At 39.3% G+C, this 576716-nt stretch overlaps 1 protein-coding gene across 2 annotated transcripts; it reads right to left on the bottom strand.

Moving 5' to 3' along the window:
- Window positions 1–230031: 230031 nt before the first annotated feature.
- FGF1 (fibroblast growth factor 1) lies at window positions 230032–511804 on the bottom strand. 2 transcript variants are annotated; one of them, XM_044069129.1, is made up of 3 exons: window positions 511185–511804; window positions 407355–407458; window positions 230032–230487 (listed from the first exon to the last, which is right to left on the bottom strand). In XM_044069129.1, exons 1-3 carry the CDS (start codon window positions 511351–511353, stop codon window positions 230458–230460), a joined length of 303 nt encoding a protein of 100 aa, XP_043925064.1. In that variant the 5' UTR covers window positions 511354–511804; the 3' UTR covers window positions 230032–230457. The 2 variants fall into 2 exon arrangements, with proteins under 2 accessions (XP_043925064.1, XP_043925063.1); XM_044069128.1 differs by lacking the exon at window positions 230032–230487 and adding an exon at window positions 306936–307470 and having other exon boundaries at window positions 511185–511752.
- Between the last annotated feature and the right edge of the window lie 64912 nt (window positions 511805–576716).

Below are 576716 nucleotides of genomic sequence, written 5' to 3'. Positions count from 1 at the left end.
TAATGCCCCTTCAGGAATGACCAAACAAAGTACATTACTCAACTAGGAAATCCAAAGCGATTTCTAAGTGAGAAGGTCAATGGTCTTAACCTTCATCTGTCTGTACATTTTACCCCAATTATTCTTGTATCTTCTTGCATATCTGCTCCTCTGCAGTGACCTAAGTCTTGTCTTCTCTGTCATGAATTAGCCAGACCTGTATGACCTCTTATACCTCAACAGGACCAGAAGCATCTCAAACAGCAGCAGGAAACAACTTAATATACACCAGCAAATTAACAAAACTCACTAGAGAGATATACTTATAACCCAGTATACATTCCCTATTTATGCAACAAAGTCCTCTGCATATCAAGCATAGCAATACTTTCACCATCTTCAAAGCCAACATGGATGAATGGATGGAACAACACAAATTCTCCTCAGGAATTACCTGTATGGCCCTCCTGGTAAAAGGATGCGAGCATTATTAGTGTGTTTTTCTTAAGTGTTTAAGGGATACGTATGATCCCTGCCTCTGCTTGTCTATTAACTCACAATGTTTGTATAACTCACAAGAAAAAACGTTCATTCTCTAAAGGTGATAAAGCTAGAAGTGCTGCTAATTATTTTGTGCTACACAAAACACAAGGGACATCTGGCAACAAAATCCATGTAGCTTGTCAGCGGACGTCAAATGATCTGAGTTGCATACAGTTTTCTTGGATGATGCTGTTCAATGGATGACATGGATGATGTCAAAGAAAAAACAATTTCAAAAAGATCAACACACGGCAGGTTCAGGTTAAGGCACTTTAATCTTGCAGCAAGGAGACAAAAACGTGCTAATACAGAGTTTGTCTAACTAGAATCAGGAAGTGAAGCCATTCTTATACATTTCTTACAAAACATTGCCTACTAAGCTGACGTAATAAATCACAAGTTGTTACAATATTATTTCATAGCAGCTGTTTGTCCATGATTTTCTGCTGGCATATCAAGTTTATAAAAAAAACTTCCTAAGAAAAACAACGTGGCCTTGGAGACCACCGGTTAGATACAACTTTTCACTATATGATGTTACCATTCAAGGTACTATGGCTAATTCGAGCAAAAAGCAAGCACAGATTATAGTTCATTTCTTCAAGCAGTCTTTGTTCAACTGTATCTATCTTTTCTGCAGCTGTGCATGTTCTCGTAACACGAACAGAGCTGATTGTTCAAGTTCAATAACATTATAGAAAACAGTATTGTTCTATTAATTATTTTCCTGACCTAGCAGATAATCACCTGCTTCTCAGTAAATTTCCAAAAGGCATAAACATGAATTTTGCTGTGCTAGCAAATACTAGGTCAGAGAGCATCTTGCAGTTTCAGAAAGCATCTTGTAGTTTCATACAAAACTAAGCTGCACATAAAATAGAATGAAATGTGTTAACCCTTTTAGCTTCTAATAAGCACTAAACATATACATTAATATATATTTTTCTAACATTTCCCCCCTGTTAATACTTTTTATTCTATTTTCAAAAGCATAAACAGTTTGCTTCTTCTCCTAACCTCTTCCATTCAGAATTTGCAGTTAAGAGAGTCATTCAGTTTAAACTTATGAAAGTGTTTCATTTTTCAACAGTTCTTCAAATTCAGAACTTTGATACAAAGTCTCAGAAACTGACATGTCTATAAAATCTTTAATTAATCTTTTCATGCAGGGAATACCACAACAAACACACACTCCTAATTGGAGTAATCCCACACAAATGGCAATCAGGATGTTCATTAGGATGGTACCCCACCCCCCCAAACAAATTCTGGAAAAAATCCATCAGTGGGTTTGGGCCTGGTTTGGTCATGGCCGACACTTGCTGAATTACCTCGAGGTGGTCGTTTAAATCATGCTGGTTGTCAGGAATATATGAACAGCACTCCTCTTTTATTAAAGCGCAAGTACTGCCTTTCGCTGCTAGGGTGAAGTCGAGAGCCATGCGGTTTTGAAGCACCACAGTTCTCATAGCGTTCAGTTCATCAGTTACTAATTCGAGAGCAGAAAAAGTTGCATTGCTCATTACTTTGAGAAGTTTGGACAGTTTTCTCAGCTCCCAAATCGATTTTACTGTGCCATATGCAGGGACTATACCTGTCCACGATATAATAGTGTCACTCAAGTCCATGTGTGTCAGTTTATCTTTGTTTTTCACAGAGTTATGGTTTCTCCAGCCTGCTTCGATTCATCCCACTGGATTCTCAGGTTTCTTGATTGGATTTCCAGGTTTCTTGGTGACCTCTCTGACATTTTGAATTCTTCCCTGAAGCAAAACTGCAGTGTGTCATATGGCCAGAACCAGGTAACCCAAAAAACAACTGCCGGACCAATTCTCAGGTAACCATTTGTATGCCTTTTTCCCACACAAAAAATAACAATCCTCTACTTTAGTATTAATATATACTTGCCCTGCATGAAACATTTTTCTATCAATGATAGATAGCTGTTTAAAAAGAACAGGATTATGTTATACTTCATTAACTGTTTTGTGCATTGATTCAAGAAATGAGTTATAGTTTGTATCACAAATGGAACCTGCATTATTAGCTTTGGTATAACATTTGTAAGGAACAGTCACATTACAATTGCTCCAACCCACCTGAACAGTATCATTTTTGTAAAAACTTACAATTCCCTTTTGTGTAACAGGTACAATGCTATTTTGTCTTGTGATTTCACAGTCGTAGTATCAAAAATCAAATTTTCCCAGGTCTCATTGACCCCTAGGGGACAGCAGTCATTAACAATCCCCCGTATGCTGTTGGTATAGCTGTACAAACCCAACAATTTGAAACATTAAAAGTCTCAGCATACACATGTTTGATCACTTGGTAAGTGTTAAAGTTTGGATGCCAGTCTATGAGTAAAGCATCACGTTTATTCAGTTCAGCTCGTGTGGCTGGAAAAAGGAAAGGCCACAGCAAAAAAATTATTGTTATTAGTATAGTTAACAGAATGATCATGCAATACTTCTGAGGTTGTTCTGTATTCCTATTTGCTCCATATCTGGTCATTTTGTTCTTGTGTAACAGTAACAAGTTTTTTGTCCAGTTCAAAGTTTTTAACCAGTTTACAGTGTGTCAGATGAATCCAGGATGCTCGCTCTGCGATCTTGACTGCAGTGGGTGTTGACAGTAGCACTTGGTATGGCCCTTCCCACTTCGGTGACGTCCAATTCTTCTTTTTGATGACTTTCACCCAGACCCACGTGCCTGGAACTACTGCTGCTTCTGATGGTCTGGTTTGTTCTTTATCTGAAACAGAATTTAACTGCAAAAGTTGTTTATTACTTAGAAGTTGTCTCATATATTCTGCGAGTGAACTGTCGGCCTCCTGGTCTGCAGGCATGAGAGGTTTCCACTGAGGTATATAGTATGCCCTCCCAAATAATTTTTCAAAAGGAGTTAACCCCTTTGCATTTGGAACAGTTCTCATGCTCAACAGTGCCAGAGGCAGGCAGTACACCCAATTCTTTTGTGTTTCACTAATTAACTTCCTAAGTTTACTTTTCAAAACTCCATTATGCCTTTCTACTAGTCCTGTGGATTGTGGATGGTATGCACAATGGTTTTTCAAGGAAATTCCGAAATATCGGCTCAACTGTTGTATAGTTTGATTTACAAAGTGTGTGCCATTGTCACTGTAGATCTTTTCCGGTATGCCAAATCTAGGAAAATTTCTTTAACAAGGACTTTTGCAACAGTAGCTGCATCTGGATTTTTGGTCGGAAAAGCTTCCACCCATTTGGAAAACATATCTATAATGACAAGACAATATTTCTTATTTTCGCATTTGTTCAGTTCTATGAAATCCATACAGATAGTATGGAACAGGTACGGTGGTGCAGGGAAACTCCCTTGCATAGGCTTCAACGCCTCTTGTGCATGATGCTTATTACAAACATGGCATGCCGCACAAAAATGTTTTGTGTAGTTTGTAAATCCATATGCTGTGAACACTCGATTCACTAACTGTACCATCCCCCCTGTTGGCTGCCCATGGCTCAACAAAACTGCATATCTAAACAAATTAGACGGCAAAATCGGTTTTCCTTCTTTGGAGATGTACAGCCCTTTCTCAAGAATTGCTCCTCGTTTTATCCATTTCTGTTTTTCTATTTTCGTAGTAAGTGTCTGCATTGTTTTCAACATTTCTAAATCTAAAATCTCAGAAGGTTGTAATTCCTCACTCAAAAGAAATATTTCTGAAGCTGAAGCTGCCTGCTTTGCAGCTGTATCAGCTCTCGCATTACCTTTTGAAATCCTATCCTGTTGCCTGGTATGAGCTACACATTTACAAATAGCTACTTTCTGAGGTAACTGAATAGATTCTAACAAATCTAAAATAAACTGCGCATGATTAATCGGTTTACCAGTAGATGTTATCATTCCTCTGTTCTTCCACTGTTGTGCAAAAACATGTACAGTAGAAAAAGCGTACTGGCTGTCAGTAAAAATGTTCACACATTTACCCTTTGGCAAGGTACATGCCCTTGTCAAGGCAATCAATTCTGCTGCTTGTGCAGATAAGTTGTGTGGTAAAGACTTTGCTTCTAAAATCTCAGTATCAGAAACTACTGCATACCCCACTAGGTTCTGCCCTGTAGGACCCCTTCTGCATGAGCCGTCCACATAATATGTCACCTCGGCATCATCCAAGGGAACATCCGTTAGATCTTTTCTAGGCAGTCTCTTTTGCTCAATCTCCTGCAGGCAGCTGTGTGGTGTGCCGTCTGCAGGGGTCAGGAGCAAGGTAGACAGATTCAAAGTTGTACATCATTCAATTATCATATGAGGTTGGCTCAACAGTATAGTCATACAGGAAAGATGTCTAGCAGGAGAAAGATATGCTACTTTTTCTTGCAGTAAAATAATCGCGACTGCATGAGGCACTCTCAATGTGAGAGGGTGGAACAACACTACTGAGGCCGAAGCCTGTACTGCCATTGCAGCTGCGACTACTGCTTGCACACAGTGGGGCAGGGATCACGCCACTGGGTCCAGCTGTGATGAATAGTAAGCTATGGGGTGTTGCTTGTCCCCATGTTGCTGTGTTAACACTGATGTCATATAACCTTGCTTACAATCTACAGTTTGGAAAAAACGTTTATGATAGTTTGGTAATCCTAAAACTAATGAGGATGCTATCAATTGTTTTAGTTTGCAGAAAGCTGATTCTGCTTCTGGTGTCCATTGTAATAAATCTTGTGCTGCCATAGGCTTCTTGTATATCAAGTTGGTCAGTGGAGCAGACTCCAAGGCATAGTTTGGAATCCAACTCCGACAGAAATTAGTCGTACCCAGGAAGGACATCATTTCCTTCTTGGTAGTCAGTTTGGGTGCTTGTAAAATTGCTATTTTCCTATCTTCATCTAATGTTCTGCCTTCTTTGGATATTACATATCCCAGGTATTTAACCTGCTTTCTCCAAAGCTGCAGCTTGTTTTGTTTACTTTATGTCCTTGAGTGGCTAAAATGTAATAATGCTATGGTATCTTCTCTGCATTCTTGCTGGGTGGGGGCTGCCAGCAGGATGTCGTCTACATAAAGTAAAATCTGACTGCCTCTCGGTGGGCTAAATCCCGCCAAGTTGCTTGCCATCTCTTGTGAGAATATTGTTGGACTTTCACAATATCCCTGTGGTAGTCACGTGTATGTATACCTTTTCCCCTGAAATGTGAATGCAAACCAATGTTGGCTGTCAGGGTGTATTGGTATCGAAAAGAACACATTGCTAATATCTACTACAGAAAAATACTTCTGTTGAGGCTTCAAAATATTCAATAGGGTGTGTGGATCTGGCACCGTAGGTGCTCTAGGTATTACTGCGTCATTTACAGCTTGTAAATCTTGGGCCATACGCCATTCTCCATTTGCTTTCCTGACAGGAAATAAGGGTGTGTTACATGGTGAATCGGGAGATTCTACCAGTACTCCTTCCTTAGGTAAAGCTGCTATTATAGGTTTGATTCCTACTTCTGCATCTTTCCTTAAGGGATACTGTCTCTTCTGTGGTCTAAATGCTGATTTTGGCGTGATAGTAACTGGTCCTGCTGTACGAATGAGTCCTACATCTGATTTCCCTGTTGACCAGAGAGTTTCTGGTATGCTCCGTAAGGCATTCTCTTCCTCTTCTAGTAAGAGTGCTAATCAGCTGTCCTTGCTAGGCTGAAAGTGTACAGCTGGGTGTGTCTGTGTTATCCAATTTAACTTTTGCTTCTGTACTCCCTGTTCTGACAATTCTAACTCCGTCTGTTTTTCCCACTTTGTGATTTTTTTCTCCTAGGTCTGCCCATTTCACATTTTTGTCCTTAGTCAAACTAACATGTGGTAATCGATTAGATTTATAGAGTGCAAAGAATTCCTGGGGCAATGAACAGCTAACTACACTGTTCCCTTCTGTGTCCCAGTACAGATTACGTAATACTAATCTGTTTGCATGGTTTCTAAACAGTCCTTGCTCATATTCTTTATCAGGTCCTGGTGTGCTACAATACTACAGAGTACAGTGCAACAAATGCTGTTTATCAGTGTCAAGGGAGGGGGACTTACTGATGGCTACGTTCATCAGCTCTTTGGTTACTGCCCCTGGACCAGTCGTGACCAAGTCCTGGCTGTACCAATAAAATGTTTCGCCCTCCGGTCGCACCACAAAAGTATACATTTGTCGCTGTGCTTCCATACCCTGCATATTTGGAACTACTGCTATGCCAAATATCTGAATAAGATCTCTACCCAAAAGGTTTACCGGGCATTTTGCAGAAACAACAATTTTGCTTTGCTGGGTCATCCCTGAAACAGGGTCAGTTATTGCTATGTTATGGGAGAGTGGCTCCCGATACAGCTGTCCATTAGCTGCTTTCACTAATATGTAATCGAGTGATTCTGAATTTTCTGGTAGTTTGGAAGGATGTATCAGGGTCCGCGATGCCCCTGAGTCACACAGAAATTTAACTTCCCTCCCCTCTACCAGAAGCATAACTTCTGGTTTTGTATCTACTAAGTAGAGCTCTAGGCTCAATAATGCTAAGTCTAAAATTTCACTTTCTTCACTATCTGCGATTTCTTGCACTTCCTCTATTTCTTCTGTCACATTCTCTACTCCCTCTGTCACACTTGCATTTGTCTTTTCTTGGTTATTCCCTTCCAGTGATTCCTGACTATCATATAATCAGTCCTCACCCTCCTTATCTTCCATGGCTACCTTCTTGTTTTGCTTGCAATCCCTTGCTAAATGTCCCTTTTTTCCGCACTTAAAACATTCACCCCTTTTCTTTCTCTCTTCAAACTCCTCTGATCGCTTATCAGATTGTTTGTTTCCCTGGGCATTTTTCTTGCCCTTTTTCCCGGACTGTACTACATAAACTTCTGCTCCATCTTCTACAGAAAATACTTGGGCTTTCTTTTTCTTTTTACTGTTAAAATGCCTTTCGGCATGTCTAGCATATTCAAGTAGTGACTGTAATCTACTTGTATGATAGTCTACCATGTGCTTTGTAATAAAGCTGTTTATAGGCAAAATACTGCCTTTTAAAAATGCATTCTTTAGCTGCTGCTCATACGGGGAATCATGTGTTTGGTCTTCAGGTACCTGCATTCCACAATGGTTATTAAAACACTCTAATAATCTAGCATAATATCTGTCAACAGTTTCACCTTCTTGTTGGATGCATTGATTAATGCAAGTCCAGTCTGCCCTAGGCTTCCACTTCAAAGAGATTTGGTCTGTTAGACCTTTCACTCTGTTATCCAGTTCTGCGTTGCTATGTGGGAGTGGCTTGTGTTCTGCGTCACGGGGATTCCAGTTGTCACTGATCATGTGCCAATCTGGACCTACGATTTGTCTAACTACTTTTTCTACTTCTTCTCCATTTAAATGATAACTTAACCTCATGCCCTGTAAGTCTTCTAAGAATTTTCTAAAATTAACTTTTGGATGGGAAATTCCCTCTGTAGCTTTCCAGATGTCTTTGTCCATGGTCTATATACTAGGAGAGTTGGGTCCTGCCCTTCCTGTCCTGCCTGAGGATTTGGTACTTCTATGAGCAGACATATCTCTTCTTCACTCATAGCTCATGAATTTTTGTTCATTTGATATAACTCAGTATCCCCTCTTAAGTTACATGTTCGAGACCTAGTCTCGACGGGATCTCTGACAAACGGTCTTGGCTTCGCAGAGACAGTAGGGTATAGCGGAGGTGGACCAGCTTGTCCACTCACTTCATATTCTGGTAAGGGAAGCGGAGGGGGCAGAGGGGCTGATGCTATTACCAAATTATTGTCCTCTTTATCTAGAAACATAGCTTTTGAATTATTACTTTTTTGTTCCCTATGGTTTGCTTCCTCAATCCACCTGTGTGCCTGAGGAATGCCTAATTGACGTTGCTTTTTTACCTGACCTTTTGCATCAGTTTTAAGCTGTTTGACAAGTTTAATAAGTGAGGATTTTTCTAATTTGCCATCAAATTCATATTTATTAACCCATTTTGTATAGTACCTAACATTGTCGGCACGCTGTAATTGCATATATTTTGCATCTTCAGTTAACGGTGGATCTTGGGAACTTTTTGTGCACTTATTTCCCATATTGTTCTGACTGTTAAAATGTTATGTAACCCTTCTTATTCTTACGTGGTACCACGATTTCTCTTTTTCACAGTTTATCTAGAATAACTGCCTTACCTATTCTGTTTCCCTGATCTATGACAAGACTGCAATCTTCCTGTCCCTGACTTGTACAAGACAAATCTCCTGACAGATGATACAAATCAAGTCCCTGATCTAAAACAGAAAAAAGGTAAATCTCACATTACCTGAGCCTCCGTGATTGATCATCTGGTTCGAGGAAAAACCGTTAACTCATTTGCAGATCAGAACAGTGGCTGGCCTCTTTTGAACGACAATTCAGTCGGAGGTCTTTCAGAGCAGAAGAACCGATGTGGTCTCTTCCCCGTATGGTTTCATGCCACCTGGCCCATCTGACCTGAGGCGAAGTGAGAGTTTCTGGTCTGAAGGACCAATCTGTCAAAGAAAAAACAACTTCAAAAAGATCAACACATGGCAGGTTCAGGTTAAGGCACTTTAATCTTGCAGCAAGTAGACAAAAACGTGCTAATACAGAGTTTGTCTAACTAGAATCAGGAAGTGAAGCCATTCTTATACATTTCTTACAAGACATTGCCTACTAAGCTGACGTAATAAATCACAAGTTCTTACAATATTATTTCATAGCAGCTGTTTGTCCATGATTTTCTGCTGGCATATCAAGTTTATAAAAAAAACTTCCTAAGAAAAACAACGTGGCCTTGGAGATGTTACCATTCAAGGTACTATGGCTAATTCGAGCACAAAGCAAGCACAGATTATAGTTCATTTCTTCAAGCAGTCTTTGTTCAACTGTATCTATCTTTTCTGCAGCTGTGCATGTTCTCGTAACATGAACAGAGCTGATTGTTCAAGTTCAATAACATTATAGAAAACAGTATTGTTCTATTCATTATTTTCCTGACCTAGCAGATAATCACCTGCTTCTCAGTAAATTTCCAAAAGGCATAAACATGAATTTTGCTGTGCTAGCAAATACTAGGTCAGAGAGCATCTTGCAGTTTCAGAAAGCATCTTGTAGTTTCATACAAAACTAAGCTGTACATAAAATAGAATGAAATGTGTTAACCCTTTTAGCTTCTAATAAGCACTAAACATATACATTAATACATATTTTTTTAACATATGAATTGAAAGCAGAATAAACTTCTGTAATAAATAGATGGATATCTTGTCTACCCTCGCAGTACATTTTAGGGAAAGTAAAAATAAGGAACAATATTAACAGGTTCCAAGCCAAATAAAACTGTTGAGAAAAGTTTCTGCACGCAACATACTTGGGTTTAGAAACTTTGCATCAAGGTATGCAGAGTTGGCCATTCTAAAGCTAGTATTTGTAAACTTTTTATTTGGTTTTGTTCTGCTTCTAGCACATTATTGCTAAAGATAGCTGTGCTTTCCAGTTTTACTTCAGTGTTTTCGACTTTGTAATATTAACTATTCATTTTTACAGAGCTGCAATCTATAAATCTGAAAAGCTGTGACTTATGAATTTATTATTATTGACAGATGTTTGATTTAACTCATTACATCTGAGTGACGCCTCCAGGTGCATCTGTAGTTAACTCCTAATGATGCCTCTAGGCATCAAATATTCCTTGTTTATATTTACATCAATAATTCCAAAACCATGCTATGTACAAGGTTTAAAAAAATCATCTTAAAGCTTACATAATGACAAACTCAATTATATTAATATTTGACCTCTGTCTAGTGCAGGTAAATAGATATTAACTCAACTTTCCCTCAGGAAATATTATCAAATAATATAACTTTCCCTACTGTCACTGGGGAACAGGTCCTTAATGCTCTTTCTAAGACCAAGAACATTGCATCAATGGGCCCAGACAATATCCCAGGATGCCTTGTAAATAGCATGAAACATGACCTATCAGGACCTCTGGAATTACTATTTAACTCTAGCCTCCAAACAGGCTTTATGCCTCATGAATGGAGAAAGGCAACAGTGACCCCTCTGCACAAAGGTGGGCCATCTACACACCCAAGAAACTATAGACCCATAAGTCTCACTAGTCAAATATGTAAAGTCATGGAAAGAATTATCATGGAGATGATCAATAGAGATATAGTAAACCTCCAGACACTGGACTCAACCCAATTTGGTTTCATCAAGGGCAGATCATGTCTACTCAACCTGGTGGAATTTTTTGAGAAGGTCACCAAAGCAATGGATGAGGGCAAAATCATTCACACTACCTACATTGACCTGGCCAAGGCATTTGACACAATACCCCACTCGAGCATTGTTGAAAAAGTTGAGAGGTTAGGTACAAACCCATATGTCACCCAGTGGATAGCCAACTGGCTCACAGATAGAACTGAGGAAGTTAGAATTGGGGTGTCCACCTCTACAAAGAGGCCAGTCACAAGAGAGTCCCTCAAGGATCAGTCATTGGACTGCTCCTTTTTGGCATTTACTTCTCAGAAGTCAAGGCCAATATCAGTGGTCTCTGACTGACTAAATTTGCAGATGATTGCAAATTAGGAGCTGTCATTGAATCTCACACTGACAGAAATGTTCTCCAGGAGAGGCTGACACAGACAAACAACTGGTGTCAGAGCCATGGACTAAAACTAAATGCCAAAAAATACATAATAGTATCCTTTGGGAAGTCATCCATCCCTGGTAACTATCATATTGACAACACACCCCTTAGAGATGACCCAGTAGTCAGGGACCTAGGGACACACATAGATAGCAATCTAACCTTTGACCATCACATGTCTACAGTGGTGAGGAAATCATTCTGTGTTGAGCAACTTATAAACAAACTTATGACCTACGTCCAAGGAAGTCATTGTTCCACTGTATTTTCATTCATCAGACCTATCATTGAGTAGAATGCCCCCTTTGGTATGTACCTAACCACGCATATCCAACAACTGGAACATCCAAAGAGGTTCTTCACTAAAAGAATAAAGGGCGTAAGTAAAATGTCCTATGCAGACTGCCTCAAAGCTCTATCTCTGCATTCTGTCTCCTACAGGCTTTTGAGGAGAGATCTCTGTCTGGCATACACAATATTGACAGACACCACTCTGCTGGACCTCCTGCATATCCACAAAACAAACAGCACCAGAATTACCCATTCTAAGACTTCTTGTCTGTGATATAAATTGGACTTGCTGGAGAGATAGATATGTATCCCAGAGACTACCCCATCTATGGAACAGGCTCCCCATCCATGTGAAATAGAGTTCCTCCCTAACCCAATTCAAGTGCATTTTGAACAATTGGATGGGAAACCAAAAATTCATTCATGGCTTGGTACCTGTGTCTCTAATGGACACAGCTAACCTGTAAACGGTACATCTCCCAGGCCTATGCTTACACTTATCAAGGGTATCAGAACTTGTCAGAGATTTGGGATGCATTGCTAGGCTTAAAAAGCCACTTGTGGTCATTAGCCTAGTAAACACTTATAAACCCATGAACTTATGATGTTTTTATGATATCAATTTATATAGATATAATTTTCACATTTTTCTAAATATCTCAAAAACCAAGTAACACAGACAGAATTCCACATCCTCCTATGAAAGCTCTCAGCTAGATGAATAAAATTTTGCTGACAGTATGTGTGTAACTTGAGTGGTTGCTGTGATATCATAAATTGTTTACAAAATATTACAAATGCAATAGTTACTGTGTTTACTGTGACTTATAAAATTCAGTTTAAGACCTAGAACCTAAATAATACTACCAACATAAAAATAGTTTGTTCTGAAGAGTTTGCCATTTATGCGTCTTTCATAATCCGTATAGTTCCAGAGATATCAACATTTGTTTGAAATGTGAGGACATAATTTGATTCTCTCAAAATGCTTAGGGTCTGCGCATTGGAAGTTACAGTGGAAACTTCCTGAGCTTCGTTGGAGTGAATGTGTTAACCTCCAGACTTAGATGGGGCTAGATTCCACAGTAATAACACATATAATGCTTAGTGTTTCCTGTAAATGGGCTTGAAAGTTTCTGAAGAAAATTTCTATTTTGCTAGTCTAAAACAGCAACATAAAAAGTATTTCTGTCATTTTGGTTTCCCACACAACTAAACAGGGCCTTGTAATGCTCACAAACTTCCTGTCTCTCAAATGACGTATAATGACAGCCATAGCTCTCAACCTTCCATCTCCAAAATCAGGAACACTAGCCGTCATAATGTGGTTAAAATGGGCAAAATGTGGAACACATACTAATGGCTTACTAACAACTTCAACTAGGAAGGCCATAGGATGGTTAAAATATGCTGGTTTTACTTATAAAGAAGATCTTTTAATTAATTAATATGATTCATTTCTATTTACCATGGATTTCACTTAAAAAAACTCCTAACACTGGATGTGTGACAGAGTCTTTCAATGTGGAACTTCGAGGAACTTTGAGGAACATGAACTTTTTAAGACCCCAAATGAGGTACGTTCCTCGTAATGAGGTACACTTGAGAGGTATGATTGACATCAGGGACAGTGAAGTAGTTCTATTGTTAGTCAGTAGATTATAAATTGAGTTCATTTAGAAAAGATGTTGCTGTGAAAGCCCAGTACCATAATTTGTACAAGGAAATGCAACACATCACATTTTATTTAAAATGTGGTTCACAGAATAAATTAGAGTGTGTGTGGTTAAAGGAAAGCATTTGTAAGTCTGACTGAGTAAATGTCAACTTCACATTGGTTTGATGATCAATGGAGTATGGAACAGAGAAGGTAGAAAAGTAAGGAAGTAAAAAAAGCATTACAGAAAAAACATAAGGATAAGCAAATATCTGAAGTTCTGTATGTGATTTTGTTTGAAGGATGACACCGGCTATGCAAGGTGTTGCAGCATTAAAATTATTTGTTTTTAATTTTAGAGCTGCAAAACTGGTAGTATTGAAAGTCTAAGCACACATTGGACATCATCCACCAGCAAATAATTAGATTTACCTCAGAATTCTAGAATTTGCAAAACAGTTTTAAGCACCTGGGTGGTCCAAACCCCGATTTAGAAATGGTTCGGGCCTTGTTAAGTATGGCTTCTGGCCAATAATCACGCTGAGGTTGTTTTATTCATATGAATGCTATAAAATGAAATGTTCTTTTGCAGGAAACATTCTCTGATTAAATTATATAGTGCTAGCTTGCACAGTAAATACAGTAATGTGAATACACAGTAATTACAGAACACAATCAAAACCTGAATTCAAATGAAAAGTTACATTATTGCTGAAAACAGAAAAAAAATTAAAAATACACTAAGTAAAGGTTATATTTATGTAGCACTATAATCCTTATTCATTTTTTTTGTTTGTTTCAGATTCATGGTAACATTACTTTTACTGTCCCCTGTGACCCAGTGTTGTAAATGTGAATCATTTAGAATGTAAACTAAAATATTCATAGTAAAACTCCAATTCATTTGCCTCAAGCATAGCTAGTAACAGTTTTAGTTTTAGTGAAAATAAGAAAATAGAAGATACAGTGAGAGGAAGGTCATTTTAGGATTGGCTTTACAAATTGTGAGCCATCCTGGAAAAAGGTTATAAGAACTAAATTAATGTAATCCCCAGTTTTAGTCTGTCATTCTCCCTTTTCATACTGTGTGACTGTGAGTAAGTGATCCTAGATTAAGAAAAAAGAGGTACTTACACCTGACATGTTTACCAAGTTTACTCATTAAAAAAGAACGTAGTTTAAAATATGACTAGAGAGAAAGAAGAAGACTAGCCTGTAGAAATTAGTAGTAAATAATCAATTATTTTAAAAAGTTTACTATATAATAACCATCTGCACTAGAGGAGCAGGGAAAAATAAGCATTGTGATACGTAACAGTGCCATATAAGTGTTTGGATGGAAGGGGAAGGTTAACCAGAATCCTGAAATGGTGAATGAGAATAGATCAAACTAAATAATATTAACGACACAAGGCAGACAAACAGAAACAAGAGTAATATCAGTGTAAGGAAGCAAATAAAGATAGGCAGTATGCCTTGCTTCTCTGGGAAAAGTCAAAATGCTGTAAAGATAGTATAAAAAAGGAGAAAGGTACACATAGTGCGCTCAGTCCTATACCAGAAATCTTACTTTCCCAGCCTATCTCCTCTCATCTCATATTACAGCTCCACCAGGCCACTACGCAATTCTCACCAAGACCTGCTACAAATGCACAAACCCAACACCAAAATCGGTCAAAGCATCTATAGCTTCCATCCTTCTATATCTTGGAACAAACTCCCACTAGAAATCAGGTCCCTTAAAATATAAATCACTTCAAAGCTGCAGCAAGAGATTATCTAACATCGTATTGATCCTGCCCCTGTGCACAACCTCCTTAAACCCTACCATCCAACTATAACCCGTGTGTGTCTCTACTGCCGTGTTTTTATATTATAAATGTTTCCAACCAGAATATTCTACCGCTACTGTATAACACTATAACAGATGTAAAAGATACTGTGATATATGATTGTTTGACTTATGTTGACTATCTTCTCTAGAGAGATTCTGAAAATTGAATTTCTCTAATTGTCTCTGTGCTGATTTTTCTCTGTATAACATATTTTTAATCAATTGCCTTTCATTTTAAAACTTAATGTAATATTTTGGAGCTTTTCTTCCCGGGCCTCTGCTGAAAAAGGGCTACTTAGCTCAATCAGACAATCCCGGTCAACAAATGTAAAATAAATAATAATAATAATAATAATAATAATAATAGTAATAATAAATAACATAGGTGATGCCATGCTGGGTTCCTAAACTGAAGGGCAACACAAATATGGGAGACTGAGGTGTGCTTTTCTATCAGGTTGCCTTTGTGGACAAGGCTCTCTCCATGCATGCAGTGGCCTGTCCATTATCTAACCTCATTTGAATGGGTGCAGCCCCTTCCATTGAACACTTTTGTAACTGGTCAGTGTACATTATGGTGGAGCAAATCACTGAATCACCTAGAGCCAATTTCTACACTGTTGAGTGGCTAGCCCTGACACAGCACACAGTGTGTGATCTGTGTTTCCTATCTAGAGAATACCGTACATCACAGTTGATGGCCAAAGTGGTTGGTCTACACAACTCTTACCCAAATAGGCACCATCTAGAGTCTGTGCTGCTGCCCACAAATTCATTCTTGGGCAAGTCTGAAGTGGAAATACTCAGCATGTTTTTGGGAGGTGTCTAGACTTAAAAAGGCCGTACTCGTCATTAGCCTAGTGCACACCTATGAATCTATATACTTATCAAGGGTACCAGAGCTGTTTGCAGTGCATGGCTAGGCTTAAAAAACACCCTAATGGTCATTGGCCTAGTACATACCTATGAGCATATGAACCACTCTTTGACAGGTGAAAAGTAGGAGGGAAATTGAAAAGGAAATTGTGCAGACTAATGTCATTTGAAAGAAATATGACAGAAATAGACAGGGAAAGGCCATACTGAGTGAAAAAGCAAACCAGCCAGGATACTTATATTGTTAGTGTCCTGATAACTACTGACACATGTTTTCATGAATTTGGGAAGAACCAGTTTGTTTCCAATGTGTGCTGGAAACAGTTCTCACTGACAGGGACAACCTTACTGAAAGATATATCTGCTATGACTGGAATGAAGGTAGGGGAGAATGCCCTTGCTCAGATAACCTTAAAGAATAATGTTTTATTTTTATTTTATTTTCCATTTGTTAACTAGGATATAACACTGACCCAAATGAGATATTTTCAGGTTCAGTCTAGAAAGTACAATAAACAAAAAGGAGAAAATATCAGACTGTTAGAAAATCGCATAAGGGTCTGGTACTGTAAACTGTACAAATAAATCTTATGTAGATAAGTTTCAAATGTATCAGTGTCAGCAAACAATAAATTATGTAATATTAACAAACAGTCTTAATAATTATGACATCTCAAGCAGAGCATCACCAAGGCACACTGATGGGAAGTGATTACTGACTCTAGCTTGTTGAGTATTATGTTCTATATATATCTCACAATAATGAATGTAGAGAAAGGGAAGGAACAGTCAGGGGTGGAAAGTGGGAAAGTGAAAAATCTGAGAGAAGAAAACTACAAAATTATTTCCTGACCAACTGGACAATTATGTGTATCCGAGCCTAATGGTTACACTGGGTAGGGCAAATGAATTGTTATGGCACCTTCCTCATAATAAGTACAGGTGGCGTGCTTCAGGAAAAATTCTTTCAGCTGACAATTAAATTATTAGTATGTGGAGAGTATATGGATGTTAAGGTTAGGATGGCATGACTGTCTTATTCACAAGAGACAAACAGATATTCCAAGTACAGGAGAGTAAATGACTTGGTAGTTTTGAGTAGTAATGCCCTAGATGTTATTGGGAGCAGGCAGTCTGCACAAGTGTCTAACAGTAATACCCTAGATGTTATTGGGAGCCAGGCAGTTTGCATAAGTGTCTTACAGTAGCATTCACTAGCCAGGCAGTCTGCAGAAGTGTCTTACATTAGCATTCACTATTACCAGACAGGGATATATAATTACGGAGTTTTGTTGAATGCTGTTTGAGACAGGTGAGACTTTTTTGAGTAACTAATTATTATATTCAGAAAGACATAATGTGTCCTGGGAATGAGATCATTCTCCCTTTTGCTTGCCTGGCTTCAAAATAAGAATGCTTAACAGTTTTACAAAACTATTTTATTTTTTTCAGTTTTAGTTGCCATCCTTTCTGAATGGTATTTAAAGGAAAGGTTTTCATCCAATCAAAGTCTCTAAGTATTTGGCAGAAGGCACCTGGAAAACAGGGTAGCCATTAGGGGTGTTATGTTAAGGGAGGCGTCATTCTTAGTCACTCTTAGTAAGCTCATTGGTCAAATGATGTTCTGTTATTTGTAATGTAGGATTCTGTTCCAGAAAGTTTGGCCACCTCTGTGGTGTAGAGGGATAAAGCAATGGTTACAGCACAAGTGACCCAAACTTAATAAGAACCTCATGCTGCTGCTGGGGAAAGCATGGAAAGGAACAGGAGGAATGGAGTTTTAGCCACTTGCTTCTCCATCCTAACTATTACTATCTATTTACTTTCCACATTCCAAGAATTTAATCTCATAGCCACCCTATTACTGTAAACAAAAGCGAATGTCCAAGATTACACACACACACACACACACACACACACACACACACACACACACACACACACACACACACACACACACACACACACACACACACACACACACACACACACACACACACACACACACACACACACACACACATGCACACTGCATTAATTTCTCTAGTGGAGGTTGGAGAAGGCTTACAAATGCTCATTCAATATTTGGAGGTTTAAAGTACCTGCAAAGGAATGCAGCAGTGCACCACCATGCCAACAGCACATCCTCTACATGAATGCCTTCTGAGCATGTTTAGAGAGGTAGGAACTATTAAGTGAAAAACAATTCACCCAGCATGTGCACTAATTATGGCTCTTAGTTCCTCTCCCTCTGGTGAAATTATGCACCAGCCTAAGCAAAGCAGGACTCACAAGCTCAGGTCAGCATAGTATAAAAAGTATTGGTCAAAATCACTGAAATTACATGCAATGTTGGCTAGAGTAGGGACTTAATTGACACAGACACACTTTAGATACAAAATATCAGCTGGTCTTAGTTCTGTTTTCCATGTGAATCTGTATAACAAATTGTAATTTAATAACAATGTTTCTTTGTCTATTTTAGATAGTCCCCAACAGAGCTAAATGATATAATTTCATGAGGTTTCCTTCTCTGATTTGTGTCTGTCGAACATAGTGGCTCTTGACTGACTTGGAGCTGCTATTTCACGGGTTTCTTTATTGACCATCTATTGTACAGGGAGTGACTGAACTCCCACAGGACAGACATGACACTACTCTACTGGTAATGAGGGGGACATTCTGTTCATGACAAAGGTAGTACTTTTCTGGCATTTAGGGAATATTGATGAAGAAAGTGTCCTGCTTTAAAAGTCAGAGTCTTCAGTCAAGATATTCTGCCTTTTCATCACTATTAACTTATCCAAGCTCAGCCCATTTTCTTAACTTCTAGTATTAGAATCTAGTTAAATCTAGTCCTCTTTTCATATCCCCTACTAACAAAACACCTCTGTAACTCTCACCTCTGCTACTTCTCCCAGCTAAGCTGATCTATATCCAGTTCTGTTTCAGTACCTCTGGTATTCTGAGGAATCTTCATCGCTGTCTTCCCCAATGTATAATATTGTATCTAAGGTGTAATTCCTGTAAATATGATATGCCTCGATCACTTAAAAAACGTGATGTTGTTAATTATGTAAAACTTAATGCTGTAAACATCTTCCTCTCACTGTCTATTTAACATCGTGTACTATACTGCCACATGAGGGAATCTTTCCCTGTTGTATCATCATACATGCTTCTGTTATCTGATATGACTTGATCTGATATGATATGATATGATACGAACATTTTTCTATAGCTTTTCTCCCCAGCCTCTGCTGAAAATGGGCTCAGTACTCAGTCGGACTATATGGGTGTGCCTTCCTTGAAGGCTGAATGTCGAGCTGGCACCGCGGCGTTCGTCAAAATCTACTGCCAATCATTAGCGGACCAGAGTTCCGCTGTGGCGACCCCTAACTGGGAAAAACCGAAAGACAACAACAACAACTCAGTCGGACTATCATGGTAAACAAAAGCAATAAATTAAGTATTATAGTTAATTGTGTAGAAAGGAACACTGCTAAATTAAGACTTTTCAGGCTAAGTCAAACTTTTCTTAATAGAGTTCACACAAAGCAAGACATTTTGTTTCTGTATGGTTTATTCAGCAAATTTCTACAGACAGTAGAGACACACATAGAAACAATTAAAGCTACTGTTTATAGTGTATTGAAGCATACACTGTAGTAACAGATTGTAACATTGTTTTCAGAGATTGAAACTAAGGAAACATAACCAGATTAAATTTAACATGTTAAAATAAAAATTGTTTAGAACATTGCTGAATATTCACTAAAGTTTATTTAACCAGTAATAATGAAATTGAACATGTAAAAATAGCTTTCCCAGAATTTAATATGGACAATCCCCAAAATTCATCAGATCTGAAGTTATACAAGTGAATGCAAAAATTTGAAAACTGTGTGACTGCAGTTAATATGTTTGATTCAACATTAAAAGTTATGTATGCTTGCAATATTCTGCCTGCTGAATCAGACAAGTAGTAGGCTGTAAAAACAAAACTCAAAGTATATTTGTAATGTAAGAAAAAAACAATGTCTGAAGCATATCATTTCAGAAATGCCATTAAAAAATGTAGAAAACCATAAACATGAGAGTGATGTCTGGGTGCCATCTAATGGAGAGTGATTGGAGTAGAGCACAGACAGAGCATTCTTATTGGCTAGTTTGAGCTAAAAAGGGTATTTTCTTGTTTTATTTAAGCCCTGTGTTTGCACTTGTTTGCGTGTACCACTCCATCATGTGCTGCCATGTAGTGGTGGTTACCGTTGGTGGTTATAGACGCAAACATTTTGTTTGTTAATTTTTTTCCTTAGCACCTTGTGGTCCTCCAGAGGTTTTTCATGGCTCTGCTCTTCTGTCAGGTGGAACACTAAGCCTAGCCTCAGAGGTACCGACACCTCTCGCCCACTAGCCACTCATAAGTATGATCTCCTTTCCTGATCATAAAAATTTACCTATCACTATGAACAGACAATTTCCCACAATTTCTCCAGCCAGCTTGGTCAACATGGGTAACATAAGGCAGTGTAGCAACTGCCTCATGTTCACAGACAACCCTTTACTCCCAGTTCACACAAGCACAACATGTGAGAGATGCAACTATATTAAGAACCTTGAATCCATGCTCTCTCACACACCATTCAGTACCTATGACAATGAGTGGGTTACCAGCATGCATACCTCACCTCCTACTCCACTCCACACAAACCCACATCACACATACCTACATATGTAGAGGTCCTCACCAGAAACATACCTAAACACCAGACCTCCCAAACACAATCACAAGCATGCTACCAAAATATTTGCTCTGCAGAACTCATTACATACAATAGCTCACACACCAGTGTCTCACCGGTCAAACCTTTAAGGCAAAACACAAAATCAAACATATTAGTGATAGGTGATTCCATCATGAGATACACTGATGTCCCTGTCACAAGGCTGGATAAGGAAAAGGTCATGGTCAGTTGTCTGTCAGGGGCCAGGATATGCCATATCACACATGCATTCAACTCTCTCAACAACAGGTACTGTTATGACTCCATCAAAGTCCATGTTGGTGTGAACAATTTGAGATGTACCTCTCTGGACTATATGAAGAGAGACATGGCTAAGCTCTCAGGCTATGTTTCTCAGGCAGATATGTCCCTAGCCTTAAGCAGCATTTTACCTTCACCTAGGATGATGCCTCAATGGAAACAGGAAATTATTGACTTCAATAATTGGCTTAGCTTCTGGTGTCATTCTAAGGGGATCCACTATCTGTCAGCCTGGGATGACATGATCGACAGACCTCAATGCTTTGTCAGAGATGGTTTTCATCTTTCACCCTGGGATTTGGCCACTGGCTAAGACCCTTGCCATCCACATAGTGCCTTTTGTAAGCAGTGTCTCAAGGACAAACTTCCCAAAGTAAAAATTCCAACTAAAACCAACCTCAAGGTTATGCTGCTAAACGCTAGCAGTCTAAACATGAAACTGCACTCACTGGAAGCTGTCCTCATCTTGAAAGATGCTGACATTTGTGCAGTCACAGAGACATGGTTCAAAGCTGTGGAGAGCACCCCAGCCCTACTGGGTCACACCTCCTTCCACATGTTCAGACCTCAAACTGAAGGCATGAAAACTAAAGGAGACAGTGTATCAATATTCATTAAAGATAATTACACCTCCAAATTGATTAAACAGTATGATTCCCTGGAGACACTTTAGGTGCAATTAATTGGTAGGACACCTATTCAAGTCATTGCCAGGTACAGGACCCCCACCATGAATCAGGACACCCATGCTACCTATTTGGATTTACTTGAGTCTATCAAGATACATCCTAACATCGTGGTTTTGGGTGACTTTAACTACCCATCTACTGACTGGGTAAATTACTCATGCTCAAACTTACTTGCCCAAAGGTTCCTCAACTTTGTAAACTCCAATGCCCTGAACCAGCTGGTTCACACCCCCACAGGGGGTACCAACATCCTGGCTCTTGGTGCTTACCAATATGGCAGACCACTGTAGCATCCCAACTGTGAGGTCCTCCCTGGTGAGATCTGACCAGATCGGTCTCATCTGATGTTATTATCACATCAGACCCCCCCCCCAGCAGCAACAGAACTAAATAACTTCTGCAAAGCACATGTAACCTTTTACAGGATGGTATAGATAGCTTCACTGCACCTCCTCCCTCAGATGGAACTGGTAACTATGCCAAGCTGTACACTAATGCTTTATATGAGCACCTGTATACCTGCATTGACTTGGCCATACTTGATAGGTCCAAAACTGGCTTTACAATAAGAGTAAGAAATTGCTTTCTAAAAGTAAGAGGGAGCAAGCCTTCCTAAACTGGAAACACTCCCTCCTCAGCTTAAACAAGCAAATAAGACTTCTTGTGAAGTCCTCCAAAGCAAACTGCAAGTCCAAAGCAGCTTCCTCAACAAAGGACAACCACAAGGCATTCTGTAGTTACATCCATAACCTAAAAGGAAAGGCCCAGATTTGTGGCAGACTGGTAGTTAATGATACCACATATATTGAGCCTGTGGACATAGCTAACCTGTTGGCCAAAAGGTTCTGTGAAAACTTCTCTCCCCTGTCCCCGCCACATGTATCCCATGACATCTCTATCACCTTTCCCCTATCTTGTATCTCTAAAGAGCCAGTTGTTAATGTCCTCTCTAAGGCCAAAAACACAGTATCTATGGGACCTGATAACATCCCAGGCTGCGTCCTACATGAGCTCTAACATGAATTAGCAACACCATTGGGTACTCATTTTAATCATAGTCTAAGCACCAACTTTGTACCAGCTGAATGGAAAACAGCCACCGTTATTCCCTTGCACAAAGGTGGTACTTCCACTGACCCCAGGAACTATAGTCCTATTAGCCTGACTAGCCTTATTTGCAAAGCCATGGACCTTATAAACAAAGATATAGGTAATCTCCAAACACTTGACGCTACTCAATTTAGATTTGTCAAAGGGAGATCATGCCTGTTAAACCTGGTAGACCTATTTGAGACAGTCACCAAGGCCCTGGACAAAGGGAGATCGGTGCATACAGCCTACCTGGACTTTGCCAAGGTGTTTGACACTATCCCCCACTCAAGCATCATTGCCAAATTCAGCCAACTAGGCATCTACCCTTATATCATTAGATGGGTCACTTACGCTCACTGATAGAACTCATATAGTCAAAATAGGGGAATCAACCTTCAACAGCAGACCTGTAACCATTAGTGTTCCAAAGGGATCAGTCCTGGGACCTCTACTATTTGGAATCTATTTCTCCAAAGTTCAAGCAAAAACTAAAGGTCTGTGGCCGACAAAGTTTGATGATGACTGCAAACTAGGAGTGATCATTGAATCTCCAAATTATGTCAACATCCTACAAGAAGGTCTTACACAAACAAATGACTGGTGTCAAAGTCATGGCCTTAAACTCAATGCAAAACATGTATTATCATTCCTTTCGGTAAAAGCAATATTCCTGGTAACTACCACATCAATAGCAACACCTTAATTACACACTCCGTGGTGAGAGACCTGGGCACACAGGTTGACAGCAACCATATATTTGACCACCATGTCTCCAAAGTGGTAAGAAGGGCATTCTATACTGCTCATCTCATAAGTAAGAGCATTGCCTCTAGAAAAAAAGAAGTTATAACCTCCTTGTACTCTTCCCTCATCAGGCCAATAATTGAGTACAACACCCCTTTTGGTATGTACCTTTGCAAGTACCTGCACCAACTGGAGAAACCACAAAGGTTCCTCACAAGGTAAATTCAAGGTCTTCAGCATCTGTCCAATGGGGATCATCTGAAATCACTGTCACTTTATTTTGTTTCATGCAGACTACTCAGAGGTGATATCTCTGCCTTGCAAACAAGGCAAGCTCTGATCCTGCGTTACTGGAAATGCTGCATATCTGTAAGTCAAATGGTACACGGCTTACTCACTCTAAAGACCTTAACCTGATATGTAACATTAATAAAACCTGCTGAAGGGAATGATTTGTCTCCCAGAGGTTGCCATACATTTGGAACAGACTTGCACTTTATGTCAAACAGAGTATCTCTTTGGCCCTCTTCAAATGCAATCTGGATGGTTGGATGGGTGTCCGTAAATTCACCCTGGGAATTCCACCTGCGTTCCTCTTGGACAGGGGCAATAGGTGCTGATCACGGAAATGAGGGTAAGAACTTGGCTAGGCTTGTAGGTGCCCTAGGACCATTGGCCTAGTTACTTCCTATGATCTTATGATCCTATGACGTGCCATATTAATTAAAGAATGTTTACCATAAACTGGGAAATTTCTGGCAGAGATAGTACAATAAAAAAAAAAAAAAACAAAGCTCTTTATCAGCTAAATTGTGGAAAAAAAACAGACTTAGAGAACTAGAGCTCATGATTAAATATGTCTCATAATAAGGCAAACTTTAGAAATCTGAAAAGTTCAGAAAAAAAAAACTAAGCAAAGGTAACAACATGAATTCCGCCGATGATGTAATGAAGAGTACAACAAAGCAACTAGAAAGATTGCACAACATAAACATGATGAACAGAGAAAGCCACACAAAAATTCTAACACAAAAACAGTTGTCCTACCAAAATAAACAATATTCCACACGTAGGAATTACAAGTAATTTGCTAATATGTATGAGTTACCCATTAAGTAGGAACACTACTCAGAAAGCCACAAAATTGCAATGACAGCAAGCTAAATAAATCCAAGATGAATAGAATCATAGGAAATGCAGGGCAATTGAGTCTGAAGACCATTTACCTGTTGTCTATATGCATTCTCATACTGTGCTCCCGTTATCAAGAATGGCACAGTAGTCCCAAAGTAAATTGATGCACAATCACCCAGTCATCCTGGTTTAATTTAAAGGATGCTAGTGTGTCACTTGCTTAACTTGCAGGCAGAATCTGTTACAGATGTGGGGTAGGAACTGGGTAATACATTTTCCTTTTTGGAACATTTTATTTTTATGCTGGTAGAGATTTAAGGCCCTAGTATTGGTATTAGTGGAGCTATCTGACTTGTGAGTATCCATTAGATACCTCTTTTATACAAATATATAATGTAGGATTTCTTCCAGAGTGTACGGACATATTTTACTTGGACTGTGCAATTGATAAGTATAGAAATGAAATAAGCTAGGGCACTGGCGGCAATTCTGATATATTCAGCAGTTAGCTGGTCTGGTGTTAAAGCTGTTGGTATGAGCTTGAGTAAATATTTTCTGATTTGTGTGGTAGGTACTGGGGAAAAGAAGAAGATGTTCTGAAACTTATTAATTTATGATGGAGCCTGAAGGTTGCTGGAGGTTTAATTTTTTGGTATAGAGATAATGGAATTAATGAAGTACAAGTTAAACTATGTAGCAATATACTTGTGGAAGTATCAGATATAGGCAGGAAAGGCTGGGATGCTTTCCCAGAGTTTAAGAGTTTATTTATAGATGCCATGAGTATTTTGAGGCTGGAGTCTGGTGAGTCTTGAAGGTTGCTATAATATAGCAATAACCCACATCTGCATGTGGGAAATGCTGGATTTACCCACGGTTGGCATGGTTTGGTCACTAGGGTGAAGCCCGAGTGGCCAAACAAAGCCAACCATGGGTAAATCCAGCATTACCCACACCCAGAAGTGGGTTATTGCTATTATACAATGACATTATTTAAGAAAAAAATAATTACTTTTCTTAAATAATAGCATTGTATAATGCCTCCTTGCTGCCCTTCCGCAGCTGTCTGGTATTCTACGGCAGTTCTGATGTACTGCGCATGCGCATGCGTATACCTACACAGTACATCAGAGCTGTGGGCAAAAGCAATGGAGAAAGCAAGATCTCTGTTGCATTTTACAAACTGTTTCGCTATGTTAAATGGGTTTAACATAGCAAGACAGCTTTAAAAAAAGCAACGGAGAATCTCCGTTGCTTATTTTAAAACTGTCTCGCTATGTTAAAAGACGTAACCAGAAATGGTGGTATGGGTTCAAGATAACATATTTATGTAGTCAGTGACTTGGGGTACAATAGAAAATAACCCAATGAAAGCAGACAAACTTGCATCTAATTCTGAAGATTGTGGTACTTGAATCTCTTATAATAGCAAAAAATGTTTACCAATCTGGGGAGTTTTTTAACAATAATTTCTGTAAATGCTGAGAAATGTAAGTCATTATTATCAAACAAATCACTTGCAGAGATGTTGCAAGCAAAATATGCTGATAATCTTAATAATACGGACAAGATAGAAACTTTCCAAGTCAGATTATTTGTAGGCAGATCAGTAAGACCTGCATTCGATCCGCATTGAAAAGTGGTGCTTCAGGTAAGAGCAAAATGAGGAAGGATCTTAGAAACATTGAAGCTGCAGATATTTTGAAATGCTTCTTGGTGCCAGTGGTATTCATATCTCTAACAGTGATCTAATTATGACTTCAAATTTAACCTCACTCCTCACAGATCCAATGATGTTCATTCTAGAGTCAAATCTGTGTTTGGCTTATGTATGTTATTAAATAAACTAAGCATTTACAAATACTCTGTGTCATGAATTATATAAGGTCTACTACAGAAAGACTTTCTACTGTGAGAAACAAGGATGAGCTACTTTTTCTGATCCTCTCCTATGATATTCAATGCACAGAAGTTCAGGACTATGATGGCATTTGCCAGAAGAGTTGTCTGTAATCACTGAAAGGATGCACTCCAATGGCAGAGTAAGTACACCTTTTCCATTGTTCTTGTGTGGCTCTAGCCTCTGTTGTTAACAAGTGAGCCACTCTGTAGCATGTAAGTAGCAGTCCATGTATTTTACTTTGTACCTTGTCATCAAGAGTTGAATATGACACATAAGGGTCTAGCTACATTTGGAGGTATTTAACCTATTAGTGCTTTGAGTCTACTGTCCCCATGACAGTCCACATAGCTGAGCCTTTTGGGCCCCCCCAAAAAAACATGCTTATAGTTTTTCTAAAATCTAGGATAGGGTAATACATGCTTGATTCACTGATGAAGTTGGGAGAAATTATTGGATATGGCACTCTTAATTAAGTAGACTTGTCAGTGGCCCACACAACCTTATCATTATTATGTCATAATGCTGGAATGAGAGATGAAGAAGTGAAATGCAAATACAGTGATGAAGATGGGGAATAAAAATGAGCCAATTACAAAATCCTGACGGACTTAAACTGAAAGAGGAGTATGATTGCCTATGACTGATTTTCATCCTGAAAGAGTGGCTGCTTAATTAAATAATTGTGTATCCAGCTGATTGAAAATAATTTTGTTAGAAATGTGTTGTATTGAACAGAGCCAGTTAGTTTAGATATGTCTATAAAAATAGCCGGAGTTAATTTATCATTGTCTGTATTAGATAAAACTGCATTTTTAAGACGAAATGTGGCAGTCTGGTAGGTGGCCTTTGCTGGTGCTATTTTGATTGATTAATAGGCTCACTGTGTTTTTTCAAAGACTATAGAAAATGAAGTGAGAAAAAAGGCAGTCCTTTAGGAATCAATCACTTTTTTTTTTGTTTCTGTTGCTTCATCCTTTGACACCCTACCCTAGTGCTTCACATCCTTCACCAGGTCTAACGACCTTCTCCCAACACCCTCAGATATCCTCTGCATCAGCTAGGGCCAGGACAGATCTTAAAGGCATCATTGGTGGATCTGGTCATCTCACCATCCACTAGTAGACTTTTGCATTTATGACCTATGTCATTTCTCCCCACCCCTGTGGTCTTTTGGTTATAACCAAAGGACAAGCACACTGTGGGGATGTGCTGATGTATCACACCTCCTCTGTAGCATCTCAGTGAATGTCTCCAACCTAATCCTTCTTATCACTATGCCCCTTCCTCACATCCACAACTTCCACCAGTGATTGTGTGTGGGGAACTCCACCAAGACCACCCTCCCCAGGACAGTAACACCCATCCCTCCCCTGCTGCTCTGTCAGTCACCTGAGCCACTAATCAGTGTCTTATCCTTCTACATTGACAGACAGGCTAGGAATCAATCATTTAAAGGAGACCATCTTCTAAAAGACATATAATAGTGGTAGATTTCCATGGGTCTGAGATTTCTTAGTGAGCAGAGATACAATAATATCTAAAAGCACACTAAAACTGTGACTGTTTTATGTTTGACTCTCATAAAAATGACCACAAAACATTGAAAATACTGAATTGCAAACAATGTCATGGTTACAGCCACTAAAAAGGATAAGAGTAGCTCAAACTGTTAGACAGTCACAATCAGCAGTGCCAATGAGGCAGGACCAATATTCACAGCTGAATTGTGGAGACAGTAAGTACTGCTGTCAGAGCTGAAGTAGTGGAGCACTAAAGTGCTTAGTAGGTGATATTGTAGCTGTAGAAAACTACTTGCTGCAGCACACATTTGTATTTGTACCAAGCAGCTTGCTTCACTTTAAAGGAAAAAACTTTTTTTCATCCTGAACCTAGACTTGAGGGATGGATCTGGCAGAAGTCTTTGAGAGAAGGTCCAGATCATGGAATAAACTACCAGACTGAGGTGCAAATCTTTTTTTTCTTTTTTGCTCCTCATCTTTTAGAGTTGAGGGGCACAAACCTAACTCTTAATGATAGAGAGGAATACAAAATCAGTGAACAGACTGCCAGATTGGCGTAAATGGACATTTTTCATCCTCACCTTATAGCTGAGGGATAAACCTAGATCCAGATGTTAGGGAGGACCAACAGATCAGGGAAAGGCACTTTTATTGTTTTTTCCCTCATCAGCTTAGAGTTGAGCAGCACTAGGTCAGGGAAAGGCACAGGGTGAGAGATGAGCAACCTATGGCTCTGCTAAAAAGAAAGCATTAATGCAGGAGTTATTCCCCATGCAAACCAACACAACATCTACTTACATATACCACCTCTGAGATAACTGTATCTTAGAGAAGAAACTCATTGGAAACCACAGTCCCTGTCTTTAAATACAAATCACCGAATTCACACATCAGTGATCATACATGAGAGTAATACAAGACTTGGAGAAATTAAAAGTGTAATGCAAGCTTGACACCAAATCTGAATAATATGTTGGCATGGAATTAAAAATAAATGAGTCACATATGCTCAGAATCTTTGGTGTAAGTTTATCAGGTCCAGCAGCCCCATGATCAGTTTTTGTGCTTTGCTATTTGTTTACTTCTTGTAGCATAACATGCACCTCTGATCGCTTCTGAGCAAGAAATGAGTTCTCTCTCCAAAACCAAATACACTACCTCCATGGGACCTCATGATATCCCAGGTTGCCTCCTTGTAACTATAAGACACTGTCTTGTAGACTCACCAACAAGTTTATTTGATCAATGCCTCTCTCCTGGATCCATACCAGTGGTATGGAGAACCAATGTAATCATCCATAAAGGGGGCCTACTACTGACCCTCAGAACTATAGACCTATAAGCCTAGCCAGCCTTATCTGTAAAGCAATAGAATACATCATTATGGAAATTATCAACAAAGATATAGGCAGTCTACATGACTTGGGCCCAAACCAGTTTGGGTTTCTTAAAGACAGATCTGGCCTCCTGAACTTGGTGGATTTCCTTGACCAGGTCACTGATGCCCTATAAACAAACAAATCAGTTCACATGCCAACCTGGATGTGGCAAAGGCCTTTGATATCATTAAATCAGTTCACACGCCAAACTGGATGTGGCAAAGGCCTTTGATATCATTCTATATTTTGGCATTATCAATAAGCTAATCAAACTAAATGTAAACTCCTGTGTTACCTGCTGAGAACAAGCTGGCTTAATGACAGAATCCAGTCAATTAGTGCTGATGTTACACCTTTATTAGAAGGAGTAGATACCAGTGGTGTCCCCCAGGAAATGGTCCTAGGAATACTTATCTTTGGTTCATAGGTTTATAGACTAGTACTAGGTCAACAGTCCACATAGCCCATTTTAATCCTAGCCATTTATCCTATTTGAGAATCAAACTCTGAACCTTATGTCTGCAAGGTAAATACCTTAACCATTATACCAACCCCCCAACCCCAGTTATTTCTCTGGTATATATAGCTCTGATGTCTAGGCTGATACAACGCCTGTGGCTAACTAATTTTGTGGATGATTGCAAACTCAGAGTGGTGATAAAATCCTCATCTAACTTTCAGATTCTAGAGGAGGTCTGAGACACCAGCAAATGATGCCTAGAGCATGGTGTTGAACTACAAAAAAATGCATTATTGGGTATTGACTCAGTCGTTGAAGACCTAGACACTTTCATTGATAATGAGCTATCCTTTGAGCAATCTGTATCCATTGTCATTTGGCGACCCTTTAATCTGGCCAGTTTGAGCACCATGGATATACCCTCAAAATCTACGGAAGTTATTTTCCCTCTTTTCATATTCATCAGGCCCATCATAGAGTACAATGCTTCCTTTGGGTGCACTTGTGTTGTGTGAACATATAACCCAGCCTGAAAGACCACAACATTTTCTCACAAATAGAATCAAAGGGATGTCTTCCTTGAGCTACAATAATCACCTTAAAGTGCTTCCTTTCTCTCCCTTCTTTTTTCCTACAGATTTTTGAAAGGGGACTTATGTCTGGCAAGCAGAGTTTGAAAGGATCCAAACCAATTTAACTTCCTGCACATCCACAAAACAAACAATACCCTAAACATTTTGATCACAAGCTCTAAACTTCCTGTTCCAGAGAAGGCATAGTGTCTGGGATACATACCTGTCGCTCCAGCAGATCCTATTTACATCACAGAAAATATTTAAGCCTTTGGAATGGGTAAGTCTGCTGCTGTTTGTTTTTTGGGTATGAAAGAGGTCCATCAGAGTGAGGTCTGAAGATGCCAGGCATACACCCCCCCCCCCCTCAACAGCGTATAGTAGACAGAATACAAGACTAGGGCAGACTGCATAACACATATTATTAAAGCCTTGCATTCTTTCAGTGAGAAACCACTGTGGATGTTTCATTTGTTAGCTGTACCTAGTTAGGTACATACCAAAAAGTGGATTATGCTCAATAATAGGTCCGATGAATGCTGAATACAGTGGAATAATGAGGTCCTTGGACTTAGATGTCTAGATGCCATACCCTTGTTTATAAGTTGCGCAATGTAGTATGATTTTTTCACTAATGTAGACACATCCTACAGCAGATTTGTTGTAGTGGTACATTGCTCTCGCTTTAATGCACAGGGCCTGGGTTTGAGACCTGGCAGGGCTGATTATTTTGGGAGGTTGGCATAATGGTTAAGGTGTTTGTTTTGCAAACACAAGGTGCAGGGTTTGATTCTCACATGGGGTAATTGGCTAGGCTCAAATGGCCCACAAGGGGAGTTAGCCTAGTACTAACTTATGAACTTATGAACATGATGGTTGAAGGCTAGATTACTGACTATGTATGTCCCCAACTCCCTGACTTCAGGGTTGACTCATAGGGGTGTGTTGTCAATATGGTAGTTACCAGGGTTGCCAACCTCCCAAAGGATTCTACTATCTCTTTCTTGGCATTTAGTTTTAGTACATGGCTCTGACAGCAATTATTTCTCTGTGTCAGCCCTTCTTGGAGAATGTTAGAATCAGTGGGGATTCCATGACTGCTCCTAATTTGCAATCATCTGAAAATTTGGTCAGTCAGAGGCCCTTGACATTGGACTTGACTTCAGAGATTTAGATGCCAAAAAGGAGTGGTCTCAGGTCTAATCCCAAATGGACTCTACTGGTAATTGGCCTCTTTGTAGATGTGGACTCCCTAGTCATATTTTCTAGGGTCCTCTTTTTGAGCCATCTGGATATCCACTTGGTGACATAACTGTTTATACCTAATCTCTTGAATTAGTCAACGATGCCTGAGTGGGGTATTGTGTCAAATGTCTTGGCCTGATCAATGTAGGCAATGTGAATCATTTTCCCTCATCCGTTGCTTTATTGACCTTCTCAAAGAATTCTACTAAGTTGAGTAGGCATGATCTGCCTGGACAAAACCAAACTGTGTTGGGTCCAATGTCTAGAGGTTACCTATGTCATTATTGATCATTTCCATGATAATTCTTTCTATGGTTTTGCATATGCAACTAGTGATACTTATGGATCTATAATTCCCAGGGTCCATAGATGGCCTGCATTTGTGCAGAAGGATGATGGTTGCTGTTCTCCATTCATAAGGCATGAAGCCCGTTTGGAAGCTATGGTTAAACAGTGATTCTAGAGGGCCTGATATGTTCTGTTTCATACTATTTAGAAAGCAGCCTGGGATATTGCTGGGGTTCATTGATGCAGTGCTCTTGACCTTAGAGAGAGCATTGATGACCTATTCCATATTGATATCTGGGGGGGGGGGTTATTTGATGGTATTTTCCAAAGGGAGGCTGAAGGGGAGAGAGAGGTAAAGTTAGAGATGAAGTTGTCTGCCAGTAGATTTGCTATATATTTTTGCTCAGTGAGCTCTGCACATAATTATTTATTGCCTTTGAGGTTGCAGACATAGCTAAAGAATGCCTTGTAGTTGTCATTGGCTTGGGAGGCCAGATTTACCTTAAATTTGACTTTGGTCGATCTTATTTGTTCTCTAAATTGTTTGCGTAGTTTGCTGACAGCAATTTTATTCTGCTGAGTGCTACACCTTCTAAATGTTTCCATGACTGTCTTCCTTCTGTTTTATACCCTACTGATGTTTCAGTTCCACCAGGGTGGCTTGCTTTTTTGAGTTAGTTCTGTATTTAGTCCTGGCGGGTACAGCTGCTTCTATGCAGCTATTAACATACTTGTATGTTGTTTCTGTGAACAGTTTAGTATAGGCAGCAGTGTTCTCAGGGTTTGAGGGGGGGGGGCTTGAAATTTTGCCAGATTGTCACTTAATAGTAAGACGTTAGCCCTAGAATAGTTCCTGAACCTTCCAGGGTTAGCTGTGGCTCTGGATTTTATTTGGATATTATATGTAATCTCTTACTAGAGATGACATTTTACTAGGGGCTGTGCATCTCTTTCCCATATTAATGAGGACCAGATCCAGCATGCACTCCTAGTTGGCATGTTGACAACATAGTCCAGGACATTTGTGGTTTAATAGCCAAGTATTAATGTATGAACCTCTGCAGTAATTTAAATGAGGGGTAAAGCTGTAAAGACACCTCCTGAGTCTGTGTGCTTAGGTAGTGTTGGTGGGGAGGCATCAGTATCAGTCAGTATGGTTAGCAAATCTTGAAATCCCTGTAGGTAATAGCCATGATGACAGTTTGTTGGTCCGTTTGAACAGAAAATGATAGAAATAATAAAGCAGTCACAAACATCAGCTTAGAACTTGCAGTGCAACACTGTAGAGAGAATGTTGGTGGATACTGTTAACAAATGATTGCTTAGAAGTGAAATGCTTAAGTCTAGTTGGGAAGGAAAGGATCTGGGTAAGGGGCAGAGTTTCAGTTAAGTATCAAGCAACCTTTTGCGGTAGGTGACCCTTGCAGCTTGAAACCCCCAAGTGTGTCTTACCTTGGTTTAATCAGAATATGACCTATATTATTCAGGACTCTAAGCACTGTATTTCATGAGGATGGAAAGGATTGTAACATACTGCAATGGTTGTGTGTTGGTGTTCTTCCAAGAAGCACCAACAGAAAAGTGAGTGGGATTCCAAATCAGATTTGTTAGGGGAGATTATTAATAACTTTGCAATTATGCATTTAGAGTGTTGTAGCATGGCCCTCCCATGAATCCTGTATCCACACCTTTATAAGGATTGCAAAACTAAATCATTAGCCATATTCACTGTTTAAGACACTCTCCTTGAATACTCTCAAGTACATCTGAGATGCATTTAGGGACCATGGTTGCTTGTAATGACAAGGTGTAACTTGTTTGCATAGTGTATCTTTCTGAATTAGATGAGTTATAACTGACTGTGGAAATTACTAAGAAGCAAACAAAAAACAAGGTTGTATCTTTCACTGTGATGCTGCTCCTACAAAATGCAACCAAAGTACCTAAGTTTCCCCTTAACCCTAACATATCCCCAAAACTCTAACCCTAACCACTAACCATAACGCTCTGATCTTAACCCTTAAATCTTGACCTTAACTGTAACATCAAAACACTGATCCTGACCCTTGCTCTAAAATACTGATCCTAACCCTAAAATCCTGACTTAAACCCAAAAACTACAACTCTAATCTTAACCCTAAAACTCTGCCCCTAATCATAAACACTGACCCTAATCATAAAACTCTAACTATAACCCTAATTTTTTTTTTTGAAAACAGTTTTACTGAATTTTATATATAAATGTATTACAGATATAATTATAACATAGGTTTAACTTTTGATCAAATACATATATACATATTGAACATAACAAAAACTAAAGTATTTATAAAGACATCCATTTATGTTTTCCAAAAGCATAAGTTAAAATCATGTTTCAAGTTGTTATACATTCTTTTTTTAATAATTCCTGTAAACTAACCCACATATTATAAGAATATTTTTTTCTAGTTGTTCTTGACTTGATAGTCCAAAGTTCCATGTGACAAACTTCTGTAATAGTATTTTTAAACTCATTGAATGTAGGAGGAGAATTGGAGATCCAGTTTCTTGTTATGATTTTCCTAGCTACTGTAAGAATTGACCATAACAAAGGGAGCTGAATGTTTTTAATATTACAATGACTTGGCGTGTTAAAGAGGATCATAGATTTGGTTATGTTAAAATTGTCAGTGAATATGGTTTGTAGAAACTTATTTACATTTTCCCAATAACTTTTCAGTTCCTTGCAATCAAAAAAAATGTGTACCCAATCAGCATTTTTTTTATTTTATATCTTTTGTATACACTTTCTTTTTTAGTAATCTTGTTCATAATAAATGGTGTGTAAAATGCCCTATAGATAAATCTCCATGTGTATAGTTTCCATCTAAGTGAGGATGTTGTTCTACTAGCTGACATGAGAATATTGTTTTTATCATGTTCAACAGGTTGTTCATTATTAATAGATGTATAATAATTCCACAAATAGTCAGAGCTTTTATGTGTTTAATCTCTAATTATCATATATATATATATATATATATATATATATATATATATATATATATATATATATATATATATCTATAGAGAGAGAGAGAGAAAGAGAGATATATAGATATGTGATAGTTTGCTTTTGAAAGTAGTTTAATGTTGTATATTTATTTAAGACTAGATAGTTTAACAATAATGGAACAGATTCTTTATTGAAGGGAGATATTAAATCGAGTTTGTTTAAAATACATTGCCTGTATGTTTATAGTTATAGCCAATTCAAATTCTTGGGTTTAGCTTTCAATTGATTTAATTTCATTATTTAACAACAAGTGGAACCAATATATCAATCCTTTTTTCTTTGAGTAGTGATATCTTAATGGGATCAGAAGCGGAAATAATTCCTTGTGCAAAAGCTATAGGGTATATGAGAAAAAACATTCTTTATATATTGGATATTTGTATATGAAGTTTTTAAAATTAATTATAATAGTTGAAATATAGCTAGTTAAATGCTTTGGTGTTATTTGAAAAAAATATCTTTTAATATCCAAATAAAGGGATTATTTAAAATGTTTATTTTGTATGTTTGTGGACTAATAAATACATACATGCTAATTGCTTCCCAGAACTTCTTACATTTAGCTGAGTATGGAGGATCCACTAGTAAAGTTATTGATTTGATTATGGAAGAAACTGAGTATAACTCTAAGTCAGGGAAGACAATTCCTCCATTTATCCAGCTACTCAAATGATATTTTAGGGGTATTCTAGGTTTGTTAGGAAACCATAAGAATCTTATTATCATTGTGTTTCATTTTTTAACTACTCATTTTGTGGGGAAGTAAAGAAATTGATTGTATGATATAGAAGACCACAGTGAAGAACTTCTCAAAAGCAAACTTCACACTTCTTAAGACTGGAGTGGTATCCTTCAAGGCCCCCGAGCCAGTGGAAACCACAACCCTGAAACCCTTACAAATGCCTTCTCTGAGCACCTCCAGGAATGTATAGATCAAGCAATCCCTAATAAAATCAAGACCCTTTCCACCAAAGGCAGTCTGGTGGACCCCAGCCATAAAAAACTCTACAACAAGAGGAGAAAGCTACTATATGACAGAGCAAAATCCCTAAAAGGGAAGGCATCTCTGATCAATACTAGCAAAAAACTACGATCACTCATAAAATCATCCAAGGCCAACTTTGAAAGAAAAATCGCTAATGACACAAAAGACAATCATAAGGCCTTCTTTAGCTATGTTAGAAACCTGGGTGGAAACTCCCAGATATGCTCAGAATTAGTCCAAAATGATAAAAATCACTGAACCCACAGACATTGCCAACATACTGGCAGACAGGTTCAGTGCAAAAAGGAGAAATATCTATCCCACCAGAGTCTAGCCTCCCAAACATCTCAGATGCCCAGGTGAGAGCTGCTCTCTCTAAAGCAAAAACACAGCATCAATGGGACCTCTACGAACTCAATGAGGAACTAAACCCACACATAAGGCTGCTGTTTAATCTTAGCCTTACTACAGGATCACACCCCAAGAATGGGACCCTGTGAGCCTTGTCTGCAAAGTTATGGAGAGGATCATAATGGAACTCATAAATAAAGATATTGGGGACCTACAGACACTGGATCCTACCCAATTTGGCTTTGTCAAGGGCAGATCCTGCCTCAAAACAGTCACTAAGGCCATTGATGAGGGTAAGGCAGTTCACACAGCCTACCTTGACCACACAATACCGGCATCATAGAAAAGCTCACCAGCTTAGATGTAAACCCATATGTCACAAGATGGGTTGCAAACTGGCTCAAGGACAGAACACACAGGGTTAGAGTTGCTGGTGCCATGTCAGACTCTAAGCCAGTCATGATCAGTCCTGGGCCCCCTCTTGTTCGGCATTTATTTTTCTGAAGTGCAGGCAAACATAGGGAGATTGTGGCTGACAAAATTTGCAGATGACTGCAAACTGGGCACCATAATTGACACTCCATCAGGCACAGACATCCTCCAGAGAGGTCTCATAGAAATGGATAACTGGTGCCAGAGCCATGGCCTTAAGCTAAATGCCAAAAAATGTATAGTCATACCCTTTAGGAAAAACAAGGTAACCCCTAATTACCACATAGGTGGTAATCCATTAAAGGAAGAAGTTATCAGGGACCTGGGGACCGAAGTTGACAGTAATCTCTCTTTTGACACTCACATTGCCAAAGTGGTTAGGAAGACCTTCTACATTGCCCACCTGATCATGAAGGGATTCACATCCAGATCAGGAGAGGTCATTGTACCCTGTACTCTTCACTTATCAGACCAATGATTACACCTGCAGCAGTTGGAAAGACCCCAAAAGTTCCTCACCAACTCAAACATATGTCATACGATGCCCGACTGAAGAAACTCCAGCTCTATTCAGTTGCATATCATCTGCTCAGAGGTGATCTGTGCCTGACATACAAGGCCATGTCCAACCCGGAATTAATGGACATGCTCCACCTCAAAAAATCCAAATCCACCAGAGCCGCAAGAGACTTAAACCTCAACACGGATATAAATAGGACGTGCTGGAGGGACAGATTCATCACCCAGAGACTCCCTACACTATGGAACAGAATCCCAGTCCATGTGAGGCAGAGCCCCTCACTGACTCTGTTCAAGAGAAATCTTGATGAGTGGATGGGAGGGAATCATCTCTGTATCACTGCTGGACAGAGGCACAGCAAGCTAATGGGTATAGTATTCTCATCCTAAGGGGTGGTGAAAGCCACACACACTCTGGCTAGGCTTATAAATGCCCTAGGGCAGATAGCCTAGTATGAACCTATGAACCTATAATATTTTTGGGAGGATGATCATTTTAGTTATTATTAGTCTTTCTTCCATTGTAAAGAAGATTTTGTTCCACTTAGTTATAAGTTATTGAATATTAAGTACGTTGTAATTATTATATATTATGCTTTTGACATCCATGGTTAATGTTATTCCTACGTTTGTAAACTGACCTGAATCATGAATATATTTAAGATATTGATTTCCTATTTTGTTTTTATTAAGGTAGAGAGGAAGAATCTTTGTTTTTTTATTGTTAAAAGTCAAGCCTGATTTGTTTTGGAAATTTTCCATAGAAACAAATAAAGCAGACATGGATGATGTATTACTGCTAAGTATAATAAGAACATCATCAGCAAAGAACTGAATTTTAGATGTGAATTCAGAGTTTATATTAAATCCTTCTACATCTTTATTCATTTTAATAGTGTTAGCCCATGGTTCCATAATTAAAGTAAATAACAGAGGAGAAAGAGGGCAACCTTGTTTAGTTCCTTTTAATACTGGGATATTTTGTGAACTATAAGTACCTATTTTAATATATGCCTGGGTTCCTTTATATAAATATTTTAATAAGTTTATAAAGTTATCTGAGTAATTTAGACTTTTAAGTAATATAAACAAATAATCCCAGTTTACTGAATCAAACGTTGAATTTATGTCTAAACTTACTAGGATTAGATCTTTTTTTCTTATTAGAGTAATCTATTAAAGATAGCATTCTTTTAACATTATCAAAAGTATTTCTATTTATTATGAAACCAGTTAGGTCTTTGTCTATCAAGTTTGGGAGGAGATACTTCAATCTATCTGCATAAATAGTCATAAACATTTTGTAATCCACATTCAGTAGAGAAATGGGTCTATATGAGTAGCATTTCATTGAATCCTTGTTTGATTTTATTATAGGTGTTATACATGTGTATTTCCATGAAGGAGGGCTTATAGATTCATTATGTGTTGTTAAAAAACATTTTATAATAATGTTAAAGCATTTCTGGGCATAATTTTATATATTTCTGGTATGATTACATCATTTCCTGGAGCTTTAGTTAATTTAAGTTTGTTGATTTGTGTCTGAATATCTGTATAAGAGGTATTCTTGTCCATTAGGTCTGCTTGTGGTGTGTTAAGATTTTTTTCAGTGTATTTATTTATAAAACCTTTTATATTTTCTTTTGATTCCATAAAGACTTCTTTTTGATTAATTGTATGGAAATGCTCCCTGAATTTTTCTAATATGTCTTGAACATTGTAAACCTTTCTCTTTGTCCTGGGGGGGATATATTTATTTAATATGATTATGTTTACTAAGCCTTATGGTTTCATTTTTAAGCCTATTTAAATATTTGGGATTGTTGGAAAAAGTGAGAAGTTTATGTTTTTCTAAACATATCATTGTTTTATGACTAAGAATATCTAGATATTTGTTATTTAATATATTGCTTTCTTCTTTAATGTCATTATTTATGTGTTTATCATTTTGTTTAAGTTTAAGGTTATCTAACTTATTTTGAATCTCCTGTAGATCTTTATCCCAGGCCTTCCTTTTGTTGTTATACCAGTTGATTATCTTCCCATATAAGTATGCTTTAAGAGCGTCCCAAATATAAATCACTGATGTATCAGGGGTGGTATTTATTTCTATAAAGTTATTTATTTCATTTGTAATACATTCCTTAAATTCTTCTAATTTAATAATGTAAGCTGGTAATCTTCGAAAATGAACTTTGGGTAATGAGTTAATATTTAATTTAAAAGTAATGGAATTATGATCAAATAATAGACAAGAGATAATCATGGATTTTGTTATATCATTAGTTAACTGATTAGAACTAAGGACTCCATCTATTTTAGAATAGGAACCATGTCTATTAGAAAAGAAGGAAAAGGGTAATGAATTTGGGTCTGCTTGGTTATTTATATCGTTAAGGTGAAATGAATTCATGAAGTCTTTTAAATGTTTGGCCTGAGATGTTATCCTTCTTTTACCTTTAATACTAGTTTCATTTTCATTTAAGATGCAATTAAAATCACCTGCCATTATAATGTTTCCCTTTGCAAAGGAAATAAGTTGATTTAGGAGTTGCTTAACAGTATTTATTCCTATACCCGGTATCCAGTAGACATTAACCAAGGTAAAGATTTTTTTATTTATTTCCACTATAACCGAGCAAAACATTCCTTTATTATCTTGATAAATGTTAATTATTTTAGGGGTAGGTAATGATCTGTTCCATATAATGGCTACACCTCTTTTCTGTGAATGTTCAGAACTAGATAGAACAATAAATGTATTTGTATCAAGTCTGGATATGTCTTTTTTTAGAAGATGAGTTTCCTGTAACAAAATTATATTAGATTTGTGTAAGTTTAAGTATCTAAATAGATTTCCTGTTTTACAAGGGTTGTTCAAACCATTATTGTTAAAGGAGATACCTCTCAACAAAGTCATTCTGGTTGTTTAACAGTCTTCATGTCTTTTGTTCCAATTCAGATTCATTCTTTATTTCCTTATTTATTTTAATTTTCCCCTTGTTTTGTATTGGTGTAATTCGTTTATTCAAGAATGGGTTAGTTTTAAGCATAGAATTTGATTTGGGTCTATCTAGAGTTAGAGCATTTTGTGTAATACAGCTAATGGATGTCTTGAAGAAGTATTTTTTCCACTATAGAATAATTACATAACTCTATATACAAACCTTACACTCAGCCTGGAGTTATAAACTCCTAAATTGAGTAGCAACAGTCACTCAAATTCACCACCTGGTCAATAACAGAAGAGTCTCAACCCCACCGAGTATATAATTTTAATAGTTTGATTAATCTTATTTGTTAGACTTTGACTCATCAACTTATATATATATATATATATATATATATATATATATATATATATATATATATAAAACTTTGAATTTCAATATAAACTTTAATATGCAAACAAGATTTAAAACTTATTGACCTACAATATGTCATGTTGGTGTAAGCAAAACTTTCTTATTTATAAGAAACTTCTTTAAATTAATCATCTTAATGAATTCCTATGTGTAATTTTAGATTAATGCCTAAACATATGAAATCAGTTTTAAAATAAACATCATAACATTTTCTTGTACCTCATCTACAAATTAGAATACATCCCAAAATGTGATCTAATATAGTTCATATTTAACAATCTATCCGCATTGACATAATACTAACAACTGATATACAAATTGTTAATATAAAGCTTTTCAAACAATGTCAACAAACATTTCAAATATACATATGCCAGGCAACCATTTGAATTTATTTGATTTTTTTTTGAGTCGGTAAATGAATATGTTAATTCACTGAGTTAACTGTTAGCTAACAATGATGCTTAGCTATGAAGCATTTTCCCTATCATCAATACTGTACTCTTCAGATTCATAAGTTTTGTTAGTGTATTAAGTCATATCTCAGAATATCATTAAGAACAGTATTTATATTGTTAAATACTATATGTTCATCTATCCAATTTAGACTGTGTATTAAGATAAGGTGCTGAAAGACACCACTAGAAAGAACATTCAGATGTATCAGCTACTTACTATGCTGACATCTCATATAGGATACATATAATTTTTTTGTAATTTGAGTAAAGAAAACTAGATTACTGAACCTTCTGGTACATAAAATATATTTTTATGTCAGCATTTTAAAACCTCTTTTTTATATGAGTCTAGACTTAGACCCCATTAACATGTTATCACATATAATGTTTTCCCCAAAAGATATAATGTTGATAAGTGAGTAAATAGTAATAAGTATAATTTTGTGCCCCCCCATACCATTGCAACACCTCCTAAAAGTAGGCATAGACTAGTTAAAATATATGCCTAGTTAACACTAAGATAATTTCTTTTGTATTCCATGAAAAATATCATTCTTGAGCAGTACATATAAACTAATACACTTTACATCAAATGGAACTATAATTTCATTCCAATACAACTTTTGTATATGAAGCAGAGAGATATGAGAAAGTGTAAATATGTCCATCTGAGCAACCTTCTTTGGGGTTACAACAATAACTAGCCTCAGTACATTCCCATTCAAAAGATTAAATTCATTTTGACAAAAAACTATATATTAAATAATATTTTGAAAAAATAACCAATGAGATTTTGACTTACTTATAATATATATGCAATACCCAACTGCATATCTGAGCCCACATATTAAGTGTTTCACTGTTAAAGTCTGCACAACCATGAGAATTAAGTTTTCATAATTAAGCCAACTGTAAAAGTAGTAACCATTTCCATCTATCTGATACTGCATAGGGTACACATCTATCAGCAGCAATGAACCTGTTCTATACAAAGCTTTGGTTTTAAGGTTCAACTAAAAGAAACAGCTTAGTAAGCGTAATTTTCTTTAGAAAGGAAAACTGTGCATTTCTGATTTTATTATTTAACTATTTCAGTAGTTTAGTAAGCCTTAAACTTACTGTTTTTGCTTGAATTTCCTTTTTTCATTAATATCTTCTTCTGCAGTAGTTTACCAGCTTGAATCTACGTGCCCATCATTGTCTCATCACACTTATGCGTCACTAGAGGTCAAAGCTCAAATTGAAGCTGCAAGCCGGTTCCTATAAAGTAATGGAGTATACTGAAGATTTCTTAAGCTCACAACTATGCATCTCGAGCTAGTGGGAACTCAAAATTGTCTTTCTGGTTTGTTTAAGCAAGAAAACAGTAAGTGAATCTAAAATTACAGGTTTTAAACAACATTTCTAATGTTATGTGCACGAGCCATGTTAAATGCATCTCAGAGTGCCTTTTCACTAATGGTGAAGCCTTCAATACAGCTTACAACTAAATCTTATTTAAGCCTCTAAAATCATTATATAAAACAATTCAACAGTTTGTAACTTATAGACACCCTTAACTCATAAACATAAACACAAGCATTACCATTTAAGTAAACATATGTATATATTGATTACATTTTTTTTCATATTATTAACTGTGGGCTTATGATTAAAGCATGTAGCAACATAAACTGAAGCACAGTATCCACCGACTAATTATATCAGAAAAAGAGGATGCTTCTGATGCCATTCTTTTCAGCCATGGGTTTGCCCATTCCATCTCCTCTATTTTGTCTAATATTTTATGTTTTTTGATGTATGTCAAGGCAGTGTCTAGGTCTTCAAATATTATAGGACCATCAGACAAAAAAACTTTAGTTTTGCTGGAAACAGGAGATGAATTTTAATTTGAGCCTTCTCTAATTATTTTACTAGAGGTAGAAATAGTTTTCTTTTAGATATTACCAATGAAGAATAGTCATTATCAAATCTAATGAAAGTTTCATTAATTTTAATAGGAGCTTTTGTCCATGCTGTTTTAGTACCATCTCTTTATCATGTGAGGAAAGAAATCTAACTATAACTGATCTAGGCATTTTTTTTATTTGCATTAGAGGAAAGCAGAGATCTATGGGCTCTCTCTATCCCAAATAATAAGGCTTCTGGCAAGTCTAGGGTTTTAGGTAACCAAGATGATAAAAAGCTTACCATATTATTGCCTTCTATGTTCTCAGGCAGTCCAAATATTCTTAAGTTATTCCTTTGAGCCCTATTCTCTAAGTCATCCAGTTTATTTTGCAGAAGAGTATTTTGTTTCAGAAGAAATTCTGTATTGTTTTCTCCTTCCTGCATTCTTTTGTCTATGTAATTTAAAACTTCCTCTATTCCATTTATTTGTATTTTTGTTGTTGTATATCTTTGTGTAGTAAGTCCATTTGCTTGGAGGATTTTTCTTTAAAGTTGTCAATTTTTGAGTCTATTTTATCTATTTTGGCTGTCAAGTCCTCCATATTTGATATCAAGCTTTATAAATCCTTTCTGAGGCTGGTATTTTGATTGTTGCCTTTTGAAAAAGTCATTCTGAGAATTTTTGATGAGTAGAAATATTCCTACGATATTTTTGACAGGAAATTCTGCCTAGATCAAGTTTTTTTTATATTATCCTAGTGTGACGCCCGTGCCCTGGCCCAGCAATCAAGGAGCCTCATTCCTCACCACTAACACCAGAGAGGGCATCTCATATATGAGGAAAGGATAACAAATACACACAGTAAAGTGCAATTTCCCTTAAGATCACACAGAGATCACAGTCAGTCTGGGGCTGGTCACTCCCTTGCTCCCCAGGTCCCCAATAAGACTCCCCACTGGCACAGCTATAGGGTCCAGATCTCAGCCTAGCTGGCAAGCTAACCTCCAGTACCCTCTCTGTCCAACCAGTGCTTCATGTCCCTGCCCAAGTAGCTGACACACACACACACACACACACACACACACACACACACACACACACACACACACACTTTGAGATAAGTATTTATACAACTTCACAGACACTCCTGGGAAAGGCTGCCACAGATTCTTCAGCTGTGCCCCTATACCCAGACAATACAGTAGTAATTACTGCCACCACCAGCTAATAATTATCAGCTACCCAAAGGCCCTTAAAACAGTGTCCAATTATTACTGTGCAATATTATTATCCAATTGGTAAGTGTGACTAATCAGTCAAGGTTTATTAGATTGGCCTTGTACAATAAACTCTATAAATATGCAATGTACTCTAGAGCTTAACTTATCTCTACACAAACCAGCCACAGGTAAAATGTTTTAAAATATTTAATAATAAATAATTAAAACACAAGACAATACTATTTAACCACAGTGCTACTCAAGAGTTCAGAGATCACACAGAAACTTAGAATAATTCCGTAGTATAGTTCTGACATAACAGAAAAACACGTAGTCTAATCTTTATAGTCCTAGCTATTTCTACAAGAAAACACACTTCTAAGATAACTTACTTAAGACACAGGCAGTGCTGAGTTAGATGTCCAAGATCAAAATGCTTACTAATCTCTGGTTCTCACTGTTTAAATTGAAACTCCAGTTCTGATAACCATTACATCATCTTTTTCACCCTTCCTGGAGTTCCCAGGCTACACAGTAACTGCATTCACATTCTTTTATACTTAGAGCAATAAAGGACATTCCACATGTAAATTCTGGTCATTAACTTTAGCCTTAAAACAATAGGCAGGAAGCCTTTATTTAGCCAGAGTGGAGCTGATTTGTAAAACATCAAAGGCAATCATGAAATAATTTTAATTTCAAAGACCAACAAGAATGCTTGACTTAGCTTTCTTTGTAGCAGATGGCAATGTTGCCACATTGTTTTAAGTTCAACATTCACAGTATTTACAAATAATAGAATTATGTATCAAATTCTATTTGGCTAGGCTGGCAGCCTTCACCCATCTCTACCCAATCTTCACATGTAAATTTAGACTTTAAGAAACTATTAATGTAAAATAAGTTTCCTAAGATAACTTAAAAATTATAATTTCCTGTCATAAAATTTGAACTAGGTGGAACTGAAGAAATCTGCTGCTATGTGGTGCTCATCTTGGCCACACACCCCCAAAAAAACCCCTAAACTTTAAACAATAACACTAATCATAAATATGACTGCAATCATAAAACCCAAACATGCCTTCAGTGTCTATTTTATATCAGACCAGTGGCATTAGCAGAATGCTTCAAACAGTAATTATGCTGTTCATACATCTTCAGGCTCATTGTCAGTAACCATGCCTATTTAGCACCACAGCTGTAGTTTCATAAGACGACTTCTCCATGTGCAATGCTTGCCAGCTTGCTATTTTTATAAGAAGTCCAATTTTGATCTAAGCCCATTGTTTTTTTTTTCAGATGTTGTAGAAATAAGCCAAATATTGATCTCAGCCTTCATGACTTAAGCATTACTCTATTAGACAAATGCAATTAACTGAATGCAATTGTGCAATTAAACTAATTAAACATGTGCTACAACAGCTTTTGTTCCATAGTCACACCTTTCATTTTCCTCTGTACTTTATTACAAGGTATGTACAATCCTTGCCACCATAGTATTTGAAACTGCATGAAACAGATCATATATTGGTAAATTCCTTTTCCATTCATAATTTCTCTCACTAGTAAAGGAAAGTCTGTTTTTATAAACTAATAATACTTGAATAGCTTATATATATTAAAACTCTGCATAGTTTTTCACTGCTTGAGAAGTAAAATTCACATCCAAATACTCTGAATGGTATTTCTCAAAAACAAATACATCCTTTCCAGGAAGGGATTTGTGTACACTTGCAGTATAGCCATGGTTTTACATATTGTTATAACTGTAGATCTGTAGGTCTGCATTACATGGTGATTAACTGAACACTGGATAATTGCTGAACATCTTTAGTTCTGTGTTCATATATTTGTCCATGCCAGGCCAATACATGTGTTTAGCCAAGACTTTCCCTGCAGTCTTATTTTATCAAAAGATAAATCTCTTTAAATTGTTCGCTATACAATGACACATTGTCCTTGACATTTAACATCTGTGTCTGCATACTGGTGTCCAGGTTTGCATGTTTTCATATGGTTATTCTTGTAGGTAATCTTGCATTCAGATGTTCTCAACGGCACAATCCAGCATTGTGCTCTTGGTCAACCATTTTGCAGAGCAGGTTTTCCTCCATTAAATAAAACAATCATTGCTGTGTGATTATGAATGTTAGAAACATGACAGCATAAATACTTGTGAAATCTCTAGAGTCCATTCTTTGTCTGTATGTCAATATTTTTCTCAGATAATGTCAGTGTAAAGGGCACTAAGCCAGGAGGTTTCTTATTCACAGCAGGCATTGTGTATAAAAGCACAGCTCATAGGCCATATAGTAAAGGACTACAGGAGGTTTTTTCCTCTCTGGACTGAATAATGGAAAAGCACATCAGCTGATTTAGCAAAGTTTCTGACTTATGAAATGCATTTTTCTGTTCTTTACCACATGTCCACAGTACCTATTTAGACAGTAGATTATGCTTATTTATTTAGTTAGTTATGTTTGTTTAGTGGAATAGAGCACTGATCACAGGGGACCAATTACAGGTTTAGTTAGTACATGGGCTCATAGGTAAGTACTAAGCTAGCTGCCCTTTTGGTCCATTTTAAGCCAAGCCAATTTTTTTCTTTTTGTGCTTAAAATAAGCTATTCCATTTGGTTATAGATTGGCCTTACCCACCCCATGGTCAAGAATTATATATTATCCATAATGAAAATAACTGAGATAAAGCATTTAAGAATTGCCTCTGCCTGTTAGGAGGGGCAGTACTGGGGTGAAGTTTCTACTTCCCACCTATAGATCTAGAAACAGAACAGGCAACTGGCTAGACCACCACAGAAAAAATGTATTTAAAATAAAGGAGAAACTGGTAAACTAAATATTAAAAGACTAAAGGGCAGTCCAAAAATCAGGAAAATTGTTTTCAACCTTCCGGCCTTCCTCAGATCCATAGAAAGTAACAAAATAATTTCCTTGTTATCATAATCAACATCCAATCAAATCTCTGTCATAAGGCAGCCACCTCCTCAGATCTAGCCTATGGTCAAGCAAATGACACTGCCTAATATGTCAGCCAATCATTTTTATCTCAGGAGCTGCCACCCCTTAAGAATTGGTTTCAAAGGAATAACACCATTTAAGCCAGGTGGGCAATCCATTTGTAAATCTACTATTTTATTTCTTCAATTTCAGTCATATTGCACGTCACCTCCTCTCAAATTTTCAGTAACAGTTTCTAACACCATAAGCAGAAACAAATGGTCAGGGTTAAACATAATGTGCTGTGAGAGGGCATTGCTCTGAACTGCATTCCTAATGTCATTCAAATGGGGAAGAATCCATTCTTTAAATGGTCTATTGGTTTTACCAATCTAATATCAAGAACAGCAGATACATATAGCAACATAAACCACTTTTCTGGTATTGCAATCTGCATATTTGTTGAGCCGGTATCTTTTGCGAGTAACAGGGCACATAAATTAATTACTGACGTTAATGCTGTCACAAGCCTTATGTCTTCTGCATGAGAAAGTGCCTTTCCTTTAAGGCTGAAAATTTGTGGATTCTTTCACATTCGCATAGCAGAGCAGCCTCTTAAGATTCATGCGATTTTTGAAACAAAAACAAGGTGTCTCACCTACTATACATTTCAAATTATCATCTACAGTTAGAATAGACCAATTTTTCTTAATAATGTTACATATTTGGAAGGCATCAGAACTATATATATGTAAACATGTGATAGATGGCTCTCCTTTATTGCATTCTTGATTGTCTCCAATATTATCCATCTTGTCAGAAAACAAGCGATGTCCTTTCATATTCCTTAACTCTCGTGTCTCCATAGTATGTAAATGAATGTCCTTACTTCTATACCAATGATCATGAAAATTCCGCAAAAGAGATTGTTTCACACGCTGATAAGTTCTTGTATCTGTACAGATTCTTGATGCAGAAAGAAGTTGTCGCATCACTATTTGGAGAAAGATATGTCTTGGATGCATACTCATCCCATGAAAGAGGTGATTTCTCCAACAATCCTTGCAGTAAACTGCTGTATTAAAACTCCCTTCTAACATTGTCATGGCTCAGTGGGAAATGAAGTTCACAGGTTCATAAGTGTGTACTAAGCTAATGGCCCTGGGGCCTTTACAAGCCTAGCCCATAGGATTATCCTGGCATCATGCCACCCGACCTTAGATCCCAGTACCTCTGTCAAGTAAAGCCACTGAAGTGATCCCCGGGGTGAATTTTCTATTTCCTATCCACTCATCAAGATTTCTCTTGAAGAGGACCAGTGAAGTGCTCTGCTTGACATGTATGGGAAGTCTATTCCATAGCATGGGCAGTTTCTGGGTTATGAACCTGTCCGTCCAGCATGTTCTGTTGATTGTGGTAATGAGGTTAAGGTCTCTGGAGCATGTGGTGTGGAGGGATTGGGATTTCTTTAGATGTAGCATTTCTAACATAGCTGGGTCAGACATGGCTTTGTAAGTCAAGCGGAGATTGCCTCTAAGTAGGCAATATGAGACAGAGAATAGTTGACGTTTTTTAGTCTGTTCATATAGGACAAATGTTTAAGGCCTAGGATCCTGTTTGTGAAGTACTTTTGCGGCATCTCCAGTTGTTGCAGGTGTTTAGTGAGGTACATGCTAAATGGAGCATTGTACTCAGTGATTGGCCTAATGAGGGAAGAGTAGAGGGTGACAATGACCTCTTACTTCCTGGATGCAAAACCCTTAGTGATGAGATGTGCCACATAGAAGGACTTTCTGACCACAGTGGCAATGTGGTGGTCAAAAGAGAGGTTGCTGTCAACCTGTGTTCCCAGATCTCTTATAACGCCTTCTTTGTTCAGTGGACTACCATCAATATGGTAATTCATGGGAACCAGATTTTTCCCAAAGGGGATGACGACACATTTTTTGGCATTGAGCTTAAGGTCATGGTTCAGACACCAGCCGTTGGTCTCAGTGAGGCCTTTCTGTAGGATGCCAACATCACTCGGGGAGTTAATAATAGCTCCCAACTTGCAATCATCTGCAAATTTTGTCAGCCAGAGTCCCTTCGTGTTGGCCTGGACTTCAGAGAAGTAGATAGCAAGCAGGAGAGGACACAGGACCGAACCCTGTGGGACTCCACTCTTGACTGATCAGTAGTCTGACTTGGAGTCAGCTTCTTTCACACTGTGGGTAATACCTGTGAGCAAGTTTGCAACCCACCTAGTGTTATAGGGATTGATGCCTAGCTTAGTGAGTTTTTATATGATTCCTGAATGGGAAATAGTACTGAAGGCCTTGGCCAATCAAGGTAGGCTGTATGAACTACCTTGCCTTCATCCACAGCTCTGGTGACTGACTCAAAGAAGTTGACCAAGTTGAGCAGGCATTATCTAGCCTTCACAAAACCAAACTGTTTGGGATCCAAAGTTTGGAAATTCCCTATATCCTTGTTTATAGGTCCATGATGATGCGTTCCATAGCTTTGCATATCAGACTCATCAGGCTAATGGGGCAATAGTTCCCAGGGTCTGTAGTTGCTCCTCCTTTGTAGAGAGGGATGACTATAGCAGTGCACCATTCAGTAGAACATAGCCTGAGGTGAGGCTGTGACTGAACAGTGTACACAGGTGTGGTGTCAGTTCACTCTGTAGTTTATGTAGAACACAGCCAGGGATATTGTCAGGTCCCACAGAAGCTGGATTCTTGGCCTTGGACAGTGCTGTTTTTACCTGTGCAGCAGTAATACTGGGTGCCTGGCAATCTATTGGTATTGTGACTGGTCCCTTGGGGGGGGGGGTAAAGTTGGCACTGAATCTGTCAGCCAGTATGTTGGCAATATCTGTTGGCTCGGTATAGGAGGTACCATTGCGCAGTAGCTCAGAGCAAATCTAGGTATTGCCGTGGAGATCCTTTACATAACTATAGCAGGCCTTGTGATTGCCTTTACTATCTGCTGCAATTCTGTTTTCATAGCTAGCTTTAGAGGATTTGATGAGGGATCTCAAGTTTTTGTTGAGGCTGATAAGGGAGTTTTTCCAGTCTTGGGACTTCACCTTATTCTGCATCAGTTTCCTCCTTCTGTTGTAGAGTTTTTTTTATGGCAGGGGACCACCAGATTGGCTTCCTTTTTTTGGAGAAGAGCCTCTTGGTTCTGTTGGGTATGACAAGATCCATGCATTTGTGTATGTGTTCGTATGGTGCTTTGCTGTATGATTCGGTGGTCATGCAACTGATCTCCATTTGCATGGGTGCCGTGAAGTTAGCCACCTCTGTTTTTAGAAGCCCAAAGTTAGCTTTGGAAAAGTTTTTCATGGTGGTTACCTTTGCAGGGGAGGGGGATGTGGATTTCCAAGGTGATTAGTTTGTGGTAGGATCTAACCAGGGAGGAGTTGACTACTGGTGTAGAGCAACGTTTGCCCATGTTAGTAATGACCAGGTCAAGGATGTTGCTACATCTAGTGGGGTTAAGAACGAGCTGGTCCAGGGCATTGGAATTAATGAATTCCAGGAAACATTGGGCAAGTGTATTGGTACATGAGTAGTTTTCCCAGTTAATGGAGGGGTAGTTGAAGTCGCCCAGTATGAGAGTGTTAGGTTGGACCCTAATACTCTCCAGGGTGCTTAGGAACATGGAGTGTGAGTCTTGGAACATGGTTGGGGACCTATAGCAGGTTACAACCTGAATCACTGTCTTACCCAATGTTAGCTGCATCTGAAGTATCGCCCATGCATTATGTTGGGCTACTAGTCTGGAGGTGTGCACATCCTTTATGAATATGGAAACACTGCTGCATTTGGAGCTTCGGTCCAAGTTCTGGGGCTGAATGGTGTGGAATGAGTTATAGCCTGGTAGTGCATGGGGTGCTTTCTGTTGCCTTGAAACAGGTCTCTGTTATGGCACAAATGTCAATGTTCTCCATTTTAAGGAGTGCTTTGAGCAAGTGCATTTTGAGATTTAGACTTCTAGCATTGGGCAGCATGATGCTCAGATTGCATTTGTTTGTAGCTGTTACGTTGGTAATATGGTCTTTGGAACACCGCCTAAATAAGGCACTATAGGGGTGGCAAGAGCCTTGGACAGTATCCAGAAGACCAGGGATGACAGATGCAGGCCATCTCTGGCAAAGCATCGAGATCTGTCAGTCAGATACTGGATCCCCTTAGAATGACACCAGAAATGTAGCCAATTGTTGAAATCAATCATTTTCTGCTTGTACTGTGGTATCATTCTGGGGGATGGTAGGATGATGCTCAGGGCTAGGGTCATACCCACTTGGGCTACATAATCTGAGAGTTCCTCCATGTCTCTTTTCATGTAGTCCAGGAAGTTATGTCTCAGGTCATTCACACCCACATGTACAATGACAGAGTCGTATTTGTACCTGTTGTTGAGGGACGTGAGTGTGTACATTATGTGGTGGATCTTGGTACCTGACAGGCTGCTGACTGTTACTTTCTCCCTATTCAACCTAGTGAGTGGGACACCAGTGTGCCTCACTATCGAGTCACCTATGACTAGTGTGTTGGGCATGCTGTTTTACCTTAGGGGCTTTGGTTGAGTGGCAAGCTGTTTAGGAGAGTTATGTGTCTCATGATTAGTGTTGTGTTGTGGTGGTTGAGTGCATTTTTGCCTTGGAGATCACTGCTGTTTGGGTAGATTTTTATTGAGAGTCTCCATGAAGGTGGATGTGCAGTTTGTGTTTTTATCTGAGGGCAGTGCTGGTGTGTGTTCTGGAGGGCTGTGTGTGGTGCAAGTGCTGACCTTCTCCTCTTGACCAGCTATTCTGGTCTTGGATGGAGAGTGTGTGGCTTCCAATTTGGATATATAAGTGCATTTCTCGCAAGTCTGACTGTTGGGAGGTAAGAGAAGAGGGTTGTCAGTGTACATGAGGCAGTTGCTACATTGCCTCAGGATGCCCAAGTTTACCAGGTTAACAGGAGAATGCACAGGAAACTGACCTTTAGACATGCCTGGAGGGGTGGGCATTAATAATAAGTACTGAAGTTATTTCCTTGTAGAATGTTTAGTGCTGGTGGCACTTTTGTGTGTTACAATAATTGCTACAAGATGTCTGGTAAAGTGCTAGACTAATAAGCTAGTAAATGTGCAGGAGAGGAGAGAACTAGTAGATCTATGGAAAAAATTGAAGAGCAGACTTTGTCACCACTCAGAAGCTTACAAACAGTCCTGAATACAGCAAATCTGTATCTGGACTAGACTAGCTAGAGGAGAGGTGGGAAACAAGCGCATATGCTATATATAGTTAATTAGATCAATCCATGGTGAATGACATCCTATAATATGGTCACTTTGTGGATGACATATTCCTTATATAGAGAGGAAATGAGATCAACCATCTTAATTTTATAAACCATTTGGAGACCACCACTACCTTCTTGTAGTTTGATGTTCATATGTCAAGAACAGAAATAAGTTTGTTAGATGTCAAAATCATCATAGATTAAACAGGAAGTTATAATATAGCAGTTTACTGCAAGGATTGTTGGAAAATTCATCTCTTGCATAGGACTAGTATGTATCCAAGACACATCTTCCCTCAAATAGTGAAGGGACAATTTCTTTGTGCATCAAGACTCTGTACAGATACGAGAAATTATGAGCATGAGAAACAAGCACTTTTGCTGAATTTTCATGATCGTGGGTATAGAAGTAAGAACATTCCATTGCATACTATGGAGACATGAGAGTTAAGGAATATGAAAGGATGCCCCTTCTTTTCTGACAAGATGGATAATACTGGGGACAATCAAGACTGTGATAAAGGAAAGTGATCTATCAGATGTTTACCTACATATATTTCTGATGCCTCCCAAATATGTATCATCATTAAGAAAAATTGGTTTATTCCAACTGTAGATGATAATTTGAAATGCATCATAAGTGAGACACCTCATTTTTGTTTCAAAACTCACATGAATCTTAAGAGGCTTCTCTGCTATAAGTATGTGAAAAATCCCTGCATTTTCAGCCTTGAAGAAAAGGCACTTTTTGTGTGGAAGATGTAAGGCTTGTAACAACATTAACATCACTAATGAATTCACACACCCTGTTACTCACAAAAGATACTGGCTCAACAAATATGCAGATTGTAATACCAGAAATGTAGTTTATGTTGCGACATGCACCTGTTGTTCTTGTTATTGTACTGGTAAAACCAAAAGACCATTTAAAGAATGCATTCTTCATCATTTGAATGACATTAGGAATGCAGTTCAGAGCAATGCCCTCTCACAGCACATTATGTTTAACCCTGACCGTACATTTCTGTTTATGGTGTTGGAAATTGTATCTGAAAATCTGAGAGGAGGTGACGTGCAATAGGACTGAAATTTAAAAAATTAAATGGATAGCAGAGTTACGAGTGGATCATATACCTGGTTTAAATGGTGTTATTCCTTTGAAACCAATTCTTAAGGGGCAATGGCTCCTGAGATAAAAATGATTGGCTGACATATTAGGCAGTGTCATCTGCTTGACCATAGGCTGGATCTATGAAGGCAGCCTTATGACAAATTTGATTGGATGTTGACTGTGATAAGGAAATTATTTTGTTACATTCTAAGGATCTGAGGAAGGCTGGTAGGTTGAAAGCGCTTATCCTGATTTTTGGACTGTCCTTTATTCTTCTAACATGTAGTTTACCAGTTTTATTCTTTATTTTTAAATAAATTGTTTCTGTGGTAGTCTAGCTGGTCATCTGTTCTGTTTCTTTTTCTATGTTTATTTTACTGGTTTCAGACCTTTAGCAACTAATAGAGACTTTTACTTTACTATTTATCCATAGCTCTAAGTTGCGCTTGAATATGGACACGGATGTACTGTGTCTGAACAGATTCATGCCAAAGGAAGCATTATATTCAATGACTGACCTGATGAGCGCTGGGCAAAGGGAGACAATGACATCCCTTGATCTAGGCACAATCCCTTTGTTTATAAGCTGTGCAATATAGAAGGACTTTCCTACAACATAGACACACGTTGATGAAAAGTTAGGTCACTATACACAAAAGGTCCTAAATCCTGAACAACTGGATCAACTCTTAGGAGTATATTGTTAATGCAATAGTTCCCTGGGGTAGATGACTTCCCAAAGGATACAATAATGCATTTTTTTGGCTTTAGTTTCAGTCCACGATTTTGGCACCAGTTATTTATTTGAGACAAACCTTCCTGCAGAATAGCTAAGTCATTTGGGGATTCAATAACTGCTCCAAGCTTGCAGTCATCTGAAAATTTAGTCAGCCAGAGCCTTTTTGTAATGGCTTTTATTTCAGAAAAGTAGATGCCTAACAGAAGAGGTCCCAACACAGAACCCTGGGGGAGTCCACTGGTGATTTGGTCTTTTGCGGAGGTAGGATTATATGCATCCTATCTGTGAGCCAGTTGGCAATCCAGTGGGTGGCATAGGGGTTTATCCTCAGTTTATTTAGCTTATCTACTATGCCTGAGTGTGTAATTGTGTCAGAATCTCTGGCCAGGTTGTGGTATGCAATGTGTACCATTTTGCCTTCATCCATTGCTTTGCTGACTTTTTTAAAAAAGATCTACCAGCTTGAGTATGCATGACCTGCCCTTGATGAATCCAAACAGAGATGGTCCAGTGTTTGGAAGTTCCCTATGTCCTGACTGATTAATTTCATGATACGACTTCCCATGGCTTTGCATATGCGCCTGGTCAGACTTATGAATCTGTAATTGTCTGGGTCTATGACAAGTCCTCCCTTATGCAGGAGAATGACTTTAGCTGTTCTCCAGTCACTTGGTACAAAACGCTTATGAAGGCTGAGATTGAACAGTGTTGTTACAGGCATGGCCAAATCATGCTTCATGCTATTTAAGATGCATCCAGGGATATTGTCAAAACCCATTGGTGCAGTACTTTTAGCTTTTGCTAGCACTTTGAGGACCTGGTCATCTGTGATAGCTGGAGGTGAGCCAGTTTCAGGTATCTCTTGAGGGACAGATAGAGGGGAGAGAGGAGTAAAGGTAGAACTAAATGTATCAGCCAGTAGGTTCACTATATCTTTAGCCTTGATATAGGTAACATTGTTCACAATCAGGTGAATGCATTTTTGCAATGTGCTTTTGAGATTACAAACATAACTATAAAATGCCTTGTGATTGTTTTTAGCTTGGGGTAGCTATTTTAGCCTCAAACTTAGCTTTTGTGGATTTTATTAAGCTCCTGAGTTATTTGTTTTTTTTTTTTTTTTTTTAGTGACAAGAGCTCTAACATTCTGAGAATTACTCTTCTTACTTTCTTACTTTTGGTCAAAAATATTTTTCTTTTATTTTAAACCGTACTGATATTATGGTTCCACCATGTGGGGTTGTTGCTGGGGTTTGCCCTGCACTTGTTTCTGAAGGTACAGTTGCATTTCTGCAGCTGTTTAGATGATAGTATGTATGACACTGCCAGCCCAGCTATCTGGAATTTTGTAAATAATCATATGTCATTTGCGAATATTAATATAATTCATATGCTTGTGTTATAAGTATGTAAGAGAAATATATGTTATGTGTATATTAAACTACTGGTGTAGAAGTGTGTGTTGAACAGAGCTGCTACAGTACTGAGCTTCAAGGATGTGTCCACAGTATACCTACTGGAAAAGAACACAAATGTATATAAACTATATACCTGTGCAAATGTATGTTTTAATAGTAGAAGCTGGAACATACAAAGTTAACTTGCAAAACTTCAAGAAAATAAGTTGAAATTAAAGTGTTTTACAATTGTGTTATCTCTCAGTTTCAGTTCAATAGCAGACACAATGTCTAGAGCTAGAAGTTTTTGTATTGTCTTGAAACAGAAATAATTACTAGGTTTCAAATGTAAAAGTGTTTTATTGTTTTACAACTTCCATGTTCTGCAAACTTCTGAGAGATATGTACTTCTCACACAGAGATGTTAAAATTATGTTAGTATCTGTTTAGCCTGAGAACTGAAGTCAGGTGACAAAGAGTGATGTCATCCAAGCTAACCCAGCAGTAATGCTTATTACTAATTTAAGAACTCTGTCAGAAAGAGACTGGGCATTTTGTGTTTTGTCTCGGAACTTTCAAGAACATCCACTCATCAGCAATTGCCTTGCTAATAGTAAGTAACTAGGGTACAGTAATTTATTTTAGATATAGTTAGAAATATAGTAAAGATTAGTTTAGATGTTTTTTGTATTTATTTGAGACTGTCCTGCAATGTTGTTTTAAAATATTTCCTGTGATTCTGAACTCAGAAGTCACTGTGTTGAGTTATTGAATATTGTCTTGTTCTTTTATTATTTAAATATATTTAAACCTATCTTTGTGCCAGATATTTCTGAGACATATTTAAGCTCTTTGAGTACTTGCATATGTATTTGGTGACACTGTACAGACCACTTCTAATAGCCTGGCGCTTGGTCAAAAACTATCATTTGGATAATAGTAACATTACACAGTAGGATTGGTCAACCTTTTTTAAGGGCCTTAAAGTAGCTGATAAATAAGGGTGGCTGGTGGCAGCTGGTACTACCTTATAGTCTGGGCAGAAGGGGGCATAGCTAGTAAACCTGTGCCAGCTTTTCCCATGTGTGTGTGTGTGTGTGTGTGTGTGTGTGTGTGTGTGTGTGTGTGTGTGTGTGTTTGTGTTTGTATATCAATCAAATCTCAAAGTGTGTGTGTGTCAGCTACTTGGGCAGGAACACAAAGCACTGGTTGTACAGAGAGCGTGCTGGAGGTCTTAGCTTGGCCACTTGTCTGAGATCTTAATCCTATAGCCATGCCAGTGGGGAGTCTTACTGGGGATTTGGGGAAAGAGGGAGAAACCAGCCCCAGACTGACTGTGATCTCTGTGTGCTCTTAAGTGAAATTGCACTTTACTGTGTGTGCACTTGTAATCCTCCCATTGTGTACGTCCCTCACTGTTGCCAGTGGTGAAGATTGAGGCTCCATGATTACTGGGCCAGTGCAGGGGCATCTCAGTATGGTGTGGTAATGTACATTTCTGTGTATTCAGTGGAGTTAACTGAATTTGGTAAGGATTTAAAGCTTGCCTATGTATCACTTACAAGTATGCAGTTTGTCTTAAAGAAATTTCTAAATGTACTTTGGGTGGAAGGGATCTCTGGTTTCAGTTTTATTTTGAAGGAGACTGCTTTATGGTCAGACCTAAAAAAGTGAGGAAGGTATGCACTGATGGTGCAAGATGCTCCCATGTTAGTAAGGACAAGATCTAAGATGTTATCCCCACTAGTTGGTACTCAGACTAATTGTTCCAGGGCATTTTATTGACAATATTGCAACTGACATATGACAACTATTGTCATAGAGGGAGTTCTACAGCTAGCTAATATATGGTATGGAACCTTTCTGATGGTTGTTTGAACATGAAGAAGCTCTAGTGCAACATGCTGCTTTACCAGCTTTGATATGAGTCTCATCCAAATGCAGATTGATACACCTCCACCTTTTATCCCCTCCTGTGCAGTAGCTGGTCTAAACATCTGGACAGTAGTATAGCCCTGCACAGAAAGAATGCTATCAGCTATTTTAAACCATGTCTCAGTCACTACACAGACATCAATATCTTCCAGGGTGAGAAGGGCTTGTAGGGAGCAGAGTTTCTTTTTCAGGATCCTAGCATTAATCAGTAACACCATCATGTTTTCTTTCTCTTGTTTCATTTTGATGGTAGGTTTATCAGGTTGGTATTGCCTAAAAAAGGCACTATGGGGGTGGACAATGTTTTTGCCAATAATCAAAATCCGAGAGGATACAGATACAGGCCATCCCTGGTGAAGCAATGTGGTCTGTCAATCATATCCTCCCAGTCTGACAAATATTGGATCCCCTTTGAATGACACAAAAAAATAACCCAAGTATTGAAGTCAATTATTTTTTGCACATATCATGGCATCATCCTTGGAGAAGGTATAATGCTGCTCAGTGCTAGGCTCATACCTACATTGAACACATAATCTGAGAGCTCCATCATGTATCTCTATGTATCTCTTCATATAATACAGCAAGGTATACCTCAAGTCATTGACACCAGCGTGAAATGTGACAGAGTCATACTGATACTTACTGTTCCAGGACTTGAGTGCATATGTGATCTGATGGGTCCTGGCACCAGACAAGCAACTAACAGTCACTCTTTCCTTGTTTAGCCCAGTGAGAGGCACATCTGTATGTCTTGCAGTAGAGTCACCTATAACAAGAATGTTTGGTTGGGTTGATGCCTGCCTTACAGACTCAGCATATGTGACTTTGGAACTCATTGTACTATGCGAGGAAGTAGGTTTAATATGCTGAGTGTGCTTTGTGCCTGTGTTGTGTTTTGGAGGTCTTTGAGGTTTAGACAAGTTACCTTTAGAATCTCAGCATACAATGGTGTACTGCTTATGATTCCGGTGTTTGAATTTATTGTGTGGGAGATTTTTACCTCCAAGGATATTATATATGTACATCTCTCACACTGTTTTATGCTGTTTGAGTAATAGATGATCGATCAGACAGCATGACACAATTCTTACGCTGTCACAAGATAACCATCTCAGTCAGGCTGAGTAACAGGGTGGGTGGGAAAGGAAAAACAATCAGACCCTTAGGTCTGAGATGACTGTCCCAATGCAAAGACAAGTCCTGAACTAGCGTGACATATAGTCAGTAAACAAGAATGAAACCAGGGCTTAATGACAATTGTTAGACCACTTCAAAGGTAAAACTGCAGTGCAGCTATGTACAGATAGATAAAAAAATCATACAATATAACAAAAAAACAGAGTTAACATACTTAATGTTAAACATAACAGTAGAGCCAAACAGAGGTAATATACTATATTTATAGCATGTGAACATTTTATAAAGCATTGGACTATATGAAGAGACACATGGTTGAGCTCTCTGAGTAAGTGTCCCGGGCAGGTATATTCCTAGCCTTGAGCAGCATACTACCCTCACATAGAATGATGCCACAGTATAAACAAAAAATGATTGATTTCAATAATTGGCTTGTTTTTGGTGTCATTCCAAGGGAATCCAGTTCCTGTCTGACTGGGAGGCCATGGTCGACAAACCTTGCTGCTTTGCTAGAGAGGGTTTGTACCTGGCACGGCTTTAAGCTGCTGGCAAAGGCTCTTGCCTCCCCCATAGTGCCCTTTTAGGCAATATTTTGAAAACATCATTGATGTGAAATTAACCGGTCAGAACAAAATAAGGGTCTTGTTGCTAAATGCTAGGAGCTTAAACCAAAAACTGCACTCCCTAGAAGTAATTCTATCACTAGAAGATGTAGATATCTGTGCAGTCAAAGAAGCATGGTTTAAGGCCTCAGACAGTACCCTAACCCTGCAAGGCTACAATGCCTTCCACACACTTAGACCACAAAATGAACATCTGAAAACCAAAGGAAGAGATGTTTCAATCTATATTAGAGATTGTCTAGTTAGACTTGACAACTCCATGGAGTTACTCCAGGTCTAGGTTATGGTGGGTTAGACCCCCATTCAAGTCCTTGCTAGTTATATATCCCCCTTCATGGGTCACGACACCCACAAATCTTCACCAAACTGAAGACAATCCAAATTTTACTGAACACACTGGTTACGGGAGATTTCAATTATCCCGGCATCAACTGGGAAACCTACTCTAGCCCAACTCATTAGCACAAAAGTTCCTTGACTTTATAATTCAAATGCCCTAGAGCAAATTGCCCATACCCTGACAAGAGGAACAAATATTCCAGATTTCATCCTCACCAACATGTCAAACAGGTGCACTATTAGACTCTCATTAGTTAAAACATCACAAATTAGTCACCTTCGAACTGACACTAACACCAGAACTCACAAAGGGTGAAATCAGACTAAAAAACTTCACCAAGGCAAACTATACCCTCCTAGGTTAAGGTATAAATGCATTCCAAGCTCTACCCTAAGCTGAAAGTGGTAACTATGTCAAAGCTTACACTAAAGCCCTGTACAATCACTTGCATAAGTGTATAAACTCAGCTGTACCAGAAAGAATCAAAGCCAGAGCCCCAAGTAAAATCAAGTTGCCATGGTGGACTTTCAGCATTAACAAACTCTACAATAAATGCAAAAAGGTGCTGTCCAAGAAAACAAAGACAAGGACCCAACAATGGAAAGACAAATAAGACAACTTTTCAAATCTTCCAAAAGTTACTTTGAGAGAAACCTAGCAAGTACTGCCAAGGATAACCATAAGGCCTTTTACAGCTATGTACATAACCTAAAGGCTAGGACCCAAGCATGTGCAGAACTGGTGGTCATTGGTATCACACGCACTGACCCAGAGAGAGATAGCAAACCTGCTATAGGATAGGTTTGGTGAAAATTTCTCTCCCGTATACCCTCCTAACTTACAACAAACCCTCTCCCAAAACCCCCACCTTACATATTTGAAGAGGAGGTCATCAAAACCCTGTCCAGGGTAAAGAACATGGCCTCTATGGGACCAAATGACATCCCAGGCTGTCTTTTAAACAGGATAAAATATGAACTAGCATCACGACTAAGTACCCTTTTCAGTCATAGCCTAACCACAGGGTTTGTTCCTGTGGAATGCAGAACACCTACAATTTTTCCCCTCCACATAGGTGGCCTAGCAATAGACCCAGGGAATTATAGACCCATAAGCCTGACCAGCCTCATTTGTAAGGCCATGGAATGTATCTCATTATGGACTTTATTAATAAAGACATAGGTGACCTCCAAATCCTGGACCCTACCCAATTCGGCTTAGTGAAGGGCAGATCCTGCCTGCTAAATCTGGTGGATTTCTTTGAAAGTGTGACCAAGGCCGTTGATGAGAACAAATCTGTACACACAGCATACTTCGACTTGGCAAAAGCTTTTGATACAATCCCACATTCAGGCATTACCGATAAACTTAGCAAACTGAATGTAAACCCCTTTGTTGCAAGATGGGTTGCCAACTGGCTCACAAACCAGACACACACTATCAAAGTGGGTGACTTCTCATCAACCAGCAGCCCTGTTACCAGTAGGGTGCCACAGGGGTCAGTGCTGGGCCCCCTACTGTTTGGCGTATACTCCTCAGAAGTTCAGGTCAAAACTAAAGGGTTATGGCTGACCAAGTTTGCAAGCGACTACAAACTAGGTGCAATCACTGAATCCCCAAATTATATCAGTATACTCCAGGAGGGTCTCACACAGACTAAAGACTGATGTATTAGTTGCGGTCTCAAACTGAATGCAAAAAAATGCATCATCATTCCCTTCAGCACAAATAATGTCCCTTCACAATATCAAATCAATAACAATACCCTAAGTACCCATGAAGTGGTAAGCGACCTGGGATGACAGGTTGACAGCAATCTTAACTTCGACCACCACATGTCTACTGTTGTATGGAAAGCTTTCCATGTAGCTCACTTGATTAGTAAAGGCATCGCCATGAGAGCAAAAGAAGTTATAACCCCCTACACTCTGCACTTATCCAGCTCATAATTGAGTATAATGCCCCATTCAGTATGTACCATACTAAGCACCAATGACAATTAGAGAGACCTCAGAGGTTTCTAGCAAAGTAGATCAAGGGCCTCCAACATGTTCCTTACTCAGACCAACTAAAATCCCTGTCACTATACTCCATATCATATAGACTTCTTAGGGGAGACTTATATCTGGCCTACAGAGCAATGCAAGACCTAAACCTAATGAACTTACTGCATATCCATAAATCAAATGGGTCTAGGACTACCCATTCCAGGAACATAAATATGGCCTGTGACTTAAATAGGACATGCTAGAGAGACAGATTTATCTCCCAGTGACTGCAACGTCTTTGGAACAGGCTACCAATTCATGTGAAATAGAGCACCTCTATGACACTGTTCAAGAGGGACCTGGATGAGTGCATTTGACACTGTAAATTCTTTCCAGGGATAGTGCCCAAAATCCTGCTGGACATGGGCAGTTATCACTATCTGCAATCTTGGTTATTGACTAGTACTTCTACGGCATTACATTGGGTTAAAACAGCTAGAATTAAAATGACCTCCAGGTCAATAGCCTAGTAATCTCCTATGATCCTAAAATAGCACATTTGGTTATGTCCAGAAACCAAGTGGTCCTCCTTGGTGGAATAGATCCAGTTCCCTATATAGGGATATGGGGGACTTATTGACCTTTAAAAATATGTATAAAATTGCTCTGCAGGAAGTATTTCAATGGTAGTGTTCTTCTCAGGCAAAGTACATCTGGGCTTTTATTTATTTATTTTATTTTGGGTGAAAATACCATTGGTCTTTTAACCTATGACATTTTGACAAAAAATGATGTACCTGCCTAAACATCTGGCACATTTTTGGTGGCACCTCAGTAACTGTCTGTCTGACTTCATGAAGACAGGGGGAGAACAGAAGTTGTTTCATGTTCATCAGGGATGTAAGTAGGGAACTTACGTCAGTGTTAGCATTTCAAGCAGCAGCTGTTTCCTGGGAGCTCTTATGAGCCTTGTGTCTGATATTAGTGACCCACCTTGGAAAGGCCTCTGTTGTCCTGCCTTGTTCACCTATTTCATCGATGTGATGTTACTGGCCTTTGACATTTGTCCTGCCTTACATCTTCTCATACTTTGTCATACTTCACCCTCACGCCCAGTCTATGAGTACCAAGCCATGTCATCTGTGGCATCCAGGAGTGGATGCTTCTCCACAGTGTAGGCACCACCTCCGGTTGCCATCTGTAAATTGGGAAGACAGAATGTATGTGCCTTCTTCAAAGACATTTCAAATCTGTTTTCCTGGCATAGGCTATATAAATAATCCTAGAAGGACTTCTGTCCAATGTACCAGAGTGTTCACATTGCTGCTGTCATATTTTGCTTTTAGTTGTGGAAGTATACAGACATAGCCAAGGTATGCAACAAATGTTCATAACATTCTCAGGCTTGTCTTAATATGAACAGTAGCACACTTCAGTAAAACAAACATATATGTAATAAATCTTATGACCGTAAAATCCAGAAGTATAAATTGACATGGAGCATGTAGGGATAGACAGACTATTTGCTGCCTCTTGTCAATACTACTGTCTCCAGTATAATATCAGTAATACAACTCTGTCTGCAGAAAAGATGTTCACTGTACAATGAAAAAAATGATCCAGAATCACTTGCAGACAAATGTTGGAATGTTTGGTGCTGACCTTTAGTATAACATGCTATACAGAGCTAATTAAGTCTGTCTGCATACACTGCCTCTGAAGTGCACCATTTCAAACAGTGTATTGTAGTAGCCACAGTATCCTCATATGTTATGTGTAATTTGGAGCAGATGACTACCAAACCCTACAGCGGTTGCATCTGTGGACATAATACAGTTTATACCTTATAGAAATGTGTCTTTTGTAACTTCACACACTCAGATGCTTTATGCCCTGTGATGCACATAGAAATACCTGTAACTATTGCTCTCTGTTCTTGTCATGTTGCTGGTAATTGTGTCCACGTGTGGACAGGCAGGACATGCCCTTATGTTTTTTACCTACACAGGCATGAAGATACATTTTTGGGTGTGAGAAATGCCCCATTCCATAAGAGCAATGCCTCAAAGGACCTGGCAGTAGATGCCATAAGTTATATTTGTATTTATAGGATTAGCAGCCAGGTATATCACTGATATGATTATTTAAAAATATGTCAGCTGACCAGCTACAACAGTGACTAGGACAAGTCACTCTTTCAGACATGGGGATTTAATAGATATTGCCTTAGTTTGAAAGTGCTGGTGTTATTTGAGGGGTGACTGAGTGTGGAGCTAGAAGTTGATGGTTTGCAATACTAGGCTCTGTGGCACAAAGGGATGAAGCCTGACTACAACCCTGGCTGGGAAGTATTTGTAATAATTATATGTTGCATTTTAATACTTTGATAATCAAATATTCCCTATCAGGCTTCCATTGCCAGTGGGCCACAGTCCATTTGTGCAATCTGGTAATCAAAGTGGACATATATAAGTATATATATATGCTTATCTCTTTAAAAGGAATAGAGATGTGTATGAGGCTGCAGGCCCAGGTCACTAGCACTATTGGTGATACTAGAACTGTGGCAAGTAGTGGTTACCTGATTGTATGGTGAGTCTGCACATGAGGAGTGTTTCATCACATAGCTGGGAGTCAGATCCCTCCTGGCACAATTGCATACCCACTTCAAGACATAAGCCCATTACATCAGGGTGTAGGTTGGGCTTATAACAAAAAACTCAGCTGGTGGTAGCATGATGGACCCAGCATATGCACTCCATTTTCCAGTTGTGGAGACATCCATAGCCTGACAATTAAGAGGTTATGCTATCAAAGGGGATAAGATCTACCCAACAAAGGAACACATTTATCTGTGAATACTCTATGATTAAGTGACTTGTTCAGAATCATGCAGCTAGACCCATGGAGGCTCATTAAAAGCTCAGAACTTTAATACTTTGCTCCAGTTGCCAGGCAGCCAAGATGTGTTCCCAAAAATGTATAGCTCTGAGAAGACCTCAGATTAAATTATATGTTAGTGTCATCATGATCTATTTGCTTACTTAGCCCTGACCAAAAAGGTGTTGACTAAAGCATCATCACCAAAGCAGTTGTATCCCATTACTAAATAACTAATGAATGCTTCTCACTGTCCTCCTGGTGTTGGTAGGTGGGAATTTAATGGTACAGATGAATCTGCTGCACCTTACTTGAATGGTCTGTTCCGGTTCTGCAGCTGCTCTGCCCCTGTCTCAGTATCCATTCACTCTTCCAGGTATTTCTGCCTAAGGACACGATAGAGGCATTGTACTTCCTTTGAAAAAGGCTCTGCAAACCCATTCAACCGACTTCATGACCCTAGCCCATTACCTTTGAGGTGCAAGGAGTACGTAAATGGTTTTATAGAACATTAAATACAGAATACAATTCCATCACTACAACCTATCTCTGATACAACTCATCCTGTGCTGATAAGCAGCAGAATTGACTCCCTTTATTTATTCATGGCTAGACTATTTACTCTCCATGAACAGATTAGAAAGCAACTTCAGTATGGTCACAATTCAGTCATTAATGAGTATGAATAGATATTGAATTTCATTCACGTTATCAGTCTGTGGTGGGTTACCATGGAGTTAGATGACTAGGATAGCTTGAAATCTCAAAGACAGAAGCCAGTTTAGGAATTATTAGGTGAGGACCTGAATAAATCATCAACAGATGTAAGCCAACTAGGGTGGTAATTCTCATTCAGGTTATTGATGAGCCCTCCTGCATAGCTCACTGTGGTAGTTGCACTATAAATAAGCACACTGTATGCTTCTTCTAAATCTGATTAGATGGATTCCCTATAAATAATTATAGTGATTGCAGTGCATGGATTCTAGACCTGCTCTCTCCTTGGATAAGTTGTTATTCTCTTAAATTCTCACCCATTTATCATTCTGACTTATTCTGCTTTTGGGAAACAAAAGCTACATTCACTGACATTGAATATCTGGATACTGACTATTATCTTTCTATGAGACACAGTTTGCCTCTCTCTCTCTTTCTCATTCTGTTTCTTACTCACTCCAGTTGCCACACAGTACCTCTTAATTCATTTGTTACAGTGTAATGTATATGGTTGCCCACTGAGGTGACCACATATCTGACTGTCTGAAAATCTGTCTGTCTTCCAAATCAAACACAGGAAGTTACTGTGACCGAATCACGGGGCTGGGAAACTACAGATGTGCATCGGGACCATGTAATGTCAGGATGTGGTGGTGCAATGAGGCTGAATCATGCCTCAAAGGTTGCTCATATATGATGCCTCTGCATAAAATGTGTGAGAAATTGCAGTTTGTGGCTATACGATGACTTAATTATTTAAAAAAGCTTTACCATTTATTTTTTACAGACCTATGTAAATAGCAGAGGCAGCATTAAATTATGCTTGAGTAGGAAGAGACCTAACATAGGAAATTCAGACACTAATGTGTATATTTTGCCACAGGGGTAACAGTCATTCTTGAACAGACATTCATATTTTAAAAAATCGTATAATTCAACATACTATTCTTAAGATACTTGGAGTACTTAATTTTATATGCTTATTGTAATTCAGGTAAAAAATACTGATTTGGAATTTAAACAGTATAATTTCAAAAAAATCATCTTCTATGTTGCGTTACAAAAATATTCACATCCTTTGTGGATACCACATTTCTTCTTAAATATAGCTGAACTCTTGAACTCCATATGTTTGCTCAAAGGGAACTTTTTTTTTTTAAATGCACTAGGAACAGATTGGCATTGTGTCAAATCAAGCCTGAAAGTGTTCCTTTAAATATTTTCAGCAAACTATTGCCAGTCACTTGCTAAGTTTTCTATTTCAGGCAGGAAATAAGATTATGGAACTATAATGCATTTTAACCACGCTGTCAAACAGAAGAATAATAACAGCCATTTGGCTGATACATAGCTCAAAAGACATTATTCTATGCCTCAAAAACAACACATGAAGTTCACATGCACTGAGCTGCAAGAATGTGCAAGTGAATGTGCTCTTGTTTGCTAACAGGTGGTTTTCACAGGTGCCCATAGAGAATCTTCAAGGGTTAGTTAATGCGGGTCATCCACGCCACTTTCGTAGCATCCAACCTTTCTTATACTGAAGGTTCAGTTTAGAGCTCAGGTCTGTACAATGATATGGAGAATTTCAATTGACGTTCATTGATTAATTAGACAGTGATGAAATTTAAAAGTACAGTTTAAAAAACATGAAATACAGTGTCACTGTGTCTGCTGTAAATCTTTGTCTAATATATTGCTTTCACTTTACAGCACTGTACCTTTCTTATAGTCCATTAATGCCGTGTGCCCTGTCCTGAATCTGCAAAGTACAGTTGTCAAAGTTACATTAAAGATCCATTTTATCCACCAAGTGCTGTTTCCTTCCTCCACCCAACACAGACTCTTTACATTTCCAGCGGAGGGTACCCATTCACAAAGTCTTGCTAACCTGGGAATTCATTCTCCCTGTGTATAGAGGTAAAGTTCCTGAAATTTGGAAAGGTTCCCTGCACCATCATTTTAATAGGTAGAGCTTGACTGTATGTAGAGAGGTGTATTTTGGCATAAATGTTTATCACTCTTAGTTGAGAGTATTGAAATTCAGCCTGATCATGTCTTTTAGGTCAGTTGTTGTATCACTGGCACAACAGATAGTTCACTTGCTTTTGGTGCACAAGGTTGTCAATTCTATTCCCACACCAGGTAGATGGATTGCTGGCACTGCAGTGTAGCCTAAAGGGGATTGCTGCACTCCTGAGTGTGTTGTCAGTCAGATAAAAGGTTAAACTTCGGCCAAATCTGGCTGAGTTGGTGGTAGCTCAGGTGGATATAAAATATCTCATGGTACCTATCGAAAAGAGTAGGAGAGGTTCCCCAATCCCCTGGCTAAATTTCCCCATTAGTATAAGTACCACTTCAGATCTCCCCTGAAAAGAGGTTACTAGCCTAATAGGACTAACCCAGTGAACAAAGGATAAATAAATTAATATCCCAAAATACTTCAGGCATGAGATAATCCACAATATTCCCTTAGTTTGTTATCCAGCAGATAAATAGGATTGTGGAGGGTGAATTTAGAAATGTTGTGTAACAGTCTACAGAAATGCCACAATTCTTATGACATCTGTGTTAAATATATTGTAATAATAAGTAAAACATATTGTGTGTGTGTGTGTGTGTGTGTGTGTGGGTGTGGGTTGTGGTTGTTGATAACATTTGTGTTAAATCTGATTCTCTTTCTTCCTCTCAGTCTGCTATGTCAGTTTGAACAAAGACAGATCATCAGAATATAAAGAGAAGACATAATGGGAATCTTACTGCCCTCCTCTTTGCAAACTTCTGGTTGGAGAATTAGTCCCACCCTCTCCAGTTTGGGCGAGGAAAATGCACTTTTTATACATAGCTTGTACATTTGTTCTGAATTTCTTCCCTAATCCAAAGGCCCTTTGAGTGCTTCATGTCTAACTATATCAAAAGTGTTTTCTGTCATCAGGACAGCAGCATTATATAGCGCATTTCTGTACTGACACAGAGATGACAATGATACAAGCAGATGTGACATGCTTCTTATCTGTACCTCACAAAACTTGTCTGAGATGGAAGAATGTTTAACAGAACTGACACTTCCTCTTTACAGGCTTGACTTTGATTTTCACTTCATGTGCATTCATTTCTACTACAATTAAAACATGGGCCTGTTAATGGCTGTTTGTTTATTTGTTTTTATTTTATTCATTTATTAATTTATTCATGTCTATTTACTGAGATTGATCAAAAATGACAAATTTCAGGTCCAGTCCATATTGTCTTGAGATGATTAGAACTGAAGTCACACAAAACAAGGTCATGAATTTGGTGACCTTTGTATTTCTTAAGTAATAGTGTCACAAATGCATAACAATTTATTTTGTACAAAGAACCTCTTTCCTATCACTTTAAATATGGCATTGAACATAAGATTAGCTTGTATCTTACAAAGAAAAAGTAGATGTACTCCCATTAGCCCTCATTGCTTACCCTTATTTAGCTATGCATCCTTGATAAAGTCATCTAATATGGTGCAGTTTCCTTTAAGAGTGTTGATAATTTGTCAGACTAAAATAAAGTATTAAATGTTTGGGGCTCTTAAACCACAGGCATACATACATATAGGCAACTATTAAAGGCTGTCATGATCTTTACAGTTCATGTACTGAACTAGTGGAAAGTGACCTCATTATCAGAACAAGATGATTAGTTATTTTTACCCCGGGCAATTTTAGGGTTAGATTCAGTGTGGCGCTCACTCAGCAGCTTCATGTTAGTCAGAATGTTTGCACCGGTGACCATGGTTTGATTTGGAGTACTAGGTGTGGAAAGAGCTGACATGAGGAAGGTGGGACAGGAACAGTAATTATTAGCTCATTCACCTTAAGAGAGGAAGGGAGGGGCTGTGAGTTGGTCCATGGTGGAGGTTCTACACAATTGCACTGACTTTCTGTACTGCAGATTGAATGTTAAGAATGTGCGGAACCACATATGTGTCCCCTCATGGCAATCTATTGTTAAACTCATTTTTGGCTCTGGAGAGGGGACTTAGGTGCATAAATAACAAAACTCCTACACTTTCTGCTTATGGATATAATAAATACTGCTACCGTCCAAAGGTCTGCTTCCAGATATGTCCAGCCAAATATCCAAAAATAATAGGAGAAGACCACCACGAGGTAAAACATAAACTGATTTTAATATGAGAATAAAAACAAGTGCTTTCACATGTAATAAAACATGCTTCCTCAGGTTTTGAACAACAATAAATCTCAAGAAGTATATATACATGCCAAGCTTGAACCTGATAGGTTAATAGATTAATTGATCTAATTAATGATGAATAAAGGCAAATGAGCAGCTCAATGACTCAGAGCTGGTTCTCTAGAAATCAAGACCTCATGATTTCATAGAATCGCCACAGTGAAACACTTCAAATCAAAAATCATGCCCTGTCTATACGTTGAACAAAACAAAATTGACAGTTGCTATAAATATAGTCTTAATACATCCAAAAGCAAGAACTTGAAATATAAAAATAAGTAAATAGGCATGTATGCATAACAAAATTGTGCAAAAATAAAATAAGATAAAAATAAAATACAACCCAATAAACAAACATGTCTGAACATTTAGTTATCTGCGTGCAACTAAAACGGGCTTAATGCTGACACACTGGTTGAGTCCTGGTTCAACATGTGCTCTCATCCTCAGGATCCAACATAATTCGACTGACTCAAGATAATTCATCTTATCCCCCCCCCCCCGCTTATTAACATTGACCATCTGTAAAACCCTGAACTTAAATGCATGATCCAGATGTACGGCAGTGTGTTTAGCTAGTGCATTAGATGGATTCAACTTCCTAATATCGTAGATATGATTGTACATCCTATCTTTTAGTTTTCTAGAAGTCATGCCTATATAGAATGCTGTGCATTCTGTACATGTTGCTAAGTATACTAAATTCGTACTATCGCAAGTGGCATGAAATCTAGGTGTAAAAATATAATCCAAACAAGGATGAGCAAACTGCTGTTCATCAACAATATAACTACACATATTGCACTTATTACATGGGAAGGTACCAGTTCTTAATAATCGCCTGCTTGTGTTTTGTTTAACCATTGTCCTTTCAGTACAAAGTAGCCTTCTAAGGTTCTTACTATTTCTGTGTCTAAACCTGGGTATTTCACCTACAAGCTTGGATATATGTGGGTCTGTGGTCAAAACATCCCTGTTCTTTCTGATGATTTCTGTAACTTTTTTATTGTCATTAGTATATCTAGCTGTGAAAGCTAACTTGACCCGATTAGAATCAACTCTAGTAACATCATTAGCCCCTCCATGTCTACTACGTGTAGTATAGCATCTGTTTGAATTGACACTCACTGAACTTAGGACTGATTCCTTCACAGCCCTTACCAAAGTATGTGTATACCCTCTTTCCTGAAATAATTTATCCATATTCTCAAACTGTAGAAGCCTGTCAGTATCATTTTTACAAATATTCATAATCCTCACAAATTGGCTGTTAACAATATTTGGAAATAAAAAACGCGGATGCATACTATTAAAGTGTAGTAGTGCATTCTTCCAACACGGCTTCCTAAACAGAGAGGTTGAAATCAAACCAGTTTGATCCTTAGAGATGGTAATATCCAAAAAATCTATCTTAGAAAAAGATGACTCCATGGTGAACTTTAAGAAATCAGTAGTTGTTTCTAAATAAGTGACTAAATCTCTTAACAAATCCATATCTCCATCCCAAATAATAAGTATATCATCTACAAAACACCTGTAAAGTATCACATGGGGGAAGAATGCACTGCCAAACAAATGAGTCTTCTCCCACCAATGCATCACCAGGTTCTCATAAGAATTTGCACATGGGGTGCCCATAGCGACACCCCATTTCTGTGCATATAGTGTTTCTTGGAACATGAAAACGTTGTTATAATGCACTGTATCTAATAAAGTGCAGATAAGCATCTGCGACTCATTGTCAAAGCCCCCTGTTATATGTAATATCTCTCTGACAGCCTCAATTCCATATTCATTAGGAATTGCCGTAAATAAATTTTTGACATCTAAAGTAGCTAATATAATGTTCTACTGTTAAGTTATTCAGATCATCTAGCAGCTGGTAAGTATCTTTCAGAATGGTAGGTATACATCTGGTGAGGGGTCCTAGAATCGTTTCTAAATAGTTGGAGATATTTTCTATAACCCATCCTTCCCCTGCTACTATCGGACGCAGGGGAGGTGGTAGGATGCCTTTGTGTACCTTTGGCAGACCTTTTATATAAGGGATTAAAGGAAAATCAACCATAAAATAATCATAGAGTTCTTGGGTAATTTGTCTGCACATCAATAAATCATATAGGTCATCATAGACCTTCCTCACTATGCTAAAGAAGGTTTCCTGTCCTATCTCAGTATATGTATTTGCATCATTTAGTATCTCTAACATCATTTCATTGTACACATCAGTGTCAAGCAATACTAAACCACCCCCCTTGTCTGCAGGTTTTATAATCAAATCAGGATTATGTGACAGGCAGAGCAAGGATTGCCATTCATTCTTACTTAAATTAAAATACAAACATTTATGTGAAGATTGTGAGAAATACATATAAAAATCCTTTTCACACATTTGAATGAAACATTCAACATTAGAAGGCAGGTTTGGTATGAATGTACTCTTACGTTTAAACCTGTAGTTAAATTTCGACTCTACCTGATTATCATCATCAAACAACAATTTTAAAGAAATGGTCCTTCCAAAAAGGCATAAATCGGTCAACAGTTCAGTAAGGCTGCTGCCTTGTGAAGGGATGAAAGAAAGTCCCTTGTTCAACAAGGTTAAATCAGTGGAATTAAGTTCATAACTGGAAAGATTAAAAACAAGTTCATTCAATTTCTGTTTCACCGTCTTACCTCTGAGTTCTCCCCTGAGAACTTTCTGCTTATGATGGGACTACTCATCAGACCCAATCTTTCCTCTCAGGGAGAATGAAAGGCATGGTAGGATTTCACCTCTGGGTGGAATGAATGGGTCAGTGGAATGACAATGAGATGAACATTTAATGGGTATTATAGGTTGTGGTCTAAAAGAAAAAGAAGATTTCTGATCAGAACCCTCAAGAACAATTAATTAGCATGCTCAAACTTCTACAGTCCTAATCACACATCTCATTCATAAATAATTAATGTGTTGAACATGCGAAAGCCCTGATTACAGCCCACAGACTTAAAGGAGAACCGTACCCACAGATTGAAAAAAAACATGTTTATTCCATCATGTCTGCATGTTTCCTACATTTTAACAAAACGTTGGAACTCTATATCCTTTTTCTTATATTTTTAAATGTAATTCCAGAGTCTGCCCACATGGAGTCCAGCATCTTGATTTTTTAGTCTATGTCTAGGTATCCCATATTGCAGTGTTTGGCTTTAAAATGTTACATCATAGCCCCTAAATTCTTGTCAAGGTATTGACTTTATGTATTTCCACATATACACTGCTCTCTTTTAGTCAGCCTGGTTTAATTACCATTTCTTGCTTTCCAATGAGTGCTCAAAAGACAAACAGGGATAATCACACAGAAAGAGTATTCTCAGTGCTTACTACTTTTTTCTTTCTAAAGTGACCAATTTTCATTTGTTATGCCTGAGGTGTAGTCCTTAAACTCATCTCCCCTCCCCTTCCCCAAAAACACCTTGCCTTCATATCTATCAACGTGACAAAGGTAATTTGAGCTGTTTGCTGCTGTGATTGATAGCTCACAGCAGGAGATGAAGTTCACGTACTGCTGCCTTGTACTATCCACCTACTTACAGTGGGACACTTACTTTTGATGCACCATAGCCTCTTTCTGTCCTCTAATTTTAATCCTTACTACCTACTAATTGGTAACACGTTGTTTGGCAAACCTTCCAACTCCAGTTTTCAGGGATTCCTAAGAAAGCAACATTATTAAATAATTGTGTCACCAAGGCCTTAAAAAATAAAAAATATTGTTTTTATATAGCACTGTGATACACGTAAGAAGTCTGCATCAATGTGCATTTTCCAAACAATAGTAATGCAAGTGTAAACTATCACATTATTGACTTAACAGTAATCATCATTGATTACCTAAGAAGTTATGAGGGACAGATCAAAGGTAAGATAAAAAAATTGAGCATTCTGCAAAATCAGGGACATTTCAGATGCCATTTACTTCTTATTGTACTGTTGACTGTATTTAATCCCTGTAATTTGTCTCTTGCAACTGGAGGATTTATCCATGTTGCCTGCAGTATTTTTTAAACCAGTACATTATTGCTAATGAATCTTCACAAATTTATTTTCACACATCATAACTCCGTATGCAGCCCCCCTTCACTGTTTTGTTTCTAATTCCATGTTTTCATTACTCTTTATAAATCCATCCTACATATTACTAGTTATTGTGTTTATGTAAATATGTTTATTCCCTTCCCTTTTTAATTCCAATAGAGTACCATTTGTGTTTCTTAAAGCTCCCATGTCACTTCTTATAATGAAAGTAAAGTTGTTTGTTATAAAGAAAAGGTTGACAAAATAATCTTTATTTATTTATTTATTTATTTATTTATTTATTTGCAGTTGGTTTACAAGGATGGTCCATTGGGCTAAGATAGCCCGTTTTCAATGGAGTGCTGGAGAGAAAAGCTCCAAACATAGAAATATACAAAATATTTGATAATAAACAAGCAGAAGAATATACAGGATATAATAAACAGTTTTGTACAGTATTACAAGTACTAGTACAAGCATGGATTTAGGTGCAATTTAAAGGAAGAATAAGTATCATAAGTATTATTTGTAAAAAGCTGGTTTTTGCAGTGATAACAGAAAAAGAAAGATAGTTATTAGTTACTTTAGAATTAAGTGAGCTGGTACTGAGAGAGAGACTAGTTTTCAGATTTCTTTTACGTAGGAGTAGTACAGTGGTATTCCCAATGGGATGTTAGTTGTGAGTGAAGCAAGGTTTTAAAGGAGGAGCGGCTGCTAGTGGAACGGATCAGGGTTGGCAGTGAGTTACAGAGCCGTGCAAGAGAAAAATGATAGCATGTGTTTACCTGGTGGGCGGGCAGGTTTGTGTAATTCAATAAGATTTTGAGTGTTTGATCTCAGGAGTCTGTCAGGTATGTGTATTTTGAAGGTGGAAGCTACAGAGTGGAAGAGTGAGGGACTGCAAATACATTTATGGCCTTGGATTAGTTGGATATAAGAGAGATAGTGGGGCAGCTGTAGCCAATTCAGGTTATGAAGAGCAATGCAGTGGTGAGTGGAAGATCGGTGACCTGTGGCAAATTTTGAAATTTTATTGTAATAGGAGGGTAGTTTGGCCTTAAGGGATGATTGTAGGTTAGTAAGGAGTGGGGCACCATATAGGAGAGATAGGATGAGGTATGTGGTGGAGAGAATTATTTTGGTAGAAGAGAAGAGGTAGCGATTGTGGTGGTATAGCATTCCAAGTTTCTGATGTGTTTTCTTAATGTTTGTATGTATGTGAATATTGAACTTCAGTTGATCATCAATGGGGACAGCTAGTAATTTTGCATTAGATACAATTTCAAGAAGAGTATTATTGTGACTAGTGATGATGAATGTGTCTTTATCAATGATGGTGGTCTTAGAAGGGGTAAATACCATGAGTTTAGTTTTTGTTGCATTAAGTGCCAGATGATTATTTAGCATCCATTTTTCAGTAGAGGAGAAGGCATCTTGGGTTAATTTTATGAGAGTAGGAATAGAAGTGGCAGAGAAAATGATTGTTGAATTGTCTGCGTATTGAATAAGTTTAGTGTTAGGGATGGCATGGTGGAAGTCGTTTATAAAAATGTTAAACAGTAGTGGACCTAAAATGGAACCCTGCGGTACACCAGTTGGGGCGCTGAGGATTGGGGAGGTAACATTCTTCCATTTAACTGACTGTTGCCTATCAGAGAGGTAACTGGCGAGCCATTTAATTGAGGTGAGGGAAAGATTTAGCTTGGAAAGTTTAGTTAATAGAATATTGTGAGAGATAGTATCAAAGGCCTTTGATAGGTCTAGGAGGAGAGAGGAAACCATACGGCCAGTGTTGTGGGCATAACTCTCAACCTGGAAACATCAAATATCTGGACAAAGGCCCATGAAAAATAGGTACAAATCTGTATACTGATTAACATAAAATTTGTATACATAATTATGTAACTCCGCCCGCTCCAGTGGAATTGTGGGATATTGACTTTCAAACGCAAACTGAAGAACAGACAACCAAAATATGTATAATACTGAATTTCATTGGGTTTGCAATTAAGAACATTCTGACATAGTGTTACCACCTGTCCCTATTTGGGCAGTTGTGCCTTGAAACAACTAAAAAGTGACAAATGTCTTGATATTTTAGGACAAAAAATATTTCCTAAGGTTCCTTTAATAGTTGCAAAACCAGTTATTTTTGTATCTGAAACACCTAATGTTTTATTAAATAGCATGAGCAACTCAAATGCTACAATAATATGCTTTTATTTGGGCAAGAAATTGAAGCTATCATCTTGGCCCCGAGTATGTTTTGTCCTGCAAAATCTCACATTTCTACAAAAAAAGACTCACTTTGAACATTTCAAAAGGTGGCAACCCTATACTGACACCACTTGAGCAAGTTTTGTTCTGCCTGACCTTTGCACTGCCCTAGTTCCACACAACATTGTGTGGCAATAGCAGTAAGTAGTAAAGCATCCAAACCTGTATGCTACTGCCTGTCAGATACATTTTATTTGCGATGTTTGCGTATGTTACAATTGTGTAAGGCAAACGTGAATCCTACCACGGTTACGAAGATATGTGATAGACAGCAAGTTACACGAATGAAATGCGTATTATTAAACAAACCTTTCTATGTCATCATCACTTGGGGAATCCTGTGTAACAGGCAGAGTTTCTGTTTGGTTGTCTCGTGGTTGATGGCAGCTCACGCATGTTGATGATAGCAGTAAATAAAGGATATATGGTTTTGTTGTTTGTCTTTCGGCTTTTTCCTGGTAAGGGGTCGCCACAGTGGAATTCCGGTCCACTAATGACTGGCAGTAGATTTTTACGAAACGCCGAGGTGCCAGCTCGACGCCCAACCTTCAGTGAAGGCACGTCCATTTATGCACACATGTCTTTCGAATGCTACCCAACCGCGGGGAGGACATGCAGACTGCACACAGAAGGCACTCCCAAGCCACGCCGAGAATCGAATGGGAGAACCTCTATGGTAAACAATAAAAAAGTAGACAAATATAAGCAAATAGCTGTTTTCATGAACTGGTAAAATTAACCTGGAGAAGACTTGAATTAGTTTTAGTTTGTGTGTCACTTTACTCAGATTAAAGAGGGTTTATTTGTTTTTTCTGTATGTATTGACCTCTTGTTTTGGAATTTTTTAATTGGGAATCTTCTTCTTCTTCTTCTTTCAGCTTTTTCCCAGTTAGGGGTCGCCACAGCGGATCACCTGTCCGCTCATGATTGGCAGTGGGGTTTTACGGTGTCGAGTTGCCAGCCCGGCGCCCAACCTTCCACAGAAGGCACACACACGTGCACACTCACACCTAGGGCCAATTTAGAGTGTCCAATCCACTTACAGCATGTCTTTGGGATGTGGGAGAAAACCGGAGCAACCGGAGGAAACCCACACGACCACAGGGAGGACATGCAGACTCCGCACAGAAGGCACCCCAGCCGAGGATCGAACCAGAGAACCTCTTGCTGTGAGGCAGCAATGCTAACCGCTGCACCACCGAATTGGGAATACACGTTTTAATTTAAAGGTGGGTGGCAGTCCAACTACCTGCCTCCAGTTCGAATAAAAACCTATGCGCTACGTATCGAGTGAGCCTATGCATTGAATTGATTCCTTTTGTCTGTAAGAGGTAATATTGCTTATTTATTTATTTTTTTTGTGGTGTTATAACAAATAAAAACATTTGTCCAAAGTAATTGAAGAAATAAAGTCTTTAAATGCGTGTTGCTTCATATTTATCCACTGTTTGCATCTAAGCTATTAGAACAATAGCATGTTAAAATTAGTGAAATGGTACCCATACAATAATAAACCCAAAGGAGTTTTGATTCGGTGGTAGCTTGTTACTTTTAGTTGGCTTTAGTCGTTGTAGTATGGAAGGAAGGATTGTAGATATTTCTTTGGGTTTGTATGTTATATGTTTTTTAGAGCTGATTTTTGTGTCAGTTGAACTTTCCTGACAGGTGCCTTTTACCGTGTTAAAAGGGAAAGTCCAATTATTTATGACTAAACGTGTTTTCATTGAAATGCATGTTTTCGTTATAGGATAAACCGTTATCCTACACCACGTACTTTTGGCGTTGTAATAGAGTCTCCAAAGTTTCACAGTCAGCTGACTTTGAAATGTTAGTTTATGTCAATGTAAGTTCACAGTGATTCAGTACCAGGGAGAACCCCTTTTGACTTTTTAAGGAAGGATTTGCTGCCACATGTGTTTAACTTAAGAGTGCAAATAAGTCCACTTTTTGAGGTGGGATAGTTTTTTCCCCTTTAGAAAAGTCCTTGTGTTTACCAGTTCACGGCTCTCTCTTACGCTAGAGTTGATTTTATGCAGTTGCTGTTTAAAAGTTGGATCTTACTTTTTATCATCTCAGGGCTGAAGATATCTTGGGTTTGCATCCTTAAATCCGTTGGAATTTCAGTTCAGGCAGGGACCACTTATGTATTTTTTTTCTAAGGTGACTAAAGAAAGAAGTGTTTTATCTCCACTACTAGAGGTTCACATTCAGCAGCATGGACACTGTTGACGAAACAGATTAAGTCGTTGTGTGTGTGAAATATACTCCCAACTACTGGAGTGATCTTTTTTTCAGAAGTATTTACATTTCAATTTTGTTTCATTACTTGTTACCCTTGCTGTAAAAGTTAATGTCATTTAAAGAATGTGCTGTTTAAGGGCTGCTGCAGCTATTTTGATTATTAGATGATTGTCAAGGGTCTGAAATGTTTGTTGTTTTAATGTTTGTAGTAACATGGGGCATGAGAAAGTTATGCCCATTGGAGTAAAACTACAGCAGATGGTTTTGCCCAGCATTTGATTTTTATGGACTAGTTTTGCACAAAGTGTTAAATAAAGATTAGCGTTGTACGAGGTCAGGAGACGTGGTTTGCTTAAATTATTTTCACACACACACACACACACACACACACACACACACACACACACACACACACACACACACACACACACACACACACACACACACACAAGAAAACCTTTCATTCTGTTCATCCAGCTTGCCAGATTTAAAATAACAAACTGTTTGTTTCTGAAAATAGAAAATGTTTGTCCTTGCCTGCCAATGTCCATTCATCACGACCTTTGCCAAAATAATGTCCATTCATGAAATACAAATCCTTGCCAGAATAATGTCCAAATTCTGTTCCTGGAGATCATTTGCAGCACATAACTCTTCCCACTCGCAGAGCATTTGAACAGCCCTTGAGCACCCAGCCAGAAATGCATGCATGTGGGCCCTTGAGCTCAATTCTGATGAGCTGGTAGCCTGTACGGTGCTGACTTCATCGTGCACGTGATAATGTCAGCTGAAATAGCAAAAAAAATAAACAAACTGAAAAAGAAATCGGAAATGAAGGGGTGCCAATCGGGAATCATGGCACCCCATTATTTGGACCCCAAAACTCAGTAAAAAACAAGTAATTCTGTATGGTTGGGAGGTATGGTCACAGGCTTTGTTAATGATTTCTAAGAAGGAGAGGAGGGCAGTGGTGGTGCTGTGACCGGGCCTGAATCCATGTTGTGTGGGGGTTAGTAGTTGGTTGTTTATAAGGTAGGGTAAGAGCTGTAAATGGATACATTTCTCTAGGAGTTTAGAGATGGGGAATAGAATGGCAATGAGTCTAAAATTGGAGATGTTGTTATTGTTGCCTCCTTTATGGAGAGGGATAATGAAGGCTTTTTTCCAAAGTTGTGGTACATAGCTTTTGTTGATTGATCAGTTGATTAGAATGCAGATGGGAAAGGCTACGGCTTCTGCGGCGATCTTTAGGAAGTAGGAGGGGATATTGTCAGGGGCATTTGAGCATGGTTTCAGGTTTAGTAGGAGTTTTCTTATAGCAGATGTAGGGATGGAATTCATACAGAAAGGTGCGGGTTGGGAGGAGGAAGCCCTTGGGGGGATGAGCTAGAGAATGATAAGGGTGGGCATATAGGATTGTTACAGAAGGATTCTGTTAGTTTGGAAATGGAATCAATTAAGAAAGAGTTGAATTGGATGGCTAAATCAAGGTCAGAGGCATTTGGATCTGGGCAGGGATTTTCTTTTCTACCAAGGTTAAAGAGAGAGATAATTCTATTCCAGAATTTTTTGGGGTTTGTCTTATGGTTGTTTTGGAGTGTGGAATAATAGGATTTACCATCTGAGATGATTTCTTTGCTTTGTTACAAAGTGTTTTGTATTCATTATGAATAATGGGAGTTTTGTTTATCTGGTAATGTTTCCAGGATTTATCTTGGAGACGCATGACTGCTAGGGTAGCTTTGGTTAATCAAGAGACATAGTTGTTTTTTATTCTTTTGGTTTTCTGGGGGGAAAATGTATCTAGTAGGTTTAGGAAGGTTGTATTAAAGTAGGAAATGGCATTGTCTAAAGGTAGAGATTTTAGAGGGTTCCAGTATGTGTGTTTTAGTGCATTTGAGAAGGCATTAGGGTTGAAGCTTTCTAGGGGATGAGTGGTGATGAAAGTATGAGGTAGTTGCATGGGTATGGCAAGGCGATGAGCAAAGGTAGGAATGCGGTCACTGATTGAATCAGAGAGGGTACTGCTATCAGAGATATATTGAGGGTGCGAGACTAGTATCCATTCAAGGGTACTTCCAGAGGAACTGTCTTTGGAAGGTCTAGTTTTGGAGTTAATAAGCTGTGTGAAGTTATACAGATTTATGTTTAGGGAGTTGGAGGGAGATTGGATGGTGGTCCAATTAATATTTATCACCCAGGATTATAGTCTCATTAGTAATATTAGAAGAGAGCCAGGAATGAATATCTTCGAGGACTGGGACATTGTCACCAGGAGGGATATAGAGGCTGATTATGCATATAAGTTTGTTTATTTATCTGAAGTAGGACAGGAATTATTTCAGCATTACCAAATTATGGAATGGGTTTTGTGAAGGGAATAACTGAGAGGGAGGATGAGTTTAGGAGAGTGACTCCACCACCCTTTTTGTGTAGTCTATCTTTTCTGATGATACAGTAATTGGGAGGAGTTATTTCTATGTCAAGTATATGGGGTTTCAACCAGGTTTTGGAGATGGAAAGGATATCTGGGTGATTGTGGATAAGCCAAGCATGGAGGTAGGAGATTCTGTTGCATATACTTTGAACATTTAGTGCTGAGAATATGAGGGATTTTTTTGTAGAGCAGAGGGAATGGGGGGGGGCTTGGATTTAGAGGGGCAACAGGGCCAGGGTTAGGGTGAATGTCACCTGTGAGGAGGATGGTACTAAGATTGTGTATAGTGGCAAAGAGATATTTATATTGGTTAGTATGTAGTCTGAGGGTTGTTTGCTTTGTGGCCATATACGTTGGTTGGGCTAGAGCAGAGTGTTTGTAGGTGGATATGAGTTTGAAGGGAAAGAGAAGGCTGTTATTAAGGATCTATAGATAAGAGGATATAATTAATAAAGTGTGTGAGTTTTCTGATATGAATGTATTTGTTATATGAAAATGGGGAGAATAATGGGCACTGAGAGGGCTAGTAAGATAGGTAAGACAGGTTAATGTTAGAAGAAATAATAATAGGGTCAGAGCTGAAGAAGATTTTCTAGTCATGGTAAATAGGGGTGAGGTGGTATGGTGTGTAGCAGTGTAAGGGAGGGTTACTAGTGTGCTGAAGTGTAGGAAGTGAAATAGTACAGGAGGGGTGGGAGATATATAATTATGGGTGGAGTTGTGAAGTACCAGTTATGTTAGGATGGTTGTGGGTGTGGTCTAGTGGCTATAAATGTAGAAGTACTGGGGGGTCGGGTGAGAATTGGGGGCAGGGTAGGGGAGCGGAGTGAGCCCGCAGGGCGAACTGAATGGCCAGAGCCAAGGAGAAGGCGGCAGATCAAGCCAGTGAAAAACTATCAGTGGAACAGGGAGCAGGCACAGAGGTAAGGAGGATGTAGGGATCAGGGACTGGTTAAATACTTATAGGAGCTAAAGCAGGGGAGTAGTAGTTATAGAGAAAAGAGTTTGTAACTATAGCAAAAACGGAAAGGAAAAATTAGGTAAATGCTGCCACCTAGTGGCTTAATTGAGAGATAGCAAGGGTTGTAATACAGGGATACAGGAGCTGTATAATAGGGATACTTGGAGTCTGGGGTAGGCTGCTAGCATGCGTTCAGTGGGATAATACAATTGTAGTACATTAAGTGATATTTTGCACAATAGGGTACATACACGTTGTAGATAGTTCTTGGGATGAGATAGTAGTAGCAGTAGGCACTTCCATTTCCTTCAGAAGATTCTTTCAGAGGCAGGAAAGCTGGGGTATCACTTAGAAGAATAGGAATCACCTGGGGTCTTAGACACCACAGAGCAGGCTGTGAAGGGAGGAAATAGGATTTGTTAGACAAGTTTACAATATATTGGATAGAAAAAAGGAAGAATGGTTTGTATAACTACTTCTAACAGACTAAAGTTAGGTAGCTTACACATGATTTTTGTTGTGAGGGTAAGCTAGAAGTGGGCTTGAGGTGAGGGTGAAAATAATGAAGGGAGAAAAAAATAGGACTAGGGAGAATGTGAGGGGGATGAGGCATAAATGTTTGTCAGGTACTGAGAACGTGGCAGTGCAATACAACAGTATTACAAAATCAAGCATACAATGCAGTAGAACAGTCAGTATAACAAATTAGGCAGCGTCATTTATACAACAAACATTCAGGAACTTGCAACGAGGTAGCATTCAGGTACAAACAGTTAGCTTATGTAATCCCACTTCCAAAAACAGCACCGGAGGATAATAACTGCAGTTTACCCACTAGTTCCCTGAGGTACAACCAATTAGACCAGTGAGTCTGCGCTTATGAGTTTCCAGGACTCAGAAACTGAGAATAAATAACTGTTAAGTTAGACTAGGGCAGCAGCTACAGCTCACACGGTCAGGTTATGTGATGATGGTGAGCAGATAATACAGCCACTATTTTGGTTAAATCTTGAGTATAAGGGAAGGCTGTGATGAGGAAACAGGGATGGAGGCACTGTGGGATGTGTATGGGAGAGAAGCAGTGGGAAGCATGGGATTAGGTGTCATGGAACACTTTGCCAAAGACACCATTTCACATTCCCCTGTCTGACTTTTTGTCAAGTAAGATGTCTGTGTTGCTGTGGAGGTTATGCTGCCTTTTTTTTGATAAGAAAATGTTATTAAAGGTTCTTCATACTTCTCTAGTAGTGTTTCTAGTTATGATTTGGGTTGCACATATGCAAAACTGATACTGCTGGGTATTTCAATGTGATGATTGGTATGCTAGTCAGTGGGCCAGAGGCATTATTTATTCCTTAGACTTTGAGTATACCATGCATATTGAACCAAAATCATGTGTTATTAAGCAGAACAACTGCGTCTCCAAGCTCTTTTTACAAAACAGAGAAACACGTTAAAATTATGCTATTTTAATCCTACGACAGTGATGGCTTAACTGCATTCCTCAACAATGATGCTAACTGGCTAAGCTTTTGATTTCTGCTGTGCTTTTATTAATTTTGTAAATGTATGCACATGCTTTCTGCTGTTTGTTTACACCTCCATTAGCACCTTCTCGGGTCATTGTGCGTGTCTCTGTATTGTAACACTAAATTTGTTAATCACTTGCTATAACAATTTACTTGTTGGTTGGGTGATGGACTGCAGTGATTGCATAAACTAGTGCCTGTTACAGGTTTTTGTTGTTTGTCTAATTAAGGTGTTCTTAATGTTTTATACATTTTATTTTGCATATTATATTTCACTGTAATAATGTAATGCTAAGGTAACATTATGTTGCTGCTTGTATGGTACCTTGTTTAGTATTTTGTATGAAATCTATTACCTCTTTGCAATTGTGAGTGGGGTAGAGCTTGATTTATTATAGGCCCTATATAAAATATATATAACACACACATACACACACATTGTGTGTGTGTGTGTGTGTGTGTGTGTGTGTGTGTGTGTGTGTGTGTGTGTGTGTGTGTGTGTGTGTGTGTGTGTGTTTTGGCTTAGTGGCATGTTGCTCTGACTCTAGTGTATCCTTGTGTGTGTGTGTGTGTGTGTGTGTGTGTGTGTGTGTGTGTGTGTGTGTGTGTGTGTGTGTGTGTGTGTGTGTGTGTGTGTGTGTATGTATTTGTTTACTGGGGTAGTCCACTGATTAGCACTGACCAAGTTCAGGATGAGCCTGGATGAAATTCAAAACATTTCATAAGCAAAAAAGACAAATATGTGTAAGCAATAACACAAGTAGTTCAGAATATACAGTGTATGCATGTTCTGCTATACAGAATGTAATGGCACAATATTTACATTAGTCTGTAAATTGGGTAAACCTTCAGTAATTCTTTGAGAGCAGCAGGTGGGTGGAAAGGACAGAGGGCTAAAGTGTGATGTGGCATGGATGTTTTGTGCTGAATGTCAGCATCTGTATGAATGGACATCTGTGGGACTGGCTGCCATAATACGACATTCAGGCTTGTCTCAGTCTACCTTGCAAGCAAAGTCTAACAGCTACTCTGCCCTGGTACTGTAAGCAAAACACAACCAGTGTGATAGGGCAGAAGAGATAATATATGGTCATGTCTATACAAGTTTTTTTTTTTGGGGGGGTGCATTATCACTGTAACAGTGTAGTTCAGTGCCCTGGACCTACATCTTTTGTGGGGGGGGGTGCAGTAGGTTGTAAGGGACTTGGCCATTTCTGCAGTTGTGGTAATGGATTCTGTAGTAAGGTTACAAATAAAGTTATTTGCATACACAACCTCCCCAGTCAAGCAGCCAAAGCAGTGAGTCAAGCTGCCTCCCTCTACCCAGGATTGGTGAGCCGGCTTGTATGTGTATAAGCAGTGAGGTAATTAAATATACTAGAGTAACTCTCCAGTGAACCCTTATCATGTTCATGCAAATTCATGGGGAATTTCAACTATACCACTACAAACTGGGAATTCTACACAACCCCAAACTCACAGGCCCAAACATTTCAGCTAGTCCATATGCCCACTATGGGTGCAAAGATACTTGACCTAGCCCTCATGAACATGGGTGAAGGTTGCACCCCCACACACACACACACACAGATCAGGTCAGATCATGAAGGTCTCTCCTTTGAAATAAAACCTGGGACACTAGCCAGATCTGGAACTTCCAGGAATTACTCCAAGGCAAATAACCTACTATTAAGTGACACTCTGGCAAAATTTAATGAAGTTAAAGTAGCCTCCTAGCATAAGTACAATTCCAAGGCTTTCTTAAGCTATGCCAACAAACTCAAAGGCAATCCACAGCAATATGCTAAACTAATTGTAATTTAAGTTACCTATACTGAGCCATCTACTGGCCAATAAAGTCCGCTCCAACTTTATCCTGCTTTCTCTCCTTGATTCCTCTCAAGAAGTAACTCCAAGTATAATTACCACTAGAGAATAGGTTCTTAATGATCTCTAAAATGCCAAAAACACTGCATCCGCAGGTACTAATAATGTCCCAAAATTCCTCCTAGATAGCAGGAAACATGACTTGAAGGGCCCACTAGAATGATTCTTTAACCTTAGCCTCAAAACAGACTTTATGCCAAATGAATGCAGGACTACAGCTGTTATCCCCCTGCACAAGGGCAGGCTATCTACTGACCAGGGTAATTACTGACTTATAAGTCTGACTTGCTTTGTATCGAAAGCCAAAGAATTACCATTGATATGATAAATAATGACACTGAAAACCTTCAAACACTGGACCTAACCCTGTCTGAATTAGTCAAGGGTGTGTCATACCTGCTCAAGCTCACAGACTTTAAGAAAGTCATCAAAGCAATAGATGAGGGCAGAATGGTGCATATGGCCTACTTTGACTTGCCAAGGCATTCTACATCATACCCCACTTGAGCATTGTAGACAACCTCAAAAGATTAGGTGTAAACTCCAACATCACACACTAGATAATCAGCTAGCTTTAAGGTAAGTCCCAAGAAGTCTGCAAAAAGGTCAGTCACTAGCAGAGTCAGTAAGTGTTGGTGCTAGGGCAGTTCCTTTTTCCTTTTTCACATCTTCTTCTCTGAAGTAAAGTCTAATGTCACTGGCCTCTGGATGACCAAGTTCAAAGGTGATTGGAAACTAGACAAATTCATAGAATCCCCCAAAGACACAGATACTCTTCAAGTGGGCCTGATACAAAATAATTACTGGTGCCAAAGTCATGGCCTAAAATTTAATACCCAGAAATGTATAATAGCAACCTTGGATAAGACAGCCATTCCAGGAGTGGCCTTTTGTGAATTCAGTTTTTAACACTGTCACTTAGTATAGGTAAGGTCTGTCATCATACAGAAGGCACTCAAGGTGGATAAGTAATGTATTCTATTCAAGATAGGCAGTATTTGCCTTGTCAGTGCATGTTCTTTCATCTGTTGTCTGATGCAGGGAAAAGAACCTGGATGCCTTTATAATAAACAACTTTACTTTCATTATAATTAGTGACAAAGGAGCTTTAAGAAACACCAGTGGTAGTATCTTGGAATTAAAGAGAGAAGGAAATAAGCATATTTACATAAACACAATAAATAGTAATATGTAGGATGGATTTATAAAAAGGAATATAAAACTGCAGTGACTGGAATAAGAAACAAAACAGTGAAGGGGAGGCTACACACTGAATTACATTATGTGAAAAATAAAATGGAGAAGATGCATTAACAATGACTTACTGGTTTAAGAAAATTACTGCAGACAACTTGGATAAATCCTGCTGTTGCAAGAGACAAAAGACAGGGAGCAAATACAGACAACAGTAGAATAAGAGGTAAATGGCCCAAGCTCATACATCTCAAATGTCCCTGATTTTGCAGAAAGCCAACCACTGCATTATGGGCTACCTAGAGGTAGACTAAAAAAATCAATATGCTGGACCCCATGTGGGCAGACTCTTGAATTACATTAAAAAAAAAAAAATATATATATATGTATATATATATATATAGAGAGAGGGGGGGGGGCGATATAGAGTCCAAAAATTGTGCTAAAATGTAGGAAACATCAAAGACATGATGAAATAAACATGCTTTTTCAGTCTGTGGGTGCAGTTCTTCTTTAAGCAATTAGTGCATTCAGCATGCTACAGTGTTGATCAGAGCCTTCATGGATGGTTAATTAGTGCATTCAGCATGCTGTAACCATAATCACATGCCCTGTGCATGAATAATTAGAGTGTTTAATATGTTACAACCCTGATCAGAGCCTTATGCATAAATAATTAGTGAGTTCAACATGCTACAGCCCTGATTACATGCCAGATGGATGATTAATTATAGCATTCAGCATGCTACAGCCCTGATCACAGGCTTCATGCACAAATAATTAGAGAGACCTCTTGCATAAATAATTTGTGCATTCAGCAAGCTGCAGCCCTGATTACAAGCCTCATTAATGATTATTTAGTTTATTCAGCATGCTACAGTCCTGATCAAAGCCCTCATGAATAATTAAGAAAGCTACAGCCCTGATTACAAACCTTTGTAGTCTTGATCAGAGATTTTATGGATAATTAATTAGTGCAAGCAGTATACTACAAATTGGATCAGAGCCCTCGTGAATAATTAGTGAATTCAACATGCTGGATCCCTGATTGAAGACCTTATGAATAATTAATTAGATTGTTCAGCATACCACAGCCCTGATCACAGGCCTTATGCTTAATTAATTATTTTTTTCAATATAGTTCATCCCTTGCACCATTGGCAAGCCTTTAATATCTTAATATTGTGGCTAAAAGGCTGCTGGCACAAAATATTTTCTGTAGTTTAAGAGAAATATGAAACTACAATCCATGATGCTTTAGTCTTTGAAAAGAGAAAAAGCAACAGCACTTGCGCTTGTCCTGATTTCAGTTACCTGCCCTTGAAACAGTGAAGGACTGGAACTTCTTGCATCGGATTACCACCAATATAGTGTTGCACTGAAAGTCTGAAGACTGCGACCATTATCCCTGGAACAGCGGCAGATGAAGTCTGCATAGGAGGACAATATACTAATTCTGAAATCATCCAAATAAAACAGTAAGAAAGAGGGTCTATATCACATAGTTGAAGTTACTTAACTTCGAACACCCAATCATCAAACCATTATGTTCGAAGTTACATAACTTTGACTACCTAAAAAAAAAAAAAACACAACGGGCAGCAAAATAAACTGTTGCAAGCAGGGGGGCAAGCCCCCCTGCACCTACCACATCCCCTGCTTATTAAATATACCAACTCCAAGATCGTACCACATTGAAGTGAATAGAAATCTCCACCTATGAATATTTCCATTCACACTCGAAATTTTACAAATTCGAACATATGGTCTTGACCATATGTGGTTTGAACTTGTAAATGTTTGATGACGTAATAGGAACCCTAAGAAAGATGCTGCTAACATAGATAAAGATTTAACAAATACTAGCACACCATAAAAACTGTAGAAAACTATTAAAAATGTAAACAGGATAAGCGCTTTTGGTCTAGACCTTCATCAGATCCAGAAATGCTAAAAAATCATTTGTTCTTTAAAATAACACTTCCATTCAATCAGGAATCATTTCCTGAGCCACTGCCCCTTCAATATAGGTTTGAGAGGGATTAACCCATTTAATCTTGGTGGTTTGTCTGCCTGTAGATCAGCTATCCATTTAGACTCAGCTATTTCAGTCCTGTTGTGCAAATCAGCACCTCTCATTGAATCACAGATAACTTCCAGGACTGAGAATAAAAAGCCATGCTCCTCATTCTTCTGTACATGCTGATATAAAGCATTCGCAATGTTCTTATTTTGTATGTCTCCCAAATAGCGAAGAATACGTTCTTTAAGGTGTCTATTAGTCTTTCCCACATAGAACCCTGAGCAGCGAACACAAGTGCTACATAAACAACATTCATAGTGTTGCGATCTGCATATTTCCTTATTTTATAGGTTCTACTGGCAGATAGGTGCTTAAAAACATTCTTATTAATATATGGGCATGCTTTGCATCTTCTACACTGAAATGTTCCTTCCTTGGAGGGAGCATCATGAGACAATTTTTCATCTTTATAGAATAAAAGTATTTTCAAATTCTGTTTGTTCTTAAAAGCAAATTTCAGAGTTTCATCTACAATGTTCTTCAGCTTATTGTCTACCGTTAATATTTTCCAATTCCTTTTTATTATCTTACAAATCTGAGATGTATCATTACTAAAAGTTAAAGTACATCTTAGTTGTTCATGACATCCATTCTCTTTCCTATGTGTTATCTAATATTCTCTTCTCTCTGAAAAATATAGTCTCCTTTCTTTGGCTCTCATATTCCTGGTGTCCAAATAGCTTCTCTGTAACTCATTGTCACTGTAACCATGAGCTTGGAGTTGGTTCAGCAGAGCGTCAACTTCATCCTCCTTCACTCTATCATCAGTACAGAGTCTGGATGTTCTCGGTAACTGTCCTTTGATGACATGTGAAAATATATACTTAGGATGCATACTTAAACAGTGTAGATAACTATTCTTCCAGTAGTCTTTCCTATGGATCTTAGTACTAAAGTCACCTTCAGAATTAATCATTAGGATCAAATCCAGGAAATCTATCTCTCTGTCAGACAAATGTAACTCAAACTCTAAGAACGATGTCATGTTATTCAAATAATTCATAATTCTAGTCAATTCATTCTCATCTCCAGCCCAGAGAAAAAAGATATCATCCACAAACCTGCCTTAATAAGCAATTCTATCTTCCAAGGATTGATATCATTAAAGAGGTGCTCAATTTCCCATTCAGCCATCACTATGTTCGAGTAACTATTGGCACAAGGAGTGCCGGTGGCCACTCCCCATTTCTACCAATAGTACTGATCATCTTATACAAAAACATTATTCTCCAAAATTATGGTTAAAAGTTTACTTATTCTCAGGGTCACTTCATTGTCCAAAACTTCACTTCTTAAAAGCTTGATAACAGCCTGAATGCCAAATGCATTTGCTATAACCATAAATAAACTCTTTACATCTAAAGTGACCATTAGTAGATCAGAAGTATCAAACCACGGATGTGTGTTCATACAGAGGGTTTCTAAAAAGTGGGGTGCATCTTTCAAAGCCATAGCTGTAATAGGAAGTACCTTTTTCAGTTGTTTTTCTACACATATAGAGGCAGGCTCAGTTAACCATTTTGTTAGAATCTTAATTTAATTTTCATTTCCAGTACACACAGAATTACGTCTCACAAACCTATACTCACCAAGCCCTAACAGAAAATAAACAAATGAGTTCTAGATAACTACAGGGATGTATATTGTGAGAGGCATAATGCAAGGAAAAAAGAGATAAAGATAGTTTTCTTACCTCCACCTCTACATATTAAGGCATCTGTGTTCAGTAGATCTGACTGTTCATATGCAAGGACAGTTCTTCTGTTATAGGGTATGATGTGGAACACATTTATCCTATTAAGGTAAAATAATAACCTGACAGCATAGTTTACCATGATGGCCTTTTCACCCTCCAGATATGACGTGTACTTGCTGAACAAAAACAGTAACTCAATTTGGTGTGCCATTGCCATCCATGAATGTTATTTATTTTTTTAATTGAAATTAAGTTTTCATGGCATATTGGGAGTCACATGCTCCTAAAAATATGCTCAGGAGCTTCTGAAAGTTCTCATCCAGGCTGCTGGCTTCAGTCCTTTTACTTTCGATGGAAATGACTGGTAAGCTATTACTTTTACTTTTACTATTGTTATTATATGAAAATGACTCACCACGTTGCATTGAGGCTCAGTACGTCCCCTACGGAGTCAAAATTATCACCTTTAAATTTTTTACAGATCTAGAGAAAGGACATATTGTCCAACATTTTAATACATTTCAAAAGCTGGTATTCATAGTCAGGGGGGTTTAAATGACTTAAAGTTATCTGCAAAGAGAGGCACTACACGGATATGTAAATAAAGTCAGCAAAAGTCATTTGTGATGAATAAAAAAAGAAAAGTATCTTTGAAAGCCTGTTCATTTCTCGCAAAAGAGTAAGTTATGTAAACTTCAGCATTAGGAAGCTGCGAATTTCTTTGTAAAAGCCTGAGGGTCCGTGTTACTTTTCTTTATTCAAATATTGTGGGTGAATATGGCTAAGCACAGTCATGTTTAAAATGTTTAAGGAAAGTTGCAGACCACGCAGTGATTAAAACTGACTTTTTTTAGAAAGAAAAGAGATTTGTAACATTTTATACAGGGATATCCCTTTGTGGACACCCTGTTGGTTTCAAAGAATAGAAAAGGGGTAGACAGAAAAGATTAAAAAGGGGAGACAAAGAGCAGAACACACAAGGAAAACATCAAGAGTGTTTGTGCTGGAGGAGGTGGGATAGGGTAGTGTGGGTGGGAAAGAGGTAAAAGGATGTAGGAGAAAGGATAAAGGAAGAAGGTCTGAGGAAGACTGAATTCTTCTGTCCACTTCCTCCACCAGTATGTCCTCTATCAAACTCCTAAGCCCCTTTTTGGTGAGACTTGCATGGCTTACTGGGGTACCTACAAGACCAGTGTCTCTACCCCCAACTCTGCAAGGACATCCCCAGATGATCAAAGGGTGAGCATTCCCTAACCTAGGAGGTTGATGCTTGACATGCTCCAGAAGTATTTGAATCTGTGAAAAATGGAAAAGAAACAAAACAATAAAGGAGAAAAAAAATGCATATAGTCAACATGAGAAAAACAGAGAAAAAAAGAGATGGTCAGTGACCAGAGAGAAAATGCAGAGTAAATCCACACTTCTTGTTTACACGCCACGTCATATTATGCTATTTAAATATTACAGTAACATTGTCATTGAAGTAGAATTGTTTATGGAAAGTGCCTATGCATACAGTGGGAGTAGTCATGTGAGATGTGGTTGTGTACTTGAGAAGAATGACAGGAGTACTGCTTATGCATACTTTGCATCAATTCATATGGCAAGTGTTTGTGACCACTTGAAGAGGAGTATGCATCTTTCAAGTTCTGTACACACAATGCATTCAATACAGTACTATAAATACTGTTTGTAATTAGGAAAAGTAATCAGTTTAAAACAGAGTTAATACAATTTATATTTACATTTTTGTAACATTAGTTTGAGCTGTAATGATTTCAGTTGCATTTCTTTGATCTGCAAAGCTATGAGAATAATTTTCTTATGACCAGAAAACAAACATGTAAAGAGTACAACAATTATTTTCTGGCATATTTCTCTCTTTGTTTTACAGTAATATAATGATTTCAAATCATGTTTATGCTTCTTACACATATTACAAACTACAAAATGTGTGAGCAAACCAAACACAGCCTCCAATAAAAAATATATACATTTTTATTACAAGATGCAGGACAAGCGCTTTTGCGGGGTTACCGCTTCTTCAGATCCACTAAAACATACACAAACATTAAGTATGTATATATATATATATATATATATATATATATATATATATATATATATATATAGGGTCTACCTGATAACGCCGAAAGTCCACAACGCCGACGATGAGTACACCGACACTGGAAGATGGACAACGGAGATAATCGACAGTTGAAAATCCCAACGCTGAGAACACCGACATGTTAAGGTAAGTTTGTGATAGTGATGGACTGTAGGGTTAGGGGCGGATTAAGGGAGTTAGGGTTAGGGAGCAGGTCAGTTGAGTGTGCAATAGTAACAGACTTTAGGGTTAGGGGTGGGTTAAGTGAGTTAGGGTTAGGGCGCAGGTTAGGTGAGTGTGCGATAGTGGTGGACCTTGGGGTTAGGGTTTGGGTTAAGGTTAGTGCATAGATAGGTGTGTATGTAAGGTTTAGTGCAGGTTTGTAAGGATTTTGGTGTGCCTGTGTTGTGTGTCTGCTTTTTGAACAGGGGATTTGTTTTGTTTGTTGATTGTCGGGATTGTGGTTTGTCGGGCATGTGAAGTTTCGTGTTTTTGAACTTTCGGTTTTGTGGTGTCGATGATTTCGTTGTCGGTGTTTTAGAGTGTCAGTGTTATCAGGTAGACCCATATATATATATATATATATATATATATATATATATATATATATATATATATATATACCTCTAAAAACAATAAAGCAATAAAAGAATTAAGCAATAAAACAATCTAATCACCGTATTTTAATTAAGTCAGGTTTTAAAGGAATAACAGCATTGAGACCTGAATGTTTATGTGCCTGTAGGGATATGATCCACTTAACTTCTAATGTTTCCAAAAAAATTATAAAGATCTCTTTTCCTATTACTGGGTTTGATGACTTGTAGAGCTCTAAAGGTGAAAACATCATGACCTGTCATGCTAGCATGGTTAGCCAATGCATTGGTCAAATCGTTGTTATGAATACTACCCAAATGCTCCAGTATACGGTCTTTAAACAAATGTATAGTTTTCCCTACATAGGAGCAATCACAAAAGCTGCAAGTTGCCAAATATACTAAATTGCCAGCCTTACTCTCTTTCCTTGTTGTTGCCGGTGATTATACTTAGGCTCTTCCTCAGCTGCAATAAGAAAGAGAAGACAATTCTTGTTTACCTGTATTTGCAATTATTTTTTGGATCTATGTCACAAGATCAAACTTTCAGAAAGTAGAATGTCATGTGGTCGAGACCACATTATCGACTTTCTGAAACATCTCTAAACACTAAACACAAAAATCTACATGATTCACCTATGAGTGGGGACTGTGTCTCCCACACCCCCTGCATATTACATGTACCAATTCCAAGATCACACTACTGTAGGGAAAAGGGTAATTTCTCTGATCTCCATTCTACTGCAGTCTCCATACAAAACCATCAAAATCTTTGGATTGTCAATCATATGGTCTCGACCATATGATGTTCAGCTTTCTGGGACTTTGATCTTCTAAAGCGGACCCATATGTTCTATGAAATCAAAAGTGATGAAGTTGTTGTTTGTTAATTATATTAGATCGAAATTTGAGTATGGAACAATAATATGGAAACCTTATAAGAAAACAAGCATGAGTAAACTGGAAAGAGTACAGTGGAAGTATACCAAGGGCATCCTTATTATTAGTTATTATGAAAGACTTAAATATCTCAACTTGTACATTGTTTCATATAGATATTTAAATGTAAGCATATAAGACATTTACAGACAGTTACCTCTGGGAATGTTTGGGGTTATCAAAAAGTAGTAGAGAATCATTAGACCATCTATGTAGAAGATTCTATAGGAATAAGAAGTGTACTAATTGGTTCTCTGAGAAAGCAGCTGATGCATGGAACAGACTACCAAATTAGGTTAAAGCAAGCACTGATTAAGATATGTTTAAAAACACTCTGGACACTTATTATGGGAACAAGTGTTTTGTTATATTGTTATATTGATAGGCTAGAAGGGTATAAATGTGTGTGTGTGTGTGTTATATATATATATATATATATATATATATATATATATATATATATATATATATATATATATATATATATATATATATATATATATATATATATATATATATATATATATACATATATATGACACAAAATCCTGAAAGGTGGGAGGTTAGCATAATGGTTAAGGTGTTTACCTTACCAACACAAGCTGCAGGGTTTGATTCTCACAAGGGATAATTGCCTAGGCTTAAAATGTCCCACAAGGGCAGTTAGCTTAGTGCTAATTTATGAATCTATGAATCTATATATCAGAATCCTGAAAACCAAAATCCTGAGACCAAAATCTCAAAAGTTCAAAATACTGAAAACACACAGGATACCAACACTCACTATATTCCCGCACAAGTACATACAGAAACATATTACCCTTCAACTATACAGAGGGGGGCAAGCACCCCTGTACACTACAGCCCCCCCACACCCCCTGCTGCTTAAATATATCAACTCTGAGATTGCACTTAGTATAGTGAAGTGCAATCTCAGAGTTAATATATTTAAGTAGCAGGGGGTGCAGGGGTGCTTGTCCCCTGCTTATACTTGGAGAAGAGTAATATGGTTTGTGTTTTATTTGTTTCTGTATGTACTTGTGCTGGAATATTGTAAGTGTTGGTATCCTGTGTGTTTTCAGTATTTTGAGTTTTCAGTATTTTGAACTTTCGAGATTTTGGTCTCAGGATTTTGGTCTTTCAGGATTCTGTAGCTCTCCCACACACACACACACACACACACACACACACACACACACATATATATATATATATATATATATATATATATATATATATATATATGTATATATAATATGTGTGTGTATTCCTGTCAAAACAATAACTTCTGCATATGCATAGCTATATGAATTAATATTCCTTATCATGCAAGTGAAAAATAAATGTATGAAATATGCGTGGAATGTTGTTTTCAGAATCCTATGCTGTGCTTGTAAGCTATTAAAACTTGATAGGAGACCATAACGCTGTCTCTTCTGAGTCAGACAGAAATTAGAATAGGTCAATTAAGGAGTCACACAGAGGTTAGAACAAGTCAGTTAAGGTTAATCATCTGTGAATTGGGTGTGGAGCTAAGAACTAAACCTTCTATTTAAGGGGTAAAATAAAACATTTCAAAGCTTTACTGGAAAAGCTCACCCAGACTCTGCCACAGCTTGCTATGAGGGAAAGTTTAGTTTGCTTTTTATTTATTATATTTTGTATTACTTTATTGACTTTTTTCTATTTTGTATACTGTAATTTGTTTGCTTTATACTGTTTTACTTGTATTCTGCTTTTAATTGCATATCAAAACTTGATAAGAGACCACAGCTCTGTCTCTTGTGAGTTAGACAGAATTTTTTATTCCCACCCTCCCACCCTGTTAGTGTTGTGTTCTTAAACACCACTGTATTTCTAGTCATCTGCCCCTTATGTTAATTTGACCATATATCTTGTTCCTTCTCCCCTTTCACTGGCTAGTGCAAGTAAGCACAACATTATCATTTTGTGGAATCACTCCCCTTCAACTATTTAAATTTATTGGCCATCCCATTGTATTCCATAGTACCAGAAAACAAAATTACCCACCCCCTTTCAATCTATCTTGCTCATTTAAAAATAGTGGCTCTCCATTTAGATAGCTCACACTGAGCTAATCGAAGGAAGGACACTGAGGAAACTCGGAGCTATAATATATAACATTAAGTATCCTATTTTTTGTTTATTTTGTTCTTTATTTCTTTGTTATTTCTAGCACTTTGTGTACTGTGTGTTTTTCTAGCTAGTTTCACTGTGTGTGAGGTATCAACTGGAAATTGTCCACTTTTATTAAGCATCTGTTGGGTTGTTTGTTTCTGATAACTTGTTGCAGTTAAACTCTTTTTTTCTAGAGGCTCCTCTGGCTGTTTAAAACTTTCATTTAAAGGCTCACTGCTGCTTTTCAGCTGTGAGAAACATTTCTGCAGTTTGTTTCCCACCTTCCCTTCCTGTTGGTATAGTATTTTTATAGTTGGTCTCTTTGCAGTTGCCCACCCCTAGTGTAAATTTAATTTGGGACCCTCCTCCCAGTCTAGTGTCATTACCTCATTCTACCCAGTACAGGTAGAACATTTGAGAAGGCCAATCAGCTTAGTTTCTGCTACTCATTTATCTCTTTTCACTAAAAAAATAAAATAAATAAATAAATAAATACTTTTTCTAAGCTTGTTTCCTGCCTTTCCTGTGGGTAGTCTAGCCTGGTTATAGATTTGCTTTGTCCAGGACTATTTGTAGGCTTCTAGGGCCCAAGCCTTTCTGTGTTGGAGGGAAGGCTTCTAGCTTAATTTTGTTTCTTAGAACTAGCCAGTTGTTTGTTTCAGCACTTGTTCAGAACTTATGGTAAGCACTAAATAAGCTACAAATTACTACAGCACTCAACTTTCCTCACTGTCTAGAGGAAAACAGTTTCTAGTACTTAACAAATAAGCACCTATCCAGGCATGTCTAAGGATTAGTCGCCGGTGTTTTCTCCTGTCTACCTGATGAATCTGGGCATCTTGGGGCAATGCAGTAATTGCCTCATGTACACAGACAACCCTCTCCTCCTACCACCCAACACTACAACCTGTGAGAGATGCATTTATATAGCCAAACTGGAAGCAAAGCTCTCTTCAACCAAGACTGGACTAGACAGTCAAGAGGAGAAGGTAAACACTTGCACCACACCACACTCAGCACATAGTCCCTCAAAACCTATACCACCAAAACACACACATAGAAACACAAAACACACACCTACATTCGTGGAGGCTCTCAGTAAAAACCTGCCCAAGCAACAGGGACCTCCAAAGTAGAAACACAAGCAACCTCCACCCCCCCAACACAACCCAAATGACACATAGCCCACAAACTCAGTGTGCCACTCAACCACAGCCCATAAGGCATAACAACGTACCCAACACTCTAGTCATAGGTGACTCTATAGTCAGGCACACTGATGTTCCACTCACCAGGCTAAACAAGGAGAAAGTTACTGTCAGCTGCCTGTCGGGTGCCAGGATCCACCACATAATGCATGCACTCAGGTCATTCCACAACAAGTACAAATATGACTCTGTCATTGTCCATGTTGGTGTGAATGACCTGAGACGTACCTCCTTGGACTACATGAAAAGGGACATGGAGGAACTGCCCGATCTTGTAGCCCAGGCAGGTATGACCCTACCCTGAGTAGCATCCTGTCATCACCCAGAATGATACCACAGTACAAGGACAAAGTTGGCTAAGCTTCTGGTGTCATTCTAAGGGGATCCAGTGTCTGTCTGCTTGGGATGACATGATCGACAAGCCACGATGCTTTGCCAGAGATGGCCTGCACCTGTCACCCCTGGGATTCCAGATACTGGCTAAGGCTCTAGCCACCGCTATAGTGCCTTTTTTAGGCAAGGTTCAAATGACAAATTCACCACCCTAACAGGTACAGGCAATAAGAATCTGAGGGTTTTGCTACTCAATGCTAGAAGTCTAAACCTCAAAATGCACTCTCTCGAGGCACTCCTTAAAATGGAGAACATCGACATCTGTGCAGTGACAGAGACCTGGTTCAAGGCTCCAGAGAGTACCCCTGCATTACCAGGCTATAATTCATGCCACACCTTTCGGCCACCTAACCTGTACCAAAACACTAAAGGTGGAGGCGTGTCCATATTCATTAAGGATATCCACACCTCCAGGCTAGTTGCTCAGCACAATGCATCCAAGATTATCCAAATGCAACTAACTCTGGGCAAGACCGCAATCCAAATTGTAGCTTGCTACAGATGCCCCACCATGCCCCAGGATTCCCACTCCTCATTTCTTAATACACTGGAAAATATTAGGGTACAATCTAACACCCTAATAATTAACTGGGAAAACTACTCATGTACCAACTCTTGTGCTCTTCCAATGCCATGGATCAACTTATCCACACCCCCACCAGGGGCAGCAATATCCTAGACCTGGTTATTACCAACATGGGCAACTGGTGTGCCACACCAGAGGTCAATTCCTTGTTGGTCAGATCTGACCATAAGCTAATCACCCTAGACATCCACATCCCTCCTCCAACCCCCATTAGGGAAACCACAGTAAAAAAAGTTCTCTAACGCCAACTTCACGCTTCTTAAGACAGAAGTGGCAAACTTCACGACACCCTTGCTGACGGACAATAGAGGCATGACTGCTGAATCCTACACAAATGCACTTTATAAGCACTTACATGAGTGCATGGATTGTGCAATCCCTAACAGAACCAAGATGCTATCCTCCAAAAAAAGGAAGCCAATCTGGTGGTCCCCTGCCATAAACAAACTCTACAACAGAAGAAAGAAACTATTGCAAAAAAGAGTAAAATCCCATGATTGGAGAAACTCCCTGGTCAGCTTCAGTAAAAAGCTGAGATCCCTCATAAAATCCTCCAAAGCTAGTTATGAAAACAAAATCGCCACTGACTCTAAAGACAACCACAAAGCATTCTATAGCTATGTCAAGAATCTCAATGGCAACACTCAGATCTGCCCTGAGTTACAGCACAATGGCACTAAATATACAGACCCAACTGATATTGGCAACATCCTGGCAGGTTCAGTGCTAACTTTACCCCCTCAAAGGCCCATCTCTGTACCAGAAGAATGCAAAGTTCCTGTAATCACTGCTACAGAGGTAAAAACCACATAATCCAAAGCCAAGAACATCGCATCCATGGGACCAGGCAACATCCCAGGCTGTGTTATACATGAACTACAGAATGAACTGGCACCTCACCTAAGTACCATGTTCAATCATAGCCTCACCTCAGGCTTTGTGCCCATTGAATGGTGCACAGTGACAGTTATCTACTCCACAAAGAGGGAGGCCACCACAGACCCCGGAAACTACCGCCCCATTAGCCTAATGAGCCTGGTCTGCAAGGCTATGGAGCGTATCATCATGGAACTTATAAACAATGACATTGGTAATCTCCAAACTCAGGACCCCACCCAGTTCGGGTTTGTAAAAGGCAGATAAGATCTCCTAAACCTGATAGACTTCTTTGAAGCAGTCACCAAAGCTGTAGATGAGGGTAAGGTGGTTCACACAGCCTATCTAGATCTCGCCAAGGCTTTTGACACCATCCCCCACTCTGGAATTATAGATAAACTCACTAAACTAGGTATAAATCCCTATGTCACAAGATGGATTGCCAACTGGCTCACTGACAGAACCCACACTGTGAAAGTAGCAGACTCCAAATCCAGCTTCAGACCAGTGACAAGTGGAGTACCACAGGGTTCAGTCCTGGGTCCTCTCCTGTTTAGTATCTATTTATCTGAAGGACAGGCCAACACAGAAGGTCTTTGGCTAATGAAGTTTGCAGATGACTGCAAAATAGGAGCCATAATCAAAGCTCCAAAAGATGTGGACATCCTACAAAAGAGCCTTGCTGAGACAGATGCCTGGTGTCAAAGCCATGGCCTCAAGCTCAATGCCAAAAAGTGCATTGTCATTCCTTTTGGTAAAAACTCAGTATCATAGGTTCATAGGTTCATAGGTTTATACTAGGCTATCTGCCCTAAGGCATTTATAAGCCTAGCCCAAATGTTTATTAGTTTGTTGTGCCTCTGTCCAGCAGTGACACAGAGATGATTCCCGGGATAAACCTACGATCTCCCATCCACAGGTCAAGATTTCTCTTGAACAGAGCCATCACATGGATCGGGATTTTATTCCACAGCATAGGGAGTCTCTGAGTGATAAATCTATCCCTCCAGCACGTCCTATTTATATCCGTGCTAAGGTTTAGCTCTAGTGGTTTTGGTGGATTTGGATTTTTTGAGGTGGAGCATGTCCATTAATTCCGGGTTGGACATGGCCTTGTATGTCAGGCACGTCACCTCTGAGCAGACGGTATGCAACTGAATAGAACTGGAGTTTCTTCAATCTGGCAGCATATGACAGATTTTGGAGTCCCTTTATCCTTTGGTGAGGAACTTTGGGGTCTCTCCAATTGCTGCAGATGTCGGGTGAGATACATCCCGAATGGGGCATTGTACTCGATCATTGGTCTGATAAGTGAAGAGTACAGGGGAACAATGACCTCACTAGATCTGGATGTGAATCCCTTCATGATCAGGTGGGCAATGTAGAAGGTCTTTCTAACCACTTTAGCAATGTGAGTGTCAAAAGAAAGGCCACTGTCAACCTGGGTCCCCAGGTCCCTGATAACCTCTTCTGTGCTTAGTGGATTGCCACCTATATGGTAGCTTGGGGTTACCTTGTTTTTCCCGAAGGGTATGACTATACATTTTTTGGCGTTTAACTTCAGGCCATGGCTCTGGCACCAGCTATCTGTTTCCGTGAGTCCCTTCTGAAGGATATCCGTGTCCGATGCACTTTCCACTATGGCGCCCAGTTTGCAGTCGTCTGCAAACTTTGTCAGCCAAAGTCCTCCCATGTTGGCCTGTACTGAGAAGTAGATGCCGAACAATAGGGCTGTGGGACACCACTTGTGACTGGCTTGGAGTCTGACATAGCGCCAGCAACTCTAACCCTGTGGGTTCTGTCCTTAAGCCAGTTTGCAACCCATCTTGTGACATATGGGTTTACATTTAAGCTGGTAAGTTTTTCTACAATACCCGAGTGGGGTATTGTGTCAAGGTCTTTGCAAGGTCAAGGTAGGCTGTATGGACTGCCTTTCCCTCATCAATGGCCTTGGTGACTGTTTTGAAGAAGTCGACAAGTTCAAAAGGCATGATCTGCCCTTGACGGCCAAACTGGGTCGGGTCCAATGTCTGCAAGTCCCCTATATCTTTGTTTATGAGCTCCATTATGATCCTCTCCATAGCTTTGCAGACTAGACTTGTTAAGCTTATGTAATTACCAGGGTCCATAGAGGCAAGTGGGACCACAGTTGCCCCTTGGGCACGTATCCTGTGGTAAGGCTGAGATTAAACAGCTGACTTATGTGCGGGTTTAATTCCTCATTTTGCTCTTGTAGTACACAGCCGGGGACACCATCCGGTCCCATTGATGCTGTGTTTTTAGCTTTAGAGAGAGCAGCTTTCACCTGCGCATTTGAGATGTCTGGGAGGCTACACTCTGCTGGGATAGTTATCTCTCCTTTACACTGAACCTGTCTGCCAGTATGTTGGCAATGTCTGTGGGTTCAGTGATTTTGTATCATTTTGGACAAATTCTGAGCATATCTGGGAGTTTCCAGCCAGGTTCCTAACATAGCTGAAAAAGGCCTTATGATTGTCCTTTGAATCCATGGCAATTTTTCTCTCAAAATTGGCCTTAGTTGATTTTATGAGTGCTCGTATTTTTTACTAATAATGATCAGGGTGACTTCCCTTTTATGGATTTTGTTCTATCATGTAATAGCTTTCTCCTCTTATTGTAAAGTTTGTTAATGGCTGGGGTCCACCAGACTGGACATTTGCCCTTTGTGGAAAGAGTCTTGGTTTTATTTGGGATTGCCTGATCCATGCAGTCCTGGAGGTGTTCATAGAAGGCATTTGTAAGGGCTTCCGCAGCTTTGGTTGTGGTTTCCACTGGCTCAGGGGCCTTGAAGGATACCACACCAGTCTTGAGTAGTGTGAAGTTTGCTTTAGAGAAGTTCTTCACTGTGGTCTTTTTGTTTGGGGTGGGGTGGGATGTGGATTTCCAGTGAGATTAGTTTATGATCAGATCTCACCAATGAGGATATACTTCGTGTGGAGCATTTTGTCCCCATGTTTGTCATAATGAGATCTAGTATATTTTCTCCTCGGAACAATGACTAGCTGTTCCATGGCATTTGAATTTATGAACTCCAGGAACGAAAGTTAGGGCTTGAGTAATGTTCCCAGTCTATATTCGGGTAGTTGAAGTCACCCAATATGATGGTGTTTGGAGATACATTTATACCCTCCAGTGTCTTCAGGAAGGCTGTGTGGGGTTCCTGAGTTTGAGAGGGTGGCCTGTAGCATGCTACAATTTGTAGAGCAGTTTTGCCTATGGTTAGTTGCACCTGGATGTGCCACCAACCTGAGGTGTGGGTATCCTTTATGAATATGGATACACCCCTCATTTTCTGGTGTGGTCCGGGTTTATGATATGAGGTAAAACCTAATAATGCCGGGTGCTCTCAGGAGCCTTGAACCAGGTTTCAGTTACAGCACAGACATCGATGTTCTCCATACTGAGAAGGGCCTCTGAAAGTGCATTTTGAGATTTAGACTTCTGGCATTGAGCAGCATTACCCTCAGTTTCTTCCCATTTTGTTTTCTAGGGTGGTAGGTTTAGAATTTGAGCCTTGCCTAAAAAGGCACTATGGGGTGGCAAGAGCCTTAGCCAATATCCGAATCCTAGGGTGACAGGTGCAAGCCGTCCCTTGCGAAGCAGCGTGGCTTGTCAAGCATGTCATCACAGGCAGACAGACACTGGATTCCCTTTGAATGACACCAGACATTAAGCCAATTGTTAAAGCTGATCATCTTGTCTCTATATTGTGGCATCATTCTTGGTGAAGGAAGGATACTGCTCAGGGTCAGGGTCATACCTGCTGGGCTACATAATCAGAGAGCTCCTCTATGTCTCTTTTCATGTAGTCCAGGGAGGTACCTCTCAGGTCGTTCACACCAGCATGGACAATGACTGTGTCATATTTGTACTTGCTGTGGAGTGACCAGAGTGCTTGTGTTATGTGGCGGATTCTAGCGGCAGCTTACTGTGACCCTCTCCTTGTTCAGCCTGGTGAGTGGGACGTCAGTGTGTCTGACTATGGAGTCACCTATGACAAGTATGTTTGGTGTTGTATTTGGCCTTAAGGGCTGTGACTGCTTTGCACACTGCTTTTGTGGTTTATGTGTTGCTTGTGGGGTGTCTTGAGGTAGCAGTTGTTTGGGTGTCTGCTTTGGAGGCCTCTGCTGTTTAGGTAAATTTTACTCAGAGCCGTATGTCTTTGTGTGTTTATGTGTTTGATTCAGTGGTGAGGCTGGTTTTGTGGTGTGTGTAGTTGCCTTCTCCTCCTGTCTGGTCTTGCCAGTCCTGAGTTGAGAGAGCTCAGCCTCCAGTTTGTCTAAATAGCTGTTATGTGGGAGGAGGAGAGGGTTGTCTGTGTACATGAGGCAGTTATAACATTGCCTCAAGATTCCCAGATTCACCAGCTGGACCGGAGAGGAGATTGACAACTGACCTTTGGACATGCTAGAATAATACTGGGAATTCCTTAATTGAAAACAAGGGCCAGTGGGGAGTGAGGGTGTAGCGCTTTTAATTTTTAGTGCTGACTTATATAATTGCTTTAGTGAGCAAGTGCCAGGTAACTTGAGTGCAATGTGTTACAAGTAACTAAATGCAAAAACGACAAACAGTAACTTTCTTTCAAGTGAAACAAGGAACTAGTACAGTAAGCAATGCAGATATCACTAGTGATCCACAGAAGCTGAGAAGCGTATTAGGTGGAATTAGCTTCCAGGAAATAACAAGCAAACAAACAACAAGCATATAAACAAAGCTAGATTCAGCAGGCCTGGATCTAGTCTATGCTAGAGCAAACAAGGTGTACCAATTTCAGTAAGATACAGTTCAAATATTCAGGCACTATAAACCTTTAACCAGAAATTCCCAGCTCAGAAGGGCAGAGTCCAGCCTCTTCTCCCACAAGAGTGCAGACCACGAACCTTCTTAATGTAAAATAACTGGCCTGAAGCCCAAGTGCCTAAACCAGAACTAATACCCTTGGACACTGGGCTCTCAATCAGCAGTTCCCAACTTAGAAGGATGAAAGCTACCTGTCCTGCCACCACAGTGCTTGCCACAAACCTTCCTAATGTAAAACAACTGGTCTGAAGCCCAAGTGCTTAATCCAAAAGACTTAGAATGATAGATACACTTTAATCAAGTTACAACCAAGCAGTAATAAATACAATTGAATACTTTAGAGAATGTCTGGATTAGTGCTCAAGTTACCCAAACAAAGCTAGATCCAGCAGGCCCGAATCCAGTCTATGCCACAGCAAACAAGGTGCACCAACTTCGGTAAGAAGCAGTTCAGATATGCATGCACTATAAGCCTTTAACCAGAAATTCCCAGCTCAGAAGGGCAGAGTCCAGCCTCTCCTCCCACAAGAGTGCAGACCACAAACCCTCTTAATGTAAAATAACTGGCCTGAAAGCCCAAGTGCTTAAACCAGAATTAATACACTTTTAGAATAACAGACACTGAGCCCTCAATCAGCAGTTCCCAACCTAGAAGGATGTAAGCTACCTGTTCTGCCACAACAGTGCAGACCACAAACCCTCTCAGTGCAAACAACTGGTCCGAAGCCCAAGTGTTTAAACCAAAAGACTTAGAATGAGTTACACCAAGCAGTAATAAATACAATTGAGTATTTTAAGATGATGCAAAAGTAAAATGAAGTAGGTAGAAACACAAGTACAGTAAAAGCAGATAAATTTTTTTTTTTTTTTATCTGAACAAGTGCTGAGATCAAAGAAACAGATTTGAGTGCTGAAACTACAAGCTAGAAGGCTTCCCTCAAACACAGAAGGGCTTGGGGGCTCAGAAGCCTACAAATAGTCTATACCACTTAACAGGAAAGGCAGGAAATAAGCTTAATTTTTTTTTGTCTGTTTCCCAGATGCTCTCTTTGTACACAGTAGGATTGCCTGAAATCAGAATATAATCTCACTGCACTCAGTTGAGTGAGCAAATGAGATGGGCCCAGAGGCAGGCTATGGGGCGGGCAGTTTCAAGGCCACTAAGATTAACACCAAAACAAAAACAGGGAGGGTGGGTGGGAATAACTAAAGATCAGAATAACTGCCACTTCAGTTAAATATTCCTTGAACACAGTTTAAATCAAATTAAATACTGTATTTCTTTTTTAAAAAGTGCAGATAAAGGTACTTAAATTCTCTTATACGTCCAGTTGAATATAACCAAGTTCTTAGCTGGCCAAAGCTGAGGTTTTAAGCAATAAAATTTCACAATGCACCACTTAAGGCAAGGACAGGAAATCAAAGAATGTGGCTACCCCCACACCTGTAATTACTAGCAAATAACACACTAGCTTCAGTTCAAGTTACTAAAGAGCAGAATAACTGCCACTTGAGTTAAATATTCCTTCAACACAGTTTAAATCAAATTAAATACTGTATTTTTTTAAAAAGTGCAGATAAAGGTACTTAAATTCTCTTATACGTCCAGTTGAATATAACCAAGTTCTTAGCTGGCCAAAGCTGAGGTTTTTAAGCAATAAAAATTTCACAATGCACCACTTAAAAAGGCAAGGACAGGAAATCAAAGAATGTGGCTACCCCACACCTGTAATTACTAGCAAATAACACACTAGCTTCAGTTCAAGTTACTAAAGAGCAGAATAACTGCCACTTGAGTTAAATATTCCTTCAACACAGTTTAAATCAAATTAAATACTGTATTTTTTTTTAAAAAGTGCAGATAAAGGTACTTAAATTCTCTTATACGTCCAGTTGAATATAACCAAGTTCTTAGCTGGCCAAAGCTGAGGTTTTAAGCAATAAAAATTTCACAATGCACCACTTAAAAAGGCAAGGACAGGAAATCAAAGAATGTGGCTACCCCCACACCTGTAATTACTAGCAAATAACACACTAGCTTCAGTTCAAGTTACTAAAGAGCAGAATAACTGCCACTTGATTTAAATATTCCTTCAACACAGTTTAAAACAAATTAAATACTGTATTTTTTAAAAAAAAGTGCAGATAAAGGTATTTAAATTCTCTTATACGTCCAGTTGAATATAACCAAGTTCTTAGCTGGCCAAAGCTGAGGTTTTTAATCAATAAAAATTTCACAATGCACCACTTAAAAAGGCAAGGACAGGAAATCAAAGAACGTGGCTACCCCCACACCTGTAATTACTAGCAAATAACACACTAGCTTCAGTTCAAGTTACTAAAGAGCAGAATAACTGCCACTTGAGTTAAATATTACTTCAACACAGTTTAAATCAAATTAATTACTGTATTTTTTTTTTAAAAAGTGCAGATAAAGGTACTTAAATTCTCTTATACGTCCAGTTGAATATAACCAAGTTCTTAGCTGGCCAAAGCTGAGGTTTTTAAGCAAAAAAAAATTCACAATGCACCACTTAAAAAGCCAAGGATAGGAAATCAAAGAATGTGGCTACCCCACACCTGTAATTACTAGCAAATAACACACTAGCTTCAGTTCAAGTTACTAAAGAGCAGAATATCTGCCACTTGAGTTAAATATTCCTTCAACACAGTTTAAATCAAATTAAATACTGTATTTTTATTAAAAAGTGCAGATAGAGGTACTTATATTGTCCAGTTGAATATAACCAAGTGCTTAGCTGGCCAAAGCTGAGGTTTTTAAGCAATAAAATTTCACAATGCACCACTTAAAAAGGCAAGGACAGGAAATCAAAGAATGTGGCTACCCCCACACCTGTAATTACTAGCAAATAACACACTAGCTTCAGTTCAAGTTACTAAAGAGCAGAATAACTGCCACCTGAGTTAAATATTACTTCAACACAGTTTAAATCAAATTAAATACTGTATTTTTTTTTAAAAAGTGCAGATAAAGGTACTTAAATTCTCTTATACGTCCAGTTGAATATAACCAAGTTCTTAGCTGGCCAAAGCTGAGGTTTTTAAGCAATAAAAATTTCACAATGCACCACTTAAAAAGGCAAGGACAGGAAATCAAAGAATGTGGCTACTCCCACACCTGTAATTACTAGCAAATAACACACTAGCTTCAGTTCAAGTTTCTAAAGAGCAGAATAACTGCCACTTGAGTTAAATATTCCTTCAACACAGTTTAAATCAAATTAAATACTGTATTTTTTAAAAAAAAAAGTGCAGATAAAGGTACTTAAATTCTCTTATACATCCAGTTGAATATAACCAAGTTCTTAGCTGGCCATAGCTGAGGTTTTTAAGCCTAGGTGGTAGTCTACTTAACACCGAAAGTGTGATAAGAGACCTTGGGACACAGGTGGACAGTAGTCTCTTCTTTGATAATCACATTGCCACAGTAGTCAGGAAATCCTTCTATGTGGCACACCTCATCACAAAAGGTTTCTCATCCAGGAAAAAAGAGGTCATTGTTCCCCTCTACTCATCACTCATTAGACCCATTATAGAGTACGATGCCCCTTTTGGTATGTACCTCACAAGACATCTACAACAACTGGAAAGGCCACAGAAATACCTCACAAAGAGGATTACCGGCCTCAAAGAGATGCCCTATGCAGACCGTCTCAAAAAACTACAGCTTTACTCCGTTGCATATCGCCTACTCAGAGGCAATCTCTGCCTAACACACAAAGCTATGTCAAACCCAGAGCTTTTAGACATGCTCCACTTAAAGAAATCCCAATCCCTACGAGCTACACGGTCTAGGGACATAAACCTCATCACCACAATAAACAGAACATGCTGGAGAGATAGATTCCTGTCCCAGAGACTTCCCATACTCTGGAACAAACTACCTATCTATATCATACAAAGCTCCTCATTAGCACTGTTCAAGAAAAATCTTGATGATTGGATGGGAGAGAGGAAATTCACCCCGGGGATCACTTCTGTGGCTCTGCTCGACAGTGGCACAGGAAAATAATTTTCTTGGGTGGCAAAAGCCAGGGTAACTTTGGCTAGGCTTATATAGGCCCTAGGGCCAATAGCCTAGTACCTACCTATGAACCTATGAACTTTCATATCTAACTGCTTAGTGCACACTGCAGTGTTTAGGATAAACCATTTTTTCATCTTACCTTTAAGCATTTATTGCAAGACCACCAGTTATTGCAGAGCCCATATTCTGCATCTCAGTAGTCATCTTTGGATTAGTGCTTCTCTTTTCTCCTGGTGAGAGAAGGAGTGCAGTTACATTATTTCCTGGAAACTGCTGATCACAAGAAAGCCTAATAACTGCTTTATAGGTGACAGCTTGAAATCTGTGCTTATATTCTGATCCTGGTGAGGGCAGAGTGCATTGATTCCTGACTGCTTCTGGTTGGAGAGTGAGTGTCCATGCTTAACGTACCTGATTGGTCTGGCTGCTATTCAAGGCATTTACCAGAAAAAGGCTACAAGCCTACAAACCTTTGCATCATCTGGGAATAAACTGTGGATCACCAAACAGGCTGTGGCCTGCTTCTCTTCTTGAGAGTAGAGCTAACATTTTGCTTCTGGTGAGAGATGAAGCAAAAGAGCATTGTATCCCAAAAAATTGAAGCTGTGGTGAGACCAGCATTAGTAGTTCTTTGTTTTCAGTAAGTACTGCTTGATTTGTTTCTAACTTCAGAATATCCACCTAAATACATCATCCTTAAATTTTCAGGGTCTACATATTGGTTTCCCCTCAAGTGTTTGGCAATGCTCTGTACAGACTCAGACACCTTGAGTGCCATTTTTCCTGTAAAAACACAGCTGAAATTTCTCCAATACCTAGTTGCACACAGGACAACTAGTTTGCAGTGACAAGCACTGTCTACATAGTTGCAAACCAGATACTCCTGACAGTGATTGATATTCTCACTCCAACTGTCTAATCAATAAAAAAGGGTCTGTTGTCATGGATATGAACTTTCCTTCTATCTCTGTTACTGGCTTGGCGGATATGGGCATCCTGAGGCAATGTAGAAATTGCCTCATGTTTATTGACAACCAGTTAATTCTCAAACAAACTAATATGGTATGCGAGAGATGTATTTACACAATGTCGCTGAATGCAAGCTCTCACATAAAAGCACTCTGAATGTCAATAAGGTTGTCAGTAGTATACACTCTGACCCCATCACACATAATTCAAAGCAGACATATACACCCACATATGCTAAGGCACTTATATGTTACCTTCTTAAATGACAAAGACCTCCTAGACGAAGTACACATAACAAATACCCTCAGCAACCTCAAATGCGCTCTTTCAAAACAACACCCACATCAACACATAGAGCTACATCTCATGGAGCCTCTACCTCTAAGCTCATAAGTCAAGCCACCACACAATCCAACATTCTAGTCATTGGAGACTCCATTGTGAGACATGCTGATGTCCCTCTCACCAGGCTAAGTAAGGAGAAAGTTACAGTTCAGTTGCTTATCAGGGGCTAGGATCCACCACATTACGCATGCACTCAGGTCACTGAACCACAATTACCAATATGACTCAGTCATAATACATGTGGAAGCAAATGACCTGGGATGTACCTTCCTAGACTATATGACGAGAGACATTGTGGAGCTCTTGGAATATGTGTCTTAGGCTGTTATGAGTCTAGCATTGAGCAGCATTTTACCTTCTCCAAGGATGATGCCACAATATGAACAAAAGATGATTGACTTTAATAATTGGCTTAGTTTCTGGTGTCATTCTAAGGGGGTGCAATATTTGTCAGCATGGAAGGAGATGGTCAACAGACCACACTTCTTTGCCATTATTGGTCTCCACCTCTCCCCTCTAGGCTTTCAAATACTAGCTAAAACATGTCTTCCCCCATATTGCTTTTTTTTAGGCAATTCCAAACTAAAAGTACTTCTTACATAGCAAATCAAAACCAATAAAATCTAAAGGTATTACTGCTCAATGCTAGGAGTAGAAACAAAAAACTCCACTCCCTAGAAGCTCTCTTTACCCTAAAGAATGCTTATGTCTGTGGAGTCACTGAGACATGGTTTAAAGCCACTGAGAGCACACCAACAATGCAAGATTATAATGCCTTCCACACATTTTGACCAGCTACTTCACAAGCAGGGACTAAAGGAGGAGTTGTCTCTATTTACATAAAAAAAAAAGTATGCTTCAAGGCTGGTCAAACAAGACAATGTACTTGAGCTACTCCATGTTCAAATCAGCATAGGCAAAATCCAATACCACTTCCTTGCAAGCTATAGGTTCCCCTCTGTGACCCAGAAAACCCAGACCATGTATTTAAACTTATTAGAAACACTAACCATCCAACCCAATACCATATTCATGGGTGACTTTAATTACCCCGCTATTAACTGGAAATCCTATATGACACCAAACGTACATGCACAGAGATTCCTAGATTTTGTGAACACAAACTCCCTGGACCAGATAGTCAATACACCAGCCAGGGGTGCAACCATATTGGATCTGGTCCTCACTAATATGCGAGACTACTGCACACCCTCAACATTAGCCTTCTCTGGTAAGGTCAGACCATAAAATGGTCTCCTTTGAAGTAAAAATAAAACCTGGAACCCCAGCTAATCCTGGAATATTCAGAAACTATTCCAAGGCTAACCTCCTGCTATTAAGTGACAACCTGGCAAAATTATCAAGCCCCCATAAACCCTGAGAACACTCCTGCTTATGCAGAACTGTTCACAGAAATCTTGTACAAGCATGTTTATAGCTGCATAGAGGCAGCTGTACCCACCAGGAAGAAATACAGAACTAACTCAAAAAACAAGCCACCCTGGTGGAATCACAAGATCAATCGGATGGATAACAGGAGGAAGAAAATCATGGCAAAAATTAGGAGGTGCAGGACACAGCAGGATAAAAGCACTCCCATCAGACTAAACAAACAACTCAGAGGACAAATAAAGTCTACCAAAGCCAAACTTGAGGTAAGTTTGGCCACCCAGTCCAAGGACAACCACAACACATTCTTTAGCTATGTCCACAGCCTCAAAGACAATACACAATTGTGGGCAGAGCTCATTGTAAATGGAGAAACCTATACTGAGCCAGAAGATATAGCAAACCTCCTGGCTGATAAATTCAGCTCCAACTTTACTCCACTCTCCCCCTCAACCTTCTCTCAGGAAATATCATCAAATATAACTCCACATACTATCACTAGGGAACAGGTCCTTAATGCTCTCTCTAAGACTAAGGACACTGCATCAATGGGCCCAGACAATATCCCAGGATGCCTGCTAAATAGCATGGAACATGACCTATCATGGCCTCTGGAATTACCATTTAACTGTAGCCTCCAAACAGGCTTCGTGCCTCATGAATGGAGAAAGGCAACAGTCATCCCTCTGCACAAAGACCCTGGAAACTACAGACCCATAAGTCTCACTAGTCTTATATGTAAATCCATGGAAAGAATTATCATGGAGATGAACAATAGAGATATAGTAAACCTCCAGACACTGGACCCAACCCAGTTTGGTTTCATCAAGGGCAGATCATGCCTACTCAACCTGGTGAACTTCTTTGAGAAGGTCACTAAATCAATGGATGAGGGCAAAATTGTTCACAGTGCCTACCCTGACCTGGCCAAGGCATTTGACACAATACCTCACTCGGGCATTGTTGACAAACTCAAGAGGTTAGGTACAAACCCGTATGTCACCTGGTGGATAGCCAACTGGCTCACAGACAGGACCCAGGAAGTTAGAATTCGGGAGTCCACCTCTACAAAGAGACCAATCAGAAGTGGAGTCCCTCAGGGATCAGTCCTTGGACTGCTCTTTTTTGGCATTTACCTTTCAGAAGTCAAGACCAATGTCAGTGGTCTTTGGCTGACTAAAGTTGGAGATGATTGCAAATTACAAGCTATCAATGAATCTCACACTGACACAAATGTTCTGCAGGTGGGGTTAGAGCCATGGACTAAAACTAAATGCCAAGAAATACATAATAGTATCCTTTGGGAAGTCATCCATCCCTAGTAACTATCATATTGACAACACACCCCTTAGTGTTGACCCAGTAGTCAGGGACTTAGGAACACACAAGGATAGTAATCTAGCCTTTGATCATCATGTGTCTACAGAAGTGAGGAAATCATTCTATGTTGTGCAACTTATATGCAAAGATATGGCATCTAAGTCCAAGAAAGTCCTTGTTCCACTATATTCGGCATTCATCAGACCTATCATTGAATACAGTGCCCCCTTTGGTATGTATCTAACCAGGCATATCCAACAATTGGAACATCCACAGAGGTTACTCACTAAAAGAATATAGGGCATAAGTAATATGTCCTATGCAGACCGCCTCAAAGTCCTATCCCTGTATTCTGTCTCCTACAGGCTTTTGAGGGGAGATCTATGTCTGGCATACAGGGCATTGTCAGACCCCACTCTGATGGGCCTCCCTTCATAGCCAGAAAACAAACAGCACCAGAATTACCCATTCTACTAAATACTTAAACCTTGCCTGTGATGTAAATAGGACCTGCTGGAGAGATAGGTAGGTATCCCAGAGACAACCCCATCTATAGAACATCCTTGTGAAGCAGAGTTCCTCCCTAACCCATTTCAAGTGCAACTTGGACAATTGGATGGGAAACCAGAACTTCATCTCTGGTTTGGCACGTATGTCTTTAATGGACACAGGTAACCTGTAAATGGTTCATCTCCAGGCCCATGCTTACACTTATCAAGGGTATCAGAACTTGTCAGATATTTGGGACGCATGGCTATCCTTAAAAAGGCCCTTGTGGTCAGTAGCCTAGAAAACACCTATGAACCTATGCATGTAGCACTGTTCAGTTACAACTTATTCACAAGCAGAAGTGTCGCAGTTCATGGAAGTTTATATTTCCTTTGCTGTACAAATGTGTCTGATTTGATAGGTAATGTAAAAGTAAAACAATATTTCTCAGTAAAATTTCTGCTAGTAATTAATTTGGCACAGCAATCTCTCCCCCAACCTCCACTCTAACTAGGAGATGTTGTCTGGGACTTCTGCCATGATGTGCGTGCAGGTAGAAATAATTTTTAACAAACAGCTGTGTTAATCAACTACTTTAGTTATAATTTCTGTGGCTTACATGAAACTGGCTTCATGTAATGTAATTATTAAATAATTTTATGCAGTAGTAATAAATTTTAATGTTTATACTTCTTGTGGCCCACTACATGATTTACAGAGCTATGTATACAGATTATTATTTTAATAAACGTATCTCACATTTGTATATATTATGAAAGTCTGTTAACACATTACTCATATTCATCTTATGATTATAAACCTGTTTATGATTTCCTCTGCATTTCAGAATAGCATTGCAAGCAATATTTTCAGATACAAATATCTTTCTCAGAAAATGCCTCAAGTTATGCAAACTAGCTAAACTTTTTTTATCTTTAGTATGATTCAATGAAATAGTGAACATTAAGAATGAAAAGTATTTTTTTTTTACATACTGCAGAACTCTGTCCTTCTTGCTGCTACCTGGTCTATCCCTTTGGTGAGCTGGTAGGCCTTACACTTCTGCGGATCATCAAAATGGTGCACTGCTGGTTGGTGTGGTTTATACTTGTCATGGTTGACAGGTGGTCATCCAACTCCTGCCAAATATCTATTTTTTTCATGTAGTGTGGTGAGTGCATGCCTCAGTCTCTTTCTGATGAGTCATTGAGAAGGTAAAGCATAATGAGTCTCTCCCTGTCGGACCTTTATAGATGATGTCATCATTCAAAGTGCCAGAACAACAATGAGGAAAGTATGGTCAGGGACATATTAATCAGTGTTAGAACCACTCCCTGTGGGATGTGACATCACTCTAACCAAACCCTGTTTACTGGCAGGAGCATTACAACAGCTATTGATATTACTGGTAAGTTTAGTTTAACCAAAACTGCTTTGTCACATATATTCCATGCTTGATTAAATAGAAGTATATGACTAATAATTGCTATTGCTAATGCTCATTGGTAAAGTTTTTTTTATACCATAAGACCAGTATGTTTCATGCAGTACAGCAGAATTTTTCTTTTAAGTTTTCTGTTTTTTTTTTTTTTTTTTTTGGGGGGGGGGGGGTTAATGTCAATATGTGTGTTATTTTTAAGTGTTAGGAAGTTATGATTTGTTTGAGGTGCTGGGGTGTGACATAATGCTGGACAGGACACAGCAATTGACCTGAATAGACTGAAAAACCAAAAAATTGTAGTTCCAAGTCGCCAAGGATGATATAAAAATTCTTTATTCCAACAATAAAAGGTAAGCGCTTTTGTCTACCCGTATAGACTTCATCAGACAAATGAGAAATGGCACCACTCATATATTTAGTTAAATTTAGATATTTGTAGAGATTTGTTATTTGATGAATATAAATATCTATATAACAGGGTCTTGGATAGAACTGTTACTAGGATTAATAAAGTGTTTATTAGGAAACAAAGTAAGTTTTCTAGGGACAGGGAACAATACAGAAAGGATAAAATGTACCCAGGGCCTTTTCATAACAACTTCAAGGATAAGAATAAAACACAGACTCGGTACAAACATTATGACACCTTTGAACCCACTGCTTCACCTATGACAAACCCCCAAGCTAGAAATGTACATAGTATAGGTAATGGTAATGTCAACAGAGGTATGGACGAGCTTGATTCCTTTTCAGAAAACAATGACATTTTTTTAGGCCCCAGAAGATCAGAACGACTAGCAAGCAAGGCCAGCCTTCCATCCACTCTAGGTCCCCCAGTACATTTGGATGGGAACAATTATGGTTGGAAGGACATGAGAAGGAAGGGCAGATAAACCTTATTACATCTGATGTTAATAATATTATTTTTGAATACAAGGGTTTTAAGATTTTTAACTACACACCAATTGTTTTGGGTATTGAACATTTTAATTTACTTTCCAAAGGCTTTAAATTTGTTAAATCTCAGTTAGAGGATTTAGCACACATACTGATAGAACTTAAGACATACCTTAGGAAATTAAACCTTAAATTATTACATAAAAAATCAGGTAGTGAAGGTTCCACTTTTAATAGAGAGCTAGCTAGGAGTAGCACATATAACCCCCCCACTTCATCCAGCTATATTGACCTTTGAAAATGAGATTTATGAAGCCTACCATAAAAATAGAAAGGATAAATATTATCGTAATGTAAGTAGAGATGAAGAAAAATTATTACTAGATTTCAAAAAACAGAATGATATTAGAATTATGAAGCCAGATAAGGGAGGGGGAGTTGTTTTATTTAATCGAGAAGAATATAATAATCTCCTTACCAACACATTGTTAGATACCAATACATATGCTCTGGTATATTACAATGAGATACAAATAGCCTATGGTAGGATTGATTCCCTCTTGTATGAATATTTGTTAGAAAATAGAGTAGACAAGACCATTTATAATTTTTTAAACCAACCTAACCCTACTATTTCACAGTTTTTTGGTGTACCTAAAGTCCACAAATCTATTTTTGAACCACCTTTTAGACCTATTGTTTCTGCAAAACATTCAAAAACACATCCCTTGGCAGTCTATATTGATAGAACTATTAAGAGTATTGTCACAAAGACAAATCATATACTTAAAGATTCTTGGGATTTTTTAGGTAAAATTAACAATGACATGTGGTCAGAAAATTGCATCTTTTTAACTATAGATGTAAAGGATTTGTTTACCTGTATCCCAAGATTGGTAGGTTTTGAATTTTTTGAAGATAGTATACATAAATATCTGGAAGCATCTCTAGATCAGAAACAATTGATTTTGGAAGACAACAATTATATAGGCTTTCAATGGGAATATTTCCAACAGGTGAGTGGAGTAGCTATGGGGTAACTTTGTGATGTTGGAATGGGAAGAGAGACATATATTGAATAGTATATATTCTAAATTTATGAAGTGTTATTATAGGTTTTTGGATGACATTTTTGTTTTATGGGAAGGTACAAAGGAACATTTGGAGGAATTCATGGTTTATATAAACAAAACAACTAATTTTTTATCATTTACACATACTGTTGGTGAAAATAGTATTAATTTTCTTGACCTTACAGTTAGTAAAATAGTGCTAGGTTTTAAGTCTAGGATCTTTCGTAAGGAGACATGGTGTAATGGTTATTTACACTTTGATAGTCATCATCCCTTTCACCAAAAAAGGAGCCTTATCAAAGGGCAGGCTGTAGGATGACTTCTGACTTTGAAGATCTTTACGAAGAATTTGTTTTCTTAGGAGAAAAATTTATTGAGAGGGGGTATCCGAAAGTTTTGGTTGGTGGTATTTTAGAAGAAGTATATAATGGGTGGGGTACAAAATTCAAGTCATTATTGGGTAAACCTTTTAAGAAAACAGAGGAATCTGACAAGGAAAAAATAAATTACCAAGGGACTTGTATAACTGAAGTCAATGTTTTTTCTGAAGAATTTACTAAAATTTTGGAAACCAATTGGTCAATACTTAAGACCAATAAGGAAGTACATGAACCAGTAGGTAATAGACTCCATTTTACTTACAAGATAGGTATTAACTTTAAAAGAATTTTTGAAAGGGACATTAATTATGGAAATATTAAAAAGGCAACTAATTCTTGTGGTAGATGTGGACAATGTACCCACATTTATAAAAATGAAACTATAAAATTAAATAATGGTCTGGGTAGTATAGTTCATTTCTGCAAGGGTAATTGTCACACAAAGATGTTAGTCTATTTAGATATTTGCACACAATGTTTGTCTTTTTATGTGGGGAAAACTGAAAGGGCACTAAAGGATAGGATTTATGAACACATGAACGATATTAGAGTTAAAAAAGATACTAGCGCCCTTTATAAACATTCTCCTGTTTGTAGTTCTTTTAAAGGTTTCCAATTTGGTATTATTGACCAGGTGAAAAATGACCATGGGGGGGGGGTGATTTGAAGAATCTTTTATTATATAGGGAAGTGAGTTGGCAGTTGAGGCTGAAGGCTAATATTTTCCCTGGCTTGAATGAATATATTAGTATTAAAGCAATTTTGGTTGACAGAGCAGGGAAAGTATAAATTAATTTCAATTTTAATTTTAATAATTTTAATAATTGTATTAATTCCATTGTTATTTTTAGTTTTGGTTATATTTATTTAAAATAATATAAATATATAAATATACAAGTAATTAGTTGTTTGTTATAAGCAATTTTGTAAAGTTTACAATTTCATTGTCTATGTACACAAAAAATTGTTAAAATATATACAGAAGTTCTTTAAGAGGATTAATACTGTTCACTACATTTCTTATTGTGGAAGACTAATTAATTAATCTGGTACAGATGACCTTTTAAATAATTTTTCAATTAATTGTTTGATTAAGACAATTAAGGGTCTTATAAATATATGAGTGGTGCCATTTCTCATTTGTCTGATGAAGTCTATATGGGTAGACGAAAGCGCTTACCTTTATTGTTGGAATAAAGAATTTTTATATCATCCTTGGTGACTTGGAACTATAATGTTGGACAGGCACAGATTACACTTAGATTGCTGCAAACCTGGCATCCAGATGACTCCGTTTTTTTTTAACCACATTTTTATTTTGGTTAGTTTAGGACCATTAGTGCATTCCTACAGCAATCCACAGTGTCCACGTCAGTCTGATGTGTGTTCACGTTACTTTGGCTGTGCATTCATGATTGCCGAAAAAGCGAAATTTGCCAGTACACCACAGGACATGTTTGCATACTACTACGATTCAAAGAGATGAATGTAAATTGGCATAATTTGCATATAACATGTGTAAATGGCCCTGAATTTTGCCAAAAAGTTGAGCATCACTGTATTAATTAGTAAATAGCCAAAATAGGCAGTAAATGCATTAAAATACTGCAAACTTATAAAAGTAAGGAAATATTTAAAAAAATATAATTTAACAAGAAACACTTTAAAATGTAGTTTGTCTTTCGGCTTTTCCCGGTTAGGGTTCACCACAGTGGAACTCCGGTCCGCTAATAATTGGCAGTAGATTTTCACGAACGCCGAGGTGCCAGCTCGATGTTCAACCTTCAATGAAGGCATGCCCATTTACGCATGTCTTTCGAATGCCCACCCAACCGCGGGGAGGACATGCAGACTCCACACAGAAGGCACTCCCCGCACTCCAGCCAAGAATCGAACGGGAGAACCTCTTGTTGTGAGGCAACAATGCTACCGCTGCATGAGCTAAAGATCATATTTAATGAATTTACATGTATGATGTACATGTTACAATAGCAATGTCTGACTGCTGGATTTGTGTCATTTCAAAGTTGGATTTCATGACAGCAGTAGTAGAAATGATTACTGATGACAGAAAATGATAATTGCTATAGTATAATTTACTGATTGTGACTACATGGATATAAATGCAGTAAGTTACTGCTGAAGTTCGGCAGTACTAAGGATATCAACAGGCATGTGTGATAAACTGGAGATTTGTAGAGTAACAGTGAGGAATAAAAAATGGCAGCATTATGAGTACATGACAATAGCAGAGAGTAGGGCAAGAATGCTTTTTGTGACAAATGTAATTGCATTCATGTATTGTAAGTAATATATTGCAATATTATATGGCTTTATTGAGATTTCTATATGCAATTATATGTTTTGTATTAAGTAACACTTTTATTTAATTGGGGGGGGGGCAGGAAAATTTGACCAGTGTTTTGTACTTTAAAAGCTGATTACACACAAACATTATTGTTATACCTTCTGACTGTGGCCTTTTTAATTTAGTTATTTATTTATTTATTGCACACATAGAAATGATGGAAATAAGAGATCAGAGCAGAGAAAGGATATCTTTAGCCATGAGGAAAATTGTATCCACATGGCAGCACTTAGGACATACGGGATTCAGAGAAAAAACATTTACTCTTTTTTGAATGTTGGTCTAAACCTCTTGAAATTATTCCCTAATATCTTTTCTGCTAACCTCTCTCTCCCTTTTACCTTTTTACCGCACTTTTCTTCTTTAAGATAATTTTTATTACATAACTAAATCTATGGTTTTCTTAAATTAAGAAGGGGGGATTCAGACTTTGTGAGATTAACAAGGCCTAGAATCAAACAGTAATTGACATTAATGCAGTAGGTGGCAGAGATCAAGCATTGGCACATTGCAAGAAAAGGGCAAATAATATGGTAGCATGTGCTAGAAGCAAGGCCAGGCAGAACGCAATTTCCCATAGCACAAATGGGGGGGGGTGTCTCTGAATTTTATTCAATTAATACCAGATGAGGAATACCTTCAATCTATCCATGAAGATGACTATGACACAAAAGATGGTAAAACAGGAATAATTAGTGTTGCTGTGGACATTGCTTCATATTATCAATGTCTGCAGCAGCAGTGACATTCATCTTCTCATGAAGATTGATTTAAAATCCAGAACACATATTTAAATAGAGAACTTAAAATCTGTAACATATATTTAAATAGAGAACTTAAAATCCGTAACATATATTTAAATAGAGAACTTAAAATCTGTAACATATATTTAAATAGATAACTTAAAATCCGTAACATATATTTAAATAGAGAACTTAAAATCCATAACATATATTTAAATAGAGAACTTAAAATCCGTAACATATATTTAAATAGAGAACTTAAAATCCGTAACATATATTTAAATAGAGAACCGAATACTGACAAGGAATGATCTCATTAAGCATGTCACAATTAATTATTAGTAAATGAATGTTGTACATCAGCACAGAATGCAAATTAAGGCAGTGTGCATGGTAAGTGTCTCACTCCGCACCTTATAAGCTTACATTATAGTATGCTCGTCAATTATTATTAATGTTTTCAAATATTTTTTAAAGTGTCAGCATCATAACTAGTTCAGCTATATTATTAAATGTGGATGATGTCATCAGCAGAATGGGTGCTGCTGCTACTGATGATGATCTTAACATAATTATATTTATGAGGCAATCTGAGGAAAGTGGCAGGTAGTCCCCAAGTTTAATGGCAGGATGACTCACTCCTGAACATGTTAGTAATTCTGCAGAAAGTAACAGTGCAATACAAAGTCAAGAACAAGCTGACATGCCACCATGTTTGTACAGGAGGAACACCTCTGCACCCCTACACCAGTATCTCCAAACCCATATGAAAACTTGTGAGGATGGTAGCAGTCATTCATAGGTAACAGTGCCCACACTGACACCTTTACAAAGGTGAGTCAGACACAGGAATTTCATACAGCTCTCCCAGGAAATACGTAAAGCATTAGCTGCCCAAAAAGAAATGTGCCATGACATTGCTAGGGCTCAGACCAGTGCCACAAAGAGTGATCTGGAAATGGTCAATATCCTCCAGGGTGGGCATGATGATTTCCAGCACTACGTGGAAGTGCCACAGAGCACATAATGTCATGGTTACAATGATGTGTAGTACAGTGGCACACCATGCATCAGGACTGTCTTCACTCTTACACTAGTTAGGACATACCAGAGGCAAGCTAGATGCAGTCTTGCAACGGGGCAGAAGCTGGGGGAGGGGGGGTAAATCATATGATGATACAGTTGCTACTCAGGAAAGTAATGTAAGTAATCAGGTTTGCCCAGCCAAAACAAGCAACTCAGACCTGGAAACAGCAAACCTAGAAGCAAACAATAGTATTTTCACCAACTGCAACTCTGATAGATTTGACAAGGCTTCTCTTTAAATATTGCATGTTCGACCAGTGCATAAAAACAGAAAATCTGACTGTGAATCAGAAATGATGTACAACATACTTTGTTAGCATATAAAGATTTACATAATTCCTCACTTCCATCTCATTATTCCACATTCGCAAAGGCACATTTGAGGCCATTACGCATTCATTAAAATAAGATTAAAGAGAAATGGAGCCTTCCCCTACATATAAGTCATTAACTGTGCAAAGTAAAATAAAAAAATAAAAAAAAAGAACTTTTCTTGCAGATGGTCTCATATCCCAGATATATATATATATATATATATATATATATATATATATATATATATATATATATATATATATATATACCATATATATATATATATATATATATATATATATATATATATATATATAGTTCCATCATTTATTTTCATTTTTTTTTTCTTTATTTCTCCTGGACTTTTTAATAGCTTCTCTCTGATTTGACAATCAAGGAATCTAATAATAAACTGTCTTGGTAGGTTATTGTTTTTGCTGTAACTCTTGAAGGCATGTACCTGTACATAATCTTCAGGAAGTGCTTCTTTCCATCATCTCTTTACACAAAGGTGGGCCGTCTTCTCATAAGCAAAGCCAAGGAAAGAATTATCAAGGAAATGAACAATAATGACATAGGAAATCTCCAGCCACTGAACCCAAACCAGTTTGGTTTTGTCAAGGGCAGGTCATGCCTACCCAGTCTAATGGACTTCTTTGAGAAGGTCACCAAAGCAATGGACGAGGACAAAACAGTTCATATTGCCTACCTTGACCTGGCCAAGGCTTTTGACACAATACTCCAATCAGGCATTGTTGACAAACTCTGGAGGTTATATATAAACCCTTACATAACCTGGTGGATATCCAGATGGCTCACAGACAGGACCCACAAAGTTACAATTGGGGAGTCCGGCTTTGCAAAGTGGCCAATCATCAGGGAGCTGTCCTGGGACTGCTCATTTTTGGCATCTACATATTTGAAGTCAGGGTCAACATCAAGGTCCTCTGACTGACCAAATTTCAGATGATAGTGAATAAGGAGCAGTCACAGAGTCCCCACCAACACTAATGTTCTCCAGAAAGGACTGACACAGATGTATATCTGGTATCAGAGCCATGAACTAAAACTAAATGCTAAGGAATCCATAATAGTATTTTTCAGGAAGTCAACCACCCTGGTAACTACCAAATTGACAACACACTGCTAAGAGTCAACCTAGTAGTCAGGGATTTGGGGACATAGTAATCTAGCCTTTGATCATCATGTGTCACTGGCAGTGAGGAAATCATTCTATGCCATGCAACTTATAAACAACAGTATGGCATCTAGATCCAAGGATGTTATTGTTCCACTGTATTCAGTACTCATTAGACCTATCATTGAGTAAATTCTCCCTTTCATATGTACCTAAACAAGCACATCCAACAACTGGAATATCCACAGAAGCTCCTCAGTAAAGGATGCAAATAATATGTCCTATGCAGACTGTCTCCAGGCCCTATCCCTGTATTCTGTCTCCCTCAACAGCCTTTAGATCTATGTCTGGCATACTGACCATCCTCAGACCCCACTCTGATGGACCTCATGCATATCCATAAAGCAGACAGCACCAGAATGACTTGTTCAAAAGACTTAAACCTTGGCTGTGATATAAATAGGACTTGCTGGAGAGATAGGTATGTATTCCTGACACTGACACTGCCCCTTTTCTGAAACAGGCTCCCCATTCATGTGAGCCAGAGTTCTTCCCTAGCTTAATTCAAGTGTAACTTGGACAACTGGATGGGGAACAAGAAATTCACCCCTGGTTTGGCAATTATGTCTCTAATGGACACAGGCAGCCTGTAAATGGTTCATCTCCCAGGCCCCTGCTTACGATTATCAAGGGTGCCAGAACTTGGCAGAGATTTGGGATGCATGGTTAGGCTTAAAAAGGCCCTATCAGCCAAATACACACCTATGATCTTAGGTGAATGCTGGGCTAACTGCTCTGAAGGGTTATTTTAGGCCTAGCTCATAACCTGAGGTGATAATCAAACCCTTCACCTCATGTCTATGAGATAAAGACCTTAACCATTATGTTAATCCCACACTCCCAAATCTTATTTTACATTGTCTACAGCTATGTTCTCTTTCTTGTTTATTTTGAATATTGTCATTTATGACTGAAAGATTATCATCAATGTATTTATTTGTTTATCTATCTATCTATCTATCTATCTATCTATCTATCTATCTATCTATCTATCTATCTATTTATTCTTTGTTGGCCGGGTTCATAGCTCTCAATCATTCAGAGACAAATCTCAACAGAATAATGGACAAATCCAGAAATACTCAGGGACAACCAGGGACACTTTTAAAATATTAGCACTATTAATCTGAGACATAGACAGAATAAGTGAATGTGAATTAATATAGATTTTCTGAACTAAATGAAGTGTATAACTCTAATCACTGTCATTATTTATTAAGGGTAATTCACTACCTTCTCTCCAACAGTCAACAGTTTTAAAAGTGATTAAGAGGGACAGACCTAAAACCTGAGTCAAAATCAGGGACATCCCAGAAAATCAGGGACAGTTGAGAGGCATGGCCAGGTTAGTCCCATTCCCATAAAGTCAATGTCCTCTTTTCAGGGAAGACATGAGGAGGCATTTATACTGACTAGGGAAATTCCCCTACCCTTTGTTTAATAAGTACTATGGGAGCTTTTGCATTTACCTGAGCTACAGCCATCTCAGGCAGATGGAGCCCTCAGTTTAACTACTCATCTGAAAGACGAGACACTCTTGAGTGCAGAATCCCCATTATGCTGCACTGAGGTGCCAATACTGGAAAATGAATCCTAGAAATTGGGGTGAGAATAGAACCCACAGCCTTCATAAGACAACAGCAGGAACACATAGTACCATATATGTAAACATGTCATACTGCAACAAGTATAGAGTGCCACACTCTAGAGATTCTGTTTAATAAACCTAGCGAAAAACAAAAGTACCTACCTTGGAACTGACAATAATATTCCACACCTAACATATTCTACACATGTACACTCTAATTTTAATTTTACTACCTGTTTAATCTTTCCAATTATGTTTGTTAATTTTGCATTTAGTCATTCTGTTTTTCATGTTCAGATGATATTTCGTTATCTACTAAACATTTCATCTCAGTCTTTGCACAATCACAGAATGCAGGCTACCTGCAGCTAGAATCAGGTGTAATATGTGAGATGGCCAGCAGAGGGCGTTCATTTGTAAGTCAGGAGGCCGAACTTTTTTTTTCCTATTGAATTTTACAAATCAGAAATTAGAACAGTAAGCAACAGAATACAGCACAACATATACGCAATAAACAAATAACATATGGCACAGAGAAAAGAACAGCAAGAAGGAATACAAATCTAAACTATATACAACTATTTACAGAGGTGCAGCATTCAATAAAAGATAATTTAAGAAAACCATAGATTTAGTTATGTAATAAAAATTAGCTTAAAGAAGAAAAGTGTGGTAAAAAGATAAAAGGAGAGAGAGGTTAGCAGAAAAGATATTAGGGAATAATTTCAAGAGGTTTAGACCAACATTCAAAAAAGAGTGAATGTTTTTTTTTCTCTGAATCAATAAGAATTTTAAAACTTTAATATATTTGAGAGACATTTTAGTAAATCCAAACCAAATTAATTTATCACGCTCTGTCTAGTGTTGTGTAATTTAGACTTTGATCAGTATGAATATTGCAGCTAGGAGTAGAACTAGGTATGCTACAGATAAATTACTTCATCTGCTCCATCTCACATATTGAAGCAAGAGGTTTCTGCTCAGAGTTATCGAAATTGCAGGTCTGAATATTTAATATTACTGCCAGGAACTCCACCCGGATGAACATCATCTGTGAACCATGGTTCAAGATAAAATGAGAACATTTTCTGTCACTGTTACACAAAACAGTTTGTTTATTTTTCACTAACAAGGGAATAGGTAAAAACCAAGAAAACTGCAAATCAAGTATATAAAATGAAGCTGTGCAGCTTGGCTACCTCCAGCAATTAATATCCCAAATTGTCAGATACTTGTAGGTGTACAGAATTTTCATTTATTTTTCATGTTTTTTTTGAATTCATAATCATTTCTCTCAATTTTAGTACAGCAACTGATGTCCTCCAGAAGCATATTGCCTCTGTCGTACTGCAGCAGTAATGAAGAGAGATTACTGCGAAACATTTAAAAATGCTGAAAGTTTTTCTGTCAAGGCAAATCAATCACACGAGACCACACAGGTTAACATTACATTAAATTAGGTTTGTCTGAAAGCAGAAGAAGACAATAAGTCTATCTAGTCATCCATTTAAATAGGTTCATAGGTTCATACTAGGCTATCTGCCCTAGGGCATTTATAAGCCTAGCCAGAGTTGTGTGGCTTTCACCACCCCTTAGGTTGAAGAATACTATACCCATTAGCTTGCCGTGTCTCTGTCCAGCAGTGATACAGAGATGATCCCCGGGGTAAACCTACGATCTCCCATCCACTGGTCAAGATTCCTCTTGAACAGAGCCAGTGAGGTGCTCTGTCTCACATGGACCGGGATTCTGTTCCACAGCATAGGGAGTCTCTGGGTGATGAATCTGTCCCTCCAGCACGTCCTATTTATATCCGTGTTGAGGTTTAAATCTCTTGCTCTTGTGGCTCTGGTGGATTTGGATTTTTTGAGGTGGAGCATGTTCATTAATTCTGGGTTGGACATGGCCTTGTATGTCAGGCACAGGTCACCTCTAAGCAGAAGGTATGCGATTGAATAGAGCTGGAGTTTCTTCAGTCGGGCAGCATATGGCATATTTTTGAGCCCCTTTATCCTTTTGGTGAGGAACTTTTGGGGTCTTTCCAATTGCTGCAGGTGTCGGGTAAGATACATTCCGAATGGGGCATTGTACTCAATCATTGGTCTGATAAGTGAAGAGTACAGGGGAACAATGACCTCCCTTGATCTGGATGTGAATCCCTTCATAATCAGGTGGGCAATGTAGAAGGTCCTCCTAACCACTTTGGCAATGTGAGTGTCAAAAGAAAGGTTACTGTCAACTTGGGTCCCCAGGTCCCTGATAACCTCTTCTGTGCTTAATGGACTGCCACCTATGTGGTCACTTGAGGTTACCTTGTTTTTACCAAAGGGTATGACTATACATTTTTTGTCGTTTAGCTTAAGGCCATGGCTCTGGCACCAGTTATCCATTTCTATGAGACCTCTCTGAAGGATATCTGTGTCTGATGGATTTTCAACTATGGCGCCCAGTTTGCAGTCATCTGCAAACTTTGTCAGCCACAATCCTCCTATGTTTGCCTGCACTTCTGAAAAGTAGATGCCGAACAAGAGGGGGCCCAGGACTGAGCCCTGTGGGACACCGCTTGTGACCGGCTTGGAGTCTGACATGGCACCAGCAACTCTAACCCTGTGGGTTCTGTCCTTGAGCCAGTTTGCAACCCATCTTGTGACATATGGGTTTACATTTAAGCTGGTGAGCTTTTCTATGATACCCGAGTGGGGTATTGTGTCGAAAGCTTTTGCAAGGTCAAGGTAGGCTGTGTGAACTGCCTTACCCTCATCAATGGCCTTGGTGACTGTTTCAAAAAAGTCGACCAAGTTCAAGAGGCATGATCTGCCCTTGACAAAGCCGAATTGGGTAGGATCCAATGTCTGTAGGTCCCCTATGTCTTTATTTATGAGTTCCATTATGATCCTCTCCATAGCTTTGCAGACCAGGCTTGTTAAGCTTATGGGGCGGTAATTACCAGGGTCCATAGAAGCATCGCCTTTGTGGAGTGGGATCACAGTTGCCGTACGCCACTCTTTGGGTATGTATCCTGTGGTAAGGCTAAGATTAAACAGCAGCCTTATGTGTGGGTGTACTTCCTCATTGAGTTCGTGTAGCACACAGCCGGGGACACCATTCGGTCCCATTGATGTTGTGTTTTTAGCTTTAGAGAGAGCAGCTCTCAACTGGGCATTTGAGATGATTGGGAGGCTACACTCTGCTGGGATAGATATTTCTCCTTTGGGGGGAGGGAGGGGAGAAATTTTCACTGAACCGGTCTGCCAGTATGTTTGCAATGTCTGTGGGTTCAGTGATTTTTGTATCATTTTGGACTAATTCTGAGCATATCTGGGAGTTTCCACCCAGATTTCTAACATAGCTAAAGAAGGCCTTATGATTGTCTTTTGAGTCCTTGGCGATTTTTCTCTCAAAGTTGGCCTTGGATGATTTTATGAGTGATCGTAGTATTTTACTAGTATTGATCAGAGATGTCTTCCCTTTTAGGGATTTTGCTCTATCTTGTAGTAGCTTTCTCCTCTTGTTGTAAAGTTTGTTTATGGCTGGGGTCCACCAGATCGGGCGCTTGCCTTTGGTGGAAAGAGTCTTGATTTTATTTGGGATTGCTTGATCCATGCAATCCTGGAGGTGGTCGTAGAAAGCATTTGTAAGGGATTCAGCAGCGTGGGTTGTGGTTTCCAATGGCTCAGAGGCCTTGAAGGATACCACACCAGTCTTAAGAAGTGTGAAGTTGGCTTTTGAGAAGTTCTTCACTGTGGTCTTTTTTGTTGGGCGTGGGGGCGGGATGTGGATCTCCAGTGAGATTAGTTTATGGTCTGATCTCACCAATGAGGGATATACTTCTGGTGTGGAGCATTTTGTCCCCATGTTTGTGATGATCAGGTCTAGTATATTTTCACCTCTTGTGGGAATGGTGACAAGTTGTTCCATAGCATTTGAGTTTATGAACTCCAGGAACCTTTGGGCTAGGGTATTGGGGCTTGCGTAATGTTCCCAATCTATGTTTGGGTAGTTGAAGTCGCCCAATATGATGGTGTTTGGAGAGACATTTATACTCTCCAGTGTCTTCAGGAAGGCTGTGTGGGGTTCCTGAGTTTGAGAGGGTGGCCTGTAACATGCTAAAAACTGTAGAGCAGTTTTGCCTATGGTTAATTGCACCTGAATGGTCTCTGATGCTTCGTGAGTTGCCACCAGCCTGGAGGTGTGGGTATCCTTGATGAATATGGATACACCCCCTCCTTTTGTGGTACGGTCCGGGTTTTGGGGCTGGAACGCATGATATGAGGTAAAACCTGATTCTACCCCTTCCATTTCTGTCTTCAGTTTATCCGTTTTTCCTACCTGTCCTGTTCCCTCGTGAATGCAACTGCGGACTCTCTGTTCAACACCACAACCCTGCCTCTGATAAGTACCTTTAGAAATGTAGTTAGACCCTGAAATCTGCTGCCTGTGCCGCATCCTCCCGTTATTCTCGTTCACACTGACCCCTTCCCTTCATATCTGAAATCATGCACACCACCCTGAACACACACACACACACACACACACACACACACACACACACACACACACACACACACACACACACACACACACACACACGCACACACACACACACACACACACACACACACACACACACACACACACACACACCCACACACACACACACACACACACACACACACACACACACACACACACACACACACACACACACACACACACATACACACATCTTACTAGTCTCGAGAGAACAGCTTTGGCTTCTCTAGCTTCTGGTCAGATTCCTTCACTCCCACCCGAGTTTCTTCTGAATTCCTCAGAGCAGTATGAGTCTATTTTCATTATATGGCCTCCAGAACTGCTCAGAGTATTTAAGGTGTAGTCTGATCAAGGCTCTGCACAGTGAAAACATTTCTCCTTTGCTTTTAGAATCTACCCCCCCCCCCCCCATAATACACCTCAGGATTCTACTTGCTGCTGCCATTACCCTCACCCTATGCTCACGTAATCAACGCCTATCAGATCCTTTTTGTGCTACATTGTAATCAGTTCCACATACTCTGAAGTTAATGCTTCACTGAAGTATTGTTGTTTTCTAAGTGCAGCACTTTGCATGTATTTGTACTCAACATGATCTGCCACATTCCTACCAACTTGTTTAGCCTTTCCATATCCTTCATTAGAGTTTTGCCTTATCCTGCAATTCCAAATTTTACACTTATCTTTATGTTATCAACAACAGGGTTGATCTTATCATCTTTTCCCTCAGACATGCCAGAGACAAATACACTGACATGTACTGGGCCCAGGCAAGACTACTGTGATATTCCAGTAAACTGTCTTCGAATTCCTGACATGGTCTGTCTCACCACAGCCATCCGTGCTTTATCACTCACCCATGCAGCTACCCATTTCATCAGTCTTGGTTATACCCTTAACCACTCCATTTTTCGTATTTGTCCTGTGTCAGGAATTAGAAGACAGTTTACTGGAATATCACAGTTACAGTTACAAAGGCCTTGTTGCAGTCTTGGTGGGCTACATCTATTGTTACTGCCTGTCATGTTCACCTATAACCCAGTCATAAAACTGGATCAGGTTTGACTGACAGCTCTGTCTGGCAATGAATCTATGTTGGTTACTGCCCTGGAGATTGTCAGCCTTTAAAAATGCTGTCAGACTTCCCACCAGGATTATCTCCTTAACCTGTAGTCCCCTAGAGTTTTACTGTCCCACCTTGTAAAAGGTACCACACTTGTTATCTTCCAGTGCTCTAATACTTCAATACTAGCAAGGAATCTGTTGAATATCTCTGACAAGTTGTCTGTGAACATACTAGCCAGATTTCTGAGAATTCTGGGACGCAGGCATACCTCTCAACTGTCCAGATTTTCACTGAATGGCCAGACTTTTGTCTCCTATTTTTGGTCTGTTCCTCATAAAATTTGTGGTTTTCTGGCAAGTCAGTTCACCAAAAAATACAAGACATTTCAGTTTCAGACTTCATATCCTTTTGAAAATGTACCCTCAAAAGGACCATACTTAGTACCTCATTACACCTCTCTCTCCAATGTGTCTACTATGCATTCGCACAATTTTATACAAACAAAAATTGTTAATTGTTGATCTATTGAACTATATCAATGTAAAATTGCTACTTAGCTTCTTTTTAATGCAACTTTAAATTTATGCATGTATCCCAACATTTGCGAATTGTTTTGCTATAACTGCTATTATATCAATATTGTTTAAAATTGTACTTGTTTTAAAATGTATTACTGGAGCTTTGCTCCTTGGGTCTCCACTGAAAATGGGCCACAAGCCCAGTTGGACAAACCCAGTTAAAAAATGTCAATAAATAATAAATAAAAAATAGTATCTTTTATTCTAACAAATAAGTTCATAAGAGCAATATTTAAAATTTGTTCCTATTATTGGGCCTTTGTCCCCCTATTATTTTTGGCTTTGTCCAGATTTCTTGTGTTAAGGGGTTGAGAGGTATGGAGGCAGGCTATCCAGTCCTTCTGCTTTATTGTCCTGAAGAGTAACCATTTCCCACCGAAACTCCTTCCTCTTTATCCTAGTATCTGTCCACTGTTTTCCTAACTCTGTCCTTGATTTTTTTTCTGTAAAACTGAGCCATAGTATTCATTCAGAACCTCTGCTTTTTTCTCAATTTTCCACAGTCTTCCTTTCATCCTTGCTCAGCTTGGTCATTTTTGTCACTTGCTTCTTTTTTTCTGGTGTGTTCCTAAAAGCCCTTGTTTTCCTTTCCATCTTACTAACACACTTCCATATGTAGTCTGGACTGCCCTTACCATATTTTTGTTTTTTTTTCCTGACCTCTTTGTACTGTACTCCTCCCCATCAACCACTGCCTCTTCACCACTTCATGTAGGCCCTGTCTTTCACCCTAAGTGCTAGCCAGACATTTGCATGTAGCCACATTGGTCTTCTCTTTTGCTTCATTCACATACCTTTATCCATAGCTGAGTACTCCATTCTTGACCCATTGCCATAGGTTGCTTACTCCTTCAGTTTGTTCCACATCTGCTAATCCATAGTTATCCACCTCCCCCAGAGCGTCATAATCCATTCTATTAAAAATGCCACACCATTGTTTTGGTCTTTTTTTTTTTATTACAGCTATTAACCCACTACTCTAAAGCTAACATTGGCATGATCACTGCTCATCAAAGATGCCTTAACTGTGACATCATGATTCCAGAAGCATTCATGAGGACCTCATGCTAAATCATACCCTTTCTGGTACATTCCTGCAGTAGTTGACTAAACCATTCATAGTACAGGATGCCAGTCAGCTCCCACTCCTCACCACAATAGAGCTCAGGAACCCCATTCATTTGTGAGGGGATTCAAATCCCCATGAGTATTAACCTTTTACTTCTACCCTTCTCCTTTATTTTCTGCTTCAGTATCTTATCCTTCTGTCTTGTTGTGTCTGTATAGACAGTAAGTAGATTGCTCTTCTAGCCTTGTTTCCCTTCTCTGCCATTCCTGAACAACCTATACCCAGACACCAACTTTCATGTCCCACCACCCAACACCTCTTGTTTTTAACCCTCTTCTACTGCATCACTGCTTACAGCTTCCCAGTCTTTGCACACAGAATACTTGCACTGCAGAGTAAAACTGAACAGCCATTGTCTTGGTCACTCTTTTTTGTTTCTCTGCTGTGTTCTCCATCTTTTAACCTTCTGCTATTGCCTAAACCCCAATCATCCCCATTCTACTTCTGATGCTGTCTCTCAACCCCTTTCATCTTAATTTAAAGACATTGGGCAAGACATGTGACAATACCATACTGGGGTGTGAATGTTCTTCAATAGGGTATTAATGTACAGATATTGTCCACTACAAAACAAGTCCTCTGCTTCATGGTAGCATATGAAGCCAGAAAAACCCATAATGGAAAAAAGATGCAAATTACTGCCATCTGCATAGCTGTTTAGTGACTGTAAAATAAAAAAAGTAAGTAAAATGAAAAAAAAATAACTCTAGTAACATAAGTAACTGTAGCATCACCTAATTGCAAGGACTTATTTTTTACTTTTCCTTCTTAAATATGGCTTAAAAAGTTGTGTTTAACAAACATGAAAAAAAGATAAAAAGAAAATGTATTGCATACTTGTGTGTGTGCGTGTGTGTGTGTGTGTGTGTGTGTGTGTGTGTGTGTGTGTGTGTGTGTGTGTGTGTGTGTGTGTGTGCGTGTGTGTGTGCGTGTGTGTGTGTGTGTGTGTGTGTGTGTGTGTGTGTGTGTGTGTGTGTGTGTGTGTGTGTGTGTGGGTGTGTGTGTGTGTGTGTGTTTGTGCAAGAGGGGGAGAGAGAGAGAGAGAGAGAGAGAAAGTGAGAGAGTGCATACCTCAAAACTTTTCTCAAGAATTCTTGGCAAAGCCAACAATAATGGGAGTACAAAGGCCTCAAAGCAGGGACAGTTTTTAAATACAACAGTAATTAACTTAAAAAGTAAATGGAACATGAGGTTTCCATCACCATATATTTTCTGAACCATAAGAAGTATGAAACTGTAATGTCTGGCTTTCTTCACTGACTGCAGTCCTTAGTGATTTACCAGAAAATCAAGGGACAAAGCAAAATATGAGGCAAAATCAGGGACATTCTACCAAAACAGGGACTTTTGAAGGGCATGGGGGTTGCAGTACCTTACACTGTAGGAATTTTTTCATTTATCCGATAACTATGAGACATCAGAAGTTTACTCAGTCCAGCAAGTGGCTATAATTGCTAGGCACGAGTGTGTGTGTGTGTATGTGTGTGTGTGTGAGTGTGTGTGTGTGTGTGTGTGTGTGTGTGTGTGTGTGTGTGTGTGTGTGTGTGTGTGTGTGTGTGTGTGTGCATGTGTGTGTGTGTGTGTGTGCATTAATACTTACTTAACTTGTATTTAGGCTGTTAATTTTTTTTTTTAAAACAAGAAACATCTTTACTGAATTATCACTTATGACATAGGCAATCATACATTTATATAAAGGAAAACAAACCATATTGACATATTTCAGTTGTAAACGTTATATGTTGCATATAACCTTCTATACAGTCATTCTAATTCGACCATTACATAACTCATTCAATTCTGTCTTCCCTTAAAGCTCATCCCTCCTCCAAAACATTATTCTGCATGTATTGTTCCCACAATTCCCGTTTTTTCTATGTAACTTGCTCCTACCACTTTCTAAAGATTCCACTTCCAGTTCTTTTATCACTGTTACTATATTCACTATTTCTTGTACAATCAGTTTATACTTTAATTTCCATTTTCTAGTAATTGCTTTCTGGCATTGCTTATCATGCAACATTTTATTTGCCCTACTAACCCCTTTTCAACAGCAGCTTCTGATCTAGATTTCTGCTAAAAACTCTTCTAGTGCTGTTTTGTGCATTTAGGATTCCCCTATTCCTTTGTCTTTGCAAGTACTCAAATATCAATACCTGATAGGGTAGGCAATCTCTAACCAGCAGTTTAAACTGTATGTATGCTTGGCCTCTTCCCTTCTATTACCTTTCCCTCTCTAATTATTTGCTCACAATACCTTGGTTCCTTTCTCCATTCCTGTGGTGGCTTAGTTCTAAAAATACTTTTTGTTTCTTTATTAGTATAATATTCTGTATGGTTATTGTTAATCTTCTTAAGGATCTGCATCCAAAATCCCAGTCCTTCCTTATTTCTTCAGCTTCCTCCCTTTTTCATCATCATCCATTTCCACTTTGAATTATAGCTTTCAGCTTGTGCTATGTATAGGAACCTTAACTGTGTGGCTCTGAAATACCTCTACAAATCAGGTAAACCCAAATCATCTTGTTATTTTGGAAGGATCAACTTATCCCACTCAGCTCTTGCCTCTTCCCCATCCAAATTAAATCATTCAACTTATTAATTGCTATCCTCAACTTTTCTTCTGGTTGATAAAATATTCCTGACCTGTGTATGAAACTAAATGGACTAAAAGCATTTTCAGTGCTTGTATCTCGCTCCCCACATCCATTAAAAAGAGCTTCCAGTTTTTAGGTGCAAAATTCTTTATCCAGCAATTACATATGCTCCTGCAACTTACACACACACACACACACACACACACACACACACACACACACATATATATATATATATATATATATATATATATATATATATATATATATATATAGGTCCCCTTCAGTAGATCGAACATTTATAAATTTGAACCACATATAGCTGAGACCATATGTTCAAACTTGTAAAAGTCTGATCTGACTGAATGGAGATCTCCATATAGAGCAGAAAGGGAAGATTTCCCATTTCAGCAATGTAGTGCAATCTTAGAGTTGGTATATTTAAGTAAGGGGAGTGTGGAGGAGGGTGCAGGGTGCCGTAGCCCCCCTGCTATAGATTTTTAGTTTTGTGTTTTTTTAGTTTTATGTGGTTTTACGTCAGTGTTGGAACTTTTATGAGTTTGAACATATGGTCTCGGCCATATGTGGTTCGAACTAGTTAAAGTTCCATCTACTGAAGTAAATCCATATATATATATATATATATATATATATATATATATGGGTCAACTTTTGTTTATCGAAATACGTTATTTCAAAATGATCCCAATTACGCGAAAGTGCACTTCAACGAAAGTGCACTTTCACGAATACTGGTTCAATGAACCGGTAAAAAAAAAAAAAGAAACACTGCAACACCGAAACATGCTACAGTGGGGATAAGGGAATATACTTCTTTCCCCACTGTAGTGCGATCTTGGAATTAGTATATATAAAGTAGCAGGGGTGCAAGTGGGCTTGCCCCCCTGCAGAACTGCCTTTGCAGTGTTTTAGTTTTTTTTTTTATTTTTCCGGTTCAGTGAACCAGTATTCACAAAAGTGCACTTTTGTCGAAGTGCATTTTCATGTAATTGGGGTCGTACTTTTTTTTTTTAAATAAATTTCGATAAACAAAAGTAGACCCACATAAATATTAAGCAAAAAAATAAATAAATACAAAACAATTTAACAGATAGCTCATTATCTAAGTACAATGATGCTCTCCAGGAATTAGTGCTGCAGGGAAATACTGGACTTTACAGGAGTGATCCATTTATTCCCCCCTAATGCCTGTCCTTGAGAGCATTATGGCTTGCTAAATGTATAGTACAAAGAAAATTCTACATGTATATCATAGCTTTATATTCTTTAAATAAAAGACAACAATATGATATTCCCAGTGCTGACCTGCTATGAACAACAGTACAGTATAAAGATAATGGAGCAGTGCACCTTAGTGGTTCAGGTCTTTGCTTTGTGGTTCTTATTTCTAGGTTCATTATTGACTTCCAATCATTTTTTGCAGTTTTCATGTTCTCCTTGTGTTTGTGTGGTCTATGCTGATTTTTTCTCACAAACAAACTGATTGATTGTCTATTCTCAATTTTCCATTTTAATTGCATTTTGCCATTTTGGTCCAGATTGTAGTTGAAAGGAATCCACAACAGACCAGCTCACTTACACTTTTAACAGATTAATACATTAAAATAAATTAAGCAGCTGCATCTTTGAAACACCAGTTAACTTTATGGTGCAGAAAGATTGTAAGTTGCTTACAGAGTAGAGTTATTATCTGTTACTGGTCTAGACAGGAGTACATACCACAGGGCCAATAATAGAATCGGCCCTGAATGTGCACAAGGCAGACTGATGTGGGGCTCGTAATGAGGCAGGAAGGATACAACTCACCACAATGTTCTCCTGTTGTGTTGTGTTTGATTGTTAAAATGTGTTGCAGAAACCTATGATCATACATGTCTAGAGATGTATAAATTAGTGAATCATTGAATAACATAGATATGATGGTTATGCGCAACCAGCATGTATCATTGTGTGAGAAGGTAGCTTTGTCTCTTTTGCACACCAGTCACTATTAGTAATTCAGCAATAAGGTAGGTTGACAATGCAACAAAGAAGAAGAACAAAACCAGCGATGTGCAAACATGTTGCATCTGATATAGATAAGAATCAATGTGCCTGTGACACCCTAGAAGTCCGACACAGCTAACGAAAAACAATCATGCTCCTCGAGCATAGCTGTTAAACTCCACTCAGTAAAGTTCATCCATAAACTAAAGTTAGCAAGAATTAAAACGGTTGAATTAAATCATGCTTACACTGCCTTGGCATATAAATGTATTAGTAACATCTAGTGCTATTTGCTATTTTTATTACAGCTGTTTATTGACGACCATTGCAAGTCCTTACTTTATATTGCCCTTTTCTTCAGAGTACCCTCTTTAACATGTTGAGTGAGGAATCAAATCCAATAACAGTGAAAGGAATGTGTCGTCAGCAAGCTGTATTCTTCCACTGCATATAAACAAAGTTTTGAAGTCATACATGCTATGTGAGTCCCATGGGAAAATTCCATACAAACTAAATGGAATTCCAGCTAACTGTTGCCATGAGGCGAAATCATGAGCCTTGCAACAAGGCATAGGCAAGGGAGTCTAGTGAACTTTGCAGACAAAAGGGGAGAGAGAGAGCGAGAGAGAGAGCAAGAGAACATCTGCTGACAGGAGTAGGTGTTTAGAAATAACAACATGAGGGATGAAGAATATATTTTTAAGATGAACAGCAGTGATCCCTGGCAAATAACTATAATACCACCGAGTTTGCAAACTAGATAAGTGCATTATTTGCTGCAGCACCATGTGTATGATTTCTGTTTTTGTGGTACTGAATTGTTTATAGTAGCCCTGCAATGAGTATATAGTTTAACTTACAAGTTTTCATACTGTGAATGCTACACTTGTAGCATTTTCTTTCCAGTATCTGAGTCAATGGGCTTGCTGCAATCCACAATCTAAAAGACCAATAGCTGTCATCTAGCAGGCAAAAGAGAGTGGGAATTCAAATTGCCATGCATAATCCACTTATCCTGAAATTTAGTACATGGAAGGGACTATCCCCCATACCATGTTCATTTCTCAAGCATGCAGTCCCTATATTTTGGACATTCATTGGTGACCCCTCCTTTTATGCAGATATGGAGAAGTTGCTTTACTCAGTACTGTACCCTCCAATCATGCCACTGGCAGTGTCTCACAGGTTACATGCAGAGTACACAGAGCACAGACTGCAATCAACGCAACATCCATTATATTCATGTCATGGTTTTACATTCCTATCAGGTGTGAGACCCCAGTAATAACAGTCTGAATATTTCAGAATTTTAAATACATTTCAGTTGCAATAACAGTAAATTTTAAAACTTGGCCCCCTGCATCTAAATCATGGGGGGCTACTTCCCAAACTCTTGTTGCTTACATGTGCTAACTCTGAGATCACTATACCTTAGAGTAGTAAGAATAATCAGAAATATTGCACTCTCATATTCTCCCATCTGTATTTAAATTCTGACTCTTCTGAAAATTGCAATTACAGTCATCAGACTTTCAACGTGACCCTTAGAAACTACTGCTAGGCCTTCCATTCTCTCATTTCAGCAAGAGCCAGATCCATTTAAAGCAGAATAGTTCTCATTATTTCAAATTTGTTTATTTTTATTTATATTTTTATTTTCATTTCTGACAAGGGCTTCTTTTCAGCCATGGCCTGTTAAAATAACATTTTTTCAAGTAAGGAACATGTATAAGCAGTAAAATTCAGGAGTATTAACACTTGTTGTTGTGTCTTTTGGCTTTTCCCGGTTAGGGGTCGCCACTGTGGAACTCCGGTCCGCTAATGATTGGCAGTTGATTTTTACGTGCTGAGTTGCCGGCCCTAACGCACAACCTTCAACGAAGGTACGCCCATTCACACATGTCTCCACAGAAGATGCTCTAGCTGAGAATCGAACGGGACAACATCTTGCTGTGAGGCGCATTAACACTATGAGAGTATATATGAGAGAAACAAAAGTATGAGGGCAAAACCAGGATAAGAATTTACATTAGAGAGAAACATTCATAATCTGTGTTTCAAAAGGTTAAGTAATCATCCTCTAATAATTATACAGGCAGGCAGAACATTATGAAGTTTGGGTTCATACTTCTCAACTGTTCAGATTTCTGTAGAGTGTCCACATTTTTGCCTCATATTTTTCTTATGTTTCTCATAAAATTTGTGATTTCTATGGAAAATCGCAGAGGAGTAAAGTCACTAAATAATAACAAACAATTGAGTTTTAGACTTTATATAAACCTTTCAGAAAAAAAATACATACTAATGCAAAATCTGTTATTCTGTCAACTTTCAAAGTTTACAAGAACAATATTTAAAAATTGTCCCTGTTTTGGGGGCCTTTGACCCACCCCTTCAATTTTATTGGGTTTTGCCCATAACTCCTGTGCTAATAGATTGAGAGGTATGGTTGGGCTACTGATCAATGAGCACTGCTTGGTGGATAGAAATATTTGCATATCATTTCTGTACGCAGACAGGTCTGCAGATTAAAAAGGTTGTGTGAGGGAACACAAGTACTGAGGAATGTGTCAAAAGGAGGTAGATGGCAAAGGAGGAGCTCTGAAAGTGACATCATACACACAGCTTTAGTGAGTTTGCCAGATACAGCTAATGCTTTTTATGTTATTTTGCTACAGACTAGGGACTGAATCATGCTATAGCTTTTTGTGCAATATGGAGCTTTTTAGAGTTATTCAGAATATTACAAAGCTGTTTTTTCTTTGCTGCACTGACCATGAGCCTCCATAAGTTATTAATTTCTGTTTGTAATCTTTGGTGATTGTTGTCGCATTTCTATATGATGAATGACAAGTGTATGCCATAGTCAACAAAAGCGCAACTTTGCTAGTTATTAGCTTGATCTGTTTAGACAGCATTATGTGCAGCTTGATATCATGTTTCCAGCAGCCTGTTAGTTTGGAAACTGCTTAACAGGAGTTACCATCATGAGGTGATTTAACAGACCAATAATTATATACTTTTCAAAATCTTTTGGAATTCCTCTTAACATCACTTTGATTTTCTTGGTATTCAAAGGCCTATGACTGACAACCACATATATATCTGACATTATCCAATAACAGTGGTTTGTGAATAGCACTGGGAATTAATTGTTTGCCCACATAACCAGGTAACCTACATAAAAAGTATAAATGTATTGTTAAGAGCAGTAGGAAATATGAGTGCCGGAAGTAGGTCCCAAAACAAAACAATGTGGAATGCAGACAGCTACAAGAGGTGAATTTATTAACCTGTACCAGGTATGTCAAATGATAAGGATACTAATTCATTGTAATGTGATATCCTTTACACCTTGTAATATGAGCTCTGGAAGAAGCTTGTGATGTTGAGCAGAATTGTGCATGTCTATTAGACCAGTAAAAGTAGCACTAGTCAATTTATTGTCATCTATGTGGCATAGTATGTTATTACACAGGGTTAGAAGAGCAGACAGAGTACTCTGCTCTCTAAAAAAAAAAAAGCTACTGTATGCTAATGCTTATTAGATGCCAGAGTTTTATTTGATAAAATAATGCCTTTTTTGACAGCAAGAAGATAGGAACATAAGAATCAGCTTGGTTCATTGAGTCTTGTATGTGTATCAGAGTGACTGTCAATGCTTTTCATAGCTTACAGATCTTGTTGAGAGGGAGGTATTGATAATGTGTTCTACAGATAAGGAAATTCAAGCCTTATGCCTTTATGAAGTTAGGAAAGAGTCCTTTTGAGCCAGCAGACCTAAAACCTGGAAAATTTCTCACTCACTTGTTTATTTTTTGTAGAGATGTGGTAACATCTGATGGTAGGGGTGAAGGTATAAGGTACCCCATTACATAATAAGGAGGAGTTTAAGTCTGATGCCTACTCAAAACATTCTGGGCACTGAAGGCATTACAAAATGTCAGCAAAGGTCTTGGATGAAGTGACTAGGCGGCCAGCTGGGGTAAGAGTTATATAGTTCTCAGTCTTAGGTCTAGAAGCAGGATTACTGTTTTCTAAACCTATTTGAATCTTAGTCTCTTTGCTTGGTATTTGCCTGAGGCCTGGAGGATAAATATTATTGTATCTATCCAAAAACGGCAGCTCTTCAACAGACACAAGTCCATGAATTCCTGCCTGTATAGTAATGAATGTATCATTATGGACCTCAAACACTGTTTTATATTGGCATCTTATAAGCACTTTATCCAACCAATTTGGCTTTGTGAAAGTTAGGTACTGCCTGCCTGCCTATTAAATCTTCTAAATTGCTTTCAGAAAGTCAATGAAGCACTGGTTGGTGGCAAATCAGTGCACACTGCCTGGGTCGGTTTAGCCAAGGCCTTTGGCACATCCCACACTACTGTCATTATTGAGAAATTATCCAGTTAGCATATAGGCTCTCAGACAGATCCACACACTCAGGGGTGGTAGCACACACTCCTCTTAATGGCAGTTCATCAGTGACACCCAGTAGGGTTTTGTTCGGAGCAACTTAGTTTGGGCATATACTTTGCTGATGTCCAAGTTTGTGTCAAGGGTCTTTGACTGCCTAAACTTACCGATAACTGCAAACTTGGAGCAGTCATCAGCTTATCAGATGGCATCCATGTCCTTCAAAGGACCTAAACCACCCAAAATACTAGTGTCAGGACCTTGTTCTTAAGCTCAGTACAAAGAAATACAATATTGTTATGTCTGGGAGGCGAGAACACTCCTGCACCTTCCTCATAAAAAATACTCCCCCCTCAAAATAGTTAATATCATAAGAGATCTAGATAAATTCTCAGACATGTGCCTCTCTTTTGATCACCACATATCAAAGTGTTACTTAGAAATTCTTCTACCTAGTGCAATTAATAACTAAAAGCATTTCCTCCAGGTCTAAGGAAGTCATTCTCTCTCTCTCTACACCTCCCTTTTCAGACACACAATAAAATGTAATGCCCACTTTGATATGTATTTGTCCAGATATATCCCACAACAAAAAAAAACACAAGAAAATATTTTTTTTTTAAAACAAAAAAACTTTGTTATATTATTATGCATGACATAAAAAATCTTACATTTGTATAAATAAAAAAAACACATTAATACAATTTTAGTAGCAGATATTATGAATCACAGACCCTGTTGAGACAACTGTAGTTGCAAACATTATACATCACTTGTAATAAATCCAGTCATTTTCAATTAAGTATTACATAGCTCATTCAAATCTTGCCTTCATTTAAACCTTATTCCTCCTCTGCATATAATGTTCCCACAATTCCCATTTTCCTATGTAGTTTGTTCCCTCCCTTTTCTAAAGATCCCAATTCCAGTTGCTTTATCTCTGTTACTATATTCACTACTTCTAGTAACATTGGTTTAGACTTTGATTTCCATTTTCTAGTAAATGCTTTTCTTGGCCGCCACCATAATTAGACTCAGCAAGGCCTTATAATGTCCGGGCAATTCCAATTCTGTATCCTAGCTCAAAAAGATAATTTCCTTAATTACACCCAATTGCTCACACAGTATCTCTGACAAAGCTGTTTGCAGAGAATCTTTAAAGTCTGCCAACTCATTACACTCCTAGGAAATGTGTTTCCAGTTAACTCTTTCTTCCCCGTTACACCTCCAACATTTGCTCTCTACCTGAGGAAAAATTCTTTGGAGTCTACTTGCAGTAACAACAAGAAAATCTTAAGTATGAACTTCCTAACCTAAACAGAATATCAAAAACACCTCAGACTACTGTGTCTCCTATAGACTTCTAAATAGCAAACTCTGCTTAGCTTACAAAGCTACAAATGTCCCAGTCCTGTTTGGCAGTTTACATGTTCATAAAAGATGAAGTACCAGGGAATGTAAATGTAAGTTGTAATATTAACAGAACCTATTTGTAGCACAGGTACTTGTCCCAAAAGATCCGCTACATATAGAACAATCTTCTTCCCCATATCACGTACCTCCTTAACTGTCTTTAAATCTATCTTGTATAAGTGGATGGGGATCACTAAATTCACACATGGTTTAGCCCCTCAGACTCTTGTGGACAGAAGGAGCAAGTAGTTGAAATTGCAGTGGCTGAACTCCTAATGGTCTATATAACTGATAGCCTGGTATACAGCTATAAACCTATGGGCCTATGGTTTGGTCCAGTGAAAATTCTAACTATCTGCACAACAGCCACTTAGAAACATAGGAACCATACAAGCCAAGTGATCATGAAGATTCTCTTCAAGCACTTAATAGTGCCCACCTCCCAAAGCAGCTCTCCAAAGTGTGTCTGCATTGCATATTTCAGGTAACACTGATGTCCCCAATATGATAGCAGTGGCATGGTTCCAAAATGAGGCTACATTAACAATGGAATCATGGATTCCTGATGAAGATATAGACAATGGGTCATAGAAAAGGTTAATATGTAGTAGGAGGTGTACTGAAAGTTGGGTCTTACAAAACTAGCTAGTGAAATTCTTGACCACTGATGTCTGGTGAGAATGCAAGCAATAATAAAGGTATATATTCAGAGGCTAACAACATACCACTTCTGACTCTTGTACCTTGTCTCTGATAATTTTTTTTTTGTTGGGAAATAACATCACTGTGCCTCAGTCAGGATTCTGTCATGACAATAATGTTATATTAACACCAGGAAATAAAGTTCCAAAAACCAAGTAAAAATATAACTCCGTGTAGACAGATCTCAGTACTTTAATAAAACGAACAAGATTAAAATCACAGTCACAGATCTAGCGCTTTCATCTGCCGAATGCAGACTTCTTCAGAATAATGAATGTGTGGTGCCAATGATTTTTATACATTTCAAATCAATTAATTAATCAATCAATTACATAAATTCATTTAGAATTTAAAGCCATACTTATTGTTTTCTAAATTACATTCCATATATAGTATACAGTTTTTTTGAAAAACAGCCAGTCACAAATTATGTAAGAGACCTAACTTAATAAAGTGCTTTTGTGCGTTTTATTGTTTAATAAATATCCTTGTACAAAAATATTGAAAATCTATGTTATAAAACAATAATATGCAATACATGTTGTGGTTTGTGTAATATATATTCTACTTATTCCTAAAAATAGCTGATAATTATTATAATGTTGTTGAATAAAATAGTGAAATGAATGTAAACTATAATGACTTGTAATAAATATATCTAAAAGTTATATATGTGTTAAAAACTAATTTAAAACTGTTTTGTTTAAAAATAAAACAATGTTGCATAATACATGTTTTAAAAAAATATATATTTTAAAAAATATATTGCATAAACAGGTTTAAAAATTGTTGTTATATTTTATTAGTGCATGTTTTTACAGATATTGACATGCTTTTTGTGTTCGTAATGAAATCTTTATATGGTGTATGTTCAAATAAAAGCTGATGTTTATACACTAGAGGCTTTGTCTACTAAAATAGCCTTAATGTTTGTGTACTCATTAAGCCCAGGAGGGATGTTTGATTTTAACCTCATTTGCCATCTAATTTCTTTCTGAAGTAAGATGTTTTTTACATCCCCTCCCCTTGGATCTGATTTAATGTGTTCCAAAATTCCAAACTTAAAATCAGTGAAACCTGCACATTCAACGGAATGTTTAAATAAGGCACTGGTCTCCTTTCTCTTTTTAATATTGTAGGTGTGTTCGTAAATTCTTTCTCTGAGGGACCTCTCGGTCTTCCCCACATAAAAAGAAGGACATTTGGAACACGTGGCTAGATACACTAACATCTTGCTTCGACAATTGCTTTTATTTGAACATACACCATATAAAGATTTCATTACGAACACAAAAAGCATGTCAATATCTGTAAAAACATGCACTAATAAAATATAACAACAATTTTTAAACCTGTTTATGCAATATATTTTTTAAAATATATATTTTTTTAAAACATGTATTATGCAACATTGTTTTATTTTTAAACAAAACAGTTTTAAATTAGTTTTTAACACATAACATATAACTTTTAGATATATTTATTACAAGTCATTATAGTTTACATTCATTTCACTATTTTATTCAACAACATTATAATAATTATCAGCTATTTTTAGGAATAAGTAGAATATATATTACACAAACCACAACATGTATTGCATATTATTGTTTTATAACATAGATTTTCAATATTTTTGTACAAGGATATTTATTAAACAATAAACGCATTTGTGACTGGCTGTTTTTCAAAAAAACTGTATACTATATATGGAATGTAATTTAGAAAACAATAAGTATGGCTTTAAATTCTAAATGAATTTATGTAATTGATTGATTAATTAATTGATTTGAAATGTATAAAAATCACTGGCACCACACATTCATTATTCTGAAGAAGTCTGCATTCGGCAGAATAATGTTATATTGGCATGAAAGAGTTCAGACAGATCTAATAAGGACTGAATGAGAACATAATCTCTGTATGCTCTCTTGGATTTTCACACATGATAACATCTCCAGCCAAAGATGGATTATGGAGAAATGGTGCCATAAGCAGGTAAATGGACTGCCATTATTTGACTCTTTGTCCAATTATTATAACACACTTTTCAGACTGTCACTGTGCATACTTTTTTTTATTTTAAAATTAACACAGAGAATTTCATTTAATTTAAACTTCTATTAAAAAATAAAGCAAAAAATGACTGTCATTTGCTAAACAAAACAAAAACAGACAGCATGAGCAAAAATAAATTTCTCTAGCTTTGAAATTCACATTTATTGAAAATGTATCTGGCAACCCGTTAAATTATAGGACATGTGTTGGGATTCAAGTCAAACAACATATAGTGAACGAATAATTAGTGGAAGATGCAAGGATTAAAAGACAAATGTACAATACATTTGCTAACAGCCTGGGACAGCCCAAGGGATGTAAGTGTCCACTTCCAGGGACAGCACAGGATCACTGTCTGGTGAAGTGACTTGTCAGAGTCACACAGTAAATAAACAAAGTCTGAGGAAACCAAACCTGTACTACAGGAAGCAACTCATTAACAACTCATACCCTTTTTCATCTAAACAAAGTACCAGATAAACTGTTGTAGGCTAGCACAGTGCATGCCACACCTATGTGCCTGCAAAACACAAGTTAAATTAAAAGGCATTTATAATTAAAATATTAATATTAAACTTGTAGACTTCATGCTGCCCAGTTTATTCACTGACAAATAACAAACACACTGTCAACAGTCAGCAAAACAAGGAAACCAAGGATCATTGCCAAGAAATGTCGCTTATATGATGTTCCTGTTTACTACAATTGACTCCTCCATTTATATCAAAATTATCTTGGGATGAGGGTACCAGGTATTTAAGCAAACACACGCAAACACTCACACGTGCTCATCAATTACAACTCCTTGTGATCCTGCATACACTCAATTGTTTGCTTGCAATCAAATTAATGAACAATTAGAAAAATGCTGATCAAGAAATGCATTTCAGCTTCACGTGCTCTTTCCAGAACTTTCCTGAGGTTTCTCTCATGCTCTGCTTCACCATGCATAGCTATCAGAAGTCTTCTCGCTGTTCTGACCACTGGACTTATCTCTGGGTCTAATTTTATGGAGTACAGAACTGGAAGTTTACCTAGCTTGTCTTCAAAAATATCAACATACTCTGTGAAAATAGCATTGGTAAAACTGGAACTAGCACATGTGCTTACATGATGGACTTATTTGATAACAAAAAGCAGTTTCATTTCAAACTGTCTCTGAGACCTAATAATGACTGTACAGGTCTTTTGACTACATAACATTTTAAGCTGTAACTGTTCCCAGATGAATAGCATGAAAGCACTACTGAGCCTTTGGTCTGAATATCTTCACTTCCGTAAGCAACAAGCTTCACACAATTGGCCAAATTAAGTTGTTCACCAGCTCTTACTCTAGCAAATGTTTCTGCTGACATAACATTGCACTTTGAACCAGTGCCCACTTTGAGCTCTGTGAGTTTATAATTAATAAGGACAGTGGAAAACACTTCATTTTTGCCAGCAGATCTAGTGCATTAACCCTTTCACCAACCACTGATACTCTATCTATATAGAAAATACAGTTTCAGCTTTCTAACTGATCAACTTGCTTTTTTGAGTGAACTTTCTTAATAAATGAATGAAGCTTGCTTGATTTACAAAGCTTTTGAAAGTGGTTGTATTTTTTACACCTGTGGCATTGCTGACCAAATGCTAAGCACTTTTCTCTTTTAAACTCATGATTGGCACCGCAGTTATGAGAGTCTGGGCATATTGGGGCAATGCGGCAACTGCCTCATGTACACAGACAATCCTCTCCTCCTACCACCCAACACTACAACCTGCAAGAGATGCACTTCCATATCCAAACTGGAAGCAAAGCTCTCTCCGGCCAAGATTGTGCTAGACAGTCAAGAGGAGAAGGTGAACACCTGCATTACACTTCAAGCAACTCATAGCCCTTCAAAACCCACACCATCAACACCCACACATAGCAACACTAAACCCACATATGCGGAGGCCCTTAACATTAACCTGCCCAAGCAACAAGGACCTCTGAAGCTGAAACACAAACAAACACCAGTCACAACCAAAGTGACACATAGCTCACAACAGCAGTGTGCCACCCAACTACAGCCCCTAAGGCAAGACAATGTACCCAACACTTTAGTCATAGGTGACTCTATAGTCAGGCACACTGATGCCCCACTCACCAGGCTGAACAAGGAGAAAATTACAGTCAGCTGCCTGTCGGGTGCCAGGATCCACCACATAACGCATGCACTCAAGTCACTCCACAACAAGTACAAATACGACTCTGCCAATCTCCATGCTGGAGTGAATGACTTGAGACGTACCTCCCTGGACTACATGAAAAGAGATATGGAAGAGCTCTTGGATCATGTGACATTGGCAGGTATGACCCTAGCCCTAAGCAGCATCCTGCCTTTGCCCAGAATTGTACCACAGTATAAGGACAAAATGATTGACTTCAACAACTGGCTAAGCTTCTGGTGTCATTCAAAGGGGATCCAGTATTCATCTGCCTGGGAAGACATGATCAACAAACCACTATGCTTTGCCAGAGATGGTCTGCACCTGTCACCCCTGGGATTCAGGTTACTGGCTAAAGCTCATGCCACCCCTATAGTGCCTTTTTTAGGCAAGGTTCAAAGGATAAAACCACCACCGTAACAGATACAAACATGCAAAATCTGAAGGTAATGCTACTCAATGCTAGAAGTCTAAACCTCAAAATGCACTCTCTCAAGACACTGCTAAAAATAGAGAACATCAATATCTGTGCAGTATCTGAGACCTGGTTCAAGGCTCCAGAGAGCACCCTTGCAATACCAGGCTACAATTCTTACCACACTTTTTGGCCACAAAACCAAGACCGAAACACTAAACGTGGAGGAGTGTCCATATTCACCAAAGATATTCACACCTCCAGGCTAGTTGCCCAACACAATGCATCTGAAATTCTCCAGGTGCAACTAACACTAGGTAAGACTGCAATCCAAATTGTAGCTTGCTACAGATCTCCCACCATGCCCCAAGATTCTCACTACACCTTTCTAAACATACTGGAAAATATTAAGATACAACCAAGATTTCAACTACCCTGCCATTAACTGGGAAAACTACTCGGGTACCAACTCCTTTTCCCAATGGTTGTTGGAATTCATAAAGTCCAACGCCCTAGATCAACTAATCCATTGTCCCACCAGGGGCTCCAATATCCTAGACCTAGTCATTACCAACATGGGAGATAGATGCTCCACACCAGTGGTCACCCCCTCATTGGTCAGGTCTGACCATAAGCAAATCACCCTTGACATCCACATCCCACCCTCATCCCCCAGTAAGAAAACCTCCTTAAAAACTTCTCCAGAGCCAACTTCATGCTACTCAAGTCAGAAGTGACAAACTTCACGACATCCACGCAGACGGGATCTGGAAGTTCAATTGCAGAATCCTACACTAAGGCACAGTACAAGCATATCCACTCGTGCATGAATCGTGCCATCCCAAATAGAACCAAGATTCTCTTCTCCAAAAAAAGGAAGCCAGTCCAGTGGTCCCCTGCTATAAACAAACTATACAACAGAAGGAAGAAACTGTTGCAGAAAAGAGAAAAATCCCAGGATACAAAAAGCTCCCTCACCAGCCTCAGTAAGAAGCTGAGATCCTTCATAAAATCCTCAAAAGCTAGCTATGAAAATAAAATTGCCAAAGATTCCAAAGACAACCACAAGGCATTCTATAGTTATGTCAAGAATCTAAATGGCAATGCTTAGATCTGCTCTGAGCTACAACAGAATGGCATTAAATATACTGATCCCAAGGATATTGCCAATATCCTGGCAGATTGATTTAGTGCCAACTTCACCCCCCACTCACCCCCTAAAGGGCCCATCTCAATACCAACAGATTGCCAAATTCCGGTAATCACGGCTGCACAGGTAGAAATCGCACTCTCCAAAGCTAAGAATACAGTATCCATGGGACCAGATGACATCCCAGGCTGTGTACTACATGATCTACAAAATGAACTGGCACCTCACCTAAGTGTTACGTTTAATCATAGCCTCACCTCAGGCTTCGTGCCCACTGAGTGGCCCACAGCTACAGTTATCCTGCTCCACAAGGGAGGATCTGCCTTGGATCCCGGGAACTACCATCTCATCAGTCTGACAAGCCTGATCTGCAAGGGCATGGAATGCATTATCATGGAACTTATAAACAAAGATTTTGGCAACCTTCAAACACTGGACCCCACCCAGTTTGGGTTTGTGAAGGACCGATCTTTTCTCCTGAATCTGAATGACTTCTTCGAATCAGTCTCCAGAGCTGTGGACGAGGGTAAGGCAGTCAACACAGCCTATCTGGACCTTGCCAAAGCCTTTGACACCATCTCCCACTCTGGAATCATAGATTACTAAGCTGGGCATAAATTCCTATGTCACTCGATGGGTTGCTACCTGGCTTACTGACATAACCCAGACTGTAAAAGTAGCCAACTCAAAATCCAGCTCCAGACAAGTGACAAGTGGAGTACCTCAGGGTTCAGTCCTGGGACCACTCTTGTTTGGCATCTACTTCTCTGAAGTGCAGGCCAACACTAAGGGACTCTGGCTAACAAAGTTTGCAGATGACTGCAAACTGGGAGCCATTATTGAAACCCCAAATGATGCGGATATTCTACAAGAGGACCTTACAGAAACAGATGCCTGGTGCCAGAGCCATGGGCTCAAGCTTAATACCAAGAAATGTATAGTTATCCCCTTTGGAAAAAAACATGTACTCATGAATTACCACATAGGTGGCAGGACACTAAACATCAAAAGTGTGATGAGAGACTTAGGGACACAGGTGGACAGTGGTCTCACTTTCGATAACCACATCACCACAACAGTCAGGAAATCCTTCTATGTGGCACACATCATCACTAAGGGCTTTTCATCCAGAAAAAAGGAGGTCATTGTCCCACTGTACTCATCCCTCATTAGACCCATTATATTATATAATATAATGCCCCGTTTGGTGTGTACCTCACAAGACATCTGCAACAGCTGGAAAGGCCACAGAAATACCTCACTAAAAGAATCACAGGCCTAAAGCAGATGCCATATGCTTACCATCTAAAAAAACTCCAGCTATATTCTGTGGCATATCGTCTACTCAGAGGCAACCTCTGCTTAACATACAAGGCCATGTCAAACCCTAAGCTGTTGGACATGCTCCACTTAATGAAATCCCAATCTCTCAGAGCCACACGCTCCAGGGATCTAAACCTTGTCATCCCAATGAACAAAACATGCTGGAGGGATAGGTTCCTGACCCAGAGACTCCCCATACTCTGGAATAGACTGCCCATACATGTCAAGCAGAGCGCCTCATTGGCCCTCTTCAAAAGGAACCTTGATGATCGGATGGGAGATAGGAAATTCACCCCGGGGATCATGTCAGTCACCCTGCTAGACAGGGGTCCAGAGAAGTAAATATTGTGGGAAGAAATATCCAGGGAATTGTTATGGCTAGGCTTACATAGGCCCTAGGGCCGATAGCCTAGTTCCGACCTATGACCCTATGAACCTATGAACAATGAGACTTGTCTTGGGTTTTGCTGATTCACCATTGTGCTGCACTGAGCATGTCCATTTTACTGAGCTAGTCTTAGAAACCGCTGGAAAGGTACGGGCTCTCCCTGGAATCCTGCAGGGGCTGCAACTGCCATGTGCTTAGGCCTGTTTCTGTTAGTAACATGCTGCCTGCTGTCTATGTTTGCTCTAGAGGCTGCAAAAACCATGCTCTTATCACTGGCAAGCATGTTTGTGTGCCTTTCTGTAAGCTCGTGTATTTGGCAAGTCTCTATGGCTTTGCTCAATGTTAAATCACTGTTTTGAAGCAAAGTCTTTCTCACTGCAGCATTATTAACACCATACACAAGGCTGTCCTTTATCAACTCATTTTTTAAATCACCAAATCTGCATGCTTTAGTTTTGTTTCTTAAGTCAGTAATGTAAGCTGCAAAAGTTTCTCCTGGCTTTTGGTCTCTTGTGTAAAATAAGTGCCTCTCCATGTAACATTTGTCTGGGAGTTACAAATTTCTCTAAATTTACATTTCAAGCACTCAGGGTCGTCCCTTGATTCAGCTTGAACAACAACATGATGGTTTTTCCCCTTCTCCTGCATATACTGCTGGTGCATACACAAATGAACATTCTCTTTCAATGGCTTCTGACCCTGCTAGATGAAGCAGAATAAATGCTTTTGTACATGCATCTTTATCAGTAAAAGCTGCTTGTATGAAAATATTGCATCCTCCAATCTCCAGTCTCCAATTCTCTACAATATTATGATCAAACACAAGTGTACTGGGTCTGCAAAATGCCTCTGCCATGCCAACACACAGTAATAAAGACCCTTGGGATTATGTACAAACATACACTCATATATGTCAGAAATTTATGCCAAAAACTTGTAATTATGCTCAACAGCACAATATACTCTTCAAAATAACTACACCATGAAATAAGTCTCCATAGCACAAGAAACACTTTGAAATTACTATACTTCGTGAAACCACTCATCAGTATAAGCACAAGAAACTTCTCAAAATGACTATACTTGGTGAATGAACTGCACACAGCACAAGAAACTTCTCAAAATGACTTCACTTTCAGAAATAACTCTGTACAGTGTAAGAAACACTTTGAAATGACTGCACTTTGTGAAATAACTGTACTTTGCACACAGTAAACTTCAAAATAATTGTACTGTAATAGAACACACACTGCAAATACTTTGCACATTCTGAGATACTTCAAACAATGCTAGTTATACTTTGAATAGCTTTAGTCAATGCAAAATAGTAGCTCACATAAAAAAAGTGGGCGTTTACTAAAAAATGCAGCCGCTTTGCTTTCCATGCTCATTTTGACCTTCTATTATACTCGTTATGCTCATTTGATTTTTATCATGCTCATTATATATTATACTCGTTATGCTCTTTTGATTTTTATCATGCTCATTATATATTATATATATATATATATATATATATATATATATATATATATATATATATATATATATATATATATATTATAAAATCCTCAAAAGCTAGTTACGAAAATAAAATTGCCAAAGATTCCAAAGACAACCACAAGGCATTCTATAGTTATGTCAAGAATCTAAATGGCAATGCTTAGATCTGCTCTGAGCTACAACAGAATGGCATTAAATATACTGATCCCAAGGATATTGCCAATATCCTGGCAGATTGATTTAGTGCCAACTTCACCCCCCTCTCACCCCCTAAAGGGCCCATCTCAATACCAACAGATTGCCAAATTCCGGTAATCACGGCTGCACAGGTAGAAACCGCACTCTCCAAAGCTAAGAATACAGCATCCATGGGACCAGATGACATCCCAGGCTGTGTACTACATGAACTACAAAATGAACTGGCACCTCACCTAAGTGTCATGTTTAATCATATGCTCATTTGATTTTTATCATGCTCATTATATATTATACTCGTTATGCTCATTTGATTTTTATCATGCTCATTATATATTATACTCGTTATGCTCATTTGATTTTTATCATGCTCATTATATATTATACTCATTATGCTCATTTGATTTTTTACCATGCTCATTATATATTATATTCGTTATGCTCATTTGATTTTTACCATGCTCATTATACTGTTCTTGCGCTCATTTACTTTTAACATGTTAGTTATACAAATCAGAAGAAATTTTGAATGCTCTCATGAGTATTTCGAATAACTTTATCAAATATCTTGGTTCTGAACATTTCACTTAATCAATAATGTGTTTTGTGCTTTTTGTTTGATTAATAACGCCTTTTGTGCTTTGTGAATGCCTTGTATCATTTTCTTTATGAAATAAATCATTTATGAGAGTTTTAATTACCTGAAATTCATTTCTGACCTTTTTTAATCATTTGAGCAGGTTGAGACGAGTCATTCCTCTATATACCTCCATTTCTAACTGCACACCTCATGGCTCGACTTCTGACTTCTTTCTGGCTCAGACATCTCAGTTCCAACACCATGTTGTTCAGACACACCACTTCTAACAACATGCCATTCAGATATCCCTCTTCTGACACCATGTTCGGTGATGCAGTGGTACAGTGGTTAATGTTGTCGCCTCACAGCAAGAGGTTCTCCGGTTCTATTCTCAGCTGGGATGCCTTCTGTATGGAGTTTGCATGTTCTCCCTGCATTTGTGTGGTTTTCCTCTGGGTACTCCAGTTTCCTCCCACAATCCAAAGCCATGCGTCTGGAGAATTTCTCCCCAGGCCTCCACTGAAAATAGGCTCTGTGTCCTACTCGGATTTTCCCGGTCAACAAATGTTAAATAAATAAATAAATAAAATAAAAATGTCGCTTGTCCAGTCAGGATAAAACAGATGAACAGTTTAGGGTTCAGTTCAAGCAGCTTTATTACATACAAACACATCAGGATTGAGGCTTAGTAACTTAAATTTAAGTAAACTTATAAACAGACTGACCACTGCACTCATGCATGTTAACACTCTCCCCGGGATTCATGAAGCTTGCGCCATGTGCCAGAGTAACGTTGGCAATCTAGCTCCAAATATGGCCGTCGAGCAATTCAGGTAAGAGCTGTTTCCACGTGCACTACCAGTGTACGCCAGACCTGCGAAGCTCCCAGAGCATGTATGCTAATTACCTCATGCACAGCAGTGTAGCATGCAAATGAAGGTATATAGCGATTCCTGACGTTGTGTAAGTATGTAGAAATGTAAACCAAAAAAGGTTTACATTTTGTCAAACATAAAATTGGAGCCATGAAAGTGAATGAAACTTACATATTATAATGTTAATATGTGCCAGTGGCTAAATATATAGCCAATGGCATAAAACAACATGCACAACATATAAAAAATAACATTTAATGCCATGGCCACACCAATGCAAAGTAAAACCACAGTGCATCGGTGCGCAAATGGGATCACAAGGAAAATATATTTAGATGTCATAAAACTGTAATGTAATGCAATTCATGATATCCCCATAACAGTCAATGGCACGCATGCTACACCACAACCATGGCGCAAGGGTTGCTAAGGGTCTGTGACAGTGTTCCGTGCGGTAACTAGGAATTAGCAGTCAATGCCATGCAAATGAGTCAAGTAATACTGAATCATAAATGGCCCGCCAGCGTAAGGATTACAACATTAGTAGCATTACAACACCGAGGAGTGGCCTGGAAGTAAACATGACATCAAGAGAGGGGTGCACCACCGTAGCTGTAAGCACATTGGATCATTGCTAATCTGTGTTGCTAAGCAAAGCCCCAGGATAGGGGTGTGGAAGTAGCCATAGCTTTGCTTAGCTGAGAGCACACAAGGTAACCGAAAGTTCATGTGAACGTGGATGAAAACACGCATGAAACCTGACAAATGGCTGTGCGCAGCGCACACCACAGCTGAAACAGGAAGGATACAGAAAGGCAATAAGGAAATGCTGCAGCATGGTAATTGGAGCACAAATGAGTAATTAACACCTAGAAACTCACACTAGGCCATAGACAACAGCTAACAAGGCTGCTAGCAGCTACCTGCAGAACAGGAAAGGGGAGGTGCCATACAGCAAAGAAAAGAGAACAGTCACAGCAGAACAAAGCAAACTTACAGTAGATCAGCTACATAACACATTTCCCAATACAATCCTGGGTTGCGGAAGCACAAAACAAGAAAGGAGGCAGCTGGATGCATGCCTGGCAATGGAAGGTGAATCGGGTTGAAAATAGAAGTAAAGGGCAATAGATGAATCACAGCAGACAAGCATAAGTCAATAACAAAGGCCCTACAATAGCAGTACTTGCTGTAAAACCAATAATTAAGATACCCTGCAGTTGGAATAGCACAAACGCACCCAATTACACCAGCATCATCCATTGCACAATAGTATAAGGTGTGAAAGCCCCACACACACACTTGTGTATTCCCAGACACTCTGCACCATTGGTGTATACAGACAGGGAACTTTTAATATGTATATGTTAGGGGCTGCCATAGCTTTGATTCACCAGCATGTGTTGGAGACTGACGGTGGTGTGGAGGATGATGGTGACAACCATCTCAGGCACTGAAGGAGGAGAAGAGTGTTCAGACCAGGGTACCCTACCAGGGGCTACATGGTCTGGAGAATGTAGAGCATTTCAGGGTGGACAGGGACATCATACAACAACTTGTTGAGCTGTGCCAGCCATGCCTCAGAGCCAGAAGTAACAGAGGAGAACCCATCCCAGTGGACACGAAGGTATGTGTAAGCTTGAGAATACTAGCCGCAGGTACCTTCCAAAAGCCAACTGGGGATATCATGGGGATCTCACAGGCATCAGCAGCCAGGGTACTCCACCAGTTCCTGGATGCCATATTACCACATGCCAATGAGCACATATACTTCCCCCAAATGCAGGAGGAGTTGGCCAGCGTCTCTTCCACTGTGTGGCAGACTACCCGGAGGTGCTGGGTGCAATAGACTGCACACACATACACATCAAGTCACCACCCGGTGAGCAGGGTAGGCGCTACATAAACCACAAGGGATTCCCCTCCATCAACTGCCAGGTCATGTGCAATGCCCAGGGCATTATCATGGATGTGTATGCTGGCAGCCCTGGAAGCTATCATGACTCCCACATCTGGCATGCCTCACAGCTGTATCAGGTATTTGCCAGGGGGGGACATACCATATGGCCACCTGGTGGGGGATGCTGGCTAAGCACTGGAACCGTGGATGATGACTCCCATCAGAAATGCGCACACAGCCACGCAAGAATGCCATAATGATGCACACGCAGAAACAGAATCATTATAGAGCACGTGTTTGGGATGCTGAAATCACGGTACCGTTGCTTGGACATATCTGGTGGAGCCTTGCAGTACTCTCCTGGAACGTGTGTCCACATCTTCATAGTATGTGCCATGCTACACAATATGATCCTGTGGAAACAGCTACAGCAGGGACAGAATGGTGAAGGCCCTCACAACCCACCACCATTGCCAAGGGACCCACATGCACAGGGAGACTCAGACCACGAACACCCTGGGCTAGCCGCAGTAGGCAGACGGAGGTGTGCCCAGTATGCCCATGCCTTGGCAAAGAGGAAATGTATAGCACACACACTAACAGTGTAGGCACTCATGGACTGACACCCTTCTCCACCTGCACACACAGCAAACATGGATGGTATACACACACGACCACCTGTAAATTGTCATGTATAGGTGGTCTACTGTGTGCATCCTACATAGGTAGCCCTCAACTATTGTGCACACAACCGCCATTGGCACAAGGTAAGTCAATACCTGAACAGTAAATTAAGCCATCAGCATGTATTCATACTGTATGTACAGGTTCATAGATACATAGGTAGGTACATGCCCAACCACCGAAGCCACTCATAAGCATAGGAAAAACGTGTCTGCTGTTGCCACGCCATCGATCAACTAACTGTCCCTCTGTGGAGCAGAGCCACTTGTGGGATCCCTGGGGTGTAGCTACTGTTCACCACCCACTCTGCAAGGATTCCCTAGAGCTTCAGTGAGGGGTTTTGTATAATGTAATCAGGGATGTAGTTCCAAATAATGGGGAGTATCCCTGACAGGAATCTTCACAGATGTGTACATGTTACATAGTATACCTTAAACACAGCTTGCATATATAGGTAGTTCTCCACAGAATAATAAACATGTGGAACACACAACCGCTGAAATATCCATTAATCACTCTTGCACTACCAGTGCCTGCTCTGAGAGGTAAAATATCACTGCCAGGATTAGAACACGCAACCATGTACACATTCATCACAATAACATACCACTAAGCTACCTGAGATGTACCAATGGCAGTCATGTATACTGACAGGATAAAACACAAAAGGTAGGAATGTGTTGAAATAGAACAAACCGGCATGTACCAAATGAAAGGTGTATGTTTTTGATATATATATATATATATATATATATATATATATATATATATATATATATATATATATATATATATACATCATCATATATATATATATATAGAGAGAGAGAGAGAGGGAGAGAGAGAGATATGTTGATATATGGGGCTATACATATATATGTAGATATATAGATAGGTTAACAACATCTACATAACCATGGAGGTACATATAAATGGGATACCTACCACATACCAACTGCTTTACATACCGACGTGCATAATCCCAAGGCTTAAGGTCCGAAAGAACACAGTACAGAAACACCAGATGCACGAGGTGTAATCTCACGATGTTAATGGACAGTTAGTCAGTGCTTCTGGTGTTGCAGTTTGGGTAGGTTACTGCGTGTACGTGTGTTTCTTAGGGGTGTAGTGTGTGTAAGTGTGTGTTCTGTGTGTGGTGTGTGTTCTTGGGGGACTGTAATGTATGGTTGTAGGTTAGCTTTGTGCGTCTGTTTGCACGACCTAGGATGTAGAATATAAAAGTAGGGGGTGGTGTGGGGGGCGCAGACACCTACATGGGGGGTGTAGGGGGGCTTGGCCACCTGCTCATATGTGGTGTAGGATGGTTTGTTTGGATGTGTTGGGTAGCAGTGTGTCTGAGTGTGCATGTGTGTGTTCCATGTTAGTGTTACCTTCGCGAGTTACTGTCAATGTCGGCAATGTGGGGTATGGGAGTCTGGTCCCGGTACTGTGTGCGTCGGAACACTGTGGTTTCGGGATTCCATAGATGTGTATAACATAGACCATAGCACTCACACATTCTGCCACTACTAACCTTTATGAACAAAGGATATGGAGAGTATATGCCTATACACAAAAACATACTCGGAGGCGCTGATTAAAAATCTACCAAAACAACAGAGGCCTCCAAAGCAGACACCCAAGCAACCATCACCTCAAGACATAGCAAATGCAACACATGGTTCACAAAGTCAGTGTGCTAAACAGTCACAGCCCTTAAGGCCAAACAACATGCCAGACACACTTGTAATAGGTGACTCCATAGTCAGGCACACTGACGTCCCGCTCACCAGACTGAACAAGGAGAGGGTCACAGTAAGCTGCCTGTCGGGAGCTAGAATCCGCCACATAACACAAGCACTCAGGTCACTCCACAGCAAGTACAAATATGACTCAGTCATTGTACATGCCGGTGTGAACGACCTGAGACGTACCTCCCTGGACTACATGAAAAGAGACATAGAGGAGCTCTCTGATTATGTAGCCCAGGCCGGTATGACCCTGACCCTGAGCAGCATCTTACCCTCACCAAGAATGATGCCACAGTACAAAGACAAAATGATCAGTTCTAACAATTGGCTTAATTACTGGTGTCATTCTAAGGGGATCCAGTGTCTGTCTGCTTGGGATGACATGCTTGACAAGCCACGCTGCTTCAAGGGATGGTTTGCACCTGTCACCCTGGGCTTCCGGATATTGGCCAAGGCTCTTGCCACCCCATAGTGCCTTTTTAGGCAAGGCTCAAATGACAAACCTACCTCCCTAGAAAACACAAGTGGAAAAAACTAAGGGTAATGCTGCTCAATGCCAGAAGTCTAAACCTCAAGATGCAGCCCTCGAAGCCCTCCTCAGTATGGAGAACATCGATGTCTGTGCAGTGACTGAAACCTGGTTCAAGGCTCCTGAGAGCACCCCAGCACTATCAAGTTTTACCTCATATCATGCTTTTCGGCCCCAAAACTTGGACAGAACCACAAAAGGAGGGGGAGTATCCATTTTCATCAAAGATACCCACACCTCCAGGTTAGTGGCAACGCACGAAGCATCGGAGACTATCCAGGTGCAACTAACCATAGGCAAAACTGCCTTACAGTGTATAGCATGCTACAGACCACCCTCTCAAACTCAGGAACCCCACACAGCCTTGCTAAAGACACTGGAGAGTATGAATGTCTCTCCAAATACCATCATTTTGGGAGACTTCAACTAATCAAACATAGACTGGGAACATTACTCAAGCCCCAACACCCTAGCCCAAAGGTTCTTAGAATTCATAAACTCAAATGCAATGGAACAACTAGTCACCATTCCCACAAGAGGAGACAATATACTAGACCTGATCATCATAAACATGGGGACAAAATGCTCCACACCGGAAGTACATCCCTCTTTGGTAAGATCAGACCATAAATTAATCTCACTGGAAATCCACATCCCGCCCCCACCCCCTGCGCAAAAGACCACAGTGAAGAACTTCTCAAAAGCAAACTTCACACTTCTTAAGACTGAATTGGTATCTTTCAAGCCCCCTTGGCCAGTGGAAACCACAACCCACACTGCTGAATCCTTTGCAAATGCCTTCTATGGGCACCTTTAAGAATGCATGGATCATGCAATCCCAAATAAAACCAAGACCCATTCCCCCAAAGGCAGGCAACCGGTCTGGTGGACCCCAGCCATAAACAAACTTTACAACAGAAGGAGGAAGCTACTACATGACAGAGCAAAATCCCTAAAAGGGAAGGCATCTCTGATCAGTACTAGCAAAAAACTACGGTCACTCATAAAATCATCCAAGGCCAACTTTGAGAGAAAAATCACAAATGACACAAAAGACAATCACAAGGCCTTCTTTAGCTATGTTAGAAACCTGGGTGGAAACTCCCAGATATGCTCAGAGTTAGTCCAAAATGACACAAAATACACTGAACCCACTGACATTGCCAACATTCTGGCAGACAGGTTCAGTGCAAATTTCTCCCCCCCCCCCCAAAAGGAGAAATAACTATCCCAGCAGAGTGTAGCCTCCCTACCATCTCAGATGCCCAGGTGAGAGCTGCCCTCTCTAAAGCTAAAAACACAGCATCAATGGGACCGGATGGTGTCCCGGGCTGTGTGCTACATGAACTCCAAGAGGAACTAAACCCACAAATAAGGCTGCTGTTTAATCTTAGCCTTACCACAGGATACGTACCCAAAGAATGGCGTACGGCAGCAGTGGTCCCACTTCACAAAGGCGGTGCTTCTACGGACCCTGGAAATTACCGCCCCATAAGCTTGACGAGCCTGGTCTGCAAAGCTATGGAGAGGATCATTATGGAACTCATAAACAAAGACATCGGGGACCTACAGACATTGGATTCTACCCAATTTGGCTTTGTCAAGGGCAGATCCTGCCTTTTGAACTTGGTCGACTTTTTTGAAACAGTCACTAAGGCCATTGATGAGGGTAAGGCAGTTCACACAGCCTACCTTGACCTTGCAAAAGCCTTTGACACAATACCCCACTCAGGCAGCATAGACAAACTCACCAGCTTAAATGTAAACCCATATGTCACAAGATGGGTTGCAAACTGGCTCAAGGACAGAACCCACAGGGTCAGAGTTGCTGGAGCTATGTCAGACTCTAAGCCAGTCACAAGTGGTGTCCCACAGGGCTCAGTCCTGGGACCCCTCTTGTTCGGCATTTATTTTTCTGAGGTACAGGCAAATATAGGAGGATTGTGGCTGACAAAGTTCGCAGATGACTGTAAACTGGGCGCCATAATTGATACTCCAGCGGACACAAACATCCTTCAGAGAGGCCTCATAGAAATGGATAATTGGTGCCAGAGCCATGGCCTTAAGCTGAATGCCAAAAAATGTATAGTCATACCCTTTGGGAAAAACAAGGTACCGACAAATTACCACATAGGTGGTAATCCATTAAGTACAGAAGAGGTAATCAGGGACCTAGGAACCCAGGTTGACAGTAACCTCTCATTTGACACTCACATTGCCAAAGTGGTTAGGAAGACCTTCTATATTGCCCACCTTATCATGAAGGGTTTCACATCTAGATCAAGAGAGGTCATTGTGCCCCTGTACTCTTCTCTTATCAGGCCAATGATTGAGTACAATGCCCCATTTGGGATGTATCTCACCCGACACCTGCAGCAGTTGGAAAACCCCAAAAGTTCCTCACCAAGAGGATAAAGGGTCTTAAACATATGTCATAAGCTGCCCGACTGAAAAAACTCCAGCTCTATTCAGTCGCATACCGCCTACTCAGAGGTGATCTGTGCCTGACGTACAAGGCCATGTCCAATCCTGAATTAATGGACATGCTCCACCTCAGAAAATCCAAATCCATCAGAGCCACGAGAACAAGTGACTTAAACCTCAACACAGAAATAAATAGAACGTGCTGGAGGGACAGATTCATAACCCAGAGGCTCCCTACACTCTGGAACAGAATCCCAGTCCATGTTAGGCAGAGTCCCTCACTGACTCTATTCAAGAGAAATCTCGACGAGTGGATGGGAGATCGTAGGTTTACCCCGGGGGTCATCTCTGTGTCACTACTAGACAGAGGCATAGTAAACTAAACCCTAAAAGGGCGTAGTATTCTCATCCTTAGGGGTGGTGTAAGCCACATACACTCTGGCTAGGCTTATAAATGCCCTAGGGCAGATAGCCTAGTACGAACCTATGAACCTATGAACACCATTACAGATATGTGCTATGGACATGAGCCAATGATAGTGTTACCACCTGTCCCACTTTGCAAGGGACACTCCCTCTTTGGGTGGTTGTGTCCTGACCAAATATATTAAACGTGGCAAATGTCCTGGGATTGTAAGACATAATGATGTCACATATGTACTGTAATAGTTGCATACAATAGTTACTTCTGTATCTAAAATACCTACATGTTACAGGAAACAGGATAAGCAACTAAACTGCTACAAGAATAAGCTTATAATTAGGCAAGAAGGGAAAGTTCTATCCCATGTACTAACCGTGGGTTTCTGTCGGCCTGTAAAATCAGATGTGTGTCCCAAAAAGGACCCACTATGGCCATATAAAAAGGTGGCAACCCTAGCCAAAGAGGGTCAGTCACCAACACAACTACGATGACTGCAAATACCTATGACAGAAATACACAGCTATCATGTAGCAACACGTTATTACATTCAGATGTATTACTGATGGGATTCAAGGTCTAACATCACCTGCATGCTATACAGGAACCACATAACAGTGCCTTAATGAATCAGCCTGCAATTACCATTGTATTAGTCCACAAAAGGATAGGTGTTCAAATAGGGAAGGAACCCTCATGCACATAGCGATTATGTATAAAAGCAGTTCCTCCACACCTGCATCTGCTAAGCACACCTACCAACATCACCCCCACACCCAAACATATTACAATACAAACTAATAATATCACAAATCATTCACACACTGTACTACATCTGCAGAAGCCTTAATACACCTTGCAGAGACACACTAACATGGCCCTATGTGAAACAGCTGCTGTTATACAACGGAACAGCTGCTGATGTAATAGGATTTGTTTACACTAATCCCATTTCAGAGGGTTGTGCGTACACCGGGATGTGTTAGCAATTAGTGAGTAACAGTACAGTATGCTACACTTGTACGCTAAATCAAGGATGTCTGGTAAGCACACTGTACACCACATAACAGTTCATGCATAGCCATACAGCCTTGAGCTGGCCAAACATCCTTGCCAGACTTAAACATCTGCAGAAGTATCAGATACAAACAAACCCTGCATAAGTAGCACTGTTCCAAAATATAACAGCCATACTCACATGTAGAAATAAATCATCTAGCCATTACACACAGTCCATGGGAGTCATGAAGCTAATATATCTCTGTGTGTCTTCATATAGCTGTTGAAATATATCGCAATAACACATCTAGGCCGTCTCCCTCAAAAGTAAGGCAAACGGACAATGCCCAAAAGGAGTATTCACTTATACACCACTGTTGCCATGGTGTCGGCTAATGGAGTAGCTGCACAGCTGATGTGCATCCAATTAACTACTTTGGAACAGCAATTGGTGGACAGGGTACCACATGTTACTGATATGTAACTAGAAAAGGATGTGTTATCACACATTCAAACCATCTGTATATACCAGTGGAATGTTACAAAGAACATTGAAACACAAACCGAAAAGGATTGAATCAACAGTTAACGACACCTCGGGTTACTAATAAGATATGTAGAACAGTCAGTATGTCTGTGTATGTAGTACTATTCTGTAGTATTTAAAGTGCATGCAGTCCATATAGTGGAAACAGTTATCTTGTAGTAATGTATTGTTGAGCATAGTAACGCTTGCAGTATTTGTGTGTACTGCTGTAGGTCACAAGGCAAACACTGCATACACCCAAGGGATGCTATATAAGGGCTTTGAACAAAAATGCTCCTCACCAGCCGATGTCAGTGGTAGGGCTGGTCCAACAAGTATGTGCTATAACAGGGGATAGTATAAGTTGGTATATTGTAACTGTAGTCATATGTATGGGTGTATTACAGAGAATAACATGTGGAAGGTTGGGCCACTGTGCAAGTATGTTTTGCATTGTGGGATATTGTGCCAATAACTGTGTAATGTACAGTATTGTAGGCAGATATGTATTACAAGCTACATAGCATTACTGTAATGTTAGGCAGACATTAGTTATGTCAATTGGAATTTACAATACACAATAACAGGATACATATGTCTTTTAGTGAGCCGACAGTTTATCAGCATGATAGCAAAGTAAAATGGAAGAGCTATTTAACTATCCATGCACATAAGACATGTAATATGTGCAAAGGTAGGTACTAGGCTGTCTTATCAAGGGTATCTGTAAGCCTAGCTAGCGTGTGTTGGCTTTCGCCACCCCCATAGGTTGGTTCCCTGTGCCTCTGAATGGCAGAGCCATTAGTTCCCTGTGCCTCTGTCCAGCAAAGCCACTGCAGTGATCCCCGGGGTACATGTCTGTCTCCCATCCACACGTCAAGGTTTCCCTTGAAGAGTGCTTGTGAGGGGCCCTGCATGATGTACATTGGAATCATGTTCCAAAGCATAGGGAGTGTCCGAGTCAGGAATCTATCTGTGCAGCACATCCTACTCATCGTTGTGGTTAGGTGTATATCCCTAGAGCATGTGGCTCTCAGCAGCTTCTGTTTAGGTGGAGCATATCCAGCAATACAGGGTTGGACATGGGCCTTGTATGTCAAGCAGAGATCACATGTGAGTATGCGGTATGCAACTGAGTACAGATGGAGTTTCGTAGGTTGGGCTGCATAGGTCATCTGTTTGAGGTCAGTAATCCTCTTGGTGTGGTACTGGTGTGGTCTTCCAAGCTGTTGCAGTTGTTTTGTAAGGTATATCCCATATGGGGTGTTGTATCTTTTAATGGGTCTAATATGACATATGTAGAGTCACAATGGCCCCTGTGATCTGGATGTGAACCCATTAGAGATTAGGGGGGCCATGTAAAAGGATATTCTAACCACCTTGTCATTATGGGTATCGAAGGAGAGATTGCTATCTACTGGGGTTCCTGGATCCCGTATTACCTTTTCTGTATGTAGGGGACTAGCACCTATGTGGTAGTCCGCGGGTAATTAGTTATATCCAAAGGGGATGACTATGCACTTTAAGGCATTCAGCTTGACGCCATGATATTAACACCAGGTATCTGTCTCAGTGCGACCCTTCCAGAGGGTATCTGTAACAGCTGGGGAAAGAATTATGTCCCCTAGTTTGCAGTCGTCTGCAAACCTTTTCAGCCAAAGCCCTCCTGTGCTTGTCTGTAAGTCAGATAAGTATATACCGAACATGAGGGGTCCTAGGACTGAGCCCTGGCGGATGCCAGTTGTAACTGGTATACAGTCGGACCTAGGGTATTCAACTCCCAGTGTGTGGGTTCTGTCCGTGAGCCACTTTGCAAACCATCACATGACGTAGGGGTTAATGTTCAGATGGATAGGTATGTTGATAATACCAGAAGGAGGAATGGTGTTGAAAGCCTATGAGAGATCTAGGTAGGCTGTGTGGACCTTCTAACCCTCATCTAATGCCTTGGTAACTGTCTCTAAGAAGTCCACCAGGTTTAGGAGGCATGGTCCAGCCTTAACAATGCCAAACAGGGAGGGGTCAAAGTTTGGGAGGTACCCAATGTCTCTGTGACAGTGATCCATGATGTGCACCATAGCTTTGCAGACCAGGCTAGTCAGGCCTATAGGGAAATAGGTCCCATGGTCAGTTGAGGCACCACCTTTGTGGAGTGGGATAACTGTTGCTGTGCGCTATTCAGGGGCACTATGCCCAATGTGAGGCTATTATTAAACATGGTGTGTAGGTGGGGAGACAGTACGATCTGAAGTTCGTATAAAATGCAGCCTGGGATTTGTCCGGTCCCATGGATGCTGTGATATTGCCTTTAGAGTGTGCAGCTTTGCGAGGGATCTGCCAGGATGTTGCCAATATCAATTGTTTCTGTAATGTTCGTGCCTTTGTGCTGTAACTCAGAGCAGATCTGGTTGATGACATCAAGATATGTGACATAACTATAGAATGCTTTGTGGCTGTTGTTGGTATTAGTTGCATTATAGTTTTCATAGCTAGCTTTAGAGGATCTTATAAGGGATCTCACCTTCTTACTGAGGCTGGCCAGGGATCTCCTCCATGCATGGTATTTTACTCTCGTTTGCAACAGTGTCTTCCTCCTGTAGTACAATATGTTTATGGCAGGGGACCACCAGATTGGTTTAGTTAATTAGGAGTATAGCGTCCTGGTTTTGTTTGAGAAAGCACAAGCCATGCACTCCTGTAAGTGCTTATAAGAGTGCATTTGTGTAAGATTCAGCAGTTGTAACAGTACTGTCCATCTGCATGGGTGTCATGACGCCCACCACGTCTGTCTTAAGAAGCATGTAGTTGGCCTTGTAGACATAATTTACTGTGGCTCCCTTAATGGGGGGTAGGTGCGAGATGTGGATATCAACGTTGTTCAGCACATGGTCTGATCGGACCAACGAGGAGTTGGCTTCATGTGTGGAGCACCAGTCACTCATGTTGGTAATGAATAGGTCTAGGATATTGTTGCCCCTGGTGGGTGTGTGGATATGTTGAGTCAGGGCATTGGTGTTTATGAATTCCAGAAAGCGTTGAACTAATGTGTTGGCACACAAGTAGTTTTCCCACTTGATGGTGGGGTAGATTCAGTGAGACTTATGTGATGAGTGTGGTGTTGTGCGACTGTGTACCTTCTCCACATGACAGTCAGGGTCAGGCTTGTTTGGAGAGACCTTTACCTCCAGTTTGTCTAGATGAGTGCATGTCTCACAGGTTGTAGTGTTGGGTGGTAGGTGGAGAGGCTTGTCTGTGTACATGAGGCAATGTGTACATTGCCTCAAGATGTCCAGATTCATCAGATAGACAGGTGAGAACACTGGCAGTTGACTCTTGGACATGCCTGAATATGGAACTACATTCACCTAGATAAGTGAGGAAAGTGAGCACAAGAGCTACATTACTCTATGCAAGTCAGAAAAGTATGTACAAAACCTGTTCACCCTTACCTGTAGGTAATGAGGAAAATTGAGTGCTGTAGTAATTATTAGCTTATGTAGTGTTTAGAAGTTCTGAACAAGTGCTTAGCATGAATAAGCAATCCAGATAGGGTTTTGGATAATATAAACACCCCTCCCCCCAACAGGTACACAAGCATATATCCATGTACACCACAGGGCCCCTGTACCCACAACTATGCAGGTACACGCTGCACTCAGTCTGCATGGGACCTGCCCATATCACAGGTTGTATCATACACATATGGCAAAACAAGATGCTCTCTACATACACATCAAGTAACACATAGCTCCATGTCAGGTTGTGTACACACTGAATGGTGCACACAAACAGCTATCACAACAAAGGAAGAGACACTACTGATAATGGGAAGCACTGCACTACTACCCTGCTGAGTCTGGTCTGGAAGGCCATGAACCTTGATCACTTAAGTGATGTCAGCAGTATAGATGTAGATGACAGTATGGTTGATGTCACACTGCATATCCTAACCTTGACAGGTCATAGGACATCATTACCCATACTGTGTACCACCTACACTCGGTATACTAGATGTACATTCCTATGTCACAGGAGTGTTTTGCAACAGGACTGCTGGCAGAACCAACACTACAGAAGGTGTCTGAATAATACGTGATCATCATACCAGTGGCAGCTACAGTATGTCAGGATTAATGAATTTTATTCCCCCTCATTGTAGTCCATACCTCACAGACAAACAGAAGGCATCTGCCTATTGAAGTATGCGAATGACTATGACCTAGGAGCAATAGCTGACTTGCATTGTCACCCCTATGTTAATAACCCTGTACTCATAAACTACCACCTAGGCAGCGGTCAACATAATGGACATTTGTGTGTGAGGGATGCAGCTGGACAGTTGTCTTTCCTGTGATAGCTACGTCACCACACCTGTCAGGTAGTCATATGTAGCAACCCTAATAATGATAGGGTGCCATTCATGAATATAGAGATCATTGTCCAGCCATACAGAACACTCAAGTGACCCATATCAGATCACATATTTCCTTTAAGGGATATTGGCCATGTGCAGATGACCTATACCAGCCTTCCCATTCCCCATCTCCACTATGTAGCATGATGCATACCCTGAATAAATCCATGTCCAACCCAGTGATGTTGGACATGCTACACGTACTCATCCTGATCTCGAACAGATACTTCATGGACATCCACCTAACACATGCTGGACAGATCCTTGTCCCATACACTTGACATAGTCCTACCATACTATGCATTCCTGTCCATCAAAGCTGCACATCACTCCCCTCTCAAACATGGTGTGATGACTGCATGGTAATGCATGGTATATGTATCATTAACCCTGTGGATCAGTAATATGGCACTGCTCCACCTGGCCCCACAGACCCGCCTGTCGGCTACTGCCAGGTAACCTTTCATCCTAGATTCATACATGGCCCATGGCATATAGCCCACTAGTTGACTTTGACTGTACATGCTATAGTTGATATCCATCCCTGCAAATACCATCTGGCTAGCCAGTGTCCCATGTGTATCACATGTGCAACACAGGTGATACATGGCAGGATGTTGACTCACTGTACAGTGCTGTGTAGATGTATATGGCAGAACACATACATGTAAAACCTTATGTGAGCATGTCTGCAGGGTCACAGGTCATGTCTGTTAAGGCAGTGTAAGTCCTTATATGTGACATAGACACTGCATCAAGGTCGACTGCATTAATGTGGACACATCTAGCCATGTGCTGATAGGTAGGAGCACCAGTTCAGGCAAACAGACATGCCCACCTCAGGACAGCAACCACATGGAGTATGAGCAATGTAATCAGGTGACACACGCACATATATAGTGATAATATCCACTCAACATTGAGTGTCACATGTGTGACACAAACATGTAAGTGTCATGTAGGTTTGCAAATACAACTGTTTAAACTGAATTAATGCAATGCACATGTATGTTCAGCTGTAGCTCTGTATGTCTCTGTGAGTTACTGTGACCTGTCTCCATCATTATGTCTTCCAGGTATGCCGCGTGCAAGGATTCCTCCATTTACACTCTTGGAGGATGAGGCCCTCATGCCATACCTACTTGACAATCACGATATTCTGTTCAGCCATGTGCCACAGGATGCATAGCAACAGGATGCCCTGCGGATGGAACTTCACAGAAGGGTTAATGATGTGGGTGGTCACAACCGCACATACCAGCAGGTGCACAGACACTGTACAGACCTTATTAGATGGGCGAAACAGCATGCAAATGCAATCACCTGGGAACAAGATGCAACAGGTGGTGGACCACCAACCCAGCCCCCGCTCACACGTACCGAGGAGCTACTGGCCAACCTAGGACTACCTGAAGAACCACATCCACAAGCCTTAGCCGATATTGTGGAGGTGGGTGTCTGTCAAAGACTGAGCCTGGAGTTGCCTGGCAAGTCAATACTGCATCTATAACAACTATATTCCATATAGCTGCATGTGTCACTGTACAATATGTAATGTAACATCATAGGCAAGGCATGTATACACACATGCCACATACTATAGTATGCTACTCTGTGTATGCACACATGTGCATACACCATAGTATAGTCTAATGAACTGGTGTATGTGTTATGAACATTGCTCCCTGTAGCCTTTATTTTTTTTTTTCAAAAGAAAATTTTTATTGGCAATTTTGTTTTAATACAATAAGAACCAAACAAGTTATAACAAGATAAATAAAATACACAGTATACTAATAAAAATCACAAAATTTCAACAAGCAACCCCACAAGCTGTCAGAAAAACATAATATAACAGTAATTAAATAGTACTAAATATTGGAATTAAAACTACAAACCACTGAATTAAATCAAGAAGAAATAAGGAGAAGTGTATTAACTTTGGAGCAAATTTTTAGATAAAGGGCATTCTTCTTAGGACTCTTACTAATAAATTTGTGAGCAGCCATGTATGTAAATACCAATGATTTAAAGTTATTCCAACAAAGCTTAGTACGATCCATCCAATTTCTAGAGATGTACAGTTTCATGAGAGAACATAAAAAGACCAAAACATGGGTATCAACTAAAGAAAGAGTACACATAGGTATGTGAAGGATGGCTAGTTCCCAGCAAAGGGTTGATTTGTGGTATCCCATTTTTTGAAGACGGACCTTTAACGAAGTCCAAAGTTTATGAGTATGATAACAGGACCAAAAGATATGAAATAAGTCAGCATAGGGTGCTGAGCAGCAGGAGCAAGAAGGAGATTTATTGGAGTCAATTTTTGCTAGTCTAGCTGGAGTAAAATATGTATTATTGTTAATCATCAATTGAGTGTAAAAAAGATTCTTAAATGGGGAGAAATTAATAGTGTTTTTTATAGACAAAAGCTTCTGATCATGTGAAAGAAGAGGGTGATAACTATTCCAATAGTTTGAAAAAAGACATGGACTATTATTTATCATAGATGATATAAGTTTATATGAATTAGAAACCATTTTCTTGGGTAGAGTAAGATTATGCAAAACAGATTCTAATAAGGATATATTTTGTCCATTATCAAAAAGGTGTATAAATTTATACTTAATAATATCTCTCAATTGTCTGATTATCGATAAATATTTTTTATTTATCTTCAATATCCCACATAGGTTAGAAAATGATTCATTATTATGTTTAAGTAAATCCCAGACCACAAAGCTTTTAATTTCCGGGAATTTAGAAAGATTAACAGGAAGATTATTAATTGTAATATTAGGATTTAGATGTAAGGGTTGAAGTAAGGGAAGGGTTTTATCCAAATTTATAAGTTTCATTAGGTTTTGAAAAATAATAATCTTATGTTTTAAATTATTTGAGAGTTTGAGATTTTTAAAGGAATCTTTACGAGAAAAGGGAGGGCCTCCGGATTCAAATTCAGACTTATAACATGTTGAAACCATATTTTAGACCATAAGGGATAAGAATAATAATCCACTAACTTAAATTTGGAAATACATAATAACCTACTTGCCGAAATGATGAAGTAGTATAATTGAAAATTTGGCAGTCCCAGTCCTCCACCCGATTTGGGAATAGTTAGTTTATTATATGCAATTCTCACAGATTTTGGATACCAGATAAATCTAGATAAATCCCTACATATTTTAGTCAAAAAAGACTTTGGTATTACCTGATCTACAGAGTTGAATTGAAAAAGAATTTTAGGTAGAATATTCATTTTAATTATCGCAGCTTTAGACAAGAGAGATAATTTCAACTTCTGCCACCTAAGAATATCGAGAGTTATTTTGGACCATGATTTAAGGAGATTATTTTGAAATGTAGATGAAACATTATGATTAAAGGAAATCCCTAAATATTTAATATCGAAAGTAATTTTAAAGGAAGACAAGGGAAAATAACTTGGATTATACCCCTGAGGATTTATAGGAAAGATGTGAGATTTTTGAAAATTGACTTGATAATCTGAAGCTTTAGAAAAGATCTCAATGGAGGATTCAATCTTATGAAGATCAGTGTTAGGAAGTTGAAAGTAAATAATTAAATCATCAGCAAAAGCTGACAAAGGAACTATAGTATTCATTACTCTAGGAATCACATGAACTGTATTTGATTTTATATAAAGAAATAGGGGTTCAATGAATATATTAAAAAGGAAAGGAGATAGCGGACACCCCTGTCTAGTACCATTAGTTATTCGTATTGGTTTTGATAAAATTTTGTTTATCCACAAGCAAGTCGAGGAGTTATTATATAAAACTTTAATCATATCTATGAAAGAAGGGGAATATTGAAATATGATAAGGAAAGAAAAAGAAACATCCAGTTAACCCTATCAAAAGCCTTAACGTCATCTAATATCAAGGCATAAATTGGATTTTTGTCTTTGTTCAGAGTATGCATTAATGTATCTAAAGTTAAGGTATTATCCCAAGTATGTTTACCTGACATAAAGCCTGATTGTTCCTTGGATATTATAGAAGGAAGAATTTTCCTAAGCCTATTTGCTAAAAGAGAGGCTAAAATTTTAATGTCAATATTAATCAAAGAAATGGGGATAATTGTGCGGATCTGATTTGTCCTTTTGATTTTTAAAATTAAAATCGTTTTCGAAGTATTCCAATAAAGATCTGAGATACCATGTTTTATTACATAATTATATACTTTTAATAATATAGAAGAAATCAATACGTTATAAGTTTTAAAGAATTCAGCTGTAAATCCGTCAGGACCAGGTGATTTCCCTGCCTTAAGATTCGAGATAGCTTCTTGAATTTCTTGTAGGCTTATAGGAGCTGAAAGCAAGTCACCTTGACATTTACTTATGGAGGGAAATTTAATAGAATTAAGAAACTCAATCATATCTTTATCGTAGTACTACTTGTATTTCCATTAGAATATATGTCAGAAAAAGGTTAGAAAAAAGTTGTATTATTTCTTGGTCAGAGTTATAAATCTTATTATTAAGGTGTAGCCGAGATATCTTAGGAGGTTCTTGATTGTTTCTAATTAATTTTGCAAGAAATTTGGATGGAGTTTGTGCCCATTCAGAGTAGGTTGCAATCATCCTTTGTTCAAAAATAGTTAGGTTCTGTTTATGTAGTTGAAGTAATTGGAATTGTAAGTCATTGATTAAATTATCTCTATTGGGATCTACATTTATTTTTGTTGTTTTTCTAGTTCGAGAAGTTTATTTGTAAGCTCCATTTCTTTGTTTTTATATTTCCTTTTAAGAAAAGAGGCTTTATTAATTAAAATACCTCTCATATAAGCTTTACAGGCTGCCCATTGTATATCTAAGGGTATATCAGAACTATCCAGATTAAGAGTAAGATTAGATAGTATTTCATTAATTTCCTGAATAATGTCTTTATTACGAAGTAAATTATTATTGAGTGTCCAAATATTATATTTAGAGGGGGAATTTTTTTGAATAGGGTTAATATTTATTGAAATCTTAGAGTGATCAGAGATGGATCTCGGATCCAAGAATAGAACAATATCAAAGTGTGTAAGAAATTCCGAGATTAAAAGAAGTCCAATCTTGACCAAGATTTGGAGCATTTTGAATAATAAGTGTATAACTCCTCTTTCGTTATCTGGTCCTTCAAAGAAACAGGGTCAGTAAGACTAAGGTCAAACATCAAATCCTCCAAGGCAGAGGAGGATTGGGTATTGTACCAATAATAGGAGGATTTATTAGAACGATCTACAATAGGATCAATAACAGCATTCCAATCACCCCCAGCTATAATATAATGGTCTTTAAAGGTTGCTAAAATATTATGAATTTCTGCAATAAAATATATTGCTGAGAACACGGGCCATATAAATTAAAAAATAGAATAGGTTTATTAATATTAGGAAATTGAGATGTGAAGAAACACCATCTACCATTAACATCAGACCTTGTATTAAGTATGGTACCCTGGAAAGATTTTTTAATAATTATCGCTACTCCTCTAGCACTAGAACTATTACCTGAAGAAATAATAAGTTTCACCCATTTCTTTTCTCTTACTCCTGCCCAATCCCTATCATACAAATGTGTTTCTTGAAGGAAACATATATTAGCATATGATTTAAAAATCAAGTGACAGATAAGCCCTTTTAGACTTATTTTGCAACCCTCTAATATTCCACGAATCTATATATAAAGTCATAATACAATAAGCTTAGTAGGCCTAGTATACACCTATTATAGAAGAAAGGAAAAGCCTAAAAAAAAAATAAAGACGGTGACTTTGTAAAAACCAAAAGCTCATTTTATTCGTAAATACATGGCTGACTTTTATTTTCAATCTTCTCCTATATTTTCCATACTTTCCTTTATCTATAATCACAAAATGACAGTGGCAAGAGTAGAAAAGGGACAAAGAAAAAAACAAAATATGACAGCAGAGAGAGAATTCTTCCATACCACCCCAGTGCCTACCCACCCCACAAAACTAATGGAAGGAAATAATATGCAATACATCTGTGAGGTTTTTGAAATGCAAGCAAAATAAATCTTGTTATAACAAAAGAAAGAATAAAATTAAGTAACAAACAAATACTCCAACAATATGTACATATATACATCACATATTGTTTCCAAGACACAACCATGTTAGAACCCATAAAACCAACACCCACGAGATCATATTCAAAACAATGAAATTAGCCATAAATAAAAGAAAAGTGAAGTTAGCTTAACTAACTATAACCTATAAATATCGATTTTCAGAAAAAAAATTAAAACTAAAAAAAAAATATTATTTATAAAATGTAAACATTTTTATGGTACATACCTGGAATAACTTTAAGATTATATTTTAAAATTTTAAGATTATATTTTAGTGCATATTCAACAACACTAGTAAAAATTTAAGATAAAGAATCGACATATAAGCAGTCTGGACATAATACATGCACATACTGAACAAAGTTGCAAATACCCCAAGAACAAAACTGTGAGAAGCATTTATATCTTAACTGAGTCATGTAAACCAGACCCCACCGCATGTATTAAGGCAGACATTACCAAGTAGTACATTAGATATATATTAAATTATACCACCATTTCTTAAATAACTACAGAATAAAGTCCAGAACAATGAACTGTCATTGTAGGAATCCTCATGAAGTGAGAACCTCATGAAGCGAAGCATCTCAGCGACAGAATCATAAGCAGAAGTTCCACCTTTTACAGTTAAATTAGAGCCAGAATTCTCCATAACTCCACACGTAGAAAATGTATCCACCATTTCTTAAATAACTAGAGAATGAAGTCCAGAACAATGAACTGTCACTGTAGAAAACTACATGCAGTGACCGCATGAAGCAAAGCATATCAGCATCTCAGCGAGAGAATCATAAGCAGTAGTTCCGCCTTTTACAGTTAAATGAGAGCCAGAATTCTCACGCAACTCCACACGGAGGAAATGTATCAGGAAAATAATCTCCAGAACTAATCATGACACCATTTACAGTCACCAATTCCGAACACCATGTTGTTTACTGGCACCTGAAAAATCATACAGTCATCCAACGCCTATTGAGTTTTCTTACTTTATAGTTCAAGTTAACAAAGAAATCATGCCACACCAAAACCAGTGTTAAACCAACAGCAAGGCTTACTTACTTTGTTTGTATATTCGCCAGAAGATAAATCTTGACAGCCTAGATAAATAGTCCTTGAACAACCACTCATGCTGAACAAATGATTACTCGCATAAAACACTTGCATATATCAGCACTTGCAAGCGAACAGCATTTCTCCACAGCGCCATTGTAAGGCAAACTAAAAGTTAACCAAATACATTTTATAACACTGGATAAGAATTGAAGGCTTTAATAAAGCATCTTTAGCTTCAGGCGGTGTACTAAGCTGAATATTTAGTCTCTTTATATGTAAATAAAAGGACACTCGGGTATCTCATCTGAAACCTTATATTTCTTTTTAATTAAATCAGCACAAAGGGAGCTAACCTCTGCCTATTCAATTTTATTTGGTGTGGCAAGTCTTGAGTAAAGTAATTTTATGACTGTTCCATACCAATATTTTTGCTTTCTTGCTGACTGTAGAATATTTTGAACATCCTGAAAGTTCAATAGTTTGGTATAGATGATGCGAGGATTTGTGAATCCTGTCACGTCTAATGGCTCTATGTGCCCTCTCAATTATTATTTTATCAGCTGTAAAACTCGGACCCAAAAGTGCACTGAAAATCTGACCACAAATTAAAATAAGGTTTTGGTTATCATATGTTTCAGGTAGCCCCCTAATAATAATATTATAACGACTTCTCGCCTCAAGATCTGTTAGTTTAGTTTGTAATTCCTCAATAAGCACAGAATTATTTTTTGTTGCATCAGACACTTGACTAATTTTAAAGTCATTATTTTGTGTTTTTTGCTCTAGCGTGTCCATTCTTTGTACTAACTGGTTAATAGATTTAGTAAGACCAGACATTTGGTCAGATATAACCTGGATAGCATCCTGAATTGGTTGAAGCGCTGTTTTCAGATCGTCGATGTGAAGATTCGGTTCAGTTTTTGTCTTCGCATTTGTTTTATTATTTAAAGAACTACTACTCTCCACAACTGTTTTTGAAGTTCTCAACCTTTTACAAGTGTTATCTTTCTCAGGGGAAAGAATTGAGGAGATTTTTGCCTTGGTACTCTGGGCATCCATATTCTCCGCACTTTCTGTCATACCTGGATACCGATGTACAGAACAGAAGTAAGGAGCGCCAACTGCTAGAAGCGCGAATCCTGTCAGGCACCAAATTTTCACACAGGCCTCTCGAATATTCGTACTCCTTATCCCAGAAACTGGTTAAAGGTAAAAAATACAATTTTTACCAGAGAACAGACCACCAAACGACTTCAGGTATATTATATTAGCCTCTTATATCAGCGAGTAATAATTACTACCATTACCATTAAGAAACAGTTAAGGCTACATAAAATAAAAATTAACGGTAGGAGCTCGTGGTTAGGGTGCTAACTAGCCGACCACCATCTTGGAATCAATCCCTGTAGCCTTTATACAGGGGTGGATTATGCTCATACTGCTGTGTTACTCCTATTTAGGTACCTCTAGCGTTCCGCTGCGACAGCAGCCCGTTGCAGGTGAGAGTGTTATTATTTATCAGGAACCATATCAAATCTATCTGCCATGTGGCCATTCACAACATGTACACATAATGTATGGTCCTGTCACAATATACAGGTTGGACCTGCAATGCATCACAATGACTACCCATGTGCATCACTTGCAAACTATGTGAATCATCTCACCGACATGAATCCTCACAAACCTTATTGCCAGATGTGTTGACAGCTGTGCATACAATGGTGGAGGTGCTGTTCACTTTCGGGACATACAACAGATCTGGTCTACACATGTGGTGAATACAAACAGTACTACACAGTGGGCTGGAGTATGGCCAGCATACAGGTTTCACCGGTGTAGTTCATAGCCCTGCTATAAAAGTCATACAATGTGATGTGCTATCTTGTCATGTCCATGACATCTATTGGCCTGGCTGCTACACTGCCTACCTAACCTGAAAACATATCCCACATGCCACCCTTTATCTGCATAATCCTGTTGTCAGTGGAGCATATATGTCATATTGGACAACACATACATGTGAAATAGATGCCCATCACAATAATTTGGACAACACATGTACACACATGCCCATGGAGGATGGCCAGAGACATGGAGCAACACACACAGTAGACGTGTTGTACTTGTGTGTACACCCTGTCGTACAATGGCTACACATGGTTCAACTATGGTCTTTGTATAATGGTCATAATGTAGATGTGGAACACTAGGCATCCTACAGGCCTGTGCACATCTTGTGTAGGCGTAACATCAATCCACCACATAAAATGTGTTGAACATCTTGAGGGTGTTGCAACATGACAGCAGTCACCTGTACAGTATCCACATTAGGCCACAGATACAGTACATTCCCGTTGTTGGTGATGGACATAAATGCCATACTAGTTCTTCATGTGTGTGTGTGTGTGTGTGTGTGTGTGTGTGTGTGTGTGTGTGTGTGGTACACAGATGTCATGTGGGACATGGTGTACCGACGTCTTCGCCATGTCTCGCCATAGTTGCCAGGCTGAAGCAATATGGTTGCAGATGTTCAGGGGTGTCATCCATATACCATCAGTGACCTGTGTCACAACTGCCACATCATGGTTTAGTGTGTATACACCTCAGTAATGTGGGTCACACATTCCACAGTATATATGTATTGTATCTGAACACAGTCATGGCTATGAGCCCTGTCTGTAACTCACACTGTATAGCACTAGAGATGCCTCATGATTCCCTGCAATGGCCATGCACATCACCTAAATTTGCAGTATATCTGTAGGGCGGACAGACAACACTGAATTGGTACACCATTGCCCCACTGTATTTTTGACAGGACACTATTGTGTTAAACATGTATGCATGTCATTGCACACATCAGCAGATCACATGTCATACTACATGTGATTATCAAGGTCATATGCCACACATCAGGCAGGTGTACTGTTAACATGTGCTGGTCCACATGGTGTAACATAGGGATGTATGCTAACCACTAATATGACTGTATAATTTGCATGCTGTCTGCTATGACACATGCATGCTGTTGTGTGCAACCTAGGGATGTATGATAACTACCACTGTTATTGTCTGTGCTGCATGCCATCTGCCGTATCACATGCATGTTGCATGCCTTCTGTCATATCACATGTGTGTGTATGTGTGTGTGTGTCTATTGTATAGATTGTAATGTCCAGTTCTTGTCTGCCCTCACAGGTGATGTACGTGCATTGCCCACCTGTGGTACATCAGATGTTAGTGTCCCCACAGACTCTAGCAGTGATGATGAATGTATGATTGGGACACAGGCAGAGTTGTCAGAGGCTGAAACTGTGCCACTGGTTGCCATTCCATCTATATCCACCTCATCCCCGCACACAGATCCCATACCTGCACATACCCCATCACCAGTGGCCATAGAGGAAGGACAGTTGGCATGAGGTAGCTTGGAACAGGAAAGTGTGGGGGCTATGGAAGGTGTGCCTGCACACCATGGTGTCAGCCAAACTACTGGTGGTGCCCCACACAGGCACGTGGCCAGTGCTGCTTGTAGGAGGACCTCTGGCTAAAGTGCTCCTGCACGACAGAGCACAGCAGCTGGTGTCACCAGATGCATGTTTCAGGCTGTAATGAAGGCACAGGCATGTGCTGAACAGCACAACAGAGAAGATCAGAGGCTACAGAGGGTTGCTGTCTGTTCTTTAAACAAAAGCATTCAGGCAATGGTAAATGCTCAACAGCAGATTGCTGATGCTTTGTATAGACGGTTGGGTGACATGGTTTGAGTCCTTGACCATGGCATGACAATTTGTGAGCGTGAGCTGTCTGTGTTGGAACATCTGGTAGGAGTGAGGCATCGGGCACATGGATGTAGGCCTGCTACATCACCTGTGTCAGGTCTACGTGTGCGAGCTACCTCACATGCCCGCTCCCATAGTGGCGGTAGCAGCAGCAGTGCATCTGGTGCTGTGCTGTCTACACCACGACACAGCAGGCTGTGTGCACATTGCCCAAGACGGTCCCAACAGGGACACGATTCCAGTGGACAAGTGACATCAGACAGTACCCAATTTGCACCTCTGTCTGGTAGTGCTCGTGCAACTCCTGGCAGGCACAGCTCACATGTCCGTGGCTGGACAGCGGGAACTGTAAAACCTTGCCTGTACAGTCTGCAGCTGTCAATAATACCCCTGTGTAGGCCAGACACATGGGAGAACTGTATGCAGACATACACGCACACACTGGACACATATGTAGGGCACCGCAACACACACATGTATAACATCCACACACTCCCAATTAGATAAAAGACCCAAACCCACACACATGATGTCATCCAATGGTGCAGCCTAGGCCTCTGGCAAACATTAACACCCTGTGCATATGATGATGCCTGTGCCGCATCCCTGACATCCACACCATTGGTGCGGGGACATGCTCATATGGTCTGATGCACAGTGTGAACAGACTAGGATGATACGTGTAGTTTACAAATATTGAGGACTGTTGACAGGCAGCAGATATACCATGTAGTACAGGTGTACAATACTGTTAACAGTATGTGTCTTGTGTAACAACAGTAAATGCATGTTGGTCATGATGTTCTGCTGTCCTTCTTCGGGTCTAATTGCACATGCTGGTTGATGTCAGTGTTTGCAGTTAAGTGTCCCATATGTCAATGTGGGCTACTCACAGGTATGTATGAATATACCAGCATGCACCGTGTAGCTGCCACATACCAGTGAGAATGTCCCATGTTACAAACATGTCTACTGTTCCAAGAGCATGATAGCTGTGTATTAAGCTACTGTGGCCACAGACAAGACATTCATAAAGGGTGACATCACAGGTAAAGTTACATGGAGTGATGAGGTAAGAGAGTGGTCTAGCTGATTAGAAGGGTAGAGGCCAGTCGGAATTGTGATGTCTCAATGGGAATCAGTAATACACGTTCCCATGACAGGATGCCAACACACAACTGCACCCACACACTCAGGTATTGACACATATGTATTCAGTGACACTCTAACACACACACACACTCACGGCTTTACCAACACAGTAACACACACTCGCACACAGTTGCTACTGGTGGGATGAGGACCCCTGCCTATGTGCAAATCATCATTACTGTACTGTGCACCTACATGACGCACCACAGCGAATACACATGTACAGGTAGTCAGTACGGCCTAAGATCGAGGACATCAACACAGATAGTAGAATGCATCACCTGGATGGTTGGAGGGGGTCTTATCAGTTCAGTATGGTAACATACATCCTCACCCCAGGGACCAGTCAGCCCTACATACACACACTGTGGCATTCAGTAATTAATACACTTATGTCATGCACATACAGATACCTCACATGTGTGAGATACACGCCCCTGCCTATGTCCTGATTTCTACATTGCAGCCTGTACAGATGTGTACACTAGTGTACAGGAGAGTGAGTAACAATTGAGATGTATTCCCCACAATACGTGACATATATGGACACACGCAACCACACATGCCAGTACTGTGAATCTCAGACCTGCCTAGCTCATGTTATGTATGTCAGATGTACAGCAATATTGCACACATTATAAACTGTACTGATGCTTCCTGTGCCAACAGTGCTGATATATGCACTAGGGACACCATATCTATTAACAGGTGTCAAGTGATTTACCTTCGCTGTCACCCTGACCACTGTCTAAGTTGTGTGTTATACCCTTCAATTAATGAAACCATTGCTTAACAGTTACACAGGGTATTGCAGGACCACTTGGGACACACCTGTGAGCTGCCCATAGCAAACATTCATCTGCAAAGATGTCCCACCACTTAGCTATTTCAACACATCTGTCCATACCTGTGGTACATCTTTCTGTACATTCATCAAATCACCAGATACAGTCGGCAATGTTGAGGGTGCATTGCAGCTGCATGATGTACTAGGATACACACCACCTGCATACATCAGCAACTGCACACGCATGTTATCTGAATGCACAACACTACGTGTACAGGTGTGTAGGTCCTACAGTCCTGACATTTGGTCATGTTTGTAGGCACTGCAATTGGTGGATATGTGTAATGACATGCATGACACATGGACTGTTGTATGATATGAGGGGTGACCAGTACAGAGGGGATGTTACCTCTGTCAACATTGATATCACACCTTATGTACTGTTAGCATTCAGCAGCCATGGACCTGCATTCCATGAGGATGTGTGTAATGGCTGTAGCCACCTGTTTGCACAAAGGACTACAACAGCTATGTTATTTACAGGTATGTTGTGTGTGTGGCATGTAGATACCCAGGGCAGGTACATGTATGTCATATCCATACATGAGGGTGTGTACTGGTGTACACCAACAGACATCTGCTAATGGTGGAAAGTACCAAAAGCCCCTTGTATGTGTACAGCTGACCTGGTCACAGACAGTGGTATCATTGCATTGCATAACACATGCTGCAACTGTGTCAGTACATGTGCACTCTCTACAGTTGATGTAGAGCTTAATACAGTACACAGGTCAAGGGTCACATGGTGGTGTACTCGTCTATGTCATACAACATGTATGGTTGCGTGTTGGTGGTCCGAGGTCATGGTGGTGTCTGCAGTTTACATCCTAGAATGCAGCATGTGACACTGTGTCCGGCACATGGCTCATCTGTGATGCCTTTTGTGGGGGGACTGGTCAGTGCATGTGAGTGGCCTTTATGTATGTGGGTACACCACCTGGAGCGGTCCGTACCTGTGTTATAGCCCACATGTCTGGTTCTGAGGTATATGGTGGTAGTGCTAGGTTCTGAGGTATATGGTGGTAGTGCTATTGTGCACTACAGAGACATCAGCCAGGTGTTCCTCACTGCACAGATGTTAGTACTCCCCATTGCTGGATCTACAGTGACCAGCTGTGAATATGGATGCTACACGCATCTAGCACTGGTTAGCATAAGAAAACAATGTAGTTGTCCTGTAGGTGTATGGGAGTTAACCTGTGTTTAGGACATTTGCCTTGGAATGGCACTGTGTGGGCAGATGCGACTTGGGTAATATCCACACTTCCTTGTATCATGGATGCATGTGATATGTGACAAAGGCCTGCCTACTGTCAGCCATGTCATCCCAGAATGACAGCTGATGTTGTGTAAATGACCGGTGTCAAATATATGTAGAGCAGCATTCCCACTAACAATGAGAACTACTAACACCAGAGCCCATTACAATGTGTTCTTTACGTCTACCTGTAATAGCATGGAAATAGTGGCCCTCCGTGTTTAGCATCAGAGTGCATCCAAGTCAGCCCTGTGCTATTAGGAGTATGAGCATGCCCAGTATATCCTTGTGTAGATGGACACATAGTAGTGCATTCCGACCAGCCCTGTGCTACTAAGTGTGTCAGCATGCCCCCTGTGCTACTAAGTGTATGAGCATGCCCAGTATATCCTTGTGTAGATGGACACATAGTGCATTCCGAACAGCCCTGTGCTACTAAGTGTGTGAGCATGCCCAGTGACACCTTGTGTTGGTTATGTGCCTCTGTGTATGTGCATGGCCATTGTAAACCTGTATAGTGGTAGTAGTCGTCCATTCCACAGATGGGCATACTCCAGGTCAGGATGGATTCCTACTTTAAACACACAGGTTCACAGGTATGCATCTTAACTGCCAGCATCCCTGTTGATGTCCGCATTCCCAGAAGGTCATAATGACAGCCTTGACATGTGTAGTCTGTATGGCGTGATTCATAAGTATGTAGTATTGTAATAGTAATCTGTAAATAGGCAGGTGTTCCATACCCGCCACTGGCGTGTGTGTGTATGTGTGTGTGTATGTCTGTCCCCATTTGCTGGTGGACTCTAAATTGATTTTAGACTCCCCACACTCCATACATTTCTTATACCCACCGTTAGCAAGGCTGATGATGTCACCCATCTACAAATACACCTATGGGAGAGCTGTGTCCCAGTAATCTCAGTAGCACATTCTGTAACTGCGTAATGCTGTAGTGTAATAAAGTAGTTAGGTCGGTGTGTGTGTGTGTGTGTGTGTGTGTGTGTGTGTGTGTGTGTGTGTGTGTGTGTGTGTGTGTGTGTGTGTGTGTGTATGTGTTCCCATTTGCCTGAGGACTGAGTAATACCTTTATACTGCTCACACTCCATACATTTCTTATACCCACCATTAGCAAGGCCGACAATGTCACCCGTCTACAAATAAGCCTCTGGGAGTACTGTGTCCCAGTAATCTCGGTAGTGCATTCTGTAAATGTGTAATGCTGTAGTGTAATAAGGTAGTCAGGTCGGTGTTCTAGTCCCACACTTGCCGTGTGTGTATGTGTCCCCATTTGCCTGAGGACTGAGTAATGCTTTTATACTGCTCACACTCCATACATTTCTTATACCCACCATTATCAAGGCCGATGATGTCACCCATCTACAAATACACCTCTGGGAGTGCTGTGTCCCAGTACTCTTGGTAGCATGTTCTGTAACTGCGTAATGCTGTAGTGTAATAAAGTAGTCAGGTCGGTGTTCTAGTCCCACACTTGCCATGTGTGTATGTGTCCCCATTTGCCTGAGGACTGAGTAATGCTTTTATACTACTCACACTCCATACATTTCTTATACCCACCGTTAGCAAGGCTGATGATGTCACCCATCTACAAATACACCTCTGGGAGAGCTGTGTCCCAGTAATCTCGGTAGCACGTTCTGTAACTGCGTAATGCTATAGTGTAATAAAGTAGTTAGGTCGGTGTGTGTGTGTGTGTGTGTGTGTGTGTGTGTGTGTGTGTGTGTGTGTGTGTGTGTGTGTGTGTGTGTGTGTGTGTGTGTGTGTATGTCCCCATTTGCCTGAGGACTGAGTAATACCTTTATACTGCTCACACTCCATACATTTCTTATACCCACCATTAGCAAGGCCGATGATGTCACCCATCTACAAATACGCCTCTGGGAGTACTGTGTCCCAGTAATCTCGGTAGCGTGTTCTGTAAATGTGTAATGCTGTAGAGTAATAAGGTAGTCGGGTCGGTGTTCTAGTCCCCACCAACTTTTTTGTGTGTGTGTTTTTTGGTTTTGGGGTTTTGGGGGTTTTTTTTTTTCTGCCCCAAACCCCCTACATTTTTATACCCACCTTTTAAAGGGTTTTGATGTAATTTTTAAAAACAACCCCGGGAAATGTGTTTTTCCCAGAACCCCGGTAGATTCCGTAATTTTCTTTAATTGGCTGTTTTTGGGGTTTTGTAGTTTTCCTTTAGTTTCCCAAAACTTGGTGGGGTAAGTGTCCCCTTTGCCTGGGACTGGTTGGGAAGCCAACCCATACATTTCCCTTAACCCCCCAATTTTCAACCCGGATATGTCCCCCCATTCCTCAAATACAAACCCCCTGGGGGGTTTCCCATAATTTTTTGCTGTAACTGAATTGAGGAAAAATAGTTTGGTTTGGGGTTCCCCCTCCCAAAAATTGGCCCCCCTTCGTGGGGTTGGTTTGGTTGTGTTTTGTTTGTGGTGTTGTGGTGTTTGTGTCCCTAAGGAGACAAGGGAAAAGTGTGTATTCCCTGTAACCCCAAATGTTTTTCCTGCAGGTGAAATGGTTTTATAACAGGACAAGGCCAAATTTGGTTTGGGGTTTCAGGCCCGTGTTTAAGGTTTCCCCGGGGAATTTTCTTCCCCTTTTACAGTTTGGGAAGTGGTTTTGAAGGTTTTTTAAAAAGAAACCCTCTTTGAAACATTTGGCCCCTCACAGGTAACCCGGTGTCAGGCCCGAAAAGGCCCCCTGTGTTTGGCAAGCCCCTACCCTCACTGGGAAAAGGCTGGTGAACAAGGATTACCCCCCACCCCCCTTGTAAGTCCTTTCCCCCCATTCCCCCTGGACAAACAACCTTTCCTAAGGTATCCCCTTGTTGCTGTTAAAAGCCCCCCAAGGACCCCGATAAAGTTGGCATGGTTTTGAATTTTTTGGCCTGCCCCAAAAAAATGGAACCCTTGGGGCAGTGGTCCTGGCACATTTGGAAATTGTGTTCATTGGGGTTACCTGGAATTGGCCCTGCCCCAAAAATGTTTTGGGGCCCTTATGTGGGGTCCCCTTTAACCAACAATGCCCTTTTCATGTGCCCTGGTATTACCCCAAACCACTAAAAACCCCCGGTATTTTAATTTCATCCATGAAGGTGGCAGGGAACCTCTCACCCACAGCAGGGTTTCAAACCCAAGGGCCCCTATTGGCATACGGGGGGTAAAAGGTGGTTTTCCCCAAAGTGTTGCCCAAACCAGGGAATGTACATGTCATTGGTACCCCTTTAAAATTTTGGGAATGGGAATTTTCCCCGGAAAATTCCCGTGAAGGACCTTTTTAAACCCCCAGGGGATTTTGGCAGGCATTTGCAAAGCCCTTTTTCCCTAAAACATTTGGAACCCGGATGGGGGGATTGCAGACCCCTCTGTGTGGGAAATTTTTCGCCCCCACCCTGACTGGACACCATTGGCAGGGTTTATGCAATGGGGGATTCCCCTCAACCCAAAGGGGCCTTTTACGCCACTTGCACACCAAAAATTTTCAACCCTGGAAAACAATTTTTCTCCCCCTGAAAGTATACCCTGTTTTTTGGGTTTTGGGGGATTCTTCCCCAAACCCCAAGGGAATCCTTAAACCTTTTTGGCATACCAACCCTTGTGGATTTAAAAAGCCAACCCATAAACCCCCGAATTTGGGGGTGGGAGTTCCTGTCCCCCTTACTGTGGGGTGGGAAACTGGGAGTTAAAAAATTGTTTTGCCCCCTTTGGCCCCCAAAGGTGGAAGCATGTCCCCCCGGGGGGGGGGTACAATCTCCGTTTCAGTGGGCTAATTTTTGGGGGCCCCTAAGGGGATGGCCAATATCCGTTCAAAATGGATTTACAACAATGTTCCCACAGCCCCCGCAAAATGTCCGCCTTTGTGGGCACATTTTGGTAACCTCTGCCCATGTTAAAAGGGTTTTAAAGAAAAATATCCCGGGGTTTCCCCACATTGCATTCCCAATGATGCTTATTTTGTCTCCAACCCCTTCCCCCGGTTCATTCCTTCCCCAAAACACCCTCCCTGGGGAAATTAAGGTTGGTCCTGGCACCCCGCCCCCATGTGTATTTAAACAGGATGGAAATGGTAATATGGGTCTCAACCCATTTTTATCCTCCCACTGTTGGGATTGGTACACTTAAAGGTGGTTCCCCTAGGGGAACCCCCTTTTAAAAAACACAGGGCCCTTTTAGGAAACCCCTTTATTTTTTTGGCCAAGACATTTCGGAGTTTTTACCTTTGGGGGTGTTGGGGTTTGACAACCCTCACAGATGATTTTCGGAAAGTACCCCAATATTTTCCCTGGGAAATGCCCCTTTTAAGGGGGGGTTTTTGTCCAAACAAAACCCCTTAATTGGGGCTTGTTTTTTTTAGTAATGCCTTTTTTTAAAATGGTTTTTGGTAATTCCCATTTGATGTTAAAATAAACATACAGTACTCTTTTTTGAGGGAAAACCCCCCCTGTTAAGGGGGCCCCTGTTTAACCCCGGTTCAGTTTTGCAAATTTGTTTCCTTGTTAAAACCCCTGGGAAACCATCTGGGGCCAAAAAGCAAAGCTGGTTTGGGGTTGCAAAAACAGGGGCTTTATTTTATAATGGGGTTACGGCCACCAAAAACCCTTTTATGGACATTGTCACATGAACCCCGTTGGGAAAGGACCCTTGGGCACTGTTTTGGGTTCCCCGTGACAAACCCAATTTTTGGGAAATTTTATACTGGGTCCCCCCTTGTTACAAACATTTTACAGTTTAAATGGTGGTATTTTAAAGGGATGGTGTTGGTCCCTGCCCAAAAATTCCAAACTGTTGTTTGGGTTCCCGGGGATTCCCATCCCTCGGTAATCCGGGATGCCCTTTTTTTTACCAAATAAGCCATTTTGGGTTTAAAAGGGGGGAAACCAAAAGGCAATGGGTTGGGGGGTCCGGGAGGGGCCTTCCTGGTCCCACTTTAAGGGTGCCCCTTGGCACCGGGATGGGACACTGGGGCCCGCCCTTAACATTTAAATTGTTGGCCCTCTGCCCCACCTTTTTGGTACCCACATTGGACTACATGACTACAGAATCAAGAATGGGTGCCCATTAGGTGACGGCATGGCGTTCGACTGTATGGAATCTGCAGCCTGTCCAGTGAATTAATCATATTTGTGTGTTCTGCATACACTCTGCTCCCATCTGGCTGATACATGGGAACCAAGACACTGCATTACAAGTGAGTAGTTGGGTTGTGGTAGCCACATCCGTCGGACGGGTCATGCTACCGCATACCTATTATAGGTTTGCCACCTTCTCAGTTGGCCAAGGTAGGACGTTAGGGTTACCACCTGTCCCACTTTACAAGGGATAGTGCGAAAATAATCAAGACATAGCACATGTCCAGATTACAGGACATTATTATACTCTACATTTCATTAATAATTGCATACAACAGTTATTTTATATATGACACTTCCATATGTTATGTGAAGTAGCATAAGCAGTTCAAATGCAACTAGATTAAGCTTTAATTTGTGCAAATAAGTGTAATCCTGTACTATGCATGGCTGTAGGTATGTTTAGTCCTGGAATGTCTGACATTTCTACAGAACATGTCCCACTCTGGCCATTTGGAAAGGTGACAACTCTATAGGACCTTTATGTAGAGACATCAAACTTTGCAGGGCAACACACCCACAGCCAGTAGAAAGGGATGTACTTCACTGTTTTGCCTAAATAAAAGGTTACTCTTGTAGCATTATAGTTGCTTATACTGTTACCTATAACATTTAGGTGTTTCAGAGGAACATAATTGTTTTATGCTGCTGCTACAGACAATATAGGTAGTCTTTGCTCTAAATCACAGGACATTTGCCTTAATTACAGTTATTATGCAGGACACAACTGCCCACAGGGGAGTGTCCCTCACAAAGGTGGACAGGTGGTAACCCCAAACCTATTATTCTATCAACTTTCTAAGGTAGTTGGCGGAACATGCGCTTTCTTTCACTATCAGACCTTTCATACGAATGGGGAAGAATAAACACTGAATCAGGGACACTGCATAACAAGCTCAGGGACATGTTCAGAAGGTTGGTGCTATTAACCTGACACATTGATGGACACAGAGCACATATGTATTCATACACATTGTCTGAAGTGCATGCAGTTCATGACTCTTACATGTTATCATTATTCATTACATGTATTCCGCCACCTTTCCTCCTAATATCACTAGTTCTAGGATGGTTTAGTTGGGACTGTGTTAAGATTCTGATTCGTAATCACGGATGTCCCTGGTAATTGGGGACAGTTCAATGATATGGTTCCTATGTATTCCCCCAATGGTTTACGGACTGTCCAGTAGATGTGCTCTTACAGTTTGGGAGGTATGGGTGTCTGCTATACCAACATCGGAATATTACTTACACCCACGGGGTGGTCCTGATACATGTCTGCCAGCCAACACCTGCACGCCTAGCCCCATAATCGCATACCCATACTTCTCCCACCTGCCACTACTCTACAGCACTCATCTTTACTGTGGGTGCAGGTGGACGCAGGTGGGATGTGAACACACCCCTACACACTGCCCACTCTCCCTGTGTTGGGACACATTTCATACATTGTGTCAACCCATGTGTTATCAGGCTTGCACAACCTAATGTTCCATGTACAGCTACATCCTGGTCGTAATGGTATTCCCCCATTGGTTGAAGGTACCAAATTTTTGGTGTCCCGTAAGGGACGTCGCTGTCCATGTTTAAAGTGTAGATCTTGTAGATCTCTCCCACTGGTAGTTTCCTGATGGTGGTCTGGGAAGCAGTGTTGTGTTTACCTTTATTGCATGTTTAAACCATTCTCGGCTCCTAGTTTCCTGACGGTGGTCTGGGAAGCAGTGTTGTGTTTACCTTTATTGCATGTTTAAACCATTCTCGGCTCCACAAAGTCTGCGCTTCACTTTTTCCCTTAGAACTGATCTAGTTCTCATAATAAACACCCTATTCCCACTCTAAAGCCTGGCACTTGCTCACTAAAGCAATTATATAAGTCAGCACTAAATAATTAAAAGCACTACATCCTCACAAACTCCCCTTGAGTACTTTGATCCCCATTGGCCCTTTTTTCAATTATAAAGGAATTCTCAATACTATTCTAGCATGTCCAAAGTCAGTTGTCAATCTCCTCTCCGGTCCAGCTGATGAATCTGGGAATCTTGAGACAATGTTACAACTGCCTCATGTACACAGACAACCCTCTCCTCCTCCCAACAAATTCAAACACATGTGAGAGATGCAACCATATAGCCAAACTGGAGGCTAAGCTCTCTCAACTCAGTACTGCCGTAATCAGTCAAGAGGAGAAGGAAACCACACTCACTACAATTCCAGTCTCACATAGACCTATCACGACAGCAAACCAAACACATAAACACACAAAAACATACTCGGAGGCTCTAAATAAAAATCTGCCTAAGCAGCAGAGACCTCCAAAGCAGACACAAAGCAACCGCTACCCCAAAACAAAACACGTGCAACACATAGCTCACAAAGCCAGTGTGCCGAACAGTCACAGCCCTTAAGGCTAAACAACACACCTGATACACTTGTAATAGATGACTCTATCATCAGGCACACTGACGTCCCGCTCACCAGGCTGAACAAGGAGAAGGTCACGGTGAGCTGCCTGTTGGGTGCTAGGATCCGCCACATAACACAAGCACTCAGGTCACTCCAAGGCAAGTACAAATATGGCTCAGTCATTGTCCATACTGGTGTGAATGACCTGAGACATACCTCCCTGGACTACATGAAAAGAGACATAGAGGAGCTCTCTGAGCATGTAGCCCAGGCCGGTATGACCCTGACCTTGAGTAGCACCTTACCCTCACCAAAAATGATGCCACAATATGAAGACAAGATGATCAATTTCAACAATTGGCTTAAGTATTGGTGTCATTCAAAGGGGATCCAATGCCTGTCTGCCTGGGATGACATGCTCGACAAGCCATGATGCGCTAGGGACGGCTTGCACCTGTCACCCTGGGCTTTCGGATATTGGCAAAGGCTCTTGCCACCCCATAGTGCCTTTTTAGGCAAGGCTCAAAAGACAAACCCACCTCCATAGGTATCACAAGGGATAAGAAACTAAGAGTAATGCTACTCAACACCAGAAGTCTAAACCTCAAGATGCACGACTCAAACTCTCCTTAGCATGGAGAACATCGATATCTGTGCAGTAACAGAAACCTGGTTCAAGGCTCCCGAGAGCACCCCAGCACTACCAGGTTATACCTCATACCATGTTTTTCGTCCAAAACTTGGACCAAACCACAAAGAGGGGAGTATCAATATTTGTCAAAGATACCCACACCTCCAGGTTGGTGGCACAGCAAGAAGCATCAGAGACTATCCATGTGCAACTAACAGTGGGTAAAACTGCCTTCCAGTTTATAGCCTGCTACAGACCACCCTTCCAAACCCAGGAACCCCACTCGGCCTTCCCGATAACACTGGAAAATATGAAGGTCTCTCCAAACACCATTATATTGGGTGACTTTAACTACCCTAACATAGACTGGGAGCATTACTCTAGCTCCAACATCCTAGCCCAAAGGTTCCTAGAATTTATAAACTCAAATGCTATGGAACAACTTGTTGCCACTCCCACAAGAGGGGAAAACATACTGGACCTGATCATCACCAACATGGGGACTCTATGCTCCAGACCAGAAGTGTATCCCTCACTGGTAAGATCAGACCATAAACTAATCTCACTAGATATTCACATCCTGACCCCAGCCCCTGCCCAGAAAACCACAGTGAAAAACTTCTAAAGTAAATTTCACACTCCTCAAAACCGAGGTGGAATCCTTCAAAACCCCAGGCCTGTGGAAAATGCCCAGACCACAGAATCCTTTATAAATGCATTCTATGAACACCTTCAGGAATGCATGGATCATGCAATCCCAAATAAAACCAAGACCCAATCCTCCAAAGTTAGGCGTCCTGTCTGGTGGACCCCAGCCATAAACAAACTATATAATAGAAGGAGGAAGCTACTACATGATAGAGCAAAATCCCAAAAGGGAAGGCATCTCCGATCAGTATTAGCAAAAAGCTACGGGCACTCATAAAATCGTCTAAGGCCAGCTTCGAGAGAAAAATTGCACAGGACACTAAGGATAATCACAAGGCTTTCTTTAGTTATGTTAGGAACCTGGGTGGGAATTCCCAGATATGCTCAGAATTAGTCCAAAATGACAAAAAATACACCGAACCCACAGACATTGCCAACATCCTAGCTGACAGGTTCAGCACAAACTTCTCCCCCCCTTCCCCACCAAAAGGGCAAATATCTATCCCAGCAGAGTGCTTCCCCCTGACATCTCAGATGCTCAGGTAAGAGCTGCCCCCTCCAAAGCAAAAAACACAGCATCAATGGGACCAGACAGTGTCCTGGGCTGAGTCCTACATGAACTCCAAGTAGAACTAAACCCAAACATAAAACTACTGTTCAATCTCAGCCTTACTACAGGATATGTACCCAAAGAATGGCGTACAGTAACAGTGGTCCCTCTCCACAAAGGTGGTGCCTCAATGGATCCTGGAAACTATCGCCCCATAAGCTTGACTAGCTTGGTCTGCAAAGCTATGGAAAGAATCATCATGGACCTCATAAATAAAGATATTGGGGACCTACAGACACTGGATCCTACCCAGTTCGGCTTTGTTAAGGGCAGATCCTGCCTCTTAAACCTGGTCGATTTCTTTGAAACAGTCACCAAGGCCATTGATGAGGGGAAGGTGGTCCACACAGCCTACCTGGACTTTGCAAAAGCCTTCGATACAATACCCCACTCGGGCATTATAGATAAACTCACCAGCTTAAATATAAACCCCTATGTCACTAGATGGGTTGCAAACTGGCTCAAGAACAGAACCCACATGGTTAGAATTGTTGGAGCCATGTCAGACTCCAAACCAGTTACAAGTAGCATCCCACAAGGCTCAGTCCTGGGACCTCTCTTGTCCGGTATATATTTCTCGGAGGTACAGGCTAACATGGAAGGACTGTGGCTGACCAAGTTCGCAGATGACTGCAAACTGTGTGCCATAATCGACTCTCCAGCCGACACAAGCATCCTACAAAAGGGCCTCATAGAAACAGACAACTGGTGCCAGAGCCATGGCCTCAAGCTAAACGCCAAAAAGTGTATAGTCATCCCCTTTGGCAAAAACAAAGTGCCCACAAATTACCACATAGGTGGTAATCCATTAAGTACGGAAGAAGTAATTAGGGACCTGGGGACCCAAGTTGATAGCAATCTCTCATTTGAAGACCACGTGGCCAAAGTGGTTAGAAAAACATTTTATATAGCCCACCTAATCATGAAGGGATTCACATCTAGATCAGGGGAGGTCATCGTGCCTCTTTACTCATCCCTCATCAGGCCCATAATTGAGTACAATGCCCCTTTTGGGATGTACCGTACCAGACACCTGCAGCAACTGGAAAGACCCCAAAAGTACCTCACCAAGAGGATCAAAGGGCTCAAACAGATGCCATATGCTGCCCCGTTAAAGAAACTCCAGCTCTACTCAGTGGCATACCGCCTGCTCAGAGGCGATCTGTGCCTGATGTTTAAGGCCATGTCCAACCCAGAATTAATGGACATGCTGCACCTCAGAAAATCCAAATCCCATCGAGCTACGCGCTCGAGAGACTTGAACCTCAGCACTGAAATAAATAGGACATGCTGGAGGGACAGATTCATAACCCAGAGGCTCCCTTCACTCTGGAATAAAATCCCAGTCCAGGTTAGGCAGAGTCCCTCATTGACTCTCTTCAAGAGGAATCTTGATGAGTGGGTGGGAGATAGTAGGTTTACCCCGGGTATCACTTCTGTGTCACTGTTAGACAGAGGCACAGTATACTAACCTCAAAAAAGGGCATAGCAGAATTCATTTAAAATGGGTGGTGAAAGCCAAACACACTCTGGCTAGGCTTATAAATGACCTAGGGCAGATAGCCTAGTATGAACCTATGAACCTATGAACCTATGTCTGTATGTCTCACCAACATATGCCCGGTCTAAACATGTTACCCGTAACTGCTGTGACATAACCTAGGTATATATATATATATATATATATATATATATATATATATATATACATATGTGTATAGTTACTGTAACATATATATATCTATTTACATTAATATATACAGACATATCTGCATATGTATTCATACATGTATATTCATATCTTGCTGTTATATATATATATATATATATATATATATATATATATATATATATATATATATATATACATATGTGTGTGTGTGTGTGTGTGTATATATATATATATATATATATATATATATATATATATATATATATATATATATATATATATATATATATATTATATATATGTACATCAGTGTGTCAATACATTCCCTGCTCATACACACTCGCACATGCATAATGGTGTTTATAAGCTTCACCAGCATACTAGTGCCTTATTCATTATAATACCGACACACTCCAGTTATCTTGTAATCGGTATGTAGCACGTTATACAGTGGACAGATGTCACTCTATGTTCATGTACGGATTACCGACGGTAATTGGTAATTGCACAGCCTATTATTCCATGTACTGTCGATGTTTGTACGGGCACATTCCTATTATTTATGTCAACAAATGGAATGCATGTGTTAAAGATTTATACTTCAACATATATTGTTGTCTGAATGTGAGTATATCCCTGATACATCTCTATAAATGTATGTACTTATATGCTGGACATAAATACTCACATGTACATCTACATGATGGAATACATTCCTATACTGTTGAATGACTGCGCTGTATTATATCCTCTGGTTACAGCCTCTTACGCTAGATTAGCCTCTACATTGTTTAACCAATGCAGTACTCGCATACTGGTAGCCAAACACGCTTACACCCGCTTGATCCCACACTTGGTAATGCACCGACATTGGTGCTTGCACCTGTCACTCACACCCCTGGGTGTGAGCGAGGACCACAATATAGGTTCATAGGTAGGTACTACGCTATCGGCCCTGGGGCTATACAAGCCCAGCCAAAAAGGTACCCTGGCTTTTGCCACCCAAGAAAATTATTTTCCTGTGCCACTGTCGAGCAGAGCCACAGAGGTGATCCCTGGGGTGAATTTCCTATTTCCCATCCAATCATCAAGATTTTTCTTGAAGTGTGCTAATGAGGAGCTTTGTTTGATATAGATTATTACCTTGTGATGCCTATTACATTGTACTACATGACTCCAGTATCGGGATTGGCCACCCATTAGGTGATGGCATCGCGTTTGACTGTACAGAATCAGAGGCCTGTCCAGTGACACAATCATATTTGTGTGTACCTCATACAATGTGCTCCCACCTTGTGATGCCTATTACATCAGAATACATGAATACAGTATCGGAAATGGCTACCTATTAGGTGACAGCATGGCGTTCGACTGTACGGAATCAGCGGCCTATCCTGAAAATCATTCATATCCGTGTGTTCCTCTTAGGCATACCTTGTGATGCCTATCACATCGGACTAGATGACTACAGTCATAGCCGGCCTTAGGCATAGGCCAACTAAGTGGCCGCCTGGGGCGCCGCTTTAGTGGCGGCACTTCACCAGCATTTATTACGACCTAGCTGACCTCCACGGGGCAGTCCATTAGAACTGGCCCATCCAACCCTGGCACGCCTGGATCCATAATTGCATACCCATAGTTCCTCCACCCCATCCATGTTAAATTTACATGCGTAACATCCATTATCCACTTGTTATCGCAGCCATGACACACCTTTACACATTTCCCTATCTAGAGCTTTTGGGGCCCTACGCACATTCTGTCCCACCTCGTGTATTCACAGGGTCTCCCGCCATGTATATTTGCACATACGTGCCTTTCCAATTTTTGGAGGTCCCAGCATGGGACTACATTCCGTCTGTGTGTAAAGTAGACCTAGCATTTCAACGATGTTACTCCCACTGGTAAAACCCTGCCTGTGGTGTGAGTAGCGGTGCTCTGCTCACTCCTGGGCAGCTTTTTATGACATACGCTGAAAGCACTTTATAATACCAACATTGCTCTTGATTCCCTTCACATTCCTTGTGTATGCTTTACTGTTACAATGTCCATTCTTTATATATATATATATATATATATATATATATATATATATATATATATATATATATATATATATGTGTGTATATATATATATATATATATATATATATATATATATATATATATATATATATATATATATATATATATATATATATATATATATATATATATATATATATATATATATCTCTATATATATATATATATATATATATGTGTGTGTGTGTGTGTGTGTGTGTGTGCGTATATATATTACATCTGTACATACAAACATACATTTCCTGTGCTGGGAGCTACTTACACCCACGCAGGCACACTCGTCTATGCTTACTGTGCATTACATATGTTTACTGTCACTTTTTTGTGCTTATTTGTGCCTTATACATTATGACAATACCACTTTGAGTGAAAGGATCTGTTTAATAATCCCATGCGATATACACATTCACCTTTACATGTTTATATGTCGGCTTTACAGCAGAGCAACATTCATTCCACAAAGGAAAATGATATGTGCTATTGTCGACCTTGAACCGTGAATGCCTTTTTGTTAGGCAGATGCTCTAACCACTACACTATTGGTGTTCTGCCTCATTTATATGTATACCCACGGTGCATAGTTAACCGAACAAATGCCTCATCACTCCACTTACACTGCAGGCATCCATTTACCTGTTGGGAAAAATGCACTACTAAACATGCATCATTCTCTATTCCCTACTGCTCTGGACTCGTGCCGCATGTTGACTCACTCCAAGGATATTCAGACCTCCAAAGCCTATAGTCCTGGCACATACATGTGCTCAATTGTCAGGGTGTTCATATGGTCTTCTGGGTTTTGGCTTGTCTGACTGGGGACCAGGATTGCCCTGTACCTAGATGAAAGTCAGACGTAGCAAGTGGAGATCGTTTGTTCCACTTTTAGTGTCCTACCTGTGGTTGGGGATGCAGAGGTGTGCTCTCCTATGGCCATCCGGATATATAACAGCACTAACTATTACGGGGATTTCCTGTAGTGTGACCATGTTCATTCTTCATATCTATACATATATATATATATATATATATATATATATATATATATATGTATATATATATATATATATATATATATATGTGTGTGTGTGTGTGTGTGTGTGTGTATCAGTGTGTACATACACATGCATATACACCTACATGCTCATTTACATTTTCCATACTGTTGAATCACCACCACCTACCGTTGTGCATACATGCTTGCATATCCGCTTATGTCTTGTGTTGCCACTTTTTCATATGGCCAAAGCGGGGCATTTTTGGGACACACATCAGATTTTACAGGCCGACACATACCCACGGTCAGTACAAAGGTTAGAACTTTACGTATTTGCCTAAATGAACACTTAGTCTTGTAGCAGTTTGTTTGCTTAATCTGTTTCTTGTAACTTTGAGTATTTTACATAAATAACTGTTTTATGCAACTGTTACATGAAATATGGGACATATTTCCTACAATCACAGGACATTTGCCATTGTATTATATTTGGTCTGGACACAACTGCCTAAAAAGGGACTGTCCCTCATAAGATGGGGCAGGTGGTAACCCTACTTACATCTGCATTACAGCACCTTAAGCACCCTATATCTGACTGCCACTATGCGAATGTGAAAGGTATATATTCCCGATAATGCACGTGGGGAGACATGCATCACAGTCAGGTGTTTAATCCCAGGTCGTAGGTTCTGCAGGACCAGCTGGAGGCTGAACAGTCTTGTGAACAACTACTGCTCATACAACTACTGCTCATACAACTTGTGTCCAGATGTATACAGGACTGGACATCATGTCATGACACCAAGTCTAATGTTTAGAACAGATACATATCCTATGAGGGAGATCCAAAAATTGTGGGGACCGATGACCATCTTTGCTTTACAGCTGTAAGGTAGGGTTATACATGCAAGAAATACATAGTTTGCAATCCTGAGACTGCCTAGGGTGAGACTGCCTACTAGATATGGGTAGGGGTCACTATATGCAGATATGGCCGCGCCTATCTAGCAGCCCGAGTATGGCTGGTTTTGATGGACGTTCAGGAAGGGGGGGTGCTGTGAAGGGGATGATGGTATTTAATTATGTATCCAGGTGTGTTGGGGTTGGATGGCTCAGTTCAGGCCAGACCTTTATGTGGGTATGTGTCTTGTATGCTTTGCATACATTTCTGTACATGTGTATTGCACATTTTAATGTTCACATGTTTGTATTGTGGATGTATATTTGTTCTTTGGTTATCTTCCTGATTCACCCACCGCTCCCTCATAGACCTCCAGTTCACCTATTGTGCATCCAACCCAGTCTCCCCTTGGCAAATTATTACATTACCTGTCACCCCCCACCCCCATATTCCACAAACAACATTCATCTCTTCTCTAGTTAATGGCCCATGGCACAATCAACAGAACACATTGCGTACACTACATATCTCTGGGACCAATATGGTTGTGAGGTCTACACTAACATTTCAGATCATCCACATGCTGTACTTCACACACATAAGTACTCGCAAATACTTATCTTTCATGACATGGTAGGTAGACCCGGGTAATACCCGTTCATCTATGGGCCATCCTGACAAGGATGACTTGGACCGCGAATGGGCAGATATTGGGTGAATGCACTGACCATTGGTAGGGTTGCCACCTTTTCATATAACCTGGATGGGACATTTTCGTGACACACATCTGAGTTTACAGGCCAACACATACCCACGGTCATTACAAAGGATAGTACTTTAGTATCATGAGTACATATGAGCTTTTATTTTTGTAGCGGTGTAGTTGCTTATTCTGTTTCGTTTACTTGCTAATTCTGTTTCTTGTAACATATAGGTATTTTATATACAGACATACGTACTGTATGGGACTATTACATAACATATGGGACATAATTATGTCCTACTATTGCAGGACATTTCACATTTATTATGATTTTGGTACGGACACACCTACCTAGAAGGGGACTGTCCCTCACAATGTAGGACAGGTGGTAACCCAAACCATTGGGCTAGGCTTGGCAATTGGTGGCGCACTAACAAGATGCGTTTCGCTTCCACTTGGTATAACTAGCGAAACTACAATGGAATACGAGCACGGGGTTTTAAATATCTTTGTTCGAGGGACGGGAACTCAATATTCAGCTATGTGCCTTTGTGTTTACTTCTTATTGTGGTGTTCGCAATGATGTCTTGTATGCTTTGCATACATTTCAGTATCCACGGACACTGACAGGAGTGATTACTATTAGAGGCAGGCTGTACTAGTCAGCATTTTAGGTTGCACGTCTGCAGCTGACATGTTCATACCTCCATGCAGCACTTGGACATGCCCCCCTGCACTCGTACATGTTTCCTATGCACGTGGCCATTACAGCAGCGCGTCTTCATTAATATGCATGTGGTGCTGCTGCGCCATCTCTATACCTCATGGTCGGTGCAAGGCTAATGCCATCCTTGCGCCGAGCTTCATGAATCCCAAGGTCTGGCTGTTCTCTCAAAATGGCACTGCTGCCTGCACGTGCTCTCTATTTATACACACATGCCCTCACTTTGAACTGCTTCTTAAAGTCACAACACACCCTCTGTTCTACAGATACAAAGTCTGAAATTCACATGCTTGCCATTATTTAATGACAATAATCCATAATACTTTGTCAGAAAGACAAATATTTTATAAGAAAAAGACCAAAATACCTCTCATCTTCTTAGCTCAATAATTCTGGACAAAGCTAAAGGCCCATAAAGGGACAATTTTTAAATATTATTTTCTTTCATCTGTCTGTTAACATGATAAACCCACTGGATCAAGAGTCCATTTTCAGGGACCAACCTAGGAGCATTGACTGAGTGACTTGTTTAAAGTCACACAGTAACCAAATAGAAGTGGAAGTATTTAAATGCTTCCCCCCACACCCATTTCACTATCACATTATTTGGCTGTCTCTGTCCACTTACCATAACACATTTTTCAAACAGTCATTGTGCATACTATCCTCTTCTTCAATTTTAGAATGAACAGAGATTTGAATTTAATTTAAAATTTGTATTTAAAATTTTACAATTACAAGCAAAAACTCTGACTGCCATTTGCTAAACAAAAACAAAACAGCTCATATTGAAAACAGATATCATAAGCAACAATAAATGTGTCTGCCCTTGAAACTAACTCCAGGAAACAGTTCTGTAAATGCTCAGAGCCTTATGAACCAGACAACTATAATTCACTTAGAACATTAACAGAGGAACTGCTATTGCATAGACATGCATTTCTGAGCAGCAAGGTCTATGAAATGTCTAATGACTGGTATCAATCGGTGACTGTAATCCTCGGTGAATTCTCAAATACTGAAGAAAGTATTAAAGGTCTGGCAGTTAGTGCAGAGAAATCTTTTCACGTTTTTGGTAAACCGCTTCTTGTAGTCAAGCATGCAAGGTCTGATTCTTTCTACATTCTTTTTCCTAGAGTGAGACTGTGCAATGCTCCTGGGTTGCACCTTTACTTGGTTTAACAAGTAGAAAAAGAAAAAAACAGGACTTAAGTATGTCTTATTTTGGCAAGTCACTTAATGAGACATTGCTCCTGGGTAGTCCCATTACCTGGTTTAACAAACAGGAAAAAAATAGGGCATATGTATGAGGCAAAATATTCATGCGCATTTTTTCTGAACAGATAAGAACTTCATTTTACTGTCATTACTATACCTGTAAATATTTTTGAGGTCCAAGGATCTAGTGAATGACTCAAAGCTAGTCTGAGAGTCTTTCCCATCCAAGGTAAGTCTTGTGAGTCAGGAGTCTTTCTGAGGTGATCAACCGTTCAGTGAACAATTCTAATGGTCCTTCCAATCCAGGTGTGAGATAATCCAGTGAGCAACTATGAGGGTCCTTCCAATCTTAGTAGTTTGTTTCACACACATAAACACACTCTCACACACACACACACACACACACACACACACACACACACACACACACACACACACACACACAACCTCAACATCTTCTTCACTTGTTTAAATAACTAAAAAGACTGCAGTGTTCCAGTGAACTCATTGGCCGTGTTAACCAGAGAAAGGAGCAGTCATAAATAAAGCAATTGAGCCTAATACAGCAACCAGAGTAGTCACAAGCAGTGCTGGTGTACCTAACAAGGTTTAGGAAAAGGATAGTTTCTTTACTTTCTTTCTTTCTGTCTTTTGTTTTAAACATTTTATGCCACCCCCCCACCCACCCAAACAGCACCAGGTCCTAGGCAGCTGTCAAGGTCGCCTTGTGATGGATTTGTCCCTGTGTATAACAAGAAAGGATCAGACAGGTATTTACAAAGCACACAAACAACTGAAAATCCTGTGTCACCTTACCAAATAATTTCCTGACCACATGGAATCTTTGCAGTAGGGAAATATAATCCACTGTCAAATTCATCTAACACGAAAGACATCAAAAGCCTCAAAATTCTATCAGTTCTAGAAATAGAGGAAATTATCAAGTGTCAACTGGAAATGCCTTGACTTAGGTGAAACATAAATTCAGCGCTAGTTTTGCTGAGTACTTCCCTACTAGATTTATTGGACACATTTGCTCTCAAACTAAACACACACACGCGTGCGCAAATATCCTCGCATTTCACTGGTGTGGTCTTTTTCAAAGGCTTTTGGGCTACTACAACTCACTTTTATTTTGATTATTAACATCCTATCATGGACAAATGTCAGTGTAAGGAAATATGTGTTTAAAAGACGTTTGGCATGGAAAAGATGCAAAGATAACATTAATACCAGGACACTAAAAAGTATAAGGAGACAAGAAAAATGTATCAACAATAGCAAAAGCAAAGTAATAGTTTACATAATTTAGTATAGATAGTCATTTAATTTGGGGGTGTTTATACTGAAGTTATAGAGAAAGCCCACCCATACATAAAGGCAATACACAATCTTCATGCAGATAGTAATGAAAGGAAAGGATTTACCCCTTGAGCTTGGCATTGTGAAGCAAAGGTAGTTCATACTACTGAGCCACAATACTGCCAGACATCTCTTACTAATCTGTCTGGAGTGAGAAATAGCTAGCCCGAGAGAGCAGAGCTCTTATGAATGCATTCTGCTAAGAGGGGGGCAAATCCAGCTTTCCTCACTAAGTGTAAAATCCAGGGAGTTCTAAAAGGGCAGGAGCATTTATAATTAGGTTACTATCTAGATCATGCCCTTTTCGTTAATTAGGTAATCAACCAGATAAAAAAAATGTAATCACCCCTTAGCCTGAGAGCCATTACTAGCAGGGCCAGGGTTTATTTGGTGAACCTTAGGTGAATTACCCAGTCTAAAAAAAAATGACACAGACTGTAAGTGATGTTTCGCCACCTGAAACCTGAGAAGCAATCTATGGGATTTGCAAATCAGAATGTGCAAGCAAGTACCGTATCTTTCAGGGTTATTTATTTTCATTTTTAACAATTGGATAACCAGTTAGGTGAGCTGGTAATTAGTCCCTTTTCAGCCATAACCAATCCAGGCTCCATGAAGGCTACAAAATAACATAATGTTGACAGTTCATTAGCATACAGTTGTGTTGAATATGTAGACAGTGCTCATTAATAAAGCACAGTTAACAAGTGGAATGTACACTGCATTAAGGCAGAGAGTACATATTGCAAAATTTTTGCTTGACTAATAATAAAATGGATCACCAGAATAGGTAACTATATGTATAATAACAGTAAGTTGTTTCGATGATATAGGTAGGTCTTATCATTGTCTCTTAACACTGGTATTCATTTTCAGAAAAGAAAAGAGTCTTTAACTCAGTCTTAAGTATCCATTGAATTCAGACTATGAATATCAGATGATAGTTGATTTCAGCTAGCTGGTCCAATTTTAAAAAAAGACCTCTTCCTTATTTCCAGAAGAAGTTTGATGTTTTCAAAGTAAGTGCAGAAGAGAATAAAATTTTATTCTCCCAAGGTCTACAGTCTTTGGCAGTGGAAGAAATCTATCTGAAATTATTACATGTTCTTCTAAACTGGGAAGCGACCCTTGCTGTGACCCTTTTTGCTAACAAAGCCATCAAATGAGGCTTTGTCCTGGACAGGGGGCTTAGACACTTGTGAAACTGTATGATGAATATGCTTTGCTGTAAACTTTATGTTGTACTTTTCTCTGAATATCTCTCTTTAACCACAGGTTAGCAGAGATGTCGTTCCAGTTTCTAAATAACTTCACAGTCCCTTTCCAACTGCTTGCAGCTTCTTTATAGGGAAAAGAAGATGGATCTGAGGGGTGCACCTAACTCTGTCTGAAATGGCTCACTAGCTTAGTAAGGAACTGCATTGACCAAAGTGACTCTGACCATGAAAGGGAAAATTGTTATCCCATCCTCTGGAGTAGAAGACTAGAAGGTTACACTGCATAGATGAAATACCCTAAAAGAATTCTCCTTGTTTTACTCTTAGATTCTAAATTATTACTGTAAAACAGTTACACTGGCTCCAGAAGGACTGATAAAGACATATGGAGAGTCCTGAACCTCAAGGCTATAATATTATAAGTCATGTTTGTCTCCCAGACATTGTACCCTGGAGTATAGATATAAGTACAGTGTATGGTAATCACATTTGCACATGTATGGAAATAGCTTGGATTCATTGCTCCACACATTAATGATTTTTTATCATCCTTATTTAAAGAGATCTCCTTCAGCACAGAGGTAATCTAAATGAGCTTCATCTGCACCACTCTGTGACATCTTAACTCATAATGCAAAAGCTTAGGAACATTTCATCATGTTACATGCACTCAGGTATTTAAAACTGATAACTTGAGCTTATTAGTAATATCAGCAAATTCAATGTTTTCAGAATATCATTTTTTTCAGGGAACAATCTCCCTTTCAGCTACCTGTTGGGGGGGGGGCAAGTGTCTCCCAAAGCCTAATTTTACTCACAGCACACTGCATCTTAGAGAAACATTATAACATAAACATATAGTATTGCTATACATTTTTGTAACGTTTTTCTTTATATCGGAGCATTCCTCCTTGGGTCTCCACTGAAAATGGGCCCCCAGACCAGTGGACCAACCCGGTTAACAAAAGACAAATAAATAAATAAATAACATTAATCATTGACAGGCAGTGTAGACCAACTATTAATCAGACACATACAAACAGCAGCATCTGGCTTAAACTTGTCTGGAGGGAAAAAGAAAGGAAATGATCCAAGAATCGAGCGGTTAAGCTGAAGTGACTGTGATACAAGCTCCTGTAATCTGACCTGTTGACTGGATGACCCTGAGGAATTATATCGCTTTGGTGCATCATCATTTACACGAATAAATTCAGTGTTCCTCTGTTATGATCCCCTTATTATGTCTCTCAGTCTTGTGTTGTTTCAGTGCAGCAGTTTGAATAATGTAACTGGTATTGATCTTGTGTCTCTTCTTAACCAGCTCTTACATGCTTGCAATGCTGATAATGAATATCTTAGATGGTCCGTTTCAGTCTTTACCCTGGAGCATCTGGCCCTGAAGCATGCACTCCCAGTGTTGGTGTACAAGAGCCATAGTATGGCCAGGTACTTTACTCCCTTAAGTGGACTGAGCTCATTAGATAATAACCTGGAGGATCTCCTGAGGACAGGTGTAGGTAGCTTGCCATGCATAAAGTCTTCATTAGAAGGAAGTTATATTATCCAAGGAGATTTCTGTCACATCCAATTGAGCAGCAAAGATCTTCTCAGCTGGGAACAGTTCTGTCACCCAGTCCTTCTTGTCATCTGGTGTCACTTACTTCTTCCTGAGTAGAACCAAATTCATTAGAAGAGGAATTCTACATAGTATGCCTATAGGCAATGCTGGTCATATCAGATGCATTCCCACTGATTTTGTCATCCACATCAAAACAGTCAACCCACAGCATAACCACTAGTAGCTAAAATCAGCAGGAACCAGTGGTCAGAAATGAGTCTAAGGTCAACAGACACTAGGCTGAAGACCTGGCAGTTGACTGAAGGAACTGTACAAGGATTCAAGGAATTACCCAGGGCTCTAGCACATAAGGAAGAAGAGGAAATAGATGAAGTAAAAAAAAAAAAAAAAGTAGCAGCATGTCAAAATAGCATGTGTGAAAACTACAGATTAGATACTTGACTGAGCTAGATACGGAAAGGAGGTACATAAAGAAAGCTGGTGTTAGAATGCAAAAACCCAGAAAATTATCAACAGAATGAGGGTAAGCAAAAAAAAAAAAGTGGAAGATCGAAAGATGGACCATAATAAGGAATATTGGTTAATTTATAAATGGCTGGTGGCCACGGTGGTGCAGCGGTTAGCATTGCCACCTCACAGCAAAAGGTTCTCTGGTTCAATCCTCGGCTAGGGTGCCTTCTGTGCGGAGCCTGCATGTCATCCCTGTGGTCGCGTGGGTTTCCTCTGGGTGCTCCAGTTTCCTCCCACATCCCAAAGACATGCTGTAGGTGGACTGGACACTCTAAATTGGCCCTACGTGTGAGTGCGTGCATGTGTGTCCCTTCTGTGGAAGGTTGGGCACCGGGCTGGCAACCCAACACCGTAAAACTTCACTGCCAATCATGAGTGGACAAGTGATCCACTGTGGTGACCCCTAACTGGGAAAAGCCCAAAGAAGAAGAAGACGGTTGGTTAATAAATGGCTAAGAGAGCAGTTTCAGTAACAAAAAACAAGGCTTCACAGGCACTCTACCAGCTTCTGGAAAGTGACTCAGTAGATGCCAGAGAGAAACTCTACCTGGCTCAAGGCAAAGATGACAAGATGAAGAAGACAGTCATCAGACACAATTCATAAGGGATACCAGCTACAGTCTTCTCATCAAGCCACAGGATAGCAAATGCAGATGGAAGGAGTACTTCTAACAGCTTCTAAATGGGGAAAACCCCACAGAAGCTGTATTGCTCAATATGCAGCCTACAGTGAAAGAGGAAGAAACGTCCACCCTAGAAGAAGTAAGACCAGTACTATGGAAATTTTTACCCGGGAAAGCAGCAGGCTCAGATGAAGTCTCAGAAGATGTGGTTTAGATGCTGGGTGAGCTAAGGTAGGAACGGGTCTAAAAATGAAGAGAAAGATGTATCTTAATTGACTGGAGAATAAGTATTTTTGTGCCAGTGTACAGGGTAAAGGGTACTTTTACAACAGTGGACAGTACAGAGGTATCAAAGTCCTCTCAAACCACATGAAAATGCTGGCAAGAGTGATTAGTAATCACTATAACAATCATTCCTGCCTATCCCTCGAGGAATCACTGTCGATAGAACGTCTTCACTACTTATCCCCATTTCAGCTTATACAATTCATAAACTCCTGCTTAACCCAGAAGCATGAAACTAAAAAACACTATCATCCCTATACCCTGACGGAGGTTTACACTCTAAAGATAAATCTTGACCCATGGTAACAAAGTCATGTAATAATATTTCTGGCTCTCATTATTCTAACAGCATTGCTAAAACATGAAACCTCACCCCCTTTTCACTGAAAACAGTACAGCATGAAAAGTCATTCAAAGTATAGTTAACACATACACCTGGCAGATGACTCTTTATTGTCTCATATCTGTATCTTTATGCAATCTTCTTACAACTCAATATCTTATACCCTTTCATTTCTACCGAAGTTATGCCACTCTCTCTTCATCCACTTCTATACCTTTTCCTTCCTCTCTCAACTCATACACTCGACACCTCCCAATAATGCTTTCCATTTTACTTCCTACCTCCATTTCCCTCTGGTTTCTTGATAGACTGCCAGTTTCACACACACACACACACACACACACACACACACACATATATATATATATATATATATATATATATATATATATATATATTATATATATATACCATTCTCAAAAAAGTTTTATTTGTGCAATCCTATTTGAGTTGCATTATATATTTTTATGCTAAGATATACTTCCATATCTTGTGTATAACATTATTTTCTTAATTTACAGCAATTATATTTTTTTCTTGCAAATGCTTAAGAATGATTGCAGTGTGCAATTGTTTTAAAACAACTTTTGTCAAATGCCTAGAGCTTTTCTCCCTGGGCATTTTGCAGCCCAGTCAGACAATCCTAGTAAACAAAAGCAAAATAAAATAAAATACAATAAAATAAAATAAACAGTAGAATTTAAAGTAGGAGATGAGCAGTTTGAATTCAGATCAGGATGCAGAACAACCAACCCTAACTTTGCTTGAGACAGATAGTGGGTAAGAAGTTAAAAGAGGAAAGGGTCCAGCTGAGCATTCCAAGATTTGGAGAAAGCATATGATAAGGTCCCAAGAAAGTTAATTTGGACAGTCATGTGATGATATTAAGTCCAAGAAACATTTTAGAATTCGTGAAGGCTACTTACAAGGACCCAATGATACAAGTGCTAACAGTGTTTGGCCTCACAGAGGAGTTCCGAATGGGAGAAAGTGTGACTCAAGGTTCAGTTCTGAGCCCACTGTTGTTCATACTGGTGATGGATTACATTAGCAAACAGGCTGAAGGTTAAATATCAACAATGCTGCTGTATGCAGATAATGTGACACTACAAGCAGACTTTCAACATGAATGTCAGCAAGTAATAGGGGAATGGCATACAAAACTGAATGCACATGGGATACAACTGAGTAGAGAAATGACAGTTCTCAATTGCAGCAAATGGGGGAAGTTAGTAGAAGACGAAAATTGAGATAAAAGGGAAATAGTGGAGCAACTTAATAGCTCCAAGTATCCGAGAGAGGTGGTTGAGGAGAAGGGAAGTCTGAATCAGTAGGTCAAAGCTAGAATAATAGCAGCCACAGCAAAGTGGCACAGAATCTTAGTGATGGTGTGTGACAGAAGAATGCCAAGGACGCTGAACAGCGATGTGTACAAATAATTGGAATGACCAGTACTTCTGTATGGTACAGAAACCTGGGCAGTGAAGGCAAAACAGTTGAGAAGGTTAAAAGTGATCCAGATGAAGTGCCTGAGACAGGTGGTAAGATGCCCACAGTGGAACAGACAAAGAAATTATGATATCAGAGCAGAAACTAAATTAACTCCTACTGAGAAGAAGGTCAAAGAGAACAGATTATGATTGTTTGGGCATATGTACTGGAAAGCATAATATGTTTGGTAAAGAAGAATTGGAAGACAGAAAGAAAAAAGGCAAGAGGAAACAAGAACATCTAACAAAGAGATGGCTTGAATGCATGGAAGAAGACCTGCAACAATCAGGCATGACTGCCAAAGAAGGCAGGAGAGTGACACCAGTTGCGAAAGGTGGTGACATTTGATGTAACACCTCAACTCCATATAGAAAATTAGGGACTGATGATGATGATCATGGGGATTGTCATGCAAGGGCTGATGCCAGGTTAAGGAAACTGGTTTAAAGATGTAATGTATTTTTACATTCTCACCCGTTTATTATTTTCTACTAGTAACAATCTGCAGTGTATGTGACTTTGTAACCATTTTCTCTTATAAGAGAAGAATAAAAGGAATAGAAGTGCATGAATCTACTATTTCAAATGTAAAGTATAACATCTCCTTTGTTAGTAGGTCATAAAATGCATTCACAGTCCACTTCAAAGATAATATCTGACTACAACTGTGAAGAAGTAGGCATTAAAATCCAAACAGTTAAGAGACATATGCTGAAATCTTGTATATTGGATGTCTCTTGCAGAGGTGTAGCTAGCTTTTGTAGCACCTTGAGCTGTCTTCTGTACAGATACCTCACCTCCTCAGCTCTTCATTTGAACATCAAAAAAGTTTTGTCTCCAATGTACTGTAGCCATATGCCAGATATATTCCCCTCCCACTTTCTCAGCTCTTCATTGGAAAAGCAAAAAAAAAAAAAAAATCTGCTCTATTCCTCTGGCTTCCTAAGCCCCCTCCTTCTCTGCCCCAACTTTTCATTGGTAGACACATCCCCCTCCCTACCCTACTACCCCAGCTCTTCACTGGGAGAGAAAAAAAAAAAAAACTCTCTTCCTCCAGGTCTTTAATGAAAGAGGAACAAATATCAGTTCTCTTACTTGGGCTTTCCAAGCCAGATATACACACCTTTCCTGCCACAGCTCTTCACCAGAAGAGCAAATTAAAAACAAACTGAGACCCTTACTTGTTGTTTTAAGCACATCAAGCTGATTGCTACATTTGTAGCACTCAACTTGCTACACCCCAGACAAATCACTGATAGCTCTGAATCCCCTTCCTTCACTAACATTATGAAATGCTGGTACAGAAAGAAGAATGCAGGATCTCTGAACAGCACCTCATGATAACACCCTCTTTCACCTTGCACCTAGGGAAACTACCTCCTTCACTACTGGTCTCTTGTTGTAGTCTAGAGTGCAGGTCAAAGCTAGAATAAGAGAGGCAGAACTGGTTTAGTTACTTTTGCTGTGGAAAAGGGAAACAACTAAGAAAAAAAGTTGATGTAATGCTTTTCGCAAAAGGAAATGGTATACATATTTCTGGAGATCAGAACACAACTGAGAGCTTAAAATGTGTACACATTTGAGTTTGGTCACTGTTCCTTCTTGTCTTTGCTTAGAATATATTGAGGTGACCATTTCTCTGTAAGTTTGCTATCTGCAATTTCTGCCTGTTCTAGGAACTTATAACAGTACGGGCTTAGAATAAGCAAGAAGCAGTTAGAAGTATGCAGCTTGCACAGGTCAAAGATTTTCTTGAAATATTCCTGTGTGTTTGAATTAATGCTATTTTCATTTTTCTTATTAATCTGCATAAGATCTCTTCCCAGTAGGTTTACTGGACATTTTGCAGAAACTACAATTTTACTTCTCTGAGTCATGCCTGAAACAGGGTCAGTTATTGCTATATCATGGGAGAGTGGGTGCCTATATAGCTGTCCATTTGCTGCTTTCACTAATATATAGTCAGGTGATTCAGAATATTCTGGTAACTTTGAAGGGTGTATCAAAGTTCGTGATGCTCCTGGGTCACACAAGAATTTCACTTCCCTTCCTTCCACCAGAAGTGTAACTTCCGGTTTTGTGTCTGCAAATAGAGCTCCAAGCTCAGTAATGCCAAATCTAAAATTTCACTTTCTTCATCCTTTACATCTGTTTGCACTTTCTCTGTTCCTTTCACTACATTTATGTTTGCCCTTTGTTTGTTTTCCTTTCCTGATGATTTTTGATTTTTATCACTATCATATAGTCAGTCCTCATCACCTTTATTTTCTGTAGTCACCTTTTTATTTAGCCTGCAATCCCTTGCTAAATGTCCTTTCTTACTGCACTTAAAGCACTCACCTTTTTGTTTTTGTTTTTCTCTTTAAAATCTTCTGACCTTTTGTCAGATTGTCTATTTCCCTGGGTATTTTTCTTACCCTTTTTACCTGACTACTACAAAGACCTCTGCTCTGTCTTCAGCTGTGAAGACCTGTGTCTTCTTTTTCTTTTTACTATTAAAGTGTCTTTCAGCATGTCTGGCATATTCAAGTAAGGCTTGTAGCCTACTTGTTCGATGATCTATCATATGCTTTGTAATAAAGCTACTGATAGGTGCAATGCAACCTTTCAAAAATGCATTTTTCAGTTGCTGTTCATATGAAGTATCATGTGTCTGATTCTCAGGAATAGCCATACCACTATGGTTATTGAAACATTCCAATAATCTACCATAGTACCCATCTACAGTTTCATTCTCTTGTATGCATTGATTAATGCAAGTCCAATCTGCTCTAGGTTTCCATTTTTCAGAAATTCGGTCTGTAAGACCTTTCACGCTGTTGTCTAATTCTGCGTCACTATGTGGGAGTGGTTTAAGCTCTGCATTACGAGGATTCCAGGCGCCACAAATCATGTGCCAGTCTGGACCCACAATCTGTCTAACTACCTTTTCTACTTCCTCCCCATTTAAGTGGTAACTTAATCTCATACCTTGTAAATCTTGTAAAAACTTTGTGTAATTAACTTTTGGATGAGGGATTCCCTCTGTAGCTTTCCGAATATCTTCCGGTGTCCATGGTCTATATACTAGAAGAGTTGGGTCCTGTCCTTCCTGTCCTGCCTGAGGATTTGGTGCCTCGATCAGTGGACAGATTTCTTCCTCACTTTCTTCTAGTGTATTTTTCCCTATTTGATATAAATCTGTGTCCCCTAGTGTTTTACGTGTCCGGGACCTAGTTTCAATAGGATCTCTAACAAATGGTTTTAGTACTCTTGTAACTTCAAGATAACGTGGAGGTGGACCAGCTTGTCCTCCTGCTTCATATCCTAAAAAAGGCATTGGAGGGGGCGGAGGGGGAGGGGCCGTCGCTATTACTGTATTATTATCCTCTATATCTAAAAATAATGTTTTTGTATTTTTAGCTTTCTGTTCCCTTCGGTTTACTTCCTCAATCCACCTGTGTGCTTGAGGAATGCCTAATCGCTGTTGCTTTTTTGCCTGACCTTCTGCGTCAGATTTAAGCTGTTTTAAAAGTTTAACTAATGAAATCTTGTTTAACTTACCATCAAATCCGTATTTATTAACCCATTTTGTATAATACCTTACATTATCAGCCCGTTGTAATTGCATATATTTTGTGTCATCAGTTAGGGGCGGATCTCGCGATTTTTTAGTGCACTGATTTCCCATTTTAAAAAATGTTACGTAACCCTTTTTCACCACGTGGTATTTCAGTTCCTTACAGTTTATCTAGAATGACTGCCTACCTTATTCTGTTTCCCTGATCTCTGACAAAATATACAGTAATTTCCTTTTGTCCCTGATCTGTATAACAAATCTCTGACAATGACATTTACTGTAACCTAGTCCCTGATCTAAAACAGAAAAAGGTAAATATTTTCCTACCTGAGCCTCCTGGGTCGACCAGTTCGAGACCGCTCTTCGGCCGCAGATCAGAAAGTGGCCAGCCTCTTAAGACGACAATTCAGTCGGAGGTCTTTGTGCTTCAAGAAGAACCGTTTTGGTAACTTCTCCTGCGCAGTATTCGACCACCGATACACTCTGACCTGCAGCTTACCAAGGGAATTCCGGTTTAAGGAGGACAAAACTGTTAAATAAAAACAAATGATAACAACACAGGAGGCTCAGATGCAAAAGTTTACTAGTGTACACCAGGAGGCAAAAAACCATACAAGTACAGAGTTTTGTCTGACATGATGCAGGAAGTACACAATTTTATATAGTCTTTCATTTAGGCTGTGCCCACCTTACTGACGTGGTTAGTCACAGGGCACCTACATCACTATAGTCTACAATATTCTATTCATAAGAAAAAGCTGATGTTATACATTTAAAAAGTTTTCCCATGGGAATAATACAGCCTTGCAAAGCACCTGGTTCATTATAATGTCTTTCTGTAAATGTTGCTTTCTCAAGGTCCCAGGCCAGCTCGAATACAATGGCCGGTTCTCTCTGGCAATATGCTTCTCTGTTCTTCCTGAAGCAGCTGTGTCTTATCTTCTGATACATTCACAAGGTCAATTATCTCAGAGGAAGGAATAAGAATATTCAATGCTTCATACATTCAATTTTGCCGACCCAGCAGATAATCATTAGTGAGAAACATAAGCTTGCTGGGCTAGCTACTGCCAGGGTCAGAGTTCAAACACACTGCAGTTCCAGGCTTCAAGCAACTACATGTGAAATCATTCTTATTGCCATATTGTAAATAGAATAAAATGCATTATATACTACTTGCTTTTAAACTAGCACTTTATACATGTTTAAATACATATTTTTCTAACAATCCCCTTATTATGTCTCTCAGTCTTGTGCTGTTTCAGTGCAGCAGTTTGAATAATGTAACTGGTATTGATCTTGTGTCTCTTCTTAACCAGCTCTTACATGCTTGCAATGCTGATAATGAATATCTGAGATGGTCCGTTTCAGTCTTTACCCTGGAGCATCTGGCTCTGAAGCATGCACTCCCAGTGTTGGTGTACAAGAGCCATAGTATGGCCAGGTACTTTACTCCCTTAAGTGGACTGAGCTCATTAGATAATAACCTGGAGGATCTCCTGAGGACAGGTGTAGGTAGCTTGTCATGCATAAAGCCTTCATTAGAAGGAAATTATATTATCCAAGGATATTTCTATCACATCCAATTGAGCAGCAAAGATCTTCTGAGCTGGGAACAGTTCTGTCACCCAATCCTTCTTGTCATCTGGAGTCACTTACCTCTTCCTGAGTAGAACCAAATTAATTAGAAGAGGAACTCTACATAGTATGCCTATAGGCACTGCTGGTCATATCAGATGCATTCCCACTGATTTTGTCATCCACATCAAAACAGTCAACCCACAGCATAACCACTGGTAGCTAAAATCAGCAGGGACCAGTGGTCAGAAATGGGTCTAAGGTCAACAGACACTAGGCTGAAGACCTGGCAGTTGACTGAAGGAAATGTACAAGGATTCAAGGAAATACCCAGGGATCTAGCACATAAGGAAGAAGAGGAAATAGATGAAGTAAAAAAAAAAACACGTAGCAGCATGTCAAAATAGCATGTGTGAAAACTACAGATTAGATACCTGACTGAGCTAGATATGGAAAGGAGGTACATAAAGAAAGCTGGTGTTGCAATGCAAAAACCCAGAAAATTATCAACAGAATGAAGGTAAGCAAAAAAAAAAGTGAAAGATAGAAAAGATGGACCATAATAAGGAATATTGGTTGGTTAATAAATGGCTGGTGGCAACGGTGGTGCAGCAGTTAGCATTGCCGCCTCACAGCAAAAGGTTCTCTGGTTCGATCCTCAGCTAGGGTGCCCTCTGTGCGGAGTCTGCATGTCCTCCCTGTGGTTGCGTGAGTTTCCTCCGGGTGCTCCGGTTTCCTCCCACATCCCAAAGACATGCTGTAGGTGGATTGGACACTCTAAATTGGCCCTAGGTGTGAGTGCATGCATGTGTGTCCCTTCTGTGGAAGGTTGGGCACCGGGCTAGCAACTCGACACCGTAAAACTCCACTGCCAATCATGAGTGGACAAATGATCCGCTGTGGTGACCCCTAACTGGGAAAAGACGAAAGAAGAAGAAGGTTGGTTAATAAATGGCTAAGAGAGCAGTTTCAGTAACAAAAAACAAGGCTTCACAGGCACTCTACCAGCTTCTGGAAAGTGACTCAGTAGATGCCAGAGAGAAACTCTACCTGGCTCAAGGCAAAGATGACAAGATGAAGAAGACAGTCATCAGACACAATTCATAAGGGATGCCAGCTACAGTCTTCTCATCAGGCCACAGGATAACAAATGCAGATGAAAGGAGTACTTCTAACAGCTTCTAAATGGGGAAAACCCCACAGAAGCTGTATTGCTCAATACGCAGCCTACAGTGAAAGAGGAAGAAACGTCCACCCTAGAAGAAGACCAGCACTACGGAAATTTTAACCCGGGAAAGCAGCAGGCTCAGATGAAGTCTCAGCAGATATGGTTTAGATGCTGGGTGAGCTAAGGTAGGAATGGGTCTAAAAATGAAGAGAAAGATGTATCTTAATTGACTGGAGAATAAGTATTTTTGTGCCAGTGTACAAGAGTAAAGGGTACATTTACAACAGTGGACAGTACAGAGGTATCAAAGTCCTCTCAAACCACATGAAAATGCTGGCAAGAATGATTAGTAATCACTATAGAAATCATTCCTGCCTATCCCTCGAGGAATCACTGTCAATAGAACGTCTTCATTACTTATCCCCACTTCACCTTATACAATTCATAAACTCCTGTTTAACCCAGAAGCATGAAACTAAAAAACACTATCAACCCTACACCCTGACAGAGGTTTACACTCTAAAGATAAATCTTGACCCATGGTAACAAAGTCATGTAATAATATTTCTGGCTCTCAGTATTCTAACAGCATTGCTAAAACATGAAACCTCACCCCCTTTTCACTGAAAATAGTACAGCATGAAAAGTCATTCAAAGTATAGTCAACACATACACCTGGCAGATGACTCTTTATTGTCTCATATCTGTATCTTTATGCAATCTTCTTACAACTCAATATCTTACACCCTTTAATTTCTACTGAAGTTATGCCACTCTCTCTTCATCCACTTCTATACCTTTTCCTTCCTCTCTCAACTCATACATTTGACACCTCCCAATAATGCTTTCCATTTTACTTCCTACCTCCATTTCCCTCTGGTTTCTTGATAGACTGCCAGTTTCCCACACACACACACACACACACACATATATATATATATATATATATATATATATATATACCACTCTCAGAAAAGTTTTATTTGTGCAATCCTATTTGAGTTGCATTATATATTTTTATGCTAAGATATACTTCAATATCTTGTGTATAACATTATTTTCTTAATTTACAGCAATTATATATTTTTCTTGCAAATGCTTAAGAATGATTGCAGTGTTCAATTGTTTTAAAACAACTTTTGTCAAATGCCTAGAGCTTTTCTCCCTGGGCATTTTTCTTTTTGCAGCCCAGTCAGACAATCCTAGTAAACAAAAGCAAAATAAAATAAAATACAATAAAATAAAATAAACAGTAGAATTTAAAGTAGGAGATGAGCAGTTTGAATTCAGATCAGGATGCAGAACAACCAACCCTAACTTTGCTTGAGACAGATAGTGGATAAGAAGTTAAAAGAGGAAAGGGTCCAATTGAGCATTCCAAGATTTGGAGAAAGCATATGATAAGGTCCCAAGAAAGTTAATTTGGACAGTCATGTGATGATATGAAGTTCAAGAAACATTTTAGAATTCGTGAAGGCTACTTACAAGGACCCAATGATACAAGTGCTAACAGTGTTTGGCCTCACAGAGGAGTTCCGAATGGGAGAAAGTGTGACTCAAGGTTCAGTTCTGAGCCCACTGTTGTTCATACTGGTGATGGATTACATTAGCAAACAGGCTGAAGGTTAAATATCAACAATGCTGCTATATGCAGATAATGTGACACTACAAGCAGACTTTCAACATGAATGTCAGCAAGTAATAGGGGAATGGAATACAAAACTGAATGCACATGGGATACAACTGAGTACAGACATGACAGTTCTCAATTGCAGCAAATGGGGGAAGTTAGTAGAAGACGAAAATTGAGATAAAAGGGAAATAGTGAAGCAACTTAATAGCTCCAAGTATCCGAGAGAGGTGGTTGAGGAGAAGGGAAATCTGAATCAGTAGGTCAAAGCTAGAATAATAGCAGCCACAGCAAAGTGGCACAGAGTCTTAGGGATGGTGTGTGACAGAAGAATGCCAAGGACGCTGAACAGCAATGTGTACAAATAATTAAAATGACCAGTACTTCTGTATGGTACAGAAACCTGGGCAGTGAAGGCAAAACAGTTGAGAAGGTTAAAAGTGATCCAGATGAAGTGCCTGAGACAGGTGGTAAGATGCCCACAGTGGAACAGACAAAGAAATTATGATATCAGAGCAGAAACTAAATTAACTCCTACTGAGAAGAAGGTCAAAGAGAACAGATTATGATTGGTTGGGCATATGTACTGGAAAGCATAATATGTTTGGTAAAGAAGAATTGGAGGACAGAAAGAAAAAAGGCATGAGGAAACAAGAACATCTAACAAAGAGATGGCTTGATTGCATGGAAGAAGACCTGCAACAATCAGGCATGACTGCCAAAGAAGGCAGGAGAGTGACACCAGTTGCGAAAGGTGGTAACATTTGATGTAACACCTCAACTCCATATAGAAAATTTGGGACTGATGATGATGATTATGGGGATTGTCATGCAATGGCTGATGCCAGGTTAAGGAAACTGGTTTAAAGATGTAATGTATTTTTACATTCTCACCCGTTTATTATTTTCTACTAGTAACAATCTGCAAAGTGTATGTGACTTTGTAACCATTTTCTCTTATAAGAGAAGAATAAAAGGAATAGAAGTGCATGAATCTACTATTTCAAATGTAAAGTATAACATCTCCTTTGTTAGTAGGTCATAAAATGCATTCACAGTCCACTTCAAAGATAATATCTGACTACAACTGTGAAGAAGTAGGCATTAAAATCCAAACAGTTAAGAGACATATGCTGAAATATTGCATATTGGATGTCTCTTGCAGAGGTGTAGCTAGCTTTTGTAGCACCTTGACCTGACCTCTGTACAGATACCTCACCTCCTCAGCTCTTCATTTGAACAGCAAAAAAGTTTTGTCTCCAATGTACTGTAGCCATATGCCAGATATATTCCCCTCCCACTTTCTCAGCTCTTCATTGGAAAAGCAAAAAAAAAAAAAAAAAAAATCTGCTCTATTCCTCTGGCTTCCTAAGCCCCCTCCTTCTCTGCCCCAACTTTTCATTGGTAGACTCATCCCCTCCCTACCCTACTACCCCAGCTCTTCACTGGGAGAGAAAAATAAAAAACAACTCTCTTCCTCCAGGTCTTTAATGAAAGAGGAACAAATATCCACTCTCTTACTTGGGCTTTCCAAGCCAGATATACACACCTTTCCTGCCACAGCTCTTCACCAGAAGAGCAAATTAAAAACAAACTGAGACCCTTACTTGTTGTTTTAAGCACAGCAAGCTGATTGCTACATTTGTAGCACTCAACTTGCTACACCCCACACAAATCACTGATAGCTCTGAATTCCCTTCCTTCACTAACATTATGAAATGCTGGTACAGAAAGAAGAATGCAGGATCTCTGAACAGCACCTCATGATAACACCCTCTTTCACCTTGCACCTAGGGAAACTACCTCCTTCACTACTGGTCTCTTGTTGTAGTCTAGAGTACAGGTCAAAGCTACAATCAGAGAGGCAGAACTGGTTTAGTTACTTTTGCTGTGGAAAAGGGAAACAACTAAGAAAAAAAGTTGATGTAATGCTTTTCGCAAAAGGAAATGGTATACATATTTCTGGAGATCAGAACACAACTGAGAGCTTAAAATGTGTACACATTTGAGACTGGTCATTGTTCCTTCTTGTCTTTGCTTAGAATATATTGAGGTGAGCATTTCTCTGTAAGTTTGCTATCTGCAATTTCTGCCTGTTCTAGGAACTTATAACAGTATGGGCTTAGAATAAGCAAGAAGCAGTTAGAAGTATGCAGCTTGCACAGGTCAAAGATTTTCTTGAAATATTCCTGTGTGTTTGAATTAATGCTATTTTCATTTTTCTTATTAATCTGCATATTTAGTCTCAACCAACAATGTGGCACAGACAGATAAACAGCACAGCTGTCTTGGGTTTGATTAGCGGAGGTGCTAAGATATCAATTCATGTTTCAAAAGTATCAGCTTTAAAATAAACTAAATTCCAAAAAGTATGTTTGTATTTTGCTCAAATGATGTTTTATTTTCATAGTATACAAATTTTAAATTAAATATTTATTAAAACCTTGTGTCCTTGTACTGTTTTATATATGTATTGTAATTTAGTTTGTCTTACGGCCGATACTTTTGTAACATGAATTAGATTGTTTGAGATCTGTACATAGTATAATCATCTGACACAATGTATGATCACATGAGAATGTTTGTTGTTTTTTAAATAAAAGTATTTGCTTTGTGATTCGGATTCTGATGAAGTACTTTCCATTTATGGGCAAAAATGCTTAATCTGATAGATGTTATTCCCTGTTAGGATTTGGGCTCATATTTCTTTATATCTATACATATCCGAGAGGAGGGTATAATTTACCATCAAATAACAAGCTGTGGCTTCTGTCTCCACTTAGCTAAATCATTTGGGCTTACTACCAGTAAAAGCACTAAGGTATATGATTCCATAACTGGCTTACTTTATCAACAACAGCAGGTAAATGGAGGTCCCTGGACTTTCAGAGTTGTGGTAGCACTACCTTAACATGATGAAAGGTGTGGGAAATCAGAGAATTCTGCCAGCCTTCCCTGGGAATTGTGTATATGTGTGTGCATGAAAATAACTTGCATAACAGGACACAACCATGGGTAAGACGCACTGTGCTTCACAGTGAGAGTGTTAAGAAAAGAACCTGGAGTGATAGGTCAAAGACTGATCTTTGAAGGTAGTCTCTGATCAGTCTAATTAGGGGCTGGATGCTAGAGGCTTATACCTAGGACAACAGTGTATATCCCTTTATGCTTCAGGATTGAGGATGCATTTTGTGAACTGATTATTGAATTAGACTTGTATGCACGTTCTTTCTTTTATTTTAACCTGCTCAATACCAAAATGTGACCCAAGAAAGAGACAGTCCTTCTGGTGCCAGCTAATGTTGATATGTGAAGACAGGTAACACATACTGTTTGGTAGCAGTTGGGGTATTAAAACCTTATCCATACTACCAGTCATTGCATTTCTATCAATATTTTCTTCTGTTCAATCATGGACCTTTGATAACCCCAGAATAACAACCACAATGGTCCACAGTTCCTACCAGCATACACTGAGAAGCCACCTTATCTGTGCAGATCAGCAATGTCTATACTTCTGTCTCAAATTAGTCTTTGTAATAGAGCCATGTGCTAGTTGTCACTGTTCATTCCACATATGTAATCTGCTCTGTTTGGTTGTTCTGTTATTCTATCCAGGTTCAACAAATTTCTAACTTTGGGATGAGTCAGTAGTGATCTACAGCCGTACTGTACACACACACACACACACACACACACACACACACACACACACACACACACACACACACACACACAAACAAACTCACATACTCTGCTTAAAACATCCCCTTTCTGTTGACTTTACTTTGCAAAAACATAAGCAGCCCACTTAACTATTTTATGTTTCTCTGTTTTTTTTGTAAATTTCTTTCTTTTGGGAAAGATAATGTCAAGAATGTTTGACATTTTTGCTTTCTTGATTCTTTACTTATTGAATTGCTTGCTACAACAGGAACTAAAATATTTCTGTTGAGATCATTTTCACTTGAATAATCATTAGCAATTTAGGACTTTACAGACTTCGCAAATGTGCATGGAGGAAATGGGAAATGCAACCCTAGCTGCCCCTCTGTTCCTACAAAACACATCTCTTCCTGTGCCTTTCATTTCAAAAGAATCATTTCTAGCATGTGTTCTGACATATTCACAACACAGTCCATTAAATTTCTTATCTCTGTTGTATTGTTGATTCAGATCAGCTGCTTTTTTTTGGGGGGGTGGCTTTTTTACTGCTTAATGTAATAGCCAATATTATTCTCTCTCTTGGTCCAACACTTCTTAGTCTAAGTTGCATTCTATAACTTACTGGTTTCACTTACAAATTTTCATTCTTGCTACATTTTCTGAATGCTGTTTTCCCCTGTTTATCAGATTCTGTTTTCTTCACAGCTAAGTACACCCTTGCAGATTGTAACCCTAGTATAGGTATAAATTTTAAGACCACACTACGCACAAACTGAATGGCTGCAGGCAACCATGACTCAACACATTATGTATAACTGATAATACCAAATATGCAGCCCTAATTTTAAGACTTTTTTAGAAGTTATTTCAAATTAAAATCATACTGTGGCTGCAAGACTGCATTTGGGTAGCTTAGTATCTCAATGATTACGAAATATTTGCTTCAAAATAGCAGGAACTGGAGTTTAGTTTTGACCTCCAGTTACTGCCTGTGTGGCACTTGCATGTTCTTCCTATGGCTGTGTGGGTTTTAGGACAGCCTTCTAGTTTCTTCCACCTTCCAAAACCATACTCTTACCCCGGTGGCCTGTAACATTGCTGAAAAGGATCTACAGCATCAGATGACTTAACAGAAAAATTAATTCAGTTTGTTTATGCGGCATCAGGTACAAAGTAATCTGCTCGAATAGACCACAGTTTAACTTATGGAATGTACCTGGGCATGTGACATTCTTGATCTATGTTGCTTTATAATATTCTTCAGTGCAGATTACATATTAGCCTTCCAAAGTAGCATGCCTTGTGATGACTTTCTCTTAAGCACAATACTGTGTATATGATTTTAGCTCAAAACTTGACTCATTTTTTTTACTAGTCTCAGTTCCCTAAATTTAAAGGAACTATTTTAGTTTAATAATGGAAGAGGTAAACAAATTACAAATTTCAGGAATCATTTTAATTAACATTTCTCTTTTAAACCTTTTGAATCTCATGTTATTCCCTTGTACTATTGTCAGTTCAGCCTTTTAGCAATCTTTTCTGTCTTCTGGCTACCATAGGCCATTGTCACATATGAACAAACCCTCTACATCGTGAAAACCATTTGCAGAATATCTGACATTTTGTTATTGAATGCAGAAAAAAACACTAACCAAAATTTCAAACTGAAAATGGAGAGAAAAGGACAACAAAAATCAAGGAAACTGTTATTGTATTGTATATGTTGAACATTTTTGTCTTATACAATAAAAGACTTCATCAGGACAAAATAATGTCAATAATTATAATCTTTGCACTTTCTGCAAAATCTCGCATCAATTTCAAGCCAATCACTCACACACAATATTATTTAAACTATGGGCACATTCATAACATGTGTCAAATAAATTAATGTGTACATTTCTATTAAAACGTCATTGTTTCTAGATGTGAGATTCATATAATTTATACCAAGATGAGATCACATTATGAAAGGAGTGAAAGATAAGACTATTCAAGTTTTTGAAAATAGAAAATCCACTAATTCCTGCTATTTTTATCATACCCAAAGTCCACAACTCCATTGAAACCCACACCACCCCCTCCCCTTAGACCAATTGTGGCAGCTAGTGGGTCTAAGTCCTATTCTTTAGCTATTTACATTGACAATAAGCTCAAACCTTTTACACCTTATTGCAACTATTTAGTAAAGGACTCATGAGATTTTTTTTAGAAAAATAACTCCATAGCTGTATCAAAGTGATTTAATTTTTGTAACCATCAAGATTATTGATTTGTTTACAGCTATACCACACATGATTGCTGTAGAATGGTTTGCAGAAGCATACCTATATTGCAATTTTGTCAGTAATGAAGACGTTAGCTCGCTTAGAAAATTTATGGATATTATCTTCAGTAACAACTATTTGTTTTTGGATGTGAATTTTACAAACAATCCCAATGTGTGGTTATGGGGGTGGTTTTCACTCCCATGTATGCCAATGTGGATTTATGGACCTAGGAGAAAAACTATATTCTTATTTCATCTAATTTTATTATTTTTCTTGGAGAATGTACACACATTTTCTGGATGACAAGTGTTTGAGTCTATGGAAGATTTATTAGATTTTATAAATTATATGCAAAGTATAATATCCTTTTCAAAATTTACTTACTCCACCTCTAATGATTTCATTAATTATTTGGAGGTTAAATTATCTAAAGATAGGAATAAAAATACATTTAATGAACTTTGTATTGCAAAGAGACATTTTCTGAGTCATACTTGTTTTTTGCTAGTAACCACCTTATCAACAGAAGAGAAGTATTATTAAAGGGCAAATGGTAATGTTAGCCCAAACATCATCTGGCTACCAGGAATTCTTGATGCAGAGTGACCTGAAAGCTGATATGTTCATTGATAAGGGTTACCCTTGAGACTTGGTTACAGAGATAAAAAGCAAGATCATTAAAGTGTGGGGAACTACATATAACCCTGTATTAGGTAAAGGCAATGAACTTTCCACTTAACTAGAAGTCAGTGACTGCTATTCTAACTCATTTGTTTTCATCTATAATCAAAATGCAAATGATATAAAACACATTGTCAACAAATACTGGAAAGTACTTACCCATTACCCAGACCTTAGTAATTTTACCCATAAAAAGGCTTGTTTCTTTAACAGAAGGAATGGGAATGTTTCTCCATATGCAGTTTGATATTTTGATTGTACACATAAATCGATTAGGCCAGGGGTTATGCTTCAGGTGTTTCAGTCATTCCTTTCTCTCTTTCCATAGCTTGGGAATTATATGCCATCCCAAATGTTTATTCTTATAATTCACAATAGTTATCATCTTTGGTCAAAAGGAACATCCCCTCCTGTCTAGGCTCAACAAGTTGTTAACCATAATATAAGCCAGTAATGTTTACAATGTTATCATAACACATACACACATACACACACACACACACACACACACACACACACACACACACACACACACACACACACACACACACACACACACACACACACACACACACTCCAAAGATTTTTTTTATAATGATCCTGAATCAACTGCCAAACTATAATCTCTAAAGAACTTTTTATAGGTTCCTAGGTTCATAAGTGTGTACTAGGCTAATGGCCCCGGAGCCTTTACAAGCCTAGCCCATAGGATTACCCTGGCATCGTGCCACCCGACCTTAGTTCCCAGTGCCTCTGTCAAGTAGAGCCACTGGAGTGATCCCTGGGGTGAATTTTCTATTTCTCATCCATTCATCAAGATTTCTCTTGAAGATGGCCATTGAGGTGTTCTGCTTGACATGTATAGGAAGTCTATTATATAGCATGGGCAGTCTCTGTGTTATGAACCTGTCCCTCCAGCTTGTTCTGTTGATTGTGGTAATGAGGTTGAAGTCTCTGGAGTGTATAGTGTGGAGGGATTGGGATTTCTTTAGCTGTATAATTTCTAACAGAGCTGGGTCAAACATGGCTTTGTAAGTCAAGCAGAGATCGCCTCTAAGTAGGCGATATGAGACAGAGAATAGTTGGAGTTTTTTGAGTCTGTCCATATAAGACAAGTGTTTAAAGCCTAGGATCCTCTTTGTGAGGTACTTTTGTGGCATCTCCAGTTGTTGCAGGTGTCTAGTGAGGTACATGCCAAATGGGGCATTGTACTTGATGATTGGCCTAATGAAGGAAGAGTAGAGGGAGACAATGACCTCTTTCTTCCTGGATGCAAAACCCTTAGTAATGAGATGTGCCACATAGAAGGACTTTCTGACCACAGTGGCAATGTGGTGATCAAAAGAGATGTTGCTGTCAACCTGTGTTCCCAGATCTCTTATGACGCCTTCTGTGTTCAGTGGACTACCATTGCTGTAATTCATGGGAACCGGGTTTTTCCCAAAAGGGGATAACAACACATTTTCTGGCATTGAGCTTAAGGCCAGTCGTTGGTCTCAGTTTGGAAAGGGCATATGAGTGCCATTGCTATGTTTTATATGTGTGTGCACTAAATCATAAGGGGGTATTGCATTGTTTATTTATTAGAAGACAAAATGAAGTGAAATGAAAGTTACTCTGAGACAGAAATGTAACAACATTCACATAGTTCTAATTGTTTAGTCCTATTTGCACTATGCATCATACTCTGTTACATATCAGAGTAGGTGACATTCTAAAGTTTGCTGCATGCTAGCTGTCCACTGACATTGCTCTGCCTCTTTCACTGCATCATAGTGATGGTATGACATCATCTTAGGCTTTTCTGCTTGCTTACTGCTTTACTTCTTATTTGTTGAAGCCTCAGTTACTCTGATAGGCACACATCACAGAGTAATGCATCCCATTTGCTCCTTCATTTTTACAGAACACATCCTCTTGTGTACCCCTCGTTTCAGCAGATTTACCCCAACTCACAATCTTTTCATGGTAGTGTAGACTAAAGTGAGGAAGGCCTTTCTTAAAAGAAACCAAGTATATCCAGTAACTATAATGGCAAACTTTACTTTTCCTGATCCTCAAATAGTTATTCACAGACTACACCTTGTAGTGAAAGACAACATAAATGAACATTCTTTCTACTGTTCTACTGAAAACATTTAAATATTTCTGGATTTAACATTTTGAATAAAGTCTGAAAGCACTAAAATGATTTTGGCAACAAGGCTGAACTGATGTCATGAGGGCTCCCTGCACTTTACTCTTCAGATCAACAAGTATATCATCAGCAAACACAGTGCAGATGCCAGTGGCACTTATTTATTTATCCTTTTGTGAACGGGTTAGTCCCATTAGGCTAGTGGCCTCTTTTCAGGAGGGATCCATTGTGGTACTAGAGAAAATCTGGACAGGGCATAAGGGAACATGTCACAAGCAAAATTTAGATCTAAGGATTTAAATTTTGCTTGTGACATAAATAAGACATTTTGATGAGGCAGATATGTCTCAGAGGATCCCCATGCTCGGGAACAGGCTCCCCATCCACGAGGAACAGATTCCATTCCTTACCCTATTTAAGCGTAACCTTGACCGATGGATTGGAAATTGGAAATTCATCCTGGGTCTGGCCCGCATGTCTCTGATAGCCAGAGGCAGACAGTAATGTCCAAACTAACACATCCACCCACATAACCTGTAGAAATTTCCTAACATACCCCCTCCTTGGAAATGCCCATGATCCACAGGGACACAATTGCGTTGGGTTGCGCTTGTGAAGGTCCTATTGGTTGATAGCCTAGTATTTACCTATGAACTTCCTTTTTCTTTTCAGTAGATGCTATAGGATCTTTTACATCCACCTGAGCTACCACCAGCTAAGCAGACGGGGCTTTGGTTTAACATCTCATCTGAAGAATGTGCACTTCATACACTTATTAGCTTAAAGTGTGTAGAAGCAATATATATTTAATTGCAACCAGCAGAAACAAAGAAATTTGCTCCATCAGTCATTAAGTTGTTATACCACCATGAGTACATTAAAATAGTACATTAGAAGCAGTGCAGACAAAGAGAAGTAGCAACTAGGTACCCTATTACAAATGATTGGTTAGGGATAATGACCTTGATTAATTCAGAGTGTATTATTTTGGAACAAGGATTTGTGTTAAATATTAAGATATTGTGGTTCCATACATGGTACGATGTTATGAGTGCCATATATTTAAACATACATTTATATTCTTCATAAGTCTGACTGATTTATATCTTATGAGATGTGCTCAGTGGAGTTTTTGCTGTCTCAGCTTCTAATGGCATATAGACATAGCAGCAACATACAGACTACACATTTGTCCATGCAGTGTGATATTTTAAGCAAAAACAATTTCTCCTGGCTTTTGCCAACCATAAAACAATATTGAGAACATGCAGTGTATAAGCAACTAATCATTTTTCTCACAAGACACAGTTTTATTGAAAACAATATCCACACCAAACAAAAACAAAAATACTGTACGGTCTGTACCACAGATGGAAAGGTACTGGAATCTGTCAGAAAACAGCAGATTTTATGCAACCAGTATATGTTGTTTCACAGTCACATTCACTACTGCATTTCTGATTCAAGCTGTGTTATAATTCAGATGGTTGCAGTCCATAGATTTATAGGCATTTGTTGGAAAATAATGTTTAAAAAGGCATATATTTTTGATGTTACTTGGTTTTGTAGTAGAGACATTGTGCTTTTATAGTTTCTGACTCTGTTCTTTTTTTTTATTTACTCATTTTTATGAAGATGCTTTCTCCTTTTTGTGTTAAAGACATGCAGGAGATTATTGTTGGCTGTTCTACTGAAGGTTAAAGTTAGTATTGAAGAAAGAAAATAGCTGCCCTTGACATTTGTAATGTTGTGACTGAATGTGAGGTCTAGGAGGTCTGTACCAGCTTTCTGTTGTGTGTAAAATACAGTTGGTGCACAGGTAACTAGCAATCTGACTGGAATCTTTTCATTGCCCATTTTATAACGTTGTTTATAATGACGGTTTTAATGTTTCTGTAATACCACCAAGTTCTGTTTTGTACTCCAGTGTTCTACATTTATGTTTATTCAAAAACATTTTTGGAATGTTCTCTTCCTGTGTGTGCAATTCTGGTTACTAAATAAATACTTAAATTACACAGTATCCAGACACAGAACCCATGTATCCATTATCCAGGTGAGTTTCCTAAGCATTTTGGGTGGAAAATGTGCCATACAACTTAGATGTGTAAACCACATGAAAAATAATTATATCCTTTCACCCACTTTCCTCTAAATTAAACTGAAAGCATCATGCCAGTATATTACACCAGACATAATTCTAAAATAAAATGCATTCTCAGCAACATTTCCCATAAATCTGAAACTTGAGAAGGCTATTCAAGCCTTAGTGAATCAGACACAATATGCATTTAAATAAAAAGCATTTCCTTCAGTAGAAGAAGTTACTGCATAGAAGTTCACTTGCAGTCTCTCAGAAGGTAAACAGGGCTTCTTTACTGGTCCTCAGGCGTGTATTCACCAAGCATCAGTTGACCACATCACAAGACTTTAAAACATACACTGCCTCATACCTGCAGGCTCAATGATTCCTGGACTTTATTAATACAAATAGCCTTGACCAGATAGATCACATACCCACTAGAGGTTCAAACATACTGAACCTGTTACTCACCAATATGGGAGAGTGCTACACTCCTCGCCCCCACCCCAGTGTCATGTCCTCACTGATGAAGTCAGACCACAAATCTGTCTCCTTCAAAATAAAAATCAACTTAGTAAACCCAGCAAATCCTGTAACAGTTAGGAACTCTTCCAAAGCAAACTACATCCTATTAAGTGATAGTTTGTCAAAATTCAGTACCCCTCCCAATCCCAAGTTTACAGCAACCTATGCAGAATTGTTCACAGAGACCCTGTACAAAAATGTAAATGTCTGTATAGAAGCTGCTGTACCTATGAGAAGTAAGCCCAAAACAAACTCAAAACAAACCGCATAGAATCCTAACCTTAATAGAATATATAGTAAACAGAAAAAAGTCACGGCTAAAATCTGGAAGTACATCTCCTATAATGATCAGGGTTCTTTAATTAAACTAAACAGGAAACTAAGAGGACTAATAAGTCTAACAAGGCCAATTAAGAGGTTAAGATAGCATCACAGGCTAAGGACATCCACAAGGTCTTCTACAGCTATGTCCAAAACTGGAAAGGCAGCACACGTCAGTGTGCCAAACTGGTGGTCAATGATGCCACCTGTGCTGAACAGAGTGACATAGAGAATTTGCTGGCTGACAAATTCAACTCAAACATTACCCCGAACTCCCTCCATAAAATACCTACTAGCATAAATCTCCAATGTTAACAGGAAGTAGGTCCTGGCATTACTCACTTAAGGCCAAAAACACAACCTCAGTGAGCCCAAACAATATCCTAGGATGCCCCCTAAATAGCTTGAAACATGACCTATCAGGACCATTTGAGTCATTTTCCAACTATAGCATCAAAATAAGCTTTGTACCACAAGAATTTAGGAATGCAACTGTTATTCCACTTCATAAGTGTAGACCATCAACTGACCCCAGAAACTACTGACCTATTAACATGCAAAGCCATGGAATGAATTATCATGGAAATATCATAGAAATGATCAACAAAGACATAGGCAACCTTCAGATGCTGGACCCAATCCAGTTTGGGTTTGTCAAGGGAAGGTCATGTTTACTAAACTTGGTGGGTGTCTTTCAGAAGGTCACCAAGGCAATGGATGAGTGGAAAACAGTGCATACTGCCTACCAGAACCTGGCTACAGTATTTAATAAAATATCCCAACTGGGAATAGTTGATAAACTCACCAAATTGGGCATAAACCCCTATACCAAACTGGGCATAAACCCCTATGCAACTCGCTGGATTGCTAGCTGGGTCACAGACAGGACCCAGGAAGTCAGGATTGGTGATACCACCTCCACTAAGAGACAGGTCACAGACGGGGTACCTCAGGGCTCTGTGTTGGGACTGTTTCTATTTGGTTCATAGGTTCATAGGTTCATAGGTATGTACTAGGCTAATGGCCCTGGAGCCTTTACAAGCCTAGCCGATAGAAGTGCCCTGGCATTGTGCCACATGACGTTAGTTCCCAGTGCCTCTATCAAGTAGAGCCATGGAGTGATCCCCGGGATGAATTTTCTATTACCCATCCACTCATCAAGATTTCTCTTGAAGAGGGACAGCGAGATGCTCTGCTTAACATGTATGGGAAGTCTATTCCAGAGCATGGGCAGTCTCTGGGTGAGGAACCTGTCCCTCCAGCATGTTCTGTTGATTGTGGTAATGAGGTTGAGGTCTCTGGAGTGAGTGATGTGGAGGAACTGGGATTGTTTTATATGTAGCATTTCTAACAGAACTAGGTCAGACATGGCCAAGTAAGTCAAGCAGAGATTGCCTCTAAGTAGGCGATATGAGACAGAGAATAGCTGGAGTCGTTTGAGTATGTCCATGTAGGACATGTGTTTAATGCCTAGAATCCTCTTTGTAAGGTACTTCTGTGGCCTCTCCAGCTGTTGTAGTTGTCTAATGAGGAACATGCCAAATGGGGCATTATACTCGATGATTGGTCTAATGAGGGAAGAGTAGAGAGAGAGAGAGATGATAAACTCTTTCTTCCTGGATGCAAAACCTTTGGTAATGAGATGTGCTACATAGAAGGACTTTCTGACCACAGTGGTAATGTGGTGTTCAAAGGAGAAATTGCTGTCAGTCTGCGTCCCCAGATCTCTTATAATGCCTTCAGTGTTCAGTGGGCTCCCATTGATGTAGTAGCTAGTGGGAACTGAGTTTTTACCAAAGGGGATGACAACACATTTTTTGGTGATAAGCTTAAGGCCATGGTTTCAACACCGTCATTGGTCTCAGTGAGGCCTCCATGTAGGATGTCTGCATCACTTGGAGAGTTAATATGGGCTCCCAGCTTGCAGTCATCTGTGAACCTGGTCAGCCAGAGTCCCTTTTTGTTGGCCTGGACTTCTGAGAAGTAGATGATGAACAGGAAAGGCCACAGGACTTATCCCTGTGGGACTCCACTTATGACTGGTTGGCAGTCTGACATGGAGTTCGCTACTTTCAACTGTGTGCTCTGTATGTGAACCAGTTTGCAAGCCACCTAGTGATATAGGGGTTGATGCCTAGTTTGGTGAATTTATCAATAATTCCCAAGTGAGAAATAGTATCAAAGGCCTTGTCCAAATCGAGGTAGGCTGTATGCACAGCCTTACCTTCATCCACAGCCCTTGTGACTGACTCAAAAAAGTCAGGCAAAGCCAAACTGCGTGGAGTCCAGAGTTTGGAGATTTCCTATATCTTTGCTAATCAGGTTCATGATGATGCACTCCATAGCTTTACATATCAGACTCATCAGGCTAATGGGGTGATAATTCCCAGGATCTGTAGGCACTCCCCCTTTATGGAGAGGGATGACTGTAGCAGTGCACCATTCGGTAGGGACAAAGCCTAAGGTGAGGGTGTGACTGAACAGGGTACACAGATGTGGTGCCAGTTTGCTTTGTATTTCATGTAGAACACAGCTAGGGATATTATTAGGTCCCATGGAAGCTGTATTCTTGGCCTTGCATAATGCAGCTTTAACCTGGGCTGCAGTAATGCTGGGTGCCTGGCATTCTTCCGGTATTGTGATTGGTCCTTGGGGGGGCAGAGAGAGGGGTAAAGCTGGCACTGAATCTGTCAGCCAGTATGTTGGCAATATCTGTTGACTCAGTATAGGAGGTACCATTGTGCAGTAACTCAGAGCACATCTGAGTATTGCCATGGAGGTTCTTGATATAACTATAAAAGGCTTTGTGATTGTTTTTAGTGTCTGCCACAATTCTGCCTTCATAGCTGGCTTTAGAAGTTTTGATAAGGGATCTCAACGTTTTGTTGAGGCTAATAAGGGAGTTTTTCCAGTCTTGGGACTTCACCTATTTTTCTGCAACAGTTTCTTCCTTCTGTTGTAGAGTTTATTGCAGGCAGGGGACCACCAGATTGGCTTCCTTTTTTTGGAGGAGACCATCTTGGTTCTGTTGGGTATAGCTAGTTCCATGCATTTATGTACATTGGTTTATGATTTGGCAGTCATGCAGCTATTTTCCATTGGCATGGGTGCTGTAAAGTTAGTCACCTCTGTTTTTAGGAGTCCAAAGTCAACTTTGGAGAAGTTTTTCAAGGTGGGCATCTACTTCTCAGAGGTAAAGGCTAATGTCAAGGACCTTTGACTGACCAAGTTCACAGATGAATGCAAATTAGTAGCTATCATATGATCCCCCCATGTTACAAACATATTACAAGAGGGTCTAACATAAACAAATGACTGGTGACAAAGTCACAAATTAAAACTCAATGCCAAGAAATGCATTACAGTGTCTTTTAGGAAAACTGCCACCCAGACTAATTACTCCATTGATAAGACACCCCTAAAAAATGAGTCAGTAGTCAGGGCTCTGGCAACATATGTAAACAGTAATCTGGGATTTAAATAACATGTAGTCAGGGTAGTAAAAAAAATATTCTATGTTACCCAACTTATAAGTAAGGGCATGGTATCCAGGTCCAAGGAAGTTTTAGTGTCACTTTATTCGGCCTTTATCAGACCAATCACTGAGTATAATGCCCCCTTCATCATGTACCTGACCAGACATATGGAACATATGGAATGCCCACAGACATTCCTTACCAGGAGAAGCTAGGGTATAAACACATCATCCTATTCAGATCGCCCTTAAAGCCCTATCTCCATACTTGGTCACATACAGGTTACTGAGAAGTGATCTATGTCTGACATGCAACACATCCTCAGATCCAGCCCTGATGGACCTTTTTCACATCTGGAAAATGAACAGCATCAGAGCCACTAGATCCAAGGATTTAAACTTTGCTTGTGGCCTAACTAAGACATGTTGATGAGACAGACGTGTCTCAGAGGATCCCCATGCTCTGGAACAGGCTTTCTATCCATGTAAATCAGAGTCCATCCTTAACACTGTTTAAGTATAACCTTGACCGATGGATTGAAAATCATTTATCTGATAAACAGAGGCAGACACCAAGAATCATATTGCTGAAGACTGTTTGCAATTAGAAGTCACTGCCAAAGTGGTTTCTAGGTTTGTGACATCACTTATTTCTTTGTTTTGGAAAATTTCTCCCTTTCATGTTTGTGCAACCTCAGAGCTGGTATATATATATATATATATATATATATATATATATATATATATATGTATATATATGTTTGAGGTGTGGTTGTTTCACCCCTATATTAAGGGTGCAGGAAGGCTTGCCCACTACTTTCAAAAAATGCTTGCAGTTTGAGTTTTCACTATTGCGTCTTTCAGGCATTTATGTTTGGCAATGGATTTTGTCAGCTTTTTGTTATTTAAGGTTTCTTAGTAGAAATATATAGCTGTTGTCTACTATGAAAAGAACAGTACTAAAGAGTCATAGATACATTTTATAATAAGTTTGCTCAATTAAGTCATAAAGACATAAAGGCTTTCAGAAATGGGTATCTGGGTTTTAAAGGTGACATCAGTTTCCCAAAAAAGATGGTTTTCCTAGGATGATTAATGTAAGGTGGCATCTCATTTTCAGTTGTGTCCTTTTCCTACTGTGATACACATGAACAAATCAACAAATCACTTTACAGATATGGAGGGGGTCAGATCAGCGATCTTCAGTTACCCAAGTAAATGGTCAGGCTAGAACGTCCTACTCTCTTCTTCCTTGCTCACTAAACCAGCATGAAACAACTCTCAAAAATGAGCTTGCAGTCTGCCCTCTTTGTCTTTCACTATCTTCTCTCTCTCTTTATTTTTGCCATGTCAAACAACATTCAACAGCCCAGAGCAGAATTTTCTACATGCAGACTTCCTGAAACAGACTCAGGTCCTAGTCTGAAGTAATATGACTCATTGTTTGTGCCTGCAGACTAAACACAGACATGTACCCGCCACCAGATGAATGAGGCAAACTAGACAGTTTTAGTACTTACTGATTGTGATTTTGATGCACCGAGTTTCCATACAAAGAATGGAAAATAACAACAGTGCCAGCTTAAAGAATGCCTGTCAAGGCTGTGTAGTCTTGTAAACCACAAAGAAAATAACTCTCATGACCTACTACAGAAAAGAATGAAGTGGGGAATAGAATTTTAAAATTAGAACTAAGCCTTATTTCGTTGAGATATAAAGGCAGATCTGTGCTTTGTAAATTGGAAGAAAGTCTTATGTTTACTCATAATCTGGAGGCTGTAATTTTATATAAGTCTCAGGCTTTGTAATGTATGCTGTTAGCTTGTCTTGCAGCAGTTATATTCATCATACACAGTTGAAATTCACCCTTTTGCTCATATAGCATGCGGAACACGGAAAACAAAATGGGTCATAAACATATTTATTTCATAGTGAGGATACATGATGAAACCTGGAATGCGATTTTCAGATGTCCAGTTAGGGAGAAATCAAGACAGCTCTGCTACACCTCATTCCTTCCCATTTTTATTTTTGTGCTCCTGTTGATAAAAAAAATAAATAAAAGTATGCAAACTGCAAACATGATTGGTTTATTTTTGTAGCACAAGATGAGATGAGTACTTAGAGCAATGATCCACTGATACAAGGGAAATAATTGTGAGTTACTTTGGTCTGCTCTAGATAAAAAGTACAGTCGATTCAGCAGGAATAGTAAAACTGCAAGCAGGCAGGAGATGCTGAGTAGCAACTCAAATGGTGACAGTATCAGGGAATAATGCTTATGCACTTATGTATATATACCTTCAACTACATTACATTTCAATGCCTCCATGGAGACACTGGTTCTGATCCATCACAAATAGCAATGACAAATTTGAGAACAAACATCTGTGCTGGACCCCCTGGTGTAAACAAACTATATAACAAAGGAAAAACAACTTCTCACACTTAGTAACTAACTGAAAACTTCATTTTCCAATACTGAATTCAAGAAATTAAACAGAGAACTAAGAAGCAAAAAAAAAAATCCAGCTGGGCTACCTGTGAACTGAAAATGGTCACTACAGCAAGGACAACCATAAGCCCTTCCTCATCTGTGTTAGGAGCCTTAGCAATAGTGGCCAGCATTGCACTGAGTTGATGCACAACAATATCACAGCATAAATCTCATGTGTATAGGTTTACCCTGAAGATAACAATGGTGACATGTATTGGAATTTTGTTCCAGAGCTGGGGAAAAGCTGGGATTTGAGCCTATCATGGCAACATATTTTATTTATCAGCTGATATTTAGTTCCTTTAACCAGTTATTTGAGAAACCATTTCTTCTGCAAAGGAGAAGCAGGTCAAGGAGGGTTTGATCTTTTGTGTCTCTAAAGGGTAGACACAGATCTCCATGAAGAAGTCTATAATAGAATGAGTACAGCGAGAAAGCTACTAGTGTGTCCAGACAACTAAGGGTGATGATGTCACTGATATTTTTAATTAGTAATCTCGTAGGTCTTTCAAGCTGAATGATATGTTTAGACAAATACATGCCAAAAGCAGCATTATATTCTATAATGGATCTAATGAGATATGAGTAAATGCAATTTAAAACTTCTGTGGAAATGTGATAGGCTGAATATCATGGTCTCTGAACTACTGTGGAAATAATAATGTCAAAAGATAAGGAATTATTAAAAAGTGTGTCTAGATCTCTTACAAGAAGGTCCTATCACATTTATTTATTATTTGGTTACTGGGAAAGTCCCCACTTTCAGTGGAGGCTTGGGGAGAACACTCCAGACACATGCACGTCAGTCGCCCTGCTAGACAAGGGTCCAGGAAAGTAAATAATGTGGGAAGAAATAGCCAGGGAATTGTTATGGCTAGGCTTGTATAGGCCCTAGGGCTGATAGCCTAGTACCAACCTATGAACCTATGCATTTGGAATGTAGGAGGAAACCCACACAATGCAGAAGGAACATGCAGATGCCACAGAGAAGGTATCCCAGCTGAGAATCAAACCTGAGAACTTCTTGCTGCAAGGTGACAATACTAACCGCTGCACCACTGCACCACCCTATAATGTGGAAAGCTTACTAGAATAAAATAAACTAAAATTTTCGCATTCAGTCTAAGACTATTGTATTTTTACCAATGGTTAAAATAGTCTACCCCATGTCAGAGCAATTGTGAGGCAGATGAAGTATGAATAACAATACACATTTTAGACTCACCTGCAAACTTAGATAATCATAAAACAGAAAGGTTGACCTGAATGTCTGAGAAGTCAATGTCATATAGGAGAGAGTCCAAAACTGAGGGCACACCATTGATAACTGTTTTGGTTTTCAGAAGTGACTTCTGTCAGATAATCAGTTATCTATCTATGTAGATTTCAGAACTAGCACTGTAAATAATGCCTTAATGTGGAATAATGTCAAAATAGTGTCTGGTAAGTATGAGGCAGTTGCTGCACTGCTTCAAAATCCCTACTACTATCATACTGGCTACAGAAAGTTTAAGTGCTAACTGAGATGCCATAATGACCATTGCAGATGAATGTTATGAAAAAGAAAATGTGGTAGCTTAATATTGTACTCCTGGAATAAGACAGAAGGGGATAATGGACTAGGTTAGAAAAGGTAGTAGTGTGGGATGTGGCTAAAGGGTACAAAAATATAATTAATACCCATGGGAAAATCAAACTCTTTTCTCACAAGTGACAGGCTTGGGTACTCATCACTGCAATAATGACAGGTTTCCCAGTCATGACTAATTGCACACAGATGTCTGTTGCTTTGCAGACATCTGATACTATGGAAGACAGTGAAGATGACAAACTGAAGTACTGTTCCAACCTGCATGCATTGAGTTACATACACTGGACCCCCCCCCCAAACAAACACAAACGTCCAGTAGAAGGAGTAGCAATATCAGCAGTTACAGGCTGTTTATAACCTTAGAGGCACTCTTATGAGACAGGAAAACTTGGAATTATACTACTTCCATATGGAAGCTTGAAATCTGCTAGAAGCAATCCTCATCAATCCTCATCAAAATAAACTATCTACCATATGATGTAGCAACTTTTTGGCTAGGCTCATAGCTTTATTTACCTTTTTGAGTTTGTACAGACCTCTCTGCCAACTCACTGATGACCTCTCTGCCAAATCAGTGGTAGTTACATGGTAGGGTGCTGATTAAATCACTTTATGCCATTCTCTCTCATGAAGGTTTTAAACATCTCTGGTACAAGCTATGGCTTCTCAGTCTTCACAGTTTGCACAGGTAATCAATTCCTTGAAAATATTACCTCCAAAGTAACAGTAGTATTCTGACTAGTGGATTCCATGTAGACTACTTTTTGTGACCATCTAGTGCTGTAATGAATATAAAGCTCGTAAATGTTCTGGCAGTTTGTATATATGGTGCCTTCTCATATAAACCTTTTACTATAGATTCATTCACGCTGGTAATATTGCATTCCATACCACATATAAGTCTGCCCAGTTATGAAATGATTCTCCAGCTTGCTGCATGCATATATTTTTTTTACATCTGAGAACTTTATTTTTATAGGTTCATAGGTTCATAGGTTGGTACTAGGCTATCGACCCTAGGGCCTATACAAGCCTAGCTATAACAATTCCCTGGCTATTTCTTCCCACAGTATTTACCATGGCACGATGCCCCCATGAATAGTATTCTATTGTAACCATGACTGCAGTTTCAAAGGAATTGCTACCATGGATCCATAATAATAATGTGCTCTCACACAAAGGCAATTATTCCATCCATGTTATAAACACAACTATAGCTTATTATTAATTATAGTTATTTATTTACTATTTTTCCAACATGTAATTATTGCATATCGTTTCATTGGTTTAACATGACTTTCAGACAACTAAATAACTTGAAATCAAAACACTTCATTAGCAAAGCCTTTAAATTACCCATACATTGATGTAAGTTCAGGAAGTTGTGAAACATTGCTAAGGGAGTGTAATTATGTGTTAAATAAAAACAAATGATAACAACACAGGAGGCTCAGATGCAAAAGTTTACTAGTGTACACCAGGAGGCAAAAAACCATACAAGTACAGAGTTTTGTCTGACATGATGCAGGAAATACACAATTTTATATAGTCTTACATTCAAGCTGTGCCCACCTTACTGACGTGGTTAGTCACAGGGCACCTACATCACTATGGTCTACAATATTCTATTCATAAGAAAAAGCTGATGTTATACATTTTAAAAGTTTTCCCATGCGAATAATACAGCCTTGCAAAGCACCTGGTTCGTTATAATGTCTTTCTGTAAATGTTACTCTTCCAAGGTCTCAGGCTTGCTTGAATACAATAGTCGGTTCACTCTTGTAATATACTTCTTTGTTCTTCTTGCAACTTTTACTTTAGCAGCTGTGTCTTATCTCTGATACATTCACAAGGTCAATTATCTCAGAGGAAGGAATAAGAATATTCAATGCTTTATACATTTAATTTTCCTGACCCAGCAGATAATCATTAGTGAAAAACATAAGCTTGCTGAGCTGGCTACTGCCAGGTCACAGTTCAAATACACTGCAGCTCCAAAGCTTCAAACAATTACATGTAAATCATTCTTATTGCCATATTGTAAATAGAATAAAATGCATTATATACTATTTGCTTTTAAACTAGCACTTTATACATGTTCAAATACATATTTTTCTAACATTTTCCTCCTTTTAATACTTTTTATTCTATTCAGAAACATAAACAATGTTATATCGCTCCTAACCTTCTCCTTTAGGACTTTTAACTAGGCAAGTCATTTAGTTTATATTTGAACAAGTTTCGTCTGGAATCAATAGTTCCAATTCAATGTCTTGGTACAAAGTTTCAGTTACAGATATATCAACAAAATCTTTGACTAATCTTTTCATACAGGGGATCCCACAACAGACACATGCTCCTAATAGGAGCAGACCAACACAAATAGCAATCAAAATATTCATTAGGATAGAACCCACCCACCAAACAGACTCTGGAAAAAGTTCGTCAGTGGGTTTGGGCCTGGTTCAGTCATGGCCGATACCTGCTGTATTACCTCTAGGTGATCATTAATTTTGTGTCGATTGTCTGGTATATACGCACAGCATTCTTCTTTGATAAGCGCACAAGTACCACCTCTCGCCGCTAGGGTGAAGTCAAGAGCCATTCGATTTTGTAGCACAACAGTTCTCATTGCATTCAGTTCATCAGTCACTAGTTCGAGAGCAGAAAAAGTTGCGTTACTCATTACTTCGAGAAGCTTCGACAGTTTTCTCAACTCCCAGATCGATTTGACTGCTCCATATGCTGGAAATATTCCAGCCCAGGATATAACACTGTCACTCAAGTCCATATGAGTCAATTTTCTTTATCTTTCATGGAATGATGGTTCTTCCAACCAGCTTCGATTTTTCCCATTGGATTTACAGGTTTTCCGATTGGATCTTCAGGTTTTCGGACTACATCTCTTACATTTCGTATCTTACCTAGAGGTAATTCTGCAGTATGCCTTATAGCTGGAACCAGATAACCCAAAAACAACTGCGGACCAATTCTCAGGTAGCCATTTGTATACTTTTTTTCCCACAAATAAAATAACAGTTTTCTACTTTGGTACTGATGCGGTTAGTTCTGAATGAAACTTTTTCTTGTCTAAAACAGAAAATTGTTTATGCAAGACGGATTTTCTCTGTACTTCACTAAATGTTGTTTTCATTAGCTCAAATATGAATCATAATTTATGTTACAAATAGTGCTTTTATCTTTAGTTTTAATATAGCATTTATAAGATATAGTTATGTTACAGTTACTCCAGCCCACTTGGAGTGTATCATTCTTATAGAAACATACAATTCCCCTCTGTGTAATAGGCAAATACAATGCAATTTGTCCTGTGATCTTACAGAACCTGTATCAAAAAGTAAATTTTCCCAAGTCTCATTTATCCCTAAGGGACAGCGGACATCAACAGTCCTCCATATGCTGTTGGTATGGCAGTACAAACCCAGCAATTTGAAATGTTCATAGTCTCTACATATACACGCTTCATAGCTAGGTATGTGTTAAAGTTTGGATGCCAGTCTATAGACAGTTCATCACGTTTCTCCACTTTCACTTGTGTGGTTATATGTAGGAAGAACCACAACAAAAGGAAAGTCATCACAATCATAGTCAATAAATGCATAGTTAGCAAGATGATTAAACAATATCTTGGGGTTGATCTGTATTTTTACTCATTTCGCTCTTGGCCATCCTGCCTTTGTTGTGTGTCAGTCACAAAATGTTTATCAAGCTGAAAATTCTTTACCGTTTACAGTCGTCAGGTGGACCCAGGATGACCTTTCAGCAACTTTGACTGCAGTAGGCGTGCGCCCAACAGTACCTGGTGCGGTCCTTCCCACTTTGGACTCGCCCAATTCTTCCTCTTCGTGACCTTCAACCAAACCCAGGACCCTGGGGTCAGCACTGCTTCCAACGGTCTGGTCTGTCTTTATCTGAAAAGAGTTCAACTGCAAAACAGTTTTATTAGTTAACAGTTTCCTCATATAACTAGCTAATGAGCTGTCAGCCTCTAATTCTGCAGGCATGAGAGCTTTCCACTGTGGCACATAATATGCCCTTCCAAATATCACTTCAAAGGGGGTCAAACCCTTTACATTTGGAACTGTTCTCATGCTCAGAAGTGCCAAAGGCAAACAGCAAATCCAATTCTTCTGTGTATCATCTACTAACTTCCTCAACTTGTTTTTAAAATTCATTGTACCTTTCCACCAGTCCTGCAGACTGTGGGTGGTAAGCACAATGATTTTTCAAGGAGATCCCAAAGAATCTCCCAAGTTGGTGAATCGTCTGATTCACAAAATGTGTTCCATTGTCACTATAGATTCTTTCCGTTATGCCAAATCTAGGAATTATTTCTTTTATTAGAGCCTTTGCCACTGTTGCTGCATCCGGATTTTTAGTTGGAAAAGCTTCTACCCATTTGGAAAACATGTCTATAATTACTAAACAGTATTTCTTCCCTTCACATTTGTTCAGTTCTATGAAATCCATACAGATAGTATGGAATGGATATGGTGGTATAGGAAAACTCCCTTGCTTGGGTTTGAATGCTCCTTGTGCATGATGTTTATTACAGACATGGCATGCTGCACAAAATTTTTGTGTAAAGTTTTGTGAATCTGTGATGTTTGGAATATTCGATTTACTAACTGTACCATCCCCCCTGTTGAGACATGGCACTGCCCATGGCTCAACAAAGCTGCATATCTAAATAAATTAGACGGCAATATTGTTTTTTTTTCTCTTTGGAGATATACACAGTCCATTTTCAGGATTGCCTCGTTTCTCCCATTTTGTTTCTCAGCTTTTGTAGTTAATATCTGCATCGTTTTTAACATTTCTAAATCTAAAATCTCAGAGGGTTGTAATTCCTCAGTTAAAAGTAAAGTTTCTGAGTCTGAGGCTGCTTGCTTTGCAGCTGCATCAGCTTTGCATTTCCTTTTGAAATTGCATCCTGTTGTTTTGTATGAGCTAAACATTTACAAATAGCTACTTTAGTAGGTAACTGAATAAATTTAACAAGTTCAAAATAAATTGCATGATTAATCGGTTTGCCAGTAGATGTTATCATTCCCCTATTTTTCCATTGCTGTGCGAAAACATGCACTGTAGAGAAAGCATACTGACTGTCAGTATATATGTTCACACATTTATCTTCGCTAGAGTACAAGCCTGTGTTAAGGCTATCAGTTCTGCTGCTTGAGCAGACAGGTTATGCTGTAAGGGTTGGGCTTCTAAAATCTCTGTATCTGTGACTACTGCATACCCTACTAGATTTTCCCTGTAGGACCCTTTCTGCATGAACCGTCCACATAAAATGTCACCGGCATCATCCAAGGGCATATCAGTAAGGTCTTGTCTGGGCAAAGTTATTTGCTCAATTTCCTGCAGGCAACTGTGTGGTGTGCCATCCACAGGAGTTGGAAGTAACGTTGATGGATTTAATGTTGTACAACGTTCAATTACCATATGAGGTTGGCTCAGCAGTATGGTCATACATGAAAGATGTCTAGCAGGAGATAGATATGCTATTTTCTTTGCAGTAAAATTATCGCTGACTGCATGAGGCACTCTCAATGTGAGAGGGTGAACAACACCACCGAGGCGAAGCCTGTACTGCCATTGCAGCTGCGACTACTGCTTGCACACAGTGAGGCAATGATCGTGCCACTGGATCTAACTGTGATGAATAATAAGCTATGGGCGTTGCTTATCCCCATGCTGTTGCATCAAAACTGATGTCATGTATCCTGCTTACAATCTACGGTCTGAAAAATCTTTTGTAATTTGGAAGTCCTAAAACTAGTGATGAAGCTATCAATTGTTTTAGTCTGCAGAAAGCTGCTTCTGCTTCAGGTGTCCATTGTAATACATCTTGTGCTGCCATTGGTGTTTTATATATTAAATCAGCCAGTGGAGCAGATTCTAAAGTTAGTTTGATATCCAGCTCGACAAAATTAGTCGTTCCCAAGAAGGACATCATTTCCTTCTTGGTTGCTGGTTTGGGTGCCTGTAAAATCGCTGTTTTTCTGTCTTCGGCTCAATATTCTACCTTCATTGATATTACATATCCCAGGTATCTAACCTGTTTTCTCCAAAGTTGTAATTTACTTTTGTTTACTTTGTGTCCTTATGCTGCTAAAAATTTTAATAATGCTATCGTATCTTCCTTGCATTGATGCTGGGTAGGGACTGCTAGCAAGATGTCATCTACATAAAGTAGAATCTGACTACCTCCTGGTGGAGTAAACCCTGCCAGGTTGCTTGCCATTTCTTGTGCAAATATCGTTGGACTTTCACAATATCCCTGCGGTAGCCGAGTATAGGTATATCTTTTACCCCGAAATGTAAATGCAAACCAATACTGGCTAACAGGATGTATAGGTATTGAAAAAGAAAGCATTGCTTATATCTACCACAGTAAAATATTTTGTTGTGGTTTTAAATCATTCAACAAGGTGTGGGTCTGGCAGGGGTGCTCTGGGTATTATTATGTTGTTTACAGCTTGTAAATCCTGTACCATCCGCCATTCCCGCTTGCTTTTAACAGGAAATAGAGGGGTGTTACATGGTGAATCAAGAGACTCTACCAGTACTCTTCCTTGAGTAATGCTGCTATTATAGGCTTGATTCCTTGCTCTGCATCTTTCCTCAATTAGTTTCTGTTTTTGTATTCCCTGTTCTGATAATTCTAAATCAGTCTGTTTTTATTTTTTTTTTTTGTTTCCCCCAAGGAAAAAAAGGTTTTTTTTTTGGGAAGGGGAACCCCCAAAGGGTTTTTTTAGGTTAAATCTTGGTTCCCCTCCAGCACTTTCTATTTGATTATGTGTTGAGGTTGACATCTCTGACTCACACAGCCCCAATGGCTTTGAGTTTTCTGGGGTGGAGCATTCCATTACTTCTGTGTTGGACATGGACTTGTACAACAGACATACAATGCCTCTGTGTAGGCAGTATGTGACTGTATTCAGCTGTGGTGTCTACAGCCAGGCAACATATGACATATATTTGTGACCCTTTCTGACTCTTGGTGAGGTACCTTTGAGGTCTTTCTAACTGCTGCAGGTGCCAGGTAATGTACATCCCAAATGAGGCATTGTACTACATTATGGTCTGATAAGGAACAGTATGGGGCACAATGACCTTTGTTGACATAGAGGGAATCCTTTCATGATACAGTGTCCGATATAGACAGTCTTCCTAGCCAAATTGGCGATGTGACTGTCACATAACAGGTTACTGTCCACTTGTGTCACTGGGTCCCTGCTTACTCCTTCCATACATAATGGTTTACCACCTATGTGGTAATTTGTGTGTACCTTTTTTTGTTTTGGTGGTACATTCATACTGTCCACTGTCTTCAGGACAGCGGGTGGGGTTCCTGTGTGTGAGAGTGTGGTCTGTAGCATGCTACAGACTGTACAGCAGTCCCGGTTAGTTGCACATGGGTGGACTGCTTTGGGGAAACATTGTCAGTTAACTGGCATAGGTGTCTGTGCTGAATAGGGATACCACCCTCCTTTTATGTTTTGTTCCAGGTTTTGTGGCCATAACACATGATATGGGTATTACCTGGTAGTGCTGGTGTGCTGTCAGGGCCCAGCAGGTTTCTATCACTGGACAGACATCAATGTTCTCCATACTGGGGAGGGCCTCAGGAGCATGCATATTGAGGTTTACACATCTGGCATTGATCAGCATTACCCTTCTGTTTCTTTCCAGTTTTGTTTTCTATGGTGGTGGGTTAGTCTTTTCGGCCTTGCCTATGAAAGTATCTCTGTAGGTTGCAAATGCCTTAGGCACTATCCAGATGCCCATGGGTAAAAGGTGCAAGCCATCCCTGGAACAGCAGCATGTCTCACTATGGAGTCACCTATTACAACTGTATCAGGCATGTTGTTTCTCCTTCTGTCCTGTGACTGTTTGGCACACCAGCTTTGTGTACTATGTGTTAAATGTCTGGCGGTTGTTTTATTGGATGTCTGCTTTGGAGGCTTGTGCTGGTGTTGTGTGTTTGTAATTAGGGCCTCTGGGAATGTTTTTGTGTTTATGTGTTTGGTTTACAGTCGTTGTAGGTCTATGTGGGACTGGGTTTGTGGTGTATGTGGTTACCTTGTCCTCCTGACTAGTTTTGACAGTACTGATTTGGGGGTGCTCAGGCTCCGGTTTGGCTACCTGGTTGCGTCTATCACATATATTTGTATTTATTGGGGTGAGTTGTTGTGTGTGTACTTGGGACAGGTGTCACATTGCCTCTGGATTCACAGATTCTACTTGTTTTGCCTGGCCTTAGTGGATTGTATGTGTGGACACATTTTATTGCCATACTAGTGATCACTGATTACTTCAATTTTTATGTTTGAGCTATCATCTGGTAGCTTCCTCATTCTCTTCAATGGTTTAGTAATTACTGGAGTCCAGCATGCCAGATGCCTGGGTGTATGGCATTGTGTCTTGTTGTTATTTGTGATTGCAGACTCCAAGCACTCTTGGTTGTGTTCATGGTATGCCTGTATAACATGTTCTGCAGTGTGTCCCATATTCTGGACTTGCACAGGGCCTTTCATGGATTCCACATTGGTTTGTAGGGGTGCAAGCTATGCTTTATACATGTGTTTCACTGTGGTATTCTGGCCAGGGACTGGGGTCGGGATGTGTAACTACAGTGTGATTACTCTATGGTCTGGTCTTACCAGTGAGGGATACACTTCTCATCTTGACATCCAGTACACATATTTCTGATTATCACATCCAGTATGCTTACCCCTCTTGTGGAAGTGTTACATTTTGCATGTCCATTTTGTTTGATGGATTCTGGGAAATTGTCTACAAATGTGTCGTTGCTAGTATAATACAAAGAGTATAGTGACAAACGTCTCAAAAGCTGACTTCACACTTCTTCAGACTGAGATGGTATACTTCAAGCCCACTGGGCCAGTGGAAACCAGAACACACAATGGTGACTCCTTCACAGACGCTTTCTACGGACATCTCCAAGAAAGCATGGACCATGCAATCACAAATAAAACTAAGACCCTCTCCACCAAGGGAAAGTGGCCTGTCTGGTGGACCCCAGCCATAAACAAACTGTATAACAAATGAAGGATACTAATGCAAGACAGAGCTAAATCTCCTAAAGGGAATGCAGCTGTGATCAGCACTAGTAAAAAGCTACATTCTCTCATAAAGACATCCAAGGTCAACTTTGAGACAAAAATCACCAAAGACAATAAAGATAACCACAATGCCTTCTTCAGTTATGTCAGAAGCCTGGGTGGGAACCCTCAGATATGCTCAGAGTTGGTACACAACAACATAAATTTCAGTGACCTGACAGATATTGGCAACATTCTGGCAGACAGGTTCAGTGCAATTTTCCCCTCCCCCCCAAAGAAGATAGTTATCACAGCTGAATGTAACCTCACTGTCATCTCAGATGTCCATGTGAGCCCCTCAGCAAAGACAAAAAAAATCAATGGGACCTGTGGTATCCCCAGTTGGGGTTTTGTGAACCCCAGAAGGAGCTAAACCCTTTTACAAATGCTATTTAACCTTAGCCTTGCTAAGGATATGTACCTGAACACTGGTGTACAGCAACAGTGGTCCCACTCCACAAAGGAGATGCCTCCACAGACCCTGGGAACTACCACCACAAAAGCTTAACCAGCCTTGTCTGCAAAGCTATGGAAAGAGTCATTATGGAGGTCTTTAAAAAAATTGGGCCCCCCTTTCCCCCCTTTTTTGGGTCCTGCCCTTCCTGTCATGCCTGAGGATTTGGTACCTCGATCAGTGGACAGATTTCTTCCTCACTCTCTTCTAGTGTATTTTTCCCTATTTGATATAAGTCTGTGTCCCCTAGTGTTTTACGTGTCCGGGATCTAGTTTCAATAGGATCTCTAACAAATGGTTTTAGTACTCTTGTAACTTCAGGATAACGTGGAGGTGGACCAGCTTGTCCTCCTGCTTCATATCCTGAAGAAGGCATTGGAGGGGCGGAGGGGAGGGGCCGTCGCTATTACTGTATTATTATCCTCTTTGTCTAAAAATAATGTTTTGCATTTTTAGTTTTCTGTTCCTTCGGTTTACTTCCTCAATCCACCTGTGTGCTTGAGGAATGCCTAATCACTGTTGTTTTTGCCTGACCTTCTGTCAGATTTAAGCTGTTTTAAAAGTTTAACTAATGAAATCTTGTTTAATTTACCATCAAATCCGTATTTATTAACCCATTTTGTATAATACCTTACATTATCAGTCCGTTGTAATTGCATATATTTTGCGTCATCAGTTAGGGGTGGCTCTCGCGATTTTTTAGTGCACTGATTTCCCATTCTAAAAAAAGTTACGTAACCCTTTTCACCATGTGGTATTTCAGTTCCTTACACAGTTTATCTAGAATAACTGCCTACCTTATTCTGTTTCCCTGATCTCTGACAAAATATACAGTAATTTCCTTTTGTCCCTGATCTGTATAACAAATCTCTGACAATGACATTTACTGTAACCTAGTCCCTGATCTAAAACAGAAAAAAGGCAAATATTTTCCTACCTGAGCCTCCTGGGTCGACCAGTTCGAGACCGCTCTTCGGCCGCAGATCAGAAAGTGGCCAGCCTCTCAAGACGACAATTCAGTCGGAGGTCTTTGTGTTTCAAGAAGAACCGTTTTGGTAACTTCTCCTGCGCAGTATTCGACCACCGATACACTCTGATCTGCAGCTTACCAAGGGAATTCGGTTCAAGGAGGACCAAACTGTTAAATAAAACAAATGATAACAACACAGGAGGCTCAGATGCAAAAGTTTACTAGTGTACACCAGGAGGCAAAAAACCATACAAGTACAGAGTTTTGTCTGACATGATGCAGGAAATACACAATTTTATATAGTCTTACATTCAAGCTGTGCCCACCTTACTGACGTGGTTAGTCACAGGGCACCTACATCACTATGGTCTACAATATTCTATTCATAAGAAAAAGCTGATGTTATACATTTTAAAAGTTTTCCCATGGGAATAATACAGCCTTGCAAAGCATCTGGTTCGTTATAATGTCTTTCTGTAAATGTTACTCTTCCAAGGTCTCAGGCTTGCTTGAATACAATAGTCGGTTCACTCTTGTAATATACTTCTTTGTTCTTCTTGCAACTTTTACTTTAGCAGCTATGTCTTATATCTGATACATTCACAAGGTCAATTATCTCAGAGGAAGGAATAAGAATATTCAATGCTTTATACATTTAATTTTCCTGACCCAGCAGATAATCATTAGTGAAAAACATAAGCTTGCTGAGCTGGCTACTGCCAGGGTCAGAGTTCAAATACACTGCAGCTTCAAAGCTTCAAGCAATTACATGTAAAATCTTTCTTATTGCCATATTGTAAATAGAATAAAATGCATTATATACTATTTGCTTTTAAACTAGCACTTTATACATGTTCAAATACATATTTTTCTAACATTATGGAAGAAGTATGCATAACTAAAGATCTTAATACCTGCTAGTATACATATGTAAGGAGGTTAATGCCCCCTAAATGGGGCTGCAGAGAGGTGTAGGCCCTCCTCGCTAAAATTATTTTCAATGCAGATGGATGGGTTGTTTTGAGTAGCATTTTTATTTGCCCATATTTTGCACAAATAACTCTACTGAAATAGCACCTAAATAAAGATGTTTGTGTTATTTTCTTAGTTTTGTTAACTGAAAGTACTTCTTTTTCATCCTGCAGGACAGTCCTTGATTTAATGTTTTTTGTTTTGCATTTACTGATTTAAATTCATTGCCTAGACATCCACAATGTAGCAATGTGAACTGTCACTTTATGGCTAGCACACAAACAGGCTGATGATCTCAATGAATATTCACGTTGGGACACCATAAGGGATGTATAACATACCTCTAACTGATTATCAATGCTGCAACCCTGTGGCTTTTAACCAGTGGCAGGTGGTGACATCAAATCAGAGGGGGGCTTCAGGAGACAGCTGAATGGGTGGGACCAATGGGCAGGGTGTGGTGAACTAGAAAGGGGTGGAGCTATGCTCAAAACCATAAAAAATGGGACTTTTATTAAATATGCTGCCTTGGGTGCCAAACCATCATTATGAGAGTCCAATCAAAACAAAATAAAGTGGAGAAGAAAAAAAATATTTCAAAGCATTGGCTACATGACAGCTTACTTAATATCTAGATGGAAACAAAAAGGTTGTGAGGGATGAAAAAATAAATTACTTTTTAAATACATTACTGGAATGCCAGTCAAAATCAAGTATAAGAAAAACAAGCAGCAGTCAACTCAAACCGCTTTTCCTTGCACTGCAGTTCTAATTATAATTTATATTCAGCTTTATAAAAGTACCAAGTAACATGCTGAAAGTAGCAATACCCCCACTTGTAAACATGTTTCTTATCCAAAAAAGGCCTGCTATCTGACAACAACTATATACTTGTTTCATGGGAAACATGATCAAAGTAAAAAATGAACAGCAAACAAGAAACAAGCTCAAGATAAATTGCTTAAAGGATTACTGCACAGGTTATGGACCACACATGATAGATTGGCATTCTGTTTAGTTTATGGGTAAAGCCTGCAAAGATGACTGCAAGTCTCCAACAAATGTAATGAGCTTTTGAAAATACTGTAATCCTGCCCTTCATTACAAATACTGTCATATGCATTTCAATAGTGTTTTTTCTTGTCTATCTGATGAATCTGGGCATCTTGGGGCAATGCAGCAATTGCCTCATGTACACAGACAACCCTCTCCTCCTACCACCCAATACTACAACCTGTGAAAGATGCACTTATAAAGCCAAACTGGAAGCAAAGCTCTCTTCACCCAAGACTGGACTAGACAGTCAAGAGGAGAAAGTAAACACTTGCACCAAACCACACTCATGACATAGTTCCTCAAAACCTACACTACCAAAACACACACATAAAAATACAAAACATGCACCTACATTTACAGAGGCTCTCAATAAAAATCTGCCCAAGCAACAGTGTCCTCCAAAGCAGAAATGCATGCAACCTCCACCCCCCAACACAACCCAAATGACACATAGCCAACAAACTCAATGTGCCACTCAACCACAGCCCATAAGGCATATCAACGTACCTAACACTCTAGTCATAGGTGACTCTATAGTCAGACACACTGATGTTCCACTCACCAGACTAAACAAGGAGAAAGTTACTGTCAGCTGCCTGTCAGATGCCAGGATCCGCCACATAACGCATGCACTCAGGTCACTCCACAACAAGTACAAATATGACTCTGTCATTGTCCATGTTTGTGTGAATGACCTGAGACATACATCCCTGGACTACATGAAAAGAGACATAGAGGAGCTCTCCAATCTTGTAGCCCAGGCAGGTATGACCCTAGCCCTGAGTAGCATCCTGCCATAACCCAGAATGATACAACAGTACAAGGACAAAATGATTGACTTCAACAATTGGCTAAGCTTCTGGTGTCATTCTAAGGGGATCCAGCATCTGTCTGCCTGGGATGACATGATCGACAGATCATGATGCTTTGCCAGAGATGGCCTGCACCTGTCGCCCTTGGGATTCCAGATACTGGCTAAGGTTCTTGCCACCCCTATAGTGCCTTTTTTAGGCAAAGTTCAAACAGGTAACAGGTACAAGCAAGCAAAATCTGAGGATAATGCTAGAAGTCTAAACTTCAAAATGCAGTCACTCGAGGCACTCCTTAAAATGGAGAATATCGACATCTGTGCAGTGTCAGAGACCTGGTTCAAGGCTCCAGAGAGCACCCCTGCATTACCAGGCTATAATTCATACCACACCTTTCGGCCACCTAACCTGGACCGAAACACTAAAGGTGGAGGTGTGTCCATATTTATTAAGGATACTCACACCTCCAGGCTAGTTGCTCAGCATAATGCATCTGTGATTATCCAAGTGCAACTAACTCTGGGCAAGACTGCAATCCAAATTGTAGCTTGCTACAGATCCCCCAACATGCCCCAGGATTCCTAATCCTCATTTCTAGATACACTGGAAAATATTAGGGTACAACCCAACACCCTAATAATGGGCGATTTCAGCTACCCCACCATTAACTGGAAAAACAACTCATGTACCAACTCTTTTGCTCAACGTTTTCTGGAATTCATAAATTCCAACGCCTTGGATCAACTTATCCACACCTCCACCAGGGGCAGCAATATCCTAGACCTGGTCATTACCAATATGGATGACCAGTGTTCCACACCAAAGGTCAATTCCTCATTGGTCATATCCGACCATAAGCTAATAACCCTAGACATCCACATCCCATCCCCACCCCCCATTAGGGAAACTACCGTAAAAACTTTTCGAAAGCCAACTTCACGCTTCTTAAAACAGAAGTGGCAAACTTCACGGCACCCATGCAGACAGACAATAGAGGTACGACTGCTGAATCCTACGCAATTGCACTTTATAAGCACTTACACAAGTGCATGGATCGTGCTATCCCTAACAGAACTAAGATACAATCCTCAAAAAAAATGAAGCCAATCTGGTGGTCCTCTGCCATAAACAAACTCCACAACAGAAGAAAGAAACTGTTGCAAAAAAGAGTAAAATCCCATGATTGGAGGAACTCCCTGGTCAGCCTCTGTGAGAAGCTGAGATCCATCATAAAATCCTCCAAAGCTAGTTGCAAAAACAAAATTGCCACTGATTCTGAAGACAACCACAAAGCATTCTATAGCTATGTCAAGAATCTCAATGGCAACACTCAGATCTGCTCTGAGTTACAGCACAATGGCACTAAATATACAGAACCAACTGATATTGCCAGCATCCTGGCAGATAGGTTCAGTGCTAACTTTACCCCCCCCCCACCCCCCAAAGGGCCCATCTCTATACCAGAAGAATGCAAAGTTCCTGTAATCACAGCTGCACAGGTAAAAAACATACTCTCCAAAGCCAAGAACACAGCATCCATGGGGCCTGACAACATCCCAGGCTGCCTTCTACATGAACTACAGAGTGAACTGGCACCTCACCTAAGTACCATGTTCAATCATAGCTTCACCTCAGGCTTTGTGCCCACTGAATGGTGCACAGCAACAATTATTCCACTCCACAAAGAGGGAGCCACCATGGACCCCGGGAACTACTGCCCCATTAGCCTGACAATGGAACAAATCATCATGGAACTTATAAACAAAGACATCGGTAATCTTCAAACTCAGGACCCCACCCAGTTTGGGTTTGTAAAAGGCAGATCATGTCTCCTAAACCTGATAAGCTTCTTTGAAGCAGTCACCAAAGCCGTAGACGAGGGTAAGGTGGTTCACACAGCCTATCTAGATCTTGCCAAGGCTTTCAACACCATCACCCACTCTGGAATTATAGATAAACTCACTAAACTAGGTATAAATCCCTATGTCACAAGATGAGTTGGCAACTGGTTCACTGACAGAACACACACTGTGAAAGTAGCAGACTCCAAATCTGACTTCAGACCAGTGACAAGTGGAGTACCACAGGGTTCAATCCTGGGTCCTCTCCTGTTTGGTATCTACTTCTCTGAAGTACAGGCTAACACAGAAGGTCTTTGGCTAATGAAGTTTGCAGATGACTGCAAACTAGGAGCAATAGTCAAAACTCCTAATGATGTGGACATCCTACAAAAGGGTCTCACTGAGACAGATGTCTGGTGTCAAAGCCATGGCCTCAAGCTCAGTGCCAAAAAGTGCATTGTCATCCCCGTTGGTAAAAACTCTGTACCCATGAACTACCACATAGGCAGTAGTAAACTTAACACTGAAAGCATGACAAGAGACCTTGGGACCCAGGTGGACAGTAGTCTCTCCTTTGATAATCACATTACCACAGTAGTCAGGAAATCATTCTACATGGCACAACTCATAACAAAAAGTTTCTTATCCAGGAAAAAAGAGGTCATTGTTCCCCTCTACTCATCACTCACTAGACCCATTATAGAGTACAACGCCCCTTTTGGTAGGTACCTCACAAGGCATCTACAACAACTGGAAAGACCACAGAAATACCTCACAAAGAGGATTACTGGCCTCAAACAGATGCCCTATGCAGACCGTCTCAAAAATATCCAGCTTTACTCCGTTGCATATCGCCTACTCAGAGGTGATCTCTGACTAACATACAAAGCTATGTCAAACCCAGAACTGTTGGACATGCTCCACTTAAAGAAATCCCAATCCCTCCGAGCTACACGGTCTAGGGACATAAACTTTGTCACCACAATAAACAGAACATGCTGGAGGGACAGATTCCTGTCCCAGAGACTTCCCATACTCTGGAACAAACTACCTATCTATATCATACAAAGCTCATTAGCACTCTTCAAGAAAAATCTTGATGATTGGATGGGAAATAGGAAATTCACCCCGGGGATCACTTTTGTGGCTCTGCACGACAGTGGCACAGGAAAATAATTTTCTTGGGTGGCAAAAGCCAGGGTACCTTCCTGGATGGCTTATATAGGCCCTAGGGCCAATAGCCTAGTATCTACCTATGAATTTATGAACCTATAATACTTAAGGCTTATGCATTATTTAGTTATGTAAAAATTCTCTAAATGGCAACAACAAAAAGGCATTTAATGTTGGTAATTCTTTAACAGTATGCTTATTAAACCTTACATGCATCTTACAATCTCAGTCAAGCTTACCTGATGGTCATTAAAGTATTGCTACTTAAACACAGAGCAACAGGCACTGTAACAACATCCATTTTCTGAATAATAAGAAGCATAAATCAACAGTATAAAAATATGACAGAAAACCAGAACATTCTGCAAAATCAAGGACAGATGAAAAGCAGTGGCGGCTGCAGACTTCAAATTAAAGGTGGGCTGCAGGAGACAGCTGAATAGGTGGGGTCAATGGGAATGGGTGTGGCCAACTAGAAAGGGGAGGAGCTATGATCAAAACCACAAAAACTGTAACTTTAATTAAATGCGCTGCCCTGGGTGCCACACCATCATTATGAGAGTCCAATTAAGACAAAATGAAGTGTAGAAGCAAAAAATATTTCAATGCATTGGCTGCATGACAGCTTACTTAATATGTAGATTGTAGCAAAACGGTTTTGAGGCATGAAAAAATAAATTACTTTTTAAATACATTACTGGAATGCCAGTCAAAATCAAGTATAAGAAAAACAAGCAGCACTCAACTCAAACCACTTCTCCTTGCACTGCAGTTCTAATTATAATTTATATTCAGCTTTATTAAAGTACCAAGTAACATGCTGAAAGTAGCAATCTCTGTGATACCCCTACTTGTAAAAATGTTTCTTATCAAAAAAAGACCTGCTACCTCACAACTACTATTTATTTGTTTCATGGGAGAAACATGATCAAAGTAAAAAATGAAAAGCAAACAAGAAACAAGCAGAACATACATTGCTTAAAGGATTACTGCACAGGTCATAGACCACACGAGGTAGATTGGCATTCTGTTTAGTTTGCAGGTAAAACCTGCAAAGATGACTGCAAGTCTCCAACAAATGTAATGAGCTTCTTAAAATAATGTAATCCTGTCCTTTATTACAAATACTGTCATATGCATTTCAATACCCAATGCTTATACGTTATCTAGTTATGTAAGTGTTCTCTGCATGACAACAACAGAAAGGCTTTCAGTGTTGGCAGTTCTTTAACAGTATGCTTATTAAAACTTACTTGCATCTTACAATCTCAGTCAAGCTTACCTGATGGTCATTAAAGCATTGCTACTTAAACACAGAGCAACAGGCACTTTCTGAATAATAATAAGCATAACTCAACAGTATAAAAATATGACAGAAACCAGAACATTCTGCAAAATCAAGGACAGATGAAAAGCCACTGTAGTACTTGTGTCTACCTTGGATGGGGGGATACTGTGCACATTTACACTGCATAATTGCTCCTTGCCTTGCTTGGACACATCCAGAGTTACTACACGGGGGAGTGGGGTACAACAAGTATGTCACAATTTGAAATGTCTCTGGCTGATTGTGATGGCCCTGACACATTTGTCATACCTCTCAACCTCAAAGCAAGAAATCTGGACAAAGCCATACATAGAAGTTGGACAAGGGCCAAAAATAAAGACAATTTTTTAATATTGCTCTTATAAACTTAAAAAGATAATAGAACAGTAGGTCTTGCATTAGTATGAATTTTCTGAAGGGTATGAAATCTGAAACTGAAATGTATGTCATTATTTTCTAACTTCAGTCTTTAATTATTTGCCACTAATTTTCCAAAAAACACAATTTTATGAAAAATGGACCAAATTGTGATGCAAAAATATAAAATAGCCACACAATACAGCTGGGGACCTGTCAAAGAAGGGACAATATTAGTACTGCTAACTTGAGCAGTTGACAAAATAAAATAATTCACATGCATTTCTGAAATAAAAGTAATCTATAACTCTGATTATTACAGTTATTTATTAATTGTAAACCCTCCATGTTTTCTTCCAAAATTGCCATTTTGCAGAGGGATTATTAGGGGAAGAGCAACATTTTGTGCCAAAATTGGGGACAGTTGAGAGGTTTGGATATGCCTAATTCTATAAAGCAATTTATTTGCACGTACCTCTCAACCTGTTAATGCAGGAAATCTGGACAAGGCCAAATATATTGGGGGAACATATAAACAGTACAGTTGATAGGTATACAGAAAGAATAACAGGTCTTGCTTTAGCATGCATTTTTCTGAAGGTTGTGAAGTCTGAAACTCAGTGCCTGTCATTATTTACTGACTTCATTCCTAAATGATTTGCCAGAAAACCACATATTTTGAGGAACAAACCAAAAATAAAAAGCAAAAATCTGGACAGTTGAGAGGTATAGTTCAGCTGGGGCTGTCTTTGAGTTTGCTGCCCTTCCCCCCTCACAAAATCATGGTCGAATGAAGCCCCCCCCCCCCGCAGCCATTCTAATGAACCATTACTTGGCTATTTCACCCCATTTACCATAAACACTGATGTGCATACTGCTTTACTTCTGCGATGATTTGGACTTCATTTGAAAGTTTTAATTTGCATTTTACAGTGCAAACACTAATAGATATCTGCTAAACAAAGGAATACAGTCTCACAATGAAAACAGACTTAGCATTAAAACTTCTCTGCCCTTAAAACTCACATTCATTGAAACAGCATTGAAACCCACATTCAAAGAAAATACATTTTGCCCATGGCAGGTAAAGATTAACTTTGGGATTGGGCTGTTTTCAAATCACAGGCACATGAAACATACACATGCTCTTTCATACACCTTCCTGATTGATACAGTACAGTTTTAGAGGGAATTTTAAATTTATTATTTTGAAATTTTTCCAGTAAACAATGAAGCAAAATGCATGCACCAGTAGTGACAAAACTGCCCAATTCAGAACATTTCCATCATAAAAGTCTACTCAAACCTCTACCGTCCACCAGTATCAGTACATATGCACAATCTCTGCAGAAGTAAAGAGATATGTAACTAATGAAGAGGTTGCTGCTAGCAAACAACTTTATATTTCATTGTTTCATCTACAAATAAAGTGCCTGTTTCCCTTGAGGACTAAATTGTCTGTCTTACACTAAAAAAATGATAAGCTAGTAATATTGCAATAGGGAATGGATGGCAAACTGATAACAGGTTCACAGTTACTAAGTATTTTCACCAAAAAGGAGTGCAGCATCCACCCCCTTTGCAACACAGAACAGTATCAGCAATGCATCCATCTACTGTGGGAGTAGAACCCACAGCCTTCTGCATCAAAAGGAAGGACACTGCCTGTTGTGCTATTAACAATGCAATCAGACTCGGCATAAGCAGCACTAAACTTTTGCTCTCCTGCAGCTCTCAGCTCCTTGTAAAATCTATTCACTCAGCTGTATCTCTGAACTTTGCAGCACAAGAAATCTGGAAAAAGCCAAAGTTTATTGGGTCCAAAACTGTCCAAAAACCAGGGACACATCTTCAACATTGCTTGTATAATGTTGGAAAGTTGCTAGAATAAAATGCTTTGTTACCCCCATACATTTCACTGCCAAGACTTGAACCCAGAACCCTGTGCAAAACAGTCAGAGCAATATACCACTATGCCAAATCAGCTGTTTTTTGAAAGAGAGGAAGACTGAATCTTAAATGGCTACCATTTAGTGAATTCAGTTCTCACCATAGCTGTCTTAGCACAAAACACCCGAACAAAGCCAATAATGGGTGAATACAGCCCCCAAACATATTCAGTGAATTCAGTTCTTACCATAGCTCTCAACCTCTTAGCAAAAAACACCCGGACAAAGCCAATAATGGGGGAATACAGCCCCCAAACATATTCAGTGAATTCAGTTCTCACCATAGCTCTCAACCTCTTAGCAAAAAACACTCAGACAAAGCCAATAATGGGGGAATACAGTCCAAAAAATGGGGACAAATTTCAAATATCCATCTTATAAACTTAGAAAATTGCTAGAATAAAAGCTTTTGTGTTACCATGTACTTTCTGAAGAATATGAAGTCTGAAATTCAAATACTTGTCATTTTTATTTAACATTTGTTAACCAGGAAAGTCTGACTTGGAATAAAAGCCAATTTTCAGCAGAGGCCCAGGGAGAAACACTCCAGACAGGCACATGTCTTTGTAAGATGGGAAGACACCAGAGGAAACCCACACAAACACAGGGAGGACATGCAGACTACACACAGAAGGCACACCAGCCAAGAATCAAGCCAGAGAACCTGTAGCTGTTGGGCAACAATGTGACCACTGCACCAATGCACTACTGACTTTGCAATGACACAAAAATACAGAAACCACAGATTTTATGAGGAACAGAACAAGTATGAGGGAAAAATATGCAATTTTCTTACAAATGGTGGTGGGTAAGGAATTTAGGCTCTTGCCACCTGGGACCAAGGTACAGGGTTCAAGCCTGTTCTCTATCCCCCACCATATAGCACTTGGGGCATTTCACATACACACACACACACACACACACACACACACACACACACACACACACACACACACACACACACAATCCCATGCAGGCTCCAGTAAAAGTTTCCCCATGAGAGCAGACTCCAATGTCTTCCTGGGGAAGGTTTTCCCCTGCAAGAGCAGGCTCCAGCCTGCAGACATCTTCCGTTCTGTGCAGTTGTCACTGTATAGACATCTGGGTTGCAGGACAGAGATGGTCTTTCCTCCTATCCAGACTGCTGACAAAGAAGTCTGGAGTTCCCAATCTGTGAAACTTGCATGCATGAGTTCCAGGAGAGTTCCCAATCTAAATCACCCATGTGTGAGTCATTCCAGGGCTCAAGAACATTTTTTTTTTGTTTTCTTTCCACAGCTGGGGGGGCTGCAGTCATGTAGTCCTACAGCATACGCCACCTCTGCTTTTAACTCAGTAAGCTGGAGATCCCAGCAGTACAATAGTACCACTTAGTTCCCTTACTACCTATAAATACTCCTCACCAGGCTCACTATAACACAAACAAGCCTGTCACTCTCCCATATCTTTCTCCATTTCTCTCTTGATCTCCAAAATATTTAGGCCTTAATAATAAACAGTGAAGACTCAGCTGTAAATAAACAGTATACAGACCAAGTCTCTTGTAACTTCTGCTATACTCTTTACTTTTAGACTAACACTTCCTGACACTTCTTGACACTAATGTCTACAACTAACATTGTTATGCTTATAACTTATTACTTCATACTCTAACCACTTAAGGGTATCCTAATACATCTGGAGTAACTTGGCTGACTCCCCCTTTAATACAGGTATCTATATGTTTACTCATACATATCCATGTTTTCAGCTGTTTCACTGCAAAAGCTTGTATGTAATAAATTCCATTCCAACGTGATATTCTGATTGTACCAGTGCAATTGTACCACCCTCAATGTATTATTTTATTCTGTATTCTTTTATGTATTGTGAACCATTCGATGGGCTGCTATTTAACATCCTCTCATACTGGACTGACAATGATAACACTAAGATTTAATTTACTTGTGTTAATTTATATTGCAACTTGTATTATATTGTACCTATGAAGCTTCTCTCCCTGACCAGCTGCTGAAAAGGATTCTAGACTCAGTTGGACTTCCCAGTAAAACATATGAAAAACACAAATAAATAACTGTGTCTAACAACAGGGATCAATGCTAAAGTCCTGAAGTAATTTAGGTAATTCCTATATTCCATACAGGTTTCAAGTCAAGACAGTTCCCATGCATTTGACAAAAAATTCTGTTAGGATTACTTATACCACAGTTAGGCAGTTTGTTTTTACCTTTAACAAGACACAGTGTAGTAAGAGTTCAGAAGGAAACATTTCTTTAAAATTAGTGTAACTATACCCAGAAAAAGGATCTATGACAGTTTATTTTAATAATTGTACATGATGTTTTATTTACTCCACATAAAGATGATTACCACTGCAGCTTCCACATTTGTAAACACCTCTTCCATAAATGTTCTTTCACATAGAGAAAGTTTCAACTGGCAACCACTGATAAAAATCTCTGTACATGAAACTTCTGTTCTGACAAATCAAGAATCAGCTAGTCCCTTAATTAAAGGTATACCATAATAAGGACTGCCTGACTTTGTGAATCGCTTACAGTTTAATACTACAGAAAGCCTGTTCTGTCCTGTACTTACAGTGTAAGTCAATGTAAGTGATTGAGTCTGGGCTTCTAGGGCAACAGCAGGTAGACTGTAGCTAGCAATCCAGGCAAAGAGTCAGTTTAGTTTATGTCTGGCCGGTTCACATTTCCAGTAGCCTATCTTTGATAACTGCTTCATTGGAGCACAAAACTTAGTACTGTAAAGTACTTTTGACAGTAATTAAGGCCTTTTATTATGCCAACATTACATTAATCCTCTTCCTGAAAGGAGAGTGCTGCCAACCCATCAGTATTAAAACAATTCAGATATCATATTTCCTGTGCTTTAAATTTACATGATTTGTTTATAGTCATATTTTAATTCAAGTACAGTAAAAATAAAAGTATTTCTAAACTTCAGCACTGAGATATTGTATCTGGCATATTTTGTATTCAATATCTGGGAGATCCACACAGAACATTATACAGTTTAATAACACATGCAGCCTTTGAGATTTGCCCCTCTCCTTGTTGCTCTCTCTCTCTGTAGAAGAATCCTGTTCACAGCCTGAGAGTCTCAGAGGAGTTGGGAATGTAGTCTGGTTGAAAAACAAAATTTAACAAACCAAACATATTCAAACTGCATGGACTGTTGATAGAACCACTAGAGAATGAAAAAAAAAATTGGCAACTGTCATTCACCAGGACCAACTGAGTGCTTTCATCCAAACTGAAGAGGAACTCAAGAGACTCTCATGATCTTGTTCATATATGTCTGCGAAAGGGTAGTCCTGCAAGCATGTAGCATGCAGTACAGTTCAGAGTTGTTTATATTCCTTTTTGAACATGTTATTTGAAAACTGGTTAATGTATGCTTCGAAGGTTTGTACAAACTCATTTAGTGCAGGCTACCCTAGTATATTCATGGAATAGATTATTCAGTTTTGCTTCACAAAATGACAAAATTCTTCCAGTGTAAACTGAGTTTCATTATCCATCATAATACGTTCAGTTAACCCATAGGCAATAAAAGTCTTTCCATTTGACAAGGTGGTTGTTTGAAATATGATTTTAGGCATCTGAACTCCTTCAGGCCATTTTTCACTATCATGCATACATTATTCGTAAATGACCCAGTGAAATCAATGTGAGATCTTTTCTAATATTTGCCATCAGTTTTCATGGATGCAATGGTTCATGTTTTGCCCTCTTATGTTCTATCTGATGTGCTACACATGCCTTGCACATAGCCCCAATCTCTTATGACATGCTTAGGCCACCAGCCTGCTTGTCTGGCTAGTGCTTTAATTTTAGTAATATCAGGGTGGTCCATGTGGTGTTCCTCCTATAGCATGGCTTTCTTAGGTTATAAGCAACTATAACATGGGTGCTTCACAAGACACACCCATTTCTACTGAAAGTTAGAACCACCTCCTTAACTCTTATTATTCATAGTTGCTGGGGAACACTCAAAGTTTTAAACTCATAGCAGTTTTTTGTTAGTCTCGTTACTGGTGCTAACAAAATGAAGTAGTTATGTTCCACTTTGGTGGCAAAGAGGGATAAAGCTCTAACTATAACCTGGCAGACCCAGGTTCAATTGATGGATTCGGTGACAGATGGAGACACAGGGAGGGATTAGTGTGCCTGTCCTGGGTGGGAAGGTGCTCATTGATGCAGCTCCCTAAATGGAGGCATGGTCCACAGGGAGGGTGGTTGCCCTCAAACATAGTCAACAAGTGTCAGGGCAGGGAAAGGAAAAGTAAATGGGGCATAAAAAGAACCCCCCCCAGAATGGAGGAACAGATGGTCAAAACCCCAGGATGCCCTTAAGACCCACAACCAACTCAGCAAATACTAGAGTAGTCCAGAGGATAGAAGGATGGCTTGTAGACCCATGGCACACATGGAGCATTGGGTGCTGGGCCAATACCACGAGGCCAGAGGGCACCAAAAAAATATGAAGTATTTAGTGTATAGAGTAAAATTCAGTTATGGCAGCTATGAATATGTGGGAAGAGACTAAACAAAGAGTAATAGAAAACTGAGAAAATGGAAGTTCCTGTTTATGAATATGGATATTAAGAAAGGACCAGTGAAAATGTTTCTACTCCTTTTATTTTTTTTTTGTACAGGTTAGGGATATTTTTATCAATCAAAGGAGATGTTATGTATAATAATTAATAAAGAGTTAAAGGAATCAATTTAAGAGTGGATGTGGGTGAGAGTTAATTGGAAGTTAATCCTCCCCATTGAAAAAAAAAAGTGGTTTAGGACTACCTATTTGTATGGATATTTTAAAGCAATGTAGGTTAAGGCTCATATATTTAACACAAGCTGAAGGTTATAAATCAGAGTATAAGAGATGATGATGAAACAAGCAGGGATTTAAAAAAAATAACTAGAGAACAGGATTTTGGAAACAGATGCTTAAGGTGATAACAACAACCATAACAACCATAGAGAATATTATATTCATAAAATTCCAGGAACTATCCCAAGAACTAACTCAACATGGGGATTGAGAAAAGAGATTTTTCCAGTATGATGATTGCAATTAGGGGAACAGCAAAGAGGTAAGACTGGACTGGAATTTGTTGGCGAAAACTGGCAAAGGAACCAATATATTGGGAGCAAATAACTAGAAAGGGAATGGTACTAGTGTGGGATCAGGCCAAGCACAAGTTTAGGCTACAGGTTAGAGATTGTCTTCTCTACCAAGGCTTGATATCAGAGTAAAGGCAAATAAAAGGGGGTGGGGTATCCTTAGTGAAAGACCATCTCTGGAAGAATGTTTAGACACGTCTAGAACAGAATCTTCTATTTAAAAAAAGGACAATTATAGGGCATATAAAATATTGCATGATAACTGCAAGAATGAATCAGATGAGGTTAGAAAAGATTGTGAAGACAGACTGGAAAAGCAATTGACAAAGAAACAATGGAAGGACATATGTATGGCTCCTAGGTATGCAACACAGTTGAGAAAGTGTAGGATTTTTACTTGGAAGTATTTTCATGGGTACTTTTATACCGCAAGCAGACTTTAAAGAAATTCTCCTTAGGTAAACAACAAATGCTGAAGTCAAGATGGGAAAGAGAGAAATAACAGGTAATGTTTTGGGGGAGTATAATGATGTGGAAGATTTTAAAACATCCCTACAGAGTACTCTGTCAGACATACTTGGTGAGCAAATGGCTGTAACTAAGAAAATCATTATTTTGAACTGGGACACAGATTCAGAACTGGCTAGATATATTAAGGCCTTATTAAGTTTAATGCTATTTGCTGCCAAAAGAGCAACTACTAGAAAATGGAAATTCAAATATAAACCAATTGTAACTGACATATTAAATACTGTTAAGAGAATAAAGAACGGGGAGTAAGATCATTAGAAAAGGGAATGAGCAAATTACATAGAAATGAATGGAATTTGTGGGAACAATACATGCAGAAATATTCAGCAGAAGGAGTGATGTCAAAGGGAAAACAGGAACTGAGCAATTTTTGTAATGTTGAAGTGAATGGCAGCTGTTATAAAGAAAAAATATATATATGTAATGTATACTGCATGAAAAAAATTTGATATGGCTTTGTTTTGTTTTGTTTTTTCTGTTAATGTATGTGTGCCTGTTTCTTAAGTGGTGATTTAATAAAGTTTTTTTTTTTTTTTTTTTTAATTTTGCTTTAAAAGAAATGCCACGAAAGTATTCCTGATGAAAAGCATTCACATGCTCTGGGATTACTTCTTTGGCAATGTATAACATTTCAGGTTACTAAACTTTAGAGATAGTATTGTTATGACTCTTGGAAGCTCAATAATCTGATAAGGGTGTCTTTCGTTTGTTCGAAGTTCAGATGGTCGATGTTCATTTCATCTTGCATTACACTGAATTTTCCTAGTCTCTCAGTCTCTCAGTCTGTAGTTTGTTAGACTCATATTTTGTTTTGTTTTTTTAAACTTTCAGTGCATACCATGCAATCAAACACTTTATCTAAAGTACCAAGTTATTCACGTTCAGACTTTCCACTAATCCACAAATCATGTTAGCACATAACCACATTCAAATCTTTAGTAGAGTTCCATTATTTAAGAAGTAGCCTTTTTTAATTATTTTTTTCCTCCCATACAGCTAACCATCAGGGAACCCAGTTCTCCTCATTTATTGGAGTTATCTAACTCTCTTGGCCTCTCACAGACTAACTCTGATTAGGATTAGTGCCAGTGAAGAGAATGAGGTATCCCAGGACCACGTGAAACTGCTGCTGTGAAGGTTTTTCTACTTCTGCCCTACTTTCCCTTTTCCCCTGTGTGCTTATCCAAGGAGTGGGTGTGCAACAGAAACTTGCTAAAGTATCATCCCACATCTACAACAGCTCAGCAAGTATCCCCACCCCACACTTTTCCCTCTTTGGACAATATCCCCATCGTGTTCCCAGCCTTAATTAGTGATTAAATACGTTGAACACCCAGGTGACCACTCTCATCCCTGGGATAGCCATGCCTATCCCTTCCTGCCAATGTCTCAGTCACCCAAGATGCTAATCTAACCTGGGTTGTTTGGGCCATAAATAGAGCTTTATCCCTTTATGTCAAGGTGATGGATGGGTTAGTTAAATAAAAGTGACATAAAGCTTTCACAGACTGGCATTCTCTCATGCACAAACAAACCTCTGTGCATATTACTCATATATTTCAGAGCCATCAAGAAGTGCTTGCTGGTAGTCAGCTGCTATTTTAGAAAACACTGCTTCACCACTTAACAAGGACGTCATTTCTTCCAATGAGGCAGCAGATATTTTTCATTGCTTGTAACGAAATTAGTGGTCAGTTTATAATGACCATAAATACATATGGCATTCGTCTTCTGAAACAGTTAGAACATTCACTGCACTAGGCTTAGAGCACCTTCTTCCCAAGCCTTTTAAACTCTTTACACCAGATTCATTAATGCCTACACTATGTGTACATGATCTGCATTCAAGAACATTCTTTCCACATTTGTTTGTGCTTTCTAGTCACTCAGGAAGATTACACTAAGTGTACATAATCTTTATGAATATGCCAGATGTTTAAGGCTGCAAGAAAATCAGTAGAAAAGCTAACATTAGGAGGAAGACACTATAAGTTATGCTTGTATTGTTTGTTCACTCAGAAAGGTGTGCATTTAGTGCAGGTGTTAATGAATCCCAGAGTTTATCTATTCCTGACTTCGAACAGTCTACATTTGTGTACATTTTGTGTGGCATCCTGCTACGGAATGACAACTGTAATATCTTGTAATCTCCAGCATTCCTCATAAACCACTTCTTCTTGTAAAGTGAGCACTTTTTGCACTGATTTAAACTTTGACTCACAAATTGAGTTTCTTACTAATACTTGCTGCTAGTTTATCTTGCACAAAGCTGGTTATTCACCTTTTAGCACAACTAAAGGCAACATTTTTTGAATTTTTAGTCATTATTCAACCAACCAAAGACAAACTCTTACCTGCATATGTTTTAAGGTTTGCTGCAGTACTTTGCATGCATCTCTCAGCAAACAACGCATGAAATGTGTGTTCATATATTACAGCTACCACTATGTCTGTACTTGTTTCCATGTACACTCTTTTGTCATTTATATTAATTTTTTCATTCTGAGAATGCATCAAAACTTTAATTTCAGTGTCACTTTTATTTGTTCATCTTTCAAACTATGTTTAGTATTTTTACCACAAAAATTATTTTCATATGTTTCTTGTAAACATATTTTACTGAAAATTATTAATTTTATATAACTGATGAGCTGTGGCATTTAGTCTCTCATAATTACAAAATTGTAGGTTAATACCAGTAATTTTCTCTTGGTTCTTCTTCCCTCCTTAATTCCTTCAGGGTGGGGAGGGGGGTCCCTAGAGCCACTGTAGCGAGAACGTTCCAGATAGGCTGTCACTGAGGCATCTATAAGGGTGGCATGTGCCCTTCTCCAGCTGCCTTGTTATGAGGACAGTTTAAGACAACCTTTCACCTCTGTGTGGAAGGATGAGTGATTTTCCTTACCACAGAGGCCCTTGGTGCCTTCATGTGCAGCTGCATGCTGCCTCCTATAGGTGGATGGATGAGATAAATGCCTCCCTCCTGCCATCCATTTGCATCATTGCCCTTCCTTCAAGAGTGCATGGCAGCATGCGGCCAACTCCATCCTACCCCCTTCCAGGATGGATATGTTCATCTTTTACTGCAAGCTCCACCAAATTTGCAAGCCACTAATCAATTTTGGGGTTACAAAGGTATATCAGGGTATCATTCCCCTACATCGCCATGCTGTTAGATTTTTTTAAATTTTTTCGCAGGACTTGTTTGTATTTTGTATGCAGCAAAAGGATGTAGCTCCTGTTTCCTCATCCATTGCTTATCTCTGTTCATGGTCTCCACACTAAAGACAGATTAGAATACTTTGATAAACATTAAATCTGATTCAAAAGGTTAATGTTTTCTGGCAAGTTGCAATGCGAAGGCTACTCACAAAACTATTTCTAAGTGCCAAAATCAAACTCAAAGCATGTGCACAGATCACAGCACACTGTTTTAGTTCGACAAATTATTAGGTATTAGGTTAGCTACAGAGGCTAAAAGTATATATCTCAGGCATTATAATAATCTTAATGTAGGACTTATCTTTATGTTTTTGAAGCTGAACCAGGTTCAGAAATTATATATATTTAAACACACACGTAATAGTAAGTAATCTTGCCATGTGCTTTTCTAAAGAAATGCTATCTGACAGAAAAAATACAATTTCTTTCTGATTGGCACACCATAACTATTTTGTGGTTTTCAGTTCTTCAGTTACTCCTACTGAGCCATCAAAATTCTCATAATAACTTTTTCTTCTTTGCATATGAAGAAATACATCCCAGTGTGTTAAGGCTTCCTTGTACAAAGGTTTGTATACTGACCAGAACCCCAAGATGACTCACACTTCTGTATTCTCTGTGCATTGTGCAAACTTAATATTTCCGGAAAATGGGTTGATATTTGCAAATCGATATGCTTTGATTGTGCTGAGCACGACCAATTTTACAATTTATTTAGCCTGTATCTATGTTACATTTATTCATTGGTAATTATTGTCTAGGTTACTATAAAATGTTTGTACTGTACACTGTTAAAACCTGGTCCACTGTGTGATCTGATGGAATTACAAATGGCAAACCTTGAAAACATTTTGATTGTTACTGCAGCAGTTCTGTTACAGGATATCTAGAGTATTCTGTAACTCTGACCAGACGATATAGTTAGTGTTGTTGACTTGCCCACTGACATTGATTGATCGATTGATTGATTGATTGATTGAATGATTGATTGATAGATTGATCGATTGATTTGACATTTCTTTAGCAGGAAAGTCTGACTGGGTCAGAAACTGGCTGTTTTCAGTGGAGGCCCAGGGAGAAAAGCTCCACAATCACAATATTTAAAAATCAAGTACATATATTTTCAGATCACAAAGTACGTCCAAATAATTCTAGCATATGAAATGGTACAGTGACATTGCTAATGTTTGCCTGGCACACTAAACAGATGTTTAGTATATGCATATTACAGGGCCAATTTTCTTTACAATGGCTTTAATTTGTACAGTACCCTGACGTGCCACATGTGCCAACTCTGTCTCTCTTATATAAAGATATCATCACCATGTTATATTATATTATATAAAGATATCGTCACCATATTATATTATATTATATTATATTATATTATATTATATTATATTATATTATATTATATTATATTATATAAAGATATCATCACCATATTATATTATATTATATAAAGATATCATCACCATATTATATTATATTATATAAAGATATCATCACCATATTATATTATATTATATTATATTATATTATATTATATTATATTATATTATATTATATTATATAAAGATATCATCACCATATTATATTATATTATATAAAGATATCATCACCATATTATATTATATTATATTATATTATATTATATTATATTATATTATATTATATAAAGATATCATTGCCATTCTTCCTTTAAGAAAGTATTTTCCTTACAGTGGAATGCTTCTCATCCAAGCTGCATTCATGTCTCTTACGTTTGGATTAAGACTAAGCTTTTCTACAAGTAATTATTGGTGCAATGTTGCTTCATATTTTTAATGGGAATCCTCTTCTGTGTTTTTTTTTCTTATCTTTGCCACTGTGAGCGCTCTTGAATCAGTATATTTTGCTTTCATATTTACATGTATTTATGCTAACTTGCTGTACTTTTCCTGCTTTTCTTTGTCCAGTGGTGGGTATTTAGAGAAACAATACGCAAAATAAAAACCTGTCTAGCTTGTTCCCTTTTGTACCTGCCTCTCACATTTAAGAGTTGAATAAAGTCTACTAATTTCCGTAGGGTTGTTGAACAGACAAGGAACTTTGCTTTGCAGGTCTGTGTTCTATTTTTATTTGCACTTTGCTTACCATGACATTTGTTTGGAAGTACTTCTATGTTAGTAGTGATTCTGTAGAATTGTAAGCACATAACTTTATAGTCATAGATTCTAATTTATGCCTTGGCAATAACTTACTAGAGACTCTTTCATCATCTGTTGTTTGCCAAAGCTCAGTCTATAAGCACGTTATTTTCATGTTTCTGCATTATCCTTTTTCAGGAAAAATGTATATACCAAGTGCATATATTGACTTTGTCTGAGTTTGTCTTACCTGGATTTTTCTGCTGTAGTGTGAATATTTTTTTTTCTTTTTTTAATGTTAGAAAGTGTCTCTTTTTGGTATTCAGAGGTTTAATTTTGGCTTGTCCTGCAGTGTTATTATTGTTATTAATAATAAATTATTATTTCTGTTTCATATATTGAATGCTAATCCATCCATGGAGTAAACAGTTCTTCTGAAAATTACTTTTGGTTGCATTATTCCTCAGGAAGGGAGGATCTTGTCTGCCTAGACAGACACCTCAAGCTTGAAATCAGTCTGGTTACATATACTAATCCACACTTTTTTCCTTCATCATGGACTCCAGACCACTGAAGAACAGGTAAAACTGTTCAGACTGCTCACTAGGTAGATCTTTGAGACTTTCAAATGCAGAGAAAGAAACATTCAGTTTGCTAGAAGCCAGTCAGACTGACTTCAACTATCTGAAAAGTAATTGCAACAGTTATACAGGCAGAACTTCTAAACTTTGAATACACCGAGAACCAATGTAATGGTGAACAACCAGATGTAGGGTGTATCCCAAAACATTTTTAATGCATAACTTGAAACTCGGGGACTTCACCAGAATATGTTTTAAAACCATACATACATTCAAAAATATGCCCCAACAATGTTGGTTAACTGTAATTGGTGCCCCAAATGTTAAAAGATCTAATTTGTAGTACACTTTTCAAGGAAAGAGTATCATTTAAGCCAGGTGGATTGTTGACATTTACCATTATCTCCCAACACTATTCTTTAAATTGTAACAAATTGTCAAATGTCTTTACCTCTTAAGTTTGGAATTACCTTGTCAACGATTGCAAAAAGGAATGTATTAAATTTTTTACATAAAATAGAAAATTCATCACAAATAGTACAAAATCCACCATTGCTAGAACTCACCTAGTCTTTACTCTTCTCTGTGCATCACCAATACTCACCAACATCAAGAAATCAGATCTAAGTTTTCTTGCTACAATACAATTTCAAGGTTTGCCACTGAATCTACTTATAGAACCCATCATTGCTTAGCACTAAAAAACATTCTTGGCTAGAATGACCCAACCTCCTGGCCTACAACCAACTGTCCATGGCCCATCAATTGCTCTATCAACCAGACAAAACTCCTGCCCTTCTTAACTTCCTTCAGCCTTACTCTGCCAATCATGTCGTATGCTCCAACAACAAATTCCTAATAAATATTACTAAAGCTAAAAACACTGCTGGAGAAGCTCTCTATTCTAACTGTGTAGCTAAACTTTGGAATTCTGTCCCACTAACCATATAAACTACCACCAGTACCACAAAATTCAAAGAAATCCTTAAAACACATTTAAACAAAACTTGGATATGCTCATGTTCTAGCCCAAGCTAAGAAATATATCCTTTTAGCCAACCAGCACCCCCATGATCTGGTAAAAATTACTTCAAAATACCTACCACCACTCAACTTCTACCTCAACCATGTTCCATCAAATTAGGGTCTAAGTTTGCTGTTATATCCTATGATCCTATAAGCACAACCCAGATAACTGGATAGGAAACAGAAAATACACTCCTGAGATTCCACCTGTGTCCCTGCTGGACAGGGGCTCTGGGTGCTGACTTGTCTAAACATGGGCTAAACTCTTGGCTAGGCTTATAAGGGCCTCAGGGCCAATAGCCTAGTAACCTCCTATGATCCTATGATCCTGTACTGTAATTTTGTCTAAGTTTGTTGTTACACCCTGCACTGTAACCTAGAGCACTGAAGAACACTTTACTAAAATGACACAATATGTTCTACGTGATCTATGCCTCTGTACCTAATCAAACTACTTGTCCTTTCTGTATAACAAAATTTACTGCCATTGTAAACTTTCTGTATTTTTTTTTTTAATTCTGGAGCTTTTCTCCCCAGGCCTCCACTGAAAAAGGACAGTTTGCCCAGTTGGACTTTCCTGGTAAACAAATGTAAAATAAATAAATAAATAAAATAAAACAAATAAAGTGCCTATATAGTGTGTTTATGGTCCTCTTTTTCTTGATGTCCCTTAGATGTTCCTGAACCCTGTCTTTAAATTTTCTCTTGGTCTTACCAACATAGAAGGTAGTAGAGGATACACACGTTGCCAGGTACACCACCCATAATGTGTTACACTTAACGTGCCTTGGACAACTTATGGATTGATGGTAGCTAATGACACTAACATAACAACCATCATTAACGTACCTACAAATACCACACTTTGACATTCTGGACCTGTAATGGTCTCTATAGACATTAACTTCCTTTTCTACTAGTTCTTTTAAGTTTTTTCCTCTGCTCAAAATAAATTGTGTTGTCTCCTCCATTTTTCATTTCAGCTCTTCAGTGAATCAAATTCCAATTAGATGTCACCATTCTTGAAATTTTATAGGCATCCTTGTTGTATGGAATTATCATTGCTCCCATCTTTAAAACTCTCCTGTCTTGCCTTAAATTAGTGTGTGTGACAGTGGGTAGTGGGGACTTATCCAGGATAGGAGCATAACGATCACCCCTTCCTTCAATAATAATTTCCTTCAACTTTAATAAAAGGTGTTCTGGGTGGTCCTTTCCCTAAACATTGTAATGAAGTTTCTCATCTCAAATTCAATTTTTTTTATTTTCTGAAATTAACCTAGATAGTTGTACCATCTGCCCTTTGACAATGCTCCTTCTTTGAAATGTTGGGTGACAACTTCTGTAATGCAAGTATGCATTAGAAAAGGTTTCCGTTCTAAAAAATTATAGAACAGTACATTTTACTAGCTAGATCTTTATACAAGGTACCATCCAAATAATAAGTCTTATCCTGGGATACATGTGTAAAGCTTAAGTAACTAGTACTGTTTTCCAAATAATTAATAAAATCATTTAAATGTGCTTTACTCCCTTGCCACAAAATCAGTATAACATCCAAAAACCTGAAATATCCATAAACATTACCAAATAAGGGACCATAAGGGACCACTGAACACAAAAATTCTTCCCATGCTACCAGTGCCATATTGTCAAAGGGTACTTACGTATTATCGTAACCAGATTTTTGCGATAATGCCACTTGCTTCCCGATTTTGTTTTCTGACCGTTAGTGGTTTATAAGTGTTATATAGTGTGTTTCCTTTAACAATACATCTTTTTTTATGCAGTGTTTTCAATAAAATGTGTATAACAACCCCCCCCCCGCAAAAATAGAAACATGTTGTTGTTTCTTTATGCAGTTTACTGCCAGGGTGGTGATGCTAAACTGAATAATGCGCCGCCGCCACTCGCTGAACGTTCCTTTCCCTTTTTTTTTTTTTTCCCGTGGCAGCAAATGCTGATGAATGTAACGGTCATACATTTTTTTTTAGACCTTTTTCAGTTATATCACAGACTCATATGGGTACAAAACAGGTTATCTGTTTAATTTTAAGATGTTTCCTGACATTTGTAAAACACTCTCAGTCAGATTACGATAACAGTAAGCAAGTGGTATTATCGCAAAAATCTGGTTGCGATAATACGTAAGTACCTGTCAAAGACGGGGGAAAACTTTGGTCCCATCACAACACCCGTCTTCTGGTGAAAAGAATTCCCCTCAAAAAACACAAAGTTATTTTAAGAACCATGTGCATAAATTCACTGATAGATAACACTTTCTTATTGCTTAGAGAGGGAACTTTATTCCGTATTTCTGTAAAATATTCCAAACCTGCATCATGGGGGTAACCAAAATAGGTTAATAATATCAATGGTGAGAAATACTATGTTCTCATCATATGTTAGATTATTGAGCTTAGCAAATAAATCCCATGAATCATGTAACATGTGATAACAAATCTTGAGGATATTTTTACATTTTGTATCCATGTGCACTGCCATAAATTCTGTTTTTGATAGATGTGCATCTGCAACAGGTCTAAGTGGGGAGGGGGTGTGTGTCCTTATGGATTTTTGTATTCTAATATAGAGGGACATCACAGGCTTATCAACCTTTAAAAATTCAACAATAACAGGTGTAATAAGGTCCTAGTCCACCACATGTGATAAATAGTAGTCAATTTTCCTGTAAGAAATATTGACTTTGTCTTTTCATGGCCTCCTGTATATTTCCTCATCCTTGAGAATGTCAGTCTACTCGAGTAGTCCACATAATCCATTAATACACCCCCTGCCCTTATCAGGCATCATAACCCATATACTTTTGTAGGTCATAATATTTCTTAATAGGGTGCATCTGTGTGTAGTTAAATTGTCGGCTAATTCATCCCTCCTACAAAACAATTTTTTAATTTGGTCTCCACAAACATTTTCAATTGTGGAGATCAGTGGGTTTGCGGGAGAATAAAAATACTCTTTTTCTTCAAAATACCATTGTTACAGCAGTGTTTCCCCTGTTATTGTGTGTAAACAGCTTCAAATTCACCAATGACTGTACTATGTCAGTCTTAAAATCAGGCACAAAATTGAAACCCTTTTTCAACAAAGACTAGTAAATTTCATTCCCCACTAGGTGACTCACGTTGAAAATATGAAAGTGCACAAATTCATTAATGAGAATACAAGATAATATTTTTCTCTTGTTGTTCCTTTTCCTTCCTTTTTGCTTTGTTTTCTGTCTTTGGGGCCTTGTTTGCTGTTTTGCTCAGGTTGTCTGACTCATAAGTATCTCTGACCTGTGTGGAGTCACTGGGTCTAAAAAAAAAATCATCTACCATGGAGGTGCTTTCGCCATGATTGTTAATGGTGTTGTTACAATCCTGTATAGAGTCCAATACCCTATTTAGGTGAAAGGGAGAGTTACTAGCCCTTTCACCCTTGTTCCTACTCTAGCCTGTAGTTGTAGGGGTGGGGTATGCTGTTTTTGTTTTATATCCCAACTTGTCTCTAAAAAACTTTTTTTCTTTCCTTTCCTTATTGTCTAAAGTAACTCCATCTAACTTCTTAAAACATTATGTTAGTCATTTTGATAAATGTTAAATAATTAAATAGCAAATCTCTCTTAAGATCATTGTTTAAAACCCTGATCTCAGAGTCCAGCTTGGCTAATTTATGTTCATCCTCCGTAATTAATAAATGCATAAGTTCACAACCAGTCCAGTTAAACAGTTCAGTTAATTTGCTGTAAAATACTGAAAAGGGCTCTGTCCCATGGGGTATTCTCCAAAGCCTTAAGCCCTTGGGAACACTTTTTACATTAATACTGTTAGCCAAGTAACAACTGTCGACCTGCAAGTTTCTGAATTGTAATAATTTTTGCTCAAACATCTTCAACTGCATTTTAAACAGATGTGAAGAATCTGCACTCACCTCCTGAAACTGTAGTTCACACGATTTCAACCATTTGCCCAATGAAAAAGTAACATTTCCTTCTGTTGAATTATGTCCTTCAAGTGGTGTAACAAATACATTTTGAGGAAATTCACTCTGATTGTTGTCAAAGTGTTCATACAAAAATCATCCTGTTGGCACCTGTTGTGAATAGCCATTGAACTGGAAGTCCTCACCTGGGATACCTTAACGTATTTGTCAGCTGCTCATGCAAAAGGGTTAAATCACCAGGTAAGTGGCTGTCTGGATTAGCCATCCAGAAATCCACCAAAAACACTAAATGAAAGCCACAAAACAATACAAATGCTCCTCCACCAAATGTTGAATGCACTGAGAACCAATGTAATGGTGAACAACCAGATGTAGGGTGTATCCCAAAACATTTTAAACACAAAATACTAAATGCTTTCATCCCTGATAACATAAAACACTGGAACTTCATTACAGTATGCTTAAAAACCAACAGTAGCAAATTATATACATAAAAATTGCCAATCACAGTTGTCAAATTATCGTAACATTAATAATTAATACAAATGTCATATTCCTTTCTTAAACATATATACAGGTGTAATACAAACAGTGTTTGTGCCATCCTAGGAAATGAATACTTTCTAAACATCTTTGGGTAATCTAAATAAATGTTCAAAGTTAAGTCAACATCTGTTTAGGCATAAATATTGTATATTATATCTAATGTTTAGTTAAAAAGCAAGAAACAGAAGCCAGAAATAAAAAAAATGTAAAGCAAAAAAAAAAAAAAATATGTGTATAAAAACAAAAACAAATATGTGCATAAAAACAAGCATATATACAAAGCATTCAAAAAGATACCCCACCAGTGTTGGTTACCTGTATCTGGTGTCCTAAATGTTAAAAAAGATCTACTTTTAGTAGACATTTCAAGGAAAGAATACCATTAAAGCCAAGTAGGTTGTTGGCATTTAACTGTATCTGCCAACACAATTCTTTAAATTCTAACACATTTTCAATGTCTCCACCTCTTAAGTTTGAGTACAATGCCCCATTTGGTATGTACCTAACCAGGCATATCCAACAACTGGAACATTTATTTATTTTTACATTTGTTTACCGGGATAGTCCAACTGGATACATGTCCATTTTTAGCAGAGGCCCGGGGAGAAAAGCTCCAAGTCACAGATACAAGCATAATAGACATAAGTATAGCAGAAAATAGGAAGCATAGAAACTACAGAGGAGGGATAATTATTCCAAAGTCTGTTGACTAAGACAGGGTAGAAGTTTTCTTCACATCAGGTAAATCATAAGAGATTAACAGTTTTTCATGCATTACAGCACCAGAGAAAACAGTACATACTTAAACAGCACTACAGTGTATCCAGCATGCATTATTGCAGTTTTCTACAAAGTTAAAATTAAGTAGCATCCTACAGGTATTGGCATAAATAGGCATTAGGTAAGTGAAAACTGGCTGGGTATCTATGTAGATTAATCAGGATTGGTGCAGGGGCAGAGCCATTGACTTTTAAAGTATTGTTTAAGGCCTTTTTTAAAGAGATTGAGAGAAGGTTCAAGTGTAAGGCTGGCTGGGAGTAAATTCCAGGCTTTGTCAACAAAGTTGGTAAATAGTGAGTCTCCAGCCCAATTTCTAGCTCTTAGTGTTTGAACTATTAGTTTGTTAGATGAGTGTAATGGCCTCCGGGTAGGGTTGTATAATGTTTCTAAGAGCAGGAAATATTTTCCGGGTGTGTGAGAATTTTATGAACAACTATGAACTGGTTGAACTGAAGTAGGTTAGGGAACTCTAACCACCCTAGAAGCTCAAGGTTTTGACAATGATGGGTCCTATATGCAGAGTTAGTAACAAATCTGGCTATATGGTTGTAGCTGCAGATGAGTTTATTGACTTCAGTCTTGGTCAAATTAGAGAGTATGGGAGAAGCACAGAGCAGTCTAGAAAGTAGGTGAGAGCGGGCTATAGTGGTACAGGCTAATGGGATTAGAAAAGATTTATTTCTGTATAGTGAGCCAAGCTTTTGGTTAACAGTTTTAATGGTTTTGCTTACATACAAGTCAAATTTGAGATTATTGTCAACTATAACACCTAAGAGCTTAGTGCTAGCATCTGGGAAAATATAGGTACCATTATTGGATGATATGGAGAAAGAAAGAGGAGTGGATCGACTGGTAGGGGTGAAGAGTAGACGTTTAGTTTTGTTAGGGTTTAGGATCAAGCATTTATTAGCTAACCAGGTTTTAATACTATTAAATGTACTCTGGATTAGGTTTTGCAGGTCAGGTCTGATGGGGAGGAGGCTGTACAGATAAGAGTGGAGCCATCTGCATATTGGATGCAGGTGGCTTCTGGGATAGCTGTGTGAAGGTTATTAATGAAGATAGAAAAAAGCAGGCAACCTAAAATGGAGCCATGAGGGACTCCAGGGGTGAGAGGTAGCAGTGTAGACAGTTTGTCATGCCATAGAACTGCTTGTTTTCTTCTACTCAGATAGGATGTAAACCATTGAATAGTTTGTTTGTCCAGGGAGATGCCCTTTAGAGAGTGGATGAGTAATTGATGGTTGACCATATCAAAGGCCTTTGACAGGTCAAGAAAGAGGGCTGAGGAGAGCAAATTATCATTCTGGTTTAGGTTTATAGCATTGGTAAAGGAAATAAGGGCGGTTGTGGTACTATGATATGACCTGAAACCGTGATGAGAGTTGGCCAGTAGATTATTCATAGTGAGATGGTGAATGAGTTGCTTATGTAGACAACTCTTCATTAGTTTGGCTAGAGGTGAGAGAATGGCTATGGGCCTATAGTTGGATAATTCAGTTGAGCTACCTCCTTTGTGGAGAGGGATAACATGAGCTATTTTCCATATGGTGTGGATGGAGCATTTTGACAGGGTCCTGTTGATCAGTACAGAGATGGGATATGCTACAACGTCTGTAGCTTTTTGAAGATACACTGCAGGGAGATGGTCTGCAGAAAAGGTGGTAGGTTTTAGTTTTTTGAGTAGTGATCAGATAAAAGTGGTAGAGACAGGTTTAAAATGAAAGTGGATTTGAGGTGTCTGTGATTGAGGAAGGGGCTAATGGGAGAGAGTTGGTTAGCTAGGGTTTGGATAGTTTCAGTAAAAAAATATTAAAGGCATTGGCAATGTCCTCAGGTGATTTTTGACTGGAGTTAGAGGGAGCTGGTGTGGTAGATTGTCATGGGTGTAGTAGTCGATTAAGGCCTGCCCAGAACTTTTGTGGATTATTTTGGTGTTTTGTTGAAGGTTGAAATAGTAGTTTTTTTGTTTATCAGAATGGATTTTTTGGCATCATTTCTGAGTTGGTGAAATTTAAGTTGATCTTGAGGGGATTTAATTGCCCGCCAGTTATCCCATATTTTATTTCTCAGTTTGATTTTAGACTTGGTTTCTTTAGAAAGCCATGGTGCACTAGTATTTTTAACTCCAGTAAAATGCTCGGGAGCATTGAAGTTGAATGCTCAAGAATTTAGTATTAAAGTAATTCAGGGCCTCTTCTAGTGGTAGTTGTTTAAGGACTGATCAATTGTGTGACTTGAGTTCATTTTGGAAAATAAAAGGGTTAAAATTCTTATTATTCCTGATAAGTTTATGTGTGGTTAGGTGAGGGTATTCAACTTTATCCTTGATTATGTATGTTAGAGAGTGATCACTGAGATCATCAGGGAGGGTCCCATATTAGTATATATGGGGGTGATGATTGACAAGTATCCAATCTAAGATACTAGCTCTATTAGTGGGCTTGCTAGTCCTGGTAGTGGTAGAAATTAATTGCGAGAAACCAAATAGATTAATATGACTGACCGGGAATTCAGATGTACACGTGTACCAGTTAATATTAAAGTCGCCTAGAACAATGGTTTCTTGAGTGTAGGTGATGGATAGCCAGTAGAGAATGTTTTCTAATGTGTTTATATTATTCCCTGGGGGAATATAGACACAGACAATATAGATGGATTTATTATTATTAATTTGGAGTTTGGTAGTGAGGATTTCGGCACTGTCGAATAGTGGCAGTTGTGTGGTATCCATATATTCACTTAATGTATTTTTATAAAGTACCGCTATCCTGCCCCTCCTCTTGGCAATACAGTTGGTTCGGTGTATGTTATACCCAGTGGGTAGAACTTCATTTTCAGTTATAGAAGGTTTTAGCCAGGTTTCTGTGAGACAGATAATATCAGGGCAATGTACAACTAAGAGGGCATGCAGGTTGTGAATCTTGTTGTTTATACTTCTAATGTTTAGGTGAAAGGTTAGGATAGAATCTGTAGACCTGTTAAGGGGTATAGTATCGGTAGGGTAAGTTACTTGGGTACTATTATCATTGGCTGAGGATGGGCCAGGGTTAGGATGAACCTAGTTTTAGGTATTGTTTATCCTTGAGATTGGGCTGCTGGATTTTAATGGGGTGGAATATTAAAGGGGATGTGAGGTTAAATGAGAAGGGGATGTTGTAAAAATCTATCCTGCTTGGGGAGTCATGGTCATGGGGGATGGTTTGACCATTTGGATGGTGGAGTCCACAGATGTATTGGCTTTCATAAGCAGTAAAGAGATAAAAACTAAGCAGCAGTATAAGCAAAGTAGATACTATTATTTGATTAGATGCTGGCATGGGATGAGATCTAAAGCTTTTTGAGCACATTATTTTACTAGGTTCTAACAGGAAATAGTGGTGGGATACAGTTTAGAGAGGGGAATTTCCTTTGATGATGTGCAGTATACTGATTGGAGGAGAAACAAAGGGTGGTGGCTAAAGATAGCTTAAATGTAGCACTAGTGGGGGTGGGTGGGAATAGGGGGCAGGGTGAAGTGCAGAGCGAGACCGGGCATAGCGGGGCTACAGCAATTTACAGGATTCAACCAGATAAAACAAGCTACAGGACTCAATCAATATGAAACCTGAAAGTAAGTTACACTAATGAAAAAAGCAAAGTATAGCTCCAGGAAATCTTACTATAGCTAGGATAGTTATATACAGATGATATTCCATCCAGAGAGGTTCCTCACTAAAAGAATACAGGGCATAAGTAATATGTCCTATGCAGACTGCCTCAAGGCCCTGTCCCTGTATAATGTCTCCTACAGGTTTTTGAGTGGTGTATGCCTGGCATTATGGCCATTGTCAGACCCCACTCTGATGGACCTACTGCATATCCACAAAACAAATAGTACCAGAATTACCCATTCTAAAGACTTAAACCTTGCCTGTGATATAAATAGGACTGCTGGAGAGATAGGTATGTATCCCAGAGACTACCCCGTGTATGGAACAGGCTCCCCATCCATGTGAAGCAGAGTTCTTCCCTAATCCAATTCAGTGCAACTTGGACAATTGGATGGGAAACCGGAAACTCATTCCTGGTTTGGCACCTATATCTCTGATGCAAACAGGTAACATGTAAATGTTTCATCTCCCAGGCCCATACTTACACTTATCAAGGGTATCAGAACTTGTCAAAGATTTGGGATGCATGGCTAGGCTTAAAAATGCCCTTGTGGTTGTTAGACTAGTAAACACTTGTGAACCTATAAGCTGAAAAACAGGTTCATAGTTACTAGGCATCTCATCCAAAGGAGGACATAATCAAGACTGCAGCACCCCACCCACTTAAAATACATATCTACATGCTGTGGGAGTAGAAACTACAGCCTTCTACATCAATATGCAAGTATGCTACATGCTGTGCTACTAACCCCACTTTAAAATTCTATACCACAATAGTGATACCATTTGCTACATGAAACAGTTGCACATCTTAAGTAGACTTAGCATGAGCAGCAGTAAACTTCTCTCCCCTTGAAGCTCACAGTTCCTTGAAAATCCACTTGAAAATAAATTCCACCTGCTAACTCTGACTAGGAAATTTCACTCTGTCTCTCTCACACACACACACACACACACACACACACACACACACACACACACACACACACACACACACACACCTCAACCTCTTAGTGCAAGAAATCTGGACAAAGCCTAAAATAAATAGGGACAAATTATAAATATTGCTCTTATGAACTTAGAAAATTGCTAGAATAACAGGGTTTGTGTTAGTATGCATTTTTCTAAATTATATGACATCTAAAACTCAAATGTCTGTTATTATTTAGCAACTTCAATCCTTTTTAGGAGGAAAATGTGGCAAAAATCTAGACATTCTGCAAAAACCTGGAGAGCTGAGGGGTATGCTACCTCACTCTTACACACACACACACACACACACACACACACACACACACACACACACACACACACACACACACACACACACCATACCTCTCAATCTCTTAACACAAGAAATCTGGACAAAGCCTGTTATAATGTTGGGGACAAAGGCCCAAAACTAGGGACACATTTAGAAAGTTGCTAGAATGGCAGGATTTGTGTTAGAATACATTTTCTAAAGCATATGAAGTCTGAAACTCAAATACATGTCCTTATTTAGTAACTTTAATCCTTAGCTCATCCTAGTGATTTGTCAATAAAAAAACAGGAACAGACCAAAAATATAAGGCAAAAATCTGGACATTCTGTGAAAATCTGTACAGTTTACAGGTATAACACACACATACAGCCCCTACCTCCTGCGAAAGTGGATAAAACAACACGATTTGCATTATTATGCATTTTCTGAGGATATGAAGTCTAAAACTCAAATGTCTGCCATTATTGTCTGACTTTAGTCCTCAATCATTTGCCAGAAAAAAAACACAGTTTTATGAGAAACAAACCGAAAATTTGAGGCAAAAATCTGGCTAATTGCGAGGTATGACTCCCCCCCTTACACACACTCTCCTACCTCCCATACTTAAACACAACACACACACACGCACACACATATCCCTACCTCCCTCTCATAAACACACACACATACACACACACACACACACACATACACACACACACAACTACCTCTCACCTGTACAAACGTCTTCTAGAATTCAAATTCTGCATAGGCATGGAAGATGAAGATGTAAACCATCAGTTGGACAGATGCAGAAGTGTCTTTGCAACTGGATGCAAAGGGTGTTCTTAAAGAAGAATGCCCTTAAAAAAAAAAAATATATATATATATATATATATATATATATATATATATATATATATATATATTTTTTTTTTTTTTTTAAAAAGAATATTAATCTCTGGGCCAGCCGGTCAAGTGCACCCCCTTACACCTGCCTGTGAGTGCTCTTGTTTGTATTGCACCTGTATATATGTTTAAGAAAGGAATACAAAATTTGTATTAAGTATTCATGTTATGTTAATTTAACAATTGTGATTGGCTGTTTTTATGCATATAATTAGCTACTGTTGGTTTTGAAACATGCTCTGATGAAATCCCCATGTTTTATGTTATCATGGATGAAAGTGCTTAGTACTTTGATTAAAAACATTTTGCGATACATGCTGTGTCTATTTGTTCATCATTACATCGGTTCTTAGTGTGGTCAATTTTTGGGGAAGGAGAACCTCTAAACTCCCTGGAGAAGAGGAGGCTGCAGAACAATTTCTAGTAAGGATTTTTAGCAGCTAGATCATGTCAGATAAAAATGATCCATTCCTGTGACTGAGTCACCGGGGCAATAGACTAAAGGCTAGGGTTGCCACCTTTTCAAATGCCCAAAGTGGGACATTGTTGGTACAAACGTTAGATTTTGCAGTGTGAAATATATCCATGACCAGTACAAAGGACAGAACTTCACTTTTTTGCCTAAATACAAGCTTATTCTTGTAACATTTTAATTGCCTATTCTGTTTCTTATAACATTTAGGTGTTTCAGATACAGAATAACTGTTTTATGCAACTATTACATAAAATATAAGAAATAAAGCCTCAGGACATTTGCCATTTTTACAATTTTTTTGCAGGACACAACTGCCCAAAGAGGGACTGTCCCTCACAAAATGGTACAGGTGGTAACCCTACTAAAGGCTGCTTGCAGACAAGATATATTTTGACTCATGACTCTGACTCACTACCCACTTAGAGTCTATATAAAGATGATAGACAGAGACAAGTGGGCAGTAAAGTATGTATAAGGGGTGAAGAGATTTTTAGAAAACAGGCTTCAGAGGAAAGTAGCAGCAATAAAGGTTGGAGAACTGAGAAGGGAAACATTTCATAAGTGGTATCCCCTAAAGGCCATCCCTGGATCCAGACCTATTAAATGTTATCATTTCTGACCTCAAAATGAACATGGAAACATGAGTCTGCATCTGTTTCTGTCTTGATAGCTCTATAACTAGGCAGATAGTAGTAGAATGATAGGCAGGCATAAAGAGGGCCCTGTACATGCGGAAGGCATGGCTCTCTTTTCATATCAGTGGTGCTGTATATAGGGAGTAATAGCCCATAAGAAGAATATATCCTTGGAAGAATCTGACTGAAGGATTTTTTATGTTATTGAAAGTCTAAACGTTCATGGTTTGAGTGACAGCACATATGCAAAAGCAAACCATCTGTTGAGCTGTTTAATGAGAGGGTGCGGAATCCACAGATCTAAAGGAAGTCTTATGGAAAATGGAATTCACATTGTAGGAACAGCTATAGAACAGGACAGCTAGGATGGTAATGGGAATAGAGTGTGTTATACAGTAAGAAAGCTAAGGAACTTGGATCTCTTATCACCAGAAAAAAGGGAGATAACGTATCATTATTAATGGCACCAAAGGAAAATGTATGGTATTACCCCTGGAAATAAAGCACAGAAGAGGGGAGACATGAACAGCAGATTGAAGGGACATTGTTTAATTTAGGTATATTTTTTGAGCATATGGCAGATGGGTAGACTCATTTGTTTCAGTGGGTGAAAGAAATCGGGACATTCAAGGTCTTTAAAAGAGCCTGGAGTTTTTAGAAGGACAGAACAGAAAAGAGAGTATTAGAGGTCTTAGGCTAGCTGCTACACTCAGAGTCTGTCTCACTCAGCTTATTTCTGTCATCCTTAAGTGTCAGTCAGCCTTAGAATTACAAATTAATCTACTTCTGAAATATTTTTAATATATAGTCTTTTTATGATTCATTAGAAAAGGATTGACCTAAAAGTCCTTCAAATAAGATCATCTGATCTAATAATAAAGAATGTAGTTTTCCATTTTAAACATACCATGCAGATCAGAGGGTGGATGTTTTATTTGCATCACACCATAGCATAATCTTCTTTCCATAATAGAAGTGAGAGAAAATACTTATGTAACATTCATTGTTTATATTAATAGAACTTCAGATTAGTTCAAGATTCATGGAAAAAATGTCATCACTCTGACACAGTGCAACAGGTGATAAAAAGGAATGTAAAACAGTAACAGATGGGTGACATGTTTCTTTAGTAAGCGTCGACTAACAATAACATGATATAATAAGAGTAGGTATCTTTAGGAAAGTCATTTTGAGTGTATGCTATACAGACGTTCAGTATGGGTAAAGCAATGTAAAAATTAGTTTTTATTATAGCTTATAATTAATTGACCTTTAGATTCAAAATATATAAATAGGTGAATGCCAGGGTTTTTATTCATAGGTTCATAGGTTCATAGGTGTTTACTACTATTTAGAGGGATTTCTATATAACAGTTATTATTACATGCATGGAAACAGATTAGTATGTATGTACATGCACAGCAGACACACACACACACACACACACACACACACACACACACACACAAATACATCTATATATATATATATATATATATATATATATATATATATATATATATAGAGAGAGAGAGAGAGAGAGAGAGAGAGAGAGTGAGGGGGAGTTATAGATATAGATATACATGAGTCTTTATATATGGCTTTAGTAGTCTAAAAAAAAAAGTTGCTGTTATCAAGTCCAACTTCCCATGATTTAAATGTGTCTGTGATAGACCATTAGATAACTACAGTGTTTCTACAATATTTCTAAACAAAATGTAAAGAAAAAGACCATTAGAGGGCCGAGCAACATTCCCTGTGGAACTCCCATGGCAAAGACTATGGTAATATACACAACAGATCTCCACTGTGTTATGTAAAATCTACCAGTTTAGATGTTTACCACTTCAGATTGCGAAAACAGTGTCCACGCCATGTTCAGCTATGAATGTATATACTATGTATCAAACAAGACTAAGCACTGCTGAAAGGAATCAGATGTGTCTTTGAAAAATCGTTAGTAGCAGCGTGTTCAGGAAGGCAGCAAGGCGAGTAGCTTTTGTTCCTCTTTTCAGGTAAAATTTTTACTGCTGACTTTCCATAACAAAGGGACCTGACTTTTTGACTTTTGACTTTTCATATTAAAGAAGCTTTACCCTATAGAAGACTTAAGCTGATTAGCTGAAAAATGGGAACAGCTACATTTTCTGTTACATATGAATGTAATTATTTATCTACTTATTTACTTATTTGTCCATGTAATATTTCCAGCTGACTATTAGCTGCTTGACACTACACTATCACCACAGTACTACCACATGCAGCAGGACGCCCTCAGTTGTCAGTGGGTTACAAAGTGGAAGCAGAAACTCAGAGCAGAGCTAGGAGTTGGCAGCATCACATATTACAAGGTATCTGCACCCCCCACACATATGAATCTTCTACATATTCATCAGTCAAAGAATGCCAGAAACAAAAGGCCTATGGTCCTAAATTTTGTCTGTGTTTTAAACAGAACATGCTGGAGAGACAGATGTGTGTCCCAGAGACTGCCCCTCCTATGAAATAGGTTTCCCATCCATGTGAAGCTGAGTTCATTTATTACCCATTTTAAGAGAAACCTAGAACAGTGCATGGGAAATAGGGAATTTACACAAGGCCTGGCACCCATGTCCCTTATGCACAGGTGTAGCTTATAAATGCCTATCTCTCAATGTCCTGTTCAGATACAGGGCATCATTATTATTTTGGGAAAACTTGGATAGGCTTAGAAAGGCCCCTCTGGGTCATTACCCTAATAAAAAATCTATGAATCTATATGCTGTCCTGCACTACAGGGTTGTTTCTTAAACTCATTCTTCTTGATGTGGTGATCTTACAATATAAGGGTAGGCAGACAATGAGTCGGACTTGCGAGGATGTGTCCATCCTGGGCCCTAGGGCTGCCTTGCCTCCTTAGCCATCTCACATGCAGGCAAACAATTGCTACAAGCTTCAGTCTCCACCAAGGCTGAACAAGGAATCTGCTCATACCACTATGGTCCCTAACCCCTAAGAAAGGAAAACTTGTTTATGACTAGGCTACAGTGAGGTTCTCACGGTGAGGAGGCAAAGGTATACTGCTGAAACAAGCAAAATGTCCATTTGTGCATAAGCGCATATTTTAACATATTATTCATGCATGTGTTGCACAGGTCTTTTTTTACATATCCTTCTTGCTTTGCTACACATTTCTTATTCAAACATCAGTTTATGTAAGCAATGAGGCATGACAAAGAGTGAATAACACAGCTGTCATGAAGGGAATTAAGGTTATTATCACACATAAGTCCAGCAGCTGAAGGTGTCTGTCCTTCCATCCATGTATAAGAATGTCTTGTGCATATCCCTGGAGCTATTTATTACCCTCACAGAATAGAAAAATGAGCCCCTGACTGAATTGAATTTCTAGTCACACATTACATTATTCTAATGTATAGCTAGCCATCAAACAGAAAACTCCAGATAATCAAGTTAATTAATCCATGCAGTCCTTGAACTGCAGTTTCACCCTAATTGTCAGATGTCTGGCAGTAGAATACTCCAGATACACCTTAGTGCTCAACTGGGGGGGGGGGTTCTACACAATTTGATGTCACAGTGTACATAGTGGCCTCTGTTAGAAGTGCAAGACCCAATACTACAAGTCCCAAAATGTAAAAATTAAAGTGCCATTCAAACAATTAACAATAAGATCTGAAGCTCACTGTTAGACTTTTACTTTCACAAATGGAGGCTTTGCCTTTTGGGCCCCTATATTCCTCCTCCTTATATAGGTTAATTCTACTATTGATGTACTTCAGAGTATCCCCTTAACCCAAGGTACCCCCATCTACAAAATGTTCTATACTTCTGAAAATCACTGCTACAATCCTTGGAATTGTAACACACATCCTATATAATGAGCCCCCCAACACACATACACACACACACACACACACACACACACACACACACACACACACACACACACACACACACACACACATGGATTTACTATTCCTCCATGCAGGACTAGCTTAGTCCTGCATGGAGGCAGCCATTTAGGAGCAGGACGGCAGCGCACCATGCATAGTAATGAGGTGCACTGTCTGAGCTCCTAGTCTTACACGGATCATGTAAGAGTGCAGGGGGGCATGTCTGAGAGCAGAGCTCTCAGAATCTACATGCTCCCGCAATGCAAAACAGCAGAAAGGGGTCAGAAATGAGCAAGACCGCTCATAGGTGTCTGAATATCCCCACCAACAGTTCCCCTTGTGTACAACAGCAACAGTATACATAAATGAAATGGACAAAACTCTTTATTTTTTTTTTTATAAACATCTCATTAAAGCTAACCATAGGTGAACGGGTGTGCCCATCACTTAGCTACAGTTAATGCAGCTTAAATGACCGAAGAGGATAACAAGGAAGATATATGCAAATGAAGCAGCATAGCAATAGTGTAGTGGGCAGAGCATTCACCTTACAAGCAGGCATTCCCGATTCGAGTCCCACTGTAGCACATTCCATTTTCCATGGCAAAGCACATCATGATCAATATTTATGTTGCAAAACCCACTAAATAACGTATATTTTTGAACTGGAGTACTGCAGTAAATGCACATGTGAGGTGTCAGTGTCATAATGAATAAAGCACTAGTAAGCAGGTTTAAGCACCAATAAGCAGTAGTAAGCATATTTAAGCACTAGTAAGTGAGTTTAACCCCGTATGTGTGGCGGTAAGCAATGCCTACACTTGTTAAGCAATCCTGAAGCTAACTCTCTGTAAGCAGATGTAACAGGAGGTTAGCAGTGCTTACCATTGCGCAAACCCACACAAACATGCTTACAAATGCTCAAAAGTGCCTTAATCACTCTGTATCCAATGGCTCTTGTTCTAGCCACCAACAAAATAAACAGCCATGCAGGTCTTGAACCCAGGACCCTATACACCATAGTCACAGTAGTTAACCACCAAGCCATCACAGAAGTACAAAAGAAGGAGCTATCAGCAAAGAAGTATTCACCATAGTAAAACCAAACTGAACCTTTGAAAGGAATCAGTATACAGACATATGTGCCTTAACCCACTACATAACATAAATATGTGAACTGGAGTGCAGCAGTAAGGCCAGACATCAGGTGTAATTGTAACAGAGTGTTGAAGTCCCCAGTAAAACACAAGGACCCCATACAGTGTACGTACATATGAATCATGGATACCATGCATACATATAAGGTGTAATGGATAATAACTCAATGCCAAAAAGGAATTATAATGCAAAGTCTAATGTAAGCAATGCTAAGCACTGCACAGGCCAGCTTAGGAGGTGTAAGCAATGTGTAGGCCAGCTAACTCAATGTGCCCAGTGTTATATCCCTTTAAATAATGCCATCAATAGATAAGCAGGTTTGCCCATAGTTTAGCCTTTTCAAAACTGGCCAATCACAGAAAAGTGTGGGAAATTGACCCTACTTAAACCCAAGAGGTGGTAATACATCTCATAACTGGTTGTAGCTTCCCCTTGCAGGCACAATGGCAGTAAGGGGAGAAGGTGTGTTCTTCCAGGCCCAGTGCTGGTGCATCCTGGAGTCCAATGTCATGGCAGGACTCCTTGTCAAAGACCATGATCAGAGACTGCTGCAGGGCCAGTACCAGGGCTCCCAATATAAGGTGGAGGCCTGGGACCATCTCACCCGCAACCTCACCAGTACCACTGGCATACCCCGAACTGGTAAGCAGGTCAGGCATCACTATGTTATCCTGAAGTGGCATAAGGGGGACCTCTTGGAGGAGTGGCTCCAAGAGGTTAGAGTGTCAGGGGATGTTTCAGTCGTGTGTAAGTATCACCCTACTATGTATGTAATAATTGCCAGCTCAGGTATATCATGGATAGGTATGGTTAAATATTCCTCTTATGTCCCCCACAGCTGCAATGGAGTGGGCCGTGAACCAGGAGGCCCACGTCAGTCACCTGGCGAAGTTAGTTGCGATGCAAGGCAGGTCAGTAATACTCATGCAATTACTGTCATAAGAAATAAAACTAAAAGTAGTAGTAAATTAATTGCCTGTATAAAACCTGTATAGTTCAAGGCAAGTACTGCATACACTAGAGATTATGGCAGGAAGAGTCTCATATCATTTGTATGTCAATAAAACTGTAGTAGCTTGACAATAAAGGTCTTACTGCTGGATTGCATGTGTATACTCTGGTATCATATGGTAATGCAGATCAGCAATCATGTAACAGTACTGTAGTATTAAGCACTGTTACCCACATTGTGCACCATAAATTGAATGTGGAAGAATGCCTGTATATGACAGGTGTAATCTCCAGTGGCCATTTAGTACAACTGAGAGACACATAGACAGAAAACAGGGAAAATGCAAACAAAACCCAAATAGCACATGCAACTGAGATGTGAACTGTTGTTTTTTTAGCATACTCAGCCATGGTTCAAATCCTGCCAGTGGTAGTACTCTGCATACAGAATCATACCCCACAACTGTACAGAAATATCCAGTAAAGTGGCCCATATCTGTTGCCTATCAATCTGTCCCCCTGGGAAATCAGTGGGATGATCCCAGACGTATAGGCAGCAAACAGGAAATTCAACCGATTGAAACACATCTATGAGAACAAAGCTGGCACACTAGCAACTCCACAATACCGTATGAGACTAAGACGCCAAGTATGTTGCATTTACACCCCAACTTGTCAAGCTGTGGTCAGAGTGTGTACAGTAACAGAGTGAGATGTATGTGCGTAATAATAATGTGGAATCTGGCACTGTGTGTGGGAACATTCAGGTAGTGCTAATAAACATTTCTCCCACAGGTCTGTCAGATGCCAACACTGTGCCCAGAAATACAAGAATGATACCCAGTACTGGTACTGTTTATATTGGTATTGTATGCCAATGCGACTGATGCAGTTGCTCTGAATAATGAGGTATTGCACATCACTGTCGCCCATACTGTCCTACAACATATAACTGTCTAGGAAATCTGTATAAGAGTGTTATAATACAAGGTCAGAAAGCACAGGGGATTAATAAGCCAGAAAGCAGATAGGAGATATACAACAATATCTATATAGCAGACACAACTGTGATGGACAGTATTTAAGTTGTAGTAGACACAGCCATGGTCTGAACCCTGGGAGTGGATGTAGGCTGCATACAGAATCAAACCCCACAAATGTACAGATGAAGCCAGAATGTCCAGTATATGGTCCCATATCTGCTGCTTATCCCCCTGGTAAGTCTGTGGGATGATCCTAGATGTTTAGCCAGCAAACAGGGAATACAAGTGATTGTCAAATTCCTATGAGAACAAACCTGTCACTGTAGCAACCCCCAAAACTGTTAGGAAAGTAATATTTCAGGTATGTCATATCTACTCTCCCATGTTGTCAAACATTGACCAGACTGTGTACAGTAACAGAGTGAGATGTATGTGCATAATACTAATGTGTAATATGGAAGTTTGTGTGGCAACAGTCAGGTAGTGCTAACAAACATTGCTCCCACAGGTAAGCTGGAACGAACACTGTGCTGAGAAATACAAACCATTATAACCTGTACTGGTACTGTTCACTCTGGTATTGTAGGGAATTGTGAGTGTTGCAGTTTCTCTGAATAATAAAGTATCACTGATCACTGTCACCCACACTGTGCTACAGAATATAACTGTGTAGGAAAGCATGTATATGTGTATTGCGAGGTCACTAAAGATAGAAGAGGGCAATATTCTAGATATGTCCCGGTACACCAGTGTGTGCTCAACACATGGTCAGAGTCTGTGCAGAAGGAGTTGAATAGCTACATGCACAACATCAACCTGGAATCTGGGAGTATGTGTAGAAACAGTTAGTGTTAACAAACATTCCCTCCACAGATATACCAGGTAAGAGGTGTATACTGCAGGTAAAACCAGATCATGTGTAACTGTGATGACAGCCATATCACTGTCCAAACTAAGGTTCATAGGTTCATAGGTTCATAGGTTCATACTAGGCTATCTGCCCTAGGGCATTTATAAGCCTAGCCAGAATGTGTTTGGCTTTCGCCACCCATTTTAAATTTATTTTGCTATGCCCTTTTTCGAGGTTAGTATACTGTGCCTCTGTCTAACAGTGACACAGAAGTGATACGGGGGTAAACCTACGATCTCCCATCCACTCATCATGATTCCTCTTGAAGAGAGTCAATGAGGGACTCTGCCTAATCTGGACTGGGATTTTATTCCAGAGTGAAGGGAGCCTCTGGGTTATGAATCTGTCCCTCCAGCATGTCCTATTTATTTCAGTGCTGAGGTTCAAGTCTCTCGGTAGCGGTAGCTCGATGGGATTTGGATTTTCTGAGGTGCAGCATGTCCATTAATTCGGGTTGTATACCACTGAGTAGAGCTGGAGTTTCTTTAACCGGGCAGCATATGGCATCTGTTTGAGCCCTTTGATCCTCTTGGTGAGGTACTTTTGGGGTCTTTCCAGTTGCTGCAGGTGTCTGGTAAGGTACATCCCAAAGGGGCATTGTACTCAATTATGGGCCTGATGAGGGATGAGTAAAGAGGCACTATGACCTCCCTGATCTAGATGTGAATCCCTTCATGATTAGGTGGGCTATATAAAATGTTTTTCTAACCACTTTGGCCACGTGGTTGTCAAATGAGAGATTGCTATCAACTTGGGTCCCCAGGTCCCTAATTACTTCTTCTGTACTTAATGGAATACCACCTATGGGGATGACTATACACTTTTATATTTAGCTTGAGGCCATGGCTCTGGCACCAGTTGTCTGTTTCTATGAGGCCCTTTGGAGGATGCTGCTTGTGCTGGGAGAGAGAGATTATGCGCCCAGTTTGCAGTCATGTCAGCCACAGTCCTTCCGTTGGCCTGTACCTCCGAGTGGCCCCCTACCTCAGAAATATATACCAAACAAGAGGTCCCAGGACTGAGCCTTGTGGGACACCACTTGTAACTGGTTTGGAGTCTGACATGGCTCCAGCAATTCTAACCATGTGGGTTCTGTCCTTGAGCCAGTTTGCAATCCATCTAGTGACATAGGGTTTTATATTTAAGCTGGTGAGCTTATCTATAATGCCAGTGGAGGTATATGTAGCGAGGCTTTTGCGAGTCCAGGTAGGCTGTGTGGACCACCTTCCTCTCGTCAATGGCCTTGGTGACTGTTTCAAAGAAATCAACCAGGTTTAAGAGGCAGGATCTGCCCTTAACAAAGCCGAACTGGGTAGGATCCAGTGTTTGTAGGTCCCCAATATCTTTATTTATGAGGTCCATGATGATCCTTTCGATAGCTTTGCAGACCAAGCTAGTCAGGCTTATGGGGCGATAGTTTCCAGGATCCGTTGAGGCACCACCTTTATGGAGAGGGACCACTGTTGCTGTCACGCCACTCTTTGGGCACATATCCTGTAGTAAAGCTGAGATTGAACAGTAGTTTTATGTTTGGGTTTAGCTCTCTTTGAGTTTCATGTAGGGACTGATCCGGGATACCATCTGGTCCCATTGATGCTGTGTTTTTTGCTTTGGAGAGGGCAGCTCTTACCTGAGCATCTGAGATGTCAGGGTGCAGCACTCTGCTGGGATAGATATTTGCCCTTTTGGTGGGGAGTGGGGGGGAGAAGTTTGTGCTGAACCTGTCAGCTAGGATGTTGGCAATGTCTGTGGGTTTGGTGTATTTTTTGTCATTTTGGACTAATTCTGAACATATCTGGGAATTACCACCCAGGTTCCTAACATAACTAAAGAAAGCCTTGTGATTATCCTTAGTGTCCTTTGCAATTTTTCTCTTGAAGCTGGCCTTAGACAATTTTATGTGTGTCCGTAGTTTTTTGCTAATACTGATCAGTAATGTCTTCCCTTTTTGGGATTTTGCTCTATCATTTAGTAGCTTCCTCCTTCTATTGTATAGTTTGTTTATGGCTGGGGTCCAACAGACAGGACGTCTGCCTTTGGAGGATTGGGTCTTGGTTTTATTTGGGATCACATGATCCATGCATTCCTGTGAAGGTGTCATAGATGCGTTTATAAAGTGAAATTTGCTTTAGAGAAGTTTTCACTGTGGTTTTGGAGTCGGGATGTGAATATCCAGTGAGATTAGTTTATGGTCTGATCTTACCAGTGAGGGATACACTTCTGGTCTGAAGCATAGAGTCCCCATGTTGGTGATGATCAGGTCAGTGGTAACAAGTTGTTCCATAGCATTTGAGTTTATAAATTCTAGGAACCTTTGGGCTAGGTAATGCTCCCAGTCTATGTTTGGGTAGTTATGGTGTTTGGAGAGACCTTCATATTTTCAGTGTTCTCAGGAAGGAGAGTGGGGTGGGTGGGGGGGGGGGGAGTGGGGGGCTAGGCTATAGGCTATAAGGCAAGGCAGTTTTACCCACTGTTAGTTGCACATGGATCTCTCTGATTGCTTTGTGTTGCCAACCTGGAGGTGTGGTGTGTCTTTTGATGATATCGATACTCCCCCTCCTTTTGTGGTTCGGGTCCAAGTTTTGAGGCCGAGTTTCGGTCGTGCATCTTGAGGTTTAGACTTGACTATAAGGCTATAGGGTAGTGTAGTAAGACTTGTAAGGTACAGATAACAGCACTGTAATGTGGACGGCAGGAATATACTAGTTCTTAATTTACATCTTTCTCCCCCCCAATATATCTCCAACAATAATCAACATACCCACCCCAACTGGTATGTAATGTCACCTATGTTCTGATACTGTTCAATTGTTTTATAAATATATTAATGGTTCCCATGCATGTGCTATATTGAATTATTCCAACATTGGTGGCATGGTGCCATCAATGTACCTGCATGCTGTTCTTATTACCACTGTGGTCCCATATATGCATGTGTTCTGTTTGCTATGCAACTGTTCCGTATCTGGTGTCTGGGTTAAAGGGAATATCTATGCATGCTGTTATACCTAACCCTGGAATGTATTGACTATTACTAACCCACATATGACAATGAAATCTAAACACTATAACATGCTTGGGAAGGCCGGTCCTTTCGGACCCACCTGTCCCACCTCAGCTGGTCATGGTACTGGGCACCAGCATGTCCGAGGCCCAACCCGGGACCTCCCTGTCCATTGGTCTTGCACCACCTTTGGGTTGAACCACCTCAGGGGATGGGGCTCGCCCCCCCGGGAGTGTGCGTGGACAGGCACCTGTCACCCATCGCCAGGTTGGGGTTGTGGTGCATAGAGAGATCAACCAGCAGTTTGGTGATCTTCTATGGCAGCTCAAGGGCCATGTGTCACAATTAGAGAGTCAGTCTGGCTTCGCGACTCAGCCCCCAGCACAGCCACCTTCAGGGATGTGAAGGTGCAGTGGTGACTGCCCATGGGTGGGGACCTCAGTCTCACTGTTTCTACTAAGGGGCTCATGGGCTTCCGATTTCCCAACACCCCTCCCCATCAAGGTGTTTACCCCCACATGTGTCAAATACTGCCCCTGTATGCATCTTGTTTGTCTTGTCTGTTAACCTACCCAACCTACCTCCCCAAATATACCTTCTACCCCTCCCCAACATCACACTCTCACCTGAAAAAAAAAGTGCAATCTGTTCCCAAAAAAAAATTACGCCCCATACATAGCTGTCCATTTTGCACACATATGCACTGGACACATGTAATCTGGTCTAATTGGCATCACAAATTACTTTTGTTGTCCTCACCCCCCCCCCCAGGGGTTTGAGTATCCAAATCTACCTCCAAATTCAGTGTATATGCACAGCTGTTGCTGTAGAAGAAATGGACAGCTATGGACCTTCCCTACACCCTTTCTGCACATCCCAGGCTATTTTCTCTACTGTCTTTCTCTCTTTGTGCCCCTTTTTTCACCACTTTCCTATCAGCTCCTTTTTCTTTTCTGTTAGAGAAATGACCATAGGGGTAAGTGGGAGTAAGCACTTTTAAGCAGCACTAAGTGGTTTTAAGCCTGTTTGCGCAAGGGTAAGCAATGCCTACACAGGTTAAGCAATTTAGAAACTAGCTGAATATAAGAAACTGTAATTGGAAGTTAGCAGTGCTTACCTCTGCACAAACCCATGCAAACCTGATTACAACTGCTTTAAAGTGCCTTAATCATTCTGTATCCAACAGCCCGTGTTCTGCCCCACCAACAAAGTAAACAGCCTCTGCAAGGCTTAAACCCAGGATCCTGCACACTATAGCCAAAGTGATTTACCACTAAGCCATGTCAGCTGTACATTACCCTGATGTTTTCAAAAATATATCATCCAGCCCATTCAACAGTACAGAGAATGTATTCCAACATTTAGATGTATGTGTGTGTAAATATATTAATATCTAAATACATACAACATATCTATATATGTAGATATATATATATATATATATATATATATATATATATATATATATATATACATGCAAATGCCTAACTCTATAGATATGTATGTCTACATCTATATGTCTAAATATACATGGCAGGTTATATATATGTCAGCATATACATATATATATATATATATATATATATATATATATATATATATATATATATATATATACGGACATACATCTGTAGATAACAATGGGGAAATAACAAAAACATATATATCCACATGCAACGTTAATGGGGTTGAGAAGCCCCAAACAATATACGTCTTGTACAAAAAGGTATACCCTCCCACAGCCAAACACATCCACCCTGTAATACACTACTAAGTGTTGCAGATCCCCTAACCAGGACCAGACACGACATGGGCATCCCTAGGATACATATACACAGACACATATATATATATATATAAATAGATATATATATATATATATATATATATATATATATATATATATATATATATATATATATATAAATAGATATATATGTAACTACACATACACATGCAGAGATATGTACAGTAAGTTACATATGTAGTACGTGCACACAATATGGAACAGCCACTATTCCTACAGTTACCACCTTACCAACTGGAGACTGTATGAGCCACCCATACAAATGACATTCATTGTCTGCAATATATACCCACAGAGATATCAAAGGATATAACACCACACACAGGTGTGCATAAATGGGAAAGCTTTATTTGTGTACTATTACAGTTGTATATGCCATTTCATATAGCTGTTTAGACATGGACATCCATATAAACTGAGTAATGCAACTGTGAAACAGTTATACTAATACAGTAGTCTGGAAAAGTTAACTAATGTTGCTGTCCAGGCCAAAGCCATTGAGTAATACAATAGTAAAGACAGACTGGGCCACAAGATACCAAACAATTAACGGTAAGTAATGCAGGTGTAAAGTTCAGCAGCCTCTATCTACACTCTGTAGACAATCCCTAGGGGATAAAGACCTCAGTTGATACAATGGGATGTAACTGTTACATAACAAGGCACAACTGACACCATCACAAGCACACTGAGAAACAGAAAAGTCTGTATGGCAGGTGGCAGTAGGCCTGCATTTAAACAAGGTGGATTGTATGGTAATGAACATCCATATAACTTAAGGCAGCTCACCCCTGATGGTCTTCAGGAATTTGGGCTTTCAGGTTTATGTAGCGCTCCCATATACATATATGTATATATAGATATATGTATACATAGATATACGTATATGTATATATAGATATATGTATATATAGCCATATATGTATGCACATCCTATGTGTACAGATATGCCTAGTTATGTTGGTATATATATATATATATATATATATATATATATATATATATATATATATGTAGATATCAATAACTACATGTGCATTTTGATATATCTACTACTGCCAATATATATGTAGATATCCATATGTATATGTGCATATGTATCTCTATCTGTATATATGTAGACATATATTGCTCTGTATATGTATATATCTGGGTGTTTATTTGTATATCTATGTACATATAGAGATCCATCTATGTATGTCGATATGTATATCTATATGTCTATATAGATATCTGGATAAGTATATGTACATATATCATCACCATATGTCCTGAACATGGAGTGTAGCCTTACCTCAGCCCCTGTAGTCCCAACGTCATAGTGCAAGGGGATGTCAGGTATGTATAGAAGGTATACTTGTAGAGTATTGCTACTGTAATAGGGATTGTCTTCACTGACATGGTGTGTGTGGGAGGTCACATCTGCTTTTAATATGTGCGCCATTGACTACTGACAGACATCCTAAGGACATCATAGTACAGTACCACTGCTAGCACATAATGCTCCTGTGGACTACAGCAGAGAAAATGGCCAATATATGTGGACAGTCTGACATAGTCTGGACAGTCCAGAGGTATACACATAACCCCTTACTGCAAGACATGTGGACCAATCCTGACAATGTGGATGTTAACAGCCATGTAGATGGGTATAACACATAATTACTGGTATACATGTGCCCCCATAGGTTATGCACTCACACATCCCTGTCTGTCCTGCCACATAATAACCACTGGTAAGGAGGTGCCATGGCCACATACCACCCACTAGAAATTGACATACATCTGTACAGCATACCACTGCTCTGTCTGACATACATGACTGTTATGGTGGCCTGGCAGCAGTACATCTGACAAGTAACTGGACATTACTTCTCACTGGGTAAGTACACTAAGCTGCTAGGCATGTAACAAAGCACTGTGCAAGCTACAGGCAGACTGGCTCAACGCTGGCCTACATCTCCTATGGGGGAATGCACATGTACCTGCACATAGATGCAGGCTCTACAGGTATGCCACAGCACAGAATAACATACACCTGTGTGTAAGTGCATCACCACAACCAATGTGAACACAGCCACAGCTACATATGGCATGCTAGCATATTATTACAGTATATGGACTATCTGTTCAACACCAACCTCATATGTGCCACCCACACACTAACCCTACATATACTGGGCCGCTACACAGTGTGGTCTGCTGCCTGTCTGTAGTATGGGACATGTGCATGTATAGCCCTACAAACATGTACGCCGATAGGGTAACATACAGTAGAGCAGCATGTAACATCAGATAGAACAGGACCAAGAACAATGACATCTACCACAGTCTGTACACAGGCCAAGGTACATATTAACAATACACACACTGCCAACAATCACCATAAGTACATATGCCTCAGTACTGTAAACACAACCACAGAATGTCCCGGTTATGTCATCAAATATAACCCCTACTATACATTACATGTGTAGCAGTCTGATATCTCACTGGCTTGTTATCAGATATGATGTCGCTAATTATGGTGTACAGTACATATGCACCCCTTACTGCATGACATATGCACAAAGGTTGTCAGGGGTGAGGCTGGAGGCACATACACAGATCCAATATTAGCATGTTGCTGTGATAACCTCATACATTTACTGTTGTAACAGGGTTTGTTGCACCATATGTCCTATGAGGGATATGAAGTCAGTAACTCTCACGGCTGTCACCATCTACAGACTTCAATTTTCACACTACCTTCTGCAGTTCACAGATATGTGCTCTGTGGGTAACAGCTGAAACAAAAGGCACCACACACTGGCCAGACTGCAGATGGCCCTACAGATGGGTGTTTCCTCATTAACATAGCACTGACATGGCAGGTATGTAAACATGTAGGCCCACCACCAACATGATGTTCCTAGATATTAGTGTGTGTTTCCATGAAACTGGCTATGGGAATGTTACCACAGCTGTTCCACATGCAATCAGCTAGAGGAGGGCTGCAATTCGTGCAGAGACCATCAGCTGATCCTGAGCATCACTTAAAATATGCATGCTGCTGCCTAAGCAAAGCAGGTGTAAGTCTCCAAATCCACCAGAGAGGTAGTAAGAGAGGCAGACAGCGGCACAGAAAAGCCAGGGAAGAGTGGGAGAGTAAAACTTATGCATGTTTGTGTCACACACCTACCAGTACAGGGTATAAAACCCCTGACGACTATGCAGTGCTATCACATGTCCATGCAGTTATTGGATGCACCACATAGGTTACATGTTGGGGAGCCCTCAAAACCTATATGTGGTGGTGAGTGACATCTGCAACAGGGAAATGGTAGCTATATGGTAGGTGTAGTACACGTGCCTGCCCACATGAACAGGTGTCAGCATCAACACAGCCACACTCTCACAGGGACACACACACATTTCCACACTTGGCAGGGCCAGGAATACAACTCAACACTAGTGGGATTGCCATAACACAGTACTGTGCAGGTATCACAAGCACCACAGGGGTCATACAGAGATTATATGTGCAAAGGGTATGGGGAGGAGTCTGACATCAGACAGCATGCTTTAGTATGCCAATGGAGGTTGTAGTGAGTGTGGATGTGGTCATACACATCATATACCACACACACAGACATGGGTGCCAGTACTGACATGCATGTGTGCAGATGGGTATACCTTGGCATCAAGCCACATGACAATGGTCTGCATTGTGGCTCAGGGGTGAAGTGTCTGGAGTTGCCCACACAGGTGGGTATTGTATTCACCATCCAGACACCTGGGTGACTATTGCGTGTGGCCAACACTGTGCATTGCTTGCCATGTATGTGTTCCTTAGTCCATGATATGGACAGTGTCTGGGATGTGCACACCTCCCACATGCATGTACAGTGACATGTGGAACTGTACCTGGGGTGTCTGGCCCATGTTGTGTACACAGATCGTTATCATCAGGTGTGCCAGTCATGGCCTCATGTGGCGGGAACTGTTCATGGAAAGCAGGTTTGCCTTGCACCTACACTGATAGCATGATACTGATATTCCCTGTTGTCAGTGGCATCTGTCTATACAGGGCTTGTGTTTCAGGCATGTTATGTCCTTTGTGGGTCACATTTGATGGCACCACAGGTGTTACAGGTGTCCAGTGGGGAACATGGGGGAGGTGCACTGCCGTCATGTACATGCCTATTGGACATGCAATCACACCATGGTTACTATCAGTGGGCAATATGCAGGGTACTACCAACATAGCGGCTGTTGCCTAGGCAAGTGTGTGTGCGTTTGAGACATGGGTTGAGAGTGTACCCTGGGTAATACAAGGGTTGCTAACATTGTTCATCTGACATTGATGTCACATTTAGGGGTATGGATTTGCACCCCAGCCTCTTGGCTATTTCACATCTGTTATCCCTGTATGGTGGACATTGTGATATATACTTGGCCCACCATATAAGAAGTTTGCAAAACCCGCTCCACATTGAGTCCAGTTGTTACACACACACACAACCACCACCACACAGGATATGAATGACAAACACAGACATCTGTCATGTCTGGGATTATAACTCATACCTGCCTAATATATTACACTATAGCACTACTCCATTAAAGGACACGCCACAGAGATTACTGGAGTTCTCTTTCCCCAAAGGTGTTTTTCACAGTGAATGACATCAGCAGGATTGCCAAAGTAGGGCATTTGAATTGTAGTGAGTGTGACTAGCCTAAAATGCATTGCTCCCTACACAAACATAGAAATACACACAAAACATCCACAACTGCCATGTATGGGGATATAACCCCTACCAGAGTTCTATGTCACATTACAGCATGATGCTGTTATAGGACACACCACAGAGATTACTGGAGTGCCCCTTCCCTAAAGGTGTATTTCACAGTGAATGACATCAGCAGGATTGCCAAAGTAGGGCATTTGAATGGTAGTGAGTGTGACTAGCCTAAAATGCATTGCTCCCCAGACAAACATTGAAACATACAGAAAACATCCACAACTGCCATGTGTGAGGATAGAACCCTACTAGAGTTCTATATCACACTTCAGCATGATGCTGCTATAGGATACACCATGGAGATTACTGGAGTGTTCCTTCCCCCAAAGGTGTATTTTACAGTGAATGACATAAGCAGGGTTGCCAAAGTAGGGCATTTGAATTGTAGTGAGTGTGACTAGCCTAAATACATTGTTCTCTACACTCACACACACACACTCACACACACACACACACACACACACACACACACACACACACACACACACACACACACACACACACACACAATTGCCAAGGCTCAGATTAGAACTCCTACCTAACTAATTTATCACACTACAGCAGTACGCAGTTATAGGATGCACTATGGAGATTACTGGGCTTCAGCCTTCCCAGAGGTGTATTTCTAGGTGGATGACATCAGCAGCCTTGCCAAAGTAGAGCATTTGAATTGTAGGGTGTATGACTACCCTAAAATGCATTGCTCTCTACACAGACACACACACACACACACACACACACACACACACACACACACACACACACACACATACGTTTGAAGTCTGGGATTAGAACTCCTACCTTTTTTATCACACGACAGCAGTATGCAGTTATGGCACGTGCTTTGGAGATTACTGGGCTACAACCTTCCCAGAGATGTATTTCTAGGTGGATGACATCTGCAGCCTTACCAAAGTAGAGCATTTGAGTTGTAGGGAGTGTGACTACCCTAAAAAGCATTGCTCTCTACACAGACAGACATACACACATACTCTCACACACACACACACACACACACACACACACACACGCACACACCCAGTTGTCATGTCTGGGATTGGAACTCCTACCTAACTAGTTTATCACACTACAGCAGTACCCAGTTATGGGATGCGCCACGGAGATTACTGGGCTACAACTCTCCCAAAGGTGTATTTCACAGTGGATGACCTCAGCAGGCTTGTCATAGTAGGGCTATGGGGAGGGCAGCGTGTGTGCATGGGCCATAACCCATTCATCTAGATGTTGACACACCACATGCAGGCACACACAGGGTCAGATTTAACAGGTACGTGTATACAGCTGCTAGATGATTACTTCCTTGTACAGTTATGTTGCACAACTAGCACATGCATCACATAGTCTGTAATGCTGACAGATACCAGTGGCTAGTATCTACAGTGAGTGACATCTGAACCTCATGTAGTTGTGGACCTTTGGCTGTGTGCTGGGTGGGACAGGCCTGGATGGCTCCTCATCACAGTCACCCTCTTCCACACATCTATGCACCTCTACCTTTGGCTTATTATAGTGTGTTGTCCTTAGATATATGTCTGTATTCCTATCCACTGTGTGTGCAAAGTATGTGTGGTGCATATTGTGGAGTGTCTACACTAACATATACCACTGACAGATATGTCTGGTCCACTGGTGTTTGCAGAGATGGCCTTCATGTGTTTGTGTGTGAGCATGCCCAGTATGACCTTTCAGTATGTAGTTGACTGACATTGCCTTCATTTCTCTAAGTGTGTGAGCATGCCCTGTATGCCCGTCTGTATTGAATGTATGGATCGAGTCCAGGTGGTTTGTACTGCAGTGCTGACCTTTGTGTTGTACACCTACAGGTAGCATACTGTTTCTCCAGGGTATCCATCGATCATTTGGCATTGACTGTTACATTTCTACATAGGATGGGGGGGTACACCTGACTATTTCTACATTTCTACACAGGATTGGGAGGCACACCTGACTGTTACTATATTTCTACATAGGATGGGGGGACACACCTGTCTATTTCTACATTTCTACACAGGATTAGGGGGCACACCTGACTGTTACTACATTTCTACGTAGGATGGGGGCACACCTGACTATTTCTACATTTCTATACAGGATTGGGGGGCACACCTGACTAGTACTACATTTCTACATAGGATGGGGGGGCACACCTGACACTTGTACACATTTGCTGTGACTGTACTGGTATGTCAGGTACTCCATTTCATTCTGTATTCTTACCTATCATGCTGACTAGAGGCATACCAGTGCACTACAGATCTTAGCTTTGATTTACCTATATATTAGTTTCTGACTTCCTACCCTTTAGAACTAACGTCCCACTGCCTGACCTGCTGTAGTCTGTCTGCATAGGCCTGGAGGGGAGGTTACCCATAGGCATCATTCAGAGGCCATAGCACAGCCTTTGTTTGTGTTTGTCTACACCTGTCCTGCTGGCTGTGACTGTTGTGTATGTGAACCCCCTGACTGGCATGTGTGTGTTACTTACCTTGTGGGTGTCCCAGTATTGAGGGTGGTGCTGCAGGGATGCCTATGTCGGATGCACATAGTACACTCCCTACACATGGTTGAGGACAGGTAGTGTAATGTTTGACATCCCTTTTACTGTATGTGAGAGTCAGAGAGAGGTGTTATTCCATGGGTCCCTCCTGTGTCAGTGTATGTGCTATGCGTTGCCACTTTTCCAAGGCCAGGGCATACTGGGCACGTCTCCTTCTGCCTACTGGGGCAGGCTCAGGTTGTTCCTCTTCTGAGTCACTCTGTGCCTGTGCAGGTCTTGGCAATGGTGGGGGGCTGTGTGGCCCTGCCCCATGCTGTTCCTGCTGCAGCTGTTTCTGCAGGATCATATTGTGCAGCATGGCACATAAGAGGACTAATTTGGGTACATGTAGCTGGTGAGTACTGCAAGGCTCCACCGGATGTGTCCAGGCACCAGAACCATTACTTGAGCATCCCAAACACACGGTCTATAATAATTCTGGTCTGTCCATGTGCCTCATTATGGAGTTCATGTTCGGGTGTGTGTGCATTTCTGATGGGTGTCATTAGCCACGGCTCCAGTGCATATCCAGCATCCCCCACTAGGTGACCATGAGGGATGTCCCCATTGGCAAATCTCTGGTATAGCTGCATCAGATGCCAGATGTGGGAATTGTGATAGCTTCCAGGACAGCCAGCATACACATTCATTATTATTCCCTGGGCATCACACATGACCTGGCAGTTGATGGAGGGGAAGCCTTTGTGGTTGATGTAGACCCTGCCCCGCTCACCGGGTGGTGCTTTGATGCATATGTGTGTGCAGTCTATAGCAACCACTACCTCAGAGTGTTCTGCTATTTGGTGGAACAGTTGCATATTGCTGGCCAATGCCTCACGGGTGTTGGGGAAATATACGTGCTCACCGACATGTGCTGACATGGCATCCAGGAACTCGTGGAGTACCCTGAATGTTGATGCCTGCGAGATCCCCATCATATCCCCAGTTGGCCTTTGGAAGGTACCTGTAGCTAGTATTATTAGGCCTACACATACCTTGGTATCCACTGGGATGGGTTCCACTCTGTTAGTTCTGTGTGTGAGGCATGGCCGGCACAGCTCAACAATTTGCTGTAGGAGGTCCCTGTCCACCCTATAGTGCTCCACTATCTCCAGCTCATGTAGCCCCTGGTAGATTATCCTGGGTCTGTACACTCTTCTCCGTCTCCTCACTGTGGGTTGGTCGACAGCATTCACATCCGCACCACCCTCAGCCTCTTCCACAAGTTGTTGTATGATAGCTATTGCAGCCCCTATCATTTTGCTGTTGTGAGTGTTAAAAGTTCCCTGCTTGTTTACACCGGTGGTGTAGAGTGTGGGAAAAACCAGAGTTGAAGGTGTTTGCATAGTTTATAGTAGTGTTCTGGGCTGGGCTGTGCTACTGCCTGTGTAATTGGCTGATTCTGATACATTTCACCTGCCAGCTATGCTAGTTCTCCTAGATTACCTTCCTACTGCTGTTTTCCCTTCCCATTGCCTTCCTGTTTAAGCCCAGGGGCGCACTGCGCAGAGTGCTCAAATGTGCACAGAGCTGCTATTTACTGGTTTAACTTTTTTTAAACCTTTAAAACTCATTGTGTGGCATGCAGACCCGCTTAGGCAATGTACAGAGTGCTAGTCAGAGTTAGACACCCCCCCTTGCTTAGCTGTGCTTAGCTAGGAGCAAACCTGAGCCACAGGGCTCCAATCTGCTTACAGTATGCCTGACCCACACACCCTCCCATGATGTCAACTAACTCCTAGGCTTGCACCAAGCTATTCCTACTCTTACACTGTTGGGACCTGACTAGCATGCTGGGGAAAACTGGGATTCACTATCATTCCCCTCATTTGCATAGGATTGCCTGCTAATGCATAGTTACATGTCTCACACTGAGCATTCCCCCTTAGCAACCACTACTCACAGGCCATGTTGTCTTCTGCCTGCCATTGACTTGCATGGCATAATAGTGATTTTATTTGCTATGCTTATTTTAAGTTTATTTTGTTATTTTCCCCCGATCCCGTTTGCGCCACTGCCCTACGCTTAAACAGCTGAGATCGGCTAAAAAAATAAAAGTTGATTTTTTTTATTTTTTATGTTGTTTGGAATGCTAATGGCCTTATACTTGGCCATTGGCATGGTTCCTGACTGTTATGCAGCCTATATTTGGAGCTGTCACAGCTCCGTTTTGGATTTTGCAGAAATGTACTCGGTTACTAACCGAGTACATTTCTGCAGATTGCACTTGTCCTGCATGGCCGGTTGCAAGCTTCCTTGATTGAAAATTCATCTCATTTGCATGGATTTCTCCTGCAAATGGGGTGATTTGCATACAGGGGCTTAGTCCATGCAGGACTAGTGCAGGAGTGCTTGTGCATGCTCCTGCAGGCTGTTCCTGGATCACATGGCAGACATATTGCCTGCTAGAGTTCCTGCACTGATCCTGTACGCCATGCAAGGCATACAGAATGTGGGACACACACACACACATGCACACACACACACACACACACACACACACACACACACACACACACACACACACACACACACACACACTTACTTCCAAGTGCTTATCACTTTGGTGTAAGAAAAATATTTCCCCTGTTTGGCACTGGTTTCAAATACTACTAAGTAAGATTTTTCTTAGTCACTAGTAGAGTTTATTCATTCTTCATGATAGCTATCAAATGTGAAAAGGCTAAAAATACTGGATTACAAAATAAGCAGTACAATTGAAACCGTATTTCCTGAAATAATAAAGTACACCCACAGAAAGTAATTAAATGCATCGTGTTGTGCGGGCTGAATGCCTCACACGCTCTTAACTTAATATACCAGGTATAAAGTAGCAGCAACTAGCATACATTTAATTTTGTTTAGGGCACTCTCCGGAATATGCTGTCTCATTCTTCTATTTTCAGAGTTTTGATTTTGCCTTTGCTAGTCATTCCATCTGTTGTTCCTCTGTCACTAACTCAATGTATAGTTTACATATATCAGTTTTCCCTTCGTCTCTCCTTTTCATATACAAAATGTAGATCCTTCCAAGTGTGTTGCAACCCTCCACTGCCCCACAAAGCCAGTCACATGGTAGTATTAAACCAAACTGTTCTCCAATATCTAGGGAGCTCCTTGTCATTATCTTCTGTATATAGTGTCCTAAGCAAAGGAGAAAACACTGCCATACAGTACTCAGTGGTCCTGCGTGTACAGTACTGCAGCACACATTCCAGTATGAACTGCTTTAAGTAAAAGTAAAATCAGAAAAATGTGATCATGAAGTTAGATCCTGACCCCTCCCCCATTAATGAATGCCAGGGAAGCTATACAGGCTGTAGTTCAGCATTAATGATACCTTAAAAGTGCTGATCACTGAAAAGGCTGTAGATGAAAAAGCTTTCAGGAACTGTAGATTACAGAAATAGTACATTAAAACATTGAAACAACTAATATTATGTCATGTAGCCCTCTTAATTTTTTGCAAATGGATGAAGAAATAGAGATAGCGACAGGTTTATTTTCCAAGGCTCAAAGATCTCTGTGAGTAATGGCTGCAGCCATGACATTAAAAGCACTTGGATTTTTGAAATAAAGCTATGGCAAATCAGGATAAGATTTTAAACAGCAAAGACATCACAGTTTCAAAAAGGATCCATATAGTCACGCCTGTGGTTTTCTCATTTGTAGCACATGAATGCAATAATTGGACTACAGCTAAGACTGCAAAGTGGAAAACTGATGCCTTTTAGTTGTGGTGTTAGAAAAAGCTTTTCAGGGTTATATAGACTACAAGAAGTTCAAATCCGTCAATATTTAAGGAAATAAATCTAAACTGTTAACTGGAAGGCTTGACAATGGAACTAAAACTCAAATACGTTGGCTGCATAATGTGAACACAGGATTAACTAGAGAAGACACTGATGATAAAAAAGATCAAAGGTAAAAGAAAAAGGGGGTACAAAATTAAGGTATGTGAACATTGGAGTAAGGAATATGAATTTGCAAGATTGTAAAGATCTTAGACAGACAAGACTGGCATGTTAAAATCCTTGAAGTCCTGAGCAGTCTGTTTTATCTAAATAAAAACAATTATACAATGATGCATTGAAATTCTTTTAATGGGTCTCTTGGGGAGAAACTCAACATATCAGAATGTCACAGCTATTATGTTCACTTAGACATCAGTAAATATAGCCTATTAACAATATATGTTGACTTCTGATAGTGGGTTTGCCACAAATATGAAAATCACGAAAATTCTATAACCAAAATACAGAACTATTTTACACCTTGTACATTTATCATTGTATTTATTTGTCTTCATTGACCAGAAAAGTCTGCCTTGGCAATTCCCATTTTCATAGGAGTCCTGGGAAGAAGAGCTCCATCAGCTTGTACTGCACCCCCTCAGTTTTCTCTGTTTACTTTAAGTATACCTCATAATCAGTCTGATTCAGAATTTTGGTAATAATAAACTTACCTCTTCCAACAGTCTGCAGAACAATTGGCAGTGGAGTTTTACAGTGCCAAGTTGCCAGCCCAGCACTCAGCCTTCCACAGAAGGCACATACATGCACACACTCACACCTAAGGCCAATTTAGAGTGTCCAATCCACCTACAGCATGCCCTTGGGATGTGAGAGGAAACCAGAGCACCTGGAGGAAACCCACATAACTGCAGGGAGAACATGCAGACTCCACACAGAAGACACCCCAGCCAAGAACTGAACTGGATAATCCCTTGCTATGAAGTGGCAATACTAACAACTGCACCACTGTGGCCACCCAATAAACTTATCTCTTCCCGGCTCTAATAAATAACTATCACCTTTGTACATACCTCTCAACCTCTTAGCACAACTATCAAGACAAAGCCAATAATAGTGATAGAATAGCACATTTTGCATTAGCATACATTTTCTGAAGGATATGGAGTCTGAAACTTAAATGTCTGTCATTATTTAGAAACTTAAATCCGCAATGATTTTGCCAGAAAACCACAAATTTTGAGAGAAACAGACCAAAAATATGAGGCAAAAATCTGGACAGCCAGTGAAAATCTGGACAGTTAAAAGGTATGCCTTTGAGGACCACACTGATAAAATCCAAACTCACTCATAAAAAAATCTTTACTCCTACATTATGGACTACATAATTTTCTGCTACTTATTAGTTCTTCTGTTTTTCTTTTAACTTTCAAATACAGCCTAACACATTTTATTTTCAAGAACATATCTAACATGTCTTAGCTTTCTTCTATACACCCTGTTGATTTGTGTGACTAGTGGTACTTGTGCATACTAACTACAGTTAGAACATGCTAGATTTCATCATTGTGTTAACCATACTGATTTGTTTCCTTTACCAAGTGAGATAAAAAAATATAATGTTGTTATGATATCTGTCCTGATATGCTTAGTAGCAATATTGTATTATATGATGGAATTGATGAAATGCTATTCACAAAGACTATAATACTAAGTGATTATTACATTTATTAAACTGTATCTTGCTTTTGTAATAAGCTGGAATGTCTCTATGCGTAAGTAAGTTTGAGTTTCCCCCTTGAGTTTCGTTGTGAATGGTGACTGCGTAGTACAACTTACCATGCAACCAAAAATGAAATACATAAATAATGGGTGCTTAGGAAGCACTGGTAATTATGATAATAATAATATCCATTCTGAATAAGAACCATTTTTTGGAAACACTGTACATTTATTCATATATTGTCACATATTAAAAGAAGTTAACATTCACATTTACAAAGTCAGTAACTTTTGTTGCACAGTGGTAAATATATATATATATATATATATATATATATATATATATATATATATATATATATATATATATATATATATATATATATATATATATATATATATATATATATATATAATTTCAAAAGTTTCATTTGTGATTATTTTAGACAGACTGATATAAAATTAAATTTGACTACAGTATTCAATAAATACATTGAATAAAACAATATAAGCTAAGATACAGTTAACCAATACAGAGAAGTCACACACAAACACAGAATAGCCTGTTTGAAATATTGAAAATAATATAAGAGCTGACTAGCTATGACAGAGGTCATACACAAGGCACAGATTACATTGTTTAGTGTCTTTGTTTTGTCTGTCAAGGTTCAAATTAATGTAAGCTTCAAACTATCTAGAGACAACAAAGGTAGAATTTAGTAGGTGGGTTGCCATAGTAGATGACAGAAAAAGTATTGTGCAAGATTGAGAAACAGAAGTAGAAGATTTTTAGGAAGGAAGGGGTGAGTCATAGAGGAAAGGTGGATGTGTAATTGCATTTTCAAGGAATAGTAAGCATAAAGTATCAGAAAAGTTGATTATGATGTATGCAGAGAACAAAGTTATAATTAGTAGATAAAGGAAGTACAGAAATAGGAGTTTAATAATGTTAATACATGAATGGTGTTACAAACACACACACACACACACTCTGATGTTTAAATTCAAATTACACAGTCTAGTACAAGGAAATAGATAGACAATACATAGGATGGCAAAATAGAGTTAAAATAAAATTAGTACCATGGGTTCAGTTCACAAAAATAGATGCAAAAAAATGTTGTAGGACTGTAAATGTTTCCTACTGACTTGACCACAGAGTTAATAGTTGTGTAGAATTACAAAGTTCTTTATCTGTGGATGCTGAACAGTTTAGAGCTTTGGCAAAGACTCAGAAGATAAAATAATAGTTTGTTTTATCAGAAATGAAATGGCATAAAGTACTGAAAAAACAAACCTCAGTCATATTACTGTAACAAGATTTTTAGCTGGCAATACCTGCAGTACCGCACATTACAGTGGCATTATAAAATGTTTTCTCCCTCTCCTGTGATATTTTCCTTTGATGGCACTTTGTCTCTTCAGTGAGTTACCATGTAACAGGCAGTATAGCTCTTTTCAGTGGGGATGTCTACTCTTTGAAAAATTCTATCATTGGATGTCGTCTGTGCAGCCTATAGATATGTATACTGTTAACTGGCCTTACCCTGTGCTGCTCTTGACAGAAGTAAAGCACCTTTTTCCTCATCTTATTGAAATAAGGAACAATCTATGTGAAATACTTATTTCTGCAACTGTGAAGAAATTACAAGACACAGGATTCTGGGAAGCTGCCAGTCCTGCATGCCACATGTGAGCCAGAAGGCATTCTGGTCTCTTCACAGACTTGTAATTTTTAAATATAATCATACACCTATGTCCTTACAATGGTAATGTACAGTACTCTGCTCAAAATTACAGTACAGCACACACATAATCTGAGCGTAGAACACAAAAACTCAAGAAGGGTGACATGGAACAAGGGGAAGACCCATCTTTACAGTATTTATTCCTGTGTGTATTATGGCCATTTGTGTAACCAGTAAGCCAGAACAGCAGGAACCTAGAACTTCAGAAGCAGAGTCACACAGCATAGCAAACTATGTACCTTTATTTCATATGTGCCCTTGGTGATGGACGTGAATATATTAAGTAATTCTTAATATATCAGCCTTTGCATCCAGCATGCATATGTACCTTAGATGTGACAACCAACAAGTTGTAAATTAAAGTTGTGTAGGTTGGCTGCATATATTTCTTGCATGTTATAAATGCCCTGCTTACTAGAGAACTACTCTGTTATAAAGTAACTCTGTGCAGCATCCTGCCCAGTACATGCCATAATGGGGGAGGTGGCATGTCGATATGGAAAACATCTGTCATGGAGTTGGGAGAAAATGTGGACAAGGAGTGTGTGTATGACTGTAGACTGACCATATGCACTCTGTCTCTCTTTTTCTCACACACACACACACACACACACACACACACATATATATATATATATATATATATATATATATATATATATATATATATTTATATACACATGTATATGTATCTACACTGTTTCATATATATACGTATAGGTATCTTTGTTTACTCCCCATAACTCTTATAGTGTAGCATACACAGCAAAGCAAAAGTTTGTAGAATATACAAATGAATATACAAGAATGGCAGTAAGTTCATAAAAAATGCAAAAACCTCATTATCTCTTCCCATGTGCTAGCCCCCCCCCCCCCTTTTGTGGCTCATTAGAGCTTTGTACCATTTACAAGTCCAAGATTTCTGTGGAATTTAAGGAGTGTGTATTGTTTTAGGGTTTTGACAAAGTACACTCAGAATATAACCTGCAGTTCTTTGCCATTTGTTTGCTTTGTTGCTGTCAGTCTGGGTTAAAATGTATTGTAACTGGCCTGCGTTAGAAGGTTTTGCAGGCAATGGAAAAAGACTAGATGCACATCCTTGTTAGCTGCACAAAATTGTTTGTTTGTGTCTTTCGGCTTTTCCCGATTAGGGGTCGCCACAGCGGAACTCCGGTCCACTAATGATTGGCAGTAGATTTTTAGGTACTGGCTTGCCGGGCCTAATGCACAACCTTCAACGAAGGAATGCTGCACAAAATATTCGTCTTAATTCTACCTCTGTTGAAAAAGTAAACTGAATGTGACCTTCCTTCACATGGAGCACAGTCAGCATAAAGTCACAGGGAATGACTGATCAGCTCATGCAGTATAAAGGTGAGCAACAAAGATTCTGTTTTGCGGAGAAATGTGTTACTACCTTTTTTTTCATGCACAGACTGTAGACAGTTAATAGGACAGCTCAATTTTGTTACCTTGGATTCTAATTTCAGAAGATGGAATATATGTATATGCATATATATATATATATATATATATATATATATATATATATATATATATATATATATATATCTATATATATATATATATATATATATATATACACACAAACACACACACACGCACTCACACACACAAAAACTCATACAAACATGCATATATAAATGTATGTATATATATATATATATATATATATATATATATATATATATATATATATATATATATATAGGTCTACTTTGAAACATCTAAAACCCATAACATCTAATTTCATAACATTGAGATGAGGACATCTAAAACCCAAAACATCTAAAACCCATAAAATCTAATTTCATAACATCTAACACTGCAAATCACAAGAAAATAATATCACCTCCACATATAACAACACCAAACTGTCAAACACACTTTTTACTATGTTTCTGCAGGGGGGCAGGCCCCCCTGCATCCCCATGTGGGGGCTTCGCCACCCACACCCCCCATAAATGAAATATACCAACTCCAAGATCACACTACAGTGGGAAAAAGTTAATTTCCTAACCCCACTGTATCAAGCCCCCCTGCAAAAACGTAGTAAAAAGTGTGTTTGGTAGTTTGTTAGTTTGTTGTCGTTATATGTTGTTCTATATGGAGGGGATGTTATTTTCATGTGATTTGTAGTGTTAGATGTTATGAAATTCAATGTCATGGGTTTTAGATGTTTAGAACGGGACCTATATATATATATATATATATATATATATATATATATATATATATATATATATGTGTGTATGTATCTAAAATATACATATATATAAGGGTATAACATGGACATGTAATTAAGCTGTGCTTTCAACAATTACCTGTTCTTTTAATAGTATGCTGTTGGGTTCCACAATTTTGCCACCAACTGACAAGTCAGTGATCGCGGTAAAGAGACTGCTCTCAGTGACCATTTGTGGGAGGTAGAATGCATGCCTGGGAAACTGTTGCAGTTTTAACTTTTATACAAAATTGAAATTAAGAAGTATTTTTCTTTTGAGTGTGTTATCTCACAGTATTGTGTCATATGGTTTCTTTTGCGTTCAGAATTATTAATCATTTGAGACTGGTAAAGGGAGAAAGAGGACTGCCTTTTGTCCCCTGTGAGTCCTTGACCCTATTTTGCTGCTGCCATTTTTCCGTATTCCAATATACCAGTTCTTATCTTCATACTTCTTGGATTTATACGTATTGTAATGGTTTTCTTCAAGTTTTTCCAGAAATAGGCATTCTTCAGTCATCTGGTACTAAAGGAACACAGAGAAATCCTATTTTAATACATGAGTAGATGGTAATAGTTAAGGTAAATGCATAACAACAGAACACACCACATTATATGCATTTTTTTAAATAAAATAAGAAAGTATTGCATAGTAGATTATGACTTAAAAGGCAAAGATATCACAGAATGTCAGCCAATCAAACTGGATGTAAATGGCTATGTAACCTACTAGAACTGGGTCAGCGACAGATCCAGTCTACTAGCATAGGGGCCATGCCTTCAAAAAAATGTACTACTGAAAACAATCTTAAATTTAAAACAATGAAATGTAATAAAATCAAAAAAATTCATTACAGCATTTCCATTTAAAGTAAGCCTTTCATTGCAATGGATGATTTCAATACCTACTAAATATTGTTAAATGTAATGTATTTTGCAGTATAAAGCAAACACGTGCAGATTACATGTTTAAATTCAAATTACACAAACACAAACATGAGCTCACACACACACACACACACACACACACACACACACACACACACACACACACACACACACACACACACACACACACACACACACACACACACACACACACACACACACACACACACATAGACATAGTCCTCTGCAAACTCTAACAACCTCTTTGCACAGATACTTTGTTATTCTACTCAAATCATATATTAAACACTTATTTTACTTTTGATATCTAATCACCATAAGTAGCTTTTTTTCTGTAACAGTTTACTAGACACAAGACCATCTTCTTCCAGGTCTGTATTACTTCGCTGAAAGTTGTTTTCAGCGAACACCTCTTCATTGACACATATTCAGCAAAAATCACTTCAGTGGTTCACTGAATTTTCCAAGGGCTATGAAACAATTGCCCCACAGCACAATGAAACACACAACTAACTAAATCAAACCCACCCAAGTGGGGGGATTTGCCCCCACACCCCACAACTATATATAGCAACTCTGAGATTGCACTACAGTGGGAAAAAGGGCAAAGTTGTGTAGCTGACCAACTACTTCATTGCTCTTGGAAAATTTAGCGAATCGCAGAAGTGATTTTAACTGAATATGTGTTGATGAATAGGTGTTTGCTGAAAATAACTTTTGGCAAATTAATATAGACCCCTTCTTCCATCTGTAAAAAATGCACTGAAAATAATTCAGGTTGTACAGATATGGAAGTAAATCAGTTCTTAGATGTGTTAAGTAAAAAAAAAACATATTGCTGACTATAAAAATCTACATACTACTTCTCAAGTGCGGTTTGTATTTAAAAAGTGCACTGTTCAATCTTGTTTATAGCTAGGAGTCTGGACAATATAAAACATTTAAGCATGTTCTCTGTTCTCCTCATTGTGAGATGAAAGGGGTCATCTAATGAAAACTGCAGGAAACACGCAAACACTTCCAGGTTTCTTCGCAGTAGAAATATGAGTGAGCATTCTTTTTCAGGGATTCATTGTGACAGTATTTATTGTATTCTATATATCTAACAGAAATTTTCATAACATAAATCATTAGGCCTTATATTCAGAAAATAGAAACAGGAGACTTTATGATGGACTGGTATACCCATTAAAACTGTTTCTGGTTGCCAGGACTGTCTAAATCATCCCACAACCATCAACTGAATAAACTAGGCACCGACAGTGAATAGCTGAATGGATGACCAAGTAAAATGTAATTTTGGTACGGCGCTTTTCACTTTCTACTACATGTCCTGGAGTTCCTGGTTATAACTCTGGAATGATAGTGTTAACTACTGCATAATGTTCACTTAGAAAGGACCAGGTTTGTGTAATACAGTGCAGGCATCAACCAAGACACTAAAGAAATCTTAAAATTATTAGAAATATTTCTTTTCACACATAGCACTTAGTGATCTGTCACTAGACACCTGTGACACAATACATTCCTGAAACAGCTGCAAAAATTCAACACATTTTATTGTCATGCTCTTTGAAGCAGCTTATATTCAGTAATAGAGAGAAGAGTGCATTAGCCATGGAGATATGTTTGTTTGTGCCTTTCGGCTTTTTCCCGGTTAGGCCAGGGCGGAACAACTCCGGAACGCCATGATTTGTTTGATTTTTTAGTGCTGTTTATGTGCTGGCAAGCTCAACCTTCAATGAAGGAAATGCGCGCCGCCCGTCATGCACACAGACAGAAGCTCTAACTGAGAATCAAAAACAAGCAATAACTGTGACTGTGAGACGACAACGCTATCGCAGCACCACCACCGCAGTCATGGAGATATGTATTAAATAACATTCAAGAAAGTATTGAATAGATGGCTTTTATCTATTTTTCAGATGTACTCAGCTACCAGAAAAGAAACAGTGAAAATGTCTTTTCAGCTTGAAAATAAATCAGTAGTGCTTTGTGTCCAAATACAATAATTGCTTATTTTATTTCTGTTTTCTACTTCAGATGGTTGTCCCCAGCAAAAACATATCACCTCTGTACTGCACAGATACACCACAAGATGAATTCTCATTGCATATTCATACTCAGAAAATAAAAGACAGTGATGTTTTTACTAACTTCCAGGACAAGACTATGCCTCATGACCAGACAACTTGAAGATCAGTGTACCACAGAAAAATAACCGAGATTCAATATTTTGTTGATTTAGAACCACATCCTGCAGTTCTTTTAATAATAACTGATATGTTATGTTGTACTGATTTTATCTGTGATGCATAGCATTAGTAGTGCAAAAATGTTCTTATGTGACAGTCACTGGTGGCCATATGAATGTGTAAGCTGACCTTGGCAGTATCTTAATTCATAAGTAACAAAATGCACCTATATCGGATGAAATAGGCAAATGAGCCATGAAATATTGAGTTCATTTAAGTGTGTCTCTAGTGATCTCAGCATGACAGGTTGCTGATACAGCATTAATTTTCCCATGGAGTTGGCAGCACACAGGTTTGTCAGCCCAAGGTTCAAACTATACTTCATTTGAAGGGCTATGACTACAGTGAAACCTGACTGAGAGACTATAGTAAACACCTTTTCTAATTACTATAGTTATGAGTGGAAGAGACAATATGTCTCTCATAGTTCCCTTTTCAGGAGAAAAGTCAGTCAGGATTACCTATAGGAAATCAAAGTATTTAGCAGAGGTGCTTTACCGTGATTTAAACAAAAACATCAGAGAACATTACAATCATTTTTATTTATTTATTTTATTTATTTAATTAACATTTGTTAACCGGGATAGTCCATCTGAGCAAAAGCCGTCTTTCAGTGGAGGCCTGGGGAGAAAAGCTCCACAGTACAAGCAAGCAAGAAAATTTGCATAATTGATGATGAATACAGTGAAACATTTACAGTAAAACAGTTAAGCAAATGTAGATAAAGCTCCAAAGTACAATATAGTAAGAGGCATTATAACATTGAAGAAAAAAACATGGCAAAGAAATATACAATAAAACATTTGAATGAATTTACATAACAAATTGGGCCGGATTCATGAAGGCTTGCACGGAGTCTAAGAGTAGAGTAAGACTCCATGCAGCCAACATGTCTGCCAAGTAATCCAGGAACAGCCAGCAGGGGCGTGCAAGAGAGCTCCTAAAACAACTCTCACACGGACAGGGTTAGGTTATGCAAATTACTTCATTTGCTGCTGAAAGCTATGCAAATGAGGTAAATTTGCGATCCAGGAAACCCTAACCTGTCCGAGTAAGAGTAGTGTTATTTGCAGAAATGTACTCAGTTGTCAACTAAGTACCGTTCTGCAAATAGCAAAACGGAGCCATGACAGCTCCAAATAAAGGATGCATCCAGCTGAGGAAACATGCCAATGGCCAAATATACGGCCATTGACATTTTTTCTCGTTGCAAAAAAATATATATATATATTTTTTTTTTACCTCGATCTCCGATGTTTAAGTGCAGAGCAGCACCGCGCAAATGTGCTGTGCTCTAAAAATCAGAAAACCAAAAAATAAAAGGCACAAATAGGGAATTTATTCAAAATATTAATCTGCCATGCAAGTGAATGGCAGGCTGAAGACAACATGGCTACTGAGTAGAGGTTGCTAAGGGGGGAAGCTCAGTCTGAGAGATGTAACTAAGCATTAGTAGGCAATCCTATGTAAATGAGGATAAGGATAGTGAATCCCAATATTCCCTGCTATGTGAACCAAGTCTCTAGAGTATAAGAGTAGGAAAAGGGGAGTAACAGAGTAGGGGATGGGTGACATCATGAGGGAGTATGTATGAAAAAGACTGTACGCTTATTGGAGCAGAGTGGCATGTGGTTGCTGTGAGTTACTCAGGACTAAAAGAGGTGTGTCTGCAGTTGTCTAAACTGAAATCAAGAAACTGAAGGTGTACGCTGTGGCTATCACAAAAGTTTCTTGCAAAGCTGCTTACACTGTGTGCACGCGTGTGTGCATATGTAAACCCGTTTAAGCCTGTGTGCACGTGTGTGAGCGTGTTTGTGCTTGTTTGCGTGGCGCTGCTCCCTGTGGAAACAGAAATGGGAAAAGGAAGGAAAGTAAGTAGTAGGAAGTTAACCAAGGAGAACTAGCAGAGCTGCCAGGTGAAATCAATAAGAATCAGCCAATTACACAGGCAGTACACTAGCCCAGCCCAGCACCTAAAACTCTGCAAACAACATTCCCCCATGTTTTTCTCAGAAACACTGCAACACTGCAGTCAACAAAGAGAAGTGAAAACTTAAAAAAGCTTAAACTGAGACATAAAAATGTTAGGGTCTGCCATTGCTGTTATAAGGCAACATGTGCAAGATGCTGAGGATGGTGCCATTGCGAATGCTGCTGAGCAACCCACAGTGAGGAGACAGAGAAGGGTGTACAGACCCAGGGTAACCTATCAGGGGCTACATGAGCTGGAGATAGTGGAGCGCTATAGAGTGGACAGAGAGCTCCTGCAGCAAATTGTTGAGCTGTGCAGGCCACGCCTCACACACAGAACCAACAGAGGGGAACCCATCCCAGTGGAAACCAAGGTATGTTTTGGCCTAAGAATACTAGCAACAGGTACCTTCCAGAAGCCAACCGGTGATATGATGGGGATTTCACAGGCATCAGCATCAAGGATACTGCACCAGTTCCTGAATGCCATGTCAGCACATGTCAGTGAGCATGTATATTTCCCCAATTCCCATGAGGTATTGGCCAGCAATATGCGTCTCTTCCAGCAAATAGCAGAATACCCTGAGGTAGTGGGTGCAATTGACTGCACGCACATACACATCAAAGCACCAGCTGGTGAGTGGGATAGGGCCTACATCAAACACAAGGGCTTCCACTCCATCAACTGCCAGGTTGTGTGTGATGCCCAGGGCATAATACTGAATGTGTGTGCTGGCTGCCCAGGAAGCTACCACAATTCCCATATCTGGCATCTGTCGCAGCTGTACCAGACATTTGCAAATGGGGACATCCCTGACGGTCACCTAGTGGGGGATGCTGGATATGCACTGGAGCCGTGGCTGATGACACCCATCAGAAATGAACACACACCTGAACAAGAACTCCATAATGAGGCACACGTACAAACACGAAATGTAATCAAGCATGTGTTTGGGATGCTCAAGTCACAGTTCCGGTGCCTGGACACATCTGGTGGAGCCTTGCAGTACTCACCAACTACATGTACCCAAATTGTCATGGTATGTGCCATGCTACACAATCTGATCCTGCAAAAACAGGTGCAGCAGGAACAGCATGGGGCAGGGCCAAACAGCCCCCCACCATTGCCAAGGCCTGCACAGGCACAGTTTGACTCAGAGGAGGAACAACTTGAGCCTGCCCCAGTAGGCAGAAGGAGGCATGTCCAGTATGCCTTGTCCTTGGCAAAGAGGCAAATGCATACCACATACACTGGCTCAGTAGGAACCCTGGAAATGATACCTCTCACTGACTTCCACATAAAATAAAAGGGGTGCCCAAATTGGCACTACCTGTTTCCAAACATGTATAGGGAGTGTAGTATGTGCATCTGACATAGGCAGCCCTGCAGCACCACCTGAGGCATGATTGCCATGTTTTAAGCAATATAAAGCAGTGCTAAGCAGCTTTTACCAATATGTAGTATATGTAAACAAAATTGCTCATGCAATGTTGGCCAAGGTCGGCCAAAGCTGAGCAAAGTCAGTTAAACATGCTCATATCTGCTTTACTGTACCTTAAGCAGTCTGGTCTGGCCAGCATGAAAATAAAAAGCAGTGATAGGGCTTGAACCCAGGATACTGTGCACTATAGTCACAGTACTGAACCACTAAGCCATGATAGAATTACGATGATGCAGACAGAGCAGGACAATTGTACACTAATGCAAACACAAAGCAATGCTGTATCATGCCCCTAATGAGGCAAATGGGTAACCTCACCCACATGCCTATGCAGGCAGAGAACATCAGGCCAGGCGTTGTGATGTGGGTTGTGTAGGCTATGAAGTCGCAAGCTAATATATGTGGCAATGGATGCTAAGACCTGTAGTATACTAGTATACCTCAAGCCAGTATGATGGGCAACAGTACAGACTGTAATGGTGTCCTGTACATAGCAGTGCAGGCACAGCAAATGTGTATAAGTGTCAGGTGAAACCCACATCCTATGTACACCCACAGTAACAATCCGGTGTACCCACATTTAGAAATGTACAAAGAATAGCTGTACCCCTTGTATGTAGAAATGTTGATAGGTCTATGCAAAGTGTCTCATGGAAGCCCTGCAGGCACAGCATGATCCCTGTTGATCTATGACACAAAGGTGAGCCTTGCTGTAAAAATACACCTTGATTTACCATACACATATGGTATAAATGTGTATACTGTGCGTGCTCACACACTCCAACAAATGTAGTGGATTTCAATCTGCATCACACTGAAAGGTCATACTGAGCATGCTCACACACAAACAAACGAAGTAAATGTCAGGCAGGAAGATACTGAAAAGTCATACTGGGCATGCTCACACACTTGCTAAATACGGATGTGATGATAAGGGATCTATGGACAAACGTGTATAGTCATCTCTACTTCCAGAAACACATTCACAAAGTGGTCTGAAAATCCTTCTATGTGTACACACAAACTTCCAAGGTCTGTGCATGTAGGTCAAAGGAGGTTGCCACTACACAGCAGTCATCAGACCTGTCAGAGACTACCACAACACACTTGCGAGGAATCTGACTAGGCTCGTTCATCAACTAGAAAGAACAATGAAGAACCTTAACAAGAGGATTATTGGCCTCATATAGTTGCCCCATGCAACAAGAATGAATGTAACCCAAGCTGTACTCAGTGGCATGCTGTCTATGCAGCAGATCTCTGCCCAACAGACAGGTCCATGTCATGGTTACACTCAGATCTGTTCTGAGTTACAGCTCAATGGCACTAAATGGACAGAGCCAACTGATATTGGCAACATCCTGGCAGATAGGATCAGTGTTAACTTTACTCGCCTCTCACCCATGAAAGAGCACATGTCTATAATGGAAGACTGCAAAGTTGCTGTCATCATGGCTGCACAGGTAAAAAAACACTCTCTGAAGCCAGTATCACAGCAGCCATGGGACTAGATAACTTTCCAGGTTGTAGTATCTACTTCCCTGAAGTAATCATTAACATGGAGGGCTACTGATGTTTCCAGAGGACTGCAAACTAGGAGCCATCACTGTAAACACTAAAGATGTGGACATCCTACTAGAGGGCCTCACTGAGACAGATGGCTGTTGTCCAAGCCATGGGCTGTAGCTCAATGTCAAAAGGTGCATTATCATCACCTTTGTTAAAATCTCTGTAGCCAAGAACTACAACATTGGTGGTAGTATACCTCACACTTTGTGTGACAAGAGACCCTGGGCCATGGGTGGACAGTGGATACAATTGTGATAAGCACATTCCCACAGCAGTCACAAAACCCTCTTATGTGGCACACCTCATCACAAAATGTGTCTCATGCAGAATAAAAGAGGACATAGTTCCCCTCTACTCACCACTCACTAGAACTATAAAAGAATACAACGCCAGTACCTCACAATACAACTACAACAACTGGAAAGCCAGCAGCAATACCTCACAAAGAGTATTATTGGCTTGAAATACATGCCATACACAGACCATCGCGGAATGCTCCATCTGTACTCCCTTGCATATCGCCTACTCATAGGTGTTCACTGCGTAACATCCAAAGCTATGTCAAACATGCAGCTGTTGGATATGATCCACGTAAAACACTCACAATCACCCTGACCTTTGGACCCAAGTCCACGAGTGAAATACAAAAGGAAGTGGTGTAGCCATTTACCTTATGGATATCCACACCTCCAGGTTACTGCCACAGCATGTGGCCTTGGAGACCATGCAAGTGTAACTAACATTGGGCAAAGCTGCCCATCTGATTGTAGCCTGCTGCAGATCATGTACCTTGTCTCAGGAACCTCACTCAGTATTCTGGAGAACAATGGCAAATATAAAGGTCCTATCAAACACCATTATATGAGGAGATTACAACTACCCAAACAATGAGTGGGTGAATTACTCATATACAATGTCCTTTGCCCAATGTGTCTTACAGTTAAGAAACTCTAACACCCTGGAACAGCTGGTCAGCATGCCCACTAGAGGTGACAACATACTGGACATGATCATCACCAACATGGGGTACCAGTGTTCCACAACAGAGATAAACCCCTCACTGGTAATATCAGATCATTATGTAATCACACTGGACATCCACATCCCACCCCCACACCCAGTCAATGAAACCACTGTGAAGACATTTTCAAAAGCAAACAGCACACTTCCCAAGACCAAAGTGGAAAGTCCCAAAGCCCTCTTGCTATAGGATAATGGTATACAATCTGCCAAATCATTTACAAGTGCATCCTATGAGCATCTACAGGGATGCATGGATCAAGACATCACAAATAAAAGCAAGATGCACTCCTCAAAAAATAAGAAAACAATCTGGTGGTCGTTGCCCATAAATAAGCAAGACAACAGAAGGAGGAAACTAACACCTGATAGAGCCAACTTCACTAAAGGAAAGGCATCACTGATCATTATTAGGATGAAACAATGATCGCTCATAAAATAATCCAAGCACAGTTTCTAAAGACAAACTGCCAAGGAATGTAAAAATAACAACCACAAAGCCTTCTGTAGCTATATCATACATGTAGGTGTCAACTTCCAAATATGCTGTCAGCTGCTGAAAAAGTAATGACATACACCAAACCAACTTTCATTGCCCACACCCAGGAGGACAAGTGCAGTGTAAACTCCCCCCATCACCCCCTAAAGGGCCTGTGTCTATCACAGAAGGATGCAGAGACACAGATGTCATGGACATGCATGTAAAGACAGCCCTCACCAAAGCTAAGAATATAGCGTCAATGTGACTGTAATTTGTCCCAGGCTGCATCTTACACTAGGCCCACAAGGAATTACACCCTCACCTACATACACTGTCCAGACTCAAGCGTATCACAGGCTATGTACCCAAAGAATGGAATTCACTAACAGTCATCCAGCTCCACAAAGGCTGTGCCAAAACAGAACCTGGAAACCATTGCCCAACATGTGTACTCAGCCGGGTCTACAGAGCTATTGAGCAAATCATCATGGAACCCATACACTGAGACATTGGAGATCTCCAGACACTGGACTCTACACAACTTCGCCTTGTCAAAGGCATAGCCTGGCTCTCAAACCTAGTTGACTTATTTAAAACAGTTACCATGAACATAGATGGAGGTGAAAGTAGTCCACACAGCCCACCTGTACCTCACTAAGGGCTTACCACACCATTCCCCACTCAGTCATCATGGACAAGTGTACCAGCTTGAATATGAACAGCTATGTCACTGGATGGGTGGCCAAGTGGCTCACAGATCAAACACACATGTTCATAGTTGCGGGTGCCCTGTCCAACTCTAAGCCAGTCACACATGGCATCACACAGGTCTTGGTCCTGGGACCCCACCTGTTCAGTCGATACTGCTCAGAGGTACAGGCAAGCATGGCAGGTGTATGGCTGAACAGATTTGCAGATGACTGGAAACTGTGGTCCATAATTGACTGTACAGCTGACACAGACATCCTCCAGAAGTGTCTTACAGAGACAGATACCTGGTGTCAAAACAATGCCCTCAAGCTGAATGGCAAAGAATGTATAGTCATCCCCTTTGGGTAATACAGAGTGCACACAAATTACCACATAGGTGGTAATCCAGCATGTACGGAGAAAGTAATTATGGCCCTGGGGACACAGGTAGATAGTAAACTCACCTTTGATGATCACATGGCCAAAGTGTTTAGACATTCGTTCAATGTAGGCCAACTAATGTCACCTAATGTAACACACTTCATATAGTCTGATGATGTCACCATCCTACAAATATACCTGTGGAAAAAACAACCCCCAGTAATATGTATAGCGCGTTGTGGTAATGCATACTCCTCTAGTAGCATGAAGTAGTTAGGGAGGGGTTTGAATCCTGCACTGGACAACTGTGTGTGTTTGTGTGTGTTCCCTTTGGGAAGGAGCAACCTTTTAGGAGAGTAGTGAAACACCTCAAAAGTGGTAATGTAACCTCTGTCAAGTCTGATGATGTCAGCATCCTACAAGTACACCTGTGTAAAATAAAACTCCCACAAATCTGTATAGCATGTCGTGTTAATGCGTATTCCTCTAGTATTGTTAGGTAGTGGTTTGAATCCTGCACCAGGCAACTGTGTGTGTGTGTGTGTGTGTGTGTGTGTGTGTGTGTGTGTGTGTGTGTGTGTGTGTGTGTGTGTGTGTGTGTGTTCCCCTTGGGAAGGAGCAGCCTTTTAGGAGAGTAGTGAAACACCTCAAAAGTGGTAATGTAACCTTTGTCAAGTCTGATGATGTCAGTATCCTACAAGTATACCTGTGTAAAATAAAACTTCCACTAATCTATATAGCACATTGTATTAATGCGTACTTCTCTAGTATCATTAAGTAGTTAGGTAGGGGGTTTGAATCCTGCACCAGGCAACTGTGTGTGTGTTCCCCTTGGGAAAGAACAACCTTTTAGGAGAGTAGTGAAACACCTCAAAAGTGGTAATCTAACCTTTGTAAAGTCTGATGATGTCACCATCCTACAAATATACCTGTGGAAAAGAGATCTGACAGTAATGTGCATAACATGTCATGTTAATGCGTACTCCTGTAGTATCATGAAGTAATTAGGTAAGGGATTGAATCCTGCACTTGGTGAGTGTAATTAGGTAGGGGATTGAATCCTGCACTTGGTGAGTGTGTGCGCTGTATGTGTGTGACACTGTTGGTCAATGTGTTGTGGGTTATGCTTTTACCACTGTATGACATATCAGTATGCATTGCACATGTGAGCTAGCTGTGTGCCAAATACATATCTGTACATGTTACCTCAATGATTGCATGTGTGGGAACCCTGCTTTCTCCAAGAACACAGCTGTCATCCTTGCCAGACTGTGCTGCTGCTTCCCAGACCTTAGGTCACATCTGTATGCTTGTGACAAGGCCAGCCACTGCAGTGATCCCTGGCCTAGGTCATCTGTGTCACACAAAGTCATTACGATTCCTATTGGAATGTGTGAGTAAGGGTCTATGGCCGAGGTATATGTCAGACCTGTTCAAACGCAGCAAAGTCTGTCCCTGATGACTATTCATAGGTGTAGAACAAATTGTGGATATGCATGCAGACCCCTTATTGCTTATGTAATCCACCAAGGGATTCCAGAATACCTTTGGAAATGTGATTAACAAAGGAGAGATGACATAACACTTGGTCGCATGTACACATCGGTACCTGTTCATTATGCTGGTGGCTACTACCTATGTGGTACTGTGGGGATAATATATTCCTTATAGGTGGATCACAATGCTTAGTTTGGCTTATAGCTTTACAGCATGGGTTTGACAACAGGCATCTGTCTGTATGATACCCTTGTGGAGTATGTGTGTGTCATCTGGCGAATGCATTATAGGCCACAGTATGCATTACCAGACATGGACGGACATATCTCTACTGTGATTGCTGGTACCTAAGAGAGCTATATGACAAACAGGAGTGGTCTCAGTAATGGGTGCAGGTGAATACCAGTGGTTATTGGCATTGTATAGTACCTGAAGGATCCAAATGTTGCTGTGTGTCCTACATCTGTGTGTCGGTTGTCAAGACATCATCTAATGATTGGTTATGGTCAGGCTGCTGAAGTGATGTATACCACCAGAATGCAAAACAATGACAGATAGTAACAGTTTCACCCACAGCACAGTGTCAAACCATGTCATACACACATGTGTAGTCAGGTTCCGGAATGTGTGTAGTACAATGCATACTGGCCACCAAGAGAAACTATGGAGTGTTACTGTGTAATACAGAGCATGTCACCCTGGCCTTGTGTCCACTATGCACGTACATGCAGACAGTGCACCTCCACCATGTTCACAACTGTATACCTGCAAATCTGTGCTGCACACATCCCACACATACTGTCCACTCTCTAACACATGCTGCCAATACTGCACACATCAGCCAAGTGGCATGTGGCCAGGCAATACACAATTGGAACTAACACTGGTATAAACAACACTACAATGACAATCATAGCTTTAATGCATCATGCCTGCTCAGCTACACCTTCAAGCATATCATTACACTGTACAGCTGACAACATGCTAACATTGCTATACTGCTATATAGACACCCTGTGCATCAGCACCATGGTAGTCTGTTCTTGCATTGATGTTACAGATGACAGGAGGCGGCACAGGTTTCATCATATGCACAGGGTGTGTTTTTGGATTGCCAGAGGCCTACAGTAAGCCATCCAATTGACATGTATGTGTGTGTGTGTGGGGGGGGGCAAGAATACTGTAATGGGCCAATGTTGTTGTAATGTGTGTGGGTATGTGTTAGCCCTAGGTGTCTGGAGTATGTGTGTGTGTCTGCATGCACACAGTTCCACCATGTGGCTACCATATATGGGTATTTGTGGGACAGCTACAGACTGTACCTGTGAGGCTTTACAGATCACCGTCTCTGGCCACGGATACGGTACCTGTGCCTGCCAGGGGTGCTACTGACACTATCAGGTATTAAGCCAGACTGGGTACTATCCCCAGAGGTGGATGGATGCATACTGGACACAGGTCCCTACTGGGACTGTCCAGAGCCACGTGCATGCGGTCTTCTAGGACATTCTATGGACAGCCCACCCCCAACATTGCTGGGGCTGGTACTGGCACTACGGGAGCGGCTGTGGCTTGAGGGACGTCCGCGGCAACTGCCAGCTGCTGATGTTGCTGGCATACATCCACGTCGACGTCTCAACCGTTCCGCACTTTTCTGACACATGGACATGACATTGCGGAGGATATCTAATGTCTCTCCCCAACGTCTTTCAGTGACCTCGGTGTAATGTCAGATGGCACCTGCTAGGTCACGGATACTGTCAATGACAGCAGTGTTATGGGCCGTCTGTGCCCTTAGTCCCTGTCTGGTGTACCATTCCATACATGCCTGTGCCTCCATGACAGCCTGGAACATGCGTGATGTTGTCAGACCTGTGGCACATCTGCTAGTGGTATGATGAACAGCAGTGCTCCTACGAGAACCCCTGGACATCTGCCTATGTGTTACCCTTCCAGACATCTGGGTATGGCTGCTGTGTTGGGATGCATGTGCCATGGATACCACACTGTCCTGGTCAATGCCAACAGTATGCTGTCCCTCAGCTATGGGCATTGGTGATGGATGTATTGGCAGTGTGACTGTATGCATGGATGGGATGGACAGCTGTGTACTGTCAATTGGTGGCCCAATGACAGACCCTGGCAAACATGCCTGTGCCTCAACACACCTATCTTCATTATCACTATGTGGGTCAGTGACATCAGTTTCCCTGATGCAGTGAACCAGCCCTAACACAGCACCTGTGGGAGGGAGACAGGAAACACACTTTACGACCTGTACATGATGTCGGCACACATGCACACATGCACATATGAACACATGAACACATGCAAACATGCACACAAATACACTCCTCAGTACAGCAGATACCCACACATACCACCAGAAATCCAAAACATACTTAATAGTGGTTGAAGGTGGGTTACAGTATCACAAGGCAAACAGCCATATCACACATGTCAGCATGCAAAAAGTTTGTTGCTCAAGACCATGTAGTGTGAGTGTAGACAGCCTGTGTTAATAACAGTATACATGGCTTTGATGCATGTGTGCTGTTGTTCAGTGATTGGCCTCACAGCCACTCGTTACATGGGTTTGTAAGGTGCCCAATAGGGAGCATTGACTAACATGAATGTGTTATGTGTTGAAGAGTGTCGCACAGCCCAATGATAGGCCTCTACCCCTCAGGTATATTATGTGTGCTGCGTGGATGACATGTGGGATACTGAAGTGTGACCTTACAGCGGGTATCTGGATACGCTATGTGTAGCATGTTAAGGTGTACTGCATATGACAAAGTTGTGTATGTTGTGTACATGTGTATCACTTATGCCTATCCAATGTCCAGTATGGTGTTACCACAATTGTGTGTGCTGCTCTGTGTATTGCATGTGATTGAGGCAGCTACTGTCATTACTGAGATGTGCATAGTCTCACAGCAAACATGCACAGCATGCATTATGTGTAGGTGTGTTACATGTACATGGCCTACACCTCACCTATGACATGCACATTTCATTAGCAATATTAAAATTATAACACACTCACCAGCATCGGCCAGCTGCCTTGCTGTCACACCAGAGGGACCTACAAGAATATGAGACAGTTTGTCAGTGGCCACAACTGTGCCATTGCTACTGTGAGTTTGCTAAACTACAGTAGTACAACAGTTGACAGTCACAGGCATACGGATTATATTCCAAATATCAGTATTGCACAACACTATGCAGCACAACTGCTAAACACACAGTACACATGTCACATACGCATAATCTACCAATACAGATAACAGTAGTCTACAGATAGGTCATGTTACCTGCACGCTCCATGTCAACATGCTGGGTGGCTCCAGCCTCCATGATGACACATGCCAGTTGCTGTTCCTGTGGTTGGCCAGGAGCCACCACACTTAGGAGCAGCTCTTCCACTCTGGTGAGGGGGGGATGAATGGCATCCCCACCACCTGTGGCAAGCTGTTGTCGACAGATATCAGACGCACGCCGCCGGACATGTCTAATTAAATCACTGCAGTGATGGCATACCTGCTCATATGTCCGGTTATGCATGCCTATGTTATTTACCCGACAAATGAGATCTTGCCACAGTGCAGTCCACTCATGCTGGTCCTGGCTGGTTCTAGAGAACAGCAGGGTGTAGTGCTGCACCAGGCTGTTGTGTATTTCTGCCTCCTCTGCAGCTATATAACATGGGTTTATTTGGTGAGACATACCCCTGGAAGACAATTAAACAAGATGTGTGAGCAAGTCAAGTGGCACACTTAACATCCTAAAGTACAGATATCAATTACCTGCCATATTTCGCATCCAATTGGTTGTCAGAGGATAGACATGTTCAATACCACATATTAGTGCTCAGGCCACAACTGGCTGACAGTGTCTGCCACGCTCTATATATCAAGCCATGTTCTGCACAGCAGCAAAGAGAAGCCAGTATGTTAAGACTATACACCAGTACATGGCACACTGTATGTGACACAATGCACCACCTAGCCACAAGAGGTATATATCAAGCTAATGCATAAAGAAAGATGTCATCCATTGAAATGAATGTAAAGTACAGTTACAGTATTACCAGTATACCACCCTAGTCGTTGATGCAAAACCCCTGCCTAACATATGTGCATAGTTGTTGATATATGTGTCATACTGCTGTACTAGACTATATATGTTGCTAGATACACACGTATACCCTGTAACACAGATATGATTGAGGGCATGGTACAGGCATAATTACACACACATCAGACATACATACAACACACAAATGTATGCCAAGCCAGATGAGATTTACCTGTGTACCATACAGTACTGTGTGTCACTACTTACAAAACCATATGCCTGAGGTATGTAATCTGTAAGGACTACAGGGAGCACACAAATCAGTGTTTCCAAGCAATGTGAACATACACCATACTGTACTGTTTAGGCCTACAGCTTCAGGTAGTACTACAGTTCATATGGGAGTTGGATTCACCAGCAGTACCACTCACTAAGCATACATGTATTGCTTTAGCCTACAATGGGACACCACAGTCGACAACAAGGGACTACGTCACACCGTATGCCATACTACTTTTTCTGCCTAGCAGTAGCATACACATCTTTTGCTGGGATCACAGCTAGAACACAAACTACCATGACAGAAACAATTTCACACTAAGCTAGCACACCTTTACAGACCTTGCACACATTCACCAACACATTCACCATCACACTCAGTCAACCTCACATAGCAATTATTGTACTAAGTACATGTGTGTGTGCATCATGTCATGGGTAGGTAATACGCTATGGGCCCTAGGGCCTACAGCATTCTAGCCATATGCTACCCTGGCCTTTGACACACATGTAATTTAATTTGACTTGCCCCTGTCAACCAGAGCCACAGAGGTGATTCCCGGGGTGTATTTCCTATCTCCCAAATAATCATCAGGAGTATTTATGACAACTGCTAATGAGGAGCTTTGTTTGCTATTGATAGGTGGTTTGTTCCAGAGAATGGCATGTCTCTGAGTTAGGACTCTATCCCTCCAGCATGTGCTGTTAGTGAGCTGACAAGGTTTAGGCCCCTAGAGCGTGTATCTGGGAGGGATTGTAATCTGTTTACGTGTAGGATGTCCAACAGCTATGGGTGTGACATAGCTCTGTATGTTAGGCAGAGGTCACCTCTGGGTAGGCAACACAGTGTAGCTGTGGTTTTGTGAGTCAGTCTGCACAGGGCATCTGTTTGAGGCCAGTATTACTCTTTGTGAGGTATGTCTGTGGCCTTTCCAGTTGCTGTAGTTGGCATTGTACTCTCTAATGGGTTTTAAGTATGATGAGTAGAGGGGAACACTTACCTATATTTCCCTAGATGACACACCTTTTGTGATGACGTGTACCAGGTAGACAGAGTACATGACTAGTGTGGCACTGTGATTATCAAAGGGGAGGCTACTGTCTACCTGTGTCCCATGTTCCCTTATCACACCTTTGGTGTTAGGTAGACTACCACCTATGTGGTAGTTAATGGGTACAGTGTTCTGGCAAGAAGGGATGGCACTGCAGTGTCAACACTGAGCTTCAGTCCATACCTTGGTCGCCAGGCACCTGTCGCAGTAAGTATGCCCCATGTCTCTCTCCCTCTCTCTATATATATCTATATATCTATATATATCTATATATATCTATATATCTACATATCTATATATATATATATATATATATATATATATATATATATATATATATATATATACACACATACATACACACATACATATAAACATCCATTGCTATACATATAGATGTACATATAGGCACATATACAGTCCACTATTCATGGTGGGAATATAAATTATGCAACAGTTGTGATATATACAGTTATGTAATAATATTGCATAGTGTTGTGCAGACTGCATTGAAGGTGTCCTCAGCCCATGTAGCTTTAACAGACCTCACTGGCTGCAACACTGCAAAACTGACAGGGCATACCCACAGCGTTTAACCACAACATGTCATATACCAGCACTGCATGCTGTTTTCTTTGCCACACACTACAAACTACATAGAAATATGAACATAAAAACCTTCAACAATGTATATATATATATATATATATATATATATATATATATATACACCCTTCACAAACAGTTGCAGTATGTCCCTTGCCCTATGCACATGTACAGATACATATAGATACGTACTGCTGCCACATATGGATGATTCACAGTATGTAGAGTACTCTTCATAAACATCTACTACACGCCAGCAAATACATATGTGTTACATACCTTTCATTTGTATTGCTCTGTTCCATCTGTTTTAAAGGAAATAATTTTTTTTTTTTTTTTTTCTGTCTGTTGCTGTTGCTCTTTCTTTTTCTGTGTCTCTTTGTTTCAGTCTCTTTGTCTATCTTTGTCTGTGTCTGTGTCTGTGTCTGTGTCTCTGTCTGTCTCTGTCTCTCTCTCTCTCTCTCTCTCTCTCTCTCTTGCTGCAATGAGATTATTGCATGTGTGGACAGCAAGTACAGCCTGCTTTTCTAGGTATATGCACGTGTGCATGTGATGGCCTCTGCACCAATTGGTGCCCACCATTTACTGATTGCATGCAGCCTGCTGTGTGGTAATTGCAGTACTCACTGTCATAGCAGCCCACCAGGCCTCTGCTACACTCAGGTATATATTTGAACAGCCTTAGGGAAAGGTACATATAAGTGAGGTACACCTGTAATATATTACAGACATTAAGTTGAGACTGTGAGAGAATCAGAGCATATGTATTAATACACCTTTTCTGACGTGCATGCAGTGTGTACTCTTACTTATTGACATTATTCATTAAGTGTAATTCCCCACTTTTCGGCCTAACGTCAGTACTTTTCAGAGGGATTCTGAGGGGCACAGCTAACATTTGTTTACGAATCAGGGACATCCCTGAAAAGCAGTCACAATTGGGAAGTATGGCCTCTGCCCTATTCAAATATACCAGTGTTTATCCTGCTCTGATACTGTGTGGGGTTTATAAAGTGCTACTGAAAACCTTATTTCCTGCTAGAATGGCTGTTTCTATTTTCACAGTCATATCATGCTATTCCACAACAACTGCTGGTAAAGATCCACGGAACAAGATTTGTGTTATGGCATTCCTATTTTCCATTTACATTCACTCATTGTAATTCATGATATGTTTATTACAGCACCAACTTGGTGTATGTCTACTGTGGCTTAGTGGTACTTCATGCAGTGTTGAGTGTCCAAGGTCCGGGGTTCAAGACTGATAGAGGTATTTTATTTTGCTGCTCAGCAGAACAAGGGCCCTGCCATGCACAGTGACTAAGGCACTTTTAAGCAGTTGTAAGCGGGTTTGTGCGAATTTGCGCGACGCTTAGCAATGCTTAGATAAGCGCATACTCGCACACCCCTGCCTACTACTGCTTAAAAGTGCTTACTCCTGCTAACCCCCACTCTAATTTCTTTGAAAGAAAAGAAAAGAAAATGGGGAGATATGAAATTGGTGAAAAAGAGGGCACAAAGAGGGAAAGACAGTAGGGAAACCAGCTCGGGATGTGCAGGATGGGTGTAGGGAAGGTCCATAGCTGCCCATTTCTTTACCAGCAGCAGCTGTGCATATGTTAGAAATTTGGAGTGAAATTTGAAACTTTCCACCCCTAAGAGAGGGGTGAGGACAACAAAGTATGTTGTACTGCCAATTATAATTATCAGTTTACATGTCCAGCGGACATGTGTGCGAAATGGGCAGCTATGTGTGGGGCGTAATTTTTTGTGGGAACACATTGTCCTTTTTTTTTTTTTTTCAGGTGAGAGTGGAATGTGAGGTGTAGGAAGTAGGTATATTTGGGAAGGTAGGTTGGGGAGGTAAACAGACAAGACAAACAAGACGCATACAGGGGTGGAATATGACACATGGGGTGGGTGAACACAATTGACGGGAACGGATGTTTGGAAATCACAAGCCCATGAGCCCACAGATGGTAACAGTGGAACTGAGATCCTTACCCATGGGCAGTCACCAATGCACCTTCACAGCCCCAAGGGTGGCTGTGTTGGGGGCTGCGTAGGAAGGGCAGGCTTACCCGTGAGTCACACCAGTCTCGTCTCAAGCTGGCATAGGGGATCAGTGACTGAACGCTGGATCTCCCTACGCACCACAGCCCGGACCCTTCGGAGGGGTGACAGGTGGCCCTTCTCCGCCCACGCTTGCACGGGGGGGTGAGCCCCATCCCCTGCAGTGCTTCCACCTGAAGTTGGCACAGGACCAATGGAGGAGGGGAGCCCGGGCTGGGCACTAGACCTGCAGGTGCCATGTGCAATCGCCAGCTGAGGAGGGACAGGTGGGTCCACTGGGACCGGCCTTCCCATACGTTCTGTGTTTAGGTGCGTTTAATTAAAACATAGACAACAGTATTCCAAATTAGTTGTAACAGCATGCAGTAATATTCCCATTAACCCAATACACCAGGGTTCCAACAGTTGAACAGCAAGCATAACACATGCATATATTGAATGACAGTGGACATTCCAACAGCATGCAGGGATGATTGGTGGCAACAGGCCACCAAGATTGTGGTGTTTGAACAGGGCACATGCATCAAAGTAAATGCAGATATTTATAGAACAATAGGACATATGTCCCAACAAATGTTTTGAGATTAGACATACCCATTGAGGTGTGGAATTGCATTGTTTATGCACATACAGTAGGGTGTAAAAAGATACCTCCATTAACATCTTATAAGTACTTTTAGTCTACACTACATTCCTATTGACTGCAGGTGTATATCCCCTACATAATATTATTACACCAGGCAACATGCATTAGGTTGTGTAATGGCTTTGGCTAGTTCATTATATACCTGATCTATATCTGACATACTAACTGTCCGAGATGCAGATGTTACTGCTACATAGTTATATATTTTATTTATATTTATATATCTACATATCTGGATGTGTTCATGTGACATTTTCAGTTAAATTTCTACAGAACCCTACATTTCATGTAGCACACTCACATTTCTGGGGAACACATTAACAAGCTACTCATGTGCCAGAATTACCTATGCATGCCAGCCATTAACCAACTGTTGAGGACTGTATATATGCTTCACAGCTACTGGCACTTCCTTCATCCACTTTATATGGGACTGCCCAACTGTGGTTTGACAGCACTTAATACAACAGTACTATTTATATAATGCAAGGGTACAACAACATTTCAAAGTAAGTGACACAGACACATTCCAAGTATTATACCTTTATTAATTACATTACACACTTTTCTACAGGCTCTCTCATTTAATTGATATTACAGTGCATACAGAAGACTTATTCAAGACGTATTATACCTTTATTAATAGGTTACAACACTCTTTTTCAGGCTCGCTCACTTATTTTATATAACAGTACATGCAGAGATATTATTCCGGACTTATTTTACCTTTATTAATGGGTTACTACACTCTTTATCTGGCTCTTTGACTTATTTTATATAACAGTACATGCAGATAAATTATTCGGGGCATTTTATGGCTTTATTATTGGGCTACAACACATTTTTTCAGGCTCTCTCACCTATTTTATATAACAATACATGCAGAATAATTACTAACCTGCCTGGTGGCGCAGCCTTAGCAGCCTATCTGCATAAGCTTGCTGATTCGCAGCATGGACACCTGCAGCTGTGAAGTAAATGAAGGGATATTGAGACATACCTATCCATTATATAGTCTAAATTAGTATCTCTTACATACTTCATTCCATGGCTACCTACTCAGTAGTGGGACATCTTGCATGCCACGGGCCTCCTGTATCCATCGGTTCAGTAGGTCCTGCTTCCATCTCTTCAGGTCTGCATGGTGGTGACGGACCTGCTCACCAGTCCGAGGGACGCCTGTGGCACTGATGAGATCATGAGCTAACTGGTTCCAAGTCTCTGCTTTGTACTCCATCCCTTGGAACTGGCCCTGCAGGAGTCTTGACTCATGATGGTGGACAAGGAGCCAAACCATGTATTTTGACTCCTCGATGCCCCAGCGTTGCGCTCGAAAGCGAGTACCCTCTCCAGCACCAGACATTCTGACTACAGATGGGAGCTACAATCAGTTATGGCGAGTATTCCCGCCTATGGAGCTTAAACATGCCGCATTTCCCGCACTTATTTGTGATTGGCTGTTTTTGAAAATTCTCGGCTAACAGCAAACCTGCTAAGCAATGGTTAATCTTCCATTTATAAGTATATGTATTTTAATAGTGCAGGTTTATGCTAAGCTGTCATGGCTTAGTGGTTCAGTACTTTGATTATGGTGCACAGTGTCCTGGGTCCGAACCTTGTCATTGCTTTTTATTTTACTACTGTCCAGACAGGCTAGGGGGTGTGGCTGTGTTTAGGCAACTTTGCTCTACGTTGCTCCACGTTGCCCTACAGTGTGCTTGTTAGCGCAGTGCGCAGCTCCACGCAAACCTATTGCACTGGGTAAAGCGCTGCTTAGCTATGGGCAATTATATTGCGCTAGGTAAAGTGCTGCTTAGCTATGGGCAATTATATTGCGCTAGGTAAAGCGCTGCTTAGCTATGGGCAATTATATGTCAATATCCTTAATGCTGCTCACCTTCTTATATTTATATATATACATTTTGTTCACTAATACATAGGCCATTTCAATGCTTTTTACTAAAATTTTGTTCGTATATGTCAGGAATTATTTTATATACTAATTTGAAACATAAAATAGACAGAGGAGTGGTGGGACTAGAACCAGGAATGCCTCCTCTTTGTGCAAACCCTCTACCACTACGCTATTGCTATTTGGTTTGATTTGCATAAACATTTCTTATTATGCTCTTCAATGTCGAAATTGCTAACTGCAGCTAAGCAATAGGCACACCCACACAAACACGCGCAAATACGGGCAGATATATCAGGAATTAGAAAAAAAATTAGTTTACATTTTACATTTACAAAGGGTTTTAGTACGTGGGGATGTGTACTGTTTGCTATGTGTACATTTCAGCGGACTCGCTCATTCCATTTGTCTTTTTCACTTTATATGGTTGCAGGGGCATGGATATTTGGACTGCTTGGCAGTCCGACACGCCCCCTGCAGTCTTACACGCTCTGTGTAAGCCTTCCAGTTGAGTCAGCACCCTCATGCATATGCATGACACGCTGACATCGTAGTCTTAAACGGCAGTCTCCGAGTAAGACTTGGTTAGTCTTACTCGGAAGATTACTGAATCCTGGCCACTGTGTTATCTTCAGAGGGTAATTATACAATACAGAGCAGTTAAGTGAGTTATGGTAGTAGGGAAGGGAAGAATAGAGAGGATAGTGATAGAGAAAGGGGTGGGCTCATGTGGGATGATTACAGAGGCAAATCTATGTGCTATTAAGGTACCTTTTGAGAGTTTTCTTGAATTTGTGGATGTAGGAAATGTTTACAATTTTGGTCAACATTTGCAAAAATCTACTTATTACCAAATAATCAAGAAAATCATGTATGTCCTAACCTGTTGTTCTGCTTTTGGCTTTTATATCCTTGTGTTTGAGAAAATGAATCCACCCCTCTCTTTTTTTTTGTTTTTCAAGAGGTATAGACTATAAACGATTGCTCTTTATACCTATAGCTTGCTAGGGAACACTGCTTATTTTTCTTCACACTCCTATTGTCTTTTAAATTTAAATACAAACCTCACTTTAATCCTTTAATGCATATTGTTTTGCAGGGGCATTTGATACTTATGAGGTAAGAACAGCAGAAGATGAATGCTCACAGGCATCTGAACTGAGTTTGGGAAGGTAATGCCACCTTCTTCTGTTATCTTATATATACAGTGGATATAAAAAGTTTACACACCCCTGTTAAAATGCCAGGTTTTTGTGATATAAAAAATGAGACCACAATACATCGTTTTAAAACTTTTCCCACCTTTAATGTGACCTATAACCTGCACAATTCAATTGAAAAACAAACATCTGTTAGGGGAAAAGTATAAAAAACGTACAGTAAGCTGGTTGCATAAGTGTGCACACCCTTAAACTAATACTTTGTTGAAACACCTTTTTATTTAATTACAACATACAGTCTTCTTGGGTAGACACCTGCCATCAATTAAAGAGACTCTGATTAACCCCAAATAAAGTTCAATTCTCCTAGTAGGATTTTTCTGGCATTTACTCTGTTGCCTGCTTTATCAAAAGCCATGGTTCACAGAGAGCTTACAAAGCATCAAAATGATCTCATTGTTGAAAGGTATCAGTCAGGAGAAGGTTACAAAAAAATTTCCACAGCATTGGATATATCATGGAACACAATGACGACAGTCATCAAAAAGTGGAGAAAATATGGGACAACAGTGACGTTGCAAAGAACTGGATGCCCCTCCAAAATTAGTGAAAAGACAAGATGAAAACTGGTTAGGGAGGCTGCCAAGAGACCTACAGCAACACTGCAGGTGCTGCAGGAATTTTGGCAAGTACTGGTTGTGTACTACATGTGACAACAATCTCCTGTATTCTCCATATGTCTGGGCTATGGGGTAGGGTTGTAAGACAGAAGCCTTTTCTTACACAGAAGAACATCCAGGCCCGGCTAAAATTTACAAACCAATACATCAAGTCTCCAAAAAGCATGTGGGAAAATGTGTTATGGTCTGATGAGACTAAGGTTGAATTTTTTTGCCACAATTCCAAAAGGTACGTTTGGTGCTAAAACAACACTTTGCATCACCAAAAAAACACCATCCCCATGGTGAAGCATGATGGTGGCAGTATCTTGCTTTGGGGTTGCTTTTCTTCAGCTGGAACTGGTGCTTTAGTCAAGGTGGAGGGAATTATGAATACTTCCAAATACCAGTCAAGTTTGGCCCAAAACCTTCAGGTGTCTGCTAGAAAGCTGAAGATGAAGAGGAATTTCCCCTTTCAACACGACAATGACCCCAAGCATATATCCAAATCAACAAAACAATGGCTTCACCAGAAGAAAATTAAAGTTTTGGAATGTCCCAGCCAGAGCCCAGACTTAAATCCAATAGAAAATCTGTGGGGTGACCTGAAGAGGGCTGTACACATGAGATGCCCTCACAATCTGACAGATTTGGAGCACTTTTGCAAGGAAGAGTGGGCAAATATTGCCAAGTCGAGATGTGTCATACTGATAAATTCCTACCCAAGAAGACTGAATGATGTAATTAAATCAAAAGGTGCTTCAACAAAGTATTAGTTTAAGGGTGTGCACACTTATGCAACCAGCTCATTGTACATTTTTTATTTTTTATATTTTTTCCCATAACAGATTTGTTTTTCATTTGAATTGTACAGGTTATAGGTCACATTAAAGGTGGGAAAAGTTTTGAAATGATTTATTGTGGTCTCATTTTTCATATCACAAAAACAAGGCATATTAACAAGGATGGGTAAACTTTTTATATCCACTGTAGTGCCTTTGAGAGGCAGCTACTGCATACACTTTTCTGTCATGATTTATTTACTTTTGGTCAATCAAACAGTCCTATCAGATTTGCTTTTGACAGTCCTTTCTCAGGTCAGATCCAGACTAGTTTATTATGTATTAATAATACAAGTGCATGTGCAAACATTACAGCCATCACATGTAGTATACGAGACTTAGTTTAGCAAAGCATTACAATAAATAGCAGTAAGTATAAGTTATATAGTATCAGGAGAATAAGATGCATAAAATGTGTTATATTTATTCACTGCACCTTCCATTGCATACTGTTATTGTACAGGGTATTATAAACCTGCCTTCTTGCATGCACTGCATTATATCACAGGTTCAAAAATGATGGCCAAAACAAATTTTGATCTAAGACTCACATAAAACATTTAAGTCCGTTGCGGATCTTGTGACTGATTAACAACACTCCTTTCCTTCCTTCCCTTTCAGCGTGAGTACTTGATGCTGTTGTCCTGTTAAAAAAAATGTTGGCTTTTCTCAAAAAAAATATGAATTTTATATAGTCATAAATTGTATACTGTTAGGAACCACTGTAAACAGGCTGTTACTGAGTTAAAGGTCCTGGCCCAGAATATGTTTCTGCCATTGGACATTGGGGACTGCTATTTTTTGCCCAAAGATACTATGTTTTTCATGTAGATAAAACTTTTTCTGATAAGTGTAACAGACTGGGAGAAGTTTTCTAGCACACTAGTAAAGAGCTGTTCAGTATGGGTAGCTAACATCTCCAATAAGGCATTTCTGTACAAGAAGCTGCAATGGAGCTACAAGCCTTCATAGACTATCCACACTGCAGTTTGAAACTTGAATGTAGCAAAGATATCTAATCTATGTAATTTCATAGGATTTAAACCATAAGAGGAACAGTGTACCTCACTAGCAAGATGTCTCAGTACCTTGGCATCAAGTATAGGTTGGATTCCTGTAGTCACATTAATGAAAATCGGTTTGAACTTTGTTCAATGTATCCCAGAGTACGTATTAGAAATTATGAAAGATTCTACTCTACTGAATTCCATGCTCACCTCATCCCATAAAAACATCTGATAATCCTTCTGTAAGAACATGCCCCACTATAGGGCACTTTTTTAACTCTTCTGCCCTTCTGTTGAAGGCTTACAGATTTAATACAATAGCTATGTTTATCACACGGTTTAAGGAGAGACATCATTAGAGCTATGACCCCCTCAAGTATATTTCCTTATAAAGTATTTGAATCGAGACACACACCCTCAGCACCCAATCAACCAATTCAATGTCATGACATCACTGCTGGCTTATAAAATGACCCATCCAACATTAAGTTAAAACAGTAGTCCTAAAAAAATAAACTAGTAAGTACAACAATCAAACATCACACCATACTAGCTCATTTTTTCAGTTCACTTGAAATTGAGATATTGCCCTTAAGCCTGGGCGGACTGTCTGATTTGCCAAAATATTTCCCAGTGTAAAAGTTTGTTTTGTCAGTCCCCCCCGTAAGGTACAGCCTCTATTTGTTCCAATATTAAAAAAACAAACTTATTAAACCCTGTGCAGTCAGTAGACTGGCTAATGCACTTTTCATGTCTTGTCATTTTACACTGTATAAATGTTGGTATATGCACTTATTCAAGACATTTTTACTTTTACCCATGTAAAATGCTGTACATGAAGTGCATGCAGCCAAGTAAACAATTCTCTGTGTGTAGCACAGTTGTGGGTACCACTGTGTATTTTACCAATGATTTTGTTCATCAAAAAGCCTTTATACTTGAAATTAATAATTCAATTCCCATGGTTTAAAATTCACTTGGAATATAGGAAATGAGAGTATTTCTTTTTTGGGTGTTGAATTTTATGGTAATAGCAGACGGAAGGTCCAATATAAACCTTTTAGGAACCTACTGCTTTTAACACTTTTTTTACATGCAGGGAGTATGCATCCGCTTCATCTGATAGAATCTCTCCCCTGTAGTAAATTTAGGAGAATTTTCAATAATACCTCTGAGACAGAGTTGAGAGATAAATTTTTGGATGAAGTGTTTGAACAATTACATGCTCATGGATACACGAAGCATATTTTATGTGCAGCAAGAAATAGAGTGTTAGGGGTAGGTAGGAATCAAGCTAGAAAAGTTATGAATCAGGTAGATTTGGATAGTAATTTTGAGAGATTGTTTTTTGTTACTAGGTATTCTGAATTTTCTCCCATCTTGCAAAAGATAGTGAGGCAGGTTTGGGATGTTGTGCATGAGGATACTTATGTTGGTTCCTTATTTCCCAAACACATTTAACATTTTCTTATGGAAGATGCAGGAAGATCTCAAGGGTAATGATGAGTAGTAAGGTGGGCACGTGCCAATGTGGTGGATGTTCAGTGTGTAATCGTATTAGGAACCTGAATGGGTGTAAAGTAAACGGTAAAAAGTATGCAGCCAGGGAATTTTATAACTGTAACTCTTGTGGGGTCATTTACATTGCGGGTGTGGATGTAGTAACACTTGCTGGTACAGTGGTCAAACCACTAGAAATGTTAAAGTGCTTATTTTAGAACACCTTGGTGATAATTAGGAGAAATAAGTCTGAAAGTCCAGTAGCTGCTCACTTTTTCTTAAAGCATGGGGGATTATGCAGAAGCTTATTTTTTAGTGTTCTGGCATGACCATCAGCTAATAATGGTAATTTTAAAAGGGAACTAAATAAACTTGAACGTAGGATGATTATTAATTTTAATACACTGTTTCCCAATGGTATGAATTTGGATAGTAACATTACTCTTTGAATGTATTTATTACAATCTGTATTAAAAAGGATGTTTTGGATGGAAAATGGGGAAACATTGTATTTATTTTTGTATTTTGTATAAAACTTGAGATACCTTAGTTCCCTTTAAGATGTTTGTACATACATTTGACTGTTTAATTAGTGAATTATTTAATTGGGAAGCTAACTGGTGATTTGATTTAGGTACTTGATATACAAAAGGAAGTGACTTTACTGGTGTATTTATTCCTTGAAGGCGGAAGGCCGAGGTACCAGAAGTCTTAATTAAGAAGAAATCTGTTTTATCCTTCTGTTGGTTTCCTTATCGTGAAGGACACTTGTGTTTTGTGAAGTTTTGTGGATATTTATGTTTGTATTCACTGTTGTATTTTGAATACATTTTCCAAGCCATCTTTGATTGGAAGGGGCCCTTCTGCACCCTTGTGAGAGAAGTGTGCTGATTGGAACATGTCTAGTGAAGAGTGATTGGTCTAGGGCTTGGAGTAAGTACCCTCATTGTTTTTTTTGAGTTTAAAAAAAAATGTTCAAGTTTTTAGCTTCTGGTATTTAAGCCCCACATTTGAGCAGGTTTCTGCTTGTTTACATGTCACGCAGCACAACGCACTGCTGTGCAATTTTTCGCCATAGCCGGACAGATAATTTCTACATTTTTTTCCCGTAGATACAGCTGTAGTACATTAGTGTAGTCCTCATCTTTAGTACATCTCTGTTTTAAGAAGCATTGTTAGTGAGATGTGACCTATTAAACCACCAGCCAAAAACCCCATCAGAAATACCCATCTACAGAGCACATCCTAGATCTGTCCTGAAAGCACCCCCTTTATGATAGCAGTTCTTCAAACCTAGCATTATAGACAGTTGGACTATCCTCTGTTCCTTACTAACATGACAAACAAATGCATCACTATAACTACTGGACCCTCATTAGTCAAATCTGACCACAAATCAGTCACCTTTGAACTGGCACTAACACTGGAACTCACAAAGGGCAAAGTCAGACTGAAAAACTTCACCAAAACAAATTATACCCTTCTAGGGGAAGGCATAAATGCATTCCAAGTCCCACCCCCAGCTGGGAGGAATAATCACACCAAAGCTTACACTAAACCCTGTACAATCACTTATATAAGTGCACAGACTCAGCTGTTCCAGAGAGAATCAAAGCCAGGCCCAGGTAAAAAATAGTCACCCTGGTGGACATCCAGCATCAACAAACTGTACAACAAACACAAAAAGTTGCTGTCTAAGAAAACTAAGGCAAGGTACCAACAATGGAAAAGCACCCTCCTCAGCCTCAACAGGCAAATAAGACAGCATTTCAAATCCTCTTAGGTAACTTTGAGGAAAAAATTAGCAATCACAGCCAAGGATAACCATAAGGCCTTTTACAGCTATGTATGCAGCCTGAAAGGTAGGATCCAAGCATGTGCCAAAATAGTGACTAACTGTATCACATACATTGATCCCGCAGAGATAGCAAACCTGATAGCGGACAGATTTAGTGAAAATGTCACTCCATTATCCCCCCCAAACTTATAGCAAACCTTGCCCACAACTTCTCCCCACCCTACATATCTGAAGCGCAGGTCTTTAAAGCCTTGTCTAAGACAAAAAAAAAACAGCCTCTGTAGGACCAGATGGCATCCCAGGCTATCTTCTAAACACATTAAAACATGAACTAGCATCGCCATCAATTACCCTATTCAATCATAGCCTAACCACAGGCTTTGTTCCTGCAGACTGGAGAACTGCAACAGTTATTCCCCTCCACAAAAGTGGTTTAGTAACAGACCCAGAAAATTACAGACCCATAAGTATGACCAGCCTCATATGTAAAGCCATGGAATGTATTATCATGGACCTCATAAATAAAGCCATAGGTGACCTCCAAATCCTGTATCTGACCCACATCGGCTTCATTAAGCACAGATGCTGCCTGTTAAACCTGGTGGATTTCTTCAAAAATGTGACCAGGGCCATTGACGGAGGCAAATCTGTGCACACAGCATACCTCAGCTTGGCAAAAGCCTTTGACACAGTCCCACACTCAGGCATTACTGATATTAGAAAACTGAATGTAAACTCCTTGTTGTAAGATGGGTTGCCAACTGGCTCACAAAGCAGTCGCACATTATCAAAATGGGTGACTCCACATCAACCGGCAGACCTGTCACCAGAGGGGTGCCACAAGGGTCAGTGCTGGCCCCCTACTGTTTGGTATATACTTCTCACAAGTTCAGGCCAAAACTAAGGGGCTGTGGCTGACCAAGTCTGTGGATGACTGCAAACTGGGTGCAATTATTGAATCTCCATATGATGTCAGTATACTTCACGAGGCATTTTCACAGACCAATGACTGGTGTCTTAGTCATGGTCTCAAACTGAGTGCAAAGAAATGCATCATAATTACCTTCAGTAAAAACAATGTCCCTTCACACTATCAGGTTAACAACAATGCATTATGTACCTACTAAGTGGTAAGAGCTCTGGGATCACAAGTAGACTGCGACCTTAACTTTGACACCATGTGTCTGCTGTAGTAAGGAAGACTTTCTATGTAGCATACTTGATTAGTAAAGGCATCACTTTGAGCACAAAAGAGGTTATAACCCCTCTATACTTGGCACTAATGTGTCCCATAATTGAGTATAACACCCCGTTTGGCATGTACCATACAAAGCACCTGCAGCAATTGGAGAGACCTCAGAGGTTTTTAATTAAGGAGATCAAGGGACTCCAGCGCATGCCTTACACAGACCAACTAAAGTCCCTGTCCCTATACTCAGTATCATATAGACTTCTTAGTGGAGACTTATGTATGGCTTACAGAGCAATCTCCGATCTCCAAGCTAATGAATCTGCTGCACATCCATAAATTAAACAGGACTAGAGCTACCCATTCCAGGGACCTAAATATGGCCTGTGACTTGAATAGTACATGCTGGAGGGACAGATTTATTTCCTAGCAACTGCCACATCTTTGTAACAGGCTGCCAATTCATGTGAAGCAGAGCACCTCTATGACACTGTTCAAAAGGAACCTGGATGAGCGGATGAGGCACTGTAAATTCTTACTGGGGATAGAGTCCATAAACCTCCTGGACATGGGCAGTCATTAATAAATACAATCTGGGGGTATTGACTAGAGTATCTATAGTATTACATTGGGATGAAACAGCTAGGCTTGAAATGACCTCCAGGTTGATAGCCTTGTAATCTCCTATGATCCTATGATTCTGCTTTGCCAAAGGGGATAATAATGCACATTTTTTACTTTAATTTTAGACTGTGGCTTTGGCAACAGTCATTTGTCTGTGTTAGCCCCTATTGTAATATGTTAACATCATTGGGGACTCACTGGTTGCAGCCAATTTGCAATCATCAGTGAACTTAGTAAGCCAAATTCCATCTACTTTAGCCTGGACTTCTGAGAAATAGATTCCGAATAGTAAAGGGCCCAGCACAGATCCTTGTGGTATGCCACTGGTGACTGGCCTGCTAGTAGAGGTGAAATCATCAACTCTGCCAGTATATGTTCTGTTGGGGAGCCTACTGGCTACTCATCTAGTGACATATGGGTTAATCCCCAGCTGGGAGAGTTTCTCAAGGATATCTAAGTGGAATAATGTGTCAAAAGCCATGGCTAGGTCAAGATAGGCAGTATGCACTGTCTTACCTTCATCCAGGGCTTTGATGACTTTCTTGAAGAAGTCTACTAGGTTTATAAGTATGAGCTACCCTTAACAAAGCCAAACTAGGTTGGATCTATAGTTTGAAGGTCACCTATGTCCTTGTTGATATGGTCCATGATGATTATTTCCATGGTCTTACAGATGAGGCTGGTTAGACTTATGGGTCATTAGTTCCCAGGGTCAGTTGATGCCCCCCCTGTGTGCAAGATAATTAATGTTGATTTCTCCACTGTGCTGGAACAAAGCCGGTTCTCAGGCTGTGGTTAAAGAGAACACCAAGTGGGTCTACTAGGTCCTATTTTAGATTGCTTAATAAGCAACATATGGTGTTATCTGGTCCCATTGAAGCATGTTTTTGGCCTTGGAGAGTGCAGATATGACCTGATCTCTACAGATGCTAAGCAGAGGACTGGTGTCAGGTATGCTTTGGGGTAAGGCTGGTGAGGACAGTGGACAGAAGCTTGCACCAAATCTGTCAGCTAGCAGGTTGGCAATTTCTTCTGGTATAGTATGAGTGGTACTATCTACAACCAGTTCAGCACATAGCTGGGCATCCCCTTTTAGATTTCAGACATAGTTAAAGAATGCCTTATGATTATCCTTAGCTAGGGATGGTATTTTAGCTTTGTAATTAACTTTACAGGGCTTTACAAGATTTCTGATTTGCTTGTTCAGGCTGTGGAGGGACTTCTTCCTCTGCTGAGTCAGTTTCCTCTTGTTCTTAGACATCAGTTTCTTCTTTTTGTTATATAACCTATTTAAACTTGAGGTCGATCAGGGTGGTTTGTTTTTTCAGGTGGACCTGGTTTTAATCAGGTCAGGTACAGCCAAGTCTATACAGTTGCCTAAGTGTTTATACAGAGTCATTATTGCCTGTGATTGCAAGGGGTATGAAACTTTTTATACAATCGCTTATTAGGCTGTACTTTGCTTTGGAAAAGTTTTTTTCATTTTTTTTTTTTTTTTTTTTGCTCCTGTGGTGGTGACAGGTTCAATAGTTACTTTGAACAAGGCTGATTTATGATCTGACCTTACTAGGGAGAGCATCATACATGGGGGAGTGCAGTACCCCCCCATGTTGGTGAATACTATGTCTAGAACTTTTGAGCCCCTTGTGGGGGTGCAGACTACCTGTTTCAGGGCATCTGTATTGACAAAGTCCGGAAAGCTCTGGGAGAGAATGCTTGTGCTCATGTATGTCACCCAGTCGATGGAAGGATAGTTGAAATTGAAATCTCCCATGACTAAGGTTTTGGGCTGTATGGTGAGTGGCAATAGTAAGTCTAGGTAGGCCGTGTGCTTTTCTTGGGTCATGGTAGGGAACTTATAGCTAGCAATGACGTGGTAGGGTATTTTGCCTATAGTTAATTGGACATGGAATAGTTCAAGAGATTCACACTGTTTGACCAGTCTCAAGGTGTACTTGCCTTTAATGAAGATGGATACACCTCCACCTCTGGTTCTTTCACATTCATTTTGAGGTCTGAACGTGTGGAAGGCATCATAGCCTTGCATGGCCGGGGTGCTCTCAGTGGTCTAGAACCATGTCTCAGTGACTGCAGAGATGTCAACATCTTCCAAAGTGAGGAGTCCTTCCAGGGAGTGCAGTTTCATGTTTAGACTCCTAGCATTAAGCAGCAGAACCTTGAGCTTGTCTTGACTGGATTTTGTTACCACAGAAATGTTGTTGTTTTGACATTACCTAAAAAAGACACTATGAGGGAGCAAGTGTCTTTGCCAGTATCTGAAAGCCTAGAGGAGACAGGTCCAGACCATCTCTGGCAAAGCAGCGTGACCTGCCAACCATGTCTTCCCAGGCTGACAGATACTGGATCCCCCTGAAATAATGCCATAAGCTAAGCCAATTGTTGAAGATGATCATTTTTTGTTTATATTGTGGCATCATCCTGGGTGACGGTAGAATGCTGCTTAGGGCTAGGGTCATACCTGTCTGGGAAACATAATCTGAGAGTTCAGTCATGTCTCTCTTCATATGGTCCGGAGAGGTACATCTCAAGTCATTCACCCCAACATGGACTATGACAGAATCATAACAGTATTTGTTGTTGAGTGACTTAAATCCATGTGTGATTTTATGGAAACAGGCACCTGACAGGCAGCTGACCCCGACCGTATCCTTTTCCTGCCTGGTGAGTAGAATATCTTTGTGACTCACTGTGGAGGTGCCTATGACCAAGACATTAGGTTTTGAGGTGTTTTGCCTTAGGGGTTTATTTGCTGAGACATTGGTGTATGTGTTATTATGTGTAGTGTTTTTTTATTTGCATAGCAGTGTGTGGAAGTGGTTTACATTTGGGAGGTCTGTGATCTTTTGGAAGGCTTCTACTGAGTACTTATGTGGGTTTATGTGCCATGACCTCATTTTGTGTGAGAGGTGAAGTATTTGTACTGACAACCTGTTTGATGTTCGGTTTGTTCTTAAGTGAGTGAACTGATTCCAGTTCCATAGTGTAATTACGTCTCTCACATAGAGTATCTGTTTGTTTTAGGAGTAAGTAACTGTCATGTAATTACTACATTGCCTCAGGATGCCCATGTCAATCAAGCTGACCTGAGAAATGATGAGAAACTGGCCACCCATTATAGCAGGTTTTTACCATTACATGTAACCTGATATCCATACACAAACATCCAGGACACGGTATATGAACAATTGTTTGTTTTATTATGGCAGGAACTGAAAAAAAAAATGACAACCTCATGTGGTATGTCAGTGTAGACATATTGGATACTTAAAAACACACTGCACCTTACATAACATTCCCCAGTTTAAGCTAAGGGGACTACTTCTGGGGTCTAATACTGAAAAACCAAAAGACTGAATCCCAAAAGATTGAAAATTCAAAATACTGAATAATGAAATTTGCCCCTTCTCCACTGTTGTGCGATCTTGGAGTTGGTATATATAGTTAGCAGGGGGGCAGGGGGACTTGCCCCCTGTATTACAAATGTGTTCAGTATTTTGAATGTTCAGTCTTTTGGGATTCAGTCTTTTGTTTTTTCTATCTTCTGAAGTAGACCCAAGGTAAGGAATACATATAGAACACACACAGAGTAATCTGAATAATGTTATTACCACTATACTATAGACTGGGATGTGACATGATTATATACATAATCTTGAAGGAGATGCATCCACATATATAGATAAACGGTAATCCACAAAATGATAGGCAGTAAGAATTTGCAGTGACTAGATAGGAGCGTTATAACTCAGTCTTAGCTATTGTAGCATGGAACAAAGTAATTTCACCTGGACAGCTTGACAAATAGTCTTCCAACTCTAGATACCCCATGCTCCCTGTTAGATGAGAAACACCTCACAGACTGTTCAACAGCCACATAAAATAATTGTTCAACATTAAATATTTATGTATTTATTTATGTATTTATCTAACTACTGAACGTTGTTAATTTGGTGGGTGGGCTAGTCCATTGAATCTTTCAGCCATGACCCTTGCCAACAGACAAATAAAATTAAAATAGACATAAACTTATATAGTATTTTGCAAATTGTAAAACAACATTTAAACTGTAGTACTACAGAAGTTTGCACTGCATGTAAATAAACGTATCTGTTATATACATGTATATATTACAGAAGTACAGCGTTATTATCCATTCCTATAGACAGTATACTTACTGATAGCATATCATGACCAATATAAAGAACAGCCTATTGATTTGGCAATTGCAGAACTTCATAATTTGAACTGTCTGTTTTTGGCAATTTCTCACTTGTAGGCATTGTTCTAAGATAAGAACAGTCTAGGCCAGTGAAAGTGCCTTGTGTTTTACTTCAATGTCAGACTTATATTTGTCTTGAAAATTTAGGACCTAGGTATGTTTGAATGACCAATCACAGCACTTTTCTGTTGTTCCAAATTATTGTCAACTAGATTTTGGATTGTAGCTATTTTTGCATGTCTCATTATAGGCATTGTGTCTGCTAATGTATCATTTATACAATATGATTAAGATACACAATTTACATATGGAGAGTACTTCTGTTTTTGTGACACTTTCTACCAAACAGATTGTCTATTTGGTATTTTCTCTGGCTGAAGTAGAATATATAATATGAGTAACTTAGTTGCCATGCTCCCTATCAACAGTTGTAAAAGAGGAAGTCTAATAATTTGTAGCAGATTATTTCTAAAGTCTAGGAAATAAAGGTAATAGTCTTGTTTAGAGCTTACAATATATTTTTCATATTTTCACTGTTTTAATAATTATCCATACTTGACCATTAAGCTGCAGATGTTTTGCTGAAGGAGTAATATACAGTAACACCCAGTCATGTCAAAATGTACAACATTTTTGATTAAGAGACTGAAGACCATTATCAGAGATGATAATGTCAGGTATACTGTTGCATAAAAGTGGATTTCAGCAATGTGATAAGTGATTATGAATAGGTATTATTCAATCTACTTACTTCAGGTTACTAATAATAGTCAACAGATGTGAGAGTGTGCCTATCCATGAACTTAAATTAGCACATTCTCTGCTTCATTGTTTGGCAGGTGTGTCATGAGGTGCTATTGAGCCATTGATGTTTTTCTTGTTAAACATGTCACAGATTTGCATTTTTTAATGTAAGTTTTATTTGATGAGACATTCCATTCCCTTTCTTTACCCTCAACAATGCCAAAATGTGCTCTTTGGATTTTCTCCAACATGTGGTCATGTGGGTTAGCAGAGCACCATACCTGAAATGGTAATGAAATGTTTCTATTATGTGGCTACCCTGCCTGTACCATATATTTAAGCATTTGCAGATTTAAGTCATTCTTAGCACAATAGGTAAAGCCATGAAGGAAATTATCACATCTACTCACACCTCTCAACTCTCCCTAATTTTGGACACACATTTGTCTTCTCCCCCTAAGAATTGACAATTTTTTGAGAAAACTTGGTGGATTATATGTGATACTTAATGACAAGCACTATAGTTAATATTTTTGGAAGAAACACTGTGACTACTATAGATAAAAACTTTTTTACTGCATGTTAATTCACATCCTTGTCTTCTAACAGCTTTTCAGACTAATGCTATCAATACTTAAAAACTATGCCTGAGTTGCAGCCTTTGCCTCTGATTATTTTTTATTTCTTCCCTGCTTATGGAACTAAAAGTTTGAAAGCTATGACTCCAGTAAGTCAACATTTTGTTTAAAAATATCAACTGAATTATATCAACTCAAGTTTTTATTCTTTCTTTCATTTTATTATTATTTCATTATTTATGTTTGTGATCCCACATCACTACTAACAAACGTTGCAAATTACTGCCTCTGGAAATATGTGGAGTTTGTATCTCATAAACATGAGATTTGTTATTACTGCAACACTGAAAATCATTGGCCCTAGAACTGTTCAGATCATTCTGCTGCACTGTAACATTGTTTTCTGTACTTCCATCTGCACAATGTGAGTTCATTTTATCATACCCAAATGTTTGCAAACCAATCTTAATTTATTTGACTACTGTACTAACCCAGTCTCAAACAGGGAATTGCAGTCTTTGTTTTTGTCACACAGCCCAGCTCAGTTTAATCCAGCAGTTTCATTTGATCACCCAAGTAAGTCAATAATGAATTTTTCAGACTCAGACAGTAAACAACTAATTCTTTTTCTGAGTGAACTTTTCAGTAATAATGCTACATTCTGCTCTGGTATCTAACTTAAACAAAATTTTCACATACAAACACCCCTACAATGCAGTGATTTTGATATCGATAACAGTAATGCTTTTCCCTTCTCACTAAAGAAACATACATATGGCAGTTGCTTATACATACAGATCATTTCCTGTGTTATGTAGGTCAGCCATATTTTTCTGCTCCATTTTTATTAACTTACTTACTTGAAAACACTGGTTAGGCTGCCAACATTTCCTACAGTCTCTCTTATGAACTGAACATGGCTTCTTATTATTCTGATTGCCAACCGTTGAAGAAAATGATTGCTTCTTATATGAACACATTATTTTTAAATGCTTCATCAAACTATTTTGCTGCAATATGGATTGAAATATTTGTCAAATTGTACTTTGCTTTGATAGTATTATTCTGCCTTGTACCAACACACTTCAGCTTCATTTTAACTTTATACACATCTAAATTTTCAGCAATGTCTTTCATCTGACTCTTGTTAACTCTGCTATTTTACAAACCCTTGCAGCTTTAGCAAATGTCAAGTCAAACTGACTTCCTTCTCTGTCACTTTGAATGTCACAGATAATTCTGTCAGCTGTGAGTCATGCAACTTAACAAGCTCATAATCTTTAGATCTTTGCCTTTGTTCAGTCACATATGCATCAAAAGATTCCTGTAATCCCTGATTTCTAGTAAAAAACTAATGGTGAAAACATGTCAAGTTCTTTGACTGACAGCACTGTTGGAATGTGTATTTACTGACAATTAAAACAAACTGCATTTCTTTAGTTAGATTAAATGTAGTGCTATCTTAATTGCATCCTCTCCAGGCAAATGAAAAGAAGTTGCATTTTACACCTGTTTGCTTTTTTGGTTAAAAACAAAATGATACAGTAAAGATGTAACTTCTACACCCACTGCTTCAAACTTTCAGTCAAATTTCCTTGGAGTACCAAAGATGCCAGTGGACTCGATAGCAAGATGGGACCACGACAAATGATTCAGTAGCTGCAGTCAAAAAGAAATGGTAGTAATTGAAAAAAAAGTATGGCATCCCCAACCGTACTGGAAAGAATTGTGCTAATTAATATCATTTGCCTGTGCTTGTGGCTTCTCCAAATAGTGTTGTGATGTTGTTGTATGATACTTATTGTTTGGTGCTTTTTCAAAATTTCTTCACTTTGGCATTTAATGGCAAGTACTGGCCTGCAGTGGTTAACAATGGTTCCAAAAATTGTCATTCCATTTATTAATAGATTTTTGTTATTTCATGAGCATCATTTAGGGGAATTCCCACTTTTAAACAAAATGTTCCCAGTGGAGCAATGGAAATGTTTATTTATTTATTCATTTATGTATTCATTTACTTACATTTTGTTGGCTGGGTTAGTCCAACTAGGATAATGGCCTCTTTTCACATAGTTCACAAAGTCAGTGTGCTAAACAGTCACAGCCCTTAAGGCCAAACAACATGCCAGACACACTTGTAATAGGTGACTCCATAGTCAGGCACACTGACGTCCTGCTCACCAGACTGAACAAGGAGAGGGTCACAGTAAGCTGCCTGGTCGAGCTAGATCCGCCACATAACACAAGCACTCAGGTCACTCCACAGCAGACAAAGTAAAAATATGTCAGTCATTTGGTACCAGGTAAACGACCTGAGGGCGTACCCTCCCTGGACTACATGAAAAGAGACATAGAGGAGCTCTCTGATTATGTAGCCCAGGCCGGTATGACCCTGACCCTGAGCAGCATCTTACCCTCACCAAGAATGATGCCACAGTACAAAGACAAAATGATCAGTTTTAACAATTGGCTTAATTACTGGTGTCATTCTAAGGGGATCCAGTGTCTGTCTGCTTGGGATGACATGCTTGACAGCACGCGCTGTTTCTCTTAAGGGATGGTTTGCACCTGTCACCCTGGGCTTCCGGATATTGGCCAAGGCTCTTGCCACCCCATAGTGCCTTTTTAGGCAAGGCTCAAATGACAAACCTACCTCCTAGAAAACACAAGTGGAAAAAACTAAGGGTAATGCTGCTCAATGCCAGAAGTCTAAACCTCAAGATGCACGCCTCAAGCCCTTCTCAGTATGGAGAACATCGATGTCTGTGCAGTGACTGAAACCTGGTTCAAGGCTCCTGAGAGCACCCCAGCACTATCAGGTTTTACCTCATATCATGCTTTCCGCCCCAAAACTTGGACAGAACTACAAAGGAGGGAGTATCCATTTTCATCAAAGATACCCACCACACCTCCAGGTTAGTGGCAACGCATAAGCATCGGAGACTATCCAGGTGCAACTAACCATAGGCAAAACTGCCTTACAGTTTGTAGCATGCTACAGACTACCCTCTCAAACTCAGGAACCCCACACAGCCTTCCTGAAGACACTGGAGAGTATGAATGTCTCTCCAAATACCATCATTTTGGGAGACTTCAACTACCCAAACATAGACTGGGAACATTACTCAAGCCCCAACACTCTAGCCCAAAGGTTCTTAGAATTCATAAACTCAAATGCAATGGAACAACTAGTCACCATTCCCACAAGAGGAGACAATATACTAGACCTGATCATCACAAACATGGGGACAAAATGCTCCACACCGAAGTACATCCCTCTTTGGTAAGATCAGACCATAAATTAATCTCGTTAATGGCCTCTTTTCAAAGGGAAGTGTAAATGTAACCTGGGCCTCAAGACTTCCTTCTGCTCTTATTGTTGTGAGTGGGAACCATTTGGAAGAGCACTGGGTTTCCATTCCACACAGAAGGTGACCCTGGAGAAATAGGGGAGGCAGATGGAGATAGAAGAAGAGATGATGGAGTAGTAGAAAAAAATGAAAGGAAAAAAGAAAGCAGAAAATATCAAGACTGCAGAATGTGGTACTACGCAGGATTCAGGGAGGAAATGTTGTTTTGATGGAGATGAGGTCATGGCAAATGATGGATGTATAATTACAACCTAACAGTCAGGAGTGTTGTGGGATGGTGCACTTAAAGAAATGGTGATAAAGAATGAGCGAAAATGGAAGGATATGTTTCCTGCTTGAGGGGGTGGCATTATGGAGAGAAAATATAAAAAAGGAGGATGCACAAGACAATATTGGAAAGAATAGCAGGTTGAGATGGAAAAGCACAGAGAAGAGAATGTACAAAAGAAAGGACTAAAGGAGTAGCAGAAAGAAACTGAGAAGAAAATAAAAACAAAGAGATACATGATAAGGTTTGGAAATTAAAGAAGACAAAGAAATTGATAGGTATGAAGTGTGGGACAATTTTAATAGTTCCTTTGGGTAAAACACATGAGTGGGACATTTTGTGGCATTATATTTGAAGGACACCAACTTTCAATGAAAAAAATTCTTAGAATATAAAAATAAGACTGTAATCCATGGAATCCTTATGTGATAAAAAAACATTCTAACAGAGCAATGAAGAAGATTCATGTACAATTTCAAAAAGAGGTAGAAAAAGGAGACTTTGAAAGGACATTCAAAAGCTTTAGCTAAAAAGTGTGGGATTGACATTACAAAAGTTTATAACAAAAGAGACTTAGGACTAGTGCAGTGATTGTAACACTGTGTTAAAATAGAAAAATATACATATGCTCACCAGTAATGACAGATGTTGAGAACTTGGGGGTGTTGTAAAATACTGGGGAAAACCACAAAAAATTATTTTCTCCCATAGGAAAAAGAAGGATATTTCATAAGTAAGGTGTGACAAAAAGAAAATATTATATATTTGTGGAAATGGGACATAATTTACAAAATGTGAATGAAATGTTATAATGTAACAAAGGTGAGACATTCTGGATGGATTACAAGAAATTAAAATAGCAAAGAAAAAGAAAAAGAAAAAAGAGAAGAAAATGATAGAGAAGAAAATTTAGAAGTAATAGAAATAGAAGAAAAATTAGATGAGAAAAATAATAAAGAGGACATAGAAGAAGGTTCTGAAATAAGTGATAAAGAGGACATAAACTGAGAGGTAGTAAAAGAAAAAAAAACAATTATATTGGTAAAAAGGTAAACAACAGAAAAAGAACACGTAAAAGGATGTGTACAAAAAAAAAAGAAAGGAAATGGATAAAAAAGAATATAGACAGCTAAAGACTGGGGCTTAGTATAATGAGTTAAAAGATATTTTGACTTAGAACCATAAGGTTACAGTCATGATTCTCTATACAGGAAGGGAGTGGATTTGAAGCTTAGAATAACTTATACTTAAGAAAGCTAACCCACAAAATGAAATTGCTATGAACTTATGAAACAATAAATCTAGGAAAAGCGGAAAATAGAAAATCTTAGAGTGCTTTCTATGCTTGATAAATAGTATTAAAATTAATAAGAAGAATAGGTGTGTGGAGTGAGTGTATTACACACATGATGTAGATGTAATTATATTAGAAGACACAAGATTTTTTAACAAATGAAGAAAAATTACAAAACAAAGAAACTATGGGGAAAAAAGACAAGCTGGAATTTGAGAAATGTGAGATGTTCTGGAATAGCCATATTCTGCAGAAATACAGTAAAGATATTAAATGTAACTTTAGCAAGAATGTGAAAATTAACCATTGTAGATTTAACATGGAAAGAACAAGTACGTAGAACTATAACATCATATGTTTTAACTGTAAAGAGAGAGAAAGCATATTTTATCAGATTTTAGACTATTTAATGACAAATAAATGGAAGCTATTTACAATAACAGGGACTTTTAATTGTAAATTTTAAAAGAAGCAAAAACATAAAAAGAAAGGAAATGATATAAGGAAAATGTTAGAAGTTATAAGATGCGGTAAGTTAAAACTTTGGAACAAAAAATCATGGACTTACAAAAGGGATATGTATATAACTGAAATAGATTATTTTTTTAGTATCAAAAGATTTAGTTATACAAGAAGGGGACATAATTGAAACAGGATTTTCTGACAATTTCTCAATATGGGTAGAGATAAAAGAAAACAACAAATATTTAAAACTAGGCAAAAGAATGAAAAAGATAAATACGAAATCATGGAATGAAGAAGAAAAGAGATTAGTAATACAGTTATAGGAAAACAATATTACAATGAAAATATTTTATAACGATTTGCCTGATTGATGGATATTTAAGGAAAAATATAAAAACAATGTTTTTTTTACATTGACAATATGATGTGAGAAAAGTAGAGAAAGAAAAATATAAAATAAAGTATAATAATGCATTGCAAGATTAGAATATAATAATAGGAAGTACTTTGACAAAAAAAAATAATTATATGAAAGAATTAAGAAAGACTACAAGAGTTGTTATCACAGGAGCATAGGATCATAGGAAGTTACTAGGCTATTACCCCTGAGGCCCTTATAAGCCTAGCCAAGAGTTTAGCCCATGTTTAGACAAGTCAGCACCCAAAGCCCCCCATCCCGGTGCGCAGAGACAAGGAACCAGAGCATTTCTGTTTCCGCTCAGTTAACAGGCTGTTCGAAAAGGGATAATGAGGTACTCTGCTTGACATGGAGAGGGAGTCTATTCCATAGATGGCATCTCTGGGACACAAATCTGTCCTGCCAACAAGTCCTACTGATGTCATAGACCAGGTTGAGCTTGTGTGTGTGGGTTATTCAAGTGCAGCTTGCGGATATGCAGCAGTCCCATCAAGGCAGGGTCTGAGATTGCTATGTATGCCAGACAGATGTCACCTCTGAAGAGTCTGTATGAAACTGAGTAGAGGGACAGGGCTTTTAGGCTATCTGTGTAGGGTAGATGTTTGAGGCCCTGGATTCTTCTGGTGAGGAAACTCTGTGGTCTGTCCAGCTGCTGCATGTGATTTGCGAGGTATATACCAAGGGAGGCATTGTACTCAATAACTGGTCTTATAAGGGATGAATACAGGGAAGTTATAACCTCCCTGTCCCAGGATGAAATACCTTTACTTATGAGGTGCACCATGTAGAAAGCTTTCCATATGCACCTACATGGGGTTTCAGTTAATCAACGGGTCATTCCCTGATCTTCTCATGAATATTGATCAATCCATTTGGGGATCTCCCCGACACTGAGCATTGGAAGCCAAGTCCTACCAAGGTAAGGCAAACATTGTTTGTGCCCTGAAACTCCACTCATTGGGGATAGACACCAGGTGATCTGTGCCTGACGCACAAGGCCATGTCCATCCTGAATTAATGGACATGCTCCACCTCAGAAAATCCAAATCCATCAGAGCCACGAGAACAAGTGACTTAAACCTCAACACAGAAATAAATAGAACGTGCTGGAGGGACAGATTCATAACCCAGAGGCTCCCTACCCTCTGGAACAGAATCCCAGTCCATGTTAGGCAGAGCCCCTCACTGACTCTATTCAAGAGAAATCTCGACGAGTGGATGGGAGATCGTAGGTTTACCCCGGGGGTCATCTCTTTGTCACTACTAGACAGAGGCATAGTAAACTAAACCCTAAAAGGGCGTAGTATTCTCATACAAAGGGGTGGTGTAAGCCACATACACTCTGGCTAGGCTTATAAATGCCCTAGGGCAGATAGCCTAGTACGAACCTATGAACCTATGAACCTAAGTAGTAAATGTAACCTGGGTACCAGGAGAACTTCTCCTGCTCTTCATTGTTGTGAGTGGGAACCATTTTGGAAGAGCACTTCCAGTTTCCATTCCAGGCACAGAGGTGACCTGGAGAAACAGGGAGGCAGATGGAGAGAGAAGGAGATGATGGAGTAGTGAAAAAAATGAAGGAGAAAGCAAATATCAAGACTGCAGAATGTGTGCAGGATTCGGAGGAAATGTTGTTTGATGGAGATGAGTCAGCAAATGATGGATGTATAATTACAACCTAACAGTCAGGAGTGTTGTGGGATGATTTACTTAAAGAAATGGTGACAAAGAATGAGTCAGAAAATGAAGGAGATGTTTCCTGGGGGGGGCGGGGTGGCATTATGGAGAAAATATAAAAGGAGGATGCACAGACAATATTGAAGAATAACGGTGAGATGGAAAAGAAAGCACATGAAGAGAATGTACAAGAAGGCTAAAGTGGAGTAGCAGAAAAGAAAGAAGAAGAAAATGAAAAACAAAAGTACATGATAAGGTTTGAAATTAAAGAAGACAAAGAAATTGATAGGTATGAAGTGTGGGACAATTTAATAGTTCCTTTGGGTAAAAAAAACACATGAGGTAAGAGCATTTTGTGGCATTATATTTGAGACTGTTTTTTCAATGAAAAAAATTCTTAGAATATAAAAATAAGACTGTAATCCATGGAATCCTTATGTGATAAAAACATTTAACAGGGGAAACAATTAAGAAGATTCATGTACAATTTCAAAAAGAGGTAGAAAAAGAGACTTTGAAAGGACATTTAAAAGCTTTAGCTAAAGAAGTACGGGACATTACAAACGTTTATAACAAAAGGGGCTTAAGGACTGGTGGCAGTGATTGTAACACTGTGTTAAAAATAGAAAGAGAAAAAATATACATATACCAATCATGATAGATGTTGAGGGGAACAGGGGTGTTGTAAAATACTGGGGAAAACCTAAAAAATTATTTTCTCCCATGGAAAAGAAGGATATTTCATAAGTAATTGTGACAAAAGAAAATATTATATTTGTGGAGAAATGGGACATGATGCAAAAAATGTGAATCGAAATGTTATAAATGTAACAAAATTGGACATTTATGGATGGATTACAAGAAATTAAAATAACAGCAAAGAAAAAGAAAAAAGAGAAGAAAATGACAGAGAAGAAAATTTAGAAGTAGTAGAAATAAAAGAAAAATTATATGAGAAAAAAGTATTGTTATTACCATCATTTTGAATAAAGTGGAAAAAAAGAGAACCAGAAAAAAAAAAAATTAATTAAAAAAAAAATATATATATATATATATATATATATATATATATATATATATATATATATATATATATATATATATATAATGATGGAAACAAAATATACACTTAAATTTCAAATGATTTAAAATGGTATTTAAAATGGTATTTTGGTATTTTAAGTGTATATTTTGTTTCCATCATCATACATATATATATATTTTTTTTATTTTTTAATTAATTTTTTTTTCTGGTTCTCTTTTTTCCATTTTTTTTTTTCCACTTTATTCAAAATGATGGTAATAACAATACTAACTAATTATATAATTATATAGGTTTTTAGGGTTCTTGTACACAGACCTGAAGAAGTCTAGAAGGACAAAAGCGATCTTTGTTAACAATAGGTTATGAAAATAGAAACTGATTTTTACATGCAAAATGTATATGTATATATTTATATATAATTTTTGATTGCAAAATGAACTAAGGTTGATATATTTCCAGCCATGTAGTATATTGCCTTGTATAAAATCACAGACTTAATAATCTACTTAATAATTTGGTTAAATAAGATGTACCATTAAAGTACATTAGGGCTATATATTATTATGACAGCTACTAGGTAGGGCAGGACCAGCTCGAATGTCACACTGATGGGTGAAGGGATGTGAATTTAACATGTGTACCAATAACACTTTGTTTTACAGCACAATAAACCACTCCCATGCCTGATAAAAAGTATATATAAAGTATATATATATTTAGAAAGCTTGTGAGGAAATTATTACTCTATTTTTGTTTTACTTGGATCGCTTGTCTGTGTACTTAATAAAGGATTTTCGACTGGAAACAGACTGCCTGCCTTGCTTGGATTACTTTCGAATACTTAGTAATGCTGTAGAATTATATATTTTCTATTATTACTTTTTGACTTGATGAGTTTACGTTCGCTACTTCTACTACTATTGTCTGATCTGATTAATATACAGTGATTAACTAGAAATATATGGACTGAAAATCTTCCGCACAGAGAAGTTTCTTACACTGTTTTCTTTAATATATATTGAAACTTCACCTCCTTTGGCTTTGCTGCCCACAGTTTGGGGTCTGAATGTATGATAGGATGAGTCCAGGTAAGGCTGGGTGCTCTCCACAGCTTTGAACCAGGTTTCTGTGAATGCACAAATGTCAGCATCTTCCAGGGTTAGGAATGCTTGCAATGAGTGCAATTTCATGTTTAGACTCCTAGTGTTTAGCAGCATGACCTTTAATTTGTGTTTTGTTGAAATCTTTATGTTGGTTTTATCGACTTCAGGACGTTTCCTCAAAAGGCACTATGTGGGAGGCAAGGGTCTTTGCCAGAAGCCACTGACCTAATCTGAGGAAGGGCACTGAGCAAACCATGATATGTGATATATAACATTAAGTATCCTGTTTTTTTTCCTTGTTTTTACGAGTTATGCATAGTACTTTTATTGTCTGCTGCATACTTTTCTAGCTAGTTTCACTGTGTGTGAGGTATTAACTGGAACTTTTCTACATTTGTTAAGCACCTGTTTGGGTTTGTTTGTTCTGATTTTCTGCCAAGGAGTGTATCATATAACTTATTTGTTTGCAGTTAAAAGCATTCTCAAGAGTATCATTGCTCCTTTTTCTGTTTAAAACTTTCATTTAAAGGCTCACTGCTGATTTTCTGCGCTGTGATAAACATTTTTGCAGTGTTTTTCTGCCTAAGTAGTGTGGGTAGTTGTAGCATTGTCCATATTCAGGCTTGTGTTTTGGGCCTAGTTGTTTGTTTGTAGAGGCTGTGTGTCTGAGCACATGTTCCAGGCCATCTTAGTTTAGCCAAAGTCATTCTTGCATTTCAGTGAGAGGGGAGTGTTTGTGGTCATTGGCTGATTGGGGTTACCTGGACTATGGCTTGGAGTAAGCACCTCATTTTTTTTTCGAGCTTTTTTTAAAGTTGTTTCAGGTTTCAACTTTCTGTTACTTAAGTTAACTTGTGAGTGTTTCTGCCATTTCACACTGAGCTAATCAGAGGAAGGACACTGAGCAAACCATGATATGTGATATATAACATTAAGTATCCTGTTTTTTTGCTTATTTTCGCAAGTTATTTATAGCACTTTTATTGTCTGCTGCATACTTTTCTAGATAATTTCACTGTGTGTGTGAGGTATTAACTGGAAATTTTCTACATTTGCTAAGCACCTGTTTAGGTTTGTTTGTTCTGTTTTTTTGGTGGCTTTGCAGTTGCCCACCCCTACTGTAAATTTGATCTGGGACACTCCTCCCTGTTTAGTGTCATTACCCCATTCTACCTAATATAGGGAGAACATTTGAGAAGGCCATGCCACTTATTTCTTAACCTTGAGTTATCTTCTGCTCCTCCTTACTCTTTTCCACTTTACAAAAAAAAAAAAATTCTAAGCTTGTTTCCTGCCTTTCCTGTAAGTAGTCTAGTCCAGACACAGATGTGCTGTATCCAGGACTATTTGTAAGCTTCTGAGCCCCCGCCGCTTAGCTAGAGTTAAACTATTCCCGGCGCTATGAAGTCTGCTCTTCAAATTATCCCTTAGAACTAGCTAGTTTTTTTAGTTTTATCATTCAGATCTGTTTCTTTGAGCTCTGCACTTGTTCAGAACTCGTTGTAAGCACTAAATAAGCTACAAATTACTACAACACTCAACTTTCCTCACTTGTCTAGAGGAAAACAGGTTTTAGTACTTAATAAATAAGCACCTATCCAGGCATGTCTAAGGGTCAACTGCTGGTGTTTTCTCCTGTCTACATGATGAATCTGGGCATCTTGGAGCAATGAAGCAATTGCCTCATGTTCACAGACAACCCTCTTCTCCTTCTACCCAACACTACAACCTGTGAGAGATGCACTTATATAGCCAAACTGGAAGCAAATCTCTCTTCACCCAAGACCGGACTAGACAGTTAAGAGGACAGAGTAAACACTTGCACCACACCACACTCATCACATAGTCCCTCAAAACCTACACCACCAAAACACACACATAGAAACACAAAATGCCCACCTACATTCACGGAGGTTCTCAATAAAAATCTGCCCAAGCAACAGGGACCTCCAAAGCAGAAAGGCAAGCAACCTCCACCCCCCAATACAATGCAAATGACACATAGCCCACAAACTGAGTGTGCCACTCAACCACAGCCCATAAGGCATAACAACATACCCAACACACTAGTCATAGGTGACTCTATAGTCAGGCACACAGATGTTCCACTCACCAGGCTAAACAAGGAGAAAGTTACTGTCAGCTGCCTGTCAGGTTCCAGGATCCACCACATAATGCACACACTCAGGTCACTCCACAACAAGTACAAATATGATTCTGTCATTGTCCATGTTGGTGTGAATGACCTGAGACATATTTCCCTGGACTACATGTAAAGAGTCATGAAGGAGCTGTCTGATATTGTAGCCCAGTCAGGTATGACTCTAGCCATGAGTAGCATCCTGCCATCACCCAGAATGATTCCACAGTACAAGGACAAAATGACTGACTTCAACAATTGACCAAGCTACTGGTGTCATTCTAAGGGGATCAAGTATCTGTCTGGCGGGGATGACATGACTGACAGACCACAATGCTTTGCCTGAGATGGCCTGCACCTGTTGCCCTTGGGATTCCGGATACTAGCTAGGGCTCTTGCCACCCCTATAGTGCCTTTTTTAGGCAAGGTTCATATGACAAACTCACCACCATAACAGGTACAAGCAAGCAAAATCTGAGGGTAATGCTACTCAATGCCAGAAGTCTAAACCTCAAAATGCACTCACTCGAGGCACTCCTTAAAATGGAAAACATCAAAATCTGTGCAGTGACAGAGACTGGGTTCAAGGCTCCAGAGAGCACCCCTGCATTACCAGGCTATACTTCATACCACACCTTTTGGCCACCTAACCTGGACTGAAACACTAAAAGCAGAGGTGTGTCCAAATTCATTAAGGATATCCACACCTCCATGCTAGTTGCTCAGCATAATACAGCTGAGATTATTCAAGTGCAACTAACTCTGGGCAAGACAGCAATCCAAACTGTAGCTTGCTACAGATCCCCCACCATGACCCAGGATTCCCACTCCTCATTTCTTGATACACTGGAAAATATTAGGGTAAAACCTAACACCCTAATAATGGGCGATTTCAACTACCCACCATTAACTGGGAAAACTACTCACATACCAATTCTTTGGCTCAACATTTTCTGGAATTCATAAATTCCAATGCCTTGGATCAACTTATCCACACCCCCACCAGGGGCAGCAATATCCTAGACCTAGTCATTACTAACATGGGCGACCGGTGTTCCACACCAGAGGTCAATTCCTCATTGGTCAGATCCAACCACAAGCTAATCACCCAAGATATCCACATCCTGCCCCACCCCCCATTAGGTTAACTACCATAAAAAAATTCAACAAAGCCAACTTCATGCTTTTTAAGACAGAAGTGGCAAACATCACGACACCCATGCAGATGGATAATAGAGGTATGACTACTGAATCCTACACAAATGCACTTTATAAGCACTTACACGAGTGCATGGATCATGCAATCCCTAACAGAACCAAGATGCTATCCTCCAAAAAAAGGAAGCCAGTCTAGTGGTCCTCTGCCATAAACAAACTCTACAACAGAAGAAAGAAACTGTTGCAAAAAACAGTAAAATTCCATGATTGGAGGAACTCCCTTGTCAGCCTCAGTAAAAAGCTGAGATCCCTCATAACATCCTCCAAAGTTAGTTACGAAAACAAAATTGCCACTGATTCTAAAGACAACCACAAATCATTCTATAGCTATGTCAAGAATCTCAATGGCAACACTCAGATCTGCTCTGAGTTACAGCACAATGGCACTAAATATACAGAACCAACTGATATTGCCAACATCCTGGCAGACAGGTTCAGTGCTAACTTTACCCCCCTCTCACCCCCTAAAGGGCCCATCTCTATACCAGAAGAATGCAAAGTTCTTGTAATCACAGCTGCACAGGTAAAAACCATGCTTTCCAAAGCCAAGAACACAGCATTCATGGGACCTGACAACACCCCAGGCTGCGTTCTACATGAACTACAGAACGAACTGGCACCCCACCTAAGTACCATGTTCAGTCATAGCCTCACCTCAGGCTTTGTGCCCAATGAATGGTGCACAGCAATGGTTATCCCACTTCTCAAACTGGGAGCCACCATGGACCCTGGGAACTACTGCCCCATTAGCCTGATGAGCCTGGTCTGCAAGACTATGAAACGTATCATCATGGAACTTATAAACAATGACATTGGTAATCTCCAAACTCTGGATCCCACCCAGTTCAGGTTTGTAAAGGGCTGATCATGTCTCCTAAATCTGATAGACTTCTTTGAAGAAGTCACCAAAGCCGTAGATGAGGGTAAGGTGGTTCACACAGCCTATCTAGATCTCGCCAAGATGTTCAACACCATCCCCCACTCTGGAATTATAGATAAACTCACTAAATTAGGTATAAATCTCTATGTCACAAGGTGGGCTGCCAACTGGCTCATTGACAGAACCCACACTATGAAAGTAGCAGACTCCAAATCCAACTTCAGACCAGTGACAAGTAGAGTACCACCAGGGTTCAGTCCTTGGTCCTCTCCTGTTTGGTATCTACTTTTCAGAAGTACAGGCTAACACAGAAGGCCTTTGGCTAATGACGTTCGCAGATGACTGCAAACTAGGAGCCATAATCGAAACTCCTAACGATGTGGACATCCTACAAAACGGCCTCACTGAGACAGATGTCTGGTGTCAAAGCCATGGCCTCAAGCTCAATGACAAAAAGTGCATTGTCATCCCTTTTGGTAAAAACTCTGTACCCATGAACTACCACATAGGCAGTCGTCTACATAACACTGAAAGTGTGATAAGATACCTTGGGACACAGGTGGACAGTAGTCTCTCCTTTGATAATCACATCACCACAGTAGTCAGGAAATCCTTCTACATGGCACACCTCATCACAAAAGGTTTCTCATCTAGGAAAAAAGAGGTCATTGTTCCCCTCTACTCATCACTCATTAGACCCATTATAGAGTACAACACCCCTCTTGGTATGTACCTCACAAGACATCTACAACAACTAGAAGGGCAGCAGAAATACTTCACAAAGAGGATTACTGGGCTCAAACAGATGCCCTACACAGACCATCTCAAAAAACTCCAGCTTTACTCCATTGCATATCGCCTACTCAGAGGCGATCTCTGCCTAACATACAAAGCTATGTCAAACCCAGAGCTGTTGGACATGCTCCCCTTAAAGAAATCCCAATCCCTCTGAGCTACATGCTCTAGGGACCTAAACCTTGTCACCACAATAAACAGAACATGCTGGAGGGATAGATTCCTGTCCCAGAGACTTCCCATACTCTGGAACAAACTACCTATCTATATCAAGCAAAGCTCCTCATTAGCACTCTTCAAGAAAAGTCTTCATGATTGGATGGGAGATAGGAAATTCACCCCGGTGATCACTTCTGTGACTCTACTCGACAGGGACACAGGAAAATAATTTTCTTGGGTGGTGAAAGCCAGGGTACCTTTTTGGCTAGGCTTATATAGGCCCTAGGGCCAATAGCCTAGTACCTACCTATGAATCTATGAACCTATAAGTGAGACAGATGCAGGCCATCTCTAGCAAAGCATTGTGGTTTGTCAATCATATCTTCCCTGGCTGTGAGGTACTGGAACCCCTGGAATGACATCAGAAACTAAGCCAATTGTTAAAGTCAATCATTTTCTGTTTGTACTGAGGCATCATTCTGGGTAACGGTAGAATGCTGCTTAAGGCTAGGGACATACCTGCCTGGGACACACATTCAGTGAGCTGAATTATGTCTCTCTTCATATAGTCCAGGGAGGTACACCTCAGTCTCAAGTTATTCACCCTAACATGGACTACAACAGAGTCATAACAGTGCCTGTTGTTGTGAGACATGAGTGCTTGTGTGATACAGCAAATTATGGCACCTGACAGATAACTAACTGTGACTTTCTACTTATCCAACCTGGTGAGAGGCACATCTGTGTGCCTCACAATGGAGTCTCCTATGACTAATATGTTGGGTTTATGGTTAGGCCTTTGTGATTAAGAGACACAGGTGTGTGGACTATAAGTGGCATGTGTTGTGGAGGTTGTGGAGTTTGTGTGTGTTTTTGCCTCTGAGGTCTCCTTTGTTTGGGTCTGTTTTGTTGAGAGCCTCCATATAGGTGGGTGTGTATTGTGTAGTTATGGGTGGTGTTTGAGGTGTAGTGATTGTGTTGATAACCTTCTCAGTGCTAGATATACTGGCTTGTGAGGGAGAGAGCATAGACTCTAAGTTCTTAATGTAATTGCATCTCTCACAAATTGTGTTCCTAGGTGGTAATAGTAGATGGTTGTCCATGTACATGAGGCAGTTGCTACACTGTCTTAGGATACCCATATCAACCAGACTGGCAAGAGAAACCATAGGAAACTGTCCATCCATATTTGTCAGAATCTGAGGGAGAGAGGCCAGAGAAAGCTAATGGATAGCCCTAAAGCCAAAGTGCTTATACCAAAACTAAGAGGCTTAGAATAACACTTACAATTTAAACAGGCTAAAAACAAGTAGTAATAAATGCAGAAGAAAAGATGCAATTGAACGCATTAGAGAACAAGTAGTCAAAAAATGTAGATGAAATAGGAGGAGGAAACACAAATACTGTAAAAGCAGCTGAATAAAGTTTTTTTTTTTACAAGGAAAAAGAGAAAAAATATCGAGTTACTTAAGCAGATTAGTAAAGGAAGATGGTAGTGTAATGAGAAAAATAAAAAATGTAAAAGGAGAATAACTTTTTTAATTTTGTACGTTCTTTTATTAAACTTTTGTACTTTTTTGGCATTTGAGATAATTTTTTGTTATTGACATTTAAAGTGTGCACCATTGATCTCATTTATACAGCCTTGTCCTTTGAGAGTGTAAAGTAAAAATGATAACAGTAAAGAGAATAAAGAGTTGGAAAAGGAGATTTTTCTTTAAATGAGCTAGATAAAGCATTAGGTCAAGTAAATATAGATTTGGGTGCAGGCCCAGATGAAATAGGGTGTGAGATGTATAAAAATTTAAAGGACTGTAAAAAAATATTTTTTAAATTTTGAATGAATGGTTAAATTAAGATTTTATGTATAAAGACTTATGCAGTGGAATACTCAAATTCATATGGAAAATAGAAAAGAATAAAAAAAAATGGAGACCAATAGTATTGACTAATAATGATTATAAGATCTTTATGAAAATAATACAAAAATGATTTGAAACTAATATGGAAAATATTATGGAAGACAGCATGTATAGTATAAAGGAGAATGGTTGTCAAGAATTATTAATGATAGAGAAATTGTGGATGAAATTAGGAACTGAAAAGAAGAACCAAAATTCATGATAGGAAACCTTAATAAGGCATTTGACACAACTGAACATGGAATCTTATGGATAATGATGAAAGAATATAATATAAGTAAGAAAGTTAGGAAATTATGTATGTCAGCATATATTAATAATAAAAGTAAAAATACTTGTAAATGGCTGGTTAAGCCAAGAGGTACATATGAAGAGTGGTGTAACACAGGGATGTCCAATGAGTTGTATACTCTTTGCATTAGTTATGAATGTGATAGTATGTGAATTAAATTACAAAATGAAGGAGGTGGGGTATATAACACCTGAAAGGTTAAGAATTCCAGTTCTGTTAACATGTGCAGATGACATTATAATAATTGCAAAAAAAAAACAAAATGTGGACAAAAGAAGGAATCATTTGTACAAATGATTGTCTAGAGATAATAGGGATGGCTTTTATGTGATGTAATAAATATCAGTCTGTATATTTTACGAATGACATTTCTGTGTTAGGTATAATATTGTGGAATAAAGATGTAAAAAAATTCAATGGGAAAAAGACAACAGATGAAATAAAGCAAGCATGTTTTTTCTGGAGAAAATATAAATTATCATTCAAAAAAAAGGTTATTTGATAAATTCAGCACTAATGGTAAAAATAGCATACTTAGCAAGTGTATGTATGTCACCAACAGTTATTGAAAAGGAATTGTTGCATATCATTTTTTCATTTATATGTGGTTCTGGATTAAACACAGTAAAAAAGAGGAGATTTGTATGTAAATAAAGGTTTAGGGTTAGTTAACCAGTGGTATACACTGATTTTTAAAATTTGCACAAAGTGTTAAAGTGGATAAATGTAAAAGATGAGACTAGTAGTAAAACTGTATACATAAAAGTATGATACATTTTGGGGTATGATAAAAAAGGGTAAAAAAGAAAAAGAGTGTATAAATGAAGAAGTAAAATGTTACCATGAAAAAATATTGTTGTGGAAAATAAAAATTGATGATATAGAAAAAGATAGAAAAGTATGGTATAAAAATGTAATGATAAAACATTACTATGTAAAAGCATGGGAAAATCTAACAGATGAAAAATTAAAGCTATAAAAATAAGAAGCAAATGGTGTAATCAGAAAGAAGAATGTCAAGATTTTTGTGGAGACTTGTAATAGATAAGTTGCCAGTAAAAGGAAATATGTCATATAAAAAGAAAAGTGATAGAATACGTTTACATTGTCAAAAAGAAGAAACTATGGAACATGCATTTTTTGAAATGTAAAAGAGTAGGAAAGTTATGAGGAAACTGTGTAAATAAGATTTTTTTTGAAGATATAAAAGAAGTGGATAAAATAAATATGGATATTATAAGAATCAAAATAAAATGTATTTAAGAATAAATAAAAAGGTATTTTATGTTATATGAGTTATATGGCATGAAAGAATAAAGGAAATTATGTTTAATGGTAAATGGATTTTAGCAACAATATTAAGTAAAATCAGATGGTGGTTATGGAGAAAGGAGTGTGGGTCTAATAAGGATGAAAATTTTGTATGATTGTAAATGAAATTATGAATATATGTAAACAGATTTGTATATTTATATATCTGTACATATGTAAATATTTGTAAATATGTAAACATTTTGTAAATAATGTTATCTTTGTGTGTGTGTGTGTGTATATATATATATATATATATATATATATATATATATAGATCACTTACAGAACACCGACAGCCCAAAACACCGTCACCCATATGGCTGATGCCATATGGTTGTCGACAGTGCCAGAACATCACAAAACAGGAAAATAAAATTTCCTTTTTTGTGCTAGCAGGGGGGCTATGGCCCCCTGCACCCCCATACCCCTGTACCTTTAATATACCAACTCCAAGATTGCACTACAGTGTAAGAATGGAAATTTTCCATTCCGCACTATTGGGAGATAGCTTTTCCCCATTGTTGATATTCTGAACGTCGGCCATATGGGTGTTGGTGTTGTGAGCTGTCGGCATTCTGTATGGGACCTATATATATATATTCACTTTACTGACATGGCAGCAACTGAAGAAATAAGGCATAATCATGTGATATTTCACACGCTCTACAGCCTTATATGATATTTAAAGACATAATGCATTATACCTTAGGCCATAGTCTTTGGAGTATGATCATCAAGGCAAAGAATGAGTGATCCAATAAATTCATATGCAGGCAAATACTAAACAGACCACACTCACAGCACTCACTATATTGTGTCTTGGCATGGAGTTTTAACATATTTTGTGTTTTGTAATTTGTATAAGGTATATTTGGTAGACAAACACATATTAAGTAAAACAGTTTGTTTACTTCTTTAAATCATGTTTAAGAAGTATTAAGCTAATGTGATCAAATTAACTGGCCATGTATATCAGTAGACATCATACTACAAGAATCTTCAGGAATATATGGCCAGCAAACCAGGAATTAACCTCTTGCTTCAATTACTTATGGCAATCTCAATATAAAAGCAATTACAGTTGTAAAAAAAGTAAATTGTATCACAACACTATGATTTGGTTCATGGCATAATGAAGCCTGAGGATTGAAATATGAAATAATGAAGAAAGAGGAAGTAAACATGATTGAATTCAAACTTTGCTGAAAATGACCAGCAAACAAATACAGGCCTAATGTTAAATACTCCAACCTCTACTGTGATTTCTTGCATGAAGGTAGTTAATTTTATGTAAAAAAAGGTTGTATAGTAACAGATTTTTCATTATCCACTAACAAAGTCACCAAACCAGTCCAACCAATCTAAAGCATCAAGTTCACTAACACAACATTATAAGTCAGTTAGAAATCAAACTGATGGCAGGATATAATACAATAAACTATATTAACTCTAAACTGAAATCTGCTTCAGTGTCAACAAAGATACTGAAGACTGTAAAATCTCCAGATGAAACAATGATTCCACTGAGTACATACAGCTAATCTACACAGCAAACAGCTTAAAGGGCAACAACATTGTTCTGTTATTAAATGGTCAACTCCTCTGTCCTTTTTCCTCCCTTTTTACTGTCCCTGCTATGAATAAATAACAACATATCATTTAAAATATTTTAAATTTACTGTTTCTCTCCACCTAACAGTACCTTACTGTACTGTGGTGGTTTTACTTTCAAAAAATGTTTAGCCCACCCTAGAAAAGCTTGCTGTAGTCTCCAATTTATTAATGTCATCAAGGTCAATGAATGCAGGTAGTTTTCTGTCCAATTCCCTCCCCAAACTGACATCACCTCAGCCATCTTAAAAACCCACCCGTGCTGTGATGTCACAGCTCCCTGCTCCTTCCCCTACCTGTACAGAATGTAAAGGCTAGAGCAAGGAAACAATAATATATGATTCAGTCTCCTGCTGTGACCTGTCAATCACAGCAGGTAACAGCTCAAATTACACTTAGCACTTTGACAGCTAGGGAAGTTAGTTGTGAAGGGAGATGGGAGATGAGTCAAAGCAGTACAACTCAGCTTCACAAAAGCCTGCAATTTAGCCATTCTAAAAAGAAGCAGTAGTAAAAAGCACTTTGAAAGTCTATTCTGTGGTGTTTGCATTGTTTGTGTTTTAAGTAGTCACTGAATGACATGAAATGTTACTTAAAACTAACTGAAAGACAGCAGTATATGCATGTAAAATCAATGTAATTTTTTACAGACAAGCACTGCATTGTGGAATACCTAGAGGCAGACTTAACAATCAGAATTACTTCAAGATGCCAGACCACACGTGGTCAGACTCAGAAATTACATATAAAAATATTTAAAAACCTGTAAATATTCCCAGAGTGGTGTTAAAATGTAGGAAACACAAAAACATAATGAAATAAACATGTTTTTTGAGTATGTGGGTGCAGTTCTCCTTTAATTACAAATATCAGTAACTTTTAATTCCAAAAAAAGAAAAATGCTGTATTCCAACACAAAATATTATTATAAATACAGTCCTGCACATTACACATTAAAACAATGCAAAAGCCACTTCACTTTCTGTGTTAAACATAAAATAAATACTTAAACACAAAGTAAATTTAAGAAAACCATTAACTTGTAAGGATCTTCATCCCTACATCGCCACACCCTTTTCATTATATACACAAAATCCATGGCCATAGGACAGTGACAAAAGTGAAAAGAAAAAGAAAAAGAAACGCAATATTAAAGAGCAAGAAACAAGGAAGTATATCTCAACTTTAATGCTACTCAACAAACAGAAACAGCAAATCATTCACTGTGCCAGATGATCAGTGGAAGGTGATTGAATGCAAAGCACAACTCCCAGGAGAAAGCCTTTATAAGTAATAAAGAAAATCTCAGTCTTAAAGAAAAACTATGTGCAAACACTTTGCCTCCATACAATAAAGTAAAATGTACAAGAACTATAGTAAAAGCATATTAACTGAACTTCTAAGGCGAGCCTAATGGGAAGACTTCTGACTTTATTTTTCAAACTGGCTATTTATCGGTGTCATCATTACTACAGACGACAAGGCTGAGATAGGGAAAACACAGAGTCAGAAAAAATAATTTAAAATATACTGACCTGTCTTATAGAACTTAGAATTATTATACTGAATAAAACTGGCCCTAATTACAAGTTTGCTGACTGTAATAATGAAATTGGCACAAAGAAGGTCTCTATAAGGGAAATTCACCTTTGTGGAAGTACACCAATATCAAAGTGAATTATATTACTTCTTCTTCTTCTTTCAGCTTTTCCTGGTTAGGGGTCACCACAGTGGATCACCTGTCTGCTCATAATTGGCAGTGGAGTTTTTTACAGTGTCTAGTTGCCAGCCTGGCACCCAACCTTCCACAGAAGGCACACACACTCACACACAGGGCCAATTTAGAGTGTCCAATCCACTTACAGCATGTCTTTAAGATGTGGGTAGAAACCAGAGCACCCTGGAGGAAACCCACACAACCACAGGAAGGACATACAGACTCCACACAGAAGGCACCCCAGCCAAGGATTGAACTGGAGGATATCTTGCTGTGAGGCAACAATGCTAACCATTGCTCCACCGTGGCCGCCCAAAAGTGAATTATATTACTACAAAGGAATATGTGCATAATTTCTCCCTACAGAAACAAAGAATTCACATTTCTATGTGAGTTTTTTGTTTGCTTCCAAATGTGATTCAAAAAATTGTATTGCCCTGAAATGAAATAAAGTAAAACTTGTCCAAGACATACATAGGAAAGGTGTAGGACATTTTATATGCAGCATTGTTCACATATACACCATCAAGTATTAGACACCTATGCAGTGTTTAAACATTTACTATATACCCTTTTCCCAGTTTATTTTATTGTTGCAGTTATTTCAGCATCTGTTTCTTCTTTCTGTACCTTATTCAAAAATTTCCCACAAGTAGTCTTAGTTACTGATTGGCTAACTTACACATTCATTGGTATGATTTAGTAATGTTCACCTATTGCTCCTTGTTTGGTTCAGGAATTGCCCACAAACAGCATTTTTACCCATCAGTGTGAAGTGTGAATGAGTAAAGTAGCAAACCCTCTATCATCTGTGTTGGGCCTGTGTGTTTAACTATTATTCAATAGACTTTTTCAAAAAAGTATATAATGGTATATAGACATAGATAGACGTGTGTGATACTTTCACAGCTGAAGGAAAATGGATTTATACCTTGTAATGTGGTTTTGTATGATAATATTTTACTAGTAGTTCTACCACCATAATTACATATATAGAATGATCACAGTTTACTTTGGTCTGTTCTGGCTGCTTTAGAAAACTATCATTCAGATCTGGGGAAGTGCACATTCCTAATGTAAATACATTACATTAAGTAAAAGGGTGAAGATGAAATGAGGGATTGGGCTTTTGTATAAGTAAGTATAAGTGAAACTGTTGATTATATAACTTGTATATCATTTAGCATATTCAAGCTTAATTAATTTTATGGGTCTCTACATTTAGACCATTGCAATTTTACTTTTTTAATTTAATATATGCTCCTATCTATCTCTTTTTCAGTAAATACAGCTGTACTGTTATGGGCATTGTGATCTGTATTATTTGTTATTCTCATATGTATATAATATTGCTTAGATTATCTGTTTTAAGATAATGCAATGACTGGCTTCATCTATAAATATAGAATGCTTTCTATAAAATTGTATAGAAGGAACAAAGAAAGTGCTAACCAGCAAATCAATATTTGACTTCATAACTTGTCCTTGGACAACAGATGATTACCTAAAAACATCTACCTAAACTACAATTTATGTCAAGTTCAGAGAATCAGTATAAGGGAATTATGCCCTGTTATTAGCAACTTGATTATATTTAAAATGGGTGTGAATTGGGCTCTGCATAGTAATAACTGTCCTCCAAACTATCCTTGGCAGGGAGTGTCCACTTTACCCTCTAAGTATTATTTTCCACCTCTGTATTTGCTGTAAGCTGAGGAAAAGGAGTATGCCTCTGTGGCAATCTCCCTTCCATCAACCACTGCAAAATTATTTTAATAAAAGTTACACTTTTCACTGTGTCCAAGCTTCCTTTCCTTGCATTTCCTGACACTCTGTCTTAGACGTGTGATCTTTATTACCACTTAGTGATAGAAAACAGCCTTTGACCAGTTGTTGGGTTTGGACATTAAGATATTCAGAGATGTACAACTTGATAAAACAGTATAAACACAACTGTTGTTAAATGCATTGTTGTCAATCAAATGTCTTCCATCTGCACACTGTGGCAGAAGCAGGTTAAGAGCATCATCCAGAGAGTTAATAAAAAAGCTAAAAAAACAAATTGTGCAGTGAAGACCCCCTGAAGGACTCCAGGTTTTATTAGTGAACAGATAGATGGAGCAAAGATAATATTTTTTGTACAAAGATATCAGTAGCATTGCATGCTCAGCTACATATATTTTTTTGAGAGATGTTAAAACAGTATAGCTGATTAACACCCCTTGTCCACAGTTCACATTATACTGTTAGCTAGTGTTCATAGGGTAATCAGGGTACTCTTTTCTGAAACAAACTATGTTGACATGCACTTAACAGTACTTTGTTACATATTTAGCAACTTGCTGCTATAAAAGTTTTTTTTTATCAAGATTTTGCATACACTAGGAAGAAGTGAGACTGGTCTAACATTCTACAGTGTTTTGTGGTACTTGGTATCTGTATTTTAGGAAGTCAACTACTATTTCCTTCAAAATGAAAGGAATGAGACTATATATAATGGGTGATATAGGAATAAGTGGTCTGCAAATAGAGTTCAGAGCTTAGGGAACCAGGACTACATTCCTTCCATTCCGAGGATATCCTTAATGAATTTGGCCCCAACATCTTGAGCCCATGTTTACTAATCTCATTTTGAAAATGGTGGAACATATGAAGGTGGTTCCTTTGTTAGCTGTGACACAAAATGATGCATCAGGGACCTCAGAGATTTCACAACTATGTTGAGCCTGTAAGTCAGAAAGAGACATATTATCACAGAGATATGGGAAAGCTATAATGCTTGTCCCTGATTATCTAAAATGTTTATTTGTTTCTCCAGAATTCTCATGGGTTGGTCTTGAAAGTGTTTACCTTTGCTTAGCATACCGTGTCTGGGACCTTCCTTTTGGACTCATTTCTAAGGTATGTGCATGTTTCCCTGTTAATAGAGATGGTGCCTCTCCTAGCTTAATTTGTTATAATTTCATTCATTTTACTTTGTCTTAGATCAGTGCACTTGTTTCTCACAGATTATCTTTGCATTCCTCAAAGCCTGAATCAACTATCAGTTCTTCAGTAGGAAGGGTGAGCTACTGCCTAGCCTCATAACAACCTTTGATTTTAATTACACTGTGACACCCTACCACTAGCCCAGTAATCAGGAGCCTCAGTCCTCACCACTGGCACCACTGGGGGATATAAATTGGGAGGATGACAGGTACATACACAGTATTTCCAAATGTAGCTCACTGCATCATGTCCAATTTCCCTTAAGAGCACACAGAGACCACAGTCAGTCCAGGCTGGTTTCTCCCTCTTTCTCCAGACCCCCAATAAGACTCCCCTCTGGTTCAGCTATAGAGTTGAGATGTCAGCTCAGTGGCCAAGCCAAGACCTCCAGCACCATCTCTATCCAACCAGCGCTTTGTGTCACAGTAGGCACATGTTTACTGGCTATGCTACCTTCTTCCCAAACTATAAGGTAGTTTCCCCTGCCACCAGTCACTCCTTATCAGCCACTTTAAGGCCCTTACCTAAGGGTGTCCAATCTTACTGTGCAATATTACTGTTAATACAAATGGTAGTTTGACCAAGAACAAGGCTATTAGGAGTGGCCCACACAGTGTCACCAAACAAAAATGCAAGTACTCCCAGAATGTAAATATCTCTAGAAGATCAGCCACAATGAAAGGTTTAAATATATTTAATAATAAATAATAAAAGAACAGAAAATACTTAGTATATACATACAGTTACATCACAGTTCAAAATCACAGGAAATATTTAAAACAACATTGCAGGACAGTCTCAAATAAATAAAGAAGAACACCAAAGCTAAGCTTTGTTATATTTCTGACAGTGCCTAAGAGCATTACTGTACCCTAATAACTTACTTCAGAGCAAGTGAGGCAGATGCTGTGAGTGGATCTTGATGTCGTCAGGTCAAAGACAAAATACAGAATACAGTCTCTCACTAAGAGACTTCCCAAATTAATATCTCAAATACTACTGCTAGGATAACTTGCAGAAAGACATAATTTCTTGTCATCTGACTCTATCCCAGGTGAAACCCCTCACTGATGCAGCTGGTAGCATTTAGCAACTGCTTGTAAAAAATACAAAGACAAGGACTTTTCTTAGATCTAAACCAGATCTTGGAAGTCATAAAACAATAAAACACTTCCAAGACAATACAGAAAACTAAAACTTCTAGTTCTAGACATTGTGTCTGTTCATCATCATCATCATCATCTTTGGCTGTTCCCATTAGGGGTCACCACAGCAGATCATCGGTTTCCATTTCTTCCTGTCCTCTGCATCTTGCTCTGTCATACCAACCACCTGCATGTCCTCTCTCACCAAATCCATAAACCTTATCTTAGGCCTTCCTCTTTTTATGTTACCTGGTAACTTCATCCTTAGCATCTTTTTCCAAATATACTCAGCATCCCTACTCGGCACATGTCCAAACCAATGTAATCTTGCCTCTCTTGCTTTGTCTCCAAACCTTCCAACCTGGGCTTCCCCTCTAATATACTTATTCCTAATCCTGTCCACCCTCGTCACACCCAGTGTAAATCTTAACATCTTTAACTCTGCCACATCCAGCTCTAACTCATGCCTTTTTGTCAATGCCACTGTCTCCAACCCATATAACATAACTGGTCTCACTACCCTCTTGTAGACCTTCCCTTTCACTCTTATTGGTACTCGTTTGTCACAAATCACTCCTGACACTCTTCTCCACCCACTCCATCCTGCCTGTACTCTCTTCTTCACCTCTCTTTCACACTCACCATTACTCTGAACTACTGATCCCAAGTATTTAAACTCATCCACCTTCGCCACCTCTACTCCTTGCATCCTCACCATTCCTCTACCCTCCATCTCATTTACATACATATAATCTGTCTTAGTCCTGCTGACCTTCATTCCTCTTCTCTCTAGAGCATATCCCCATCTCTCCAGGGTCTCCTCCACCTGTTCCCTACTCTCACTACAGATCACAATGTCATCTGCACACATCATAGTCCACGGGGACTCCTGTCTGATCTCGTCTGTCAACCTGTCCATCACCATTGCAAATAAGAAAGGGCTCAGAGCTGATCCTTGATGTAACCCTACCTCCACCTTAAATGCATCCATCACTCCCACTGCAGACCTCACCGCTGTCACACTACCCTCGTATATATCCTGTACCACTCTTACATACTTCTCTGACACTCCCGACTTCCTCATACAATACCACAACTCCTCTCTAGGCACCCTGTCATATGCTTTCTCTAAGTCTACAAAAACACAGTGCAACTCCTTCTGACCTTCTCTGTACTTCTCCCTCAACACTCTCAGAGCAAACATCGCATCTGTAGTGCTCTTTCCCGGCATTAAACCATACTGCTGATCACTAATCATCACGTCCCTTCTTAACCTAGCTTCCACTACTCTTTCCCATAACTTCATGCTGTGACTGATCAATTTAATCCCTCTGTAGTTACTGCACTAAAATTGAAAGATAACATCCTTTTATTACATGGCCCTAAGGTAATTTAATTTCAGCTATTTTTCTGAAGTTAACCTCTTGTGTTCCAGTTTCCATTGTTAAAATATATACATCTAAACAGTTACAATAGTGCAGGTACATTTCTGTAATAATCCAATAGGGCATGCTGTGTTTACATCTTTAAACAGCACTTTGTAAAATACCTCTTCAGCACACATTTCTATATAAACCATCTTACATGACAAACAGTTCTAATACATTTGTAACACAAGCATATGAATCATGTTGATATTCACAAATGACATATAATTATTTACAAAATTCCAGATAGCTGGGCTGGCAGTATCTCCTTTTGACACATATTTATTTTTATTTATTTATTTGTTGATGACCGGGGAGGTCCACTGGGCTCAAGTAGCCCATTTTCAGTGGAGGCCCGGGGAGAAAAGCTCCATAATACATAGTAAAAATAAACAAAAAGTAATATTACATAGTAAAACTTAGTAAAGTATAATCATAAAATAGAGGAACATACATTACATACATACATACATACTTGATTAGAGACAAGTTGTACAGAGGATTAGTTGCACAGAGGAAGTAGATCATATGTGCAAGGTTATAAAATAACAATTGTAAATCATTTGAACAAAATTATAAAAACTGACATTTGTAAATACAGTTTTCCATAAAAGGGGTGAATAAAGGTGAATAGTGCATTATTTAAAAAGTACAGATTCAGGATATTAATGTATAGAGAGAGGCAGTTAAGAAATAGAAAAAGTGGCGTGCATACATTACAGATTAGGATAGGAAGCGTTGATGTTCTTTGTTAAATAGCATCAAAATTTATGAGTAGGCAGTAGACGGAATTATTCCCAGATGGGGAGAGAGAAGACAGATAGTAAACTATTTACAATATATACATTCAAGATATATATGTTAAATTACGTTATATTCAGAGTGAGGCTGCTGTTTTAGGTAATCAGTATGGTGTAGATTAACTTGCAATAGACTCATTAGCAGGTTAGGTAGGTTGAGTGCAACTGCATTTCCAATTTTGGGCGAGGTGGGAATGGAGCTGGGTTTTAAAGTGTTCAAAGTTTTCAGAAATTCTTAGAGCGGGAGGGAGAGAATTCCATTGTTTTGCTAGGGAAAAGGATAGGAGAAGCTGACCAGTGGGATGGTTTGGTTTGTGTACAAAAATTAGATTTTGGTGGGCAGATCTTAGAGTTTTGTGAGGGGAATATGATGGTAAAATGTTTGTTAGAGCTGGGAATCTAGTTGGTTTAAAAATTAGTTTGTGGGCTGTAGTGAGTTGGAGGTAGTTAAGGTAGTTGCGAAGTTCTAACCAATTTAGCAGCTGGAGAGATGTACAGTGGTGGGAGGAGTATTTGGATTTAGTGGCGAATTTTGAGATTTTGTTGTAACAGATTTCCAGTTTGGAAGAAATAGAGGAAGATAGGTTAGTTAGAAGGGGAGCACCATACAATAGTGACAGTAGTAAGAAGGTAGTGGTGAGTGTTTGTCTTGTAGAAGGAGAGAGAAAGTGGGAGTTTCTGTACAGCATGCCAAGTTTCTGATGTGTTTTCTGAATATTTAGCTGAATATAAGTATCGAATTTTAGCTGTTCATCAATAGTAACCCCAAGAAGTTTAGCAGAATAACAACTTCTATACTGAAGTTAGCATGGCTGATAATACTGAAAGAGTGTTTGTCGAGAGGGAGGGATTTTGAGGGAGAAAAAAGTAGAATTTTAGATTTGTTGGCAGTCAGAGAGAGGTGGTTTTGAAGCATCCATTTCTCAGTAGTTGAGAAGGCGATTTGGGGTTTTGTTTGGAGCTCTGGGAGGTTAGAAGTGGAGCAGACTAAAGTTGAGTCATCTACATATTGTACTATCTTAGTGTTTGGAATGCCTGCATGGAAATCATTAATGAATATATTAAAGAGCATTGGACCAAGTTTGGATCCTTGGGGTACCCCGGTCGGGTTGGAAAGGAAGGTTGAGGTGCCAGTTTGCCATTTCACTGCCTGAGATCTGTCAGATAGGTAGCTATTGAACAAGGTTAGGGTATTTTGAGAGAGATTAAGGTTAGAAAGGTGGTTCAGGAAGTGGGAATGGGAGACAGTGTCAAACGCCTTGGAGAGATCAAGAAGGACTGTGGATACAATTTCTCCAGAGTCATGGGCATGATTTACTATGTTTAGGTAAGAGAGAAGAGCAAGTTATTGTACTATGGCCAGGACAGAAACCATTTTGTGTAGGGGTAAACAGATGAGTATTGGTAAGGAAAGGCATGAGCTGGAGGTGAATGCATTTTTCAAGAATGTTTGAGATTGGGGAGAGAATGGCTATATGTCAGAAGTTTGAGATGTTATTATTTTTGCCACCTTTGTGGAGGGGTAGGATAAAGGCAGCATGCCACAGTTTGGGGACATAACATTCCTGTATGGATCTATTAATGAGAATGCTAATAGGGATCTCGATACCATCAGCTACAAGTTTTAGGAATAGTGAGGGGATATTGTCAGGGGCATTGGAGCATGGCTTAAGTTTAGAGAGAAGTTTTTTATGTATGAGGTGGAGATGGGTTTGAGTTGAAATATGGGAGAATTGCTAGGGGTGGAAGATTGGGTACAGGTTAGGGAAGAGGGACTGAGGTGAGGGGAGGGATTGTGATTTGGGATGGTCTTGGTGAGTTCTGCTATAGGGCTGGGACTGAGGTGAGGGGAGGGATTGTGATTTGGGATGGTCTTGGTGAGTTCTGCTATAGAGCTGGTAAAGAAGGAGTTGAATAGAGTGGCTATTTCTGGGTCAGTTTTGCTGGTGACAGGGTAATGATTATGTTTGGTACCTGGGTTCAGAAGAGAGTTGATGGAGTTTCAGAATTGTTTAGGGTTTTTGGAATGATTAGCCTGGAGTTTAGTATAGTAGGATATTTTATCTTTTATAATGTATTTTTGGCTAGGTTGCAGAGTTGCTTGTATTTATTTAAATTATATTTAATTAATTTAAAAATATAATTTAATTTATATTTAATTAATACTATTTAGCTGACCTTGAATAAAGCAACGTGTTTATCTGGAAGCATACAACTCTGTGGATTACTTTGCCAGATTGTAGTGGTGACAGGATGTTTTAGAGATTTCAGTTTTTGTAGCCATTTACTATTTCACTTATTAGTTTGGCTTATTTACTTGTGATTGAGGTGACAATGTTTTATGCCTTGAAGAACTGGAATTGAATTCTTGTATCTTAGAAATGCATTGTTATTATTTTTATCTTTTAATTTACTAATAATCTGTTTGAAAACCCATGTCACTCCAGCCTGCCGTTCACCTTCATGCCTTCATAGGTTGGTACTAAGCTATCGGCCCTAAGGCCTATGCAAGCCTAGCCATAACAATTTCCTGGCTATTTCTTCCCAGAATATTTACTTCCCTGGTCCCCTCTCTAGCAGGGCGACTGATGTGATCCCCGGGGTGAATTTCCTATCTCCCATCCAATCGTCAAGGTTCCTTTTGAAGAGGGGCAAAGAGGCGCTCAGCTTGACATGTATGGGCAGTCTATTCCAGAGTATGGGGAGTCTCTGGGTCAGGAACCTATCCCTTTGGCATGTTTTGTTCATTGTCCTTCCATTAACGAATTGCAGTGGGCATTTCATAGCATAGACAACATACGTATTTGATTCTATAGTTCATACAGTAGGTCAGATAGGACATAAGGAGAGCTCCAGTCTGTATACTGGAAATTGGTAATGGCTGTAATGATAACAGTGGGTTTTATTTTCTTTTCATAACCAGTGAACAATTTCAAGACAGCAGTCACCAGGACTGGGTGGAAGAAATAATGCATTCTGGATTTCATATAATTTGCTGGTTATCACAAGCTCAAGAAGTGAGTAGTTGCCTACAAATTACTTGGTCTTATGTTTTGTAATATTATCTCTGTCCATCCAAATTCTAGGACTATGCTATTTGATGAGGGTCCAATATGTTTATGCTGACGTCTGTCAGAGGACAACTTTAACGGAATTCATGTGAAATGAGATGCTGTAACTGCGATTCCTGAATGAAGAGGTAGACACGTAAAAGGAGTTACACCACACCTGTAATATGTTTGTAGACCCAGAAATGTTCACATTCCACCAAAATATATCTGAGACTATACTCATCTGAGTTTATGGATGCAGCAATAATATTAAGGTTTAGATGCTTACCTATTACCAGGTGTGCCATACCAAAATGAGTGATGCTTAATGACCAGGAAAGGGGAACTCAGACTTGTGTCAGATCTGTTTATTACTAACAGGTCAGTCATATGCACTAGGAGATGGGCATCATGTTTATCAAATTTAGTGCTGAAACAGGCCTGTATTGATGCAGGCAGTTTTGAGCCCAGGCTTACTGTGATTTGGTCTGTTTGGAGCAGAACAGGTATTGCTATCCATGTGGGGTGCAAAGACAGAGACAAAGACTTCTCTTACTGCTGATTATCGACATCATTTGAGCAGTAAGAGCATAGTAGGTCTGATAAATCAGTCTTTGATGATGCATAAGGTGAGGTAGATAAGATAAGAAGATGCCCAAAGTTACCTGATTGATTATATGCATGTTTAATTCATTTTAATTTAGAGAAATGGAAGATAAATCAACCGGGTGACCAAAACCCAGAGGAAAGACTATATAATGAGATTAAACTACTTATAGAAAATAAAACAGAAAGTGATCTATATATAATTAGGTGATGTCAAAGTGAAAGCTCAATGTAAAATAAGCGGTAATGATGCCTCAAGTGATATGGAATCAAAAAAAAAAAAAAAAAAAAACGCTATACTAACAACAGCTTAAAAAAATAAAAAAAATTTTTTTAGCCCATCCCTCATAACCCCACAACTCTTAAGTATAGAACTTCAGCCTTGACGTAAGAGATTACTTCCTTTCTCCCACAGTTCGGCAACCTGAAGTTAGTATTCTGGTAAACTTCAATGTCACTTCACATCAGACTTTCTGCCATGATGTTAAAGCACAAAATAAATACACTTATGTGTTCAAAAACCCTGTTTGAAGCCACGCAGGAAGTATGGCATACAGTTCTGTACAGATACTGGAATAAATGCCACTGTGCAGAGAAAACAAAGGTGATACAGGGTCTGTATCAGAAAAATATCTAAAGATAGACAAAAGGAACTTAAGTATACAGTGTGGAAGAACTTAGAATGAGGAATAACAGGATGCCAGATACCACTATGAGCATCAGAGGAGTTAAAATCTCAAAATGCAGAATCTGTCAGTAGTAAATATGTTCAGTCCAACAGGGTACAACTGGGAGAATGGAGAGAGGATAGGTCACGGGTGATGTCAGGAAGTATTTATTCTACACAGAAGAATGCTGATGCACACAGCAGTCTTTCTGAGGATTAAGTCATTTCTAAGGTAGTGGCTAATCGAAGGATGCATAGCACATAAATATTTACAGAGATTTGTCGGAAGAAATTGGATATTAGTTAAATAAAAAACTTGTTTTTTTTTTCACTGTTATGTGCTTCTGCTTTACCCATTGCTAGTTTTGTGATATATCTGGCCATCCATGTCATTGTGATGTCATTCTGGATGAGCACATCCTCTTGATACCCTTAGAATGTCAGCTGACCACATGAAGTATTTGGACACAGACATCATTTTCTTTAAAAATATATTTATGATCCATCTTAATGAAGAAGAATGTTTTGAAGCTGACATTTTCTAGTGTATTCTTGGAAGCTGACAGTTGGTAAGCATGGGCTCTATGTGGATTTTGTGATTTATTTTTACTGAAGAAAAAAATAGTGTGGTCAGATGCAGTAATAGTCAAATATCACAAAAAGAGATGAGCACCAACATTCTGTGGCAGAATGGTATCTGTTAACTAAATAAAGATTATTAACAAAAAGACAGTTGTTGTTACTGAATGCCAATACTACCAGACATTTTTTCTTGTAATTTAATCCTTTAATTTTGATGGTATGGTAGTCTTTTAATTTTGTAACCACCAACTGTCTACTGAAATTAAGAATGAAAATGTCACAAATAGTTGTATGAAAATCAGTTTCAGTTTGTATTTCCATCATGGGGCAAAAGGATGTAGTCCACAGTTCAGCGTGGGAAGCAAATTCCATCTTATTACAGCGACGTCCTATGTTTTACTTTTGCAGTCCTTGGTTTATTTCTGAACCAGATGTCCTTTTACCTTCTTTGGTTTCAGGTTTCTCATGTTCCCGCTGCCCTTTTAGTTCTGTACTCATGTGCCTTTTACTATCAGAGGAAATGACAGGAGTTAAAAATGGACATTCACAACAAGTTACACATGCAGTGCATTCACCCCCCCCCGGAGTGACTGCCACACTTGGTATGCTGGGAATTCATTTTAAGCACTAACTGCTACAGAGTTGTACTGCTCATTTAGCTGCCATAGGGCATGACTGCACAGTTTGTTAATAAAGTTGCTATCAAATTAAACATTGCAAAAAAAGCAGATTAGAAACATTTTTGAAGATAAATTGCATTTAAGTAATTTAAATAAATAACTACGTTGAAACTTCAAATCTAGTAAACAATCCATTTTTTTTGGAAAAGTGAACATGACTTTAATACTATCTGCTATTGAAACTATCTTTATAAAAACTTAACTGAATTTGCTTACTCCTCGAGACAGTGCATTCAGCCATTACCTCATTATTATGTTGTTGTGTTGCTGTACACAATGGCTAGTTTTCACCTTGGAATAACGTGTTTAATTCTCTTTACAATCCAGGTGCAGCAGGTTTCCAGTGAACATTATTTGATGCCTACTGTTTCCCTATACATTATTCTTTCTCAACTATCAGAAAACTTTCTTTCCTGGATCTATATGACTGTTATGGTTGCATCTAAGATACCCTGACTGTGCTATCTAAATACAAAAGTAAATGTGAGCTCTAGTGGTTTAAATTTTGTTATGGTCCTCATGGATATTATTTTAAAAAAATAATTTCTTCACATTTGAGGGTGAATTTTTTTAAGCAGACTAAAGGGGTGGCCATGGGTATTAGTTGTGCCCTCCTTTTTGCAAACTTAGTAATGTACAGATGGGAAAAAGAATATATATTTAATAGTAAATTCCCAGATCAATGGTGGACTTACCTTCGCTTCCTGGATGACATATTTATTTTGTGGAAAAGAGACGGGGAAATTATGGAATTTTTTGATTATATTAATGGAGTATGTAATTATTTTAAATTTACTAGTACTCTTAGTAAGGATTCCATTAACTATTTGGATGCAACTGTTGCTTTGGACAGGGATAAAAATGGTTTTACATCCAGAGTATAAAGGAAGCCAACTTTCTCGAATGACTATTTGGAATATAATAGTAGTCACGTGGGTTACACAAAGAGAAATATTGTAAACGGGCAGATGGTGAGGCTTGCCAGAATGTGTTCAAGTCAAGCGATTTGTAAGAGGGAAACGGCTACCTTGGTAAACCTCTTTATAGAAAGAGGCTACCCGACACAAATGTTGTACCCCATATGTGAGGAAGTTATGAATGAATGGGGAAAAAGATTTAAACCTCTTTTAGGAATAACAACTGAGCCTACAGGGAACCCTGTGGACCAGAACAGGGATAAAAATTACAGCCAAGCATTGGTTTTAACATTTGGTGAGCTGAGTAAGGAAATTAAACAGATAGTGAGAAGGAATTGGGTCATGTTTAAAAGTACGGACGACCTTATGGATTTTTATAGGTAAAGAACCTATGTTTGTATTTAAAACTAATTATAATTTAAAATTTTTATTGGAGCACCCTATTTATTCAAGTGGTCTACCAAGAAGGACCAGAAACTGTGGATCATGTGCCTATTGTCCGTACATTTTGGGTGGTGAGTACATTGAAATAGGATCCCCAAGGAGGAAAGTTACACTGAAAAGGGGCTCTTGTGGATCTAACGGGTTAGTGAATGAGGCAGTTTGTGAGAACTGTCAACAGTTTTATGTAGGTAAAACTGAAAGGGATCTTCATAGGAGGATATATGAACACCTCTACGCTATTAGACGTGAAGATGTGAATAATACCCTATATAGACACTTGAAGGGGAATGTATTATGTAAAACTTTTCACTTTGGGATTTTAGAAATTGTAGGAAGTGATTTGAGGGGAGGGAATTGGAAGAACAGACTTGAGAGGGAAGAGCTAATGTGGCAGTTTAGATTAAATTCCACTCACTCCCCTGGTATAAATGAGGCATGTAGTATCATGCCAGTACTGAAGTACAAGGCATTAAAGCTTTAGAAAAATTTTTATTAAAAAAGATTTTTAAACAAGACATTTAATATATAAAATGTGAATTATAGCTTTGTAAAATTGTACTATTGCACACTTAAATATTTGGAAGTGTTCTTATTTTTTATGTCATTACTAAGATGGTTCTGAATTTATTTAAAAGTATTTTTAACTTTTGCCCTTATAAGGACTTCCTTACATTCTGGTTCTTAATTGTCAATCAACTTTAATTGTTCACCAGGGACTATTTAAATAGGGTACTGATGTATTTTAATTGTTCTGAAGAAGTCTTGGGTTACAAGACGAAAGCGTGCTTGACTACTGATTTGGATTGCTGCAATAAACTAACTAACTAACTAACTAACTAACTAACTAACTAACTAACTAACTAACTAACTAACTAACCTTTTATTCACTTTGGAGGTTGCTGTGACACTTTCTTCCTACTGTTTCCATAGGAATATTGCTTTATCTGTTCATAGGAAGTTATATAGTACTGGATCTTTCATAGGTCAAAAGGCTAGGCACAGATTCCACAAAGGAGTCTGTAAGAGACTGAGTACAGAGAGAGGGCTGCCAGTTTTTCCTGATAACTAAGATTTTTGAGGCCACTGATTGTTTTAGTTATGAATCTCAAAGATGTCTCAAGTTGTGTGATATGTTTAGATGAATACATGCCAAAAGGTACATTATATTTAATAATAGATCAGATAAGATATGAGTAAAGGGGAAAATGAGACTTCTTTGGATCTACTGGAGATGCCTTTGGAAATTAGATGAGCCAGATAAAAAGCTTTCCGAACTGCTGTGGAGACATGACGTTCAAATAATGAGGAATTATAATAAACAATATTGCCCAGATTCCTTACAACTGTGTGTGATTAGATGGGTGCATCTGTTATATGGATAGTGAAACTGTTTTTTTTTTTTTTTTTTTTTTACCAAAATGAACTATGTTACACTTTTTACATTTAATTTGAGACAATTGTCCTTGCAGCAGTTATTAACATGGTCTAACCCAAGTTAGAACAACTGTGAGTCAGTTGAAAACCGAATAACAACACTCAGTTTACAGCCATTTGCAAATTTGCTTAATCATAGACCAGGAGTGCTGGACTGAAGGTCGGATAAATAGATATCAGTTAGGAGAGGCCCAAAACTGAGCCATGCAGTACACCACTGGTAACTTATTTGTTTTCAGAAGTGGCACCTGCAACTCTAACCACATTGGTTCTGTTAGACAACCGGATAGCTATCCACCATATAAGGATTTATATTCAGACTTACAAATCTATCAACAAAGCCTGCACATGGAATAGTAGGAAAGGTCTAGATATGTTGTAGCACTGCACAATCACTATCCACTGCTTCAATTACTTTAATGAGGTTAAAAAGACAGATGGTTCCTTTGACAAAGCCAAACTGATGAGATTCCAGGCTTAAGAGATTTTTAATGTCCAGATTAATGAGGTCTAAGATAGTACACTCCATAGCTTTACATATGAGGCTAGAGAAAGTTATGGGTTTGCAGTTACCAGAGTCCCTAGTTGGGTCACCATTGTGCAATGGCATTACAATGGCTGTTTTCCAGGCATTATGAATGTAACCATTCATCCAACGAAACTCTAAACATTGGCATTTGTTTCTGCACTGCTCATAACAACCACTAATTTAGTTTAGTTAGTTAGTTTAGTTAGTTAGGCTTTACCCTCAGAAATAATGCACTCTATAAATATGCTTTTGTGTTTCTGTAGCTGTGTGTATGTATACCGACATATGTGTTCATATTTTGGATGCTCGTGTACTTCATCAGTGATGTGCGTTAGCTAACAGAAATGGTCACAATGACAACTGATTACAAGAATCTGTTTTCTCTGAACAATATCATAGAGCTGATGCTTGGATGTTTGGGTACACATTCTGTCAGTCTGATCAGCTGGTGCCTGCATCTTTTTAGCACCTTTATGCCCAGGGTAGTCTTTAATTTTGCCTTCATGTTTTACAAAACAGTTTATTTCAGTGATCAGTTTTTATGTCAAGATCAAATTTAGTGATTTCATTTTGGAATTCCCGGTTAGGCAAACTCTGATGCCATTAGCAAACAACTGCAGGCAAGCCAGTATGAATAGTCCTGCAGCAAACACAGAGCACAATAGAAACATAAAGGCACTAAGGATTAGCTCTCCGTCTTACTTTCTGCAGTCTTAATGTAAGGCGGAGTTTACAACAGAGTCACCACATGTTAATGCCTGGCTCCTGCAGACCCTTCCATGTTATATTTCCTGGAGTCATGTTATGTCTCCTGAGTTTTACAGTGGCTGTACAAGTGAAAAACACAGTGTGTAGCATCCCCTATGAAAGAACTGCTAGGAATGGTCTGTTTCCTTTTTCCAGATTGCACTGCATTGATTCATTCATGCCAGCTTCCAACCTCAAATCAGCAATACTACAGATGGAATTCTAACCAATGTACTGCAGGACCAGGAAAACATTTTCTCATTCCACTTTGTCCATCAAATTATTTATTTATTGTATAATCTTGAATGTGTATATCCTAGTGAGCAAATAGACCCATTCTCTTGAGATTCCTGAAGTAGTATTTAAACCAGTTGCAAGAAATTTGGCCAATACGATAAGTAAACTCATCTGCTGTAATGCATAATGCAGGAGAGTATGTCAAAATCCTGACCTATTCAAAGGAAGAGCTTAGAAATGATAGAACTGTGAAGTGTTGCAGGCAGAAACTACTAGCAAAATAAATTAATTGGACTGAACTTGTTACATAGTCTTTTCAACCTTTATTAGCTGGCGTTTGTATTTTCAAGCAGGGCAGCAATCTGCAGTTCTGATTCAGGAAGATATGAGCGCTGATTCCATGCGGCTGGGTACTGGAGAACCTAAGGCTGATATAGAGGTCATCATACTGAAAACTCAGAAGTTCAGCTTTGTATCAGCATAGATGGTAAACTAGAGCTGAGAAATTCAAATAAAAAGCAGAATAATTGATGCTTGAAAATGCTTTTCAGCAAGTTTGTTTTGTTAATAAATAAATAAAGAGGAGGATAGGATTCTGACTCTTGGAATAGTTCAAATCCATTAAACTACCTGTAAGTGCAAATAGTAGCTGCAGAAACTTCTTTTAGGTGTCATTCTATAACCTGACTAAAAGATGTACAATGCATTTTCTTGGGAAGGGTCTAATCTGTGTTATGCTGCTTAAACAAAAAAATCAGCATGGTTTACATTATAATACCATATACTTAGAAAGTGGTAGACATCTACATAATTAGTTTGATAAAGAAGAAATTCTTGGAAATTTTGACTAAAAAAAGCTTAATAAAATCCTTGTGGTTTCTCTACAGCTGCTGTAAATGTAAATACAAAAGATGTTCATATTTAATATGATTGTTTGGACAATTGTTTTAGTGCAGTGAGCTGGGGATGGAAACCTGTTATGGATGATGAATGATCAGCTCGGTCATGAGGTAAATGTGTGTTTACTTTAATTTGTACAACAAGCTGAGCCATAATTATGAAGCCCACATTTGGCTCTGAAATAAACTACAGGAAAACAACAGCAAGAAGGACAAGTTAAACTGTTTTATAAGTTAACCTTTCTTCAAAAAGGAATACAGGATAAATGCATATAAACAAAATATAAGTGGAGTATAAGGTCATAGTCAGGTATATGTCACTGTATTCACTTTTTAAAAATATAATATTTCCATCATGAGTTATGTGAGAATTTAAAAAGTGGTAGCATATTTACAGTAAATTATGATTACATATTTTTTACAATGACTAGTAGACTTTTTTATTATTTATTTTTAAGTCTGTAATTTCAGGCCTTTTTTCTGAAATAATATGTTCTGCAGAAATATGTTAAATATGTAAATGCATGCTCTAGAAATATGTAAATGCATGCTCTAGAAGTAGGGGGTACATTTCCAAAAACCCTAGCTAGACCTCTCCTGAGGAATGGCTGGCAGAATTTAAGGATGTGGAAGTCTCTAAGAATAACATGCCTGCAATTTTACAGAAAGATATTGAAAGGCACTAGTGAGTATAGTTGTAGTGGACATTTTCTTGGAGGTTCATAAGTAATAGATCTGTGTAAGTAAACTCAGTGAGAGGCCCCTGCATCAAAACATCCAAAAAATCTAATACCAGGTTTAGTTTACCATGTAGACAGGAGGTCAGAACAGAATTAATGATGACTCTGAATGTCTTTTTTTTTTTTTTTTAAACAGAAGAGTCTGATAAGGGTATACTGTAAGAATTTGAGTCCCAAGTGCTTGAAGACCACCAACTCAAAGCCAGACCCCAAGTCTTGCAGCTCATACAGGCTGTTGCACATGCTCAAACTTGAATATGAGTTAATGCAAGCAGATGCCGCAATCTTACCTGAACACATTATTCAAGTTCAAGTGACGTAAGTGCAGCAGCTATTGGGAAGGATTTTAGGATAGGGAGTAGGAAGGGGATCTTGGGGTTAGGGATTGGGGAGGTAGATTTTAGGGTTAGAGAGTGGTAAGGGAGTTTTCAAGATAAGGGAGTAGGGGCTGAGTTTTAGGGTTAAGGAAAAGGATGGGAGTTTTAGGCTTAGGGAGCAGGAGGGGAGTTTCAAGTTTAGGGAGCAGGAAGGGAGTTTAGGGTTTGGAGGTGATCAAGGAATTTAGTTTTATGGAGGAGGGGGGGTTGGAGTTTTAAGGTTAATGGGCAGGGTATCAAGACAGGAACTGGATACGAGTTTTAGAGTGAGAGTTCCCCGCTCTGGTAGTGCTGAAGATATTAATAGGGTCAGATGTTAGGAAGGCTGGACAGTTAAGTAGGCTCAAGCTAGTCAGACTTAGACACCATGTCTTTCTGAACAAGTAGCAGCAAGCATGTTGCAAACTAAGAGCATGTAAGCACTTATAGTACACCTATCTGATAAAGCAAAAAGAGAAGAAATATGCAAAACAATGACCTTGTAAAAGTCACAAAGAAAAGAAATGAAATAGGGAGGCTGTACACTGGTTATTCATTTATTTACATCAGCAGTATAGACTATAAACTTGATCCATCCCTTCCCACCCCTTCCCTCTAGCACTGTTTACTGACCCTCTTCCTTACTATACATTTTTATTGAGCAGTGTGTCATATAAAAACATGCCCTTCCCCATTTCCCTGAGTTGGTCATTTGCAAAACTCACTGCAATGTGCAATTAAATGATTCATAGTCTCATCTACTTATATAGTTTTTATCATATTTGAAGGTTATACAAGAGGCACTACACAGCAAAATGATATGTACACATGTGCTAACCTGTTGTTTCTACCTGCATGACACAAAATATAAGATACGGAATTAGCATTCCTATATCACTATGACATTGGCGTGGTGGCACCTGCCACCACACCATCACATCAGGTCTTGTCCCTGTGGACCTTTCCCAGTCTCACTTTTATAAGCAAGATACCTACAGTTGTTGGCATCACAATCTACTTGCAAAGATTTATTTGTGAACAGCTGAGCCTTGTATTAAGACAGTAGTTAGATTTCTGCATTGTAGACTTCACCAGGGAGTGGGGCAGATGTGTACCACCTTCCTGTAGTGCGGCAGTCCCTGTTAAATTGCCTTCTCTGTCCTGTCCAGAAACACATTTTCTTTTGACCATGAGCATGCATCATACCCAAACATAACATCTTGAATTATATCATTAGGAATCCTATCCATACTGTATGATTCCATATATTTAGTCCTCCCAACACTTGATCTTATTATTTCTCATTGATCTCCATCAATCTTTCATTTTGTTCTTTGAAGAATGCATAACAGTATTTACACAAAGCCTCCCTTTCCTGGCCCTTTCTCAGGTAGCTCTCTTCCTGCTTTTTAACTTAAAACTAGCAATTCATCACTTGGGAGGACATATATATGTCTCTGAAGTATGTAACAATGTCCAGAAAGTTTAGGAATTTTGCTTGGAAGTATTTGCACACTTTTTTTTATTTTTTTTTATACTCCAAGCAGAATTCAAATAATTTTTTTCTCAGGTAGATAGTAAATATTGGATGGAGTAATGAAGCTATCATGGGGTGAAAGTGGCAGTTGCCCAATGCGCAAAGTGATGTGGGGCATGATCAGACAATCTGAATCTCTCTTTAATGCAATGGTATTGCATTTGCAGTCAAACTTGAGCACTGTAGCCACTCTGTGTGTGGTTTAAACTGTAACTATTAGCTACAGTTTAAAATGAAAAAAAACTCTCTCTTTTTAACTAAAACCCGAGCACTGTAGCACTCTGTGCAGGTAGGGCAGGGTATTAGCTGTAGCAATTGTTTGCTACAGAAGGGAGCAAGGCACAGAAACAGGTCCTAAATGGCTGGAGCGGGGTATGCTTATTACAGTAAAAGTCTTTTTTTTTAATTCTTCAATGGAATGGATCAAATTATGATGGGCTGATGATTGGCTTATTAATAACTATTTTGTTGTTGTTGTTCTTCAGTGGAAGAGCTAGGGGGTGTATCTAGTGAAGTGAGGTTTTATTTGGTCTTCATTTGAAGTGCTTGAGGGAGTGCTGGTTGGTGATACTGGCAGAGAGTGTTGGATGAGCCAACCATGCTTCTGGTTGGAGGTGTGATAGGGAAGAAAGAGGTAATTGGGAACATGTTTTTGGGAGTGTAATGAGCTGGCAGATTTAAAACATTTCCTTTCATAGTATGTGTGGCTCCAAAATATATAACAAAGTCCAGTAGGTTTAGCATTTTTGCTTTGAAGTAATTGCATAGGCATTTTTATACTCAAAGCGGAATTCAAATAATTTTCCTTATGCAGATAGCAAATGTTGGAAATATCAGAAATATATGGGGAGGAAATGTCTGTAACTAAATAAATTATTCTTTTGAGCTGGGGTACAGGATATGAATTGCCTAGACATAGTAAGGCCTTCTGAATTTAATTCTGTTGGCTACCAAAAAAGCAATTACTAGAAAATCCAAATCTAAATCTATAACAGCTATTTTTGAAATATTGAATATTGTAAAAGAGATGTATGAATTGGAAGAGGGATCTTTAAAAAGGGAAATGAGCAAATTCTAGAGAAATAAATGAAATGTGTGTGAACAATGCATGCAAAATAATGTTTAGGAGGAGGAGGAGTGAGGTTTAAGAGAAGGCAGGAATTGAATGATTTATTTAAAGTTGGATTGAAAGACAGTTGTAAAGAAAGAAGGCATGTCATGTATAATGTGTGCAAATAGAAACATGTTAATATGGTTTGTTATCTATTAATGCATTTGTGCTATGTCATAAATAATACTTTAATAAAGGTATGTTAAAAAAGAAAAAAAATAGAAAAAAGATAATAAAGATATAATAGGGTTGTCTACCTTCAAGAAAAAGACTAGTAATTCATCACTGATGAGTGTGCATTGTTCAAAATTCCACCCTCAAACCCCAGTGTTGTTTCTTTGTTTTATTTTATTTTATTTTTATTTCCACCAGCTCTTACTTCTCTTTCTCCCTTTCTTAAATATATTAATTCCTGTTATTTTTGTTTGTTTATTGATTGATTGATATTTATTGCTTTTCATAGATTTCATTAAGTTCAAAATTAAAATGGTCCATCCTGATGCTGCTGTTGTTAATATATCGTATATTTATAATTTAGTACAGATTTGAGCTAGTCATGTGTTTCTGAAAGAATGACATACTGTTATAGAGTTCTATATCAATGAGAATTTTATCTATAAAAACTATAGTTTAGTTAATAAAAATGCTATATTTTCTGCTGATATTGTATTCAATCTTGGGCACTGGAAATGGAGTAAAGACCCTAGGGTGCAACATTTTCTCTTCTGATAACTTCTTAAAAGTAACTGTCTGACTTTTACATCCTTTGTTTGATTTCCTACTGCATAACTCTCAGTGTGCAACAGTATCGTGCACTGTTCCTCTATTTCACCGAAATTCATCCAGCAGTCAGGACATGGCTGCCGCCTTCCATCACTATGCATAGTGTCTGAATCTGACACCTTCTTTACATAGACTCACACATCATAGTGCCCACTTGTGTCAGGTGTCACAGCTGCAATGCCTTGCAGTTAGTTAAAATGAGACCAATAATACCCTCCCCTAAATAGAGGTCTTTTAAAATTTATTGCTTAATGCATAGCCAGCCTTAGGCATGGGCCAATTAGGCAGCCGCCTAGGGCACCTCTCTAGGAGTGGCACTTTTCCAGTCAACTGTATGGTGTAAATAGACTAGGATGGTGGCACCAAGTGTTTTAAAGCAGGTTTTGCAACATTCTCATTTTTGACCTGTCAGCTGCATACACAAAGAGACAGAGAGAGGGATAGACAGAACATGTGGTAAATGCTATAAGATCCAATGAGAGACTTGAAATTAGTAAATCTGAAGGGTAATGCCTTAAGCACGATAGCTAGGACTCAATAAATAAATAAATCATCTCTCCTTTTTATCTCAACCAACCAAATTAGCTGTTGTCAAACAAGTTTTTCCTGTCTCTGCTAGAATAAAGGATACCCATTTTCCCATCTGCCTCCAAGAAAAACATCAACAATCTCCAGATATTTTCCAACACCATCTGTCAATTCATTACAATGCACCCCTCTATGAGTATCACTGTATCACCCTAGACAAAATCTAATTAGAAAAACACAAGGTGCAAGGTAAAGGCTGGTAATCAAACGGAAAAGTTTAAATTCAAATAAAACAGACAGACAGCCACAGCACAGCACAACAAAATTCCAAGTTAAACACACAAGAAAACTTCCAGAAGTTCCAGGTAAGTAAACAGGTTTAATACTTCAAAAACAACTTTAAAAAAAGTTAAAAATAGAGATAAGTACTTTCACTGCCTCTTATCACTAGCCGTTTCATCAGATCTAACTACTAACACACAAACTGACATTTAAGAAGAGAGATGCACTGTTACCTCATCAAGTCATGTGACTTCAGTGTAGGGCTTAAGGGGACAGTTTCATTTAAACCAATCCCTTTATCAGCTTGCATTTCTAAAATCCATTTTGTTTCTATATATTCAACCTGGTTCTATGTCACTACCCCTTTTATTACAGTTAAACAGGTCTAATACCAAAAATTAAAACTGATGAGATGTGCCACATTTTAGTACCTGTTTATATAAAGCATCCCTGCTATCCTGTTTACTTATACTATGTAAGTGTTCATGCTGTGGTTGTTTGAGGCATCTATTTGGTTTACCCACATAGCAGCTGTTACAGGGTACACAGAAAGCAAGCTAGACAAGATTACTGCTTTTGAAGTCTGCATAGAAATGGAAAGTATAAGTGTGTCTTGTGGTGGGGTATATATATGCATCACCATTACATATATATTTACAAAAGTTACAAGTCCTGCAGGCATATGTACCTTTCCTTTGTAATATATTTTCCTTCTTTATAAGGGGTTTGTAACACAGAAACTGTTTTAAAGACCTATTGTTCTTGAAACAGAAATGTGGTGTATCACCCAGTATGTTTCTGTAACTCATATCAGATGTTAAGATATGTCAGCTATTCTTTAACACTTCACACATCATACCAACATCACTTAAGTAAGTAATTCTCATTCTAAAGTTATTTTCACGTGTATTATTTAATCTATCAGATGTTATATTCTCAATTTGTGAAGAAAAATAAGGTCTAGTCTTATCACCCCTGTGCTGAACAGCTTCATCAATGATAGTATTACCTACAGTCTCTTTATACCTCTTGTCAAAAAATAATTTCTAAGACGCAAAAAGGATTCCTTCATAATGTCACCACTTACATTTAAGCATGCATACCTATAAAACTGTCCCTTCAGGACATTTTGATGAACATGTTTCTGATGCATGCTATTTAGATGCAATACATTTTTCTTCTTAAATTCCTTCAAAGTTTTGCGCTCAATGTATTATCTTTCAGAAATACACTTACATCTAAACAAATAGACACTTGTTTCAGATATAGATGGTACAAACTTCAAAAAATCTGTTGTATGGTTCAGATACAATATCAATTCTTATATAAATTCTTGTAACATTTCATTTGACCCAGACCAAACCAAAAAAATATCTTCAACAAAGCATGCATAAAAAGATACATACTTCAAAAACAAATTACTTCAATGAATGATGTAAAGATGTTCCCAAAACTTCAGCACCATGATGGTTTAGCTGTTTGCACACATGGTGCTCATTGATACTCCAACCTTTTGAAGGAAATACGGGTCATTAAAAATAAAAACATTATTTTCCAGTATAATATTTCATAATGCACATAAAAGGTATGTCCTATCTGTACTATATGTTGACTTTTTACACAAAAAGAGTCTCACATACTCAACACTGATATCATTATGGATTACTGTAAATAATGAGATAATGTCTAAAGTCACCAAAGTGCACATGTTCAGTGCTCAACACCTATATCATTAGGGATTACTGTAAATAATGAGGTAACATCTAAAGTCACCAAAGTGCACATGTTCAGTGCTCAACACCTATATCATTAGGGATTACTGTAAATAATGAGGTAACATCTAAAGTCACCAAAGTGCACGTGTTCAGTGCTCAACACCTATATCATTAGGGATTACTGTAAATAATGAGGTAACATCTAAAGTCACCAAAGTGCACGTGTTCAGTGCTCAACACCTATATCATTAGGGATTACTGTAAATAATGAGGTAACGTCTAAAGTCACCAAAGTGCACGTGTTCAGTGCTCAACACCTATATCATTAGGGATTACTGTAAATAATGAGGTAACATCTAAAGTCACCAAAGTGCACATGTTCAGTGCTCAACACCTATATCATTAGGGATTACTGTAAATAATGAGGTAACATCTAAAGTCACCAAAGTGCACGTGTTCAGTGCTCAACACCTATATCATTAGGGATTACTGTAAATAATGAGATAACATCTAAAGTCACCAAAGTGCACGTGTTCAGTGCTCAACACCTATATCATTAGGGATTACTGTAAATAATGAGGTAACATCTAAAGTCACCAAAGTGCACATGTTCAGTGCTCAACACCTATATCATTAGGGATTACTGTAAATAATGAGGTAACATCTAAAGTCACCAAAGTGCATATGTTCAGTGCTCAACACCTATATCATTAGGGATTACTGTAAATAATGAGGTAACATCTAAAGTCACCAAAGTGCACATGTTCAGTGCTCAACACCTATATCATTAGGGATTACTGTAAATAATGAGGTAACATCTAAAGTCACCAAAGTGCACGTGTTCAGTGCTCAACACCTATATCATTAGGGATTACTGTAAATAATGAGGTAACATCTAAAGTCACCAAAGTGCACGTGTTCAGTGCTCAACACCTATATCATTAGGGATTACTGTCAATAATGAGGTAACATCTAAAGTCACCAAAGTGCACATGTTCAGTGCTCAACACCTATATCATTAGGGATTACTGTAAATAATGAGGTAACATCTAAAGTCACCAAATTGTACATGTTCAAAGCTCAACACCTATATCATTAGGGATTATTGTAAATAATGAGGTAACATCTAAAGTCATCAAAGTGCACGTGTTCAGTGCTCAACACCTTTATCATTAGGGATTACTGTAAATAATGAGGTAACATCTAAAGTCACCAAAGTGCACGTGTTCAGTGCTCAACACCTATATCATTAGGGATTACTGTAAATAATGAGGTAACATCTAAAGTCACCAAAGTGCACGTGTTCAGTGCTCAACACCTATATCATTAGGGATTACTGTCAATAATGAGGTAATGTCTAAAGTCACCAAAGTGCACGTGTTCAGTGCTCAACACCTATATCATTAGGGATTACTGTAAATAATGAGGTAACATCTAAAGTCACCAAAGTGCACATGTTCAGTGCTCAACACCTATATCATTAGGGATTACTGTCAATAATGAGGTAACATCTAAAGTCACCAAAGTGCACGTGTTCAGTGCTCAACACCTATATCATTAGGGATTACTGTAAATAATGAGGTAACATCTAAAGTCACCAAAGTGCATGTTCAGTGCTCAACACCTATATCATTAGGGATTACTGTCAATAATGAGGTAACATCTAAAGTCACCAAAGTGCACATGTTCAGTGCTCAACACCTATATCATTAGGGATTACTGTCAATAATGAGGTAACATCTAAAGTCACCAAAGTGCACATGTTCAGTGCTCAACACCTATATCATTAGGGATTACTGTAAATAATGAGGTAACCTCTAAAGTCACCAAAGTGCATGTGTTCAGTGCTCAACACCTATATCATTAGGGATTACTGTAAATAATGAGGTAACATCTAAAGTCACCAAAGTGCACGTGTTCAGTGCTCAACACCTATATCATTAGGGATTACTGTAAATAATGAGGTAACATCTAAAGTCACCAAAGTGCACATGTTCAGTGCTCAACACCTATATCATTAGGGATTACTGTAAATAATGAGGTAACATCTAAAGTCACCAAAGTGCACGTGTTCAGTGCTCAACACCTATATCATTAGGGATTACTGTCAATAATGAGGTAACATCTAAAGTCACCAAAGTGCACATGTTCAGTGCTCAACACCTATATCATTAGGGATTACTGTCAATAATGAGGTAACATCTAAAGTCACCAAAGTGCACGTGTTCAGTGCTCAACACCTATATCATTAGGGATTACTGTAAATAATGAGGTAACATATAAAGTCACCAAAGTGCACGTGTTCAGTGCTCAACACCTATATCATTAGGGATTACTGTAAATAATGAGGTAACATCTAAAGTCACCAAAGTGCACGTGTTCAGTGCTCAACACCTATATCATTTGGGATTTCTTTAAATAATGAGGTAACATCTAAAGTCACCAAAGTGCACATGTTCAGTGCTCTACACCAATATCATTAAAGATTACTGCAAATAATGAGGTAACGTCTAAAGTCACCAAAGTGCACGAGTTCAGTGCTCAACACCTGTATCATTAGGGATTACTGTAAATAATGAGGTAACATCTAAAGTCACCAAAGTGCACGTGTTCAGTGCTCAACACCTATATCATTAGGGATTACTGTCAATAATGAGGTAACATCTAAAGTCACCAAAGTGCACGTGTTCAGTGCTCAACACCTATATCATTAGGGATTACTGTAAATAATGAGGTAACATCTAAAGTCACCAAAGTGCACGTGTTCAGTGCTCAACACCTATATCATTAGTGATTACTGCAAATAATGAGGTAACATCTAAAGTCACCAAAGTGCAGGTGTTCAGTGCTCAACACCTATATCATTAGGGATTACTGTAAATAATGAGATAACATCTAAAGTCACCAAAGTGCACGTGTTCAGTGCTCAACACCTATATCATTAGGGATTACTGTCAATAATGAGATAACATCTAAGGTCACCAAAGTGCACATGTTCAGTGCTCAACACCTATATCATTAGGGATTACTGTAAATAATGAGGTAACCTCTAAAGTCACCAATGTGCACGTGTTCACTGCTCACACATATATCATTAGGGATTACTGTAAATAATGAAGTAAAATCTAAAGTCAAAAAAGTGAATGTGTTCAGTGCTCAACACCTATATCATTGGGGAGTACTGTAAATAAAGATGTAACATCTAAAGTCAAAAAACTGCACGTGTTCAGTGTTCAACACCTATATCATTAGGGATTACTGTAAATAATGAGGTAACATCTAAAGTCACCAAAGTGCACGTGTTCAGTGCTCAACACCTATATCATTAGGGATTACTGTCAATAATGAGCTAAAATCTAAGGTAACCAAAGTGCACGTGTTCAGTGCTCAACACCTATATCATTAGGGATTACTGTCAATAATGAGGTAACATCTAAAGTCACCAAAGTGCACGTGTTCAGTGCTCAACACCTATATCATTAGGGATTACTGTAAATAATGAGGTAACATCTAAAGTCACCAAAGTGCACGTGTTCAGTGCTCAACACCTATATCATTAGGGATTACTGTAAATAATGAGATAACATCTAAAGTCACCAAAGTGCACGTGTTCAGTGCTCAACACCTATATCATTAGGGATTACTGTAAATAATGAGGTAACATCTAAAGTCACCAAAGTGCATGTGTTCAGTGCTCAACACCTATATCATTAGGGATTACTGTAAATAATGAGGTAACATCTAAAGTCACCAAAGTGCACGTGTTCAGTGCTCAACACCTATATCATTAGGGATTACTGTAAATAATGAGGTAACATCTAAAGTCACCAAAGTGCACATGTTCAGTGCTCAACACCTATATCATTAGGGATTACTGTCAATAATGAGGTAACATCTAAAGTCACCAAAGTGCACGTGTTCAGTGCTCAACACCTATATCATTAAGTTTGTTTGTCTTTTCGACTTTTCCCAGTTAAGGGTCACCACAGCGGAACTCCAGTCCGCTAATCATTGGCAGTCAATTTCTATGGTGCTGAGTTGCCAGCCCGATGCCCAACCTTCAGCAAAGTCATGCAAGTCTTTCGGAGGCCACTCGATCGTGGAGAGGACATGCAGACTCCACACAGAAGGCACTCCTGCTGAGAATTGAACAGCAGAACTTCTTGATGTGAGGTAAAAATGCTACCGCTGTACCACCGCGAATAACACCTATATCATTAGGGATTACTGTAAATAATGAGGTAACATCTAAAGTCACCGAAGTGCACATGTTCAGTGCTCAACACCTATATCATTAAGGATTACTGTAAATAATGAGGTAACATCTAAAGTCACCGAAGTGCACATGTTCAGAACTCAACACCTATATCATTAGGGATTACAGTCAATAATGAGGTAACATCTAAAGTCACCAAAGGGCACGTGTTCAGTGCTCAACACCTATATCATTAGGGATTACTGTCAATAATGAGTTAACTTCTAAAGTCACCAAAGTGCACGTGTTCAGTGCTCAACACCTATACCATTAGGGATTACTGTAAATAATGAGGTAAAATCTAAAGTCACCAAAGTGCATGTGTTCAGTGCTCAACACCTATATCATTAGGGATTACTGTCAATAATGAGGTAACATATAAAGTCAGCAAAGTGCACGTGTTCAATGCTCAACACCTATATCATTAGGGATTACTGTAAATAATGAGGTAACATATAAAGTCAACTAAGTGCACGTGTTCAGTGCTCAACACCTATATCATTAGGGATTACTTTAAATAATGAGGTAACATCTAAAGTCACCGAAGTGCACGTGATCAGTGCTCAACACCTGTATCATTTAGGATTACTGTAAATAATGAGGTAACATCTAAAGTCACCAAAGTGCATGTGTTCAGTGCTCAACACCTATATCATTAGGGATTACTGTAAATAATGAGGTAACATCTAAAGTCACCAAAGTGCATGTGTTCAGTGCTCAACACCTATATCATTAGGTATTACTGTCAATAATGAGGTAAAATCTAAAGTCACCAAAGTGCACGTGTTCAGTGCTCAACACCTATATCATTAAGTTTGGATTACTTTTCCCAATAATGAGGTAACATCTAAAGTCACCAATTTCTATGGTGCTGATTTGCCAGCCTGATGCCCAACCTTCAGCGAAGTCACGCAAGTCTTTCGGAGGCCACTCAATCGTGGAGAGGACATGCAGACTCCACACAGAAGGCACTCCAGCTGAGAATCGAACAGGAGAACCTCTTGATGGGAGGTAAAAATGCTACCGCTGTACCACCGTAGATAACACCTGTATCATTAGGGATTACTGTAAATAATGAGGTAACATCTAAGGTCACCAAAGTGCACTTGTTTGGTGCTCAACACATATACCATTAAGGATTACTGTAAATAATGAGTTAACATCTAAAGTCACCGAAGTGCACATGTTCAGAACTCAACACCTATATCATTAGGGATTACAGTCAATAATGAGGTAACATCTAAAGTCACCAAAGGGCACGTGTTCAGTGCTCAACACCTATATCATTAGGGATTACTGTCAATAATGAGTTAACTTCTAAAGTCACCAAAGTGTACGTGTTCAGTGTGCAACACCTATATCATTAGGAATTATTGTAAATAATGAGGTAACGTCTAAAGTCATCAAAGTGCACGTGTTCAGTGCTCCACACCTATATCATTAGGGATTACTGTAAATAAGGAGGTCACATCTGAAGTCACCAAAGTACATGTGTTCAGTGCTCAACACCTATATCATTAAGGATTACTGTCAATAATGAGGTAACATCTAAAGTCACCAAAGTGCACGTGTTCAGTGCTCAACACCTATATCATTAGGGATTACTGTAAATAATGAGGTAACGTCTAAAGTCACCAAAGTGCACGTGTTCAGTCCTCAACACCTATATCATTAGGGATTACTGTAAATAATGAGGTAACGTCTAAAGTCACCAAAGTGCACGTGTTCAGTGCTCAACACCTATATCATTAGGGATTACTGTAAATAATGAGGTAACATATAAAGTCACCAAAGTGCACGTGTTCAGTGCTCAACACCTATATCATTAGGGATTACTGCCAATAATGAGGTAACATATAAAGTCACCAAAGTGCACATGTTCAGTGCTCAACACCTATATCATTAGGGATTACTGTCAATAATGAGGTAACATCTAAAGTCACCAAAATGTACATGTTCAAAGCTCAACACCTATATCATTAGGGATTACTGTAACTAATGAGGTAACCTCTAAAGTCACCAAAGTGCATGTGTTCAGTGCTCAACACCTATATCATTAGGGATTACTGTCAATAATGAGGTAACATCTAAAGTCACCAAAGTGCACATGTTCAGTGCTCAACACCTATATCATTAGGGATTACTGTCAATAATGAGGTAACATCTAAAGTCACCAAAATGTACATATTCAGTGCTCAACACCTATATCATTACGGATTACTGTAAATAATGAGGTAACGTCTAAAGACAACAAAGTGCACATGTTCTGTGCTCAACACCTGTATCATTAGGATTACTGTCAATAATGAGGTAACGTCTAAAGTCACCAAAGTGCACGTGTTCAGTGCTCAACACCTATATCATTAGGGATTACTGTAAATAATGAGGTAACGTCTAAAGTCACCAAAGTGAACAGGTTCAGTGCTCAACACCAATATCACTAGGGATTACTGTAAATAATGAGGTAACATCTAAAGTCACCAAAGTGCACGTGTTCAGTGCTCAACACCTATATCATTAGGGATTACTGTAAATAATGAGGTAACATCTAAAGTCACCAAAGTGCACGTGTTCAGTGCTCAACACCTATATCATTAGGGATTACTGTAAATAATGAGGTAACATCTAAAGTCACCAAAGTGCACATGTTCAGTGCTCAACACCTATATCATTAGGGATTACTGTCAATAATGAGGTAACATCTAAAGTCACCAAAGTGCACGTGTTCAGTGCTCAACACCTATATCATTAGGGATTACTGTCAATAATGAGGTAACATCTAAAGTCACCAAAGTGCACGTGTTCAGTGCTCAACACCTATATCATTAGGGATTACTGTAAATAATGAGGTAACATCTAAAGTCACCAAAGTGCACGTGTTCAGTGCTCAACACCTATATCATTAGGGATTACTGTAAATAATGAGGTAACATCTAAAGTCACCAAAGTGCACGTGTTCAGTGCTCAACACCTATATCATTAGGGATTACTGTAAATAATGAGGTAACATCTAAAGTCACCAAAGTGCACGTGTTCAGTGCTCAACACCTATATCATTAGGGATTACTGTAAATAATGAGGTAACATCTAAAGTCACCAAATTGTACATGTTCAAAGCTCAACACCTATATCATTAGGGATTACTGTAAATAATGAGGTAACATCTAAAGTCACCAAAGTGCACGTGTTCAGTGCTCAACACCTATATCATTAGGGATTACTGTAAATAATGAGGTAACATCTAAAGTCACCAAAGTGCACGTGTTCAGTGCTCAACACCTATATCATTAGGGATTACTGTCAATAATGAGGTAACATCTAAAGTCACCAAAGTGCACGTGTTCAAAGCTCAACACCTATATCATTAGGGATTACTATAAATAATGAGGTAACGTCTAAAGTCACCAAAGTGCTCGTGTTCAGTGCTCAACACCTATATCATTAGGGATTACTGTAAATAATGAGGTAACGTCTAAAGTCACCAAAGTGCACGTGTTCAGTGCTCAACACCTATATCATTAGGGATTACTGTCAATAATGAGGTAACGTATAAAGTCACCAAAGTGCACATGTTCAGTGCTCAACACCTATATCATTACGGATTACTGTAAATAATGAGGTAACATATAAAGTCACCAAAGTGCAAGTGTTCAGTGCTCAACACCTATATCATTAGGGAATACTGTAAATAAGGAGGTCACATCTAAAGTCACCAAAGTGCAGGTGTTCAGTGCTCAACACCTATATCATTAGGGATTACTGTCAATAATGAGGTAACATCTAAAGTCACCAAAGTGCACGTGTTCAGTGCTCAACACCTATATCATTAGGGATTACTGTAAATAATGAGGTAACCTCTAAAGTCACCAAAGTGCACGTGTTCAGTGCTCAACACCTATATCATTAGGGATTACTGTCAATAATGAGGTAACATCTAAAGTCACCAAAGTGCACATGTTCAGTGCTCAACACCTATATCATTAGGGATTACTGTCAATAATGAGGTAACATCTAAACTCACCAAAGTTCACATGTTCAGTGCTCAACACCTATATCTTTAGGGATTACTGTAAATTATGAGGTAATGTCTAAAGTCACCAAAGTGCACGTGTTCAGTGCTCAACACCTATATCATTAGGTATTACCGTAAATAAAGACGTAGCGTCTAAAGTCACCAAAGTGCATGTGCTCAGTTCTCAACACCTATATCATTAGGGATTACTGTAAATAATGAGGTAACGTCTAAAGTCACAAAAGTGCACATGTTCAGTGCTCAACATCTATATCTTTAGGGAATACTGTAAATAATGAGGTAACTTCTAAAGTCACCAAAGTGCACGTGTTCAGTGCTCAACACCTATATCATTAGGGATTACTGTCAGTAATGAGGTAACATCTAAAGTCACCAAAGTGCACGTGTTCAGTGCTCAACACCTATATCATTAGGGATTACTGTAAATAATGAGGTAACATCTAAAGTCACCAAAGTGCACGTGTTCAGTGCGCAACACCTATATCATTAGGGATTATTGTAAATAATGAGGTAACGTCTAAAGTCACCAAAGTGCAGGTGTTCAGTGCTCAATACCTATATCATTAGGGATTACTGTCAATAATGAGGTAACATATAAAGTCACCAAAGTGCACGTGTTCAGTGCTCAACACCTATATCATTAGGGATTACTGTAAATAATGAGGTAACATCTAAAGTCACCAAAGTGCACGTGTTCAGTGCTCAACACCTATATCATTAGGGATTACTGTAAATAATGAGGTAACATCTAAAGTCACCAAAGTGCAGTAGTTCAGTGCTCAACACCTATATCATTAGGGATTACTGTAAATAATGAGTTAACATCTAAAGTCACCAAAGTGCACATGTTCAGTGCTCAACACCTATATCATTAGGGATTACTGTCAATAATGAGGTAACATCTAAAGTCACCAAAGTGCACGTGTTCAGTGCTCAACACCTATATCATTAGGGATTACTGTCAATAATGACTTAACATCTAAAGTCACCAAAGTGTACGTGTTTAGTGCTCAACACCTATATCATTAGGGATTACTGTAAATAATGAGGTAACATCTAAAATCACCAAAGTGCACGTGTTCAGTGCTCAACACCTATATCATTAGGGATTACTGTAAATAATGAGGTAACATCTAAAGTCACCAAAGTGCATGTGTTCAGTGCTCAACACCTATATCATTAGGGATTACTGTCAATAATGAGGTAACATCTAAAGTCACCAAAGTGCACGTGTTCAGTGCTCAACACCTATATCATTAGGGATTACTGTAAATAATGAGGTAACGTCTAAAGTCACCAAAGTGCACGTGTTCAGTCCTCAACACCTATATCATTAGGGATTACTGTAAATAATGAGGTAACGTCTAAAGTCACCAAAGTGCACGTGTTCAGTGCTCAACACCTATATCATTAGGGATTACTGTAAATAATGAGGTAACATCTAAAGTCACCAAAGTGCACGTGTTCAGTGCTCAACACCTATATCATTAGGGATTACTGTCAATAATGAGGTAACATCTAAAGTCACCAAAGTGCACGTGTTCAGTGCTCAACACCTATATCATTAGGGATTACTGTCAATAATGAGGTAACATCTAAAGTCACCAAAATGTACATGTTCAGTGCTCAACACCTATATCATTAGGGATTACTGTCAATAATGAGGTAACCTCTAAAGTCACCAAAGTGCTAGTGTTCAGTGCTCACCACCTATATCATTAGGGATTAATGTCAATAATGAGGTAACATCTAAAGTCACCAAAGTGCACATGTTCAGTGCTCAACACCTATATCATTAGGGATTACTGTCAATAATGAGGTAACATCTAAAGTCACCAAAATGTACATGTTCAGTGCTCAACACCTATATCATTAGGGATTACTGTAAATAATGAGGTAACGTCTAAAGACAACAAAGTGCACATGTTCTGTGCTCAACACCTGTATCATTAGGATTACTGTCAATAATGAGGTAACGTCTAAAGTCACCAAAGTGCACATGTTCAGTGCTCAACACCTATATCATTAGGGATTACTGTAAATAATGAGGTAACGTCTAAAGTCACCAAAGTGAACAGGTTCAGTGTTCAACAGCTATATCACTAGGGATTACTGTAAATAATGAGGTAACGTCTAAAGTCACCAAAGTGCACGTGTTCAGTGCTCAACACCTATATCATTAAGGATTACTGTAAATAATGAGGTAACATCTAAAGTCACCAAAGTGCACGTGTTCAGTGCTCAACACCTATATCATTAGGGATTACTGTAAATAATGAGGTAACATCTAAAGTCACCAAAGTGCACATGTTCAGTGCTCAACACCTATATCATTAGGGATTACTGTCAATAATGAGGTAACATCTAAAGTCACCAAAGTGCACGTGTTCAGTGCTCAACACCTATATCATTAGGGATTACTGTCAATAATGAGGTAACATCTAAAGTCACCAAAGTGCACGTGTTCAGTGCTCAACACCTATATCATTAGGGATTACTGTAAATAATGAGGTAACATCTAAAGTCACCAAAGTGCACGTGTTCAGTGCTCAACACCTATATCATTAGGGATTACTGTAAATAATGAGGTAACATCTAAAGTCACCAAAGTGCACGTGTTCAGTGCTCAACACCTATATCATTAGGGATTACTGTAAATAATGAGGTAACATCTAAAGTCACCAAAGTGCACGTGTTCAGTGTGCAACACCTATATCATTAGGGATTACTGTAAATAATGAGGTAACATCTAAAGTCACCAAATTGTACATGTTCAAAGCTCAACACCTATATCATTAGGGATTACTGTCAATAATGAGGTAACATCTAAAGTCACCAAAGTGCACGTGTTCAGTGCTCAACACCTATATCATTAGGGATTACTGTAAATAATGAGGTAACATCTAAAGTCACCAAAGTGCACGTGTTCAGTGCTCAACACCTATATCATTAGGGATTACTGTCAATAATGAGGTAACATCTAAAGTCACCAAAGTGCACGTGTTCAGTGCTCAACACCTATATCATTAGGGATTACTGTAAATAATGAGGTAACATCTAAAGTCACCAAAGTGCACGTGTTCAGTGCTCAACACCTATATCATTAGGGATTACTGTAAATAATGAGGTAACGTCTAAAGTCACCAAAGTGCACGTGTTCAGTGCTCAACACCTATATCATTAGGGATTACTGTCAATAATGAGGTAACATCTAAAGTCACCAAAGTGCACGTGTTCAGTGCTCAACACCTATATCATTAGGGATTACTGTAAATAATGAGGTAACATATAAAGTCACCAAAGTGCACGTGTTCAGTGCTCAACACCTATATCATTAGGGATTACTGTAAATAAGGAGGTCACATCTAAAGTCACCAAAGTGCAGGTGTTCAGTGCTCAACACCTATATCATTAAGGATTACTGTCAATATTGAGGTAACATCTAAAGTCACCAAAGTGCACGTGTTCAGTGCTCAACACCTATATCATTAGGGATTACTGTAAATAATGAGGTAACATCTAAAGTCACCAAAGTGCACATGTTCAGTGCTCAACACCTATATCATTAGGGATTACTGTCAATAATGAGGTAACATCTAAAGTCACCAAAATGTACATGTTCATAGCTCAACACCTATATCATTAGGGATTACTGTAAATAATGAGGTAACCTCTAAAGTCACCAAAGTGCACATGTTCAGTGCTCAACACCTATATCATTAGGGATTACTGTAAATAATGAGGTAACATCTAAAGTCACCAAAGTGCACGTGTTCAGTGCTCAACACCTATATCATTAGGGATTACTGTAAATAATGAGGTAACATCTAAAGTCACCAAAGTGCACATGTTCAGTGCTCAACATCTATATCATTAGGGATTACTGTCAATAATGAGGTAACATCTAAAGTCACCAAAGTGCACGTGTTCAGTGCTCAACACCTATATCATTTGGGATTTCTTTAAATAATGAGGTAACATCTAAAGTCACCAAAGTGCACATGTTCAGTGCTCAACACCTATATCATTAGGGATTACTGTAAATAATGAGGTAACGTCTAAAGTCACCAAAGTGCACGTGTTCAGTGCTCAACACCTATATCATTAGGGATTACTGTCAATAATGAGGTAACATCTAAAGTCACCAAAGTGCACATGTTCAGTGCTCAACACCTATATCATTAGGGATTACTGTAAATAATGAGGTAACATCTAAAGTCACCAAAGTGCACGTGTTCAGTGCTCAACACCTATATCATTAGGGATTACTGTAAATAATGAGGTAACGTCTAATGTCACCAAAGTGCACGTGTTCAGTCCTCAACACCTATATCATTAGGGATTACTGTCAATAATGAGGTAAACTCTAAAGTCACCAAAGTGCACGTGTTCAGTGCTCAACACCTATATCATTAGGGATTACTGTAAATAATGAGGTAATGTCTAAAGTCACCAAAGTGCACGTGTTCAGTGCTCAACACCTATATCATTAGGGATTACTGTCAATAATGAGGTAACATCTAAAGTCACCAAAGTGCACGTGTTCAGTGCTCAACACCTATATCATTAGGGATTACTGTCAATAATGAGGTAACATCTAAAGTCACCAAAGTGCACATGTTCAGTGCTCAACACCTATATCATTAGGGATTACTGTAAATAATGAGGTAACATCTAAAGTCACCAAAATGTACATGTTCAGTGCTCAACACCTATATCATTAGGGATTACTGTCAATAATGAGGTAACATCTAAAGTCACCAAAGTGCACATGTTCAGTGCTCAACACCTATATCATTAGGGATTACTGTCAATAATGAGGTAACATCTAAAGTCACCAAAGTGCACATGTTCAGTGCTCAACACCTATATCATTAGGGATTACTGTCAATAATGAGGTAACATCTAAAGTCACCAAAGTGCACATGTTCAGTGCTCAACACCTATATCATTAGGGATTACTGTCAGTAATGAGGTAACGTCTAAAGTCACCAAAGTGCACGTGTTCAGTGCTCAACACCTATATCATTAGGGATTACTGTAAATAATGAGGTAACGTCTAAAGTCACCAAAGTGCACGTGTTCAGTGCTCAACACCTATATCATTAGGTATTACCGTAAATAAAGAGGTAGCGTCTAAAGTCACCAAAGTGCATGTGTTCAGTTCTCAACACCTATATCATTAGGGATTACTGTAAATAATGAGGTAACATATAAAGTCACCAAAGTGCACGTGTTCAATTCTCAACACCTATATCATTAGGGATTACTGTAAATAATGAGGTAACGTCTAAAGTCACAAAAGTGCACATGTTCAGTGCTCAACATCTATATCATTAGGGAATACTGTAAATAATGAGGTAACTTCTAAAGTCACCAAAGTGCACGTGTTCAGTGCTCAACACCTATATCATTAGGGATTACTGTAAATAATGAGGTAACATCTAAAGTCACCAAAGTGCATGTGTTCGGTGCTCAACACCTATATCATTAGGGATTACTGTCAATAATGAGGTAACATCTAAAGTCACCAAAGTGCACGTGTTCAGTGCTTAACACCTATATCATTAGGGATTACTGTAAATAATGAGGTAACGTCTAAAGTCACAAAAGTGCACATGTTCCATGCTCAACATCTATATCATTAGGGAATACTGTAAATAATGAGGTAATATCTAGAGTCACCAAAGTGTACATGTTCAGTGCTCAACACCTATATCATTAGGGATTACTGTAAATAATGAGGTAACATCTAAAGTCACCAAAGGGCACCTGTTCAGTGCTTAACACCTATATCATTAGGGATTACTGTAAATAATGAGGTAACATCTAAAGTCACCAAAGTGCATGTGTTCAGTGCTCAACACCTATATCATTAAGGATTACTGTAAATAATGAGGTAACATATAAAGTCACCAAAGTGCACGTGTTCAGTGCTCAATGCCTATATCATTAAGGATTACTGTAAATAATGAGGTAACATCTAAAGTCACCAAAGTGCACGTGTTCAGTCTGTTCAGGCTAGACCAATTATATCATCTATTGAGAAAGTGCTTGTTATCCCTTACGATAGTGTCTACTGTATCCAAAATAAGGTGTGACATTTTTTCAATATATATAGACAAAATGGGTCTTAGAGGTAAATCTGTTAAAGATTTGTGCACTTTAGGCAGACCATATATAGTGGGAATAGTTAGAAATTCCACTGAAAAATATTCATAGAGAGTCTTATTTATAGCACCTTCCATTAATAATTCATGTATTTCAAAATACACATTATTTACCAGACTACACCCCTCAGATTGCTGATATGTCTTATAAGTTGATGAGTCACTTAACATCAAGTTTATAACATCCAAATACCTGGTGGTGTCCATCAAGGCAACCCCTTCCTCTTTATCAGCTGGGCAAACCTGAACTTGTTCTAAAGTTACTAGCTCATATAAAGCAGTCCTTTCCAAACTAGTTAGATTGTAAAACGTATTAGTTCTTTGCTTCATTAGCGCATCATATATATATATTGTGCTCACAAATTTTATAGAAGGGATCAACCAGTGATGGATTTACTGGTATGAACTGATTGGGCTTCCTAAAACCCATACTTAATTGTTTGCTGTTATTGCCATAAAGTAGTCTAGGTGAAATATTTCTGATGAAATACTTTAAATCAGTTAATATATCAGGCATATTGGAGCTTCTAAAAGGCACAAAAGAAAGCCATTTATTTAAAGCACTATACTGTTCACTGGTTAATTCATGAGATGAAATATTTATAACTAAGTCTGTTGTATTTTGCTTCGTATGGATGGTCCCAAATCTAGCTGTACAAGCTGAACTAATTTTTTCTGTGGTTGCCAATTCCTGCTCATTGGCCTGCCTTTTTTTTTCTCTTCTCTTGTCTCTTGCCAGCTCCAGTAGAGTGAGATGTAAAAAGGGTTTGAAACAGTACCAATATCTGTGGAGGAAGCCATTTGTACATTAAATGAAGTTGTTGGAGACCCATCATCACCTAAAGTAGGAATCAGTTTACTTGACAGTACATGCAATGCCCCCCCCCCCCCAACATCAGAATTAACAGATGCAGCTATAATTTTACTGACAGTGGTAGGCTGTTTAATGGTTTCAAATGCAGCAGTTGGAGGTTTATCCTTCTGGAATCCCACATTCATGCTATTTCTGGCTTCCTCTTTGCTGCTCCGTATCTTTATTTTAGGTCGTGAGAATGCATGGCCCTCACAGAAAAATCTGAATGACTATCCATAAAACAAAGATCTAACCTACTCTTAGGTTCTCAGCTCTACAAACTACTTCAGCTCCAGACATTTACTCACCTTGCAACCAAACTTAATAAGTAAATCTCCTCAGACACTACTCACAAGCAACACTTACAAGCATCACCAACTCTTCATTAGTCCTAGAACCAAACTCCACATGTATTCGCCACTCAGTATCTACTATTTGACAAACTCTCCCCATTGCACTAAAGGAAATCAACAATCAGTCCAAATTCAGAATGCAACTCAATGACTACCTTTTCATCAAAACAAAAGAACTTTGTTCAACATACGTAGAATCTTATCATCTGACATGCTATCATTGTCTCCTTTCCACTTCTCTTCTCCTCTGACAAAATTAACGAAGGTTGTCCAACTTTTGAAACTAATGTATATATTGAACATTACACTCTTCTTGTGTACTAGTTTACATGCACAATTTTTCTATGTAACTAATCTCAACTCCAATGTTACTAGAATTTACATGCACAGTTTTTCTATGTAACTAATCTGTACTCCAATGTTATTGATTACATTTCTGTCTTTTTTGTTTGCAAAATGTTTTGTGTTCTAGATCAGTGCCCTACCCAGTCAACAAATCCAATTGCAGTAGAAAATTGACCAGCTAAATCAAAATACCAAAGACCAGTTACAGTGAATGTAAAAAAGCTCTGGCACAGAGCCTCTAGCAGAGTTTAACATTAGGCAGTGCAGCCTATGCCATGAGATTGGTTTAGGCTGTCATAACAAGTGTGCACATTGTGAAAAGTTGCAAGTCTGGAGTAGATGACTAGGGAGGATATCATGCCAGATTCAAAGGTCTATATCAGCTTATCGAAAGCTGATAACAGTGAACGCTCTTTGATCAACCCCTAAAGGTCGAACAACTTAAATGGTGAAGACACAGGATGTCGATTTTTTTTCCCAGGGAAAAAATCACTGGGCCATTGTCGGGTGTTTGCCATTTCCTCCACTGTGGTGTGATCTCGGAGTTGGTATATTTAAGTAGGGGGGTGTGTTGGGGGTGAAGGCCCCCACTTTATGTTGTGTTTTCATTTTTTTTTTTTTTTTGCTTTTGTTTTTTTTTTATTTTTTGGAACAGCGATTTCTTTTCCCTGGGAAAAAATTGCTGTTCCATGTCTTCGCCATTCAGTTTGTTCGACCTTTAGGAGTCAATCAAATAGCATTCGCTGTTATCAGCTTTCAGTTAGCTGATATAGACCCAGATTCAATTATAGCAATGGTAAGGTAGTTTTAGTTGTAAAGAACATTGTGGAGTGTTAAGCCCATGACTATCCACCTGCATCCATACATGGATCTAGGAGAAAAAAATAAAATAGCTCATGCTCTGTGTTAACAAAATAAAGAAGGCTGGTATGTATACCCATGCCAGGACATAATGGCTGCAAAGCAACAGAACCCTATGTCTATCTTATAAGCTAGATTACTAAGAAAAAAATGTTTTGTATGTTGACTGTAATATAAATGAGAAAATTCATACTGAATTATTTGTATGCATTTCATCTACAGATTATGCAAGAAATTGAAAATGTTCTAGACAATGACTGAGTTTAATATTCTAATTTAATCATGAACCACTTCATACATCACTGAGTCAATTTTCAGCCACTGTGCCATTAAAAGTTTGGTAGAGTGATTTATTCTCTGAAGCTGAATCTTCAGCAAACAGATGTTCAATAAGAGCACTTTTTCTACAGGATGTAATAGTATTACATAACGTACATACTCACAGAAGCATAGATGCATCCAGCTGAATCCATAGCCAAGTAATGTCCGGCTTCAATGCCCTTGATAGATACCACACCTACGCTTTCTGCATTCAGATGTAAGCGAACTGAAAGACAAACAACAGAGTTAACAGCAGGCAGTCTTCAGAGTAAAACCTTGTTTGTTCCGCTTAGTAATAAGAAATCAATATGTAGCAAATTCCTGGCCCAGTCTAATTCATTTAACATCTTAGAAACAGTTGTTGCATTCTCATAGAATACAAAAATCATAGAATGTGACTGTCTGTTTTAAGAAAAAGTTCAAAAATACAGTGTATATATATCAGACAATAATTTACAAGGAAATAGTTTGTTTCCTTATTTTTTAAATGTTTTTCATCGGTGAATCTGCAGATAAAAGCATTTCCTCTGCCATGGATCTATTCTCTCATGTTGCTTTAGTTGCTTTTTGGATTTTTTTAATCACATCATTAATTGCAGAAGACTAGGTCAATAACTAATGGAGTGGGACATCGCTAAGGAAGGAATCATCACAGCAGAAACAGCTGCAGTAATACTCTGCTCCAAAGAAACTAACATGGAAACAAGAAACAAAGGATGACAGTTTGTGGAATTAAAGAATTCATGGACAGTTTGAACTAAAACTGAAATGAATGTATGTTTCTGATCACTTCTTGAGTTTCTTCTGCAGTAGTAATGCCATTAGTTCACTGTAAATGGTCTGTAATATTTCATAATTTATTCAGTCCTAAAACTGCACACTAAATGCAACCATTTGGTATAATTTTGTTCAAAGCTAAAGCTCATTCACCCTAAATGCACTGAATATTCCTCCTGTGTAACATATATTACATTTCTTTTCAAACATGACTGCCCTGCTAATATACCTTCTTCAGAGTCTATTTAAGTAGCAGTTCCTCACCGAAGCTGAGCAAAAAGAAAGCACACTTTTTGGAAAGTATAAGACGCAAGTTATCTCTGGCCAGTAGAAAATGACCCAGCATCCATACCCTTCTGCATATTGTATTCCATTTACCTGGATTTGCAAGTACTTCCAAGTTGATATAGTCATCTGGAGACATGCAAGCTATGTTTCTCAATAGCAGTTACTTACAGTTTTTACTTTATTGAAAGAGAAAGGTTTGAGTGATCCACTTAAGAACTGTTGCATTAAACCAGTGATAATGCAGAAAAGATGTATTCCCAGAACCACCCTCCAACTTTTCCGCTTCATCTAATGTTCTAGGTGATTAGAAATCTGATGATAGACTGAAAAGGTATGTTTTATCACAAAGAAGTCACATGTAAGCAACGTATGGAAGAAGATACCTTAAGTTAAATTACCTCATAAGCATGTGTGTTAATGTATGTGCATTTGACAAGAAGGAATACAGAAACTCAAGTGTTCATAACAAATATAATTTATTTGTTTTAATTATTTTTGATACAATTTAAATAATTCATAATGGAGTACTTCATCCAACCTTTTCCAAAAAAAATAATAACTTATTTGTTACTCAGCAAACCATCACATTCTATCAAAACAGTTCATAAAAAATTAGAGTCAAACAAAAACTGCAGTGAAAATGGTTCACAAAAAAACACTCTGATCTAAAAAAAAAAGAATAAACACAGTTAGAGCTATGGCACAGAGGTATAGAACCCTGACTCCTACCCAGGTAATCCATGTTTGTTTAATGGCATGGATGTCAGATGCACTAGCATAGGGGACAGGCATGCCCACCTTGAGGGATGAGGATGGAGGGTGGTGTGCATGGAGCACACTAAGTGTTTGTATTTTCCTGGGGAAGGTTGGGGAAACAATCACAGAGTGCTTCATGAGGGTGGGTGGAGTGGCTTCCTTACAGAAATGAAAAGTAGATTAGTGCAGTCTGGCAATTGCACACCCCACCTACAAGATGTTAAAAGGCACACACGGGGGGTAGGGACACCTTGATCTTCTTGGTAGCCCTAACCTTTATCAGATCCAGTCTAAGGGGAAATCATGAATGAAAGGGAGATCTAGCAATTGAGGTGAGGAAGCTCATCTGCAGAATGTCAGAGACAAAACAAAGAAAATAAAACACAAATACACCTCCCTCAGTCACATCATACACAAAAAAGCAAACTACATTCCACTGAAAACACTAAAGTACATACAAAGAGGATGTTCAGCAAAAACACAATATATCTAAAATACTACATATCAATCTCAAAATACTTTTTCCAAAACCTGCTATATACTCTGCCTCGTAGACAAATAATTCCTCCTATTACAGAAAGAAGTACTCTAGCTACAATCCATAAATAAGTGTAATTGATACAACTGTAATAGTAGTTGACCGAACCAGACATAATAGGACAACACTCTCTGAGCAAGTACACATCAAACCCCTAGGAATAAAACATCTGCATAAGTGATGGTGTGGTGAGCTGCAGACGCAGCACTTCCATTCTCTTCACTGCTGCAAACCAAACTAAAAGAAAGTGGACACCACTCACTAAAGTTAAAAAGTCACTCCCAGCTGAAACCAGGATGCTGAAAACTGTACCATTTTATTTGTTTTTTTGTTTGTTTACATACATGTAATATACATATATATATATATATATATATATATATATATATATATATATATATATATATATATATATAAACACAATACGGACACTTCTTTAGGATAAAAACAAGTAAATCTGAACAGGGTTTTCTACTGTTAACAGGATATGTTTCAATGTTAACATGACATTCTCAAAAGGCCTATATACAACTATATAAGCATTATGTCGAAATGTATAAGCACTTACACTATACTATATTCCTGCAGTGTTATTTAAAACACAGCTGCCTTTAGACTGACAAAGCTTTTTTACTATTTTTATTAATATCTGTTGCTAAAGCCTTTACAATGTTATTTAAAATACAGCTACCTTAAACTGACAACACCGTTTTATTAGTTATATGAATATCTGGTACTGAAGTAGCAATTAATTTGAATTGCTGTTCCAGATCTTTCCCTACTAACAAGTTTTCTTTTCCCACTCCTTTTATGTCAGACTTAATGCAACCTATAAAAATGCTGATTTTTTTAAAAGAAAAACAGTGCTTATTAAACAGTGTCTGTGATTTTTTTGACTAGGCACAGAAATGTTCATGTATTTTCTTTGACATTTTTGCAAGATGCCTTACCTATCTAAACACCTCACAGTGGTCTCAAGTGGTAATATACCCTGCCCCTGAGAAACTGCAGTCATACGTTCATAGGCTGGTACCAGGCCAGTGATCAGGTAGATCATTTGTAACCTAGCCAGGCTGGTGATCAGGTAGATCATTTGTAACCTAGCCAGGCCGGTGATCAGGTAGATCATTTGTAACCCAGCCAGGTCTGTGATCAGGTAGATCATTTGTCACCTAGCCAGGCCAGTGATCAGGTAGATTCTTTGTAACCTAGCTACTTCAAGTTCCATTATTTGCTACTACTTCCCTGAAGTTTGACATTGCAAGACTAAGGATGTTTTTGTGATTACCCATCCATTCATCCAGGTCATGTTTGTAGATAATGAGGGAGCTATGTTTAATTTGAAAGGGAGATCTGTTTCAGAGAACAGGAATTATTTTGAATGAAGTATGTATCATGCCAGCAGGTTCAGGTAAAGTGAAAATTAAAGTATTTAGTATGGCTATTTATTGTGATGCCAGCTTTGCAGATATGAAAGACGTTGGTAAAGACAGGGTCATTTGAGGCCTAGTAGACCAGGAAAAGGTCATCCCTGTAGGAGACAGAAAAGAGAAATAGAGCTATAAGACATTGATCATATAGAAAAAACTCTAAATCCTTGATTTTCTTTATGAGGAAATATTGTGGTCTTTGAAGATGAAGCATACGTCTTGACAGATACATGCCAAAGATAGCATTGTTCTCAATTATGGGCATAATAATGGAGGTTTAGAGAGGTTGATAACATTCTTTGACCTGGAGGAAATATCTTTAGTTATTAGGAGGGCTAAGGAAAAGGATTTACTACCAACCATTGCAATGCAATAGTCAAAGGAGAGCTCATTGTCAATAAATGTGCACAGGTCCCTGAAAACTGAGTCGTTTGAGGGAAAGATTATTAATTTGGTAGGAGAAAGGGTGCGCCTGTTAACTAAAGATTACAGCACTACCCTCTTTTGGCATTTATCTTGAAACCATTATTATGGCACCATTTATGTGTGCTAGTCCCTGGAGAATCTAAGAGTCCCCAGGGCAACTGACGATCTCCCCAAGTTTAGGGTCATCAGCAAACTTAGTCAGCCAAAGAGCTTTGATGTCATCTGTGACATCAGAAAAGTAAATGCCAAATAGGAATGGCCTCAACACCAAGCAAAGGCATACATTGCTAGTAATGAGCTTTTTGTAAGAGAGGGTACCACCTTACTTCTTGGCTACTGTCCACAAGCCTGTTTACAATCTACTGGGTAATGTAAGGGTTTACAGTTGGTTTGATAACTTTATCCTGATGTCTGAGTGAGTACTTGTATCAAAGCCTTTGGTTAGGTAGAGGTAAGCTGTGTGTACTGAGTTTTCCTTGTCCAAGGCCTTGGTGACTTTTTTGAAGAAGTTGACTAGGTTAAGCGGACAGACTCTACACTTCACAAACCCAATCTGGTTTTGGTCATGGGATTTTAGGCTGATAATGTCCATATTTATAAGGTACATAATGATGTATTATATTGTCTTACAGGTAAGGTGTATTAGGCTGATTAGTCTGTCATTATTAGGTTCAGTAGTAGGGCCTTCCTTGTGTAGGAGCCTCAGGTGCAAAACCAGACAAGATGCTGAGACAGTGCTTTGCAATGGCAAGAAAGCACCCCCAACACATTATTAAGCACAATTTGAGCTAATATTTTTTGCCTCCAAACGATCCTTCAGGACTTGTTCAGGGGGTGATGTTTGGGGTGGGGGCCAAAACGCAGTCAAGCATGTGGTGGTTAGGTGGAGACAGAGAAAAAAGTTTGAAATAAATTTGTCTGCTTATAGTTCAGCTTTGTTTTCAGGGGCATAGTAGGAGGAGCTATTGTGTATCAACTCAGAGTAGTTCTGAACTTTGTTTATAAGGTTCCTGATATAACTGAAGAAGAACTTTTGTTATTCTTTGACAAACATGACAATTTTGAATCGATGTTTGGCCTTGGAAGATTTGAATTTGTTCCTAAGTGTATTGTTTAACATTTTGAGTTTAATTTTGAAGTGTGGAGTTACTATGGGAGCATGAATTTTTGATTATTTTTCTCTTGTTATAAAGCTTGCTTATTTTAGGGTTGCATCAAAGAAGTTTATTGCTAAACTTGGCACTGTATTTGTTACTGACTGGAAGCAATATCTTAATGCAGGTATTGTGGTAGGAATAGAGCCCCTCAATGAATGCAGCAATGTTTCCTGACGGGCCCCAAGAGGAAGTGGGACCAATTAAACTACTCAGGTGATCATATAGCTGTAATAAACTTGTCTTAGAAAAATTCCTGCAGGTGGTAGGTTTGTGAGTGTTTTTCTCTGGGTTCTAATGGTGAAACTGCTTGATGATCAGACCTATCTATGGAATAATGGTACTATTTGCAATTAACCAGATCTGATCTATTTGATCCCATCATATAACAGCATAGAATCTGGTCTGGTGAGAGTTTACATTAAAGAAGTCTATTAAGCACTGAGTATATTTTATCAGTAGTAGTGTAAGTAATCCATTTAATAAATGCATTATCAACATCCCCAAGTATAACAGTATTTGATTTGGGGCTAAGTGGCTCCAGTTTTTTCAGACATGTCTCATGGGTTATGGATGACATGGGGGGATATACAATTGACCAGGAAGTGGTAAGGGTCTCACTAGGTGTGAAATAGTTCATGATCATTATCTACCTGTGTAAGTCTAGAGGTGAAGGAACCGCAAAGGCATATGGATACAACCACCACCAGTTTCAGTGATACCCGTAGTACAGGATCTGACTATGTGATGAGCATTGAATCTAGGTAAGAAATGCATGTTTTCACTGCACTGGAACCATTTTTCAGTAACGATGCACATCTGCATTTTCTAGGGTTAGGAAGGCTTCTCTGGAGGGCAGTTTTTGGCATTAAGCTATGTCACCTTCGAACTGCTTTGATTGGGTTTGGCCAGGAAAGATTAAAAAGGTACTGTGGGATAGAGATAAAGTTCTAACCAACATACAAACATCCTGAAGTGAAAGATGGAGGCCATCCCTGGTGAAGCAAGTAGAACAGTCAACCATTTCCCACCAGGCTGACACACACACAGTCCTCCTTGAATGACTCCAGTAGCTTGAACTAATTGTTAAAGTCAGTTGTCAGTGAAAGAGGAATACTGCTCAAAAACAGTTTTATATCAGGTCTATATTATAACATTCAAGTCTTAAAGCTTCAAATGTTATAATATCGATGCCTATTCAGCGAACGCTTGAAATAGCGAAGCTGCAGAACACTAAATACTTTCCTAGGGAAAGTATTCAGTGGGCCATTTCTGCAGCTTCGCTGTTTCCTCGACTATGGAATGAAGGTTACAGACCGGGTTAAGGTAAGTGTGCAAACAAAGATGAGTGCGTGATAGGGACCTTAGGGTTAGGGAGCAGGTAAGGTGAGTGTGCGATAGGGACTTTAGGGTTAGGGAGCAGGTAAGGTGAGTGTGCAATAGGGACTTTAGGGTTAGGGAGTGGGTAAGGTGAGTGCGCGTTAGTTAGGGACCTTAGGGTTAGGGTTGGGTTAATGTAAGTGGAGAGCTAGTAGTGTATGTACGGTTTAGTGTAGGGTTCTGTGAAGTATGTATGTATGGATTATGTATTTTGGTGTGCTTGTGCTGTGTGTGTGTATTCTCGGAACAGTGAATTTTTTCCCTTGGAAAACATTTGCTGTTCTGAGCATTTGAGTATATCACATTTTGAGATTCCAAGGTCGCGCTTATGGTGTTCAACATTTTGGAATTTCGATAATGTGATATAGACCCTTTTATATCAGCTTTAGTTTTCTACAAAATAACTCTATCATAACTTTCTTCATATAATCCAGGAATGTGTGTAGTAAGTCCTTCCCACCACATGAACAATGGCCATGTTGTAGGTATATCTGGGATGAAGGCACTTCAGAGCCTAGACACCTGCAGTATCCTAACTCCTGAGAGGCAACTACCTGAATTTATCAAGCTTGGTGAGTGGATATCTGCATTTCTCACTGTGGAGTCACATATGACTACAGCATTTCCTCTTTTTTTTTGTTTTGGGATAGCCTGTGATGCCTTCAAGGTTCAGATGGGAAGGTATTATGACTCCAGTGAGTAGGGTTTGTGATACATTGTGACAAAAATGTTGTATGTGAGATTATATTATCCTGCTGAGGAGTTTGAGAGTCTGGCTATTCTCTTGGAGACCTTTGACACTTCAGAATGGCACTGACAACCTCATTGTTGTTGTGTGTGTGTCAAGATGAGAGATTAGCCTCCAACTTAAGTAGGTGTTTACACCTCTCACAACTGGACTGTACTGAATCATCATCATCATCAGCCCCCTTTCCTACATGGGGTTCAGGTATTGTGTTAACTGTTGCCATCACCCTCACCACCCACACTCCTACCTTCTTCGACACTCATGCCTGACTGACGCAGATCTTTTACACAATCCATCCGCCTCTTTATAGAATGTCCTTATTTCCTCTTACCTTCTTCCTGTTTGTCCCAAATCTTCTTTACCAGATTGTCTTATGCTTTTCTGCACATGTCCAAACCACTGTAATCTGTTCTCTTAGATAAGGTGTTAACTTCCCATGCACAAGGTTCAAGGTTCAATCCTGACCTTCGACCAATGCCTATTTGGAGTTTGCATGTTCTCCCTGTGTCTCTGTGAGGTTCTTCCCACCTCAGAAAAAAAAAACATGCTAAGTATTTCCATCTCATACTCACCAATGAATGGAGCTGTGGGCAGCAGCACAAACTCTGTATGATGTTCCCTGTAGGGGGAACGGATTTGGGCTTCTACTGTGGTGTGAAGTATCCTCAAGATAGGAGAACACGGATGACAGACTGCATACTGTGGCAGAGCTAGCCGCTCAACTGTGTAGAATATGGCTCTAGGTGATTTGGTCATGTGGACTGTAATGAATGCAGAAGTAATTGGTTGTAGTAAGCATTAAGCAGTTAGAGCATTGTTAGAAAATGCTTAGTGCTTACAAGTTGGCAACATGAAGTGAGGCGAGGAAGTGGTCTGCAGACCCAGAATCCCAGAATAAGGTACATTGACGGAAGACGGCTGGACATTAGGCTGACTGGAGAGTTTTAACTAAGTAATTAGAAATGGGTATTGTAGACTCTACAAGTAAGAGACACGTGTTAATTTTGATCTGGTACCTCAGCAAGATCCTACATTGCTCTGCCTACTTACATGTAAGGATGTAACAAAATTAAACGGAGGATGCAAGGTGCCACTTTGTGCAGCAACATGGTCTGTACTTAACTAGTTAAGCTTGTAACTAAATGCAGCCCTAAAGTGCACAGATTGCCAAAAGTCTCATTCATATGTTGAATCGAGATGTCACATCTAGTGTCAGTGTACTTAAAGTACCTGCAGAAACCACACGAGAAGGTGCTTTTTTCCTCTGTGCATTTTAAGCACAATATTTATTACTGAGTTCTATAAAATCATGGACTTTGTCCTTTTTGTGAGAAAAGATTAAAAAATTAAATAAAAAAAAAAAAAAAAAAAAAAAAACAGAAACTAGTGGTCTTAAAACTTTGTTGATGAGCTCAGTCACAATAATTTCCAAAAAGCAAGAAACCCAGGTGGTTGTCTAAAGCAAAAAGCCTTTATTCGTCACAGACAAGCCATCCTCAGTAACAAAAAAATCAGAAATAGTTTAACAATGTTAAACATATCAGTTTTATATATTTAGAAGTAGGTGAGGAAAATATACATATTATTTCATTTTAAACCAGCCTATTCATGAAAAACAAAATAAACGGGGCCATAAAATGCATTTTAGAATAGCAAGTACCCACCTCCACACACTGCATATGATTACATCAAACTAAATCCTAGTTCAGGAAAACACTACCTATCTATTTCCAACCCACATTCCAAGATCAGGTATTAAGAAAAGCATAACATATACATAAAAAGAGTTTTAACTAAAATCACTTTCGACTAACTAATGCAATAAAATCAGATCTGTGACAAGAACTAAAATCAAGAAAAATACATAGCTACCTAACATAATCAGACTAAACACTTTAAATATAAAAATACATCTCTCTAATAATATCTAGTAAATATCCACCCATGTGTATTAGTGTACATAAAACAAAAAACAAAGGAAAAAGCGTCAGTGCTTTGCAAAAAAAAAAAAACTGTCTACACTTTTCCTGTTTACAGTCCCAAAAACATGTTTATACAATGAAAATTAGTATACAGAAAACAGTAGATGAAGTAAACTGGTAATGTATAAAAGTATGCAGATGTCTGCATGAGTATCCACCAATATGGCAAATGGGGGAATTATACCAATACTACATGGTAATAGTGGCATGACAAAACCCTGGTGTGATGCCATAAATCTAATTGAAACAGAACTGAGGTTAAAGTAACTAAATATATACACATTCTACATACCATTTTTATTATTATTTATTATTTTTGGTACATAAAAGACATCTTCTGCATCTAACATTTTGTAAATATCTAGCTGTTCTCCAAGAATGTTCTAATTATCTTTTATATCGCCTCCAGTATTGCAACTGTCTAGATATGTTTTTACCAGTACTAATGTAATTCACTGCTGTCCATTGCTAACAAAATAGGCCCATATCTGGACTGCCTATCACACACACATCGATATATATATATATATATATATATATATATATATATATATATATATATATATATATATATAGTTCCACTTTATAATCTCGAAATACTGAAATCTCGAATTTCAATATCTCAACACCATAAAGTCGAATGTGTGAAATCCTGAAACCCCAAAACCGTGAAACACAAAATCGTGAACATAAACACACCATACATCATACAACACATACACCATCCTACCCACACTACAACAAATAAACAAGCAAAACACACACAAACGCATAAGCACAAATCAACAAACCTACACTACATATAAGCAAGGGGGCAAGCACCCCTGCACCCCCCATGTGGGGGTTGCACCCCCCACCCCTACTTATATATACTATCTCTGAAATCGCACAAACAGAAAAAGACAGTAAACTCACACCCAGACACTCTACAGTCCCATGCATACACACACACACATCACACATATAAAAACACCACCACATCCAACACTTAAACACTCATACTTTTACCTGCCTACCCTAACTCACATGTACAACTTGCAAACACACTCACATGCACTTAAACACCTACCCAAAACCCTCACAAAATACTCACTTACCTTAAATTCCACTAAATCCACACACTACACCGGACACCATCCATACAATACACTACACATCATGCAACGTAAAGCCATAACCACAAATTTGACTTAATCGGATTCACAATTATGCACTTTTGCTATTTTGAATAATCGACTTTATGGTCTCGAGATACTGAAATTCGACATTTCAGTATTTCAAGATCATAAAGTGAATCCATATATGTAGATATACATATATATATATATATATATATATATATATATATATATATATATATACGTGTGTATGCATCTATGGCTTTATATTAGAAGATCAAATTTTCAGAAAGTCAAACTTCATATAGTTGAGACCATATGATCAACTTTGTAAAAAGTCGAAATGCTTATAATTAGATCAAGGCACAGTGGGTATCAGGGACTTTTCCCTTTCCATACTATAGTGTGATCTCAAAAGTAGTATATATAATTTGGAGGGGTTGTGTGGGAGCAGCACCCCTGCAAAAACAAAGATTTGTTTTTTATACTGTTTGACTTTTCAGAAAGTTGACCATATGAAGTTCAACTTTCCAAAACGTTGATCTTCTAATATAAACCCATATTAATATAAATATGTATATATATATATATATATATATATATATATATATGGGTCTATTTTAGATGCCCGAATGTCCGATTTACTGACACCCACTTTACCGAGACTTGTTTGTGTCTTTCGGCTTTTCCCGGTTAGGGGTCGCCACAGTGGAACTCCGGTCCGCTAATGATTGGCAGTTGATTTTTGCATACCGGCTTGCCAGGCCTGACGCACAACCTTCAACAAAGGTACGCCCATTCACGCATGTCTCCACGCAGAAGACGCTCTAGCTGAGAATCGAACCGGACAGCGTCTAAATGTCTAAAATATGATGTTACCGACAATACATTTCACTGACTATCACATGCCCGACATCCTGAGTACATTATAAGCATTACAGTGTAATTTGCGGCACACAGATATAAAATGACAATATCCCTTTAGGAACTCACGTATGCTAACACGTAATCATGGCAGACATCTCGGAAGTTGGACCAGGAATTGTGGGAAACATTTACAAAGTGATGCTGTCACAGAGAAGTAAAGAAATGCTACAACTTGATGGTTATTTGTACCATCTAGAACACAGCTGAGGAAACAAATGTTACTGGGGTTGTAAAGAAAAGAAGTCCTGGAAATGCAAAGGCAGAGCTGTTACTGTATTAGTTACCGAAGGTGAGCAACTATTAAAGTCTGTCCCACATCACCATTCTGCTAATCCAGCTGAGGTAGAATGCTATGCACATAAAAGTAAGGGCTAAGTATAGCAGGGGCAACCCATATTCAATAGTTGATGTGGCAATGGCATCAACATCACTACATGCAGTACAAAATATTCCGAGTAGGAAAGCACTTTTGCAAAGTATCAGTAGGGTACAAAGACGAGAGAATATACCAGAGTGATCCCATGAGATAACTTTAATGACCATAAGTTGTAGTGACTACCCTTTAAAGTCGGGATCATTTATTTCCAAGCGTATGGCTGATAAAAGCACTGACAGCATAGTATACGCGTTTACTACAGTAAATAATTTATATGATATGAGTAATGCTTCCATTTGGTTAATGGATGGAATCTTTTTTAATAAAGGAGTAACCTGTCGACAGCTGTACAGCATTCATGGACTGGTAAAATGTGGTACTTACAATAAAGCTGTACCATTGTTTTACGCCTTGATGAGTAGGAAGCCTCTTAAGTGTTACAATTTCCTATGGCACTGTGTCTTTTATTTACTAAGCACAAATGGTTTCCAAGCTAACGTCCGCTTCATTCTATGTGATTTTGAAGTTGCTGCACTAAAGAGTATTAGGCTTAATGTTACAGGAGCTAAAAGTAAAGGTTGCCTGTTCCATTTTGGACAGAATATCTGGCAAAAGGTCCAGGCATTGGGATTAGCAGCACTGTACAATACCGTTATGTCCTTTCTATTGAGTGTAAAATCTCTAGTGACTTTAGTGTTTTTGCAGGAATCTGAGGTAGTATCTACATTTGAAGAACTGAAAGTGTCTTTTCCAGTTGAAGGGCAAGAATTGCTGAAATATTTTTCAGATTGGTACATTCACGGCAGAATGCGTAAATTTACAACTAGAATGTCAAGCTCAGTTAGATTTCCACCTCTGCTTCTGATCCCATTCTGGAACATGTCTGAACTCAATGAACTTCATTTGCCACGTACCCAGAATTCTGTTGAAGCATGGCATAGGCACCTAAAATGTTTGTTAGGATTCCGAGCAATAGATTTACTTATACTTATGCATGCTTTGTCTAGAGAGCAAGACAGAGTAGATGAGTTACGTGTCCGAATGGCAACTGGTTTTCCTCCGTCCCCTAAAAAACGGAAGTTATTACAGCGGCATGAGCAATTTGTGACTGTGCTGAACAGTAGACAGGAATACAGTGCCGTACAGTTTGTACATAGCATTGCTAGGTTGTTAAAGATGTTAGACATTTATATTTGCTATTCTGTGTATAATCTACGTTTGTTGACTGTATTGCTAAGAAGGAGAATTTAGCAGTGCAATCTGAAATATTTGTTTTGTGTCTTTGAAATGAATTATTATGAGAACATGGAAGTGTTTTACTTTACGTTGAGAAGAGAAGGGATAATTACGGAATGTTCCTTTCATCTGCAAAGAGCAGTAACTTTCAGTTGGAACCGCAAACCAAGTATGTGCAGAAAACTATTACTTTGCTGATTACACAAACTAAATCATAATTCTTTGAGGATATGGCACATTCTTGTCAAGGGTGTTTACTGCCTCATACGCTATTACTTTGAATACGGGATTGTTGTCGTGAAAGTGCACTAGTTTAGTTAACATTGGTGAAGTGCACGTCGGGCTAATGAGTACTTGGGCAACTCATTTGAGTCGGTAAAGTGGGTGTCGGTAAATCAGATGTTCAGGCATCTAAAGTAGACCCATATATATATATATCTATATATATATATATATATATATATACATATATATATATATATATATGTGTGTGTGTGTGTGTGTGTGTGTGTGTGTGTGTGTGTGTGTGTGTGTGTGTGTGTGTGTGTACATATATAGGGATCCACTTCTAATGCTCGAAGTTTCAAAACTTCGAACTTCAAATGGCCAAGACGAAGTTTTGAAACTTCAAAAACAAAATAAAAAGAAATAAAAAACACATTTTTTTTAATGTTTTTGCAGGGGGCAAGCCCCTTGCACCCCCCACACTCCCTCCTCCAAAACTCATTTGTCGGTCATTTGGGGTCGGTAAAGTGGGTAAATCAGATGTTCGGGCATCTAAAGTAGACCTATATATATATATATATATATATATATATATATATATATATATATATATGTCTGTGTGTGTACACATATAGGGATCCACTTCTAATGCTCGAAGTTTCAAAACTTGGAACTTCAAATGGCCATGACCAGAAGATCAAAGTTTTGAAACTTCAAAAACAAAATAAAAAGAAATAAAAACTAAATTTTTTTTATGTTTTTGCAGGGGGCAAGCCCCTTGCACCCCCACACTCCCTTCTAAATAAATAAACCCACTCCAAGATCACATTACAATGAAGAAAATGGTAAATATTCCATTCCACACTGTACGGCAATCTCCCAATCTCCATTCAAAACATTTGAAGTTTCAAAACTTCGATCTTCTGGTCTTAACCATTTGAAGATCAAAGTTTTAAAACTTCAAGCTTCTGAAGGGGATCTATATATATATATATATATATATATATATATATATATATATATATATATATATATATATATATATATATATATATATATATATATATATATATATATATATATACGTGTGTGTGTGTGTGTGTGTGTGTGTGTGTGTTTGTGTTCCTATTACATTGTTGAACACTTAAATAAGAAAATGGCTAATATTGAGCCAAAAAGCACAAACAATGAAACAAAGGCAGAAGATCAAATGGAACAGGATTGCTATTGTGTGGGATCAAGGTATTGCTCGTTTCCCCACTGTGGGAATTTGTACCACCCACATTTCCAAACTCCAATGTGTGTGCATGTTTTCTTTACCTTGTTGGACTGCCTATTGCTCAGGATTACACTGATGTGTCCCTGGACCTGGTTTGTTTAACTCGGGCATCTGAAACCTAAGGCTGAAGATTACATGGATGAATTCTGGTAATGGTAGTCACTACAGTTTCATAATTCTTACTGTTCAGAAAATGCATATACTCATTTTATTTTTTCCCTGTCTTTTTTTAATCTATTTGCTAGAAAGAGTTTGAACACTTTCTGGTTGAGTGGAATGCTCAGAGCAGCACAGTAGGCAAACAGAGATAGAAAGAATCAAACCCTGTACCCTTGACTACAAGAAGTAGTTCATTTAAAGCCAAGATAGTTAATTCTCTGCACTAACTTCCTGACCTTTATTAAATTTGTTTTCTGATAAATCACTGAGGTTTAAAATTATTGAGATTTACATTCAGTCAATAATACCGGTCATTAGAGTTTCATAGTTCTTGTTGTTCTGAAAATGCATGTTGATGCCAAATCTGTTGTTCTGTTAACGTTTGAGTGAATTACAGTAGTCTGTCCTTAATGGTCTCCAGTTTTTCACAACATCTCTGATTTTGCCTCCTGTTTATGGCATGCCCCTCTTTTACTTCTTTTTTACTGGTAAATCACTGAAGATTGCTGTCATAAAATAATGCAAGCCATTTGAGTTTCATAGTTCTTATTGCTCAGAAAATATATGTCCATGCAACATCTATAGTTCTGTTAATCTTTTAAGTGTATGAGGTCTGTTTGGCTCTTACAGCCTTGATATTTTAACAATCTACTTCATGTAGTCAAAAGAACAAGGTTGGAACCCTTTCACTTCCATTTGCCTACTAGGTGACTTTGAGCTAGTCACTTATCCATACAGTGCTCCTGGGTTACCCATGAAAAGAAGCACTTTGTCTAGTGGATTTACCAAGTTAACAAACAGATAAAATGATATTTAAAATGTTATTCCCCTATTATATTTGGCTTTGCTCAGAATTCTTGAGGAAAAAAGTTGAGTCTCTTCCTTGTAAAATTTGGGACTTTGTCAGAAATTGTTGTGTGTTGCAGTCATTGAATAATGACAAGCATATGAATTTTAGATTTCCTATCCTTCTGAAAATTCTTACTATTGCAAGGCTTATTATTCTAGCAGCTTTCTGAGTATTTAAGAGAAATATTTAAAATATGTTCCTCGTCTTGTGTTTTTGTTCCTGACTTTTGAGCTAAGAAGTTTTGAGGACAAAGTACAGTTGCAATGGGATGTACTCTGTGGTTCTGACAGTAACAAGCTGAAATACATTCCCGGGTCATTATTTATGAATTAATTCCTTCACCTGTTCTTAAGCAAATATCTGAGGTGTACAGGCAAACAAGTGACTGTAATTGTTGTGTGTGTGTGTGTGTGTGTGTGTGTGTGTGTGTGTGTGTGTGTGTGTGTGTGTGTGTGTGTGTGTGTGTGTGTGTGTGTGTGTGTGTGTGTGTGTGTGTGTGTGTGTGTGTGTGTGTGTGTGTGTGCGTGTGTGTGCATATGTGTGTGTTTATGGGTGGGTGTGGGTATATATATGTGTGTGTGTGTAACTAAATATACTAACTCCAGGATTGCACTATAGTGTGTAAAAGTGAAAATGTTCCCATGGTGGCCAAGTGTCTCCTTTCCCAGAGTAAAACTCCAGTGATGTGAACGTTCAAAAAAATCAATTTTCAGCAAAGTCATCTCGTCTTTTTGCAATTTTGTGAAGTGGGTTTTTGATAGTAACAGGTAGACCCATTTCAATATATAGATTACAATTTATTTAAATATTGAAATAAGATAACAGTAAAATAATATACTGTACACTTACAAAGATAAAATAAAAAAAGATTCATTACTTGAAAATCACAACTGAACATTAACATTCCAAGTTTTTTTTTTCTTAAAGAATACAATAAATTCTGTAGAATATATTTTACGTTCAATGGCAAACCTTAAATAAAGCACAACAATTAATGAAGTAAAAATAAACTGAAGTTTAGAGCAAGTTTGTGAGCAATTAGATGCCATCATTTTCAAACATTTGAACTAAACAAGTTGACTATAAATGAAATTCTAACAGGCAAATATGAAATAAAATTGAGAGGAAATAGTTGTCTTATATATTAAATAGCTGCTGAAACACACAAACATTTAAAATGATAGATACTAATTTACATAGTAACACAAGAGCAACCTAAAAATATTATAATTTCTCTTGCATTTTTCCAAGTAGCTAAAATTTTCTTTTTAGCATAGTGCAATGCAATGTGTGTCATTTCTCCACAACATGAAATTATTGTGAGGAGGGGGCTATCCTCAAATCTCATTCAATCCAACTATTAATCTGCCTATTCAACCAGACACATCATAAAACAGAACATTTAAAAGTGCTAAGATAATAATGTGATTAAGATATAATTGTAATGCTTAGAAAAATGAGCATAAAAACAAGAAATAATGACGCCAGTAAGGAAATGTAATAACAAATGATATACAAAGATTAATAGAGATTATGGTAATCTTTGGGAAAGACTACTTCTTAAAGCATAACCAACAGCTGCCCTCAGTAGTTCACTCCCAAAGCTCAAAGGAATTGAATCTCATAGCTCTGTGACCTGAAATTAAAGAACACAAACCCCAAATGATTCAAGACTTAACCTGGGGTTTGCTTACAGCAAGAAGTCAATAGGGAAGAAATTCTGAGCCAGCAGGTACAGCAGTAGAAACTCCTTAAGTCAGGAAGAGTTCAGATTGTATAAAGCAATAAAAAATAATAAGAAGTTTATAAATATTCTAAAAGTAGCCAATGCAAACACCACATAATATATATAATGTAAGAATATGCCCAGGAATTCTGCACATGCTGCAACTTGTTCACTCACTCTTAAAATGTTTAAGGTACAGAACATTACAGTAATCCAAATGGAAGGGAACCAGGACCTCTGATACTATTGACAAGGATTTTGTGTAATAATAGGCTTACTTTCACTAATAATTCTTAAAGGCCTGACAAAAATACTCAACAAGAACTAACACACTGGTCATGAAATGTCAGCTTTCATCAATGACTAGTTTCAGATTAAACACTTTTCGCAAAAACACTTAACTTATCAAAGTAATAGATGAGGTAATGCTAAAGGATGGGAGCAGTAGAGCAGGATGGATGTGGCAGAGCATGATGGGAGCAGTAGAGTACTTTCTTGTGCCAAGAATATAGTGGTAATTTTAGATCAGATGAGACTGAATCAGTATTGACTCATCTATAAGAGTGTCACCCATACACTTCTCATCTGGTGCAGAAAGACATTCAAGATAGCTGTCTCGACAGAACCTGAACTTATAAGCCTCTACCCTGGTCATAATACACACCTGAAGACAAATATCTGCTTAACAAAAAGCCTAATATGCTAATGATTCATAAATGGCTTTTAATTTCAGAGAAGTAAAAGTAGCAATATCCACACTGAAGGAATTGCTCCTGTATATTCACTAAAGAAGCCCGATAAACCTAAAACTACTGAAAATAAATTTAGCAGCTAAAGGCAAGATTGCAGTATACACAGCCCCTTTTGGTTTATTTGATTTGTCAACAATTATGCAAATATATGCTCATTTCCCTAAATAATTTTATTGATTTTTAAGGTATAACAATGTATATGCCTGTACATCTGTTCAAGCCAATAGGTGCCCTTGGCATATAATAACAATAAAATTATTGTGTAAAACAATTCACTTTAAGTATACACTTATTCCTAAGAACCATTTACTTATATCAGCTACTAGCCTAAAGCACTAAACATCATCACCAGCATTGGTCCTGAGGCTAATTTAAATTACTCCTCCATGGTTTACAAAGAAAGTAAGGTATTCCACTTTGGAGTAGAAATCTATACTTAACTACATTGAAAGAAAAGACACTTTATACAACATGTCTGATTCTTTGGATAAATCTGTGCAAAACTTGACCTGATGGAAGACTTTATTCTTATCTGCTCTGTCTTAAACAATCTGCTGCTAGATACAGTAAATTTAACAGTCTGGTCGCTGCCCTAAAGACAGAAAAAACAGAAAAGTGCACTCATGCATTATAGGTCTTGTTAAATAACTTTGAGAAAATAATTTCACCAATCAGTGCTACTGGACTGGGCTTGAAAAGGCCCATGTGATTCAATGTTCTGCCCTGGTTAACAAGCAACCACAATCTGCCAAGCCATAGCTGACAAAACTCTGAGTTAAGTATCTTCTTCTTACATGTATCATTTCTGTGCTAACAGACCACTGAAAGGTATTGAGAAGAAACAATCTGATTGTGAAATGTGTACAGGAAGATACTCCACCAGAAAAAAACTGCAAAATTCCCTGCAAAATAACATCACCTAAGCTGCAGGCCCCACCAATCTATACTTGCATATATTACTGAAAAAAATGCATGCAGCCCTGAGCAACACCCCGACCACTACTACAACACACAGTAAACATAGCTCCAATATCTATCAGAATCAAATTGCTGAAGTTTTAGTACTGTCAGCAGATTTTGCATTTTGCTAAGATGTTTAAACCCCTTAAGTGAAATTCAAAAACACTAACAGAATTTATCTAAAACTAAATAAGTAAATAAATAAATATAAATAAATGAAAAAGTAAGACAGCAATTGACTCATTATGTGTGTATCCAATGGCTGCATGATTTGTAGTCCTGTTGACAGCAGCAATCACAACATAGCATGTCATTTTATGGTCATAATGTAGTATGACTTCTATATTTAAGCAATAATCCATGAGAAGGTGTGGGTAAATCTAGCATTACTCACACTCAGGAGTGAGTTATTGCTATTATACAATGACATTATTTAAGAAAGAAATTGCTTACCTTTCTTAAATAATGTCTTTGTATAATGGCACTGTAGTGCTCCTCAGTGTTGTTCCACATTGCTCTGTGTTTGCTGATGTTACATACATAGGTTCATTGGTTCATAGGTAAGTACTAGGCTATCTGCCCAGGGGCATTTATAAGCCTAGCCACAGAGTGATGGCTTTCGCCTCCCCATTAGATTAGTAACCTGGGCCTCTGTCTAACAAGGCTCCTGAAGTGATCCCAGGGTAGAACTTACAATTACCCATCCGCTCATCAAGATTTCTCTTGAAGAGGGTCAGAGAGGAGCTCTGTCGAATATGGATTGGGATTCTATTCCAGAGTGAGGGGAGTCGCTGGGACAGGAATCTATCCCTCTAGTATGTCCTTGTTTATTGTTGTGCATAAGTTCAAGTCGCTAGAACAAGTGGTTCTGAGGGATCTCGTTTTTTTGAGGTGAAGCATGTCCATTAGTTCAGGGTTTGGCATGGCCCTATAGGTCAGGCATAGGTCACCTCTGAGCAGATGGTAAGCGACTGAGAAGAGCTGCAGCTTTTTTAGTCGTGCTTCATAGGGTAATTGTTTAAGGCCCTTAATCCTCTTAGTGAGGTACTTCTGTGGTCTTTCTAGTTGTTGCAGGTGTCTAGTGAGGTACATCCCAAATGGGGCATTGTACTCTATTATGGGCCTAATGAGTGAGGAGTAACAGGGCACAATCACCTCCTTGGATTTGGATGAGAAACCCTTTGTGATCAGGTGTGCCACATAGAAGGATTTCCTGACCATTTTGGCTATGTGGTTCTCAAAGGAGAGCATGCTATCTACTTGGGTACCCAGGTCCCTAATTACTTCTTCTGTACTTAGTGGATTCCCATCTATGTGGTAGTTTGTAGGTACTTTGTTTTTCCCAAATGGGATTACTATGCATTTTTTGGCATTTAGCTTGAGGCCGTGACTTTGACACCAGGTGTTTGTCTCTGAGAGACCCTTTTGCAGGATGTCTGTGTCAGCTGGAGAGTCAATTATTGCACCCAATTTACAGTCATCTGCGAACTTGGTTAGCCACAGTCCCTCCACATTTGCCTGTACTTCGGAGAAATGTATATCGAACAGGAGGGGTCCCAGGACTGACCCCTGTGGGACTCCGCTTGTGACTGGTTTAAAGTCAGACATGGCGCCTGCCACTCTTACCATGTGGGTTCTGTCTGAGAGCCAATTGGCGACCCATCTCGTGACATGGGGGTTGATATTTAAGCTGGTGAGTTTGTCTATGATTCCTGAGTGTGGGATGGAGTCGGACGCCTTAGCAAGGTCCAGATATGCTGTGTGGACCACCTTCCCTTTATCTATGGACTTGGTGACTGTTTCGAAGAAGTCAACCAAGTTCTGGAGGCAAGATCTGCCTTTAACAAAGCCAAACTGGGTGGGGTCCACTGTCTGAAGGAACCTGGTTAGCCACAGTCCCTCCACATTTGCCTGTACTTCGGAGAAATATATACCGAACAGGAGGGGTCCCAGGACTGACCCCTGTGGGACTCCGCTTGTGACTGGTTTAGAGTCAGACATGGCGCCTGCCACTCTTACCATGTGGGTTCTGTCTGAGAGCCAATTGGCGACCCATCTCGTGACATGGGGGTTGATATTTAAGCTGGTGAGTTTGTCTATGATTCCTGAGTGTGGGATGGTGTCGAACGCCTTAGCAAGGTCCAGATATGCTGTGTGGACCACCTTCCCTTTATCTATGGACTTGGTGACTGTTTCGAAGAAGTCGACCAAGTTCAGGAGGCAAGATCTGCCTTTAACAAAGCCAAACTGGGTGGGGTCCAGTGTCTGGAGGTTCCCAATGTCCCTGTTAATGAGCTCCATGACAATGCGTTCCATGGCTTTGCAGACCAAGCTAGTCAAGCTTATAGGGCGATAGTTCCCAGGGTCAGTTGTGGCACCACCTTTGTGAAGTAGTACGACTGTTGCTGTATGTCATTCTTTGGGTACATAGCCTGTAGAGAGGCTGAGTTTGAATAGTGTTTTGATTTGGGGGGGTTAATTCATTTTGAAGCTCATGTAAGACACAACCTGGGATACCATCTGATCCCATTGATGCTGTGTTTTTGGCCTTCACAAGGGTTGTCTTTACTTGTGTGTCTGAGATATCTGGAGCACCACATTCTTCTGGGATGGGTGCTAGCCCCTTTGGTGGAGAGGGAGAGGGTGAAGATTGCACTGAACTTGTCAGCCAGGATGTTGGCAATGTTGGTTGGTTTAGTGTATTTATGGCCATTATGCACTAACTCGGAGCATATCTGAGAGTTTGCCCCTAGACTCTTGACATAGTTAAAGAAGGCCTTGTGGTTATCCTTAGAGTCATTGGCTATTTTTCTTTCGAAGTTGACCTTGGATGATTTAATGAGGAAGTGCAGATTTTTACTGATGTTAATCAGAGATGCCTTCTTATTTTGGGATTTTGTTCCATCTTGCAGGAGCTTCCTCCTTCTGTTGTAAAGTTTATTTATGGCTGGGGTCCACTAGACTGGCTTCCTCTTTTTTGAGGAGTTGGTCTTGGTTTTACTTGGGATGGCTCAATCCATGCATTCTTGAAGGTGTTCATAGAATGCACTTGTAAAGGATTCTGCTGATGGGTCATCATTTTCCATTTGATTGGGAGCTTTGAAACTTCCCACCTCGGTCTTGAGGAGTGTGAAGTTGGCTTTAGAGAAGTTTTTTACCTTGATTTCCTTGACTGGGGGGGGGGAGGGATGTGGATGCCCAGTGTGATTAGTTTGTGATCTGATCTTACCAATGACGAGTATACCTCAGGTGTGGAACATAGGTTCCCCATGTTGGTGATGACCAGGTCCAGTATGTTGTCACCTCTTGTGGGAGTGGTGACCAGCTGTTCCAGGGCATTTGAGTTTATAAACTCAAGGAAGCATTGGGCTAGGACGTTTGAACTTGAGTAGTTTTCCCAGTCAATGTTTGGATAGTTATAGTCACCCAGTAGCATGATGTTGGGTAGAATCTTTATACTTTCTAATGTTCTCAGGAATGCTGCGTGAGGGTCCTGAGACAAGGTGGGAGATCAGTAGCAAGCTATAAATTGAACAGTCAATTTACCCGCTGTCAATTGCACTTGGATGGTCTCAGATTCCGCATGCTGTGCTACTAGTCTGGAGGTGTGGGTGTTCTTGATGAATATGGACACACCCCCTCCTTTTGTGTTCTGGTCCTGGTTTTGGAACCTAAAGGTATGGTAGGAGTTATAGCCTGGTAGTGCTGGGGTGCTCTCTGGAGCCTTGAACCAGGTTTCTGTCACTGCACATACGTCGATTTCTTCCATACTAAGGAGAGCCTCGAGTGCATGCATTTTGAGGTTTAGACTTCTGACATTGAGCAGCATTACCCTCAGTTTTTGTTTATTATTGTTGTTTATGGAGGCGGGTTTGTCTTTTGAGCCTTGCCTAAAAAAGGCAGTATTGGGGCGGCAAGAGTCTTGGCCAGTATTCGAAAGCCCAGGGGCGACAGGTGCAAGCCATCTCTGGCGAAGAAACATGGCTTGTCAAGCATGTCGTCCCAGGCTGACAAGTACTGGATCCTCTTTGAATGACACCAGTAGTTTAACCAATTGTTGAAACTGATCATTTTTTCTTCATATGCTGGCATCATTTTGGGTGAGGGCAGGACACTACTCAGAGTCAGAGTCATACCAGCCTGAGCTACATGGTCAGAGAGCTTCTCAATGTCTCTTTTCATGTAGTCCAGGGAGGTACGTCTCAGATCATTTACGCCAACATGTACAATGACAGAGTCATATCTGTACTTGTTGTGGAGTAACCTGAGTGCATGTGTTATGTGGCGGATTCTGGCACCTGACAGGCAGCTTACGGTAACCTTCTCCTTGTTCAGTCTAGTGAGTGGGACGTCTGTGTGCCTGATGATAGAATCACCGATTACTAGTGTGTTAGGTGTGTTGTTTAGCCTTAGGGGTTGCTTTTGCATGGCACACTGACATTGTGACGTATGTGTTACCTGGTTTCTGTTGTGGGATGGGGGTTGCTTGGGTGTATGCTTAGGAGGTCTCTGTTGTTTAGGCAGGTTCTTATTTAGAGCCTCCGAGTATGTTTTTGCATGTTTCTGAGAGTCGTTTGCTGGTGCAGCTATGGCTGGTCTATGTGAGTCTGGTAATGTGGTGCTACTGTTGCCCATCTCCTTGTGACTGGATGATCCAGTCGTGGGTTGAGAGAGCTTAGCCTCCAGCTTGGCTGTGTAGCTGCATCTCTCACATATGTCTGTTTTGGTTGGGAGGTGGAGGGGGTTGTCTATCTACATGAGGTAAATGTAATATTGCCTCAGGATGACCAGATTCACCAGCTGGACCAGAGAGTACACCTGAAGCTGTCCCTTGAACATGCCTGAATAGATGGTTGGGACTGTATTGCTGATTGGATGAGTAAAGAGCCTTATATTTCCTGAGTATAGGGCAGAAGTGCCAGCTGTACACTAGTGCTAGTTTTAGTGAGTTTTAGTAAAGTGCCGGTCTTAAATTGCCTTCTCTCTAGTGCTGGGTTGAAGTGTATCAAGTTTCAAGGGAAAAACTGAAGTGCAGACTTCGTGGAGCCTGGAATAGTTTAACTGCAGCTAAACAGCACTGCGCGGTGTGCAAACCCATGCAAAACCGAGCTAAGCGGTTTTTATACTAGGGAGATCAAAAGGATAGAAATTAGCCCAAAATGGCCAATGAGCTACAAGTTGCTGGGCTAGGACCACTCCTACAGGGACAGATAGGCTGCTCAGAGTTCCCTCTCTCCCAGTGAACAAGGAAGCCACCTAATTATCCAAGTATGATATGGGCAACACAGGAACCTTTACCACAGTCCTGGATTCAACAAAGCCTGAAAACTGGACTAGACTAGTTCAGAAAGGCAGGAAAACAAGGAGTTTTTTTGTGTTTTTTTTTTCCAGAAACAACAGAAATGCAGAGCTTAAATTACTTTAAATACATAGAGGAGGCTAGCGCACTTGAGTGTGTAGCATGCGACTGTGTTACAGGTAATCTTAAATGCAAAAACGACAAACAGTAACATTTTTCAAGTGCAACAAAGAAATAAGTACAGTAAGCAATGCAGATATCACTAGGGATCCACAGAAGCACTGAAATCAGCATTTTAGGCAGAATTAGCATTTCAGGGGAAACAACAAGCAAAAACAATACTTAATCAAGTCCAAAGTCTCTCTTTTGTCTCTCGGCCGCTTGTAGGACTCTGCAGGGCACCACGAGGAACTTGCTGAGCTGTATACAAGCGCAAAACTGCGCTAAGCAGTTTTTATACCAGGGAGATCAAAAGGATAGAAATTAGCCCAAAATGGCAAATGAGCTACAGGTTGCTGGGCTGGGACCACTCCTACAGGGACAGATAGGCTGCTCAGAGTTCCCTCTCTCACAGTGAACAAGGAAGCCACCTAATTATCCAAGTATGATATGGGCAACACAGGAACCTTTATGACAGTCTGGGATTCAGCAAAGCCTGAAAACTGGACTAGACTAGTTCAGAAATGCAGGAAAACAAGGATTTTTTTGTGTTTTTTTTTTTCAGAAACAACAGAAATGCAGAGCTTAAATTACTTTAAATACACAGAGGAGGCTAGTGCACTTGAATGTGTAGCCTGTGACTGTGTTACAGATAATCTTAAATGCAAAAACAACAAACAGTAATGTTTTTCAAGTCCAACAAAGTAATAAGTACAGTAAGCAATGCAGATATCACTAGGGATCCACAGAAGCACTGAAAAGCCGCGTTTTAGGCGAAATTAGCATTTCAGGGAAACGACAAGCAAAAACAATACTTAATCAAGTCCAAAGTCTCTCTTTTGTCTCTCGGCCGCTTGTAGGACTCTGCAGGGCACCACGAGGAGCTTGCTGAGCTGTATACAAGTGCAAAACCGCGCTAAGCGGTTTTTATACCAGGGGGATCAAAAGGATAGAAATTAGCCCAAAATGGCAAATGAGCTACAAGTTGCTGGGCTGGGACCACTCCTACAGGGACAGATAGGCTGCTTAGAGTTCCCTCTCTCACAGTGAACAAGGAAGCCACCTAATTATCCAAGTATGATATGGGCAACACAGGAACCTTTACAACAGTCCTGGATTCAGCAAAGCCTGAAAACTGGACTAGACTAGATCAGAAAGGTAGGAAAATAAGGAGTTTTTTTTGTGTTTGTTTTTTTTTTTCAGAAACAACAGAAATGCAGAGCTTAAATTACTTTAAATACACAGAGGAGGATAGCGCACTTGAGTGTGTAGCCTGCGACTGTGTTACAGGTAATCTTAAATTCAGATATCACTAGGGATCCACAGAAGCACTGAAAAGCCACATTTTAGGTGGAATTAGCATTTCAGGGAAACAACAAGCAAAAACAATACTTAATCAAGTCCAAAGTCTCTCTTTTGTCTCTCGGCCGTTTGTAGGACTCTGCAGGGCACCACGAGGAGCTTGCTGAGCTGTATGACATGTATATCGGACTTACGTTCCCATGCTTGTACAGTACATTAGTGATGTTAAAGAGAAGCAACAGAGAAAAGAGAATCTCTGTATTAATGTAAGAAACATGGACAAAGCCCAGCATAATGGGGGAGAGTTCAAAGGTCCAAAAATAGGGAGAGATTTTATTACTGTTATGAACAGAAAGTTTCTGTAAACAGAAGTTTTGTGTTAGGGTACATTTTCTGAAATATATTAAGTATAACTCTCAAATGTCTGGCATTATTTAAATTACTTCAATCCCCAGTGGCTTGACAAAAAAACTACCTTAATTTTATATGAAGAAAAGACAAAAACTCTGAAGCAAAAATATGGGCATTCTGTGAAGAGCCAGGGGGACAAGAGTATGCTGAAATTTTAGGAGTGACAGCACAGAAATACAAGGAAAATGAGGTACATTTCTGTTTCTTCAGTTTTGTGGAATGTACCTGATTTCTCCTGCATTTTGCTCTGTCCTCTGTAGTATATGCCAGTAGAAAAGTCTGGCCTCTCAATGGTACTTTGGCATCTGGACTTTTTCTATTGGTATCTGCTCAATTTACAATAGGTACACAGGTTGAGCTGAACAATCAGCATGCACGTCTTTGAATGTTGATGAGAAGTCATTGTGTAATCTTGGTTAAGTGAGTTTGAGGGCCTAGCAAAAGCAATACAACAATAAGGAGGAATCGTTTAACAACATTCCTAATATTTTAACAACATGTTTTGGTTAAAGTATGCTAACTACAGTATGTACGTAGCTTATACTGTGAGGCCTAGCTAGTACAGTACTGCAATTTTACTGCAGTATGTACGTAGCTTATACTGTGAAGCCTAGCGAGTACAGTACTGCAATTTTCTTTCTGCTCCTCTGTTGTGCTACTGATAACTGTTTACAGAATGTTCTCAGTGACAATTGTCTAATAATCTCTCAAGCTTTGCTGCTGAGGTTATTTCTAGTTAAGAAATATCATCTAGATAATTTTAACTAAGCAGTTAACTTATGTTTGGGTAATATTATTCCTTGTATTATCTACAGCTATTACTAGCATACCTCATTTTTATAATTTCCAAGCTGTATTTAGACAGAACAGGGGTTATACTACGAGAATGGATGGTGAATCAATAAGAAATCATTCCTGCCATAGCAAAAACTGCCACTTAAAATCTTTTAACTGCTACTGGCACTAACTAGTCTGTAAATTAGCCTGGAACTCTGGAGTTGTTTCACCTTAATAGCGATATCTCTTTATCTGGATTGTGATGACCAGGGAGTTGATTATTTTAGCAAACAGAGGTTTAGGAAGGTGCAGTAAAATGTATCTTCTTTATGTTTTTTGTTACCTTTCTGTTATAACTATATTAAAAGTGTTAAACCAGTCTAACCAGTGAGCTGTTGCAGGTAGACCTTTTTGTGGTTGTGTTATCATCTGTCATATGCCATACTAACCAAGACTGGAGGTCATCACCAAGGCAATGAATGAATCCATGTTGGGGGGGGGGGTCAAATAGCAGAGACTACTGAAATAGGTATTTAGCATGATGATAATCCCTTGTCCAGGTTGTGCCACACTGATCACCTGCTGAATTAGTATTCTTAGTGAAAATCCTCTCACTGCTCTAAGCAGCCTGGCCTGGTACCCTCTGCTGAACTTTCACTGTTGTGGAGATGAACTCACAACACTGAACTAAGTCTGGTCTTCAGTTCCACCTGTTAACATTTACGTTATCAGAATGCACAAAACTTGAATTAAAAATGTAGACACAAATTAATGTTTGTAATAGAATATCATATTTTTGAAGTGCTCTGTGCAACAGATTATGTAGAAAGGAGCATATAATTTTAGTGAGGCAGTTAATCTCGGAGGTCACCCATATGATTTATTTGTTGAAAATATGCACAGTACATTTACACCATGTACTCCATCATTTGAACATCTTGTCCAATAAATGAAGCTATATGGGTAAATGGAGAATTTGATTGGTATAACCAAATGATAAGGAAGGTTATAAGCTCTTCCATGCATGGTATTTAGAATAGTAAATATACGCCTGATTTGTTTTAATGATCTTTATCAAATATACTGTGCTGCACAAGTCTGGAAGCATTGTAAACTGAAATCAGTCATATGGCAGTTTTGTTTTCTGAACAGCTCAAATACAGCTTCATGTTTTTTTAAACTCCACATCACTCACTAGACCTCAGGCCCTGAGACCTAACAGTGGTGTAAATAGTAATTTCCCATGATATCTTTTCTGTGGCACACCCATAAAATGTGCATGAAGACACAGAACATAAGCTAAATTTTCAAGCACTCTCTCTGAACTGATAGACCCAACAGTAGCACTGCTAAAAGCTCAGAATGAATAAGTGGTACCACAGTGAGTGGTTAAACTTTCTGTTATACCTTTCAGGTGTTTTTTGTGGGGGACAGGTTATCAACATCATGCATCCCCACAACCTGACTACTTACATATACGAATGCTGAGATTGCTGTACTTTGGAATAAAAGGAGTATTCTGAGATAATATGGGCTCAGACTTGAAATATATCATGTCATTTTAGGCTTGTAATTCCATAGTTCCAAGGATTGTAGTCATAGTCTTTGATCTTTCAACAGGCACCCAAAAGTTCATACTGGAACTGTTTGGTGCAACACAAAACAGAGTAACAGCATGCAGTTGTGAGTGCATTTTCCTGTTTTGCTGCCTTACCTGTGCCTTGTTGTCTCATTAATGTGTCTGAAGATTTAAGACTCAGTATACTCGAGTTAGTTAAACTACTCCACCATCTAAAATGTATATACCAAGACTTACATTGTGTATGTCTGCATTAACCTTAAACCTGATTCACACACCACATCACAAGTGCACACACACACACACACACACACACACACACACACACACACACACACACACACACACACACACACACACACACACACAACATTATTTTCATCCTTAAGTGGCTGGCAAGACTTTGGGGCATTAAAACAGATGCTCAGACAGGATATACTTGTTATAGATTTTTTCCCTTTGTTAATGCCAAACTCACAATGACTATAATACATCTGCTTATGTATGCCCATGTTCTGACATAGGCTTCCTCTGGATGGGTGTACCAATTTCAGTGTAAGACAGAGAACACTCTCTGTGTACCTTCCTTCCTTCCTTATTGGTCTTCTGATCCACTAGCCTCTTATTAAACGTGTCAGTGTTGGTGAAAGCAACTTCTTTATTTCCCCACTTCAAGGCTGGCTACAAGAACAGCTTTCTTGAAATATATCCTCCGAAACTCTTAAAACCATTTTTTTGAATAAAAAAGTTCTATTTATATGTAAGACACAATGATTCTGTGTCTGATATTAATATTACCAAAATGAAGATGAAATACACAGCAGTTGCAAAATCAGTCTAAATGAAGAAGGGTTCATTTAATCCTCATTCTTTTTTGCAATATCTGTGTATAAAGTGGCTACAAATGAAACTAAACAAAACATGCTAGGTTAAAACTCAAATAACAGAAGATGAGAAATAATTCAGGTGCTGATGAAAGGACGTAGGTCCCAGACCTGGAAACTCTTTGTATGGCAGTAGTCACACTGATGCTTTCAAACCCATTAAGAACCAGACATTTTTCTACGGTTAATCCATGGAGTATTAGAACTGTTACTGTAGGGTGCTGGCAACTACCTAAGTATCATTTGGGACTATCTGCTTTAAAAGGACTTATAGAAAGCATTATTCAAAGCAGTTTAATTTATATGTGACCTAGAGGCTTGTTCACTGGCAGCCTAGTTTTTCCTTTAGATGTTCTCTGAAATTATCTGGTTGTTGATTGATCTGAAACCAGGCTACAGATAATACAGCTGGCAGTTAAGGAGACAGTGTCAGAGAGAATGAAAGGTCCATAAGCCAAGCCTAGGTTTTTTGATGAGTCAAATACATATGAGGTAAAAAGTAGATTGGGCAAATAGATTCATAGATTAGTACTAGGCTAACTGCCCTTGTGGGCCATTTCAAGCCTCGCCAACGACCCCATGTGCGAATCAAACCCTGCACCTTGTGTCTGCAAAGTAAACACCTTAACCATTATGCCATCATCCCACCTAAGGGTGCATCTATTATTGGTATAGGTGTTAATTACCCATGGAGTACATAGATTAAAGTCAGAGCCTTAGCTGATGAGTCAGAGCAGTAATCACGCATCTTTATAGGCTCCAATAATCAAAACTTATCTCTTGCTTCCTTCTTTGAAATGAGACTTGCTACTCAGTCCTTACATAATAGTTTACAGTCAGTTTGCAAACAATATGTTTTAAATTCTAGTTTAATAGTAGGAGAATGCTGCTTATCAGGCAAAATCAGCCTCTTTGCTTTACTAAAAGTCATGGTGCCATGGAAGATAGTAGCTGTGAAAGCGTTGATGCTGAGGGCAGTACCAGTCTGCAGTTCATTCATTTTATTTTATTTTATTTTTTTTGCATCACATAGTGTTCTACAAGTTATGTTTGTTTAAGGCTCATTACATTTGAGTCAATGCATTTTCTGTTGAAACTTTATTTTTTACTCTTGTGGCATTTTTTTTTTAGTCTAGAGGAAAAACATGTGTATTTTTATCTAACTGACAAGTGGTGACCAAGATCCTCAGTTCTGAATCACTACTCTGATCTCTTTTAGTCAGTTATTTTTGGGAGTCAGATTATTTTATTTTATCAGTTATAAAAGCTTACAGAAATAGATCATTATCATCAACCCCTATTTTCCCATTTTATACATGGGGTTGGGGTGTCCCATATCTATTCAGTGCCACACTCCTACCTTTGATATTGATTCCTGACTGTTGCAGGTCTTCTCTCACACAATCTAGTCACCTCTTTCCTGGATGCCCTCATTTCCTCTTGCTTTCTTCCTATCTCTCATAGGTTTATAGGTGTGTACTAGGCTAATGGCCCTGGGGGCTTTACAAGCCTAGCCATAGGATTACCCTCTCATTGTGCCATCCAACCTTAGTTCCCAGTGCCTCTGTCGAGTAGAGCCACTGGAGTGATCCCCCGAGGTGAATTTTCTATTTCACATCCACTCATCAAGATTTCTCTTGAAGAGGGCCAGTGACGTGCTCTGTTTGACATGTATGGGAAGTCTATTCCAAATCTTCTTCACCAGGTTGTCTTCTGCTTTTCTGCACCAGTGCCCAAACCACCATATTATTTTTATTAACCCTCTCTGTAATTGGACCTACTTTGGCTTCTGATCTTATGTCCTTATGTCTTTGTCTGTCTCACAGAGTGCATCCTATCACACAACTCTGGCAGTTCATCTCCATTACCATCACCTTTAGCTCCTGTAACTGCTCTGTCTTTACTTCCCAGGTTTCTGTACCACTACAGTAGTACTGGTCTCACCACTGCTTTGTACACCTCGTATTTCAGTTTCTTTGGCATTCTTCTGTCACACACTACCTCTGACACTATGTGCCATTTGGCTGCAACCCCTCTGATTCTAGCTTTGACCTCTTCATTCAGAATTCCCTTCTCCCCAACACCTTTCCCAGATGCTTGAAGCTGTTAACCTGTTCCACTAGTTTCTTTTTCTATCTCAGTTCTAAATTTCTTAGGATTTCCACCATTTGCTGCCATTACACCTGTCTTATTTGTGCTCAGTTTCATCCCATGTGCCTTCAGTTTTGCATTCTATTCCACTATCCTTTGCTGAAGTTATTTCTCTTAGTCTCCCTTTAATGACACAATGTCTGCATAGAGTAGCTTTGTTGATCTGTTCCCGACAAGTTGTTTGCTAATGTAGCCCATCAGCAGTATGAACATCAGTGAGCTCAGAGACGAAACTTGGTGCACACTCACTCCCACTGGGAACCCCTCTGTGAACACCCACTCCCAGTGGTAACCCCTTTGTGAAGCTGAACACTGTTTGTACTTGAGTCATTGGGTCCTTGTTCATAGCCCTTCCTAATTCTACCAATGTAGGTGGGACATCCAACCATCGCAGAACTGCCTAAACAACTTTCTTGGGATCTTGTCATATGCTTTTTCCAAGTCGAGGAATTCATAGTTGGACTTTTTCCTCATCTCTAGCTTTTTTTGAAGTAGCTATCTCACTGCAAACATTGGGTCAGTTGTACTGTATCCTGATCTGAATCTGTACTGCTCATCGTCCATCTTACTTTCTATTACTCTGCCTATTTGTTTAGCAGCCACCACCTCCTGAACCTTCATGCAGTGTTATAGGAGTTTGATACCTCTATACTGCCCACAGTTGCAGATGTCCCTTTTTGTTTTTGTACAACAGCATTAGCATGCTTATTGTCCAGTCATTTGGGATACGCCTTTCTTTCCACACTGCTATTAGTACCTTTAGGAGTCACTTCTCTCCTACCTCACACAGTATCTTTATCACATCTGCTGTGACCCCATCTGAGCCTGCTGCTTTCCCTGACTTCATTTTCCTTAGTGCTCTTCTTACTTCTGCTCTCATTGCAGGCTGTCTCTGCGGCAGTACAGCTTCTGTGGAGTTTTCTTTATTCAGAAGCTGCTGAAAGTATTTTTTCCATATGTCTTTGATTTCATGTTGGCTGGTGAGCTAGTTGTTGCTGACACCTCTTATGAAGAGTGTCTATGTTCTTTGTCTTTAAATCTTTGCCTTGCAATCTGATAAAGTCACTTTCCAAAAGCTGGTAGAGTGCCTCTGATGCCTTGTTTTTTGCTATTGCAACTCTTCTCTTAGTATCTTTATTAGCCAATCAGTATTTCTTCTTAATCTGGTCCATCTTTTCTAGCTCCCACTTTTTTCTGCTGTCCTTCTTTCTTTTGATGACTTCCTGCATTCCACCACCAGCTTTCCTTATGTACCTTGTTTCCATACCTTGCTCAACCACATGCTTGTTCTGTAGTCCCCACACATGCTGTTTTGAGATGCTGCCACTCCACCTAGTTCCTCTTCTTCCTGAGGTACTAGAGCCCTGATTAATTCCTTGACCTCTTCTGCTTTCTCTCCAGTCAACTTCCAGATCTTCAGCTATGTAATTTTTGACCTTCTGTGACCACTGCTTATAGCTGATTGTGGCAACCAGTGGTTTATGCTGTGGGTCAGTTGTTACGGGATATGCTTTGCAATCTCTAATTCTACTCCATTACACCCTTTCCTTAATAGAAGGCAGTCTACCTGAGTGGTATATAGGCCACTCTTGCATGTAATCTTGTGACTGGCTCTCTTGCTGTACCATGTGTTTGTCACCATCAAGTCATTTGCCAAACAGAAGTCTTGAATGGCCTCCCCTTCCTACTTTATTCCTACTGCCCCACCCATGTGAATCCAGGCAGTCCTCATATCCTGTTTGGTTTGTCCTGATATGTGCATTCAGGTCACCCATTATCCACACCAGTTCATGCTTTCCTGCTTTATCCAGTAGGACAGTCTTCTAAAGGCTCTCCCTCACCTCAATTCCCACTTCATTTCTAGTGTGTCCACCTCCTGAGTAGTACATTTTGGATCCCAAGCCAAGTACTTTTGCTGCATTGCACTTGCATCTTGTCTCCTAGATAGACAGGATATACAGCCTCTTACTTACCATCATGCCATCCACTTTCCAGTCAGTAAACCCTATACTGAGTACAGCAATCTTTACCTCATGTTTGGTAGGTTGATTGGTTTTACATTCGGCTTCTGTTCAAGACATCAGCCAGCCAGTAACTTATTGAAGCAGGACTGCTGGGCTTTATGGTGGATACACACACCTCCCACTATTAGGATGGGTCCCTAGCATTGGTTGGGTCTTCAACACACTTTCCACAGCAATACACCCTACATCAGCTAGAGCCATACTTTACACCATCCAGTGGCTAGCTCTGCCACAGCACTCAGTTTGTGATCTGTGTTTTCCTATCTTAAGGATAGTGTGCACCATAATGGATGCCCAAAGTGGCTGGTCTATCCAGAGTCTGTACTGTTGCACACAACTCCATTCTTGGGTACATTTGAGGTAGAAACACTCAGCATGTTTTTGGGAGTGGAAGGAACCTCACAAAGACACAGGGAGAACATACAAACTCTATACAAGCACTAACCAGAGATCAGGATCAAACCTTGTACCTCATGCATGGGAGGTGAGAACCTTAACTATTTACCAACTGATCTCTACTTATTTATTCTTTAAGGAACAGGTAAGCAGAGCCTTCATTTAGCATGTTTTTTCGTTACTACTTAACTCCTCTATCTTGGGCCAGTGAACTCTTCCAGTACAACTTATATAACAGACTACCTTCTATTCATTTCACCCTAATGTACTGTACAACTATTTTGTAGGTGCCACATTACTTTAGAGAATGGGCAACCTATACATCACCACTCTGACTAGAAAACAAACGTTCTCTAGCAGGCTGTTGATGTACAGGTAATGCACACTGAAAAACAAGTCCGTCACTTGGCAGCATATTAAGCAGCCACGGAGCTCAGATTGTAAGGAAGCTAATAGCCGCTATTATTTTATACTCACTAAGCAGTGCTTTCACTGGTTATCAAGTATAAAATTAAAAAAGAAGAAAATTAAAATAAAAACAATAGAAAAGTGTGTTTGTGTTTATGTCTGTATGCGAGTGTATGCATGCACGAAAGTAAGAGTAACAGAGACAGGCATTATTTTACACTCACTAAGCAGTGCTTTTGCTGTTTAGTGAGTGTAAAATTAAAACAAATGGATAATAATAAAAAAGTAGAAAAGTGTTTATGAGTGTGATGCTTACATGTATGAAAGCAGAAATGTGTGGGTATGTGTGGATGTGGGTGTGTGTGAGAGACAGAGAGATCAATTGAGCAGTGGATTCAACTCTAAAAATTAAGAGGTATCCATACCTCTCAACTTCTTAACTCAAGAAATAGACCTACCACAACTGCAAACCAAACACATAATAACACAAAGACATACTCGGAGGCTCTAACAAAAAACTTACCAAAACAACAGAGGCTCCCAAAGCAGACACCCAAAAATCCACCACCTCAAAACATAACACATGCAACACATACTTCAATAAATCAGTGTGTCAAACAATCACAGCCCTTAAGGCCAAACACCATGCCTGATACACTAGTAATAGGTGACTCTATAGTCAGACACACTGATGTTCCGCTTACCAGACTGAACAAGGAGAAGGTAACGGTGAGATGCCTATAGGGAGCTAGGATCCGCCACATAACACACGCACTCAGGTCACTCCAAAGCAAGTACAAATATGACTCCATCATTGTCCATGCTGGCGTGAATGACCTGAGACGTACCTCCCTGGACTACATGAAAAGAGACATAGAGGAGCTCTCTGATTATGTAGCCCAGGCTGGTATGACTCTGACCCTGAGCAGCATCTTGCCCTCACCAAGAATGATGCCACAATACAAAGACAAGATGATCAGCTTTAATAATTGGCTCAATTACTGGTGTCATTCTAGGGAGATCCAATGTCTGTCTGCTTGGTATGACATGCTGGACAAGCCACGCTACTTCGCAAGGGACGGCTTGCATCTGTCACCACTGGGCTTCCGGATATTGGCTAAGGCTCTTGCCACCCCCATAGTGCCTTTTTAGGCAAGGCTCAAAAGACAAACCCACCTCCTTAGAAAACAAAAATGGAAAAAAATTAAGGGTAATGCTGCTCAACGCCAGAAGTCTAAATCTCAAGATGCAGGCTCTCGAAGCACTCCTCAGTATTGAGAACATCGATGTCTGTGCAGTAACTGAAACCTGGTTCCAGGCTCCTGAGAGCAACCCAGCGCTACCAGCTATACCTCGTATCATGCTTTTCGGCCCCAAAACTCGGGCCAAACCTAAAAGGGAGGGGGAGTGTCCATATTCATCAAGAACACCCACATCTCCAGGTTAGTGGCAACACATGAAGCATCAGAGACCATCCAGGTGCAAATAACCGTAGGCAAAACTGCTATACAACTGGTAGCATGTTATAGACCACCCTCCCAATCTCTGGAACCCCATTCAGCCTTCCTGAAGACATTGGAGGATATGAATGTCTCACCAAACACCATCATATTGGGAGACTTCAACTACCCTAACATAGACTGGGTGCATTATTCTAGCCCAAACACCCTAGCCCAAAGGTTCCTGGAATTCATAAATTCAAATGCAATGGAACAGCTAGTCACCTCTCCCACAAGGGGAGATAATATACTAGACCTGATCATCACAAACATGGGGACAAAGTGCTCCACACCAGAAGTATACCCCTCACTAGTGAGATCTGATCACAAACTAATCACCCTGGATATACATATCCCACCTCCACCCCAACACAAAAAACTACAGTGAAAAACTTCTCAAAAGCCGACTTTACACTTCTTAAGACTGAGATGGTATCCTTTAAGCCCACTGGGCCAGTGGAAACCATATCCCACAATGCTGAATCCTTCACAAATGCTTTCTACGGACATCTCCAAGAATGCATGGATCATGCAATCCCAAATAAAACCAAGACCCTCTCCACCAAGGGCAGGCGTCCTGTCTGGTGGACCCCAGCCATAAACAACTTGTATAACAAAAGAAGGAAGCTACTGCACGACAGAGCAAAATCCCATAAAGAGAAGGCATCTCTGATCAGCACTAGTAGAAAGCTACGTTCTCTCATAAAAACATCCAAGGCCAACTTTGAGAGAAAAATCGCTATGGACACTAAAGATAACCACAAGGCCTTCTTCTGCTATGTTAGAAACCTGGGCGGAAACCCTCAGATATGCTCAGAGTTAGTTCACAATGACAAAAAATATACTGAACCCACAGATATTGCCAACATTCTGGCAGACAGGTTCAGTGCAAATTTCTCCCCTCCCTCACCCCCAAAAGAAGAAATACTTATCCCAGCTGAATGTAACCTCCCTGTCATCTCAGATGTCCAGGTGAGAATCGCCCTCAGCAAAGCTAAAAACACAGCATCAATGGGACCTGACGATATCCCGGGTTGCGTGCTACGTGAACTCCAAGAGGAGCTAAACCCGTATATAAAAATACTATTTAACCTTAGCCTTACTACAGGATATATACCTGAACACTGGCGTGCAGCAACAGTAGTCCCACTCCACAAAGGAGGCACCTCTACAGACCCTGGTAACTACCACCCCATAAGCTTAACCAGCCTGGTCTGCAAAGCTATGGAAAGAATCATTATGGAACTCATAAACAGAGACATTGGGGACTTACAGACACTTGATCCCACCCAGTTCGGCTTTGTAAAGGGCAGGTCCTGCCTTTTGAACCTGGTTGACTTTTTCAAAACAGTCACTAGAGCCATTGACGAGGGCAAAGCAGTCCATACAGCCTACCTGGACTTGGCTAAAGCTTTCGACACAATACCCCACTCAGGCATCATAGACAAGCTCAACAGCTTAAATGTAAATCCATATGTCACAAGATGGGTTGCAAACTGGCTAAAGGATAGAACCCATAAAGTCAAAATCGCTGGAGCCATGTCAGACTCAAAGCCAGTCACAAGTGGTGTCCCACAGGGCTCTGTCCTGGGACCTCTCTTGTTCGGCATTTATTTCTCAGATGTGAAAGCAAACATGGGAGGGTTGTGGCTGACAAAGTTCGCAGATGACTGCAAACTAGGCGCCATAGTCGATACACCAGCTGACACATACATCCTACAGAAAGGCCTCACTGAAATGGACAACTGGTGCCGGAGTCACGGCCTTAAACTAAATGCCAAAAAATGTATAGTCACCCCTTTGGGAAAAACAAAGTACCCACAAATATCACATAGACAGTAACCCACTGAGTACGAAAAAAGTAATCATAGACCTGGGGACCCAAGTCGATAGTGACCTCTCATTTGACACCCACGTTGCCAAAGTGGTTAGAAAGACTTTCTACCTTGCCTACTTTATCATGAAGGGATTCACATCCAGATCAAAGGAGGTCATTGTACCCCTATACTCCTTCCTTATCAGGCCCATGATTGAGCACAATGCCCCATTTGGTATGTACCTCACCCGGCACTTGCAACAGCTAGAGAGACCCCAAAAGTACCTCACCAAGAGGATCAAGGGTCTCCAACATATGTTATATGCTGCCAGACTAAAGAAACTCCAGCTCTATTCAGTAGCATACCGCCTAATCAGTGGTGATCTGTGCCTGACGTACAAGGCCATGTCCGATCAGGAATTGATGGACATGCTCCACCTCAAAAAATCCAAATCCATCAGAACCACGAGAGCTAAAGATTTAAACCTCAGCACAAATATGAATAGGACATGCTGGAGGGACAGATTCATAACTCAAAGGCTTCCCATACTCTGGAACAGAATCCCAGTTCATGTTAGGCAGAGCCCCTCACTGATTCTTTTCAAGAGAAATCTTGACGAGTGGATTGGAGATCGTAGGTTTACCCCAGGGGTCATCTCTGTGTCACTACTAGACAGAGGCACAGTAAACTAATTCTATTATGTAAGGGGGTCTTCACTGTGTCACTACTAGACAGAGGCACAGTATTCTAAATCTAGTCTGTACACTTTTGTACCATTACATGGGGTGGCGAAAGCCACATCACTATGGCTAGGCTTATAAATGCCCCACGGCAGATAGCCTAGTACTAAACTATGAAACTATAAATCTGCATAAAGCCAAAAATGGTGGACAAAGGGTCAAAAATATGGACATATTTTAAATATTACTCATAAAATTATATAGTTGCTGTAATAACAGGATTTATGTTAACATGCATTTTTTGACGGCTATGAAGTTCATTCCTCTCACCTGTTCCTAATGTTCAGGAACACCCCTGATTTTGACTCAAATTTTAGCTTTGCCTCCATTAATCCTTCCTAAAACTGGTGATTTTTGGAGAAAAGATGGTGAATTATGCTTACTAAACAATGACTATAAACGTATATTAATTCACATTCTGTTCTTCTGTCAGTGTCTAAAATGAACGCTGCTACTATTTTTAGTGTCCCTGATTACTTCTGGATTTTCCCTAATAAGTTGAGAGCTATGATAAAGTCAGAAATGAAAATGTAACTCATTATTTAGTGACTTTAACCCCCCAAATGATTTGACATCAAGTTTGAAACAGTAAGCGGAGAAACTATTTTACATCAAAAATATTAGAAAAAAGTATATATATATAGCTATAGATATAGATAGATCGATATAGATATATAGTAATTAAAAAAAATCAAACAGATGGCCCATTCTCTAAGATCAATAATGCTCTCCAGGGTGTGTCTTGTATAAATAATACCCTTACAGGGGTGTAGAGAACCTCTGCCTGTGGCGTTGGGCCTCAGAACACCCCTGGTCAGCCATTATTTACACAATAACATACACCCTGTTGTGTATTATTGCTTGCTTAGTAACTCTCATTTTTAAAACTTTACCTAAGTCTGTCTATGGCTACATTAAAATATCCAAACTTTTTGCTAATTAATAGTTCCTCATAGATTTTACAACCTTTTTGGTTTGAACTGAATTGTTGGCTTGAGCTGCAAACCAAATAGAATTGTATACTGGGACTTGATTTTACATTGATGCACACATAATTAACTTATAGGATCATAGGATCATAGGAACTTACTAGACCATTGGCCCTGAGGCCCTTACAAGCCTAACCAAGAATTTAGCCTCTGTCCCGACATGTCAGCACTCTATGCCACTATCCAGCAGGGACAAAGGTGGAATTCCAATGGTGTATTTTTTGTTCCCCATCCAGTTATCTAGGCTGTGCTTAAAAAGGGTTAATGAGGTACTCTACTTGACATGGAGAAGGAGTCTATTCCACAGAAGGAGGAGTTTCTGGGACACAAATCTGTCTCACCAACAAGTCCTATTGATGTCACAGACCAGTTTGAGGTTGCGCATGCAGGTTACTTGAGAGGAACTTGACTTGTGGATATGCAGCAGTTCCATCAAAGCGGGGTCTGAGATTGCTTTGTATGCCAGACAGAGGTCACCTCTGAGGAGTCTGTATGAGACTAAGTAGAGGGACAGGTATTTTAGCCTATATGTGCAGAGTAGATGTTTGAGGCCCTGTATTCTGCTGGTGAGGAGCCTCTGTGGTCTCTCCAGCTGCTGCATGTGCTTTGGAAGGTACATGCCAAAAGGGGCATTGTATTCAATAATGGGTCTTATAAGGGAAGAATACAGGGATGTTATGACCTTGTTGTCTCTGGATGAGATACCCTTACTAATGAGGTGGGCAATGTAGAAAACTTTCCGTACAATGGATGCAATATGGTGGTCAAAAGTCAGTTTGCTGTCAACCTGGGTGCCCAAGTCCCTCAAGACTGATTGTGTGCTTAGGACCTTGTTATTAATGTGATCATTTGTGGGGACATCACTCTCCCGAAAGGGGATGATGATGCATTTTTTGGCATTCAGTTTGAGGCCATGTTTCTGGCACCAGTCATTTGCTTGCGTGAGACCTCTTGGAGGATGTCCATATCACTAAGGGAATTGATGACACCACCCGGCTTGCAGTCATCTGCAAATCTAGTCAGTCACAGTCCACTGGTTTTGGCCTGCACCTCAGAAAAGTATATCTGAAACAACAGAAGCCCCATGACTGATCCCTGGGGTACACCGCTTGTTATGGGTCGACTGCTTGAGGTGGCTTCCCCTATTTTGACTAGGTGGGTTCTATCAGTGAGTCAGTCTGCTACCCATCTGGTAACATACAGATTGATGCCTAGTTAAGAGAGTTTATCTACTATGTCCGAGTTGAGAATAGTATCGAAGGCTTTCGCCAGGTCAAGGTAGGTGGTATCCACTGTCTTCCCCATGTCCATGGCTTTGGTGACTGTCTCAAAGAAGTCAACCAAATTTAACAGGCATGACCTCCCACTGACGAAACCAAACTGTGTGGAATTGAATGTTTGGAGGTTGCCAATGTCCTTGTTAATAAGGTCCGTAATAATCCTTTACATGGCCTTGCAGATCAGGCTAGTTAGGCTGATGGGTCTAGAATTTCCTGGATCAGTGGACACTCCACCTTTGTGCAAAGGGATGACAGTGGCTTTCCTTCACTTGGCTGGGATGAAGCCAGTAACTTTCATCAACATCTTGGGCTTATTTTCATTCTGAACTCTTTGATATGACTCACTATACAACAGAATGCTATGGAAGTATTCAGATGATGGATATGATGCTTTAACACACAAAAACGTAACTTGCAAATGTTTCCAACAATACAAGGCAAACAAAAGACTAATCTTATTTTATTGCCCTGTTCTACCAGTATTTATCTAATCTGCACTCGTGCAATGATAATAGCTTTTAGAGACTTGTCTTAGACCATTTCTGAATGGCATTCTTGCAGTCATTTTATTATTTATTCATGTATTGATTTATTTACTGTTTTACTGTTGTCCTCCCCTGTCGCTTGCCTGCTCTAGCCTTCAGGTAGCCCCCTCTAAACAACTACCGCGTGGCCCCCCGACATCAGGCGGTGATACGGAAGTTCTTATACCACGGTGCGAATGCACAAGCTGGTCCTACAACAAACTATAATATAACAATCCCCAAGGAATTAGGGTAGCCCCCTCTAAACAACTACCGCGTGGCCCCCCGACATCAGGCGGTGATACGGAAGTTCTTATACCACGGTGCGAATGCACGAGCTGGTCCTACAACAAACTATAATATAACAATCCCCAAGGAATTAGGGTAGCCCCCTCTAAACAACTACCGCGTGGCCCCCCGACATCAGGCGGTGATACGGAAGTTCTTATACCACGGTGCGAATGCACAAGCTGGTCCTACAACAAACTATAATATAACAATCCCCAAGGAATTAGGGTAATAAAATACCCTCGTTTCAATTTATTTTGTACTTGAAAGTATATTGCAGGCAAGCATCAAACCAGGATTGTGTTCCTTAATCTGGCAGCCCCTCTATACAGCCCTAGTAACTTACATATTCCTAGCTCTTTCATAGTGTTTAAATAAGCCTAAATTTGATTACAGTTGAGCAATACCCTTACCTAAATTGGTAACTCAGATTAAAAACCTAGTCTCTATACTTACATGCAGCAGGCTTTAAGACCCTGCAAACTCCTGACTGGGGTCTGACGTCAGTGAGATTTTAAAGTTTTTACAGGGTTTTTCCGCCATTTTTATAAGCTTATCCTTACTTTTACTGTTGTCCTCCCCTGTCGCTTGCCTGCTCTAGCCTTCAGGTATGTTTTAAAACAGTACTATTGTAATCGTGTTTTTAAGGTGTTTTATCGCTAATCACTTGTATCAACTGACTGTGCTGTTCTCCGCGATCAGCTCTACTGCATCTAGTGTTCAGTGGATGCTTTACTTTGATAAGCTTATGTTATATTAGCAATTGGGTTCTAGCCTAACTTCTTTGGTCAACGTGCAAGTGTCTTAGCATATACATAGTGTTTTTCACCATAAGGTACCTAATATACACGTGCCTAATTTGTCTACAGCCATTTCGGCGACTAGGTATAACGACAGTGCTATCTTGTAAAACAACATGATAAATGAGAATGTTTCTTAGCCGAGTCACTGTATTACAAGCATTAGCTGCTTATTTTAGTACTAGCGTACCAATGGTTCCTGCATAGTTTTTTTAAGGTATCATATCAACTTGACTGCTGATTTTGCGATATTGAAGTGCTAACTACTGCAACTATAGTGACCTTGTGCTCTGCTCAGTATTCTATTGCCGTCACATGTACTGTATCTGTTGGCGACTAAGCTTTTCTCTGCAATAACTGTAAACAAATTGTCTAATATAAAATGGTTTTATGTGTGAGGCTCTAAAAGCCTTGGGTAATACTATTTCTCTTCCTTACAAACTCACCCTCTGTTTTCTCTTACTCTCACCACAGGTAGCCCCCTCTAAACAACTACCGCGTGGCCCCCCGACATCAGGCGGTGATACGGAAGTTCTTATACCACGGTGCGAATGCACAAGCTGGTCCTACAACAAACTATAATATAACAATCCCCAAGGAATTAGGGTAATAAAATACCCTCGTTTCAATTTATTTTGTACTTGAAAGTATATTGCAGGCAAGCATCAAACCAGGATTGTGTTCCTTAATCTGGCAGCCCCTCTATACAGCCCTAGTAACTTACATATTCCTAGCTCTTTCATAGTGTTTAAATAAGCCTAAATTTGATTACAGTTGAGCAATACCCTTACCTAAATTGGTAACTCAGATTAAAAACCTAGTCTCTATACTTACATGCAGCAGGCTTTAAGACCCTGCAAACTCCTGACTGGGTAGCCCCGCTCCGATCAGCTCTACCGCATCTAGTGTTCAGTGGATGCTTTACTTTGATAAGCTTATGTTATATTAGCGATTGGGTTCTAGCCTAACTTCTTTGGTCAACGTGCAAGTGTCTTAGCATATACATAGTGTTTTTCACCATAAGGTACCTAATATACACGTGCCTAATTTGTCTACAGCCATTTCGGCGACTAGGTATAACGACAGTGCTATCTTGTAAAACAACATGATAAATGAGAATGTTTCTTAGCCGAGTCACTGTATTACAAGCATTAGCTGCTTATTTTAGTACTAGCGTACCAATGGTTCCTGCATAGTTTTTTTAAGGTATCATATCAACTTGACTGCTGATTTTTAGATATTGAAGTGCTAACTACTGCAACTATAGTGACCTTGTGCTCTGCTCAGTATTCTATTGCCGTCGCATGTACTGTATCTGTTGGCGACTAAGCTTTTCTCTGCAATAACTGTAAACAAATTGTCTAATATAAAATGGTTTTATGTGTGAGGCTCTAAAAGCCTTGGGTAATACTATTTCTCTTCCTTACAAACTCACCCTCTGTTTTCTCTTACTCTCACCACAGGTAGCCCCTCTAAACAACTACCGTGGCCCCCCGACATCAGGTGGTGATACGGAAGTTCTTATACCACGGTGCGAATGCACAAGCTGGTCCTACAACAAACTATAATATAACAATCCCCAAGGAATTAGGGTAATAAAATACCCTCATTTCAATTTATTTTGTACTTGAAAGTATATTGCAGGCAAGCATCAAACCAGGATTGTGTTCCTTAATCTGGCAGCCCCTCTATACAGCCCTAGTAACTTACATATTCCTAGCTCTTTCATAGTGTTTAAATAAGCCTAAATTTGATTACAGTTGAGCAATACCCTTACCTAAATTGGTAACTCAGATTAAAAACCTAGTCTCTATACTTACATGCAGCAGGCTTTAAGACCCTGCAAACTCCTGACTGGGTAGCCCCGCTCCGCTTCGCCCTCGCTTCGCTCGGGCTCCGCTCCCCACCCTGCCCCCTTATCCCACCCACCCCTACTATCCCTACTTTTATCTAGCAACAAACCCATCCCACTCAATCCCGAACCAATCACAGCCTCCCTCTAACTTAATCCATCTCCTCCCACAATCACGTCCATCTACCAATATCTCAGTAGGCCTACCCAACCCTTCCCACTCTTTTAGCTACTTCATCTTTTAGTAGTATGGGTAAACTAATAAGCTCTATCATCCCTACAATATTTCTACTTTTATTCATCCTTTATTTCTCAACTAGATATGAAAACCAAGCCCTCCAGGGCTTTCACGTCCCCTATGGGTTTACCTCCTATTACTCTAACCTTCCCACTAACCTGCCTTCTCCTTCGAACTTCACCACTACAACATTCTGCTATAAAGGGGTATATCTTACGCTATGTCACCCTAAAGTTACCTCTACAAAATATAGTTTAAAGTTAATTAGTAAGCTACTAAGACTGATAGACCATCTGAAAAAATGCATTGTTAATGATGGTGATATTCACCCCAACCCAGGCCCAACCACAAACGTAGACTATATTACCCCTAACCTATCCCCAAGAATCACTAGCTCTCTTCTTATCTTCCATCTAAATGTTAGAAGTATTAAAAATAAAGTTCATAATCTACATGCTATTATAGCCACACATTTCCCAGACATCATGTGTCTAACGGAAACTTGGCTCAAACCTTCTACAAAGGATGAAGAGATTCTCCCACCTGGATATAATTTGCTTAGGATAGATCGAACAATATATAAGGGAGCGGGAATAGCTGTTATGTTTAAAAACTCATTGAACATCATCTTGAATTCCTTACAACCCCCTATCATCTCCAATATGGAACTAATTTCCCTAAAAATATGCCTAAACAACCAAAAATGCATTAACCTTATTGTAGTCTATATCCCACCAGGGAATAACCAAGATACTCTGGAATCTACCCTATCTTGGCTAACCATGCACTACCCTCAGGAAACCATTATACTGGGCGACTTTAACATTGACTGGTCCAAGTTCACTGACCAGAAGAATCCCTTGCCCATTAACTTACATGGCTTCTCCCAAAACATCATATCACCAACAAGACTTGGAAATGCTAATCAAAAAGATAGCACCATTGATTGGATTCTTACCAATAAAGATACACCAAACTATACCAGTGGGACCCTTCCAAATGACCTCAGTGACCACCTTGTCACTTTCATCATGAAACATAAAATGACCTGTACAAATCCTCCCATATATAGACATGTTAGAAATAAGAAGAAATTTCTCCCAAGTATATTTTTGGAGGAACTCAAATCCTGTAACTGGTCGATGTTAAAAACACTTCCCCTTGATGAGAGTGTGTCACTCTTCAATGACACATTTCTAAATATACTAGATTCACATGCCCTAATCGACTCATCAGATCAAAGGTCCGGATCGCACCTTGGCTTACCAAGGAAACTAAATTAAAAATCAAGCTTAGAAATCAAGCATGGGACAAGTGGAGAACCACTAAAGCACCACTTGACCGTATTAAATTCCAGCAGCATAGAAACTCCACTAAATCAGACATAACCGGGATAAAAGAACTACTTTTGTCACCTCCAGGATAAACACAGGAATAACCCTAAGAAGTTTTGGGCAGGTTTCAATAACCTCCTTCACTCAGGGAAATCCTCTACCCCAACCCCAGAGAAATTTATTGGTAAAGATCCCGTAGAAGTGGCCAAGGCCTTCAACACTTTTTTCACCGAGACCATCCAGTCACTAGCCAGTCAGCTACCTTCTTCCTCCTCCTTCATTACTACTGCTGTTACCAATGCTCCACCTGCCTTTAACCTTCAACCAATATCCACCTCCTATATTAGAACCCTATTGAAAAAACTTAAACCATCCACTCTATCGGCCGATCGACTCCCTGCTGAATATTTACAAATAGCATCAGATGTAGTAGCCTATCCCATTTCAATCTTAATTAACAGGACTATAACTGAAGGCAAAATCCCCTCTCTTTGGAAAATATCCTACGTCATCCCTCTTCATAAGGGTGGTTCCTCCACAGAAACTTCTAACTACCGACCGATAGCAATATTGTCACCTATAGCAAAAATAATGGAAAGATGTGCTCACAAACAACTCCTACATTATCTCACTTTAAATAATCTTTTATCCAAAACTCAACATGGCTTTCGCCCCCATCATAGTACTACTACTGCCCTCCTTTCCTTTGTTGATACAATCAACAGCAACCGTAACAACAAGCTATTTACTTCTGCTCTATTTCTTGATCTGTCAAAAGCCTTTGACATGGTCAATCATCAACTCTTACTACAAACTCTTGAAAACCTTCACCTTGATAGACCTGCCCTAAACTGGTTCAAGGCTTACCTCTCTGGTAGACAACAGGCAGTTCAGTGGCAAAGTAAACTATCTCACCTACTACCTAATACAATAGGAGTTCCCCAAGGTTCCATACTTGGCCCCCTTCTATTCTCGGTATTTATAAATTATCTCCATTCAGCCATCCCCAAAGCCACCTGCATTCAATATGCAGATGACTCTACGTTGATTTGCTCTGATCTCTCTCTTAATAACCTCCAGAAAGCCACCCAACACTGCTTTACTAAACCCGAAAAAAACTAACCTACTACTAATTCTCCCCACCCTAGCCTCTTCTTTAGGGCAACATCCTACACTCTTTAATGATACGGCCTTCCACGTTCGGTCCACAAATGGGACCATCATTGAGCCTGTTTCTAACACCAAACTACTAGGAGTCACAATTGACCACAAGCTCAAATTTGATATTCACATTAGCCAAACTATAAAAACTGTTAACAAGAAACTTGGTTCCATGTATAGAATTAAGAACTTTCTCACGCCCCATACTAAACTAACCATAGCACGTACTCACCTTCTCTCCACCCTACTTTACGCTTCTCCGGTTCTTTCCTTCCTCAAAAAAACTGAGCTCAATAAACTATCTGTAGCTTATAACCATATTGCCAAATTTGTAACTGGGAAACCTTATCGAACTCATCATTGCGTTAACCTAAGAAAACTAGGCTGGTTAGAACTCCCCAACCTTCTCAAGTTTAACCAACTTACTGAAGCTTATAAAATTATCAAAGAGCCAGAAATAACCCTCACTTCACAATCTTTTAACCCCTACTCTAATCTAAATAGTCTTGATCCTCTAATAGTGTCCTGGTTCACACAAAATCCAATAATTCAGGAGGTGATGCTCTTTTGCCAATTCCATCGGAAAACTATGGAACGCCCTTCCAAACAACCTAAGACTTGCTACCTCTCCCCACCAATTCAAAACTAACCTTAAACAATACTTTAACACTCATTGGCTATGTCCTTGTACCAAACCAGACTAAATCCTTTATCCCCTGCCTTTTTTTCTTAATGTTTGCTCACTAAATGTTCTCTCTTTTCTCTCACCTCTAGATCCTATATTTTCTATCACCCCCCGTATGCTTACCTTTATTAATTCTACTTTTCTACTTCCTCCTTTCTTTCATTATTGTTAAATTGTTCTGTTTGTATTTTATTATGGAAATGAATTAACGTATTAACCATTGTGGAGCTTTTCTCCCCGGGCCTCTGCTGAAAACGGATTTATATCCAGTTGGACTAGCCCGGTAAACAAATGTAAAATAAATAAATGTAAAATAAATAAAAATAAATAAATTTATTTATTTCAGATTATAAATTTACTTTTTAGTTGATATGATTATAATGACCTGGAAGATATATATATATATATATATATATAGATATATATGTAATAACAAAAAGAACCACCACAATATGTACTCAGGAAAACACAGTAAATAAACTATATATTTAGAAAGAAGGAGTCTTTAAGTGGGAGACCAGGGAGTCCCTTTTCTCTTAGTTAACTGCAAAATAAATAAAAGTAGAAACTATACGTTTAGCAGTTCTGCATTTACACTGATAGCACTGGATTTAGTTAATATATGTCAGTCAACAGAAAATGTATAAAGCACAAAAGGATAAGTAGTATGTAACTGCTTGTAAGTCAGCAATAGAGTCAGAGTAACATCTTAACAGGAGACCTTCCTCTAAATATAGCAGTTCAGTTTTCATCTCAATTGCACTGAATTTCACCATCTCTGTGAACAAACTACTCCACTAATATAAGTGTTTTCAATCAATTTTCAATGAAAATGAATCACCATTTTTCCTTGCAAGAATGAAACCAGCAAACAATTTGTGGCCTATCCATATTGTTAGTTCAACAAGAGATTGGTCTGTTACAAATTTTTAATGATTGTACTATTAGTTTTAGTCCAAGACTGGTCTAATGCAAGGTAAAAAGCAATTATATGTGCTTGTATTCAACAGGTCCTTATAGACATTTGGTGGTGGCACTGCAGGAAACATCTTAGATCATTTTAAAGCAAAAATAAATAGTTTATTAAGATGCTCTATGCATTCACACCACACTTAGGAGGAGCAGGGATGATACAAGCAAAATTATATGTGTGGTCTTTTGGGTTTGCTAAAGGGGTGGGACATGTCCTGGTTTTCATCCTGTCCAGATATCATTCCTCTAGATTCAAGGATTTATTTATACCTTTTAAAGCTTTTCAGCCAGTGCCATTTCCAAGACAACAGTTTAAGACCTTCAAAAAGAATTCTGGGGCAGGTGGGGGTCCCACTATCATGGTTATTACTTTGATTAAACTTAAGCCAAAAGTGATGCTAGGCTTGCACATTTGTAAAATTATGTGTACTGTGAGGGATATATAAAGTCTGAAGTTTTTGGAAAAAAAGTTGTCACAGCATTCATTAAGAGTGGGGCTCAGAGATCTATACTGTTTTTCCCAGAGGTATAGCTAAGGTGGGAGGAAGGGGCAACTGCTCTGGAGGTGGCCCAGTTGCCATATTCATTCAGAAATTAATGCAAATACTGTCATTGAGGTCATAGCTGAAATGCTGACGTGCTTCATGTGTGGTATTTCCACTGTAGCAAGCTGCTTGTAAGAGTGTATTGTGCACCAGATAACTTAACTATGGTTTGGGTACTTATGTGGGAAGAATCTCGTGCCTTTCCAGAGGTGTGAAACAGAAGAGTAATAATTTTCATCTTTACTTTTTCCTAACAACTGTTAAAGTAAGCATATATCTCATTAACATGTGAGGAGGAGGAGAGAACTTTGACTATTCAACTCTGAAGTATTCAATTCAACACCTTTACCAGGTTAAGTTCTGTGGAGCTTTGTGTGACAGGCAGGGTTAAAGGCTTTAACTCACTCACTCGCTCGCTACTGCCATCAAGATGTACAACAGACTATGCAGTACATGGGGTTAAATCACACACCACTGAGATCCATTAATACACTGAAGGCAACTGGCCTTAAGTGTTTACAGTGAATATGCACTGCTGCTTTGTGTAACAACCAGGCCATGGCTTATCCAAATGAGCTGTGTAATGTACCACTACATATCAGAGCATAGACACCTGTATGGTAAAATAAACAGTAAAATGAATAAGGGAAAGAAAGCACATTGTCAGAGCTGATGATGCCTCCTAAGTCAGAGAGGTGACCAGCACTCAGAGAAAAAAACTGTTTATTTTTTTACAGCTCTAAACTTCCTCAGTATCCAACACTCAGCTTGGTCTCAACTTTCTTCTTCATGCTTTGTCAAACATTGCAACCTGTTGTTGCTCAGTGTATACCTTCTGTTCATATACCTTATCTGTTTATTCCGTATTTCAGTACTCCTCTGATTTAACAGTAAGATAGTATCACTTTGCCCTAACAAAAATTCATAACTATCATACCCTCTAATTTCTCAGGCATACTTCAATAATACATTGTAAAGGTGCCACAGTTCATACATGCCTACCTCCAGTAGAGTTACACCATCCTTGTAACAAATTCTTGACATATTTTTTCTTTTTAACTTCTTCAGCCCACAAACAGCCTTAACTGCAAGGTCCACTACACTGACCATATCTTTGTTGTCATCTCCCCTCCCATATTTTCCCATTTTTTTCACAACCCAAAGAAATCCACAACAATTAATGAGGTTACTATAATCAAACATGACTACCTCGGTGGTGGTGCTGCGGTAGCATTGTCGCCTCACAGTAAGACACTGTCCAGTTCGATTCTTAGTTAGAGCGTCTTCTGTGTGGAGACATGCGTGAATGGACGTACCTTCATTGAAGGTTGTGCGTCAGGCCTGGCAAGCTGGTATGTAAAAATCAACTGCCAATCATTAGCGGACCGGAGTTCCGCTGTGGTGACCCCTAACCGGGAAAAGCCGAAAGACACAAACAAACTATAATCAAACATGACTCAAAAGATGAAGTTTAACTATATAAACACATTATGCTATCTGTATTAACGGAGATAGTCAGCTTCTCAAAGCACTGTGACATCCCAATCCTGTACTGTTAACAGATGATATTACACCCTGAGCTTGCTGTTGATGTAGTATTGCAAAGGTGTGCTGGATAGAAATGTATTAATTGTCCATGTGGAAGGATTGTCCTGACATATAAGTGCATGTAGTATTCAGAAAACACCTTATCTGTTTTATTCGGATAGCTTGGCACAATTTTTTTCCTTTAGCTGTACTCTGCAACAACCTAATAGATTTTAGCTGAGTCATTGACGTTTAAAACACTATAATGCTTTCTGATAGAAAAGTAATACATTTTCTAGGAGCCTCAGTCTCCTTTTGTTAGTGTTCTGGCAATTTTTCAGCAGTCCTGTGGTGTTCAAATTCAGGCTTATTTTCTGAATCTACATTAAACACCAGGGCAGAATCTCCTTCTGTAAGCAATTACTCAAGGTGCCCCATTTGACTGATGGCCTAGTTGCTCACCCAACTGCTCTGATTCTCCAGCTTAGGTTTTCAACCAGTTTTTTTTACATCTCTGAAGACTCATTAATGTTTCAGGCATTCTCTAGATGATACCAACTTTCTTGATATGAAATGTAAGTTCAAATAGCAACTGGTATCAATTCGAAAATATGATGGTTCTGTAAAATGTATCACTGCAGGACAGCCTTAGACACGTCATCAAAATCACAATACCATCTTAACAGTGTCCCAGTCAACAGACAGATATGCACACACATATATTTAAAATGACAATATCCATGCAACTATTCTAATGAACAATCGTCATTCATCATTTCACTCAAAACAGCTCCTTCAGCCTCAGATGAGCTTTATTGGATATACGCAAGAAATAAGAAGGAGAAAGGGTTAATAGTACCTCAGTTTAAAGGTGTAAAACAGTAAACACATAAAGAAACATGACAAATAAAACTGTATTCAAGAGGCAGATATGTCCATCTATAAGTAGCACTGAATAATACACAACCTCCAATGCTCAATCTACTATAAGGAAAAAAATAAAAAAAATAAGAAAAAAAGTATGTATAACGAATAAAGAGGACCAGTGGAGTGAATGCTCAACGGAACAACAAGCTCAAAGATAAATAGTTAAAAACAAACACCGCTGAGCAAAACAATGGAGGATTGCAGTCTCATTTAAATCACAAGTAGCTCCTAAATCCAATAGCCAATGATGTAAATAATCCAAGTGCAGGCGAGGTATATAAAAAGCAGGTTTATTAATAAAAAGAGGTGAGCGCTTTCGCATGAGCTTCTTCAGACCTATACAACTAAACTGTCTGTAAACATCAGTTTAAAAAGCCAAAATGGCGCCAAAATCCTGTCCATTATTTAAAGGTACATGGCTCATTAAAATATCATGTAAAAAGTCATATATAAAATTCCTATACACCATCATAAAACAGTACGGCATTTCAAAACAAAGCCATTCATATTCATATCCATTATTGGAATAAATAAATCAAAAGTATGTGTGACAGATGGGGGGGGGGGGGATTTTAGTAACATAACTATCAAAACATTGACAGAGCATCTATGCATATAAAGGTTCAAAAAGACCCTACTGGCCACAAAGTAAAAAACTCTTCATAGCCTCTTACCATCTTTTGGACAATAACCTTCTTGATTTCTGCAGAGGTCGCAGGGGAACCCTTCCATTGAGACCTGGGGTGATATCTGCCCTAAACTTAATAATCCAATGGATTTCCCTGGTCTCTGTATAATTGTTAATGTACCCTCTCCTGTATGTCCTTGAGATCTGTTCCAAGATCCTGAACTTAAAACGATGCTCTTGACCTTTGTCATTAGTGTGTTTGGATAGTGCATTATGTGTAGTACCTCTCCTTGTGTGGTATACATGCTCACGAATCCTATCCCTCAGTGTCCTATTGGTCTTGCCTACATAGTAGGCTGGACAGACTGTGCAGCAGGCTAGGTAAACTACATCTCTGGACATACAATTGCCCCTCGTCCTGATGTAGTAAATACCCGAACCATATGGATATCGGAAGACAGGGTCGGTTTCTATATATGGACAAAAATTGCATTTGTCACATGTGGTCATGTAGGGACCCAACAAAGCAGGTGGATCATTATGGACCCTTGGGTAGCAGAGCAAACTCTTTAAGTTCTTTTTATTCCGTAAACGAATCTAGGTCAGTACCTGTAAGGCTCTTAATAGTTGGGTCAACTGATAAAACGTGCCAATGCTTAGAGAAAATATCTTTAAGTGTACCTACATCCCTGGTGTAAAAAATGGGAAATGCAATTCCATTGTCCATATTTGAACCGCCCTCTTGGCTATCCAAGCCATCACTGGCCTCTCCCGTGTATATTTCAACAGCACCATCTGAGAAATATGGTTTCGCTCTGTCTATCCTCAGATCTGCAATGCCGCCATCCCTCTGGAGATATCTAAGTGGTCATAGCCACGTTCCCTCAATTGCTGCTAAGGTCTCCTAATTCACTTGCCAGATGACTGTCTAGGGGTGTATATCTAGACATCCGCATTGATTGTCCCTTCACTATGTTCTTGTATACATAGCCAGGATGCATGCTCGAGCCATGCCGCAGTGTATTCCTATAGCAGGTCTTGCGATAAACACCCGTGTTGACTATCCCACAGGGTAATTTATCAACCAAGACATCTAAAAGGAATAGTGGTCTTCGACCAATCCATAGTAAACTTCAGAAAGGTGACAGACATGTTGATCTGTGTAAAAAAGGACTCTAATTGTATTGTAGAGCCACTCCACACAAGGAAGAGATCATCCACAAAACGCCTATAGAATGGTACTGACTCCTGAAACAAACTATTCTGAAACAAGAAGCTATGTTCCCACTCTGCCATCACCAAGTTGGCGTAGCTATTGGCACAGGAAGTGCCCATAGCTCCGGCATCCTTCTTCAGGAAAATCTTGTCATGGAAACAAAGATTGGATTCTAAAATAATAGCCAACAACATAAGAATCAAATCAACATCATACTTCAGAGGAGGTCGGTTCTCCTCAGATATGCACCTACCATTGCTCTACCTTCCTCATTGGGTATAACCGTAAATAAGGACTGAACGTCCATGGTGACCCATATGAGGTCTTCAGTTCCAGAACAAGTGTTGATATATTGGTAGAAATCCAACGAAAACTGTCTGGTATCCTTAAGAATGAACCTATTGGCATCAACCAATGGTCTGAGTTGTGCCTCAACAAAAAGTGACAGGGGTTCAGTTGACCACCCTCTGCCTGCAACTATGGGTCTAAGAGGTGGATGTAGTGAATCCTTATGGATCTTTGGGAGACCCTGAATGGTAGGTAATAGGGGATGAACCACATTGAAAATTCATATAGAAGTATCAATAACATCATTATCAAAAGACCAAATAATATGGGCGTATGCTCTCAATGATGCTGTCCACCTATCATTGGTAATAGGAACATAAAACTTGTCATCAGCCAACATTAGTAGCATATCATTATTATACCTGTCCATGTCAAAAACTACAATACCACCTCCTTTGTCTGCGGGTTGGATAATAATCTCCCTGTTGTTACGTAGGGAGTCCAAGGCCCTACGTTGTATAAGGCTGAGGTTATATTTCCTTCTCCTATTGCCAGATTCTGACCCATTCAACCTATATATCTCATCTTCTACCAGTTTGCTATATGCCGCAACCAGGGGTTGTATCGGAGGGAGGAATGTACTAGGTGTCCTAAACACAGTGGTGTTAGCCCTCGTCTCTGTGCTATTGAAGAAAACCTTCAGGGACAAATTTCTGACAAAAAGCTTAAAGTCTCTCAAAGTCTCTTCATATCTACTATCTGAGGTTGGAATAAAAGTGAGACCCTTGGAGAGGACTTGTGACTCATGTTCAGTCAAGACATGACTGGACAAATTGAACACGAGTCCTAATGCTTCCCCTCCCACATTTTCTTGATTGTCGGTTGGATGGGCGATCCGAAAGTTTCCTCTTGTACCTCCCTTGGCATTCTGGAGCGACTTCTCCTCGTTCGTAGGCACCCTGATGGGAAAAGGGTGTCTGCCATCCCTCTGGAGGGAGAATGGTGAAAGTGGAATCCAAGGGGAAATGGGATCCGTCCATCAGGATCTCTACTCGATGCATAGGAGGAAACTTTCCTCCTAACGACTGGTTCAGAGGCGGGACAGTTGGTTCAGCCCTGCTGACTAAAGATTCAGCCCTTCTTACTGAATCAGCATTGGCATCCAAGTCGGTGGTAGCTGTCGGCTCCAGCACAGAGTCCGTTCTGATGGTTACAGCGTTGGCAACGGTACCTGCACGACCAGCTTGGTCTGTGGGGATGGCTGGGCCAATGTTGCTGTTGGAGCCAGTGTGATCGTTGTCCAGGCATGAGCCAGGAAGTTCAACCGTGCCTACATCGATTGCAGCTCTATTGGGAGCACGGTCCGTATTCCCTGAGTCACTGGTATTCCTGTGGTGATGGAGGAAGAGGTACAAGTTCGGGAGCCTGACGGAATGCACTGTTTGTATTGTTGGTATTGTGGTAATCATTGTGCCTGGGCCAAGTGAAGATGTTGCCCAGGCGAATCCGTTGAGTCCGCTGCAACTTGGTTTCTGATTCAGACCAGGCGGCTCATAAACCGTAACATTGTCCAACAAAACAGATAAAGTATGGTCTGACAGAGACCGGAAACACATTGAGTATCTCATTCTTCGCCTTCCTGACATCTTCTTTAAGTTTCTCCTCTAGCAGGAGAAAAAAGCATTCATAAGTTTCAAATATTTGAGGCTTACCTCAATAAGCTGTTGCCAATCATACAATAGCTCCGGGTAGAGGGTGCCAGTTGACGGCATCTTCAATACCCTTAGTCCTCTGGGCACCAGCGGCTGTAAGCAAACCTCGAAATGCTGTCTCTGGGTTTGCATGCGCTTTAGTTTGAACAAATCCTGCTCCAACCGTTCCACTGCTCGATTTAGCCCTTCACGATCATAATCCAAGGTACTAGTGGGGGCTGAGCCAACATCCTCTTCTACGAATGACGCCAATGGATTCATTCCAGTGCACAACAGTCTGCAAAACGGTCCAAAGACGGACATGATAATCGGTACTTCCTTGGTGCTAGATGGAGTATCACTCTGACGGCTCAATAGAGGTCGAATCTCCTCCAATCATGCCTCCACTGGTTCAGATAAGCTCTAAGAATCTATAATGAATAAAGAGGACCAGTGGAGTGAATGCTCAACGGAACAACAAGCTCAAAGATAAATAGTTAAAAACAAACACCGCTGAGCAAAACAATGGAGGATTGCAGTCTCATTTAAATCACAAGTAGCTCCTAAATCCAGTAGCCAATGATGTAAATAATCCAAGTGCAGGCGGTATATAAAAAGCAGGTTTATTAATAAAGGTGAAGCTTTCGCATGAGCTTCTTCAGACCTATACAACTAAACTGTCTGTAAACATCAGTTTAAAAGCAAAATGGCAAAATCTGTCCATTATTTAAGGTACATGGCTCATTAAAATATCATAAAAAGTCATATATAAAATTCTATACACCATCATAAAACAATGGCATTTCAAAACAGTTATTCATATTCATATCATTATTGGAATAAATAAATCAAAGTATGTGTGACAGATGGAGAATTTTAGTAACATAACTATCAAAACATTGACAGAGCATCTATGCTGCTGAAATCTAGAGTTATTGTCCAAAAGATGTTAAGAGGCTATGAAGAGTTTTACTTTGTGGGTAGGGTCTTTTTGAACCTTTATATGCATAGATGCTCTGTCAATGTTTTGATAGTTATGTTACTAAAATTCCCCCATCTGTCACACATACTTTGATTTATTTATTCCAATAATGGATATGAATATGAATAGCTTTGTTTTGAAATGCCGTACTGTTTTATGATGGTGTATAGGAATTTTATATATGACTTTTTACATGATATTTTAATGAGCCATGTACCTTTAAATAATGGACAGGATTTTGGCCATTTTGGCTTTTAAACTTGATGTTTACAGACAGTTTAGTTGTATAGGTCTGAAGAAGCTCATGCGAAAGCTCACCTCTTTTTATTCTGGGCCAATGTTGCTGTTGGAGCAGTGTGTCGTTGTCCAGGCATTGAGCCAGGAAGTTCAACCGTGCCTACATCGATTGCATCTCTATTGGGAGCAGTCCGTATTCCCTGAGTCACTGGTATTCCCTGTGGTGATGGAGGAAGAGGTACAAGTTCGGGGCCTGACGGAATGCACTGTTTGTATTGTTGGTATTGTGGTAATCATTGTGCCTGGGCCAAGTGAAGATGTTGCCCAGGCGAAATCCGTTGAGTCCGCTGCAACTTGGCCCTTTTCTGATTCAGAAGTAGCGGCTCATAAACCGTAACATTGTCCAACAAAACAGATAAAGTATGGTCTCACGACAGAGACGGAAACACGTTGAGTATCTCATTCTTCGCCTTCCTGACATCTTCTTTAAGTTTCTCCTCTAACGGGAGAAAAAAAGCATTCATAAGTTTCAAATATTTGAGGCTTACCTCAATATTAAGCTGTTGCCAATCATACAATAGCTCCGGGTAGAGAGTGCCAGTTGTCGGCATCTTCAATACCCTTAGTCCTCTGGGCACCAGCCGGCGCTGTAAGCAAACCTGAAATGCTGTCTCTGGGTTTGCATGCGCTTTAGTTTGAACAAATCCTGCTCCAACCGTTCCACTGCTCGATTTAGCCCTTCACGATCATAATCCAAGGTACTAGTGGGGGCTGAGCCAACATCCTCTTCTACGAATGGCGCCAATGGATTCATTCCAGTGCACAAGCAGTCTGCAAAGCGGTCCAAAAGCGGACATGATGTCGCCGGTACTTCCTTGGTGCTAGATGGGTATCACGGCAGCTCAATAGAGGTGAATCTCCTCCAATCATGCCTCCACTGGTTCAGATAAGCTCTAAGAATCTATAATGAATAAAGAGGACCAGTGGAGTGAATGCTCAACGGAACAACAAGCTCAAGATAAATAGTTAAAACAAACACCGCTGAGCAAAACAATGGAGGATTGCAGTCTCATTTAAATCACAAGTAGCTCCTAAATCCAATAGCCAATGATGTAAATAATCCAAGTGCAGGCGAGGTATATAAAAAGCAGGTTTATTAATAAAAGAGGTGGCGGCGCTTTCGCATGAGCTTCTTCAGACCTATACAACTAAACTGTCTGTAAACATCAGTTTAAAAAGCCAAAATGGCGCCAAAATCCTGTCCATTATTTAAAGGTACATGGCTCATTAAAAATATCATGTAAAAAAGTCATATATAAAATTCCTATACACCATCATAAAACAGTACGGCATTTCAAAACAAAGCCATTCATATTCATATCCATTATTGGAATAAATAAATCAAAAGTATGTGTGACAGATGGGGGGGGGGGGGGAAATTTTAGTAACATAACTATCAAAACATTGACAGAGCATCTATGCTGCTGAAATCAAGAAGGTTATTGTCCAAAAGATGTTAAGAGGCTATGAAGAGTTTTTTACTTTGTGGCCAGTAGGGTCTTTTTGAACCTTTATATGCATAGATGCTCTGTCAATGTTTTGATAGTTATGTTACTAAAATTCCCCATCTGTCACACATACTTTTGATTTATTTATTCCAATAATGGATATGAATATGAATGGCTTTGTTTTGAAATGCCGTACTGTTTTATGATGGTGTATAGGAATTTTATATATGACTTTTTACATGATATTTTAATGAGCCATGTACCTTTAAATAATGGACAGGATTTTGGCCATTTTGGCTTTTTAAACTGATGTTTACAGACAGTTTAGTTGTATAGGTCTGAAGAAGCTCATGCGAAAGCGCCACCTCTTTTATTAATAAACCTGCTTTTTTATATACCTCGCCTGCACTTGGATTATTTACATCATTGGCTATTGGATTTAGGAGCTACTTGTGATTTAAATGAGACTGCAATCCTCCATTGTTTTGCTCAGCGGTGTTTGTTTTAACTATTTATCTTTGAGCTTGTTGTTCCGTTGAGCATTCACTCCACTGGTCCTCTTTATTCATTATAGATTCTTAGAGCTTATCTGAACCAGTGGAGGCATGATTGGAGGAGATTCGACCTCTATTGAGCTGCCGATACTCCATCTAGCACCAAGGAAGTACCGATGACATCATGTCCGTCTTTGGACCGTTTGCAGACTGCTTGCGCTGGAATGAATCCATTGGCGTCATTCGTAGAAGAGGATGTTGGCTCAGCCCCACTAGTACCTTGGATTATGATCGTGAAGGGCTAAATCGAGCAGTGGAACGGTTGGAGCAGGATTTGTTCAAACTAAAGCGCATGCAAACCCAGAGACAGCATTTCGAGGTTTGCTTACAGCGCCGGCTGGTGCCCAGAGGACTAAGGGTATTGAAGATGCCGACAACTGGCACCCTCTACCGAGCTATTGTATGATTGGCAACAGCTTAATATTGAGGTAAGCCTCAAATATTTGAAACTTATGAATGCTTTTCTCCCGTTAGAGGAGAAACTTAAAGAAGATGTCAGGAAGGCGAAGAATGAGATACTCAATGTGTTTCCGGTCTCTGTCGTAGACCATACTTTATCTGTTTTGTTGGACAATGTTACGGTTTATGAGCGGCGCCTTCTGAATCAGAAAAGGGCCAAGTTGCAGCGGGACTCAACGGATTTCCGTCTGGGCAACATCTTCACTTGGCCCAGGCACAATGATTACCACAATACCAACAATACAAACAGTGCATTCCGTCAGGCCCCCGGAACTTGTACCTCTTCCTCCATCACCACAGGGAATACCAGTGACTCAGGGAATACGGACCGTGCTCCCAATAGAGATGCAATCGATGTAGGCACGGTTGAACTTCCTGGCTCATGCCTGGACAACGATCACACTGGCTCCAACAGCAACATTGGCCCAGCCATCCCCACAGACCAAGCTGGTCGTGCAGGTACCGTTGCCAACGCTGTAACCATCGGAACGGACTCTGTGCTGGAGCCGACAGCTACCACCGACTTGGATGCCAATGATGATTCAGTAAGAAGGGCTGAATCTTTAGTCAGCAGGGCTGAACCAACTGTCCCGCCTCTTGAACCAGTCGTTAGGAGGAAAGTTTCCTCCTATGCATCGAGTAGAGATCCTGATGGACGGGATCCCATTTCCCCCTTGGATTCCACTTTTCACCATTCTCCCCTCCAGAGGGATGGCAGACACCCTTTTCCCATCAGGGTGCCTACGAACGAGGAGAAGTCATTCCAGAATGCCAAGGGGAGGTACAAGAGGAAACTTTCGCCGGATCGTCCATCCAACCGGACAATCAAGAAAATGTGGGAGGGGAAGCATTAGGACTCGTGTTCAATTTGTCCAGTCACGTTTTGACTGAACATGAGTCACAAGTCCTCTCTAAGGGTCTCACTTTTATTCCAACCTCAGATAGTAGATACGAAGAGACTTTAAGAGACTTTAAGCTCTTTGTCAGGAATTTGTCCCTGAAGGTTTTTTTCAACAGCACAGAGATGAAGGCTAATACCACTGTGTTTAGGACACCTAGTACATTCCTCCCTCCGATACACCCTCTGGTTGCGGCATATAGCAAACTGGTAGAAGATGAGATATATAGGTTGAATGGGTCAGAATCTGGCAACAGGAGAAGGAAATATAACCTCAGCCTTATACAACATAGGGCCTTGGACTCCCTACGTAACAACAGGGAGATTATTATCCGACCCGCAGACAAAGGAGGTGGGATTGTAGTTTTTGACATGGACAGGTATAATAATGATATGCTACTAATGTTGGCTGATGACAAGTTTTATGTTCCTATTACCAATGATAGGGTGGACAGCATCATTGAGAGCATACCCATATTATTTGGTCTTTTTGATAATGGTGTTATTGATACTTCTCTATATGAATTTTTCAATGTGGTTCATCCCTTATTACCTACCATTCAGGGTCTCCCAAAGATCCATAAGGATTCACTACATCCACCTCTTAGACCCATAGTTGCAGGGAGAGGGTGGTCAACTGAACCCCTGTCACTTTTTGTTGAGGCACAACTCAGACCATTGGTTGATGCCAATAGGTTCATTCTTAAGGATACCAGACAGTTTTTGTTGGATTTCTACCAATATATCAACACTTGTTCAGGAACTGAAGACCTCATATGGGTCACCATGGACGTTCAGTCCTTATTTACGGTTATACCCAATGAGGAAGGTAGAGCAATGGTAGGTGCATATCTGAGGAGAACCGACCTCCCTCTGAAGTATGATGTTGATTTGATTCTTATGTTGTTGGCTATTATTTTAGAATCCAATCTTTTTTGTTTCCATGACAAGATTTTTCTGCAGAAGGATGGCGTAGCTATGGGCACTTCCTGTGCCAATAGCTACGCCAACTTGGTGATGGCAGAGTGGGAACATAGCTTCTTGTTTCAGAATAGTTTGTTTCAGGAGTCAGTACCATTCTATAGGCGTTTTGTGGATGATCTCTTCCTTGTGTGGAGTGGCTCTACAATACAATTAGAGTCCTTTTTTACACAGATCAACATGTCTGTCACCTTTCTGAAGTTTACTATGGATTGGTCGAAGACCACTATTCCTTTTAGATGTCTTTGTTGATAAATTACCCTGTGGGATAGTCAACACGGGTGTTTATCGCAAGACCTGCTATAGGAATACACTGCTGCATCGTTTGAGCATGCATCCTGGCTATGTATACAAGAACATAGTGAAGGGACAATCAATGCGGATGTCTAGATATACACCCCTAGACAGTCATCTGGCAAGTGAATTAGGAGACCTTAGCAGCAAATTGAGGGAACGTGGCTATGACCACTTAGATATCTCCAGAGGGATGGCGGGCATTGCAGATCTGAGGATAGACAGAGCGAAACCATATTTCTCAGATGGTGCTGTTGAAATATACGCGGGAGAGGCCAGTGATGGCTTGGATAGCCAAGAGGGCGGTTCAAATATGGACAATGGAATTGCATTTCCCATTTTTACACCAGGGATGTAGGTACACTTAAAGATATTTTCTCTAAGCATTGGCACGTTTTATCAGTTGACCCAACTATTAAGAGCCTTACAGGTACTCGACCTAGATTCGTTTACCGGAATAAAAGAACTTAAAGAGTTTGCTCTGCTACCCAAGGGTCCATAATGATCCACCTGCTTTGTTGGGTCCCTACATGACCACATGTGACAAATGCAATTTTTGTCCATATATAGAAACCGACCCTATCTTCCGATATCCATATGGTTCGGGTATTTACTACATCAGGACGAGGGCAATTGTATGTCCAGAGATGTAGTTTACCTAGCCTGCTGCACAGTCTGTCCAGCCTACTATGTAGGCAAGACCAATAGGACACTGAGGGATAGGATTCGTGAGCATGTATACCACACAAGGAGAGGTACTACACATAATGCACTATCCAAACACACTAATGACAAAGGTCAAGAGCATCGTTTTAAGTTCAGGATCTTGGAACAGATCTCAAGGACATACAGGAGAGGGACATTAACAATTATACAGAGACCAGGGAAATCCATTGGATTATTAAGTTTAGGGCAGATATCACCCCAGGTCTCAATGGAAGGGTTCCCCTGCGACCTCTGCTGAAATCAAGAAGGTTATTGTCCAAAAGATGTTAAGAGGCTATGAAGAGTTTTTACTTTGTGGCCAGTAGGGTCTTTTGAACCTTTATATGCATAGATGCTCTGTCAATGTTTTGATAGTTATGTTACTAAAATTCCCCATCTGTCACACATACTTTTGATTTATTTATTCCAATAATGGATATGAATATGAATGGCTTTGTTTTGAAATGCCGTACTGTTTTATGATGGTGTATAGGAATTTTATATATGACTTTTTTACATGATATTTTTAATGAGCCATGTACCTTTAAATAATGGACAGGATTTTGGCGCCATTTTGGCTTTTTAAACTGATGTTTACAGTTTAGTTGTATAGGTCTGAAGAAGCTCATGCGAAAGCGCTCACCTCTTTTTATTAATAAACCTGCTTTTTATATACCTCGCCTGCACTTGGATTATTTACATCATTGGCTATTGGATTTAGGAGCTACTTGTGATTTAAATGAGACTGCAATCCTCCATTGTTTTGCTCAGCGGTGTTTGTTTTTAACTAAGAAAAAAAGTATGTTCTAAACTGCCTGTTTGTATAATCAGTTTGTATATAACCACCTCATCAAACAACTCCTCACTTAACAAAACATAAAAGTATCTCTCAGCACTAGAGGATTCACTAGCAAGCTTAATCAGGCCTTTCATCTACCACACAACAGGGTGCTTCACTTAGTGTTACTTACTAAAGTCAGCTGATTTTCAATAACTGTCGGACCTACCCAACAGTTAACCTCACTAACATTTGAACTTTTTTAATGCGGTTGTTGTCCCTCATTACCCGATATGCTTAAAACAAAAAAAAAGTCTCCCACTGTCTATTACACTGTAAGTTCAAGATGTATTCACACATGAAAGACCTTCAATTAACCTTACAGTCAGGGGTAAAAGACTACAAAAATGTTATCATCCTGCTGGAAACAAGTCCGTCCCAAACTGTGCAATCAGCTTAGCCTCCTTGGCATTCACCTGAAATTCAGAGAATAGCTATCAGCATTATAAAAAAGTAAATGCTCCATGTGTATTGCATATATTGCAGCAGATCGAAACTCCTTTACTAAATGAATTTTATAATTACTGAATTCAGTAATCTCTGTACTCTATGCAATGTTTTAATCTTTTCTCTTTTTCTACTTACTCTGGCATCCATATCTGCAGTTTATATAGCATTAATACCATAAAGCCTGTTTGCAGAAATAGTGGTATTAAAATATGCAATAAGGCTCTATGCAAAATTCTGAAGTCAAAGGTCGCAGGTGATTCTTTGAAGAAAGAATGTATAAAGAATATCATACGTGTAAAGTCCTGACAAGGCAGTCTTTCTATTATATTTTTGTATGTATTTCCTTTACTGAGTTTTGATGGTATTTTGTATCTTATGGCCTGCATTGTGAAAGAAGAGGGTTTTAGGACCAGTCTACTCACTCAGCAGAGATACTACCTTCAACACAGAACAAAAATCACCTCCTTTTTAAGATGATGAAGGTGTCTGGCAAGGATGCAATATTGTTTCTCCCATTTTCAGTATTTTTGCTAATCATATATTAATCCACTTGGCAAGGATGCAATATTGTTTCTCCCATTTTCAGTATTTTTTCTAATCATATATGAATACACTTAATCATTTTAGAATTACCCTACATGCTAATGACTCCACACTGTTATAGCCAGCCAACAGTGTTTATTCATTTCATCTATATCTGAAAGCTGACTTGCATGAGGTAGAATGATGGTTGACAGAGTCTATACTTATCTCTAAGTAAGAAATATCTGGACTCAAAACAAAATGCATAATCTCTGATTGGAGACCAACTCATCAGGACAAATAACAGGCAGACTTTCTGATTAAAAGATAAAGTTAAACATTAGGCTTTCTTTGAAGATTCAGTGTAAATTTCATAAGGTTCAGTAAACGGTTGCCTTGTTTATTTCTGCTAAGACTGTTCTTTGGTTAAATAATAAACACAAAGCTCTCATCAGCCATATCTGTTAAACTTGAAGCAGCCTGTTTAAGCAGCCTTATCTGTGGCAAGTTTATCTGTGGCAGCCTTATCTGTGGCAAGCAAATGCTCAAGATCATGTTGCTTTATAATCTTGAAATACCTGAGCCCTACACTGAGTTAAAGTCACTGTTCTTTGAATTCAGATTATTGCAGTCAAGACTGTACTTTTGAAAAACATCTGTCTGCTATGAAACTACTCTGCTTTCCATTCCTCTAATAATTAACTCATGGCATCCTATGACACTATTCAAAGTCAAAGTCAAAGAAAACTTTATTGTCATTCGGAACTATACAGCAGTGTAGCTGAATGAAATTACAATGCTTTCTTTGTTAATGCAGGAAACAGTTGCACATACAGACAGAGAAAAATTAATAAAATATCACAGTAGAAATTTAATAAGTAGCAATTAGTAAACAAAGTAGGAAATCAGTAACCCACACCCATCTTAGAACAAGAGACAATGAAGACAAGGAACAATATGAAGGTAATATTGTCAAAGTAAAATTGAAACAATAGCAGCGTATCTATGATTAGACTGAATTATTGCACAGTTTGCATATTGCACTTTACAATTCTTCATTGTGTAGGTGAGCTACCTTAGTATTGGACTTCATTATTGCACATCCATAAATAAGTCACTTGATAGGCTAGTTACGTAACAGACGTCATGGTTCATTTTTCCCAAGAGTTCAACAGTCTAATGTTTTTTTTTTCCATTTCTCTAATAATTAACTCATAACATCTACATGGAGCAAAATTTCTTTTTAGCATAGGCGTTTCAGCATTTTCATTGCACAGGCACAGACTTAATGTTGCATAAAACATAATAATTTGGTTTTATGCAAAGATGTCTCTGCAAAGCTTTCTTAAATTAGCATCCCTACATTTCCTTCCTTGCTCTCCTCAGTGTACCATGGGATATGATATTTTTGATGCGTCCTCCTTCTTTCCCCCATGTCCTCCTACTGTTCTTACTGCTGTTTCCTGTTAGCTCCTCTTGAACAGGTTTGTATTACTCACCTGAAACTGTGCTCCCATGCTGCACACTGCTAGATAACCAGACACCTGTATAGCCCTAATTACATTAACTTTAGCGTCTGCTGTGTTCCACACGGGTTATCTTTACACTGAGACTCATCTTGTTTTATCACATTTGTCCTTCAATCTTGTGTTAATATGAAAACTAATATATACTCAGATGGCAAGCTGTTCTTAAACTTGTTTTCTGTGCCTGCTAACTGCTTTTGTCTGTGCGGAGCTTCCTTTTACAGGTCTACACTGAAAATTGACATTTGCCCAATCAGACATATTGGTGACCAAGAAATAAGTATATGCACACACAAATCGGTCAATTAATCAACAATGGCCGTGTCATATTGAACAAGTGTGCAATGCAGCATTGCATTCACTATTATTATTGCCTATTAAAACTTTTCTCAGACAGTGCTTGTCTATGTCCACAGTACGTACTGCAGTGTGAAATTGACATCACAGTTAAAGAACCACATAGATACAGTTCATCATTGTCAGTCTTCTTGTTTCTTTTTCTTATTTTTTTTAATAAAGTAGGTATGCTTATTTGTCTTTCCCAAACTCTGTAGACAGCACCAATGGTTTATATTTTCCCAATGGATCTCTAATAGTCCTGGACGTATGGAACAGCATGATATACCAGTGATGTTTCTTTAATGAAGATTTTTTTTTTTTTTGTTGGTATTGTTTGTTTTTAATAAAACAGTGGGCCAGATTCAATAAAGCCTACACTAACTGTACACGATATATATTCAAGAACATTCTTAGCACATTTTGTGCTTTCTAGTCATTCAGAAAGATTACACTAACTGTACATGTAGTCTACACTTTTTGGTAACCTGTATGAATCCCTGTCAATATTTAAAGCTGCAAGAATATCAGTAGCAAAAATAAAATTAGGAGGAAGAAGGTGTGAGTTATGTCTGTGTTGTCTGTTCACTCAGAACGGTGTAATTGAATCCTGAATAGGGTTGCCACCTTTTCAAATGCCTAAAGTGGAACATTTTTTGTATAAACATGATATTTTGCAGGGCAAAACATACCCAAAACCCAAGCAAAGGATAGAGCTTCACTTTTTTGCCAAAATAAAAAAAATATTCTTGTAGCATTTGAGCTGCTTATGCTATTTCATATATCATTTAGGTGTTTCAGATATAAAACAGCAGTTTTATGCAACTATTAAAGAAAACTTTGGAAATATTTTTAGGCTAAAATCTCAGGACATTTGCGATTTTTCATTTTTTTTCGCAGGATACAACTGCCCAAAGAGGGACTGTCCCTCGCAAAGACGGAAGGGTGGCAATCATAATCCCAAGTGTTTCATCCAAGTCTGCAGTAGCATGGGGAAGGTATCCATGCCCTAATTGCCATATATCCCTGTAAAGACTCATAATGGTTTTCCATACTGTGTGTGTCCTGTACCAGAGAGCACAGTTTAAAGAGGAAAACATCTTCTATGTCACAAGATGTAACTCTTTTCCTGCTGTCATTCCAACCCAGATGTACTTCACTGATGTCAATATAATCCATTTTTCTAACTTCTCTGCTTCTTCATGGATGGATAACTAATAATTATGTTAATACTGCCTGAGCCTGTGCAAAGAAGAACATGATTATCATCATCATCATCATCATTAGAGGCTCCCCCGACGCTCCTCCACTCAACACACCTGCTGCAGGCACATCCCATTTCTCCAATGATCAGGGCTTGTTGCAGGTCGTGAAACAGAGAACAGCCTGCCAGAAAACAAAAGCCATAAAATGCAGAGCATGCACTACATTGTACAGTGCCCAACACTGTAAAGATCTAAAAAGAAACTATCTCTGGTCAGACATTTATTATGCATAAAAATGCTTAGAATGTGCACAGAAAAACTGTTAATGCAGATATTTAGATGTTGTTCATTACAATGACAAATACAGCTGACAAAAAGCTCCAAATTGTCAAAACCTGCATTGCATTAAAGCAGTCACAGACAAAGGTCACATCGCACATGGTATCATACCACTCAACCTTTGAGCGCAAGAAATCTGGACAAATCTAGAAATAATGGGGGACATAGGCCCAAAATAAGCACATATTTTAAATATTGCTTCTGTAAACTTAGAAAGCTGTTAGAATGATAGATTTTGTATTATTGTATATTTTCTGAAGAATACAAAGTCAGAAACCCAAATGACTGCCATCATTTATTATTATTTAGTGACTTCAATCCTCAATGATTTGCCAGAAAACCACACATTTTTTATGAGGAGCAGATCAAAAATTAGAGGCAAAAATCTGGACGTTCTGTGAAAATCAGGGCAGTTGAGAGGTACGTATGATATGCATAGTTTAGCAGTGTGGTCATAGTTTTCAAACTCCTTATAAACCATTTTCAAAGCATATGAAATTAGATCAAATATCCAGATTACTTCTGAAGATAAACTCTTAGTAACTATAGGCAAAATCCTCCACTGACTGCAATTTCTGGGTCTTGAGCCTTCCACTTTATAAGGAGGTTGTTTTCAAATGTCACATCCCCAGATTACAGTTATGTTCTCTCTGTCTTCTGAAGAAATATCACAATCAGTAAACCTGCTTCCTGGTTCTAGAGCACCTGAGCAAATGGACTCCCTCCGATGGCTTATCTGAGACCATCAACAGACTTAGTATTTTGTGCCTCGGTGAGTATAAGACTGCTGCTGAACCCCTACAGTTCTCCATTTTAACTTCCCCTCCCAATAAACTGAATCCTAACCTGAAAAAAAAACTCTGACTTAACTGCATTTCATTGAAACATATCTGAGAGAAAATGAACACATCATTACACACAGGTTTTGCAGCAGGGGCAAGCATCCACCACCAACTCTAAAATTATACATGGCATTGCAATATATTACTGATGTAAGTATAAATGTAGCACTGTCCACATATAGACTCCAGGTCCTTTGCCAAAACTACCTGGTATCTACAAACCCCCCTGTGGTTTCCCTTTCAAATAAATGGTACATGAACAAAATACTTATTCAGAAGTGGCCCAGTGATACTGAATACCTTTAATTGCACTTCAAGAAAAAAATACGTAAAACCATAAGCAGAAGATAAAGGCCCTGATATAACTGTCAGCAGAGGAAAGCACTGTGAAAAAGTAGATGCAGCCAAGAAAGTTATTATTTTATTCCTGGGATGTGCTTGATGAGAATCATCAAAAATTCCCATTATCCACAATCAAAATGTTATATGCCAGAGAAAGGATCCAAAATAAATGTTCTCGTAAGTAATGTCTAAGTTTTTATTGTTTAATTCCCAGTTAACAGAACCGACATCCCACATTCTAAAACACACTGGTATAGCATAATTGTTAGCACACTGCTAATATAGTTTTAGCCAAAAAGTAATACTTTCTGAATAAGCAAGAGGAGTAAGTGTTTGCATGGTTAAAAACAGTTACTGATTTTACAGTGTTTGCTTATGGTCTTCAAAGCTGTGAGGCTTTCTTAATGGCTTCATTAATGTAGGAATGTTAAAACTGGGCATTTAAGCACAGTATACCAGTATTGTATTAAGTTAAGTTATGCACAGGAAAGCATGGATAGCCTTAATCGTATATTATACTACATTTGCTTAACAGCAATAGACCATAAATATTTCTAGCCTTTTAATTGCATTAAGATTATATCTTTCTTTCATTTGTACATTCTTGCACACCCTTTCTCAATCTGTCCTATACCCAATTGATTGCTTACATGGATTTCCTACACCATCCATTTCTACAAACCATTCAGTGGCTCCACAGACTTCTCTGGGAAAAAAATGCTTTTGGAGATCTAAAGAGTATTCTGTCCATCTGCAGGTTTCACTTACCTCTTTATTAGACTGGATCAAGTTATTATTGCTTAGTTTTGACTGTCATATCATGCAAATCACAGATTGTCTTGTGTTCCAATTTTTTATACACATCAACATCCTACTAAGTGTATTTAATATTTTGCAATATTTGTCACTATTCTGTTGTATTAACTTATGTTATACAGTATATACAAATACAAATATATTGGGCGAATATCACTATTCTGTTATTTATTTATGCAATACATTATAACATACACGAGGATGCACTGCGATACAGTTTTTAGCATTGCTGCCTAACAGTGATTGATTTGTCAGTTCAGTTCTCAGTTTGGGTACCTTCTGTACAGAGTCAAAATGTCCTCCCTATATACACATGGCTTTCTCTTGTGTCTCCAGTTTTGTCTCACATCTCAGACATTCCATTGCAGATAGCTCTGTGTGTGTGTGTGAGTGTGTGCATGCGTGTGTGAGTGTGTGTGTGTGTGTGTGTGTGTGTGTGTGTGTGTGTGTGTGTGTGTGTGTGTGTGTGTGTGTGTGTGTGCGCGCGCGCACGCGCCCGCTTATATATACACATGAATGCAAACAAGAATTGGCTTCATGTCCAAGACTTATGCTAGGCATTATATGCACCACTAACCAGGATAAGCTCTTCTTTCTTTCCCAACCATGAGTAAAGGAAACTAACTGTCAGCAAATGAATGAGATCTATTCATTATAGTATTATGAGGAACCCTAGAATAAGGCCAACTGCACTAGCATCCTTGGGGGAGAAGCATCAAGCAGATTTAGACTCTTCAACTTCTCATGGTTTCACTAAATGCATTGTACCACTTTCAGCTCTAGAACTCTACTCTGAGAAGGCTATTCTTCTTCCCTGCAGTCAGAACTAGTGGCAGCTCTGATCATTTTTAAAGGCTAGAAGAAGGTGCCAACTGCCACACCTCAGCAGACAAAAGCCTGATAGTTGTATGGCCCACACACACAGTCTCTTTCAGCATAATCCAGGATTGGTACCTTGCTGTACTGAGATTCACTTTTTTCTGTCTTATTTCACATATGCTGAAATAGTCCACTTTCTTCCAAGTTCATATCTCTTCCACTCTTGGTGTAATTATAATCTGTGTCTTAGTCCTCTGCTTATATATGTATTTGTTTTTGTTTACTGGGAAAGTCCATATGGTCAGGAAAACTCATTTTCAGTGAATACCCAGGGAGAAAAGCTCCACAGAATCAATACTGGTCTCTGGCTCTATTACTCTCAGAAAAGTCTTTCCTAATTGGTGTGTGACTAGTCTTGGCCCTCCCCCCACCCGATTCCACTTCATACAGAAGGCTTAAAGCACTGAAACATACCTGGGCACCATTTTTTAATTCTCCTTACTACAGACACTGGCCCCTTAGCATCTAACCCGAAGTGTGCTCATCAAAAGCCTACTTCTGCGCAACTCAAGAGTGTGATTCCCACAGCTCAATCCTCAGCTCGGACTCCTTCTACAGCAACCATTTGATTAATAATTAAGCAATAAGCCTACCCCTGTGCAACTCAAGAATGTGATTCCTTGCAGCTTAAGCCCCAGCTCGGACCCCTTCTATAGTGACCAAGTACTTGATAATTAAGCAATAAGCCTACCTCTGTGCATCCCAAGAGTGTGATTCTCTCAGCTCAAGTCTCAGCCCAGACCCCTTCTACGGTGACCAAGTGCTTGATAATTAAACAATGTATGTCCTGTTCTGAGAACTCACTAACTGATACTTAATTTTGAGAGTGTCGCAAAAAGGCAGCCTCCACACATTCCTGGGTTGGCTCTGCTCATTATTGTCCTGGTATCTACTGCTTCATCCCTAGTGTCCATAGTACTCCTTTCTAATATATTGCAACATTTCCCCACTGTAGAGCGACTTTAAGGGACATATTCAAAATGGTCCTTTTCCCTAGTGACTGTTGAGTTATATACAGCGAGCTCACTCTGTAGTGATTTACTCCTACTCTGAGTCAAGGTAAGTACTGAACTGTGCTGTTTTTCTTGTTTTTCCTGATTGATTTTGTTGTTGCTGCTGAGATGGTCTCTGGCTCTACCCACTCTGTTTGCCCTCACTGCACTCAGGCTCATTCCACTCCCCTACCCTAGCCCCATTCTCACCCACCCCCACTTTCTTTCACTTATAGTTATCCACTCATAGCGCCTCCTATACAGTTAACCAATCACAGAGCAGAAACCTATGCTACGCTCAGAATAACCAGATTAGCTACTAATCCAATTAAATTCAGCTAATAGATACACACCCACAACTACCCTCACAGCTACTAAGCAAAGTATCACCCTCACACCCCCCTTACAAACAAATCTATCTGCATTCTCTTTCTTCCTCCCTTTACAACTAAGACTTCTAAAGTTCAAAATGTACTCCCTACATGCCTTACTTATAATAATTTTCTTTATAGCAACCCACCTCACTTCCTGCCAAAATAACCTCAGTCACAACCTAATTGGTAAATCTCCCACCCAGCTCTATTCGTTCATAGCTACCGAATTTTCATTTCACATCTCTTCCACAATATAAAATCACTCTAACATAGAGCTGACCCCATTTAAGATTCCCTCTACCCTACAAAAGGCCATTTCACCATCCAATACAACCTCCTTATCAACAAATACCTCCAGACTATAGGGAACATTGCTTCTCAATTAATACTCAGTGGAGATATTCATCCAAATCCTGGACCATCACCCAGCCCCAATAGTGACATAAATCAGTCTGCATTTATTCTAAATTCCCTTAAAAAACACTGACCTCTTAATTCTCAACATCAGCATAAGAAGTATGCTTAAAAAACTTGATGAACCGCATGCTTCTCTATCCTTTTATGCCTCAGACATTGTGCTCCTTACTGAAACTTGGCTTAAGCCACATAACAAAGAGAATGAATTACTGCCCCCGGGGTACACCCTGCTTAGAAAAGACTGTACATTCAAAAGAGCAGGTGGCGTTGTCTTGCTTTTCAAAAATAAACTTACAGTTGACCATATTAAGATAAACATCCATGTGTTCAATAATGCCAAAACCCTATTCATAAAGGTACACATTAATCCTCAAAAACAGCTGAACATACTAGATTCATATATCCATCCTGAGGACAATATTAATGCACTAGAATCCATAATCCATTGGGCATCAAAATCCCTTCCCCATGAAGCATTCATTTTAGGTGACTTCAACATGGATTGGACTTCAGTAAACTCACCCCTCCCCACTTCTCACTTAAATCTACGTGACTTCAATCAATGTATCCAAACCCCAACCAGAGTAGACAGAGCTACCAAAAAATAATCCATTTTAGATTGGATCCTCATTAACTGCCCATCCAACACAAAATACTCCAGCACATAGGTTCATAGGTAGGTACTAGGCTATTGGCCCTAGGACCTATATAAGCCTAGCCAAAAAAGTACCCTGGCTTTCACCACCCAAGAAAATTATTTTCCTGTGCCCCTGTTCAGCAGAGCCACAGAAGTGATAACCGGGGTAAATTTCCTATTTCCCATCCAATCATCAATATTTTTCATGAAGAGTGCTAATGAGGAGCTTTGTTTGATATAGATAGGTAGTTTTCTCCAGAGTATGGGAAATCTCTGGGACAGGAATCTATCTGTCCAGCATGTTCTGTTTATTGTGGTGACAAGGTTTAGGTCCCTAGAGCGTGTAGCTTGGAGGGATTGGGATTTCTTTAAGTGGAGCATGTCCAACAGCTCTGGGTTTGACATACCTTTGCTTGTTAGCCAAAGATCACCTCTGAGTAGGCAATATGCAACGGAGTAAAGCTGGAGATTTTTGAGATGGTCTACGTAGGGCATCTGTTTGAGGCCGATAATCCTCTTTGTGAGGTATTTCTGTGGCCTTTCCAGTTGTTGTAGATGTCTTGTGAGGTACATACCAAAAGGGGCATTGTACTCTATAATGGGTTTAATGAGTGACAAGCAGAGGAGAACAATGATCTCTTTTTTCCTGGATGAGAAACCTTTTGTGATGAGGTGTGCTACATAGAAGAATTTCCTGACTGGCGATTATCAAAGGAGAGACTACTGTCCACCTGTGTCCTAAGGTCTCTTATCACACTTTCTGTATTAAGTAGACTACCGCCTATGTGGTAGTTCATGGGTACAGAGTTTTTACCAAAAGGGATGACAATGCACTTTTTGGCATTGCGCTTGAGGCCATGGCTTTGACACCAGGCATCTGTCTCAGTGAGGCCCTTTTGTAGGATGTCCATATCATTAGGAGTTTCAATTATGGCTACTAGTTTGCAGTCATCTGTGAACTTCATGAGCCAAAGACCTTCTGTGTTAGCCTGTACTTCAGAGAAGTAGATACCAAGCAGGAGAAGACCCAGGACTGAACCCTGTGGTACTCCACTTGTCACTGGTCTGAAGTCGGACTTGGAGTCTGCTACTTTCACAGTGTGGGTTCTGTCAGTGAGCCAGCCATTACCTGACACCCTAAGTGACCACCTCCCTACTTTTCTGTTAAGACAACAAATTAAATCCACAAAAAGTAGCTCCCTCAAACATATACAATACAAAAAGAACATTGATCAGATGACCTAATAACAGCACTAAACCACTCTACTTGGTCATCCCTCTCAAGCCTCCTCCTCAGTGAGGCAGTAGACTACATTAACTCCACCTTTTTGAACATACTTGTCCAACTTTTCCCTCAAAGAATAAGTCATACAAAGTTTAACTCTGCCCCTGGCTCACCAAAAGTACCCAGCTTATACTAAAACAAATGAACAAAGCATGGGGCATCTGGCATCATAACAAAACTACCATTAATAGGCAACTATTGCTTGAATTAAGAAATAAGGCTAAGAGGCAGATAAGAAAACCCATTACTAAAATATACAAACGAAGCATAATGCTAACCCGCAAAAATTCTTGGCAGCCATAAATAAAATTCTCCAGCGGGGTAAAACTATTACACCAACCCTAACATTGACACAGCTACAAACAACATTGCAGCATAATTCAATGAATATTTTACCAACTCCATTTTAAAGGTGGCAAAAAACTCATCCCCTATAACACTCCCAAACCTAATATCCCAACCAACCAAAACTATTTATCTCTCCAACCATTCCAGATCATCCCCATCTTCAGATACTTGGCAAAACTAAAACCCACTAGCCTAGCAGATGACAAACTCCCAGCAGAATACCTCCAGATTGCAGCCAAGGCAATTTCATTCCCAGTCTCTATAATAATAAATAGTTCAATCTCTGAGCAACAAGTCCCACTTCTCTGGAAAGTATCACATATATTACCTCTACACAAAGGGGGTGACTCAAATGAATTATCTAACTACCATCAAATATCCATATTAACCCCACTGTCAAAATTACTAGAGAAATGTATACATTCCCAAATACAAAAATACCTTCAATCCAACAATCTCCTAGCTGGAACTCAGCATGGGCTTCTCCCAGGCCACAGAACCACCACTGCCCTTATCAGCTTCACCAACCACGTTAATCAACAGCAGAATGCAGGCAATTTGGTATCAACTGTCTTTTTGGACCTCTCCAAAGCATTTGATACTGCCTCTCATAACAAACTACTGTTTTCTGTGTCAGAACTTAAACTAAATAGCTCTGCACTCCTATGGTGCAAGGACTATCTTTCAAACCACAAGCAAGCTGTTAAGTGGCAGGACCCTCTATTCTGCTTTCAACCTGTCATCTTAGGTGTGTCCTAAAGATCTATACTCAAACCCCTGCTCTTATTCACCAACAACCTTCATAAAGCCACCCTGCATGCAAGCTTAGTTCAATATGCTAATGACTCTACCCTAATCTGTTCAGCCCCAACTCTTCAACTCCTACATAAAACAGCCTAAGAATCCTTCACAGCCACTGAAACCTGGTTATCAGACTCTCAATTAATACTCAGTCCAAAAAAAACAGCTTATGCTCTTTCACCCCTCCAAAACTACAGAATCCATTCCCTCTTTTACAATTATCACCTCTGATAATACCCATATCACACCAGTTGCACATGCCAAGCTACTAGGTATGATCATTGACCAAAACATGAAATTCAACAAGCACATACCTCAAACCATAACAAAAGTGTATAAAAAATTAGGTACACTCTATAGATGTAAAAACTATCTTACCCTCAATAGTAAATCTATCATATCAAGAACCCACCCACTCTCTACATTACTCTATGTGTCCCTTGTTCTAGTAAACCTAAATAAAGGTGATTTAAACAAACTATCCACTTGTTACAACAAAAGAGCAAAATTTGCTACTGATTCTTTCTACAGATCTCACTATTGCTTAGCCCTTCAAAAACTTTCCTGGTTTTATTTTTTATTTGCAGTTTGTTTGCCAGGATGGTCCATTGGGCCATGAGAAGCCCGTTTTCAATTAAGTCCTGGGGAGAAAAGCTCCAGAAAAATACAAAATACAAATACAAATGATAGAAGTTACAAGATTACAAATTAGAAAAATTACAAGATATGAGAGAATTTGAAAAATACCTAGTAACAAGTAGTAATAAATTAGCATTTGAAGGAGCTAATTAGTACAATGCGAGAAAAAATTAATTATAAGCAAATTACAGTTCTTGTAAAATATCATATTTCCTACAGCTATTGCTAGGTGTTATAAGAGTGTAGGAGGTTATTTAAAGATGTATTAGCTTGTGGGGAGTAACTATGGTCAAGGAAGCCATGTAGGATGGGAGCAAGAGCATTCCCATTGTCAAGTTAGCTATGAGTGAAGTAAAGTTTTGAAGGCAGAGAGACTGCTAGTGGTACGGATGAGAGGTGGGAGAGAATTCCAATGACATGCTAGAGAGAAGGATAGAAGATGTTTGCCTGGTGGATGGGCAGGTTTATGTAGTTCTATTAGGTTTTGGAAGTTAGATCTTAGACATCTATCAGGTAGATGCATTTGGAAGGTAGTGGCAAGGGAGGGGCAGGGAGAGAGAGGCTAAAAATAAGTTTGTGTGCTTGGATAAGTTGAGTACATATGATATAATTGGGTAGTTCAAGCCAGTTCAGTTGATGTAGGGAAATACAGTGATGGGTAGAGGATCTGTGGCCAGTTGCAAATTTTGAAATGTTGTAATAACAGGAGGAGAGTTTTGACTTGAGGGAAGATTGCAGATTAGTAAGGATAGAAGCAGCATATAGGAGGGAAGGGATAAGGTAAGTAGCAGTGAGAACAAGCTTGGTGGAGGGAGAGATGCAGCGGTTGTGGCGGTAAAGCAAGCTGAGTTTCTTATGTGTTTTTTTTATATTTACTTGTAGATGGCTATCAAACTTTAGCTGATCATCAATGAGGACTCCTAATAGTTTGGCAGTGGAGACTATTTTGAGAAGTGCATTATTTTGGCTGGTGATAGAGAATGAATTTTTATCTAGGGTGGTGGTTTTAGAAGGGGAAAATATCATTAGTTTAGTCTTGGTTGCACTGAGTGCCAAATGGTTGTCTAGCATCCATTGTTCAGTAGAACAGAAGGCATCCTGAGTTGATTTTGCTAATGAGGAAGTAGAGGTGGCAGAGCATATTATTGTTGAGTCATCGGCGTATTGGATGAGGTTGGTGTTAGGGATGGCATGATATAAGTCATTTATGAAAATATTGAATAGAAGGGGACCTAGAATTGAACCTTGGGGCATGCCTGTGGGAGTATTTAGGAAAGGAGAAATAGCTTTTTTCCACTTGACCGCTTGTTGCCTGTTTGATAGGTAACTGGTGAACCAGTTGATAGAGGAGTGTGATAGGTTTAGTTTAGAGAGTTAGAAAGGAGGAGGTTGTGAGAGATGGTGTCAAAGGCCTTTAAAGGTCTAAGAGGAGGGTAGACACAAAATGACCGGAGTCGCGGGCCTTGTTAACAGTTTCTAGGAAGTAGAGGAGAGCGGTGGTGGTGCTATGGCCAAGTCAGAATCCATGCTGTGTGGGAGTAAGAAGGTTATTACTTAAGAGATATGGTGGAAGTTGTAGGTGGATACATTTTTCAAGAAGTTTAGAAATAGGGGATAAGATAGCGATAGGTTGGAAGTTAGGGATGTCATTATTGTTGCCCCCTTTATGAAGTGGACTAATAAAGGCCTTTTTCCAGAGCTGGGGAAGATGGCATTCTGAGACTGAGTGATTTATTAGAATGTAGATAGGGAAGGCAATGGCTTCTGCTGCAATTTTTAGGAAGTAGGAGGGTATCTCGTCAGAGGCATTAAAACATGGTTTCATAATTAGAAGTAGTTTTTTTATGGTAAAGATGGGAATATGGTTCATGGAGATGGGAGGAGGTTGGGATCTGGACTTACTAGAGGAGAAAGGGATGTGTGGAGGTGGATGTGGGGAAGTAGAATTATTAGTAAAGGATGTTGTTAGTTTGGCTATGGAATCAATAAAGAATGAGTTGAATTGGGAAGCTAATTCTAAGTCGGAGGCATTTGGGTCAGGGCAGGGGTTCACTTTTTTACCTGGGTTAAGGAGAGAAGATTCCATCCCAGAATTTTTTAGGGTTAGTGTTATGGCTGGTTTGGAGTGTGGAAAAATAGGCTTTGTTGTCTGAGATAGTAAGTTTTTTTACTCTGTCGCAAACTGTTTTATATTCATTCAGGGTGGTGGTAGTTTTAGTTTTATGGTAGCATTTCCAAGCTTTTTCTCTGAGCTGCATGAGTATTCTTAGTTAACCATGGGACGGGGTTGCTTTTTGTGCGTTTTGTTTTTCAGGGGGCAAAGGAGTTTAGCAAGTTTAAGAAAGTTGTAAATTAGGTAAAAGCATTTTCTAGGGATAAAGTTTTTAGTGGATTCCAGTTTGTTCGTTTCAGTGCATTTGAGAATTCATTGAGGTTAAAGTTTTTTAGGTACCGAGTAGAGGTATAGGTATGGGTTAGTTGTAGGGAGGAGGGAAGACAATGGGTGAAAGTGGAAAGGTAGTCACCTAGTGGGTCGGAAAAGGTATTGCTATTAGTGATTTAGTGAGGATGTGAAACTAGAATCCAGTCTAGGGTGCTCCCAGAGAGGAAGTCTTTGGAAGGTCTTGTTGTTGTGGTAATAAGGTTCATAGGTTCATAGATTAGTACTAAGCTAACTGCCCTTGCGAGCCATTTTAAGCCTAGTCAATTATCCCTTGTGAGGCTCATACCCTGCACCTTGTGTTTGTAAGTTTGTGTGTGTCATCGGCGTATTGGATGAGGTTGGTGTTAGGGATGGCATGATATAAGTCGTTTATGAAAATATTGAATAGAAGGGGACCTAGAATTGAACCTTGGGGCATGCCTGTGGGAGTATTTAGGAAAGGAGAAATAGCTTTTTTCCACTTGACCGCTTGTTGCCTGTTTGATAGGTAACTGGTGAACCAGTTGATAGAGGAGTGTGATAGGTTTAGTTTAGAGAGTTAGAAAGGAGGAGGTTGTGAGAGATGGTGTCAAAGGCCTTTAAAGGTCTAAGAGAAGGGTAGACACAAAATGACCGGAGTCGCGGGCCTTGTTAACAGTTTCTAGGAAGTAGAGGAGAGCGGTGGTGGTGCTATGGCCAAGTCAGAATCCATGCTGTGTGGGAGTAAGAAGGTTATTACTTAAGAGATATGGTGGAAGTTGTAGGTGGATACATTTTTCAAGAAGTTTAGAAATAGGGGATAAGATAGCGATAGGTTGGAAGTTAGGGATGTCATTATTGTTGCCCCCTTTATGAAGTGGACTAATAAAGGCCTTTTTCCAGAGCTGGGGAAGATGGCATTCTGAGACTGAGTGATTTATTAGAATGTAGATAGGGAAGGCAATGGCTTCTGCTGCAATTTTTAGGAAGTAGGAGGGTATCTCGTCAGGGGCATTAGAACATGGTTTCATAATTAGAAGTAGTTTTTTTATGGTAAAGATGGGAATATGGTTCATGGAGATGGGAGGAGGTTGGGATCTGGACTTACTAGAGGAGAAAGGGATGTGTGGAGGTGGATGTGGGGAAGTAGAATTATTAGTAAAGGATGTTGTTAGTTTGGCTATGGAATCAATAAAGAATGAGTTGAATTGGGAAGCTAATTCTAAGTCGGAGGCATTTGGGTCAGGGCAGGGGTTCACTTTTTTACCTGGGTTAAGGAGAGAGAAGATTCCATCCCAGAATTTTTTAGGGTTAGTGTTATGGCTGGTTTGGAGTGTGGAAAAATAGGCTTTGTTGTCTGAGATAGTAAGTTTTTTTACTCTGTCGCAAACTGTTTTATATTCATTCAGGGTGGTGGTAGTTTTAGTTTTATGGTAGCATTTCCAAGCTTTTTCTCTGAGCTGCATGAGTATTCTTAGTTAACCATGGGACGGGGTTGCTTTTTGTGTGTTTTGTTTTTCAGGGGGCAAAGGAGTTTAGCAAGTTTAAGAAAGTTGTAAATTAGGTAAAAGCATTTTCTAGGGATAAAGTTTTTAGTGGATTCCAGTTTGTTTGTTTCAGTGCATTTGAGAATTCATTGAGGTTAAAGTTTTTTAGGTACCGAGTAAAGGTATAGGTATGGGTTAGTTGTAGGGAGGAGGGAAGACAATGGGTGAAAGTGGAAAGGTAGTCACCTAGTGGGTCGGAAAAGGTATCGCTATTAGTGAGGATGTGAAATTAGAATCCAGTCTAGGGTGCTCCCAGAGAGGAAGTCTTTGGAAGGTCTTGTTGTTGTGGTAATAAGGTTCATAGGTTCATAGATTAGTACTAAGCTAACTGCCCTTGCGAACCATTTTAAGCCTAGTCAATTATCCCTTGTGAGGCTCAAACCCTGCACCTTGTGTTTGTAAGGCAAACACCTTAACCATTAGGCCACCCTCCCACCCTTGAGTTGAGTGAAGTTATAAAGAGTTATATTTCGGGAGTTGGTTGGAGATTGAATTGTGGGCCATTTAATGTTAACATCGCCCAGGATTATAGTTTCATTAGTAATGCTGGTAGAAAACAAGGAGAGAATGTCTTTGAGGATTGGGACATTGTCTCCAGGTGAGATATAAAGGGTGACAATGCAGATAAGTTTATGATTGTTTACCTGAAGGAGGGCTGGGGTAAATTCAGCATTACCAAATTTGGGAATAGGTTTGGAGTAGGGGGGAAACTAGGAGGGATGAGGAGTAAAGGAGAGCTTGAATTACCAAACATACTGACCCTAAACCAACTCACTCAATTCTCTACCATCTCAACAAAACCCCAATCTTACATGTCTTAATTAACCATTACTCCATTGTTTCACTGCATTTATTTACTGTTTTATACTGTTTTAACTGTATTTTTCATTGCTAGATACTGTTTCATTACTATAATTGCATGTTTGCTGAATTACTTAACTGTAAACTGCTTTTTCATACTGAGAGTTGTATTTTCTGGTTGTGAGTGCTCTATCTGAGCTTTTCTGTGCATTTTTGATTTTTTTGAGGTTTCTGTGTTCTACAGCTAGGACCTGTAATAATGTGCATTACTAGAATTGTCTGTTTGCAGTTAAAAGCTTTCTCTAGGGTCTGCTTTTGCTCCTTGATCTGTTTAAAACTTTCATTTAGTGGCTACAGCTAGGAACTGTAATTTTTCCCACCTACCCTCCCTATTGTTGTAGTGTTCTTATACTTGGTGGCTTTGCAGTTGCCCATCCATACTGTATATTTGATCTGTGACACTCCTCCCAGTCTAGTGTCATTAGTTCACTCAATCTAATAGAGAACATTTGTGAAGGCCAACTCACTTAAAATCTTAACGTTGAAATAACTTCTGTTCCAGCTTTCTCCATTTCCACTTTTACTAGAAAAAAATTTCTAAGCTTGCTTCCCCTTTCATGTGGCAGGTCTTGTCCAGATACGGATTTGCTGTGTCCAGGACTGTTTGTGAGCTCCTGAGCCCCCCCTCACACTTAACTAGGGGTAAACTATTCCTGGGACCTTAAAAGTCTGTTCTTCAAATTTTCCCTTGCAACTAGCCAGCTTTTAAGTTTTAGCACTCAACTCTGTTTCTTTGAGCTCAGCACTTATTCAGAACTCATTGTAAGCACTAAATAAGTTACAAATTACTACAGCACTCAACTTTCCTCACTTGTCTAGAGGAAAACAGTTTTTAGTACTTAATAAATAAGCACCTACCCAAGCATGTCTAAAAGTCAGCTCCCAGGGTTTTCTCCTGTCTACCTGATAAATCTGGGCATCTTGGGACAATGCAGCAATTGCCTCATGTACACAGACAACCCTCTCCTCCTACCACCCAACACTACGACCTGTGAGAGATGCACTTATATAGCCAAACTGGAAGCAAAGCTCTCTTCATCGAAGACTGGACTAGACAGTCAAGAGGAGAAGGTAAACACTTACACCGCACCACACTCATCACAAAGTCCCTCAAAACCTACACCACCAAAATACACACACATAAGCATAAAACACACACCTACATTTGTGGAGGGTCTCAGTAATAACATGCCCAAACAACAGAGACCTCCAAAGCAGAAATGCAAGCAACCTCCACCCCTCAACACAATCCAAATGACACATAGCCCACAAACTCAGTGTGTCACTCAACTACAGCCCGTAAGGCATAACGTACCCAACACTCTAGTCATAGGTGACTCTATAGTCAGGCACACTGATGTTCCACTCACCAGGCTAAACAAGGAGAAAGTTACTGTCAGCTGTCTGTCAGTTGCCAGGATCCACCACATAATGCACGCAATCAGGTCACTCCACAACAGGTACAAATATGACACTGTCATTGTCCATGTTGGTGTGAATGACCTGAGACGTACCTCCCTGGACTACATGAAAAGAGACATGGAGGAGCTCTTTGATCTTGTAGCCCAGGCAGGTATGATCCTAGCCCTGAGTAGCATCCTGCCATCACCCAGAATGACACCACAGTACAAGGACAAAATGATTGACTTTAACAATTGGCTAAGCTTCTGGTGTCATTCTAAGGGAATCCAGTATCTGTCTGCCTGGGATGACTTGATCGACAGACCACGCTGCTTTGCCAGAGATGGCCTGCACCTGTTGCCCTTGGGATTCCGGATACTGGCAAAGGCTCTTGCTACCCCTATAGTGCCTTTTTTAGGAAAGGTTCAAATGACAAATTCACCACCGTAACAGGTACAAGCAAGCAAAATCTGAGGATAATGCTACTCAATGCTAGAAGTCTAAACCTCAAAATGCACTCACTCAAGGCACTCCTTAAAATGGAGAACATTGACATCTGTACAGTGACAGAGACTTGGTTCAAAGCTCCAGAGAGCACCCCTGCATTACCAGGCTATAATTCATACCACACCTTTCGACCACCAAACCCGGACCGAAACACTAAAGGTGGAGGCGTGTCCATATTCATTAAGGATATCCACACCTCCAAGTTAGTTGCTCAGCATAATGCATCCGAGATTATCCAAGTTCAAATAACTCTGGGCAAAACTGCAATTCGGACTGTAGCTTGCTACAGACCCCCCACCATGCCCCAGAATTCCCACTCCTCTTTTCTTGATACACTGGAAAATATTAAGGTACAACCCAACACTCTAATAATGGGTGATTTCAACTACCCTACTATTAACTGGAAAAACTACTCATGTACCAACTCTTTTGCTCAACGCTTTCTGGAAATCATCAATTCCAACGCCTTGGATCAACTTATCCACACCCCCACCAGGGGCAGCAATATCCTAGACCTGGTCATCACCAACATGGGTGACTGGTGTTCCACACCAGAGGTCAGCTCCTCGTTGGCCAGATCCGACCACAAGCTAATCACCCTAGACATCCACATTCCGCTCCCACCCCCATTAGGAAAACAACCGTAAAAAATTTCTCCAAAGCCAACTTCATGCTTCTTAAGACAGAAGTGGTAAACTTCATGACACCCATGTATATGGACAATAGAGGTACAACTGCTGAATCCTACACAAATGCACTTTATAAGCACTTACATGAGTGCATGGATCATGCTATCCCTAACAGAACCAAGATGCTATCCTCCAAAAAAAGGAAGCCAATCTGGTGGTCTTCTGCCATAAACAAACTCTACAACAGAAGAAAGAAACTGTTGCAAAAAAAGAGTAAAAATCCCATGATTGGAGGAACTCCCTGATCAGCCTCAGTAAGAAGCTGAGATCCCTCATAAAATCCTCCAAAGCTAGTTGTGAAACCAAAAATCACCACTGATTCTAAAGACAACCACAAAGCATTCTATAGCTATGTCAAGAATCTCAATGGCAACACTCAGATCTGCTCTGAGTTACAGCACAATGACACTAAATATACAGAACCAACTGATATTGCTAACATCCTGGCAGATAGGTTCAGTGCTAACTTTACCCCCCCTCTCACCCCCTAAAGGACCCATCTTTATATGGAAAGAATGCAAAGTTCCTGTAATCACAGCTGCACAGGTAAAAACCTCACTCTCCCAAGCCAAGAACACAGCATCCATGGGACCTGACAACATCCCAGGCTGCCTTCTACATGAAGTACAGAATGAATTGGCGCCCCACCTAAGTACCATGTTCAATCATAGACTCACCTCAGGCTTTGCACCCATTGAATGGTGCACCGTGATGGTTATCCCACTCCACAAAGGGGGGGGGGCCACAACAGACCCCGGGAACTACCGCCCCATTAGCCTGACGAGCCTGGTCTGCAAGGCCATGAAACGTATCATCATGGAACTCATAAATAAAGACATTGGAGATCTCCAAACTCTGGATCCCACACAGTTTGGGTTTGTAAAAGGCAGATCATGTCTCCTAAACCTGACAGACTTCTTTGAAGTAGTCACCAAAGCCATAGATGAGGATAAGGTAGTTCACACAGCCTATCTAGATCTCGCCATGGTGTTCGACACCACCCGCCACTATTGAATTATAGATAAACTCACTAAACTAGGTATAAATCCCTATGTCACAAGATGGGTTGCCAACTGGCTTACTGACAGAACCCACACTGTGAAAGTAGCAGACTCCAAATCAGACTTCATTCCAGTGACAAGTGGAGTACCACAGGGTTCAGTCCTGGGTCCTCTCCTGTTTTCTATCTACTTCTCTGAAGTACAGGCTAACACAGAAGGTCTTTGGCTAACTAAATTCGGAGATGACTGCAAACTAGGAGCCATAATCGAAACTCCTAATGATGTAAACATCCTACAAAAGGGCCTCACTGAGACAGACACCTGGTGTCAAAGCCATGGTCTCAAGCACAATGCCATAAAGTGCATTGTCATCCCCTTTGGTAAAAACTCTTTACCCATGAACTACCACATAGGCGGTAGTCTACTTAACACCAAAAGTGTGATAAGAGATCTTGGGACACAGGTGGACAGTAGTCTCTCCTTTGATAATCACATCGCCACAGTGGTCAGGAAATCCTTCTACGTGGCACACCTCATCACAAAAGGTTTCTCATCCAGAAAAAAAGAGGTCATTGTTCCCCTGTACTCATCACTCATTAGACCCATTATAGAGTACAATGCCCCTTTTGGTATCTACCTCACAAGACATCTACAACAACTGGAAAGACCGCAAAAATACCTCACAAAGGTGATTACTGACCACAAACAGATGCCTTACGCAGACTGTCTCACAAAACTCCAGCTTTACTTCATCGCATATCGCCTACTCAGAGGCGATCTCTGCCTAACATACAAAGCTATATCAAACCCAGAGCTGTTGGACATGCTCCACTTAAAGAAATTCCAGTCCCTCCAAGCTACACGCTCTAGGGACCTAAACCTTGTCACCACAATAAACAGAACATGCTGAAGGGATAGATTCCTCTCTCAGAGACTTCTCATATTCTGGAACAGACTACCTATCTATGTCAAACAGAGCTCCACATTAGCACTCTTCAAGAAAAATCTTGATGATTGGATGGGTAATAGGAAATTCACCCTAGGGATCACTTCTGTGGTTCTGCTTTACAGGGGCACAGGAAAGTTATTTTCTTGGGTGGCGAAAGCCAGGGTACCTTTTTGACTAGGCTTGGATAGGCCCTAGGGTCGATAGCCTAGTACCTACCTATGAATCTATGAACCTATGAATAGCTGACTGCTAAGATCCACTAACAAAGGGCTGGTCGAAGTTTCCAAAAGCAGATACATCTCAGGAGACACCCTTTACTGCTGCACTATTGCAAATATGTGGAACTCTCCCCCAATTGAAATCAGGATTCAGGCAAGCAAAATTAGTTTTAAAAATCAATTAAAACCTACCTCACCAAGTCTTCGACATGTACATGCTCTGACCTTGGCTAACTCCTTCAAACCCTTGCTCTATATCCAACACCCCCTTTATCTAGAATCACACTACAGCATGCTATAGTTTCAAACATGTATAACCCATGTAATACAATCTATACCATAGTTTATAGTATTATGTATTAAGTTACTCTTCTGAAGAATATTGATATTATGAACAAAGTTACTCTTCTGATGAATGTTGGCATACATAGCTATGTCTTGTATGCATAGCTATGTCTTGTCTATTTATGTTTCTTCCTGTACTACTTATACTCATGTGAAGCTGTCTAACAAATTTTAATATTTCTTTTCTAAAATATTGTATATTTCTTTTCTAAAATTTTGTACATTGATGGTTTAACATAAGGTATAGAACTTTTCTCCCCGGGGCCTCTGCTAAAAATTGGCAACCTTGCCCTGTCAGACTTTCCCGGTAAACAAATGTAAAATAAAATAAATAAATAATACATTTGCATAAATTCATAACATAAAATACAGAAAAGTTTCAAGAAAATGTAATAATTAGAAAAAACTGTAGTTAAACAGAGTTGTTTAACATATTATTAAAACAGATTATGCATTTGCATGATAGTACATCTAACACCTAAATACCCTTACATGACATTGTAGTATAGATTTTAGAACTATTTCATACTTTTATAGAAAGTATCCTGCTCTCCCTTGTACTAATTACACCTCCAAATCATAACTGTACCCCTTATAAACTGCATTTGTTAAAAAAAAAGTATGCCCATTTTTCAATGTATAAACCAAACAAGGATTAATTTAACATGTTTTTGCTTTCTCCTTCAGTACATATAAATAAATCAAAAACAATTAACCTAGCTTGTTTTTGTGTTTTTACAGACTCCCAAAGTTTTACTGATTTACCCTCACTGAAGTGGCGTACATCTAGCAGTAAAATGGAATGGTGATCATGAGAGATTTCATTACTGATGGAAGCACTTCCATGAAACATTTTCACATTCTGCCACACATCTGGCTGTGGTAGTATTGTTCATTAGTCTGAAAATATAAACCCCCTGAGGCAAAAAACTACACTTGACCAAATGTCTGTATCTTCACCTGACAACAGCGTAACACATGGCACTGCGCACTGCAGTGACCACCAGCCTACCTTTGATGTTTGGTACTAGAACAATATCCAGAGAGCAGACCATTATTTATTTATTTCCAAAAATGTCAAAGATGTGGTAGAAATAATCAGTCCTTGTACTGTGTAATAAAGACTGGAGTAACTTGCTTGTCCCCGTTTTCAGTCCTTTATTTGAATATCTTGCCTATCCCTTTCTCTTTATCCTCAACAATGTGGCTCCTACAAGACAAAGAGTCCAGTCCAGGTCTCTACCCTGTATCATATGACAGATTAAGGCACAGGTGTCCTATAGAGACTAGCTGTGTCAGTTGTACTCAAAAATAGGACTGCTTCATCATTCTAAGGAGACTAGAAATTGGACCAAGACTATACTACTAAACAGTACTAAACAATGCTTCAGTACCCATTAAAACATTAACAGAAACAGTGCCAACAGTCGTGCTTGAGAGTGCAGTATCTGTTATACCCTGACATATCAATACATCCCAGTCTCTTTCCCCTTCTTGAGTTGTGCTGAAATTGCTTAACAAGACACAGTCCATTTTGATGATGTTATATCTAGGAGTAAGTACCTTTATGTTATGTGTAGGAGTAAGTACCTTTATGTCATATCTAGGAGTAAGTACCTTAATGTTACATGTAGGAGTAAGTACCTTTATGTCATATCTAGGAGTAAGTACCTTTGTGTTATATCTATGAGGGGTCTATATTACGTGATTGAAAATTCAGATGTTCGAACATGTAATGATCGACCCCACCTGAGTGAAATGGCAGAATGTCAAACACGTAAATGAAAATCTCCGTAAGAGGAGATTTCCGTATACTGCAATGTAGTGCAGTCTCGGAGTTGGTATATTTAAGTAGCGAGAGGTGTGGGGGTGCAGGGGGGCCTGCCCCCCTGCATAAAGCAGTTTAATGGTTTGTTTGGGTTTTTGTTAATTTTTTCCATCCGTTCGACATTTTGCCGGTTCGCTCTACTGGGGTCAATCATTACATGTTCGAACATCTGAATTTTCAATCACGTAATATAGACCCATCTGTGAGTAAGTACCTTTATGTTATATCTAGGAATAAGTACCTTTATGTTATATCAAGGAGTAAGTACCTTTATGTCATATCTAGGAATAAGTACCTTTATGTCATATCTAGGAGTAAGTAACTTTATGTCATATCTATGAGTAAGTACATTTATGTCATATCTAGGAGTAAGTACCTTTATGTCGTATCTAGAAGTAAGCACCTTTATGTTATATCTAGGAGTAAGTACCTTAATGTTATATCTAACAGTAAGTACCTTAATGTTATATCTAGGAGTAAATATTTATGTCATATCTAGGAGTAAGTACTTCAATGTTACATGTAGGAGTAAGTGTCTTTATGTCATATCTAGGAGTAAGTAACTTTTATGTTATATCAAGGAGTAAGTACCTTTATGTCATATCTATGAGTAAGTACATTTATATCATATCTAGGAGTAAGTACTTTTATGTTGTATCTAGGAGTAAGCACCTTTATGTTATATCGAGGAGTAAGTACCCTAATGTTATATCTAACAGTAAGTACTTAATGTTATATCTAGGAGTAAGTACATTTATGTCATATCTAGGAGTAAGTACCTTTATGTTTCACGTAGGAGTAAGTGCCTTTATGTCATATCTAGGAGTAAGTACCTATATGTCTTATTTAGGAGTAAGTAACTTTATGTTATATCAAGAAGTAAGTACCTTTATGTCATATCTAGGAGTAAGTACCTTAATGTTACATATAGGAGTAAGTACCTTTATGTCATATCTAGGAGTAAGTACTTTTATGTTATATCAAGGAGTAAGTACCTTTATGTCATATCTGGAAATAAGTACCTTTATGTCATATCTAGGAGTAAGTACATTTATGTTAAATCTAGGAGTAAGTGCCTTTATATTATATCAAGGAGTAAGTACCTTTATGTCATATCTAGGAATAAGTACCTTTATGTCATTTCTATGAGTAAGTGCCTTTATGTCATATCTAGGAGTAAGTAACTTTATGTCATATCTATGAGTAAGTACATTTATGTCATATCTAGGAGTAAGCACCTTTATGTTATATGCAGGAGTAAGTACCTTAATGTAACAGTAAGTACCTTAATGTTATATCTAGGAGTAAGTACCTTTATGTCATATCTAGGAGTAAGTACCGTTATATTATCTCAAGGAGTAAGTACCTTTATGTCATATCTAGGAGTAAGTACCTTTATGTTATATCAAGGAGTAAGTACCTTTATGTCATATCTAGGAATAAGTACCTTTATGTCATTTCTAGAAGTACCTTTATGTTATATCAAGGAGTAAGTACCTTTATGTCATATCTAGGAGTAAGTACATTTATGTCATATTTAGGAGTAAGTACCTTTATGTTATATCAAGGAGTAAGTACCTTTATGTCATATCTAGGAGTAAGTACCTTTATGCCATATCTTGGAGTAAGTACCTTATAGGTTCATAGGTTGGTACTGGGCTATCTGCCCGAAGACATATATTAGCTCAGCCACATTGTGCGGTATTCACCGCCCCTTTAGTAGTTCCCTAGACCCTTGTACTAGCAGCTGGTACCCTTGGCCCCTGTCTAGTAGTGCTGTTGGTGTGATCCCCGGTGTGAACTTTCTGTTACCCATCCACTCATCAAGGTTCCTCTTGAAGAGTGATAGTGAGGGGCTCTGTCTTATGTAGATCGGGACCCTGTTCCATAGTAAGGGAAGTCTCTGCGAAGGGAATCTATCCCTCCAGCATGTTCTATTCATTGTTGTGTTGAGGTTTATATCCCTAGAGCGTGTAGCTCAAGTAGATTTGGTTTTGCTAAGATGGAGCATGTTCAACAATTCTGGGTTGGGCATGTCTCTGTATGTTAGACAGAGATCGCCTCTGAGAAAGTGGTATGCAACAGAGAACAGTCTTAGCTTTTTCAATCGTGCTGCATAGGGCAACTGTTTTAGGCCAGTAATCCTCTTGGTTTGGTACCTTTGTGGTCTCTCCAGCTGCTGGAGATGTCTAGCCAGGTACATTCCAATTGGTGCATTGTACTCAATAATGGGTCTGGTAAGGGAAGAGTAGAGGGGCACCATTACATCCTTAGATCTTGATGCGAACCCTTTCGTGATCAGATGGGTCACATAGAAGGATTTTCTAACCACTTTGGCAACATGGTTATCAAAGGAAAGCTGACTATCTACTTGGGTCCCTAGATCCCTTATTTCTTCTTCAGATTTCAGGGGATTACCTCCTATGTTGTAGTTTGCGGGTACTCTGTTTTTTCCAAAGGTGATTACTATGCATTTTTTGCATTTAGCTTGAGACCATGGCTTTGACACCATGCATCAGTCTCATTTAGGCCCTTCTGGAGGATCTCTATGTCGGCCGGAGACTCTATTATAGCACCCAGTTTGCAGTCGTCCACAAACTTAGTCAGCCACAGCCCTTCCATGCTTGCCTGTACTTCTGAGAAGTATATGCCAAACAGGAGGGGCCCCAGGACAGAGTCCTGAGGCACACCACTCATTACTGGTCTGGATTCGGACACAGATCCCGCTACTCTTACTTTATGGGATCTGTCTGAGAGCCAGTTTGCGATCCATCTTGTGACATAAGGGTTTATGCTCAGGCTGGTGAGCTTATCAATAATACCTGAATGGGGAATGGTATCAAATGCTTTAGCAAGGTCAAGGTAAGCCATGTGTACCTCCTTTCCCTTATCTATAGCCAACTGTCTCAAAGAAATCCATCAGGTTCAGGAGGCATGATCTGCCCTTGACGAAGCCGAACTGTGCAGGGTCCAGCGACTGGAGGTTCCCAATCTCTCCATTTATGAGTTCCATAATGATTCACTCCATAGCCTTACAGATCAGACTGGTCAGGCTTATTGGTTGGCAGTTCCCAGGGTCAGTTGTGGCCCCACCCTTGTGTAGCGGGACCACCATTGCCGTGCGCCATTCTATGGGCACATATCCTGTGGAGAGGCTGAGACTGAACAGGATATTAAGATGCGGGGTTAATTCCTTTTGGAGCTCGTGTATGACACAGCCTGGGACACCATCTGGTCCCATGGAGGCAGTGTTTTAGCTTTAGATAGAGCTTTGTTAACCAACGTATCAGGAATAATTGGACTTACGCAATCCCCTAGAATGGTAATAGGCCCTGTAGGTGGTGAGGGGGGGGGGATTTGCACTGAACCTGTCAGCCAAGATGTTGGCAATGTCAGAAGGGTCAGTGTATTTTGTTCCATTTTGTACTAGCTCAGAACAGACCTGAGCATTGCCATTTAGGTTTTTGACATAGCCATAGAAGGCCTTATGGTTATCCTTGGCATCCTTGGCAACTTTCTTTTCAAAATTAGCTTTAGTTGACTTGATGAGGGCCCTCAATTTCTTACTAATGCTGATCAGGGATGATTTTTCTACTTGAGATTTGGCCTTTTTTGTATAAGTCTCCTCCTTTTATTGTAAAGTTTGCTTATGGCCAGGGTCCACCAGACTGGTTTCTTCTTGCTTGAGGAAGGAGTCTTGGCTTTATCTGGGATAGCACGGTCCATGCAATCCTGAAGATGCATATAGAGTGCCTTGGTGTAGGATTCCACATCCTGGATATCATTATCCTTCTGCAAGGGAATAGTGAAGCTTTTCACTTCGGATGCAAGTAGTTTGAAATTTGCTTTGGAAAGGTTTGTGACTATGGTTTCTTTGATTGGGGGAGGTGGAGGAGTGAGGATGTCCAGGGTTATCAGTTTGTGGGCGGATCTGACGAAGGAGGGGGTGATAACGGGTGTGGTACAATGGGCGCCCATATTTGTGATGATTAAATCCAATATGTTGTCCCCTCTAGTGGGGGAACATACTAGTTGTTCAAGGGCATTTGAATTTATAAATTCTATGAATTGCTGAGCATAGGAGTTGGAACATTTGTAGTTCACCCAGTCTATACCAGGGTAGTTGAAATCACCCAAGATTATGGTGTTGGGTAGGACCTTTATATTTTCCAATGTCTCAAGGAATGCAGAGTCAGCATCTTGGGACATGGTGGGCGATCTATAACCGGCTACGACTTGAAATGTGGTTTTGCCTGCTGATAGTTGTGCATGGATGATCTCTGGGGCATCATACTGCACTACAAACCTGGAGATATGGGTATCCTTGATGAATATGGATACACCTCTGCCCTTTGTACTGCGATCTGGTAACTGAGGTCGGAAGGTATGATATGAATTGTAACCTTAATGTTACATGTAGGAGTAAGTACCTTTATGTCATATCTAGGAGTAAGTACCTTTGTGTTATATCTAGGAGTAAGTACCTTTATGTCGTATCTAGGAGTAAGTACCTTTATGTCATATCTAGGAGTAAGTACCTTTGGGTTATATCTAGGAGTACGTACCTTTATGTCGTATCTAGGAGTAAGCACCTTTATGTTATATCAAGGAGTAAGTACCTTAATGTTATATCTAACAGTAAGTACCTTAATGTTATATCTAGGAGTAAGTACATTTATGCCATATCTAGGAGTAAGTACCTTAATGTTACATGTAGGAGTAAGTACCTTTATGTCATATCTAGGAGTAAGTACCATTATGTTATATCAAGAAGTAAGTACCTTTATGTCATATCTAGGAGTAAGTACCTTAATGTTACACATAGGAGTAAGTACCTTTATGTCATATCTAGGAGTAAGTACCTTTATGTTATATCAAGGAGTAAGTACCTTTATGTCATATCTAGGAATAAGTACCTTTATGTCATATCTAGGAGTAAGTAACTTTATGTCATATCTATGAGTAAGTACATTTATGTTATATCAAGGAGTAAGTACCTTTATGTCATATCTAGGAGTAAGTACATTTATGTCATATTTAGGAGTAAGTACCTTTATGTTATATCAAGGAGTAAGTACCTTTATGTCATATCTAGGAGTAAGTACCTTTATGTCATATCTAGGAATAAGTACCTTTGTGTTATATCTAGGAGTAAGTACCTTTATGTCTTATCTAGGAGTAAGTACCTTTATGTCATATCTCAGAGTAAGTACCTTTGTGTTATATCTAGGAGTAAGCACCTTTATGTCTTATCTAGGAGTAAGTACCTTTATGTCATATCTCAGAGTAAGTACCTTTGCGTTATATCTAAGAGTTACTACCTTTATGTCATACCTAGGAGTAAGCACCTTTATGTTATATCTAGGAGTAAGTACTTTTATTGCTTCCACTCCAGATATTAACTTGTGCACAACTTGTAATGCCCTCTCCATCTTCACACTGATATTGACCTTATCAGAAAGCTTTTACAGATACTTACATCTTATTCAATGGCTGCTGATTTCCTGCCACCACAATTTTAGAGAGGTGTGTTTTATCCATCTGTTCTGATAAACTGATATATACTTAAAAAAGCATATCCACCAAACTCTGAAAGTAAGAGGTAATTGTAATTCTATTATATAAGGGTATAAAGGTGGGCATATATGGGCCCATGGAGCTATAGTTCAGCAATATTTGTTAAGACAGGATGGGTCTCATCAATAATATCAATGTATTTTTTAATAATAGAAAAAGGTTCAGCTCATAATCACTTTCTGATTATTTTCTTCCATTACCACCTGCCACTTATTGCATATTAATTTTATTGAAAACAATCCTTTCTGGTTACTTCCATATGAAACTCTATATAGTAGACAGGTAACCTGAGCAACAAACCAAGTTATCCTCCCTATATTGACTGCTGCAGGCTGAGCTGTACAGCTGTGTGTGCTACCATTGTTTTTTCAGAGAGCTCTAGGGAAGAAGATAGCTGAAAAAAGCTGATTTTATCAGTCTTACATGGCAGCTGAGAAACTAGCTACTGTGACATTATAACTTACACTGTTGGGATTCAGGAAAATGACTTGTAATGAAGAATATTTACTCAGTCACAGATTAATGGGATAAGAGTTTGAGAGCTATGATAAATAACCTTCACGCCTCATATTTAATATTTCACCTTATCTGCTATGAGTATATAAGAACAAATCTGTTGTTAACAACAAATGTAAAGTAAAGGGGTACAACATGACGTTAATGGGGCTAGACAATGTGAAGAAACATAAGGATAAATTATTAAAAGAAAGCATAGTGAGACAAGTAACTAGAGTGTCAAACTTAAAATTATATTGCACCAGCTAGGAGAAATCCTAATAAACTAAACAACATACTAAGTCTGAGATTAAATGACTTTATATAAAAATGAGATAATTAAGGGCAGACTAAACATAGGTAGCATAGTTCTCAACCTCTTAGGGCAAAAAAATAGACAAAGACAAAAATAACTGGGGGGGGCAAATTTTAAGTATTGCTCTTAAAAACTCAAAAAGTTGCTAGAATAAAGGTTTTGTTACCATGCATTTTCTAAAGCATATGAAGTCTGAAACTCTAATGCCTGTCATTATTTAGTGAATTCTATCCTTACTGATTTGCCACAAAAATCGAGAAAACAAATTTTATGAGGAACATACTCAAAATATGAGGCAAAACTTTGGACATTCCGTGAAAATCTGGACAGTTGAGAGGTATGATAGGTAACAGACTCTAGGAACCAGCTACTCTTTGGGTCCTCTAAGGTACTTCTTTATGGAGATGGTTGTAGGGCTATGGAATGAACTATCAGAAGGGGTGTTAATCAGGGAATCCACTAAGCCAATCAGAGGAATTTAGGACAGGTGAGATAGGTATGGTGAAGGGAGAGATGAAATTAATACAGGAAGTTAAATGGTCTTAAAGGACACACCCCACTCAGAAATCTGTATCATTTTGTCATCAAGCAAATGTACTAAACTTCTCATGCTCACCGCATAAACACAAACTAGCCTAGAAAAGGATAGCATCATTTGCTTCAAGTTTATATAAAAGATCTCACTGCTGTGAAGCCTTAAACAAGTTTACCTAGTTGTAATTACCATATTTACTGAACTTTTACTAACGATGGCTCACAATCTGTTATACTTTGAGATACTGTCCTGGAATACCCTTCAGGTCTACTTTGTTCAACAGTCACTATATTAGTCTAAGTTAAGCCATCTAGCAAAAGGCAAGACTCAACCTATACTGTTTGTACAGCCAATGGAATAAACTCCTGCTTACCATACGGAAATTTGCCTTTGAAACAGAGCTTCAAAGTGGCCATCAAGTCTAACCTAGCTATTTAGAATTAATGGAATGGTGGAGTGTTTTTATTTCCTTTTCTTGACTGGGTTAGGGCCATTAGGAATGCAGCCTACTTTTCGTGGACAGACCTGAGGTGGCATTTATACACATGGCTGAAATTTGACCAGAACATCAGAGAAACCGCTCAACTCTTTAATATGTTATTTTTCTCAGTAGGTACTGAGAGATTTTTTCTTGCCCCTCTCACAAAGACACAGACTTATCATTTAATTCATTGGCCTGACCTTTCCCCACATTCATCATCATTTTTCTCACAGTCAACATCTCTCATCTTCCCAATTATTATTGCAATCCTTGTAATTCATAAGTTTTACTCTTCTTCCCACCTTCCTCCCATCTTCCTCTCCTTCATCTTTTCTGTCATATTTACTATATCATCTATGCATTTATATATATATATATATATATATATATATATATATATATATATATATATATATATATATATGGGTCTGGTTAATTTTGCTGAAAGCACACTTCACCGAATTTTATTTCAGCAAGAACAAATTGCTGAAACCACAAATCGCGAAAAACTCATTTCGACGAATTTCATTTCACCGAAAATAGTAGTGGTGGTGTATATGCCCTGTTCCCCACAGTAGTGCAACCCTGGAGTTATAATATATAGTTGGGGGCAAAGCCCCCCACATTGGGCTGTGTGGGAGGCGTTGCCCCCCACCTAGCTTGTTTTATACTATGCAGGATCTATTAATAGGGCAAGTAAGTACTTTTTTATCAAACTAGGTGGGGAGCTGCACCCCCCACAACCCCCAAAGTGGGGGCTGTGCCCTCCACACACACCCCTAACTATATAGTCTAACTTCAGAGTCGCAGCACTGTGGGGAACAGGGTATATACACTGCCACTAATATTTTCGGTGAAATTAAATTTGGCGAAATGAGTTTTCAGTGATTTGTGCTTTCAGTGATTTGGTCTTTGTAAAATAACTTTCGACGAAATGTGCTTTCAGTGAAATATATATGTATAATTTATTTATTTATTTGATTGCATTTGCCAAGTACAATACTAATTTACGTGTTGATTTTGATATACATTGAATTTCCAAATACAGCATTTAGTACTTTGGTGTAGCGGTTTAACTCTATGTTTTGCTAGTCTTAGGCCTCATAGAGTCCTTTTGTTTGATTCCACAGTCTCCATTTACCTACAGTGTGACCCTGAGCAAGTCAGTTAACCAGACATTGCTCCTTGGCTGCCCCTGAAAAAAGGACTGTGTGGATTTACTTGACTAACAAATGAAATTATTATTAGCAAACTCATGTTCTGTTCTCAGTGTGATAATAAACTTACTAAACTGCTGATTTTGTTTTTACTGAGGTCTTATATCATTAATAATGAACCAAAAAGGAGAATTAGCTCAAACACCCGCGGTAGTGGTGCTGCGGTAGCATTGTCGCCTCACAGCAAGACATTGTCGCATTCAATTCTCAGCTAGAGCGTCTTCTGTGTGGAGGCATGCATGAATGGGCATGCCTTCATTGAAGGTTGTGCATCAGGGCTGGTAACGACACGTAAAAATCCCCTACCAAACATTAGTGGACCGGAGTTCCGCTGTGGCGACCCCTAACCAGGATAAGCCGAAAGACACAACAACAAGTAAAGCACTTGCTTTACATGTAAGATTTAGTAGGACTGATACCCACATTCTCCATACCTAGGTTTTGGAAACGTGGCATAATGGTTAAGGTACTTACTTTACAGACACAAAGTACAGGGTTAGATTCTCAAATGGCATAACTGGCTGAATTTAAAATGACCCACAAGCGCAGTTAGCCAAGTACGAACCTATGAAAAATAAACATACTGCTGCCACTATGCAGATACCATATATACATATACACTTGCACTCTCTGTATATTCTTTTATGTATAGTATTTTCTGTGAGTGAGAAACCCGCGGTAGTGGTGCTGCAGTAGCGTTGTCGCCTCACAGCAACACGTCGTGTTCGATTCTCAGCTAGAACATCTTCTGTGTGGAGGCATGCGTGAATGGGCGTGCCTTTGTTGTAGGTTGTGCGTCAGGGCTGGTAACTCGGCACGTAAAAATCCACTACCAAACATTAGCAGACCTGAGTTCTGCTGTGGCGACCCCTAATCGGGATAAGCCAAAAGACAAAACAAATGTAGACTTTGTGATGGAAAATCATATGTGATTAATGGTTTTCTAATGGTTTTCTCCACAAGAAGCCACAGAGCTGGGTGGTTTCCTGGTCAACAAAATTAAATAAAATTGTGGCCAGTGGTTCTGTGCCACGCAAATATTGGGTGTTTATATATATATATATATATATATATATATATATATATATATATATATATATATACATAAACACACACACACACACACACACACACACACACACACACACACACACACACACACACACACACACACACACACACACACACACACACAGACACACACGTGTGTATGTGTGTGTGTGTGTGTGTGTGTGTGTGTGTGTGTGTGTGTGTGTATATATATATATATATATATATATATATATATATATATATATATATATATATATATATATATATATATATATATATATATATATAAATATATATAATATAGATATGTGTGTGCATGTATTTATGTGTATTTATATATACATATCAGAGACCAAAACAGACGGTTGACAGATGTGTGACAGCAACATTTCCAGGGGTTGAAAAATATGCTCTTTCCTCATTATTGTGCTGCCTTGATGTTAGTACAGAACCAGGACATGCAATCACCTATGCCATGGATCTTTATGGTCATTTAGATCAATGCTTTGATAGGACTGTGTTGCCGCCACCAGGACCAAACACAGCAGTAAATTCAATAATCCCTTCCTCCTGGCAGTCCACAGATATAAATAACTTTACAGCAGAAGGAAGAAACTGCTTGAATTACCTTGTAGGGTTAGAACTGCTTATCATATTAATAATATCAAATGCCTCACTAAAACTTTAAGGGCAACTGTTAAGACAGGCAAAGACCCCAATGAATATAGTCTTTCTTCTGAGGCTAAAGACTGAGGATAATTATAGGTCCTTCTTCAGCTATCTTAGAAAAATATGGAAGAATTCACATCACTGCTCAGATCTTATATTTAATGATAGCTCCTATTCAAGTCGTAATGACAACAAAATATTGGCTAGCAAGTTTTTTGCAAACTTCTCCCTCTAAACTATCATCCCACTCCAAACATGCCAGTGACACCCCACTATCTCCAAGGACCATATTTTTCAACTGCTCTCCAAAACCAAAAATACATCTTCAATGTGTCCCAACAACATTTCAGGTAGTCTTATAAACAGTGTCAAGCTGATCCCATCCTTACATTGCTCAACCTGTCCTTGCCACAGGTTGTGTTTCCGAACAATGGCACACTGTGGTATTGATGCCCATTCATAAAGGTGGTCACACCACTGCCCCAAGCTACTATAGATCCATTAGCCTTCTTAGTCTTGTATGCAAAGCCATGGAACACATCATCACTGACCTTATAAATCAGGATATTAAGAATTTAATCAGGTTTACTCATAACAATTCAGATTTATTAAGGGCAGGTCATGTCTCTTCAATCTTTTAAACTTCTTGGAAAGGTCCCACTATGTTGTCAATGGTCAAACTTTTTAAACTGCCTACCTGGATCTAGCAAAAGCATTTGATACCATACCACACAATGGAATTATAAAGAACCTACTAGCCTTAAACATAGATCTTTATGTTCTAATACAGATTATAAACAGACTCAAGGACAGAACGCATGTTTTCAGGGTCCTTGATGTCTCCTGAGATAAGGGAAAAGTGATTAGTGGAACTGCCAATGAACCCCCTACTTTCTGGCATTTATTTATCTGATCTCAACACTGACAGAAAGGATCGCTGGCTGACTGAGTTCACCAGTAATTGCAAGTTGCGAATAGTTGTCAAATCAACAAATGATACAAATTCCCTTTGAAAAGAAATGTCACACATTAACTCATGGTGCACTGAGAAAGGGTTCAAACTAAATGCTGAGGACTGCAGTATCATCTCCTTCAGAAAACAACAAATTGCAACCACTTACTGCATAAATGAGACCTGGGCAGCACTACGATAGAAGGCTCCCTCTCCTTTGATAATCATGTAATGACCATAATCAGGAATACCGTCGATATATCACAATTAATCATCAAGGGCATCTCTTCTAAAAGCAAGAAAATTATTGTTCCTCAGTAGTCTGCCCTGGTTAATCCCATTAAAAATATAATGCACTCATTGGCATGTATCTCTGTAGACATAACAAAATATTAAAAAGACCACAGAGGTTCCTGAAAAAAGAATCTCAAGATTCAAACATCTTAGCTATCAGGAAAGGCTTGAGTCTCTCCACATTTACTCAGTGTCATGTAGAGTCCTGAGTGGAGACCTATACTTTGCTTTCCATGCCTTCAGGGATCCCATTGTTTAAGACCTCCTTTTTGTCAATGTGTCATATAATGCAGCCAACACTAGAAGGAGAGATCTGAATCTATAACAGGGAATAAACAAATGCAACTAAATAGAGAGATAATTTCATCACCCAGGAGCACCCCCTTTGCTCCCCTTGTTCTGGAATAGACACCTCTCCTTCTCTGTCTTCAAACATTGTTTACATAATTTAATAGATACTATAAAATACACTTCAGGACTTACACTCATCCCCAACCTTGAAAAAGCTAGTAGAGATTGGGGGACGCTATTGGCGAGGCTCACATGGCTTTTGGTCTAACAGTGTTGTATTTCCTGTGATTCCTGTGCATCCACTTGAACTAAAATCAACTCAGGTAGATGGGATCTTAGATTAATGTCTCATCTGAGGGATGACACACTCAGGGGTGCAGAACCCCTTTGATGCCACACTGCATTATTAGTACTGAACAATCAGTCATCTGATCTTCTAACATCAAAGGCAAGTGTGTTACCTGTTGAGCCACTGATCCTTCACCTTAAATTGAGCTTTGACACAACACTAACTGAATTTTCTAAATTGCGCAGGGACCCCTGCCATTTACAATGGCGGTCTTGTCCAGTAGTGAATGACTGCTAAACCCAAACACTGTCATTCTTAACTGTACCCATGCAATTAATGCATGTAGTGCAACCCATGCAATTAATGCATGCAATGCAACCCATGCATTTAATGCGTGCAATGCAACCCATGCATTTAATGGCTGTAGCCTTACATATGGTCTGAGAAAACATATGGTCTGTGAAAGACCCCTTACCAGCATTGCTTGGAGCACAAACAACATGGTGCAGTCTGTTAATCATCAGGTAGAGAAGATGTGCGGTGCAATTATTGGTTCCCTGACCCCTCCTATATGGTTATCCCAGTCAAATATTCACAATACAAATCAGTGGAATCTGACCAAGTCCAAGTCATTGATGCTGCTTCATTAAATTATATTTATATGTTACTTAGCATGCTCTAGATTCTTTACCTTGTAATAACTTGGGTACAGTAGTTAATTCAGTCCCTTATGTCTCACATTCCCTTCATTACCATCAGCTCCAAATATGCAGACACCCTCCATCCAGCTCCTTCAGCTTAATGTAGAAGGGATGGCGACTGGCAGAATCTTCCATTCATTAAGAAAGTTCACTACTCACTAATAACTGCGGAGATGGATGTGTATGCAGCACCCACAGAGAGGTCCAGTTTCTACATGCAGTGGCAGGGTAAGTTTTGTCACCCCGTAGTTGAATTACATCTTATAAGAGGGTGTGAAGTAGCAGAAGTGATATGGATTTATGTTCACAAGCTGGTAGGGATCAGGGTGGGAGCATCTAGATAGAATTAACTATTTTTAACATTAGTTGATATTAGGGAAAAAGATGTATCAAAAAATATTGGTCAATATCTTAATATCTTATAAGGTATGTAAATTCTCTGACTGGTAAAGGGCTTTCAAGTGTGTTCTGTATCTAAGAAGGTAAATGACATCTCATTATTTTTTTTTTGTAGTTTACATTCAGTGCATTATTAAAGGTTTGCAGTAAGGGCTGACAATAAATGAAAAACATCTGCAATAAACAAAGACGCAGTTCAACTTTTGATTTTACTGGCAGTGTCTTTTTCCAGTTATTGATTTTGGAGACAGGGCAGAAAAGTTATTTAATAAGGTATCGTTTCTCTTGGGGAGGATGGGCATAATGATATAGGCATTAACATCCCAGACAGAAGGTACAAGGTTTGATTCTGCCCTCTGATTATTGGCTAAGCTCATAATAGACTGCAGACTGATAGCCTAGTATTTACCTAGGAACCCAAGCTATTTCCATATGACAGGAAGCACACTTTGAGGTACAACTATTTTTACTGAAATCCATATGACTGATACACGATCCACTACAAATACCCGAGTATAACAGTTCTGCTGTGTTTCCTGTTTGTATAACTAAGCATAAGTCAGATTTTGATAGTGGTATATTAATAAGTTCTTCACAACATCTACTGAACTCCAGGCTTTCTTTTCTGTTGATACTGATCTAGATTAGCAAAAGACAGCCAGAGTGGTGGTTTTGTGTCACGGAGGCGGAACTAGCTCAGAAATTCTTTAAAACAAACAATATTTGTTTCAGATATAATCACATTTTTATCATGGAAGAGAGGATCTCTAACTTCTGCGCCAACATTTACATGTTATCAGAGGTGTGCATGAAAATGTATGTTTCTCATTTACTTTCAAAAATGTCGGGTCATATCTGATATAAATATTCTTTGTTTATTTTAATATCAGTTGCCATACAATCATTCTCTCTCTCTTTCTCTCAAGTTGTTTATTAGGCTTATGGCTCCTTTTAGCCTGAATCAGGCCTAGTCTTGTCACAGTTCGCATTTGGTTCATTTTTATTCATTTACCTCCAATTAAATTTAGTACCTTTCTTACGATTTGCAGCCAAAAACAAAGCCATGTCTCTTTTCCCACAACAATTTACCGTATGAAACATCTCAGCAGGAGAGAAATAGACTATTCCAGAACGATTTAAATCTGCAACATGCAAATAAGTCCCAGTTTAACAGCTTTTTAAGAAAACCTGTTCCTGTCTTTCTGCAGATTTGAGCAGCATACCGTGAAGCTAAGGTGGTGCTTTTTATTTATTACTTAAATTGATATGTGTTAACATGGAATAATCCACTGGTTCAGGATTATCCCATCTTCAAAGGCAGTCTGTGTCAAACTTGTAGAAAAATGCCTTAGTGCATTAAGGGTCAAATTACAACCACACAATTACAGAGAAAGCCCACTGCTTAGGTACTGTTAGAATTTAATATTTTCTTTTCACTTTATGATTTTTAGTAGCACATTACAAATTTAAGGGTCAAGCTAAACAGTCAAGCTGCAAAACAGAGAAGCAACTAAAGTTACTTTTTAGAAAAGAGCTGGACCAAACAGAGAGATTATTATATAAAATCTATATGCAGTTGAGCAGGCCAATGCCTGCAAGTAAGAGAAAAGACAGTAGAAAAGATGTTAGAAACCTTTAACCTTTATCACCCTAAACACATTAATTTCAGAGCATTGATGCCTTCTCGTAAGATGCAATGCAGAGAGGCAGTTTTCTAGTTTTTGACTATTATGTTAACAAATCAAACCTAACAAGCCTTCAGTAAACAGTTTAATGGAGTATCGCAGTATGTTTGATACGAGATGGGGAGAAGTACAGATTTGTTAAACATGCCAGGAAAATTCCCTGCTTCTTTGAAGTTCATTGGGATTTTCATTTTCCACCTGAAATGCCATCAGAACAGGGTGGTAGAATGGCAGCTTGACATCTCATCTGGAAGAAGGCACCTCCAGAATGTTACTGCTCCCATCACCTGCTAGCTAAACCTCAGTGTCCATATTGGAATTGTATTCTCAGTACTTAGAGTGCTAATACATACCTTTCAACTGTCCAGATTTTTGTAGAATGTCCAGAATTTTGCCTCATATTTTTGGTCTGTACCTCATAAAATTTGTAGTTTTTCTGGCAAATCTGTGGGGGTTGAATTTACTTAGTAATGACAAGCATTTGAGTTTCAAACTTCATATTCCTTAGAAAATGCAAGTTGAAATAAATCCTATTATTCTGGCAACTTGTTAAATTTATAATAGCATTTTTTAAAAATTCTCTTTATTTTTGGGCATTCTTTTATTTTATTTTTTTTTTCAGATTTCATGCACTAAGAGGTTGAGAGGTATGGTTGAATAGAACATGTAGCTTTCTGGTTTCTATGCAACACAGATTACTTTTGACACTACAGAGTTTTGTAGCAAGGGTGAGCATATTTTGGTTTGTGAATAAGGCAACTTCATTTTTAAACTAAGAGGAGGACTAGCAATTATTGTAGCCATCTATTTTAGCTCCTTTGACTATGTAATCAATCGTCGCTTTCTGTTTCTTCTGATTATTATGTTTTTGCATATAATACTGAAATATGTTCCTACCACTCCTTTTTGGAAGGAGAAAGTAGAGTGATCCTATTAAGTCAGTAGGGCATACGGAAGCTGCACTGTATTTACTCAACCTGTTTCACTTTACATTGTCCAGATCAGGCGGTTTATTTCATGCCCTCCTCTGTGTATTTATGTTTATTCTAGTGCCTTGTTTTTTTTTTTTCTTATCTTCTGAACTAATTCTGCACACTGAAAAGCCTATTATATTAATGCAGGCTTGTCTCCAAATTTGTAGTGATGATTTTTTTATTGAGATGTGTATTATCCGTTACATCCTTCTTTTCATTGCTTGCTTGCTAAATGAAATATTTACCAAATGGTAGAACAGACACAAAAGTTGCCAAGTAAAATAGCATATTAGTTTTAGGTGAAGACATTCAAAATTGGTGTTTTACATTTTAACTGCATAGTGTAACTTAAGTTCCCTAACGCTCTCACCTTGCCCCCAAGTATAGGGTGTCTGATAGTAATTAATCTGTTTAAAAATAAAAATAAGTAATTATCTGAACAGATTTAATTCTAATGTGACTTCCCTCTTTTAAGAAAACATGCTGTAGCAAAAAATAAATAAATAACAGCTTATCTACTAAATATGAAAAATAGATTCAGAAAGATGTTACTAAAAGACAGGTTATTCACCCAAAAAAGTATATTCCCTTACTGTATTTGTCGCTTCTCTCTCTTATTCCTTCAACTTTTCCATCAGGAAGTATCCTCAGAAAGTAGCCACCATTACAGCAGTAGAGGAGTTTTGGTTTCTTGTAGTTTCCTTGAGGCAGACTAAACTTTTCGATCAAGGCCATGAAAGTAGTCACATTCCCTTCAGCCATCTTTCAGCCTGTACCAGCAACAGGGCCTCACTCTGTAAGAAATTCAACAGCTACGTGAGAGTCTCTGAAGAGCAATACAGTGCTTAATGTTAACATCCACTGTTCTGAAATTATTTGGTATCCAAGCAATCTCAGCCCTGTTGCAAAATCTTGGCAGAAGTGGATTATGCTGTTTACAAAACTTCACAACGTTCAGAAGTGTGACATAGGGGCAAGTAGCTAGCAAACCAGCATTCAGTTAATCACTAGGCTCTGAAGCATGAAGGGACCGTAGAACTTGTAACTCTTAGCCCCTCACATTACTAGATAAAAATATCTTTTACATACTACAGGAAAAACAGTGTGACGTGATCCCAAAGTTTTTTTTTTTCAAGCTGTTCGCAAAACAGAAGGTATACGAAAGCCTTTAACAATGTAATCACATAAAGTACATTTTTAACTAATAGTAGGCTGTCAGCTGTCTCTCTTGTTTCACATTACATCACTTTTCCCTATTTTTACCTCGTATTTCAATCTCTTTTAAATCCAGTTATAATTCAGCACAGGTTACATGCACCCTCCTGTTGCCTGATTTTTTATTTTTAATTTCTTGTCTTTCTGCCCTTGTACTATGGCTGCCTAAGAACCGTGATGGGAAAATGAAAGGCACTGATATAGAATTTTGAATCATCTGCTAAAACATAACACTTTTCCCCATTCTTTGTCTGAGTAGGAGGCTTCTTTCTTGATTTGGCAAAGAGCCCCACCGAGTGGTGGGGTGTGGTGTGTGTGTGTGGTCAGTGACCTTGGTTGTATATAAAAGTGGAGGAGGTAAGTTCGAGCCATTTTTGTTCACTTTTTAAACAAACCATTACTGAAGCATGTTTAGAAAACTGGCCACGCTAAGCATTCTTAACAACCATCCACTTGTAGTCATAAATGGTTTTTAATGCCCTTACATTTTGCATAGCTGTCTGGCTATATCAGCTCCAGTTTATAGGGGAGGGGGCAGAGCACAGCAGTAGCCCAAAACATCATAAAAAATAAAAGTTGCTCCTTTTCATTTCTGCAAATGGATGATGTCTTAAAGTTTGCTCTGTGCTTTAAGTACCATAGACATTAATGGCAAAATTGTTGTGTATCATCACAGCTTTGTGCTGTCATTATGAATATCCATCACTGCTTTTTATTTCTCTCTGCTTTTTATTTCACTCATTGTTTATTCTGTGTACAAGATTAAAACAAATATATTATTTTGAGTTGGTAACCTGCAGGAACCTGTGGTGCACCTGCACATCTTAACACTACAGTGCCAGCTCATAATATGCATTCAGATAGAGCTGCAATACTTGAAACTTTTAGTTCCTGCTTCATTTGTGTCAGTCTTATACAAAGGTTAACCAATAAACAAACAAACAAATAAATAAATACATTTGTTAATATGAGTCTTGCAAAGGGATGTACATGCACAAGTAAGTATATGTCCTCTGCCACACATAGACTACAGTTTCCCTAAAAGAAAGAACATGCGCTCATAAAAAAGCTTGGTGTTATCACTATTCCAGCAGATACATACTGCACACTTCATTGCACATTTACCCAGCACATATAAACAAATATAGTATCTAACTAGGGCTGGCATTATTGTCTATGAACCACAAGTGGATATCTAAGCACAGTATTTAACATTAGTAACTTAACTCCTGACGAAGGGCTCATGCCAGCTCAAAAGCCTGAGTAATTGCAAAACCTATGTTAGTCCAATAAAAGGTATTCCATCATGTCTGTGTTCCAGTGTGTTTGTGTTGCCTGTAAAACAGTATCATTGAGCCTCCAAAACTGATCTCTTACAATGGCTAAATGGCTATATACACTACAGGTATTAAGCATTATTAAACATTAAACACTAAACATGAAGCAGCTTTTCAGGCAAAACAATAAAGCCCTGAGCAGGGCAAGCTTAGAAAATTGTGAAAAAAATCCACAGATGGCTCAGCACACTTCAGTTCACTTTATTCCGCAGAAACACAGCACATTAACGCTCCACCATACGTTTATGTTTTAAAAATCACTTCCTCGGATGTGGGCTGTTCAAACTACAAGTACTTTTACACCTAAACGGACAGACCTAAAGAAATGGTTACAGGTCAGTTTTTCAATGAATTTTCGTGAAAAAGTAGTTAAACCTGCACCAGTTACTGACTCTTACAAAACCAAACTTTATAGACTGCAAAAATTGTTATACAAATGCAAAAGTTTGGATATTGAAAATAGTTATTTAAATGAATGTATAAGTGAAGGAATAGTCCCAAAGGGGCTAAGGGTATTTAAATACCCTAACAATGTGATTGAGGAAGTATATTTCACAAAGACCTTTTAGAAATTTTTAACAGATGTGGGCTAGATATATTAAGATGTATGACTGAAGAAAATGTTAGGATTAAAGCTGAACTGTTTAAAGAGATTAATATTTTAAAAGAATGCATTAAAAATGACTTGATTTTTACAATTCCTGAAGAAAGAATGAAATATGACAATATTTTTATTGACACAAGTAATGAGTGTGATAACTTAAGAGAAAAATAAAAAAGCTAGAAAGGGACCTTAATGAGTATAAAAATAAGGTAAGTTACCTGAACCCAAAGAAGAAGGGAAAAACATGGGGTAACAACAATATGAAAGGAACAACAGATGATGATAACCAGGATAATGCAGTAGTTAGTGAGCGGGTTACAGACTTAGATGATGTCTCCGAATACCCCCCTTGCATAGGTCCAACAGACTAAGGAATAGGGAGGGTTATGAATAACAATATAGGTACACAAATTTTCGGGGGGGAGCAAGAAGGGGGAGGAGGAGGTACTAGGACAACTCAGTACCAACCTCCCCGACTTGGAAAACAATTCCATTCTGCAAGACGAAATGAACCCCTATAGATATACTTTAGAAGGTCAGTCATATTTCCTTAACCAAAGAACATTTTAGTCTCTTATCAAAGGGAGCCAAGTTCATTCCTAGTAGAAAAGGAGATTTAACCAAAACAATTATGGATGTTAAAACCTTTACTAGGAAAATTAACTTCCAGGTTATATTTGATCAGAATAAAAATTATGAACCAGGAGATCTGGTAAAAAGAAGTACATACAATCCCCACTGCACCCCCAGATAAAAAATCTGGAGAATATACTCGAGAATGAAATAAGAAAGAAGTATGGGAAAGTACACTATACAAGGAACTTAAGCCAGGCTGAAAGCAGTGTCCTTGATGAATTAAGAGGGGATTCAGGCTTAAGAATTATGAAACCGGACAAAGGTGGGGGAATAGTATTGATGAACAGCTTTGACTATGAGGGGAAAATGAATGAAATCTTATGAGACCCTAACAAATACTCCACAGTTTCAAAAAATTAAATAAATATTAGTTACAGAAGGATAGATATGGCCTTAGAAAGTTTATTTTTAGATGGATTGTTAGATAGGAAGACATGAATATTTAAAAGTGGACAAACCTAAAATTCCTACTATTTTTGGAATCCCCAAAATACATAAGAATGGAATGGATCCCCCTTTGAGGCCAATAGTTTCGGCTGAGGGTTCCAAAACTTTACCGCTAGCCAAATTTGTGGATGTTAAGCTTAAGAAACTGTGGCTTAAGAGAACCAACATTTTGAGAGATTCTTGGGATCTTCTAAGGACATTGAATCATGATCTATACAATGAGAATTTATGTTTCCTAACAATTGACGTAGATTTGTTCTCAAGCATTCCCCACAGTGATGGACTAAGATACCTGGAAGAACTAATTTTTGAGGATGAGACTTTAACCCACGATCAGTGTACTGTGGTGATGGAGCTTATAGATTTGGTTCTAAAGTTCAACTTCATTTACTTCAAAGGTGAATTTTTTCACCAGAAGAAAAGAGTAGCGATGGGTGCCGCTTGTGCACCCACCTATGCCAATTTGGTCTTAGCCAAATGGGAAGAGAAGATGGTACCCGAATCAATATACAGTAACAACTGGTCACTTTATAGAAGATTCCTGAACGACATATGTATCCTATGGGAAGGGCCAAAAGAAGAGATAGAAAAATTTATTGAATATATTAACAACAGTACTAATTTTCTTGAATTTTCTCACAGAATAAATTATGAAAATTTGGATATGTGATATGCATTTGCACTTTTTGTGAATTTTATCACGTTTTTACCCATGTTTTCCATTAGTTACAGTAGGTCTTTAAGCTTTTTTGTATTTGTATTTTTATTAAAACATTGGGTTGGTAATATGTTATGAACACAAGTGTTACACTCATTTATCAAAGCTATTGAACTTATTTTTCCCTTATATTTTCCTGTTTTTAACATTCTTTTAACTGAGTGAGGCTATACAATTTGCCTTTGGTTTACAATGCAGTTTTTATAATACCTGTAATTTCATGATTCATCCACTAGATGGAGGATCAAGTTCATTTAAAGCAAATATTCAAGTTTATATTTATCCATCAACCGTTGTATATAAAATATCATGGTATGTTTGATTGACTACTTGTAGAAAGAAAGTGGGCAACAAAAAACGTGTTTGCTGTGGGACGTTAAATGGAGGCAAGCTTGGGAACTGCCTCTTCTGGTGCTTCTTGCTAGTTCTGCTTCCACCACTCAGTCACCACTCAGTCAGGTTTACAGTCTGACTAGCTGAACATGCTGAAATTTTCAAAAATTTCACGCATGGGTTCTTTCTTACCAGCTGTTTTTGTTTTTTTTCAAAGCCATCTGGAAGATATGGACAATGTGGATATATCAGTAACTTTCTAAAAACACGGCCGTTTCGAGAAGGCTATGACAGTGTTTCTAATGGGCCTGGACATTCTCGGTTCGATTTCTGTGGTTCATCCAGCTTCATTTTTTCTTTGGGTTAAACATCAAACCGTTTTTTTCCTGTTTAAGAAAATCACAAAAGTTATAACACTGGTGGCATAAGTTTCCCAATAATGTCACTTGTGTGAGTGATTTTGATTTTCACTCGAGCTAATGAAGATATTTGATGGTTGGCATTGTCCGAGTTATTATTAAAAAAAAATGACATGAAAATCATGCTTTACAACTTGAAATTTTAAACTCATTAGGGAATATCAGAGGCAGGGCAGTACCCCTAACCCACCCAATTCAGGGGTGGTAAGGGCCAACAGCAATAAGCACTCCTCGATCCCCGAATGCCGGGGCAAAAGCAGGGGGGAGAAGAGATCAGAATCAGGAATGGTAAAAATGGGAATATTGGAGTCACACAGACTTGGTAATTTCTTTAAATACACACACTTAATGGGTACCACATTTACAATTATAGAAATTACAACTTGGTTAATACCATTATTGATGTCAAACTGCTCCATCCACAAATCAGCAATTTGGAGGAGATAGGGATTGTGCACGACACGGAGTCAAGTAGGTAGGTAAAACCATTCCTAATCTTACACAGGCAGAGAATGCCCTTCTTACTGACCTATGTCATATAGGAAGATTGACATGGCATCCAGGACCTCCTGGATCAAGAGGTCATTGACCATCTTGGAAAATTCATTCATAAAAATGCCATAGACCTCCCTTGAGACCTATTTTTGCTGCCCAGGGTCTAAAAAAACCACAACCTCCAAATTTTGGACTGGAAATTAAAAATACTATTTGTTACTATAGTGGTAGAGATCTCTTCGGGTCATCCCATCCACATAACTATGTGTATTTTGGTGGGGAATACTTTATTCTAAGTTTTGGATCCATTACACCCGATTTCTGGATGACATTTGCATTTTCTGGACAGGACTAGGGAATGTATAGAAGAATTACAAACATGTTAATAATTTTGGGTCTGTGTATATAGAAAGCCTCCCCTTTGCCAACAGCTATTTGCACTATTCCAGCTCCCACCACAAGTTTCAAAAGGTCCATTGTTAAGGGACAATTTGTAAGGGTCTCTCACATGATGCTCGGATGACCAGCAATTCAAAACTGATATTTTGGGTAGGGGTCTGTTGTTGATATGTATGGAAAGTCTACACATTAGGCATATTATACAGAAAGAAATTGAGACCTTTCAGGAATTTACATTTAATATCAAAATCTTTTAGAAAAAAACACTATGTAAGCATTTTTCTAATCAACCAGAAAGGGCACCTAGTATGTCCATCAGCATTTTTATGTTTTAATCAAAAACAAAAAAAAAATAGGAGGGGGAGGACATTGGGATTATCACATACATAGGAGACATGTTGGCAGTAGCCTCCAATAAGGCCAACTGGCCTTAATGGAATTTATTTCCATCATGCCTTATTTGAAGCTAAAGCGGACTTGTTGTAACTGAATACAAGGCATTGTAAAGAAAATGGTTTATTTAATGACTAGGCATTGAGGAACTATTTTATTTTTCATTTTTATTTCATTATTATTTGTCAGCATACTCATGTCATGTCATTTCAAATATAATATATATGATCAAAAATATTTTTTATATAGCAGTATATATAAAAATCTTATCTATGCTGCTTTAAGAATTGATTGGTAATCAATATTTATATTAATCAACCGTTGTATATAATAAAATGGTATGTATGTTTGATTGACTTGTATTGAAAAAGTTGCATGGGCTAAAAAACGTGTTTGCTGTGGGACATTAACATCCTGATTTGTTGTGTTTCTTCTGCGGTTGTGCCTTGTGATTTGGCATCTCCCCGTGGTTGTTTCCTGCTTGCTTGCTGCATATTCAAGTTGGTAATTTTAACCATTGAGTCCTACTAAATGTGTTTCTAATAGTATGTTAACTTTATAATTTATTCTTTGTAGTCAAGTGTTTTAAGGATTTTTATTTAAAACATATTTTTATTTCTACATATTTATTCATCAAACATTGTAACATTAACTGTGTTTTAATTGGGGCAACACAGAGAGATGCAACAAGAAAAGTTTTTGGTTTTAAACTAAATTAACCTTTCAATTAATTCATTAACCTAATCAATGTAATTAAGTGAATGGTATAAAAGCACTAGTAGTTTGAACAGCCCACATCTGAGGAAGTGATGTTTAAAACCAAAATGTATGGTGGAGCGTTAATGTGCTGTGTTTCTGTGGAATAAAGTGAACTGAAGTGTGCTGAGCCATCTGTGTTTTTTTTTCACAATTTTCTAAGCTTGCCCTGCTCAGGGCTTTATTGTTTTACCTGAAAAGCTGCTTCATTTTGTGGATTACAAGTTTTATTTGGAAGCTGCTGTGAATTTTGTTTTGTTTAAACACTAAACATATTACTGTTAGAGAGAGTTTTTTATACATGTTTCAATAGACTTGATATTTTTTGTAATTATGCATGTACCTCACCTTACATTAATTTAGCCTGTAAAATGACCTTTGAAGCTCAGGATAGTTTATCTCTAGACACAGCAGGCACAGACTGAGGACTTGGATACACCCTTTGTGGATGTCTCCTGTAAAGCTAGCAACTTAGGACACATAGCATTTCTTAATGAAATTCATCATCTGTCATTCTTTGGTCAAGTTCTGGTTAGTCTTCCTTCTTGGGACAGGATACCAGCCATTCATTTTCCTCTTGGAAAGCATTCGGCCATTCAGCCTTCTTTAACTTTAACATGGCTGTGGACGATCACTCATTTTCACTAAAGACATGTAGTCATCTATCCTGTAAAGTGTTATGTGGTAAACAGTCATGACTTGTGTGGTACTCCATTATTTACCAAGTGTTTCTTGGAAAATTAAGCTGTCTAGCATCTGTCGCTGAATTTTTTCATTAGATATTTATTGTATATTTTGTTAGTGTCCCTTTAAGGCTTTGTGAGGTAAATTATTTAATAACTATTCATTCTTGACTGCTAACCTTCAATTTGAAGTGCAAGAATAGACACAATGTAGAAATGCCCAGCTATTTATATCTTTATATATATATATATATATATATATATATATATATATATATATATATATATATATGTAGCACACCCACAGGTGTAGCTGAAGTAGATATGGGTTCCTTCCTACCTGACTCTGGTGACACCCCTCTTAAGCCCAACACACCAAGGTGGCAAGAATGACAGATTTTTTCCTAAGTGACATCTAGTTTAAAAGGCAATAGCACATCCACAAACAAATTATTTCAACAGTGCACCAGTTAGCAATAAGGCAAGGTGAGATATGCATGCAAAGAAACCATACATCCACCCTCTTCCCCAGAACTCAACAGAAGAAGGTCTTGACATTCAAACATGCACAAAGAAGGCAATATCAATGAGCAGTAAAGCTTTATAATGCAGCAATACAAACATGGGGAATAAATGCAATGTCATTAAGCAATAAAAGAGTCATAATACAACAATACAGATATGAGAAAATGCAATGTCATTGAGCAGCAACATTCTTGAAGGCAGCAGTACTAACACGAGCAAAATGCAATGTCATTGAACAATGAGGATTTATAATGCAACAATACAAATATGAGAAAATGCAATGTCATTGAGCAGTACTAACACCCTCTACCCCCTTTGATCAGTTCTAAACAGACCAAGAATGAAACACTCAATTATACCTTGTTCACTGGCCAGTGACTACTTACAGTCTTGCTGTCGGTATGATGGGGCCCAAGTTATAGCTCATATGGATCCCAGTTATTTGTAATCCACAAAGCATTTGGGGAGGATCCACAATCTTATAAAAATATAAAATGATGGACAAAGCCTCTCACCACTCCATCCAGAATATCCTAGTGACCAGGCACCGTGGTCCCTCTGATGAGAAAAGAAGAAAAATCACCTGCCAGAACTCTGGTAATCATCTATGGCTTCTCTATATTAGGCCCAACGGAAGTCCTTTCTTGCTAAATCATATGCAGGCATGGAACTACTGGTTTCAGACTTCTCTCCTGATTCCACAAAATACCATCATCCAGGATTTCAGCAAAAGAGAGACACAATCTGCTACTTTACTTCCCTGTCCACAAAGAACTAGAAAAGAAAATCCAGTCATGCTGCAAAGCCCTTTTTTTTCCTTCAGCTCCCTGTTTCAGTCTTCCCTCTTTCAGCTAGTATTCCAATCTCTTCTTCCACTATCGAAATTGTCTTTTATATTCCTGAAAAGCGCTCCACCTTCTGGTGTAATGAAAAACTACAGTTTATTACTTCTACAATGAAATATAGTGGGAGCTATATATATATATATATATATATATATATATATATATATATATATGATGTTTAGATATTTAGATAGAGATAGATAGACAGAGATAAATAGATATATAGCTAGATGTGGGGTTCCCTTCAACCCACTGAAGTGGCAACTTTCCTATTGGAAAATTCCAGTACAGCTTTTCAGTGCTATCTTGGAGTTGGTACATATAATTAGCAGGGGCTTTGGGGGTGCAGGAGGACTTACCTTCCCTGAAAAAAATAGATTTTGGGTTTGTCTTGTGATTCAAACCAGACTGTATTCAAATCTTTGTGATAAGAACTGCTTTAATGGTATAACAGGCATTCACAGTTTTGATACTTCTTATATCTGTCATAGTCTCACATACACACACACACATACATATATGGATCTAGGACTATTGAACAAAAAGTTCAATAGTCCAAATCCATAATCACTGAACACACTTTAACAAAAGCAATTTCACCGAAAAAGCATTTTCGTTAAAGTGTGTTAAAAAAAAAACATTAAATTTACGTTTTTGCAGCCCCCCCTGCACCACCCTACTTAAATATTCTCACTACGAGGTCGCACTACAGTGGGGAAAAGGAAATTTTCCCTTATCTGCACTGTAGTATGACCTTTGCAACAGGCATACTTAAGCAAAAGTGCTTCTTCTGTGAGAAGCACTTTCACGCAAGTATGCCTGGCGGAATCTGAGATCCCATATACATAGATAGATAGATAGATAGATAGATAGATAGATAGATAGATAGATAGACAGCTAGATATCCATATATAGCTATATCTATATATAGGTATAGATATATATAGTTGCACTGTAAGTTTTTGACCTTTCAAGATGTTGAGCTTGGTGTGCAGTTTGCTTGTGACAGTTATCAAATATGCTATTACTGAATCTTTATATGTTCATAAATGCATATTAATATGGAGCATGTGGTGTGCAGTATAATCACTTTTGTTTTGGACGTGCAGTTGGATGCTGTACTGTGTGGAATTTTCACTTTCTTTCACAGGTGTATAATCTAGGATCTAGTATCTACAAGTTTGGGGACTGGGAGCAAAGATGTCCAAGCTGTGGATGAGGAGGCATAGCTCTTCAGGTCAAAGCCAGATCATGGTCAAATGGGGCCCTAGGCAGGGTAATGGATTGGGGTCGCCCCAGCTGTACCAGTATTGGTCAAACTGCTCACTTTACTGCTGTTTAGCTCCAGGAAGATTTCTCTCATTGGCTGCACCTTTGAGCCAATGAGAGAAGACTTCCTAAAGCTTTCACATGGCCAAACAAAGCAGCAGCTGAATCGGAGTGATTGGGTAAATGCAATACTTTTTTTTTCTTCTGTTTTAACAGAAGCAGCTGAATGGAGGTAATCAGGGAAATTAATGACTTTTTTTTTTTAACAGCAGCTGTTGAACAGTATTAGTTGGAGGCTACATTGTACTTCTTTTTTCAAGGTTTATGAGCCCCCCCCTCCAGCACCAGGCTCTAGGCAGCTGCCTAGATCACCTACTGTTGGTCCTGGCCCTGCCTCACTTAAAGCTTCTATGTGTAAAACAGCAGTTGCTACAGCTAAGTATAAACATAATGAAGGAAAATGGTACCACAGGAATGAATGTGTAGACTGTGTTGTGTTGAATACAGCTAAAAGTTAGTAAATATTAAGAGTTATTTCTGATTGTGAATACATGTACTTGTGTGATTTCCCAATATATTCATACATTTTCAACCTCAACAATTACTGCATGATACAATTGGTAGTGTCAGTGTTTTTATCATTTAGTTACACCTTCATGACTGCAACATTCAAACACATTATACAAAGCCGTATATATAAAAAGAGGTATACAATATTCGGGATTGGAACATGAAATGAGTAGCACAGGACAGATGAGCAGTAGGAGAGAAAGACCTGTACACTGCTCAGGATATGGGCAGCTTTCTGGTTCATGGTGATTTGGGGTGGCAAAAGATGAGGGTTCTGCAGGGCAATGGAGAAACTTCTTTGGAAAAAAATAATGGAATGGGATTAGACAAGGAATAGTCAAGAGGGGGGTATGAAGAGGTAAGAAAGAAATGTAGATGACAGAAGGACAGGAACAGGGGTCACCAAAGGAGTACAGTTGACTAGAATGGTAGAGGGCAAGGTGACAGAGCAAGGTGAAGTTGGAAAGACAATCATGAAAGGTGGGGGAGAGGTCTTTTGAGGTGAAATGGCAAGTACAGACAATGGTGATAAGTGATGAAAATGAAATAATCAGAGCTGGCCTTCTCAATCAGATGGAAGAGGTAAAAGTGGAAAGAGACAGGGCATTGGTGTGGGCTTGTTATAAAGAATACTGGAGGGATATGAAAAGACTGAGATGTAGCATAATGGGGAATGAAATTAGCACCAGTAGTGAGGAGGGCTCAGGAGGTTGAAGCAGAGGTGGTAGTCTGAATAAAGGAGAAGAATGGAGCAGAAAGTGACGAAGATATGAGCCAGACCACGTGGATATAGAGAAAGGTTTCTGGTGACTGCAAATTCAGTCTGTAAGGGAAGTAAGGGTCTTGCAGGAGGATAATAAGAGACCTGAATACAATGAATCATCCTGTCTCAGAGCTTAGGCTTAGTAAGAAGAATGTTGCAAAAAATGTCTCTAAGAAAAGGCGGTGAATAAATGTCTTGGTGTATCTGAGACCAGTGATCTCTCAGACAGGACGGCTTAGATGGAAGCAAGCAGTACCAGGGAAGTGGTATGCTTACAGAAGGGGTTGAAGTAACATTCTTAGAAATGTTACTTGTGTTAGCAGAAGGCATGCTGAGGAAAAAGAAGATTGGGGAGTATAGTGACTGACTGCAGCAATCTTTTCCAGGAGCAGCTTGCTGTCTAAAGAAAAAAAAAAACAAAAGAATGCTAGTAATCCATTTACCCAATATTTACTTAGCCAATGCATGGTCTTCTCTCACAAGAGCAGATGAGACAGGTAACTTGTCCAAAGCAAACCTTGTTAAGTTACTTGATAACCTAAATAAATTCCACTGTAATCCTCTGACTGATCCCATTGCTAAAGCCGCTGCTTATTCCTCTGATTTGTACTCCTACTTAAATAGTTTTATTGATAAGGCAGTCCCTATCCAAACCAAATATAATGAACAATTTAAGAATACCACCTCTATGGTGGAATACCCATATAAATAAATTATGTAACCAGAGAAAGAAATTATTTAATGCTCTTAAGAGGTCTCATTCTACCCACTTTAACAGCATAATTCAGCAAGTTATTAAAGGAGCCATCAGGATGCTTAAAGGTGAATATGAACTTAAAATAGTCTCTGAAACCAAACATAACTGCAAATCTTTCTCTAATTATGTTAGGAAGCTAAGAACTAACATCCAGTGCTCTTCAGGGCTAGCCCACAATATTACTGCCACTCTGCTCAAAAGAAATAACTAATATCTTAGCTGGCAAATTTAGTGCAGTTTTCACTCCACCAACAGTTATAAATATTCAACAGTCCTAACTGCACTATAATTACTAGGGAACGAGTCCTCTCAGACTCTCTCAAAAACTAAAAACACCTCATCCATAGTGCCTAATAATATACCAGGTTGCCTGATTATCAGTACCAAATATGGCCTATTTTAACACCCTTCTTAACATCTTTAATCTAAGCCTCTCCATTGGTTACATTCCTGAAGCCTGGAAAACATCCATTATAATGCCCTTACATAAGGGTGGCTCAAACACAAACCCTGGAACTATAAATCCGTAAGTCTCACTAGCATCATATGTAAAACTATGGAATGCATTATCACAGATAATATGGATATTGTAAATCTCATAATACTGGCCCGCATCAATCCTGCTTTGTCAAAGGAAGGTCCTGTCTCGTTAACCTAATTACTCTTTTTAAAAAAGTAACTGAAGCAGTAGATAGCTGTTACACAGCATGTCCAGTATATCTGGACTTGTTGACAGCCTTTGACACTCTTCCACATGCAAGTCTTACTGACAAACTTGCAAATCTGAATGTAAACCTTTATGTTGGTGGGTGGATATCTCACTGGTTGTCTGACAAAACCCATGTGTTTAAGGACACTGGTGCCACTTTTGAAAGCAAAAGTTACCAATGGTGTACTGTAGGGCACCGTGTTGGGCCCTCTCCCATTTGGTATCTATTTCTCAGGCCTACAGGTCAGAACTCCAGGCTTATGTTTATATAGGTTTGCAGATAGCTGTAGATTGGGTGGTGCTAGTCAATATTCCACTGACTCACAATTGCTCCTGTGTGGGATAGACCAAATTACCAATGGTAATGGTTTTATAAGAAATGAGGAAACGTAGTATAGCTCACTGTGGTAAACCAAACATTTTTACGTACCATATAGGTGACATACCTCTTCAATCAGATACTATTTTATGGGATCCAGACATTCTTGTTAATAATTCTGTATCATCTGACCATCTGCTGTAGTTCAGAAAGCTTTCTATCTTGTCCATCTAATTTTCTAAAGCATTTTTTTAGGGATCCAAAGAAGTATTAATTCCCTTTTGCTCATATCTTATCAGGTCCATTATTGAATGGTCCTTTTGGTATGTATTTGCGTAAACATATCTTTCAACTTGAGACAGTAGAGATTCATAACTAAAATTCAGTGGCTTCAAAAATCTCAGTTATCAGAACAGACTGGCAGCCCACTCTCTGTAATCATTTGCTTATAGATTCAACTATGGGGATCCAAATCTAGCTTTCTGAGACATGAAAGATCCATCCCTATTTGACTTCCTACTCATTTGCAGAACAAATGGTTCCTCAAATACCTAATTAAAGGAAATATACATTCATAAACAGATAAACTTGGCAAAACATTGTAGGTTCATACAGTAAGGTATCTCCCACTTCTGGAACAAACTTCCACTAAATATAAAGCAGAGCATCAGCCTTGCAACCTTAAAGGTAAACCTAGATAACTAGATGTGCAGTTTAAAATACTCCCCACCCACCCATTTTCTTTCTAGTCATTCTCTCCTTAATGGTAGAGAAAATATTTTAATCTGGTAGACTGGCAAGGCTTCTAATGGTCTGTAGACTGTTTGCCTAGTACTTGACTGTGAACCTATAAAACCGCAACTGGTGGCTTTTATCCAGTATATGAATATCTCTTCCTCGCTCATATTTTGTCCCAGAAAAAAAATAAGGAGATGTATGGGTTGTTTATTGGGAAATCTGACACAACTTTCTGGAAGAAAAGTGAATTGGTCCTAAAGGGCACCCAATCCTTGTGAAAGACTAGGTAAAGCTTCATAAGGATAAAGGCCTGTAGCTCAGGGAGCCTTTGAATAGAAATGATTGCCACAAAGAATAGTATTTTCCAAGAGATGAATATCAGCAGGTAAATCAGCAGGTTGAAACATAGAATGGATAAGCCTTTCAGAAGTTAAGGTTACCTCCAAAATAAGATTAGATTTTTGATGACGGATGAAGAAGCAGAAGGTGCTTAACTATCCAGTATTTGACCCAGAGCTCTGCTGTGAAAATATGTTTAAAACGGTGTTTTATCACTGTGGAATAATTGAGATCTAACCTACTTTAAATTCCAGAAGAAAAAAATTTCTCTAAACAATGAACTAGACTCTGGGGTAGAGTTGGTGGCTGTCTCCTTCATTGGGTACTTTTTGGGTTGTACAAGAATAGCTTCCTCTACTTCCAGGGACCTGAAAGTGTCAAACCACATATTTTTGGTAACCGTATTAGTAAAAAGGATGAATTCTGTAACAACATTTTAGAATTTTTAATAAGGCACAGAATCAGAGGGATTGGTCGAAGAGTGTTCACAAACATTCTCTAGCATGAGGGACAGAATGCATTCACCTTCAAATTTTCTCCATGCCTTACTTTGATTGCTGAATAGCAGAATAGGGAAATAACTCCATTCTCTCATGTGGTACACAGGATGTTCTCCAGGGAGTCCCCACTCAGGAAGGCTCATACAGGTTTTTTAAATCCTTATTCCAGCATAGGGCTTGGAATACAAGACGTAGAGTCTGCCAGCAAAGTCATTTTCTACAGGAAGTGAATTGTTGCCAAAAGAAGCCCTAGTCTGTAGCCCCCAAGCCAGACCCCACAATTTCTCTGTACAGTTGGTAAATGATCAGCTCTACTGCATACATACCTTGATTGTTATTGATTACCATCTACCATGTCATTCTGTGGAACTTTTCTCCCCGGACCTCCTCTGAAAAAGGACCTGTGTCCAGTCAGAATTTCCCGGTAAACAAATGTAAATAAATAAATAAATAAAATCAGGTGATACCCTGTTTTTTTCACATACCATGCTACAGACTACTTGATTCCCTATTGACTGTGTGAGACCCATAATTCTAAACCGTACAAGTACAAAGAATAATGAGTGAATTATAGAAAATAACACCTAACCCTTAAACTCCCTTTCATCTAGTTAAATTGCTTCAGCAAATATGCTTTATCCTTTTTATCCCACAGCACCAGGACTGTGTTCCATAAAATCTCTGCTACACTTAACCATACACAGATACACACACACACACACACACACACACACACACACACACACACACACACACACACACACACACACACACATACATATATGTTACGGGTAACCTGTAAATGGTTCATCTCCCAGGCCCATGCTTACACTTATCAAGGGTATTCAGAACTTGTCAGAGATTTGGGATGTGAATGGCCTGGCTTAAAAAGACCCAGGAATATTACTAGAAATTATATGTTTGTGACAATGGATGTCACTTCACTGTTCACAGTGATACTGAATAAATGGGGTATTGAGAAAATATGTGATATTCTGACATTGAAACAAGTTTTTCAAAGCACTAAGATTAATTTGATATGTGAGTTGCTTGATATTGTCCTAGAAAATAATGTCTTTATATTCAATGACAAGTTTTATCTACAGAAAGTTGGTGTAGCAATGGGCACGGCTTGTGCTAACAGCTACGCCAACTTAGCATTGGCTGCATGGGAAAAAGATCATGTATTAAGTGCTAGCAATAAGTATGCTGGCAAAATTGTATGGTATATACGTTTTGTAGATGACGTCTTCCTGTTATGGGATGGTTCTAGTGAAGAGTTGCAAGAGATGGTGGAGTACTTACATAGCACCACTGAATTTTTAAGATTCACTAGTCAACATTCCAGGGACTCTATTGAGTTCCTAGATGTTTTGGTTAAGAAGACAGCATTAGACAAACTTACAACAGGGATGTATAGAAAATCTACATGGATAAATAGTATCTTACATAAGACTAGTATGCATCCAACATTTGTACACAAAAATGTAGTGAAAGGACAATATATGAGAATAAGCCGCTTACATAATACAGATGAAGGCTTTGTGAAGACAATGACTATATTAGAGAAAGACTTCAAAAACAGAGGTTATAGTAAGAAAGACATAAATGAAAGCTCTAAATATACCATTGAAAATAGGGATGGGAGATGTAAACTGCTCTTCTCAAATACTATAGAAGATGTTAAAAGCAAGGAAGGTCATGATTTTAAAGTTAGATTCCCTATAACTTATTCAAGTGACATCAGAAGGTTCTTTAATATTTTTGAGAAGAGCTGGAATGTTTTATTGTCAGATCCTGACTTAAGAGAATTGTTTGAAGATAGACCCAGCTTTTCTTTTAGAAATAAGAGGTCCTTAAAAAGGCAACTCTGTTATAAATCCAGAAACAATGAAAGAATGATCCTATCTGATAGGCAGGGGACTTTTCCTTGCAGAAATTGCACAGCATGTGACTATTTATATAATAAATCTACATATAAACATCCTACACTAGGATTTATAATTGATATAGATTTTTATGCTGACTGCAGAACACAAAATTTGGTATATTTCAGCTTCTGCACTGTCTGTCATGCCTTTTATATAGGCAAAACCAATAGGTGTCTAAAAGAACGTATCCTTGAACACCTTAGAGATATAAGAAATAAAAAAGACACAAGTGCTTTAGCAAAACATGTGGAAGAAGAAGATAGGAAACATATTTTTAATTTCATGGTTTTAGAAATAATGAATAAAAGTAAGAGGGGAGGTGATATAAGGAATAAGGTAGAGGAAGCCGAACAAAGATGGATTTTACTACTTCAGGCAGATAGGTCTCCTGTATTGAACCATGCTGTTTCCTTGAAACCTTTTTTAAAATCCAGACCACTAAAACATTAAGTAATATGGATTATTACATAAAATGTGTCTGTTATATATATATTTTATTTCATCTTATGCAGAATATAAGGCAAATTAATGTACTGATGTATGCAATTTTAATTAGTCTATGTCATAGTTCTATATGTGTTTTCATTGGTTGAACCATATTTTAAATACCAATGTTTTAACTGTTTTTATGAGTCTGAAGAAGTGATCAGCTGACTTAGATCGCAAAAGCGCTTATTCTTGTTTAATAAAGTGGTGTGAAACTGCAAGTGAACCGTTTCCTACCTTGACTACTACATCTCAGTTACAACTTTTGGTTTTATAAAGGGCACTACTGTGAAGCTGCAAGTGATTTATTTCCTGAAGTGGATTATTCCATTTTTATCTTCAGCTTTGGTCTAACCATTGGTCTTTTCATTTTTTTTTCAGACCCCCACAATTTCTCTGTAAAGTTGGTAAATGATCACCTCTACTGCATACATACCTTGATTGTTATTGATTACCATCTACCATGTCATTCTGAGGAACTTTTCTCCCCGGACCTCCTCTGAAAAAGGATCTGTGTCCAGTCGGAATTTCCTGGTAAACAAATGTAAATAAATAAATAAATAAAATCAGGTGATACCCTGTTTTTTCACATACCATGCTACAGACTACTTGATTCCCTATTGAATGTGTGAGACCCATAATTCTAAACCATACAAGTACAAAAAATAATGAGTGAATTATAGAAAATAACACCTAACCCTTAAACTCCCTTTCATCTAGTTAAATTGCTTCAGCAAATATGCTTTATCCTTTTTATCCCACAGCACCAGGACTGTGTTCCATAAAATCTCTGCTACACTTAACCATACACAGATACACACACACACACACACACACACACACACACACACACACACACACACACACACACACATGTTACCTGTAAATGGTTCATCTCCCAGGCCCATGCTTACACTTATCAAGGGTATTCAGAACTTGTCAGAGAGTTGGGATGTGAATGGCCTGGCTTAAAAAGACCCTTGTGGCTGTTAATCTAGTAAACACCTATGAACCTACAAACCTATCTCTCTCTCTCTCTATATATATATATATATATATATATATATATATATATATACAGTATATATTTTCCCCGGGCCTCCACTGAAAATTGGCTTTGTTCTAAGTCAGACTTTCCCAGTAAACTAATGTAAAATAAAATAAATAGAAACATAAAATGCATATGCATATATATATATATATATATATATATATATATATATATATATATATACATATATATATATATATATATATATATATATATATATATATATATATATATATATACACACACACACACACACACACACACACACACACACACACACACACACACACACACACACACAGACACATATAAACATGGATTCTCTTTTTTCTGTCTAAAATAACATCTTTTCTTCTTGTTTGATTATTATTTTTTTTATTATGTGTTTATGGATCTTTTCTCTCCGGCCCTCCACTGGAAAAGGAAGACACTTAAAAACAGAACATTATCTTTCTTGTATGTAAAATAACATGTTTTCTTCTTACATGACTGTAAAATAATAGTTTTATTGTATTATGTGTTTATGGAACTTTTCTCCCTGTGCCTCCAATGGAAAAGGAAGGCCATTAATAAAAAAACCTTCTGTTTCTTGTATGTAAGGTGACATGATTTCTTCTTGTACTAGTGCAAAATAATAATTAATGTATGATGTGTTTTTGGAGCTTTTTTCCCTAGGCATCTGCTCAAAAAGGCCTTTTTCCAATACAAACTTTCCTCTTCAACAAATATCAAGAAATAAATTTTATATATATATATATATATATATATATATATATATATATATATATATATATATATATATATGTGTGTGTGTGTGTGTGTGTGTGTGTGTGTGTGTGTGTTTGTATATATATATATATATATATATATATATATATATATATATACATATACACACACATATATTTATTTATTTATTTATACACTAACTCCAAGGTTGCTGTACTTCAGAGAAAGGTAAATACACCAAGGTACCATGGCTTCTAGGTTATGTACACTCTCTTTTCACACATTAAGTTTTGAGTTTGAGGATATGAACTGTGATCAGAGCTGTTGCCAGCTTATCTGGTGCCCAGTATCACTCCCTTATCTGGTACCCAGTACCACACCCTGATCTGGTGCCCAGTATCATTTCCTGATCTTAAGCCCACCCCTTCTCATCTATGAAGGAATGCCAGTTCCTCTGTGTGCCATCATCATGTTAATTAATGGAAAAACTGGATCTGCTTATTGTGCCCTCATAACATCTTGCACTCAGGCCGATTTCCCATTCTGCTTCAACTTAACTATACTTCTGACTGTTGTCCTCATACTTGACAGCACCTGGCCTTTTATATGATTCAAGCAGGAGGAACTCAACCCTTAATACCCCTTCCAGAGCCCTGTTGACAAGAAACACCAGCTGCAGCTTCAGTTAGTTCACGTGAAGCATGTGCATCTGAAGAAGAGGGTTACATTTTATGCAAGTGGAAGAAGTCAGTATGGACCCTTTAACCTGCTATTGAAGTTTCCATGATTAGAACCTATGACAGATTCTTATCCAGAAATGGAATGACCACAGTGAGCTTGGCAGCAGTTTTTCACCACTCTACAGCCTGATGACAAGGTGTTGGCATTAAAAGAAGACTTGTTAGGATTTGATATCTGTGTAAGGGAATTATCCACAATTCCAATGACAAGGATCTGATATCAAAAGAAGGTTTTTGCGGACAAAATGTCTTTACAGCTAGTAAGATCTTCCAGTCCATTACAGCACACACATCTCATTCATGTGAATGAAACTGTGAAAATCATGGCCTGTGTAATACCCAAGTGGCTCAGGAGGGTTTATTCCCTTCTTTATGTCCTCACTAAGGCTGCAAAAGGCATGTCATTCTATGCCTTCACCATGAACAGGGGTAACCAACATTGAAGAGAGTCCAGTTCTTTTTGCAGTTTATGCGTAGCACCAGATCCTGCAGCCACAGAAGCATGCAAACCATGCCTGCTGCCAAACAGCTTTTCAGCTAGGCCACCAGGAGCCAGTCATCTGGGTGGAAGAATATATGGACCTCATTCATCAACAAGGCTTATGCTGTCATGAATATCTGCTTGCTAAACTCTCTGTACCTATGCCAAACCCTATGTGCCAGAAGGTGCTCAACATGTGCAGTAACACCATCTAGTTAGTTTGCAGTAGCTAGGGCATAAACCATATTCTCTTTGAGAGTTGCTGTCCTGTATCTGACATACTAGACATGCGTTTGATGTTTTTGAGGTATAGGATGAAGCAGAAGTCTCATGTCCCCTTCACAACAAGGAAACACAATGAAAAGATGGGAATACAACCTTAAGTACACTGTGATCTGATGGAGTTGGAAGCTGTACTTTCCCTGTATGAAGTAAAGTCTGAGCATTGTCCAAGAGTTCTAAGACCACCTTGATCTTTTTCCTGATGGATGGCCTAATAGCACTAAGGCGTGTTTGTCTATGGCCTATCCAGTCTGAGACAAAGCCAACAAACCAGCCTCTTGTGAGTGTTCTACAAGGCCATCAAGACTGTGACTATTGAGCCAGTGACTCATTCTTCTCAGAGGCTTAGCCTACACAATTCAGAGGAGATATCACTGCCTGGTGATTAGGGCTCTCTTCTTTTTAAGAAAGCTGTTTTCTTTCTAGAAAACTGAAATTGCTTAGAAGATTAATACAGATCCTGGTGGAAGAGGATACTTCCGAAAACTAACATCATGGTCAAAAACTTTTTCTCTTTTAGATGTCCTCAATCATGTCCCATCCAGAATGGATTGTTTGATTTCATTCTTAAAAGGAAGAGAGAGACAAAGCTACACTAATCATTGCACATGCATTTCTGAGCTTGTTTCCCTAGCTATAGCTTCAACACAGTCATAATTATGACTGTGTTTCCCAAGCTATAGCTTCAACACACTCATACTTATGTTACGCTACATGAAAACCTACCATGGAAGCTATGACAAGGGCCTTTCAAGAACCTCTTGATCCCTGACTCTGGCAAGTCTGCCAAAATTTTCAGAGTATAAGAAACTTGGTAAGGATGGAATGTGGATTGGAGACGCAAATAAATAAAGGACATAATTCTGATGAAAACAACTGAGAAACTCTCGTAACTTACCCAGCCAAAGCCTCAGAGTCCTTATCCCACAGTAAGTTGAAAAGGTGTTGAGGTCTCTGGAATTATGCTGGATTGAAGGCATCACATAAGAGCCTGCATCTGGATGGTTTAATGAAGATGTCACTTCACTCCTTTATAGGCTTACAGAGGCATCTGCCCTCCTGAATGCAGACACAGCTATATGCTTCCAGGATGCAAATGCATCGTCCTCGGGCACAAATTCCATAGAGGAGATGATACACAGTTCATCAGACGTCTTGCTCAGATGCTAGCTAACTCATGTCTTTGAGGAAGACAGAAGAGCTGCACCCCATACCATAATGGATTTCACCATGCTGAGCATATCAGTTAAGGAATACTCATGAGGGGAAACTACAGGAAGGGTGCTTGTCCTTGTCTGTCTGAGAGGCAAGAATCTCGTTATCCTTTGCTTCCTTTTTTCTAAAAAATGGAAATAGGTTAACACTCCCCTGCCTTCAGCAGGGAAGGTTTAGACTCATCTGACATGCAGGTTGATGGGAATGTGGCAGTTGAATGCTGGATGTTGGGAGAAGGGTCAGACAATGGACCCAGTGTTTAGTAAAGAGTGGGCTCCACAAATCCTATCACTGTTCATAACCAGTGTTCACTGAGATATAAATCTGTACCTGAAAAGTAAGACCTACCAGACAGCAAAGTGTCCATACACCTCTAATATCTAGATCGTCTTCAAGGGTCTAGCTAGCAGAAAAGGCCCTGTAGGGCTCTTTTCAACCTTTAGCTGATGAATTTTTAATAGCCACTGGGAAAATTGGGAAAAAGACAACTTACTCTCAAATAATATCACACAGCCTTTGTTGAGGAGATTGAAAGCATCTTTGCTTCGGAACAGCCCAGGCTACACTACTTGAATCTGGATGAAGAAATGTAGATATGGGCCAAGCCCTAATGACAGCCCACGTGACCTGGGTTCAATTAGTGGCTCAGACATCTAAGGAGCTGGCAGGGAGGGATGGAAATGCCCATCCAAGGAGAAGGGCTTTCATCAAAGACACTTCCTGAGAGAATACATGGTCCATAGAGGTGAGTAGGCCCTCAGATGTCAATGAACACAGGAGTGGGGGGAATAAGGGTAGGTCATAATTACCCCTGTTCAGTAGCAGAATCAGTTGCCTGCACCACACCTGAGGCCACTCTTAAGATCCACACTGGCCACAGCTCACTCAGAAATGCCTGGGGGAAGGGGGGAGCTGAGAGACCTGGTGATGAATGAGGGGGCACTGGGACAGCTAGAATGAATGAAGCAGGGACGGGGAGAAAAAAGAAATACAGATACCCTGAAATGCACTGGCCATAGAATTTCTCACATTCCTATCAGCAGTCAATGACCAACTCAAGCTTTACCACCTTGCCAGTTAAGAAGAGCTCATAAGGCATGTGTGACCATCTGGAGGATGAATCTAGCCTACAGATGTTACTACAGACATCCTCACATTTGTTTCCTTTACTTTTTCACTACAGTTCATTGATAAGATTGCACAAATGATAAGCATGTTATTCTTTGAACTGGTACCCTACAGAACAGCTATTTTCAGATGGTTGATACCAGGTTTGGATTAACAAAAAGTCTATGGAGTGCAACTCAAGGCCAGCATGTCTGAAATAGGACCATATGCTTCTAATTTAGTCTAAAATCCTGTACTATTTTCACACCAATTAAACAGGCCCATTCTAAGTTTCAGCTCCAGGCTCACAAGGCCCATAATTCAGCATTAGCTGATATAGGCTTCAGGGTTTTCAGTTCAGCTTAAGTTCTAAAATGTTTGATTTACTGGAAAGGCACACCCAGACTCTGCTGCAGTTTGCTGTGAGGGAAAGGTTGGTTTGCTTTTTATTTGTTGTATTATGTATTGCTTTATTGCCTTTTTCTATTTTGTATACTGTGATTTGTTTTCTTTACACTGTGTTTTACTTGTATTCTGCTTTTAACTGCATATTGAAACTTGAAAAGACACCACAGCTCTATCTCTTGTGAGTCATACAGAAGTTAGAACAGGTCAGTTAAGGAATCACACATAAGTTAGAAGAAGTCAGTTAAGGCTAATCATCTGGACAATGAGGGGGTGGAGCTAGGAAGTAAACCTTCTATTTAAGGAGTAAAATAAAACATTTCAGAGCTTTACTGGAAAGGCTCACCCAGACTCTGTTACAGTTTGCTTTGAAGGAAAGGTTGGTTTGCTTTTTATATGTTGTATTCTGTATTGCTTTATTGGCTTTTTCTATTTTGTATACTGTGATTTGATTTCTTTACACTGTGTTTTACTTGTATTCTGCGTTTAACTGCATATTAAAACTTGAAAAGACACCACAGCTCTGGCTCTTGTGAGTCAGACAGAAATTAGAACAGGTCAATTAAGGAGTCACACATAAGTTAGAAGAGGTCAGTTAAGGTTAATCATCTGTGAACTGAGGGGCTGGAGCTAGGAAATAAACCTTCTATTAAAGGGGTAAAATAAAAAAATTATAGACCTTTACTGGAAAGGGTCACCCAGACTCTGCTGCAGTTTGCTGTGAGCCAAAGGATGGTTTGCTTTTTATCTGTTGTATTCTGTATTGCTTTATTGCCTTTTTCTATTTTGTATACTGTGATTTGTTTTCTTTACACTGTGTTTTACTTGTATTCTGCTTTTAACTGCATATTGAAACTTGAAAAGACAGCACAGCTGTGTTTCTTGTGAGTCAGACAGAAGTTAGGACAGGTGAGTTAAGGAATCACACACAAGTTAGAAGAAGTCAGTTAAGGCTAATCATTTGTGAAATGAGAGGGTGGAGCTGGGAAGTAAACCTTCTATTTAAGGAGTAAAATAAAATGGTTCAGTGCTTTACTGGAAAGGCTCACCCAGAATCTACTGCAGTTTGCTGTGAGGGAAAGGTTGGTTTGCTTTTTATTTGTTGTATTCTGTATTGCTTTATTGCCATTTTCTATTTTGTATACTGTGATTTGTTTTCTTTACACTGTGTTTTACTTGATTTCTGCTTTTAACTGCATATTAAAACTTCAAAAGACAACACAGGTCTCTCTCTTGTGAGTCAGGCAGAAACTAGAATAGATCAATTAAGGAGTCACACATAAGTTAGAAGAGGTCAGTTAAGGCTAATCATTTGTGAAATGAGGGGGTGGAGCTAGGAAGTAAACCTTCTATTTAAGGAGTAAAATAACATGTTTCAGTGCTTTACTGGAAAGGCTCACCCAGACTCTGCTGCAGTTTGCTGTGAGGGAAAGGTTGGTTTGCTTTTTATTTGTTGTATTCTGTATTGCTTTATTGCCTTTTTCTGTTTTGTATACTGTGATTTGTTTTCTTTACACTGTGTTTTACTTGCATTCTGCTTTTAACTGCATATTAAAACTTGAAAAGACACCACAGCTCTGTCTCTTGTGAGTTAGACAGAAAATGTTCTCACCCTCCCACTCGGTCACTGTTGTGTTCTTAAATGCCACTGTCTTTCTAGTTGCCTGCCCCTTATGTTAATTTGACTATGTATCTCATTTCCTCTCTGCTTTTACTGGTTGGTGTCAGTAAGCACAAAATTGTCATTGTGTGAAATCTCTTCTCTTCAACTATTTAAAGTTATTGGCCATCCTACTGTATTCCATAGTCCAGAATAAAAAAGTGACCACCCCTTTCAATCTATCTTGCTGTTTTAAAAATAGTGACTTAACACTAAAACGTAACTTTTTAGACAGGTAAAATTTAAGTTACCTCCTTTCACATCTAACTCCTCTAGTACACACTACAGTGGATAAACCATTTTTGTCATCTTACCTTTAAGCATTTATTGCAAAACCACCAGTTATTGGAGAGCCCACATTCTGCCTCTCAGTAGTCATCTTGGGATAAGTGCTTCTGTTTTCTCCTGGTGAGAGAAGAAATGCAGTTACATTATTTCCTGGAGAGTGCTGATCACCAGAAAGATTAATAACTGCTTTATAGGTGACATCTTGGAATCTGTGCTTATATTCTGATCCTGGTGAGAGTAGGAGCAGAGTGCATTGATTCCTGACTCTTTCTGGTTGGAGAGTGAGTGTCTGTGCTTAACATACCTGATTGGTATGTTTGCTATTCAAGGCATCTACCAGAAAAAGGCTACAAGCCTGCAGACCCTTGCAACATCTGGAACAAGACTATGGATCACCAAATAGGAAATTGCCTGCTTTTCTTCTTGCGATTGGTGCTAACATTTTGCTTCTGGTGAGACAATAAACAAAGGAGTATTGTATCCCAACAGAATAAAGCTATGGTTAAACCAGCATTAGTAGTAGCCAGGCAGTAGCCATTCATGTGACTCCCCTCTTTTCATCTTTCTTGATAAGCTAATTCTTTATTTTCAGTAAGTACTGCTTGATTTCTTCCTAACTTTAGAATATCTGCCTAAATACTTCATCCTTAAATTTTCAGGGTCTATGTATTAGTTTCCCCTCAAGTGTTTGGCAGTGCTCTTTACAGATTCAGGCACTTTGAGTAACATTTTTCCTGTAAAAGGCTTCAATACTTAATATATTGAGCTCATATCCTGGCATGTCTACAGGTCAGTTCCCTGTGCTTTCTCCTGTCAACCTGGTGAACTTGGACATCCTGAGGCAATGTAGCAACTGCCTCATGTACACAGACAACCCTCTCCTCTTACCTCCCAACAGTATGACTTGTGAGAGATGCACATATATAGCCAAAATGGAAGCCAAGCACTCTCCAGCCAAGACTGGATTAGCCAGTCAAGAGGAGAGGATTAACACCTGCACTACACCACATTCAACACATAGCCCTCCAGAACTTACACCACCACAACCCTCACATAGTAACACAAAACACACACCTATTTTTGCAGAGGCTCTCAATAAAAATCTGGCCAAACAGCAGAGACCTCTGAGGCAGAAACGCAAACAGCCACCACATCCCAGCACAGACCATGAGACACATAGCTCACATAAACAGTGTGCCACTCAACCAAAGCCCATAAGGCAAAACAACTTACCCAATACACTAGTCATAGGTGACTCAATAGTGAGGCACACTGATGCCCCACTCACTAGGCTGAAAAAGGAGAAGCTTACGGTCAACTGCCTGTAAGGTGCCAGGATCCGCCACATAATGCATGCACTTAGGTCACTCCACAACAGGTACAAATATGACTCTGTCATTGTCCATGTTGGTGTGAATGACCTGAGATGTACCTCCCTGGACTACATGAAAAGAGACATTTGGATCTTGTAGTCCAGGCAGGTATGACCTTAGCTCTGAGTAGTATCCTACCATCACCCAGAATGATACCACAGTACAAGCAGAACGTGATTGACTTCAACAATTGGCTAAGTTTTTGGTGTCATTCTAATGGGATCCAGTATCTGTCTGCCTGGGATGACATGATCAAAAGACCTCGATGCTTCACCAGAGATGGCCTTCACCTGTCACCCCACGGATTCCGGATACTGGCCAAGGCTCTTGCCACCCCTATAGTGCCTTTTTTAGGCAATGTCCTGAAGGCAAAATTACCATCATAACAGCTACAAGCAAATTAAATCTGAGGGTTATGCTATGAATGCTAGAAGTCTAAATCTCAAAATGCACTCGCTCGAAGCACTCCTTAAAATGGAGAACATTGACATCTGTGCAGTGACCTGAGACCTAGTTTAAGGCTCCGGAGAGTACCCCAGCAGTACCAGGCTATAATTCATACCACATCTTTTGGCCCCTAAACCTGAACTGAAGCACTAAAGGTGGTGATGTCTCCATATTCATAAAGGATATGCACACCTACAGAATAGAAGCCCAACACAAAGCATCAGAGATACTTCAGGTACAACTAACACAGGGTAAAACTGCAATCCAGGTTGTAGCCTGCTATATATCCCCCACCATGTCTCAAGACTCCCACTCCACATTCCTAATTCTGCATGAATTACAACGTGAACTGGCACCACACCTGAGTACCCTGTTCAATCACAGCCTCATTTCAGGCTTTGGTTCTACCAAATGGTGCACTGCTACTGTCATCCCACTCCACAAAGGGGGGGGTGACTACAGACCCTGGGAGCTACTGCCCCATTAGTCTGACAAGTCTGCTATGTAAGGCTATGGAACGCATCATCATGTACCTTATAAATAAGGACACAGAGAATCTCCAAACTCTGGACCCCATACAGTTTGGGTTTGTGAAAGGTAGATCATGCCTGCTCACCCTGATAGACTTCTTCGTGTCTGTCACCAAAGCTGTGGATGAGGGCAAGGTAGTTCACATAGTCTACCTAGATCTTGCCAAGGCCTTCGACATGGTCCCTCACTCAGGAATCATAGACAGACTCACTCAGCTAGGCATAAACCCCTATGTCATCAGATGGGTTGCCAACTGGCTCACTGATAGAACCCACACTATGAAAGTAGCGGACTCCAAATCTGACTACCAACCAGTTACAAGTGGCATCCCACAGAGATCGATCCTAGGTCCTCTCCTGTTTGGCATCTATTTCTCTGAAGTTCAAGCCAACACAAAGGGACTCCAGCTGACCAAGTTTGCAGATGATCGCAAACTGGGAGCCATTATTGATTCTGCAACTCATGTAGACATTCTACAAAAAGGCCTCATTGACACCAATGACTGGTGCCAGAACCATGGCCTTAAGCTCAATGCCAAAAAGTGCATTGTCATTCCCTTTGGGAAAAATTCGGTGCCCATGAACTACCACATAGGCAGTAGTCCACTAAACACTGAAGGTGTGATAAGAGACCTGGGGACACTGGTTGACGGCAACCTCTCCTCTGATAATCACATTGCCACTGTAGTCAGAAAGTCCTTCTATGTGGCACATCTCATTACAAAAGGTTTCTCATCCAGGAATAAAGAGGTCATAATCTCTCTCTACTCATCCCTCATTAGACCTATTATAGAATACAACATCCCATTTGGTATGTACCTCTCTAGACACCTACAACAACTAGAAAGGCCACAGAAATACCTCACTAAGAGGATCTTAGGGTTTAGACACATGTCCTATATGGGCAGACTCAAAAGACTCCAGATATACTCTGTCTCCTATCACCTACTTAGAGACGATCTCTGCTTGACCTACAAAGCCATGTCTGACCCAGAGCTGCTAGATACGCTACACCTAAAGAAATCCCAATCCATCCATGCCACATGCTCCAGGGACCAAATCTCATTACCATAATAAACAGAACATGCTGGAGGGACAGGTTCCTAACCCAGAGACTTCCCATACTCTGGAACAAACTTCCCATTCACGTCAAGCAGAGCACTTCACTGGCCATCTTTAAGAGAAATCTTGACGAGTGGATGGGCAATAGGAAGTTCACCCCGGGGATCACTTCCGTGGCCTTGCTTGACAGGGGCACTGGGAACTAACTTTGGGCAGCATGATGCCAGGGAATCTTCTTGGGCTAGGCTTATATAGGCATCAGGGCCGTTAGCCTAGTACACGCCTATGAACCTATGAACCTAAATGACACTTGGCTGTTAATGGAGATTACTGTTATTATTATTATTATTATTATTATTAATATTATTACTATTATTATTATTATCCTGTTGATATATTTCTAATTTCATCTCACTCAGACTGCAGATTTTGAGTTTTGAAGAAACCATATTTTCCAGCAGTATTGAATTTCAAATCTTTGATTATACATTACTGCATAGCATCTGTTATTATGCAAGCAATAATGCCCAAGATGGTTTGTGATATTGTGGAAATAACGCCTACCCAGTGGTGTTCTGTGGCCTGACACTGCAGGTGGAGGGCCTCTAATCCCTGGAAGGGCATTATTTAAATAATAACACACACTCTGGAAGGCATTATTGCACTTAGAGAATGTGGTCTCTGTTTGTTTTTTTTTTTTTTCAATTACTATATATATATATATATATATATATATATATATATATATATATTTTTTTAACGTTTTTGATGTAAAATAGTTCCTCCACCTGTTTCAAACTTGCTGTCGTATATGTAACTGTTGTTGAAGAAAGTGTTTTCCATCCAAAAGATAAGTTTGGTAAGTATTTAACATTTAGACATACTCTCTCTCACATGCGTGCACACACACACACACACACACACACACACACACACACACACATGCAAACACTCAGAAGAACCTTTAAAAATATATAAGATTACACTCAGTTAATAGTGCCAACCATTAGAACTATCATACCATACCTGTCAATTGTCTAGATTTTTACAGAATATCCAGATTTTTTGCCTCATTTTTTGGTCTAGTCCTCATAATATTTGTGGTTTGATGGCAAATCATTGCGGGTTGAAGCTACTATATTATGAGTTACATTTTTGTTTCAGACTTCATATTCTTCAGAAAATGCATGCTAACATAATTCCTGTTATTATAATAACTTTCTAATATTATAAGAGCAATATTTAAAATCTGTTCCTATTTTTGAGCTTTGTCCAGATTTCTTGAGCTAAGAGTTTGAGAGGTGTGCATACCTCTAATCTGTAAAGGACTTGCTTCCACTACTCTCTCCCACACACATGCACACACGCATATACGGACACACACACACATACACACACACACACACACACACACACGCACGCACACACACACTTTTGTGTTTTTTTATTAATCCATTTATTTTAATTTTCACTTGCTAAACAGCAAAAGCACTGATTAGTGAGTATAAAATAATGTCTTTATTGTTCTCAGTGTCACTTTCATGCACAAATACACTGATACAGACACACACACACACACACACACACACACACACACACACACACACACACACACACACACACACACACACAGTTTTCTACTTTTTTTAAATTTTTTATTTGTTTTAATTTTACAATCTCTAAACAGCAAAAGCACTGTATAATGTGTAAAATAATGGTGACCGTTAGCTCCATTATATTCCGAGCTCCACAGCAACTTAATTTGCTGAAGTGGCAGTGTCATTCCTCATCGGTCATTACCTGTACATTAACACCCCACTGGAGAACATTCTCCAGTCAGAGGGCAATGTACAGTTCACCCCATTTTCTAAAAATATATAATATGTAACTGTTTAGCTGGAATACTTTAAAACTGTGCAGTGCTTGTGTTGTCTCTGTTTAAAGATTGCAGTGTTTTTCTTTAAATTTATTTCTTAATCAGGTAAACCAATTAGTTTGGTTGAATTACTTGTTTAAAGTCACATGGCAGGCAAACAGAGATTATTGGAATCAAACCTTTGGCTACAGGCTGAAGCCTGTTAGCAGTCCATAGCCTTAATCCTCTGCCATAAACTACAATTTTGGTTCCCCATTTTCATTTTTATTTTCATTTGAGTTTTACAGTTTTTATTATACCATCTCCTGTGTATCACAGTACAGTCTTGGAATGCAGTAATGCAACTAATATTTAATATAACTCCTACATATTAATTGCCATAATTATATTACATATATGATTTTGTTGATATCTAATTATCTTATTTTAATTGTTTTCAGATAGCATATTCAATTTTTTTTTTATTTTATCAACTTTGTAATGCAACATAATTTAATATTTTTTATAGTGGGTATTTACCAGCTTTGACTAATGTTCAGTATTTTATTAAATATGTAATGACTCTGCTATTTGAAAAATGAAGAAGAACCATCGTTCCCTGATTTATACTATCTAGCCCCTTAAACAGCAACCTTTCACTTCTCTAAAATTTCAGTAAAACAGATCTAGTACTCAAACCTGACAATTCAAACCGAGCAAACCTCATCCAACCTTCCTAAGAATTGCAGCTGAAAAAAATGTCTGGGAGGGAAAGAAGGAGGAGCAGGGGGCCCCTTTCACATATCTTTAACCTCACTTTCTTCTCAGTCAATGTTCCATCACAATTCAAGCTTGCAGTTGTAATCCCACTATCTAAAGTCACTAGCATTTCTTGTTTTATTTATTACTTATGATACTGCTAGTTTTCTTACTGAGAATACGTTATAAATGTACATATATATAAAGTGCTTACTACTGAATTGTTACCATGGTCTGTAGCAATGCAATAAAATAATTAATTTGTCTATTCATCTCCCTCTCTCTGTATATATATATATATATATATATATATATATATATATATATATATATATGTATATTTTACAGATATATGATTACTTCATGAAAGGTAGAAAACTCAAAGGAGAGAGAATCACAAAATGGTAGAACAAAAAACACAGATCATCTAAACTCTGAATGACTCATAAGAGTGAGTCACACAACATCGAATACTTTTCTCCCACTAAAAAAAGCCCTATATCAGTAACCCCCAGCTACAAAACTGAAATAAAGTGTTGTCTTGGCATTTCTGTTAGGGAACTGAACAAGTCAATAGAGATTTTCAGACAGTTAAAAAAATCTGATGAAGAACACTAGCAGATTTCTTTCTGACTTTCCACACTCTCTGTCTGTAATTCTCTGTCACCCACACACGCACGGGCACACACACACACACACACACACACACACACACACACACACACACACACACACACACACACACACACACAATGGCAATCACAGTAAAGACCTTACCGAAGCAGTTAACTGCATCCACAGTATGTCATTTTTGAACATCTTGACGAACATCATTCCCCATGAAGTTATCTTATTTACTAACGAAATTAACCAGACTAGTATCATTGAGATATATTATTTCCCATAATCAAAGCAAGTCAGAAAATGAAGTTTTTCAGCAGCTGATTAAATAAAGCTAATGGATCAAGGGCAGCTTCTCCCATAATAATGTCCTCATCTTTGCAGCATTTCCATCAAGGAAGCTAACCAGTTCCACCTCACCCCCACCCATAGCTCTCTCTCTCTTTTTCGGCTTTTTCCAGTTAGGGGTCGCCACAGCGGAACACCTTGTCCACTCATGCAGCTACCTAGTGTTAATAGCTCAAGTGACAACAGAGTTTATAAATAACTAGCCTCTATGATTCCATTGTTCGTATGATTCTGCTGTTTGAAATCATTGAAGTCTTCAAGGTGCCTCTGTGTGGAACATGGTGGACTGCTTCAGCATTAATGATGTTTTTATTCCTACTAATCTCATTGTTGTCTTACTGAAATGACACATTTTATAATAAATATATATCTATGTAGACATATATTTCTCTGTAAAAATGTATGTCATTGTTTTGGAATTCTTTCAGTGCACACTTTTGTCTTACAAGATTAAGTTTCAGATTTTTCTGTTTCGTGAAAATATGCTACAAACCCAAAAGCATTCAGACCTTAACTGTTAAGTCTCTGCATCTAGAGAAATATTGTTCGCACAATGGCTGAATCCATTCAGACAGATTAAAATATTTTTTTAGCATTTTTAGCATGGTCTGCAGTCCACTGGAATGTAGATTATTGAATTGCTTTATTTAACTGTTCTTTGCAAGCAGAGTATGATTTTCTTATGCAGTGGACCATAAGAAGACACATAAGCAGTCTTATGTTCTTTGAAGTTAATGCAAATGTATATTATTTTGAGTGGTTTATTATACATTTTGAGTTCTTGGCTGTTCTTGTAGATACATAAATAGTGCTATAATCCACCAAATGGAATCCCAATTTCCATAGACTACAGACCACCATTGAATAAAAAATTGACTTGTATTACAAAATACAATCGCATGTATTAAAAAAGAATGCAACAAGTTGCTCATCACAGTGCTTTGCAAACTTGTAATTTATGATGATCAGCTGAAATTGAATGGAGTATGTGTAATATTGCATGTATGGAAGGCAGAACAGTAGAAGGAAATCCAAGGGAAAATGTGTGGTTAGTAATGAAACAGTGGTAGCTGGTAAAGTTAAACCAAAGGGTGGTGGGGGTGGGCAACTCAAGGGGTGCAGCTAAGTGGAAATGACTGGAGCTATATTACAACAGGGTCATCTTTGACCATGGTGACATTTTATATAGATAACAAAAACACAAACCAACTAAATAAAAAACAACAAAAGGCAAGGATCTTCTCCAGTGTTTCAGTATATAACCAAAGACCTAGACGGGGCAGGAATTTAAAATCTATATTGGAGAAAAAAACTCTACCGTGCCCTAAATACTGGTATGTGGAAATGTGGTAGGTGTAAAGTTTGTAAGCTTATGGGGGGAGGTTAATTCAATTCTATCAATAATAATAATTTTAGGATCATGGATAAATATAATTGTGAAAGTGTTGGTGTGATCTACATTGCTAAATGTCAGCTCTGTCCTGGTTTCTATATTGGGAAAAACGAGAAGCATTTGAAACAAAGGGTCTATGAGCATCAATATAACATCAATAGGCAGAATATCAGCAATGCCTTGGCTAAACGTGTACTTGAGAATGTTGGACACCACATTCTTTATTTTGCTATTGATCATGTTAAGAAAGGGTTTAGGGGTGGTCCGTGGCAACTTCTCTTGGAGGAAAGAGAGCTCTCCTGGCAACTTAGACTAAATGCCTTTGTCTACCCAGGGCTGAATGATCAATGTTCTCTTAAGAGTGTGCTGAAATTAAAGTCTTTGGAGAGGTGAATTATTTATTTATTAACAAATATATATATATATATATATATATATATATATATATATATATATTATAACATTTTTAGAGCTATAATTTTTTTCTTTAAGGTATTTGTGGTTATGTTTTTGTATGTTTTTTCCTATATTGTTTTGGATATATATAGATAGATATAGACAGATATTTTGTCATTGTTACTGGTTCTTTAAGTATTAATGGGGTTGATGATGTCATGGTTAGGTCTTTGGTTATATACTGAAGCACTGGCCTTTAATTCTTTGTCTGATGAAGTTCACACACTGATTGTGTACAAAAGCCCTAACTTTTACCTGTGTTTTTATTTTTGTATATTTATAAAATGTTTTTGGAGAAGACCCTTGCCTTTTGTTGATTTGTATATAGATAACTAATCATAAATTACTGCACGTGCTAAATAGACTTTTAGACATAGTCATTCTCTTCAGAATACATACAAGAGCTAGTCTGAGAAAGAGTTCCTCTCAGATATATGAAGGGGAACTGGAAGCTGCAACTTTTCAGAGAAATATGAATAAAATGACAGCCCAGAACAGATTCAAAATAGAACTATCTTCATAGTGGATAAATAACTTCCCATTACACAGAAATGCTTCTTTTTATTACAGCCCATTCTGAAATTAACACTCCAGATCCTTTTAACAGAATATTTAAATTCAAACATATCCTATTTCTTGTTGCTTACCAGTTTAGAATTCCAATATTTCTAGAAGGTAACCAATCCCCCCCACACACGCGCGCACACACTCACACATACACACCCATAATAAATGGACACCCTGTACTCCTCTTTCCACTGGTTATATTACTGATACATTTTGGCCATAGGCAGGTGCATTCTTATCCCTTATACAAGGAGGATTTAGGTTATTTTCTTTCTTGATCAGTCTAAAAATATTTAGTTTATAAAGATAGATCACTGCTTTGGCAGAATGTGAGCTAATAAATTAACAAGTCTTTCCAGTGAACCTGACATGTATTTAGATCTGGTTAGTTAGAAGTACACATATCCAGACGTATGCCATGTTAAAATATATATATATATTCTTATTCCAGACAAATATATACTTTCTTGAGATTTCTGGTCATAATATAAAGATGTCCTGCAGCAGAGATATTAGTTTGCTAAAATATGGCTACTTTTGTCACAGCCAATTTTATCAACTAGTGGGTATTGATTAAGCATAACAAATGGCCTACCTGTTGCCCCTTTTCTCCTTTTAATAACTGTTACCTGAACTGCCAAAGATCAGTCTTGTGCAGTTCTGAATTTTACATTGTACCCCTGTATGTCATTCCTTCATTCATTCATTCATTCATTCATTCATTCATTTATTCATTTATGTATTTATTCATTCATTCATTCATTCATTTATTTATTTATTTTGTTTTATTTGACATTTGTTTACCATGAATGTCTGACTGGGTAATAAACCCTTTTCAGTTCAGACCTGGTAAAAAAAACTCTGCAATTAAATCATTTTTGAAGACACATAAAACATCACATAAGACTACAATATTTACAATATTTATATACAAGGTATACAACCAGTTGAATGCTGCAAGTTATAATTGCTGTACTTGGTGTAGGGCAGATCCCATGTACGTAAAAAAAAATTCTGCAATAATTAAGATAGAATAAGAAAAATCATGACTGGTTAACACAAATGTACCCCTATATGTTATGCAAGATGTAGGAAAGGAAATGATTTATAAGAAGAAGTGAATCTTGAAAGGTAAATATTATTTGAGAAGGCGTGAGAGGTTTTATAGAAATGAGGAGGTAAGAGGAAAAGAACAGATGGATAGAGGAGGAGGTTGGTTAGTAAGGGAAGTTTGAAGGATGAGAAATTAAACAATGGGACATGGGGAGAGGATATTAAGATGCTCCTAAGGGGAGTTGGGCTGTGTTGAAGTATTGGACTCTTTATGCTTGTGTAAGTCTGTCCTAATCTACTGATTCTTAGTGTAGATCAGTGTGGCTATTGAACCTAGTCAGCCACTGTAGCTAGACAGCACGTGCATGTAAGTTACAGAGCTCATGCGAGATCAGTGCCATTTTGCGCAGTCATTGTGAATGTAAGCTTGAATGGAGATGCACATGCAAGTGTGTTACAAGTAACAAGTCAGTCAGTAAGCATATGAAGTATAAAGTATATGTACAAGTTACAGCCCCTGATGTGTGTATATGTAATAAATGACTTGAGCGCATACCCAGCCTGAGTGTCTCATTTGAATATACAAGACATGTGATATGGTGTCAGAATGGGATTCAAAATGGAAGCAGCTCATAAACCATGAGGTATGCAGTTAGAAGTGGAGTAATATCCAGGCGTGAACTCGTAAACTGGTCAGCGGTTATCTTAAATTACTTAAACTCATTTCAAATGATTTTCAGTAGCATTCAAAGCATTCAAAATAATTTCCGAGATGTTCAAAATATCTGCGATAGCAACATTATATTTAAAGTGTTTGAAATAATCTCCACAGTCTTTAAAATGTTAATAAAGGCTAAAATGTCTGAAATTTTTTGCAATGTCCAACTTTTTGTAGTAATTAAGATTTTTCAAAGTGCCCGACGTGTCAGGAGTGTTTGAAGTATTTGCAGTGTTAAAGTAAAGCATTTTCTGAGTGATTGTTGTGCACCTGTGCAAAATTGCAATTACCAGGTCTATACCTATGTTTAAAAGAAATTTCTTGCTATGGCAGAGGGATTTTGTGAACCTGAACCACTGGTGTTTGATAATAATATTGCTGAGAATTGGCAAGCGTTTGAGCAAGAATATATTTTCATTCAGGCTGCATTTTCTCATAAAGACCCACATACAAGAGCATTTACACTTCTCAATTTAGCTGGCTCAGAGGCCATTGAGTGAGAACATTCATTTATGTATGCACCTGCCATCTATGCAGGTGAAGGGGACTACCGCAATATTGTGATACAGGCTGAAACGCAGAAAGACCCTGCGTGTTTAAACGTAAATTTAGAGAAATGCGTAACCCTCAAATGACTTTTACAAAAGAAAGGCACAAATTTTACACAACAAATCAAAAGCCTGATTAAACTATTGCAGCACATACTATCAGCTTAAGAAATAAAGCAAAAACTTGCAGATTTGGTGATCTACGAGGTGAGTTGATAAAAGACTGCCTTGTATGTGGTGTGATGCGTACACAAACAAATCCTTAAATACCTTTTACAAAACAAACTCCTAGCCGACTGTCAACATGGTTTCAGACCTTCCCACAGCACTACAACTGCTCTTCTTTCCTTCTCTGACTCCATAAATAATAATAGGAACAATAATCTTTTCTCCTCAGCACTATTCCTAGACCTGTCAAAAGCTTTTGACATGGTTAACCATAATACACTTCTTGACAAACTAAATGTCTATTCTCTTAGCACACAAGCACATCAATGGTTCAAGAGTTATCTCCAAAACAGGCAACAAGCAGTGCTTTGGGACAATAACCTATCATCCTTACTACCAGTAAACATTGGGGTTCCACAAGGCTCAATCTTAGGCTCCCTTCTCTCTTCATTATTTATCAATGACCTTAATTTTAATATACCTCAAGCCAGCTGCATTCAATATGCTGATGATTCAACTTTAATCTGTGCTGCTAAGAATGTTTCTTCCCTCCAGTCCCTCACCCAAACAGTCTTCCAAAATGTAGAAAAATGGTTTATGGAACACTCTCTCCTTCTCAACCCCAAAAAAACAAAACTTCTTCTCTTTACTCCTACTCCTAAATCTCCTACACCTTTCTTCACTATCTCCTCTAATAATGCTACCTGTATTAACCCAGATATAACCACTCGTCTACTAGGTGTAACTATTGATAACCGTCTTAATTTTGATGACCATATTAACACCACCATTAAATCAGTTAACAAAAAAATTGGTACCCTCTACAGAATTAAACCCTTCCTTACCCCAGCAGCTAGAAAAACCATTGCCCAGACCCACTTGATCTCCACCCTTTTCTATGCCTCTGCTATATATACTAACTTATCTAAAACCAACCTTACCAAACTCTCTACCTGTTACAATAGTATAACTAGATTCATTACTGCTACTCCCTTCAGAACGCACCACTGTCTCAACCTTAAGCAACTAAATTGGTTAGAGCTTAATAACCACTTACTCTATCAACAATTACTCATCATTCATAAGACCCTTTATTATCCTGATGAAACCCCTAGCCTTACTAAACTGATTTCACCTTATAAAAACCTAGCCACACTACGCTCTGCTAAAAAACTCCAAGTAGCCTTGACTAAATCTTACAATAAAGCTGGGGACTCCTTATTCTCAAATACTGTCGGAAAAATCTGGAATCTACTCCCTCCTGAAATAACTAACCTTGCCTCTACGTCTCTTTTCAAAAAACACATCAAAGAACATCTTAAAACTCAGTGGCTATGTCCTTGTGCGAACCCCGACTGAAATCCCTACTCCCCACCCCCTCCTCTGACTGAGCTTCTAAACAACATATTAAATTGTTTATAGTTATTTCTTAGATACTGACTTTACCAGAAATTTTTTTTTCCTCCCCTTCATGCTATTCAATCTAGTGTTTTGATTATCTGTTTTTATTAATCTAATTTTTAGTATGTACACCCCTGCTAATTTTTATTTTAATTGGTTGTTTTTTGTAAATTAGTTTTTTTTTTTTGCTAGTTTATTTTTTAAATTCTTACATAAGTCTACTCTTGTACTTATTTATGCATATCTTTGTTTTTTTTGTGGTTAAAGTATTTTTATTTACTTCTTGCATTGGAGCTTTTCTCCCCGGGCCTCTACTGAAAACGGATACATGTCCAGCTAGACTAGCCCGGTCAACAAATGTAAAATAAATAAATAAAAAATTGATAATGATGCAGTGAGAAAGGTTTTGCTTTGAGGCAGTGAATTAATGTTTTATGAATGAGATAAGCATGTTTGCAGTATCTGCTAGTGTGAATGTTAATAGTGTGCAGCAGAAAGTTAAGATGAAAAAGAAATATAAACCAAGAGGCAGTGCTATATTCAACCTCATTGTTAACTGTCGCAGTTCTGGAGACAGTCATGAACCTATACAGGAAAAGTGTTTATCTTTTGCTGCCAGTCTGAACATATCTTTTACACCTTTGTTCTGTTTACCTGCATCCATTTTCTACCAGTTGAACACATTTAGGTTCTTTATTAACTTTCTACGCCTGTTTGCTGTTTTTGCAAGTTAGGTGCCCCACTGGGGATTTTGTTTTTTCTTGTTTTTTTCTGCTCCTTAGGGTTAATGTCACCCAGGAAGGGTAAATGCCAGTGTGGCAGACAGATTCCCTATAGAGACCACCACAATAAGTGTCTTTTTTTGCTTAGGTGCTTCTCATGACCATCTGTCTTGTTCTGTTTGTCAGAAGTTTGCTCCAAAAACCCTTTGCAGTAGACTTTCTTCTCTTTCCTTATATCTTAAGATTCAGCATCGTAAGCTACTCACTAAAGATACTGTGGAAGGAATCTCTCACCCCCAGGGTCAGCCGTTAGGAAAGAAGAAGGTGAAAAGGGTATGACTGGAATCTTCCGATGTCCAGCCTTTGCCAGGTGTTTCTCCCAAGGTCATTACAAAGCCTCCTGGCTGTGTTGTCAGATTTCTCTGCTGTGATTGTGTTGGAGGTCAGTGAGGATCCAGCTGGCAGCACATCTAAAGAGGTTTTGCAGGCATCCATCTTGGACATTCAGAGGAAATCACGGTTGATTTTTTTTAAGGGGCCTAGAAGATGTCCTCAGTTTTTAGTCAGGGAAGAAGTTCTTGCTACAGTTCTTGACTTTTGTCCTGAATCTGAACCTTCTCAGGATGTTCCCTTAAAAAAGAAACAAAAAATTAACCATGTTTCTTCTGTTCCTAGAGATCCCCAAAGTGAGTGGCAGGCTTTTATTCAGGGGTTATTTTCTGCCTTATTGTCCTTCAAGCCTCCTCATGGGGTTTCAGTTCTTGCTCCTCCTTGGTCCTCTACTCCTCTTAAAAGGCCTAGAGACCAGGATGTGAATGTTAATAGTGTGCAGTCTGCTGACGAATCCCTAACTTATTCTATTCAAATTTTTTCTCCTTTGGACTATGGGCCAGAAGAGGAGGAATCTATTAGTTCTGATGTTCCTTTGGAGGAAATTTCCTTCTGGGACACACTTTCTAGGATGATGATTTTTTTTAAGTGGAATTGTACTTAGAACTCTGATATCCATAAGAGGTACTATGAGGTTTTGCAGTTGGACTCTTGTAAACCTGTGGCTATTTATCCTCTCTTGGCTGCTTTACTGGATACTTTTTCCAATGCCTCTCAGGCACCTGATTCTCTTCCTTCTGCTCCCAAGAAGCCTGATAGGTTTTATAGGGTTCCTGAGGATTGTCATTTTTTTATATAAATGTCCTGCTGCTGACCCCTCGGTAGTGTCTATAGCCTCTGATAAGCCATCTCAATTGCTTCCTTCGCCCAAGTTATTGTCTTCTGACAAGTTAGGCAGAACTATGGACAGGCTGAGAAAAAAATGTACACTTCTGGTACCCTAGCTTTTAGAGCTACTAATTAAAAGACCCATATGTCTAGGTATGTGTTGGCTCTTCTTTCTTAGGCCTGTCAACTTATTTCTGATTTTCCAGATTATAAGGGTAAAACTTCTCTTCTTTCCTTGCTAGAGATTTCCTCTCAAGTTGTTCATCATTCTATTAAATGTAGTTATGATTTGGTGGATGCCTCTTCTAAGGCTGCTGTTTTTGGTTCACTTATGAGAAGGCATTTTTGGCTTAGGCTTCTACCTCTTCCTGAAGATATTAAAGCTAAGTTAATGGCTGCTCCTCTGGACTCTAAACTTTTATTTCAGGAAGCTGCTGCTGGTTTGTTTAAGTCCCATCAGGATAAGGGTAAGGCCTTATGGGACCTTAAACATGTGTTTGATTCGCTTGTGCCTAAATTTCAGAGAAACTACCCTGCTAAGCCTGCCTTTGTTCATAGGCAATCCTGTCCTTCTGCAAAAGGTAAGAAGAGTGGCAAACATGCTCCTCCTGATAAAACTACTCAATTTATGGCTCCAAAGCCTTCCTTTATGAACAAACCAGGCTCTGTGTGACTATCCATCCCTTACAGGTTCATAGGTTGGTACCAGGCTATCGGCCCTAGGGCCTATACAAGCCTAGCCATAACAATTCCCTGGCTATTTCTTCCCACAATATTCATCCCAGCCTCATTCCTCTTTCTCATCGCCTTTCTCTTTCTCTTCCAGTTTGGCTTCAGATCACTCAGGATTCTTGGGTTCTGTCAATCATTTTTCAAGGTTACTTCATGGCGTGGAAATCCTGTCCTTTTATGGACATTTTTCAGCCTCCTCAGGAAAATCTTCCCTTTTTACCAGAGATTCTCCAAGATCTTTTGTCTCAGGGTACTATTAAAGAGGTGCCTGTGTCTAAAAGGGGGGAAGGGTTCTACTCTCAACTGTTTCTAGTGTCCAAAAAAGAGGGCACTTGGAGATCTATTCTAGACTGCTCTCATCCAAACACTTTTCTAAAGATACCTTACTTTTGGATGTTGTCCTTTCAGATTCTGTTTCCTCTTTTGCCCCCTCAGGCCTATATGGTGTCTCTGGATCTCAAAGATGTTTATCTCCATATTCCAATCCATCCTCTTTTCAGGAAGTTTTTGCATTTTTCTGCTGCTTTGTGGCATTTCCAGTTCTCTGCTTTGCCCTTTCTACTGCCCCAAGGGTGTTCAACAAATGACTTGCTCCTGTGATTGCCTTTTGCAGACTCATTTCAAGGGATCCAGATATTTCCTTACTTGGATGACCTGTTGTTTCAGGCATCCTCTACTGAGACCCTTTTGCAAAATCTTCATTTTGCCGTATTCCTTCTTCAGAGTCTGCGGTTCACTATAAATTTCAAAAATACTTCTCTGACTCCTTCTCAGGATCATGTTTTTCTGGGTTGTAGGATTCAGAATGTGCCAGTGCTTGCATCCCTGCCCTCTCCAAAGGCCTTAACTCTCCTTTCTTTCACACTTGTCTTCCTCTGGCTTCCATTACTGCCAGGGAGTTTCTGAGAGTTCTGGGTTTCATGGCATCCACCATTCTGATGCTTTCTCTGGCCAAACTTCATATGAGAAAGTTTCAGTGGTTTCTGAAGTCAGTGTGGCTTCAAAATGCTCATCCTCTAAAATTTGTAGTTCCTCTCTTCCTTATATCAGACAGGAACATCTCTGGTGGATTCAGTAGTTGTCTCTAAATCCAGGAATTCCTTTTAACACTCTGCTTCCCTCTCAGGGGGTCTGTGTTATTTACATGAAGATTTCTAACATCGAATACCATATATCCGACACCATATGGTCGAAATTAGAAAACTTCAAATACGGAAAAAAAAAAAAAGATCATCTAAGATGTTAAAGCAGGAGGACAAGCACCCCTGCACCCCCCACACTCCCCGCTCTTTAAATATACCAAGTCCAAGATTGCACTATACTGCAGTAAAGGGAAGTCTTCCCTTAACCACATTATAGTGCAGTCTCAGAGTTGTTCATTTAAAACCTTTGATCTTCATTTAAATAATATAGACCTCTCTCAGGAATTGTTCACAGACACCTAGATATGGGATCTGGGGTGACGTTTGGCTCCCTAAAGGTACAGGGATGTGGCTTCTTCATCGGCAGAAAGAGCACATCAATGTCAATGAAATGAGAGCCCTTCTACTGGCTCTTCAGGCCTTTCAGTCTCTCTTTTCTCCAAGGACTCTCAAGGTATTCACAGACAATACCACAGTGATATAAACAAGCAGAGAGGAACAAGATCTCATCTTCTTTGCTGGTTGGCACTTCTGGTATGGGATGTTGCTGTCAAGTGTCAAGTAACTCTTCAGGCAGTTTATATCCCTTTCAGTCAAAACATTGTGGCAGACACTCTGAGAAAGTCCTTAACTCAGTCCCACAAATGGATGCTTCATAGATATGTGTTTCTGGATAGTATGCATCAGTGGAGTACTCCTCGACTGGATCTTTTTGCCTCCCCTCTGAACAGACAACTTCCTCTGTTTTGAGCCAGAGCCCCAGGTCCTTTGGAATGTAAGGTGGACACCCTCTCATTCCATTGGAAGGGTATGTTTCTTTATGCATTCCCTCCCCTTCCTCTCACTCTGAAAGTCCTGTTCAAAATTCAACAGGATGTTCCCAAAATCTGGTTGGTGACTCCCTTTTGGCCGTGACAGCACTGGTTCCCTTTTTTTCTGCATCTAGCCAGGGGCAATCATCACAAGTTACCTCACAGGATGGATCTAATCACACAAGACAAGGGATCTTTTATCCATCCCCACCTGTCCACGCTTCAACTGACACTGTGGGTGAAAGGATTTTGATTCCTCATAGACACTTTTTTCTGAGGACATGCTGCAAGTCCTGCAGGAAGCCAGGAAACCTATGACTAGGAAATTCTACTTATCCAAATGGAAGATATTTTCTTTTTGGTGCCTTTCTCATAACCTGGACCCACTTACTGTGAATGCTCCTTTGGTTCTCTCTTATTTGTTTGAGTTGGTCGATGCTGATTTGGCCTATTCATCTGTTAAGGCCTGCCTATCAGGTATCTCTGCTTGTCTGCTTTTCTCTTCTCCTTCAGCTGCTAGATTTCAGATGAAACAATTTCTTAAAGGCCTCCTTAATATTAGACCTTCCAGGAAGCCTGTTCCTCCTCCCTGGGATCTTAATTTTGATTTGGATAAGTTGACACAGGCTCTCTTTGAGCCTCCTGCTTCATCTTCCTTGCAACATTGTTCCTGGAAGACTGTTTTTTGTCAGCATTTACTTCTGTCTGCCAGATGGGTGTCTGAGTTGCAGGCCCTTATAGCTTGTCCTCCTGTTTTGATTTTTCATGAGGACAGAGTGTCCTTGTGCACTAACCGTTCTTTTAATGCTGAAGGTGGTTAATGAGCTATCACTTAATCAGTCTATTAATCTGCCTACTTTTTCCCCTCTCCACAAACTAATAGTGAGAGGGTGCTGTATACTTTGGACATGCACAGACAACTTAGAGTTTATTTGGATATGACCAAGGCTATTAAAAATCTGATCAGTCGTTTGTTTCTTTTCATCCTAGATCTTTGGGGCTTACTGTATCCAACAAACTATTTCTTCTTGGACGTCTAAGGCTATTTCCTTTTGCTACACTTTCCATGTTAAGAGCCTTCCTTTTTCAATTAAGGCTCATTCTACTAGAGCTGTGACTTCTTCTGGTGCTTTTTTCAAATGCTTAGATACTAATTCTATCATTGAAGCAGCTACCTGGACTTCTGTGCATACATTTACCAAGCACTACAAGTTGGATGGTATCTCTAGAGCTAGGGCTGGTTTTGCTAGTTCAGCTCTTCATGTTTTTTTAGGGGACTCTTCTGCCCCTTCCTCTTCTCAAGTTTTCTCTTGAGCTTTGGCACTCTCCCATATAGTTAAGAATACTGCAGCAGTGAATGTAAGGACATAGTACAGTTGTGTAAAATCTTACCACAATGGTAGATGTCCTTGCCTTCACTGCTGCAGTATTCACTCCCACCCTCCATCCCACTAATTCTTTGCCTTCCTGAATGTACATCTTACCTCTTGGGTTCCTTGGATTGGTGTTCCTCCTGGGGCAATCAGTTCTGTTATTGGTAGGGCTAAATGTCACATTTATGTCCTACGTTATGCAGGGAGTATATGGTGATGTTCAGCATACCTTTTAAATTCAGAAGTCTTTGCAACACTGGCTGGACGTCAGGCTTCCATGGCAGGGAATCGCATATAGTTAAGAATTCTACAACAGTAAAGACAAGGACATCTACTGTTATGGTAAGATTTTACACAACTGTATTTTCTTTCATGCCATTCTGCTGGAAACAGCTATGACTTCCAGTTTTACATAGTCAAAAGACACATGCAGTCACTGTTATGCCTCAAAGACAGCCTGAGAATGGGACAAATTTCATTTAATAATGAGGTCCACCATATAAGTCTGAATAACAACAATAGTTTTACACAGAATATTTTCAGTGAATATTCTGGTATTTTCAAAGAAGAGCTTGGTAAACTTCAAGTGACATATTCCATTAAATTAAACCATGAAGTAAGCCTAGTTGTCAGACCAGCAAGGAAGATTTCAGTAGCAATGCAGAGTAAAGTAAAAGTAGATCAAGACAAAATGGTGAATTTAGGTGTCCTTACTCCAGTAGAAGAACCAACTAAATGGGTATCCTCTGTGGTCGTAGCTCATAAGAAAACCTCAGATGATATTTGAATATGTATTGATCCATGAGACTTTAAACAAAGCACTTAAGCATCCTCATCATCCAATGCATACAGTAGAAGAGGTAGTCACTCTCATGCTAAATCCCACTGTTTTTTCAGCCTTAGATGCAAAAAGCTCTTTTTGGCAAATTACACTGGCTCACAAATCTTCATTGTTAACTACATTCAGTACACCATTTGGTAGATACAGCTTTTTAAGAATGTCACTTGGAATTAATTCTGCCAGTGAGGTATTTCAACGTGCAATCAAACACATTTTTTCTGATTATCCATGTGCTATTATAGTAGATGACATTGTTGGAGAAAATGATGAAGACAAACATGATAGAAATGTCAGAAAAGTTCTAGACCATGCATATGAAGTAAATCTCAAACTGAATCCTCAGAAATGTAAATTCAAACTGAAAAAAGTTACTTATGTGAAATATTTGTTTGTTCTGGCTTACAACCAGCTTCATCTAAGCAAACAACAATTGTTGAAACGCCAATTCCAGAGAATGTCACATCTTTACAATGTTTTCTAGGTATGGTCAACTATTTAGGAATGTTCATCCCAAACTTGAGTGAGCTTTCTGCACCATTATGTGAGTTGACATGCAAAACTATAAAATGGTCCTGGTTGGAACAACACCAAACAGCATTTGCTATTCTGAAGAAGAAAATTTCTAGTCCACCCACACTGAGATATTATGATGTTCACAATCCTGCAACTCTTTCGTGTGATGCTTCGAGGTACGATCTTAGCGCAGCATGTCTTCAAGAAGGCATACCCATTGTTTACCTGTCAAGAACTTTAACTCAAACAGAGATGCATTATGCACAAATAGAAAAAGAACTTTTGGCAAGAGTGTTCGCATCTTCAAGGTTCAGTGATTGTATTTATGGCAGACCTATCAAAATAGAGCCTGATCACCAACCACTAGGAGCAATTTTGAAAAAGCCAATACATACATCCCCGGCTTGATTGCAATGCATGATGTTAAAATTGCAAAAGTACAACTTCAATATTATTTAGAAAAAGGGCAAACACTCGTACCTTGTTGATGCTTTGTCATGTGCTCCCAGACAAATGACACAACAGCATGAAAATGAAACAGCAGCCTTTGAAGTCATGGAAGTCAGAAATTTTTTGTCATCAGGGCTTGATGAACTAAGAAATGACACAGCTTCAGACCCATCACTCCAGAATCTAAAAAATGTTATCAGTCAAGGATGGCCAACATGACAAACTTGTTTACTACTTGACATTCAGCAGTATTTTCCTTACAGAGATGAGCTCACAGTGGAAGATGGAATCATCATGAAAGGTCCAAAAGTGATAGTTCCTAAGGCATTACAACAGGAATATATCAAAATTTTGCATCGTAGTCACCCAGGTACTGATTCAACCAAAAGAAGATCAAGAGGCATTGTATTTTGGCCTTCTATGTCTAAAGATATAGAGAAGGAAACGCAGCATATTCAATTTACAGCAGCACCAAATCGCATCAACAAAAAGAACTGCTTCAGCTACATCAAATTCTGAAACACCATGGTCAGTGGTTGCTGTAGATATTTCTGAATGGAGTGGGCAACATTACTTGGCGTTAGTAGACTCTTACTCAAATTGGTTTGAAATTGAACTACTTCCTAACTTGATGTCGCGCACAGTCATTACAAAATTGAAGAGACATTTTTCTGTCCATGGTAGTCTGCACAGAGTCATGTCTGACAATGGTGCACAGTTTACTATTCAGCAGTTCAAGAAATTAGCTGAGATGTGGGACTTTGTTCATGTTACAAGTAGTCCTGAGTATCCACAAGCCAGTGATTTAGCTGAATGGGCAGTTCGCTCTACAAAGAATTTGTTGGAGAAATCCAAAAGAGATGGTACCAATGTTTCCTTAACTTGCTCGATCTTAGAAACATTCCTTGAGACAACTTGCCTTGGTTCACCTGCTCAAAGATTGATGTCCAGACAAATATGAACAATATCAGTAAACAATTATTAGTACCAAGCGCAAGGAACAATAGAGTGGTCAGGGCTCAATTTTTGAGAAAATGTCAGTCACAAAAGTTGTACTATGTTAAGACCAGTAAATCCCTTTAACCATTGTTACAAGGAGAAGTTGTAAGAATACAAACATCCAAAGGTTATGATCATGTAGGAATCATGAAGGACATTTGTGAGGAACTGAGATCTAACATCATACAATCTGAAGCAATGGATTAGAGAAGGAATCATAGACATATTACTTGTCTCAGAACCAGGGCCACAGCAGAGTCCCTGTGCCAATGACTCTAATTTACAGAGTGACTTGTCAGCTGTTTGAATTCAAAAGGACAATGAGCTTTCTTCAAACAACTCTAATGTAAACCCAGATATTCCAGTCCTCAATGAATCCCCAGATACTGTCCCTGTTGCTAAAACCAGTCAGAATTTCTATGTAAGTAGAATTTGCAGAATTCACTTGAATTAATTATATTTATTTATTTTGTAGTTATTAAATACTTTTCTGTTTTTTTTAACCCTGCTCTGCATCATGTTGCTTGAATATTTCCTGTTCTGCCATCATGTTCCTTGACTATGTCCTCAGCATATCAGATGTTCTTAACTTTTTACGCACAGACTTCCTCAGGCATCAGTCACCTGATGCACCCCAAGTCATTGGAAAATGGTTGCTCAGTGCTTAGTCTAACAGCCAGGTAAGCCCCACCCAAATTGTTGTTTCTGTCCCCCTTCCAAAACAGCAGGAAGGTATGTGAATAGGTGCAATCACATTATTCACCATTGAGGAGTATGCTGAAATGTTGATCTCTTTTAAAAAGGTAGCTAGCTGAGTAACTTGCCACTTTTTGTTTTTTCCCTTTAAAGATATCAGAACTCCATGCATGCATAGTATGTAGCTGGGCAATTTCCTGGCCTGTGATTGGGAACATTGACTATTTCAAAGACATTTAATATAAAATAAAGTAAAAATATTTTAAAGATAAACATTTTATTTGGAGAGGCTGCAACTCAATAGTCCATTAGAACGAGTCGTCCTGCTAAGAAATGAACCTCAACCTGAAACTTTTCCAATTGGCTGACTTGGGTCAACTGACAATGTGATGCTGTCATGATGTTGCAAGTTTCAGTATTTAGAGTGCAACTAAATACTATACTATACACTGTGGTGCTACTACTGTCTAAAACACAAAGCAAATTTATTTTTTTTTCAGTTCAAGTGGTTCCACCTCAACATGTGGTAGAATAGCTCCCTACTGAAATGCTGAGACTCGCAATGCCACACCCTAAAATGCTGAAGAAATAGACTTAGTAATCAGGTGAACAGTGAATACCAAACATTGCCTTTGCCTTTAAACTTTTTTGTAGGGGGCAACCCCCAACACCCCACACCCCGTAAACTTAAATATAGCAAGTCTAAGATCGCCATAACTTGGAGAAAAGGGAATATTATGAAAAATAGCAGTCCTGGACTTAGTAAATGTTAAGAGTGGATTTTTGGTCATTGAGTTTTGACATTCTGGAACTGTCACTGAGTCTCAGAATTTCAAACTGTCACTTTGGTAGAACAGCTTGCAAAAATATTAGAAATGTGTCGTTATTTTGCAAGATGTTCTTGCCACTGAGACAAAGAAATGCACTTTTAAAGTATGCATGACACCAGAAGGCATTCCATGTTTTGTGTTCAGCTTTCTGGCTGGCTGGCTATGGCAGCACTCAGGCAATAATAGAGCAGTACCTTTAGAAGATGGCCTAAGTTAATGCATTAAAGAATTCTGTGTCAGTGCCCCATGACTACAGTAAGCTTGATTTTATTTCCTCTGAATGACTAGGCTGACACTTATGACAATGTTTCATTTTTTTGTTCCTTTTCCAAATGATAAAGACATTGACAATGCAGGGTTCGGCCAGAGATCTGATCACTGCAAGAGCCCTAATTGTGAGTGATCTTTGTTCATCAAAACACACATTAACTGAAACTATTCTGCCAACATGGAATAGTTATACAAAAGGGTTTGCCTCCCACACCACTTTACAGGGGAGGTGGGGGCTTGCTTGACAGGTAACACAAATTTATAATTTCATAGATTCTCTAGATTCTCCATATTTTTGCCTCATATTTTTGGTCTGTTTCTCAAAAAAATGTGGTTTTCTAGCAAGTCATTGAGGATACAACTCACTAAATAATGACAGATGTTTGAGTTTCAGACTTTATATACTTCAGAAAAATGCAAGCTGAAGCAAAATCTGTTATTCTAAAAAAGAGCAAGACTTAAAACCCCTGTCCCTGATATGGGGCCTTTGTCTCCCTATTGTTTTTGGCTTTGTCCAGAATTCTTGTGATAACAGGTTGATAGGTCTGTCCTAGCCCAGTTTCTGACATCATGGTATGTGCCTGCTGAAGGTGTTTACACAGCCAAATAGTAAATCAAAAGAAAATTAATAAACGAGATAAGCAGGAGTTATCAGAGGAGGAAGTCTCAACAGTTACCTACCACGTAAGGTCTTTCAACTCAGATTATCCCCTTAACCACTGCCATCCTTTTCCCTTACTTCATCCATCCTCTTTGACTCCACTTCTCCACTTGTCTCTCTAAATCATGTCTCTTTTTTTCTGTTTTATTTGTGTGTGTGTGTGTGTGTGTGTGTGTGTGTGTGTGTGTGTGTGTGTGTGTGTGTGTGTGTGTGTGTGTGTGTGTCTGTGTACATATATATATATATGTGTGTGTGTGTGTTTGTGTGTGTGTGTGTGTGTGTGTGTGTGTGTGTGTGTGTGTGTGTGTATATATATATATATATATATATATATATACATAACAACTGTACACAATAACCATAAGTAATTTATTAGTGACCTGTACAAAGGAAAAAATATCGCAGTGTATTTGAAATTCACTGTCTTACTGTGATGCCCAACATATTAATTGTCTTCACTACTGCATTTTTACATTACACAACAGAATTTTGTTTATGAAAAAAAGATAACTTTAAATTATCTGCCATCACACTAAGACTGTATATTTTTAATGGGCTTCCTCCTGCAGTAATGCATAACCTTGTACTTTCTAAGATTAAATCCTAGCTGCAACCCATCTGCCCCATGTTCCTTCTGGGTACTCCCCATCCATGAAAATGCACTATTATCATTTCCATACAACTTATCTTGCTCTACACCTCTACCACAAGTCCTCTATACTATACTTGCACTAGTATGTACTATGCTGCTTACTGACTTTTCCCCTGTAACAGTCATTGCTTCTGTTCAGACTGTAGGCTACTTTTTAACTCCAGCATTTGGGCATTACTGCATACGTTACAATTGTAGGCTACTTTTTGTAAATCCGACATTTGGGCATTACTCCATATGTTACTCTTCAGATCTATAACGGGAGCCTTTCTTGACATTAGCTTCTGGCTCACCTACTCACTGCCATTTGCTTGTAATGGTGAGTACATGACCTCCCAGCAGCTCAGTCCCACTTCACCCGTGCATACACCTGCCCAGATCCCTAACTTTAATGCTAAAAGTCCCAATTGCTCCCTAACCCTATTCCTAAATCTTATTATAATGTAGTTATTGATCTTACATAAGAAGACCTTCCATCACCTCTGCTGTGGGAAGCCAATCTGGCTTCCATCAGCCAGAGAACTAGCATTCAGGAACTCTACTAGTTTTCTGTTCAGAATAATTTCCATCAACATCATTGGATGGGAAGTGTGACGAAGATGAACATAATTATCTGTTTCCTTTCTGTGTTCACCATTGTGCTGTAGCTGTGTAAACCATTGTCATGTGATTGTGTATCCAGTCTTGTGGCACTACCACAGTATATAACAAAGTACTGCCAGTGCCTCACTGACCAGCCGTCTGAGGTTGCTCATGGTGACCTTCTACTTTAGCTCCCAAAATTCTTTTGAGCTCCTCTTGTACTTCGCTTTAGTGGCTCTTCTCTCAGTTTGTCCTTGTTCATAGTCATGCTACCCTGATATTTAACTATAAACACAGAAAATAATTTATTCATTAGTTTTTACCTAATAAGAGATGTTTTTAGACTTGTCCATTTAAACAACAGGTAACAAAGTGACTCTGTGGTTAAGATCTTTGCCTAATAGCTCTCCCATCAAGTGTTCAGTCCTGACATATAGTCATTCTCTCCATGGAGTTTGAATGCTCTGTCTGTGTCTCTTTTTCTCAGGTACTCTGGTTTCTTCCCTTCCTATAAAAAACATTTTGATTGACTGAGTACTCTAAACTATCCATACATACTGCCTTCATTTTGGGTAGGGCTGTGGTTCAAAAAGATATGAATTAAACTACATCAATTAGTTGACTAATAAATGAATAGATTAAAATGAAAGATTTAAAACTCATTTACCCAGCTCTGTGACAAAGAAGGGTAAAGCCTGGCCAGCAATTTAGATTATTCAAGTTCATGTAGTGCCTTGGACACTGAAAGAGTCAGAAAGGGGAGGATGAGAAATAAGTGGCTGCAGCTCATCCATGCTGGAAGGACAGTGTAGTTCGTAGGTTAATAGGTTCAGAGGTAAGTACTAGGCTATCTGCCCAAGGGCATTTATAAGCCTAGCTAGAGTGGGCTGGCTTTCGCCACCCCATTGATTAATTAACTGATCCTCTGTCAAGCAGAGCCAATGAAGTGATCCCAGGGGTGTATTTTCTGTTACCCATCCACTCGTCAAGGTTTCTCTTGAAGAGTGTTAGTGAGGGGCTCTGCCTGATGTAATTTGAAATTTTGTTCCAAAGCATGGGGAGTCTCTGTGACAGGAACCTATCCCTCCTGCATATTCTATTTATTTATTTTATTTATTTTATTTATTTATTTTACATTTGTTAACTGGGCTAGTCTAACTGGATATATTTCCATTTTCAGCAGAGGCCCGGGGAGAAAAGCTCCACATATAGACAAAAGAGGTATAACATGAGCAAAAAAAATAACAGATTACTCTCTGGTAGGACGTAGACAATGAACATAATTACCAAACGAATAGGACTTTAAATTCCTAGACAATGTAAAATAGAAACATGTTAAGGCTTATTACATCTTTTAAAATCAAGAAGAGAAAAGTGCAAGACCAAGGAAAAAGAAACAGCGATAGAAAGAGAGAGCAGATTTATAAAAGATATATAGTTTCTGGAAAAGAGTCATAGCCATATAGAGAAAGATATAGGGGAGAGGTCCATATATGGTAGAGGAAGAGAGCTAAGGGAGAAAGCAGGAGGCACAAAAGAATAGGGAGAGAAAAAAAAAAGGGTTAATTAAGGAAATTAACTTTTTAGTCAGGATTAGAGCAGGGGCACATCCAGTGGCTTTTAAGGTAGATTCTAAGTTTTTGTTTAAACAGAACAGTAGATGCAATGGAAGTAAGTTCGGTAGGAAGTTGATTCCAGTGTTTACCAATGGAATTTGAGAAGAGGGAATCACCAGCTAGGTTATTAGATTTGGTTAAGGTGACTAGCAGTTTGTTTGATGAGCGGAGTGAGTTCAGATTAGAATAAGGGGTTAAGAAGTTAGAAAGTACAGGTGTGTTATGAGGTTGGTATAAAGCTCTTTGGACAAACGTGAGTTGGGAAAGAAGCAGCATGTTTGTCAGTTCAAGCCAGTTAAGTTGCTGCAGATTCAGACAGTGGTGAGTTCTGAAAGGCTTACCAGTAACAAATCTAGCTATATTATTGTAAGTGGTAGATAGTTTGGAGAGATTGTTTTTCTTGAGGTTAGTATAGATTGGTGAGGCATAGAGAAGAGTGGAAATAAGGTGAGAGTGAGCAAGAGTAACTTTGGCTGGGGAGGTTAAGAAAGTTTTAATTTTATAGAGAGCCAAGTTTCCTGTTTACAGATTTAATGGTATTGTTGATATGACAGTCAAAGGAAAGATTGTTGTCAATTGTGACTCCTAGCAGTTTAGTAGTAGAGTCAGGTGATATAAGGGTTCCATTATTAGATAAGATAGTGAAGTCTAATGTAGGGGATCTGGTAGTAGGCCTAAAAAGTAAGAGTTTGTTTTTTTTTTGCGTTTAGGAGGAGGCAACGTTTTAAGAACCAAGTTTCAACTTTGGAAAATACAGTTTGAGTATTAGTTTGAAGTTCAGAAATGGATTTAGCAGAGCAAATTAGTGTGGAGTCATCAGCGTATTGTATGCATGTAGCTTGGGGAATAGCTGCTTGTAAGTCATTTATAAAGAGGGAGAAAAGAAGGGGTCCAAGAATAGAGCCTTGGGGTACCCCAAGTGAAATTGGGAGAAGAGTTCATTGTTATTGTTGTGGCGAGGTTTAGCTCACTAGAGCATGTGGCTCGCAGTGACTTGGATTTCTTTAGGTGGAGCATGTCCATCAATTCTGAGTTGGACATGGCTTTGTAAGTCAGGCAGAGATCACCTCTGAGTAAGTGATATGCCACTGAGTACAGCCGAAGTTTTTTCAGTCGGGCTGCATAGGACATATGTTTGAGGCCAGTAATCCTCTTGGTGAGGTACTTTTGTGGTCTTTCCAGCTGTTGGAAGTGTCTTGTGAGGTACATCCCAAATGGGGCATTGTACTCTATGATGGGTCTAATGAGTGACGAGTAGAGGGGCACTATAACCTCTTTATTTCTAGATGCAAACCCTTTAGTAATTAGATGGGCCACACAGAAGGATTTCCTAACTACTTTGACAATATAATTGTCAAAGGAGAGATTACTATCTACCTGGGTCCCAAGATCTCTTATTACCTCTTCTGTATTAAGGGGGCTGCCACCTATGTGGTAATTTGTGAGTGTTTTGTTTTTCCCAAATAGGATGACTATACATTTTTTGGCATTTAGCTTGAGGCCATGACTTTGACACCAGGTGTCCATCTCAGTAAGGCCCTTTTGGAAGATGTCCGTGTCAGCCGGAGGGTCAATTATGGCTTCCAGTTTGCAGTCATTGGTGAACTTGGTTAGCAAATATAGTCCTCCTGTGTTTGCCTGTACTTCTGAGAAGTACATGCCAAACAGTAGGGGTCCCAGGACCGAGCCTTGCGGGACACCACTTGTGACTGGTTTAGAGTCGGACCTGGAGCCCGCTATTCTTACCGTATGTGTTCTGCCTGTAAGCCAGTTGGCAACCCATCTCGTGACATAGGGGTTTATGTTCAGGCTGGTGAGTTTTTCTGTAATACCCAAGTGGGGAATGGTGTCGAAAGCCTTGGCGAGGTCAAGATATGCTGTGTGAATCACCTTTCCCTCATCTGTGGCCTTGGTGACTGTCTTGAAGAAGTCAATCAGGTTTAGTAGGCATGATCTACCCTTAACAAAGCCAAACTGGGTCGGGTCAAGTGTTTGAAGGTTTCCAATGTCTTTGTTAATGAGTTCCATGATGATGCGCTCCATAATCTTGTAGACCTGGCTAGTCAGGATTATGGGGCGATAGTTACCAGGGTCAGTTGTGGCCCTTCCTTTGCGGAGAGGAATAACCGTTGCTGTGCACTATTCTATGGGCACGTAGCCTGTGGAGAGGCTGAGGTTGAACAGCGTGTTTAGGTGGGGGGTTAGTTCATTCTGTAGTTCATGAAAGACGCAGCCTGGAACACCATCTGGTCCCATTGACGCTGTGTTTTTGGCTTTTGAAAGGGCTGTTTTCACCTGTGCGTCTGTGATTTTTGGGACACTAGACTTTTCCGGTATTGTTGTGGGCCCTTTTGGAGGTGAGAGGGCCGTGAAGTTTGCACTGAATCTATCTGCCAGGATTTTGGCAATATCAGTAGGTTCAGTATATTTTGTGCTATTTTGCACTAGTTCAGTGCATATCTGCGAGTTGCCACTTAGATTCTTAACATAGCTAAAGAAGGCTTTGTGGTTATGTTTTGAATCCTTGGCTATTTTTCTTTCGAAGTTAGCCTTGGATGATTTCATGAGGGACCTTAGTTTCTTACTGATACTGATCAGGGATGTCTTTCCTTCTTGGTATTTGCTTTTTTTCTGAACAAGTTTCCTCCTTCTATTGTATAGCCTGTTTATTGCAGGGGTCCACCAAACTGGTATCCTTCTCTTAGAGGAGTGAGTCTTGGTTTTGCTAGGGATGGCACGATCCATGCATCCTTGTAGGTGCTCATAGAGTTCATTTGTAAAGGTTTCTAAATCTTGGACAGCGTTATCCTTTAGCGTGGGGGCTGTGAAACTTACCACTTCTGTGTTAAGTAAGGTGAAGTTTGCTTTAGAAAAGTTTTTTACTGTGGTTTCTTTAGTTGGGGGTGGTAGTGGGGTGTAGACATCCAGAGTGATTAGTTTATGGGCTGATCTAACCAGTGACAGGTTGACCTCCGGTGTGGAACACCTTTTGCCCATGTTGGTGATGACCAGGTCCAATATATTTTCACCTCTGGTAGGGGAGTTTACCAGCTGATCCAGGGCGTTTGAGTTGATGAATTCCAGGAAGTGCTGGGCCTGCGAATTTGTACTCGAGTAGTTTTCCCAGTGAATGGTAGGGTAATTGAAATCGCCCAATATCAGGGTGTTTGGTAGGACCTTCATGTTTTCCAATGTCTCCAGAAAGGTGGAGTGGTGGTCCTGTGTCATGGAGGGTGATCTGTAGCAGGCCACAACTTGCATTGCAGATTTGCCCGATGTTAGTTGCACATGGATGATCTCAGAGGTATCATGCTGCACCACTAACCTGGAGGTGTAGGTATCCTTGATGAATATGGATACACCCCCTCCTTTTGTGTTTCGGTCCATGTTCTGTGGCCGACGTGTGCTATGAGTTGTAGCCCGGTAGTACTGGGGTGCTTTCTGGAGTCTTGAACCAGGTTTCAGTTACTGCACAGATGTCAACGTTCTCCATACTGAGGAGTGCGTTGAGTGCGTGTATTTTTAGATTTAAACTCCTGGCATTGAGTAGCATAACCCTCAGTTTTTTGTTAATTGTGCTGTTTACAGAGGTGGGTTTGACTTTTGAGCCTTGCCTAAAAAAGGCACTATGGGGGCAGGAAGAGCCTTGGCCAGTATTCAAAAGCTTAGGGGTGACAGGTGCAAGCCATTTCTTGTGAAGCAACGTGGCTTGTCGAGCATATTGTCCCAGGCTGACAGACACTGGATCCCCCTTTGAATGACATCAGAAGCTTAGCCAATTGTTGAAATTGATATTTTTTTCTTTATACTGAAGTATCATTCTTGGTGAGGGCAGAATGCTACTCAGGGTCAGGGTCATACCAGCCTGGGCTGCATGATCAGAGAGCTCTTCCGTGTCTCTTTTCATGTAGTCCAGGGAGGTACATCTCAGGTCATTCACACCAACATGAACAATGACAGAGTCATATTTGTACTTGTTCTGGAGTGACCTGAGTGCTTGTGTTATGTGGCAGATTCTGGCTCCCGACAGGCAGCTAACAGTAACCTTCTGCTTGTCCTGCCTAGTGAGTGGGACGTCAGTGTGCCTGACTATACAGTCACCTATTATTAGTGTGTTAGGTATGTTATTTCACCTTAAAGGACCACTACATGCTTCTCTATATGATTCCTCATGTCCTTCATCTCTTTCTCCCCTGTCTTTTGACATTGGCATCATGTAAAACTAGTACTGGACAAAAAAAAAACTATTTTACTGTTTCCCTCAGTCCCCTTGCCTGTAGCTTCGTTACTGGAATCCATTTTCCTGCCTGTAAACTGTCTTGCGGCTCTGTATACAATGTGTGGGCGCTGTAATGCATTAGTAATAACGCCCTTGGTTTACTTTCTGTTTTTCTAAGGGAACGCTCAAGGACAGCTCTTTTCCGGCCTTACGCCAAAAAAAAAACACCCATTCTAATTAAATATTCAAGAGTTCCTTTGAACTCCTCCTGCACCTGTAATAAAAATGCCATTCAACAGCAGGAACTATTAGTTGCTCTCAAGTTGCTGGCAGCATCTGTTTTCTCGACGGACTATTCCAGCCTCCAACTGTGGATTTAGATTTGCTGCTGGAAATTAATTGCTTTTCTTTATTTCAGGTATGTTGAAACAACAGCCTTCACAGCTGTTACTGCTTACATATGTTTGTTCTGTTTTTCTTTACATTTTAAATGCGACGATAACAGTTGTAAGCATTAGTTGCTGCTATATTTGTTGAAAACTAACACCGGGAAGCGTACAATTTTACATATAACTAACTGCCTTTCATATAGTTCATGTAAGCGTTTTTTTGATTCCTTAGCTGACTATGCAAGAACAGTATAATTTAGTTGTGTACTCTGACTTTTGTTAAAATAGGCAGTATGTTTTTTTTTCGCTTCTTGGCTCATTCTCCACTCCGATACACCGACTGTACGTTTTCCTTGTAACTGATGTTTAAATGAGCATTTAAAAAAAAATTATAACTGTGTCGGATAGTGTATGTTTTTTTTTTCTCTGAGGTATTGTAAGTTGTGATGCATACATTTGACTCTCAACTGTACATATTTCCGTAGTTCTGCCTTATATTTTTGGCAAGTTTTATATTAAATTGTTGCAGTTTGTTGTATTATTAAGACTTTGGGCAGGATTCACGAAGGCTTGCATGGAGTGTAAGAGATGTGTAACACTCCATGCAAGCCTCGCGATCCAGGAACAGCCCTAAACTCCGTGTAAGAGACCAGCTAAAATGTCTCTTACACGGACTGGGTGTGGACATGCTAAATACCTCACTTGCAGCCAAAAGGTATGCAAATGAGGTATATTAGTGATCCACGAAGCAGAAACCAGCCCGTGTAAGAGACCTTTTAGCTGCAGAAATGTACTCAGTTGACAAATGAGTACGTTTCTGCAAATTTCACAACAGAGCCATGTCAGCTCCAAATAAAGGGTGCATATGTGTCAGGCAGCATGCCAATGGCCAAATATGTGGCCATTGGCAAGGTAACCCGATGCAAAAATAATAAAAATAGATGTTTAAACCCAGCGCAGCCCCGCGCAAACGGGCTGCGCTGTATAAAACATAAAAATGAAGGTTATAAACCCACAAATGTGGGTCTTATGCAATACATGGAATGACAATGCAGGGACCAGCAGACCAAAAACAACATGGCCACCGTGTAGTGGTTGCTAAGGGGGGAAGCTGAGTGGAAGAAGTGTAACTAAGCATTAGTAGGCAATCTCATGTAAATGAGGGTTAGGATACTGAATCTCACAGTCACATAGCAAATGAGCACAGTCTGAGTAGTGTAAGAGATACATAAGGGGGAGGAACAGAGTAGGAGATAGGTGACATCACAGGGGGGAAATGGTAGAAAGAAATGCAGTTCATTGGAGGTCAGTGTAACATGACAAATGACAGACACAGATCAGGGAAAGAGGAGTGCCACAAGATAAGTCTGGGAAAGTCAAGAAATGGAAGGTGTACACTGTTACTTACACTAACGTTTCTTGCTGGGTGTGCATGCGCACGTGTGCGCGCCATGAAGCGCGAGTAGGGCAGTGTGCGCAAGTGTAAGGCAGACTGAGCATGTGGGAGCGTGTTGGTAGATGTTTAACACTGTTTGCGCTGGTGTGCGCATGTGTAGGGCAGGCTGAGCATGTAGGAGGCTGTTGGCAGACTTGTAACACTGTTTGCGCGGGTGTGCGCGTGTTTTAACCCAAATAAGTAGATTCTGAACTGTGTAAGCATGTGTGCGCGTGTGTAAGCCACTGTGAGCGTGTTTCTGCTGGTATGCATGTTGCTCCCCCCTGAGGAAACAGAAAGGAAAAAGGAAGCAACAGAATTAGTAGGAAGCTAGCAGGGAATACTGCTGAAGCTAGCAGGTGAAAACAATGGCAATTACAAAGGCAGAATAGTAGCCCAGCCCAGCACTTAAAACTCTGCAAACAGTAGTGCAGGATTTTTCTCTTAAGAGACACTGCAAGACAGGAGTAAGCTAATAGAAGTGAAAACTGAAAAAGCTTCACTCAGAGCAGAAATGTTAGGGGCTGCCATAGCTGTCATAATGAGACATAGGCGACTTGCTGATGGTGGTGACAATGCAGATGGTGCCAGACAACCCACACTGAGGAGACGGATAAGAGTGTACAGGCCCAGGGTCACCTACCACGGGTGACATGAGCTGGAGATAGTAGAGCACTATAGAGTGGACAGAGAGCTCCTGCAGCAAATAGTTGAGCTGTGCAGGCCACGCCTCACACACAGAACCAACAGAGGGGAACCCATCCCAGTGGAAACCAAGGTATGTGTTGGCCTAAGAATACTAGCAACAGGTACCTTCCAGAGACCAACTGGTGATATGATAGGGATATCACAGGCATCAGCCTCCAGGGTACTGCACCAGTTCCTGGATGCCATGTCAGCACATGTCGGTGATCATGTATATTTCCCCAATGCCCGTGAGGTATTGGCCAGCAATATGCGTCTCTTCCAACAAATAGCAGAATACCCTGAGGTAGTGGGTGCAATAGACTGCATGCAAATACGCATCAAAGCACCAGCCGGTGAGCGGGGTAGGGCCTATATTAACCGCAAGGGCTTCCCCTCCATCAACTGCCAGGTCATGTGTGATGCCCAGGGCATAATAATGAATGTGTGTGCTGGCTGCCCTGGGGAGTTACCATGATTCCCACATCTGGCATTTGACGCAGCTGTACCAGACATTTGCCAATGGGGACATCCCACATGGACACCTAGTGGGGGATGCAGGTTATGCACTGGAGCCGTGGCTGATGACACCCATCAGAAATGCACACACACCTGAACAGGAATGCCATAATGAGGCACATTCACAAACACGTAATGTAATAGAGCGTGTGTTTGGGCTGCCGAAGTCACGGTTCCGGTGTCTGGACACATCTGGTGGAGCCTTGCAGTACACACCAACTACATGTACCCAAATTGTCATGGTATGTGCTATGCTACATAATATGATCTTGTGAAAACAGCTGCAGCAGGACCAGCATAGGGCTGGGCCAAACAGCCCCCCACCATTGCCAAGGCCATCACAGGCAGAGCGTGACTCGGAGGAGGAACAACCTGAGCCTGCCCCAGTAGGCAGAAGGAGGTGTGCCCAGTATGCCCTGGCCTTGGCAAAGAGGCAACGCATAGCACATACACTGGCTAAGTAGGAACCCTGGGAATGATACCCCCTATGACTCACTCAAATAATAACATGGATGCCTAAAATGACATGACCTGCTCACAAACATGTACAGGGAAGTGTAATATGCGCATCCGACAGAGGCAGCCCTGCAGCACCACCTGAGGCATGAATGCCATGTGTTAAGTAATGTAACACCATGTACTATATGCACACCTGAGCACCCTGACTAACATCCACCCTCACCAAGCATGAAGCCACAAAATGGCGATGGGATGATCAAGTGCAATAACTGGCTGAAGTAATGCAGTTAGTCAAAGGGGAGCCAATGTGTTTCAGGCTGGAAAGACATGCGGAGCATGACATGATGCACCACCTGCTAGGGGTGGTGTGCACCTATCAGTCCATGCCCCATGGATACTGGCAAAGGCTGTCAGTACCCACAGCATGCCCTGAATAGGTAAGTCTCAAAACACAAACCCACCTTCATAGGTACCACAAGGGATAGGAACCTAGATGTAATGCTACCCAATGCCAGAAGTCTAAACAGCAAGATGTGTGCAGTGTAAACGCACACACTATGGAGAATGTAGATATCAGTCCTGTAATAGAGAACTGGGTCAAGGTTCACATCAGCACCCTAACACTTCCAGGTCACACCTCATACTGTGCTGTACAGCCGCAAAACATGGAACAAGCTAAAAAAGGAGGGTGACTAGCAATAAATGTCAAGGATAACCACACCCCCATGTTGGTACCACAACAAGAAGCAGCATGGATTAGCCATGGTCAAATACCAATGGCTAAAACCGCCTCCCAGTATATAGCCTGCTGCAGACTACTGTCCTAATACCAGGAAGTGCACCTGGCCTATGTTGGAATACATGAATATATCAAGCCCCCCAAACCACATTATATTGCTTGACTGAAAATACCCAGACATACACCGGGAGCATTATACTAGCACCAACACAGTCGGAGAAATGTTCCCAGAATCCATAAACCAAAATGCCCAGGAACAATGTACCACTCCCACAAGAGGGGTAAGCATACTGGATGTGATAATCAGCAACATGTGTACTGGATGGCAAGATGAGAAGTGTATCCTTCACTGGTAAGACCAGACCATAGAGTAATCACACTGGATATACACATCCCGACCCCAGTCCCTGGCCAGAATACCACAGTGAAAAACATGTGTAAAGCATAGGTTGCACCCCTCCAAACCGATGTGGAATCCACAAAAGGCCTGTGCAAGTGCAAAATATGGGACACACCACAGAACATGTTATACAGGCATTCCATGAACACAGCCAGGAATGCTTGGAGTATGCAATCACAAATAACAACAAGACACAATGCCATACATGCAGGCATCTGGCATGCTGGACTCCAGCCATTACCAAACCATGCAAGAGAATGAGGAAGCTACCACATGATAGAGTAAACATAAAAAGGGAAGTAATCACTGATCAGTAGTATGGCAATAAAATATGTCCACACATACAATCCACTAAGGCCAGCCACAACAAGTAGAATCTGTGAATCCAGAGGCAATGTGACACCTGTCCCAAGTACACAGACAACCACAACTCCCCCCAATAAATAGAAATATATGTGATAGATGCAACCATGTATCCAAACCAGAGGCTGAGCTCCCCCAACTCAGTACTGTCAAAACTAGTCAGGAGGAGAAAGTAACCACATACACCACAAACCCAGTCCAACATAGACCTACCACAACTGTAAACCAAACACATAAACACACAAAAACATTCCCGGAGGCCCTAATTACAAACACACCACACCAACAGAAGCCTCCAAAGCAGATCACAAGCAACCACAACCTCCAAACATAGCACATGCAACACATAGTACACAAAGCTGGTGTGCCAAACAGTCACAGGCCCGAAGGAGAAACAACATGCCTGATACAGTTGTAATAGGTGTCTGTATAGGCAGACACACTGCTGTCCCACTCACCAGACTGAACAAGGGAAAGGGTACAGTAAACTGCCTGTAGGCTGCCACAATATGCCACATAACACAAGTACGCAAATCACCCCAAAGCAAGCAGAAATATGATGCACTCAATGTCCATGCTGGTGTGAATGACCTGAGATGTACCTCCCTGGTCTACATGAAAAGAGACATGGATGAGCTCTCTGAGTATGTACCCCAGGCCGGTATGACACTGGCCATGTGCAGCATCCAACCCTCACCAAGAATGATGCCACAGTACAAACACAGAATGATCATGTTTAACAGGTGGCACAGTTACAGCTGTCAGTCCAAGAGGGTCTAATGTCTGTCTGCTTGAGATGTCAAGCATGACAAGCCATGCTGCTGTTCCAGGGATGGCTTGCACCTGTTACCCCTGTGCGTCTGGATACTGGATAAGGCCTTTGCCACCTCCATAGAGCCGTATGTAGGCAAGGCCAAAAAGATTACCCACCACCCTAGAAAACATAAGTGGTAAGAAACATAAGGGTAATGCTGAACAATGCCAGATATGTAAACTGCAATATGCATGCCCCTGAGGCACTTCCCAGTATGGAGAACATCGATGTCTGTGCAGTGACAGAAGCCTGCTGCAAGCCTAGTGATAGCACACCAGCACTACCAGGTTATACCACATATCATGCGTTATGGCCCCAACACCTGGACCAAAACATCAAAGGAGGGGGAGTATACATATGCAGCACAGACACCCATACGGCCAGGTAACTGACAATGCACAAAGCAGCGGAGACCACTCATGTGCACCTAAGTGTAGTCAAAACTGCTGTACAGTCTGTAGCATGCGACAGACCACACTCTCACACACAAGAACTCCACCCAGACATCCTGAAGACACTGGACAGTATGAATGTCCCACCAAATAACAGACAAGGTACACACAAATTACCACATAGGTGGCAAACCATTATGTATGCAAGGAGTAATCAGGGACCTAGGGACACAAGTCGACAGTAATCTGTCATGTGACACTCACAATGCCAATGTGGCTATGAAGATTGTCGATATTGGACACCGTATCATGAAAGGATTCACATCTACATCAACAGAGGTCACTGTGCCACTGTACTGTTCCCTTATCAGAACCATAATCTAGTACAATGACTCATCTGGGATGTACCATACGTGACACCTGCAGCGGTTCGGAAGACCTCATAGTTACCCCACCAAGAGGATAAAGGGTGTGAAATATATGTCATATGCTGCCTGGCTGTAGACACCCCAGCTGAATGCAGTCACAGACTGCCTACACAGAGGCATTGTATGTCTGTTGTACAAGGCCATGTCCAACACAGGAGTAATGGACATGCTCCACCACAGGAAATCAAAGCCATTGGAGCTGTGAGAGTGACAGATGTCAGCCTCAACACATAATGAAATAGGATGTGCTGGAGGGACAGATACATAACCCAGAGGCTCCCCACACCCAGAAACAGGATCCCAATCCATGTTAGGCAGAGCCCCTCACTGACACCCCTCAACAGGAATATTGCCAAGTGGATGGATGATCGTACATGTATACTGGGGGTCTACACTGTGTCACGACCAGACAGAGGCACAGTAAAGAAATTCATAAATGGCCATAATAGTCACATAGCAAGGGGCGGCGAAAGACACACATTCTGGCTAGGCTTACTAATGCCCTAGAGTGGATAGCCTAGTATGAACCCATGAACCAATGAAGATACAAATTGTACAGGACACTAAGGATAACCACAAGGTTTACTTAACTGATGGTAGGAACCATGTTGGGCATCCACAAATATGCTCCAAATCACACAGATATTACAAACAACATACCAAACACACACACATATTGCTAACATACAACCTGACAGGTGCAGTGCAACCCCCCCCCCCAGAATGCAAAATATCTATCCCAGCAGACTGCTGGTCCCCTGACACTGCAGATGCTGAGGTAACAGCCATCATCTGCAAAGCAAACACAGCAGCAAAGGTATGTGATGGTGTCCTGGGCTGAGGCCAACATGGACTCCAAGAATAATGGAATGCCAAATCACACTACTGCCCAATGTCAGCCTTACCACAGGATATGTACCCAAAGAGCAGTGTACAACAACAGTGGTCCTTCACAACAAAGGTGTTGCCTGAATGGATACTGCAAACTACCACCCCAGGATCCTGACAAGCTTGGTCTGCAAAGCTATGAAAAGGATTAGTATGTACCGCAGGCATAAAGCTATTGTGGACCTACTGATACTGGACCCTACACAGTGTGTCTGTCGTAACTGCACATCCTGCCCCTAAACATGTTTGACCCATTTGAAGCAGTCATTAAGGTCATTGATGAGGGCAATGTGGTCCACACAGCGTAGCTGGACCGTGCATATGCTTCTAGACAATACCCTAAGAGTTCAGTATGGATATGTTCACCAGCTTAAATATATACCCCTATGTCAGTAGAGGGGTTGCAAATCAGACCAAAAACAGAACTGACATGGTCAGACATGCTGCATCCATGTCAGACTACAAAGCAGATATGAGTGGCATCCCACAAGGCCTGGTCCTGGCCCCCCCCCATTCTGTATATATGTCCCATAGGTATAGGCCAACATGAAAGGACTGTGACTGAACATGTATGCAGAGGAGTACAAACAGCCCATCATATCCGACCCCCAGCTGACACAAACAACCCACAAAAGGGCCACCTACAAACAGACAACTGGAGCCATAGCCATGTCAGCAAGCTAATTGCAGAACTGTGTATAGACAACCACCGTGGATATACGGTAAGTGCACACAAATTACCATACAGGTGTTAACCTATTACGTACCTAACATATAATGAGAGACCTGGGGACAAAAGGTGATAGATATCCTGCACTGGACAAACATGTGGCTGTAGTGTTCG

This window comes from Protopterus annectens, chromosome 4.part0, assembly GCF_019279795.1.
Source record: "Protopterus annectens isolate FY-2018-M chromosome 4.part0, PAN1.0, whole genome shotgun sequence".
Lineage (NCBI taxonomy): Eukaryota > Metazoa > Chordata > Ceratodontiformes > Protopteridae > Protopterus > Protopterus annectens.
This window is presented reverse-complemented; position numbering and strand designations above follow the sequence as displayed.

Bases quoted from the DNA above. Each gene is read 5' to 3' on its own strand.
- FGF1 (XM_044069128.1), bottom strand. From the start codon at position 511,353: ATGGCTGAAGGGAATGTGACTACTTTCATGGCCTTGATCGAAAAGTTT. The intron at 407,459-511,184 runs GTAAGGGAATAT...TTTGTCTTTCAG, and splicing joins AGAGAGAAGCGACAAATACA to TTCGCTTACATCTGAATGCA. The intron at 307,471-407,354 runs GTGAGTATGTAC...GTGTTCCTTTAG, and splicing joins CTGGATGCATCTATGCTTCT to TACCAGATGACTGAAGAATG.